We start from the raw sequence: 518,758 nt of genomic DNA on the forward strand, positions 1-518,758 counted from the left end.
CTGGAGTCATTATTTTTCCGAGAAAGAGAGCCTGGTTTCCTTGTCCAAAAGCAAGAATGGCTACTTTAGTAAAAGGGTTTCAAGTTACAAAAGAGAGAGCTAAAGGATAATGAAATGTGAAGCGTTACATACAAAATAATATCAGAATAACATACCTGCGTTTCTGTAGCCTTTTTGGTAAGTGTCCATCACATATGCATGATAGTCTTTGAGGTACTCTTAGCATTGCTATGGACTACGGCAAGATGTTTTGCATGAAAAAAAGAAGTGAATTCGAATAGACCAGAGCTGTTGTTGCTTCAGGAATTACCTTCTGTGAAAACAAAGTGAAACGGCATACAAACTGGGGAAGAAAAATAAAAGTTTCTTGTATAGAGTTAATTCTGGCTTGCAGCCTCGCTGCTGGAGAATTATAGGGCAGCACGTGGCCTTATCAGCTGCGTGGAGACTGTCGGCAAGTTCACATGAGAGCTGGGCTGCTGGAAATTGTTGATTTTCAGAGCTGCCCTCCTGGCTTGCAGCTGCCAAAGACACAGGCTTAGCAGCCTAAGCCGAACCCTCATTAGAGAAAAGAGATAGAGGAGGAGAGCAGTTTACAGAGAGAAAAGGATTCACATCGGGGTGAGGGCAGGATCAGAAATTCAGCATCTATTTTCCTGGTGGTCTGCGGGTTGCTCAAGCTGATGGAGATGATGTTTCTGATGGTTTTATCTTTCTTTTCTCGTTCTGGTGAGAACTTCCTCAAATATTAGTGCCAAGAGATCTGGATTGTGGCATGCTATCTCAGGAGTTCTTAAGAAGGAAGAGCAAACTCTTTCTGGAGTTCATCTGTCTGTGTGTCTAATAAAGATATTCTGTAGCTACTCCAAAAGGATTAGCAATGAGTAACAACCACCGTGTGTTGGAAGAATTTATTTTTAATCTTGGCATATCATCTTTGTTCTGCTGATTTTTCTAGTTGATTCTCTTTTTACTTAGAAACAGAATGCAGTTCTTAATAATATTAACATGTTTTTTTTAATTATAAATTTAGACCTAATGATCTTCTTGTACTGGGAGTTTGATAACAGCCATCATGACTAGTAATGGACAATTTACGAGCCTTGTCCATACAGTAGCAGTGAAGCTTAGGCCTCACAGGCCCAGTTGTGAGAGTGTACAGAGAAAGAAATTACTGTATGGTGAGAAAACACCATCTTCAAAGGCAGGGATAAAAGAATGCTGTTTTGGGAAATGCTGGACATCCATAAATACAAGCGTATATATGATGTATCTTTATACATCACCTTCAGAACAAAAATGCTGTCTATTACTAGAATCTATGGTACTATTAAACCCTCATGAGATTGCTCCCTTTCCAGCCTCCATTATAGTACCTATTAGAAAGTTTGGGCATCTGAGTAATGTGTTCTGTAATGGAGCCTCGTTCAGCTGCCCTCTGTGTGGTGTCGTTACTCCAGGTAAACATGTGGGCAGAATGATTGTCAGGCATCAAATAACGGGCACAGGTGTGCACTGAAACACTGCAGATTTCATACAAATGAGTGAGCGTGCACTGTTCATTCTCATACAGCGTGAGCATAGCTTTCCTGTATTTTTAGGATTTTTTTACCAGGCATCATGATGGTCGTAATTATTCAGTAGTTATGAAGAGCCGCTAAGACTGGAATAAGGAGCATATTTCCTAAATGTGAAACCTGGAAGTGTTTTCTAGGCTATTTTAATGCTAATTCTATGCACTTTTTCAGAGCTTGAGCTTTAATCGCCACAACTGTGGAAAAATTGGACCAAATTGAGAAATGCATTTGGGCCACAGAGACAAAATTGTGAATTGGCGTTTAATTGTGGAAAGTGATTCTGTAACAGGTCGTTTCAGATTTTTCAATTGGTATGAGTCAGTGAGCTTTTATGGTAACAAAATTGCACAGTAGGCTTTAATTGTGCATAATTGTTGCACTGCATGGTGCAGAGGACTATATTCTAGATGTTCAACTGCATTCAGTTATATATTTTATTGAAGTCTGTGAAGAAGTATACCTAACGCTGTCTGATAGATGTTTGTTTAATTTGCTCTTTTTTTTTTTTCTTTGAAAAATGAAAGTAATTAGAACAGAATACTTCTCTGTTGTTATTTTTTTACAGTTTTCAGGTGACTAATTGTACTGCATGGGCTACCTGTGGGCTTCTGCAATCTTATTTCTGTTTTCAGCTACAAGAATCTTATAGAAGGACTTTGGGGCTTAGGAGTTGAAATTATCTTGAAATAATACAAAGTTCAGTTTTGTTTTGTTTTTGTACATTTGTCTGTGTACTATTCAGACTGAGTGATACTTGGTGGACTTTCAGCTTCTTACTTCAGTAATCAGTAGTAGGCTTTTCCAATTTAATTATTTTTTGTTCCTGATCCATTTGCTGACTCTGACCACAGCATCCAGTTGGAACACAGCCTGTGATGCAGGATTAGGGAAATTTTATTTCCTCTTCCATAAGTAAAATATTTTCATCACTGTGGACCCAGTGATTACAAAATCCCATTGTGCTGTTTTTTATTTCCTCTTGCTAAGCTTTCAAGCCATCAGAAGTGATCTGTTTTTTTCTTCCATTTTTTCACAGAAACGGAGCCCAGGCCAGCACATGTTGTTCTCACAAATTTAATGTCACAGCTCTTGTTCATCAGAAAGCCTAATTATGATGTTTGTGAGATGTGATGTTACTGTGGCAAAACAACTTTGGGTTTGAGGCTTGGGCTTTTGGGGGGAATGAAAAAAATAATCTTGACATTTCTGTAATGACTCTACCAAAAGATTCTGCAGTTATCTTTCCCTGTCAGGAGTGAAAGTACTGGATAACAAACAGGAGCTGTAGCAAATCTTTTTCCTAGCTGTATTGATAAGGTGCCATCCTTATAATGTAGACACCTTACAGTACTCCTTGTTCTTGTTAGCATCATCCAGCATGGCAACTTCAGCTGGCCTCAAAGAACAAACCACAGGAAGAATGGATTTTGATTGCACTGCTGCAAAGCCTTTTTTGTTGTTCTTGTTGTTCTTGTTCTTGAAGAAGCAAGAAGGGCTTTATTTTTTTAATCATCTCTTCAGTATTCCTCCAAGGCGTTCAGAAGAATGTTGTTACAGATGGGGATAAGCTAGGCAGAGTTTTTGTTCCCTTCCTGCATTGTTACACCTGTACCTGGTGGTTCCTGGGGGACCTGGTGGTTCCTTCCTTAAGGGAATGTGTGAAAAAATTTCTAATTACTTTATGATTCTTTACAAAGGATGCATATATTTGGGAACAATGCAGGATCACTGGCATCTCACCCTACTTTTGTTAGATTTTACCAGGGAGGTGATCAGCGCCATTAGCTCTTATGGCTCTTGCTACACTGCTTCTGTCAATGGGAAGTGCTGGTACAAACCCCATGTCCTACCTGACGCCTGCCTTCCCGTGGTGCTCCCACAACCTCTGGGAGAGCATGAGGAAAAGGAAACATTTAAATGCTTTTTAAGACCTCCCTCCTTTATAAGCAATAACTGTGAAGTGGGGTCTGCTTAGCTAAATAAGGTCACTTTACTGTATAGCGGGTTTAAATATCTATTTACTTCAAAAGCTATAGCACTTCAACTTGATGATTTTGACATGATTATCATTGCACTAAGTCTCTGACAATGTGCTATAGAATTGCATCAGCTGTAATGCTTCAGTCAGGTTTGTTTTTTTTTTTTTTTTTTAGACTGTTCTTGTATTATTTTTATTTTTTCTTGCTTTAGTTTTTAGTGACAGGAGTAGGAACAAGCAAGGGGAAAAAAAAGGAAGGAAATCTTACTGATTTTCTTACTGCCTTAGAAGAGAATCTGGATGCGGTCCCAGATCATACATCTGCCCCTCTAATGTACGTCTCAAATAATATTAATATCAAACCAGACATCTGTTTGCTAGATGTGTTCAACTGCTTCCATGTGCGGTGCTGCTGCAGCATCTGCAGAGAACAGCCTAAGCTTCCTTGTGATTTTAGCAAGGGATGGAAAGGGGAGGGGCAGCTCCCACGCTTGGGCTTGCCACCTGATTCGGAAAGGTCTGTTTGGCATTTCACTCTTTTCATCCCTCTTGCTCTGACAGCCATCATGTTCTCTAGTGCACATCCACAGTCAGGTTGTGCTTCTGAATTTCAAAAGCAATTAAAACTGGTTTCTCAACATGTTGTTGACTGGACAGAAGCCAGCACCAAGGTCCTGATGAGTCTCTGGTGGGAGATCAGGCAGTTTTTCCATACCGAAACTTGAAGAAAATAGCAGTTGGCTGGCCTGCACTAGTTACTCAGGCTTACTTTTTAAATATTCTTACCTAATTCTGATAAATTAAATTTCACAGTCTTTGAAAGAGAAGTGAAACTTCTTTGTAGCTTAACTGAAGTGACAGGCTGAGGAAGGATAGTGAAAAGGTTTACTAGTTTTATTTATTCATATAAGCATATTTATATGTCTGTATTTTGCTAATACTTCTAACTATAAGGTGGTTATAGAGTGGAAAGATCTTTCATGAAATTGCTGCAATGTCAGTGTAGAAATAACACTAATATTCAATATGTCCCTCCTTTCAGGTTCCTTTTCCAAAAGACTTCTGGTTACCTGGCAACCTATAAATGAAGTCTTTGACTTTTAAATAATACTTCATTCAGGTACAAAAAGCAAGATTTTTCCAAAGCTGAAATGCCAAAAGGCTATCTGAAATGAACAGCAGTCTTGGCTATGCCTACGGAGCTGACCACTGATACTCACACACATAAATGTGAAGGGAGCAATTTGCTAAACTCTTTAGTGGCTGTATGGATTCAATTTCGAGTACAGTCAGCATGTATTTTCCTAGCTGATTATTAAATTCAATTTGCAGATTCTTACTTAAAGTCACGTTGCTTTCAATAGGTAAATCATATTCTTCATCTCTTCCAGGAAAACCAGGCATTGGCTGCTCCCACTCTCCTTTAATTTCTCTACCAGTTGGCCGGTGTTTCTGAAGTGTGAAAGAGAAGGATAAAAAGATAAGGATATTTAAAGTGGTCAGCATTATCCTGACCAGCCAAATATTTTGGGAGAGAGAGAGGCCAGCTCTACTTTCCTCCTCTTTCTGCTCTCATCTTAGAAGGAGCCCAATGCTATGTGGATATTATCCACATTCACCCATTGAAGTGAATGGAACATAGAAAAGCCCCAAAAAGAGCATGGTCAGGACGTGCCACTTTTTCTGCCATCTGCTGAAACTATGGCTCAGGTACATCTTAGGTAGCAGCAATCTTATTCTATAGATGTAGTCCAGTGTAAGTCAAACATTCACTACTGTCTTATGCTAACAAGCATCAGTGGATGCAGTTGATTTCAGTTCTAATCCCCTGTAACTAGACCTTCCGCCCTGCCTGGTTTTGTGATGAATCTTGTGCTAGAGAAGCCTTTAGAATGCATCTTACTGTGGTGAGTCTGTAAGGCAGGTCACCTGCCTCAGAGCAGTCTCCTATAATGATTGCCTCTCTGATGTTTAGCACCTGGGCAGCAGTTGCAATGCAGCCGTGCCAGCAGGGAGCTGCCCTGGGACCAGTACCTTGTTTTATGCAGCTCACTAAGAGATCCACCATGGCAGTGAGTTTCTGTTCTTGCTTGGCCTTTCCCTTTAAAGTGTGAGTGTTGAAAGTCTTCTTCAAGTACCAGAATTTTTACTGTGGAAAACGGTGAAGGTCATTGTGAAATATCTGGAACATTCAAGCCAAAAATTTTATTTCCAGAACTTCATCATGGCAGCAATGTAGTAGAACAACTTAATAAAATGTTTATACCAATGTCTGAAGTTTGCAGTAATCTGAGAGTGTGCAAAAATATCTGTAGGATAAGTTATACGCTTCGGCACTGAAACATGCTATACAAAGGATATTGTTTGGCAGTCCATTGTAGGATGTGAAATCTAGCTGTGCAGGTTTTGGTTGAGAAATGCACTAACAACTTCTTTAACATATGTGAAAATCACATGCCATCCTTTTTGGGCATTTCAGTCCAATCTGAGTCCTTTGGAATCAAAATTGGTGCAGAAAATGCTGCCTGTGCATCATTAACAACAACTATACTTTTCCTAGCAGTGTGCTTGTGGTGGCTATTCAGATAAGGTGAAACTGATAACATTTATTGTGTGTTTTACTATGTCTGCTCTTCTAGTGGAGTGCTCTGAAATTACAGCATGAAGGCTTAAGGTCTATTTCATCAGAATCCAAACGGCTTAATTTTCTATTGTTACAGAAGTGGTCAACTATCTTTATAAGCAATGTAGGACAGACAGAACACAGAGAAGAGTTGTTTCACAGAGTTACTGCAGTTCTTAGGTAATAAGTTAGCAAGTGGTACTTCAGTATCTATATGTTTAGTTAGGTCAGACTACAAGAAGTTTAGCAGAATTCTGTTGAAATTTGGCCTCCTCAGTCTGCATTTCTCTTCATGCCTACCAAAAAATATACGTACCCAAAAGTACAAAAAAGCCTATATCAAAGCTAATGCATCAATTTGCTAAAATTGCAAATGGAAGTGATTCATCTCTTTCAGGTACTGGCTTCCTACTACTAATTCAGAAACAGTGAAGAGGTGTGGGGGAGCTGGAAAAGCTCATTACAACGTCTTTTTTCATTCATAATTCAGCTGGATCTGGACCCAAACCTGTCGAGGAATTATTGCAGTTGATTGCAGTAGAATTGTACTATCTGGCCCTTTCCTACACGCACAGAGAAGAGCTTAAAGTGAAATACAGCCATGTGGTGCAATAGAATATTTCAATCAAATCATAGCCAAATCCTTCAGACTCTGCTCAGGCATTAGGCTGGTTCTGTTTGTAATGATTCAGAAATACTCAATATTCAGTGAAGTTTTTTGTTCAGTACCACAGAAGGATGACTCAAACAAATTTAAAGCAGCAGATTTGGCTATCTTGATTCCACAAAACTTTAAATGAGTTTTTTAAAAGGCCATCTCTGGCCTTGTGATTGTTATTTTTTTCTTTTTTTTTTTTTTCTTTTTTAATCATGAAATGTGGGGTAAAGTTGTTAATGTAATAGCATATTACAAAAGCTTGAAAAGCCTTATGTGGGTGAGGAACAATATTCTTAGAATTATGTCAGTCTTGGGCAAAATAATGGAAAAGTTGTTAAGGGATTTAAATGATAGAGATTCGAAGGACAGAAATATAATAAATGCTAATCAGCATTGCTAAATTTGCAAATGGAAGTGATAATGGCTGTGCAGATTTTGATAATATTTTTCATATATTCTGATGAAAAATTTTGCATTCTGCAGCTTCAGTGAAACATGCATTTAAAGTGTGCTAACAGGTAGAACTCAAAAATGAGATATCAATGGCAATTATTACTGAACTCTTAAGGTCCTCTAGGGTGGTCAGCTCAGGGAACCTTAAGCAGCTTATGGCAGGTGACAGACTGAGCAGCTAGGTGTAATCCAGTGTTTGGAGTCAGGTGTCTGGGACAGGAAGCAGAAAAGCTTGGCTGTATTTCAAACCACACCTGAAAGTACTGGATGTTTGCATCAGCTATAAATACATGAACTTTTTGAATGTGCCCCTTTATGCTGGGGCGGCGATGTAAAGTGAGAGTGAGGTATACCAGTTTGCTGTGTATGGCATTTGGTAATGCGAGCAACCAGTGCAAAAGGATAAGCTATAAAGTTCATGTCTTCAGTGGAAATAATTTCCTGGAGAACAGCAACTCTGAAGATGTTTTAGGAGGTCAAATGAAATTCAGTGCAACTTGATGGAATACTGCAGGAGAAAAGGGGAGGAAGAAAGGAGCACAAGCTGAAGGACAGCTATCAGGACTAAGAAGGCATGCTGCCTTGGTGAGACTAAACGCAGTCATGCTTTCTGAAGTGAAATGTTGGCTTAAAAGAGGTAAAAAGTCGACGATCCTGAAAAACAAATAAATTTCACTAGAGTGCTGGAGGTAATGCTTTGATATATTATGGAAGAAATAATCAGGAAGACTACACGGAGATGATTGTACAGGTGACTGGGGTACACTGCAGTTACTTTTTCAAAGGCAGTTTAACTTTGAGTCGCAACAAGAACTAGTGTTTGGAGGCAAAAATCCAACGAGTTCAAATGTGAAACTAGAGTCTCATTTTTAAGAAACTACAAAGAGAAATGTTGATGTCTTCATCTCTCGAGGTCTGCAGGTTAAGGCTGGAAAGATATTTTAGCCAAACAGAAGCTAATGTTCTTACTGCAGGGAGACTGGTGATTGTCATGGGATCCAACTAACCTGTTCATTTCTGATCTTAAATTTAATGAACCTATGAATGAAAAAGCAGAACTTTCATTGAAGACAGTTAAATTTTGCCTGCAGAAGTACTGCAGCATAATTCCTATTTTTTGAGAATTGGACAAAGTTCTTGGTTCTGAATACAAATCCTGCCTTACAGTCCTTGCTGTTTGCACACATCGCACAATTCTGGAGTTACTTAATTATAATTAGCACAGCATTATGAATCCACAACACTGAAGAACAGGAGGTGTAATTTAGAGAAATCCTTATGGGAAGGATCTTGTAGGAGATAAAAAGGAATTACAGTCTTTCCGTAGACTAGTAAGACAAATCATGACATTCTGATGCAGCTGTGTTTTAATGTTGCAAGCATAGAATTCTGCAGAAGAGTTTCGATTTCCAGTGGGTGCTATAGGGCTGGGGAGAAATTTTGGTTTTTAACTTATATCTATATGATTCTTTTCAGTTCCTTAAGGCTTTTCAATACAGCGATGTGTTAGAGAATCACTGAACTGATCAGCTTGCTGTTTTGGGATTATTTTCTTTTATACTCACTACCAGTTTAACCTGTCAAAAACAATTATTAAACAATTTGTAACGTAGTGGATGCAAAAATGGTCTCAAAAAGCTTGTGACTGAAAAGAGTGATGACAAAAAAAGAAGAGCAGCAACATGCTAGAGTTCCCGTATTTGTAAAAATCCATAATAGTTTGTTCCCCAAAAGTCAGAATAAGTGGAAATTTGGAATTTGGAACGTCAGAATACGTGAAAGTTATCCATCTGGATTTTTTAGAATCTCTCTACTTGGATGAGTGTTACCATCTTGTGCAGTGGCTCTTCTGCTCAGGCAGAATCCCTTGCAAAGACAGCGATGCCTTCAGCTGTGTGACCTGGTATCAGAAGGGGTTGTTGCTCCTGCTGAGCTCAAGGTCGTAATAGGGAGGAGCGCTCTTAACAGAAACCCTCCAGTTGGCAGTAGCTGGCTCTAACAGATTCTCTGCAGAAAACAGTGCAACATCAGTATGATGCTGTAGAGACAAGGCTTTTTCCTCTGCTTCTCAGCATTTGAAAACTGAGCTGACCCTTCTGTTCGCCCTGCAGCAAATCCCAGGAGAAAGGTGAAGTTTTACGCTTCAGGATGGGGGAGAAATCCCTCTCCCCTCCCCTCTGCATTTCTGATAGGCGTCGTGTAGAGAACATTTTTGAGGACATATCCCAAGTTCTCTGAGAGGGACATGCCTCCCCTTGGTTTGAGAAGCTGGATCTATCACTTCCCACATCTTAAAAGTAAGAGACACAAAGCCTTGGAAACAGCAAGTCTCCATGAGCAATGCTGCAGTCAAAGTGGAAATGAAACAACAGTGCTTTATACAGCACAGTCTCAGAAAGGGTACAAGCATGACACTATATTCCAGAATGTTTCAGTGTAGGAGACAAATGATCTCAATCAATAACAGCAAAGTGAGCAAATGAATGAACTTGTATTTTCACGTAACAAAAGGAAATGGCTGTTCTGACCACATTTAGTGCTTCCTCAGCTCTTTCTCACTGGATTCATCCCATAGTGATGTTAAAGACATAAAGTACTTACATTTAACGCTGACATTTGTTTTTACTGCAGTACTACATCACTTCTAGAGCAGCAACTTTCAGTCTGGAGCTTCCTAAAACCCCTGCAGTCTAGCTTGACCTCAATGTCGGTCATGTGAGAGTTGGCTCTCTCAGGACTTACAAGTGCCAGGCAGAGCCCAAAGCAGGAGAGAAACGTCAGCATCACTTGCCAAGGGTCAAAGCCTACAGTCAGAGGTGTGTGAAAAAGTGGCCTTTGGCTTTGTCTCTTGAAGTGTCATCTTGGGTACCTGTCTTCTACCAAGCACCTTTCCTGGAGAAAATTGGAGTGTGGCTTCTTGCTATTCTTTCATGGCCTCTGCACTAGAGTCACACTGCAAAATGAGTCAGTCATTCATTTGGAGACGTCTGTACAAGTTTCATGTAGGTTTTGCTAATGCATTTTTAAACACAACTTACACATCAACAGTAACCAAGACAGACTTTACAACTTGCAACTGCCTACATGTAAAACACTTCTTAAGAGCCCTTTCTGACTTAGCACTCTTTTAAGATTTTGATTGGTATTTTGCAGCCCCAGGATTCTTTCTTCCTAGACATTCTTTTCTCTTGGTGGTGCCGAAATCTGAGTGATAACTTTGTGTTTTTACAAAGTCCATTTCCTTCTGTCTGGGTAATATCTGGAGCAAACATCTGGAGAAATTCTATTTCTAGGACAGTATCTCCAGATAATTTCTGCTCCTTATCAAATGTTTATTTAGGACCAAACCAGGCAAAGTCTATCCTGGAAAAATCATGTCCTTTGGCCTCGAGCCAAGGCTTTTACCTCTATGAATAGATGTCCTGTAATACTGGTGACTCCGAGCAGTCTGTATTGCTAGCTCTTTCCTGCATTCAGTAATTCTTCCTGATAGCTCTTGAGTCAAATTGAAGACTGGAAGCCAATATATACACACAGTGATTTAGTCTCTTCACATACTGTCTCTATATTACAGATGTTAATTGTGTTTCAGAATCATGTAATGGTTTGGATTGGAAGGGACCTTAAAGATAATCTAGTTCCACCCCCCTGCCATAGTCAGGGACACACAAGGAGACCTTTTTGTCAGCAGAGAAACAGGTACTGATAGGGCTGTAGGCATATTTTGCACCTTTTCCTAAGGATGGCATTAACTGGGTCAAGGTTCCTCTTGACAACACTGACTTCAGGCAATCCTGTGGTGTGGTGTCTGATGTCAGAATGGGCCCTGTGGAAGCAGGCTGGCAATTAGAGCAGTTGAAACTACTCTTTCTGTAGTATGAAAGCTCACCAAAAATTAGGGATAGAGCTATTGCTGAAAGGGAAGGAGGAGGAGAGAATTACAGATTGAGAGTGCAAAATAAAAATAGTGATCACTGAAATATTTTCACATGAAATTTATATAATTCATGCTTCAAAAGTTACATAATAGCAGTTAGTCTGTTTCAAACAAAGAAGTTTCTGTATTTTTCCAAAATAGAAAAGCTCTACTTACCTAGTATGGGAAGTTACTACGATTTATTGATCGTTTATTTCTACTGTAAGGTAGCTCTGTTTGTACTTTAACAACCACTTGGACAGAATATAGTACTGCAGTAAACAAAGGTGAAAATACTGTGGAAAAAACAGTTTGGGATCCCGTTTCCTATTCATTTCCATTTTCACCTTGAGGATTTGGGTTTGTAGGAAGGTGACCAGCCACTTCCTATGTCAATATTTAGTAGAAGAATTAAAAAAGAAGTAAAAGAAGTTCCAAAGATAAAGTGAGGCAAACAGCAGGTCTGAAGAATATGAGGAGCACCCCCTCAGAGATGTAGTAAATAAGCATTACAAACATCACAAATGTCAATTCTTAGGTATAGCTGTGCTCTAAATTTAGATCAGCTCACTTTTGCATTTGTTTGCTTTGTATTTTCTTTGCTTGACTTACAGTAACAGTATAGTACTAAATTGCCAAATGGTCCCGTTACACTGTTTATATTTGCTTCTGCATTTCAATGACAGCTTAAATGCAGAGAAGAAAAAGTGCAGTTCTTCCGTGAGTCAATATGGAGCCAGTGTGGAAGTATGTCACTGCCGCACAGTTAATTTGGGACATTGCTCAGTGTCAGTGGAGGGTAAGAGCCAGGCAGGTTTTCTGTGCCAGTGGGGCCCTGACTTGAGGCAATGATCCACTCTGGATCTCTGCATCATCTCCCATGTCCTCAGGCTGCAATTTGAGGCCCTTCAGTCTTGCTTCCTCAGTCACCTGCATAGTGACTAGTATGTGTGGGACATACATCAGATGCAGCATGCTGCTGCTAGCTCAAACTGGCATGCTGCTGACCTAGAGCAAGTCTGCAGCCTCAATAGTCAAGCACACATCCTCCAACTTTCTCAGGTTTTCCCAACTACTATGTGCCCAGGCAGGGCAAGACCCCAGCATGCAGCAGCACAGAACACCTGCCCCAAGAAGCCCTGCTCATATGCACCTGTGTGAGAGCAGAAGGAGTGAGAACAGCTTGGATAAGTATTTGGAGTCTGTTGTCTCAGCTGGTCAAAGTGATGGGAGTTCAGTGCCTCACAGACCCTGCAGCAATGGCACATTGTGGAGTTAAAACTCTAGAAATTCACTTAGTTCTCTGTCTGCAAATAAGAACTTAATCTCGTCTTCTAGCCAGATTGAAGGTGTGACAGATTCTATGTTTTTTACTTATAAACTAAGATGTGGCATTCCCTACACCGATAAATTGCTATGTAATGTTAATTGCCAGCTCTACCCAGAGGTATCTGCATCATTTCAGCAATAGCTGAAGCATTTTACTTTCCCTTACAAGCTACCTAAAATTGAATTTGTTGAAATTCCTTCAAGGGAAGGAGTTATATAATGATAAAGTACAATTTCCTTAAAATGAGAAGTTAGATAGTGTGAGCTTTGGCATCATGTACATATCGTAAATGAGAAAGAACAGAGCAGCAGAAGTGCTCTTGCCATGGTGACATGCTGCTAGGACTCCTCAGATGAAGGTCAAAAAGCCATCATTAGCTTGCTTCAGGCTAAACTCCATCAGCTGAGTTTTGAAGAGAGGCAAAATGATTCCATAATAGCTCAGCTGGGCACAAGTGCTGATGGTGATGAGGTGGCAGGCACAAGAAGGGAGCAAGAAACCATTTTTTTTTGTTTCTCTTTGCAATAGTAAAGCTTAGCATGTTATGAAGAGAATTTTCAGGAGTTCATCACTTTACCATCACAAAGTGCGAACCGTCAATGTTTTGTAGAAGATTCTTGGTTTGTTAACAAAGAAGAGCATGTACTGTGAGTTGCAGTTTTCGTATCCCCATGTGACAGCCATCTCCACAGATTACTGACCTGACAGGTGCATAACCAAAGTCATGGAGAATTCAAAGCTGCATTTTTAAAGTTCTTTCTATCTTGTAAGTTTAGGCAACTAACTGTATTCAGAGAGAGGTCTGAAGTTTTTTCTAGGGCAATAGCATAACAAGATTCAAAAGGATGAGCCTTGTTTAAAGATAGGTTGGAGTAGTGCACTGTTTGTAAGGATTTTGCTTGTCAGCTTAAAAATAGGATATAAGGAACAAAGTATGCTCTTAAAAAGGAGCTTTGACATGTATTTTGAAGCCATTGCCATCTATTTGGACAAGGCAGTTCAGAAGTTACTTAGAGAAAAACGAGATTTCATTCCACCTGTTGGGGATCGTGCCCCAAGACTCACAGTTTCATGAACCAGATGTTGTGTGGTGGTGCCACTGTGCTCCAGACAAAGGGCTGTCTGAACAGCTTATTTCAGGAAACATGATCAATATGATTGATTCATGATTATTGAGAACTTAGCATGTGCATGCTTTTTGTTTTTAAGTCACAGCTCTTTTGTCAAGTCTGTGAAATAAATAGACTCGGTTCCTTCAGTGCCTCATTCCCAAAGGATGCAAAAAGGACTGTCACATTTTGGGAGCAGACTTTCTTTTCTGAGCCTTTCTAATCAGCTTCTCTCTGTTTGGGGCCACAGCTGCTGGCCTCTTTTTGCCTCCTAACAGCTACAGCAGTGTCAAGGGAGGCAGAGAAGTACCTCTCCTTGCTGACTCCAGGAGTAGAAAATCACTTTCTTGCCAGGCAGAGTGCACTCCGACCTGATCACAGCAACCTGCAGACCTGGTGCCTTTGGTTTCCTTCAGACAGCATTGTGTTTGTGTGAAAGCTTTGATCATCTTCACTGTTTTAATTTATCTAGGTGATCAGAAAGCAAGTGGCTTGTTCAAAAATTTCAGATACAACTAAGCACAATAATTGCATGTTTTGGCCCTGTAAATGTATTTGAATTATTTTGAATTAAATCAGCTAAACCACCAAGACAAGTAGTTACGAGCTGTGTAAATACATTTCTTGTTCTGTGTGCTATAGGTTATGCAAGGAGTTTAGCTGAAATCCAGGGTAGCAGTTAGGAGGCTCAGGTGTCTTGGATTAATCACATAGTCTCATCAGTGCCACCAATTTCTCTTCTTGTTGCTTGCCAATTTGTAAAATATACTGGAAGAAGTGAAGTGCTTTGATCTATTTATTTATATGGAATGATTTCAAACAGAGATCACTTTTTACCACGTGTCCTGGAAACACTTTTGAAAACCCCCTCTCTATCCTGCAGATGAGCAAACAGTATGTGATATTCCAAGAGGATGGCATTACAGCAGATAACACGGTATGTAGTTGAATAAAAGATGGCAGTTTTCCATATGTCACCTTTCTAGAGGTAATCTAATTAGATAAGAATTAATTATGGATATGCAGGTTACGCGTCACATCCATTGCTGTGATTGCGTAACCCAGTCTCTCACACTGCCAGAAGGAGCTGAGCAGTTGTTAGACTGTTGCCTAAGAATGAACTCCTAGGGAAATGGAGAGGAAATACATCTTGCAAATGAATTCTACTTACATATAGTGTTAACTGTCAACATGGTCTACCAACGAAGAAAAAGAAGATTCAAGACAACTCACCAGAATAATACAAAGGGACCTTAACAGTAAAGAGGCTTGTTAGATACTGAGAAAACAGAAGGAAACCATGAGTTAGCTGAATTAATCATGTTTTTAATGAAAAATAATTCAAAAAGCCAACATGAGCTGTCTCCAGCAAACTGATTTTTAAAAAATATTTTAAATAATTCAGTTTCTTCACTTTTGTCTGTGTTATTTCTTCCTTTCATTCCTGCAACATTTTCCCCTCTGCCTGTGAGGATCACAGTAGCTGCCTTCTGTAGAACAGCAATCTCATTTTGTTTACCTTGTGTTTCAAAGAGAATTGAACAAGCCCAGGATTCGCCTTCTCTAAACAAATACTGGCAAGACAAAGGTATCGCAGCTATTCTAGGGACAAAGGGTTTGTTGAGATGGAGAACAGTAAAGACTGGCAAGAAAAGAAGAGTCAATGTGTTTTTATCTGGAAAAAAGTTAATCCTTTTCACAACCTCATTTTCTTTGCTTTAGAGATAGCTCTCCTTTTTCATTTAAGTTTTAGAGTTTTTCATCCAAAGGAAGTGAGAAGCCAAGGTGTTTTCTTTGTTCCTGTCAAGTAGCTTGAACAGTTTGAGAACAGAAACCAGTCAGAGCAGTGTGATTAGCTTAGCCAATTAGGGTGGATTTGCATATTCACAACAGAGCTATCGAGAAATAATTCTGCAGAGATAATGCAAGCGTGGCAATGCCTGTCTGCCACTCAGTGCATCCTGGCTCCTGTGCTGTGCGGTAATTGAGAAATAAACACGGAGTGAGTCTGAGATTGGGCACCCACAGCCAATCCACGTGCTGGCAATGTGCAGCTTGGGAGGGAAGTGTATTCACAAGGCAGAAGCTTTATGACACCCCTGCATGCTGGAAAAGGTTAATCTACAATCCATTTACATAAAATGCAGCAGCGTCTGTCAAATGAGTTGGTTCTTCAAGACTCTTTCCAGCTACAACTTGTGCTAGCTACCGCTGTGGGGTGACACAAACCTCGTCAGGAGTTTTGGGTGACATGGCTTTTTATGAGATGGCAGATGACCAAGGCCTGAATGCCCTGTTGCTCTGCCCTTGAGCTCAGCGAGGCGCACAGCACAAGGGGAGGTGAGCTTTGCGCAGCAGCCCAAAGGGCAGGCCATAAAACTGCGCTTCTCTGTCCCAGTAGGCCTTGCAGCAGCAGGGTGTTGTCCAAGGAGCTGGCAAGAAAGCAAACAGTCCTTCAGGAAACCTTGTAGATAACAGACCAGGTGGATGATCATTGCAGCTTTATTATCTCTGAAAGTGAAAAATCACCTTATACGCTATAGCAACGACAGTCTGTGCTCCATTTCCATGTTTCTCCTGGTACTGCTGCTTGGTATCTTTACCAGTAATTGTAGGTGAGCGTGGCTGTGGCCTGCATCTTCTGAATGCTCTGTTTATTTACTGAGGGACTGACAAGCCACATATGCTGATTTTAGAAAGATACACAGTGTTGCCTGTCCTTAATTCTCCTGACTTTGATGTTGGGGGCTGAACTTGCAGAGTCCAGCTGCAACAGATCAGGTTAGGAGAGGCACAGTAAAGCCTTCACCAAGGTACAGCTACACAGGCTGCATGCTCTTCCAAGACTGCTAAGGAAAGACAGCAACACAAAAATTAACTTGGTACTCACTGCTACAAAATCTCAAGGAAAACTTAGCAGAATCCCTCAAATTTGATTATTCCATAAATCATGAGATTATAAACTGGTGCAGTATTTGCCAGAATAAAGATTATGTGCTTGCAGGCTCCATGCCACATAGAGGCATTAGGCACATTTAGTTGGGCAGGAATGACTCCCTCCAGGAAGATAATTTTTTTATAATTGTTCATGATAGAGATTTTTTACCTATTTCTAGAATGCTCACAGCTAGTTTATCTAGTCCACTGAATCAAGTAGGATTTTTCTGGTCTTACTTTATGAATATCCACAATTGTCTCTTTCCTTCCTATCCCCTTTGCGGCACTAGCTTTTTATTAGAAAGTTAATAAACTTTGTGTACGTTCTAAAGATAATATTGAAAACTGCAAAATTGTGTTCTGCATTTTATAATTGGTGTGGAAAAAAGGAGGAGATCTAATCCTATTGGGCCTTCTTTGCTCTCTTTTGCTCTCTCTCTCCCTTTTTCCCCTTTGATGGTAAGCAGCAAATTTTAATTAGCTTCATTTCCACAATTCAGTCATGCATATGTAATCTTTGTTCACACTTTTATAAAGTAAAATTAAGTGAAAGAAATTGGGTAATAATAGAAAGCTTGTCTGAGCAGAACAAATGTGAATTATCAAACATAAGGAAAGATGACTGAGACTACAGGGCTTGAAGTTGTGCAAGGTTTGAGGTGATTTTTCTAAAACAGAACTGCATAAATAATGCATAGAAACAGGTGCTGATTATCCTGTTTTGGGCATCTTTTGTTCATTATGTACTTGGGCTGCTGAGGTACAGTGATAACCAGTGAATGTGAGGAGACTGCTTAATAACAGCTTTCTAATGTTTCTCTTTTATCACGAGCTGAAAGTGTCGCATGAGCTTGTCTAGTTAATAAAACTCACTTTGTGAACCCACTGTTCTTAGATTTGGTGTTGGAGCAGACTGCTGTACTGGGCCACTCTCTTGATTATAGCTGCAAAAGTTGTTCTGCTGTTTTGCACTGTAATTTAAAGGTTTCCTAATCCATATACACACCCTCTAATTAAATGTTTCCAGGGGTTACCTTGGGAGCCTTCAGTGCTATGGTTTGAAACTAAAACTAAAGAGCGCATTAAATTCATTCTCCCTGGGGTGAGACACAAGAGAGGAAGTACGTTTTCATCCCCTGCTACTTCTGATTATTAGAAAGTATGAGCATAATTGGGACTACTAACTTCACTCTTTTTGTTATCTGATGTAAGAAGATGGAAATTTAAAGGCAGACAATCAATGTGTCTAAATCTGGAGTTCGATTTATAACTTCTGAGAAGATTCATCAGCAGGAGCTAAAAACCAGAACCTTCTGTTGAAGTAAATTGGTCCATGGCCACAGAAGCTGCATAACAGACACCGCAGCACAGATGCTGAGGTCTTCACTAAAGGATATGTAAAGTAGTGAGGTGCATTGGTGCCACTGCATAGAGAAGTCTGGTGCCCAGTTAATGTTAAACTTTTGAGCAGATATTTTCCCCTCAGTGCTTGTTCATGCACTCAGCCTCACCCCACTAATCTAACAGGTTTAGGAGAAGCACCTTTTTTTTGTCCCTGAGAAGGAGCTCTTATTACAGGAAGTGATTTCAGACTTGGGCTTTTTTTTTTTTTCTTTTTTTTTTTTTTTTCCTTCCCCTAACTCTCCTTTGATATCAGTGACTCGGAACAGGCAAGATTTAAGTTAATGGTTAACAGGGCCACACAGAAACTCTGACTTCCTCCTACTGAGGTCAGGACAGAAGACTGCCTCTGCCCACAGAGGAAGAGACGAGAGCTGAGCAAAGAGCAGTTCACATCACAGAGGGGCTGGGGAGCAGTAGCTTCACGCAATAGAGAAAAGAGGAGGAAAATCCAAAAAGAGCAGGAACTGTTCGCTGTAAAGATTGGTAAGAACCAAGATACTTTCTTTCCCACTTGGATTACTGACTCAACAGTTGTTGCTAACAAAACCCACAGGTGTGGCTAGTTGAGACGATTTCATTGTACCTGACTGCTTGGACTTGTGTATATTTGTGTAGGGAGCAAGGTGAGAAAAGATTGATTTGCTGTGTTATCCAACATCAGAGTGGCTTTTCCTCCCTTTTCCTCCTCCTAGAGGTTGCCGATGGCTAAACAGACATCCTCTTCAGACTGTTCTCATCTCATTGACCACAGCCACATCTCTGAGTTTGAGGTATCTCCTTGGATCAAGATCACTTTGGCCTTGCTCGACATCTGCATCTTTATAGCAGGCATCTTGGGCAACAGCATCACCATCAAGGCTACCAGGATCCTGCAGAAGAAAGGCTACCTGCAGAAGGAGGTCACGGATCACATGGTGAGCCTAGCCTGCTCTGACCTGTTGGTCATCCTACTGGGCATGCCCATGGAGTTCTTCAGTGCCATCTGGAAGCCCTTTGCCACCCCAAATGGCAATGTGGCTTGCAAGCTCTACTATTTCCTCTTCGAAGCCTGCAGTTATGCAACTGTGCTGCATGTGGGCACCCTTAGTTTTGAGAGGTATGTGGCTATCTGCCACCCCTTCAAGTTCAAGGCAGTCTCTGGGCCCCGTAAAGTGAAGATCCTCATTGCTTTTGTCTGGGGGACATCTGTCATTGTGGCTCTGCCCCTCCTCTTTGCCATGGGCACAGAGTATCCACTGGAAATCATTGAGGACTATCAAGGTGCGACTGCCTGTGCCAAGTCAACTGCCAGACACCACCATCCTGAACTAAAGCAAAACATGACAATCTGTACCAGCCTCTCCTCCAAGTGGCCCGTTTTCCAAGCCAGTATCTTCAGTGCTTTTGCAGTGTACATCATAGTGCTGGGGTCTGTTGCCTTCATGTGCCGCAGCATGATGAAAACCCTGATGATCCACAAGAAAGGAACTGTGGCAGTGAAGGGTGAGCCTGGACAACAGGGGCAGTACCTAAGGAAAAGCGAGAGCTCAGAGGGCAAGAGCTCCAGGAGACAGATCATTTTATTCCTGGGTAAGAGACTCCTCACCCCTGCTCTCTTTCCAAAGAAGGGAAGGAAACCCAGGAGCTTCTATCTTAGAAAGTTTTTCCGCATGAGGGATCTATGGCTCGAAGGGGAAAGGAATACTATTGTTTACAGTGATATATTTTAAGAAACCTGATTTCCCAGTGTGTTTTTGACTCTGTTGGTAGAAGAGGTTGGAGGGAACATGGAAAGAAAAATCCATTTACTGTCTAATAGGTACACTGTCTGATTATAATGTATGCCTGTGTGATGCCGAAGCGGTAACAGGGTATTGATGCTTGACCTGTGGGGTAGCAGTAGGCACAGTTGCCAGGATATAAAGCAGCTCTATTTGCATGTCCTCCCATTAAATTACAAATACGTGCATATTTAGTAAGATTCTTGATGAGAGGGAGGACTGCCGTGCAAGTTCTAGAGTTTGTCCCACACTGAAGGCAATTACTTACTAACTCAGGGTGCTCTCAGGAGGGCACTTACTTAGCTGGGGCTCTTGTGGCTGTGTTGCATTTGAACATTAAGAAAGCTGGGCTGGAGAGCTGATTTGGTCTTGCAAATAGCTATTGCCCCCTTTGGTTTGTTTTTTTTCGTGGTTTTATTTGAAGGTCTGTAGCCTTGGAATTATTTGATTCTGATCTCTTTTGCTGCATTTGTCAGACAAAAACTAATCAAGCTGTCATTTCACCAACTTGGAATCTTTCTGGGCTGTGATCCATGCATCCTCCATGTTGATGCTCTTAGAGGCACCCTTAATCATGTCTTGGCTGAATTACGGGTAGTTCTTGTTTTGTTGAGTTGCTCAATAAGATACTGGATATAATAAATGAGCCATCTTGTGTATAAATGCACAGACCCAGAATGTCTGTGCTGCTTTTTGGTGCTCTGCTTGATGTTGAGAGGGGGAGTTAAAACTCGTGGGTCTGTCCGCTTCTAGAGCTTTGTGTAGATTAGCTTTTTTGTTAGTGTTTTGTTTCGTTTTTTGATAGGGCTGGTAATTTGAGGATGTGGGGAAAGGATGGAGCTGTGCTGGCACTGAGTGTGGTGAAGGCTTCATATAGGAGATCATGGAATGGCTTGGGTTGGAAGTGATCTTAAAGATCTCCTACTTCCTTCCCCCCTGTCCTGGGTTGATGGATGCCACCCACTAGATCCAACCTGACCTTGAACACCTGCAGGGATGGGGCATCCATAATTTCTTTGGGCAGCCTATTTCAGAGTCTCATTTCACTCTGAGTAAAAAAAATCCTCCTAATATCTAATTATATCTCCCTTCTTTTAGTTTTAAGCCATTCCCCTTTGTCCTGTCACTGTCTGCCTGGGAGATGTGACGCTTGAGGCTGCACAGAGCTCTTCCTCATGCCTAGGGTTCACTCAGAGAAGCAATCATCTTGTGCTAGGTGTCTGTGAGTCGTGGACAAGAGACCCCACATCAGAATGATTGAAAGGACTCTCGATATCCTTTCCCCTGGAAAACTGACTGCTGGGGTAGAAGCTTAACAGCTGCAGCTAAATACAGTATGTTGCACAGATGAAAAAGAGATAAGGCTTTGCTCTTTAAGTTAAGTGCTACTGTGGGATCTTTAAATGTCTGTGGGTCTGGCTGCTCTTGTAAATTATCGTCCACAGCTACATCAAAACCTAAGATCCCAACTCTGTAGAAGTTCTGGCCAGGTTGAGAGGTGAAAGTAAGTCACTGAGGCTTTTCTCCCCCTCCTTGGCTGTTGTCCTTGCTTGGTGACGGTCCAGAGTGGAATGGAGCAGACCGATCGCTGCTTGCAGAACTGTTAAGAAGCTAAATGAAAGCAACCAGCTTGTCCTCTGTCTCGAGGGAATTTGACACCAATATTTGATGCTTTCTCAGCTTTTTGGAACAAGTAGACACTTCTGTGAAATCCCCAAAACTATGTCAGGCATCTTTCAAATGGCTCTTAATATGAGTCTTGCTAATTAACTTCTGTTGGGAAATAAATTAATAAACTGAAGAGGAAGAAACTGTAGCCTGCATCCCTGAGAACAATGCAAAGCAATTTAATTTGGAGATCTCATAAGAGTGATGCTTTAGGGCAGTTTTAACCCAGAATAAATGAACATATAAATTGTTTACAAATCGCTGAATTTAAATATAGTGATTTAGAAGCCCTCTTTGTTTTTCTTTTAACAGATGGGTCAAATTAAAACAAATATTTGCTCATTTACAACATATTTCACTTTTAATGTGAAATGTGAATGACAGCATATAGCAAGATGTCCTTGAACATCTAACAGCAATAAAAACAGTTTAGCATTTTCTAGTTGTTAAAAGTGGTAAGTTCAACAAAACAGAGATTAAACTCATAAATCTCCTTACGATGAGAAAAAGCCAAGCAGAAAAAGACAGGAGATGGAACTGGTACTTTTTTATTGTCATGTTATTGTGTGGCACTTTAGAAAATTCATGAAAATGAATTGGAAATGTTGAAAGCAAAAGACTGCTTGCCCTGGGTAATACTGAGGCTTGCAGTACCAGCTGCAGATGGGCTGATGCAGCTGTGGTGAATGAGGGTGACAAGGGGCCAAACAAGGGGAGCAGCAAGGTGATGGGCAGGCTGTGCTCACCTGGGGAAGGGCTTGTGAAGCTCAAGTCCTTGGTTAGGCTGGTTGAGGATTTGAAGTGTTTTTCAGCTATGCTCTTGGTAGAGAGGAGGAATTGCACAAGAACTTTGCTTGTTGTAGAGGAAGTACTTCCAGAAGCAGTTCAGCTCAAATTTTGGTAGATTCCCTCCACTGGAGGAATGCAAAACTGTACTGCTGGTTTGGAGAAAATCACTTTTGCTTTTATAAATTAGGCTGTGCAGTGCTATTGTTTCCAGCTTCTTTCTCATTACTGCTCTTGGCAGTAATATATTGTAAATACAACAGCACGTGTAAGTCTCTGCATAATATTCCTGCTCCTGAAATTATGCATTTCATGCTTTTGGCTAGACAGGGCACGCTTCCTGCAGGCTGTCTCTGTGATTTTTTTACTCATCTTCTGAATTAGATGGCAAAACCCCTTTGCCTGCAGTGGGTCAGCCCATCCCTGTGAAGGGAGCAAATCTGACCGGTAGGCACTGGGTGAGTTAAGGCAGCCTGTAAAAGACAGAACCAGCTACAGAAATAATTAGCAGTGTTGGTTCTTAGCTGAAACAATGCAAGTTAAAACTCTTCAAGAGTCACTATCAGGTGGCTGCTTGCTGGGAAGGGGGATGGGATAGGAGAAGCCTCTGGCCCCCTCCAAAGCCCCCAGCGGGCTTTGCTTTGGCACCAGCTGCTGTGTGCCAGCACTTTCTGCTGGCACTGGTGTCACCTAATTCCTTTCTAACCTGCTCACTAGTACAAAGCCTTCATACAACAGCAGCTTGTCATCAGGCTAGATCTGACTGACCTGGACTCGTACTCTGTGATGAAGCAAGTTTTGACTCAAATGAAAAATGTATTGCTTCTGAAGCTTCTGTGGTATCTCTCTTGCCAGCTTTAGTTTTGTGCTTCTGCTGAAGGCCTAAGTTATATTGTATGAGGCAGCTTCAGGCCTACCATAGTAAATAAACTGAAATAGAAAAGTCCTTTAGTGTTGCTATAGCCACTGCTTTTCTTTGTGTATGCTTCCAGTTTGCTTTTTGGAACAGTGCTCTTCTCTGCTAGCACAGAGAGGGGTCCTGCTACATGAGCTACTAGGTGCTGTGGGTACTTTGCCATTTGCCAGCCAGCAGCTGTGCAGCTGAGCAGTGCTTTTCCTTCTCCTGGCCATGCAGAGAGACATCTGTCCATCTTGAGCTTCTTCTTTCAGAAGAGAGAAGTACTGAAATAATCCAACTGTTTGGTTGCAGTAGATGCAGTCAGCAGAAGCTCAGCTAGAGCTATTTAACTGGAGATCACAGCTGAACCTGCCCAGAAATTAAAACTAGATAAAACTCAGAGTCAGAAATTTAAAAGATCTCTTAGAACATAAGCTGGAGCACAATTTTCCCCTATATTCTAGTTCTGGCAGATTAATGTTTTGCTCAGAAAAAAGGTAGTGTGTGTAGAAATAGCCTTTCTGAAGATCACTATGGAAATGTATTTCACAAGGCACTTGGCAATTGGATTTTCAGGAGGACAAATTACTTCAAATACTCTGCAAAAAATACATGGTTGCCACAGTATAACGTGACAGTGGTGGGACTTCTGGTACAGGAAAATTAGATGCTTCTTCATAGGCTGGAAACTGGCTGCTTTTTTTGTTCTGTTTTGTTTTGTTTTCCTTACTGAGAAAGGTAGAGCTTGGGGATAGAATAAAATTGAAAGAATAACCTAATTGATTAGATTCCAGAAGAGCACAGCTCCAGCCCATGTTCTTTAAGCTCAGCTTCATTGACTCCTCTCGGTTCATTTCTTTAGTCATTCCACTCAGCTGCCTTTCTTCAGAGGCTTTGTTGGAGGGGAGCCTGAAGATAAATACGTTGTAGGCTGTATGTAATTTTCATCTTTGTGTTTTATGTGGTGTCTTCATCCATATACTCCCCTGAGCAGGGTTTCAAAATACATAAGACAAGCAGGAGGCTGCGTGCTCTGAAATGGAGCAGGGATGGAGCAGACAACATGAGGCAAGAGGACCAAAGGACTGGGCTCTGGCCATTCAGCTGAATGAAACACCCAACCTCTTTTGCAAGCAAGATTTCTGCTTTAAGCATTGCTTTCTGGAAAGGAGATCAAAGCAAGGGATTTTCTTAGTGGTGTCCAGGAACATTTGCGTTTCTTTTCTGCAAAAGTATTAACCTGATGTCAACAGCAAAACTCATGGATGCTAACGCATACTGGTAGCATAAAACCAAGCTCAGCAGTTCAGCAGATGGCAATGGAAAGGCTGCATCGAGGGATAACAGCTTCTTGGGCCAATTCGATACAACCTACTCTGACAAGCTGTGAGATTTCTGTTGATTTAAAGAAAAATACAACAAAACATAAACACAGCCACACAAAAACACACGACAAATTTCCAGTCAAGATATTTGGATATTTTCAATTTTCCCACACTAATTTAAAAATGAACATAAGCGGAAACAAGCTTAATTTTCCTCCCAGTGTAGAGAAAGCAATTAATGTACTGCTGCTTTTGAGTGGACTCATGTACCAGAAGACTGTGCTTTTGACTTAAATAGACAATCTTCTTCTCCACTTACACTGAAGGATGGCAAAATGCAACAGAAAGAAAAGGGATATAAAAATGGGGACTAATTGAGGCCAGAACCCCCAGGGTATCTAAGACTTTTTGTAGTTTTAATGGAAAAATCAATATGTGATTACAGTTTGCTTCAGAGTACTTAAAAATTGCTTCAATGTGAAGTCTGCAGCTTTAAGAACAACCTAACCTGAAAACACTGCACTCAGAGAATCAAGTTCATCACTAGCATAATCCACATAATTCTCCATATGTGATATCCTCACAGTCTCTGCATGCAACTGCTGTCTTTGCTTCTGTGAATGAGAAGCCTGTGAGGACAATAGATGCTTTAGTGGTGCTTAGTGAAAATCACAGCCATACTTCTGTCTTTCAGCTGATGACTGCAAGGTAAACGGGTATTTCACCTGGTCTGACAGTGAGCTGTAGATGTTGGAGTCCTGCTTCAGCCCAGCTCGTCCTGCTGCAGCACACACAGCATGAGCATCTTTATGCTTTGCCATCTGTGTTGTCCAGGGGCTAAGTGAACAGCTGAGTTTTCTTAAGTACTTCTGTGCTGCACTTGCCTTTGCCCAAAGTCTTTAAAGGTATTAACCTCATTAAAGACAGCTACTTGGCCCTAAACTTATTCATTATTTTCTCCTTACCTCTATTCTGTCTCCTTCATAAACTCTAGATAATACATTTGTGTGTCTTCTCCTCATACTTCGGTTGTTGAGTCTCCTGGCACCCCCTGGTATACGCAGGAGAAGGAAAGTGGATGTGGGGATTTCTGCATTTGGGGAGCTGAGTTCTGGTTGTCTTTGCTTCTAAAAAATCAACTCCGGGTTACAGCAACGCCTCTCTAGGACGTTTGCTCACTAAACCTTGGGAACTGCCTTGTCCTCCAAAGAATGAGTAAAAAACCAGGAAGTTTTGTTTCTGTCGAAGTGGAGAAATACAGATGTTGCTCCAGATCTGAAAGATTGTCCTTAGCTAAAAATCAGCACCTGTGCATTGGGAAACCACATCCTACTGATTTTTGTCTACTGCCTTATTCTTTGGTCAATTCTCTCCAGCATTAATTTTCTACTTTCTGTCTCGATATCTCTTCTGGGCCAGACACCGACTCAAGCACAAATTGCTCTCACAACTTCCCAGTTTAGTAAACAGGGCTCATTTGTGGCAAGTTCACAGATGATTTATTGAAGTCTTCACCTGTGAAAATTAAATGCATTATCTATTCCTCTATTGTTTCGTATTCCAATTATATCAAATTTCACTAAACAAAATCTTTTATTTTCCTAGCTGATGTTAAGACCATTATCTTTAAACAATGATTGCTAGCGTCTGAATTTTAATGGAAGAGAGCTTTAATATCTGAGTACTTATTAGCAGTATGAAGCTTTCGATTTTATCCTTAATAAATTCTTGATTTCCTAAAGGCAAAATTTGTGCTAGAAGCTGAGACGAGATGAACTGCCAACCAACAAGTTAAAGATTATTCTTGTCTCTTTCGCTGTTACGTGTGAGTTGCTAAGCCTGTAATTTTAATGGATAGGTAGCAGATTTTTAAATAATAATAATAATAATAAAAGAACACACACACAAAAACTGTTAAGAAGGAATTACCAGGGAAAATAAACAGTTAAGATCTCAGCTGATGGTTGGCACGACATGCAGCATCTTCTTAGCCTTTCCTCAGGGCATTGTAAGCATGTTTGTAGTGCTGGGTGTCAGCCTTACACGTAAGTGAGGAAGCTGTTAGCTTCTGATCCCTGTTGCGGATGCATGAGTAATATCCAGGTCAAACCATTACGGATTAAATGAGTTTGCTTAATCATATAGATACTAACTTACAGTGAAAAGGTGAAACTGAAGAACAGCTCTAGTATTGTTATGAGCTAATTTTCCCTTACTTCTCCTTAAGTTGTTTCCAAGCAGTTTGTTACATTTAATTCTCTTAAAAGCACTCACCCTGTTTATTTCTGTGATTTTTTTTTATTTTTTTATTTTTTTGAAGAGGAAGATATTTAAATTGAAATTATAGCTTATGGGGTTAGAGTTGAGTGTCTCTCTGAAATCAGCTGTATGCTTAGGAAAACATGCAGAGCAAGAGAGTTCTGTTGGCACTCAGAAAACACTTGACTTGACTTGACCATCTGCAGACAGATGCACATACATAATTATTACCAGGAAACTCAACTATACTCGTGTAAAGAACCCCAGGCACAAAGGTGTAGTAGAGAAGACAGTATTGCTTACCTATCTGTACTAGTCCTCACTCAGCATAAATGACTTTCTGTTCTTGTGTTTTATTTTTCATAGCTAGCTGGGTGCTGCTGAGGGTGATTTTGATTTGGAGGAACATCAGAGGACTGTCCTGGTTGCTCCTTCCTAGAAAAATCTGTGGAGTTCATAGTTTTCCCATGAAGTGTAATATTTGAATTGTGGAACTTACTGTTGTGGAAAAAAAATGTGAAAGAATTGGGCTCCAAAGGGGATGGAATATAACCTTAAGGATAGCGTTGTCAAGATAAGGATGCAGTTTCTACTTTGGAAAGTCCTCATGTTGCTGAGTGCCAAAAACTTGATGTGAATAGCACAGGAAAATCCCTCTATGATTTCTCCTTCTCCCACAGTTGTCTATGTGGAATTATCACAAAGAGATGAGTGCTAGGTCTATCCCACTACATCTGCTCTGAAAGTTTCTGTATATGCCAAAACAGGCTAGTAATTGGGGTTTGCCTTCAGACAGACAGAAGAAATGCACTTTGTAAGATGGTGGAACAAAAATATGTCAATTAAAATGCTCTCCCTGACAGGTCGTTTTTCCTACACCACCTCCCACAGTCATAAACTTAAAAAAATATATTTTTACATTCCTGGGTGTATTTTTTTTTTTTTTCCATCTAGAAGGAGACACAAAATGCATTGCTTTTGACAGGCTTCAGTATTTGCTGAATCTTTTCTTCCCATGCCTCACATTCTGTCTTTGCAGTAAAGAAAACTGTTGTGCTCCCTGATTTTGAAAAGAAAATTGAACTTAAATTTATCCCTTAAAGGCATTAAGAATGAAGATGTTCAAGAATGGAATCTCAAGGGAATGCTTGAGGTTAGCTAGAGAATAAAAGCTCTTGGAGCTTTAATGACTTGTGCAACAACGAGGATTTAAACTTTCATGGTAACAAAAGCTTGTGTTCCCTCAGCAGTAATGTATGGGGAGACCCAAACAGTCTTTGCTGTATGTACAACTTTACCACGTCACGTTTTTAGCCAACAGATAAGAACAACTGTGGTATGGTGAAGGACAAAGGCAAAAGAAAGTGTGCTGTTCAAATGGAATTGTTTGCTTTTGCCCTTCAGATAGTGAAATATTGCTAAAAGCCTTTTGACATTCTGTCACAAGCTTATTTGGCAAATCATAAAGATCTGTTGGAAGGAACACAGGTCTACTGTGACTGGACTGGGTTGTGCCAGAGATGTTCAAAAGATGATATTTGAATAATCTTTTTGTCTTGAAAGTCTAAATACCTGAATTCTAATGGTAGCAATGATGGCATCGACTCCTAGATTTGTAAAAGCATCTATTGGTATTTGCAGATATACACATAACTTTGGAAACCCGATTGTTGATTTTAGGGCACTAACTTTGCTACTAAAGTATAAAGGCTTAACGTATATCCTTTTTTAAACTTGATCTTTTGAAAGAATGTGATACATAACAACCACATTTATTTAAGAGAAGAGGGCTACTAGGCTGATAGGAGAATGGGGAGACAAACCTTTAATGAAAACTAAAATGTTTAATATAGCAAAACATGTCTGAACATGTCTGGCTTTGAGTCATATGTAAGCACACTGGGGCAGGGAATACCGAGAAAGAGGAAAATCTGGTTTGTACCCTGACTTGAAAATCTTGCAGAACTGATCCAGTAATAGCCATATGTGGAGTGACTGGGTGCAATCAATCCAGTCTCATTGTAGGATGAATTTAGCTTAAAGCCTTGCTGTGCATCTTTAGAAATAGCCCAGGGCTCCCCAACCGATTAAAGTTAGACCTTATGTCAGTGAGTTTGCAGTTGCTGTTTTTTCAGTTCTGTAGCCTGGGACCTTCCCTCCAACATGCATGAATGTTCCCCTTCAGCTTAGAGACTAGCTGAAAGTCATAGTATTCCTGATTAACTTCGAATTTATAGAGCTTGAAATCTATGCTGAGTATGGATTTGCTAATTTGTTCTATGAAAAAGAATAACCAGCAATAGAACAGCTAAAAGAGATGTTTTTCTGAAATAGCTATCTGTTCATCTGGTGGGTACAAGAGACTGTCACCCTTCAGTTGGAATCATTTCTGAGCAAAGCCAGGTTAGTCCTCATCTCAGTGTCCCTCTGGAGATGTTTGACTGTGTATTTCATTTCTGTTCCCTGTGTCCTGTACTTGGAGGCAGCCATGGGAGGTGGTGGTTAGAAGTTGATATCTAGAGACAGGAACTTTCCACTGTTGTGATTCCCTTTGCTTTTCCAATTCCTTGCTCATAGGCATGTCTGCTGAATTCTAAGAAGCCTTCTGATAGCAACTTGAAATTCAGATGTCCCTTTTCTATTTGTCTTCTGGTCCAAGAATTAAATGAATTCTTTTCTATTAAAAGAGCATATTGACAATTTAGGAAACGTACTGCAGTACAAATGCTCTGATATTACAAAATATTACCATGTTCTCTGCATCAATCTAAATGATGGCGTTGGCACAAGAACTAATAGGTCTATAGGGCCGTGAATGAGTACAGATAGAAATGAGAAAATTTCCAATCACGAGAAGGGCATGTTCAGGGACAACCTTCCAAGTGCAGATAGGGATCAAACTAATTTGGTTTCTGAGGTAGAGATGATTTCTGTAATTGAGATGAACATGCCAGGAGTGGAGGGATGTCCCTGATCCTGAAGCCCCAGCCTCACTGGCTGGAAAGGAGGAGGTTCTATTTATCACTTTTTGCTGTGTATCTCTTCTAGGAGAGTGCTGGATTTGCAAAGAGGGTCCAGCAAACTTACCCAAGGAGAACATTTGTCTTGGCAAATACCTGCTGGTAAAAGAGGACTTTCAGAAATCTTGTCTGGGACCACAGAACTTGCTGCACACGTGGGTCCCTGTCTGTAAATGAAGGATTGATTTCTGGCATTTTAGAGTCTCTGAGTTAAGGGCAAGCTATCACCTGTGTTGTTCTTCCCCTTGCTGCCACAGGCTCACTATGCCAGTCTGCCTTGATACTCTTTTCCACAGTAGACATGGCCATTAGTCGCTGCGTGTCTGATGACTAGCATTCACAAACGTGCCTCTGAGTGCCTTTCTGCAAGAGAGAATTGCTTTAACCTTATCAAATGGAAGTGCAATTTAAAATGACTTAATGTTTATTTACTGACAGGCAAGAATGTCCTCTAAATTGACTGTCAAGGCATGAACACAGTGCGGTAGGACCAAATCATAACCTCTTGTTGGCTTTCAATCACTGTTAAGCTTGGGGAGTGGGGATATTATTTTATCCTCACTGGATGTATGGATAGCAGTATCATTTTGAAGTTTTATACAATGAAGTTATATTTGATATTTGCATAATTCAAATAGATGAAATCCTCAAACAGGCACAGAAGACTTGATTTCATTAACTTGGGATGCAGCCATTCCCATCTCTCATGCAAATGGCAAATACCTTTCGTGTAAGTATACTTTAAAGATTCATTTCTTTCTCTAATCAAGTGGTGAAGTCCTGCCCATGGGAACCAGATTTGATTTATTTTCCCTTCAGACTGAATAGCATGGACCTTATTTGGGTTAACTTCTGCCATGAAATGTCAGGCTAACCCTTCTGCGTGCCAAGAATCAGCCAAATGAGTTCCTGTTCTACGACACACTCAAAATGTACACGGTGCAGTTGTCCTGCAAATGTAGCTGTCAGCTCTGCTAAGCTCAGAGAAGCTCTGCCTATTGTCAGCAAGGATCTATTTTTACTGAAAGCCTGACCCTGAAAGCTGCTTTTAAAATTTCTCCTGGGCCTCGAATGCTGTAATTGATTACATTTATTTTGGTTTTAGCCCTTAACAATCAGGGTGAGAAATTGCTCCCAAATCAGTTAAGATGTTAGGAGGAAAGCAGCTTCTCTGTGACACGTGGACAGAGTCAAGGAGCCACAACAGGCTCTTGCAAGTTCTGCAGAGCATGGCGTTTACGATTACGATTCCTACCTCAGACATTAGCTGCCTTTCATGAACAGGTTTAAGAGCTCAGCGCTCTTGGTTCCTTGATCAGCCTGACTCGGCGGTTTTGTTTCGTTAAACTCTGCACTGCCCCTTAAAGCCTCTGAGTTCCTGTGCTGCTGAGCACACAGGGGCTGATAGGCAGGGAAATTATCCGCTCTGACCAGAGAAGCAGTAGATCAGGAGGTGCCCTGTTTCTGGGGCTTTGTGTGACACCAAAAAGTCGGGCTTCCTGACAATAGGGAATGTTGAAATGTTCTACACTTATACAGAAATTCATTTGTAAAGGTGCTTGATAACATGTCTTTGTCTTTGTCTTCCCCTTACCTTCCAGTATTGGATCCATCAGGTTTCAGGCCGCTTCCTCACGCTTGGGAGGTACAACACACCAGAGAACTATTGATTGGCAGCATGCCACATTTTGGAAGCCCAAAATAATAGAGCCTTAAACAATGTTTTAGTCTTAGGTTTTGTCCTCGTGTATCTTGAACTTTTGAAGGTTTTTCTGTTGTTTTTTGTATCAAAAACCTTGTTGACAAGTCCCTGGACTCTGATTTTCAAGTCATTCCAGGTCAGGAATAATCACCACTTTACATCACTGCTTTCAAGTCCTTTATCTTTTGAAGCAATGTGGAGAAAGTCAGCATTCCCAAGGTTCAAATCTTCTTTATTTAATATTCCTATTATTTTAATATATCAATAGTTCAGATATTTTTTGCTCAATACATTTTTGAGGAGAAAATTTGAAGACACGAAAGAATGTCTACAGAGAAACATCATGCTTTTGATCCAAAGATTGATGTTCTGTAGGTGAAATAAAGAAAAAAATCTCATGATAACCCTTTTACATTCCTAAAATAGAAAACCTGTGTAGTTAATGAATATAAATGAATGTACATTCACTTCCTTTTTTTTTTTTTTTTGAGGTTACTAAACCTGATTAACGTTAGGTACCACAATTTATTTAAAGCAGTTGAGTAATTATTCTGCTTCCTACCCCACAAACACACAACTTATTTATTACTGAGTTTTTTTTATTAAGTGTATCCTTGAAATCACATTGGGGCTATATATTTGTCATCATCACTGTTTTAAAATAAGTATTTTACAATAAGTAATTTTGGTATACAAGCAAAGAAGAAAAATTGGGCAGTGCATTGAAATTCAATGAACTGTGATGAATCGTCTTGAAGGAAAAGACCCGAAATGCTTAGGAATGAAATAATATATTGACAAGTTGGGGTTACACAAGTAGAATTCAATATTCAGCATAATTAAATTAGATATTGATAGCTTTAGCAAAACAAAACAGTTGTTCATACGAAATCCATAACAGGTGAATCTGCTGTCTTTTATCCTGTGCTATGTGGATCAAGAGTTATTTTCTAGCAGATCACCATAAAGTCACTTCTATGTGTCAGCCCTTCTTTTTTATGTTTGCCCAATGACAGTTCATTCTCTGCTTGCTGCCCAAAGCTGCTGTAGGTTCTCTGGTGTTGCTAGCTGTGCCAGGCAGGGTAGGTAACTCTGTCTCGATGTGTCTTTGCTAGAACTGCACCTTCCCACTCTCCATCCATCCATCCTTGTCACTGAGAAAGGGAAGAAGGGAGCAGGTGCCAGATGGGCTGGAGGTGGCCAGTAGCTGTACAGTTGTGGAGGCTTTGTTCCTTTGTGCAGGCTTGTTCTTTGTTGCTCCTTCTGTTAATTTGTGTAAGTTGGCATTGAGTAAAAATCCCTTTAACCTGGTTAAAAGTTGTTCTAGTTCCCCGTGCTTGGTAATCACCTGTAAGGACACATACATCTATGCAAGGAGGAAAAGAAACACTATGATTCTTAAACACAGTATTATCTTAAATATAATAATAGCACTTTGTATTAACTACCGCTTTGCTACGAAAACTCGGAGGTTGATTAATTCCAACTAGGATGGAGTTGTTTTCTTCAGAGTGTCTGGTACGATGCTGTGTTTTTGGTTCTAGCAGAATAACAGTGTTGATAACATGCTGATGTTTACTCTTGCTGCTGAGCAGAGTTGTACAGGGCCAAGGCCATTCTCAGCAAAGAACCCAGGGAGCTGGGAGGGGACAGAATTAGGACAGCTGACTTTAACTGGCCAAAGGGATGTTCTACACCGTATGACATCATGTGGAAGGAATTCTGAAGGGGGTGGGAGTTCATCTCTCTGCTGCTGCTCGGGGAGCTAGCTGCACATTGGTCATGGGGTGGTGAGCAGTTAACTTGTTATACACACAGTCACAAATGTATATATATATATATAGTCATGACTGTTTTCTTTTTACCTCTTAGGAAGAAGTTTTATCTCAATCCATGAGTTCTATTGTTTTTTATTTCTGATTCTCTCTTGTATCCCATTGGGAAGGGGGGGAGTGAGCGAACGACTGTGTGGTGCTTTGCCACCTGCCAGCTTAACCACAGCAGAAGTTTGAAGACTAAATCGTAGGCACTTCTAGCCAAAATAAGCTGTCAGTGTGAGCGCCGTGACAGAGCTGAGAGTTTTGGTGTTAGGTCTGCATCCCACAGGAACACGTGCATAGCTCTCATTAATACTTGCAATTTCTGTGTCTGCGCCCATAGAGGGACATGCATCACATGTAAACAAGCTGGGGAAAAGTAAAAAAGAATCTATAGTGGAAATTTCCCCACCAAAACACTTGAGCCTCATCTAAGAAGTATTATGGAACAGAAAGAAACTCTGCAACTGGTGAACATCATCGCAAAGTTGAATTTCATCCTCAGACCAGTTGTAAAAAGACAATTTAAAATAAATCTTACACGTTCTGCAGATGTGCAGTCAATTAATGAATAAAATGTAATTCTGAAACTAACCTATTTATAGCTATAAAAAGGTTAAAAAAAAAAAACAACACCAACAACCCCAAAGCAACTGGATGCTGCTTACTTGTAATCACAGCTATCCTGACCTAGAGGCAGTACTGATTGTACACATACAGGCACTTCAGTTACATCTTTTGATTTCTGTCTTATATGATGGTATTTTGGAGCCCAATCTGATAGCAGGGGCCTGTTGTGCTGTGCAGTGCGCAGGCAAGAAGAAAGCAAGCATCTGCATCTGTGAAAAAATATGCAATCTGTAAATAGTTAAAACCAAAAAGAATGGTGAAAAGAATACTCTGAACGTACAGTTGAACTTCTCTCTAGCTTTTAATGATGCAGTTATTGTATATTTAGTGCATGTCTTAAATAGGTTGAAACTAAAAGATGAAAAGATGTTTAGTTACTGAAGAAAAATGGCCCTGACTTCTGAGAAGTCCAGACAACATGCATCAACTGCAAAGTGTGTTCAGTTTCTGGTTTGTTTTGTATTTTCTGAAGGTGCATATGTGAGAAACTGCTTTAAAAGCAATTCTTTTTCTTTGGAGAGTTTGCTGTTATCAAAAGCCCCAGTGTGTTTTTCAAGGTACTCATCATGAGCAAGCATGATGAAAATGCACTACAATCAGCTGCCCTGGGGAGAGGGATTTGAGCAGCAGGAAACGCCTTGTAGACTTTAATGGTCAGGTGATGCTGCTGCGTGAAGATGAGGTGGTTTATTGCATCAGCAAGAAGCTGCTCAGAGGAAAAGTAACTTCTGTGGCCTTGCAGATTAGGCTAGACGTTAGCTTTCTGTCTCTGAAGCAAATGCTTGAATTTGCAATGAGGCTCTGGGGTGCAGCTTGTTTGTATTTCTCTTATGGTAGTGTTTGCAAACCTCATCTCTCCGTGATCTGCATTTGAACCCTCTTGCTTTCTGTCTCTTAGATAAGGGGCTTCTCTGCTTTCAACACTTTCTCTCTCTCCCTCTTGTTTGAGCATGGGGATACGGGGAGATTTTTTTCCTTTGAGTCCGTGCAGTAGTCCAACTTGTCTGGTTTTTCATTGATGGACAGCTGTATTTCCAGATGGACTGACCCCAGCTCTCTGGGGTGAGTCTCTTTGGACTGAATCTTGGAGTAACGAAGGAAAGAGCCTGCAGGCTTGTTTGTTTATAGTTCTGTGCATCCAGGAGCACTGATACATTAAGGGTCTGTGCTTTATGCATTTAGGGTGGCAGACCTCCCATAATGTGTAGGATGTGGGCTTGGATTTCTATTAAATATACAGTTTCATGTACAAAAAAATTATATGGAGTGTAGAAAAATTAAAAGCAGTGAAACTGTAGAGTTTAATACAGGTGCTTATCGCTCCACAGGAACAGCCAGGTGTGTGATTGATTGGGAGTCACTGTAATGCTGGCTGGGCAACCAAAGATTTTGGACATTTCAGAGGAGCAGCATCTGATGGTAATAGTGCAGGCTTTCTGAGTCCTTCTGACCAACGTGTGAAGAAGTGAAGCTGAAGCTTCTCCTTTTTTTCCTTTTCTCTCCACCAGCATGCCTGCTGTACACCAGTCAGCAATGAACAAATAGAGAGGCTCTCTAAGAGGGATAAATGCATGCTGTTTACTTCTGGCACTCAGTTTGAGACCTCATGTGAGCAGTTAACCGGTTTTTGGAGGCTGGTCGTCTTTTTGCCCTACTTGCAATCCCCTTCTCCTCAGCTGGCTCAACAGCTGCCTGTGAAGAAATTGCATTGAAGCTAGAAGTCTCTCTTCTGCCTTTAATTTGGTAGTTTGTATGTGGAAAATATGATTATATAAGCTACGATTTGACAGAGGGTATTTTCCCCTTGAATGCCCCTAAGACCAGAAGTGATTGTCAAGTGACTACTGCTTTATGCTTCGAAGACAACTTCCTCTTTGTAGCTTATAAAATCCCATAAGCCAGTAATGTCTCACGTTCATAAAATCTATAGCTCCCTCCTGCATCCTAGCCATAATAGGTTTTTTATGGCTCTTGTGGACTTCCTCAAGCAGACAGGACAGTCACCTAAAACAAGCACCGAATCTACATAGTCTGATTGAGAAGGAGCTCATGTCATCTGCTCTCCTGTTTTGGAACATAGCCTGGCAAGGCTTTTTAATTCTCCACTTACAGAAGGAGGTGGCAGCTTCGTAAAGCCACATTACTTGCTAACTGTTACAGATGAAGATAATCTGAAACACAGGAACTATTAATAACAGAAAGCACTGGGCAGAAGAAGATTTTCTATATGTGAAATTGCTCATCCGCAGCATACTAAGGGTTTTATTCCTTCCATAAGTCAGGATCCTGACTTCACCCAAAAGCTTTTATGGCTGTAAGTTTTTATCCTACTGTCCAGCTGCCTGCTTCTTTCTTTAGCAGAACCACTTAGGGCTTTTCGTTTTAAGACACCATTTCTTTGCCTCAAGACCCAATACTTTGCTTATAGCCTGGCCAAGGTTATTTATTATTTAACCTGCTTGCAATTAGGATGCTCAGAATGAAACTACTTTTACCCTGTCAGAGTTTCAGAGCAGAGAGCAATTTTCCCAGTGCTCAGTTATAGCAATCTTTCTCCCTCATTCTCTCTACTCTTTCCCCCAAATCGAAAGTAAATAGGTTTTAATTTCATCCCTCCAGCCCCTGCCTTAAGTTGTTCTGGCTCAATGGCACCGTTACTGTGATTTTATTTAAGGAGTTTTGTTATTTACTCCTTTTGAAATAAGCATGCTTACTAGCAATAACTTTGCTAAATTTGTAAACCTTGCAGTCAGGGACTGTGCCTTCAGGTCCTCTGTGTTTTTGCTGTAGAAAAATTGGACGAGAACTTCCAGTGGTGTAGGTGGTAGATGAAGAATCTGTTTTACCTCCTTTCCAGTATCTTTATCTTTTTTTTTGAAAAGCAGCAGAAATTATTTCAACGACACACAAAGATCTGTGTTGCAGAATAGCTGGGAAAAGGGTTTCCCTCCGTTTGTATTCATGACAGCTTCTACATATCCAACTATCAAAACCTATTATGAAGAGTTGTATTGTGGTGTAGATAGATTTTTATGCTTGTCATAATACAGATCTACAGGTAAATTTGTCAGCGGTGCATCCGCTGTCATATTGCTGTATTTCTTGCAGAAAGTATTCTCAGTGATAGCTCTGCCCTGTTGAATATCCTTTCTGGGTAGGTCTGAGTTAATTAGGTTGCTTGGTTTTAGAGGGAGATGTTAAATCATCAGAGTTTTTTTTTTCCCTAGTTTGGAACAAGTTTTAAAAACCAACATTTAAACCAAAAGTAATTTACTGAGTTACTTTCTACATTGTGTTTTTAATAGCATATGCATGGTCCAATAAGCTTCTTTCTCTGGCTTCCAGTGCTAGGTTTTTCCTTCTCCCCTTGAGATTTTTTTCCCCCTTTTTTATTCTTTTTTTCTCATTCAGCTGGAAGTGTTCAGACCAAAATTTGTTGTGAACTTGTTTTTTTCTTATTAAAAGATAAAAGTTGTTGGTCTCCTTAGCTTGACACTTAGGAATATGAAGCACTTGATATATCAAGATGATAAACTCAAAAGGCATTGCCTTGGTGATTTGGATCTGCAAAATCACCAGCTGAAATGCCACCTGTTCCTCCCACCCTATCTGTAGCCACAGGAGAGGAAGAACTGAGGGCACAGCCCGGGCTGGGGCTCTCCAGCTTATATGACCTGCATGGTGACACTCCCATTTCCCACTTGTATTAATCATGTGCTTGGTGACACTTGCCACTTCCAGCTTGTCTAACATACACAACGACACTCCCCAGTTCCTGCTAATGCACAGTAATGTTGCTTCTCACACTTGCAAGCCTGGAGGTGTCAGCTGGTATTGACAATTACTGTTATCTTCAAGCTATGACTAATATCCTTTGCAAACATAAAAATGACATCAGCCATGGACCGAAAGACAAACTAGGTGGTAAGAGGAAGAAGACATTCGAGCTGAAAGATGTCCTTGGAGGAAAAGTCAGGGAGGGTGCAGGAAGTTCAGGACTGTCTTTGCATCCCAATGGCTGGGAGCCCCCAGCTGTGTTTTGGTGTGGGGGTGAAAAAAGGGACAGCTGCTGCTCCCTGAGCTTTCCTGGAGCCAGGAGCTGAACGGTGTGACTTCTTGGACAGTGCTTTGCAAGGCCTGGTTCTCTGATCCATGCAGGTTTGTCTGCTTGAAAGCCAAGTTTGTGTATGGGCACTGCATGCTGCACATGCAAGCAGCCAGTGAAGTTCCTACCCAGAATGCTTGGGCAGTGCTGAGTTGGATATGCCTGCTGCTTGTGAGATTTCAGTGGGATCTCTGCGCGTGTTTCTGGGTTCATTTATCCCTAAACACTCCATGCCTTTGCAGGCTCTGCCTATGTAAAACTGTACAAACTAGATGATTTCTGACACACAACACATGCTTTCCCTGCTGGGGATCCTGCACTCTGAGAAACAGATGAACATCTCGTCACTCTTCAGACTGCCCTGCAGGTTGTACTAATAGTCCGTATTCCCTGTCGTTCAGCCCTAAATAGGGTACGTACCACAGCAGTAGCATTCAAGCTTTTAAAGGAGAATAATGATGAACCCAAATTAGGACTGTGTCTGTGAAAGAGACAAAATAAAAGCACAAACTAGTTTAATTACTCCCCATTCAGATGTAATTCAGTTGTGTTACACTAAGAAAAATAAATGCTTCTGGGATGTTATGAGGCAATTAGTAAGATAATGGAAAATAGTTAATGCCCCTCCTGTCTGTGGAAAAAAAAAGCTCTCCCCACTGCTTCAAAGTAGTCTGGAAAGAGTTTTCTGTATTGTATCACCAAACAAGAATATCTTTTCCCTTTAGAAATATAACAAAATCCCGTCACAGTCCAAAATAGTGATTTGAAGTTTGAGAATCATACAGTTCAAAGAAATTGCCTTGGCCCTGAGCCAGCCCCAGGATGTGAATCCAGGCACCGTGAGTGTGCTCCTGCACTGGGAATGAGTGGGGAAAATCTAAATGCATCAATGTGCCTTGCCTGGTAGCCACTTGAAACACTTCGCAGATGTCTTGGGAACTCAAATAACATCACAAGTATCTCCCTTTGTTGTATTCCAGGTTCCTCGTCCACTGTGACAGCAAAGTTAGAACAGCTCATCTTCCCAGTCCCGCCAACCCTAAATGCCCTTGTCCCTTGGCTGTAGGGTCTGAGACCCAGCCCCCATTTCCAGCTCCCCTGTGGTTCTGCTGTGTGACCTTCAAGCCATATGGTCTCCCTGTGCCTCAGACACTTCTGTGCCATAGGGAAAATGAGTTTTGACCTCTTTACACTAGCAAATAAAGTACAATATAGAGTGCAGTTATCCTGGCTTCTGCCTTTGCCTGAATTACCCGTTTCCAGCAGCCATGGGCACAGTAGGGCGAGCCTGAGCACATCTAAAGGCATTAAGGCAAGTTTCCTCTCTTGTTTTGAAGTTGTTCTCTTGGGGTTCAGAATTGGGAATTTTCTCTGTGTTAGTCCCTCAGCTGCACAACTCCCATTAAGAATCAACCTCTCTGTGCAACTTGATTGAAAAAAAAAAAAAATCCTGTTTAATATGAGATTAGTTTAGGCTTTTGTACTTGGTTTCTTTGGGGCTCTAATGGCAGTCTGAAAAAGAGAATCACCCCTGAGAACATCTAGCACTCTGGGTTTCACATAAACGTAATCCAATTACCCCAATCTAGGCCATGCAGAACTGTTTGGTCTGAGGTATGCATCAGTCCAGGAGGAGTACAATAAACTGAAAAGAAGGCAGATTGGCACATTTCTTAATAGCATAACACAATGCAATTGCCAAAGGAAAGACATATGCTTCTGTCCTGCATTCGTCAGTGTCTGAACTGAGTCATTTGGAGGGGAGAGGGAGTGAAGTCCTTGCAGGCAGGGATTTTAGAGGTATCTTCCCCGGAGGCCAGTTTTGTAAAGGCATACCATCTGGTGCATTCAAAATGCAAAAAGATTTCTTCTTCAGAAGTCTGAGCCAGGGATAAAAGTCCATCCCTGCCAGCGATGGCTTAGCAGTATCCAGAGAGAGGGATGAGTTTTATCACAAACACTGAAACTCTCCTTTTCCTCCGCCCTTAACCTCTAATTCAAACATCAAATAGACTGATCTTACTGTAGCTGCTGCTTTCTGTAATGAAAGTTTCTCATGTCCTTGCTTACTGGGAACTGAGCGACAGACTGTTTCATTACTGTTTCTGCTTTGCTTCCAAGCACCTTCATATTTACAGAGGTCAGAAGGAGGTTAAACGCAGATGTAAACTTTATCCCATGCAAAGCTTTTTCTGGGATTCCAGCTCTCTGCACAGTGCCATGTGCAGTCAGGGGCTGCCATGGTGCTCATGGCTGCTCTCAGCACCAGCCTGAAGATTGCATCTCTCAGGCCTGAGCTGTAGCTATTCTCTTTGCAGAATAAAGCATTTTTTACCCCGTGCCTTGAAGGGTGGATTTCAAATTGCATTTTTAAAGGAATGGTTGGATGTTTAGCTTGCCCTAGAGATACCACAGACTCTGGTGGTGGAGGCCCTTCATGCATCACCATCAGAACTGAAGCTCTCCGCAGAGGCTGCTGCTGGCTTAAGCTGCCTCTAGGCACAAGCTATTTGGGGCTTACGGTGTGCTTAATGCTCATCAGGTGGGCTCACGCTGTTCACGGACTGACCAACAGAATATATTGCTTGAGTAGAAGCTAAGATTTACAATAACAGATGATAAAGCCACTAGATAAGAAGACATCACTGCACTGTGCCTGAATACGGAGGAGTGTGATCAGAGCCTTAAGACATAGTTCATGGCTGTGGGGTGAGTCTCTCTCTGAAAGCTGGGCCTGGGAGCTACAAGGCTCAGGGATCTTGACATCCTGAGAAATGATACTAATCTCTAGCTGTTAATGCATGTGTGTGTGTGTGCACAAAAGCTGCTGAGGGGCACTGTGGCTTTAGCTCAGTAGAGCATAACCCTCCTGCTGCTCCCCAGGCCTCAGGTCTGCCACCAGCATGGTGCTGTGGTCCCCGTAGGCTGCTGTCCTGTACCAGTGTCATGGCAGCCCTGATCTTCACTGTTCGCATCTCAGAACTTCAGTCTTGTCTATGTTTTGTTAATTTAAACGTCTTCTTAATATGCAGCAATTGATGCACTAGCAGGATGTGAGTGCTGTCAAATCTCTTTTAGATGTGGCTTCTCTAGCCTAAGCAGTTAGAAAAGCAAAGCTAATGTTAATCAATTACTTTATTTAAAAACATGTCATACACTGGCTTCTCTCACTCTAGAAAAAAATTCTTGTCTCTGCAGTAGAAAATGCCTGTGCCTCTTCATCTTCCTCAGATACTTCTGCAAGTGAGAAACTCATAGAAAATAACTCTTAATGTTTTCTCTTCCTCCAGAGCTTTGGATAGACTTTCTGGTGTCTTTGGAGCCTGGAAGCTTTAATCTCATTCCAAACTGCCTTCAATCTGGACATGTAATGTGTAGTACTGTGGATTCAGAAGGCAGTAACTCTCTGCAGTGTTATCAGACATCTTCCTGATGCCTGTATCTAAAGGATGCGTCAAGTCCTGAGGAAACTATGTGGGTCCTAGTGGTGATGCTTTACTCTGTGATACCTTTGTCTGTTCCTTATTGATCTCTGAAATCCATTTGATGCAGTGTTACTGAGTTCCAACAATTTGCACATTAAATCTTTTTGTTACTATTTTTATGAAGCTTGCTCAATTAAACATTTACCTGGGTATAACTAAACCTTTTAACATCTGTCATAGCTTCCATCCTGCCCATATTATGGCTGGCAATTGAAGGAAAAGAGGAGCACAAGAGAAAAATCTGCTTTTCTGTTAAGATCGGGCAAATTCAAGCGAAGTAAATGTGTTACAGAGGAGCGGTGATAACAGACCCCTTGCACTGTGATTTGTATGGCTCTTATAGGGCTGGCCATTACGAAAAAAATCAAATGATTTAAATGGAGATATTTCCCTGGTAAGTCATCCCTTTCTATCTGCTCTCTGGCCTTTTTGTTTTTTTGGAAGATCTTTATGAACTTGACAGAGATCAGGAGAGCTGAAGAAAGCTTATTCAGATGTAATCTGTACAGCAGCGTTAAATACTGCTCTTTGCTTGGCTCAAGTATATGTTCCCCTTCACTCCTACTCCAGTGACAGAGCTCTGCATCAGTGAGGCCAAAGGAGCACAGTCACTGTCAAACCTGGGAGGATGCATTAAAGCCCTCTGAAAAACTATTAAAGGTCAAGTGAGAAGCAGTGTTATTCTTCACTCAGCTGTTCCTTCTAAGCTCTCTTCCTAACTGTCCAAGTTGTAAATATCTCAGAAGAGTAAGCATTTCCAGTGTAAGCCAGAGCAAAACAAGAAAATGTGGCTTAATTTAAGTCTCCCTGAGGAAAAATGTGTTGACCATTACAGCAAAATGTCAAAGCATCATTAGGTACTGTAAATGCCCTATTAATAAAACACATTATTTAGGGTGGTTAGCTGTAATTTGCCATGCTGCATGAAAGATATGTGATACAAAACTTTTTCCTGTCATCTTGAGTGAGGAGGGTCTGGCTGATTAATGATGAGATGGTGAAGGGGAGAAGTGGTGAGAGAGGCTTCTGCTAGTATAAATCACTCCCAGCTTCCCACTTGAACTGTCAGTACTGCTGCTCTTCCCCTTCCTCTTCTGCTTTTCTCCCTAGCACCAGAGGTTCACGAGGCCAGAAGCATGAGCTGCTTTTTGCACTTTCTGCATGATCCACAAGCCCTGAGGTATCTCAGCCATGAGGGTCGAGTTCCCCTGTAGTCTCTAGGATACAGCACTTCTGGAAGGCACTGAACTGTTGTTGGCAATGAGCGGGAAAGGTGTGTGATGTTGACAGGAGTAAATGCCAAGGCTGTAATGATATAGCTTTCTTCCTGTCTTGTTCCTCCCTGGAAATACTCAAGACAGGCAAGACGTCTCAAGTGTCTGTAATTGAAGGCATTAAGGTTTTACCCAGCTTTCCTTAAATCAGTGGTCTCAGGCATATAGTCCATCACAATTATATATTGCTCCATGCTTGATTTTATGGATCTGCACACATAAACTTCTGCAGGAGCTTTTTCAGGCATAAGTAAATCTGAAGCGTACAGATCATTAGAGGAAGTATTGAACCATTTATTTGTGGAATAGACATAGATTAACTGGGAATGGATCAGCACGCTTTTATCACGTAGCATCAGTAGCATAGCTGAAAATTTCTTTGGGCTAAAACCAAAATTGTTTTCAGTTGCAAGGAGATGAGTGACAGCTTGAGAGAGCATGGCGTGAGATGCACTGCAGGTTCTGTCCTCTAAATGGAAAGAAAGATTTGAAAGCAGACCTCAGTCCTAGTTTAAGTGAAATTTAAGAAGCACAAAAACCCACTGGGGACACACAGGGCAAAGAGGCTTGTGCTGATCTGCACGTTCTGCCCTCTGTGCCCAGGTGCTGCTAACTGCCCAGCACCCCGAGCCTGCCTGCAGTACAGATGGGGATGGCATTGCTCTCTCTGCTTCCTCCGTGCTTCAGCAGGAATCGATGCAGCAGGAAAGTCCAATGGCCCGTGTTTGTTGAGCAGGTCAGACTAGGAGATTTTAGTGGTTAGCGCTGCCTTCCTAATCTCATAACCTGCTTTTATCCAGTTGTCCTCTGGACTTTAATTTGAGCTACTATTCTATCAGAGCGCGAGGAAATGATAAGAACTTTTTTAATGACAGCATGTCAGAGGAAGTGCTACAAAACTAGAATTAATTGAAAATATATATTCCGAGACTGAAATATAGACTCTTTTTCTAATAGACTTAGACCTGGATATTATTACTGAAATACTGGCAAATTCGCACATCAATGTAAATTGTCTTGCTGCATCTGTCAACAGGCACCTAAAGCAGTAATAAAGGCAGAATAGCACCTCATAAATATCCAGTATCCTAATTATCAGAGCTTGGCTTAACCAATGGCAGGATAATAAAAAGTGAGGGTTTTTTTTTTGATCTTTTGCCATGAAAAATGTATACTTTATTCTTTGAAGACTGACTGCAGTGTCACAACTTTTGTGGCAAATAGAGCATGAAGCATATTGTCAAAAATATGGTTAGGGAATATGAAACCACTAAATATTTTATCTTCCTGGCAATGTACTCGGAGAAAAGTATAAACCTTAAATCTATCAGGTTCCTCCTCCCACTTCCCAAACTGTTCTAATAATATAGAAAGTCAAGTTCCTGAGAGAAAAGCAGCACATCCATTTTCCAGCGTGCCTTGATATAGTGAGTATCATGAATTATGTAGTATTTGCATTGGGGTTTAAAATGTCATCAGTGTATATCTCTAAGAATTGTTTAGCACTCGTGTGTTATGAACTTCCTTTTTTCTTTTTCTTTTTTTTCCCCTTTTTACCGATGAATCAAGACGTTCTGGTTGGATGCAGACTTCTTCTGACTGGGCTGCTGGGAGGCTGTGGGGATAGGAGGGACACCAGGGAAGGACAGGAGGTTGCTTTGCACGCTCAGAAAGTGACACCCTCCTGGCCTGTGCATAGATAGTCCAATGATATGGTTGGGGTTCATGATTTTTGCTCTTAGGGACCCTGTCCTTGACTGCCAAATTGATGTTTGACTTCGCATAAGCAAGGAGATGATTTGCTGCACCTCATTCCTAGTCTCTTGGGCTGACACATGTTTCTGTCATTAATGAGTGTTTGTCTCCAGGTGCTGTTAGGGAGAGGGTAGGAATGGTGGCACAAGTGGAAGAAGTAGTCCATTGGATGTCAGCTCAAAGATCCCCCCAGCCAAACAGCTGGGCAAAGAGAATTACTCTTTGAAGGGAGATGGATGCAGAGTAATGGAATCCAGCTCATTTTTTTTCCTCCCTGTGGCCATTGCTGTATTTGGGAACACATGGCTTGCTCAGTGAGCTGGCAAAAATCAGTACTAAAAATGTGAAGTCTATACCCAGCACCTGGATAAGTGCTGTAGTTCACATTTTAATTTATTAAATCAGAGCAGCTTTTCCCAGTGTAATGAGGATGTATGATCATTGTGGCAATGATACACATGGCCTCTGACTGACTGATGACATTCACCTGACCCTTTTGGATAAAGTACACAGATGCAGAAAGTTTCTGCAAATAGAATGGGGTGGAATGGAACAGAATGGAATGGAATAGAATAGTTCAGATGGAAGGGATCTTTGAAGACCATCAGGTCCAGATGCATGACCACTTCAGGCTAACCAAAAATTAGAGCACATCAGTGAGGGCATTACCTCTTGACCACTGGTGGTCATGCTCAGAAGCCTGTTGCACAGTCTGACCACCCTCATGGTAATTTTTCCTAATATCTGCTGTTCATTTCTATGTGAAATAAAGGGAGAAGAGCACATGTGTACAGTCAGGTGAGGTGAGGACTTCGGTTGCACAGTTAAATAACCCAGCTTTCAGCTGTCCAAGTTGTGTCTTCTGTCATATCACTGGTGTGGGGACAAGGGATTTCAGAGGGAGAAATCAATTTCTGCTTTGTAAGTAGGGATCTGTAGATGTGAAGGGTGCATTTTTTCTCTTTGGATTCCTTACAGTTTCCAAATGGCATTTCCCACTGTTCCCCCAACGTGGCAGTGACCACATCCAGTACCAACGTGCTGTGGGGAGCTTGGGGGTGTCTGGCTCATATCTCCACTGCCTACTTTCCATTCACTCGCAGTGCCAAAGTCCCATGCATCCAATTACTTGTTGAGGAATACACCATATACAGGTTTTGGTGAACTCTGCTCTTCTGCTGTAGGAATTTCAGTGCTGTGTGCAATGGTGCTGGCATGAAAATAATGCATTCACCACATGCCGCATTGTTTGAAATGAAAGGAACTTTGAGCATGTAGTAATGTTTTGACAAAAGTGCTTGTGGGGAGGCTTTATAACCAGAACTGTTGCATTTTCGGTGACAGAAGCTTACAGATAAATGTATGTGAAGCAGAGGAGCCTAATGTTCCACAACGTGGTAAAAAAAAAAAAAAAAGCTCTTTTTTATGACACACTGCTCATGCCACAAGTGTGTTCACCTCTGTGCTTTAACCTGTGAGAGTGCATAGCAGTGGGGACAGCACTGAGTCCCCCCTTTACAAAGGATAATGTGTCATCTTGTCTCAGCTTTGTGCTCCCTGTTGAACACGGCTGCCAACATGACACTGGATACTGATGAGCAATTTGTATGGTTATAAAAATATTGGCAGGACTCCATTGTTTTGCTACTTAATTCTTAATTTACATTTTTAATGTGCTGTGTCCTCATTCATATTACAGGTTTTACTCTTCTGTGTACCTCTATAATAGAATGATTTTTTTTTTTTTCCTAAAAAATAATTATGAATACTAAAGAACTGCTACAATTGCACTGTGCTTAAGTTAAAGACCGTGACTGTCTTTTAAGATATGCTTCCTCAGGAAGGCAGTGTGTGTGTAAGGGAAAGGGGCAAACAGAGTAGGTATGTGAGTTAGGTTAAAAATTGTGAAGTGTTCTGCTTGAACTGTGGATTGCCTTTCAGTAATCAGACAGGCAAGACGGTGCCATAAATGATGGGCACAAGAGACCAGCCTCCAGAGGACTGTCCCAGCGTGCTATTAGTCCCCCCTCCCTCCTCAGCAGTCCCAGCTTTTGATGAAAATGATGCCACGTTTTTTGCCAGCCCAAGGAAATAAGGGTTTAGTAACGCTGCCTTCACTCTCTGTACCCAAGCTGTGCTTTCCAGTTGCCACGTCCAGTAGTACTTTCTAACTGGGCTATGATTTGCACCAGAACTAAGCTGCTGGCAAGTGCTGTGAGTTTCACCTTCAGAACAACTCACCCACACCAGCACCGTACTGCAGCAGAACCTGCAGATCGGTTTGTGCTGTGTTCACACCAGGGAAGCAGAACAACAGCGTGCCCGCTGCCTGTTGCCCTGTGCCCTGTCAGAAGGCTAATTGTTGTTCCCAATGCTTTGCTCCAGCAAAGGGCTTTGGGGTTGCCATGAAAGCTGCTGGGTCGGTCCGTTCAGGCTTTCCCCCAGGCAGCAGCATGTGTGTGCCCTGCCCAGGGAGGTGCAGCATTAGTGGGTGTTGCTGTGTAGTCACAGAGGAGTTTGCAGGAAGACTTGGGGCAATTCACTGAGAGCAGGAATCAGACTGGAAACAACTTTTAACATACGCACGCGGAGCCATGCATTTTTATGAGGACTCATTAAGTTGTGGTAGGGATAAAAGGGCTATGGGGAATGGGAACAGAGCTGTTCAATGGAAGAAATAGGATATCGATTTGATCTGGGGCATATAATGAGCAGTGCTGAACCACCAATTCCTCTTCAGGAGCTGCTCCTGGGAGAGCTTTCTGGAGGTTTGAAAGCATGGATTGTGATTGGGGAACCTGGAAAACATGGAGATAGTTTCAGATAGCTCTTTTCTGTGCTGCGGGAGAGCTGGAGCCCCACTTCATTTGTGGCTCTGGGGCAGGCTGGGCATGTGAGAGCAAAATGCCCAGCCAGGCCTGGGCATCTGGGATCGACCCAGACCTCTCACCCGAAACTTCTCATCCAAAGTCAGTTCACGCCTTACAGATCCCTGTTAGAAATAAAGTGCAGTCACTAAGAAGAGCTCTGCAGTGAGTGCTGTGACTAAACTGTGCAGCCATCGAACCACACCTGCACCCTTCACATTAATGCATCTCTCACTGAGTTTTCAAGAGAGAAAAAATGGCTGCAGAAGCTTGTTTGACCCCTGGCTTACTTCATATTTTAATGTAATATTTTATCGTTGCAGAAGTCTGTGATGAGCCGGTGTCCTCTGTGGACTTGTTTTGTCAGCCTGTTTCTCAAAAAAGCTGAAGTTTGGAACGAAGTGTTATTGCTGTCTCTTGTGGGGGCTTTTTGCTGCTGAATGTTGTGTATGTGGGAATTGTAAAGTAAAGCTCTTGCTAAGTCTCTTGTTCTGAACAAATACTAAAAGCCACAGTGTGATTTAGGAGGACAGGTTCCTGTTACTGAGAGATACTGATGCTGGGTGTCTGCAAATACAGTGCATGCTCCCTTGTGGGACACTGAACGCTGGCTGGGATGAGGATCTCACCAAGCAGCTATTTGAATTGAGGCTGCTGCCTTCAGGTCTGTCTCTTAGTTCCCCACTCTGTTTTTAAGCTGATGTGTTTACCTGAGTGATATGTAGAAGACCTACTTAATCTGCTCAGTTTTACATTCCTAACACTTTGTGCACTCTCGTCCACTTTGGATCACTGGAAGTCCAGGATGTATATCCTAGACTCTGAATGCTCATATGGATTTATATTTTTAACTAATCATTTAATGCATTATTTTCTATCACAGTGAGCAGTCACGATGCTGCTAAAAATAAATGTGGGTTTTTTTTTTTTGTTTTTTTTTTTTTACATCCAGATATGGATTTCTCTTGAATCTAGCAGCCTTTCAGAGGCACTGATGGGGAAGGAATTGAGGTGGGGCACCTCTAACATGCAAGTGAGAGGAGTTTGCCATCTCAATCATACTTCTTCAATTTTTATTTTATTCTAAACTTAGGAAATGATTATCAAAAGACAAATCGTTATGTAAGAGATATTACAAAAGCTTCAGTGAATGTCTCTTCCCTCCTTTGTGATTTCTTGTAGTCACAGTTTCTTCTGAAATACTAATAGGTTGTTTGGGAACTTTTTCAAAGAAATACCTCTTACCCTTAAATGCAGAATTAGAGTGCTAGGCAGTGCACGTGGGAATTTTGGGTGAGTTGCTTCACAGCAAACCCGAGTTTATTAGCTGGAGTCTTCCTGTGGATTCGACGTGTTCCCCAGTGGCCCTGGGTCAGCTTTATTAGCGCAGCTCCTTGCAGCCTGCCGCACCTCGCTTTTCCTCCTGCCTGCATATTTCCTAAAGCACCAGGCAGGTAATAAAGCAAGGGACACCTGCGTCCTAGCCTTGCTAAGTGAGGATGGGGAAGGTGACATCCAGCATCACAGGGCTGGTGGCTCTTGGTGCCAGCATTAGGGCACAGGAGCACACACTGGGCTCGGGGACTTGGTTATCACCCGATGCTTGGGAAGGTGCCCAAGGAGGAGGGAGGATGTGCTGGGGAGAGTTTATACCTGCTGCTTGCACCTCCTCTGAGGAAATATATTGGAAATGTCACCCTCAGCTCCCTGGACAAACATTCTTTTGCTTCCTCAGAGCTGCGTAGGGTGTAATAAACTGTTACTACAGGGAGTCTGCTGAGTGCTTTAGTTTTAATTCAAAAGAAGTCTTTAATCTTCCCATTGCTTTGTGTAAGTTGTAAATTACACAACCCTGCAGAAAATTATATGTAAAGTAGGATTATGATCCTTATTTTTATTATGAAACTGGCTCTGCGTGGTAGAAACCGATTCTCATGATCACTTAATTTTTCACTTGCTTGGATTTACATTTCACATATTAAATTCCTTAAAATCGTGTTGAATTATTGTAATTTGGATATTCCAAAGGTATTTGTAAACAAGCCAGCTAAATGCATGTTGCAGAGACAACACATCTCCTGTGAGTGATCACAGACATCCCGAAAAGCCCTACAGCTGGGGCTGACACGTCCATGCAGCAGACTCTGTATGCCAGGGCTGTTCCTGGGGGCTCAGGGAAGGCTGCACATCCCTTTTGGAGCAGCTCTACAGGTGTTATGCAAAGAGGCACAGCAGCAGAGGGAGCATCTCAGAAACCCAAGGCTGACTGTAATGCTGGAGGTGGCCATTCTGGCATAGGGAAGTGATGTGAGAACATTTAGACTAAAATATTTCCTACTGAAATTTCTCTGCAGTTACTGCTTTGAGGGTGGCAGTGGCTCTGGCAGGGGCCAACGCTGATCGAGCTTTCCTGGGGGATGAACTCGAGGTGGGAGTGGAAGCAGCATCCTGATGCTCTGGCTCTGCAGTGATTTGGATGGAACATTGGGTACCAGCAGATACGTCCCTCTGGGATGTGCAGCCTCTCCCCTGGCAACTGCAGTTGTGGTACCAATTGGGCCTCTGGTTTAAATTGAGTAAGAAAAAACCACTCCCGAGTGCTGCACAGCACCAGCTTGTGGGGCTGCAAACACTGCTGCAGAGGAGTGGTGAAGAGGCTCGGTAGGACAGGAGAGAAAGTGGGAGAAATGATGAGGAAAGAACTGAATGCAAGAACTGGAGAAGATTTAGTATAGCACATTAGGCACTAGCTGAAGTAATGTGAAGATTCTCAGTGACTTTCGGAGATTTTAGTCCTAAAATAAAATGATATAAAGTGGTGCATTATTTTCACTGCTGGTGCTGAGTGCTTCTGGCTGGTATTCTTTCTGTTCCCCACTGGTTGAAGTTTTTCTGCTTCGCCTTCCCCTTCTTTTCTCTCCTTTCTTTCCCTCCTTCCTCACCCCTCCTTTCTTCTGTCTCTTTCTCATTTAAGCCAAATTGGTTCAGCTGGTTTTGATTTATGCAAGCATGGGGAAAATATGTTTTTCCCATATCTTCAGAATAAAATATGTGCACACTCGTAAGTCTAAGCTGGCAGGAACTAGCGATGTCAAATTAGCTTGTTTATAGCCCTCACTGGGGAGTTCCAAGTTTTGGAGAAAATTGGTTCCATGTCTTTAAGTCCCGAATGCGCTGGAAGTCAGCATTTTTGTGTACACACATTAGATGGGGTTTGTTTGCTTTTTTTCTCCTTCCCCTAACGCTTTTAACCTGAATCGGCTTTGAGCATTCAAGAATGCATTGCTGGGAGACTTTTACATTTAGTTCAAGTTGTCTTGCTAAAGCACTTTGGTCACACATGGGTGCAAAGGGTAGCATACTTTCTTTTTAAATAAACAGATACAGGAACCAAAATGCAGTGGGGGATCTTGAATAATGCAAGCCTGGTGTTCCTAATGCAGTGTTAACTGTGGGAAATACGGAGTTTTCAGGATGGTTGGATTTGTTTCCAAGACCTCTGCCATAGTGCTCAGGGCAGCTGCTGGATGATGTGCTGTGCAGCACGTGGCATCAGGCAGGTGTGTGCTGTAATCTATTATGTGCTTTACGTGTCCCAGCATGTGCTACCCTGCTGTGCTTGGGTGCTGGTGGTAGAAGCTTGTGGCTAGCAGCCTTGTTCCTCTCAGTGGGGCTGGATTTGTCTCTTCAGCCCCAGCCATGGTCTCAGAAGCCACGCCAGAGCTCAAACTCTGCTCAGGAATCAGACTCAGTTAATACAAATCCTGATTTAGACAAGTACTATTGCTAACGGGGAATAGAGGGCCGAAAGGCTAAAAATAACAGGAGAATTCAACTAGCTATAAGTCTGGAGCGACCTTTCAGCAGCTCCTGGCCTACTTGCTGGAAGGAGCTTGGCGGAGCCTTAGGGCCACGACCCTCTGAATGTTAGCGTTCCTGATCCTTGTCTCTGCACCTTTTGTTTTCATCTCCTGTTTACACTGTCTCTGCAAAATGCAACAGGGATCCCAGGCTGCACAAAGTAATTTGCACCTCAGGTCTGTTCTCATTGGTGAGGAGGAAGGAAAAGGAGCTGGAGGCTCTGTCTTCCCAACCTCATTACTCTTCTGTAAGCAGCGTGTGGAGCTCCCACTGCCTCCCCTTTCCCTGGTCACTGGGAGTGGTGAGGGGAGTCCAGAAACATTGTGGTAGGGCAGGGGAAGGAATGCATAAAGTCTGGTAGTTAAATGGCAGCTTGGGAGGCAGCTCTTACATCCTCCTGAGTGTGACTAAGAGGCAGGGCAGGTTATTGGTAGCTTTTCAGCATAAGTTCTATGCAAATGTATTCAGAATCCCTCTCTATCATTGTTAGCATTTATCATTGTTAATGAAGTTGCTTACTTAATCATCCTAACCTTGATGCTACCCTGGATAAAAGACCTATGACATATTTGTAAAGGAATAACTGCACATTTGATACAGTCGAAAAGATAGCAGTAATTTACTTTAGCCTGATTTATGATGAGCCCCGCACAGCACGAAGCACTCAGTGCTGCTCTGTGCATCACTTAGGCTCCACAGGGTAAATAATTGCTGTGCTCACCATCCCAGCAGCTGTGTGCAGTGCTGCTTTTAAGCAGGGTGTGATACCAGGCATGCTGCCAGGCACTGGGGGTGTTCCTTGGCTGTTACCTCTGGAAGGCTTCATGCTTTCAGCATCCAAAAAATACGTATGTGTGTGAGCAATAAAAAAGCAGCTATGTTTGCAGCAACAGGTTACAGCTGAGTGTCTACACACTCCTTTCAAAGAAGTCATCTCCAATGTCTTTTCCCTTTGGTCATAGCCCAGGTTTTTGTGGTAAAGATGCCTGGATTTAAAAACTGCCTTTGTAGTGGTGCTGGGAGGTCTGACACTAAAGCAAACTTCGCTGTATTATTTTTGGTTCTTAATTTTAAGATCTTTTTTTTTCAGCCATACCTTAGTCACGTAGTGCATTTCCAATCTACAGAGAGGACTGGATCATTAGGATAATTAGAAGCCATTAAGAGTATCGGATAGTATCGCTACAGAGCTGTACAGATGTACCCTACTCTTCAGTTCTCTGCCAATGGAGGAAATTTAACATATGTCAAGTCCTGTTGGGGATGTCTACTTTATTCCTGCAGTGTATAGGAAGCTTGGAGGGATTCTGCATGCTAGGCTCACAATATTTTTTTCCTTTCCTTGTTTTCCAGTATATAAAAAAAGGCATTTTCTTAAAATCAGCAGAGATACTTTTCTCTCACTCCATTACCCCCTCCCAGTACTTGGACTTAGAGGCATAAAACCAGGAGCTCCTGCCAGTTGTTATTTCTCTCCAAATTCCAGCTTGCCTTTCTGTCTCTTGCATTTATTCAGCCAGTGATAGTCAATTCTGCATCCCATGAACCTGTCCAACCTGTCATATTTTACTACAGTAAATGAGAGGGGTGGTTATGCATAGCCCATCCTACCTCCGATAGCTGTGGCACTGGGGCTGGGCCTCGTACACCCACACATCCAGACTGAGGGGACTGGCCCCACAGTAATGTTACACTTGGATTGGACTCATACCTGTTTCCCACTGTTTTTTCTCTGGATAAATCCAGGCTTCCCCTGATTTTATACTCCATTTTAAAATGTATTTCAGGGCTTTTTTTTTGTTTTGTCTTAAGAAAAATGGTTGTTTTGTAATGTCCCTGCACATAAATGCAGACTGCACTATTTAGGTGTTTTCCTCCCTCTCTCAAATGTGTATTTTGAGGTTGTTGTTGTCATTTCATAGCATCTCCGAAATAGATTTCTGGATGATTTGAATGGATACCAAAAGGCTTTTTAAGTCTTAATGTTAGATACAGCATATATCTTTCACTCACTCACTGCTGGAAAGATGCTTTCAAAATGCAGAGCTCTCGTCCTATATCTGAATGATTGGCACAAAGATTTAATAATCTCTTTTGTCTTTATGGCAGTTCCATTTGTAGCAATTTAAGCATCAGTCTCCAGTGAGCCTGAGTCAAAAACTTTATTTAATATGAGCCAGCTAAATATCATTTCCCATTTCTTTGAACTCCCTTATTTTAATTTGCTTCTTATCAGGTACCTGTAGGGCTAACAAATACAGTTGATGGTTTGCTGCCTATGGAAAGATCTAGTTTAAGCTGCTTGGATTATTGTCAGTGAGATACTGGCACGTTCTTCCCATTAGGGATGTAGTGGAATAGGTTATAGATGTTGCTGCTAACAAACACCCCACAGCTGTTGTGGGTAAGGGTTTTGCTTTCTGAAACTCATCTCAGAAACTTAAAGAGAAGAAAATTAGATTACATGTGAGGAAAAAAATGTTTACTCAGAGATAGTGAGGCACTGGCACAGGCTGCCCAGAAAGCTGTGGGTGCCCCATCTCTGGGAGGTGCTCAAGTCCAGGTGGGATGGGGCCCTGGGCAGCCTGAGCTGGTGAGTGGCAACCATGCAGTTCTATGACTATAATCAGGAAGGGATCTGAAGGAGCAGTGTCTGAAGTAAGTGCCTGGTGGTTATTGCTGGGATTCTTCTGCCAGTCAGCGCAGCACAGCCATGGATGGGGCTGCCTACTGAAGGTGAGCACAGCACTCCCTTTTGCCCTGCAGCAGCTGGGATTGCTGGGTCAGGATCAGGTCTCACTCTGTGCTGGCACTGGGTGCCAGTGTGCTGCTCCATGGGCAGCCAGTGCCCCCAGTGTTATGCTCTGGCATGTCTGCTGTCCTTAGCCTGAGCTGGGAACTTGCAGAGCAAGCAGGCCCTCCGGAGTAGTGTCTGGTGTAGGTGTAAGCAAGGTAAGGATGGAAGAAGTGCAGACAAGACCTGAGTGCAGCCATCAGGTGTCCAAGCTGCCCACACTCACCTGCGTGCCTCCTCAGCCAGCCCTGCACTTGCAGATGGCATGCTAAAGGTCCAGTGTGGAGGCAGCTGAGGAGGAGAACCCAGCCCTCAATATTTCTGCTGCTGTATCACATGTTAATTGGTCCAGCAGGAGGCAAGCAGCTCTCCAAAATCCCTGAAGGAAAGCATCTTAAGAATGAGTATGAAATGCAGAGAAGAAGAGCTAGGCTCAGTCGATGCTTTGTGCTATTGCCCGTACCCACTAGAGGTTTAATCTGCTGCTCACATTTCTCTTTGCCTGAAGGGAAGTGTTGGATATTGGTGAGGGCAGCTTGGTCCCAGCGGCCTCTTCACCTGTGGAGCCCAATCGAGCACATATTTGTAGAAGAAAAAAGCAGTCGGTCTTTTATGTGGATTGTGGTGCTTCTGTGCAGAGCTCTGATGGGGACCTTGGTGCTTGTGAAGTGGAGATCAGGTGTGCGCATGCACACACAAGTACATTTGACTAATTAGAGGCAATTTAAAAACCAAACTCTTCTGCACTATTTAAAACACAATAAACAGCTTTGCTCCCTAAGTGTTAATCATCTCCTGCTGTTCACTCTCTGAAGCTAAAACCCTCTACTCACTTCAAAACACTCTCTCAGTAACCAAGTGTGACATTGCAAAAAGGATTTTGAGGACTTCTATCTGGGAAAAAGCAGATGTGTTCAGGAGAATAAAATCACCAAGGTCTTGGATCTACAAAGAAATTGCAGGCAATTGAAGGAGAAGAAAGGGAAAAAAAACACAGCATAAGTGGAAATGCTTGAAAATTAGGTTTCTAGTCTCCCTGGACGATAGCATGGGTGCCTGGCTCTGGTGTCCTGTTCTAGGTCCGTGATGTGGCTGTATGCTCCCAGCACCTTTTGCCATTGGGAGGCAAGGAATTATGTGCCATGCTAGTGGGCATACAGAGAGGAGGGAGGGATGCAGCTGGGCTCCTATCCCTATCACCAGTCCCTTCCAACCTTGTCCCATCGCTGCCTAAGAGCATGGATCCTGCTACGCCATCACCACTGTGAGATGGAGTGTGCTATTAAGCTGAACTTAGAAATAAAGAAAGACTTGAGAAATTGCTACAATCACTGATCCATGCATTTATTATAATTGAATCAATTAGCCTTAATTTTATAATTTCTAAATTAACTTTGCACATTTATAAATGGCCTTAATTACTTGATGGAGAGAGTTAGGCTTTAACAAAGCTAAATGCCTAAAAACTGTATCACTTACATCAGTGAGTGGGTTTATTTGTACTGTTATGCTGCCAATTTAGATCAAGCAAGTTGTTTAGAAAACATATTGTTGAAACATCAAAATTGCTAAGTATTTGTAGATAGTTAAAGAAAAAACAGCTCTTAACTTGATGTTCCCACATGCAAGTTCTTTCTTACACTGAAGCCTTTGTGCATGTTATGCACTTAAAACAGTGCTTATGAAAGGTGTTTCTGTGAAAACATCAAACCTGAAATTGTGTTCCTTGACTGTTAACTCTGTGTATCAAAGTCCTCATCCAGGATTTGAGCTCATTATCTGATATTCTGTCATCAGTCTGTGTAAAAAATTCTTTAATGAGGATTTCCTTTGGACCTTCTGCAAGGACATTCCAGCTTCTAGCCTTATAGCCTTGTGGCAGAGGGACATCTAGACATGAGCTGTTGAATCTGCAGATGCACCCTATTGGTTTTGGAAAGTAAGTTGGTAAGGAACAGTCCTGGAGAGTAACCTAATCCCTAATCTTTCCTTATTAGTAGCAAATGTAGTGAATAGAAGGTTCCTCCAGTCCATTAAGAGACGTGAGGTGATGAGTGGTTTCAAAGGGCTTACGAGCTTACTATAATGGAGGAAGTAGATGATAAAAAATCTGTGGCCTTTCAATTTCTTTTTTTTCCTTAAAATTAGTGTTAAAAAATATATGTATGTATAAACAGACTTCCTCTTTGAGTATGATGCCAAGACTTGAATTCAGTTCAGTTGGCACATTCCCCCAAACAGCTGTTGCTGGTGTCCATCTCCTGATGTGAAGTTTTTCAGATTGTTTTTCTCATTACTGAGAAATGCCTTTCACACTGAAATGCTTTCGTCGTCAATGACTCTAAGGTGAATGCTTTAAAGGTTTTCAGGAACTTTGATGTTTGGCCTTCTTCATAGGTAACATTTCCTGAAAACACTGTGAAGTGTAAGTGACTGTATGAAGAATCAGCCTATCCAGAATCAGCCTATCCACAAAATTGTTGCTGTACTAAACTTTTCAGAGCAAGATGTTAAGGCTGGAATTTTACTTTTGAATTCTTTTATTCAAAGTCAGAATGGTACGAATTAGAAGTTGCAGCTCTCTGATCTTTATCTAGAGGAAGTGAATTGAGGGGAGTAGAGAAACGAGGGCTGGAAAGTAATTTATTCAAAAGAAAAGAGAATTTTATATATTTGGGGCTATTAATATGCAGCAGTGGCATCTGTGCTCAAGAAGAAAGTGAACACAGAGACTTCAGCAGACAGCTCTGGTGCAACGTGTGATGCCATGGTATGTTTGTTTGTCAATAGTATTTCCTCAGCTGACTTTGAGTTGGGATGGACAAGACCAATTTACAGATGTTTATATTCAAAGGTGGCAAGTGTTTCTTTGCAGTTGTGGATGGCTTTGATTGAAACTTAGAACTGAAAATTCTTAATAAAGTGGGGAACAACAGGAGGTATATCCAGATTAAATACTTCTCCTCATTCCGTCTTCCATTTCAAAATATCAGAGCATTGTTGAAAGTAAAGAGCAGAGCCAGGCCTGTGATGGAGCCTGCACTTCCACATCATTGGCTATTTTGAGCTTGTTTCTGTGGCTATGTAAGCAATTTCCCCTGTGACTGGAGAATCTTTTACTGGGGAAAGTTTTGTTTAAAACTTTACATATATTCCTATAAAAATGTAGGTTTAATAAATATTTTTTCGGGTACTGGAAATGGAGAAAATAAACCCTTGCCAAAGAATCATCTGGAGTTCTGGTCCCAGTGGGACCGAGTTGTTTTCTGAAAAGATGGACCTGTTCAGTGCTATTTTTATTATTACATTTTAAACAACTTACTTTGTCGCTTGCTGAATTTGTTATGAATCTGAAATACCTTCGAGAAAAGAGGGGAAAATTAAAAAAAAAAAAAAAAAAAAGCGTGAAGAATCAGCCAAGGGGGAGCAGCTATTATTTCAGATGGAAGGGATTTTAAAGACCTCAGCCATGAATTGTAGCAGTCAGGTGTAGGTTAGCCCCGATGCCCTTCACATTTATGGTGCTACATTACTAATAACAGGAGTCAGAGAGGGAGCTGAAGAAATCTTTACAAAAGTAGCTGGCTCCGCTGTCACTGCACCAATTTCCCCTGTCTAATCTTTCACCTCCAAGGCCTCCATTAAGTGCTGTGGTCCTCCTGAGTGCAGAATAGCAAGTACTTCCCAGTGTGCAAGGATGTATCCCAAACCCATTAAATCTTTCAGCTCAATTCTTCTGCTGGATTACTTGGCCTGGAGTTTAGCGTGGAGTTCTTCTGAAGGCCGCTGAAGGCCCATTCAGTTCCCGGTGTTGGAAGGAGGTTACAAGCACATTTAAACTGTGCCTGACCCTCTTGTCTTGACCGCTGTCTGACAGGACTTGGGTTTTTCTGCTGTTGTTATTAAAGGTTGCAGTGTCAAAGGCTGTAAATGTTAGAAGTTCAGAGAAAAAGGGAATTGACAGGATGCAAAGTCTTGTTGATGATCTTTAAAATTCAGAAGGACGCTTTCTTCCTATTTTTTTTTTTTTTCCTCTGAAGTAAATGAATAATGAGAGAGAAATCAGATGGACTTCTTAAAACTTTATCATACTCAACCACAGAGTAAAAAGCATGTGCAGAGTTACAGGAATCTGAGTGCTTTGAACAAGACCTATTGAGAGCTATTGTATGAAGATGGTGTAGAAATACAGGTGCAGTGAGGACCCAAGAGGAAGCTACCTTTTTAATTTGTAGGAGGTTGCAGTACAGATTATAGTGTTCAGATTAGAGGCTTTAAAAGGATGATTTGTACTGCTTCCTTTGATGTTTGATATCAATCCATATTCTTTAATGTTCAGTAGCGTTGTGCATAAAGAGTATCCATAGGCTGCGATTGAAGCCCTGGTGAAGCTGGAGCTGTAGGATCAAGTCCACCCTGCTCCTCCCTGCAGCTGTCCTGCTTTACAGGACCTCCACACCCCAATTCCTGACTTGTGCAGGGACCCCTAGCATTCGGAAGGGACCACGGTCTGGAATGAGCTGGAGAGTCATGATAGCCCCATGGTACCCCATGTGCTCAGGTGCCCATGATAACCCCTGCCCACCACACTAGGGTTGGGCACTTGAGCCCTGAGAGGCTTTGTGGCTCCCATATGACACAAGCACTGATTGTCCCAGGCTTGGGGGACCTTCACAATTTTTACTCATCCCAGATCTTTTTGACTAAGTGTCTGCCCTCCATCATCTTTGAGGTTTACAATGTTGGGTTTTTGTAGTTACAAGGCACTTGGTTCTCGCGTGAAGAAGATACAGGAAACCACAACAAGTATATCTGCTGTAAACTCATAACTTGCCAAGAGCAGAGCATCTACATCTGCAGGGCTTTCTTTAGGCTTCTTAGCTATGAGGCAGATGTGGTCCAAGATGAGCGTTCCTACGAAGCCAGGAAAAATGAGGGGCATTCGAGAAAGGGACTCCAATGGGAAGGATGTTGGATGAATGCGGGGATGGCGTTGTTCAGTTGTGTGAGTCTGTCAGAACAGGCTCTTATTTGTCCCAGCATAATGAGAATAGAGAGGGGATGTGAACTATCTATAAATACATCAGAGAAGTAAGCACCAGGGACACAGAGGAGCTAGTTCAGCTGGAGGACAGTGCTGGCACAGGAACAAATTGATAATAAACTGGCCGTGAATAAATTTCAGATGGAAATTAGAAGGAGCTTTTAATCAGTAAAAGGGTGAAGTTCTGGAACAGTCTTTCATTGGGATTTGGGGGGCAAAAACCTAACTAGTTTGTAGATGGATCTTAATCTGTTTATTGAAGGGACTCTGTGGTGTGGTTGTCTCCAGTATCAAGAGGGTGGGCTCCTTGACCTGTGTGTCCCTCTAGTGCTGTGTTTCTACATATTATATTTAATAATGTCTTCTAAATTGCATTGAGGACAGAAATGCTGTGTTCTTCTGATTCAGTGTTGTTGGTGTTGCTGATTTTTGTTTTCTTTTCCAAAAAGCATATCAAACCTTAAATGCACAGGACACGTTAGTGCCGGGGCACCTTTTTATTTACCCTATTTTAAAATGAAACCCATGGGCTAAATGAATTTGGACATTGGTCATATCTCTCTCCCTAATTTCATTTCTGAAACTTGCTCTTTGAAAAAAATACTGGCTGTTTGGAACTGGAAGTGTTGGGGGATATATAGCATTCAAGGTCACTGTGTGATTAAGGACAGCAAACTGCCATCACATACATTAGGTGTTAGCATAGCCTTGTCCAAAAAAAAACCCCAGAAATTAATCATTACAGTTTGCTCTTTACCATAGTGGTAGACACTTCAAGGAATAGAGAAAGCAATTTCTTACTTATAAATTGTTTTACCCTTTTCCTTTGAGCCATCACTCTCAGGTCCCTCCCTTCTGATCGATTGATTGACAGTTTCAATGGAAAAAGCAGTTGGCTGCTAAAAAAAACACACTACAACCTTCTCTCTAGTTTTGTATGTGGGAATGCAAGTTTGAAATGAATCCTGTGAGACTAATTGGATGTGATTGGCATCTGCCACTGGCACAGCGTGGAGAGGAAAGACCTCCGTTCCTGATGGGGAGAAAACCGACACCTTGCAGGATGTGATTCTTTCTCCTTCATTCATCATCTCTCAGTGTTCACAGTGATAGCTAAACAACAGAAAACAAATTCCAGGTTCCAAGTCTGCTTTTTGAAATGCTGAAAAGCAAATCAACAGCCTGGTTCTTCCCAGGCTAAGACGTCTTGGAAATTAAGTCAAACAATGATGAATGTACCGTAATGCTGGAATTCCAGCTATGATTGCTGTGTAAACATTATAAGTAGCTTGTCTGAGAGAATAATTTATTTTACATTGAACAGAGTACACTACTTGTGACTGTCAGCAGAATCTAATGCTGGTCCCCAAACTCATCTTTATTTTAAAAAAAGTGTAATAAGCAGATCAAAGAATGTGTGAGAAGAAAGCAATCTATATGCAACCACATTTAAGCTTAGAAAAAGTCCTCTGCGCAAAGGATGTGCCTTTATAGCGTGCAGTTTGTTTACGTAGGTTTTAGAAGATTTTGCGTGTCTTACTGAGTGCAGCGTGTAAGAGCTCTTTGCATTTGAGCTGTGAATTTGCATCAGTGTTGCCAGCAGGAACAGGGAAGTATTGTCCCCCATACTCAGCTCTGGTGAGACTGCACCTCCAGTACTGTGTGCAGTTTTGGGCCCCTCATTGCAAGAAAGACATTGAGGCCCTGGAGCGGGTTCAAAGAAGGGTGACAAAGCTGGTGAGGGGTCTGAGCACAGGCCTTATGAGGAGCTGGGATTGTTCAGTCTGGAGAAGAGGAGGCTCCGGAGAGACCTTATTGCTCTCTATAACTACCTGAAGGGAGGCTGTGGTGAGCTGGGGGTCGGCCTCTTCTCTCATGTAACTGGTGATAGAACTAGAGGGAATGGCTTCAAGCCATACCAGGGGAGATTTAGGCTGGATGTTAGGAAATACAACATTTCTGAAAGAGTGGTCAGGCAGTGGAGTGGGCTGCCCAGAGAGGTGGTGGAGTCACCAACCCTGGAGGTGTTCAAGGAACGTTTGGACGTTGTGTTGAGGGACATGGTTTAGTGAGAACTATTGGTGATAGGCGGATGATGGGACTGGATGATCTTGTAGGTCTTTTCCAACCTTGGTGTTTCTGTGATTCTGTGTTTTGCACGCTGGTGTGGGGGCGAAGCATGCTGCGGGGCAGAGCTCGTGCTGGCTGTGCACTCATCTGCTCTGGAGCTGTCTCCTGGTGCTGTGGGTTTGCCTGTCCTCTGGCACAGGCATGTTGGGAAGAGGGAGCGAGGGAGTTTTGAAGTGTTGCTCTTGGGGCCCTATGGCCATGTAACAGCTGCCACGCTATCAGTACAGCACTGAATTTTAAAAAGACGTGTAAGCAACCGAACAGTGCAAAAATTCCAATGGGGATTTGGAAGAGGGAGGCTGACTTGAGCTTTGCAGGTGTTCACAGCATGAGGAGATGCCTGGGACAGGGCAAACTGCTAATTGAAACCAAGGAATGGATAAGAATGCCATGAGCAGGGGAGTTGTGGGCAACAATGTCCCATCTACTACTGAGGGGTCAATGCTGAGCAGAATCAGGCTGCAGGCTACGTCCCAGCTGCCATCACTTCTTTCATTTGAAGCAGTGGTAAAGCAGAAGGGAGAGCACTGAGGTGTTCATCTCAGCTGCTGGAATAAGAGGTCTCTCAAGCACTCTGGTTGCAAACAACTCCAGCGACATTTGCAAAGGCTGAAGAAGAAATGAGTGCAGCACACTGAGAGCTCAGGTCTGTCCCAGGCACCCAGTGATGTTGACCAAATCTGCCATGTCCTGGGGGCTGGGGAGGCGGGCAGTGCAGCACTGGTGGTCCGAGAAGATCCAGACAAGAGATTGTGGTGATGGGGCTCAATCCTTGCTGCAGTCACACTGCTGGCAAGCTGACATCCAGGCGTATGGCAGAGCGACAGACTGGGACACATGGGGACAGTTCTGGTGCAGAGGCAGATGGGAGCTGTCAGTGGGGAAACAGCAGCAGAATTTGTGCTTGCAGCAGAGGGAGGATCCTCTGAGAGGTAATCTGCAGCAAGAGATATGCCCCTGCCTTGGCAGAAAGTGTTTGTACCCATCCAGCAGCAAGACATGGCTTTCAGCAGTGGCATGTTGTGCTTGTAGCTCATCAGCACCCTGTACGTTGTCTCACCTTGAGTTCTCTCTGAGCCCAGCATCAATAGGTGGAAGCACCCCAACTGCTAGTGGGCATGGAGTGCCAGTGAGTTCTGAGGGCAAATCCTATGATTTTGGAAGCTTCGTTATCTTTTCAAATCCATTCCTTAGAAGAAGGAATTCACAGAAACCCAGATGTTTGCATGCAGACGGTCTGTCAGAGGAAATCAACAGGAAATCGAATACTTGTTTAGCATTTTCCTCTCTGACCCTGTTCTCCTATGGCGTGGTTGCTTGGGAGACCTGTGGAGCACTGAGGTCTTCCTTGCACAAACCCCAGCACAGTTGCCATATAATCAAACAGAAGTACAGCAGAAATGTTGCTAAACTAACTTACAATTATTTGGTTTACTGGGGAGGGGAGCAGAAAAAAGCCCTGAACAATATTCACTTTAGCGGCGCTCACTGTGCTCACAGGAGAGGGATGGAACTGTGATTACCAACCTAATGGCTGCATTGCTAGAGATTGCAGGGATTTTTTGTACAGCAATGCCAACTGCTGTTTTTATTTATACTGTCTTTTTTTTTTTTTTTTTTTTTTTTTTTGGTACCTCTTTTAACGTTCTCTTTCATAAGGACACATAGGAGGCTCCCTGCTGCATTATCTCAGGGACTGTCTTTTTGTATTTCCCGTGTGCAGCTGCAGACTGCCATGGAAACAACTCCTGGTCCAATTGGAAGGCCTTTATTTAAAGCAAACAAACAAACAAACAAACAACTTTCTTCAGTTGTTTTCAGATATTTTGATGCATGGGGGACGTTTTTATAAAAAGAAGCAACGATCGATTTTTTTGGAACGTGGCTTTAATTAAATTGCAGGAGCAATATCTGGAAGGGTACTAACAAACTATGTTATTAAAGCAATAAAAGTGAAAGAAACAATGTATTGAGGACAAAGTAAGGGAAAGTGAGAGCAGAAAGATAGCTAATGAAAGGCAAGCAAGGCTTTGGCAGCCCTCTGCAGGGCAGAGAGGAGCTGGCGAAGGTCCAGCTAGAAGATGTTTCCTAATTAACTTCAATTCTCCATTTTTGCATTCAGAATAGATTGCAATATTGTCATTTCTCCACCACGTGCATTTCTCTTGCTGATTTTTCCTCCCAAGCAGGAATTTTACGCTGAATGGTGAGCAAGTAAATAAATAAATAGAGTCAGTTGCCACAAACCATCACGGTTTCAAAGACTACAGGAGACATGCTTTTAGTGCTTCTCTCAGAGCACTGCGTTCAACTGCGGGAACTTCATTAACACCCTCATTAGCGCTATCTGATTCACTGCTGCAGCCTCTCACCGGGAGCTGCGAGCAGCAGCTGGGAGAGCGGATCAGCTTGAGCTAATGCATATGTTAATAACGCTAATGTTGTGGCATTTGGTGTCGCTGGAAGAGAGAGACAGTAAAATATCTGCGCCGTCTCCCGCAACACTTAAAAAGAAACAAAGGAGCAATGCGACATAAAGTAAAGCTAGCTGCTGGGAATGTTGGTAGTCAGTATTTAGAGGCTAGCGCGGTGTGTTGGAAAGTCAGATAGCACAGTGTGCACAGAGACAGCCAGTGAATTATTCAGGAAGATGCGTTGTGATGTGCTCCACTGACAAGGAAAGCAAACTCACATTTCGGGCAGAGAACCCAACTGACACTGCTGACCACAGCCACCCACATGGCCGGGGGGAGAGGATAGGGCTGGTCCACTCCACAGCACTCCATGTCGTCAATTGGCGGTGTTGGGGCCAGTGCTGTTGTGTGTGCTGGTGAGGCAGGCAGAATGAGCAGCCAGTTGGTATTTCATTGGCCCCGTCAGCTCTCCAGCTCTGTGGATGTGTGTTGGCCTGGTAAAGCCTGGTTTGCTGTGAATTTCAGCACCTCCATTCTGAAAGGTGAAGGTGGGAGCCAAGGTGATGGCTTGTTTGGATTCACCTCGTGGTTTGTGCCGTTTTCCTGCATCCTGAGTGGCTGAGGGCTGTTTGGGTGTCTGCTGCCACAACAGTTCCGCTGCTCCCGATTCCCACTCACTGAAATCAAATCAGTGTTGCATTAGCAAAGTGCGCCTGTGGACAGAGAGCCCCTCTGGTACTGAATGCTTACGAAGGGGACAGGATTAGCTGTGATGAATAGTTTTTAAAGGTGTGATGACTTCTTAATAGAATGATCTCATACATGCTGCCTTATAAATGCAACTTAATCCTGGAGTGAAAGACAGCCCCAGTGCCCCCGGACACTCGCTGGCACTGCGATATGGTTGAGCATGCACTTCTCAGCTCTGGAATAAGTGAAACATTAATTTTGCATGAACTGCTCAAATCTAAAACAAGTTTTCACTCCTCACCTCGTTGCAGTATTGCCACCTGGTTCCTCTTATTCAGGTGGGATAAAGCTTCTCTTCTTGCCATCAGTGAATGCCTGAACCTGGGTATTTGTCGCACTGTTTACTGTGGGTTTGTTTTCCTGTACATAGTCTCTGTTAAATACTGATACATTTTCAATTACTTTTTTAATCTGATAAAGCTTTCAGCTAATTTCATTTCAGCTAATAAGCAATTCACCCTTCCAAACTGCGCTTTCAGATCTTTTATCTGAAATCCCAATCTCCATTTCAGGCACTGCTTTCTGCTCCCTGCTGAGGCTTTGCACACCAGAATGATGTGCAGCACACTTGAGTGAACTCCATATTCATACACCCAAAAAGTATTTGGTCCACCACTGGGTGTTTTTTCCCCCTCTGTATCTTTATATTCCACATTTGAATGTGTTGCAGAGCTGTACTGATGTACAGTGATAATGCCTTTGTATCAGAGTCTCTTGTGGCTGTGGTTGAAGCCTGTCCGCCAAGTTATGTTGTGGTGACAAAACCCCAGTGATCTGCAGAGCTGTAGTATGTGAGGACTGAGCAAGGGAGGTGGGAAGCCTCAAATTCCTCCCTGCAACAAATGTGTCTGGTCTGAGCATCGTTGTGGTTGTAGCTGCCAGGAGAAGGCTGAGCCAGCAGCAGCACCGAGCCAGGAGCACGTTCCCCTGTGACCTGGGTATGGTTTTACTGGTACTGGGGCAATGAGTTGTGTTTAATGGTAATTACAAAGGCTTTCCTATTTGCTTCTCAAAGTGCTTTGCTCCTCCTCATCAATCTCACACGGACACATCCTGCGAGCCCAGTTTGTGTGGGCGCAGTGGGATCTCTTCTTGCCAACTGTTGATATTTCCCATCTCCATATTGTGCTCTGGCATTGCCAAGGTAAAATCCATGCCCCATCCTGCACATGCAGCATTGTTGTGTGCTGTGAATTACCCACTGCTTCTAACACCTATGGAGACCTTGCATACAAATTATCATCAACAGAACCAATTTTTACTGTTGAATCAAATCCCATAGAAACTACTTTCTAATGGAAATGATAATGAAACTTTAATTATAACTGTGCTACTTGGTTCCCTGAGCATACACATCCCATTAGATGGTTTCTGCTAAGATAGTGACATCTTTCAAGCTCATTTTCAAGCATATTAAAAAAAAAAAAAAAGATGGTATTTTACCTATGATGTGTTACAACTGTTGGTATTTTTCCTGGGTTCATCAAAAACTCATCAGCATTAATCAGGGAATAATGTAGTTCCTTGGGTTATAGACTGAACGGAAGGATTTTCATGAGCCAGAAACACATTTTTTGATCAAGTTTTAGATTTATAATTTTTTTGGAAACATGAAGTACAGTGTGAGGGCTCACAGAGATAGTTATTTGGGCAGTGTGCTGCACAGGTTTTATTCAGGACAGCAAATTCCATGTTTTAGAGCCCACATTTTTGTCTTTTTCTGAGTGCACTTGAAACAGAAGAAGAAAAAAAGTGGTGCAGTCCTTCTGATAGTGCTGGCTAATGGGGACACGAGGGCCTCTCAGCATTATGGCACTGGAAAGTTAGGAGAGATTTTTCACAGCTGCTTTTTGAAAAGGGGAAGAAAAAAGGCAGCCGACCCAATGCAGAAAAATGTGAGAAAGGCCGATGTTCGTAGTTTAAAATAGCCCCAGAAAGCAATTACTCTTCTTGTGGGAAGTGCAGGATTCCTGGGTACTTCTTAAGCCTGTCCTGCAGGTACAAATACGCCTTTGAAAGTTCAGCCTGCTCACCGAGTCCTGCTGAGAGCTCTGTTTTCTCTCCCAGGCTTTGTTGGTATCTGCAGCTCGTCTGTGCGAGCAGCGCCAGACTGCAGCAAAGGAAAGTTGACATTGCAACTTGGAAGCAAGCCTTCTTCTCTCCAAGACACAAGGGGCTTGCTTTTTGCAGATAAGGTGAACACCTCTGGCACCAGCAATACCCTCAGGGTAAAATCAACATATTCCAGACACAGAATGGGAGGAAGGGATGTGACAGCAAAGGGAAAACGCTGCGGGATGACAGCGTGTGTTGGTGGTGAGCAGAGGGCCTCTCTCTCCTTCTGTGTCCACAGGAACCTGGCTGTTACTTTGAGGATGTTCCCTGTGCTCTCACTTGAGCTTTGTATTCCAGCTATTAATTTTTCAAAGCTCCTGGGGTGAGGAGCAGGAAAGGATGCTCATCCCACATATCTCTGCTAATTCTTTGCTCCTTGCTGCTGACCAAAGCGCGAGTGGTAGGGCAGGAGTTTTGTGATGCTTCCAGGTGAGTGTTAGCCCATGTATGATTCTGTAAGAGAAGAAAAAAGAAAGGAGAGAGAAAGAAAACACCTGTGTGTGCTGCTTAGGAGAACATTTTAACGCCCGGAATAACCACCTGTGTAGGTCTGCATGCATTAGAGGAAATTTCTGCAGGCTTTGCTTAGGAGCAGGGACTGACCCTGAGTGGGACTGCTCCACATATACTGAGGGTTTCTCACTGAGTAATTCTGTCCTTCACGTGGCACCTCTCTACCTTATGATCTCCTGCTTTCAAATGAATACACCATATGGAGCTCCAGCCTGCATGGAAATCTTTCCAAATCCGGGGAAATGCCCTTTATGCCTACAGTTTGACTTTCTACTCCAGAAACTCCCATCAAAGTAAAACAAACAAACAAACAAACCCACAATTACTGCAACACGTGGATCTGTTTTTTTGGATTAGACTCCATGGTCCAATCTTTAAAACTGAGCCCAGCCAAGATGTTAAAGATGCTTACAAAGTTTTGCCCCTCCACCCCTGTCATGCCCCTTGTCAGTCCATGGGCAGCACCAGCAGCTGTGGGAGCTCCGGCACAGCCCTGTCCTGTCCTCAGGAGTGCAGAAGCCTGGAGTGCAGGGAACCAAGGCTCTGCCTGAGAAGAAAAGTACCTCATGGTGTGTGTGCGCAGATACTAATGACTAAAGGCTTTTCCTTTGAGGGCTTGCAGAGGAATACCTCACTAAGGTACGCTTTTATAAGCATTAAGCCATTTTTGGCACTTGTGATAATCACAAGATCCAAAAAACCGAAGGCAGAAAATTGTCTTTTTCTGGGAAAGAGCACTGTTAATATTGAAATCATTACAGCAGCCAACTGTGTGAAAGGCATCTTTATTCACTTCTGGCATACCTGGACTATACCTCAGTCAACGCAGGACGCATCTCCTTGCTTCTCTTTGTCTGACCAGCTCTGATTAACCCAATTGCCAACATTTCTTCAGCCTGCATGGTGTGATTAGGCTGGTCGCAGGTGACCTCCTGTCTGTGTGACCCCTCAACTGAAGAAATAGCATCTGGAAATCGGAGTTGTATTTGAAATAACATAGAGGGCTCAGCACGTTCAGTGAAAAGCCACAAGTGTGCCTTGTTGCTCTGTTGGAGCCCTTGGGGTTTGTTCTACAGGGATGGGGTTTGCCCACTCCTTGCTGTGGCCATTGGTCAACTGTGGAAAGTTCATCCCTTTCCATGAAGAGAGCAATCGGGGAAAGGCAGCCAGGGAGGCAGAGAAAGAGCAGGGGAGGACACAGGAGCCGTGCAGCTCTCCGGTGTGCATGGGGAGTAAATTGGGGCGTTAAACAAAACCTCTGCTCTCAGCTGGCTGATGTTTCAAAGGAAAACATTTCAAACGCTGAGAGAGATTGTGCAGTTAGCCGGTGATGCAATTACATGGCTGTAAGCTGTAGAAACTCTTTCAATGTGGCACATATTAAACCTTTCAGAGGTAGTGCTTTGATTTTTAATTTTACGCTGTTGGCAGGCAATCAGGGTCTTTAATAGTATGGGGGCCAGAGGGAAAATGTTTCAAAACAGCAAGGATCTTATCATAGTGTGCAATTAATGAATAATTATTAAAAACCAGAAATAGCTAGAAGAGCAGGCAAGAGCTGGCAGTACAATTCTCTGGTTTCAGGCCTGTAATGAAATCTCGAGAGAGGGAAGCATGATATGCAGCTTTGTGCAATTAAAGCTGGGATATTTTCCCCCTAGTTGAAAGATCAGTGATCTTGAAAAAACATACCTGTCACTACTTTGTTTTCAAGTCGTTTAATTGTCGTTGGTAAAATCTTTAACAAGCGTGGTGATGTTCTTCAAGCTGGAGAGTTTTTTCCTGATGGATAGGGATTCAGGTTTGGTTTCTGTTTCTGAGATGGTTGAAAAGAAGTGTGTCAGCATGGTGTGAATGTGCTGGCTGTGGGAAGGGGTTGCAGTGATGCTGCAGGTTGGGAGGAAGGGCTTCACATGCAGATCCAGGGCTGCGATGTGTGATGCTTTGCTGCAGGGAATGGCTTTTTGTGGGGTGCCCAGGATGTGCCTTAGTGCTGCTGGGAGTCCTTCTATTTCAGCAGAGGTTGGTGTCTCAAGGTTGTGGTGCTCTGCTGTCCACCCATGCTGCATGGCTTTGGCACCGTGCAGCAGCCTCTTAAACCAGTAACTAAACCATGGAGCATGGCTGTATGCCACCTCTGCTCTTGTTTTTCTAATCCAAAGTGAACTTAGTTTTTTGCATTTCCATTTGGTGAGCACAGGAACCTCCTCCCTGGCAGAGGGAGCAGCCTCTTGTTTTGCTTATGGAGCTGCAGAAGCAGCAGATAGGTGTTGTGTCACACTTGTGCCTTGTCACTGGTGGCCACTACTCGGGCAGTGACTTGCACGCGAGCTTAAAGATGCATTTGCTGGAGCATCGTATTCGGTTGAGTACCGAGCTGCGTTTGCTCACTGCTGTTTCATTATATATGAGCTAAACACAGAAAAAGTTATTTACAACTATCAGGCATTTCTACATGCAATATTAAGAGAGCTTTTTCCATTGGCTTCAAGAGAGGAGAGCTTGAACTTTATGTGTATGTGTGTGGTTTTTTTTTTCTTGGCCGCTAACACCCCACATTCAAGTACCCAGTGCAAATCCCAAATTGTGAGCTGCTTAGATTTGCACCGAGCAGGAAATCTGTTGGTTTCTTGGAAGGCTTTCTGGCTTGAGAGCACTTCTGTGTTTATTTGGACACTTTGCCACAGGGCACGGCAGCCTTAAAGAACTCCTCTGGCAGGTGCTCCAAGAAACCATCAGAGCTCCAGACACAACGCACTGCACACAGCAGCCTGCTGCCCAGGACAGGGGACACTGTGTGGTGGGGCACTGGCCCACATCGGATCAGCAGTCAGGACTCCAACTCCACTGCAAGGTGCACTCTGTGCTCCTGAGAATAGGCTGCTGACACTCACTTGTTCCTGAAACAGAGCAGTGCTTTTTTCTCTTATTTCTCTCTTCTTTCTTCTGTCTCTTTCTTTAAGGAAAAACAAGGAGCTAATGCATGCACCTGTGCAGTTTGGCTCTGTCATTAACTTGTGCTGGACCTGCTGCAAGGCAGTGCCAGCTCGGCAGTCTCCGAGGAGCTCTGGGGTAAAGTGCTCTTGATTTTGAGACTGTTGTTGCCAGCTTATGGTTTGATTTATCTCTCCTTTCCAGGTGTGGAACTGAAAGTAAGCTGTCAGTGTAAATCACTAATTCAAGTAGAGTGGAAGTGCAGCGCACAGGCTGCATATTTAAGTATCACTTAATGAGAAAAAAAAAAAAAAAGCCTTATTCCATCTGCATGTACAGTGCAAATTTTTTCTCTGAAAATGTTGGATGGGTCAAGTGTCTTTTGGAGTTCCTACTGCTGCTTATCTTGTTATGAGAGCCTCGTGATGGTGCCGTGGGGACCAGGTAGGAATGTGGGCTGCCCGAAGCCTGAGCCCAGCCTGCACCAGTGGGAGTGCTGCCCTGCTGAGGGGCTCCTGAGGTGCCATGTGTACAGAAAGTGCTGTGAGAATGAAAGAAAGAACCTTCTTTTGAGAAAACATCCAACTTTTGGGTGCCTGTTGTCTTCCTTCCGCAGTTACCCGCGCTGCCATTATAAAGTGAAATATCTTGCTTTAGAAAAAGGACCAAACAAACAGTAACACTGCTTTTTGATTTATTGGTGTGATTTTTTTTTATTTTTTTTTTTTTTTTTTTGCGGAGGCCATCTCTAGCAGGCTTCTTTCTTGTTGCTGAAAACATAGCGCTGTACGTAGGATTGTCTTGTTCAGATCAATTTGCTAAATTTTCATTTAGTTTCCAAGCGGTTCCTTTTGTCGAGGCTTCATTTTGCTCAGACTGGCAACTCAAGAGGTTTCCTGTAGCTTAGCGAGATTGCTTTTCAATTGGCACATTATTCAGTCATGAAATGTTTCTTTAGTATATGAGCAGGGTTTTATTACAAGTATGAGGCTGAGTGCAGAACAACCACTATTTTGGCCAAATAACAAATGTAAAATTAAGCAGAGCCTTCTTCGTACCCTGCGATGGCTTTCTATGCTGCGTGCTTGGGGTTTAAGGACTTACTGAAAACCTCCTGGAGGGCGTAGTAATGTGATTGACTGCACACGGAATTTAAGCAGTAATGCAGTATATTGTAGAAACACGGGGACATGAGTAAGAAATGAAACCATTTTCCTATTATCAGAAGGTAAAAGCAAGTAATTTTAGACTTCGTGATCAGCTGCTAATTAAATCCATCTTGGGCTGCAGTCAGCACCCGACCCTATGGTGGCACAGATGCAATTCCTGTGTTGTGCAGCAGCCCTCTTAGATCTGGTTCTGCTCCATGCTGTTGCCTGTTGTTTACTGATGTACATGATTGTTTGTACCTAACTGGAATTAGTTTCCACCTCCGCAGGTTGGTATTTTTTTGTGTGTGTCCAATAAAGTTAACTTAGGTAAATGGAAAGCAGTGGGGGAGAAATACCTGTTTCTGAAGATGTCATGGGGTGTTACAGAGATGATGCAGATGGAAGATTCTCCCTGCAGATTGTGTGCCAGAGAGTCAGGGGAACCTTTTTTGTTCCAGCTGCATAAAGGGAAGAGGCTGAGGCTCCTGCCCGTGCCCTGCGCTGTGTGGGCTTTGCCACCAGAGCTTGGCTGCCCCATGTGCCCAAGGACAGGCTGGCTTTGTAGTGGCAGCCATGGTGGTACCAGGTCCTCATCCTTCAGAAGTGAGTCTGTTTGCTCTGAGAGAGCCCTTTATCTTCTATGGTTACTGGTTACAGAAGTTTATTGCTGGAGGAGGAGGTGGTTTAGACTTTTTGTTTCAGTCTCTAATTCTTAACTATTTCTTTCTATTAGCTCTGGGGAGTGAGAGCTTCCCTATTTAGCAGGTGAAAACTGTACAAAGCTCAAGATAAAGGAGTCTGAAAATCTCTCCCAGGGTGGCTGAGCTGGTAGGTCTGCGTAGGAAACGTTATGTCACAGCTCTGGAATGGGGATAAGAGATGAGAGGCTCCTGGCTGCCTTAACAGGGAAGAGCAGTGGCTGAAGCTATATAGGAGCATTTATTTCTGTGGCAGTATGGGTCAAACCGAGGAGCAGCAGTTGAATTTAAGTTGCATAGGGAAGTCTCTCAATGCTTATACTTGCAATGAATGCTGATATTTAGTCATCCATCTTTCACAGTCATATATTTATTACATTTGGAGGGGTAATTGTAAAAGCCTTTGCTCCATCATTGTGGTCCCATGTGCTCAAAGCTGGTGCCTGCTGCATTGGGCTGGAAGAGCGTTCTGGAACTCACTGTAGGGCAGGTTTAGTCCCTGTTAAAATCCCCACAACTTCACTTGCCCCAGAAATCATCCTATTTTGAAAAAATGTACCCTGTGAGATTCGCATAAAGGAAGGAACAGCACTGTTTCCTTAAGAGAAAAATCATTACAAGGGGGATGCAGGAAAATGAGCTGACCTCTTCAGTGAGTACTGAGGAGCAGGATGGAGCCTGCACTCACACAGCTGCCTGGCTTTGGGGTGCTCCCTGCACAGCCCTATGCTGCTCTGACTGCACAGCACAGTCCCAGGCTGAGCAGTGCCCCTGTGGGTCTGTGGCCGGGTATCTGTCTGTCCACACACCACCTTGCACAGCACCTTTGCCTTCTCACCTGGCATGGGGAGGCTTTTAGGCTTTGAATTAGGCTGCTGAAAGGTGGTGGTGAAGGAGAGATGCTCTTTGTCTTGCACAGGTGTTTCTTGAGAAGGACTGAGAGAAGTTTTGACGTGTCTGTTCTCAGTATGCTTCTCTCAGTGGCACTGAAATGTATGCAGAGTGAGAAGCAGGTGCTGGCAGAGGAGGCCCTGCTCCTGCAGGACGCTGGGGAGCAGCAGGGCACAGCTGGGGCATTTGCTGCCTTCACTGCCACCCATAGCTCCGATCGGAATTATCCAAGGGCAAGCCTGACTTAAAGCTGTAACTGCCTGCTTGTGCCATGGCTGCCTTCCATGCCCTCTGCTAGCATCTGGCTAGGATGTGCTTCCAGGGGTCAGGATGGAATATTGGGGCTTTATCCACCTGCAATTTGGGAACAGCTGCTGTGAGTGGGGAACCTGAGGTGCCCGCTGCCTCTGCTCCTTCCATCAGGTAGCAGCCTCCCACTCTGAAGTCTCTATTATCTCACAGGACAGTTTCTGGGCAAAAAAACTTCCCCAGCTCTCCTGTAGACTGCAGTCTTCCTCAGACCTGGTGACAGGTGGAACTTTGGCTGCTGCTCAGACCACGTCTGTTTATCATTTTCCTTCTGAAAGGGAATCTGTTCAGAGCAGAAAAACACTTGCTGTTGTCAGAAAGGGAAGGTGGTCGGTGTGCTCACTCCCTGCATGCAGATCTTGGTGCAGATTTGGAGAGCTGCATGTAATTTCTATGGCAGTTTGCCTTGGTTTCTGTTCTCATTGGGCTGCTGCACGTAAACCCCAATTATGTTTGGTTTTTAAAGCAGCTGGCAGTCCTCATCTCCTACCATTTGTACTTCAATAATTCCATTTTCATCACACTACCTATCGTGCAAGTTTTCTTCATCTGAGTGCTTTCGGTACAGCAGTCTGCCTTGGAGGTTGGTAGCACCACTCTCGTTTAGGAAGAGCTTTTCCGGTTCCCCTTAAGGCGATTGGTTCCATATAATGCACAGCTCAGTCCCTGGCGGAGCTCACGGTACCGCGTAGATCTGCTGAGCTGCTGCTTTGTTTCCATATTTGTATTCTGCAGCGGATTGTTCAATGATTCCTCCTGCTGAACTGCAGTAGATGAGCTGTTTAACGTTGCGATGGTTGGGTTTGTAATGTAAAAACAGAAAAGCTCTCAATTCTAAATTGTGTTTGCTAGTTAGAACGCTGAATTTAAATGAGATTTATATGGAAAATGTATTTTTCCATTGTTTTGCCACTGTAAGAAAACAAGACTTCAGTCTTTCTAAAAAGAAATCAAAGCAACCGTGGCAAAAATTTGTTTTGCAAGGAAGAAACATCAATAAAAACTAAGCCCATTGCCTTCTACACATTTGTGTCCATATTAGCATTTTTTAAAAATATTTTCTCAGTACAGAAATAACTGTTTCCAACAAGCATGTTTTTTCTGACAGCTGGAATGTTAAAATTCTGAAAGATGAGCAATTTAAAGTATATGTATTGTACCACAGTATGTCTTTGGGTGGTGATTTTGTGTCTATTTCCACAGTATTCTTGATCGTCTTTCCCCTAAATTAGCCCTGATTTAAATGCTTCTATGGGGGAAGCATTGGACCAAATGGAATCGAAGGCCTTTAAAGCTGGCGCAGGATGTTGGAGCTGTTAGTGATACAGCACGTGAGGTGGGCACCCCAAGGAAAGGCGGGCACCCATGTGGATCACTGCTGCAAATACCACACTGATATTTACCGTCAGTTGTGCCAATGTGGGCACAGTGCACCCACAGTTCTCCCATCACCAGTCCCTGGCAGTTGGAATATTGAAGCCAAGGAGCAAGATAAACTCGTATTTGAAATACAGATCTTTGCATGAAGAACAGAAGAAATAACTGCCCTTTCAAGGCAGGAGCTGTGTGGGGAGGTGCTGCTGCTGTTGTGGAATGCTGTGGTACTGTCCCCATCATGATCTGTAAGTATTAACATGAACATGATTTCCACCAGTGATGTGTGAGCAGTGAGCACATGTCTTCTGAGCACACAGCGACTTCGGGCACTGCTTGCATTCAAGCAGAGGCAGCACTTCTGTCATGAGCCTTCCTGCAGTGTTTGTAGCTGTTTGCTGTTGTTTGTGCTGTGAAATGACAGTATTTAACAATATGTGAGAATCACAACTTGACCTTGCTAAAAACTGAAGGTAATCATGAGATATTTTAAGTTGCCAAGTAGAATTGTTACCGCTTGTGTCTTGGCTAATTCTGTCTGTGTTCCCCTGATGACTTGAGATGCTCATAGCCCAGGTAGATGTCTGGGGGAGTCTGGAGGATTTACACCAGCACACAGTCACCTGTGAGATCAGGTATCAAAAGCAGCTGCAGGAGGTTCACAGTTGTGTGATGTTCTTCTCAGGGCACCTGACAGCTCCTGCTCTTGGCGGAAGCTTTTCAGGGATAAAAATAAATTCCCTGCATTGTCACCACTAACGCATGGATATGGTACTGTTTTAAGGAAGGAAATGACATTTACAGGAAGAATGCATGCATTGCCTTGGCATATGTAAACTAGAGAGACCATTTATGGTGTCTTCAGTTGGGAGAAAGACAACTCTGTCCTCAACACTGACCTATTTCTTGAAACTTTGCAGTTTTATATCATTTATTACAGCGAGAGGCAGCTTGCTGGTTTGTCTGTGCCCTTCATTTCCTGCACCTTTTTGTGAGACAGCACTGTCCTGATGTCCTGATTCCAGTGAGTCACCTGTGAGCCCTGGGGTGAGCACTGTGAGCACAGTGGCCCCAGGTCTCTCTGCAGGCTGCAGGAATCCCTGCCCGATGTGGGAGCTGCCACCAGATGTGGTTTCCAGCTGTGTGACCCAGACCACAGGTTAACTCTCCCAGGCTGCATTAAAAAGCCAGCTGGTTGCTGGCCAGTGCCAACTCATTCCAAGAAGGGCAGTGTTGTTTGCCAGAGCTGCGTGGAGGTTTGTCTGCGGCCTCTGCTGCACTCCCTGCATTCCCAGCACAGCTGGGAGTAGAGGCTGGGCCTTATCACTGGGATGCTGGCTGTATCTTCTCAAAGCACACCCTGTAGACACTGCTAGAAGGGGATACTTGGTGTATTACCACCCGCCCTGGCAGAGAAGCACTTTTGAAAGGCAAATCTCCAGTCTGCAAGTTGGGGATGGAAGGAGCAGAGTTGGTGGAGCTCATACAAAATGTATGTAGCAATGCACGTATCGACTCATTTCAGTGAATATCAAAATTTATTGTTCCTTGAACTAAATATTGACACAGACAAAGCAGTGTCAATATTTATCTCTCAGGTTAATACATTTTTATATTCACCTCAACATCCATCAATATGTGCTTACTTTTACTGTGATGTTTGTCCTTCAGCAAGGAAACTTGCATGTGCATGAGCGAGGCAGGCTTATATTAATGTTCTTTTCCTCTTTTAATCTTCATCAGATGCTTTATCCCGCACATGGAATGCAGCACAGGCCCCACTCAAGCAAATCCCTTATTGATGGTTGTGGCACTGGGTGCAGGGCTGAGCAATTGATTTCTGGGTGATGTGACCTGTCACTGACAGAAAGGGCAGCAGAGCCACCTTTGTTTTATAGCCTGCCTGCTCGGTGCCACTGCAATTGAGCCAGATCCGCTCACAGATCCTGAGCGGGAGTGTGGAGCGTGGGGCACAGGCTGACAGCTTGAGAGCTGTAGGGAATCGCTGCCTACAGAAGGTTGCTCTTAGAGTCTGATGGGGGGCACCGGTGTGTGGGCCAGGCCCTCAGGTTGAACTGTCTCGTGCCTGTATGTGGGTTACTGTGTCTGAGTGTGGCTGAAATGGTATTTGGGCATTTTCATTAATACCATGGCCAAAACAGTGCTATATTTGGGCAGCACCTGGATGGGGCAGCCCTTGCTGCCACGCGGGCAGCTGCCTTGCTTTCCTTGCTCAGGGATGAGGCAGAGCTGTGGCAACTTCAGTGACAGCTGTTTGAATGCTGACATTTAAGTGGCAATCGTCAGTAGACACGCAGCATATGGTGGCTGGCACATCACATGCAGCCAACTGCAGGCAGCTGGGAGGCAGTGCTGCATGGAGCTGCGTTGGGGGGCATCTCAGAGACTGCTGTGTGGTGCAGTTTGGGGCGAGGCGCTTTCTTAGAGCAGGCTGGAGCCACAGCAGAGGAGTTGCTTGCGTCCGTGCTTACAGTGAAAAGTAAGATTCCCGAGTCCTGGTTAAAATAATGAACATACATAAATACATGCCCCAAACCCACCTCCCGAAAGTAACATTCTCAATTAGTAATTGCGTCTCTGCTTTTTCTTGTCTGGAGTTTGGTGGTGACTGAGCTGCCAACCACCCCAAGCACAGAGGTGAGTGGTTGGGTTTTCAGAGCTGCAGTTAGCAGAATCCCATAGGGAACAGGAGCTTTCTTCGTGCTTAGCATCGCATGGCAATGGTGAACTTACTAGGGAGGGATGGGCTCGTATTCTCATCTCTCGGAAGCTGTTACCTGTGGTGGGAAGATGCTGTGACAAAGGTGTGAGGTGTTCATGCTCTGCTGTGCCTTTGAGTATAAAGGGGTCAGGTGTTTCAGCACTTGTGTCGTGCTCACACAACTCCCTGTGAACCAAGTGCCTGGCTGCCTGCACTTGAGTCATAACCATATGCCTATATTCCACTGGCAATTGCCATTTAAATGTCAGTTTACAAGCAGATGTTGAAAACCTTCCTTTGCGCTATTGATTAAATTACAGAAAACCAAAGTTTGAGGCTTAACTCTGCTTGAACCCAAGCAGTGTGTGTGGAGCAGTAGTGGGCGGGCAGTGCTGGGACTCGTGGGCAGATGGGAGCAAGCAGGGGTGACCCCGTCAGCCTCGGGTAATGGCCCATGGCAGCCAGATGAAGGATGCTCCTGGCGTTTCCTAGTGACAGTATCTTTAGAGAACTTCAAGGTCTGTGGGCTGGCTGGCTGGGGTAGAGGGAAAATGTAGAACTATAAGCTTCTGTTACACAGGTTTAAGAGCTCAGGTGCAGAAAAGACAGAAAAAATATATCAGTTCAATAGAAGGACAAGTGAAATGTGGGAGGGTGTGGAAGGAAGCCTTCTCTACCCTACCAGACGTCTGCATGCATTTAAAATCCTTCCCAGTGAAGTTCATAATGAATTTAATTCAGTCCCCTACAGCCCAGAGGAATGTTCAGAGCAATAAAAAGTATTGCTAAGGGAGAGATGGCTGCCAAGCTCCCGTGCTGTGCCAGTGATGCTTATTTATTATTGGCACTTAGCGCTACGTTTATTTTACTACTTAAATGGTCCTTTGTCACATATTAAGAATTAATACTATAAGATGCACTTTCGGGAAGTTACAATAACAGTTCTCAAACTTAAATTGTTGAATTTGTACATTTTAAAAGAGACTTTGTTTTATTTTTCTTTTTAGACTAAATTATTAATTGAATGCTGCATTTCCTGTCTTTGGCTTAGCTATGTAAGTAGGATTAGCCAAGCATCTTTTCATGTCTACTTATTTTAGTTGTTGTTACACTGGAATATCAGCATCACTGTTACACGAATTATAAGCTCAAACACTTACTTGCAGGTGGAGATGCTGTCACTTACGCAGTCTCCATATAACACCGGGGCTCCTGGGCTCTGCAGGCACGGTCCGGTGCCTTTCTGAAGATTAAATTGAGTGATTCAAATGTGTACTGGAAATTTCAGGCACAAGGGGTGGAGGTCGTTTGAACAAAACATTACTTTGTGTATAAACATTACTCCAGGGGACAATTTCTGCTCTCACCTTGCCTATCACTTCAACACAAAGTCAGGAAAGTGGAAAAGAGTATGGATGTAGGAGTTGTTTTCACTTTAATAAGAAGGAGCAGAAGGGAAATTTGAAAATGAGATGAAAAGAGTTTAATTCCTAACACACAGCAACTTCTGAGGGAAAATGCACACGTACGGATACAAGATGCACTCTGATTTACATTCAAGTTGAGACGAAGTGGTTTAAGCACCTTCTGCTCATTACATTGCAAGACTAAAATCTATATAGCCTGTGTATGAGTTCAACTTGATTGCAGCAATAATTCAGTCAAAATATTTACTGTGCTAAGGTCTGAATGTAAAGCGTTTCTTTCGGTGCACTTGGGCTTACTTCTTCATACTTGGAAGTATGAACAGCTGGAAAAAATAATGGGAATTTGTCAGCAAGTTTACTTACATGGTGCAGCTCCTTTGAAGCAGTACACGCTTGTTGTTTTTCCAGATGCACAAATTCACCATTACTTATTCCTGGCAAGGGATGAGGTTCTACAGACTTCTGCTTCCCAAAGCCGGAGCTTCACCACACCGTGCAAAGGCACCAGCAGCTCATTTTTCACTTGCTGTACACACAGCAAAACATTCGATCGCCAGAACAAAAGCGTCTGAAGGATATAAGGGGGAAGCTCAGACATTTGGCAGTTTGGACTAAAAAGAAAAGTCAATGACAAAGAATTCAGACACAAGTGAAAAATGAGACTTCCTAGTGCACTGCATTTGAGTTTGCATGCACTGTTTGCTGACAGCTTTTCACAGCATCAGTCACAATTTAGGGAACTATTAATCAGCATGATGAAATATCCTTTTTCTAACTAGCAACAAAAAAATGTACACAATAGAACTTCTTTTCTTTTCCCTTGAAGGATACCATCCGGTAAGCACAAAGACCACAAATCAAGGTCTGTAAAATTCTTGCCCAGTTTTAAGCTGCACAGGAGAAAATGCTCAGTGCAGTCACTGCTCGGGGCTTCTTGTTCTCTGCTGGCCTATGCCAGGACTGAGTCCATGTATTTGTTCTGCTGACAGCAGAGAAAAAAGCACAGAAAAGATTTGCAGGAGTAATAAACAGTTCAGATTAACTGATGACAGAGATGCTCCAGAAGTCAGAGAAGAGCCAGCCAAGCAGAGGGGCATAGCATCGCTAAGAACAGGGATGAGAACAGAGACCCATGGCTGTGGACATAAGAGGAGTTAACAGAAACAGCAAAGGGCACTTGTCACACACCTACTGAAAACAAGCTGCCTGGCCTCCTCCCTGCCCATCCATTACTGCATGGCTGTGTTTTTCAGGTACTTCTCTATCAAAACCACTGTGACATCAAGTGATGATGGAAGCAAATTATCAAAAAGATGACTTTTATTTGGGAACTGTCATACAATGAGATCATATGTTGTTTTTTTAAAGTAATTGGCTTTCATTAAGAATTTTATTTATTTATTTATTTATTTTTACCTTCAGTCAGAGTGGTGGTGGTGGAGAGAACCAGTACAGAGTCTCCTAAGTCCTGGCAGTTTCACAGTTATGAAAAAAATCACTTCTCTTTTCTGTCTTCCTCTCCCCTTATATTTGTGACTTCTCACTAGTAAGACAAGCGCATATTGTACTATTTCAGAATTGCCTTCCTAGTGATCTTCTTAATGACATTCTAGACAGGTAAGAATTAAAATGTTTCTGTGCTTCTGTTGGGAACGGAGGCAAGACGCTGGAGGAGATAAACAGCATAACAAGTGTCTGTGGAAAGTGTAAACCATTCACCACTGTGATATTCTCTACTACTTTGTGCACCTGCAGCAGGGAAGCCAACCTGCAGCTTCCACTCCTTCTTAAGCACTCAGATAAGGCACGTTTCCTGCAAAGAGAAAAACAAAGTGGAAGTAGTAAACCTGTGATCATGTTTTGTTTCAGAAGCTTCAGGGGAAAGCGTTGAGGAGAAATCATTTTGTCTCCCTTGCATTTTAAGTGAAGTGTCAGGATGCCCAGCACGTGCCCATGTCAGCAGCACCGTCCCTGCTCAGCCTCCTGCTCACAGCACTCACCTGTCCCTCCAGGGCCGATGGTGCCATCGCTGCTATAGAACTGCAGCCCTCCTGGCCATGGAGGTGGAGCTCTCAACACTGAGGTCACCCCCTTTTTAATGCCGTTAGTGATGCAGCAACGTGTATTTATATTTACATATAAATTCAGAATGGTCAGATACCGCATTTTTGAGCAAATTTATAATCTGAAACCACTTACATTTCTGTGACCAGGCTTGGGTTTTTCTCATTTACATTCATAATTTAATCCCACTGGAATTCCATTCTTAAGAAAGTCCAACGTATCTTAATTACCATAAAAAGATCCATACATACTTTACTTAAAAATATCTTCTGTAAGAGGAAATTTACCAAAAATAACACCAAATATATTATTATGCATACAGTTTTTGCTTTTTTTTTTTTTTTTGTCAAGTACAAACAAGAATCTGATCTCTTCTGGGTATTGCCTGATCTTATATGGCTATCGGTTCTATTTATTTTGTTTGCTTTTCCAAAGTAAAGGGAAAAACATAAGAAATGCAGGAATGCAGAGCAAACCAAACATCCATTCTTTCCAAAAATACAGGGAAAGAACATGGAAAATAAATAAATGACAACAGGTACAAAGGACCACTATCCAAGCACTGTGCAGTCTTTTGTCATAGCATTTTACGCTGCAATGACCTTGTAAGTTATCAAAACAAACAAAAAATGCTGCTGGCAGAAAAAGCTGTTAAGCAAAACACTGAAAAATTGGTGTTATTTCCTAACAAGTAAGTGCAGAACTTATACTTAATACCATATGTTTCCCCCCCCACCCAAGTATTCACACTTCTCCCTCTTTTTGTTCATAGGACTGATTGTTGCAACCTTGGCAATATGCTGGATGCCAAACCAGATTAGAAGGATCATGGCTGCTGCTAAACCAAAGCAGGACTGGACCGTCCCCTACTTCAGGGCATACATCATTCTCCTTCCTATTGCCGACATTTTCTTCTACCTCAGTTCTGTGGTGAATCCCCTGCTGTACAATATCTCTTCTCAGCAGTTCCGCAGTGTGTTTCTGCAGGTCCTCCGCTGCCACCTGACAATAGAGCATGCCAACAAAGAGAAGTTTCTCAGAGCCAACCTGAGCTCTACAGCGAGGAGCAGCCGATCTCTACGCCCGTTGCTCTTCATTTCCTCCAAGCGCAGCTCTTCTACAAGGAGCAATAGCAAAGGTTTAAGTACTTTTCAGAATGAGGCCAACCCTGACTGCAGTCTGCAGAAGCCAGATCTTGAATTGCAGGAGCACAGCTTGGAAGTAGTGCCAATAGAGACTAGCTCAAAGCCTGGCCCAGATGCACACAATGGCCTTTGTGAACGTGAAGTGTGACTTCATAAGGCAGTGGGCAGGAATGAACATCAAAACACATGAACTAAAGTGGCCGAGGACTTGACTACATCTTTAGAACACAATGGATTTGTTTCCAGTTATGCAAAAAGAGCAGGAGTTCTATATCCTGCTGTTGAATTTCCAGTGTGCACTTAAAAATCTCAATCTGCTAACAGAATTCACAGAATCACACAATCACAGAAAATTGTAGGGGTTGGAAGGACCTCTAGAGATCATTGAGGCCAACCTCCCTGCTCAGTCAGGCTCCCTACAGCAGGTCACACAGGAAAGCATCCAAGTGGGTCTTGAATATCTCCAGAGGAGACTCCACAACCTCTCCAAGCAGCCTGTTCCAGTGCTCCAGAGTAAAGTTCTTCCTTGCATTAAGGAACTTCCTGTGTTCCGGTTTCTGCATTAGCTGCCAGAAGTATCAGCCTCTTTCCCTACAACCGCTGATTTTCCTCGCTGTTGATAGAGACTTAAAAACAAATAGAAAATAATTGCAGTGTCTTTGAAGAAAGGAGGAGATAGAACAAATTGCGTCAGGACAAGAAACTTGCTCGAAGTTTAGTGATACAAAAACAGGAGAGATAATTTAAGGAGCAGAACGGTAGTTATCATGTGTGCCCTCAGTTTCACACCAGAATTCCCCCTCTTCTTCGGCCGGGGTCCATTGCAGAGCGGAGTGTTGCAGCAGCTGATGCACACAGAGTTCACTTTCCCTGGAGAGCAAAAAGATTGGTATCCAGCAGAAGCTATCAGACACGCTGCTGAAGATGCGCAGGATTTGCGATACATGATTCCTGTGGCACAGAACAAAGGTTACTTAGCTTGACATGAACATAGCTTTCCTTTATGATTCATACTTGAAAACTCTTGCAAAACAGTTTACATTTCCAAAGCAATGCTGGTGATTAAGCCACACACCTCAGCTGTGACATAGCAAACAGCTCTGCACTGCAGGAGAACCACGGCCACCACGTTTGGGATTTTTCTTTTATTTGATTCTGGTTGGAACCAACAAACCACTACAAATGTGATTCACATAATGTATATCAAAACATCTCTTTTATAACAGAATTTCTCATCTTTCGGAACATGCTGTTTGAATACCTATAACTGGAATGCAGTAAATTCTAAAATTATTTCTATTGTTGAACATCTGAATGAAGGTGTCTGAATAATTACAGTTTTCTGTGTTGTTAATTTGTATTTTGGTCTTTTGGTCTTTTTTTTTTTTTCCCTTGCTGCTGTTACTCAGACAAGTTACCAACAGCAAAAAGAGGCTGACTATCAGTACTTTTCCAGGTAGTCTCAGTTCTTACTCTTTGAGGTTTAGTAGTTCAACAAAGTTTATGTTTTGACAGAAGTGGCTTTCCTGAGTTGAAAGCCTTATTTATAAAAGCAATTTAATATAAATAAAAAGGAAGTCTGCCAGTATTGTCTTGTGTTTATAAAAAAAAAAAAAGATACATTTTTAAGGATAATAAGAATCATGATTCCTTTAGAACAAGGGATTCTCAAAATGATTTCTTCTCCCTCTTAAAGGGCATGGACCAGGATTCCCTCAGACAACAGTGCCTCCCCTACCTGACGCATGGTTGTGCAGTTCCATCAGATTTTTAGATACAGTTATTTAGACTTTAAAGAAACAACAGAAGAATATAACCCATAGGTACTGAACTTGCATCTCCTGCAGGGGGACTTCAGGGAGGGGACTGTGGAAACAAACAGTGCAGTACATTGCAGTGGGTATTTCTGCAATAGCAACTGCCACCACACTACTGTAGCAAAATACTGTATGTAGTAGCAAAATACCACTTATTTGGGTTATGCTCAAAAAGGAAGATTTCCTTCAGACAATTTTAATTAAAGCAGTTCTTTCTGTATTGTCACAACATTGCTGCATCCAGACATAACAGAGACTTCCCTGTGTTGTGTTCTTCCTCCTGCCCCAAATTCAAACTCTGAAACATGTTTTAGGGCTGTCAAGTTAAGCTTACAAAGAGACGCCCTCAAGACAGCGTTAAATCTTTCTTGGTGTGCAGTGAGCTTCAATCAATCAGCACAGCAGGTAGAGTCTTTCCTCAAGAAGGAAGAAGACGTGCACACTGCTCTAACCGTAGCAGCAAAGGCACAGCGATCAAGAAGCACAATCTTTATTGTGAGAATTTGCAAAAAGAAGAGAGCTGTGTCTGCTGACGAACCCCTGCCAAAGGGCCTCAGCTGTGCTGCCAATAGGCTCACCTTTCCCACAAAGACCCAGCACTTTGTCCAAAGTCTTCTGATAGCTGAGACAGACATGAACCTCTTCATGGCTGTGATCAACCCTTTTCTCCTGAGAAAAGAACTCAGTGGAATTAAGCACAGTGATTACCTTCCCACCTCTAATCCAGTACCTCATCTTCGTTCCTTCCCTACTGCTGAAGACCCACCTAACTCAGCCATTCCACATCTTCCACATGAGCAGCAAGTCTTGGTACTCCCCCGATCAAGCCTGCAAAAAGCTTTTGACATTGGCAGATCTCCTACTCCCATTGTTTTATGCATCACTCTCTTCCTCCCATTTCCTTTTCACAGGAAAGGCCCTTCTCACAATACTAAGTGATTTATTGAAGTCCCTGCGGTATCATATACTTTGCAATATTCAGCAGGCGAGGCAGTGAGAATCGCTCAGTGAACAATTAGATAATGCACTCTGACGCACTGTGTTCACCAGACAGATCCAGGAGGCCTCTCCTGCAAAAATCCAACTCTTGCAGTGTAACCCTGCGCATTTACAGCAGCTCCATTCTCCAGGATAAATTCCACAGAATAATCCTGAGCTCTTTTTGAAGTCAAAACCCAATGTTCCTGCAAAAAATCAGTGTTTTGTGGCTTCAGCATTGGGGTTTCATGCACAGATGGACTGCGGTCGTGCCTAAATAGAGAAAATAATCTAACTAGTAATAAAATCATATTGTAATGCTTCTCGTGTCTTTTCTGTAAGATATTTCTTCCAATTGGGAATTCCACTCACCAATGATTGTTTAGTCCCATTTCTAGCTCTAATAATCCAAATTGTAACAAATTACTTCCATAAAAAAGTCTGCACCATCAGTTTTTTAATAGCTGCGTGGCTGAGATATGCCCTCCACATGCTAGTTTTTTCCTTTAAGTACTGATGGATCCTTTTGAGCTCACAAATCAACTGTCATTATACACTAATTATGTTTCCTAGAATTTATGAGGCGTTGGGCATGAACTAAACTTGATCAGAATGAAATGGCTGTGATTTTCCTGTAGTTCTGCTGTACCTTTAAGGCAAGATATAATGAAAACAGGCATAGAAGATTAATGGGAGAAAAGACAGCATTAAAAGAATGACATTTTTAAAACACTGCAGCCACAATTTCACATATATATGTATATTTTACTGTGAGTGTGAAAGGAATAGGAGTCTGAATAGTATGAAATAAGTAAAGGCAGAAAATACTCTTAAACCTTCCCACCGTGTTATGATTCCTGTTTAGTTGTGGTAGAAAATCAATTGGCATAACTGGCTTCTGTGATTCTGTGCCAGAAACACCATCTCCTCACTCCAGCTGCAGGTTAATACACCTCAGCTACTGCTGTTTACCCCCTGAGCTCGGCAGGACATCAGCATCCTTTCTGCATTATCTCTAGATTAATTGCTTTTATGTCTCAAGGATTTCCTTACTGATACTCCGCTCTTGCAGGGTTTTATGGTAGCACTGATCCAATTCTGAAACTATTTCTGAGATCTTCCAGAACCATTTGCCACCAGCAGCCTGAATGGCAGGCAGTGCTTCAAAGTGGTTATCTGCTTCACGAGGCTCATACTACAGACATAACCACTAATTACTGGATATTCTTGCTTGAGCAATCAGCTTGATATCTTCATTAATGCATCACCTAGAAATATAATCGTCGAGCTTTTTAAAGAGCTTCTCTTCTATCTCAAGTGTTCTGAATTGCTGACTAGGCAAGGAGACTTTACATTTTACACTGTGCTTTTACTGGACAGTGTCATTGCAGGCTGCCTACTCAGCTACCACATTTATGCTCAGTCTCTTGATGGCTGAGTACGAGCTAACTCAGTCTTTCTCACCAACTTAGCAAGGTCCTGACAACAGTATGGCTATGTGTGGACTATAAAGATGTTTTACTATGAATTATCTAGTACTGACAGATTAATTTTCTTTCACTTCAGCCTCAAGGTTTGTGAAGTTTGCTCAAGACGTATTTTAAATATGAAGAAGCTAGGGAATTAGACCAGGTTAGAGTATCTGTACAGTCATATTCCACTCCCTTCTCTTGTATCACATGTGCCTACTGTTAAGTGCATTAAAATGAACAAAAAATCCAACACTGAGGTTAAACCAAGCACTGACATTTTACTCCTAAGTTAAGCAACTTGGCCAGCTTTACTCTTCTGTCTGTCCTGCATGACCATACACTTTGAAAGCATCAAGGTCTAAACCATCTTCCTGTAAGATTGCTGCCCTACTTCATACACTTAAGAGATGAAAATAGAAGTCTGAAGGACTTTTCATAGCTCCTTTCTAGTACTGATTTTCCTATCTACATCCACACTACACAGACACACATCCAAGAACTGTGGCATAACACTCAAAGCCACTGTTTAACCACTGCTTAGCTCTGTGCATCCACACCCTGGTGCTCCGTTTAGCCATATGCAGATGATGACACCAAACAATTCAGACTACAAATCTAAAAAGTCAAAGTTCTTCTGACTACCCTGTCAGCAAAGCCCAGTACACATCCTCTAAACATTGAGTAACAGCTAAACACATCTCTGGAACAACCAAAAGAGCTGACATCACCACTTAGTTCTTAGACCATATGCAAAAAGCACCTGAATACCGAAACATTTTTTCTTAGTGCTTTAAAAAGGGACTTACTATGCACCTCAAACTCTTCTTTTGTAGAAGGTACAGAGAAAAAGGAGCAAACCCCTACAGTCAAAGAGCCCACCATAATCCTGCAAACAGCTTTGTTTGGCATCCATACTCTCTAGACTCCTTCAGTCAAACACCTACAATCTCTGAAGCCAAAATAGGGAGCTAGGATACAATCCAAAGATTCATGACTTCATTTCCAAAAAAGACAGTCACCTTCCCACTTGGAAACCCAACAAGTCTTAAACTATTTCCTGAGCAGGTACATTTCAGCAGGAAACTGCAGCACTTTTATTACCACAGAACTGTCTATGGCCACAAAACTCTTAGCTGCAAGTTTAACTCACATCAAAGTAGGCGATGATGTTTAGCCCAACGCAAACATTTCCAAGCCAAATGTTCTGTATAATGGATGAGACTAGCAACTCTCACCAGAAAAAAGCAGAAGTAAAACAAAAACATCTACAAACGCAAACAATAAAAAAAGCCCCCAAACATTTGCTACAGTGTTTATACATATCTAGCTTTGTAGGCATAAAGCCATATTTGTCTTCTGCAATGCCTTCCACACATTCTGTGCATAGTCCCAGCATGCCTGCTGCATCAGACAGAACATTCTGGAGCATGAGAAGAAACTTCAGGTCCTATGAAGGTGCAAATAGGCATCCTTGAGCAGTCACAAAGTCCCCTTATCAGGCTTGGAGTAGGAGTTGTGGACATACACAGAGAGACAGCCTCAAGCATGTAGGGAAGGTCTATATTTTAAATAAGTTCACAAGATCAGCAATTTTTGAGGTGCACCATCATAACTTGGGCAGTATTTCTCCCCACAAATCTTTTAGGTATTATGCTCATCTTTGCCCACTTCCTCCAGAAAGAAAAAAAAAAGGTAGAAAGATTGCCAACAGCAAGTCGTATTATAGCACACAACCCATTTGAAACGTGTGCCAGCTGTCCTTGCATTGAGCAAGCTTTTACAGTGTGTATGTTGTTTGCTTTGGGGTTGTTTTACCACGTTACTCATAAAGACGAGCAGAAGGACCATGCATATGAACTGATACCTCCCCTTCGTTACAGATCCCAAACACTTTCAATTACCTTACTTCACAACCAACAATTTTCAGGTCCCGGTAAACCTTCAAGTTTTCCTTTCTGTTTTGCTTAAACTTGATCCCTTGTCTGCCTAACCACACTGCATGTTTGATTATATATGTCATTCTTCCCTTCTCATCCTAACTGTTGCTTACCCTCCAGCCGAGGGAAGTTCAGCATCCAATAGGAATTATGAAAGCTCTGTGATGGATGCTGAAAGCTAAAATGAGAACTTATTCTACAGCAACGTGTAAACATTTAATACCCATCCCTTACTGAGGTACATAAAATATACAGTGTGACTATTTTTGGACTTTGCTGTATCAGTAAACTTGAAAATTGGTTTTAAAATACTTACAAATGGGCTTCTAAGTTCTAGTTCTTAGTTTTCATATTTGTTTTTAGTGTCCATCTTCAGCAGTTCTGCAGTTATAATTGTCTACTCCTTTGCTGGACCTTCCCACGTACTTCACATAGAGACAGATGCGACAGATCCTATTATCATTTGTCTTCTAGAGATAAGCAATTATCAATATTTAGTAAGGCCCTAAATATCTTCAAAAGTGATTTGATGTTGAAAAGAAATCACTGTGGAAGCACAATGTCACAAACAGTCATAGTTTCAGTTAGATTGTGTTTATATTGGTTTAAAACAATCTACATTAGGAAAGTTGATTCTTTTCAGTTACGACTGTAAATGCAGTGTTAGGAAGAAAATGAGTCTAAGCTGGCACGTACTGTAACCATATCCAGCCACGTCCTCTATGTTTCACCTTACAGTAACTCCTCCTATCCCATATTCCCAGCTTTCCCTGGAGTTCACGAGTGGCTTAAATAATTTGCACCTTGCTAGAAATTCTCATGAAATTTACTAATTGCCTTTTAAACAACTAATTATATACTATGAGCAACCATAAACAGTGGTTTCTAGATTAGGAAACTCAGGCACTGAAATTAAGTGACCTGAACTCTTTCACAAAGCTAGGTGACATGCTTCCTGATGTTTAATCCTTTGTTTTTAGGACCACAGCTATTTCCTCCTACCTCCTTCCTTTGATGCATACAGCAGGCAAGATAAAAGCATATCCATGCAATTAGACTCTTAGGGAGTATATCATTCTGAAAGAAAACAAAGCCAACCAAACCTACCTGGACATATTAGCCTATTTTCATTATAATATTCTATGAAAGCTTACTCATTATGCTCACAAATACTCCTATATTTCAGAGTTTTGAACTTGTTCATGAAAACTAATAGGAGGCTTTTGACAATGAAAGACTGCCCTCTTGATTCTGACCCTCAAGTGCTATGTCACTGTGCTGAATTAACTTATGTTAGAAGAAAACTGGACAACTGTTGACTGACAAGAATTTGCATTATTCTGATACCTCCCTGTAAGTCATTTCCAATTCTAGTATTAGAAATGTGAATCAGAATTGCATCATTAATAATGTGAATAACAGCACAAAGCAGCATCACAAAGCAGAAGCAAAGCATTAAGCTATGCAGAGTTGCACAGACTGAAGGAGTTAGGTACAGCTGCTAATGCTGGTATCATCATCTTTATTTTTTGTTTTTTAAAGCAATAGGAGGCGACAAACCAAAAGTCAAAGCTCAGCTTTCACCTGTTTACCTAATTTCTTTGTTTTCCACTGTCCTAATTAATATCTCTGCTCACTAATGGCAACTTAGAGTCAAGCATTAGCACATGGAATCTTTCAATCTTTCGAGACTTCAAGGAGGTTCAGTCCTCCATCATCTATCCTTTTCTCCTATCAGAAAAGTAAGTGCTTTGGATAGCACAATCAAAAAATACTTTATCTTTTAGCAAGAGGGGTGAACCTGGACTTAACTTTCAGGATCCCATATTAGCATTTATCTTTATGTAACTCTTGTCTGATTAAATGAACTGGGAATCCTCTGTCCTTATGTTTCTACAAATGTTAAAGTGATATACCTCTGTACTAAGACTCAAAAAAATGATACTTGCAAATAGTCTTGGTGCATCCTGCTAACTGAGTACCAAGTGCACTGGAATGTCTCACATTTCTGATGGTATGCCAGTATTGCTGAAATCCATTCACCTTTTCTATCTTTAGTTATATTATACTCACAGTTTTATAACCTGCTTATTTTCAGAACAAGATTCACCTGTTTGTTTAAATCTTTTTCCCCCCACACTCAAAGCATCATTGCTAATCTGCCACTCTGGCAAAATAGGCTGCATCAAGTCTTCAAACATGTCCAGTCTACAAGTGAAAGATGGAGATGAAAACCATTTGGGTCTAATTAAAATAAATCTGCTCACATTTTAATAGAGTCATTGGAAGCTAAGACAAATGAGAGGGGCACAGCAGAGCAAAGGTTTTGGAAACGAAGACTCATTTGTGTGTGACGTGCAAGAGAAACATCTTAGAGAAGGTTTAAGAGGTACCAGGCTCTGTGCATATTATCCTCCCAAACCTCATTTGTATACCTTTCATACAAGTCTGAGAGAAAGAAAAACATAAAAAGCTATTGTCCATGTCCTGGGAAAAATGAAATTCACTGGACCAGATACCACAACTTCCTTTCAATAGTACAGCCCTTCATTACTTCTGCACTTGAATATTTGTGATGACTTTTGAGTCATAAACTGCTTGAACTGTTAACTCCGTTACTCTTGTGTGTTTAAAGGCAGTCAGAACAGCAATCTATTAAATACTGGCCATAATTTCTCCTCAGCTGACACCCTTAGTTCATCAAATGTCTGGAAGTTTTCCAAGGCAACTCAAAGATTAGAAGCAATTTACCGAGGAAAGCTTCGGCATCTGGACAGCATTTCTGAATGGCAGTATATCCACAGCTCTAAGTTTTCAGCATACAGTACAAATTAACAACATGCACTGCGTGTCTTTTATTCATGTCAGCGTCAGAAGTGAACTGTATGTTTCCAGTATTGGTTATTATGTCTTCATTTCACTGAAAAACCAACAGATTGAAGCACGATGTTATATATGGCAAGTGTCACATGGTAAGCTTTTTTCCATTTCCAAAAAAAGCTTTTTAAAATCAAAGCCACGTGTAATATCACAAGTTCTTTTGAGTTGCTTTGATATGTTCTAACCAAAAGAAAGAGTGTGAAGAAAAAACAGTGGATGTTCTTTACTGGCTCTGACCACTCTGAGGATACAGTTATTACCTGTAAAACTTTAATGGCTACAGCTATTCTGAAGACATTAAACTTTGTTTGCTATTTAAATCATTTAGTCAATACGTGCATACCAGAATGTAATTTACTCTTGATACAAAAATGCAGTTAGTATGTCCTAATGGATGCTATAAGTGAAAAGAGAGAAGAGTATGTGCTTCTGTAATCCTGAACAGCCATGCACACAGCAACTTAAGCATAGCAGCAACGCAGTGAGATTAATAAATCAATCACAGGTAAAGTGCTTAACATAGGCCATGTAAGGGCACAACTTAAGACACTTCAGTTCCCTCTGCCCGATAAATCAGATGACTGGGTAACCAAAACTGAGCTAGAAATACATACAATTCAGCAGTGAAATAATCATCTTGTTCCTGTTACTCCCATGCACTACTCTAAAGCATACAATTACAGTAATTGCTTTAATTACATTACTGGATTATATACAGTGTAAATACATGTGAAAGGCCATTGCAAGCCAGGAAGAAGTTTCTTACTGCAGATCAACAGAAATAATGAGTTTGTTTTCCAAATCAACTGCAAATACCTCAAACAATTTTTGTTTCATATATATATAGGTGCCTTAAAATATCCAATCTTATTAATGGAAAAAAACCACCATATCCCTCTAAAAAAAAAAAAAAAACCAACAAAACAGTTAAAAACCTATTTTGTGAAAATATACTTACAAGTACATTAAGCACAAGGTATATTGCTCAGAATATCTACACAGGCAGGTTTGCTTACAGTAAGCTCTGTGAGATTTGCATTTGCTGCCTTTCTGGGTTGATGGTCTCATACTTCATGCTCAATTCCTTTCTATGCTATTCATATTGCAAGTTTCATTTTTCCCTAAATAGGTTTTAGATCAGCTTTAATGCTCAGTAGGCTGAGCTCCTGCCCTCAGTAAACTTCATTATCAGTATGTTTTCTATGACATCTGTATAAAAGCACGTGTAGGTTATAGATTCATGCATACCAATACAAGCCACCCAATCCCAGTACACCACGGGACTTGTTTGTTCCTGCATATATTCCAAAACGTGGCAAGATGGAAATGTCTGAGTTAAAACTTCAGAGAGGGAAAGGTGAGAGGCAAGCAGGATGGAGTGTGCCATGGGGAATTCCACAAAAGAACTTGGTCAGACACTTCATTTATGCTGATTCCAAACAGCTGCATTTCCAGCTAAAGAACACACTACAAACATAGCCCTTATGTTAATTTCTGTGGGACAAAAATTACTTGATGTGGCTTCAGTGCCATGCCCCATGCTCACCATTCTTCCCTCTTCCAGAGGAAAGCAGTCATTTCTATCTATCTATACGTATATTTAAGATATTAATTTAATATGTTAAATTGTAAGGTTCTGCTTCTCAAGTAGAACGCTGTCCTTCTGTATCTCCCACTGGAGCAGAACGGTAACAACTGCAAACTTATCCCAGCAAAAATTTTAAACACAACTTTGCTTAAGTGAGACAAATATTTTGTCATTTTCTTGACAAAGTCTCTAATTCTGTATACTGATAGATCCCCAAAGTGCAACAGAAATATAAATTGCCATAGCAATCTTTGCAGGAAAGACAGAATTACACTAGCTCAGGCTACCACTTAGATGCATGCTTAATTACTGCTTGATTCTCAAATCATTTTCACTTGTGCATTGAAGCAAGTTCCTACCTAATAATAAAACAGCTGGGATGCCACAGCCGCCCAGCTAATTCAGAACACCAGTTTCTAAAACCTGCATTGCTAGCTACCCCCATCAGGGGCTGTCACAACAACAGATGCTTTTTAAGCTCTGGGTTAGAGACTCTCTGCTGCTGTTACGTGTCTCTCACCTGAAGCTGAAGTTCACTCTGGGAGAACGCTTCTCCAGAAACTGTGAAAACGTGCTGAGAGAACACAGTAACATTGCAAGCACTAACACTATAGGGACCAAGGAGGAGTGGTTCACTTCGCTACTATCAAGCATAAGGAGCTACATAAGGAGCTACTTACAATGTAGATAAAAAAAAGCTTGCATAGAGTCAAGAATTGCAGGAATTTTAATAGAGAAATGAAGCTGAATGAAAGAAATGTCACTGTGTAACCAAACACGTAAGAAAGAAGTCAATGGCTGCAAGCTGGGCACCAGGCTGAAGGCACACCAGCACACCTAAGCCAGTGACCCCCTTCATTGCCAAACAGAGCGATGCACGTTACAAAGGATGGATGATAGGCCACCAGGTTACTGATTCAGACCCTAAACTACATCTCAATGTACTGCATTTAAGTACAGTTTAAAAGAACTTTTAACATTTTGCTTACTGTCACAGCTATGTTTTATTAAGCACAACAATGGGTTGGTCTATAAATTTAGATTATGCTCTTCTGACTGTATCCAGTCAAGAGGAAAAACTTTAATTATGAGATTGCATTGTCAAATAAATGCAAATTCACATATTTCATTTCATAACTCCGGGTTAAAAATTCACACACAAGTCTGTTATAAATTAAAATCCACATTTGAAACACTTTGGCTTTTTTGATTGTTGCTTATCACGGAAAGCTTTAGTTATGAGATGCACGGTAGACGTAGAATGAATTATTAAATAAAACTTGTGAGAGTAAGGCATCTGTACTACTCCCATTTAAATATCAATTGGGAAAAAACAAAAAAGGATGATGAACTGAATCATCTCTGTTTTACAGCCAATTCTCTCTAGAAATGACAGAAAATAACAGAAACCATGCTAGCAGTCTAAGTTTTACTCAATATGAAATACTTGGGTTAAAAATTGTAATTTATTCACTAGCTGAAATTTACAATCTCTTAACTTAAAGTGAATAAGAACTGCGCTTATGGAAGTAAATTAAATAAAACCAAACAGGGGTACCTGCTATGCACTGCATGCTAGCTCTCTCCTAAAAGGAAAATCCAAGAATCAGCTTAGAGATGGTGTAAAATTGCACAGAAACAAGTTGCAAATCAATTTCTTCATAGGAATAAGGACAAGCTATGTATCCCTGCACATCTGAAATCTATCCAACCAGTTCCAAGCAGCATTTTCAGCACACCACAGTCACAGTCACCAGGCTGCAACCTTGCCTGCCAATCTGAGAGAAGGCACATGGCTGACCACCCACAGGTGTCTGCACACACTTATGAAGAAGAATTGCACTTGAACATGTGAGCAGTGTACTTGAGTTAAAGAACTCTTCCAGCACTCCCAGAGAGAGACTACAGACACGTTTCTGGCAGGTTGATACATTCTGAGATGGTACTGAATTGAAACACAAAGGACCCGAGGGCGATATTTAAAAATATAAACACACACAGATGTTAAGAATGAACTGGGAACAAGTGACCGTTGTTAAGGAGAGGTATTTTTACACATGCCTATGTACCACATTGATAACACATCACACTGCCACAGCATCAATTCAAACCTATTAAAATTACCATCGAATCTTTAGTGTGCAGGTAGCAAAGCTTTTAAATACTCATTTAGAAACACTCAGACTTTCAAAGTACCTTGTAAGCCATAAACTCTCTCATATCAGTGCTATCTTTTACAAGTAAACTTGAAATAAAATGCTGCAATAACATGCAGCTTAAGGAGACTAATCTCTCTTTAAACATGTATCTTTTTCTCTCTGCTGGAGAGCTGTATACTGCTCAGAAACAGAACTGTGGATGGCGTTACCCAGGACAAAACGAAGTGCCAGCAGTGCAGCTACTGTTGGCAGTTAACAACAATCATCATTATTCCTGTATTATTCTTAATGCAGTGATCTGTAACTACCAGCACAAGCAGCAACAGATAATGGCTGAGCATCTTGAAAGTACTAATGAATGGTTTCCAAACGTAAAGAGCGTGCATTACAGCTCAAGACAGAGACCGCGCTCATTAGCAAGGAAGAGAGGGGCTCTGCTGTCCCTGAAGAAGGATGGACCCAACCTCATTTATTTTAACAGCCCAACAGTCTTTTACATCAGTAACCTCCATGCTCTGCAGCTGCACCCTCAGCTGGGGGCTCTTTTGCAGGTATCCTGTAACTCAAGGTTCTCAAGTGCAAAAACTGCCATTCTGTGTGTAATGGTCACATCTAAACTGAGGTAGCAATGGGTACCTTACACTTCTTAAGACCTAAAAACGGCCATTTGCAACAAGAGTGGGATGCTACAGGAACTCCAACTCATGCAGATATTTCCCCATCCCCCCACAAGTCTCTAATTAAGCTGCAGTCTTCTACACCTGTGAAGGGCTACCCAGCAACATGGTGTTCTGAAAACCAAGAGGGTTCTCAGATTCCTTCCATGAGGAGGAACTTGAAAAACAAGCAAATTATGGTATATCTCATGAGACAGTAGGGTTACAAAGCAGAACTGCAGCTAGTTTCCTTGTGAACAAATTCATATCTGAATATGCTAGCTCAGTATTAATTACAGTTAGGGCAAAACCTCTTCAGACTTAGAAAATGAGTACGGCAAATACTGTGCAAATATTCATGCCTTCCCACTGCACCCCAAACTCCAAAAAAGCATTCACAATATACTTCTCCCCCCTTAGTCTGATGTTTTCTTTTATGGATGAAAGCAAAGAAGATAGGGCAAGCCTTCAGAGTATATGAATTGCTAAAGTAAATAAAAGAAAGGAGGGAATTACTAATTTAATGCTCTCTTCTTTCTCTTGGGGAAAAAAAAACCCATGTAATTAACTGTAATGAGATTAAACTAACTTGTTGTTATTAATTTCCCAATGCAGGGAAACTAGATTGAGACCCTAAAGACTGTGTATTAACAGCATAACCAGCATTTGGCTTACATCCTTCAGTTTTTACACCAGTTTTAAAGGGCAACAATTAACTACTGAGTCACAAAGTCAATCAGAAGTGCGAAAAATTAAACGCAGAGTCTCTGTTGGTGGGACTATAAAACTCATCTGGAGCTGCAGACTATGAATGGGTGGAGCAAGAAGCAACAAATGCTCCCCACCACAAACGGGAACTGAATTATTAAATTCTTACCAAAACTTTTCTCCATTACTTCTTTCTGACACATATCTTGAACGTTCACTGTACAATTCACAATGAACTCCGGAGAGGAGCAGTCATTATTTAGCTGGAACTCCTCGCACTGGTAACATTGTATTTGCAAACCGAAACCTGGAACAGATAAGAGTTTCACTCAGAACGATAATAATAAGCAAATAAAAATAAAATCACCACGTGCAGAAGAGGCGCTCACCGTTCTCTATTTCTTGTTACTGATCGCAGCTCAGCACGAGTTGGGCACAAACACCTCGCACCGCCCGGTCCCAGCGCGGGGCGGGCGGCGACCAGCAGGCGGCACAAACCCCGAGCGCAGCGCTGCCCCGCGCCCGGCTCCGGCTGCAGCCCCGGCGGTGCCTCAGCGCAACGCGCCGCAACCATCCGCGCTGCGGGGCGAGCAGCCCGGCCGGGAGGTGCTTTCCGGCTCTTAGCCGCGCCGCCGGCTTTACTTAGCTACTAATTAATGACAAATGATTTAATTACCATCTTGCCACGCGCGATTACGGCTGCGGTGCATCGTTCCCAACGAAGCGCCCCGCGCGGAGCCGCCGCTCCCAGACAGCCCTCAGATCCCAGCTCCCCGCTGGGGATCGCGCCTCGCCCCGCCGCGGGACGGCAGCGGGACGGCGGCAGGACGAGGACGAGACGACGGGCTCCGCACGGGGGTCACGCCTTCGGGGTGCTGGCGCGGAGCCTCTTACCTGGAGCTAGGCACAGTCCGCAGAAAGTAGCGGCGAGGAGGAAGAGCCGCATCCTCCCGCAGCCGCCGGGCCGGCGGTGGGGCACGGCGGGGCATCGGCGGGAGGGACGCGCCGCGCTCGGAGCCGCTTCCCAGCCGCCGTGAAGCGGGCAGCGGCGTCCGCCTGGCCCCGCCGGAGTTGAGCGCCGAGACTGGAATAAACTCGAGGGCCGGGGGGCGGCTCCCCCTCCTCCCTCAGCACCATGTGACGCCGGCGGAGCGGGGCGGCCGGCGGAGATCCCCGCCCCGCGCACGGGAAACGGGAAAGTTCGGGGAGGGAGAGGCGGCCCCGCGGGCGCGGCGCTTCTCAGCGCCCTCTGGCAGGCGTCGCCCTCTCCCCGAAAAGGAACGGCAGCCTGAGAGACGGGGGCCGCCCGCCGCCTCCTCCGCAGGCGCGCACCTGGGCGCGAAGGTGGGGGGAGAAAGGAAGGGGCGTCGGCGGCCGCTGCTGGGAGCCGCCCCGGCTGAGGCGGCGCGAACGGCCGGAGCCGTTGGAGCCGCCGGGTGCGAGCGCGAAGGCGGCCGTTAGTGGCGCGAGGCGCGCGCTGAGGGGCGCGAGCGGCGGCCGTTGGTGGGACGCGCTCCCACAGCCCCGCGTACACAGGAGGAGGTTTATTTAAGAAAGACGCCTCGGTGAAAATCTCTTAAAAGTCGACGCGAGTTTACAGCGGGAATGACTTAGAACAAATTGCACGAAGCATTAACGCAGACGATACAGTATCGTTTCATAGATTAACAGGTGCTGGAGAAACCGCGGGGTCAGAAATATCCCAAATAAATCTGGTTTACAGGTCGCTGTACAAAAAGCAGTTATAAATACTTCACATCTAGAAAAAATACACCGAACCTTTCAAATAGACTTTCCCTCACGTATAAACAGCCTCTGTAGAAAAACAAAACCACACAGGCGGCCCGGCTGAGCGGTGCTGGCTCGTGCCCACCGCTCCTCACGTGTCACCAACAACTATTGCAGAGCTGACGATTTAATTAGACAAAACGGGGACAGAAGATAGCACAAGATTCGGGAATGGATGGGGAACGCTGATGGGAGGAGGTGGAGAGCAGCGCAGTGCCCCGACCCCGTCCTTCCCAGCTTGCACGTGAGCTGAGCAGTCCGCACCAGCAGCACCGCCCCGTTATTCATGTGCTCGCCATGCTGTAAGCAAACGCCTTCTGCAATAGGACACCTGTTGCGACACTGTAGCCGAAATGCACCCTTCCCTAGAGCGCTTGTATGGAATTGCACTAAAAATAAAAAATATATTTTGCAAAAGGTGTCTACAAAGTTCCTTACAGATGATTCGGTAGGCTCAGGTTTATGGACACGCAGTGTTTCTACATAGTTTTAAGACCAGAATAAGTATAAATCTTCATAAAAAAATCTACTAACTTTTCTGGTTAATATTAACATCAATTTAAGTCAGTAATCTGCCATTACGGGAGCATAGCACCAACATAATATTTATTGCTGTCATCTCTCCCTACAAATATATCTTTCCAAAATATTTACACCTATACAAATATTCATAAAAGTGCAAAATTAAGACTTTTCTCTGTGTAGTCACTTGTGTGGAGCGTTGAGTCTCCTGTACTGAGACAAATGCAGTGCTGCCTTCCTTATTGCTGTGTCATGAAGACCAAAGCTGAGAACAGCCTGCCATGGGCACAGTGACACGGGGTGAGTTCTGTTCCTACTCCGCTCTCACTGCCCGCTTGCAGCTCCGTAAGTGCTCCCTTTGCAGCCGGCTGAAAGCGTCCTCACACGTCGTTAGAGCCTTGGCTGGCACAAGAGGAGAAGCTGTCGTACAAAGAATCGCTCAGGGACTCCAAATTGTCCACGTCCTGCCTATCGGAGCTGTTTAAGGAAGATGCTTCCTTCTTTCCGTTTTCTTCCTTTTGTCCTTCAGCTTTGTTCAGACAGTTCTCCTTTTCTAATAAAAGTACGTTATTGCTGTTAAATTTATTGAGAGACTCCAGGGAAATTCTAGATAATCTGGTCTGAGAATCTTCTTTTGTTTCTTCAGTTTGCTTCAATTTCTGCAATAAGTGAGAAAAGTATTAGAAATATATTTCTTAGAAAAAAAAAGTTATTCTACTACACCGTTAATTACCATCTTTCCAAAGTTCACAGGGATAGAAGAAATAGATTATTAGATGCTTAAATCTCTATTGTATAAATAGAACATTAACGCCCATTTTAGGATAAATCATAGCTTCAAAGCTATGATTGTCTCATGGCTTCTGCTGAGGACTCCAAGAGACTCCAAGTACAAAACAGTGCTACTAACATTAAAGTAGCATATCCTGGATTTGTACGTGTTATGCATTTTCAGCATCTTCACAGTAATTTACATCTTCTCTTGTAAGAATACTTTGGGGGTTATGTTTAAATTGGTATTTGTCTGAGAAGAATTTGGAGTCCTCCAAAAAAAAAAAAAAGCAAGAAAAAAAGAAAAAAAGGCAGGTAGACATGTTCCGAGGAGAAAACAACATTTTCCATAACTTACAGACATAAATGAAAGTTGCTAGAAAATAACCTCACATTTTGCATGTATAAGCCTATTGATTTCTATGAACCCAAACCCTCTCCGATAGAAAAGAAAGCAACAAGACAGGAAATTACAGTGAACTGGGCCAATCCCCACAGGCCAGAATCAATCAGATATTGGCCAGGCCTACTCTGAGAAGAGCTGTAATTCTGCTGGAACACCGGACAATGTATTAGCACATTATATTAAAAACTCACAGTAGGATTATACAAGAACAATTTTATCCCTTTGTTACCTACTGGCATTTTCAATCAGAGATCTGACCAAGGAATAGTTAGGGAAAAGCTTAGGGAGCAGTTCAATAAAAATGACCTGCCTTCCATATACAGGGTGTTCCGAAGTCTCTGTAACTAACTGCTCTTACAGATAACATTATCACAGAAATAGGAGATAACATTCAACATTTTATAGGGCGCTGGGAGAGGTAAGATGCGAGAATTTTGAGATACGCTGTCAGAGTGCAAGCCATTGCTCATTTCCAGTATTACCATTAGATAACACAGACTGCAACGGTAAATTACTGTCAGTCTAGGACATTAGTATTTTGGTTTAGATAGAAAGTGAAATGGTAGTCTGAGCACACTGAGAACATAACATGGCCAGATGTATGGATGCTGTGGGTCACTGAGTCTGCAGTTGTGAATGTTCATTAGAATTTCTGGAAAAATTCAGGTTTCCAGTAAGTCACTGCTCACCCTTGGAGGTCTTGGGCAAGAGGGAGACCTTCCTACATAGCTGGATTGCTTGTTTTTATGGATATTTATATAAAAACGCCAATCTAATGATTGTTGACATTATGATCTTGTTTTTTTCATAAACTAACAATGCCTGGTTAGTATGCTTATGAAATGTTTCAAACAAGCTTAAGCAAAGCAGTAGGACATGCTAAAGTCATTTGGTTCATCATGTTTGATTCTGATTTTACATCTTCACTTTCTAGAATGATAGTATTTTCTGAAATAGAGGAATATTACCCTTGGTAGCAGTAATAAACGTGAATTTAAACCCTTCCATAGAAATTTAGCTTAAAAACTTTAGCTTGAAAAGTTATTATCTTTAGTATTTGAAATATTACACACTATTGTCAAAACAGCTGTTTCACTTCTGTGCACGTCAGATGAGAAAAATCTCAGATACAACATCAATAAAATATATATTTGTGCTTTCTGGAGAGGCCTACAATGTTTGGTGTACAGAGCAGTGCAGATGAAGGCTCAAGATAAGAATGGATCTTCGGCCAACTGAAGAATAGATCTGAATCACAGGACAGACTGGAATGAACTCATTGGTATATTCTACATACATGCAGTATCAATCATTTATTATACTTCACATGTACTGCTTAGACTAAAATCGTGCTTAATCACATCCTAGTTTGTCATTTAATATGAAGCTAACAGTTAATCAAATATATTAGAGAAACTGCAGAGAACTACAGGGAACTCACTAGAAATTTTAAGTAAAATCACTGAACCAAATGAAATTGAAGTGAACTGAAATGTAGCCCATCAATGCAACCCACTGGCAAAAGATACACAGAGTAGTGGATAGTATGGGACTCACAAATTTCATGCATGCAAGTGCAAGTGCTACTATTACAGTAGCACCTACTATACATGAGGAAAAAAGCAACAAAGGAAAAAAACCTAAAAGTCATGGCAAAATTTATTACTAGAGACAATAATTGTATTCAGAAATAAGTTGTGAATATTTTAGGACATTCAGTTGTTCTTTTTCCATGACTTCATGCTTCGTTGTCAAAAAAAAAAAAAAAAGAAAAGAAAAAAAAAAGAAAGAAAAGTTCTGCATTCCTTTCTTTGGCACCTTACTGAAATACTATGCAAATATGTATAAGAAATGCTCATGATCTGGAAAGTAATACTTAGGTTTTTTTTCACTTGAGGTAGTCTACTTGCATGCAATACACTTCCAGGCATTGTGTTAACTCTAGAAGTGAGGATCACCAGTTATTGCTAATTCGATAATTAAACAAGAACGTGAGGACATTTAGGCAAGGAATATTAATATGCCAGAACTGTACTCAGATATCTGATACAATAAGAGTGATCTTATCTCACAATTTTATTACTACAGCTCACTTTAATCATCTATTAAATTTTCTGTTAAAACGCATTTGGGATAATAATTCATATGATATACTTGCAGCTATAAAATTCAAATATGACATTCCAATCCTTGGCATGTGGAAGAAAACTCATTCACATCCTGAGCTCCATGGGAGAAAATAAAATGTTTATGCAATGAAACTAATGTAAGCATCTCCTTCATCAGCAAGTCATTTTTCTTCCACGGTAACAAAATTATGTATGTTCCTAGAGGTGAAAAGACACTGATAATTTCTGTAAACTTGGTGCCTCACAGCAAATGTCAGTTCTGGTTCTTTAAGAATCTTTTCTCTAGTTACTATAGATACAGCTTGGAAGAATTACTAGAATATTTACTTAGGTCCATCTTTCATTGTTTCCTATTTTTCACAGCAGATGCAACAGTTGCTAGATTAAACAAAAGTCAAAACCAAAACAAGTATTAGAATCTGTTGATCAATCACGTAAGTAGGTGGTTGAATAGCATCTCTATATATAGTTTAGTCTGTGCAGGTATGTTGTGACTTCAGCAGACACAGATACAGCAAAGAACAGGGGCTGGCCCAAAGATGTTACTTTTGTGCATTTTACAGCAGATAGTTCACTAATGCATTTGGGAGTCACAGTAGTTTTTCCTGCAGATAAGGAACATTTTGGCAGCAGATCACATACATTTTGTATCCATGAGAACTGGGTGAGATTTGGTAACAGCGTACAGAGCACCCAGCCTCGAAGGCTTCAGTAAAATCTTTCCCATATTTACCATGGCTTTCTGCATAATGAACAGGTCCTTTTATCACCATAGGAGAGATAGATAGCATTTTGTTGAGTGTTGCTAGAAGAGCTAAGATGGGACCAACAGTGTGTTCTTGATCTCAGAAGTAACACTTAAAGCCATTTCATCCTGAAGGTGTTGACTCTGCTGGTGACTATTTTGCACCTGTTCTATGAATACGTAAAGTGTTTACTGCATTCAGCATGATCATTTATGCATTCCTAAATTCAGGGAAAAGATGTAGTCACAGATTTTGGCCCAAGCCAGAATAGGTTCAATTCAGGAAAGATTTTCACAATGTCTTTGTAATATCAATGGCCCATCATCCTAAAGCAGATCAGTTTACAGCTTATTTTACTTATACTAACCTTATTTCTGGATAGAAAACCCACACCGTTATGGTCTCAGGGCAGGGGCAGCATTTGTTCTATTCTGTGTAAGTGGAGAGCTTCCCACCTAGAGTTCTGGAGTTAGTCATTATGGGATGCCTTATACCACCTGAGAGCACTGACTGGTTGTTAGGAGAAACTCTACCTGACATAATACAGACGTTCATCACAAGTCACATTGCTTCAAAATAAATTCATGAGTCATGAATCAGAATAATGCTTTCCTTGTTGGCATCATCCTAAAGGGAATAACTAAAAGCCATTAGCGATATAATAAAATCTGGCATGTCACTTCAAGCACAGCAAATGAGGAAAACACAACTAGCCTGCAGCTCCACTGATACAATATAAATAGGTGTTATTTCTACATTAATACATCCAAATAGATTTTTCTTAAACTTTAAAAATGAGAGGTTACATGTGGGTAGAATGCATTTTCAGTGCTGTGTGATCAAGAACTAGTCACAGCTGTGCAGGATGGCAGGAGGATTTTGCAGGTCTAACAGAAGGTGCACAGTAGGATGGACTAGTTCATGGTTACGAAGGACTCCACAGTTGGCCTGCAGAAAGGAAAGCAACAGCAAGTCCATTTCTTCTTCTATGCAGTCACATGCAGAATCTCTGACTGCCTGCAGGTCAGGCTATGCTTATAAGGCATGCCACAGCCCAAAATTAGCAATGAACCATTCTGCAGGATAAATGCATTTTCCAGCTGTCTAAGTTTAGTTAACCAGCAGTTTAAGGAGCTCAGAGTCGGTTACACACAAGAATAAAATGAACTTTATTTACGTCTCTCATGCACTGGGCAATTTAGTTTTTAGATTAACACAAAAGCAAAAAGGGCATTGCTTCAAGTGAAGTATAACTGCAAAACACTGTTGGGTAAAAGCAACTAAATTGCTATGAGAATTAAATATAGATCAACAGAATCAATATTTAATTGTATAACTCAAGGTCTTTCATTTTAAGTCTGATCTCTAATAGGAAGTACAAATTATTTTCGCATTTTTTTCTGTTATTATTTAAAGTTTTATTGTCAGTGAGAACAATTTTCTAAATTTTTACCTTTTTAAAAGTTCTGTTTGTTATTTTGTCTACTTACATTCAAGGCAAACTTGATCACACAGTGCCACTGCTTATTTACATTCAGTTTTACCATTTTAGATTCCTGCAGTCCTGTAATTTGTATTTATGACACAATGGGTCTAAGTGGGATTATAGCATTACATAGAGTGCTCATATATAATGTGTTCAGTTAGGTGTACTGAGATGCAGTGCAGTATTCTGATCAGGTATATATTGGTGGGACTGGAAGTAGCCTCTCACTGAAGTAGCCTCTCTGTGGTGTTACACACTGGTCTGCAGATTTTTGTGCCATGTACAAAGGTGTAGCACAAAAAGGGTTCACTTTGGTCTCCTATCGTGTGTCAGCTTTCTGTCAGCCGGCCAGGACAGAATGCAAGGGCAGACTGTGGAAAGGAAGTCTCATTTAACCAGACTGATGGGAACGTCAGGTGGACAGGTAACACTCTGAACTGAAAGCAGTCATACAGACATGTGCACGAGACTACAAAGGTGAAAGCTGTAACCGCACGACCTCTGCTGTATTACAGACTTCTGCTGTATCACAGCTGAGCTAAAAATGTGACGTTTGAACTTCTTTCTCTTTAAAGCATAACCTTCAATAATAAGTTAAGACTTGCTCTCCCCTGTATATCATCAGAAGCCTTCATCTATTTTCTCAATTGACAGTAAAATAATTTTTGAAATAATGAATCACACTTCTTTTCCCCACTTGAGCAGAAACCCCATGATATTTTGATATGGCACAAAAATGACATTCTCAAAGAAACATCATCAGATTTTCAAGATAAGCAATACTTGCTGACTTCTTTTCTTGGGGAAAAAAAAAAAAGATATGGAGTATTTTTAAGCTCATTAGTCTCATACAGCAGTGTATGGGAAAGCCATGTATACATGGGTGACTACTGATCACATTCGACTTTATGGGTAATATAATAACAACAAAACAGAATCAAAGCTCACCCAATGTATTTAAGTGTAACAATCTAGAAATATATTTAAATTTTAGGAGATCATTCCTGATGGTCCTCAATTGTAAGAAAATTACCTTAGAGGAAATAAAGCTGATTAGCATGAACCGTGTATAACTCGTAGCTGCAGATCTGGAGAAAATAGCTGTTGCTTAATGAATAGGGGACTGAGGAACTGAGACTTACATTGTCTGGCTTGAATCCTCGTGTGGTTTAGGTGATAAAATATCTTAGTGAACTGTGCCTTGTGCTTTTAAAAGCACAGTTCTCACAAAGTGATGAGATGACTGGGTACACTCAGCACTCTAATGCCAAGAATGTCATCTTCACAATTTACAAAGAACATGATTTCTATGTTGATAGGACAAAACTGTTTGACCTGATTAGGCATATAAAAACCCTCTCTGAACTTCTGCATAATTTAATAAAGATGAACTTTCAGGTCCCAATTTCAAGGTAAGGTAAGTCTAATCTTTTACCTTTTGCTCAATATGAAAGGAATGTCACAAATATGCTTGTTGTCTCACAAAGCATCAGAATGGCCACTGGGTGGATCAACAATGTGTGGGCAAAGTTTATTTAAAACTTTGTAAGGCAGCATAATCCCTTGGAAATTGGTAATTACATTGGTAGTAGACAGGTGCTCAGTCAAGTGTGTTTAGGGGGATATATTAAAAAGAAAATAAATTAAACACATACTTTTTCCAGAAGATAATCAAGACCTGGCTCTGTTCACATTGGTAGAATGACCAGTTATGCTTCTCACAGAAGGAACAAGCCCACTAAAAGCAATGCTCACTGCAACCAGAGCTCATCACACGGCATTAAGGGCGAGGCATCCATGATGAGAAAGGAAGCTGATCTTCAGTTTTCAGAACATAAGAGACTGAACATGAACAAGGCATGCAGAGGATACTTTGCTTTACTTTTCAGAGATCCTTTTAGCTTTATTCATGGAGGGAGTTCAATAACAAAATTGTACTTATTTTTCAGTGATGGGAAAAAATCACAGTGAAAAAAAATCACGCTGAAAGATAAGTTTGGCAACAAAGTTATTGAACATGAGAGCCATTTTAAATTCAATACTATTCCTTTATGCTTAGGGCCATTTTGTCAGCCATAACCTGCTGAATGTTATTGGAACAATATGGTCCTCATCTCCACTGATCAGCCTTCAGAGTTAATTTTACCACACAATATTTTAGCATAAAGAGGTTTGTCCTGCTGAGGAGTTATTTTGATGAAGGCGTTGATGCTTGTTTCAATAAAGAATGGGCTTTATAAACAATGGATTACAGTTTTAGCCTTGACTAAGAGCTTGGAGGAATCTTTTTTCAATTGAGATATCCAATTAGAATTGCATCAAGGAGGGGGAAAAGTGTAGTAAAATAACGATTTTTGAAAGCTAATGCAAAATTGAGCTCTTAAAGAGACAAATTCTATCCAACATTAGACTGTAGCAAAAATAAAAAATAAAATAAAATTGTCTCAAATCCAGTAAATGCAGGATCATACTCATACAACATGTAATTTCGCTGACATTTTCAGTAATCGGGGTCATTTTTCTGTATGGTTGAGCTATTCTCAGACTCCTGTTCCTACGTATTAGCTGTGTTCTTACCTGTCTTCATCCCCCACCTTTGGCTTTTTTGAACAAGACTATTTATTTTGGTAATTACAAGGGCACTTATCTCCTCACTCTAGTGATGTCTGAGTTCCTGGCCTGTAATGTCTGTATGTCAGTCACCCAGCATACTGATGGAAAACGGAATTGCTCTTCAAGACTTATACTGCAAATGGCAGTTGGCAGTGGGTAGTAATTTTCCACACTAGTAATCTCTCTTTTGAGTACTGGACCAGATTCACTTCAGGGTAGCCTCTGAATACCCAAGGTACATCAACTGAGCTAAGGACAAAAGGACAGAAGGTGCAGATCAAGACGGAGGGATGTTAGTGGCAGGACCAAGAGTGAGTCAGCAGTATGAAGACACAAAATAGTAATAATTCTCCCAGTTACGAGAACTAGCTTGTCATATGCACAAATAGGGCTGCCATATCTGCAGGTGAGTTCAACGAGTACAAATCTCTGCTGGAAGATTTGCAGAGGAAAAGAGGGGAATGTCCTTCTTACAAGTTCTAAAGATGATTCACAAACGTCATTTAAACTCAGAATTGAGCTTCACAGAAAACATTTTTCTCATTTTTAGCCTCTTATGAGGACAGCTGGGAAGAGAAAAACAATCTTTCCAGACCCATCAGTCCCCTTCTGCAAGACTGCACATTCAGTCACCGTGGAGGGAACCTCCATATATGTGTACTTGGTGCATGCGCATCAGAATGACATCTCTTCCAAACTCCCACCAAGCAGAACTATAGATTTTCTTTATTCTTAAAAAAAGTCTTAATTATGTGCTTAACCCCCAACCCCATCCCAATAAGAGAGTTTGTTTAGAAGCTGTCATTTTTCTCTCCATTCCAGATTTCAATTGACTCCCTGCCAGTGGACTTTTTCACTTCGAATGAATCAAACCAGAAGTCATTGCCCTTTCTGTGACACCTGGCCTCTGGAAACAACTAACAAAGCTCCCCAGGTATACCCTCTTACATTAGAAGGTAAATTGGGCCCTACCTCAATGACAGATGTGGTTTACAGGATGAAGCTAGGCGATCATGTCACAGGTGGCACTGGCAAGCACTCCTGGAGGCAGCAGAAGGACAAGCTGTAAGCAGGCTGCCTTCTCAGTAGACCTGTTGCAGCTGAACTATCTGCATGCTGTTTTCTGATCCTGGGCAATGAGACTACAAAAGTTCCCTCCTAATCAGAGCAAGGGACAGCACAGGTGCAACTAATGCACTTGCCATCTCTTAAGGTAGTATTATGATCTGCACAATTTTCAGTACTCATTCAAGCAAAGCATGAATTACAGAGTGGAAACTTGTGCTTAGGTTCATCTGCTATCAAATCCTACCTAATAGTACAGATATTTATATGCACTTTCTAAATCTATGCAAATGATTTATCTTTGCTGAAGGGCAGAGAATTTGAGGGGCAGAGGCACAAAAACTTTGAGCAAAAGTTTTAGATAAATGTTGCAGAACCAAACTGAAAGAGAAATTTTCTCTTGCAACATTTAGTTCATTTCAGTACACCCAGTCATATCAATAAAGAGTCCATAGTATAAGTCAGCTAGAAAATAGATGCTATGAAGGATGTTCCATTTTATGTGGTTTGAATTTGATTAGTGATTAGTCTTGGCAGTTAAACCACATGGGAATAGTAATCAAGGTTCTCTGCTGCAGTTCTGTAACAACTGGAAAACACTGTTGGCTCATGTCCCATACCATGATGGGATATTAACCTAAAATCTAATTAATCTATGAATGAATTACGGTTCTAGAAATATACTATATTATAATCAATTCTAAGTGAGTTCCTAACAGAAGATAAGATGAAGAAAAAGCTGTAAAATTACTAGGGGTTGATAAATTCTGTTTACTATGACTGATGATTTTTAGGGGGGATAATTTTACAATCCATCAAACTTTTGTCAGTTCAAGAATCATGCTGCCAAACGTATGCAGTAAATTAATTTTTAAATTTACATATTTATTAAAAATCTTATTGAAAACAGCAGGAAGTAAGCCCTGTTTGAATAATAAAATAACTTGTTATTCTACTGGAAAGAAAACAAAACAAAAAAAAACAACAGCCAACCTTCTATTACGATGATTTTATAGTAAGGCAATAATTACAAACAGCTACATGGATTAGTTAACCAAACAATGTATTAAATAGCCAACCAAAAATTAATCAAGAATTAGAAAAAAACAACAACAAGAAAAAAACACTGTTGGAAGATAATCAAGTAAAAAAATGTAATTAAAAAGCTGAGAAATTCATGGCTGTTTCAGATGTGCTTGAGGACATGTTTGCTAACACAGAGGCCTGCTGGCATAAGCTCCTAGATTCCTGCAAAGGCATGGGAACCTGCAGGTGCCTGCTGCATGGCACCCTGCTCAAGGTGCTGGAGAGGAAAGGAGCTCCAACAAGGTAGGGCTGCACACACAAATGTGCCCAGAGCTTTGCACTGCTGGCTCAGAAGATCATACTGTGACCCAAGTTCCTGCTTAGTGCCCAAAATGGTGGAACTGGGAAGAACAGTGGTTTGAATTGAGCAAGTAAAGGGCTTCACAGACCTGTCGAGTTCTTAGCTGTGTTTGTTTTCAAGGCCTCAATTCTGTGTTACCCAAAAGTTAAAATGCTTTTCTGGAGCAACTTTGACATATTTGCTCTACTGCTGATTCCTTATCCCATAGACATGCTCCAGGTATTAAAGGAACACTGGTGTCCTCCTTTTTAATTCCCCTAGTCTCATCTCCACCATTATTCCAGTTTTGATTGACTACCACTATCACTGCTGATTCTCTTGCTCTCTTAAGATGCTTACTTTTTCTAAAATGCTATTTTGCACAAACACAAACAAAACACATACATCCATCTAGCCTTCATCCATCAGAAGCCAGAACTGCACAGCTGTCACAGCTCTGCTTCCTCGGGCAGCCCTCCCAATTGTCTCGTGCTGGACTGACATTGTGGAAGGGGCCTCTTTGACTGATTTATGTAGTACCTGGTACGTGCCTGAATACTGAAGCCTGATTGCTTGAGAGGATCCATGTCATTTGGAGCATCTGACACAGTTGTCAGTTACTGGTTGAAAACAGTATGCCTATGCTGGTGGTAACAATCTCAAGATAGAAACAGGCTAAAACTAGATTTAATATTTTGGCCAGTGGAATAAAATGTATGCTGATGGAAAAAATAAAGATTGTTGCTAATCTCCTATCGAGGAAAGGATGCAGTCCTGGGCTGTGACCCGGTAACTATATGGATTAATGCAAAAGGAAATGTGAGATACGACTATACGCAGAGAATCGGCAATTCTTGTCACAAATGCAGACTGCAGATGATACTGCTTTGCCCAGCTCTAAATGATGATCAAAAAGAAGCACAGTGAATAAATAACCAGAATAACGCTGAGCATTGAGAAGACCACTGCTGGAAATGCAGATGGATGTTCCTACAGCCAGGAAATTTATGAAGTGTTCAGCTTGCCTCCCAACTTAAAAAAATAAATAAAGCAGTGATACATGTTGTGATTAACAAACATACCATTTGGGTGTTATCTGGAGGAATGCTAGTCTACGTTTTTAGGTTTGTTTGCTTCATCCTTTAGATACATCTGTTTCTGGTCAAGAGAACTTCTACCCTACTTTGTTTGAACAAAGCATAGAAAATATCATTCACTTGGATCTGGTCAAGGTATTAGTGGTTGCAGACTCTCTTTGAGGGGCACAGCCTGGAAACAGCAAGGAGTGAAAGCCAAATGTACTCAACAGTCCTTTGTCTTTTCACCTTTGCCTTTTCAGCAAATTAAGGTTCAGGTTCAGGCTAAGCAGCTTACAGGATCTATAAGGCTGGCAAACACTTCTGCTGAATCTATTCAAGCTATAAAAATCTCCTACTAGAATGTGAGATGTTTTTATGACAAGGCCTTGTTTGTTTGCTTTCCAGAGAAAGGAAGCACAGTAGAAGCGTATGTTGGGAACCACAGTTCTGCAGGGTCTGATCCCCTCTTTGACTGTAAGGAAATCTTTGTCAGGAACGATCAAAGTAGGAATTCAGCGTGGAGATGTGGACTCAGTCTCCTCACTGTGGACTTCCCTTTTTTTGTGTTGATTTTGCTTCAGTCTGTATATATATAAATACAGAAATGTAGAAGTGAAGGGACAGCCAGCCACATGAGTGCATTTTCTGTACAAATGCTTTAGAAGATTTATTGACCTTACCAATATAAGGTTACTGCAGTGTTAATGCTGAAAACTGTTGTGAATACTGGTAATGCAGAACGTGTTCCTATGTCTAAAATAGAGATGATAATATTGTTAATATAATAGGCCACTAGGAGGACTAAAATACAACTGGAATTCATGCAGATACACTGTAGAGGTAATATGCACTCATTTTCTGAATGACTAAAGATGGCACAAACAGGAAAATTGGACTCAATAAAGTAGCTCCCAAGCACATAATTTGAATATTGTTGCTGAAAATTAACAGACATCTGATATTTACTGACATATAAATCCATTTTTTTAAATGTTGATTTCTTCAATGTTTTAGATTATTCAGGGTTTGAATTCTTGTAAGAATGGAATAAAAATTTTGGCCACGGGGCTTTTAGAAGAGCTCTGCATGGATAGCAGGACTGTTGAAGGCAGCACAGCTCTGCTAATGCAAAACTCATGGCCTCTCACGTTCTGAAAGTTCCTTAGCAATGGTTTGTGGTTAGTTCTTGTGGTGCAAGACCCTATCTTGAGTAAGAGTCCTGATGAGTACATTAAGTGATTATTTACTTAGCATCACTACTGGGCTCCATCAATGTCCTCAAAGCATTCTGCTACAAGTACTGGGTTAAATTCTAAATGTAGCTGGAAGGTATTTCTTATATTCTTTATTTTAAAAAGGGGAATTTAATAGCAAAAGAGATTTAGCAATTTGGACAGGCAGCCAGAACATTATCTCTACAGCCCCACACTCCTAACTGTTAAGCTCTTTGTTTGAATTTGAAAATTCATTTTTTTTTTTCTTTGCAGGCAGAAAATTCTCCATGGAAAGACAGAGGCAGAGGCCTGTATTGTTCTCTTCACTAGAGTGCATCTGCAATGCTCCTCACTGTACAGGACCTGGCATTTGATTCAGTGTATGTGGTAGTTAATCAAATGTTTTGCACTGACTTCAGTAGACTTTGGATTAGACTCTTAATGCATTAGAGAGATGAATTATTTAACTTACTGAGTTCCCCTAGAAACAAAATATTGAGCTGCAAACAAAGCTAACAAACACCAAATGGGATACCATCTGCTGCAATGAACAAACCACAACCAGTTTCCCCCATGCTTGAGAGTCTTCCAAAATGAAATTTGAAATAGGTTTGTTAAACTCCCAACTGTCTCACAAAATTGGCTTAGCACAGGTTAGCAAATGCTAATGCCACGAGCAACAGCAAGCCAGACTATGATATATCAATTGGAATTGTCTCTAATTTTATTTCAATTGGACGTCTCTGTCTGAAAGCTCAGGGGATTTCTTCTATCCAGAGCCTATGGAGCCAATGGAGAAGTTTCTCTTCATCCTCCGTGTCCTAGGGCTATGGATACTGAGTAGTTTCTTCCCCTGAGTAAATATGCATGGTAATTATCTATAATGATGCACCATAAATCTGGATCCTTCTAGCCTTTGATATCTAGGCTCCATACCAGATAACCTTCTGGGGAACAAGATACAGAAGTGAAAGAAGTTCTATCTCTTGCAGCAAAGGCAAAAGCTACCTGAAATCCTGAGTCCAAAGTATCAAAGTTCATAGTCTGCTGAGTGTGTAGGCTCTCAAACACTTTCACAGGGACAGAAGGACAATGCACTGCATGTGGCACCATTACTGAGTACTTTTATGTAACATGAGAAAAAAACCACACCAAACCAACAGTATTTGCTCTGTAGAATGAGACAAGTAGATAAATGTCTTCATACTTAAATTTTCTACATACCTAGACAACTTCATCTTCCAGTATACCCCAACAAGTGATGAAATTAGTAAGAACAGTACTTTGGAAGACTATTCAGTCTTTATCTGATAACAAGAAAGGTTACAGCTCTCCACATTACTCAGCTGTTTTAGATGGTGACTACTGTTCTTTGGCTTGCTCTGCTGCCTCTGTTTTCATCATTGTGCTAATGATGGCATAATAGATTCCATTTTTTTCTTGCAATAGAATTCATTTATAGAAATACAATATTATAAAATTTGAACTCTAACTGGCTTGTTACAGTGGTTCTCAAGAACAAGGATGGATGATGTTCCAATAATAGCAATGGTAAAAATATTCTGTAAAATGATATAAGCGATACAGTTACAGCACTTTTGAGCTGCTCATACTCTAATGGTACGGAAAATGCAATTAAAAAATGGGCTTAGAAGTACAAACAGTTCCATTATGATATGATCTTAGCTGTAACATTTTAGGACCAGATTAAAAAAGACGGAGTATTTGGCCTTCCCTTTAGCTCATGGGAAATTGCCTGCTGAGGTTCTGTGACACTGCCCACAGAGCCAATGTACAGCAGGAGCAGGAGGATGCTACTGGTCTGAATTCTGCCTGACAGAGGGAGAATATCCAAACCAATTTTTGAGCATCTATGTAAACACCATTATTTTCACAGGATCCAATGTGCAAAGCTCTAAAAAAAAGCTGCAGATTTCTAGCACCCTCAAAAACTGGGCAGCCAGCGTCTAAATATGAATTTAGGTACTACCATTAGGAAACAAATGAAGCTTGAAAAAACTGGCCTGCATTTGTACTGATTAGGGCTGCAGGTAAGGGTGCATTTGGCAGCTAGGCTACACAGGGCAAAATAATGCTTGCAATAGTGATTAGGAAGTATGTGCTGGCTGCTTAGCTACTTTATCAGTTTCAGGCAATGTCTGAAAAGCTCTTACATCTTAGATCTGCTCTGCATCTTAGTACATGTGGTACAAACAAGCCTCCTGGTCTGGTAACTTCTGCATATTCCATGTCTTGCTGGATTTTAGACACTTATGTTATTAGAAATGTCACAGACTATTAATGCATGATTAACATTTGAATTTTAAAATACTCAGCCATATAATATATTCATATCTAACTTCTTCATTCCCACCCACCTCTGCTATATATTCTTCATCCACACAAATCCATTTAATGTCTTTTTTTACAGTTGGATCTATACTGAGTACTCAATGACACGTGCAATAAGATAACAGAAAAAAACACTTCTAAATGTTTGACTGATAAATATTCAGACAATTCCTCAAATAGTCACTTGAGGCTTTAATTACTGAGAATAAAACTAGAGGAGGTAAGGAAAGTTCTGAAGGCTACAGCTTTTTATAGCATCCAGAAGTTTTGGTGACCTCTATCAGTGCACAGGGAAAGACTGGAGTAGCCCAGGCAGTACAGGGAGCTGAGCTGTGCAGATGTGTCTCAGAGCTGAAGGGAGGGCAGTTTGGGCTGAGGGAACTGCAACATGATACAAAAACATGCAGCACTCTTAGCTTTTGTGGAAGATAAGTAGGTACCTGTCATGGTCTCAGTATTCCCCATCAAAACATCATGTAGTGTACTGTAATGTATAGGGATAGGTGGGATAGGTGCCAGGAATTGGATCATTAACACTTTAACTCCCAGTACACTACATGATGTTTTGATGCGGAATACTGAGAACCAAAAACAAAAAAACATAAAACCATGACAGTACCTAAGATAAGTCATCAAATCTTATAAGCTTTCCAAACTTCCCTGTGTCACTTACTGCTTATACGTTTGCTAAATCCCATGTTTATTTGACCCACCAAACACAAATCTTGCTTTCCATCAAAACAACTCCACAAGGCCATGTGTTCATGTAACGTGGACAAAATACAGTAAGAAATAGAATATTTTCCTTCAGCACTTACCATAAATGAGAATGTTTAAACTTAAAAAAATACCTAATATTTTTCAGCAGGATGCACACAATCTCAGTGTCACATTGCATGAAATCAAATATAACTTCTTATTTAAATAAAAGGTGAATCACTTTAGGGAGATAAAAATAGATGGTGGAACAAACTGTAAACATCACCAAGCTATTGCAAAATGATTTTTGCAAATACGTGACATAAAATTTGCCTTCTTTTCAAAGAGTATGCTGATCAGGATATTACTTCCCATGCTCATATGAAAACAAAAAGCATCCTCTCAAAAAATCCTGTTTACTAACATATTTCCAGTGTCCTGCCACAACTGCTGCTAGGATCATCTGTGCAACTTGTCCTCGTGTATTTTGCTCAGAACAGAATGCTCACACTAATGGATTGATCATTCCCTGCCCTTCTCTTCGTGATGTTTGAGTGCTTTATGCAAACACATCACTGTTATAGATGGAGATGGCAAGTTTCAGCTGGAATCGCAATTCACAGAAGTATTACAGCATTATTCATCTCATTTAACTCTGCTAATCAGATGCTCCTCTTGGAGTGAAAATATTTTCCAGTCTCAGAAAACAAACAGCTCACTGAATACCTCTCTGCCTTACTGCTCTTCTCTCGATTGACTCAATCCAATGTTTATTGAATCCAATTTATTTTTAGCTTTTTATTAATAATATCATTTCTACCATTACTACAATTACACTGTCTTACAAGCTTACTAATATTCATCATTTACTGCTGCTACTGTGCCCTGGATTCCATTTTGGCTGACAGTATTATTATTATATTCCAATTCAACACAGAGAAATGAAATGAAAGCTTTATTTCCAGAGGACCAACGAGTGCCTGGTTACAAATGGCAGAAACATCAGTACACTTTGGGCCATGCTGCAAACCACAGCAGTTCCATCTGCCAAACTTTTGTGGAACAGCTCAGAACATTTTCCACTCTGGGAAATCAGCTTGCAAATGATTCTTCTACTCGGTATGTGCTTCTGGTTCTTGTTAAAAGAAAGGATTTACCTAGTTAAGCCCAGGAGCCACAGTGTCTGTTAAATCCTTATGTAATCTTGAGTTTTGTAGGTAAACAGACATCTACAGTGCTCACTGTCTGTCCCTGCAAGGCAGTGAGCAGCGCGATGCAAAGGTGTGGGTCAGCAATTCTCTGCCACAAGTTACCATGGGATTTGGCATTATGTGACACTGTGCCATCAGCACCAAAACTGTACCTACATGCCTGGGATGCTTCAAGTTCTTAACTTTCCTACTGGAGTTGCAGCTTTTCACTTCCTCCGCATCTTCTCTCAGCCTCACATCCCAGCGATTCTCCCGCTAGCCTTGCACGCCATGTGTTCTAAATGCCACACAGCCTGCTGTGCTGTGCCAAATGCTTCATGTCCCTCACCGATAGCCAAAGACTCTTTTAAAACTCGGTGCTAAAAGACATCTGAGTTAAAATGCCGCCACCTACCCATCCCCATAAATACACTAAACAAACATAAAACAGGGAGAACTTTTACACCAGCTGGAGGGCTAGGCAGAATGGGGTTTGGTGGCACAGTACTAACATTATGGAGTCTGTTACTGTTAGAACTATATCAGCTTTTTTACAGTATAAAGTCCCTTGCATGATATTTAAAATGTTTTTCCTTTGGTGGACTCTCCCTTACATATGTCCTTTTCCCTTGCCAGAGCTTTTTTATGCTTAATCAAGTTATAGAAAATGTTATCACTCTCCTTGCTGCTGAACCACTCTCCACTGCATGCTATTTTTCTACAGCTCTCAGCAGTGAAAGAAGCTTCACTTGCTTCACCTAGAAGGCAGAGGGAGAGAAACGAGTCTCAGTATAACTGCAGCTTTTTATTGTTGCCAAGCTAGTTCCTCAGGCTAACTGTAAGAATGTTCTTCCACACTACACAACATTTCTTTTAAGTGATACACGTCAAGTGAGACTTTGGTCCCAGGAGACTGCCTAGCAGTCTTCAAATTGTTTGTTTTGCTGTCTCTTCACTTCACTTTTTGGAGGCGACTTTGATGGCAAGATACGAGGAACAATGAGACCTGATTAGGAATATAAGACTCGATAGCAGATCTTCGGGTGTGAACCTGCCCTATGGAAAGGAAAAACATGCAGAGATGTGGGATTTGTTGATGTCTGGAGACAACCTAGCCTATTTCTGATTCCCTATTTCCCCACGCTGAGTTGAATCAGGCTTGAGGCTAGGAAAAATATTTTTAATTCTGTAATACTCCCATGGGTGATGTGGTAAAATCTGTTTTCTTATCAGATCATGCTCCTGTGGTTTTTGTCACTTATGTTGTCAAATACTCCTATGAAATTCCCTTGACAAAAGATCTTGCATCAACTTGGATAATTACTCAGACAGTCTTTGCTTTGGCAGAACAAGCACTGCATCGTTCATCTGAGGATCACACACCTTCACTTAAACAGAAAGAAAGGCTTGCAGCCCTCAGCCGTAGGGAGGGGGGTGACGGCTCCCCTCTGTCTTAAGCCTGGCAAGGAAAACAGCAAAAAGGAGGTGCACTTTGCATAAATAAATTACACAGTTGTACAGTTAGAGCACAGAAATGTGTAATTTCTAGATATTTTCTGTCACTGGCAAAGGACTCCCTTTACCTTCTATTAATTTTCAATATAATACTTCGTAAAACTTGCTTCAAACTCTCTATTTGCAGTAGAATGGCTCCTACTAAGTCAGTTCTGGTAAGTGGAAACACATGCAGCTTAGAGACTACTGCACCTGCCACATTTTGAGAATGTGAGGTGTAGGCTGTGGGTCCTGGTCAACTCAAGCACAAGGCTCAGAACCATGCCCGTCTCATTTGGGCAATGCAAATCACTCTGCTTCCAAAACCAACATGCTGAGTCCTAAATGGACACATGAGGGGCAGTTATCCTTTCCTTTGTAGCACTTAAAACTGCTGCTGGATCTTCTCTACACACCCTGTGCTAACATGCTCTCCATTTTGAAGATAAAACACAGAAGCATAAACACAGTAAAAGGCATTTGCAGTTCTTGTGACTAGGAGGATGAAAGGATATCTGATCCTGAGTGAATGAGATCATGCAGTGCTAAGCTAGCCTCACTTAATGTCTACATTAATAAACCACCTCCCTAAACTTATGCAGTGATTTGATATACTGATTCCATGCATGAAAGAAAAGCATTGATCTTAAAACACAAAAGTCAGAGAATGGTTGCAGACTTATTCCCTATCTACAAATCTTATGATGGCAGCATGTTTCTCAACATCTTAGTCTCACTGGGCCTAGAAAAGGAAACAGAACTGATTCCCTCTGCACCTGATCATTCTCCTCTGTCTTAAGCTCAGTGAGGAAAACAGCAAAAAGGAGGTGCACTTGATGCATTGCAGGCATACAATTAGCACACAGAAAACTATAATTTCTAGATACTTTCTATCACTGGCAAAGGAAGTCCCTTATCTTCCATCAATTTCCAATATAATACTTCGTGAAACTTGCTTCAAACTCCCTATTTGCAGTAAAACATTGCACAAAATAAGCTACGACCCAGCTCATCTAGAGCATTTGTTGTCTTTTTTTTTTGTAACTTGAGGTTAATTTTCACTGTCCCCACTTCACAGACAGTGAAACTGAGCTCCTGAGATCAAGCAGTTAGCTGGGTATTACTTGGCGCTGCCCCAGCTGCACGAACTCTCATTAATATACAACAGTGTAATCAAGGTAATAATTTAGTGCTCGCCTGAGGGTGCAAAGAGATTTCACTCTCTAAAATAAAAATGGTAGCTACGATAGCTGCTTTTTACTAGCTCCCCACACAGACAAGCCTGGGGCAAAGTTTATCTTCCCAGGTTAGAAGGTGTGGTAGCTGGTGTAAGACAGCTAAGCAGGCAAGCAAACAGATAGTTCCATGGGCTGTACCTCCTTCCCACTTGAAACTAGGACGCAGCTCTTCCCAATTAACAACTGGGCCCAAATCACTGTCTCTGTCTTTTTCATGTGATAAGCAGAATCCTTCCCTAGCACATCTGGTAATGTGGAAAAGGTTAGTGTCTCCCTTAAATTACCCATGGGCATTCAAATATGGAGAGCCTCTTTTAAGAGTGGCTCCATTTAGAAGCACAAATAAGATAGAACTACTCAACTACAAAAAATGATTCAGAGAAACCAAATCATGAACCTAAGCTTTGCAGGCATGCTCTTCAAGGGCTGCCTAAATAGATGCACAGTGTGAAGTGTGTTTGCTGTGCAGCCAATTCAAGCCCTACCTCACCACTTACTGATCTCCACAGGAGACAAGCCTCAAGCAGAAGAAGCTCATGCTTTTGTTTTCCCATTACTCTTATTTAGTGCAACCAGCAGAGGTGTCCAGCCTGCTTTACCAACTGTTGTAATTCAGGGATGCTGGATACATCCAACCCAACTTAACACTCTGGGATCACAGAGGATGGCTGGTAAGTGGTGTGCAATTGCTAAACATCCTTATTACTCTTATGAGTCCTTTTGTGGATACTCCACTTTCTCAATATGATACATTTGAAGGCTTGTGAGCACAATGAAACAACCACATAGCATTAACTCCCCATCAGCTTACTTGGCTGTAAAAAACCCTCAAGTTTATCTGGGAATGCCACCGCATCTGTCCCAATTGTGTGTGCAGCCAAAACAGTAGGAATTTCTCCAATCTTTCCTTTTCTTGTATTGGTCAGCATGCTCTAATATCTACCTGAATCGCAAGACATGGTGATTTGAACATTTATCTCCATCAGTCATCTGTACAATGCTTTCAAACTCTGCCATGTTGAGTAACAGCATAACTTCACGTTGTACCTCCTCAGGTTCTGGAGCCAGTTAGTTCTGTTGCTGATGTAGTTAACACAGCAGGCGTGATAGAAATGTCAGAATTCTCATGCATGTTGTCATAACAGAGGGAAAGCGAGAGGATTTAGAAACATGGGATGAGTACCACAGTCCCTTCCATAAAGGATGTTTTCTTTATCAAGTTATCAAGTTATATCTTGAAATATAAACAAGCCACAGGCTGAGGGAGCTGGGCTTGTTCAGCCTGGAGAAGGGTGTAGGTTGACCTCATTGCAGCTTTCAGTACCTAAAGGGAACCTACAAAACAGGAGGGGAGTCAACTCTTTGAAAGGGCAGGTAATGGCAGGACAAGGGGAAATGGTTTTAAGTTGAGGGTGGGAAGATTTAGGTTGGATATCCAGAGGGAACTACTTTACTATGAGAGTGGTGAGGTGCTGGAACAGCTGCCCAGAGAGGCCGTGGATGCCCCATCCCTGGAGGTGTTTAAGGCCAAGTTGGATGGGGCCCTGGACAGCCTGGTCTAGTATTAAATGGGGAGGTTGGTGGCCCTGCATGTGGCAGGGGGTTGAAGATTCATGATCCTTGAGGTTCCTTCCAACCCTGGCCATTCTGTGATTTAGTAATTCTATGATTCACATTACAGAAAAGAAGTATGGGATGGTTGGTTAAGGACAGAAAAGAAAACCCATTATTTGTGTTGCTTTGGGATCATAAGGATGATTGAATAATAACACTTTGACCATTTCCATTATTTCTCCAAGGGAACAAAGAAGACAATAAAAAGCCTTGTATTGGTTCTCATTTGATCATAAAATAAGTTAATAAACAATAGGCCTGGGCAAGGGAAATTCATCTTGCTTTCTGGATTCTTATAAGAAAAAGATCCCGAGTTTTAAAGTCTAAACAGTAAGTTAATTGAAATATGAAATAATGTTTTTTTGATTGAGAAAATATAATAGTAATCATGATGTCAGAAAACTGCTGCAGGTACTACCAGTTACTGCTGCAAGCAGGGGAAGCAGCTGCGTTCCGCTGAAGTTTCACCCAGTTTGTCTTTCCCAGCTGGTGGCTGCTGTGGAGTTTGGATCAGGTGCTGCATATGTTTTATTAAATCACCAAAGCTATCATTTAAATTATTTGAAACATGTAAAAAAGATTGTTTCTGGTTTTGAAAATCCTACATGAGAAGAATGCTCCATGGTTCTCAATTTAAGTGAAAGTTTTGTATCTATGACTCAACATGTTTTGTATTTCAAACTGTGATTTGTTTTCCTTGTCCAGAATATTGCAGTTTACAAAAGAATGACATTGTTTCACAATATGTTTCCCAGGTCAAAATAAATGTATCATCAAATTGGCCGTGAGAAGAGTCAAGGGAATTTAACCACAATGCTCTTCAAGACATTGCAGATACGGAACTGGAACAATAAATAGTTCTTTCAACGTATGGAAGCCTTTGTGATTCATCAAACTGCCCACTCGGTGTCTCTTTACCATAGGAACAGTCCACAGATCATTTCCCCTCTGAAACTCCTTCTGTGCAGTACTTTTTGCTGATTAAACTTGTTGTGTCTATACTTTGGGGGTAACACTGGTGAACGAGAGAAGGAGACATCCCAAGTGACAGCCTGGGCAAGCACAGCTCCTGCCAGAGCGCCTCATTAGAGCGCCCAGGCTGAGGTCACTCTCTTACTGGTGCTGTACAGTCCAATTTAATTGGGATAAGGGACTGATACAGCACACTGCTCTTTCGATAAGCAGAGTAAACTCATTCTGTCCATCACAGCACTTGTGTGGTTGTTTTTTTTTTTAATTTATTATTATTTTAAGATTTAACAAACACTACTTAGGAAGGAAATTCAAAGCCAGATATTTGTTCAAAATCTGTTCAAAATGCCAGATATTTGGTATGAAAGCTGCATATTTTTCTCACCTCAAAACTTCTCCCTTTTTTTTCCCCCCCCAGAGTTGTTGGCTATAAGTGCCTCAGTTTCTGCTGTCCCCCCTTCTGGTGGGAGAAGTTCCAGAATATGGAGTTCTAAATGAAACAGACTGTAGATCTTCTCAGGTTGGACAAGTTACAGCTGAGATAAATTTGCCATGCTGGTTGAAACAAGGAGTTTGGGGCAACCTGCTTTCCATGGTCACTGCTTCTCATTTGTCATTCTGAAAAGTTTAATACTAATAGGCAAATCCCCAGTACTCTATTGAGCTTCCATTGTTCACAGCAATGCTGTTTTGAGAGCTAGTTCAGACCTTTAAAGTATTCTTAAAAGGCCCCCACCACAATGCATGAAAAAATGCTTGTGCTGAGTTATACTTGTTGCCTTCTATCTTTCTGATGGACTTCTGCAAGGACCCTAAGGCTGTTTTAATGAGTTTTGCTTAAGTTTTGGCGCTGACTGGGCACACTGTAGAGATTTGTCCTGCACAAGAAATGCAGAATGAAATAAAAGCAGAAATAAATCTGAGCAACTTTTCTATAGTGGACCAAATCTAATTGCTCTGTTAATAACAAAAGATTTTGGCCTTCAGAGGGCAGAAATGCCTTACACACACACACAGTTAATCTTATCTACATAACTAAACTGTGAATCTCTAAATGTTCAAGACATAGAATCAGGTGGGTGCTCATATTATTTTTCTTCATCTATCCTTAGTATTCTTCTACCTTCCCCCTCCCTCCCCCCTTTTCTTCTTCCCAACTAGGAAACCAGATTCTTTACAATTATTCTTTCTAATATGACTCAAATATATTCATACTGAATCATATTCTGAGGACTAGTGAAATCTGGTTGATCAGGAAATGGGGCTGATGCATTTCAGAAGTTTGTGAGTCAATTTAATATTGAGTTAAGTTGGACTTTTATGCCAGCAGACTTGGAATAAACAGAGGTATTGCCAGTTTGTGCCACACATTCCTTCTGCACATTTGGCCTGAATTCCTGCAAGCTGTAAGGCTCTAACTTTGGTTACAGTTAATCACCTCTGAAGTTACACTGCACAGTCATTCTCTGAAGCTGAAAAATGGGGTCTAGGAAGATATATATATATAGATAGATAGATAGATAGATAGATAGGTAGATACATTTAACTTAAAGAATGGCATTGTTGCACTAACAACTGCAGCTCTTTCCTTATTTTCTGCTACCACCTTTGTTTATATTGTAAGATAACAAATGTGGGTATCTTACATAGAAACAAAAGAGCTTAAAAAGAAGAAAAGAGAGTCGGGGAAAGAGCCTGAACATGAAGGCAAAATAGTAACAGTGGATCATAGCTGGGTAACTGTTTTCAAACAAATAGGCTTGTTAGAGCAGAGGAGAGACCAAGTGAGAAAGAAGTGTGAGAAAATAGGCTGAGAGGGTGCTTCTCAAAGATTCTGAGATTACATGATGTCAGGATTAGCACTTCCAGTGACAGAAATAACAAGTGGGGTCACATGAGATAAGGGGAGAAAAGAAAAAGGTTTGTGTTTAGCATCAAGATCCATTAGGATGATCACCAAAAACATAATGTTCAGAACCCCCAAGTCAGGAGTACAAGAGCTCATATCAACCATATTTCATCACAGAACAGAAGATAGCTGACTTCCATAGCCTGCTTTCATTCAAATTTTTAGGAAACTACTTCAGATGTGTCATTCATTTGTTTACTGTATGTTGTGCTACACATAGTAGCTAACTTGATATGAACAAGTGGTCTTAAAAGATACTTTCTGTGTTTCCATGCTAGCCTTGAATTTCAACTCCTTTTAATAGCAGAATGCCATCCCTAGCCTGTCTCTCCTTGTCAATTTTGGTAGACCTTGTCATACAACCATCAGAATGTAACATCCCATTCTATATATATTTAGATCTTTACTCTTCTGCGGGTCATGCTGTTCTTTCCAGTCTGCCTAGTTTCAGTAATCACTCAACACATTAAGGAGGAAACAAGAAGCAAATAAAAATCATGAAGAAAATGAGATGTAATATAAAAATCATGGTAACTCACAGTTGGGCTCTCTTTGCCTTTGCTGTCTTTACTGGAAGGTCCACTCAGCTGCTCAATTAAACTGAAATGTGTTAATTGTTCAGGTCCATCCTCTCCAAAATGGCCATAGAGACTGTGTTGGTATAAATCCAAGATTGACATCGGGTTCCCCAGAACTGACTTTCTCTGCTTCTGTTTTTCCTGCTCAGCTGTAAAAGATATTAAAAATAATGTCAGTAAGGCATATTTACTTGATGAAATAGAGCCTAAATAAATTGTAATGTAATTTTACATTTTTTTAATTTTTTTTTTTTTTATATTTTAAGGTATTTGGAATTCAGTGGTAATAAAATAATTAGAATACTAGCTGCTAACTCTCCAATCAATACACGTAGAAAGGACTGTTCATGTCTAACACTCAGGGTGAAGGAGATGGCATGAGATGGCTAAAATACATTTCCTTTTTGTTTTTTCTCTTAATATAGAAAGGTTGTTTAATTTGGAAAGATTGCTCCATTTATTTATTTGCTGTAAGTTTTCATTCTCCATTCTTAATAGCCTTACATGGTAGATATGCTAAGCAACTTTTTAATGTCTTTCAGTTGGACTACTTCTGATAATTCATTCATTGTAAATACATTTTTAGCCAATGAAAACAAACAACAGTATAAAACATAGTCTAGCAAGGTTAAGAAACAGGCCCTACACATTTGTTATATATCTACTGTAATACAAGAACATTACGAGTACAACCCCAGCTTCCAAAGCCCAAAGATCAAAACTCATACCTAAGATCAAAACCAAAGAAATTTTCTGCAGCTTCATGAAAAAACACAGGGGAGAGAGGCTTAAATGATCATTAGACTCTTTCCTCACACATTTTGTTACACAAACTTCAATTCTATCTTGTAACCTATAGCATCAGAAGAGCCTCTGCCTCCAGTGCCTCCCATAGAATCACAACAGAACAAAACCTCCATGAAATTGGAATCAAAACATTCTCATGGTTGAAATGGAAGAACCCATAACTTTTGGCTTACTCCAAGCTATTCTGCTGACTTTCTCTGTAACACTAGGCAATGCACTGGGAGTCTCCTCCAAAGCCCACCAAATCAATGAAACTCTTATCACTGGCTTTCAATAGTCTTTGCATGGGCACTCAGTCTATCAATCTCCCTGTTCCCCACACAAAAATGGAAAATGAAAATCACTCCAACATTAGAATACTGCAACAAGGGAAAATTCATTAATGTTCTGAGGACTCATCTAGTAAATATAATTATCTATGCATACAAAAATGTTCTCTGTGCCTCGGTTTGCTACAGCCCCCACCTCAGCCTCATGTGGATGTTTTGAGGATATATCACTTGTATGCATAAAGAAGCTAGGATCTTTGAACACAGAACGGAATAAAATACTGTTAATAATCTGAATGTGGGAACTTGTATTTATAGGGCAGAAATCCTGTTTAAAAAGAACGTCTAAGGCAGAAATACTTCTGCAATAATGGCTTGTAATTCTGTTTTCTATTTGCCTCAGTCACAATTATGAATTTCAGTTCTCTCCCTAGCCCAAAGGTTAGGCACATATACAAAAAATTAATGGTTTGCTGTGCAAAATGGCAATTTTAAGTTCTGTTTACGTATCACCAAACTTGGAACCTGCTGTCATTTAATGCAACTGCTTACACATGCTGAAATCCTTATTTTTGCAAACTGTGATCAATACTGGAAGAAATCCTTACCTTCTCCTTTGAAAAAAAGCCCAAGAAAACAACAACAAAACCCACCAGAGAATGTAATCTGTAGCAAGCAATTCTGTTTATTGGCTGAGGTAAATTACTTGCAACATTTCATACAGATTAAAACCACAAAGTTACATGAGTAATGTAAGTAAACAGCCTGAGCCTGCTCTGCTCTGCCCGTGGTGTAATCACACAAAATGGATCCTCTCTGAAAATGCCAAATGTTTCAGCCCAGCTCCCAGCAGACACTACAGAGCACAGTGTGCCTGCCTACAGCATCTCACTGTCCGTGGCACTTTTAATGCAATCATCTCTGCGGTATCAACTGTAGGTGCTAATATCTGGTAGGTTAAGCCCACTGCTGTGCTAGGGGTCAACACAAATCCTCTATATCACTGAAGCACTGCTTAAGCTCTTAGGGTCTCAGTAGTGCTGAGACCTTGCACTGGCCTTTGCACTCGACAGAATTTATCAGTGGAGGGAAGGCACTGGCTGTGTGGGCAAGGAGATGAGCCACGCTCTGCTCCCCTCCCAGGGGACACACAGCTGCACTGCAGGGTGGCTTGCAGCATGGCGAGCTGGTGGGCACGGCAAGGCAGTTATTAAACACACAGAAAACTCCTACCTCGGGAGCTCTGCTTAAGGTGCTTTCATCTACTGGAATTCAGTAAATCCCGAATTGCTACCAGATGCTGCAGAAAGGTTTGATACTTGAAAATGGCAACATATATATGGAGTTGTGCATATGCACAGTTGTGGTGGCGTCACAACCAACAACACTTTGATGCAGAGGTTGGAACCCTATGGCCTTGATCACTGAGTTATTATAACCAGCTGATAAAATTTAAAAAGTAAAAAAGAGGAAAGAATCTTTATAGACACCTTTTAAATTTTGTAATAATGTAACAGAAGACTTTTTACTTACAGTGCAGTTATTTGTGCATAAAAGCCTAGAAGTTTAGCTCCTGGTAGCAAAAATAGCAGAGGAGAGGGGAAAAAAAAAGATACACAGATAGAATAGAAAGCAATAAAAAGCTAATGGAAAATGAGACTGAAGTAAGATCTGGGGTTAGAAAGCAAAAACTAGACAGTCCAGTGAAGGACATTATCTGTTGCTGAGTCAGAGTGGAGATACGCATTCCTTATGAACAAATTTTCAATTACCTTGTTTGTTGCTCTTTGTTAACTCTACCAACGTCTCCTCTGCAGTTCGAAAATAATTTGTTCCATACTCGGGCTCCTGTTCAGTGTCACTGCTGCTGGCAGAGTAAGTGCACACTCTTAGAGCTCTGTCCTGCACAAGTAAGGGTATTGAGATCATTCAGATGATGCAAATATACAAAAGTAATGCAGAAGATGGTATTGTGAGTGGAACATTTTATATTCTTCATGCAATGGAAATGGATAATTCAACTGTTAAAACATCTTTTACTATTTTAATTAACCACTTGTCCTTCAAGTAAGTGATCATCAAATACTACCTACTATTGTAGCCTCAACTGCCTATCAAGACTCAAGAGAGTTTTTTAAAATGTATTTTTCAAAGAGTGACATCAATTTCCCCATCCTCTCATGTACACTGCAGCTCTAACTGATGCTGAAGGACATTCATTAGATAGGAAGCACATACTTGTGGAGTGGGTATCAGACCTGAGGGATTGTGCATGCAGCCAAATATGCCCAACACTGCTCATAAAACAGGGAGTATCCAAGCCAGCTGCAGTGCCAAAGCCACATTCACACATCAGATGCAGACACACCAAGCCCTTGACTTTACACAGACCAATTACCAGTACACATGTACCATATCAACCTGGTCTGGGGACTGGGGGTGACCTGTTGTGCCTGAGTTAAGGTGAATATCACACTCATGTTGTTGTGACTTGGAAGCCAAAGGTGTTTCACTACAGAGGATTCACTGCCAGTTTGCCAATAATATACAAGACTAAACCATTTTTCTTTCTGTTTCTGTCCTAAATATCCATAGCATGGACTATATAAAAATGTGAGCTATTCCAGTTAGTAAATAAATGGATAAAGCAGACATGCACAAAAGTTAAGCAACCAAAGGTTTTCAGCCTCTTACAATGTAAGTCCTATTAGCCAGCAGTCTGACAGCTCCCTTGCCTTAATGCCCACTATCTGGAGTAAGTTTTTCTTGCTATTTGCTAACCTGCTGACCCTGTGCTTCTCACAGGGCTTGACAGCCTGGCATGAATATGAATAACAACCATCAGCTGTAGCTTTTACACAGGTATATACATTTGCCTGTTCGTTCTTTCTGCAGTTTTCATGAAAACGCTGAAGGACAGACAGATCACTGCAGAGATTAACCACAGCCACACAGAAACATGTAAAAAGAGAATACTTTCTCTTTCACAGTACTTTCATAGCACACCAGCTCAATCACACACACTACATTACACAGCCATACAGACAAGGAAAAACAGACCTGGGGGTGGGGGGAACACAACGTATCTGAATTTCCAAAGGAAAACAAGCAAACAAGATCAAATTTCTCTAAGAGAAAAACACAGTAAAAAGGTATCAATTTCCTTGTCTATAAAATGCCTGTGCATTATAATTAAGCATAATTTGTAAGGCATGAGGACAAAGTGCCTTTCAGTGCTGTATTATTAATAAACAATGAGATTGCCAATGAAGGGCAAAAAAATAATAAATGTAGCTATTAGACTGTTAGTTATTCTTTCCACTGTATTAAAAACATTCACCATTTCTGATTCTTTACACCACAATACATATCTCATTTAATAGATGACGCTTCTTAACTGATACCTTTGTTTTTGTAGTTTTCTTGGTGGTCCAATCTGAAAGAGCTTTTCTATTTTCTACAGTTTCTTCAGTAAGCTCTAATGAGGTAGAGGTCACAGAACTTGGTTCTTGTTCACTTTGCTTTGCAAGGTTAATTATTCCTGAATTAAGAAAGGCATTATTTAAACTGTAGATCTCATCGCCATCTTCATGAGTGCTTCAATTGTAAGTCAGTAAAAACTGAGTGCTAATCATGACACTTGTATTACCTCAAATTACGTTTAGTTTCTTACTGGAATGACTCTAGCAACTACAGCGGCAGAATATTATCCAAAGCCTTTTTCCACTTAACGACAGGAGAGGAAGGCACAGATTGAAATCTCTCTATTAATTTTGACATATATACTCTTTCAAATAAGAAACAAGACACAATAACTTCTTCCAGGCATTGTATGTTCTGCTTTGCTATTTTATGTTCTCAGAGAGAGAACAGGGTGTTAACATAAATATAATTAGAAGTACCTTTCTAGCAGAAACTCTCAGTCAGTTAGCCTTTTTATTTGCAATATTTGCACTATGCAAAATCAGAACATCAGAGAAGATATACGGCACATATGAAACAAAGTGATAATTGAAATTTGGAAGAGAGAGAGAAGGGAGAGGAAAAGAATCAATTGAAAATAATCTGGTAAAGAATGAGTTGACCCTACCATCTCATGTATACTACTTTTTTAACATCTCTTCATGACAATTTAATTAAGATACAAACCTTACAAGTTTGGTGCAGTGAATATTAACATTAGGATCAGAACAATCTTACTGCAACTGACTTCTTATGAAGCAATTCAGTGGTTGCAGTTTCTATTCAATTTGTTATAATGACAGTGTTTAATCATGGAGTCTACTCTATAGCACATTGCTGAATTGAGGTCACACATGTGGCTATTCAAGCATGTAGCATATAATCTATAACTAAGATTTCTCTTCTGAATCCTTCTTAGCTGTACCATTAATTAACAGTACATTTATTTAAAATATACTAAGTACTAAAATATCTTTTATTTAGCTTTGATTTGAAATGAGCAGAGCAGACTGCAATGAAGCATGCAATGTGTGTTTGCAGTCTATTATACCATTACAACACCACAATGGGAATATTGCTTAATCAACTAGTTCTAAGGCGTTTAATTAGAATTCTGCTATTACGCATCTGATGAACATATAAAAGAGACTTCTTTCCTCCTAGGCTCAATCTCCATCAGCTCGTTAGCAGAACACATATTTGATGGACTTAAACTAAGTTTAAACTTCATATTTAACCTTCCATGTTAATTATATGGAATCTCACTTATAGATACAATATGGACTCATGGAAGTTAAGTGCTCACAAGTTTTACATGGGCAAATATGTTTGTTGACACAGTGCTAACAAGCATAACACCAATGACACTGCATTTGATCAAGATAACAACAAAACAAAACAAAACACAAAACACACTCTTCTCCATGAAATCAATTACTATTAGTGTTTTTTTCCCATGTCTATTGCGCTATGAAAAATTGTATTACAAAATAAATGCTATGTGTAATGATTGGCATATATATTAGTAACTCAGAGGCCTTCAATATATTAAAGAAAATGGTCAGTGTACATTTGTAAGGGATTGCTTGAGTTCAATGCAACTATGTACTAATATAAAGTTACATGTTGATGGTTTGCTGGACTGTAAGTCTGTTCATTGCTTTGTCAGCTTTCCTTTTATAGTCCATAGTAAACCCATACTTGGTAGACAACTTAAAGTGAGGTACTTTACGTTCATATAAATAAATATATTTGTACCATGTAGTAAAAAAATAATAAGAGTTCCTTTGAGGCCCAGGCCATATATTCAGAATTTATGCATTGAGGCCAAAGGAATATTTTGTCTCAATATAGCTTCAAAAGCAAGTCTTTGTGGATATGTCTTTTCTGTGTCACAACATAGCTATTCTTTGTACTTTCCTATACAGTCTGATCCTGAATACTACTGAACATCTGTATTTTTATTCAGTTCAAATTCCAAGGCTGGCATATTTTTTTTTCAAGTTCTGTTTCTTGAGAAAACAATTTAAGTACTTAACACTTTTCTTCCTTGGTTACAGATAAGCATTGTGTGTAACAAAATTTCCATATGGCTCTGGTCACAAACTTGTTAACCTCACGCATTCCTAAAAACAATATTTTCTGCTCTGCATTTAACATTTCTGTTATCAATCGTCATTATTATAGGACTTCTGCTTATCTAAACAGACATCGGGACAGAAATAATGTGATTTTCAGTGTAATTGACATTTTACCTGAGGAATCTGGTTTTGGAAGGCGACTTTGAAAAGGTCGTATACCTTTGGCAGTCATGGCTGGATCAGATGTTGAGTGACTAATTATGCTTTCCACAGACTCCTGACTCATAGCTGTTGAAGGCACTTCTCGCTCAAGAGTTTTGGCTTTTACTGAAGGAGCTGAAAGAAGAACTTGCTCAGACGGTGCGAGGGCTTCTGTTTCCAAGGTCGATTCCTGCTTAGACACGTGTCGCCCCGCAGATCGGTTCCCTGAGTCGGGGAGTGGGAAGGTTCCAATCCCGCTGTCCAGTGTCCTCATCTGGCAGCAAGACTCTAAGGCACAGGAAAATTCTGTGATGCGGTGGAGTGAAAGAAGTGGCTGGTTCTTAAAGATAGGAAAAGGGTCTATGGGAAATGAGGGCATTTTCAAGGTAAGGTTTCAAGAAAAGAAAATCATTTTGCATCTTGTGAGTATGCTGCTGTTATTTGCATGCTTTCAACACAATGTATTCATTTAACTGAAAACAATGAAATACCATTTTCAGGTGAAATGAAACCAGCACACATCAATATGCTGAGATTGGCCTGCCACAAACTCAGGATGTGACAATGAATAGAAGAGGAATGTTCTGGAAAGTGAGTGCAGCCGTTTTTAAATGACTTAGTTTGAAGACCCACAGAGAGGTGTTCATCCAAATGTGAATTCTTACAGAAAATGAAGACTTATAAATTTCCAGAGATGTTGGTCTCTCAAAACTTTCTCGAGAACTTGGATAGAAGGTTTGCCTTGTCACACTCTGGTTCAGCACATCCCACCTTCGTAAGCGCACACTTCACAACACCAAGCGAAGGACTTGGTTTGGAAGCAGTGTGGCTGTGCACAGCCTTCCAGCAAACGTTACTAGGGTGTCACATCAGCTGCCCTAGCATTTTCCGTTTATTCCCACAGATTTGTTTGTGTAAGGAGCACACAATACTGAAGAAACCACAGTTCTTCTGAGAGGCATGAAGTTCAGAGAGGGATCAGCACTAACAGCTGGAAAAGGGGTATACATTAGGTTAAACATCCCTTGACAGCAAGATCTGCAGTCTGTGGCAAATACTCCCAAAGGAAGTAGAAGTATTTCCTTTGCTTGAATAATTTAAGTCTACACCAAATAAAAGACATACCGCAGTGAACAATTGTACTCTAGCAGGAGATGCAGAATATGACCCAATACATCTTTTCTATCTCTATATGTTCCTGAGTATTGATTTTTTTTATGATATCCTCATTTGTTATTTAAGTCTGTTGTAGTTAGCAGTCCTATGTCAAGTCACATTCATTATTTTTCCCTCTGCAGTGTCCTAATACTGAGAAATTTGGAGATTTGGAGAGGCAGTGCTCCAGCTAACAACTATCAGTTATCAAGCAAAGAAAAATACAGAATAAGAAAGGACTTCCAGTAGTTTCTTCTTGATGAGAAGGAAGATATCTATAGAGCACTGGTTATGTTTGAAAGGCAGAGCTCTTCAGAGGAGACACTGAGTAAACTGGAAGCACCACAGAAAAGAACATCCTAAAACCAATGATCTGATAACCCAAGCTATTCCCTGTCACTTGGGACCAGGAGGTTACAAATGAAATGTACTGATAGATGCCAGACACAATCACTACAAGCACATTATCTCTACTTCAACTGACTGGCACAAACTAAGTTTCTGTTTGAAGGTAGTAAAGCTGAAGAAGTGTGTATGTTACTAACTGTGTCGGCCAATTTATCTTAATATTAAAAGCAAACAGCAACAAACAGGGCAACTTTATTTTAGATACCAAAGAAAAGAAGAAAAAAAAAAAAAGGTCACAGATTGCTCTGCTTAAACCAGGCTTTCTCTGTAAGGCAGGTAGCAAAGGGACTTATTTTCTACCAAAGCATCATCTCACCTCAGGAAAGGCGTGCAGTTCCCCTGTGTGCTCACCACTACAGCTGGTTTGATATTTTCCTCACATAAGTTTTCAAGTTTTGGCTACAAAACTACAAAATTGACATAAATTTCAGCTGAAACATTTGAGTAGCAACCAGAATTTTCCACAGAAAGCAGACATTTTCAAGAAAAAAAATATCAGTCAAAAATAGCTCTGTATCAAGAACAGTTTCACTGGGAAATTTCCAGCAAGCTGTTTTCAGAAGTACCCTTAAGCCTTGAAAGAAGGTTTTGAGAGATATATAACATCGAGTGGGCAAGGAGTACCTACAACACTCAAAATGAAAGGATGCTAATCCCATCAGTAAGGGAAGACAGAAATCCTAACAACTGTCTTTCTTTAGATAGATCAAGATTTTCTATTAAGCTGACAAGAGTAATTGGTGAACATGTAACTTTTTTTTCTGACAGACAAAGGGATTATCATTTTTCTAGTATTTTGAAACATGCCAAATTATTAATTAATACTTTTTCTTTTTTTTCATAATGATATCTCAAATGTAATAAGTCTGTGCAAAACTGCTTGATCAGTTAATAAACATCTTTAAGCTACATGTGGCATTGGCAGGAAGAACTTAAACTACAGATGGCAAAACAGATCTCTTTATTTGCACATCCTTCTCTTCATCTGCAATGCTAAAGCATCCACAAAAAAATGAATGTATTTGTGCCAAATCAGTGTCAATTTCAAGCAAATTATTCCTTTTGGGTTTACACCATCATTTGATCCAATTAGTCAAAGATGAATGCGTTAATGTTTTCTATCTGGATACGAAGCGTAACCAGTATGTAAAACTAAAAATCCCTGTAAGACTACCCTAGGTAAAAAATATCACAGCCCTGATATTCCCATAGGCACTGCACAGAAATGGAATAACACACACTAAGGAACAGTTAATAGGAGGACTGTGCAGTGCATTTTTAAACAATGAGTCTGTAAGTGAACCTGAACAAAAATAAGCGTTGGCTTAAATCTGGAATTAGAGTTTACGCCTATTTATAATAAAAAGAAGAAGAAAAAAACATATTTCTTCTACTGCTTCTTCCTAGTCAACCTTTTTTTTTTTTTTTTTTTGCAGAAATCTCTAACTTGGAGATGTCATTTGTCCAATTGTTTGACAGCTGTCTTCACAGTTGACCATAATCTCTGAAATGTATTTCCTAACTTGAAATACAAATTGCTGCCTCATTTCAATTTAAGACCCACCCTAAAACAAGTCAAAAATTAGCTGACCAGCAATCCTGCCAATAACCCTGTTCTCTATTTTGACAGTTACGTACGGATTTTTTATTTTTTATTTTTTTGCAATAAACACTTCCAATCTCCTACCAGCATTTAGGTCCCTTCCTTGCATACATGGAAAGACTGGCAGCAAGCAACAGGGATGTTACAGAGAATAAATGAACTGGAAAAAAACCTGGATAATGCTTGAAATTTTGTATTCCACATCTGTCAGAGTCAATTAAATACACAGGCCTACATGCATTTTCCACCTGGGGACATCCTACAATTGATGACTGCTGGAATAATCTCTCTGTATTATACTGATATACTTACTAAAAATCTACTCATTTTTCACAGTAGACAAGATATTAGAAATGGATATGATTTTAGTCCTTAAGAAAGGACTTTGGAATCTTCAGAATACAAGTAACGAGACTTCTAGTTCATGTGAAGAGCAACTTTAAGCATTGTGTAAAAGGTAATTAACTGCAGCCCAATTGCAACCTGGTTGCCAACAAGGCCAGCCTAGAAATATTTTGGGAAGCCATCCTGCTTCTTTTATGGCTATATGTGTCTTTGACTTTACATCTGTCCTAGCCAATCTGCCTTATACATTTGCAACTGTCTTTAAGAAATCCCGATAGATGAGCATGAGTTGAGAAGAAAGAAAAGTCCTCATGCCTGATGCAAGGAGTGAATCCAAGATAAGCAATGTGTCTGCAGAAATGCAGAAATGTGGCTTTTCCAGGAATATTTTTTTCCTTAGTACCTTGAGATGCAAAGGTTGGAAACCAGTAATAGCACACTAAGGAACATCTTATTGGGGACTGCTCATTCAAGGCATGGATGGATGCTTTCCTTCATTTCTTACTGTCTAATTAGAGACCTATCCTATTGTACATACAAAACAGCAAAACCTAAAAAAGGAGAGTTCATTATTTACCTAGGCACTGACTGTGGGCTGCCTCAGCCATGCCTTCTCCATGTAACAACAGGCCTATCTCTTTCCCTCTTTATGCTTCAATTCTTTGTATTAATACTGAGAGCTAATAATGCCTCCCTGTTAAAGAATGATATCATAAGAATAAGGATCCTAGGAATTTTGCAACCAGTATATAACCACTCTGCAATTGCTTCGGTGAGCAATGCTTGTGTAGGAATACCCCAAATCAATTCAGCCACTAGCTATTTCAGAAGCTGTTCAGAAACTAAGCTGCAGAAGACTTCCAAGGAGCATTACAATCATTATTTTTGCTATTACTATTAGAAGTAGCTAAGCTGACTCTAGTTTGGGAACAACTCCATTAGTCCACAGTTGCAAAAGAGTCAAAGTCACACTTAGCATCCCAGATAAATGGGCTGCACACAGTGCCCAAGAGTGCATTTGCTGCTGGTATTATTTGGCTGTTCCACTGATGGTCTGTGTTCACTGACTGGTGCATTTGAAGCCCTTAAGGATAAAAGGGGTGGAATCACTGATTTGCCTGCTCTCAAATAGCTCTTATATACTGGATTTCAGTTTCACTCACCTTGAGACATTTTCCTTGATTTTCTGTTCCCAACACACAGGACTAGTGACAGTGCTTAGCCATAAATGCTTTCCCTGGTAAATACAGACTAATTAATAAGTGCCCAGGAAGCTTTGGGTTTTGCAAATGCAAAGGAGAACATATGATATTTATTTTGTTTATTTTAGTACCAACTGCTTTTTGTTTATTAGTAGAAAACAAGGCTGAAATTAAAGCCACATGAATATTAAATGAGGCTTTAAATAATATTTTTTTTTTAGTTCTGCCCTGCAGATGGCTTTACTTAAGGGTACTGGCAATAAACACTCAGATATATACATGCAAACCTGAAACAGACTCATTTTATTTCTTAATTAATGATGTGAAAACTCATTAACAACACAGAGTTTTGAGTGACTTTTAGGTAAGCTACAATTTTTACCCTCAATACTCAAGTACAGCTCTTCCAAAATAGCTGAATCACAGTTAAAGCAGCTGCATCGAGGCAGGAGCTGGTGAGAAACCATATGATTTAAAGCCAGAATGAACACAATTTTCCTTCAGGAACTCCATTTATTTGGGGAAAAAAAAAAAAAGAAAAAAGAAAAAGTGCAATGTTAAATGGTGTTCCAAAACCACCACTGGTATAAGCATCTTGAAAGAATACACTGGGTCTCCCATCATGGTTTCCTTCTGAAAAGACTGTTTTTTTATGATATGCCATGATGGCTAATCAAATGTCAACAGTTCAGGTGTCTGAATTAAGGTACAAATCGAAGCTCCCTAGACTCTATAAAAGTGGAAAAGATAGTATCAAATTAGGAACTGGTATCCCATCCTCAGAGCAAATTTAGAAAGACATATGCTGGCACATTTTTCACAGAAATCCTCATAAATGTGTTTTCAGAACAGGACCACAGAGTCTGTATGAGTCCATTCAAAACAAACGTTTAAAGTAACTCAATACATACTCGCACAAAATGCTATTCAGTTTGCTCAGATGTATTTCAGGTATATGAATTAGAGTTAATAGGAAATGCATGACTGAAGCTCCATACACATCTGCCTACAGACAGCTCCAGCCAGAAGCAAAAGGTATGTAAAATAGAAACGTTTCAAACAGAGGGACTCAAAGTAGCATAGAGAATATCAGTGTACCAGCAATATGGACTAAGTACATTTATCAAGTACAGTCCTAATTTGAGTGACAAAAACAAACATAGATTGGGCCAGACTGTGAAACAGTGAAAATCAACATAACAGCATTAACTTCAGAGCTGAAGAATCTGGCCATTCTTTTTAATTGACATTTTAAGCCTGAATGAGACCAGCAGATTCCCTGTATCTTGAATAATAATTAGATTGCATCCTATATACAATACATAGAGAGCCACACTGCTACTCATTCTTGTGACAAAATACAGCACTTCTGGGTGAATAAATATAATGACAAAAGAATGAAATTAGCAGAAAATCATTTTGGCTAATAAGAAAGTGTTGATTCAAAATATGAATGCTCTCCTCAGAAGACAAGCTAGATAATGGGCTGCAGCAGTGCTGCAGAACAACTGGCAATTAGACAAGTGCTATGTGAACTACCTGTTGAAGTACAAAGAAACAATCTGTCTTTGCCAGGCTGTGAAGAAGGTAAGCTTACAAAAATTAGAAGACACTAACGGATGTTTGTTTCTTATTATTGATATATATTGGCAAGGCTCTCCATCATCTTCAAGCTACATAAATAGCAATTAAAAAAATACACAGAAAGTTTCAATCTATTATCATAGACTCCTTCAGACCATCATTTCAAAATTAATCCTTCCAAATGCCAAAAGAGTGAAGAACACAGTACAGCAGACAACATTTGTCCCATTCCTATGGGGCCAGACTAACATAATGCTGTTTCAGTCTGCAGATTAACCTGATCACATTCTGTAATCTTGCTCAAAGACCACACGCTAATAAACTTCCAGAAGCAACTCAGAAGGAGAAGATATTTAATCAACTCTATGCACGAGTGTATGGCTTGCTTCTGATGAGCAAGCCTGGGCTAGAAAACGAGACACTGCAGAATGCTCCTCCACATGACATGGAAAGCCACTCAACAGCATGACCACTCCAAATTATCAGTAACAAGAATACTGGAGGATAAGAACATAGGACTGCTCAATACTGTGCAAAACCTCCCTGAGAAATGGTGCCTCGGCCATGGACCTATTTAGAACCACAAATTTGAAGCTATTCAGAACCAAAACAATGAAGTCCCTGAGCAGAAAGAGGCTGGACTAAAGACCTCAAGGGCCCTTCCAACTAATGTGCTTCTAGGGGTATGTTGCTACACATAAAACAGTTGCTCTAGTTGTTCCTGGAGAGCTCAGTGGCTATTAAACAAGATTTCCCCTTAATGATGTCTTATTTCAGCTACTTCAGCTCACTGTGGATTTAATAGCTGCCTCTCAGGCTTCAAATGCAGATAGGGCTTTAGAAAATAGCTTTGTTATTGAAGTACAAATAAATGCATGCATTCTTACACCACTGCTCATGCATATGGGATTCATGAAAAATCCAATACCTTATCACCACTCGTGTCAAACCATAACATTTTTCAGCATGCAGATTCCAAGAAAGACACTTACACTGGAAAATTATTCACTGATAGCTGGTATTGTTTCAGGGCTTTTATAGACAGTAACCTCACACTCACTTGTAGAGACTTCTAGATATTCCACAGCTTTACTGGTGATGTTGGAGAAGATAAAACAAACATTTTTACTTTATCTGATCATGTGTAAATGAATGAACCAAGTCCTGTATCAGTGATAAGATGATTGCTAAATGGTTCTTCTCAACTTCTAACAATGGCCTGATGAAAGGAATTAACACTGACAGCGGTAAGTTGTTTTCTCAGGCATTGAGGCTTCATGACAAGAGACATTTCTTTTGCGGTCAAAAGACATTTTATCAGATGAATATTCTTCTTCATTAAATGCATTAGAGGCATCCAAGGATTTGCCTGACATTTAAACAACTTCTGGATTATCCGTTTGCCTCTCCACAGTGATGTGGATCACCTCTCTTTACTGAATGCAAAGGCTGTAATGCAGATCAATTTGTTCACCATCTTTCCTCTGTCACTTATTCCGTTACATTTATCTCAGTAATTCATTACAGACCTCACCTAATCTGCCTCCAGGTTTTGAGGGTTCTTTAATGTGAATGAGTTTGCTCAAATATGTCAGGCTTAATGGACATGTTTTAGGATGATGCATGTCAGGCTTAATGTATTTACCACATTAATCAAGCTTGCTTCCTTCATATCTATTTCCATTCCCTGAGAATGAGAAAACATGAATTAAGTAATTATTTACTTAGTACTACAGTAAAAATAACTGAAGCTTATATAGTCTACAAAATGGTGGATGAAATCAAGTCTTCTCCTTGGCAGAGGGGATTGTCCAGTCTTTCTAGCTCTTCTATTGGAAGCTTAGCACAAGCTTACTAAAAAAGCAGACAAACTGCTATTGTTCACACCAAGCTGTGGAACAGACTACTGAATAATTTATATAATTCAGCGCTTTGAGTATATACATCAAATGGCACATTCAGAAATAAAATTTGAAACTTTTTCAGTTCCAGTGCACATCAGATCTAGATTTCAGAAAGAAACCTAGGCCTAGCCAAGACAAAAAAGGCAGATTATATGAATAAGTTAACTATGAATGGTATCAGTATGACAGAAAAAAGGCAGGCTTCTATATCATGTTTTAGATTCATGGGAAGCCAGATAATCAGCAACACTGGGACACTACACTAAGGTTTAGAGTGACCGCTTGTTTTAAACATTGCAGTAGAACAGACATGAGGGAAAAAGTGAAAAATAATGTCTTGGCAGTGAATAAATATATTTGTTGGAAAATCATACTGAAAAATCAGAAAGAAGAGTTAGAGATTAATGAATTCACTTGAGGTATTACAATGAACACAAATTCTTTTTCCTATAGAAAAGTCTGTTTAGGAAGTGGTTTTTGTTTTTTTTTTTTCAAATTATAGATAGCTTTATAGTATGGCTACTGGATGCTGGATCATATGCACTATTCAGAATACACAGACATGGTTATCATCTTCAGTGTTTTCATAGCTTGATACAAATAATTATAATGCTGACATTTCATTTTAAGTAGAACCCACTTCCATCTACAACACTTTATATGTCCTGTGTTGTTATCGTTATATCTTCAAAATTGCTATCAAGTTGTTTGCAACTTCTCTATAAAACTTGCTGCCAAGGACACTTCTGTTTTCTATTGAAAATACAGTTGAATCATTTTTCTTTCCTGCATAGGAAGCTTAAAGTGGTGGACTTTAAAATACAACGCAACATGTAAAATACCACCAACAAATGTTCCCCTCTGGAACATTAGGAATCCATGGAATTTAATCAAACAGTCTCTTAAGAAGAAAAAGAAAATCTTTAAAAAGTTGCTTAAAAGACAGACCTTTCTTTTTTTCTGACCAGACTGCCTCTAAATTAAACTGCAGAACCCTTCTGCAAGGTTGTTCTTGTAAAGCAGAAAGAAAGATGACAAAGTCTGCTATAAGGCAGATGATTATCAAGAACTTTAATGGAACCAAGCACTGGGCTACAGCAGAGCTACAAAAGAATTCCCTGACCTCAGTGCATGCTTTTGTTCTACCACAATGTAGCAAAGTCTACAACGCACTTTTAATGTTGCTTTGGTAATGCAGACGCACAACCCTCCATCCAGCTTAAGACCTTCCAAAACCTTTTTAAGAATCTGCAGGCTTTTTTTTCTATATTGCAAAAATGACAGTATCTACAAGGTTCCCATTTAATGCTGGACGAATCAATTTTAAGCAAGTGACCTGGACCTCCAATGAAAATTTAACAGAAATTAGACTCAAGTCTTTCTTCACAGTCTGAAAAATTCTGCCTACACTTATCTTCATAATCTTTACTTGTCTCTGAATTTCACCTGATATACTTGAAACAAACAGTATGGGTCAATGCCACAGACAGATACTTTCTTTCCAAGGACCGCAAATATTTCTACTGTGGATTGGAACTCCTGTCAGGGAATTAACTCCCCATACAACTTCTGTAGGGAGCGTAGTTGTACTCACACTGGACCAGACAGAACCAGAACCAACAACAGCCAGATACATTTTGGATTACTACTTCTAATTCTTGCATTATCAAGTACAGTATACACAATGCTAATACGAACTCTAGATCTATTGAGAATTATCATCATTTCAACTTATCTTTACTAGTAATGTCATTCCAAGTACCAAGAGGACAAAACCTACCTCCAGTGCTCTCCCTGGTGTCAAAGCTCAACAGGCTTTCATTAAAGAATGAAACTGGCTCTTTAGTTCAACCAGTGGCATATAAAAGATAACATTTTGAAGCCAAAAGTTTCCAGTTCAGTAGAACAATTCTTCTAGATGAATTGGCCATGCTTACACATCCCCAATCTCCAGTGCTTTAGACCGAAATTGCTTGTTTGATTGATTTAGAGACTGCTGACAATAAATTGACAACTCATATATGGTTAATAAAGATAGTTACACACATAAATATATAGGGTAGGTTTAGTTTGCACATAAGGAAGAAACTCTCCATTGTGACTATGGTAAGGCACAGGAACATGTTACCCAGAGAAGCTGTGGGTGCCCCATCCCTGGAGTGCTCAAGACCCAGGGATGGGGCCCTGGGCAGCCTGAGTTGGTGGGTGGCAACCAGCCCATGGTAGGGGGGTGGGACTGGTGGGCTTTGAGGTCCCTTCCAACCTTAGCCATTCTATGATCCCAGGTTGCCTTTATTTTAGACATAACATTTTTGGTGTAACTATGACTGTATGCCACAGAATTTCCATTTTAATTTGTCCATAAGAACAAATTCTTCAATAATTATAACTTGTTTTCTTGTGCTGTGATTTTCTGGTTTGTTTTTTTTTTTTTCCCTCAGAGTTGTTTTTCAAAGAAATCTCTTAATACATTATAATGAATAGAATCACACTTGTTCAGGAATGAAACACTAAACTCTGACTAATGCCTTTTTCTTCCCAAGATGTCCAATTTTTAATCTGTCTGTGTAAAGGTGTCATTTGTAACTCTCTTGTAATATTTTTAGCTAGTGTGATAATGGGAAAATTCAAGACTGGATGTAAACACTGAATATTCTATTCCACGGGGAGAAACAGAATTCTTTTCCTCTGTAAAACGAAGGCTTTTTAATGTTTACATTAGAGCAATACTGTCAGGAGCTTGACACATTCAAGCATTGTATTCAATAAAGGAATTTTATTTATATGAATGTCTTGAGACCCTGCTGCACCTGTCTGAGCTAAGGAGTCCCTCATGACCAAAAGGGAAAGTCAACCTTTTTATCACATCCTTTCTCTTATTAGGTACTTTAACATTTCCCCCTTCACAATCTTTTAAAACCAAACTACTTTATTGCAAAAAGCATGAAGAAAGAGCTCTGAGGATAAAATACTCCTGGATTTTCAGATCTCTTGTTTGTGAGAAGAGCTGCCAGTGTCACATTTGGCATCCTCACTGACAAAAACATCATGGTGTCACAGAGTTATGTTTTAAAAAGTTTATATACGTTCTACAGATGTGCTTAAGCAGAATATAAAATATAAATGACTGTTTTGTGTGGAAATGATGATGTCCTGAAATACCGGTATTCCAGATCAGAAATTTTATATTACTACACATTCTTGTACTCTTTCAATGCAGCAAAACCAAAGAGTCAGCAAAGTATGTAAATTTGTTTAGATCACCAAATGACAATAAACTAAAAAACCTAACAACTAGCAATTCATGCAGAGTATCCCTGTTAGGAAGTGATGAACAAGCAATGTCTTAGACAATACCAACTTTGAAGACTACTCAGTTACACACATCTTGTTAATCAGCTAATTGGGCAAAAGTGGTATCAATTTAAGAATTTTACACTGACAACTACAACAGTACTTATCTTTACCAAAGAATATCTTTCCTGCTTAATCATAGCCTTTCTACATCTGCTACATATTCAGCTCCATTTAGTTAACATTTTAGAACAAAACCAGCAGAACAAAGTCATTAAAATGCAGCTCCAAAACCAAAACTTAGTTTTCTTAAAATGGCTATTTGTGGTGGTGAGGAATGCAGACCAGTAAAGAACTGATTTACTGCCCACTGTGACTATCAAGATTTCAAAGATCCCTGTTCCACAAGAACCTCAAATACTAGAAAACTACTCCATGGAAAAGAACAATAAAATAGGAGGCATTACTTTTGGAGCAGCCCTCATAGTTTGTAACACTGGAAGTTGAATTTGTCTCTCTCACATCTCACGTGACGTTCCTTACAAAAATTTTGTGTGTGTAAAACTTTGTACCAGAAAAATGCCAGAATGTCTAGGAAGGATTTTGGTTAAAGAATCTGAACCAGACCTAGGAAAGTTTGCTATCCATAAAGAGCAATGTGGATATACAGCAGCAAAACTCCAGTGCAGTATGAAACACAGCCTGATGAGAGGGGCATAAAACACCTTAAGATGATGATTTAGGAGTACTCGGGAAGTGCAGTTAGATCCATGCTTTCAATTTCCCTGCCTTGCCCTTGTCCTGGTGAAGTAATGACTTGCCTCAGTGTGCTTGTGCCAACAAATTTGCTCAGACTTCTATGATTTGTATTATACCAATACTACCTATTGCACATAATGACTCTCATCAACAGAGTTTCTTGACATTAACAACCAGATCCTCACAGCAAATTCTTTGACTTAATCCAGATGTTTTAAAAAGGCAGAACAGGGGTAAGTTGTATCCTGCATTAAGCCTTTAAGAGGTGGCATTGTCCAGGTAAAAGAAGCTGATTTTGTAATCCAAATGATGGAAAGGTCCTCATTTGAGCTTCACAAGGACAGCACTGCTTGGCTACTGTAGTGTCACAAACTGTGGGCTTGTACAGACCTGGGCCACAGATCTATCTGTCACTCTATCCATGCCATCAGTCCTGAGAAATGGCAAAGGAAAACATCTTTTGGTGAAGAAAGAAGGTGCACTGCTGCACACGAGGGTTATATTCACAGTGATAACCTCTCCAATCTAACTGAATGAACCCAAGGCACAATAGAAGCCACCCCAATCCAGAAAGATTATGTCTGGTGCATGAGGGATGGGGAAAATATAAACGTGACGACCCACTGACTAATATATGAAAGTATATAGTGAATAGCTCTCAGTAACAGCGACCAATTATACAGACAAATGCCAAGGAAGGTACTGGAGTCTTTTCAGGGCAAGGCTCTGCAAATAGCTTTGTTTTCTTGATCTGTAAAACCGGATTTAAAAAATAAAACCAAATATTTCACATCAATTCAAATAAAAAAGTTCTAAAAATTTTGGGTTCAGGATTGAGGGCAAAATAATTTGGAACAATCTTGGGTGATTCTTGTTTGGGCAACCTCCGGTAACAGAAAGAAAGGAGCAAACATTTCACTTTTCAGGACTTGTACCTATCCAGTTGCAGAATCCCATCATACTCTTATCCTGCATTATTCAAAGTTCTTGCTATTTAGCTATTGCAACAGAGCCAAGGTATGGCTCAGTTTCAAAGAATTTAGAGATCTCTGTTGCAAAGAAGACAGATTTCATTTGGCTGATATTGGGATTGAAAAGGTTGTACAAGTCAATAAGGCATGCAAATGTTACCCCAAAGAAAAATGTGTTTCAACACGATACCTCTGGTTCAGCCTAACTTCCTCGGTTGACAGCATTAGTGAAAAGAAAGAGCTTCTGGCTAACACAATCACTGACAGTGGCCTGAAAACACTGAATCAAATTTTAACTACAGTTAGAGTCTACCTGCAAAGGGAACTTGCTAAGGGAGATTTTTCTTTTATTCAGTATCAGATTCTTATAGTGATGACATACTGCTTTAATACAGATCTCAAAAAAAATTCTGCTTTGTCCTCCACTGCCTATTAGATATTTTAAGAAGCACTGAAAGTTCACCTGTGGTTAAAAATTAGTGTGTGTCAATCATGAAAAAGGGCTGATGGTGCCACCCTCCTAAAAAGTGCATAGCAAAGAGCTCATTTTCAATAACAACTTCAAGGTCTGCTGAACAGACACCTGGTTTGCTACTCATATTGGGACAGTTTATCACAGTAATTACTCTGCTATTTGGAATTTTACTCTGAACTCTACTCATTCAAGGATAGACTGCAGGGTTACAGTACATCAGTATTATTCCCACTGAAAGCATCATGCACAACAACCTTTGAGTTAGGCCACTATATGTAACCCACTAGTTTTGGAGACTGAAATGGTATTTCACAGCCAGACTCTTAGAGTCCTCCTATTAAGCACTGCTTTGATCCACAGTTGATAATGGTACGTACATACTCATCTTTTACATAGTTGTGAAATCCGACTACTAAAATCGGAGCTAAATGAATGCTAAAACTGGCACTATGTGGGCAAACAAATAAAATAATGAGAATTACACTTTTTTTTTTCCCCCCAGGAACTGAGACAGCAATAAAATCCAGTGTAAAATATAATGTTGTACCTATCACATGACTCTGACATGTAGTCCTTGTCATGGTGTCCTCCTCTTCTTCTTGCAGGTTTTCTGTGACTACGTTTGCCTGTACAAAAGTGAGGAACATCTGTGACTATGTTTATGTTGCTTCATGATAACTACAGAACATATTTTCAGAAATAAACCAAAGTATAGATGTAGGGTAACTAATATACTTCAGCAGACAGCCTGTCCCATTCTATTAACAATATCAGAAGATGACAACTTTAACTCCATTAAAAATCACAACATGCAGCAGTCAAAAAGTACGCTTGGAAAACAAAATTCTTCTAAAAGAAAATTCTTTTTCTTCTTTTTTTTTCCCCCTTGATAAAAAATTACGCTCAAGACTGCCAATCTTGTACTTGTTTTTCTACGGAAATACCATGTTTCAGATTCTATGCTTAAAAAAAAAGCAAACTTATGTGATGTAAAATCGCTGTAATTCAATTTCCATTCATTTAACTTTGACATTTCTGTTTCCACATCTGTTTAAAACCATTTTAATTGCTAAACAGAGAAATAACATGAATTTAAGAATGCAGTGCACACTAAGAGCTCTTACGTCAAACTCTTTAAATCTTAAAGTATGTGATCAGGTGAAGTGATCCTTCCCCTCTACTCTGTGCTGGTGAGACCTCACCTGGAATACTATGTCCAGATGTGGACCTGTTAGAGTGCATCCAGAAGAGACATGCACAAATGATCCAAGGGATGGAATACCATCCCTATAAGGACAGACTGAGAGAGATGGGGCTGTTGAGACAGGAGAAGAGAAGGCTCTGGGGAGACTTGATAGTGGCCTTTCAATATTTAAAGGGGGGGGCTATAAGAAGGGGACAAACTCTTCAGCAGGACAAGGGGAAATGCTTTCAAACTAAGAGAGAGGGGATATTTAGACTGGACAAAAGGGAAGAAGTTTTTTTGCAATAAGGGTGGTGAGGCACTGGCACAGATTGCTCAGAGAGATGGTGGAAGTCTTGTCCATGGAAACATTCAAGGTCAGGCTGGAACAGGCTCTGAGCAACCTGACTGAGCTGTAGATGGCCCTGCTCATTGCAGGGGAGTTGCACCAAATGACCTTTAAAGGTCCCTTCCAATTCAAAAGATTCTATGATATTCAAACCCCCTAGATTGTTCTGTTCCTCTGCAGTCCTATTTAGAAAGCATATACATAAGGTATCTTCATACAACAGAGTGAAAGCCCCCTCTGTTACACTCCATCAGTGGCTATAATTCAGATCCAGAGACATATTTTTCTGCTGTAGTCTATAAATCAAACAGCAATAAAGATACCTGCAGGCTGCAGAGAAAAGGAAAGCCAGGACTGCAGAAAAAAATACTGCCAGGATCTCAGAAATCTTAAATTGTTTGCTAATCACTATCTGCAGTTTCACTCCACTTACAGCAAATTCCTTGTAACATTAAATATATACTCTAATCTAAAACAGTAGAATTTATCATAATTTGCATGGCATATCTTTGATCGTTGTCCATACTTGTCTGGCTTACAGAAGTAGCCCTATTGACCCCTGGTGACTAGCCTCAGTAAGACGTGGAAAATTTTCTATTTATAAAAGTGCATTTATAATCTCTTAATCCCAGATATTTGATTTCTTCTGAAATGAGGCTCTTCAGGCTATGGAAAATGAGGAGAGTATGTACTCATCTGACATCAAATTATGGATAAAACAATTTCTCACATGTGCAGACCGTATGGCAGTCTGTGGCTTGTTACTGATGTGACATTTCAGAATATTAGATAGATTTCTGGATGTTCCCCAAACACATGAATTACAGAGAGGCCCTGCTATCCAAAACTGGTGTCTTGATTTTGGTGCCACACTTCCACTTCACAAAGCAAAGCCCAGGGCTTTTCTAAATTACACTGGGCTGTAATAAAATCACAAAGATGAAATGAAGCAGTGCAGCACAAAAATGATTGTATCTCACCTTAAGCTTCAGCCAAGGACATGAAAAAGTATCGGAGAACGTGGAATATCCTTGGTGTGAGCTAAAGGATTATGTATTTCTGCTGGCTGGCCTTTAGAGCAAAGAGCTTTTTTGATGAACACTAACGGGAAGCGGATCCCTTTGAAGGTGAATGCACACGACTGCTATTGGTGGAATATCGCCTTTTCCATAAATTCAGAGGCAGTCAGGCAGTAGTGTTCCTTGTATGAACAGAAATCAGAGGTAACTGGTGCATATGTTATGGCATAATAGGGCCCCAAGGCTTTACCTAGTGCATCATAAGAGAAGAAATTTAATTGTCAAAATAAAATGGGCTTTAAAGGAAAAAAAAAACCTACTCTATAAAATTAATGTTAAAAATGTTATGGCCAAGATTTAAAGAAGTATATACATGATATCCAGTTTCTGCACTGAATGCACTTTGCTTTGTTCAAAGAAGAAAAACAAGTCCTCTTAGTTTAGGGCTTTTCAAAAGACTCATGTTTTTTTCTCCAAAAGCATTCATTTTGTGATTTTACAAGCAACAAAATGCACAATAGGCCATTCTGCCACATGCGACAGTTTTCAGTCACAGCTATCTCCCAGTCCTCTGCAATCTGCTTCAAAGGTAGCAGACACCAAAGAATAACTGAAAATGATCGTAATAAGATGCGTGCACTTTGAATTTACAGACTCTCTATTGTTTTCCTGGCACGAGCTTGGAGGGCGAGATGAAATCTCACATACTGTGGAGTCTTATGGTGCATCTCTTCCCTAAGTTAGCAGTAAGAACAGTAAGCATCTTCTCATTCTCTTTATTCTAGATGTTTTCAGCCTTTTAGCATGAGATATTTCTTTCAGGAATTGAATGACACAAAACCAAAACATAAAACTCACAAAGATGAAGCACATAATGTAACTCAACCTCAAAAAACAATATGAAAAATACTTTCATTTTCAGTGAACAAAAGAGTGAATGGTATAGCATAGGTAATGCCTTTTCCATGTCACTACTATGTCCTTTAGGGCTAAACAGAATAATGAGGATTTCTTCATTATTTATGTACATTAAGAACAATCTTTGTAGTTCCCTAATAAAATGAAGTGTCTTATTTAGGACTATTATTGCTGCATTTAGAAAGATTTCACAAATTGACAGATAAAAAGCACAGCAAATTATTGCAGCATTAGAAAATAATAAGAACAGAATTGTAGAAGCAATGTACAGAGTTTTTCATACTTCTGTACATTGAAGATATACCCTAAGCTGTCAGGACCATATTAAATGGGGCATAGTTAAACTGAGTGGCTCTGATAAGGGGCTCTGCTTTGCTATCAAAGTTCTAGATCAGTTGGATTGAATTTCCTGCATATTGCACATTTCCACACTTTCATTCTCTCTCTTTCCCTTCAGTGACACTACAAGGACAGCCTTAGATATGCTTATAATTTGTGGTTTTATAATGCAGGAGACATCTACATTTTCAAAGAAGAGATGATACCACAATAGTCAGGAAGGAAAAGTTTTCCAAAACATTCATTCTGTGCATGTTCCCCATAAGTTTTACAAAATGACCTTGTGGACACTTTTAAGGAAGACATTTGCATTAAATAAAAAAACACTTGCCTGAAGCTGATACTTTAACCTTAAGTATCTTAAGTATCCTAAACAACAGCAGAGTTGTTCCATTTCCTGTTATGAAGCCCTTTGAAATTTCTTTTATCCTTGAACCACGTCCCAAAGAATTTTTATTCCAAATTCTCCCAAGTGAAATAGTTGCATGTGTTGTACTCCCACAGTTCGGCTTTATCACAACAACAAAAATAATAGCCTCAGATTCATGTTCAGGATATATATTTGGTATAAGTTTTCAGACTATTTTGTGAAAGTAGTGATTATTGCTAAGAATTGTCACAATAATATGGTCAGCTACCAGGAATGAGATAAGAATGCTCAAGAAGTTAAATCACATAAGATCAAGTTAAAGCATCTCTGTACTCCTTGCGCTTGAACTTTAAAGCATTGTTGGAAAGGCACTTGCTAGGCAAGAAATTGCTCACTAAATTTCATGGTTTATTACTAAAAGCTTCTCAAGGAAGGGCACCCATTCAGTTTGACTTCAGGCTACAATCCTAGACTGTGTGTATACACTTTTCAAAGTACAGAAAAGTCAGACACACACATAACCTTTCAAGCACCAGCATTAAGCAGCTAACAGAAAATAAAATGATTTTTCTTCTAAGTTGCACCATTCCTACTTGCTGGGTAAATTAAATAATCAGGTGTAGTTAGTACCTTACTGAAACATAAAACTAGCTATGAGGCATTAACAGGGAGATATGCTGTGGTACAGAGCCATGGGTCAAATATAAGCTTTTGCTTTTGGAAGGTTCCCTCTTAAGTGATGAATATTCCCAAATGTGGTCAAATACTTCACCTTTTCCCTATGAGCACTGCACTTGTTACGCTTAATGCTTCCTATAACACTCATAGTAACGTTCAACACTGGCAGGCATGCAATTTTCAGAGAAAGGGGAAAAAATGGAAAAATGGAAAATGGTCCTATTATTTCACTGTATCACAGTATGATTATAACATTGCTGTGCATATATCTCCACTGAAATTGAATTGACAGAAGAAGCAGTAGGGTCTTCACAACTAGCCCTGTAATCTGGCCTATACTCAAGCTGCCAACTTTTGTATTAATTCACAATTCTCTAGCTACACGAAATCATATATAAACAGCTATTACATCCTGGTTATCTGTACTGGCAATAAGGAAGAGCACATCCAGAAGTTAAAAAGACGGTAATAACGTTTTCATGGACTAAAGCACTTACCAGGGTCTGATTCTGCATTTCCATATCAGCTTTCGTGTTGCTGTTTTTCTTGTGGTTTCCTTGAGAGCTGATAGAGTTGCTGTGAAGAGAGGAGCCCTGGGAGCTGCCCTTCGACACACTCCTGTAGGAAACATTATTTGATCCACTTTCTGTCTGCTGAGCTGCTTTCTTATCAACTCTGCAGGTAGAGAGTGATTCCTCTGATAAATTACATTGCCCTTCTTCAATCACTCCACTTTTCCATTCCTTTAATGTTTAAAGTAACCTCTCTGTATCTTTCTGTCTCTAGACCTTTGAGTGATAAATGTTTCTAACTAGCCTTGATCAAATCTGTCACTTGCAATTTCAGGTAGTATATCAATTTAGTCTTGCACATATAATGATTTATTTTATATTTAGGACTGCTGGGGGGCAAATGTGAAAACACAGTATAGCAATTGCTAAGTTTTCCTGTGACCAAAGGTTATGGTAGGCAGAAATGTAACTAATCCTGATTAGCTCCCAAATTTATGTTTGCTGGTTGCAGTACATGAAAATGGAAGTCATTAAAATATGCACCTAAGTATCCTCAATTTTCATATATCACCTGCCTACATTCTTGATTTCTGGAATCACTTGTAACTTGCCATTTTATAATATCAAAGACCTTTGGTTTGGTTAACAAAGTAACATGAACATAATTATCATCACCTTAAAGTCCTGATAGTTTACAAAGCGGTTGTTCCAATGTATTCTTAGTTTGAGGACAACATATGTTCAACTTAGAGTCTGAGGATGCTACAAAACTTACAGTGCACAACAAAACATCCCATACCTGTTCAAAAGCTCTTTCATAAAACTGTCTTTTGGTGAGTATGTAGCTGAGGTGGAACCTCTGATTTGTTCACATCCAATCTTGCCAGATGTGTTTCGTGATGGCTTCAAAATTTTAAACTCCATAGCATCATCTAAAAAGTCACTGCTGTCTGTTTTCCTGTTAATTTCATTTTCCACTTCACAGTGTTGTTCAGTTTGCTTTTTTTCTTTTCTTCTCTCTGATTTTGACTGCTTAATTCCAAATCCTGAAATTCTTGGTTCTTTTTTTTCTACCTTTGTTTTAGGAATGTCAGGTTTCCTGCTGCTCAGTGCTGGCAGCTTACTCTTTCGAAAGCCAAACCAACTAGCTATAGAGGGCCCAGTCTTTTGTTTAGTCTCTACAGTGGGAGATTTGTTTTGTTCCTGACCCTTCTGGACATTTTCTTGGATGCACAACATGACCTTCTCCTCTATTGTAGGTTGTAGAGCAGGTGAACTAAAAACATCAGCAACATGAGAGGCTTCTGCTAACTGTAAAGACATCTGCTGTCTCTGTGATTTTATTGCTTCCAGTTTGTGTGGACATTTTATTCCACCCAAGCTATGAAATGATGAAATCTGTTTGGAAGACACAGTAGCTGATGCATCTAACTCCAATTCTGCTGGCAAAACACTTTTTTTATTTAGAGCTTCGTGTTTTAAATTTTCACTGCTTTTCTCACTCTGGACAGATAGACTGCGTGCATCTTTCACAGAAAATGATTTGTTTCCATCATATTTTGAAGTGTTTCGAAACGAGTCTACTTTTGGAGATGATCTGAATGGCAGTTTGCTTGGGCTTCCATGCTGGTTATTGCTATTATTTCCAAGAGAACCTTGTCTAGAGTAAGAATTTTCTGTGTTTTTTGAAGTATTTGAAAGTGTCTCTTGTGTTGCTGCTGACCCAGGAACGACCTTGATTTGAAGTCCTTCCATGGCTGAGTTCTGCCTTGTTAGAGAATTTCCTCTGTCAGAAGTGTTTGTAATAATCTGAGTCCGTACTTTTCCAAGACCTTCTGTCACAAGGGCAGATGACTTTTCTCCTGTATGAACGCTGAAACTCTGACTTCGAGCTTTCGCTCCATTCATGCCCAGAGCTGGTTTCAAGTGTGACTTGTTGCTAGAAGAAAAAGATCTCTTAACTAATTTTCTTTCTAATTCATCTACTCTGTCTACCACCAAGCTGCCGTTTTCATGTGAATGAGGTGATGCCGTATCCATACTAAGTCTCACAGTAAAATTATCTTTTATTTCGTTTTCAGACTTAGAGTCTTTTAATTCAGCATCCATTGCACCTTTGGTGGTTGCACATTCATTTTGCTTGTACTTACTTGTACTCACGTGGCTTTTGGAAGCTGCATTTATACTATCTTTTTCCTGCTTCCCTGGGACGGTGGAGCTCTTTCGGAGAAGTTGAGGAGATTTGACAAATAATTTCAGTCCTACAGGAAGACGAGTTTTCACTCCTTTCTCATTAGAGTTTTGTGTGGCATTTGCAGTGTCACTACCATGAAACAGTGTTGACAATGGAGAATTGTTTACCTGAGATAGCAAGGGCTCACTCGCACTTGTTTTATGACATTGAGAAGTTGCAGGGAGAATGTTTGGCATCTTTTGTGGCTGATCAACCCCACTGTCACTGGAAATATCCTTCTTGCTGGAATGTGCTTCTTGTGAAGTTGTTTCCAGTGACGGACCCAGAGGAATGGACCTGCCTGTCTGAGAATCTATGCTCAGAAACTCACGGTTCCTATGGAGACCAATCTGATTCGTGCTCTTTAGGCAGACCTGCTTTGTGAAAACTTTGGAAAGTCCTTGGCATGCACTATGGGGTTGCTGAGATATACATTTATTTTGCATAATTGCTTCAGAATTTTCTTGAAGGTAAGATAACTCAATTTTGGCCCCAGAAGATACACTTTTTGCTTGCATATCATGGCTAGATTGATTATGGATGCCAGAGTTTGCAGTTCCTTTTGATGGTGATGATTTCAGTATATTTTTTGCTGTTTCACCTGGAACAGCTCCTCCTAACTTCACAGCTACAGGTGGTGAATGAGCATAATCAGGCCGAATCAATAGGGATGTTGACCTGCCTGGAGGAAGGGGTGGGGATGGCGACCTGGCTTCTACAGTTGCTAAATCATGGTTAGAGTCTCTAGTTGGAGGTTCTCCATAGTCAGTAGGCTCTATAAGGTGCTGAGGCAACAGTGGTGATGCTGGACTCTGACTCTTTGGATACTTTGTCCCATTGCCTCTGCTCGGACGCTTTGAGCTGGGCAGGGGGAGGGCAGGGGGCTTTGGAATCTGGAAGTTGACTTTTGAATCAAAATTACGAGGTGGACTTTGTGCCTTTTTGAGTCTTGAAAGTTTTACAGGTGGCAGAGCAGGTGATTTTTCAAGGGTTGCAGAGGTCACTGATGTAGCTGCAGTTGCCTCCTCACTCTCTGTCATCTTGTTTTTTTGTGGAGAAAATTTACCTCTGCTGGGTATTTTAGTCAAGATTGGCTTTTGATTGATTGCTGCATGAACAATGGGGCTTGAATTGGTCTTGTATGATACATCATAAACTGGCTTCACTAGTTTTTGTCGTGGCGCATTTTGCAGTATTACTCTTCCACAGGGTGAAGATTCACTGCAGGTTGTGGTGACAACCGTATTTTTATTCCCTGTACTATCTTCAAGAGGCTGTTTCTTAGTTTTGTCTTCAGGTCCTTCCAAAACAGTGTAGTCTCTAGCATTTGCTCCTGTCTGCAAATTAGCTATTCCCTGAGGTATAAGTTCAGTATATTCTGCACTGGACCTACTTTCCGGTTGGTTGATTGATATCTCATTTCGTGTAACAGTGACAACTCCAGTTTGATGTGAGCTGAATTCAATAGGCTCACCATCCTCAGCATCAAATATTACTGTAATGCACTCCTCAGAAGAAGTCTTTTTTACGACTTTTTGTTGCTTAATGAAATTACATGTCTTTGGCCTAATGTCTGAGTGAGCAGATGTCTGTCTTTCCTCTTTGTCACTAGATATAAACTGAGAATTCTCCGTGACTATAAGCTCATCAGAGTTCTTTGTGTACTTCTCAGTAAAAGGAGTTGCTAATAAATCTGATGGACTTTTCTCATCACTGCTTTCTATATGCAGTTCATCCAAGACTTCATTGTCATCAGTATCAGAAAGCTGAAAATTAAGGTCCTTCCAGCCTATATTAGCAAGGCTTTGATCTAACTGTAAATCAGGAAGCTTTGCTCTGGTGCATGATTCTACTTCTGCCTGAAATCCACTGACAAAACTAGTCAATTTTTCTGGTCTTTCCTTTGAATTAAAATATGAACTTCTTTCTGGCAAATGTTTCCTATTAGGATCCCAGTGAAAGAGACTGTCAGAAACACTGTGAGTTAATTTGTTACAATAGATCCTGCAGATCCTGCAGTCTTTGCTTGGTACTTCCTGCAGCAATAATAAAGATGAAGAATCATCATCCGCATCATCATGTGAATCTGAATCGTAAGAGAAAGTTTTGTTATGTTCAGTGCAAATACTTCCTATTTCCATTGGCTTACAGTGAGTCTGCTCATGATGGCTGCCACATTTAACTCCAGGGGAATATATTCCTTCATTGGAGTTCATGCAATCTTTGTAACCCCATTTCGATATTACTGAAGGTGATTCAAGCAATACTTTTTGCCTCTGTAATTTCTTCAGTCCTTCTAGGATATGGTTTTCCTTGATACGAGTTGGAGGCAGATCATCTGCAGGACTAGAGAGGTTGCTTGGGAGTGAAGAACCAATGCTTATTCTTTTATCCCAGCTCACGGATGACTATAAAAACAAAATAAAACTCACATATTATTCACAATTGCTATTAATAAGAAATGTTACAATTTTATTATAGAAATTTAGGAGCACATAGGACATTCTATTTTATTCTTTGCTATTAACAGCAATCTTCTTTTTTAATATAGGACTTCATACTGGTGTGAAGGCCACAGTGGAATTAAAACCTGTAGGAAGAAAAATGTGAATGGAAGGATTAAGATAAAGAAGGAGAAGAACAATTTGGATTGTGAAAAACAGAATAAATGTCAGAATAAATGATGAGACTGTGAGCGAATTGGAGTGATAAGGGAATTGTTAAAAAGAGTTAAAAGGGAAGAGAGAGAGAGAAAGGGAGATAGAAGGGAGAGAACTCCTACTGAGTTTTTTGACAAGTGTTTTAAATGTGAAAGAAAAAAGAAAAAAATATTTCTGAAAGCTATCGTAAGCTAATAAATGAAGCAAGTTAATTTGATTTACTCTTTTGCTGCATGTCTTCCCATCATTCCAAGTGTAGGAGGAACCACTGGAATATTCACTGCAAGCACTTGAAAGGGAGAGTTCACTGCTACTGCAGCTGCTCCGGGGATATAGGCGGCTAGGACCTGTCACATTTAATTGACTGTGGCATTTCAAGACAGGTATAGTGGATTTCACATTCTGTTGGCATTCCTAAAACATGAGAAGAAACAGAAATATCTTATGGCTGGAAAAAGATCATTTAACTTCTGCCTGATTAAGAAGGACAAAGACAAGCCAAGTAAGCTACTTACACATTCCTATTATGCCATTAGTGTCTGGTGAATTTAATGCAGAGAACTAAATTAAAAATTGCCAGTATTTTCATTTGTCAGGGGGAAAAGCCATGATCCTCCATGTTTTCTTTTTTATTCTTGAGCCAGTATTCTGCTCTTCCTTTGCTAAAGACTATTGAGTCTGCTTGAATTATGTTTTGTATATAAGCAGCATGCTCCAGTTAGATACAGAAAACAAAGTTATAAGAATACAAGTACATCTTGACAACTGCATTATAGCCCTAGAATGTAACAGATGAGGCTGTATACCCTGGACAAGGTAAATTAATTTAGTATCCCAACCAGAATGCCCACTGAGAATGGAATCTCTCCATTACAGTCTAATTTTGGTTTCCTATCTAGTTCAAAGCTTTGTCTAAGAAACTCTCTGACGTAGGACAATCCATCTTTGTGACACTTGCAGACAGCTGAAGCCTCTTGCTTATGCAATTTATTGACACTTTATGGCTGCCTTTAGTACTTGTGTAGTTATCGCCCCGCTCCAAATGCAATTTCAGCTGACTGTGACTAAGTGCCAGCTTTGAGGAAGAGAGTAATGAAGAGCAGATAGCACTTTAGGTAAAATATTAAACCTCTGTAGGAGTATCTAGGATGCCTTTAATTTGTTTTCAAACTAATACTCTTGTGCCTAACAATGTTAGATCTTCTTTAATGTTAAGTGCCTGCACCATTCTGTTAGGCAATTCTCCAGTTTCCTTACAAATCAGACACCTTTTTAATTACCAGTGGCAAAAAACAGAATGGCACAACTCTACTTTTTATAAAACTTTGCTTTGAATTTCATTAAGACAGAACTTGATTGTCCAGCCTCAAAGAATATTTACTGATTTTTGCATCAGGACATAGACCCAATCCATTTTGCTGAGATTAAAAATTTACCATCATATTTAGAAAATGCGAAGTCCACAAAAAATTTACTAAAACTGCATGTGCAATACACAGCTGCTTCATGCAGATATCTGGAAAAATGTATAGTTTGTAGGCACTTCTCATGCACTAACATTTTTGTTGTACTTTTCCTAATTTCTTCCATTTATTCCTCCACAACTTCCATTTATTATTACTAGGGTTGAACCTTTTTGGAGTTAAATGGGTGAGAGCAGAATTTTTACTGCTAAGGAGTTCATCAGTACAGCTATTCATTGCTCAGCTGACATAATAATGTTCTGGTTTTGACAAACATAACTACAGGGCAAGTCATTACTCTCTGTCACAGGCAAAACCTATGAATGGGAAAATCATTTAGAGGTAGCAAGAGCACATTTCACCTCTGGGAGTTATTGGTACATGTCCTCCTAGGAAGTCAAATGGATGCTGGAGGAACAGCCTTTAAATCTGTTGGCTCTGGGAGGAGCACATGCTTCAGCATCAGAGGCAGGATGATGCCTTTGTTTTTAGCTTTGAAACAGATATTCTTGCTTTGTGGAGACAAATTATTTCTGCCATTGTGATTCCCATGGGAAACCCCTCATCAGCTGTCACATCTATCACACCTATGATGGTGTCATGCCCAGTAGGGCTGACTGTATAGAGGGCAATGGCAACACATGCTTGTCCTAGCTGTTTCAGACATGGCAATGGAAAAACCCACCACGTCAAATACTGCCCTTTATACTATGCCACATCCCAGTCTACTGAAGAGAAGGATGTCTGTAAAATCCTTCCCTATAAGAACACTCTGTAAGAGAAAGGCGGAGACCTCAGCATACTGAAGAGTTTGCCTTCCCTTCCTATTACTTTCAGCTAGTCTGCAGGCCTGGCCATCCCTTTACTTTGTTTCCCCTGACCCAAAAGGTGAGAAAAGTATCTGCTCCTGTAGTTTTAACAGCGTGAAAAACAGATATCTAAGCAAAGCAAGAGAAGAGTTTATCACTGAAATCATCTTTATTGTTGGAGAGATGAGGCAAATGTGCAAAAACATCACAGCGTTAGAGATTTTGAAGTAGGATATCCAGCTCATTTCTGGATAACTTTGACAATACCATAAAAGGACTGAAATTTTCTGTGGCAATTTGCCTGTATTCTCTAAACTCTCTCAGAAAGTACTTTAAATTGTATGTTTATGATGCATTAATTAACTACATTTAACTTGAACACGGGCTTGTTAAATGACATGGTGAAATTTTAATTTTTTAAATTGTGACTTTAAAATCATTACCATTAACAAAATTAGAGTACAAAGTCCTGAATGTAATATTACAATTTAAATACATAATTTTTTTGCCAGGCATCACAGAGAACTGAAAGAATCAGACTACAAAAGAGACAAAACTACTTATTTAGAAAATCCTAACCTGAAGGCTTAATTACATGTTATGCAAAGGGTTGTTAGCATTTTTGTGAACCTTTGAAACAATGCCTTTTCATTACAATAAGCACTACAAAGGAGATCACATTTTTGTTGACATTACTGTACTTCAAGATCAAAGGCACGCACAGGTTCAACGTTCTGTTCTTGTTCTCTTTATTCCTCTCTATCTTTATGTGCTTTTGTTTTCTAAGCTACTTTTCTCTTTGACAATGAAACATGAAAGCCACACTGGCTAACATTTTGCCAAATAAGCACAAAGCTAAACCCATCAGAAAAAAAAAATGCAGAGCCCATGAATTTTTAAAAGTTCATACATAATATATCATAAAAGTGGATGAATAATATGGTGTATGGGCTTTAATAAAAAGCTCCTTGACCATTTCTCACAGATTCTGAGATGTAATCAATACCCAGAAAGGTATCTTGGGGACATTACTAAGATTTATGCTTTTTTGCACAGAGTGACACTATCTGCTTACTGTATCAATTGAGGATACAATATTGAATTTCTGAGAACAGAAGGAAGAAGAAGTATTGTTATCTGCCTCAACAGTGTTTCAATTCAGAGATCAGCTTTATGCTTCATCCCTGACATCAGACCTCTAAGGAGAAAAGGAGGGGTCCAAACGTGGGATACAAGGACAGCACAGAAACTCACGTGAATCTGAGCATCAGCAGGTCGCAACTGCACCGAGCTTCTGTTCCGTTCTACTTCTGACAGCAAATCTCCAGATGAGAGGTCTAAGATGCGCGAATGGAGTTTCTGCAGGGGGGGAGGGGGTAGAAGGGAGTAAGCAAAGCGTAAGCATACAAGTATGCAGCAGATCAGCATTTTTAAAATTCCAAAGTCGGTGGTTAAATTTCAAGGGAAATAAAGACCCTGAGGTAAAAGAAGATTTGTTCTAATTCAAAATGCTGCTGTTCATGCTTGTTTTGTCCAGGACTTCCTGTGTGAAGAACAGGTCGTTCTTCATCTAAAACAAACTGTACTTTTTCTCCTAATCTCTGCTTTGTAATTTACTACTACTTAATATGCAACGACGACAAATGAACAGGAGTCCTACCACTATCCATAGAGTTTGACAAGTTTCAGGGAAAAAGCATAAAAATGAACTACGAAATTAACATTTATAAATCAATCAACATGTTAATGTTGTTTTATTTACAAGCTGCTACACCGTGAGTGAATGATTGCAAAAGTGACCCTATTTTTAAACAGCATTGATCTGCTGAAGGCCTCCCTTGCACACATTTTAACTCAAAGTCATTAATGTCATCTGTTAGGAACAATTAATGTGAATAGAAAATAATTGCATCAGGGAATGAGGGACTCAGAGGATTTTGTGCATTAATATTCAGATGCTGTTTGATTATACACACAGTTCTTTCCTTCAGTTTTGCTTGGAAGGATGACTAAGCTGGTGCCACTTCCTCCACATTCACCTGTATTGTAATTACTAAGGCTTTCAGTATGCATTAAGCCTGATTTGTTTTAATTGCAGTTTCAATAGAATCCATGATTTATGTGAATGCCTCAGCCAATGGCTTAAAAAAAGAAAAGAAATATCTGCAGTCTTGTCAGTCATTGGACCAACATATCATCTAACATAACAGGCAGTATAAATCTTATTCACAGTCCACTGAAAACAGTGAAAAAGTACTTTAAGAGAAAAAAACAAGACTCTTAAACAAAGAATTTGGATCCGGTTCTTGGAATTTTCCCAATAATTCCTCAAATCTGCAATCTTGGAGACCACATCTACCATCTCCTGTGTACCTGAGGGCTCCACGTGGAGGAGCAAACAGCACAGCGACCACTGTGGCACTGTGATGGGAGCCTTGGCAAAGGATGTAGACTCCGGAGGAGGCTTGTTGAGACTGAATGCATGGCATCATCCTGCCTACCCCAAAAACTTGGTAAAAGAGGGAAAAAGAATCTGTAATCATTGAAGACTGTGCAGTAGTAGTAGTGCTGAGGCAGTTCTTCGCAGTCATGCAATATATCTCATACCCAGATACACCTCTAATCTACAGAACTCACTAATTAGTAATCTGGAAGTCATTTCTCAAGAGCTACGCATTCATCCAGTTTCTATGCAGTGACTTTTAGGGATATACTATGAGCTGCAGAAAGATTATGGCAAATAGTTTCAATGATCAATGCTCTGTAGAATCGTATTTTGTCCAACGTGTTGAGTAGATTAAAATGCTACAAGCACTCAGTATCCAATATACATTTTATTATAAATACAAACTACATCCAGGTTATGTGTTTTTTAACACCAGTGGTGCACATCCCCTAGTTTTTCAGTGCATACCCTTTAAAATGTTATTACTAGAGTTATTGTCAGCTGTTTGCTCACGATTTAAGCTCCAGGTAAAATGCTTTTCCAAGCACACAGATTTACTGACTTAGTACATGTGCTTGGCAATAATTCCAATTGAATCACCAGAAAATTCCACTGTTTTCAGCAACAGGAGAAACTGCTGTTAGGAACAAATGTTGTACTTGCTCTTAGCAGCGGAATTACTTTCTCCAATGTAACTAGTTACAAGATTTTGGCTTCCAGAGATTTTCAGTGTGAGTTACTATAGCTGGATCTCGTAGAGCTGATGATAGGGAGCATCTGAGATGGATGAACAATTATACTGGAACATTTATTTTTCAAGAAATATTTTAGAAATAGTGCTATAGGAGTTTTAAAGCTGTAAAATTATGTTCTCATTTTTTCTAGCAAAGCAATTTAAATACTTCATTTCTTAAATGGGAACATTTAAGAGTAAAGGAAACAAAATACAACTTGTAATGTCATCCAAAGGGCCTTGGTGTGCTGCTGTTATTGTCCATATCAGCCCAAAGAGCAGAGGCCAGCCCATCTGGACATAACACCTTTGAGCAGGTAAAAAATCCAAACAATTTCGACCAGAGAGCTGGTAAGGAGACACAGCTCAGCAGAGCACGTTGCAAACAGCCTGGAGCTACTGCTCTAAAGATGTGTAATGTGATTATATTTCTGCACCAATGAAAGATCATTGTACTGGAAATATTCCCCCACACTTATGCAAAGACACCAACAGACACAAGGCCAGCATGAGGACTATCATTAGCAAACAGCACAGCAAAGTTGGAAATCATTAATTAAATAAAGTCACACAGCACTGAAGCAAGTCATCCAATTACAAAAGAAAATGATAAGAAAATTGTTTTTCTTTCACTTTTTTTTTCTTCTTCCTTCTCCATTTTCTAATTCAGAAATGGTGAAAACTGCTAAAAGAATCTCATTAATGATCCACTTTAAAGAAAGTAACAGACTATGCTAAGTACATATCTTGATTCTGATTCTTTCTCAGATAAGCAACATGTATTGGTTTCTGGCTATTTCAGATGATGGCCGCACAACCACACCAAGGAGTTCTGCTGCCTTGACAATGGTGCAATATTAAAGTCTATGCTGATGCTATCAAGATGCAGTTCAACAAAACACCGGCCAGGCTGACTTTCACAGAAAAGACGACGTCAGCTTAAATAAATACTTAAATTCAAAACAAAGCACTGTAACTATAAAATCCAAGCCATCCACCCCATCTGTGGGCACTGAAGTAGCCAGCAGCCTGTGTAACAACAAGGGGAAACCATCACAGCTGCTCTGAGAGCAGACACCAACATGGAAGTGAGTGTGGCATGGGCTGGACCAGCTTGCTTGGAAATAATTGCCCTGCATGGAGTGGTGCTGGGGCAGGCACTGACTAAAAGCTGACAGGAGGTGGCTAGGCAGGACCCACGTCTCTAGGGAAGGCCAGGGGAGCAGTGGGGCCTCCTGGGGCCATAAGCTTGTGGCATTTCCCAGGCTGTATTGCCACAGGCTTCCTTCTGGCTTGCTTGTGTTTTTAGCCACACTAAAACGGACGGAGTGATACGGCTCAAAGTTGAGATTAACTCCTGTAACCCACATCAAAAGAAAACAAAACGAACAAATTTAGGCAGAAACCCATTACACCAAGTGCAATAGGAAATACAATTATCTGGTAGGCAGATAACTGATCAGCAGACGGAGAACTGAAGTGCCCCCCCAGCAACGTCCTTATTAAGGCTCTCGAGGAAGATAGAAGCGGACTGCTGCTTCCTGGCACGCGGCAGCATTACTGACAGACTCCACAGTGCATCCTGACTGTGTCTGTGCAGCGCGTCTATCTGTTTCCATCTTCTCCTTGAAATCTCTAATGGCCTGCAAGTACCGCCAGAACAATTTCCAACGAATTACGCCAAACTGTATATGACTCTCCAATATTGGATGAGTTAATCGCTATTAAATCAATTGGCTTTGCTTTTCTCATGTGAGCCAAAGTCCATCATTCAGAAGAAACTCTTGAGGCTCTCAGAGAGACATTTTTATCCTGGTGGAACAGCCTGTAAATGTTTGGTGGGTGCACATCGCCTCCTCCATCTCTGCTGTTCACTGGGGCAGCACCAACTTGACAAATGATGCTCTGGGCTTTTCTCCCATGTAGCCCAACTATTGCAATCGGATTGGCAGAGAATACCTTTTCTGCAGCCCTCATTTGTAATAATTCTCTACACAAAGAACCCGCAGGCAGCAACACAACAGCTCCAATCCTAGCCCCGCTTCTTGTACTAAACAAGAAAGGCTTAGTAACTCTATCAAAAACACGCAAAAAGTGTGCAACACAAATAGTACTGATACAGTGATCTCTTTATAGGTGTGACAGAGGCACAAGAACTCTTGCTAGGTGACTTTTTCACTGCCTGACTTGTTACACTCTTCCTGCTCCTTTGTTCCACTTTAACTGCTAAACCCATCCAAAGCAGAGTGCAGCTATGAATTAATCACTCCCAGGGATTCGCACCAAGGGAAACAGCAAGATCAAAACAAAAGAGAAAAATGAGTGAATAGGAATGCAATTTACTTAATACTCGCTTATGCAGAAATATCATGTTCTGGAAGTCCTTAAATATTTTTCAGGCCTTAGATGCCTTCCAGAGGGGATGTTCAGATGAAGGTGAGATGACATCTTTTACCTCTTTTATCAGATGTTAGCTAGATTAAGAATATGAATGTGAACTTCTCATATCCTAACTACTCTGAAATAAAGGAGAATTAGGTAAATAATACAATGAAGTTCAGTCTCTGAAACTAGAAATAGGCTTTACGTTTAAAAAAATCAGAATCTGTATGACATACACTTTTGGCATGTGGTAAATCTGCTTTCTAAACTGAGTAGAACAAATGGTTGTCAACAACATAATAGCCAAATGTGAAGCACAAATGAAAACTGCATTAAGATGCTTCTGTTGGATACAATTCTAACAATCACTAACTTTGGAAATGTACTTGAAATCATGTACTGTGCACGCACAGTAGTGCCTTCTGTCTTATTGTTTGTAACTGATGCAATGAAAATAAAATAATTATCATAGCTCTTGAAAGTTACATATTTAATAAAAAATTCAGCATTATGCTTCTCTTTCCTATTATTCACTTTCTATAAACAGAGCTTTTCAAAGTTTATAATGACAATAGCAATTGTCATACTGAGTTCTTTTTGCTAGTAAATCAGCTTGGTTAAGAACTCGCCCTCATCTTTCCTGCTTTTGTTGCCTGTGTGGACAGGTGGCTTCCTAGCAGAGTTCTTGTGCTCTGTACATGCCAGCTCATACTCCCTTTTATGCCTATATACTTCAGGGTAATTTCAAGACACCTCATTGTGGAAATATCCATGTTTTTTTCCTCCTAATTCTCTAATAATACACTTTACTATCATCATTCATCCTAACAGTGTGAAGTTACCTTTGACTTCTCTCTCTTAAATTTTAGACTAACACAAATTCCAGAATTATGGTGCTTCAGCTGAAGAATTCAACATGTCTTCAAGAAGCATTCCTGTCCTCAGTAGCACTTTTCAGGAGTGCCTTCACGTCAAATAAGGTCCCTTGTATTTCTGCCCAGAAAAAGGCAGTTAGTAAAACGATTTTTTGCAATTGTTCTGAAAACACAACATAGCTATCCCATAAGCTGCACTGAAATAACCATATTGGTGTTTGTTCTTCTGTATCTTTAACAAACGCGCTACAAAGAGCCGAAGTTTTAGAGGACTATGTGAGACATACTTAGATTTGTATTTTCACTTGTACATATAGCAAAAGCAACCGATCAACTTGTACCTTGCATTTCCTTAAGGACCTAAACTGTACATCAACAAGCAGCCAGGAAAAAGGAAATGACAGGGTATTAGTGAAGCACAAGAGCAATTAGAGGATTGCAGAGCATCGCCTAGAGAAAGTGAACAAAGCTCTGCAGCACGGGTAACAGGAGTCAGTCACAGGAGATAGCTGCAGCACACGCACTGAGCAGCAATTCATCAGCAAGCCTTGCTGTTGGGCCATGGCAAATCATGCATGGAGAGGGAAAGTAGCAGCCTTTTTCTTTTCAAAATAGTCCTCCCTTCCCCAAATAATAGGCTCATCACTTAGATGTCCAGAAGCTGCTAATATAGAAGTCTGTAGAAGCAAGCACGTGCAACATCAGACTGTAAAGCCAATGCCTTACACTGAACTATTTTTTCTCTTTCCCTGTTGTTTCAAGGCACCATTCCTAATAGATCAAGCAGCTAGCGAAGGTATTTGATATCTGGCAGAAGTACACAACACAGAAAATTATCCAGTTCAGCCTGGAACAGAGAATGCAAACCAGGATTCTTAGCCAGTAACCAGCACCAGCACACATATGTTGTCTTTCACATTAAATATCCTGTTATGTCTTAAGGTTTGTCTGATGGGTTAACTGAAATTCTTTGACCCACATGTTGCTGCTAGGGCTCTTAATAGCTATATCATGGGAGACATGCCACTCCAGCTGCTTGGATTGATTTTTGGTGGGAGCAGAGGGTGAATCCACAGGGAGTGAGCCTCAGGACAGCTTTTAGAGCAGCAGGAGCTTGCAGCCAGAGAGCATCATTTATCGGTCTTACCAATAACACAGCAGACAATCACAGACCTGCAGTACTGCTCAGTGTTAAGAGGGAAGTGTTATACAAAACATGAATATTAAAGGATTATCTATAAAATACACATCTTGGTAAGCTAAAGCATTTCTTAACACAAAAAAGCTAGCCTCCAGCTATTCCAGAAATTTCAAGTCAAGCGGATCTGAATTTCCTATTAATCTAATAAAAGTATTTCTATACAAGTTCTACTTTGACTTTTTTTTCCCCCATTTGTTTTGGTTGTGTCTCCCACCACTAGACTGAAGATGCTAAAAGAACTTGAAATCTGGTGATGCAGCAGATGCTAGACTTTACATTCAAGTGCAGAATTAGCAGAGGTTTGTCAGTTTTACTGGCAAATCCTCCAGGCGAGTTTGCTCAGACAACTGACAACATCCAAGACAAAAGTACAAGGGGATGATTTTACAAACATTTGTATAGAAGATTAGGGTGTTAAAACTACATCAGAAAATCCTGTTAACAAGGCAAATCCAACACAAAAAAGAAAACAAAGGTTTCACTTGCATCTGCTTCAGATTTTCCAGGCTCGCTGCTCTCAGTTTTTACCAAGCCATTCAGAGACAGGCAAGAAACAGAGAATTAGATTCCAAAGTAAGAAACTCAGAGATTTGAAAACTTATATCCTAGGGTATAAATTGGGAGGTATTAAACAGATATTTGATGCATAAACATAAATAACATAATCTCTCTGAATTCTTCAGAGATTTGACAACATTGCTGTAAGCCTAAAATTACTCCCCTTCCAAATCCCTTAGTTTTATTAATTTTTATAAACTTTTAAGTAAAAGTTGCATTGAAAGACACAAAGTAATCCTTTCTGATCCTAGCTTTCATTTTATAATTCTATCAGTGTTTTCAAGCTCTGAGACTCTGAAGCGTTTTCTATTTAGTAGCACAACGGTAGAAGCTTGTAAATATAGCAGTAATAATAAATAGAGCTAATTTAATTTCTTATGAAAATGTCTGTGTAAAGTTCCCTGTGGTTTGTAATTACTGTAAAGTCAACAGTTTACATCAATGACCTGGTAATCAGCCAGGTAGAATGTAAACAATTAATGAAATGTTTTCAATGAGCTCTCTCAAGGAAGACCCCTCAGAGTACGGCAAAGCAGAGGTCTGGCACCTAGTGTAGAAAAGTCAGGCCTCTTTTTCCATTTATATTTGTATTTTTTTTCTCATTAATTTGGTACAGAGCAGTGAATGCAACGTTTTTTGTAAATAGCTTTCTACCGAGCTAATAGTAATCAATATGTTAATTCCACTTTGCTAAGTGGATGCCATCTTGTGCAGGTTTTATGAATTACGGGAACACGAAAGCACAAGAGGCAGAACCCAGATGTGCTGACACCTTCTCTTGCTGCACTGCTCACAAACACATCCAGTTTTCCTTAACATTTCAGCGTTGTCAAAATCAGTCCAAAAACAGCTTTATACTGAACTTCTGTGACAAGGAAGAGCCATGCCATTAATCTTTTATGGCGGGCCTTTCACATGGTATCTATGCTTTAACAGTAAATATGCCACATGTTGTCTTATTTCACTGTATTTAACAAATGCTTTCATGTGAAAATACAGATGAAAGGTGTTGATGCTTTGGTGACATTGAGCCAACTGTGATCGCATTATCGATCATTATCTGACTAAATGCTACTCACTCATTTCAACATACTTCTAAATTGCCGATACTGACAGCCAGTGCCATTCCTCATAGCGCAACATAATTTCAGTCCCTGGATTTGTGATTCCTACAGTTCAAAATTCATTTTCACATTCCCTTTCTGACTATACCCCAAAATCATCTAAAGGAATTAGGCAGACTTCAATAAGATCTTGTTATTGACATTTATGTTGATCGATGCTGGCTCTTACAGAATTGGAATCTACAGATCAATTCCCTTATTAGATTCGTTCTCAGTGCTGCCATGGTCATTTTATCACAAAAGCTGCTGCTATCAAATGCTGTTTTATCACTTCATAATGGGATACGCTGAAGCTTTCCTCTAGCATATAGTTGGAAATGAAAACTGTCTGAGCTCTAAAAATTGTTTTCACAGATTTCCAAAATTATTCTTATTAACTGCATACAACTATTTTTAAAAGCTATTTGGAATTCAATATACTTAACTAGTAATAATTATTTTCTGGAAAAAAAAAAAAAAAACCCAACACACCCAGTTCTCAGAATGGTAAATATATATATATATATAAAATGCCAGCATTGGAAACTGCCCTGCATCTATTAATTCCCTTTCTGCTGTTGACTCTAAGAATGAAGAGAGAGACAAAAATGAGTGTAAGAATGAAGAAGTGGTAGAAAAAAATGACATGGTTCCATTATTTGAACACACAAATGTACAAACAGTGAAGAGCACACAAAACAAATACAGACACTGGGTTTGTGGCAGAATTTTATCTGGTTTTGAAAATGGGGACATGGTATTTTTTTAAGAGCAGTGTTATGGTTCCTCTTGAGAGAGGAGTTCATCACATTAATTTAAATCTACGATAAAATAAATTAGCTTTTTTATTGCCAGGTTGAACTACAGGGCTATGATTGTTATGTATTACTACAATCTAAGTCTTAATGGCATTCTTAGCCCTGCGGTGGTCAAACAGAAACCATTTCAAACCTTCTAAAGGCTATTAGAACATGTGCAGATGTCTGGAAAATTAATACTATTATCTAACTCTAACCTTTCGCCTGTAGGAGGAAAAAGAGAGAGAAGAGTCGGGGAAGATATTTTAGATCGATACCTGGGAACAGAGAAGGGTAAGCACTGTTTCACATGGAAGTTCATCGGCTGTGAACAGGTGATTTGAGCAAGCAGATTCATCCTTATTTGGTTTTCATAGAAATCATTCATTTACTCAGAAAAATAATTTAAGAGAGACGAGCATCATTTTTACAGTCCTTCCTCATTGCTGTTTCTCAAGGTCCAGCAAGCTAGACACTGGAAAGATTCATTCATTTAAATGACAGGACCATGAATTTGTCAAGGTTAATGTTGAATGAGTCACATTTTCCTTGCCACAGCACTGTGCATTTGAAAAGTTTCTCCATTCCTCCACTTTTTTTTTTTCTTTTCTTTCTGGTGAAATCATTGAGATGTCAGATGGGCAGAAAAAAGTAGGAGGAAGATTTCAACAATATAACAATAAGAAATTGTTAGTTTAAGGCTTTTGCATATATATTTTCTCTCCAACACTAACATATCGGTTTTGGCTCAGACAGAATCACTCTAAACAAGAAGAGCCTTTTTACAATGTTTTTCTTGAATGCCCAGATACAAGGTACTGAAAATGAAAACCATCAGTCGTTGCTCCTGGGCCAAACTGTGCTCTTCCAAGTGCTCTCTGAGTGTTGTGCCAAACCTGGGCCAGACATGGCACACATTGTCATTAGGGTCCCATTTCCCACCCCACAAGTAGTACTGCTCAGAGGGAGCCTGCCCTGGGGCTCACCTCTAGCACTGCTAGCCAGCAGCTGCATACCCTTTTGGCAGCTGGATGGGCTCAAAGAAGCAGTGCCAACTTTTCATGAGAAATCTGCAGCTTTATGAATTGATCAGTTTTTCACAGTAGATAAAAGCAGGGCTTAGGAGGTATTATAGAGGAATGTTAGAAGGGGTCAGCTCCCAGTTCAGCACCAAATAAGTAGCCAGATTTTTAGAAGAACAGTGCCAGACCAGTAGAAAGTTTTGTCCCATGCACATGAAGGACCTTAAAAACCTACTTTAGAGGCTAATTCCATTTGTTATCCCCCCATGAGCTGGTGAAGACTGGTAACAGAGCTGAGAGTACCCATATATCTAATTACTGTCAAGAATCTCCTAAGAACTATTTAATGAATTTAAGCAAGCTTCTAAAATACAATGCCAATTTCTGATTCAGATTTATGCTTGCAAGTATCTGTAATCCATAATCATAATAACTGTGCTCTAATGTAAGTGTATCTACGGTACAGGAAGAGAACACAATTCTTACTCAGAGGAAAAATAAACTGGAGTTAAGAGGAAGGAAAAGGCAACTTAAAAAAAATCATATGAAGTACTTCTGCTTTTAAAACTACCAAAAATTACATTCATCTCATAAGGTGCAGACCAGAAGGAGGAACTGAAGAGCGAGCATCTTTTTTGAGATTTTTTAAGCACTGTTATTTATTCAAGATGCCATTACTTTGACACTCTTTTAATGCAGTAAGATGGAGTTTAATTCAAAGTGTTCAAGATGCCCTTGCAGTGCATACAGGACACAGACAAATCACTGCTCCTCTCTGCATCCAGACATCTGTTAGTGACTAAAGAATCAGGGCTTGCTCACATCCAGGCAGAAATGAGCATGAACGCAATCTAAAAATGCTAAAAGTACAGTAAGACTCAAGTCTGTCAATATCACCTTATAAAAGAATTAATGACAAAGGTAACGTTTCCTTTTAGCTTGCCCTTACCAGAGAGCTACCTACACGGTAATTTAAGAGTTAAGGCACTAATGGACTCTTCAGTTTCACTGAGCATCTACTTGCAGATTTTATCTTGCAATACAGTATTTCACATTCTCAGCTAAGTCAACAGAGATTTAGTCAATAGCGTTGCAGGCTTTGGATGAGGATCTGAATCTTACCACTATCCAAACCATCATTAAAGAAGATAGGTCATTTGGGAAAGAGAGGAGAGCATTAGTAAAATTGAGTGCTAAAAGATGGGGTTAGTTCAGTAGGTGTTTTATGATTAATTATGAACAACATTTTATTTTAGTTACTGGCTCTTTCTTCCATGCACAGTATACATAAAAGTATACAAAACATACAGCATACATGCCAGCAAAAAGAATTTTTTCATAGCAGATGGCAACAGAAAGTACTTCTCAAGTAATTTTATGTGCTAAAAACTACTTAGCATGATGTTAGATTCATCTGATGGCAAGTGTAATTTATAAGTACTAGCGAATTACACTGATCTGATATAATCTGAACTGCTTAGATTTTACCAAGTACTTACTGGCACACTTTTAAGTAAAGGGCAACACCTCCTTATTGCTTCATGTCCATAAAGTCTGCCATTATACTTAAATAGTAACAAAACCACAGGTATAAGTAAACTATAAACGACATTTCACATGTATAAAGTATAACACTACAGATGAAATTAATGCTTTATATACTATTATTTCATGTACATACACTTTTGAGTAGTCCTTCATTTCAGTTTCGAAGTCTTTTAGGAAAACAAACTACATATTCAGTTCTGTTAGTGTAATAGGAGAAAACGGAATATCTGCAATAAAAATGGTTATATTTTTATACTGCCCTAGGATTTCAATAGATTTCCATTTGACTATGACAAAAGAAAGTCCTCAAAATCATTTAATTTTACGCACTGTTTTGGTAATTCATTAGGGACTTATGGAGTGTGAAATATGCACTACGATGAGACAACAATTACCCAGCACACCTGTTGCTTACCATAATGTGTTTAAGAAGGGCTTGCAGTGGCTACTTTTCTACTCCATTGCAAAATTCAAAGGGCTCCCTCTAGCATCTATACTTATTTACACTTGGAGCATTTATGCAACAATTTATATGGTAAGATGCTAATGCATCTTTCTGATACATTCAGCAAACAGAGCAGGCTGAAACAGCATCACATAGATTATTCTCCTTAAGTTCAGCATTGCTGCAGGTTATATATAACACAAAATTAAAAAAATAAAAAAATGCACCTTATTAAGGCTTATTAGAAGTTTGAAGCAGATGGCAAGTCTGTTCTATTTTGTACTGTGGAACTCATACCTTTTGTCTAAGATATATTTTCATACTGAATGTACAAAATGACAGGAAAAAACATGGAAAACTGGCAGGGGGTTGGAACTTGACAATCCTTGAGGTCCTTCCAACCCATGACTCTGCCTACATACTTGATCAGTGTTTCAAATGCTATATCAAATTCCTTCCCTCATGAGTATCATTAGTGATAATAAAGATACATGTGTAAAATAAAGAGAAAGCTACAGTTCACTTAGTATCAGTTGCATGTTGGTCTTTGACAAAAAAAAGAGCAAGAAAACCTTAGTTCCTTGGTGAAGGCCTGCCACATCAGTACAGTATTTCTCTAATGCTCCTTAAACATATAGGCGGAGCTGTAAAAAAGGCAAGAAATACGACTTACAATATATTATTCAACACTGATGATTTAAGCTGAGATGAAATAGAGATTCAGATTTCTGTGTTCTCAATGGTATTGATGAGTGGGAACAAAACAGAAATAGAAAGTTGGCATCAATTTACAATTTACTGAGATAATACAAGACTAGAAATAATGACATCAGCATCTGCAAATGAAGAAATGCTCCTTTAATTTGTTCTGAAAGTCTCAAAAATCGTTGACTGTTCCCTTCTAGATTGCTATCTTGATTCCTGATTCACAGAAGCATTCTTATCGTTTGACATTGCTACAAGAACTGTATGTTCTTGTTTGAGACAGGATCTTCATGAGAGTAATGCCAGACCTTTGTTACCCTTGATATGGAGAATGCACTCCTGCAGGGCTATGGCTTGAAATCTTTAGAGAACTGTAACTGGTGTAAAAAGTACCACCTCACTACTTGGTGGATGCTCTACTGCCCACATAATTCTTGGATAAATTTTAATGTACTAGATTAAATATATATTAAATATATATATATATTAATATATATATTAAAAATAATATATTTCACACATACTTTATATTAAAGTGATTAACATTCCATCTATTCCTACAGCCACTGAGATTTTCATAACTACTGAGCAAACAGGTTTCCATGACTTCTCTCCTGCTGTAACAATTAGTGGGTCTAAAATTCGTTTCTACTTTAAGCCACCAGTCTTGATTTGTGACTAAGTAAATATCACTACAAAGACTGTTAAACCTTATTTATGTTTTCATATTTACTGAGTAAAAAAGCCTGTTTGCAAGTCTGGCCTGGAATTGGAATGTTTCAGAACATTTGCAAATAGGAGTGCCCTGACAACTTCAGGAGCAAAAATGAAGGAAGGAAATAAGACTTCAAACACAATTGGGTGACCTTGGTCTAAGGTCTTCTTGCCTAGAGGAACAAGGCAGCACTGGGAACTGCCTTCTGACAGACAGGAATTATGCTGCTGTGCAGCGTATGATGATCCAGTTACTTAAAAACACTTCTGACTGCTGACTGTTTTCTAACAATGTTATAATATCAATTAAAGTTTTAGCTTTAATTTCAAACTCTTCATGCTTTCTTTCTAAAACTTAACTATCTGTATATCGAATTGCTGCAAAGTGCAGCAACTTCACTTTTAACCTTCTGCGCTCAGCCATCATTGTGTCTAACGATGTCTGAACCACAGGTCAGACTCTGAGGCCAGATATTCCATCTCCTTTTGTCAGGTGGTCGGGCAATTAATTGCCCTCCTTCTGTCTCATATATAATAATGTCGTTGGTGCAATTTACCCCTTCCTGCTAAGTTGCACAACTGTTTCCTTGTAAGTATGTACAGTCATAGTCTATCAAAAATGTCAGATCGTTGACAGGTCATTACAAGAGCTAATGACAAGGTGGATACAACAAAGTACCTATTATTGGAGTCAAAGAATTCAGCAGACTGTGTGTAGCACTGTGGACAAAATTTTAGACTTGAAAATAAACAATGCAGATGGCCCAAGAGTAATAAATGAAACCAACCTAGCCAGAGAAACACAAGAGAAAATGGGTCCTTCTGGAATTGGTAAAGAAGCATTTTTATGATGGGAATAAAATGACAATGAAAATACAGTTTGGGATGAGAAATACTGTAAATCTTATCATTAGTAATATTATTTTATGCTTTCTCAACTGTGAAAATTTTACTTCTTAATCAAGTAAATCAATTCAATAAATGTTGCTACTTGCCACTTTTAGCACCTTTCACATAAAGATCCCTGCCTGCTCTGTAAGCAGCTGTGACAGCAACCTCCTGGGTGAAAAGTGAAAACAAGACATTCCACCCGTGGAATTCAGCTCACAAACATTTTGCTTTCATGTAAGCAGAGATATATATTATAAACAACTGCAACATCTATCAGAAGGCAAATCCCAGCTCCTGTTACTGCTCAGTAACTGTTGTAGGAAAGTAATATCACCGTTGCAAATTAGAAGCATGTTTGATGTTAATTGCTACGCACTGTTTTTAGGAATGAGTGGGAAAAGAGGGCTAACGAGAAAAAAAAAAAGAGTGAAAAGTTTTGTCTCAAGTCCGAGTGGCCTCTATTTGATAAAGTCAAACAACTGAGTGAGAAGCCACAGCTAAACATTGAAAATGCCTGCAATTTAGTGGTTTAAATCGTTCAATGTTTCTTTGAACAAAAGATAGCATCCTTCGTAAAAAATAAAAAGTCCCCAAAATGAAGTTCCCGGTTTTCTTTCCCAAACCTTTCTTGCCATAGCTCTCAAATATATATCTTAAATACCTCTTAAAATCATCTACAGTACAAAAGAAGTGATGAAAAACAAAAAGATGGAGTTATCTCTCCCTACTCCTCCATCCTTCCATTTTTGCATCGGAGCCTCAATAATCTTTTCACAACAGGAGTGAGATGTCCTCTGCATCACAGTCACTACAAGCAGTAAGCATACCAACATTTCTAATTGCTAAAAACTTACATGGCAATCCACTTTATCACAGGCCTTAATGAACCATCTCTATTTCTTTTAAAATATTACTAACCCTTTAATTTCATGACTACTTTTCTTGTAAATGCATGAGAATGTAATACTTCTAATAAGAGTTTTACAGTAAAGGAAGCAGTCATGAAAACCTTCACTACATTTTTTTTTTTTTTAATTTGGCAGTAATCTGTTTTTCCACAAGGGAAAACAGCAAGGTGCAATCAGCTCTGCATACACGCCACTATTCCACAGTCAAGTTCAAAGCACCTAAATCAAACTGTGTGTTGAGAGAAAGAAAAAAATTTCAGACATATAAAATGTGCACCATTTGCCTAAAATAAAATAAAAAAGAAAACATAGGGTAATGAGGAAATCTATTTTAATTTTTTTTACTTTTTTAAAAAGAAATCTGTATTTCTGTTGAAATCTGAGCTACTCGGAATTTTTATGGTTTTAAAATAAGCATAATCTTTAGTACAAGAGTTTCCCAATGCCAACCATAGAATAATCTAATAGCAACATACTACCAAATTACCAAATTGTAGACAAAAGGAACAAATATTATTTATTTTTAGCTTAGACTCTGTTCTGCAGGTCAAAAATTTTAATTGCACTCAGTATGAGTACTCCTAGGATGAGATCAGCATGCAAATAAAATTAAACTTCACTATAGCAGACAGTACAGGAATTGTAAAAGTAACACTATGTTCATTGCCCCAACACCACCAAAAGCACTTGTCCATTCACTTTGGTCAAGTCCATGAATTAAGAGGAATATCCTTAACAACATATTTAGTACTCTGCTGTAGAGGGCTTTAAATAACTATTTAGTACCTGCTCTAAACCCAGGGTTTATGCTTTTTCAGGACGATATAATCTAAACTCATTCCTTTTTCTCAGACACATTTGCTTAATTTCAGTCCTAAGGAAAAATCCCTCCTCAGATTTTATATTTCAGACTACAAGATCACAGATGACACACCACTTATTCAATCCTGAAGTAAAATTAGAGGACAAATAGATCTCTGAAACTCACTAACAGACTGTATTCTTTTTCTGTAAGAGTGACATATGACGTGTTTAGCAGAAGTTTTTCATTTTCTCACGTACTCTGCAACTTGTTTCCTGCTTTTTCTTTCTCCCCAAGGGGGGTTATAGCAAGCCTAAGGACACAGCAGTATATTCTGCTGCCATCTGGGGGACCTGGACTTCAAGAATATCTAAATTCTCTTTCTTCTTTGGCCAATAAATACAAAGTAAGCAAAAAGAGTTTGTGTGTTTGGTGGGGGGAGGAGTATCTATACGTACTAAAAGTATCTGTCTATTAGATGGTGCAGGGACAACGATGTAAAACAGTTTGAATTCCTCTTGAAAACATAATACCATTTAGTCCTATTTGATGCAGGTTCATCCCTTTCAACTTCTTTTACGGCAGTGACAAAATCCAGTTTCAAGGAACTGAAGTCAAACCACTTGCTTTTCAGATACCATCTAACACTGCCATAACACTCCCCAAAAACCTGGCTTACTGTTGCCACAATCTGTAATAGGGAATGTGCAACATGAAACTTCTGTGCAGTCTAACCCAATACTAGCATAGACTACTAGAGGTACGGACTGTGGAAACAAAAAAAGAAAACAGAAAGAAGGGGCAAATTATGGGACTGTCAAAACCAGAAAAATTGAGCATTAAAGTTACATGTTGCGTTGGATGTATTAAAGATCCTGAATCAAGAGATATCAGTTGTACATAACAACCAGGATCCTCTCAAGGATGAACAAACAGGAAAGAAAGCAGGGGTCAGGCAAGAAGAAAACAAAAGAATGAAGGTCCTGACCTAGCAATACCTAAATCAACACAAAATCAAGAATCCACAGATAATGCAAGAACCCAGATCCCTACGATGGTGACCCAGCATCACTCTGCCTATGTTTTTGAGTTTCACAGTAAGTATAGCTATTTGATCTCACTGTGGGGCTTCCTTGCCTTTAAGCACTAGTTGGTGAGCTGATCAATGTTTTTTCAATAAAGAACCCAAAGTGATGAGAGTTGGCAGATGTCAGCTGTCAAGCAACAGTGCAAGGGCTAGATTTTACTTTGATATATACATGCATAGCATCAGAGAATTAATGTGTGCTGACATTATCCAATTTTTTCACCTCAAATTCATGAGTTTTTCTCTAATAATAAATAGCATATGTTAATGAAACCAGAATTTGTCCCACTGCTAGAAGTCTGCACACTTCACTTAGTCATTGTTTACAGTTCTAGCTCATGGTCCGATCTGTTGGACTTATACACAGCAATTCCACTTCTACAAAAGGATGTCATAAAGATGGATTAATTCATAATAATGCACTTTGCCAAATCGAAAGGGATACTAAAGTCTCTCTTATTATTCCAGAGTGGTAAAGGAGTGGGAAATGGGTCAATCGGTTCCTCAGCTATATCCTCCCATAAAAGGTTAAAAAATAAAAATCTCTCTAAGCTTGTGGAGACGTACTTAAGTCTTTGTAACACATATGGCAAAAGTTAAATAAATGGGCTGTCTTCTCACAGGAAATTACACTGTTCACCATCAAGCAGAATGGTAAGAAATCTAAGTTCCTCCCCTGCTGAGGGATAATGAACCCATATCATTCCATTTATCATACTGAAGAAATACTGTACAAGTAAGTCAATCCACAGGTGTGCTCCTTTCTCCACATTTGCACATGACATGTAACCATTGCCCATTGGTGCATGCTTTCAGTTTCAACGGTATTACAGATTACTGATATTCTTCTAATATTTTAAACCTATCAGCTGTCATTTTCTGCTTATTGACATGTCCTTAAAAAGAAGAGAAATATTTTAGAATTGTGACAAAAATAGAACTCATAGTTTCCCTTCTGCAAAGGACATTTCCTACCTGAAGGAGGAGGTCAGAAGCTGGTTTGACTCTTTGCTGAAAAAGCACACTTAATGTTCGATTCTGTTGTTCCAAATCAAAAACTCTTGTCTTCAGCTTTATACATTCCTCCCTCAGATCCTACAGAACAAGGGAAAACAGGAAGATTAGAAAGCAGGTAACACAAACTCCTTAAAAAAGTCTGTGTAATGTCAGATACTAAGAAGAAATTAAGAATTTAGAATGGTTCAGTTGGAAAGGACTTACAAAGATTTAACTGTTTGATGATATCAGGGCTAATTAAAAATTAAAACATATTACTGAGAACATTGTCCAAACACCTCCTGAGCACTGGCAGGCATGGAAAATCAACTTTGATATACATAAGCAACATATACAGCTTTTAAAATAATAGAAATCAGGAAAATGTGCTACTTCATTTTTTCTGGTTGTTTCATCACAATAACATCAATCACAATAACATCAAAAAAATCTTATAATGAGAAATAATAGTTACATGATACATCCTCTTGGTGTTTTCTGTCGGTACAAAAAGGGACTTTGTTATAGTATATATATAATTTATATATCCTATTCAAAGCAGAAAGTGGCAATTGAGATATGAATACTGTAGTAAGCATAAGCTAAGGAAAAAGCTTCAGCTGTACCACATCAGGAATAAGTTGAAAGAGGCACAGTGCCTTCAAGGTTCTCTTCTGAAGTCTCATTTCACATCTGCTTTTTCTGGAATAACCAAGTCAGCAATGCTGGCTGGCATGCTGCAGATGCTCCGCACCTCCCTCCATGTAACTAGTCACTGTAGGATGCTAAGCCACAGTGAGATGTTGACTCACCAGACATACCTGTGAATACAATCCTGCCTGTCATTTCCAATACGAGACACCAAAATACCTTAAGATAGGCCACTACAGCAGAGGTAATGAGTAAAGGCCATTAGAAGCAGAGGTGGTGTGAAACTTTTGCAACATAAGGCATAACTGCCAAAACTGAAAGATGCAGATCCTGTAGCCAAGACTATGTCAGGTTCATCACAAAGAAATTAATGGCTTCCATATGCAGCAAATGATCTATCTTCTTTTTAATGGCAACATAGGACTTGCTTTTTCTGGTTGTAGAGAGGAAGAAAGGATTTTATTGGAAAGAGGGCTTAGGAAAGAGCAAGCTGAACCTGACATTAAGTTCTTTACAATGAGAGTGGTGAGGTGCTGGAACAGGCTGCCAGAGAGGCTGTGCATGTCCCAATCCCTGGAGGTGTTTGAGGACAGATGGGATGGGGCCCTGGGCAGCCTGGTCTAGTATTAAATGGGGAGATTGGTGGCCCTGCCTGTGGCAGGGGGGTTGGAGATTCATGATCCTTGAGGTACCTTCCATCCTGGGCTATTCTGTGATTCTATGATTCCTTTCCACCTAATTTCTACAGCTGTCTACTTTGAGGTATGGGAGCTTCATAAATCAGGAAGAGTCATTTGCAAATTAAGATCACATACAAAAATAATAAGCTGCAGCCATTATCTAGTTTTATTTAAACCTCCAAAATGCTTCCCTTTATGCTTTTATACTTAGGATAGTTGCTGCCCTATGATACTGCCTAATTGGTTTTACTTTTCACCACATTAAGGCAGTGAAACAGGCCTCTGGATCCCCATACAGGGTCCTGTCAGTACCATTATCAACATAATAACCTCATGAGAAATCAACAGGGGAGGAAACTGTTGTCAGAAGCAGCCTAAATTCTCAGCTAAGGTAGCTCATGTTTCCACTGCAACCAGCAATGAGGTTACAAGAGGTGAAGGCACAACCAAGTAGGCTCATCTTGAGACTTTTAGAAAATTCTGTGTGTCTTTTAATGCCTGTAGTGGGCATCAGGTTTTATGATACTACTAGATGAATGCAGTTATTTTCTCTTGATAGATTCTCACCTTAATATTTGTTTTAAGTGGCTTTCAAGCTGCTCAAGTAAAATTGCTATAGCCTTCTAAGGTAACCAACTTTTGAATTTGATGCTTTGTAAAAATCTAAAGCTTTGATTTAGTCAGTGAGAACTGTCTTATCTCTGGTCTCACACAAAGCAATCTCTAGGAGCATTAAGACCTATCATTATCTGCCTTTCACAAATAATCACAGAATTTAAAACAGAGCCTTAGCTGTTACAGCGTTGCTTAACTTTTCAACACAACTAAGTGCACTGAGAGGGAAAAATTATTCACAGAAACTGACAATGTAGAAAAAAATTAAATTTTAGCCATGTCCTTGCTCAAAACTTTCTTATTTTACACTGTTAAATCCTTAAGATTTATGTTTCATGCTTTAGACTTCCTGTAAAATGTGAAATATAAGACAGCAGATTACCCCTGTAGATGCTATAAAGTGGTAATGCCACTCATAGTACAGAGCAGAAATGAAGAACATTACGGTAGCAGTATTCCAGTAAAATGAAGTCTCAGTTTAGAACGCTGAAGTTCTAAAATTACCAATTAATACAACTCTCAAATTGTCTAAAACTTCTCATCCCTCTCTTGTGGGCAAAATGAGCAGCTATTACTACAGCAGTCTCCAAGATACTTGAGGTACTCATTCTTGTGCTCTCGCTGTAGCAGTAACTGAGCATCTCCCTATTCTTACCAGCATCAGGCTCATTCTGCAAAATGCTCTTCCTCCAAATACACTTTTTCTTTTTTAATACTTCATTCAATGCCTTTTTATTTTATAGAGAAAAATGGAGAAATATATTTCCTACAGAACCCAAAATAAAAGCTCATTGACCTCAATACCTCTATTAAGATAATATGCCAAGAGCAGGTACACAGATCACAGGATAATTTCATTAAGTGGCATAAGTTAAATTTCGAACTGCTGATCCAGGTCTTAAATAAAGAAAATATAAATAAAAAATACAATATCCAGCACTCCTATTCTTTCACGTGATATGAGGAGTCTTTAGGTAGGAGGAGAAAGGAGAAAGAACAGATGCTTCCAATAAGTACCAGAGCATGCAGGTTTGTATCACATCAATTTGTTGTTTTTTTTTTTTTATCACTTCTTAAATTTCCCAGAGGTAAAATTTTCTATTAGTAAGTCACAGAATCCATATAATTTTGGTACATTGAATTGTGAAATTTTGCTGTGCGGCTAATTCAGCACAAACCTCAATTTAATATAGTTTCTCCATGAAGTCTCAGTAAAAAAAAGATTCCTGCATTAGAGAAATTCTATATGTATTGCAACAAACGATAAACTTGAAAAGCGCACATTTAAGACTGTAATTCCATTTCAAGGTTTCAGTGACATTGATAAATCACTCAAGCTTTGCTCACTCAATTTGTGTCACCAGAATCTCTCAGTGGAATCACAGTCCTTCCACATACTGGCAAGTATGCAGCGCTTTATTCGTTACATTACAGCATGTACTTAATTTAAACAAAAATTAGTCCTTGAGGGACAATTTCAAATTCACACTAAAGCCTATGCGGTGTGCGTTACTGTGCAGAATCACTCCTCTCCATTTGCTGAAAGCTCTTAGCTTTTCCTCATGTCTCACTATGCCCCAGAGGTGTGTTATCTCACTGTGGCATGACTGGCTCTGTCTTACTGCTTAGCTGCACTACAGCAGATTTATCTGTTTACTGGTTACTATTTGGATTGAAGTACCTACCTATTTGGTACGGGTGTAAGGAGCCTGCTTTCCATTTTATTGTATGCTATTGTGCTTCTGTCTTTTCTTATAAAAAGACTTGCATGAATGGTTCAGGAGCACTTTAACAGTTAATATTCATTAGCATTTAGAATAGTACCCTCTATCCTCGTTCTATGGATATTAAATTAGCTGTTATTACTCAGTAATAGGTAAGCAGCTGTTGAATCCCATCAATACTAACTAAATCACTTTATTAAATGTATTGAAATCTGTTTTTATTGTGTCCATATGAACTCCTTGTTTCCTATGAGTTTGGGAAGTTTCATTACTGAGAAAGTATGAATTTTCCTTTGAAAAAGGACTCAGTAAGCTTCTCTCTCCATCAGAAAACATCCATGATATTCCCAAACTACAGATTAATATACTGAGATTAACCTGATAAATGATTACTCACATATAGTTTTATATTACAAACTGTGGATCAGGTTTTTGTGTGTATTAATATGTCAGAAAATGTCTGTATTTTCAGCTAAATTGTGCTGAAACACACATTTGGAAATTTTAAAAAACAGCTGAAGTTATGTTTCCAAGAGGTGTTACAGCAATAGCTCTGTTGACTGCAGTCCTCTGATGATACACAGACCATACAGCATATGTGTATATGAAGCATAGGCAGAATATACAGCACAGACAGCAGCAGTGCAAACTTGTCCATATGTTGTGGATTGCACAGACCACCTTCAAGTCACAACACTCCTAATTGCTGTGCGGCAATATCCCTCTTCTACAGCAAAAGGCTTTGTCGTGCTTCAAAAAACCAGGGCATCCAACAATGTTACATTCATCCCCAACGTGTGGGAGCAACAGCTCTTGGGTGAAGAGATTTAGGGAACACTCGCTTCTGGATTTCTGATTCCAGGAGCCCTAGCTGGTAACTGCAGCTTCTAGATTCTTGGATCACTCACCCATAAGGCACCTCTGAATATCTCTTAGGTTTTTCAAGGTCATTTAAGGTCATAAAGTTGTTTCCCAAATACATTGCTACATTTGCATCTGGAAAATTTTCAGGTGCGTGGCAGAAGTTTTTCATTATCTTAGCTTGATGTTTCTTGCTGCATTTTAAGAGCATTATTTCTTTTCCTGTCATTCTATGTAGACAAAACAGTTTATATTCTTCCTTGCATTATCTGCACTAAAATACTGTATTTATGTTCCTTTCAGACTTGTCTTTTTGAAGCTAAATGATCCAAAACATTTTAATAATTGCACATTCATCAAGTGTTCTAGATCGCACAAAGGATCATTTCATGAATATTGCAGGCTTTATAGCTTATTATAAATCTTTATACCTTGTTTCTTTTTTCTTTTTCCACCTCAGAAAATGACATCACGGAATCGTGCTCAAGTTAAAAAACATTTTTTTCTGTAAAATTGTTGCCCCACCAGTTAATCCCTATTCTCCAGGGATAGCCAATTATTTCTGCTAATATGTAATTACCTCGCTTTTCTCTCTGTTGAATTCCATCTTTTTTTTTTTTTCCCCCAAGATCATCTTCATTTTGCCACAATCGTTTTTAATTTTACTCCTTGGACTACATTACATCTGAAATTACCAAACATCATATTCAACAATCCGGAGTGTGAACAGAAGGTTCAGACATGACTTGATCTGGAATAGACCTCACAGAAGCTGTAGTGATGCTTTTCATTTTTAAAGATTTGCAACAGCACTGCAGGGATTTTGTCCAGACACTATTTCCCTTGCTTATCCAGGAGAATGGAATGTTAGCCCATTGAAAAACAAAACACATGATCTCTATTGCTGGTCCCCAGCCCACAAGTCAAGTAGCCAAACCTCCACACAGGCTCATACCAGGAAATCTTTCCTTCTGTTGGATGTGATTGAGAGTGCCAACTGCTGACTTGCACAGTTATTTATTTATATGTGACACAGGAATGGGCTGTGGGACAGTCACAGCTTGTTACCAAAGGGAATGGAAAAGTAACAGTCTGGGAAGAGTTTTCTGACTCTGTTGCCTCAGCACAGGAAAATAATAAGAACTATGTATGGCTCCTATATGATCAAGCCTTGAAAATGCGTGGTTTCACGGACTTTTATTCACCTGGATTAAAAAATCCTTAAATTTGGGGCTTACTGATAATTAAATGTGTGAGTATTGTTTAAAAAAATATAACCTATATAAAATACGTATCTCTCAAATGACCAATGAACTTTATGTTACAGCAAAATACAACTTACCTTTTGAGTCAGTAGGGCCTGAACAACCTGATTAGCTACCTGAAAGAAACAGATAATATAGTTTAAGTACATGATCATACGAGTTTATGTGTATTACCTTCTGCTGTGGCTTTATATTACATTTTCTGCCTAAACCACCACCAATTCTAGTACTTTCATTATTTACTAATATTTTCATCAGATAGTATGAGTGAGAATATATTAAATGCAAGTGATTACTTCTTTGCTAGTTTTCACTGTAAACCAACACTATCAATTTTAGTTTGTTTAACTTCTGCCACCTCTTCTATGGAGAAGACTGAAACTTCCCAGGTTTATATACAGCTGTTGTGCGTCAGCACGGATTGACTTGCATTCACTAGAGCTGCTTTTTACTAGCTGAAGAGTCCTGAATGTTTTCATGAAGTTTAATTGTTTCTTGATTCAGTATTGACAAAATGGTATATCTATCATGACAAGCAGAAACCATAAAGTGCCACAGAAAATTAAAGTACCTACTGTCATCAAAATGTGGTTGGAAGGCATTCACACTGCACAATTTAATTGACTTGAATGACATTACCCACCATTGATTAGCAGAACTATATATTCAACAGGGAATTTTGGAAGTTATTTATGTTATGTATCCTTTCTGTTTACCAGCAGGCATGGAGGGGTGAAGGAGGATGAATGGAAAGAAGGGCAAAAATAGGATTTCTGTTGACGTTTAACTTGCACATTACATTTCTAATGTAGTGTAAGAGTTTAAACCAATTCACTTCCGTGAAACGATTCCGTTCTGTTAGATGCAGAAGTTACATTCAATTAAAACTCTCACAAAATTGCTTAGTGTCAGTTTTTTTCTCCAAGCTGGTCCCTAATTTAAGGCAGCCTGTGGAACAGCGGTCCCATAAATTTGCTCTGTACATGATTTAACAAAAGACATAGATTGATATTAGAGCAGTAATAAGCAACAGAAGTAAATATGTTACAGTTTTGAAAAAACACATCCCTTGCTCTATGGGTTTTCAGAATCTACATCCCACAGTGTTCCTTCCGGAATGTACTTCCAATGTCTGTTTGCTCTACCTGAAAATTGAACAAACCATATCTAATACATTATTTCTTCACTTTCTGAAGTGGATTTACTGTACCTAGAAGAACTGGAAGGTTCTTTGAAGTGTGTACAAGTCACTTGCAACAGAATTGCCTACTACAATTACTCCTATGCCTTTATATATTGAGCAGAGGAGTGTAAATGGCATAATCTTCCAAATGGGAAAAAACTGAACTTGCCAATGCATAGGGGAGAAATTTTCTAACTTTGAGTATATGAAGTCAGGTACCTAAATGAAAGTATTTGCCAGTGATCCATAGCTCCCACAGACCCCAGTAAGAAAGATATGTAGCTAGTTTCTTTACAAAAGTAGGCTATTTCATTCTAGTATCTAGCAACCTGACAAACTGCGTTGCTATTACTATTCAAGTATTTTCAGGTTTGTATCGGTTTGCAGGGGGAAGCCTCCACTGAAATGTTCTGCAGCAAATACAATTAATTTAGCAGTCATTACTTTTGCATTTCAAATACGGTTGCCATGCTAGATGTACAACAGGGTTAGTGTTTAGATGGAAAGAAACTGGCAATCTTTTTACTTACAGGTACCAAGAGACACTGTGGAGATGAACAGCATAAGCCAGCACTACAGAACTGATAGTCTCAACTACCAAAAACTGAGGGAATTGAGGTCAAAGAAGGCAGAAGGACTGGTGTCTCAGATGCAGAATATGTGAAATTCCCACTAACACAAGACAGAACTGTGGCTCAAACCCTGTAACTAACAGGCTGTGAAATGACTTGACCTGTGATTCCTGCAACTGAGAAGAACAAGGAATAGTATAGAGATTGCCAGTTCCTCAAGCTGCTGTAATGCAGTACAAGGGGCTTGCCTTCAACACAGCCTGACTTTCCTTCGAACTTAATAGCCAAGAGTTTTAGGTGAGGGTTATTTTTTTTGTTTTTGTTTTTTGTGGACTGCAGTAAAAGAGATGAAAGATCCACATTCACTTTTTTCTTACACAATTATGTTTACATATACATGTTATAAAGTGGTCTTAATAGAAAAAGTATAAAAGAATGAATCAGAGAAATGAGACTCCAGTGTAACATCTGTTATACCTATTATAAGTACCGAGATTTTACACTTCTATCTTTAATGTATTTTTTCATACCCATAAAGACATTTCAACCATACTAAAATGAATGGTGTTATATTTTATTCAAACTTTAAAATGCATTTTTAAGATGACTTTGTATTTTTTATTAGCTAAATGGATATGTATTCAATAATGCCATGATTTAATTCTTAAAACATCAGCAAAAATATTACCCAACCTATGTTGCACAATTTCCTGCATATAAGTATAGCGAAGCTTGACAGAAATCTCAGCTGGCACCATAATGTGAATAAGCATGGCATTGCCACTTGCCAATACACTGAGAGCTGAATTCCAGGATAGGAAATTAGGATTAGCATCACACAAAAGCTATAAGATGACAATCCTGGTTTTAGAGTTAAACTTTTCAGAGACAGAAAGATATACTTATGGGGTATTTCTGTAATTAAATGAGTACTTTTCTTAATTATTAAGCACTGGAACGTTTCAATAACATGTTCTGCAAACACTGTTTTAAAGTTGCTTATATATACACTGCAAAAATGAAAAAATAATTTCAAATCAGTGAATATTAAAATTCATAAAGGACTCCTTTTTTCATGAAAATATTCAGGAAAATAAATTATTTTCTTGAGATCTCCAGTAAGAAGCCTTGTATGGAAAGGACTTTTTCACATACGACATGCTCAGAAGACTCCAGGTGGGAGCGAAGTTTCTCACAATTACTGACTGGGTTATTCACTAATTACTTTTATGTCTCCTCTCTAATTCTCTTTATTGTTACCATAATGAAATAAAATTTCCTGTGGAGCTCCACCAAAGAAATGTGCTCAGGTGGGTGCCATCTCGGGACTCTGAGAATTTACAATAATTAAATATTCTTTTGTTGCCAAAGTCACCTCAGTGCTCAGAAAGGATTAGGTTCAAGCCTGTTCCAGCTACACCAATATACTGCCAAAACACCAGAGTGCTCAAGGGGAGGGAGAAAAAGTGATATCAAGCAACGGGAAAGGGCAAGAAAAGATACTGCACTCAAAAGATAAGACCAAAAAAAAAAAAAAAAAAGGAAAAAGAAGATAAGCAAACAAAAATAATAATAAAAAATAATACAGCATGGAAGTGCAAAATCACAGGTGACAAGAACTGTCTGCTGAAAAAGTTGGGATGGTGAGAGAAGATGGATATAGCTGTGATAATATGGAAGAACTGAAAGCAGCCAACCTAATGTTGAAAATAAAGTGTAGAGCATACTTGATATAATTACTCATTTTTTGAACAGCAACAGAATATAAAAAAATACAACCGTGGATAAGAAATTAATCATGTAACTGCAAACAAGACTAAATACATATCATCTGTCCTTGTAATATGGAGTGTTTTTTCTTGGATGGACAAAATGAATTATGTAGACAGGCTTTGTCCAAGATAAATTTAAGCTCTGTAATTTGAACTAATGTAAAAAAGTATGTGGTAATTTCATCCCAATTACCAATGATGCACTGAGTGGAGTGGCACAGACCAATGCAGACCAACGCTCTGCAGCTGTCAGACAGACACAGTGCAGACAGCACACAGCCTAGCGGGGAAGTGTCTTCTGATGAAAATATGCAACATTGGTAAAAGTGTGAATTTACTGATGAAAGTCTACCTAAATTGGAGGTTTCTTGTACCAGAGCTGTATTGATCATGCCAGTAAAACTTAGAAAATGCTGAAAGCGGAGATGAGAAACCATTGCAGTTTTTGTTTTGTTCTGTTTTGCTTGCATGTTAGCCAGCTACTTACACTACTATGAATTCCCTTTGTAGAACAGGCAAATGACTCCCACTCAGTAACTCTCTGAACTACTAACAGCCTAGAACTTGTTTTAAGCTCTCACCCATGCTGAAGAGACTTGTTTCAGGATAAAAGAGAGGACATCAATATATACACTGAGAAAACTGTAAGCAATAGGAGATACTACCCAAGATCTTGTATGTCCTGAGCCAGACATTTCTGGAAGGCTAAGTGCTGAGGCAGTAACTGTTGGGTGAACTATAATGTTCACCCCTGTAATTTGGAGATCTGATCAGAAGCTGGGCCATGTAGTAGAATCAGAGAATCACAGAATCATTAAGGTTGGAATAGACCACTAAGATCATCTTGTTCAGCTATCAATCCATCACCACCATGCCCACTAAGCCAAGTCTATAAATGCCACAAGAAGTGAGACAACAGGAAGGCTAAAAAAAGCAAACAACAAAAGCAGATAAAAACCTAGGCTCATAACCACAGGAGGGAGCAGAGAATTCCTGTTACAGACGAAGACTGGGGGATTTCTGACAGCAGAAGCCACTACCACCTGTGTACCTGTGTTCCACACTACAGAAAAACAAGAGCACACAAAAACTAACGGGTAAATTACCATTTTCTTCTCTTAGAATCACTTACTAGGAGTAGGCATCCCTGCAGAAGAGACTCCATCTGACAATTTAAGTCCACAGAAACATCTCTGCTGGCAAAGCTATTATACCAACAAAGCTTAATATATTGGTCACCAGGATATTGATCTTTTGGTGAAGTGTGAAGAAAAAAAAGATTTACAGCAGAGGTCATGGAGAAGAGTATTTCTAAGCGACAAAAACAAGTTCTTGGAATCACTGAGAATGAGGTAATACTAGAAAACTGCAAAACAATGACAACCTTGTAAGAGAGGGAGAAATTAATTTCAACTCATCTCATTGGAGTACAATGTATGAACACTCCTTACCTCATCGAGACATCTCTCATATTGTTCTCTCTGATTTTCATTTTCCAGAGCCAGTGCTGAATTCTCTGCCTACAACAAAGCACAGTAAATAAATAAATCTGTAAATTAATCAACAGGTATGTTGAAAACATAACAGTTTATAAAAAACCTTAGGGTGCTGACTTTGTGCAATTCTTCAAGATTCAAACTAAAAATGCACCACCTAATTTTGTGTGCAAACTTCAAAATGGCAGAATCTGGTACAAAAATTATGAGAAATCAACATATTTTTCTATATATTATGAACTTGAATTTAGGAATACTATCAGTATTGAAAAAGGAAAATCTCTTAAGTGAGCTACACACAGTTGCATCAAAATGAGTTTCAACTAATTTTCTTTTAAAGATTGAGAAGCTAAAATGAGGCTCAAGAAAGCTCTTTGTTTCCCATGCATAACTTCACGTCATGTAACCATAACACCACAGTCACTGCATTCAGATAATTACAACTATTATACCATTTACAATACTTGTTTCATGTTAAGTGTTCTGTTAGTCTACAAAAGCTTAACAAATGCTGTTTCAAAAGAACTGTGGTTATACAATACAACAGCCATAACTCTAGTTAATATTTATAATTTGAGAGGAAAATTTAGTGTAATTTACTGTATGGAAAGATGCTATGGAAAGATGCACAGTTATCACTTCTATTTTAAGAATGGTCAATGATTCAGCAAAATGAAAATCCCAGAGTCCACTAAACTGAGTTACTAACAAGAATTCTAAAATCAGATAAATTATAAAAATAAGATTAGGAAGGAAGAGTAAATGTATGCAATCTTCCAATATATTGAAAGAGAGTAAGGAATAAGAGAGAGGTAAGAAAGAAGGGTATAGAGTTTATTTATTTACATGTGTAAATAAACAACCATGCGGAATTAGTGCTTTATCTTGTAGTTACAGCCAAAGCTAGCAAAGGTGGTAAAATGCCTGGCACCATTATTTTCCCAATGCTTCCTCCCAATGGATTCAGCACATGGCCATAAAAAATCTGTGGGTGATCCTGCAGGGAACACTGTGAGATGATGGAGCAAAAAATACAGATGCAGAATTAAATAGCGAAGTAGAAGCAGAGTTGCAAAAGCAGCAGTAAGAAATCAGAAGCTGGAGAGTAAACAGTCCTCCCTACTGAAGACATCATCATATACAGTTACCAGTTTGCTTTTACAGATGCATTCCAGCAGATTGATTGATAAAAATAAAGAGATGATTGCTACATAAAAATCTATTTCTGTGAGTTAAAGATCTTCAGATGTTTTCTCTATAACTATCACCTTAAAATGTCATCCAAGATAAATACTTCCTATTGTTCTGAAGAAACCACTAAAGGATTAGTCTTCATGGCACTCTCACTTATTCATGGTGTACTTAAGGGTTTAATTATTTGAATTTTCATTTTCACTAACATAAAAATATCCTGTGTGAACAGTCAGAAAATAGTTGGGGCAGATTGCTTCCATACAGAGATGTCTGAAAGAACTACTACATAGACTTGCACTATACAAAATACCCAGAGAAATCCCCATTATTTCTCTTACTCCTTTTTTTAATCTTTGAATGCTGTGAGGTTTCAAAATGGATGCTAATCCAGCTTGGTTTGTTAGCTGAATCTCTGATTTCAGTGAGCTATTTGGTAGCCTATCTGTGAAGGAAATTAGGAAACCTGAACTTGACAGCATTATAAATAAACGGTATGTTTCTTCTCTTATCAAGCCATAGTGGCAACATCTGTATAATAAAACCCTTTTCACAACAGTGGCTTTGAAAGTGTAGGGAAAGGATCTAACACAGTCAGTGTTAGCTCAACTTCAGTGCTTCTTGACTGCTGAGCAAATCATGCCCACTTATTTGGCATTTTTGTAATGAGGACTGGACTAGAAGGGAACACTTGATGGATTTTATTTAAGATTCTGCATCAGGGAAAACCACGGCTTGATACACAAAATCACCCTATACTGCAAATGAATACTTGATAATAATCCACATTCCCCCAAAAGTATTCATTTAGAAAATGTTTAATAGCACTTGTGGTCTCAAAACTCTGCCTCCTCAACCAGATCTTCATTTATTTAACAGAAACCACTGGGCTTTGTTATTGTAAGCCTACTCGTTCTCACTCAGAGGGATCTGCCCTCCACTGCTGCACATTCTGGCATCCTCTGCCAGACAGGCAAAGTAGGTCTCCTTAGAGAAAATCCCTATCCCTTTTTATTTTCATTTTCATGCCATGCTTTCTCTAAGCTAAGCCACAATCAGAAGCTCACACTTCTCACAGCATGAAAGCTGTCGCACCCAGAGGCAGTGGTAGGGAAGTACTGACTCCTGTGCAGTCCCTTCTCCCACCCATAACCCAGCAACAACAGCACTGGACTACTGAGGAAGGCACTCTCTTAGATACCACCTGATTTCCATGGTGATTTCCAGCTGTAGGCAAAGCGACCAACTAGGAATTCATGTATATTTTGTGTTACACATGGAAATAAAATGCCTCTCTCCTTCAGCCTCACAAACACTACTTGAGACGCAGACCAGCAAACTGCTGCAGGTGCACAACGTTCATCTCCTACAAATGTGTTTTCCTGGGGTATGATCCTTTCAGCCAAAAATACCCGTGGCATAAGTTACATTACACAAAACACTGCATCGGGCTTTTGGATCATTACAGGCTTAAGGCTCCTACAAATGTCAAAACTGAGGTGCTTCCTAGTTCCAATTTGAAAAAAAATATTCCTCCTCAAAGTGTCTCCAAACATTGGAAATTTAAAGATATCAGTCAAGATTTGGGTGATGCCAGACAGCTTTCAACTGCCTTAATTAGAGACAACAGCTTTCTGAATTGTGAGAGTGAGTTCATGGAAAATCAGTTTGAAAGTGAGAACTTCAGATTACTTCGTATAAAACAGAAGTTGCCTATTATTACAAGAGACTTTGTCAACTCTGATTTTATTCCTTTCCTCAGGAGGGAAAACAGCCCCAACAGAAGATGTGGGTCAGCAAAGACTTCTCTTTCCTTCACAGATGCTGAGGAAACTGTATTTCCATCTATTTGCACCTGTATTTGCAACTGTACTCCCCCTTACTCCCTATTTTATCTGAGACGACTAACAGGCAGACTGTAGACTTGATACACTGAGGTGCACCCTGCTGAAGTCGATATTTATCTGCTGTTTATTTTCCATGAATGCAGACACATACCAGATGCAAAGAAAAACTGTATTTGCTTTCACATGACACAATGTTTCCTTAAAATCAACTATTTTTTTCTCTGGGGCAGGAAGAAGCTCCTTGGTTCACAGTGATCTGTTGCTCTAGATGCTATAGAAAAAATGAGGAGACAGAAGGCAGCCTTAGCCTTTGTCATGTTTCTGAGAAGGTGCTACTATACTGGATTAGGAAAGGCAGGCCAATTAATTAAAAATTAAAAAGAGTAAAATGGTGATGATAATTAGCTCTAGGTCACCTTAACCACAACACACAAGGAACATAAATTCAAGCAGTACAATCACGTAAACATCAAACTCTTATTGAAAGCATCTTCACTTGAAATCTCAAATACAATCTCCAACATATCCTGAACTCTTTTGCTAACGAGTAACAGAACACACTACAGCTTTTTGCTTTTTACAGGAAAAAAACCAAATCCCTCTGCTAACAGCCCCCAGAACAACAGGAATTGCTGCCTCCCCAAAGGCCTTCGTCAGCAGTAGGCTCCGAGCTGAAAAATGCCTTGCTCCCTTCCAGCTCACAGTTTTTTTTCTGAATTTATACGTTCAAAGCACAAGATATCCCCACTCAAACCAACAGTGTGGCACCACCTTTCAGCTAAATAATGCTAGACTATAAATAGCTGAAAATCAACATGCTTATAACAAATATGCTCATATCGATACAGACATTTAGAGATGATTACTTCCATTCTGTCCTCTTCCCTTTTAACTATCTTAGAGGTGTAAAGCAGGTTTAGCTGCCTACTAACTATAATTTGTTCAACGCTTAGTAGTGTTTACAAGAAGTGGCAGACACACTGTCACGTCTGAGAATGCCACGAGACAGCAGTTCTCCCCTAGCCTTGCAGCTACAAGTGGCACTTGAGAGGACAGTTTTCACTTAACATCCTGTAAAAGCCTTTCCTGTGCACTTCTCAAAAGAACTGAAATACTTAAAACATGTTTGAAAATGAGATTTGGATTTGCTCCTCTACAGTGCTTTTCAAAAAGGTTAGCCTTAACCTTTATGTCCCTTGATTTATTAAGGTGGGAGAACACTAACAACATTTTGTTGTCTAGCCTGTTCCCATGCGTTATGAATTAGGATACGATGGGTACATTGGGGTCTTTAAGAGATGAATTATTTCATGTACCTGTTAGGGAGTCTTCAAGAAGCAGTCCTCTACACTTTTATAACCACAATGAAATGAATTACGCCACTTCATTTTCTACCAGAAGACACAAATAAAAGAAGCACACAAAACCAGATTTCCTTATTCAACCACTGAGACAACATGAAAGGATGGGGGAAGGAAGAGAAAAGAAAGGGAAGGAGAGTAAGCATTTACTTTGCACTATGGGAAAAGGAGATGAAGGTCTAAAGGTTGTGTGTCAAGTTAGCAGCTCAACGTCCTTTGAAGGTACCATCAATAAAGGTCAAGAGGAACTAAGTTATGACAGTGAACTTTAAAATCTCTGACAGAACGTTACAACACTGGTTACCACGTGCAGTTCTTTGTTATTCATACTTAGCCATTAGTGCATTTACAGAAAGGTTTATTGATTTACACATACACTCATTTGTCATGCCCTGTGTGGTATATTAATAGCTGTCCAACCACTTCAGAAGCGCTCAGCAGCTTTTTTCATGCTTTCAACCTCTGATTTTGTATATTTCTGTGGTCATGGCTGCATACAGCAAACTATTAGATGTCAAAGTTGGTAAAAGTAAGTAGCAAAGTTACTGCAGTGTTTCTTTCGGTCCTTAGGAGATTTTTTTTCTGCTAAGCTGCCACTCTAAGAACAGCTTACCACTTGAACCACTCTGTATCATTAGTTGCAGGAGTTTCGGCATTATTCTGCCTGTTGTACACAGAAAATTTATCCTTTGAGAGACTGAACCAGTAATAACACTTCCTTTTCAATTAGACAAATTGCCAGATAAAAACTCAACAGCACCACTACATCGGCTACAAGTACAGAAAATTACACCTTTGTTTTTAAATCAACATAATGATAGGAACAGCAGCCTTAATTTATTCTTAGCAGCACAGAAGCATTTCCACTGGCCTCTTTCCAGTGTCCTTCCTTGCAAGCAGTGAGATGCAAGCTGCCACTGGCACTGTTCCCAGCTTCACCCTTTCCACAGCAGAACCACACTGGAGCACCATAGATTATCTCCTTTCAGATTTCCTTTGGAATGACACAACTGGCTTTCCTCTTCAGCCACACTTACAAAATTTGACACATTTTATCTGAAATATCCAGCCAACATTCAACTCAATTCAAATGAAGCGCTGAAAGCAACACATAGGCAAATTTAATAACAAAATAGAGAACCGTAACAGGGTTAATCATAATTCTGTCTATTAGAAGGCCACGTTGAACCTTTCTGGGCAGTACCACTAGGGATTATTTTTGAACTTAAAATCCTGATTATTTTCTTTTAAATTCTTTACTGACACAAAAACAGAGTGAGGTTAGAACAACTACCAACAAATCTTAAAAGCTGTATTAGATTACAGCTGAGCTACCAATAAGCGGGGCTGTAGCCTCAGAGAGAGCACTGTAACTTTCTTTTAACGTATGCTAGAAATCAAAATATATTTATCTAACATCAGAAAGCTAATAACACCATGCAAAAACCTGATTTAACTGTTTCTAAGAAAATGCAGCCCAAGGTCTGTGCAGCTACGTATGATGTTTTACAAGTTACTGATGAGCTGGTTCATGTATTTAAACATGAATTTACACTGGAAATTATATTTGCTTTAAAGCAATGGATTTCATTCTGATAGACCTTAAAACATAGGACTTGCCCATTTGTTCTATAGACATGCAGGAGATGCAGGGAGAGCTGGACCCTGGCTCCTGGTCAGGGCTCAACAGCACTAATTTCCTTCCTCCCCTCTCCCATGAGAAGGGGCAACAGGTGTTCAATGTGAAGCCAACTTCTGGTAAGAAGGGGATAACTATAAGCTCATCCTTGAAATCTACTTATGCTGGATGAATGTCTGAACTTCAGCAGCTGAATCAAACAAACTAAACCAAGTGATTCATACACTGCTGATGAAACTGACTCTTAAAATACATGAAAAAAAACCCAAACCCTTTATATTACTGTGAATTCTTCTGTGAAATCTACTGAGGCTTTTTTTTTTTTTTCCCTCCAGAAGTTGTTGCTGGAAATTTTTATCTGGTTCAAGAATGGTAATATTTGTCTTTTATATTTCATTTGATTCTAACGTATTTAAGAATGACAAGCCTTTAAAACCTTCAACATTTTCCTTTCTGACACCACAGAAATGTCTGGAGTTGACATTTTAAAGAGAAGGTTAGGTACAGCTCTAGCAGAGCAGGCTGCATTGTAAGCCCAGGCTTATCTTCAGCAAATAAATACCTAAGCTACCAACAGATCTATCAATAATAGCTTTGTCTGTTTACTTGCATGCAAATTGTAGCAAACAGCAAATTCTAGCATTATTTACTGAGACTATAATAGACTTACAATACACTCACAGCTGATGCATTGTCAGTACAGGTCTTTGAATAAGTAGAATTATAAAGGATGTTATTATTATTATTTTTTTCTAAAACTCTTTCAAATGATCCCAGACAAAACATTTTTTGAGGACAAGAAGAAAAACATATAATTGAGCACCAACAGGAAGCATAAAGCTGAATGTACTTCCTGTAGTTAAGATATAAATGGTATCCATGACAGGATGCAAAATGTGTATATACTTGATAAAACACAGAAGTATGAGCATGGAAAAAAGCAGGACTCCTGTTTTTTATCATTTATCCTCTGCACAAAGCAACTGTGCCCACAGCAGGAGATTGGAACTAGATGATCTTTAAGGTCCCTTCCAACCCAAACCATTCCATCATTCATACTAAGAGCACCTTGGCATAAGGCAGTGATCTGTGCAGAGAACCAGGCAGTCACACTGAAAACAATGCTCCTGGCCTGCCTGAGGAGAAGCAGCTGATGATGGGAAGTCAGGAAAGGGGAATGCTGGAGCTCATTCACCCTTCCCATCCATTCCTCCTTAGGGGCACCTCCCTAGAAGCATGTACCTAGGATGAAGGATGAATGCCATCACACAAATGCGAGATCTAAGAGTGAAATTTTATGCAATGAACAGTGTATGTGTGTCACAAAAGTGGCTTATTTTCTAATGTTCAACTATTTACACTTAGTGATCTTTCCCCCTGCAAACTCTGAAGCAGAGGCAGCTGCACAATCCCTTCTTTCCTCTTGTTTGAAGTGATTTGTCTCCATTTATAACACGCCGTCCCTGAAGAACTCCGAGGCTCTCACTCTAACAGATTTACAGTGCTTCCCCATGTAATATTAACAGGCAGTTACTGCCTCCATCAAAGAACTAAAAATAAAATCCCTAGTCTATGAAAAAAGTATTTGGTCCTGAAACTGTAACTGAAACTCAGATTCTTACAATTGATGTAGGTAGATAAAGGCAAGTAGTGTGGACTTGATTCATCCTGAAGGACATTTGGTGTTTAATATTAACCCGATGTTTAACCACATCCATAGCTTTCTATTCAGAACCCTTTAATTAATTAATCCTATCATATTTCTTCAGTTGCATTTGTTTCTTTTCTTTTTTTTTTTCTTCTTTTTTTCTTTTTTTCCTGGCAGAAAGACCAAATTGTTCAGGGAAAACTCTAATTCTTTGAAATTAATACAGAGCAGTTGCAAACCTCTGACTGCCTACGGATCCAAGACTGAAATGTGATGAAAACAAATGGTCAGTGAAACCATTTTCAAATAAAATATTTGCTTTCATTTGAAAATAAACTTTCTACAGAAGATTGAGATGAGATTTAAAAATTGTACTGATATATATACACGCATATATACAAAGATTTGTGCAGTACAAGTATTTGCAGGGCTTTAGGTGCTTCAGAAATAATATGTATGGCAATCATTTTTTTTTTTTAAGGTCACTTGACTAAAGACAAAATACAAATTCTTTTTAAATAAAATAAAAATCAGATGTTTAGCAAAACTCATATGCTTTTGGGACAGTATTCCAAGCAATGAGAAGGACAACTTTAGAATTATATAAAACTTTAGACAACGTCTCCTTCAAACCTTTGCAGTTTTGACCATGAGGTTATTGACACAGTCACAGTTTTCTATTTTCTGTGATTGCATTATCCACACCTTGCCGCGTAGCGCACTCAACTCCGAAGTTAATCTAACACAGAGCATCAAAAGAATACAGCTTTCAGATTTATGTATGAAAATTATTATTTGGACAACTTTTTCTAACAGAATCCATTTCTTATTTTTCCCCACTTTGTTTAGCTGGGATTTTCATACTGAATGCAGGCAACAGTACTATCAATTCATGGCCTTGGGAAGCAAGCATGCAAAAGAAGCCCAAGAGACAGTTTGTCTTTAGAAGACCCACCTCAGTATTTGCTTATAGGAATATGCCACAAAGGCCTTAAACTTGTTTTCTTCAAAAAGGTGAAACTCACAGATTTAACCTTTCTTCTTAGCAATTATAGCATAGCTTTTCAAAGTCTGGCAGGGCACACTACAATAAGCAATTCAGTAATAAATTAATTCTAAAAAATAGCGATGATGTATTTTTCCTTTATAAAATTAAAACAATGGTCAATGTAACTAAGTAGAAAAACCCTGAAATTAAGTAGAAGAAAGCCAGGGATTTCACACATCTTAAGGTAGGTATATTTTTTAGATTTCTGGAAATTCTATTTATCCAGATCAACTTTTCTCTGTTAAAGCTTACACGTTTTTTTTTCCTAATACTACCAGAACAAACACGGAATGAAATTTCGCAGATTAACACGAGCAATGGTTTCATGCTTGAACTCATACTTCCAGGGCTCTTCATACACCCAAACGGAAGGGATGTTAATAAATGATGGTAAAATGCAAACGTGGATCTAAAGTTGGTAGTCTCCTCACGGAACACCATATACCCAGCACTCTCCACTCCCAAAGAAATTAAGGAACTGAGAATGCTTTAGGTTGGTAATAGAAAGAGAGGATCCAAAACTATCAAAGATTCCTGCCTTTTTTTTTCCTGTATATCCTTCAATGTATGATAAACAATATCATTCACTGTCTCCCTAAAGCAGTTATTTGGGTGTTTACTGAAAGCTGAGGCAACAAATGTTTTGCCTTGTTTCAGGGAAAGACAATGATTAATTTTTATTAAGAAATATTTTTTCCCCTAATTATTCAAAGCCATTTCATTTAGTTAAAACAAGAATAGTTCTATGAAATAGACTAATTTAATCTGACAGCCTGGAAAACACTTAACCCATATACTGAAATGTCATATCCATTCTCTGTGTGATGAGAAACTCAGAGCAGATCCCTGATATCCAATGATTCCTTAAGTAGGAAAACCAGATTTTCTAGTACAAAAAAACATGTATGATTTCTAATGAAATGGCAAAAAATACCTAAGTGGTATTCCTTTTGCAACAGATTTAAAGAATTGCATGATTTTATCATTGACACAATCAGAAAATATTTTTAAACACAATAAAATACAAAATAAATTATTTTCCTCATTTTACAACATATTTTATTCTAGTCCTTTAAAGTTAAAAGGTTTCCACCACAATATGCTATTAATGTCAACCATTTCACAAGTCATAACGTAAATTTATAGCCAGTTTCTCTGTTTTTAACTACACTGCAGCACTGAGTTATTTCTGAAGGCAAAGTTTCCTGCAATTCCCGTTTCTTCATCACAAGTCACCCACAAGTTAACAGCCCCAGGTACTCAAAAATGAACTTCTTTTGATGGCTTCAGTGATGTCTCTCCCTTCCAGGTAAGGAGGTGAGAAGCAAAGCAAAGCAGAACAAGGTAATGGTTCACTGTGTTACAAACAGCACCGAACGGCATACAGCATGCAGAAATTGTTTTGTAGCCAATAGCTAACTTCTAATAACTGAATCACAACATTACTGTTCATTTCTTACTAACAGAAATGAAACTCAAGTTGCAAACATCAGCTTCTGTCTTCTGAAAGCTTTGAATGCTTTTCTTTTTCTTAAAAGACAGAGGAAGTACCAAACAATGCCCTCATTGCACACAGTCGTATGCAGTAGGCTGAATTCTTCATGGATATTTGCTAAATGTTCTGCTCATTTCATTTTTAATCTTTGAGAGCAGAACAGTGAATTTGCAAAGTAATTGCATTTTGCTCAACAGAAAAACAACACAGACTCTCTTCCATCTCTTTAAAAAGTTTCAACAGCTTGGAGCTCCACCTGCTTTTCCTGCCCTGCAGATTATGCTCACTTTATAGAATAAGAAGCCCTTAGAAGCTGCCTGGTGTGGTAGCCCCCATTTATCACAGGGAGGTTTTACCATCATGCCAGTGATGCCAGGTGCACCCACACTGTCTGCTCGGCTTGGCTGAGCAGCAAGCATCCTCTTTAGGTGACCTTTCTCACCACCCCACCAAAATGGCTGTGACCAAAATCTTGCATGGCTTTGGAGCCAATGGATGTGGTTTCTCTGACAAGGAATTGGGAGAGGAATGCCAACTGCACAGGGCTCGAACAGAGCCTGACTAAAGTACCATGTCCCACAGTGCAAAAGAGAAGACCTGCCCATTGGGAAGGCTTTCTCCTAAGTAACACAGAAATGTGCCAGAGTTGTTTTTTCACTTGGGTAATTGCACAGCTTTATATTTCATGAAAATAGAAAATATGAAGCTGTAAAGAAACATAAACATTAAGGTCAGCTACATGGAAAGTAAATCTAAGTTTAATTATATATTATGTGCTATGATAAAATACTAAATACTTTCCTATTATTTATTTAATCTTCCTTTTCAGCATAGAGAATTTATGTCTGACTTTATCTGCTGTACTTTTATTTACTGGCAGACTATACCTCCAAGAGGTCCAAGAGAAGCCTTAGACTACACTCTAAGGGAGCACATAACAAACAGCAGAAGTTGTTAAAAAACACAAGCTTTGGATAACAACAGCACTTTCATATGGATTGTAAGAGAGGAAACAATTGTTTCTTAAATGCTACATGTGTTACAGATAGGACATTCATTAATGTACTGTAGTTAAAGTCACTTGCTTTTTAAAAATAAGAATGGAACGGTTTAAGTCAAATTGTGTGAGATTTGGAGGTGCTCCACTAAGAAGCTTCGGCATAAAAATTGAGGGATTCCAACAGCTTGCCTCTGTTCTACCTACTGAGCCAAATTCACATCACACATGAATAAGCACAACTCAAGAGCTGCCACTGGAACTGCACCCACCTGCACAGGTCCAAATTTGACACAAGATAGCCAAATAAACTAACACTAGTACTAAGCATGAGGAAATGTTGCTGTTATCTTATTTCAAGCTGCTGTTCAAAACCAGTATCAGTGATTAATCCATTGGCCTAAAGGGAAAACGTGGAGAAAAGAACAAAAATAAATCAATGCGTGAAATACTATGCAATGTAATATATACCCAGGATCGATCATATTACTGCTCTGTCAGTACAGTCTGCAATTGGGAAATATCCCTGCCTGGCAGAGGTCACTAGCAGGGCAAATCAGTTGCTTAAAAACATCAGAAGTTCTCATCTCGTATTTCTATTCAATTTCTCTGTGAAAAATAGTTTTCTCCTAATATTAGCACGTCCTTTGTTACGATGAGCTAAGAATGCTTGGTTTTACCCATGTAATTCAGTAAAATTTTGAATAGTTACCCTTGGGATACTGTGAAGGACAAAATATTTGATAAAAAGAGTATAAAGAATGCTAGCGCTGGAATAAAAATAACAATAATAATAATAAAAAATCCTGTCCCACAAAGAAGGACCAAGAAGACACAAGTTGTTTCCTTAGTGGTGAGGTTAAGTCAATACTACACCAAGCAGCTCTGCAAAGATCTACTGTGGTTGGCTCAGAGGCTGCTATGGTATTGTTCTGCCAGGGCTAATATCCTGGATTTCGAGAGAATTAGTCCCAATGAAAATGATGCTTCTGCTACCTGCACTATCTTACCCGGCAGGGCACTGTATAAAAAGACTATTTTCTATAAAGCATGTAACACAGCTTCTTTCTGTGTTTCACTCATCCTACTTAAGTTTAATCAAATTAATGTAAGTATTCAGTGATCAATTACCTTCGCATGGCACTGGGGAGACATTACAACATCTAACAGAAATGTCTTTGTGGCAATATGGATCAGATTTAAAGTTACAGAAAGATCATTCATTGATTACTTAAGAAAAAGAATATTATAACTGTCATTGTTGGTAATTGAGGTTAAAGCAGAATGGCATTAAATGCAATATAGAATGGCTGAAAATTGTCCAGAAGCAAGCAATAGACTTTTCCTATGGTCCAAGGCAGCAAACTCCTTTAGGCTTAGAAGAAGAAAAAGGAGAAGCCTTAGCTGCTCGGTTGCATGACCTCTCCACTGAAAAACTTGTCTCAACTATAAGCCAGTAAGAGGAATGCTAACCAAGAGCAAACGCAATGCAGGAGAGGAAGAATTTAGCTTCTCATGGAACACCCAAAATAGTCTCATATAAAAACCACAAGCCTCAGGTCTATTTCTTCATCTGATCCAAAACGGCAGTTACCATAACTTTACAAAGGACTATGCCTGGCACAATAACCATCTCTTGGTATTTTAGAGTCAGATTTGTTAGTACTCTTTTTTCCTTTCCTTACAACTTACCAAAAATTTAAAAGAAAAACTTGGTCTTATGTCTTGCTTCCTCTTTTTAAAACTTTTTTTTTTTTTCTAGAACACTTCAATACTAAGACCAAAACCATTAAAATCAGAAAGATTTTTCTTGAAGAACGTGTCTTTGTTGGAAGACAGTAGGGAAACTTGGAAGTTATGAAGGGGAGCAGTTGTAATTACTGACTGGATGCTTCTCTCATAAATAACAGCTAAGCCCTGCATGCATACATACTAACCAGAACACATGTGCTGGAAGGCACAGTTATCCTGGGTATTTGTGTAGAAAGGGAAGAAGCTCTGCCCTCTAGATGGCATGATGCACCTGCATATCCCAGCTACAACTGCAGAACCCTGGCAGGCAATTTAATTCCTCCACCTGCACAGGCACCGTGGGCACGAAAGATGAGGTGGCAGTTCTGGGTCTCAGCAGAGAGGTGACATCTGCTCATGGCTAAAGGCAGAGCAGGGGCTACCCCTGCCGAGGACCCAGTACGAGCTGTCTGTTGGGAGGCAGGGAACAGGTGCTCAGCCTGAGAAGAGACAGCACAGAAGTCTGTCCTGGCAGCCTATGGGAGGGGGAGCTTACAGCTGGCAGCAATGGGCAGCATGTGAAAACCATTAATTCAAAAACATCTAAGAGGGGAGAAAATAGATTGTTTTGATAAAAAAAAAAACAACACCAAACTCCTCCTACTTAGCATTTAATAGAACTGCGTATTTGAATCAGTCAAATATATATAAAAGGATATATGCATGGATATGCATGCAGATTTAATGTATCAGTGAATGTAAGGTTACATTATACTTGCATACAGGGTTTTTTTTTTTTTTTTTTACTGAGACACTGAAATTACATATTTGGTTCATGATGATCAGGCATCTGCAGAACCACTACCAAAAATCACAGCCCTGTGTAATGGACCAAAATCAGACTATTCCATATTTGATGTATCTATTCTCTTTATATATTTATAACTGATCTTAAAATCTGTGCTTGTCATCATGACAGATTAAGCAGATTTAAAAATAACTGAGTATTTTATGCTGTAGATTGTGAAAGTGGCAGCATAGTAAAGGCAGTGAATATTGAATTTCACAAGTATGTTAACTGTTAAGTCTTCACATGTGTAGTTAGACATACAGACAACAGCAGAGTCAAACCCACATTGTGACAGGCACTTCTACGATGCAGGTCAGTGTAACTCTGATAATTCTAGTAATTTGGGTGTAATTATAGCTGGCCAGAATCTCAGCTGTAATCTCTAATTTTGTATTCCTGCAGAGATGGAAATCACTACCAAACTAAAAAAAAAGTTCATCACCATGTGAACCTCACTATTGTTTCATCATTTTCCAAGACTAGTGAACAGAAATGTAAAGAGAAATTGTTTTTTCTATGCAAGAGTCATAAGGGATTCAGTTCTAACAGCTGAGGTAAATTAGTTGGGATATGCAGCCAGTAAAGGTCCACAGAATACAGGGCTATTCTTCGTGGTGCTACTTTGACACAAACTGCAGCTATTTATTTAGCTTATGAAGTATATGACTTCCTTTACTGCCAGCCAAATTGCACACATTAGTATGCAAATTAAAAATATAAGATGTGATTCTAAAATCTGTTACAGAGAATTTTCCCCCTGAAGTAAGTGCCACTGTGAAGGATGAGAAGGCTTGGCAAAAGGAGATTTTGTAGAAGCCAGCCCAGAGTGCATACCTGATAGAGACTATTTAAAAAAACTCCCGAGTCCCACTCCAAAATGATAGATGTGTTGGAACAAACACAGTCACCTAGATCTATAACATACTGTTAGAAAATCTCATTTCACTCAGCAAGGAGAGTGAATTCTCAATTGCACCACACGCCTGAAAGCTATAAAAGGTAAGTTACATTATCTCCTGATTACGTGCAAGGAAGCACTATACATGGAGAGAAGGGCACTCAAAAACCACCATTATTTAAGTTATAAAAGTCAGACCAAGGCATCAGATTCCTTCATTGCAACCTAGCAGGGACTCTTTGTGCAGAACATGGTTACCATTTATTTCAATAGAGAAAATTTGACAAGCTTAATAAAACCAAGATGATTTTCCTTGACTTCCATGACTTATCCTTTCTCCACTGCCAACACCTATTTCTCAGATCTTCTGGCACCAAATCATTATTCCTATAGACGTATTCATTATTGTGAACTATTCAAAGAGTGTTTGTTACATCAGCCAAGTAAGTGCCACACAGAAAGAGAATACTCTAAGAAAAAAGCTATTACAATAATTCAGAATTATTGTAGAAAAACTGAATTTATTATCTGTTCTCACAATAAATACAAGGAATTACAGGAAGAACATTGAAATGTTGTAAACTCAATTCTCCTTAATGTTTTGTAAAAGTTCTAGAGCTGAATATTTTCTCTAGAGGATCCTACAGTTTGCCTGTAATTTTCACGTGTGTATGCACCATCACTTAGCAAAAATGAATACTACAGGTAAAGTAAGCACATTTCTAAGCAGTATCCTGACTCGAACAGCAATGTAAATTAAAAATTCATATAAGAGATGGTTTTTTTCACCTCGAAGATGTTGGATTCACTGCCCTGAATCTTATGCTGATCTACTTGAGAAGATACAAATTAGGAGGAATGTAAGTTTCTCACTCTGTCTTTCTAACGTGAAATATCTTGCTCAAGATTAGGAAGCCATTAACTTTTAGTAAAACTCAAAATCACTGCGTAAGCAAGCTGAAGGAGAAAAAAGCTGATACACACCAAAATTCCTTTTACTACAATCAAAATTCCTTTTACTACAATCAATGACAAATAAATGCAGTTTTATATACTGAACTCTATAAGCTTTCCATTTTAGAAGTCTATAGAACAGGAGTATTAGTCTGAACATATTGTGTTCATCACTGAATTAGCAAATTTTGAAAGAATACTACTGCCTGGGAATCTCATAGCAGAAAGAAGAGTCAATCTGAAAGTCTTTAGCTTTTCACTAGGCATCAAAGACTCAGAAGCTCAGAATATTGTGACCAAATTCAAAATATTTAATTTCTGGACTGCTATGGTGATGCTTCATGGGAGACATAGCTGAACATTGTTTTTCTAGACTTAGAAAAGAAAATACTAATACTACCTGTCATTTGGACTAAAATTCAAAAGAGGCACAAGGTTTGAGTTTAGAAACTAAGTACCTTAAGCTTTCATTGAAAACTAAGTAGTCAGAAAAATGAGATAGGCACAGCCTCTCCATGCCTTTCCCACCAGTCATGGAGGCAATGATTTAATGTACAGATTAATATTAAAACACTAATTTCAAGAGATGGAACTATTTGGTGGAACAGTGGCTCAGGAGTCCCTCTATAATGAGAATAGCAAATAGTTACAGCAATAAGTAAGAGAGAAAATCTGAACAGTTCTTCCAATGGGCAGAGCTATTTTCAACCCTCCTGTGTAAATTCATATCCATATTAGATTTTTCTTGACTCTTGCATACCATGAACTTGGTATGACTTACATAAAAAAGTGCAAAGGGAGAGAGAAAATAGGATAGTTCCTTCAGCTCCTTAATATTTTAAATGTCTGCAATAAGTTCACTCTTTTTTCTTAAATACTCATCACATACTAACTTAATTCAATTAGTCTACCCAGAAGGTTTGTATTCGCATTCTATATCCAGATATTATTTTTATTAATATATCTCAGCTGACAAGGTGCATTCACACTGAAAGCAGTTCAGGTTGTGTGCCATCTAGCTTCATGCACTCATCTGCAGTATGTTGAATGGATGGAGAAGCTGCAATGGAAGATGTGAAGGGCAGGAAAGTGTGGCTTGGCAAAAACCGGGTACAAGCATTCGGCAAAGAGATCACAGAAGGAAAGGGTGAAAACAGATGGCAAAGAGGAAAGCATCCTAGAACACAAAGGAAAGGAGTGACAGGTAGCAGCCATGAGATTCGCTTCTCAAAGGTCAGAAACAACTGAGCCACTTAAGACCTACAATAGAAGATTCCAATAATCACAATTGATAGAATGAATTCTTCATGATAGTACTTATTCATGTTTCATTTGAAAATTTACTCATTTCTTGGATTGCCAGAGCAGTTTGACAGTAGCGTTACCAGCAAACAGCTAGAATCAACTGGGCTGTATCTGAGAGCAGTGATGAATCATTGTAAGCCTTTGTACAACTTTGGAAATATGATTTTTCCTGCTTCATCTACTGATCCCTCACTATTAAAAAAAGAGTTCTTAGGCACAGCTTAGAAAACAAATTATAAAAGTCTCCTAGAGGAAGGAAGAGTTAAAAGTAAAATAATCCAATAATTAGGATTAAGTAAGTTGGCCTTTGGTGATGCTCAGCACATTGAACCAAGTTATGTGAATGGTCAAGGCACTGGGAAGACGCCTCTGGCTCAACCAGATTGAATGCACTGGCCAGAACAAAACTGATTGCTGCAGAATATTTAAAGCATTGCTACAAAATATTTAGAAGTTACATCATTTTTAAAGGCAGTAGAGGGATTCAAATTCCTTATGAGCTGAAGTGAAGCGACAGCATACACAAGTTTATCCAATTATTTTCAGAACTACAGGTTCTTTGCCTCTAGATAATGCATGGCTTTTTTTTTTTTAATGAAAAATGATACAATTATTAATTTTCTTATCAATTTACATTGCAATATGTGGAAAAAGAGAAGGGAAAAAAGGAGAACCAGGCAAAAGCAAAACAAAATCACACTCCTAAAGAAAAAAGCTCTCTTCTTGAAAAGGAAATAAGTCACCTTCTCCTACCTCCTTTTTATCTCTATTAAAAACACATCTCTCTTTCTCTACAGGGCAGTAAAAGCATAATATGGGAAATACTTGACATACTTTCTCATTTGTTTAATGGTGATGATACAAAGGAAATTACCCATTTAATACTTTTGAACATTTAGATTATTATCCTGAGTGAGTTTTCTCCCAAAAGTTCAATTTATTAAAACAAAACACATTTTTCTATGATGAACTGCAAAAGGGCAAGAGGGCAAACTTCTATAATTAAAATTAGAGTTCTTCTCTAGCAGATATTGGTTTTACTGCAGCTTAGTTTGCTGAAACTTATCACTGAGTCTCACTCACTCAAAAGCAATCAGATTTTCACAAATGGATTCGGCTTTTTATTTGATAATTTCAATGTTGCAATTTAATGTTGCCATTCCAGTGGTTTGCAATTTGATGCAAAGATGCAAGGTTGTAAGCAGCCTTCAATAATTAGTTTTCAGGACCAATGGAAGTTGTGCCTATGACAGAAGATCTGGAAAGGAAGTTAGGACATTCAGCAAACCAAGGCAACCACTTCTTTGCTATTGATACTTGTTTTAATTGTTATGTATATATTCTGTGTTTAGCAAGGTGTTAGTTGTGTCCCTTCATAGGCTATAGTGGACAAATAATCTCTTTTGAAGAGTAAAAACCTGCCCACATCAGAGAGGTTGGAATTAGATGACTTTTTTAGGTCCCTTCCAAACCAAGCCATTCTGTGATTCTGTGAAACCACCCCCACATAATCAAACTTCATGAATTCCCCATAGCAAGGTAATGGTACACTGCACAGGTAAAGAGAGTAGTGGAATAGGACTGTGTCTGTGATCACAAGAGGCATGCACACTCAGTCATGAAACAGAACACATGCTAGCAAGAACATGATATTGTAACCTAAATGCAGACACTGCTCATCCCATGTCAGGTGGATGTACTGCTTGGTACACTGCGTGATGCATCATTCAAACCCTCTCCTGCCATACAGCCCAACAAGTCTCACAAGAGGCAGCACACCTGCACTTCGGTTACAACAATGACATACTTCTGGTGATCTCTGGAAAGATGAGCTGCGGGCTCTTCAAAGGGCAAATAAGGAGTCAATGCTGTGTGTACCTGCACAGGGGAACCAGCACACAAAGAGGGCTGGAATTCAGATTCTTTTATTTTTCTTGCAGAATCACCTAGGATCTATAATTTAAACACAAACCTTTAATTCTGCCTCTTCTATAATCTGATTTACTCTATGCTTCATGTGTAAAATACACTACACAACCAGAGTAAGCCAGAGCAGTAAGGCCTGAGCTGTTTTCATGTCCTTGAGTAAAAGTATAAGAGTATGCCCAGACAGAAGGAGAGAGGAGAAACCAGCCAGCTTTACAAGGTATTTGACTGCATGCTCCATTCTAGCTCCTCACCTGTCTGCAGATACTGTATCAAGGCAGAAATGAAACAGATGATACAGGATGCACGAAATATGCAGCTGAAGCAAGGAATTATTGCAGCCTTTTTGAGTCTTCCTCCCATCTCAATTCACAATCCCTTTTCTTTTCAAAAAATTGAGGAGACATGCACGGTGTTAAAGGACATACTAACAAGAACAACAAAAAAATTGCTGCTGAAAGAGAGCATTTTCTGAAAAAACTTTCACTAAGTACTCCTTGGTCATTTAGTTCAGAGCCCCATCACCTTGCTTCCTTCACAAACAAGAACTTTCTAAGAAAGCTGCAGCACTGCAGTGGCAAAGAACGAAGTCTAGAAGAACTCATACATTTCATAGTTAGACATAGTTAATTCATGCTGAATTATCTTCACTGCATAAATGCCTCTGCAAACGACAGACTTTAATAGGCCTTCAAAGCTGACACACTATTTATCACTGATTACATTTTTTAAATCAAAGTAACTATGCCTTTAACAGACATGTTTAGATTAAGACTGACACTAACACAGTATATCAGTTTAAGTCACTTGCAATTATGCAGGTGCTTGGGCAGCCTGTATTTCTGTCAGTTAAAGCTAAATTGAGGCAGAGAGCCCATATCCGCACTGAATAACGAAGCCCTTGTCCCAGGGGACAGATACTGCTTCTCAAATGTAGAATATTCCCAAAGTTTTCCTCTCTGCACTGTAACTGTGTGATGTCCTCTTGCTGCAAAAAGGTTGTCACAGTAATAGTGTAAGCATAAAATCTTGCTCTGAGGGTCTGTATAATAGCTAACATGCCCAGGAGGTCCAATAAAGCTTTGTGAAAAACTTCAGTTACACGCATATGGTTTTGGAAGTGTAACAATATTGTTTTAATGTAATTTTATATATATCTACATATAATCACTATTCAAGGGTTGATGCATGTCCGTAATGAACTGTATTTTTTGTACATAGCTGGCTACCATTAAGAAAAAAAGGTTATCTTGGTGAGTAATGAAAGAAGAAAGAAATAATATTCTACAAAGGAGTTCATGTTATTTGCTGTACCTCGTTAACATTTCAGTTTGTGAAGCACTCCAAATACACAGAGAAGTTATCAGGAATTTTTTTTCCTGCTTTGTAAGAGCTTTACGGCATTTGATCAAGCCTGCTGAAGTAAATTAGATGGCATTTTATGAGCAGCCAACTAAAAATGCTGAAGGCACAAAGGACTTCTGATATCCAGGAAATCGCAATTAATTTCAACTACATAAAATGGAATGCGAGGCTGCACGAACCATTTGTTATTTGTCACCTGTTTCATTTGATTAGAAACGTATGGTATTTATCAGTCCGTAGAGTGGAAATAGAACTTGCTGTAAACGATAAAGAATGTAAAAAGATTACAGGTATAATATACATATATCCTTCTTATCAAAGGATATGATAGCTCTCACTTGGGCAGACTACCAAGTCTCTATATTACACTGATTTTTATTGTTCAGTGAGAAAATTTCTAGGTTAAACAGAAGTTAAAAGCTAAGAAGTACTACAGACATTTATTTGACAATACATTTGACAGCACCCAAGAATAAGAAAATAAATTCTAAACACAACTCCACTGATAAGGAATTCATTTAAAGAAAGTTCTTTCTGAAAATGAAGCCCTGTTTCCCACTTAAAGCTGGTAATTTGCCAGTCAGTATCCAACAGACTGAGATCTGCAGCTTTCCTCACCTTGACAGAAATTCCAGAAGAAACCACCACTAACCTCGTATCTACCAAAACAGTAATCAACAAGGACAGAAAAAAAAAATTATTCTATGCATGGAACAGGAGCTGTTTTTGCCCACATAGGTGTTCGAAAGGGCAGAATCTAAATCTGCAATATTGCACAAATACTGACTAAACTATCCATTTAGTCCTGTGCTGATGGACAGCTTTTCTTTTTTTCTCTTCTTTCACTGCAACTTAGCTTGGACTTCTTCAACGTTTTTTTGTTTGTTTGTTTGAATGTGACCAATCAAGAGAAGGTATTCATCAGAAAATCAAACAAACTGCGGACTCAAAGCATCTGTATAATAAAAACACGACACCACTTGCTCACACTTTTCCCTAGATAAACACTGTAAACTACCTTTAAATACACATATATACGTGCACATGTATATGTACAGTCCCTTATTACAAGAGAGGCAGCAGTAAGATAGGTAGGGTGGAAGGATGGATGCTCTAACAGGCTAGGCTACATCCTGGCATAAGCAAAACTTGTCAAAAGCCAAACTGAACGAATAAAAAACAAAGTAATATAAAGAGATATGATTTTTTAAAGTGCTGATATTAATGAAATAAGAAAAACTACTAATGGAATGGGTCTCATATTTTCATTTACTTTCAGTATGTCATTTATAGGCAGCCTTCAGACTCTACAGTGCACAGATGGAAGACCAACTTCACTAAGTATTTTACTAGAATCACTGAATTTACTAATTGTGGATCTTGCAGTAATATCTAATCATGTAAAGTAAGATTAAAGATTCTGACACTCGCTTCACAGGAACTAGCAAACAGCAATTCCCTCCTCTTTATACAGATTAATAAAATATTTAAAGTAATTACTCTGCATATACTAAAGGATTCAAACTGTTAATTGCATATAACTAAAAAAAGCATGTAACAAATTAATAAACCACTGAGTCCTTGACATCACTATTTACATTCCTCAAGACAAAAACAAGTGCAAGAATACATGCCATTAAGCAACACACAATTAACAACATTTTGTTTTAATTATCTTAGACCACAATTAATGATGGTTCTGCAGTTCATCTTTCTACTTTGATAGCTACTTAGACTATTTACGTAGATTAATTATTGATGTATTGGAATTCACTAATATATGTTTTTAACAAGCCTCTGCATAACATTGACATCAGTGAGGGGATCTGTTCACTCACCTTCCAGGTCCAGATTCTGTCAGGCTTAAATGTTACTCTATACAGCTGGGCAATTTGCCAAAACTGTTAACAGCTGTGACATTACTGAAAAACTTCCTATCACCTGAGGACTTGCTACTCTTTGCATCCCTTGACAAATTTAGATTCATGTGTGCACTGTCTTTCCTGATCCCATCTCTGCATGTCTAGACATCATCCCTGTACTCTTCTCAGGCCACACATTCCTGCTTCCACTGCCTGTACTTTTTCTTCTTACCTCACAGTTTGACCAGCAGGTCTTTCCTCAGCCTTGTGGGCATCCTGCCTCCACTGCTTCATTTCTTATGCTGAGTGACAGAGAGCAAGTCACTCCTAAAAAGCTTGTAGCCCTTGACTGCAGCATTCCAGTTGTGTGATGCATCCCACCGCATTTCCATGACAGCAATCAAGTCATCATTTTGTAACTGCACGGTGGTTTCCAACTCCTGCTTGTTTCCCATTCTGCACTGGTGTAGAGGCACTTCAGCACATTATCACTGTAGAGGAGTCCTCCCTAATTTCTTGGAGACAATTCATAGGTATTTCCCCATTGCTTCCTAAATTGGCAGTGTTCCCTAGCTCTGCTCTGTCATTCAGATATACAACCTCTTCCCCAGCAGAATCTAGTTTAAAACTCTGCTAGTAAGCCCAGCTAGCCTGCTGCCAAGCACACTCTTGCCCCATAGATGCACCTCATCCAGTATCAACATGGTCCTGAGGTTGCATTAAGGTTATAGAACCTAACATGAGTATAGGTGAACTGTGAAAAATTAGATTTATACTACAGGGGAGATTCAGTGAGAATAAATGAATATGGCAGGGGGCAGAGTGAGCTTTTACGTGTGAAACTTGTATTTCTTACCTCCAGAGCTTTCAAACGCTCCAATAGCAATTTTGTCTTTTCTTTTTCCTCTTCAGTGCTGTTGCTTTCACTTCTTGAATCTTCATCTACTGCTGTATGATTCTTTTCCATACCTTCTTTGCATTTCCTACTGTCTTCTGACAGCTTTTCCTGAAACAATTTTTTAAAATGTCATTACAGGAAAGAAACTATATAGCTATCTTCAGATCTCCCTTTATACAAATTAAAAGAAGTTACTACTTATTGTACTTACTAAATGGAATCACAAAGGATTTGTTAAATATGCCCCTAGGCCAATTCAACACAAATGTATGCAGAAATAAACGACTACACTTACATTACACTTAGACTACTCATCTCTTTTTAATAACTTGAATTTTCTTTAAAAGTTGCAATGAAAATTGAGCATACTATCTTTCAAAGGAAACACTGAGATATAAAGTAGTTTATTATTAAGGAAAAGCAAACATCATGTCTGATGCACTTAACTTTTTCATCATCTTGAGCTAATATTTGATCTGCTAAATATTGGGCTAAAAACCAAACTATTACCCAAATGCTGATTTTAAGATCCACGCTAATATACAACTGACAGCAAATTTTTTGGAAGTGTACTCACTTCTTATAGGACACTCAGATTGGGTATTATTAGCTGCTGCTGTTTAATGGCTATTTAGTTTTAAAAGATGCCTATAAAAATCTTAAGTTTGAATGCTGAATCGCTTTAATACCATTAATTATACATCAAAGAGCAAGTAAAATATGAAGATTACAAGCAGAAAACAAAAACTCTATCTAAGCAAAAAAGCATGCATTTTCATGAAGAACCAATCTAACTGGAATAACTGCAAATACCTGATAACTCTTCAAGAACAAAACATTGTCTTAACTAAAATCCATAAGCACAAATGAATTACAAATCAGCACTGTGAATCATGTTTAGCCTCATCTTTTTAAAAATCGAGATAGATTAGAAATGGACAACTAGCATGTTAGAACTTAAATCAAAAATCAGTTTTACAAGTTATGGGCTCACTCAATGAATATTCTGACACCAACCATAGGCACAGAGCCTCAGAAAGTTTACTTCAAAGAGCCATTCCATCAGGCATCCAGCATTACTGTTGTCATGATCACAAAGGAACCGTAAGTATAGTCATGTTTTATTCTTGCTTGCTACTCCCTGGTACAGTGATAGAGCATCTATAAAAGAGCCATTAAACCATTTTCCCTTCAAGTTATCTTGATGAGTGCATTTCAATGAACTGAAAACCTAATTTAACATAGGTACCTCTTTGTTGTATTTCAAACACAAACAGTTATTTTTAGGAGAGAGAGAGACACACACATACTGGATGTGGCTCACATACGTAGAAGAGATAGAAGAAAGTATAGCCTGTGATATTTCATCACAGAAGGGGGAGTAATGCAACTTCAATCAGAATAAATCCCCAACACCTATCACCTAAGAAAGTAACCCATTCATCTTCTAATTACAAAATCTGATGAACTTGGCACAGTAGTGGCATATTCAAGAATAAATATCCTGTGATATCGTATGATGTGCACAAGAATATCTCTAAATATTTAATACTGTTACCTCTGCTTGAATGTGTAAGTACAGCTCACCCATTTACTAATAAACCAGTGTATATCATGAACTCTATCTGGAAAAGCTGTAGATTAAATATAATTCGTGCGTAAAATCAAGTTACGGGAAGATGGCAAAAGCTTTGGGTAGGACAGATTCCTGCTAATGTTAAAGAAAGCTGCTGCAAGGAGGAGGCAGAGAAGGGCAAAAGAGAATCTTCCAAGAGGAAATATGGGTCTCCTACATGATGTTGATTAGCAAAAAAATGGGATAGAACAGCTTGCTCTTTTTTTCCCCCTAGGTTCCTACACTGCTTGTGTTACCACTGTTTGAAACTTCTAAAACGTCTCTGTTGTATGCCTCATGTATTGAACAATTAAAGTCGGGTCAGAAGTACAGCAAGGCAGAGCAAACGCTATCCTGCTGATCAATGCAGTTTCATTTCTATGAAGAGGTTCCAGGTGGAAACTGTGCTCTGGCAGTAAGTTGGGCAGGCAAAAATAATAGCAATGAAAGACGAACCAGAGCCCCACTCTTGATCTCCCCAGAGCAATTAGAATTCAAGACTCAAGCCTATACTGATATGCGAACAGCCTGATGAGAATTCTACAGTAAAGCTTCATTGACATCTCTAATACTCTATGTCAACAAAGAGGCAATAAGAATATGAAATATTCAAATCTTTCTATAAGGAAACCAGGATTATGCTCTTCACTGCAGACCTGTTCCCACTGAAATTAATGAGAAACTTACTATCTAGTCCCATCTTGCAGAAGCATCTCAAGCTGGTTTAAACTGTTGCTGCTTTCTTGAAAACAACACTATGGTGCAAATCTAAAATGACCATCCTACCCTGACCATTATTTCGATATACTCAGTTTGCTCTATAAATCAAACAAATAGTATACTGATGATGAACCCTGTGATCAAACACTGCAGGTTCTACAGCCAATAGAAAACAACAGATGAAAACACAGCCCGCATCCTGGAAATGGCAAGCTTTTTAGAATCAATGGGAAGATATAAATCACTGAAGACACTGATCTATGAAGCCATACAATGCAGCGACCTGACTGAGACTCATTACAAAGTTGGCTTTCAGTTAGTTGAAGTAGAAAATAACAATAAATTAAGAGAGCAGGAAATATACTTGGAATTCCAAATAATAATTTTCCTGGAGTATGTAGGAATATAAATAAATGTGTAAAGCCAGTCTTGCCCACCTTTGAGAGCACTGGACAAGAAAGTGTTTCCACTTTTTATAAATAAGGGAGTGACCAAAGTGATTGGAAAGATCATATGGAAACTTGCAAAAAGATGAAAGACATCAAACTAGTTATTTTAGAAACCACATCCTCCTTTTTACCAGATAGGCAATAAGCTGAGCCTCTGGACCTAGCATTACTCACTGGGAGCTGAGTTCAGTGACCTTCCTTCAAGAAGTCATCTTTCCAAGGAACAGACAAATGTCAAAGGGATGCTTAGCCAGCTATTTCTTACCCACTGCCACCTCAAAACTGTACTTTTAAAGTTTTCATTGGTAATATCTTGGCTTGCCATTTCTTCCCTTTCTTCATTCTTATGTTGCTTTTTAGGAATTACAGCATACACACATGCAAAGGTAGAAAAAATGAATTCCATTTAAAATATTTCAATTTGCATCTACAAAGTATCAAAACAAGAAGGCTAGAAGTCTGATGATGCAAAGAATAATTAAAAAAAAAAGCTCAAAAGAAATCTGTTCTAGATTTCCTTTTTTTTACAATGAAAAAAATGATCAGGCATTAATTGGAATCAGGGCTCTTCTCTAGTAGTAATGACAAACACATTATGTGAAATGATCACATAGCTCCTCAGGCACCTCACATTCCAATTTTTCCTAATTTGCAATTTTACAATGCAGGAATTACCCATACAAATTAAAAACCTTTAAGAAAACAGAAATCTTTAACACTGTTAACCAAGCTGCCACAAGAGGAGACCTCATCAAACACATGAAAAAAGGAAGCAGCTGCAGCACAGCCTATGCTATAGCAGCCAGCATGAGAAATGGAGTCTCACACTGAGGAAGGAAGGATCTCATGAACCAATACAGGCCAGGAAACAACTGCACAGAAAGGTATCTGATAGTAGGGAGCAGAGAAGACAGAGGCAAGGCTTTTCTTGGAAGTTGCTTGATGAGAAGATCTTTTGAACACATTAGAACACAATCATGATCTTTTTTTAACATGAAGGTTGATACATGGTCACTGAAACAGGTTATCCAGAGGATCTTGAATCAGAGACATCGCAAAGTTCACTGGAGAAGTGGCTACAGTAATATAACTTGTTATAAATGAATCTGTACTTTACAGTACTGATTTAAACAACAATATCTCCCAAGGTCACATCACAAAATTCTGCTTGAGCCGAACAAGAATTTTAAAAAGATGGAGATCTTTGAGATGCTGATTTTCTCAATGAGCATTTGATGATGACTTGTTTGTCTGGAAGTTGACAAGTAATAATTAGAAATGGCATCCTTACTTACAGAAGCAAAAGATCATGCTCATATGATTAACGCAAATTCCTCCACAGAAGTGTAGCGTTTTGGATGCAATACAGTAAAGATCTCTCAAACTTTCTCTGCGCCATTTACAATGTCAGATTGTGATGCTGGAGTTCATTTTTTTTCTTTTTAAATTCCTTTCAATTCTTCAACTTCTGAAATGTATATGTATATATATTGTATGTTGTACATATGACTTCATAAGGGTTAGAAATTCAAATTATTCTGATTAATGCCTGCATTTTTCCAAATAGCACACGTAAGTCACACACACACACAAGAAAAAAATATATGTAGAACACATATTAACTTAGTTCTTATGATTGCTTAGAAACACTCGAGAAAAAACTGAGCATTTTTTGCAGTGTAATTACGAGCAGATTATATAGTCAGTGGTAGCACGCACTCCAGAATCCAGCCAATGTGGAGTCCAAGCTAACTAACTCAGCGCTTCAAACCATTTAGCACTTCTCATGAACATGTCTCAGAAGCTTCCCTGGGCCTTCCAAAAAAAGGTAGGAACTGTACAGTGTCTTAGATTTCACTACCTCAATTGGTAATCCAGGTAGATTCTTTTAGTTATACTTTTAACACTTTCCTGTTGTCACAAAGGTACACTGTTAACCTCCAAAACCTGAGCTGCAATTTACAAAGCCATATACAGAATTGTGTATGTGATAATAAATTCTAAATTCTGTTTCTTGCAAGGCCATTCTATAGTCTTGATATATTCATAGACTATGTACTCTCAGTGTATTTTCACTGCAGACCTCCTAGTGTTCAGCACTATTCTTCACTGCAAGTGAGCGATATGAAAAGAGAATGTTCAGACTGCCAATGTAGATAAAAATAGTAGATGAGAGTTTCTTTGTACTCGCACAAAAAAACAGCCCCAAGCTATGCACAATGAGCTCAAACAATTTGACTGCACAAACTGAAAAAAGGCAGCAATTGCTCCAAGGACTACTAACTTAAAATTCTAAAAAGGTTTAAAATGTTTTCCAGCATCATCCTACTCACCTTTCTCTCCCTGACATAATCTTTTTTCTTTTCTCATAATGAATTGCTTAATGTGGCTCAATGCCTCTTAAAAATGACCTTTGACACTTTTGCAGTATACTCTGATGTGTTTTACAACCTGTTTCATTTAGTCAAATCTTAAGTACAGAAAGGACAATTGTAGATTAAGTCAGAGTAATGTAAAATAGGAGTGATGAATTCACAGAGTCTCCCATTAGATGCTTTGTACAGGGGCCAGTTACTGATGTCACTGTGACATGAATATGGCTATCTGCAATAATTTTTTTTAATTTGCTTTATTTGCAAATGGCAGTATGATTAAAGCATGACCCACATCTAAAAAAAACAAAAACTGAGCAGTTCATTTAAAATCTTAAAAAATTACATACAACCAGATGGCACAGTCTAAATGATTTCTCATATAAAGCTATTAAACATGACTTCTGTTTTTACCCAGTTTACCTGTATCTATGTATTCAGCTGTTCTCGTGTTTCATTTCCTCCCAGTGGAAGCACAGACTAAAACATAGTTTTGCTTTAGATAGAACATCAGCAAATACAATAATTATACATTTTTGTTTACCTAATAGCTCTTGTTCAGAAGAAGCTGACAAAAATTGAAGAAAAAAGGAATGCACATATATCAGAATGTTTTACAGAATCATCCCAAACTCTTTACAGTTTAGCTTTACCACTGTCAGGAAAAACATGAAGTTTTTGTTTTACATCTCTGGATTTGATTTACAAATCGAACGTAGTGAGCAATAACACTCCCTAGATTAAATATGGGTGATGGAAAAGAGAACAAAGTACTTCCTTTATGTTTCTGATACGAGCCTCCTACGACTTGTTTATCAATCCAAATGTTCTACATATTTTTCTCTCAAAACACTCAATCTTATAGGCTATCGCCCCTACTGAGCATTCTGTAGTCACACTAGTAAACTTCCCAATGATGCTTTCATTGGCTGTTCCAAGCATCACAAATACATATTTTAGACAAAGTTTGGATCAAGAGGACTGTAATAAAGAAAGCCTTCACAGTAATCACTAAAAAGTGAACTCAGCAGACCACTAAGAGTAGATGGAGCGTCCTGTTCAGAGGTCCCCATCTGAAAGTCGGTCCAGGGTATTGAAGTGAGCTACTCTAACCTGTGGCCAATTATTGCTGTTGACACCATCCCGGCTTTAGTAAACGGACACTCACACTAACAGCATCACCCTCCTCCCTGGCACTTCAGCTGTCAAAATCAGTGACAGTTCTGGACTTGACTCTTGCAAGGCGGGCCTCAGGCATGGGGATGGGAGGGCAATGCTCAGCGTGTTTGTTTTCTATCGCCTTTTCAAAACGGAACACTTCAGCAATGTTCAATAGCGATGACACTGGCAGAAAAAGAAAGGTATTTCAAGAGCTAAGTCGTTTCTTCCTCATATGTGTGTATGTGATATCATGAGAATACACATCAGGATTTTTTATGGAGGTACTCTCCTTACTAATTGGTTCGTTAGTACCGCTCTTCATGTAATCACCTTTCCTCTCAGCAAATCTATACACAGCATTTTAACTTTCCTGAATGAGTCCGTAAGTACTAAACTAACTACACTAGACTATTAAAATACCTATCCTTCACTGAAGTACCAACAAGCCAAACTATTCTGAAAATTCATTTGGTAAATTTTATGTAATTAAGGCAATAGAATTACTCTGGATTTAAATTGCTAGAAAGAAGCCTATTTTTATTCCCTTTGCAACCCTTTCACATTTTGTTTTTAATAATGTCTTTCTACCACTTGGATGAAGGCCAAATTGCTCTTTTTAATGAAATGAAACAGTTCAAATGCTGTTTGTTGGTAGCGGTTTGTTTTTTTTTCCCCACAAGAAGGTCCCCTTAGAACTTATACTTGTTGATCCAGTTTTCTGTACATGGTTTCTTTTGGGAATATCACAAATAAGTCTAAAGAACATATCTGAAGATGAGTATTAACGAATATTTTAGAATGAAAGCAATATATTAACTGACTAATTCACACCACAAGCACAAGTACTAAAGCTGACCTAAGAAGAGACCTGTGAGATTTCGGAAAAAAAAAAAAAAAAGTATATTATTATATAACCAGTTTTTTTCTTTGATTAGTAATGCAAATCCTTTCCAGAATAAACATATCTGTATTGGTATACTGTTATGTCCATTCTTATGTTTAAATAATTTTCAAAGATAATGTGCACCTTGGCCCAGAAAGCCAACTGTATCCTGGGCTGCATCCAAAGAGAGGTGGCCAGTAGGGAGAGGGAGGTGATTGATCCCCTCTGCTCTGCCTTTGTGATGCCCCATCTGGAGGCAACCAGGGCTGGGGCCACCATCACCAGAAAGATGAAGAGGTGCTGAAGCAGGTACAGAGAAGGCCATGAGGATCACCTCCCCCATGAAGACACACTGAAGAGAGCTCACTGTAGCCTTCCATCACCTAAAGAAAATCTACAGGAAAACTGGAGAATGACTCTTTAACAGGGAGTGTAGCGACAGAACAAGAGGGAATGGTTTTAAACTAAAAGATGGTAGGTTTAGATTAGATTAGATATTAGGAAGAAGTTCCTCACTATCAGCGTGGTAACGTACTGGAACAGGTTGCCCGGAGAAGTTGTGGATGCTCCACTCCTAAAGGTGCTTAAGGCTAGGTTGGACAGACTTTGGGCAACCTGGCCTAGTGGGAGGTGTCCCTGCTAAGGCAGGGAGTAGGAACTGGATGGGCTTTAAGGTCCCTGCTAATCCAAGCCATTCTATGACTGTATGGCTTGACCTTCAGTCTAGGAATACAAAGGAGCACAAACTGGAATTCAAATGATTGACATAAATGGTCTCTATTATTTCTTACTTATTACCTTCACTCAGAATTAGGGAGATAAAGATGGTTCTTATTACTGGCTAGATCCTCTTGCTCAACCAGAACCTTTTCGGTACTAGCCCAGGATGGGCAATGCAGTGTTAGGTCAACAAAATGCTTCTGCAATCCGACATGGATCCAGATAGACTTGGGACAGGCCAGACTGTCTCATTAAAATCTTTTGGTCAAGTGCCAAGAGACAGACCTCAGACCTGGGAGCTCTGAAAGCAGCTGCCAATGGAAGCTGACAACAATTCCATGGGGATCCCACTGCTCCATTCAGAGTCAGAGCTGGGCTGGAAGTAGCGCTGGGTGCCACTGGAAGCACACTGCAGCAGGCCAACAAATTGGCCTTCGTATTCAAAGATTTTGGCATCTCTCCAAATAGCAGAAAGATTATCTGAAAACTGATAGCTGCTGTGAACTCCAGGAGGTTACTGCAATCTCTTAGGATGACCAAGCAGTGGTATGTTAAAGCCATACTCTTTTCTCACATACAACCCTTGAATTAAGGAAAGGACAACCATAAGAACACCATTACAGGCAAGATTCAGGCTGCAGGTAACCTGCTGTGCATAAATGAGAAGTCTTTGTACATATTAGGATAATCTTCGTCTGTCAGGTTGTGAATCACCTCCTCATCTTGTTTTCCAGAGTGTCTATGAATTTGTTATGCCTGTTTCATACATATAGGGTTCAGCTAATGTATATGGGCTGGTTTTTGTGCACTCATTAAAAAAAAATCTAGAGGAAAGATAAAGCAAAAGATAAAAATAATACAATAATACCATATTGTCAAGGAAAATATAAGTGGAGAATTACAGTAATTATAATACATAATAGAATCATCATAGCAGTCAATCTTCACTACTTGTTTTTATAGATATATAGAAAATCCTGGGAAGGCAAGAGCAGCTTGTTTTCCGAGAAACACAGACAGACAAATTGCAAATTTCAGTTATAAGACTTCAGTTATGTTAAGCATAATTCCATTGCTTTGTTGCTGTATTACAAACAAATGATCAAAAGGGGAAAACTATTTGCACACAACAAATTACGACAAAATGGTAGTTTTGAACAGTGTATGAAGAGCACATCACCCTCCTTTGGGGACAAGAATCCAACCTCAACTTAGTTAAATATGGGAACAAACATTTAACAGAATCTCTGCACACTGGTGGAAACACACCAGAATTAAAACCTGTAAGGAATTACTTGTTACAGAGCTGGTCCTGAATTTCTCTGCATGGAAAAGCAGAACGATAGCAGGTCCTCATGTCCCTTACAGTCCAACAATTCTAATGGAGCTTCCAAGAGTGTGGGAGGCTCCACTTCAGTCCTTCCCTGGGAGGCACAAAACTGCCAGGCTTTGCCTTGTAATATTCTCCTTCGTAGATGAGGGGATCTGGCTGATGCAGTCTCCTGTGTGCACTTCCATCCCAGAGATGTGAGTTTAGTTTTAACGATATATTTCCTCTCTACAATAGAAGTTGGCATTAAAAATTCTACGTGGACTTCAACTAGGGAATTCAACTAGTGCCATTTTTCCAATTCAAGACATGTCCCTTCTATAAAACGTTACACATCAGTAGCCTAAACATTAAACTTGCATAATTTTGTGTAAAGATAAAATTATAGTGCAACAGATACAGCTTTTTTTCTCATGATAGAGCTGTTGACACCAATGTCTGTCCAAGTTTGAAGTGACAGCCTCAACAACTGTTCCACATTTGATTCTCACAAAACACACCGACAAGAAATCATGCCAACATTGCCACCTGAAATATGCCTGCATCATTCATGTAGTCTCACCTCACAGATGCCTATTTCAGAAAGTAACTAGCAAAACACTCCAGGCTTCATAACTGAGAGATTAAGGTCTTTTAGAATTGACATTATTTTATCTTTGTATTGAAGTTATCAGTATCAAGAGTCATTACAAGTCTTCATAATCTCCTCTCCTACTTGTAGCTAAGGCAGGCACATGAACACATATTCACATCTAGCAAGAAGGCAGAAAATGGTCTTAAGCACAAAGCCACTCCAGTGAAACTGCAACATGAACAGATTACTGCTCTGGTGGTGATCTCCTGTAAATGGGACAGACATTCCCCGTGGGGCTCTGTATGCCATTCTTAAAACACTGAAACCTATGAAACCACTTCCAAATCTTACCAAATCCTCTCATCCCTCCAGACCAAAGATCCCCACCACCTCTAAATTCCTAGGCTATAATTGTTCAAACTTTCTGCTACCAGTTAGAGAGTTTAGTCTGATGGGTGCCAAAATGGACAGAGGGACAAACATGAGCAAGGACACTTACCACGATCAGAAAGATATGGAAGGACTCAAACTCCTGCTCTCAGTTACACCCAGGGCCAAAGAAACCTGAAGCATCCAACTATTAAGGCTACCCCATAATCCCCATTCAATCTTTCAACCAGACTGCTTGGTGATGAGTCAACAGCAATGACCTCAGAATGGGTTCACTCTCCTCAACAAATTCCCTAGCACAGACACTTAGGGATGACTGGGCCAGTGATGTTAGACGGGGATGGGGCCAGGCTGTGTAAAAGCCAGGATGTCAGTTCCCAGCAGGGGAAAAAATCTGTTCCCCACTGCAGTATTCTTTTGGAGGGTTTACTTCAAAGAAGCACAGTGGGGCTCTGAAAAGGTTGCAAAGGCTTCAGTCATGAGTACTCATTTCCTCACAGCAAAAATTCTCCCCTACATTTTTTAATATAAGACAGGATAGCTCCACTTGAATTGATTCACTTCCTATTAGAAGTGTAGTAATAGTGTATAGTACGCTGAACAAAAGTTTGGGAGAAATATGCCTTTTTTCAAGTCTACCAAAATACAAGAAGTCTTTTTTTTACTTTTATCTTTTTCTACTCATTATTTGGCTATAAGTGCTCCTTATTAGAAACAGCAGTTCATACCCATTGATGTCATCTTAAATGTAGCTGAGAGTAAAAAGGTATGTTGTTACCAACTTTGTATAGACAAAGGTAAAAAAAAAAAATAGACTGATGCAGTGTATTTGCTCAAGGAAACAGAAACATTTGTGTCAAAGGAAGGAATCGAAATCTAATCTTCTGAACACAGTGCTTGAAACAGCAGATTGTCCTTCCCCTCTGATGCCATGTCTGTCCTGAGCTTTACTGCCCATCTTGACAATTCCAGAATTGTAACAAATCATGAACTTACAACAAACATTCTTCCTCATCTATTTTGATTACTGTACACTGACAGAAAAGCAGTTCAAAGGAAATCTGAAAGATAGTGAGTGATCTGTAACCAAGACTCTAGATATTTGGTAATGTGATCGAACAGGGAACTAATTCTAGTTTTTGATATCCAAAACACAAACTTAGGAAGAATAGTCTGCAGTGGTGCTTGTTTTAGCTTTTTGGATTGAAGTACTGCTCACAATTATTTCTGCAGATCACTTTCCCTGTGAAAGAAAGTAATAGTAGCTTGAATGACAGTAGTAGTAATATGTAAGGTATTGGTTTGGCCTTTCAAAGTTTACTTGTAGCTGGATAATGCCCCTTTGAAACACAAAAGCTCATACACTAGAACCTTTTCATCATATAAACACTTAAGCAAGAAGCATGATGGTTCACATGAATTCAAATCACAAGTATTCACATCTACATTTATGTGAGCGTTCATTATAAATGTTCCCAGCGTTATTATTATGCAACACGGTAACAGAGAATTTTATTTACAATCCTGCTTCTATAGTCATTTACCCTAAAGAAATCACATCATCCATCTGTAAGTCCAGCAAATTAAATTCCCATAGGGCAGCTAGCTCTATGGAAGGGGTTAGAATATTTTGCTAAAAGTAAGGATCTTGACAAGACATGACACAATATTGTAATAATACTGTACACTCTAGGCTCTATCTTATTATTATTCCTCTGACATGATCACTCTGCAACATTTAATGTTCATTAGCAACAATATTTATTCTGGAGTCAGGCATATTGATATTATAATAAGAACTCAATTTCATAAATCCCAGAACTATAATTAGATTTGGAAAAAACAAATATGCAGACAATGGTCAATAGATCAAAAGCATTTATTGCACAGATGTATTCAGACATTAATTTGAACAGAGTACACACACTAAAACTAACTTAGCGTGGTGTCAGACAATATGAGGCATATGTTGATAAGTCACAACAGAGATCTCCTGGCATGCCCTCATTTGTTACAAAATACATGGCTGTGAAACAGCACTAAAAACTGATTCTCAAGAGTACTGAGTGGAGATCGTATCGTCCTTATTACAGAGAACAGGTATGATTCAGAATAGTTTCTACAAGGTAGCTGCATGATTATAAAGGATGGCTTTAAAAACAATGGTACTATTTACAGATTCAGTGAGTTCCGTATCTTTATAAGAAGATATGTGTGTGTGTACATATATATACATACATATATATATATATATACACACACGTATATATATATACACCACTTGGAGTTAATGTCAAAAAAAGTCTTTTTTCCTGTGTTAGCTCACATCTATACTTTACTTTATAATGTAGGACGATAATACAGTTATCATGTTCCCAACAAACTGAATATATCAGGGTATAAAGAAACTTCACCTAAGCTGTATAATCAAGTTCTATTTCCATCTGTAAGTACACCAAAAAGTGGTCTGGGCATATTTGAAAAAGATATAAATGAAAAGTTTCTATTGCAATACTGGTGCTTCTTGCCAAACCTGGAATCAGATTTTGTAGCAGAATTCATCACACATTTAGATTATATGTTTGTTCATGATTTCCACAGTTGATTTCATTAACATAACATATGTAACATATTCATTATTCTCACAATGCTTTACTAATGTGTTTTTCATTTCAGATCTTTTGGCCAACTGTGTTTTGATGAGTGCTTCAGGTATTATCTTCTATTACACATGGTCGTTGCCTAACTCACTGCATAGTTTTTGCTTCATCACTGAGTAACAAACATATAACAAGCTAACCTGTTTGTAGCCTACAAAGCAATATAAGGGCTGAAATGCACTGTTTTCCATGTGAACAGAGCCATTCCTTGAAATTCTCAGAAAAAACAAATTCTTCAAAAATAACAAAGGGAATGGAAGGATGAATAATTCAAAGATACATTCAGAAAAACCACAATGCTCATGGAAATGTTCCATATTTTTATCTATTTTACTCATCACAGACTGGTACATGATGCAGTACATGAGTTCAGGAAAGGGAAAAGCATTGCTTCTGAGTCATGAATTAGGAAAAGGAATTCATAAGCAGAGAAAACCACATATTTGCAATAAAAAGCTATGAGAATTGATAAAGTACAAGCTGTTTTAGTTACCATGAGTAAAATTGAAACAACAAATAAAACTTCCCCAAGAATAAGAAGAGAATAGAAAGAGAAGGACATTGTTATGCAATGCAAAGCACAAAATTAAAAACAATTCTAGAGTAACGGGACCCTAGAAGATCCTGGGACAGAGATGGCTACACTCCATCTAACTCTGGTCTGTGGAATGAGCCCCAACTATTACCCAATAGCTTCAAAGAAAACCTCATGCCTAGAAAAAATGAAAAAATATTAGAGAGCAATGCTTTAGGTGGATGGGGCTGTCTGCCAGAGCTGAAGGGAAACAATGAATTGCTTTTCATGTCACTAACTGGGCAAAACTTTTTCTTGTGATGGACTGAAAAGAAACACATGAGATTTTACACTAAACACGCCACGGTACCATTCTTGTGACTGGCAGTTAACAACAAATGCCTGTGCCCCAAAGAAAAGAAAAAAACCACCAAAAAACAGAAATCCTTTCTCATTTCAAAAACTATAATGCAAATAAAACATGAAGGAAAACTTACACAGAAATATACAAATACTGAAATTGGAAAGATCAGTTCAATTCCCTTCTAGGGAATCAGCACATGCATGAAATTTCCACTTTCAATAAGATCACACAGCTAATAATTTTCTGCTTTTAGCCTCCAAAGAAGGGGACAAAACACCTCATCTTGACTGAAACAAAAAAGTATTTTTCCTCTCTTGTCGCAAGTTCAAAAATAAAATCCAAAGAAATTAAAACCTAATCGTAGTATCAACTTACTGTAATTTCCAAGGTAAAACACTGTATAGAAAAAGTGGCAATAAAATGTTTCATAAACAGTGTACGTTACAAGCAGACAATCAAGGAATCCACCCAAGGTAGAGAACGGAACCAACCCACTTCAGAATACCCAGTGTGTAGTGGCAGGAGTGAGCAGAGAACTCAACAGAGAGGAGGGAACTAAGTTTTGGTTTCACATTCCAAAAGGGCAGCAAGTAAAATACAGATGTTTTCATAATCAGTTTCTGAAAGCACAATGTTCTATATTATGAGTTCAACAAAAAGTTTAATTCATCCTGAAATTAAATTTTACAGGCTATCATTCTACCAAGAAAAATTGATTATTCTGGGAGGTTAACTTAAAAGATTTTTTTTTCCCTTCAATCCCAGCTTAAAATGAAAATTCAATTATAGCAGTAAATACTTCTTAATATACATTTTTGTTTAGCTATATGACTGTATTTTTGCTCCTTCTGTACGAAAGGACCATGGTAACTAAACCTTTTGAAAAACATCTTATCAGAAGGGTTGATACCCTGTACAGACTTTCACACATGATTTCAGCATTTTATATCTTCATAAGAAATGCTTATTTTGTTTAAAAAGATAAAGCATAGAACTGCCTTCAGCAAGTGCTTTTTAAAAAGGACTAATGTGCAGAATATCTGATTAGCTGGGCTGTAGATCATTCGTGTTTCCAGAGACTTTTCACCACCAGAGGCTTCCCACCACCTCAGATTCACTGCTTCCAGAACACAGAAGTATACTAGAGAAGTGTACAACTCTCCTTTCTCATAAACAGCACAAACTGACCTAATTCCACACAAAAAGCTCTGAAATCATTGCTTTCTTAAAATCTGTCCTGAGACACCTTCCCTCTACCCCAAGTGAGGCTAATAAAACACATGTACCACAGCAGTAAGCTGGAAAATTATGCAGCTTGATATAGAAACCTCAAACTCAGTAAGAATATGAGCTGATAAAATTTTCCATCCTAATGTGAAGGTCAAGTGGTAAAAAACATCTATGTCTTCTAATATGGAATATAGAATATATTACTTAAAATAACAAACACTTTGAGAAAGTCTTCAAACCTAGCTTTACTGTCCCACGTAAGCTGTGCAAAGTAACAACTGCAGATAATAATGTCAATAAAAAAAGTCTTTAACTATGATGAGAGAACAACTGGAAAAATGTAGATGGTATTAGCAACCATTTGTAAGTATTTGTAACAAACAGGGAAACATCATCCAACACATTTATCTTAGTAGTGAGACTTCTGTCTCATAGAACTTTTCTATTATAAGAAAATAGGTAATAAGTCATTACTACCTGATATGCCTTCATGATATTGACAGTTCCTTCTCCATTCTGGCCTGGGGATCCTTGGCTCTGTAGTAAATTTCTCACCGTTTCCTCCATTCTAGAGAATGAAAATATTTATATAAGACAACTGCATGGAACAAAATTTAGAGCTGCATTCAGTGTTTTTGTTCTTTACAAGAGCCAAACGCATCCATGGCTACCATGAAATTAATATTTAAAGGAAATCCTGGCTTTATAATGTTCTCATACTCCATGTTATGAATAACACATTAAGAGCACTCTTTTATCTCTGAATATGCACAGTAATTAGGTGCATTGTTAAAATCCTACTGTAGATCAGTTACAAAAATTAAAAACAAGTATTAGCAACAAGCTCACCTTGTCAACACTGTAACCAAACAACATGATAAAATTACTGTCATTTAGGAACAAAATCAGTCAGATTCAAAAAGAAACTGTTCTGTTTCTAGCCAATTGTCAGCTTTGTACAATTTAGACAGACTGTCAAATACATTACCAGTATTTACTCTCTTTGATAGGTGCAGCAGTGTGTGCCAGTACATTTGTTTATGGAGGCACAGCTGCTCAATATATTCACCTCTTTGCCCTTTCAAAGGGATGTAAAAAGCAAGTGTTGTCTACAATCTGGTATTACCATCTCAGGAAAACATAATCAACCTCGGTTCCATCAGTGAAAAGAATGTTTGCACTCTCATTTTGGAAGGTGCTAATGGCTACCAACAAAAGCTGTCTTTGATCTTCCCCCATTCATTGAGCATGTTAGAGCTAAGAAGAGCACTAACCCTCCTGAACAGAAGAAGCTCTGCTCCTTCAGACAGCAGGACCACTGTAGGCACTAGAGAGGCCAACCAAGGTAAATTAAATCCTATGGGCAGAGTGGATGTCACTGAGAGTGACTGCATGCCCAGTCCATGGGACTGAAGCAGGTTTCATCTCTGCGAGTATGGGTAAGAAGAGGAAAAAGATCACAATTCAGAGCAGCAGTGATGGACAAAGCAAGGAAGAAGGAGCGTTCAAGGGTTTCAAGATAGAAGTTGGAAAAGTGACATCCAGTTGCAGCTCCTCATGCTTCTCCCTCATCCACCTTCTCACTGCCATGGCACTTCTTCAGCTGTGCAGAAGCCACAATTTTCCTCACCTCCATTTTCACATTTTCTGTTCTTTTCCTTGAAGCTGTCTCAGTCTGGAGACACAGCTGGAAAAACAGCCCAGCTTGGAAGGGCCTGGGAAGGGACAATGCTGGGAGCTATGTGTGAGGTGACATGCAGGCTAGAGAGGAGGATTAACACCTTGCTCCACATTGCCAGATAGGCTGCACATCAGAACAGCAGTCTTGAAAAACACTGCTATTCCCAGGCACATCAGGCTGGAAACTGCCTGCTGCTGTTCATTTCTGTACTGCTTGGGGAAACGAGGACTTTCTATGCACCATTCTCTGCAAATGCAATTGAGCAGAAGAATTATTCACAGCATATCATTTTTTTTTTAATATTATTTCTAAGGTAACAATCCAGTGAGACAGCAAATATTAGCTAACTGCTCTGGAGAAAGGCCAATAGCATTATCTTTATAGAAACTATGTCTGCCTCAAAGCCTTTCTGCTCTTTCAGTCTTATCAGAATGAATGGTGTTGGCTAATTTAGCAATAATATGATGTTTTACTGGGTTTTCTCCTTGCAAGTCAGCCAGCTATGCTGCTTCTTGAGAAGCTGATGCTGTGATGTACTCATTCTGCCAAGATGCCCACTGACATTTTCCTTATTCGTATGATGGGTTTTTTGTCATTGATGTGCAGACTTCTACATTGCCAGAATGCCCACATAACAGTTGGACCATCTGTTGACCGAATGTGAATGAAAACAAGCCAGCTCTAATCTCTAGTGCAGACAGTGGTGCAGTTTTTCAGTTGCAGATTGCAACCATTTCCGCTCACAGGTTGACCTTAATCAGACTCCTCTTACACAAAAGAATACATTTTTTTGGTTCATAATGGATATATATTTAGTCCTCACTGAAATATTCCCTTTCTTCATATACTTACTATTTCATTTTTTTTTAAATTGATGGCATAGTATAATTCTTATTGTAATTACTATGTTTCTATCTATGTACAGAAAGTATATCCTACAGAAAGCTAAACAAAATTAATAGTTAAAAATCAAAGAAAGGGTGGGTTCCACTTTCGCTAAAATGAGACCTTTTTCCATTTAGGCCTAATAGTATCAATGAAAATGAAGTTTAGTTATATATTAGTATCACCAAGAAATCAACTTAGAATAATCTTGAAAACTTCTTGAATTCAGTAGGCCATTTCACCTTCAATCACATTCAGGTGTTCAGGACAACAGACCTGTCCAACCTAACTGCCTTACAGTGACTGGCTTGCACACTGTCTCATGTGGCAATTAGAACTACCACTGAGCAGCACATAGATTTCTAAGCAACAGAATACAATTTGCAACATGACAAAACTCTCAGTTAAACGCAGTGCAGTCTTCTTGTTTTCTTTGCTGCTATTATAACACTTTTAAAATGCTGACAGTCATGCAGCTGAGCCACAGGTACAGCAGAGATACCGCCCGTGCTGTCATGTCACTATAAAAGCAGCAAGTAGAGAAGATCTCAGTATTTATGGAACATCCAAAAACAGAAAGAGCAAACCAGTTTCTGTCAAATATCGAGTATAAATATGCTCATAGTCAGATTTACTGTAGAGCTCTGATGAACTGTGCTCCTGCAGCTCACAAGCTGCTGCTTCTTCACCAGCACCCCAGTTTGCCATTTTCTGGTTAGGATTGCTTAACCAAACATGGTACAGAGTAATAATTGAGGCTTGCTTCCCATAAATCAGAATCTCTGGAGCCTGAATTAATGGCACACTAATTAAAAACTGATTGCTATATTACAAACTATAATATTTTTCACAGTGTTAAAGAATACAAAAATTGTAAACTGAACATGAAATATCACAATACCAATGCTTTGCTCCCTGAACAAAGCTTCCAGAGGACACATAAATTTTGGGAGAGAAACACTTTAGAAAGGCTATCTCTACACACCACAGGAGATTTTTCCCCCTTCTGGTAACCACTAAGGTCACCTAGTCTTAGTTATGGCTCTAATATGCTGGATGGACCCACTCCAGTATTAAGCACTTGCTTATCATAGCCAGCATAGCTACTTCCCACGCATGTATTCTGTCTGCTTGCTGGCCAATGCTAGAAAACCTATTTTGCCAAGGATTCTGTGTATCTTACATAACTATCAAGCTGTTACAATCTGTAAAAACTCTAAATCTCACCATTCTGAGTCTACTTTTTTCAATCACTTTAAGAACATTTATTTTCCCCTTTTTTTGGTGTGTGTTAAGTGTCTATTCATCTGAAGTATTTCAATACCATTAAAATTCCTCTTACATCTATTATTTGAATAGAAAATTGAAGTTTTCTTAAACTGAAGTGTTCCTTTCAATTTATTAAAAATAAAAAAAAAATAATAAAAAGATTTTCTTCAGGAGAAAACCAAGTGAAACCCATGTTTGAGACAAGCTTTTAAAAGTTTCTTATCAAAATGCCAGAGCAGAGAAATAGTCCTCCACCAGCCCTAAACCAAGGATAAATTTCTGAAAGCATTAAACAGAAGAAATGAGGCACTCTGAGACTAGAATATGCTCATGGAATACAAGAGTTTAAAGAACATAAAATATTAATGTTACTGTAGGAAGCACTATCAGGTTCTCATCCAGAATATTATCTGCAATTGTGATCATCAGTGTTCAGGTGCGGCTCACTCACAGCGCATTCGCTGAAAGGCAGCTCGGAGGTTGTTTGCAGGAGCCAAGAACTTGTGTTGTGAAAAGAGACGGAAGAACACATCTTCCTGAACCTGAGAGATCAAGGGCCTACCATGGCATGACTTCCACAAATGAATAAGTGTGAAAAAGTAAAATGGGAAAGAAGACTGCATCAACTTAAGGTCAATGACTGATAAAATAAAATGGAAGTTTAGTGGTTTGAAATGCTTACAAATAAAGTTAGGCTGAAATTAGAATGTATTTAATCACTGAAGAGACTCTGAGACTCTGAAACTGTTCTGCCAGGCACAGTAATGGGATGGAAAACCTAAACAGCTTTAAGACAGTTGAGCAGTTTATGAAATTAATTAGATAACAGAGTCAAAAGCTGACGAGTGGAATTTATGATTCAAAGGTCCTCGCCTCCTGTAACAAAATCAGTCATTCCTACATTTTAATTTGTAATTTGTCCAGTGCTGCTGAGAGAATATAAGGAAATCAATCAAACTGCAACGTGTAGCATTTATTTTGCTCGTGTTTCTGCATGTTTCCAGGCATGAGGGCCGAGGGAATCGCTGGAAAAGAAGAAACATTGCTCCCTGGCTGTGGACCTGCACAGTGGCCATGGATGCTCAGGCCTTCCCTGTATTGTTTCTACAGCTCGGATCTCGTTCAGAAGCCAGGACCTGCCTGCAAGGACCATTGGGCTATAGGATACTTGCTTGTTAAGATTCTTGACAGTTTCTGACAGCCCTGCTGCCTCCATCTCCTGCCTGACCCAGCTGCTGACATCTCTCACAGTTTGCCACAGTAATTTCACATGTGGGGGATTTTATCTGACCAACTCTTCACTGTACAGTACATGTTTTTATGTCCTGTTTCACTGCAGCTGAAACTTCTTCTCTCCCCTGCAGCGTATCCCTTAGAGGTGTTTGATCTCTCCAGAACTAAAACCTTTTCTTGACAAAGCAAGCTTTCTTTGAAATAAAGCTTTTCCATAAATCCTGATCTTCAATTCCCCTTCTAGCACAGGGGCTACACACTGTATATCCTTCACTCTGCTCAGCAGCATCCATGCAGCCTATTTTACATCTCTCCCTTAAGGGGAGAGTAGCACGTAGTTGTTCCTGCTCCAGAAAGTGCATGACAGTTCAACCCCTTCTCCTGTGACCTATTTCCTTCAGTATCTCTGCAGGCTGGCAGCTGCCTTTTGCTAGGTGCTATCACCTCCTCTCTTCATCACCCTCAAGCTGAGGTGACAGTATTCAGTGGTTATTTCAAAGTCACGTCACAAGAATTCCTTCAACTTCATGCTGACTTACAGCCTTACAGAGATGTGTCCAAAGCTTTCTGCAGACACTGCAGCAGCTGAGGTTTGCATTTCAGTCTTTTCCACTTTCCCATGTCATGCAGCAGGCACACGGCCCTTTTGAAAGCCTTAGAGAAAAATATCGGTAACAGTTCCTTCTGCATCTTTAGCTTAACTTAGTTCTGTGTACTTTAAATTCTCAAGTGGGTATTTTCTTCCAGCTCCTGCCTGCACAACAGTGATGCTTCCTGCCTCTCTCCTGGGCCATTTCCAGCTCTAGTCTCTTTGTTCCTATTTTAAGTTACAGCCTCCCTGGAGTTGTGGCCTGGCTTTCACGTCCTTGAGCTCTCTGGCCTTTCGTACAGACTGACCATGGATTAAGGAGCAAGTTCCCACGTGATTTCTCAGCTTACAGCCTCTTCCAGGCCTTTCCCTACAGCCCTGAGCACTCCCAGGAGCTGGGAACCAGGTGGCATTTTCACCAGCTGGGCTCTGGTTGTCTCTTTTCAGTCTGCAATCTGTTAAGCTTTGGTGGCAGACTGCTGTGTTCCTGATCAACCTTCCAGCCCTCTCTCAAACCCACAACACAACCAAACAGAAAGCTTCTCTCTGACAGTTCTCAAACAAATTTGTTTGCTCACTTATGTACAGTTTCAAACTGGACTTGAATCACATCCAGATGAGGCTGCCTGCTCTCCCCAGCTCTCTTTTGACCTGGGGCTCATCTGTGTACTGAGGTGAGTTCCAGCTGTGCCTACAGCCCCAAAAACCTTGACCCTCCTATGCAAGACATGGAGATACCAGGCAGACATGATCTCTCCTTCCTGCGGCTCTGTCTGGCCCCATTGCTCCCAGGGAACCTGCAGCACAGTGTCAGAGCATTACCTTGAATGGGCAGGTAGCCTGGAGGCTTACAGCAGCTTCTCCAAATAATTGAGGTATTGAAAATGGATTTTATAAAAAGCAAAGAGAGAAGTAAAAGAAGATATATGATAAACTTTAAGGAGAACTGACAGATGGGGAATGTTGAGGCTCTAATCCCCATGAGATTTTCTCTGTATTTTCAGTTCTGCTTAGGATACGACTCCGGTACATGCCTTAGAGCAGTGTGCTAGGCAAAGCCTACAGAATGCACAATATCCAGCCTTAGGACTTCAGTTAGAAAATGAAGTAATATCCTCTACAGCAACAGAAAGACATATATAATGTATGAATTATGCTCATACAGTCTCAGTAAGGGTACACCTCAATTCACAAATACTACACAAATCCTCCTCCTGCAGCACCAGCCCGGCCTGTTCCCCAGTCCAGCCTCTGGGCAGCCAGCTCAGCCCTGTGGCATTTCCTAGTGGCAGATCCAAACTGCATAAGCTGATGCTAAACCATTCTTCTGAAAACATACTCAAAACCTACTCAAACTTTTGCCTGCAATGCATGCTACCTACAGAACAGTTACACATATAAAAACACCAAAGCATTTGTGCAAGATGAAGTGAACTACTATAAGGCCACGCCAGAATGGAATAGGTCTCAATCTCTACTAACAAGGGGAGAAGGACCCTCCCTTCATAAGCAGAACCTCATCAGTTGCTCACTCCAGTAGACCATCCCATCCTTGAAAATCTCATGGAGCTGAAGCACTGAGCACAGCGTTTGCTTAGTTAAACCACTAATGACTGAACCCACTGTAAATTATCAAGGTACCCCTAAAATAATATATATGTCTTGAGCCTCAGATAAGTTGAGTAGCATTTTGAAATACCTCAGCATTGGCATAAAACTACTCCCACACAAGTCTGAACTCCATTATTATGCAATGACAGAGCTGACATTCTCTGAAACTGCTCTAACGACTGTCTGAGCCAGGAAATGTTGGAAATGTTTCCACTGTCTCTTTCAGCCATATAGATTTCACTCATTAAACATACCTAGAGCAAAAAGTTTCTAAGCGGCAATAGAAACCAGTGATAATGTTTATTTCTGTGTTGCCAGATAGACAAATGCCATATGGACTGTATGGGTGTCTTCCATCACCAGGCCCATGTAAGATTTTGTAAGCTACAGGCATGGAGGAGGATTAAACAAAATACAGTCCAAGACTAAGCCTCACAGAAAAGCTTCTTACTGGCAATGGAAAGGATTTCTCAAACATTAAACTGTCTCTCCTTCAATTCCCCAGTAACACTTTTAGAACCTTAGGAGAGGAGATATTTTCATTAGTTGTAAGTGGATAGAACCAGACATGTAGAGAAAGCTAATTCTCGTGTCAACTTAAACATATGCTCATAAGTTAAAATTTAATTCACACTGGAGGCAGCAGAAATAGTTGCAATGTTTCAGCACATCCAAAAGCATCTGAAAAATTAGATAAAACTGCACAACCAGACTGCAAATATTTCTAATTTCAAGTAATTAGTTTTTATGCCCCCTCATCCCCCTTTTTTATATTTTAAGTAATTATTTGGTTTTCCATATTTGCAAAAATACGGGTAGGTGGATGGCTTTATCTACCAGCTACTCCAAACACATACTTAATTTTATACATATGAGCATCCTGATACAGACAAACTACTCCTGCTTTAAAGTACCTGTGAGTATGTAAGGCCACTCAAAACCAAAAAGATTTGGGTTGGTACTAAAACCACCTGTGTGTTGATGTAGCTACATAAATTTGTATTTTCCATGAATAACTGCAAGGACGCATGGAGGGAGGCAGCTTTTGTGTGGTTGAAGCAGTACAGCGAAGCACAAGCTGAAAATAAGGACTGTGAAAGTGAGCATTTGCAGAACTGCCCACAGTGCAAACCAGTGATTCTTCTGCATTTCCACACTACACAGCCATCAGGAAACTTTTATGCTCAAACTGCAAAGCATCCAAGCATCTGAAAAAGTCCTATGATATGAACAACATCAAATTCATGGAACCAATAAATGGCAGTATTTTCTTTACTGTATTGTTCTTCCCCTAGATATCTGCATCCTCCCTGTACATGTACACTACTACTGGCAACAAAATACGTGTTTATATTTGGAGAAAGATTCATTCTTTCTTTTCCTTCACAACACAGCTGTGAGAACTCTTGTAGTAACAGTTCCTTCATAATTCACACGACTGGGAAATCCATTGCAACAGACATTTTCCCATTAGCAAACAACCACAGTAAGAATCCAAGGATGATCTATCACAAAGTGGAGTTTGTTTCTGCAACGGGCAGATCAGATTAGCTTTAATTATCATAACTCACCACGTGCTAACAAACGTGGTTATTCTATTAGGAAGATCAGTGATGTGAGTCTTCATCCCAGGACATACCAAATGCTCATAAGTGCTCTGAGGCCCATAGCTGTTGTGCCACGATTATGCAGGTTAACATAACATACCACACTGACATCTTACAGGTGAATGGAAAGGCACAGCAAGGTTAAATAATACAGCTAATATTGGTGTTAGAATCCAGGTCACCAACTGCTAACTGTGCTGGTGTGAGCAGCAGGTGACACCCTCTTTGCTTCATATTGTTCTATGATATGACAACAAATCTTAAGCTCCTTCCATCAACAATTTGAGCTCTGTGTCTTACAAAGTTTGGAGTAACTTCAAATAAATTGGCAGTTTTCCTGTCTCTTTACTAACATGTTAATGTTTCACACATTTCAATGAATAGCTTATGCTCACATAACCTTAAACAAGCCATTCAATCTGGAATGAAGCATGGCACCAAATACTTCGTTCTGTCTTTTTACCATTCTGACATTTCTACTCTTCTACATTAAAATGAAACCTGGAGGATTTGTGGAGCTATGTAAAGAGATATTTATATCTCACCACTCTACAATTGTTGAGCAATTAAAAAAATGCAAAACATTTAAAGTATGTAATTCTTTTGATTAAGTGGATAGAGAGCATGCATATTATTGCTGTGCAGAAAGATATAAATTCTTTTGATTAAATGACTACTAAATATGCATTTTGTTAAAGTTGTTCCTGAAGTTTCATTATATTTAATTCCATGCAACATGCCCCAGTGCCTTTAGAGCCAAAGACTGGAAAATTTACTAAATTCTTGTGCTATTTTTCCCCTTAAAAATTATTTGTGAGTTTAATGCCTATATAAAAAAAAAACAAAACAACTATCTACTATGCAGCGAACTGGAATCTAAATAAATAAAGATTCAAGGGACCACTCCCTCGGTTTGGGTTCAGTACACTACAACTTAGGTTAAAAAATCAAAATCACAAGAGAGGCACCAACCATTTCCTGATACCATACCACTCACTGCAAAAGGAAAAAGGCCAAATTCCTGCAAGTGTTAACTACCCAGGATTCAAGTGCATCAGGAAAGATTCCCACTTTCAGATGAGATATCCCTTCCCCCCCCCAAATAGATCACTTCAGATGTTCACAAAAACAAAGAACAGCAAGAATCAACACAACTGCAGGCAACACAGACTGCATCCCAAACATGAGTCGTCTAAAAATACTTTTAAAGACAATACAGAGTCTTAATAATTTCTTTTGATCTTTTGCACTTCGGCACTCAGAGTTACAGTTTATAAGGACGAAAATTATAGAAGTGAAAAACAGAGTTCAGCCATGGCTTCCTGAAAGCCTCCAAACCTTCACACACGGGACAAGCAGAGCTGGATGAAATGTGCAGAACAGCCCTGGAACAAAGCAGTTTCCTAGTCTAATGGTGCACAGCTCAAAAGCAGCTTGCCCTTCTGGAGGTCAGACTCAGTAAACAGCAACATACACTTATTACCAATGAAACCTAAGATATAAACGTCTCTTCCAGTCTGAAATTTCAGGTGCCTAGAAAAGAACCACAAAAACAAGTCATGTTGGAAACATAAGAATAAAAGCTTACTGGTTATAGATTCCTGAGCTGTGGCTACACTGCAAAAGGGCCTAAACAATAAATAGATGGTTGGAATTATGGCCTCCAAGGGCTTAATTACCTGTGTCATTAGATAGTGGTAGTCTCTCTAAAATGATACTGACTGCTCTTCTATAACTAAGCAGTTGATAATGAGGTAATAAAAAATACATGACAACACACAGAGAACAGGGCTGGGATAGTGTCATACAGAGCATCATTAGCTTTGATGCCAATGAACAAGTAGGGCTGAATTAAAACATTTGCAAACTGTTCACAGAAAAAAAAAAAAGGACATAGAAATATTTGTCCATTAATCACCTTCAGTGTTTCAGTGTTCTTCCTTGCTAGATGTGCAATACTTACAAAAGCAAAGCAAAGGAAAAGAAGGAAAGAATATCTAGGTATGAATAAGATGCAAGAAGAAAGAGTAGCAGCTACATTAAAAAAAAAAAAAGGAAAAAGGAAAAAAAAGAAAAAAGCAAGGACACTTATGCCTCTATGTTAAGTGCCATAAAGCACTTTCTGAATATTTCTGATCACATTACTCTGTCACAGCTATTATCCACTGCATGAAGCAACAACAGGAAACAAAAATGAGATCACACATGCTCGAAATGCCAAATTCTATACTATTGAAACTCACTCCTTTAAATCGCATTATCTCTCTAATTGAATAAAAATGTGAAAATCAGTTGTATTTCTCTGCATATAATTTGCTCTGAAACATACAGAAAGAACACTGGCTCTTTTGTGCTCACATACGCTCCCATTTTCCACTTTCTGAAGTTGTTTCCCTGGTAGCAGACCCAGTGTCTGAAATATCTCTTGCTTCTAAGCTCAGGAGGAAAGCTGTACGATGCCAGTAACCAGATGAGAAGATGAAGGGACACTTTAGAAGGATGGCCACTGTCAATATGGAAATAATAGCAACAGGAATATAAGATTGAGTAAAAGGATGTGTGACTTTGGTCCTTAAAGTAGAGCATCTGGACAAACTAAGATTTGGGTTAGAAGAGAGAAGGAAATGTACAAACAGATAAAGTCTCTTAAAGAGTGAATGGAAAGGAAGATTCTTATGACTTGTGTAAGGATCACAAGTAAAAAAAACAACAGAACAAACAACGTAAGAGAATTTTAGAAAAAAAAGAAGAAAAATGCAAATGTAAGGAAACAGCAGAATGGATCAACAGAAAAGCTAAATATAAAAAGAAGAGAGAACATCTAGATATCTCTAAGTTGAAAACGTTCAATTATTTGCAATGTACTGGAATTTCATGTGCAAAAACAGGAGAACTGTTAGCAGGGACTTCGAACAGAATATCATTTAAGAAGGTTTTAGAAAAAGATTTTTAGTCTAACTATAGCCCTGAATGGACAATAACAATATCACTCCCTCCCCCCTCCATGCTCAAGCACTCATTCTTTAATCATCTATCTTCAGCACAGCACGGGATACATTTTAAAACTGCTTTCCAGGATTTTAGCCATGCAGCTCCCATTGTGTTTAATGGGGATGCTGTGAACAGAGCTCTGTATAAGACTTTCAAAATGCACTCCAAAAATCTCTAAATAATGCACTAGTTGAATACAACCCTGTTTACTTCTCATGGCACACAACTAAAATGAAACTAAGATTAGGTCTTTTATATGAGTAATATTTAGTAGGGAGTTCATCGGTGTTTCCTATTAGGCCATTTTTCCTCTCTATTAATATTTAGCACGACTATTTAGCGTTTCCTTTCTTCATAGTATTTAAACCAATTGGTAAAACTCAAAGTCAACCACACTTGCTTCAGAAAGGAAGATCCAACTGTTAACACATCTGCCTGAGAATTGAGAAGCACTTCTTTAAGACTTCACACTGTGATAGGATACCTCTGTGGCTTTGTTTCAGATTTTCCTCTGAAAATTGATTTAACAGTTTCTACCCCATAATGGCTTTATGACGATAATAAACACCAGTGAAGCATTAATCAAAGATTCATCAGACACAGGAAAGAAAGAACGCTCCGATATTCATCTCCTCTCTCCCTTCAAGAGGAGGGCTGTCTCCATGATCAGGTCTGAGATAATATGAAAGTTTTGAGAAATGTAAATTCTCACCCCCTGTGCTCTATAAAGAAAATACTTTGGCTTCTGTGCTTTCACCTTTCAGAGGTAGCATTCAAAATTAATCCATGAAGATGCAATTTTAATTAGTTTTCTTGCACCCAGACAGTGGATCATATTCCACCATGCTTTGCAATACGATCCTCTAAATAGCCTCAGCAACATAAAAAGCTTCAGGTATTTTAGTTTCAGGGGACAGATCTTCAATCTCTGCAAAGCAGAACAAAATTATTGAAGAGAAAAGAAGGCTGGCACGTTCATTAGGCAATAGTTTATCCAAAGAACAGCAACAAAATAGCATATGGAGCCTACATTTCTGGCTTCAGAAACGAACATCACATGTATTAATATCAACAGCTCACTATACATTTATGTTATTACCTGTCCCATGCAACCTGTGCTACCATGGAAGAGGAAGATTGTTTTAGGTGTACAAGTACTTATGCTTAGATAACTCAAAAAATAGTGTTCAAGCGAAGAAAATTCTTCAGTCATGAACTGATTGGGCACATTTTTCCTAGTCTTATACTACAGATAGTGGACATAAATGTCTGCCATTAAAATCTGGATAAATACCTGTAAAGCAAGAAAATCAGCATTTTGCAAGATTCTGAGTTTGTTAATGGAATGCAGAGAAATGAGATGACTAGCAACTACATGTACCAGCTTCAAACTGTACCAGAATGAATTATTGCAAAATCGAATAACTTTGGGTTACAGTTCATTTCACAGAATCAGAGTCTTTATGTCTTAAGTGGAGAAAGAGCATGAATTTTAGCTAATCTGGTGGAAACAAAGCTTCGTAAGCCTGCTATACTAAGAAATAATTTAGTAGTTCTCCTGAGGGACATTTTCCCCTTCTAAGCAAGAACAACACAAATAAAAAGATCTTTCTGAATCCTTAATTAAACAACAAAAAAAGCTGTAAGAAAACAATCATTATCTTATAATACACCATTACAAGGCAGGAGACCCAATTTAGATATCAGTGTTCATGAGGGGAAAGGGCAATAACAATAAAAAAGCTGAAAAGTCCATGAGAGAGAGGCTGCCTTGGGTACGTGGGGAATAAGGGGATAACCACAGGACAGCAGCGCTCACAGCCACAGCTCTAACAACTCCATTTGTTCTTCCATTCATCACAAGCAAAAATCCAACATAGAGTGGGTAATCTTGTGCATGACAGAGGATTCTATTAGCATGAGAAAAAGCTATGTCAGGTATCTCCTGCACCTATGGCCAGTCAGGGAGGATGTGATTCCAGGCTAGTTAAACAAATGCAATATAACCTGTGGATGTAGGAGTCCTGCTCATGATAGAAAAAGAAGACTCTGCTAAAAAAAATAGCACCCAGGTCAGATACAGTGTTTCTGTTGGTGCAGCAGAGCCACCCAAGTGAGGTGCTGTCGATGCAGATCCACCTGCTAGCTCTCTTCATAGCAAAGACAGTTCGAGCAAGTAATGCCATCCTGCAGAAAATCTAATCTAGGACTGACTGTAAAATGGAGCAGAATTATCTTACATCATCCACATTCACATTACTTTTTAAAATAACTGCTACAACAATAATTTGTATTATCCATATTTGCCTGTTTTATTAGTATTTTCTAAACAACATTTTCATTCCAAGATTACTATAAAATAAAGATGCTGACAGTATTTTTATTAGCACAGTGTTAGCACCGTATTTTTTTTTCTTACCTTTGTTAAGCTCATTGCTAATGAGATAATTTCAAAGAAATTCCAAATTAATAAAAGGAACAATAATATATTTTCTTTAATCTTCATTATCCTAAACCCACACTTGCTGTTCAAGATACAAAGCACATCGTATGTTTTGACAAACTCCTTGGCCTGCGATTCACATTGTTTGGAATGGTATAAATTATAAATCCAACAATATTTGGAATTGCAGAAGGAGTATGTTAACTCCTCTTGCAATAAAGGCCACATCCATATGTAAAACATGGGCTTCATCGTTGTGGCATTTACATTAGTCTAGAGGGAGGAAGGGAGCCAAATCTATCTTGGTGGGTTGATCAATTCCAGCATCTGACTCCTAACATTGTTTAAAAAGGACAAATCTTTTAAAATTTGAGTAAATGTATCTTGATTTTATAAGTTATAACCTCATCTCTTTGACCAAGTGGAAACTTCCAAGATTTAAAGCTCATTTGGGAACAAATCTTTCAGTTTATCACTGATGGAAAATAATAACGAAAAAAGCACATAAAATGACTGTTTAACCATCTACTTACTATTGGCATCCCATGCTGCTGTTACAGGAGTTGTTTTAATAATGTACCAGTAGTACAAACTTGCCTTGCAATAAGCAAGTCTTCAATTATGAATATAAAAATCAGATATTTCTATGTTGTCTAGAATATTTCATGATAAAAAGGTATCTAATATTCCTTTATCGTGTAAATTAATTTACCATAATGATAGTGAAAAAGTCAAACAAATTCTGAATTGTTCTAAATGTCAAGGTCTAATGGTGGAAATCTGTGCTTAAACAGCATCACACGGTCACACACCTACTGCAGTAGGTTTTCACTACTGGCAAGTGGATGGCACACTGCAGTTTGAGTCTATCTTTAACAAGGACAGGTTTCATATAAATAAACTTGGGAAATAAAGCCTGGGAAACCAAAGACATTTTAAGAAGCTACACAGTGGCAACGAAGACTAAAACATTCAAAGTCATGCAGCACTTATTACACTGTATTTTCTAACAGCTTCCATAATATTAACAAAAATAAAAGGCACGGTAGAAATGAGGTAACTTGCCTACAGCCAGTCAGTTGAGGGCTCAAACTCTCTTTCAGATTTCTGTGACAGAAATGTCTGGCTGGGTTAATAATCTAGTCAAGAACAAAACACAGCAGCCTGGGTTTGCCCTTCATTACCAAACTGCACCAATTACACTTTGCTCCTAGTTTCCACTATAATTTAAAGCCATTCTTTATTGTCTTAGTCTTTTGTGTAGACACAACATGAACTCTCTGGTTTGGTTTAATCTTCTGAATAAACTTCTGAATATTTAAAGTGCAATGTAGAGTTGAAGTATAAGTTTTTCCTGTGTAAGCAGTGTATTTTTTTCTATTACTTTCTCTAGTATGTGGACAGCACACACAGAACAGCATCAGAAATAAAAATCAAATAAAAGTTAATTATTTGTATTGTCTTAGCACGGCCTCCGTACAGCCAAAGATATAATCACAATACAAGGGAAATGTACATAAGGAACTACAGGGAAGCTGACAACAAAGAGGAAGATTTATTTTCCTAAAGTTTAGAGGATTTTTTTTTTTTTAAATCAATTAAATTTGAAGTAGTAAAGCCAGGCACATGCATGACTGGTTATTTACCCGGCGAAGATTTACCTCAGCCAGAGCAAACAGGCTATCATTACACAGAGGGAAAAAAAGCTATGGGTGGATACGAGTTGCACCAGCAGATTTAACTGCCGGAGTATTCCCAGAGCTATTATATCTGTCATGCTCTGCATTCAACTTATATGGCTGAATTTACTCCTGAGAGTTCGTTTTTAGCTGAGAAATCACTCAGATTCCATGAAAGACAGCAATATAAAACCTGGACACGGAGGAAATATCTCCAAAAGGGCATCTGGTCTTTAACACTAAGTCAGAGAGACAGAGTCATTCCTTCCACAGAGCTGCTCACAGTGTCCACCCTGGACACAGAGCACTTAACAACGTAGCACTTGTGCACCTCCTCTGCATTGCTGGTGGATACTGCTAGGTGACTGCAGTCTAAGTTTCCAACTTTCCTCAGGAAGAAAAAACTCCATTCTAGAATTCAGAAGCTGTTGGACAAAAAGCTAACACTCACCATTACACTGCACCTGCAGTTTTAAAGATGTGCCTTATCACATATGTGTGAAAAGCAGAGAGGTAAAGTGAAGATACTGTCTGGTTCAACTTCTGTTGTTTTTGATCAGGGCTGGGAAATACTGTCTTTCTATTACTATTATTAAATAATCTTCTAGTGGTACCTCTGTTACTTTAAAGTTTCACTGCCATTTTGATTGAACACTATTTACACTATTTACAAGTATTCCTTCCAGTACTTGAAGGGAGCATATAAACAGGAGGGGGAATGGCTGTTTACGACGGTGGATAGTGAAAGGACAAGGGGGAATGGTTTTAAACTGAGACAGGAGAGGTTTAGGTTAGATATTAGGAGGAAGTTTTTCACACAGAGGGCGGTGACACACTGGAACAGGTTGCCCAAGGAGGCTGTGGATGCCCCATCCCTGGATGCATTCAAGGCCAGGCTGGATGTGGCTCTGGGCAGCCTGGTCTGCTGGTTGGTGACCCTGCACATAGCAGGGGGTTGGAACTGGATGAGCATTGTGGTCCTTTTCAACCCAAGCCGTTCTATGATTCTATGATACACCACTGAACATGCATTTTATCAGTTTGTCTCCACTGTTTTCATCTTCATGTCCCACTGTTCAATTCTTTTGGAAGCTCAGTGCCTGCACTACATGGCTACAACGTAGTGCTGATACTGCTACACATATGACAGGCAGATTTAATTTACTCAAATACTGAGCTAACCTGAATTTTAAGATGAACTTAATATTTAAAGGAAAAAATAGCAAAGAAGAAACAATTACCAAGAATATCATTTCAGAAATTCTGCTGGACAGTTTTCCTTAAATATTTTGACTGCCTTTATTCCTACAGTTATGAGAAAGGTATCTCAGTGAATTAGCATTACTTTCAGGAACTCACAATTGCATTTGCTTTTGATCTAAGAGTTAGTGAGTATGTCGTGCTCTACAAAAAGCAAGTTTGGGGATCTTAATGCAGTATTTTTCTAACTTCTGAATTAGATAATAAATGCATACTCTACTTAGAAACACTTAAAAATCCATTAACATGCTCCAATAATATTTTCCAGGAGATATCCCAACAAGCTATTCTGCATTATCCTAAAGATGTATTTCTCACCTGTAGTCCACCCTAACTCTGACCACAGGGTGAAACACAGCCTTCCTCAAGCCCATTGCACATGGCCATCCCTAGAAAAGTACAAATCCATAGTGGAAATAAGTGGGTGTTGATGAAGGCTATGATTAAAGGTGACATAAGCCTACAACATAATTCCCATGCTATTAACTCTTCAAAACTGACACAGAGACACAGTATCTACAAACTGCAACAAGCATTAAAGTGACCAAATCCCTTTGTATCTACCCTCCTTGCAGGGAGCTTAATCAAATAAATTTAATTGTAATTACAAGGGACTCGGTTTCAATTTAATTTTAATTATTTGCAATGTATACACACTCTAGAAAAACCTCATTAAGATGGCTCAGCCAGTTTGTTTCAAATTGGACCTGTAAGTCTACGCTTACGACTATCCATCACAACTGCCACCCGTTCATTCTAAAGGTTCAGATTAATCCCTTGCTGCAATCAATTCAAACTAGTAAGTAATAATGAATGAAATTGTTCTCCAGTTGTGTAAGAAAGATCTGACCAAACAAGAGAAAGGCTCTTACTGCTCAACATTTTTGTTTTCCTTGCTGCCTCCTACTCTTCATTTAGGACAATAAACTATGTCATGGGGATGCTATCTCCACTACTTCCCTCAAAGGAAATGGCCTTCAAGTTCTTTGTATTCCTACTAGAAGCAGAGTACTGCAATAAAGAAGAAAAAGATGCTCTGACCTCAAGTTCAATGGCAATAGGCTGATTTTTGTATAAAACCTATCCACAATACATTAAACACCAATGTCTTGCTATTTTGCTCTGAGCAACAGTACAATCAAATGTTGTTCAGAAAAAAATCCTTCAGGTAGCACTGTTACATTTTTCATTTCCTCCTCTTCCGCTTCTCCTTCTCACCATCTTAAACATTCTGTTTCTCTTTTTCTCTGAGTAATGGAAAACTAAACTACTGCAGAATAAACAGCATTTGTACATGTACAACACAGTACTATGATTAACTAAAATTTTTCAGTAATGAAATTGATTTTTCTTTTAATCTTGCATCTGAAGAGGCAGCATTTGCTTCTTTTCCCACTACCTGGGATTTTTTTATAACACAAAAATCATCAGCATGTTAAATTCACTGGTTTGAAGACAACAAATGCAAGAAGACCTGCGGCATGAACAGGAGTCTATTGTACAAAAGCACTTCTGTGAAGTCAGCCAAAGCTAAATCCTGGGGTTCAGCTGTAGGTCAGTACATAGCTCTTTGCAGCCCATGTAAACAATTGGAAAAGAAATCAGCACTATCTGAAAACCTTATCTGAAATCCTTATTTAAAACATACTATTAGTAAATGCAGCCCTTGTTTTCACGGGATCCATAAAAATCATACTGCCAACATGTTACATTTTTTGTATATTAGTAGCAATAGAATTACAAAACATCACTGATGCATTAATTTCCCTGGTCATAAAGAAATTCTGTTTAAAAAAGAGTTACTTTATTCTCAAACTAAAATTAACAGCATTGCAGTGAAAAAGTCATGAAAGATCTCACCAAATCAAAAACCAAACACCATACAACCCAGCGCCTAGATCTCAGTTCCACCAGTACTTGCCTGGAACCACTCAGTACATGTTCCTATCCTCAGTTTTCACTTTTTATAAACAGACTCATCAGCTGGGAGCCATTATAAAAGTCTGTTGTTTGTTTGTTGGTTTATTTGTTGCCATTCCCTGCAAAGTGCCTGGGAGGTTTTTTCATTTCTGCAGGAGCTGTTGCCCAGCTTAGAAACAATGCTGAGAGCAGATGAACAAACTGTGGAGGATCTAATCCAATTCAATGGAATGCATTAAGATCTAGGCAAATATTTTGGGTGAAATACCTTTACTACCAAGTCAGGTGTGTTGCAGTAGCATTAACTTCAAGTTAGAAGAGGAGAAAAGCATCAGGAGCTTGTCTTGCAACTTAGAAGAATCCAATTGATTATTTCAGAAAAACAAGATTTACAGCAATTTTTTTCACTGATTATACCTACAATTCAACCATTGCACTTTCCACAGATACATATTATGGCTAAAAATAATAGACAACAGGTTCAATAAATATTCACACACTTGCATTAAAGACATGAAAAATCTGTGATATGTAATGTAAGAAGAATTGAACAGCTTTAATTCTATTCCATGAGAAAATGTGCCCAAAAAAGGCTTTTACAAAGCACTAGCATCACTCCATGTAAGGAATTGTTAGAAAATAAATAGATAAAAGCACTTGAACTAAATAAAGTGTAACACAGTTAATAAGGTTCAGTGATTAGGCAAGAATACTTTTCTCTTCACTGCACCTATCATCTGATGCTACTATTCATGCCATTACGTAGCCCTAGGTCACTCAAATTCATTTTCACGAGGTAACATCTTGCAGGTATTGGAATCAGGCATAATAAAAGAAAAAGGTTAATTGTGCATTCTGTCAGGATCATGAGACACCAGGCCATGACCATCATTAGCCTGGTCAATCTTATCTTGGTTCCTCTGATATTTAAGCTGGTTTTGACTGAACGGTATTTTTTCATTTTCTAGGTTGCCTAAAGGATAGGTTTCAAAATTAAGTATCAGTTTTAGGTTCTTTTGCTTATACCTTGATTTTTCCTATTTCCTATTTCTAAAATTCCTAGTTTTGGCAACGTCTAGTGTATTCTTGTAGCTCTCCTACCTCCTAATTAATCAATATATTATTTGCTTTTGTAGTTTAATTGTATTATGAGCCTCGTTCTCCATGCCTACAAGGCACAAATCATGTCAATAATATGTACTTAACAAATTGTATCCCCTGCTGTCAGCAATCAAGATTCAATGAGGTTTGTGCACAATATAAATAAGGTTGAAATGTTCAGAATGCCAGTGAATTCTTATTCTTTTGGCCAAATTCAAGTGAAATGGAGAAGGAGAGCTCATCCCTGCTAAGGACAACTTCAGATTTCATTGTCATAATCACTGTGAGCCAGATCCCCAAGAGAACTTGTGTGTCCAAGTGTTGATCATTGAGGAACGTGGCAGAGCAGAACTGGAGTTATTGATGGTCACCAGATTTGGTGCACAAAGCTTTTGCTTACACCGGGGGCGGGAACTCAGAAAACGTAGTCACGATAAGCATACTTTGAGAGTCAGAAAGGCAAAAGTGACCTTCTATGCCATAGCTCTGGAGTTAGAAGACATTCAAATGAGCACAGCCAGTAGAAGGTTCCCTAAGTAGCTGCAGCACTCAAGCAGGAGATGAGGGCAATTTTTGTCCAGAGACTGCAGTTATGTGGATTGTCACAGAATGATCTAACTTCAGAAGAACTAGGCCTTTGGGGAAAGAGAGGAGCGTACTTCCATGAGCCAGCTGGAGCACCCTCCTGAACAACATGAGAAAGCAGCTAAGCTCCCTCAGTCCGAGCAGCACGGAGACACTCTGCCTTCCAGTTCTGGCCCAAGTATTGCCATTGTTAAGCAATCAGAAAGGAGGGTCCTCTCTATCATCAATTCTCCCAACTCATTTAAAGATCTACTTGGAGCAGTTTGCCCATGGCGCTGGTGTGTGCATGAGCTCTGTGAAGGGATACGGCTTTTCCCACAGCTCTAGCTGGTGTCTCACTCAACAGGAAGGCTTTATGAATCACCCTCCAGAGACACCTTTCTTTGTGCACTATAAAGAGAGTCTGGGTGTCTAATTAGGGCTTGTTTATTCTCTCTGCAGGTAAGTTTTAATTTCCCTTTTAAAATTCTTTTTACTTTTTTTTTTTTCCTTTCCATATTATATTTCAACTATATAACAGATCGACACAGCCTAGAAAAAGGGGAACTAATTCACACCTTTGTTCCTTGAAGGCAGTGAACTTTCTTACTTCATTAATTGGAGACTGTGTATGCACAGGAGCAGCTGGGCAAGGATATTAATATTATCACTCTGCTCCAGTAATTAATAGCAACTCCTCTCATAGCACTGATAAGCTAGGAAACACATTTCATTCCTTGTCCTTTTGTGCTTGTGAAACACTGATGGAAGAGAAAAAGGAACACAACTTAAGCAGTGACCTTGTATCAGGACTATAACTCCTCCAAACTAACCCAGAATCAGGATGGAGCCATTACAAGCGTCCAGCAGTAAACAGTATGGGACGCCCACTAAAATTTTAGAGAGCATGCAGCTCAATGAGGCATTTCAATTTCATCACTGCCCTTTATTAATGGCAATTATAGCCTGAAAGATGCGAATGCAAGGTACTTCAGAGACAAGGTACTTCAGAGACTAAGCAAAACATTGCTCAGTTTTGAAGACAGTCTGTCTTAGTTACCAGTTTCCCTTTCCAAGCACAGATGTATCTCCTATAATTTAAGTGTCCTTCTTTCCCTTCCACTTTCAGAGGTAACTAGAAATGGAAAATTAGGAACAACTTCACTTCTCCTGTAGATGGAATAACTTAGATTTAACATTCCTCTTGTAGCTGTATTTTCTGAGTTCATTTCCATAAATTATGTAAATTATAATTCTTCTTTTATTCTACATGGAGTAGTGAAACACACATCCATGTGTAGCTTACACAGGTAGAGGAAAAGCCCAAAGAAGACAGACACTGCCCCAGTTGCATATCATTAGTGAGACACGCTTTTACACTGTTGGCTGGAGAGAGATGAATTCTGGTTCATCAACCAGAGAGACTGACTGTATCTTGAAAGCAAGGTACGAGAGCAAAATGCATAAAACTCTATTTGGACTCTGACAGAGCTTACAGAAAGAAAAATACATGTCAGAATCTAGACTTTGAGATCCTCAGAAGACAGCATAAGAAATCTGTGAAATATTTTAAGAAAACTGTCATTGGCCCAGGACACATGCAAATCCTGTAATCACAGAATCATAGAACAGCTTGGGCTGCAAAGGAATGCTCTGGGCTGAAAGATCATCTAGCTCCAGTTTGATGTTCTTTAATAAAAACAAGGTAATAAAGAAGCAGAATTTTGGTTTATGCTTCCAGTGGGCTATTACTTAACAACATCAAATGAAATGATGAGTTTAAAATTAAAGACTTCCCAGGAGTGTATTTACAAAGGTGTTTTTTTCTTTTTTTTTTCTTTTTTTTTTTAGTTAGAATTAATAGCATAAAATGCTGATTGTCAGCATGCAACTTAAAGGAGATAGATTATAAATCCTCTGAAGAAAAAAAAAAGGGGGATTAAAAAAAAAAAAGAATAAATAAGCCATTCAAGAAGAAAAAACAGGATACTAGCAAAGAGTACACTGAGTGAAAACCCACTGGATTGCCACATGTTTTCTTGGTATTCGTTTAGCTTGCTATTAGAGATTGCTGCTGTGATCACCATCACTACTAAATCAATAGGATTTCTAAAGGGAATGAAGTGGCCTTTTCCAATAAAAGCAAACAGAAGTTCTCTTTAAAAAAAAAAGACAGACAATGGTATTTGATTTTTTTCACTGTACAGAACCCTCCCACCCAGTGCCTGCAACCCCATAAAGCAAGTGGAATGGCACAGACAATGGGCTAGGACATGACTGAGCAAACACACGTCACTGGAGGACATCTTTCCCTGCCATCAGTATCATGGCAATCATAAATCAGAGTGACAAGCTGCTAGAACATTTAAATGGCCAATAGGGTTTGAGTAAAATAATTGTCAGCAATTTTAACTACAGCAGCATCTATGTTGGAAAGTTTAAGTAGCTGTGAGGAAAAGCCTGCGTCACAGAAATACAAAGCTCTGCTGAAATCAGAGGATAATTTTTCTCAATGGAATAAAAGTTAAGAATAAAATTAAAATCTCAGATATTTAGTAAGGATACAAGGTTCACATGAAAAAGGATAAGTATTCATTCTAGATGTCATTTTTATGTACATGGTAAAGCTTTTGCTTGCTGCCTTTAACAAAGATGGCAATGGGCAACAAATCAAATGCTAACCATGTATTAACATAACTTACTCCAACGTCAGCCTCCACATTCATCCTCAGCTGGAAGACATTTGCTTTCCTCACTTGTGACTTCCTCTCTTTAGCAACAGCCACAGGCAATGTTACAATCAATATTCACATATATATTCCAATACAAAGACAGGGTTCTGAAGGATCACAAAAAGCTGCTTTATGTGCAAATTAATGCATGTTGATGAATTATGTAAGTGCAACGAGAGCATAAGAGAGATCTCATACAATATCCACTCACTTCTATTCACGTGAAGTCTAACAGTATGCCTTCACAGGAGAGAGATGACAGCCACAATTCATAGATTTTAGGTTTTGCCTTTTGTTGAGTCGCTACATGCTTTCTTCCTACCTTTACATCTGTCATTAGAAGAGGTCTATGTTCCTCAACGGGGGGATTCTCAAGCTAAATTAATTATGTATCAGATTTGTAAGACAAAAACATCCTCAAAAAATCTCTTACATGAAATGTGAGGAAGCTGAACTTGTTTTTTTTGTTAAGTATCTTGGTTTATTTTTCTTCAGGTGGTGCTTAACCACGTATTTCTTCAGCATCCACTGAGATAAAATACCTGAAACTACAGATTAAACAAATTCCATTCTTAACTTCAAGTACACCTAACAGCAGGTGCAAGCATATCCCAGTCTCTGGATAAGGTGATGATCCTCTTCTAAACCTCAGTACATTCGGACTTTGCTCTATACTCGACCAGGCTTCAACTTCATACTGTAGATCAACACTAGATATATTCAGCTGCACAATGTTGCAACAAAACTTTTTAATGCTCTTTACTGTATTTCACATAATCAATCAACTTTATTGCTGTTACATAAAATGTTTTGAAATAGTGCTTGCAAGTTAAAGTTGTGAATTATGTCTACAAAAAAAATCTGACATACTTTTTCTTTTTGTTCGTGTACATATTTCAGCAATTACAAGTTATTGGTGGGTATTAGCTAGACAAACCCTCATGTAGCCCTCTATGGACAAAATATGTGAAGTTTTCTTTTGGTTTGTGGGTTTTACCCTTTCAATTAAAATAGTTCTCTAAAAGCATCTCAACTTGCTATGTTTTTTTACAGACTTATAAGTAGAACTCCTGATTAACTTGAAAAAATTTTGTATGACTAACTGTATAAATTTTAATTTCCCCTATGTAGTCTCTCCATTTTTGGAGCTGAACATGAATGCTTTTGTTTTCAGAAAGGTTTATGGCCAATGAAACATCTGTTGAGTGCAGCACAGCAGTATGAACTCAGAGGGCCAATTTTACACCAGGTGACTTCCAAGAAAGAACAAAAAGTCTTCATGATATTTTAAACACATGAAAATTCATCACTGATAGAATTTGGTTTAACAAATGAGAACCTTTGAGTCAGGCTTAAATTATGATTCAGAATACAGATGAGAAATGAAATGCAAACTTTATCAATGAAGAACAGAAAATTCCTAAATTAATTTTAGAATGATTACATCAAAATCTGCCCTACTCGCAATTCTTTGAGTTGCACAGGTAAGTTCTTGCAAGTCCAACATGTGAAAGCTTAACACATGAAAGGTCAAATTGAAGATAACAAACCTACACAGTGATTCCTGTCAGAAACCATTAACTTCACCTGCAAAAAAGCCAGTGTTGTGGCTGAAACAATACCCCAGAGTACAGGTCACCAGTTGGGAAGAAAGGCTACACACATCACAGATTTCCTCTGTTCGGATTTTGTGTAGTGGTGAGACATACAGAAATGCCTGTAGACTAATTTTTTCATTTTACTGCTGCATTATGCCAGGTGGGTGGAATGTACCCGTGTAAGTAACCCTGCTAGAGTTGTTGGATGACTATTATGGTCATTTGGAGTATGACTGATAGAGATTAAATGTAATTCCTGGAATTAGAACATATTATATACTTGTACTGCAGAGCAAAAGGAAAGAGAATTTCAGGTGTAAAGAGCCTGTAGACTAAACAAACCTCTCACCATCTCACCCCAACTATATTTACGTAGGATAAAATTGCAGATAAGATCTAGACAATTTCCCATACTCACAGATGTAATCTTTAACATTTTTAATTATTATTTTTAATTAATAGCATCTCAGGCAGTACCATGAAAGGAGGCTGCAACAATTGTTTTCTCTCAAACAAGTAGAAAACAGACTCTGATGCTGTCACTAAAAAACATATACACATATACATATAAAAGGTAGACATGTCTTCAACTTGCCAGCACAACCAAAAAGAGATTTCATCCTAGTTCAAGGTTCATTACAATCAAGCTGATCAACACTGAGCAAGCAGTCTACAAAAAAATAGATTGGCTTAAAAATTAATTACACTCAGCAGGAAGAATTTGATTTATCCAGATTAGTTACTAAAACACTTGCAGGGGGTAGATAGAAATGAATATATGATTTCAAATGTCATGGGTTGAACATATAATCAATACTCCAATTACCAGAACTTCTACAATACATACATTTCCTTAAAATAGTATCAGCCAATTTTTGTGAGATATCTGAAAGATGAGTATACAATTATGAAATCCTTCTTCTACACATCTATTCAGTTAACCAGGATGGGTGTGACAAATTTCATTATATAAACAGATGTTAACCAGTATCTTATTAGGAGTTATATGCCGTGAAAATACACTAAAACATCAACATGAATAGACTGAGCAAGGTTGCAATCTGTAAACGAGGATGCTCACACCTCATGGACACAATGATATACAATCAAAAGTGCCCACAAAAAAATCTTGAAAGACGCTCAAGATGCTATTTTTACAATAACAATATGAAATCACAACTAATTTGAATACTAAATTGAAAAACCATAATTCGCTGCTTTCAATTCTTATATCTTTTTGAAATTTTGAAATTTTGTTCCTTTCATGAGGCATCTGCCCAAAAGGCATCAGTGAGCCAGAAAAGAAAAATGATAATGATGCTTTCCTTGTCTGATCCAGATCATAATTTCAATTTATTCTGAACTTTAAGATTACCAATGTATAGAAGTTGGAGAATTAGATGCTGATGCTGGAAAAATAAGAGACTGTTTGTAATAAAAATTACAAACTGGCCAATTTTCCACTTCTTTCAAAGACTGCACAGCACTGCACCAAAAATTTTATCATTCACCAAGAAAATCTTCCATATTTACCAAGCTGTGTGATATCTGTTCCTAGACACCAAGGGTTCTTCTTGGTATCCAAACTTAAAACCTCTAAGACTTAATGGCAAAGAAACAATTCTCCATTTTCTTCAGACCAACATTTAAAGTGCTGTAAAAGCACAGTGCTTCTCTTCTTAAGACCTCTTCAAATTGCACACAAGCGCAAACTCTTAACTCTTAGTAAATAATCAACTTTATGCATTTCATTGTATCATTCACCTTAAAGACTTTCAGACTTAACACAATCAATACGAAAAGTTTCTCCAGAAAAATGCAGTACCTGCAAACAGCCTCTCTTAGCATGAAATTAAAGTCAGGCTCCTGTGAATAGGCTCTCCCAGGGACGCTCCTCTTGTGCATGTTCCGGGACATTGCCAGTTCCTTTCTCTGACTTGGACAAATGACTTCTCACAAAGGGCTACTCAGGAACTGAGCTGCTTTTTAAGAAAGCATTAACGTGGCCCCACACTGTGCAGTCAGAGACTCTTCTGCATGAAGCCTTCATTACTCATACATTTCAAAACTGTTGCATAGCACACAGGACATCAAAACTAATCACACTGTCTGGTCCTCTGTTTCAAAGTCCGCAGAGCTGCTGTTTCCACTTGCTACTGGGGAAAACAGGCTTTTTTCTCCCCCACATGTTTGCTAGTGTCTGACCTACATCATGAAGAAGAATGAATCTTCCACTAATCCACATCCTAATAGCCAGACTTTCTTAAACCCTAAACAGGAAAGCCAAGCATGTGACAAGAAGAGCTATTTCTGCCTCCACCTTTTGTTTAATATTCCTGCTCCTCAACTTTCTTTCATATCCTCTTGTTCTCTTTGCAAAATGATTTCAGAGTGAATTAATGACATTTATAATAATCTACTATGTTCATAAATTACAAAGATACGATCAGCTGGAACTCCAATTATCAGAAAGCTACGTATCTCAGTTGTAGTTTTTAATACAATAAACCTTTTAAATCAGCTTTAACAGAACTCAATCAGAATGTGCTTAGTGTAAGTAATATTCTGCACTGGACCTGCATGCAAGTTGGTTATTGGAATATACTCATCTACAGTGAATCAAACTATGAAATGCAAAATTATATAGGGGATTTTTTTCCCTTCCAAATATTTTATTCTTAAACTGCTTTGGAAGCTTGCAGACACACAGCACCAGGTACCAGGAGCTTTCATGTTCTGAATTAGGGAGAGCGCTGCCCTCACTGAACATTTCACCACACTAGACAGGCATTTTTAGAAATGTGTATCAGATATTTTTCAATCTACAATTCCCAATGCCCCCCTGTAGGAAAAAAACACAACAGAAAAACAGCTTTAAAGTTCTTTGTAGCACACGGGTGGTTAGTCCACGCAGTTTGGAAATTCAGATAGGAAAACAGGTTCATGACATCCAGCAACACTGTTCTCTCCCATTTACTTCATTTTTCAGGCATACTTCTGATCTTTTTAGGTTTTTCTTTTTAATTAATTCAATGCTGCTTGCCAGCCTTGATCAACCATTACCTCACAATGCTTTTCAGGTAAGTTTTCAATGCCTGATGAAGAAGTCAATCCTACTGCACACTTCATGAACCTCAACATGAAGGCAAGACCTGGATCTTCCGTCCCACTCATGACTTTTACTGAATAAACAAAGATTCACTTTGGAAAACACCAAGAATTCTGCAGAAAAGTCCCATATTGAAAACTTTACATGCACGTTATTACATACTCAATTTACCCTTAAAATATTTCATTCTGTTTGTTTCACATAATCCATGAAGAGGCAAGAATGAAACTCACAGCTCAGATCTACTGACAAAATTAAGCCTTCCACTCACCCTTACTTGAATTTGGAAAGGGAGACAAGATCTAGAAAACTTGTTCCCTTTCCTGGTCAGTCTCCTCTGCACTGTGAATCCCCTTGAAAGGAGTTAGTTGGCCAAGTCTGAGCAGAGCAGTACATTTTGGATATGATTTGCTTTTACCAAGATCTTCTTCCAGTATTAAAATATCTCCCATTCTACTTCTTGATGCCATGATAATTTCACAACAATGTTAGTAAATAGTTCAGAATTTCCTTCCTTGCTTAACTGTAAAGCATCATCATTTTCATTTAGGAACCAACAATGGAAAAAAATATATATATATCCTAAGAGATCTTCAATCAGTTTTATAATCTTTTTGTAAAGCAAACAGATTTAGATACTGGAAAACAAAGAGTAAATGACACATTTATAGAAGTGTTCTTTCACAGAAAATACGAAGTTTCAAGCTAAGTACAGACTGAATTATTAGCAAGAGGTAATATTGTTTATTAGACTTGTATCAACTTCTTTACAAATCTTCTTTATTTTCAGAGCCCAGGAAGGCAATGATGCAGTTAACTACTACCAGATAATGCTTCTTCCATTTCTAAATTAATGTATTTTTCAAATGTAGATTTTAAATTTCTTAAAGTGTGATTATTTTTCCTCTAAAACACTGCTTATCTTTCTAACGTAATTTGCTGAATGTTATTCCTGCAAGAAATGCATGCTCTTCATCAAAACCATTGCGGCAGCTCAAATAACTGAGCTAACTTTAAATGAGCTGGCTCAGGTCCTGACCAACAGCACTATATCAGGGAGTTTGGCACAGGGCAATCAGCACAACATTCATCTGAGGAACAGGCAGGCTTTTGGATACACTGCTAAACTCACGACTTCTGGGGCTGTGTTACTCACTGACTGCCAGCTCAGGCACCTGCACGTTAGCTACCAGCCCAATTTGGATTTATCTCTAAATATTCTGGAGGGAGGACGAGTGCTGTTTCACTTATTAATTTATCTGTGTAGCTTTACAGCTTATTAGTTGACTGTAAAAGCAACATTTTTCCTGGGAAATCATAAAACAGCAGGTAAATCAAGCATGCTCTCAGAAAGCATTCTTACTAGCTTGAACAAGAAAGTAAGCACAACACCTAGGGACTTGGAGATTTTACTGAGAAGCATTAATACAAATCGTTAAGAAATAAGAGGTATAGAATATGATATACTTTTTATTTAATCCCAATGTGTTTACAAAATTGATAGTAATATCATTCATAGAAAAACCAGCAATGTCACAATCAGCACAACCACCGGCTAGCACTTTAAAAATGTTTAGTTAACATCAGTACTGCAGACACGCTTTTCAGTTGGAGCTACATAAAAATATATGAGGGCTAAACAAGATGCTTGAAATAAAATATATTATCATTTACTATATTTATGGGATCACAAAATCACTGGCCCACTTCAGTTTAAGCAAGACAGAATGAAATCACATCCTTGAAAGAATTAGTTTAACGGTCCTAATCCCTCATCTTCTAAATCCAGCCCTACCTCTCAGGCTTCATATTGTTTAATCTGAAGAACAGAGGACTGTCATCTAGTTCCCTGCATTCCACAATGATTAACCCTTCGAAATAAGAACACAAGGCACTAACAAGATTCAAAGTGATTAAGATTCCACATCTGACTCTGACAGTATTTTTAACTAAAAATGTGCCTAACCATTTTAGATATGCTAAACAGCAGCAAATGCACAGCAAATGTCAAAGTCTCTCCTGGGTGCATGAATAACAATACTGGCCATCCAGAAACTCAGCTGTGTGTTTTAAGCAAACAAGTGAGAGAAGGTAGCCAGGAAAGGGTTCAGGAGAGGAGGAAGAGAAGACAGATCAGGGAAGAAAGATGAAGGGGCAGTGTGAACACTAGGGGAGCTGGGAACGTTGTCTGTGCTTCCACTCCCAGGAAAGGTACTGCTGAAGGAAATCTGGGCTTTGTCCCCAAATAACTCACATAAGGAAGCCCATGGGCATATTACGGGGTGCTAGATGTATTTCCCAACAATATTCCACAATAGGAAGAAAAGCACATTTCACTGTCAGTTAAAAGAACATACTTAAAGGAAGGTTTTGCAAGCACTGCAAGTTTAAGACTGTGTAAGACTGTGTAAGGCATTGCTAGGGCCTATCTGAAATACGTGCACATACATCCTATCTTCAAGAAAATTATTTGTATTGGTTACAGACAAAGGAAAGAGGCTAAAAAAGCTGGCTCTGGTAAGTTTGGTAAAACTGAGCTTCAGCGAATACAAAATTAGTCTGTATTTACAACATGAAGCTGATAGAAGAACCAATGGGCACAAATCAAGCAGAGGTATGTCCCACACATCAGAGCAATCAGTACAGAAGAGTCGTGTCACAGCAACAGCCAGAGCGCACAACCGTGCTGCGGTGGATGCCATCAGATTGCAGAGGGATTATGTGCCATGATTGCTTCTGATGAAGTGGGGGATGAAGCCTCTTGGCCCAGTTTTAGACCCTGAATTTTATGGGCATTAAATATCCGTCAAATTAGAGCAAGTTAAAAAGCTGTAAGGTTGAGCTAAATTAGCTGACTATATTATGCACTACAAATTGTTCTCCATCTTACTGTTTTGTATTTATAATTACATTAATGCCATATTAAAATGCCAGATTATTTTAAATAAAGACTCAATGTATTTAAAATGTTTAAGTGTATTTAAATGTATTTATTTATTTTATTTAACGCTTAAAATGTTTTAATTACTCAATATCCTTCATAAATTGGAAGGCTGGCTTCTGAAGAACCTTGACAAAAGGAAGCTGAGTTTTTCTCATTAGAATTTTGCCAGTCTCAGTACTGCTCCAGTAGCATATGCCAACCTAGTGATAAAAGGTTATTTCACTTTTTTATATACTGGAGGTGGCAATGATTCAGAAAGAATCTCGCTCCTTAATTCAGCAGGATTGGGAAACCTCTTACAATAACTTCAATCACATTTCTCATCCTGGCAGCACTGCAATGGATCATGGTGCACATGTTTCACATTGCCGTTGCCAGTATAATTGTCCTACTACAAGCACACTGATTAAGAAAACACATACAGCACTGCAATAACCACTAAATATGTCACAAATTATGCAACAGAGGGGTCACAGTGAAATGTGAGCAAGTCCAGAATACTCATTATTTTGCAATACTACAAATTTCAACAATTCAGTACAAGACAAATATTTTTTTTTAAATAGAGTATCCCTCATTGTTCCTTTAACAGGTTCTACTATAAATTCACATCGATATCACATATTCTCCCACTATCCACTACATAATGTTAAGACAGAATGAGCTCTTTTCTCTGGGAATTGAGATTAAAATGTAAGAATGGAATTCGATAGACATTTGCCTTGCATTAACAATTGGGTTGATTCCTGATGTATTTTCTCTACAATTTGAGAACATACCTAGTGGCAGCAGCAATGTACAGTACTTAAGAAGATTGCAAAATACTTTGTCTTGTAGCAGAACTCATATTCTGACTTATGCTAGCATTCATCAAGCCAAGGGGAGGGATATCATAGTGCACCATTCTGAACACAAATTCATTTTGATATACAATAATTCTGAGAGTAACTTCAAAGGCAGTCAACTCTGTGGGTTTTAGCCTACTGAATACACTGTTCTGCCTTACCTAATTTTCAGAAAGTAGTAGAATTTTCTGGTTTCTTCTTTAGTTTTAATTATTCTAAAGACAGGAAAAATACACAAAGATTTATTGTTATTTGCTCATTATCTATACATGATCTGCACACAATTAGCTTTCTCGTGTTTAGTACGTACAAGTTGGAAAGAATCTGCCAACTTAAACAGAACACAGCCACCGTCAACTCAGTGCCCCTGAAAAGGTGTTAGGATGATGGATGAAACCCATAGCAAAAGAGAGAAAAAGGTTACCTTTTGATCAGGTGAGACAGTATATCAACCCCTGCCACATTCATTCAATTAATAGACTCTGCAGCTTGCAAACACTGATAAGAGCACTACAACTTAATGATCTAATCTGTACTCCCAGAGAACGGAAACTTCATTCATGACAGACAGTTTCTTTGGATTTCCAACGCAGTCTCAATGTATGGCAAGATGTATTTTCTCTGCTAAGCCTGAAATGCAGTGGCAGGAAAAAATGAAAAATTAAATCTCACAAACACAGAAGAAAAGGGAGGATTAAAAAAGCATGCTGAAAAAGGAATGTCAAGTTCTAAAGTGCCCAAGATCATGTTCCAAAACTAGAGACTGCAGAGATCTCTGCTCCCTGGCAGCTTTAAGCCTTGCTGTCAGACATCTCTCCCTAACCACCTTTCTCACGACAAACCTAACTGTCCATCAGCATGCCACTTCTTCCTTGCTGTCTGAAACGGTATTGAAAACCAAGAAGAGCAAAATGCCTTATCTTGAAGAAAGCAATTGAACCAGGATGCGGTTATTATGAAATAGAATGACAGGAAAAAAGCCTCTTCCAAAGTGTAAGTAAATGGAGATTGCGTATCAATGATCTAAAATACTCTGTGTTCTCTATGGTGTGAGTAATCACAAACAAAATTTGTATCTTCTCTGCATCCTTTTGCAGGATTGTCTTAGTTATCTGATTGCCAAAAGAGGAGCTCATTGTTTTATGCAGCACCATACTCCATTGACATGCCTCAGACAGTACTTTCAGAACAACCATTAGTTATTATATTGCACACAGGGAGGATAATGGATGCTTTCTGAAACAGATATTTAACTGATGTCATTAAATACACAATTGTACTGAAGGGTAGCACTGCCCAATTTGTAAAACTTGAGATTATGAGACAGGCACCATGAATAGAATTAAAATCATGTTACACTGAAACAATCATTCATATCAATCAATCTACATCTTCTTACAGTATCTGCAAACTGAAGCATACATTATGACTAAAGATAATCATGTTAGGATTTTTAGCAATGTTTTACAATAAAAGCTATCTGTAATAGTAGACAGTAATTATTACTAAGTGGAAGCAGAATCTCTGTGGAGTTAGGTATTATAATGATATTAGTCATATAGCATGATTAATGACACTGCAAAAAAAAAAGTAAGTACTTTAGCAATAAACCCCTAATGGGCAAAGCCCATAGGTCCTACCCAGGTCCCATCCTGCCATAAACCAGATCCAGCCAACTCCTATTTCGCATTTCCAATGCAGCCATCCAGCATCCTTCTGGAGTTGGCGAGGATCTGGAACACGAATATTTCTTCTTATTTGAATAGCTTGAACTACGCCACATGATTTAAAACTGCATAGTTTATGCTCTAATGCTTTCTTCATCCTTAAAAAGAGAAATGTCCCTTCTTTTCCAGCTAGGTCTGGATCTAAATTCAGTGAAAATTCCAAGACTTTTCTGAAATAGGACTGAGAAAAGACCCTCATAGACATAGCTGTCCTCACTGATACTGATGAATTAAAAACTATCTTTTTTTTGTTCATTGTTTCACTCACACATTTCCTCTAAGCAAAATTCCATGACAGATTTTAAGAAAATGAACAATCTGCATACACGCAGCAGAAACTTTGTGCAGAAATCCCTGAAGATACATCTGTAAAGTATCTAGTAAAATGCAGTACCAGAGTAAGAGTTGAGCAATCAGTAGAACCAGGTCTATAAGCCTATGCACGGAAAGCAAACCATCGTTTTTCACTCTTTGCCATACACTGAGTAGAGCAAAACTATGAAACATAGAGTTTGGTGACTAATAGCTTTTCATAATAATAATCACATCTGAAATCTGCTCATAGGGGAAAACACACACTCAAAACACTTTGATGAAGAAAGAAAAAGATTATAACTAAATTTTTAAGTTGCCCTGTCCAATTTTGAGCCCTGACAACAAATGAACTGCTCTTGGACTATTACATTAAAACAATACTGTGAAATAATTACAAGTTCTAAGATAAAATTAAAATTACCATAATAATTCTCCAGTGAAACAATCCAATCTATGCAGGCTACAAATTGTTGCTAGGTTGAAAAACTATATTACCACCTCAAGTCAGGCAGAAAAATTATTCTATTTCCATTAGTTTGTACAGCTACTTAAGAGGTTATGCAGAGCAAGATGATAAACTGATTACATTTACAGATTATGTATTGGTCGCATTTAGAGAGCAGCTCCATACTTGCACACCAGCATTAGGAATCAGCTGTGCAGACTGTGAGTAAAGGTTCTCTGATGGTTTCTTGCTGACTAGAGCAACTATCCCAAACTCTGTGACCCATAAGACCAAATTTATAGGGCCCATCTTCAGATAAAACATGCAACATCAAGTCGAGCACATCTCTGTGCAAGTTTCCCTATTATATTCTCCATGAAGAAAGCCCTTTAATCCTCTGGGCCTTGCACACACATGAACAGCAGACAACTCTGTTTGGAGATCTTGAGAAAACAAAGGATTCGCCTGTTATTCTGCACTGAGAGGTGCCATTTGGGTATTCATGTTCTAACCTCCTATACCACAAATCTGCACACCCACAGTGTTTAAGGCAACAAACTCCTCAGACATACCCGAACTATTTCTTTCCTCTTGACTTCAATGAGAGCAGAATGCACTACCTTAGAAGAGCTGAACACTGTTCTAGGTCAGTTTTACATCTGCTTGCACTCAGAAAGGAGGTGTAAGTTTCTCCTTTTTAGTCTGCTCCAAGATTTGTAAAGGTAAAATTTGGAGTCAGTTAACCACTGCTCCACTGAAGAGTTCCAATCGCACTCATAAAAGAGAATCATGATCATTTAGCTTTATATCATCTTTTTAATCATAATATTCCCTCATAATTTAATTTGTACCACCATCAATCTGAATATATATACCACCACTAATTAATGATACATTTATAGTTAATAACACAAGTTTTATAGGACAGGAAAATTATTAATATAAACCACCACAAGCACAGAACAAAAAGCATGAATATCCTGGCCATACACTCACATTTCTCTATGAAACATCAGACAAGAGAAACAGTCTATAATCTGCAAGTTGTGCATCACTTATTGTTCTTAATAGGTTCACTATCAACTGACAAAAGGAACCACAATTATGATAGGATCAGTAAATTAAAATGGGATAATTCCATGTTGTCTGAGTATGGAGCTTAAGTCTAACGATGCAATCAGAAGATCAGCCTGAGCTAGCATCTTACACACAGGCTTTCCAAATGCTTGTGTTTTTGACTCTCCAGAACTGTGCACTCTGAAGAAACAAGTCTCGAGATGCAGATGGCACACATACACATGGCATGGGCATAAGTACGTCTGCTAGTTGGGAAGGACACATGCAATGGAAGTTTCAAAACACTCCTGTGCTTTCCATTCCATATCCTCTTCCATCCTAGGAAGAAGGTAACTCATAAAAGGTACCAATGGACAGTGTTACAACAAAATGGGGCTTTAAAGCTAGGCTGAGTCATCGCATCAGTGTAGGAAACAACTCTGGGAGACAATCCTGCAGCTTAGGCCAGAGAAATGTTTCTAAAAAGTCAGCCGCAAACTCACTACAGTCAGCAATTGCAGACCCTGGAGTAACACCTGCTCTCTGCCTGCTTTCTTCTTGCTGTGCTCTTTGTCTAGTTTAACGTCTCTAATCATTTTACTGGGACATAATTTCCATTTAAACAGATCTCTTTGAATTACTGAATTCTTTATCACCACATTGTTTTTCTCTCACAGGTATTCCCTCCATTTCCTTTTAATATTCTTTTGTTATTCAGGTGTTATGAAATGAAGATAATCTTTTTCAATGACAAAGGTACACACATAAACTAAGTAGGGAATTTTTCAGCACTTAGTTTCAGAAGGAAGGATCTGGGTTCTACATGCTGAGTAAAATAAATGGCTGAAGACTTCCATCCCACTGTAGATTTGCTCTTGCTATTTTGGTAAGGAATTGATATTTAAAAAAAAAAAAAATTGGAAAGGCCTTCTTCTTTGAAATCTAAGAACTTTCAGATTATATTAAGTCATTCATTACTATGCACTTCTTCAAAACATATAAATAGCATTGTAATAAAGATAGCATACAAAATTGACAAAATTAGAGTGTTTTATAAGCAAATGCAATCTTCCAATTTAACATTTTTAAAGCACATAGGAACTTCTAACAAATAAACAGAAATGATTTACAATTTTAAAACTGCTATCTAGACAAAAGCTTGTCACTTTTCAATATGATGCTTATTATTTCTCCTGCAAACATGTAAAATTATTATAATACATCGGGCTGGCAAGTGTTCCTGATGAGACGAATAAGGGATTAACCTCACATCTGAGGACATGGGAGTATCACTATTTTTTCCATTATGAAAAAGCTTTCCCAGAGCAGATCATCTGTAGCTGCCCTTAAGGATTTAGCATCTGATTTTAGCCATGTTCTGCCTTTGAAAGTACCACAAGGGGCATACTACAGAACATCGTTAACCACGACAATTCTTCTGCAAGTACATTAAATTCAATAAAAAAACTTCTTACAAGAGTTTCTCAGAATCTACTTAAAACTCAAGCAACTGAGCTGAGTACTGGGACTGTGAGTATTTAGGCTCATTTGTGAAGACTACTGTGGAACCATATCTACATTTTATTAACAGCAAATCAGTCTAATCTTCTGTGCACAATTTCTTATTTGTATGTAACTGAATAACATTCCTTTGGAACTTCTCTCATTCTCCAGACTGCCTACACATATAATTGCCACGTATAATTGGTGGTTTGAGTACAGTCGATGTCTGTGAATACAATGAAGACATCATGGATCAATGGAATCCACTTTAATTATCTTAATTCTTTAACTGTTTTTCATCCACCTTCTGCCTTGTGATTGTAGATCACCCTTGTCAAGCTTTACTGGCAAATATATGTTATTGTCCTCCTTTTAAGAAGACTAAGACAGAACAGCTGTTAAGCATTCCTGTTTTCTCAACTGTGCCATACTTTTCTATCTCATATCTTCCACATGCTTTTGTGTTTATAAATACTTTTCATCCTTTTATAATCTTTTCCTTAGCTATGTGCAAATATAGATATATAGATATAGATATGTGCATGTATATATAATATATACACCTGTGTGTGCATATATATGTACATATAAATCATATTTCCAAACAAAAAGTAGATGAAGTATGAAGGAGTTGGGTCTTTCACATATAAGGGTAATGTGCATGGGCACATCAAGGCAAGGTATGAATAAAAAGCTATGGTAATCTTCCAGTATAATTAGGACAGCTTCCTTCCAGAAAAATGACACCAAATTTACAATATCATGTTAAATGCAAGCATTTTAAAAGATGTTTCTTTTAAGCCACACTTAATTATCATCAAATGGCTTGACTTAAGGGAAAATTAAACCTAAGGAAAACAAATCATTTTCTGCTGATTTTTGCAGACTTTTCCTTGCAGATCAGCTGGTCTTTCTGTTGGTCCTTGGAATTAAAGTATTTATCATGTCTAGCTAAGGAAAACTTTTATTAACTATGCAAAGGAATCCATTATTTTGAATAGCCCCCTTACTTTTTATTGCATCAAGGAATTGCAGAATAATGTATGACATCTGTAACTTTCTCGATTTCACAAGCTCAAAAGAAACTAATCCATGAAAAGTTCCACAGGAAAGTAACAGTCAATATTGTACTTTGCATGTTCCAATGCAGTTTTAAAAAGACATCTGTAAGAACAGCAAACCATTAATAAGTAATAGCTATTCTCTTGACAGCCAGGTCCTACCCGCCTTGGAAATGCCTTTCCATCCATGAGTAAACAGCATTTAGGCAGCAACATTACTCTGTAATTGTACTCAGCTCATATATCAGCACTTTCATAAATGTAAGCATGTTTTACAACCGAGAATTATCTGTAGCTAGAAATTTGTACCAAAAATATTCCTATTACTGAGCAAAATAAAATGCACAGAGCTGTGAACTTAGACAGGTACAGGATTTTACAGTACATAAACACCAAACATGAACCTCAATCTCTTTAAACAGCAGAAACAAGAGAGTCTGCAGTTTCACTAAAATGAAGTTTTCACTGTCCTCTGACATAGAAGGGCTTGTAAACCCAGTCACATAATCCACACAGGAATCCCTTCTCTTACTCTTGAGCACAGTGTTATTGGAACGTGCTTCCAGGAGCTTCTGTTAGTGTCAGCAGCGATCTCACTTTTGGGAATGAAATAGTCATCTAACAAGGCACGTTACAGGTACGTAGCACACGCTATCTAAGATAGAAAGGCTCTATTGGCTAGATGACCATGTTATGGGAACGCAGAGAATATTACAGACCACTTTCTATCACAAAATAAAGTAATGGATAGAGGGGATAACACGCTGTGTGTGGACTTGTGTATGGGCATTAATAACCAACTGTTCAATTGTGGTGAAAATATTAATATGCTGCTTTTTTGCTAGCGTTCCTTTACCTTTCTTTACCCTACACAGGGTAAACTGCCTACTACTGCTTTGGTGCTTATCTACTACATTATGCAAAGGAAAAAAAAACAACACTTTGTCCTATTAAATTGTAGTGCTACACAGGAAAACAGAGGAAACAGTATCATTTCATGCTCTGATAAATCAGTAACGGGCAATAGATTCAGCCTTCCAGAAACACAAGTAAGACAACATGTCAGCATAGAAATAAGCAGCTTTTTCCCAGCACACAGATCCCCATGTTTTGGCTGTGGAAGACAATATTACATATTTACTTTAGAAAGAAGCTTTCATCAACTAAGAGCTGTCAGAAACATCACCACATAACTTAGTAGCGTGTTGGGGTACTGAAACAAGCTGTCTCTTAATGTAGCTCCAGTGACTGAGGAGTTCACAGAAGTTCAGGAGCTGCATGTACCTCTACATGTGTCTTTAATAATGCCCGAAGCAAAGCAACCCGTTGCTTTCTAAAAGTATTACATAAACCAATATATATCACGCAATGTAGTCTTGTAAAACTTTTGGTCCATGCATGACTTCTGTGTATTGAGTTTATGGATTCTTCAGTACTCTGTAGTCACTCTGACATCACTGTTTGTTTTTCTTATCAATGTCGTTGTGAAAATATGCATAGTTCAATCAGATGCTTTGTAGCACCCACAGAACAGAAGCTTGAAAATAGTGAAGCCTGATGAAGAGTTAAAAGATTCCTAAATTCTTTCTGTTGGTAGAACACCTGAAACTGGTGTTAAATTGTTGTTTTAATTCAAACTAGCTTATGAACTGAGTGGGACTAAACTCCCCATACAGCTTGGGGTGACCTCCTTTTTGGGCTTTAGATTATGAGTTTGGTTAAAAAGAAAAAACACAAAAAAATCTTTATCTTCTGCTACAGGAGAGCTATTCATGAGAGTATTACTTAAAAGTTACTTAAAGATGCTTGACACTGCTGAGCGAGGATGAGAGATGAAATATGTACCCAAGTATTATACATGCACACAAATAAAAATACTAATGTGTTCATCCCATCAGCATTAATCTAAAAGAAATATATATCATCCTTTTCCTCTGTCACTTCAAATCAAAAGCCAGGATCACTATCTTATGCAATAGGTGAAAGAGTTATTTACAATTTTACTTCTACCACACCCTTAGGAAGTCCATCAAGCAGCTAAGTGCTCCTCCAGTGAAAGTGCTCTGCCTAGCAGCAGCTCCACTATTGATGCTTGTGAACCTGACATCAGGTTTTGTTTTATGTTTACTCACTACTTTCTGACATTACACTTCACATAGTCACAGTGAATAAAGGTTAGAGGTATCTAAAAGCTTAGGCCAGTATGACAGGGTCAGCCATTGGCATAAACGATATCTTGGTGACAATCTGACCCCCCCCAACAACCTTACGTACACTCAGGGAGGATAAGAGATTTCTGCAGAACTACAGCTCCTTCTGTGATATTTCTCTGAGACATGGAGTGAATTCCTCCACAGTACTGTATTCATCCCTGCTATGACAAAATCAAAGAAATACCAGCAGTGTCTGCCAGGAGAGCATTTTACCCTGCCAGGAACTAGAAATTTTATTAATGGTATAAATTGAAATTCAATGGACATAAGATAAGCTGACTGGCTGCAGAAGCTACAGAGGCACCCTCAGGTTTAGGCTTTCCAGAAATGATTCCTGTTGTATCCAGATTAGCTTCCAAGCAGCAAGGTCTCTCTGACAAGCAGGCGTTGTCCTCTAGCACTCTCCCACCAAGCAGATGTGACAGTGTTAGAAATTATGAGGTGATGATGTTGCAAATGTGAAAGATCTCCTTTTCACAAATGCTAGGAAAACAGTCATCCTTTCCACTCTACATGCAGACAAGCTGGAATTGAGCAACCAGAACCAGCAATCGCTGGAGGAAAACCAAGTGAAATATGCTTAAAGTAATGGACCCACAGTCTTTTTACACAAAGTATTATCGGATTTGTAGTAGTCACCTTTCGCCTTGCCAGAAGTGACAGGCTTAACCCTACGGTCAATATTAATGCGAGGGCATGGTGAAGCACACTCTAATGAGTATTACACTCATCTCATTTGCAGGACCCAGGCAGATCAAACAAGGACCATTTTCTACTATGCAGTAACATCTGTTCTTAAAAGCCCAACGCTGCTCTCCAGCCACAGAATTGATATCCATAAACAACATCATCTTCACTGAAAGAATTTGTACAATTTACCCAAGGGGGATTTCAAAGATTTAACACTACTCTCTTCAACTACTGTGTAAAAATACATTTTGTAATAGTGTGTTCTATTGAACCTGTTCCATTTATATCAGAATTGTAATCAAAATAATGTAAGTAAAGCCACTTCTTCTACTGCTTTAACATTTACTTCCTATCTGGAGTCACATGTGCTGTATGTGCTGAACAAAAAACAATGTGTATTACTTACTGATACGTAACAGAGATGTAATTAATTTATGCTCTGTCTACCAGTGGGCCTTTTAGAGCAATACTGTAAATCACACCTAATGCTTCAGGCACGGTTGTTGTGTTTCTGTTCTGCTGTAGGAAGATGCAGGAATCAGGAAAAGAACAGATGAAACAGAGAACAAGCAGATGCATGAGATGCAGCAGTTGCATGCTGCTCTGCAATGTCCCACATAAAAGAAGTTCAAAGACGAACTAATGCTAAACTACAACCTATCAAAAATCATGAACTGACCCAATTTTTTCCAGAGCTGGATAAAGATGCAGTAGGCATAATATCAACATGAATGCCAACCTGCTGTATATACATGAGAGATGCCAATATACAAAATGGAAAAGTCAGACCGCATGACACTATCTTGGAAGTAATTGGATGACAGGTACTTACAGGGTTAGTCACCATGCATTTGTGCAACATTCTTCTCATGCCAGAATGGGTCTTGTATGAAATAAAAGAATAGCTCAAGTAAAGCAACAGATCTCAGTGGTTGTAAGAGAGAAAGCACCAAAGATTTCACCTCAACGTGAGATTATACTAAGACAATTTAAAAATTACTGCATTCAAATACAGTGAAAAATCCTACTTTCAGCATTAAGTAGTTTTCTTGCAGGATCTTTGCACACCTTAACTATGTTCACATCCAGTAAAATTAGAGAACAAATTTAGAATTGCATGGATATACCACAATGCAATTCTGGAAAATAAGTTTGATTTCAAAAGCTTTCTTGTTCTACAGTAACAGTCACATATTTATCAAACTAACCATTGTGTCATTTTAAGACTTTGGCAGATCTATACAAATGTTAAGAAAGAAAACTTTGATTTACTTCAGACTCTCAGCCCGGAATATTGCTTACTTGGTACGAATGGAAACGTCAATCAATAAAAAAACCGAAACAACTTGCCTTCTGAAGTCCTCAATCTCAAACTATATGCTTATTTGATAGATTAAAGCCACACAATTCCAGATAGGAGCAGACAGCTTTCTTCGCCTGATTATAAAGATCACCTTCCAGCTTTCCATAAACTATTGTGTTTTATTCTTTCACAGATGCACAGAAAATATTTGAAATGCAAAGAAGCATCCTCCAAATCACACTTTAACCTACTGTACTGCATGTATATTTAGGAATGTTTATTTAAATGCACTCAGTTCAGGAATTGCTCAGATTTAAAAGACTCATGCTATAATCTATGTTCTTACTTCAGTCTATCTGTATCTGAAATACAGAACATTTGGGCCCAGAGTATTATTGTCTATCCATCCTCTTCCAAAGTACATGCAATTTTCCTGATTTTAACATATCCTATCACCACCTGTTTTGTCTCATTTAATTATTCTCACATTGGGGAAAAAAAGCATTAAATCATTCAAATGATATAGCATCTTTAAACAGTACAAGATTATCTAGTTGCCTGTTTCATTATTTGCTCCAACTGGATAAGAAAAATACACTATTTTAGGAAAAAAATACACTAATTTAGGAAAAAATATCTTAATATTCTATTAAATGTCAGAAAAAAATAACCCCTAATATTTATCAAGACAAACATAAGGTTTTAAAAGCAAACAAAGCATTCCAACCCACGCATTCTCCTTCTAACATCTAGTCTACACTACAATAAAATCAGAGCACAATGAAACCAATGACAGTTTTCATAATTGGCAAGAACATGGCCAACTACAGGTGCCATTAATGAAAAGTAATATCCTCCATTAGTGTAGGTAATGTGGTTCTCTTTCCAGAAGAGCTCCAGCCTAGGTGAGGAAGAGACCCTAAGCTCATAGAAGCAGGATGATTACCCAAGTGGTAAAATACATATGTTTGGTTTTGCTTTTTGCCATTACTGAGATTGAATAAAATCTTTGCTGATGGTTAACAGAAACAAACAATCAAATAGGAACTTATCAATGACACGCACTTCCTAAGAAGTGAAGAGCATTACTTCTTAGAACTTAACTGAGAGTTTTAACCAATACAAAATCCTGGAAAAGAAAATGTTCACCATTATGCAGAATACAAGCTTAAACCTTTCAAGTTTGAACTTGTGGTAGCAATCGTTCAGCCAAATGACTGCTAAGCTTACCAAATTTCAGAGGGAAAGCAGTTCTTTGGCTTGGATGCCTTCCATTCAAGCGGTCATGAGGTTTGATCAGTCTTTCTGAACCAAAGCATGTTCCTGTATTTTAAGCAGAATTCACTTATGCAACATACCTGGAAAACTGCTCTTGTAGGCCACGCATCTGAGCTCTGTTACGCTCCGACTCCAGTGTTACCTCCCGTAATCGTTTCTCACTCTCAAGTCTTAAATGTCTTTCTTCCTCCAACTCATGTATCAGTTTCTCACGCTGAAAGACCATAAAAGTTAATAAATTATTCCATAGGTAAAATACTTTTAAGATAAATTTTATATTTTATTTGGGAATGATCATCAAACAACCAAGTATTCAGTTTTTTTTTTTTTTTTTAATGGCATTAATGCACACAATAACAGGGTAGAGATGGAGATTCTGTCAGAATATCACCAGAATACACCAATATTGAGCTATTTCTCCTTAGCTCAGACTCACAGAAGTCAGTGTAACAGCTATTTAGGAACAAACACCCTCCCCTCCTTTGAAGAGCTTTTTCTTCACCTCCATTCAAAATAATTTCCACAAATAATATTGAGATCTGTGATCTTGCTCGATAAAAGACACAGGAAGCCTGAAGCAGTCATAATGACAACCTGCCACCCAAGCCTTAATGTCTCAGACCCAAGAACAGAGTAGGAGATGATTCTGCAGTGATGCTTTTGTTGTTTTGGATGAGGAGCAAGAATCTTATCAGTAGGACGGAGTCTATTTGAATTTATTAAGTGAAATCCTATCACAAAGAATCTGTTTGTAAAAACCTGCTATCCAAATAAAAACCTAGGAGAGGGATGAAAACATCATTAATTTTACTAATAGCTCTCAAAAGCAAATAGTTGCTAATGCTGAAATGACAGGATCAAAATGCTCAAGCCACAATCCACAGGACTATCTGGATGTATCTACATATATTATGGATGACTGTTTTTTTTTAAACTTCAGGTCCAAATACAAAAATGAGATATAAAAGTAATGATTTCAAAACCCTATTTTAAAAGTAGGTGCATGTGATTTAGGAAGAGTAGGGAATGAACTGAAAAGTTATAAAAATGCTAATGGAATTAAAAAAAAAAAGTATATACAGCCTTTTCCACGTGAACCTACTGCTACACAGAAATTACATTAAATTAAATTTAACTAAATTAAATTTATCCTTGTGCATTTAAATGAGATAACAAGTCAATAAAAAAAAAAAACAAATAAGCAATTAACATGGTACTACATTACAGTCCCCCAGCAAAGGGGTTCCAAATTGGTTGCACAGAAGATGTTAAGCCTCTGTAAAGCTATAGTGGGTACACTATCTACACACTTGGTGCATTGCCATTGGCAGCCTATCAGATGGAGTTCTGTTCTGACCTAAATTCTCATGACACACCTGCAAAAATTTGTCTAGAAATTACACATACAATTTCATTAGAAAATAACAAAGATGTCATAGTGTTATGCCATTAAATGAGAGAGACAGACTATTTGTACAAGTTATAAATCTAACTGGATAACAATTTATAAAGCAGTAACCAAGGGACCAAAAATATGAACGTTACCAAATGGAAAAAGGATCTAAAAGGCAGGATAAATAAGCACATGCCACAAAGGGAGGCTGCAAAGGATCAAATGAAATATCTATATACTTGTGAAAAAACATAGGGAATTACTCAGAAAAGAAGAGGGCTTCTGCCTAGTAGGTCACATGTAATACCTATACACATATAATAATTCCCTGGAAAATGGGAAATTGCAAAACTAGAAACCCATTGCTGGAAAACAAATACACTATTCTACCTAAATTATTGTTACACAAGCACATCCTGTCAGGTGCTGAGTGATCCTTTGCTTCTGTCAAAATGAAAAGAGCAGAGCACTCAGCATCAAGCAGAAGATGCACAGCACCTTCAGTAGAGAATCCATCCCAGGAATGATAGCTCACACTAATGATATGGGAAGATTATTCAAGGTAGTTAGAATTTGTCCAGATTTCATCCTATCAACACCAGCTTCAAGATCATATTGTGTGCTGGATATTGCCAGTATTTTCTTTCATAAATGTATGTGACTGCTGCTTAGGAGACATCTAGAGCATCCAGAGCCAGAGAACAGTATGGAAAATAATGTAGAAGAAAGATACAGTTACTTAGCAGTGCTTAAGACAAGGTGACAAGCCTACAGAAAGTGGGCTTAAACATGAATAAGCAATTGTTCCTCTAGTAACTGATATGCTACCCTGGAGGAAAAGCATGAACTGCTAAGAGCCCAAGTGTCCCAGCTAACCCAAGCACCAGGCTTTGCCTGAGCTTCCTGCTGCAGTAACTGCTTAACTAAGGTAACACACTAAACAATTACTCTCATTCAACATAATTACCACCGCAATGATCTTACTCTGATACAGCAGCTACCTCTCCGCCTGCTGCACTGACCATGCTCTGCTTCTCAAATAAACCTTTTTATTTTATGTACAAAGCCAAATTTCCAGAGGGAAGACTCCAGAGTGATACACCTGTGAACATCTGGGGTATTTCACAGCATTTCTTACCAAGACATGACCCTTCAAAAAGAGGTTAATATCCTTTCTTCCACCTCCCTGCTAGGATCTTTTGTTGGTCGCACACCAATACTGCCTGCTGTATTGACTGTGCTGAATGAATACTGCCTGCTGAATGAATGTGCTGTGTCTATGTTATGGCCACATTGCCATTAACTACAAAAGCACATTTTCTAGTAGAAGATGGAATATACAGCAGAAATTCACAGATCCAAGCTTTTCCCTAAAGGTCAAAGAGCAGTGTAAGCTATTTCTGGGTTTCATTTCCCTCTTGCTGGTAGGTCACGGAAAGCTGTTGCCACCATTACTCTTCATATTCATGCAAGAAACTGTGAAATATTGTAATGAACAAAAGATCCGCACATGCATGTGATTTTTATTTTGGAAGAAGAGAAAAAAGACCTAGGAGTTACCTTAAGGAAAGTATCTATAAAAGAATAATAACATTACAGAAATGAAATGTTTAAGTGTTAGGACCTTCTGGAATGAAGTCCAGTCTTCATATCACAACACACTATTAGTTACATAAGCACCTTGCTGTACAAAGCTTATGCTTCTACCATGGTACACTCACAGGTACACAAACAGAAAGCAGTTATCACTACTACAAGAAAAATACTATTTTTATTCAAACCCAGAAAAGCCATTACAAGGAGGCACAAAAGAGAAGTGAAACTCCAGCACAGAAAGGTCAGAGACTTTTCCATCCCAGTAGCAGATGACGTCCCTGAATTCTCCAGAAATTTTGCACTGTCATAATGTCCTCTACAAGCTCCTCCATGCAAAACCCACTTTATTCTTGTATAAGATAAAGATGTGTGAAAACACATGAAGTGGCCAGGAATTGTTCCATGTTTTACACTGACTAAAAGCTTACTGGAAAGGAGTACAATTAGCATGCAACATGAAGAAAAGATGACATAGAAAAGAATGCATTGTGAAATGCTTCACTATGTTTTAACATCACTGCCTTCTCCAAATAAAGTCGTATGTGTTTCACTTGTCAATTCTTCATTAGCTGTAGCTTCTTCTCTCCATGAGCTCTGTTCGATCTTTCCCACTTCCTCTCCTCACAGTTAACCTTTCTCCTCCCAGAAGAATCATAGAATCACAAGGTTGGAAACGACCTATAAGATCATCTAGTCCAACCGTCTACTCATTACCATTGCTACCACAAACTAAACCATACCTCGCAGCTCCTCATCCAGGCGCCTCTTGAACGCTGCCAGGGACAGTGACTCTAGCACCTCCCTTTGCAGGCCATTCCAGTGCCTGACCACTCTCTGAGAGAAAAAGTTTTTCCTCATGTCTAACCTAAACCTCCTCTGATACAACTTGTAGCCATTTCCCCAGGTCCTGTCTGTTGCCTGGGAGAAGAGGCCAAACCCCTCTTCATCTCAACCTCCCTTCAGGAAGTTGTAGAGTGCAACGAGTCCCCCCTGAGCCTCCTCTTCTCCAGACTAAACAACCCCAGCTCCCTCAGCCACTCCTCATAGAATTTGTGCTCCAAACCCCTCACCAGTTTCGTTGCCCTTCTCTGCACATGTTCCAAGGCCTCAATGTCTTTCTTGCAGTGAGGGGCCCAAAACTGAACACAGTACTCGAGGTGCGGCCTCACCAGTGCTGAGTACAGGGGGATGATCACCTCCCTGCTCCTGCTGGCCACACTATTTCTAATGCAGGCCAGGATGCCGTTGGCCCTCTTGGCCACCTGGGCACACTGTAGGCTCATGTTCAGCCAAGCATCAACCAACACCCCCAGGTCCCTTTCCTCTTCACAATCATCCAGCCACTCGTCCCCAAACCTATAATGCTGCATAGGGTTGTTGTGGCCGAAGTGCAGGACCCGACACTTGGCCTTGTTGAACCTCAACCCATTCACCTCAGCCCAATGATCCAGCTTATCTGGTTCACAACCCCTGAAGCACAACCCTCACTTCACTCTCCCTTTCCCTCTCCAGACAGACTCTCTTCCATCACATTTCCCTGTCAAATCTCTGATAGCTTTCCGAATACGCAAAAAATTTAATGTGAACAAACTAGAGTGAAAGTCAGGGTTAGCAAATTCCACCCATAGTTTTGTGTTAAGTACTGGAATATTTTAACACTTGAACAAATACTGTTTGCAATTACTTTTTCATGAGCATTCGAGCAATCAAGTTTCACCAGCTACTCATCATGCTCATGAGCAAATGTCTGCATACCAGTGAGTTCCTTTTTGCGTAAGTGTAGAAACGTTCATGTCAAAATGTTTCATTTCTCATCCAGCCAGTGACATATACTGCACATTAATTCATCTTCTCAAACGTAAGCAAGAAATCAAATTTGAGCTATACATGATCAAAACAAAACGCGTGAGAACTACTCATGTCATGTTACACTGAACTGAAAACGTCTCTTCTAGGGCTCCTGAATGACCCCTAGAGCTACAAAATGCAAAAGTAACAAAAAATAAAAGCATACATCATGAGTGGCAGTCACAAAAGCAAAGTCAAGCACCCAGCCATAGGGTCGTGGATTTTGCTGTGCCTGCCTCTCCTGCATCACAATTTAAGATTATAGGTGCTGGCAAGAGAAATATTCCAGGGACTCAGCAGGCACACAAGGCACATACTGCACTTGTTGCTGTTATTCAGAAGGGAGATAGCCCAACAGCTGCACAAAAACTGCTCCCTCCTTTTTTGTTTAGCTTATGTTTGAACCTTGTGAGAAGCCATTTTTACGAACAATCGGGTGGAAAAGGACTGCTGAATTCAAATACAAAAGATCTTTCTTACTCAACGTATCATAAGTACTGTGGTAGTAATTATGTCAACATCAGAGAGCAATCTTGTCAAAAAAAAAAAAAAAAAAAAAGTCTACACAAAAACATTTAACCCAGGCCTAATGTTGCTCTAAATCAGGCTATTAACCTGCACATTAATTTTTTAACAACTATTTTTAAGCATTTGCTAAAGAGAGCCACAAATTCTGCATAATTAATATTGATTTTAAGCAGATATTTTGTAATGAATTCAAAAAAAGGGGAGAAAGTAATACAGCTTTTTTGTTTGGTTACAATTTATAGAATCATTAAGGTTGGGAAAGAGCACTAAGATCATCTAATCCAGCCATCAAGCAGTGAAGCATCAAGTAATTGCTAACCTAAACCAAGTACTTCAGTAAGCATTAATGTAACTTCCGATGCTATACATTTGATACCTCACAATAACAGTAATAATTTAATTGTAGCCTGGTCTGCAGCACACCGTCCTATGGCCTGACCACCAGCTTGCTGCAGAAGCAGGTAACAAAACAAAAATCAAGCAAACAAACAGCAACTATGAGAAGCACACTGACATTCTTCAAATCAGTTTGTGTAGCACATAAGTGGTCAACGGTCAATAGGCACATTCATAGTACTCAAACCCACTGTTCTCTTGCAATACTGGGGTCTATCTGTACCAGATCAATAGTGTATGCTGCAGACAGCAATCCCTATTATATTCCCTATTATATCAGAATTCAGTAATTCTCTGGTCTCCTTATCAACTGAGCTCACTGGACAGGATGCAAACATGAGGACATTCATCAACATAGAGGCGTACTGCAACATAGACAAGGGCTTGGAAAATTACTGTTAGGAAATAATGTACAGAAAAATAAGCTGTCTAAGGCGACGAGCAGGAAACCTGGGACAGGCACCAATACAGTGAGTGTTTCCTCCCAGTATAAAGCATGAGATCAAACTCTATTTGAGCAAGCACGTCCAAGGCAGACGGTGGGTGAGACTGCTTTGGTGTGGCCAGCTCCAGAAGCAGACTGCTCTGCCCTCGCCTTCTGTCATGCCCAGCTTCACACAAGGGTTGGAATTTTTCCATCCAAATTCCCCTTCTGCAGCCCGGTCCCAAACCCAGCAGGGAGGAGACTGAAATCCAATGTCAAAACTTCCTTCACTCACAGACGGCAGGAAAGAAACATGATGAGAAGAATGGAGGGGGCTGAGACCATTTTTTACCCATCATAAATTGTACTAGGTACTGTATTTTAGTTTAAATTAAAATGAGTCAAACTTCAGTGTCCTTTGTTTGCTCCTCATCGATCGCTGTTAAACCAAATGTTTCTCATTCTGTAATCAATACTTCTCTGCAAAAATAAACCGAGGCACTGACAAACAACTTTGCAGCACACTGCAGCTTTCTTCGTGGTGGACTTTGACAGCATGAAAAAACACTACCTAATGAATGGAAAAGAGAAGTGCACTGCTTATTGTGCTTATTACAATTTTAACAGGCATCTTACAGCTGAATCATTTTACTGTAACAAGACTTTATTAAATCAGCCAGCTATTGAGACCAAAACTTTCTGATTGTTAATATGCCTCTGTCCCTCATTACTGTTTCCAGCTATACTGGGAATACCAACAAATACTCTCAAAACACTCAAAGCTTTCCCAAGGATGAAGTTAAGGTGTTTTAAAGTACTGTGAAGCATTAAGACATAGCAGCAGTGACCAAAGCACTCATAGGGCTCACGGAAGGAAAGGTAGCTTTATTTCCACAACTCCTCAAAATAAAGTTAAGGGTGAAATTGTGTTGCTGCTTTGTAATGAAAATGAATTACCCTTTCACTTGATGCTGACTTGTACTACAGAGGCTGAGGAAGAAAGCTCCTCGATTTATATTATGCCTCTATTTTTCTCCCCAATTATTTCAGGATGTAATTATTTTTCCTAACCTTATTCTCGCTACAGCTCTGCAACAGCAAGATATACATAGTATAAACATCATCTCCTAATTTTAGGCTGGTATCTTCTAGCTCTTTCATTCCGGTAAGAAAAAATGATGACACTCTGGAATAGGATTCTGCTCCCACAACGACAGGCTGCCCTGAATAAACCAGGAAAATCTAATTGGCACTAAATAACTTGTATTAGCATTTTCTATAACTGCCTTAAAAACAGTTAAAGTGAATAATTTGAAGCAAATAATTTATTTTTCACTATTAAATTTTAATGTGCTAATAGATCGCTCTCTTTTGCCTCATAACAGACTAGGAACATGCATTCCACAACTACCAGATGGAAACTTCAAGCTCTGCGTGGCTCTGAGATGAATAGCAAGATAGGAAACATTTATTACCAGTAGTGATATTTTAGTGACAGTAGTTTACACACTTTATATTCTTTGGTGATAACACTTCTCCAGAGCAATTGAAGTAAATTAGAAACACTTTCTTGATACAATTACTACTTCTGAATAAAATAAGATGCTAGCTTTCATTGTGCAGTAGCTCAAAATTGCCACCATGTGGCAGGACAGCAACTTAATTTAGCATTATTTATATTGCAGTGATACAGTTTTAATTGCATCTGTACAATAGAATAACTGCTGTGCTGAAGCTCCTTTATCATTTCAAGCCTACAATTAATCAGAATTAGGCAGACTATTACATGAGCAATACTGTATATATAGTTGCAGTTGTGACAGAATTTATGTTATACTTTAAAAAAAAAAATCATAAAACCTTTCAACACAGATCTGGATAGCAAACTCTTCTGTCTGGACATCCCTTCCAACAGTTATGGTTTATGGGCATCCCTTGGTGCCAAACAGCCCCGTCATTCTGGGAAACACACAGCAAAGGCCACAGGAAACATGAGTCACCATTAATAAAATAAACACCAAAAAACCCCATCACCTTCACCAAGAAAAACCTCAACTCGCTCCTAGTCTACCAGAAACTAACAAACAGAAGGCAGCTTTGTGGTTGACTTTCCTTACGCTACAGCTGGTTGCACCCATTTCCCCATATACCAGTGATTACACCCAATCCACCACAGCAATACAAGCCACATGCAAGCAAGCTTTAGGTGGGTGAAACTGCACTCCGGCAGCCACAACAACCCAGAAGTTCTTAAAGACCATCTCCATATCAGATTTTTAATGTTGAATCACGGCAAGCAATACATTTTCTGAAATCACATCTCTCTAATAAACAATTCCTATTAACTCAAATTCACATCTGATAGCATAATTTCAAAGACTTGTATTGATCGTCAGTTCTCAGCCTAATTATTTTTTCCTTCCTAGACATATTGTACCCATCTCCTATGAGGGAACAAAGAGAGCACTCTTAGAGAGCTAGAAATCCCCGCACAGCCAGATCAAGGATTTTTTTTTTAATTATTAATCTTAAAATGATAACGCTTTTCTAAAATGAATTTGCAAATGTAATTGAGCTTTTAATAGCTTCAACAGATAGTAATTAAAGAAATTTCATTTCCCTAAATTAAACATAATGAAATGTTTTTCAAGATCAAATAAAAACTTGGAAACAATATTACAGCAGACATAATTCATATGAATACCTAATATTCAGATGTGTGCAGAACAAACGTCTGTCAATACCAAAACGAGAAAGAGTGGAAGTAATAAGTAATGTAATGTACAGCTTTTTCCTCCTAGAAATGTGCAAGGTTTTAATGGCTAATTATAATTCCAAGCCCTTCACTACAGCTTTTTGACAGAGTGACTTGCATTTTAGCAAGATGTAGAACTAAGTATAGCAATGGAGTTGTTTCGATTTTGTACTACATATGTATTTCTCTTATTAGAAGCCAAGTTTTACAACCCGTTTAACTTGTTAACAACGAGCATTTATTAATTCATTTGCAGACAAGCAAAAAAAAAAACCCACAAACCCAATATGTCAGTTTACATTTCCCACTTCTTTGATTAAATAAAATTTATACTGAAGGTCAGAACTAGCACTGAACACTGACAGGCGCATGAAGGAAAGCTGAGGCCATACAATTTAGGGCTGTTTCACATTTGCACATGCTCAAGTTACATTTAGTTTTTGCTATGGCACAGCTGTGTTTTACAGTTAAGGAGAAGATAATTGCTGTCAGTTTTGATGAAGTTCCAGTCTAAGCTCTGTCTTGACTTCATAAAAATAAAAAACAAAGTCTCATAGAGAACAAAGGAAAACTTTATTACAGTGCTGTGTTATTTTGTTTGTGGCTACTTTCATTAACTTGTGCTTAGCAGCAGGACTCACTGCCCAACAGAAACCACTGAACTTCTCCAAGTCTTACTATGACTTCTCCAAGATTGATGACAACAAAATCCACACTGCTATGCACAATACCTCCATCACTTAACAAGCACTGTCTGGTTATGCCTGTACAAGGCAGCTGGGTGAACTCAGCACACCACTAAGCGTGCTTCAGGGTGACCAGGCTGGCTGTGCAGTGGAGCAGAAAATGGAGGACCACCACATCCCTACCAACTTGGTTTGGGGACAGCAACCCCCAGAAGCAAGATGGGGAGATCCTAAATCAATTCTGCTTATCTGAAATGACTGTGTGCCTACGCCCAAAGCATTTTTTTCCCCCGTAACTGACCAATGTGTTCTTCAGATGATATAAATGGTTTCTTTTCTAAGTGACTGAGTGCTCACAGAACAAACGGGCACACGGTTGAATCAAGCATTTCCCACTTGGATCTGTATTAGTGAGATAGGAGTTATGCAGCAGAACACACGTAGGACGAGCATTTGAAAATAATAAATAAACACTTCTAAGAGTTTTACTTAGTGTAAAATGAGAGGGCAGGGGAACTGTGCTTTATTACTCCAGCGAGTAATAATATTATTATTCAGAAGCTAGGAGTAGTATGCTCTGATGCTAGGCAGAGTTAATGCTTCTTCACTTTCTGGATTTCTCTTGAAAGCATTTGTATTTCCTGCTAATAATTAGGATATGCAGAAGTTAAGAGAAAAAGATGTCAGGTTAACCAAGAATTGGGAGGATGGGAGATGTAGAACTGAACCATGACAATCATGAGCAGCAGCTCAGAAACATCTGCAGTACCATCATGTCCCCATGGATGTGAGACAAACTGATATTTTAATTTGCACACACACACTTCTATTTGCCTTTCTCAGCTGCCACACTCAGCACCCCTGGCATCACTACTTGCTGCCAGCTACCCTTCCATGCAGCATTTCTTTTACTCAGACTCTTCACAGCACTGCTCATGAACATGTCAGATCTTATTACAGTTGTTTTGTGTTCACTTGTAGAATTCGTTTAAGGTCGGCAAGTAACTGCAAAAAGACACCTGATTTATCCAGCTGTTTCTTGCATGTATTCCAGAGGCCTATCACCATAGTTTTCTGATGAATGTACCTCTTTATCATTTTCATTCCTTAAGCACTGCAGGCACTGCTGGAGGCAATAGGGAAACGTGGAGAACTTTTTGCTGGCTGGTACATCCTCAACAGTAATTTTAACAGAGCAGCCATGACGCTGATAATGCACTCATCTAGAAGAATTGGCTTCACTTTCAGAGGCCAGATTGAGTTTGCAAGCCTGGTAGTTGGGAGAACTCAAAAAATAAAGAAACAAGTTTGCATTGTGTTTTCAATTTGTTCACTGGTCCAACTGGAGTAATTGAAAGACTGTATCACAACCTGATATCATTTTGCAGAGTGACTTTCCAGTAATAGGTTCTCTTGAACGTCTGTTCAAGTCTCCACAGACTAATTCCAGCTCAATTCAAGTGTCAGCCAGGCTCTCCCCTCCTTCGGTCTCCTTCCCTTACCAGAACATGTAGGCTAGATGTACTTCCAAAGGAGAAGACCAAAAACAGGCAGAAAACCTCTGACATTCATTTCTCTGATCTTCATTTCTATGTTTATCTATTTACACAGGATGGAGCTACTGGTTCACAGACACACCAGCTTTACTTCTGCTGGGTACAAGGTGTATGAAGAGTGGGATAGCAAACTATTTATAACTATATAGTTTCATAAACTTTGGCAAGAAAGAAATTTAGCTGTTTATCTGTAGAACAGGAACTCTGCTGTTCACTAATGCTCCTGTGTGTAATATATCACTGCACCAAACAATTTCCTATAACTCACTTAAGACATCAGGCTTGAAATCAAATTCAATACAGGTGAAATATGAACAATCTTTGACTAAATGGGGCTGAAAAGAAATAACCCAGCTATACTGACCATACAGACAAAGTCAAACAGAGCAGGGTTCCCTGGAATGAGGTGTGCAAATGGATGATTCAGTTTTTCAGCTATTGTGGGGCAGGGAGGTGAACCCCATCAGCACAGCTGGTTCTGTCCCTGCTCTGGCATCCAGACACATGCCAGTGGCTACATGGAAAGCATGAATTCAGAAGAGTTTCTCCATCTCACCAGTGTTAGATCAAATGCGCTGCTACAAACTGATGTTCTCGCCTCCTGGGGGCTCACAAGGATCTTTCTGAAAGCCTGTTTACATTCCTTCTGAAGCTCTTCATTTTCAGTGAGCTGGATTACACGTTCTTCATGCCCTAACTTTCCACTCACCTCCTCCTACATATTTCAGTTTGTGAAGAGGTTTCCCTTACCAACTGATGTAACATACAGCTGCTGAACACTGCCAACAACTCTGAAAACTTATCTTTAGTACACAAACATTTACCAGCTTCTGATTTAACACGTCTTTTCATACAGTATCTCCCACGTCACAAGATTTCCACTTGAGGACATCGTTTCACCTTTCTTGGCAATCATACACAGATTCTGGGAATTCTGACCTGCTCCTCCACTGACAGCCAAGGAAAAAGTTTTTTAACTGAAAAACTGCCAGTTGTTGCCTCGGGGCACTTGTTAATAGGTATGACCAGAAACAAGACTTTCCCAAGAGAGGATAATTTTTATCTGCAACTCAGAAATCATTTCTAAATAAGCAGTGTCACCACAGATGCCAATCACAAATCTGCAGTGTAAAGATGTAATTACAAAATGACTGCTGCATGGCCTGTGCATACTGAGCCAAATTCCCTCTCAGTATTCATCCCAAGTAGCTGGGCTGTGATTATCCGCAGCACATCAGTACCTCCAGGCTCCAAATGACTCTCAGCACTATTTACAAGCATTGTAAGATCCTCTTCCCCAAAGAGTTCACTACCTAAACAATCATACAGACAGGAGATGAGTCAGAATAAAGCCCATTGTACAAATAACCAATTTGAGTCAGATAGTATTAAATACAAGATTATAAAAGAATTGGGTGACTGAGGTAGCATGACTTGTATGACACCAAAACTAAAGAAGAATAAGACTTCTTGTGAATATAGTAAGCAGGGATTTTCATATCCTAGTTATCTGAAGTCACACAACAGATTTATTGAACTGAAAGAATGAGTTATTGGCACAGTTTGAAGAATGAGTGAAAGCCACTTCACAAATAGGTAAGGTCCAGTATCAGGTGCTGTTTCAAGCACAGTACTTGTATTTGTATTCATTTCCAGAATAACTGCAGAGTGCATCATGCCAAATGGTATGGAAATAACACAGTCCAAACATCACAGTCATTCCCACAGTCTAGACAGCTGCCTCTCACAGGACATTTAAGCAAGTCTGGCCACCAGTTCCAGACTTGGAACGGTATGTCATGAGATCTTCATTATGAAGGATCTCATAGAATATCAAAAGATGCCTTATCACAAAGCAGTGAGCACAGAGCCAAAACAAACAGAAAGTATGTAAAAACTAACTCCTGACAAAGCAAAAGTTGAATTAAAGATTATGAGACTGAAGTAGGGCGGAAAAGAAATGAAGAGTCATAGCCACAAGCTCAAGCCATATGAATTCATGCAAAGCTGCTTAAGTTTGTAAGTTTAATATGTGAAAGCATATTTTCCAGTTTCTGCTGCGTCTATTTTATTCTTCACCAACAGACTATTTAATGTACATATAAGCTCTGGGAACAGGACAAAGCTATCATGTTCTCTTGGTGCTGTATAGCTTCCTTTTTGGATCAGGATTCCATTGCACTAGTTCCTGAACAAAGAGTTGGTGCAATAAAGGTTCCACTGTACTACGATGCAATCTAAAGCACTGCCCAACTGTCTCATGCTAATGGTCAGAACCAACTTAATGGTACAAGCTCCCAGAGCACTGCATTCATTTTATTAAGTGAACATTCACCAGAATCAGAACTGAGCACTTGGTATACCAACTTTGTCCCTTCCTAGAATCATGGAATTATAGAATCATTCGTGTTGGAGAAGACCACCAAGATCATATAGTCCAACCACTGACCTATCTTTACCACACCCACAACCATATCCCTCAGTGCCACATCTACCCTCCAGAGATGGTGACTCCATCACTTCCCTGGGCAGCCTGCGCCACAGCCTCATCACTCCTTCATTTAAGAAATTTTTTCTAATACCCAACCTGTACAGCAACTAAGGTGCTGAATGGCACATTAAATTGTGCATTGTCTAGTGCCATATATTAAAAAAATAAATTTCACAGAGGACAACAAAAATGAAGAAAGTAAAGACTTCACTCCCTATCCAGTGGTGAAAGTGTTCACTGACATTGGTTGGCTTGACCAGATGGAGGAGAACTCAAGGAATCAGTATTGCAGCACTGCCTTGTCCTCTCTGCTTTGTTGTAGCCAGGCTCTACGCAGTAAATCAGTAACACGCCCCCATCACCATGAACACAACTTTAATGCAACCCACAGAACCATGGAAGAATTGATACAAATACAGTGACAATGGGAAAAGGTCAAGATAATTGAGATGGACGCTGACCAGAATTTGCATCAATAGCAGGAAAGCAGTAAGACAACAGTGATTTCTTTTACTTTTAACATACTAATCTCCCTAGCTACCTGAAAAAAAAAAAAAAAAAAACCACCACAAAGCCAAGTCCATGACGAGGGTTTCATTCCTATTAACCTGCATAAATTTACCTTCCCAGTTCGCATGAAATTCTAATTGCTGGCCCAGCTCTTCCATGCACCTTTTCTTCCCAGACATTGTGACTAATTCTGCTCCAGCTGAGCTTGCTTTCTGGAATTAGATAAAACCTGACCGTAAATGTCCTTCCTCTGCAGGCTGCAGAACGGTGCCTCTATTCAGGTCATCCTCACAAGAACATTAATCCAGTGAGTGTGCAGCTTCCCAGAGTCAACTCATGCCATTGCCCGGAGGAGCTCAGGATTGCAGAGCTTAACCTTTGATATGAAAATGGCTACAATTCACTGTTATTAGTGCGTGTGCGCATCACTCCTATTAGGCAGCGAGGTACTGCCTGGAGCAGGGTGCAGCTGTTTCTGGTCATAAAGTGGGATTTGCTCCACATTGAAGCCAACTGCCACTCTGATATTAAATATTCCCATAGATGCTATGAAGCTGTGCATGCTTTTTCTGTACTGCCTTCAGCATCTCCTGCCTTTGTTATCTAATGTATAAATGGCAATTTCTACTTGAGGGCAAGCTAGTTTATCCAACATACTTTCTACAGTTCGCCTCTTTTACTTTCAGACCTCATATAAATGCATTTTGCATATAAGAATGACTGAGCAAAGAAGAACTATATAATTCTATTTGACTTCTTTTTATACTGACGAAATACTGCCAGAAACTTGTTGAAGAGACAAACCATTTTGCCAGCTTCCAGCAGGAAGGACAGCATTTATTTTTGCTCCTTCAGCCCTAACCTTAGTTCTCCTCTGTGCCGGCACCTGTAACAGCAGTTGCAGCAAGAGAACACCAAAACCGAGGCAAGCACCAAGCACCGCAAAGCTCTTTTCAAATGCTGCTACTAATGTTTTACAACTCCAAACAAACCTTAAATTCCAGCGGGCCAAAGCAGACTGCAGTGTGCAGTCCACTTCTACGCTGTCACACATCCAGTGCCTAAGCAGATGCCATCGAATGTTTGTTTTTAGCGTGGCTGCAGACGCGGGTGTTATTGCAAATGAACACAGCTCCCTCTCCTGGTAAAAAGCCAGACTGGGAAAGGCCACGAAGTTGGGGGAGGAAATTGTGCAGGATCGTTTTATCCCCGCTCCGTCACACAATTTCTACCACACTTTAACCAACAATAGATTGAAAGTAAATTGATTTTAACAGACACGTTCCTTACAGTTTGAGGAACCTGGTGGGGAAAAAAAAAACAAAAACAATAGACATTAATTAAGCAGGAAGAGACAGAGCCAAGTATAAAAGCCAGAATCATTCTGAGCCGACATAATCGGGGTTCTAGTGCTTCAATTTCAGGATAGTGAGCAAGTGGATTCACTTTTGCATTCATTTTAAAATGGCTCTTGAGAAGTCTCATATGTTAACTGCTGAAGAATCCTTAGATTCAGAAAATCCTTAAAATACAAGAACAGAGGGCATCTGTGTACATGCACATTTGAAGCAAACAAAAGAAAAACACTTAGGACATGGGAAGAATTATAAAGGCAAATCTTTTCCTGGATTACAAATTCTAAAAACCCTGAAGATAAAGCAGCAAAGTTGTGAGTGAGGACATTTGGCCTGGTGACATATGGACTATTAATGAGGTCCAGGAGCACTAAATGGGGCTTGCAAAGAATTTCACTGTTATTGATGTTAACTACTACAAATGCCACTGAGTTTCTCCAAGGGCCATATGACAAAGTTCCTCAGAACAAGGAGCTGGGCAGCACGGCTGACTATACGAATAAACAGCTGCCAGGAGAAGGCACGAGGGTCAGACTGATTTCTTCTGGTTTAGGACATTGAATATACAGAGATATTTTACACCAGTGACTCTGCCTCTCTCTCTGCTACTTTCTAATTAAAGCACAGATAGATGATTCCATAGACGTAAGGACCTAGAAGCTGGAAAAGAGAATTTAGCCTTTTGTATCTCATCTTTAACACTTCATTTGTTACTAAATACCATCTACTTTTGCAAGACCCAGGCGCTTCTGCACCAGCGGCTCTCCCAGCTGCTCCCACTGCAGCACAGATCCGTCTCGCTGACAGCAGCATGTCGTGCTCCATGTGTGAGGACTGGAGCTGAAGCACAAGCACAGGATTGCTGTTCTGGTGTAAGGACGAGGCGCATGGTGTAGATGTGAAAAATATCTGGATGCGAAAGGGCTCTGAAAAATGCTGACTGTGCTCCCTGTAACAGGGGCTGTGGGATGGATGATTGATGGGCAGCATTAGGATCAGTGTCAGTGCTGAGCGCACACCTGCGGTGTGGCAGGAGATGGAGTACTGGATGGCACTGGGAGCCAGGAGAAGTACAGGAGCTCTGAGCTGAGAGAGGTGCAGACAAAGTGCCATTTCCCATAGCCATGGCCTGAGTCTCTCAATGCACATTTCCAGGCTCGTGCAAAATGGAGTTCTGCCTTTTTATTTCCAATTTCATTTCATTTCATCTCAACAAAGTACCATCAGGCACAACTCTGATCTCCTCTTTCTTCTCACTAAAAACGAGTAGCTATATTAAAGCTCTACAGTTGAGGAAAAGGAAACAAATTACACACAAAACAGCCTGGTGTGGAGAAAAGTAAGGAATATGGTCAGAATCTCTACTGATTTTAATAAGATTTCAATCAAGACCTTTTCTGCACCCTAGCACAACCATGCAATGTTCCAGTTCAGCAGCTCACAATGAGAAGAGGAAGTAAGAGAGAGATCTTATCAAGCTGATTACATTAGAAGTTTTGATTCAATCTGGGAAAAAGACTGGTTTGCATTTGAATCCCAATGGCTTTGTAACTGGCTGCTATGTATATCTAAAAACATTACATTTAAGAAAGTTTTAAAAAGCAGAAGTGACTCCATTCCTATAATATAATCTGCTGCAGTGAGGTTTTTTCCTGCCTTTCCCTTTTACTTTACTCTTTATTTAAAAACTTGCAGTCTCTTCTATATTATAGCAAAAACTGTTTGTAAAGCAGGAATTGTGCTGATCGCATCAGAACTCATTAATATAACTTGTTTTTCCATTATTAGCACCATCTGAGCCTGCTGAAAGCCTTAACCAGGGCTTTAATTTTTCCACAGAGAGCTTTAAATTAATTAGTGGTTTACATGCTAACAAAGAATCTGATACATTCATAAATCAATCTAATGCAGAAGGATTACCAGAGGGTGGAAACCTATTCAGTGGGGACCTCACATCAGTTAGCATGGTGGGTTTTTAACAAAAGGGTGCAGGTGTGGAATAGACAGACACCAGGAAGATCCACGATAATCACTTTGCATCACTTAAATGCGCAGCGGGACACAGAGTAAATCAGAGCCCAGGGCCCACCCTAAGTGAAAGCCATGTAGATACAAAAGGCACTACCAGCCCACTTTAGCCTTCACAGCTAAATTGCCAAAATGGTACAATTTCTTTTGTGTAGGTTACAGACCACTGAACTAATAGAAAATAGAATAGATTTAAAGTACTTGGGTGCAGAAGCACAAACAAATGAAGCAACCATGTAGCACGTATGTATATGGAGCAACTGCATTAAGAACATATTGAACATTTCTTTGAGTAATTATTAAATGAATCCAAGTTATGAAAACATCACATAATTGTGTGTACTTTGTTCATCCTAGATTTTTAATTTAGGTCTCTGCTAACACAACACTTACCCTGTCACGAGGACTCTGCTGTCTACTATGGCATCATTTTCCTCATTTTTCCTAACCCGACTATGTTCACTATGAATAAAATTTCACAAAGATGAACAATTTTCCTGGTATTGCTCTGTGCTCCAAATGTACAAAGTCTATTACTTAAAAGTTAGGTACAAACGTATGGATTTAATGAGTCAAAAGAAAAAAAAAAAAAAAAGAGAGAAAGGGCTTTCAAGACTAAAACTATTTCCACTTTCTGAGATGTTTTGAAATAAATACTTCACCCATTCAAAGTTGCTAATTTTAATGGAATCTCTGTCACCACAGACACTTGCACAGCCTCTACTAAATTCAGTATGAAGCTTACAGACATGAAGCAATTATTTTTCTTTCCTTTATATTAAGGTAAAATATCTTTGAAGAGTCAGAAGAAACATGACTAAGAAAATTCCTAAAATGCACACTAAAGAACTAAAGGTCAAAAGCAACAGAAAGAGCCATACCACAGCTAAGCTTGGTGCTGCCAGCATTCCTAGTAGGCTGGCTAGCAATAGAGCAGACGTGCATTCTGATAACAAATAACCATCAGTATTTATTGATGGTTGTTCATAAAATGGAGAGAATTGAGCAAATTGTCAGGTATTTACAGTTTAAATGCATTCAGTTCTCCTTATTAAACCAATTTATAAATACATTTTCACTCACTTCTATGTATAATGTATCAGATTTCAACACAACCATATAGAAAAACTGGCGCTTACAGACTATTCATATATTTTTGATGATGGACATTAGTCTTGAAATGCAATCCTTTAATTTATTTTCTTCTTTAGACTATGTTCTGATATGTATATACTTTCAACAATAAGCTAGTCAGGAAAAATGTAACTCTGGGACATGTGCAAAAATAAACTTCTAGAGGGAATGCTGTGGAGCTGGCTCTCCATGGGGAGAAGCACATCCTTAATAGCATATTCAATAGAATATTCTCCACACGATTTCTTCTGGGATGGCAACAGTGAAGTTCAGCCATACATCTTTCACATGACCAAACAGGTAGAAGCGTGTGCAGAGCAAAAGCGTGTTGCTCCATTCTTCATGTGGAAAAAATGGCACCCACTGAAATTCATTGATGCTTGCTGAACGTTTTTGGAGAGCAAACATTCCATGTGAGCACTGTGAGGTGGTGGGCAGTGTTTCAGCAGTGGCGACAGCAAGGTAAAAGACAAGCTACATTCTGGATGGTCCTGCACAGCTGTCTCACCACATAATGAAAAACATTTCAATCAGCTCATCCGTGCAAACTGGCTAATAGTGGTGAGTATGTTGGGGTGCCCCAGGGCACCTCTGCCAGGCACCCACCAGCCACCACCTCCTGTCACCACTGATGCTCTCCTCCCCCTGAGGTGCTCACAGGATTTCCCCTCACACCAGCCAGTAGGAGGTTGGCCCTCTGCCAGAGATTCTCTATGCCCAAAATCCCCCTCCAAAATTCTTCTGTGTACTTTTCATATGTATTTGCCTTGAGAATGGTCTGTGCTGCAGGCTCCTTGCTCCATGCCCTTGGTTCACAACATTCACATACTCCATCTTCTGGACCCTTACTGCTCCCACACTGCTCATGGCCAAGTTCATTAATGTTAATTAATAACTGCTGTGTTTCATATTAAAATCACCAGTTCCGAGCCTGAGACACAAATGAGTTTCCATACATTAGATGCTTCGAAGTAATTGTCTCTACAGGCACATTCTTGCCTCGGCAGTAGCTGCAAGGTAATTGTGGAAACGACCCCTTAGGAAAGAGCAGGAACAGTAATACTTGCCTTGGGGAAAGATAGCACCCCTGGGAAGCCACTGGTCAGATTGCAGGAAGTTACAACACTCTGCCTCATGACCAATTATCCAAAATCACCCCATGCTAGCAGTGCTGTGTGATAAATCCCACAGGGCTGCAGAAGTGAAGGCCCTCAGGAGAAGAAACTGTAAGGTAGGTAACAACACCCAGACCAGGTGCCCTGGTGCCCAAGGGCACTTTGTGGCATCCAGGCATCTGAGAGCTGCTGGACATAGCTCTCATTTTCTGTGCCATCTTCAAGTCCAAAAAGCACATAAGCAAAAGTTGTTGAACAGTAAATAAAAGGAATTGTAATGGTCTTCGAATCATCTTGTCAGGCAGTGACCTCCTGCAGCAATGTACTAGTTACAACTTCTCCTCCCCTATAAGTTACTTCAGGACAGAGACAACCTACAAATTACACTTTTCTACTGAAAACAGGTGTGTCTGGAATCACATATACCAAAAGCATTACCAGGTCAAGAAGGTTAATCAATATTGCTTATTTCATGAAGTCTTGAGCTGTCTCACTAAGTGTACTTTACATGTAATACATTACACTAGTTGTATGCCTGCAGGGGAAAAGTAGTTTAAAAAGTTAAAGAAAACCCTTTAAAAATCATAAATGGCTCTTCCCAGATTTTGAAAATTTTTTATACTCTGAAAATTAAAACAAATGCAAAACCAATGCCTGATATTTTCCAGCCCATCTGAGGCAAAATCACCTCTGAAATCAGTAGTTTTATCTCAGCTACAGACTTTTGGATTACAGCTTAACCTGACAGAAGTTTGCTTCTAATTTCCTAGAGAACTCCTGCCCCAGCACACACCTCGTTACCTGTGGCCAACCTGCCTGTTTAATCCCCCCTCCTGGTGGCCAAGCCAGCCACAGTGCAGACCCAGGGGGGCTGTTCAGGGGCAGTGCTTGCACTGTGCAAACCAGCAGAATCCACCTAAGAAGATCCCACTGCCCTCCTTTCCTGCATTATTGGCAGACAGACAGAGGCTCCTGTCCTGAGCAGTCCCTGTCAGTCACGCTGATGCTGTTCTGCAGCAGAACCTGGCCACAGTCCCAGCAATCAGCTCACAGCGGGCTCCTCCCAGTAGTCACCTACATTCCTCCAAATCTAATTACAGTGTATTAACCACTAATAATGATTTATGAAATGCACTGGCTGGAGGCAGCTGGCTTTCTAAGGGCCCTGCATCACACAGAAAATAGAGTGTGCACACCCCACGCCAACCCTCTACAGCTTTTCTCCATCAGGTTTTGGGGAAAAAGAATCTGGATGAAATTCTTTCACAGCCAACTAGGTAGCTCATTCAAATCAACAGCAGTTCCACAAGTGTGTTCAAGGAAACTGGTTTGGGTTTCAAATCCATCTGTTTTATCCCATGGAAGCCTAAGATATTTTATGCAAAGACAGGGACAAACAAACTTCTTAACAGATGGGAAGAGTTCCTCAGCTATTAAGTAATTAAGAACATCCAGCACACGTTGGCTCCAAAATAATATTGTTTTGAAGAGATAAGACTCTATAAGTTGAAAGTGGTGGTTAACCAAAAATCAGCCATTTCATCTTCTACTCTCAATCCCAATCTCTAAAGCTGCTATGTGACAAATGAAGATGTAAAAAGCATGACATGATTTACAAACTAATCAGATTGACTTTTTAAAGTCTTCCATACTTGCATTCTTCCACATTTCTGAAGTTGGCCAAGATTTAACAGACAACTAAATGTACTGCATTTTGATCCAAAATTGTCCTTCTGTGCTTACAGTCTTACTTACTTTGCCTCCCATTCCAGTAAGAAAAACCAGCAAGGAAATGGAAACTGCTTTTCTCTACTGCAGCTTTCTCCACCAAGCCAAGACAGAGCTTTGAGTTTCCTCAGATTTATGAACGCATGGCTGGCAACCCATCATCGTATCCGTGACAGACTTAACTCTTGGGTCATCATTTTCAGCAAGACAAAATGTACCTCCGACCTGAACAGGAGCAGCAAAGTAAGAACTGCAAAGCAGACAGATGCCACAGCTTACCATGGTTCCTTCGCTCTTACTTTGTGCAACTTCTCGCTGCAGCCGAGCCACAGACAGCTTCTCCCTATGGAAAGAAAAGCACGTGAATAGCAGGTCATGCTGCACTGAATGCACCACATCCACATTACGGTGGCATTTCTGCACATCACACTGGTACTCCTCCCGTCAGAGCATGCTCTCTTTGCCATATTTCTCTGAAACATCTAACGGCTGTGTTATTGTTTTATTTTGCAGCAGGCCAACAGAACTAAAATAAACTGAATCTAAACATCATTTGCTCCATTCAAACAACAAAGTAGCTCATCATGATGGCAACATAGAAGCAAACCATGCAAATCAGGCTATGTGATTTGTTTTCCTTCAGCTTCACATATCAGTTTTGTTCTGCATGACATTAACACAGCTAAGAAGTCTATTTTATCAATAAATGTATGCATAAAAATGAAATTAAAAATACTAAACACGCTGCACACATTTTGCGATCAGTTTTTTATTAACCTATAAGACCATTACCTGAATCTTTGGCTTGACTCATACAGCAATTAACTTGCTTAAGAATTTGGCAATCAACACACATTTTTTCCTGATAAGTTTTAAGAAAGGAATGTAAGTACAGTCTTACTGCATATGGAAAGGGGAAGAGTTTCCAGTGCGTGGAGTGGGAAAATGTAGCAAGTACCAAATATGTGCAAAGTGGTACAGAAATCTGCCGTTGAGAGGGAGGTAAAGGAGGAGAGAAATTTACTCTGGAAACACACAAGAGAGACAATATCCCACAGACTTCCCAAAATCAAAAATGGATTTGAGAAAAACAAAGACACTTTCTCAAGCAGCCTGTTTTTAAGGAAGAAATATCTGTTTTTTGAAAGAAAAGCACCCTGCAGAAATGCTGGTGTCATTTATCAGTATGTAAGGAATTTGTCAGCACACACAACAAAAGATGATATCTGCAGGTGAAAAAAAGCATCTGTAAGTCAGAATACACATTGGCAAGTTAGAAATTTTCCATTTATTTAAGTTTTGCTTAGAAGTCCTACTTGATCTAACTGGAAAGGAAGATTTGAACTGTCTGATTAACTTAATGGGTATTTCTGTCTAGCTGAGATCCAGCTCCAGCCCATGCATCATGCATCCCAGCCTGCTGCTGCTCTTGCCTCTCTTGCCTTCCCCAAAGGCCATTTCCAGTTCCATGCTAAAACTGCTAAGCCTTCTCTGGTTTACCAGGAGCAATCTTCATTTATTATTGCAGGGGTTTCAGATTAACTAGCTATTTGTAATATTTTGCTTTGCAAATTTATGCATTGTTGAAAAAAAAAAATAAATATTGGCAAAAGCTACAGGTGACACAACCACTACCCTGTGAAAGTCGCAGCTGTGTTACTCCGGAATGATATCCAGATGCTCACGTGAAAAATGGAGTGGTGTTAGCACTGCATCAATAGCCTTATAGCAAATACCATAAAAACAGCTTCTAAAACACACCTAGAGCACTCCTTCCTCTTATGTGATACACAGTGTCACAAACTACAAAACTGGTTCATTCTATTTTAAGGATTTCGTTCATCTGCTGCAAACAGCTAGTTGCATTTTTGCACCGCTTCAGTGCCCTAATATGTTTTAGTGGAAAAAGCCAGTATGCCCTTTGAGGAGGGGGTTGACGTTCTAATTGCAAAACAAATGCCTAAAGATATTTTATGACAGGAGATGAGGGGAAAAAACACCACAATAACAAAACCAACCACAAACCATTCTTCCATGTATGTCCTGCAAGCAATCTGCATAGATTTATTTAGTTATTCCTCCTGCATGAGGACAACTCCTACTTCTCCCTTTCTACTTTACCTCTACTATTTATTCACGTGTTTCTGGAATGCTGTAACTTTTATAAAGCTAATTTCCATTTAAGCTCCATCAGCAAAGAGATGAGATTTTCCCCACGCTTATGGAGTAAGAGTCAAAAAGGCTCCTTCACAGTTTTCCCAATGAAGGAGGGTAAAGACAGGCATTCCCATACAGAGCCTACAACATTCCTACTGTTAGGAACAGAATGAATTTTCACTAGTAAAAAAAAAAAAAAAAAAAAAAGAACCAGATTGCAATTGCGATCTAGAAGAAAAAACCTACAACAGGGGATGTGGAAGAGCCATCTGTTGCAAGATCATCTAAAAATAGTGAATGTTGAGGCAAGCAAGCTCTGTGCTCCAACTTGAGACAGATCCCAGCGTGCTTCCTCCCTGCCTGCAGGCAAAGGAGCTAAGCATCCATGCCAGCTCTGAGCAGATGGTGTGAGCAGGGTGCTGAGTGCCTCTGGGCACAGCAAGCCCTTGGGCAATTCCATCAAGATCCAGTTGGGATGCATCTAGCCAGAGCAAGGTGCTTCCCAACACTGCTGTGTAAATACGTGCTGTGTAACGGGTGAGAAACATGGGCAAGGTCCTGCTGAGCCAACTTTTAACACCAATTTTCAGCAATAGAAGTTTTCGTGTAGGATCATGACAAAGGAGAAGAAGGGCTTTCACATCCAAGCATCACCAAGTGCGGATGAAGACAGAACCCTTAGCTGCTCTTCTCGCCCCACTTTTCTATGCTGTTACAGTTGGATAAGCACTTTTACTACCACAGTGCTGTAGAAATAATAAGCTTTCAGCTGCTTTAGCCTTTCAGATGCTTCCAATGCAAAGAACATTTGACATGCAGCTTCAATGTTAATCTTGTTTTTTTAATCTTTGCTTCTAAATAGGAAAAATCAGGAGCATTGCTTTGTTGCTGTACAGCTTTATTTATTTTTAATCAAGCATGCTTCATCCCTATAGCATGATTAATTAACAAAGTTAATTAGCAACTACAGCCAAACTACTAGAAAACAAAATCCTTCTGAGGATTTTAAAAATTAAAACGTTCATTGAGAAGTTCTCGTGTTTGCTTTCGAAAACAGCTAACAAATGATAAAAGGTTTACAAAAATGTTCTTTGAAAGCACAGCTTATGCTCTTAAGATTGAATATATGCATTATAAGTGGCAAAATTCCCAGCCGAGGCCTTTGCAAAGAGATAATTAAAGGAGCCAAACAAGGATGCAATTATATCCCTTCCAGATGGAAGCAAGCACACAAGTATTCAGCGTGTGGATGTAAGAAAGATACGTTTCATGTCTCAGCATCACCAGTGGATTTTTTCAGTAGCTTGTTCTTAAAAAACAACAGTTTGAGTAAAGCCCAATGAGTCCAAGAAAAGCACGAATGTCCCAAGTAATCGTTCGCATTCTAGACTCCCCTCAAACTGAAATTTCTCCTTTTACCTTTGCTCCTATCAGCCAGACTCATTCACACACCAGACAAAAGGTGTATCACACAGCAGTGACAGTTACCCAGCACTGCTCAGGTTTCCACTTCAGAACTCGCATCTCAGACTTCCCACAGCCCACAGGAGAACAATAGGAAGATGCAATCACAAACCCCACAGACCACGTCAGTCTGAACAAATGCTGCTCCAGTTTCTCACTGGTAACTGATACCTTCAGATCAAACAACCTGATAAATGGATGCATGAAGACCCTTTTTTCTCTTCTTACCTCTTCATCTTCATGCTGATATAACACTGAAGTTCAACTTCCTAAATTTTAGAATAAGATTTTCATTTGTGTTTTGAGACCTCCATTCCAACAGCTCTTAGTGCTAATGATGGAAAAAAAAAAAAAAAACCAACATATTCCAAAATCTGAAAGAATGCAAAACCTGTCAGTAACATCATCTAAAATGTAATGCTTCACTCAATCTACATCACCATGACCCCCTAAGAAAAAAAATGTTTTTTTTTTTTTGTTTGTTTGTTTTTACCAGACCCTGACGTTATCCCTTCCTGTCTTAATCACACATGAGCAGTCCCAACATGTGACAGCACACATTGGCATCTTGCATTTCCAGCACCAACACAGGAAAATTTTTTTACATTTTCCCATACACTGTAAATTACTCTCCTGGACAGTGAGTGAATGACAACAAAATCTATGACGGTTCCCAAGAAAGAAATTTGTTTTCCTACTCTTCAATTTGTTTCATGAACAGGAAAGCATTTTCTTCACATTTCATCCTTTGTTGGAAAGCCTCATTCTGCAGGAATTTCCCTTAGAAATGATCAGTTTCACAAAGGGAACCCTGACTTCTTTCATCTTACGCCTCTCACTATTTGCAAAGATAGACCCATGGAAAGTCAAGTTTGAAAATACACAGTTAGGAATTGTTTTATTTCCAGCGTTTGTGTCAAGTCACAGTGGCCACACTACATCCCAGGGCACTTCTGTGCCTTCTGCAGACCACTTTGAAGCTTCCTCCTCAATGCTAAACCTCCGAGATGGAGAAAGTGAATACATACTTCATTCCCATTGAGGAAAATAAATAAATGAGTAAGCAGCAAAATGAGAAAAAAAAATCATGGAATGTGCAAAGTGTCCTAATCATTGTGCCCACGGCATCGAGCCCTGTGCCAGAAAGGAGGTGATAGAGGAGCAGCCAGGAGTCACAGTGCTGTAAACAGAATCACAGAATTGCAGGGGTTGGAAGGAACTGCTGGGGCTCATCAAATCCAACTTCTCCATCCAAGCAGGTTCCCTGCAGTAGGTTGTAGAAATCACGCTGCTAGAGATGGTGCATAGAGTATGTTCTCAGTGCTCTGTAAATGTCAGTGCCGTGTTTTTTTGAAACTGTTGGTTTAGAATGGCAATAGTTTAGCTGGATCTGGCAATAAAAAGTCGTCTTGCAAAGAAATATTAATTGAGAATTTAAGGCTGAGCAAAGTACACATTTTATTTAATTATTTTTGCAATAATTGCAGACAGCAGTTAGTACAAGAGAAGTAGTAATGCTGTCAGGCAGAAGCAGAATAGATAGGCTGAGCCATCAGCAAGGCACAGGCTCCCATTTATTGCTAATTTACTTCTGAATAAGAGATAAGCACACAGAAAAAACCATTTATATTAAGCCTCTCTTCCATGGGATGCAATACTTCCAAACCCAGACAAGCCAAACAGGTAGCAGCTGATTCGAAGTGTATTTTCTTGGGAATGATAGGTGAACAGCAGGGGAAAAAAAAAAACCATGTACAAGATTTACAGCTGTAGTCTAAAATATAGAGCAGCCATCCCCTGGGGCTCTCTCACCGATTTCCAGTAGATCTCAGAGTATACGAAATGGGCTTCTTTGAACTTCTGAGACACATCTAGCTATTCCCAGAAGCACTGAAAGAGGAGACCAAACAACCTCCAGTGCAGGTCAGGGGGTGCCACAGGGCTGAGCCACGTACCCAGTGCCAAAGCAAGAGGTGCAGGGTGCACATGCTTACCAATGACTTCTGAAGTCTAAAAACATCAGCACGAGATGGTTAAAGATTTGCTTTACAACCAGCCCAACCATAAACTAGCAAGATGCAGCAACTGCAGGTAAGCAAGCAAGGCAGCTACACCCATACTTTAAGGCAGTGTTGTGTATGAGGCTCCAAACACCCCAGTGTCAGAAAGCATTAAATATATGGCACTACAACAGTGAAGTCAGAAACATTTCTAACATAGAATATGTCACACTGTAAGTAAGACGCTGCAAGCACTATGCAACTGTTGCATTCCTCAAAAAGCAGTTTGGATTTTACCAGGGCCAACTTCTGTCCAGCCCCAACCCTGGTTTAATATCCCGTATGCTACTACAAATAAATCAGCACAGAATCAGCCCTACAATTTTTTTTCTTATTAAAAGTAATACGTTAACTATAAAACCCATCATCTCTCTTCTGTAATCCATATCACATAATACATAGTAAGAGCAATTTGACAAAATTCAATGGTGTGGATGCAACTTCTGGATTTCTTGACGTTATTGATTTATAAGTTTTAAAATTACATTAACAGCAATACTCGTATTTAATGCTCTATAATTTCAGCCCATAAATTGGGATCCAAGAAGCATACGTGGGGAATTTGTATGATTAGGCAAGCTGCCAAGTTATCAAAGACTTATCATGGAGAAGTACAGTGTTCAGACAGATATGGAAAAAAAGACGACTAATAGGAGGCAGTTTGGAATATTAATTTTGCAAGAGAAACTTTAAAACATATATGGGAAGCAGTTGCATATAGATCTCCACACGTTATTACAAGAAGGACTGCTTGCTCTTCTTTCCAGATCATCGTTTAAACTGTTATGTAAACGAATGAAAGCCTAAACAACTCAACTGTATCAAATTCCTCTCTGAGAATTTTTTCACAGTACAAGGATTGCTGTTACCACTTTTCTATAACTAAAAAAAAAAAAAAAACCCAAAAAACAGCATCCTCAAATTTGTTGCATCATTCTCACAACCACCAGCAGCACCGGTCAGTGCAGAAAGCAAATTTTACAGTTCTCCCTTTCCCATCTTGTGCATTACTAATGTTCAACATTACAGCATCAATGGGGAACCTGCAGCTGTTGGTGCTCAGCTCAGTGGCTCCTGGTGGTGCCTTTCAACCCATGAGTGTGTAACTTCTTACCTAGTGTATGGTTGATGGCAAGTTGAGTGAAGCTGTTCTCTTGATAGGGTGGATGCTCAGCTCTTGTGGTTCTGGCTGGGGAACTGGGTATGGTTTGAACTGCTAGATCCTTAGAGCACATTTTGTGTTAAATTGTTTCAAAAAATAAATGTATGGAAGTTAGAAGATGTCTCCTGACATATGAATAACTCTCTGGATCATGACCCAGACAGATTCAGCTGATTTCTAGTGAAAGAGAACTCTGGTTTTTAATAAGCCTGCCCACAAGACCTTGAAAAAAGAACAGCCAAAGAGCAAACAAGCAAAAGATATTTTCTTTCTGTAAAAGACTTGCAAGCTGAGCTAACAAATCCCTCAATCACTGGGTGTTCATATATATTTTTCCTCCAGAGATTTGTCACATGTACATGATGTGCTGTGGAAATTCTTTTGAAAGGATATGCATTTCCCTAAAGGACTTTCAATGAAAATTTATTGCCCATTAAAGATTCAGGATTGGCAGCACTTCAGTCTTCAGTTAATGATCTTTGTTTATTAACATAAAATGCATCATGCTCTACAAGACTATAGCTTTCCCAACCCATGCATCAAAGCATGAACCAATTCTCACTCCCTCATCCTATCCCCCTGAGGCTCTCTGCAAGGGTGCTAAGTGAAATTTACATGATGGCCTTCTCATAGGATGAAGTCAGAACTCAAATAAGGCTGAAAATCATGGAAACATTTCTTCATAGTTTATGTCTGAGTAATATCAGCTAACAGCAACAAACTGCAGCCTGCTGCCATCACTTCCAGTGTCTGTTCCTTCCATGTCAACCTTTTACCAGAATCGGATCTTTGCTTAGTGCTAATCCTACTGTTCTTAAATTCCACAATTAACATTCATGCAAAACACTCCTTCTACATGCTGTTAGTAAATTACCAGCTTTTGAACCTCAATGTCACTGAATATGCAAAAGAATGATGAAGGCTGTAGAGAACTGGGTCTGCAAACCAGAGATCCTAGCAACCCACCACTGAGCTCTCTCTTGCATTTCTATGGAAATAAAATAGAAGAAGCGAATATATTTCTTCATAAAAAAAAAAAAATAAAAATAAAAATTTTTTTTAAAAAAAGCACAATTGATGAAAAAAAGAAGTGCAAGTCAGAAAAGTGAAATACGCTGACATTGACAAGTCCTACCCTCAGCCAGACTCTCAGATCCCACTGCTCTCTCCATAACTAGTTTTCCTTCTGCTAGCATTTCTCTGGCTGGCTATAAGAAACATTTTTCTCCTAATTCACTACAAAGTGTCTAAGTTTTGTCTTTACAAACCAGAGGATATGTTCATTACCGGTCAACCTCTTATCTCTGTTTTCCACTCCCTTGTTCCCATCACAACACATTCCTGGTATTCTTTGAGATTTTTATTTTTTTTTTTGGAGGGGTTGGTGCTATTCAGAGTGATGTGTTTTTAATCCATCCAGAAAGCCCACAACATCAGGAGTTTTGTTTTTCTTATCAGACTGCACTAACAAATATCACTTCTTTTTTCTCTCCGAGTTTCATTTATTGCATGCTCAGTAATCTTCCAGCTGTCATCCATGTCCTGTTCTAATTGAGCATCAGTATACCTTGGAAAAATCATCTATTTTTTTTTGGTGGACAAGAAACAAAATTAAAGCAATTTCATTTTGTTTCACTCACTGGACTTCCCTCTCTTGGCTTTGTCCTTGACCAATCGTTCAATACTTCTCAAGCACCTTGCTAGTAAATCTACAATGACCTTCCACTCAAAAGAGAAAATACAACAGAGAATCAAAATAGTTTAAAAAAAAAAAAAAACAAAAAACAAAAAACTATTTCCTTACTCCTTAAACCAGCTCCACTGTTTCTTGTCATTCCTTCAGTACCCCCAAGAACACTAGTATTGCATTATTAAGACTCACAAATAATGCTCAGTCACACAGGCATGTTGCTGCTGGGCGCTGCCTCCACTTGAAGGCCATAGGCAGCCTCACTGTGACCCATCTTTGCTCCCCTCTGTCAACTCAGCTGAGAGATGAGAGAATTTCTTTTCACAGCATCTTACAGGAAAACAAGCAAACTGAATTCCACACACCCTTGCCTAAGGCAGCAGGACAGCACTGCTGATCCCCGTAGGTCATATCTGCGGGCACCGAAACCAAGCCCTGAGCACTGGGATTGCACAGCACCAACAGCAACTGTTTTGTACACAGGAATCATCAGAATGGGTCAAAATACATACCAAGCCTGACCACAAGGTATATATTGATGCCTTCTGAATACAGACAGACATGTGAATCACATAGTTCCCATATCTGTACTTCCAAATTTCCTTTATGCGATACAGTACATAGAAACCCCACACTGAAGTCTGTGAGGACCCAACAAGCAGCAGCAACTCAAGGGCAGTTAAAGCTGCATGAATGCACACAAGATGGGTAATGATGTTCTTTAAAAACACTTTGAAGGAAGAACCAATAGAAAGATGTAAAAGGCTCCTAAATGGACACAAAAATGCTAAGGTCATCTTCTGGATAAATATCTGCTTGCAGTGAGATGCAAGGCAGCCAATTTGCATTCTGGCAGCAACAGGTCATGATGTGCAGCAGTTGCCCCTCAGCCACATGCACCTGCACCAGCAGCTCCTCGCCCCTGGCAAACACTGAGCATCAATGCACAGCCTGCAGGAACCTTCTGCTGGGGCTGTAGCATGTGACAGATGCAATAAATGAAACAATTCTTTTGTAAGAGCAAAAAGCCTGCATAAAAATACTTTGGATGTGCTGACAGACAATAATCGCCACTTTGTTTTTTGATTTCAGGAATGTGATCCTCTTTATTGACTTCAAAGATTGAGAAAGAGAAGGTAATTCAATTTTGTCCGTGTATGTCAGTAAACTCCACTGTACCTACTGGCTTTTTGAGAGAAAGAAAAGGAGAGAAGGCAGTGACAGGGAGTTCTCCTTCTATTCTTAAAAGAAAACAACCAACAGTACCAGGATGAATTTCCTTGGAGAAATGATAAATGCTGGACTCGCTGTAGTCCTCCACCAGGTCTGTCAGTGTGCTCTGGTTTGCCTTAAAGTAACATGGTCTCAACCACATCTCAGCATGGCAGAAAGAAAAAAATAGCATGCTGAAAATCACTTTGAAGTAACCAAACTCATAACTCAACTCATGAATTTATATTCCTTACAGCAATAAAATCAGTTACATCCTAATGATATAATTGTTTCTTCCATCATTCTGTCCATAAAAGAAGATGAGATAAAGTCAAAGCCACTGGCCTCTGACTGATTATGTGTTTTGACAAATTAGATGATTAACTGGAACCTCAAACTCAAGCTTCACTGTCTCAGTAGACCTAAAGGAGGAGAAGAAAAGACTGGCTTTTAAAAGGACACGGATCTACAGGGACCCTCGCCCAGACTGTGCAGAGCTCCTCAAAGGGCAGTATTTGCATTGGATCAAACAGGGGCTGGCACACACTCAGGCTAATTTTAATACAGAAATTACAGTTGTCACTTTAAATAATGGATGCAGCATATAGTAATATATGCAAAATGCTTTCAAACATGTTCAAGCAAAGATAGAGAAACCAAGTTCTCAGTGACAGTTTTGCCAATGTAACACTTAGTGACAGGGAAAATGAAAACCAGAGCACGTCAGAAGTACTAGCAGAGCAATGAAAGTCCTTTTGTGTATATTTACAGAGCCATTTAAAGTCACACACAGTCAAATCACAGCCTGGGATTGTCTGGGGATGATGCAAGGACTGAGCAGTGCCTGGCACAGAACCCACCTGTGCTACCCACACTACTTCTCCAAGTTCTGTGTGAGCAGGACTTGCTTCAATACTGAATTTTTAAAAACTGGCCTCTTAATGCTAATTGAAAATCTTTATCTGATATGCTTGGGCACTCTTTATCCTTTCAGCTAGGTCAGCTCAATGAAGTTGGGGTAGAACTGCAATTTTAAGCTTTTGTAATTACTTGTGACATGGCTGAAATTATGAGAATATGTACTCCTATATCATTTACAATTAAACATTTGGGAATAAAACAACCATTTTATTTGCTTAAAACCTGAACCAGGGAAGCAAACACCTCCACAGAATCCCAGAGAAATTAAATCTCCTCAGGGAATTGTAAACAGCTTTCTCCAAGGAAATCAACAAGATCTGCTCTGTGAATGAGGCCAGCTTCCCAAAGCTCACACAGCATGAACTTCTACAGAAGTTTAATTTCAGCAAACAAAATAAATAACATAAAAGATAAGGGTGAATCATGATTATGATGTGTTAGCATTCAGGCATTTCCAAACAAATATTAAATGTAAACTAATAATGACTTAAATTACCAACTGTCTGAAGCAGTAACATGGGAACATTTTCAGATGTTCAAATGTCAACCAAATGCTTAGACTAATCTTTATCTCTCCGGTTTCAACTCAAAATAACACTCAGAAAGTAATTTTGAATCGTAATTTGCATGTTTGAATAGAGCTCCTCACCATTTTTTCCACAGCAGAAAGATTCCAGAATTTAATCTATGAGGCCGAGTAATAAGTTGTGGTCTGAAATGACTTATTACAGTCATCACCTCCAGCCAAATACATCACCTTGGGTAGGAAGCAAAATCAAAACCATATACGATGGTCACGTAACACTACCACAAGTGTTACCTCATTTACAGAATCAGGAAAAAGTCAGCCTGAAATCAAGGTATTGATTATTTCAAAATTTAATCCCCCAGGCAAAAGCCGTACTGACAAATAAATCCAGTAAAGGGCATTTGCTAATTAACTAAGTGAGCCTAATCTTGAATTCAAGTTAATTTGGTATTAGGGATTGCAAAACTAGCACTACACTTAAAGCACACACGTAATAAAGACAGTCACTTATGAAACCAGTGATCAACTTTGCAATGATAAGTTTCACACCCTTACATGATCATGCCTTTACTTTATGAGATCAAGGCAGCTGACAGAAAATACATGCGTGGACATTTTGAATATTTGCTGCTTATACCAAACGCATGCATTTACCTTGCATTCAGAAGATCAGCATGAAGCTGCAATAAGCATCTGCTTGGACATCCAACACCACCAATAGCTGGCAATTTTCTGGGAGAAAAATATTGCTGAAGCAATATTCCTGATACCCAGGGTTGATAAACAAATTTTATCAGTGGCTCTTCATAGTATTTTACAAGAGCATTAAAAAAAAAAAAAGTGAAAGTCCTTTTAAGTATAGAATATGTTATTAATGTTCTTAGTATATATAGATGTTCAAAGCTTTTCCAAACTCGGTGGATCAATATCTAGGGGATGTATGCATTTGCTTTCCTTTCTTAAAGCCCCCAAATCAGAACAGAATAGCTTCTCCTGTTTAATCATGCTGCAAAAGCTATCATATTTTGATACACTCAGATTGCTTCTATGTTGACATATTTTTCTTCACAAGATACTGTCTTAATTAGTTTTCTGTCATTAGGAGGCTGTCCAAAAGACAAGCGAAGAAATTTTTTTAGTGAAGCAGAAGAAAACCATATGGTTTTAGATTGCATATTATTTCTTACTATAAAACCAGTACACGTTCATTGCTGGACATCCCATAAAAACAGTTTCCACAATTCAAAGTGAAAGCTATTACCTAATTTCACCTGGAAGCAACACACTGGATTTTGTTCTGCACACAGTATCCATATTTACCCGTTTATGCACAGCCAGTGAGAATGCATGGCCAATGGTGAAGGCCTTGTGTGGCTCTCCATCAGTGCCTTACACTGCCTTCGGCAAGTTTCTCACCCTGAATCGACACAATGGTCTAGTAGCACGGTTGTACAGCTACTTAGTAAGCTTCAGGTAATTTTGGTTGGTTTACATATACATTTTTCCACATCTCAGATACAGGAAGAGAGAAACACTCATAATACACAAGGTCACATTCAGCAGGTATCTTCCCCAGTACCACCTTGTGAAACATCATGAAAAACTGCAGCCTATTACAGACTGTGTTTCTGTGCCCATCTATAGGAACTGCAGCTTCACATAGAAATCCAAAGCTTTCAATCTTTCAGAATTGTAAATGACAGACGTGGAAAACTACTTTCTAGGTAGGTACTGCATAATTCCCATTTTCCTCTATATACAGGTCACATCTTACAAAACGTTTCCTTTAAAAATACGGTATTTTTTCATTGTATTACCATGTTGTTGACAAAACATTCAACAAAACACCATCAGTCACTTCTCTTTGTACAAGGAGAATGATTCCAAGTGAATTACACAAGCACCTCATAGTGCCAAGGTATTACTGAGAAAAGGTGTAATGAGTACCTTAGGAAACCATGCCCACTATGCCAAGCAGCAAAACACTACAGCCAGGTCTTTAAGAGGCAGACAGTCATGGAGCTGGAGCCAGCAGGGTTGGGCCAAATGCCACTGTTGAATAGGAAATGCTCTCACTGTCCCAGAGGCAGTTGCCCCACTGACCCTCTGCATGTTTTGTTCATACATCTCTTCCTCCATCTCCAGCCACCATCACACTTTGCTGGAGGATTTCATTTGGGGGTTATAGATCTGTTCCCTCCTGCATGGACAGATGATTTTCCCAGGAGTTTGCTGGCCAAGCCTTGCACATCAGGGACACCAACCTGTAGGGCCTTGCCCTCCTCTCTTCAGCTATACTTCCAATCCAAAGGAGCTTCCATTCCTCTGTGCCTGTATTTCATCTATCTCCTCTTTTTCTGCTTCTCCAGAGCACCCTACTTTTTTCCACTGGTGTTTTTACATTGCTGAAACCAGCAAGTTTTCATCAGTTTTAATGTCCGTGTCTCAGCGATGGCTTTCCCCTGCAGATCAGTTTGACCCTGAAGTCACTGCTTATGGTGGAAGCAATTGACTCACTGTTGTGAACCGTCCCTAGGCAAAATAGGAGAGGAAAAGCCTGGGGAGTGAGAGCTGGCAGGGAAATTCATGAGCAGGTAGAAGAGAGAGGAGACCTCTGGGGAACTTGGGGACGGCAGCCAGACCCAGAACTACAGGCAGAATACACAGCCAACCCAGCACTTCATACAGAAAGCATGAGAAAAAGTGTCATAAAATTAGGCAAAGAGCTCAAACATTGCAATCTGAGTACTTAGATACTTCCGCTCCAGAAACATGGGGTTCAGGCTGGCAACGGTAATCACCCCCCAGCATCAGTTCCAGCAGAGTGCCCACAGCTCCACTGCAGAGCAAAACCATAGCTTCACTCTGCTTGCTTCTTGAAACAATCTTCTGCTGAAAGCTTATTTTTGTACAACATACTGCCATAGCATTTACTGCTCTTTTCATGCACTTCTATATAAGCAGCACAAAAGACAGTCCTTATTTCAAACCAACTTTGGTGAGCTTTCCTGACAGGTAGGGTTTTCTTTTTTATTTCATTTTTAAAAGGTATTTAAAAAATCACAACATCCAACACAAAGCAACAGTGAAAGTCAGTGTCAGGCTTGCTTATTCTCAGAAACAAAGTTGAGCAATTTCAGGATTTTGCCTTTTGAGCATAGATTGCATTTTGGCCTATCAGATGCTGCAGTAATGGGATTTTGTAAACCTGAAACATGTCCATATCACGTACATAAAGAAATCTCTTGATGTTTTACTTAGTTTAATGCTTTTTTTCCATCATACATATCCTCCCATGCCCCCCTGCTTTCAACAGCTAATAACCAATACATCTGATGAAAATTAATTGACTTGACAGCTTGCATAAAGCCCATGAAGGTCCAAAGGAAAAATGCTGTGACAACAGTTTCTTAGTAGGACTGTAGCCATGGAAACTATCTTTAGAGGCCAACTGGCCTTCATCCCAGCACAACATACAGAAATCAAATGCTACTGTCACTGGGATAGCCAGTGGCACCAGTCTCAATTGTCAACCTTCAGAACTTCACTGCATTGTAGCTAAAGGAAAATATTCATTGATTTTATTAGGAGCAAAGCTGGTATGACATTATAGTAACATCCCAGAGTTAGATAACAGACTCTACAAACTGTGCTCACATTGATAATAATTATGAGAATCTGTTACAAAGAAGCTATGAAGTGTGTAAAACTAGACAGATACCTAAAATATCACTGCACAGATTATTCAGTTTCTTACATAGAATATTTTATTAATTATTATGATATAAGCAATCTTGTCTTATCTTCAGGTAGATACTGGCAGCCAAAGAAGAAATCTCTAATCTGATTTAACTCTCTGTCACATTGTATCAGCTGAAACACCTATCCTTTTGAAAAGGATTTATCTCCTGTAGCTTGCTGAACAAAAGCTGTGATTTCTAATATATTCTCAGCAAAATCATCATTTTCTATGAATGCTGATAGATGATCCCTCAAAAGGTAAGACAGAAATAAGTCAGAAGTCATGTGGTAACAGCAACCACGTGGCAGGAATGGCACTCCTACACTGATGGGATATTTAGTAAAAGAATTGCAAAAAAAGAGGTGGGAAAAAAAGGCAAGCTTTTCTGAAGGCAGACAGAAATTTGGTACTGATCTGAATGGGAAAAAGGTGCAGACCCCCAACTGCAGAGCAGTGATTTTGTCCTGTGGCGTTGGAGCTCTAAATTAGAAGTATTAATTTGGGGAAGAAGAGGGAAGAGAGGCATGCCATCTTTCAATCCCCTTGGAACTATCAGTAAGCACATCTCACTGGAACTGTGGGTTGTATGTAAATGTAACAGTAATTCTTATCAATTCAACTACTATCTTCAAATTGATTTATCAGTGTAAGATTGCAGCAAAGTGCAGTAGAACTATTTATTACATGCTTCACACTGAGGCTTGCTCCAGCCACTACTAAACAAACCAGGTACACTTCAACTACCTTGGATCTCACTCAAAAAATACTTAGTCTGTGCTGGCATCATAAAAAAAGAGATTAACAGAACTAAACAGACAGACAATAGGGCTTATGTGCCAAAAGCTTGACTTCTTTCTCCATGTTAATCTCTTAAGAGACACCCATGACTGAGAACCTTACCATCTTTAAGCCTATCATAGCTACACCAGTGCTGACTGAAGATGTTAAGGAGATTAATCCAGACTCTAATAATATTTATCTAAGCATTGCTATAAATATCTCTCTTAGAAAAGCTTTTCCTTGCCAAGGGAGAGAGAAGCTCACATACTGATAGATCCCAGCCTACCCAGACTTCACTCTAGCACAAATCCACAAGCACCCAACAAAATGCACAATAAACATCCAAGTATCTTTCCACTACTCTGCAAAGTAAATCCTTTAGAGAGCACAGTCATCCTGTTTTATGTGCATTAATGCTACAGTGATGAGTGACACAACAAGCTTTTATCAAAAATAATTTCACTAGTTAGGAAAAAATGGACCTTTTCTTTGATAGAAATATCTCCATTCCAGAGAAATGTCAGTAAAATAAAAGATTTCTAAAATCTTTTAATAGTACATTTGCTTTCCCCCAGGTTTACAAGTTGTTGTTCTGGGATCTCTAGCAGCATGTGTTACAGCAAGGGAGAACCTTTCCCCATTGATCATAATATCCATACCACAGATCTCAAGCCCTGACAGACTGTTCCACTACAATCTTTCTATTCCTTAGATTCTCACTTTTCGAGTACCACTTTTCAAATCTAATAGAACATCCCTCTGCAACTAAGAATTTTCTACTTTTAATTAATTTCTCCAAATCTGCTGTTCTCTTTTCAGCTACAATTTCATCTCTTTCCTCCAAGAGGCAGTAAATCAAGATCCAGCAGGGCCATTTTATTCCTCCTCACCTGTCAAGATGCCATCATGAAGCATGTCATCTGAACTCCCAATCCTTTCTTCCATTCACAAGACCTGACTTGCTCCTCCCAGGGAGTCCAAAGTGGGATGTCCTGGGATATTTTAGGCCTTTCTGGGTTTTCAGAGACAGAGTTCATGCTTACAAGGTATTGACCGGGTTTGTAGTCTCCTGTTATCCAGAAGTTTAATACTGGGCCATAAGATACAATGGCAGGCAGTGACAGTCTCAGCAGTTTTGGTGTAATCATACCTTGGTTTGTTACAGTGCTGGACCCTGTGAATGAAATTTGGATTTCAAAAGAAATCAGCTCCTCACTGACCAAGTTCTCCTTATTTTTCCTTATACAGTGCAGTTTATCTCTCTGACCTTTGTTTTTTAGAGCAGGTGTTCTTACTATCATATTTTAATCCGCTATGTGCATTTTCACTGGTAATTTAATGCCCTCTTAGGTGAAAGCTTGCCTCGCATCATGACGTAAAGCCACATCACTGGTGAGCCTGTAGCTTTCCTTCTGAAGAAACTGTGCTCCTGGATGACAGCTGGAGCACCCAAAAAACAGAAACAATGTTGTAAATTGTTCAAAAGCTGTTAGGTACTATTCCCATTAACAACCACAGGAGTGATTATGACTCAATCCCATTTTCAACAGCCACAAGGAACTACTTTATTGCCAATGCAAAGAAAGCCAAGAGGTACCACATGTTGAGTGTGGCTCAACTGGTAGCTCTGGACGTGACCCAAAGTCAACAGGAAGATGATTCTATTACACTGCCTTGGCCTACATTCTCTGCTTACTGCATGGCACACAGTTACTCACTAATGACACAGCCATCCAAGCCGCAGCAAGTTAGTGGGGTCATCGCCCTACAAAGTGAAATCTGGCTTCTATATCCAAGTCTTGCAACATATGCTAGAACACAGGTGTACACAGAGGGCAGAGATGAGGTATGAAGGCAATTAATACAAAAAAAAAAAAAAGAGAGAAAGAGGGAAAAAATATAGCAAAGAAAATCATAATTATCATTCTGAAGTCTTGAAATCTTCAGAAAAAAAAAAAAAAATCACTCACAGTAAGAACTGGTGCACAGGTAACTTTCTTGTTAGCACAATGGGACAGATTTTAGCTTCCTGAAGTAGCTTAGAGCAATAACATGGGCAAACCTTGGCACAGAGAAGCCCTAAGGATTCCAGTGAATGCTATGAGAGAACAGCTGCATTATCTATTTTGAACAACACATACCACCAGGAGCCAAGAGTCTATTTAAAGGGAGTTATACACAGTGCAAGGAAAGTTATTAGAAAATGGAAGAAAGATGTACATGGAAAGCAACTGGTAAATGGTTGGCTCAGAACAGTCAGAGCAGTACAGACTTAAGGGAGATACTAAATGAGAGATGGGGAAAAAGAGAGTGCTTCTTTTTGTTTTTTTTACAATATACTGCAGCAGTGAAAAATTTGTTTCTACGATACATCAAACTTTTTTCCATACCTTGTTTTTGCCCTCCTTACTTGCATTTTTATTATTCTGAGGAATAATTTATGTTTCAGATGTGAATTGTCTGTGCGTACAGTACAGCAAGAGAGGCAGAAGTATTTGACTCCTCTTTATGAGCCATTAGTTTCCATATTGTAAAACTTCACTCCTTCTGAAAACTAAACCAAAAACTACACAACTTCCCATTTTCATTTCAAGGGAGAAGAATAGAAGAAAAATCAGTTCCCAAAGAAGTAGAGAACTCCAGGGTCTCTGGCTTTTAGAAGAATTTTGCATATCAAGTCTTGCTGGCAGAATACCCAGTCTTTCCCTTTATGTTTAAATCATCTGAATACATTAAAACTATATTAAAAAAAAAAAAAAAAGAAAAAAGAATTTGCCTGATTATTTTTTTTTTCATTCTACCCACATCAGCTTAGGCCTGTATCCATTATCTAGTATTTTAATTCTATCTATCTAATTCTTTGGTCTAGGAGTTTCCATTACCCAATTTAAATGAGAGCTAAATATCAAAGAGCTAGAAACAATAAACAGTATTTTGCTGCAGTAATCCCTCCAGACCGTCTTCATAATAGAAAACAAACCTCAAACTCACCAGGCTCCTGGCTGACTTTCCATACAAGTGCTATTACAACTGCATCTCCACTGTCTGATTTCTGAGCAGTGCCAATTCCACATCAGCATTCTGACAATGCCAGCTTCACACAGTGCAGCACAGGTAGAAGAAGTGACCCCAAACCTTGTTGGTCACACAAACCAAAAGCAGAAACAAAATTTATCCCGCTTAAACACCAGAACAAAGCCAGCTCTATCACACAACGTGACTGCATTTTAACTAAATAGCCAAACTAATCACTATTACCTACCATAATTCTTGAGGAGCAAAGGAGAAGAGGCCGTCTTTAAGATCTTCCATCTTTTAGTGCAGTGCATCTTTGCGAGCCCTAATCCTGCAAACACCTACGCACATTTGGCTTCACACCCAGAATCACCCCTGTACTTCAATGTTGCAACCCTGAGGTTAAGCAGGTGGCTGACTGGTTCCAAAATCAGGGTCTTAAAAGGAAAACTAATCAGTGTGATAAGTGGATTTATACACAACACCTGGCTTCTGCTGCTGAGCATCTCTGGCACTGAGCAGGGGATTATCTGTTAGAGTCAATGGTGGCACAGCTGCAACACTCAGCAAGAGCTGTAACGAACCCAACTTGGCACAGGAGTGGAGAAGTAACCACAACACAGCTACTACAGAAAGGGGGGATCTTTGCTTCAGAAAGAAAGAGTCACCAAATACCTACTTAAACACAAATGCTTGTCAGTAAGTAAATGTAATGTCAGACAGTAAAAGCTACATCAATTAACAGCAAAGACAGATGAGAAAAATGGAGGCAGGAATGATTTTCTGAGGAAACACTCTAAAAGCAAGAAGAGAGCAGACTGAATGTACATGAAGTACAAGTGAAGGTAGTCCTGAGCTAAAGGACATAACGTTCCAATCAGCAAACTGAACGTGAGCTGCTGAAACCACCCACAAGTTGTGATCTTTCTCATTTTCCTCTGCTCTGAACATCTGATCCACCCGTAATTGTCAGCGCACACTGAGCCAGGCACAGGGCAGCCATATGCTTCACTTTGAGCACGTAAATTGCATGGGATGGCACGGATGGAGCTGCTCTGTGCACTGTGGGCTTCCAGTGTTTGGCAGAGCAGGGACATGGCATGTGCTGCAGGTCTGCAGTCGGGCAGTAAGACACCATAGCTGGGCTCCTGGAACGCATCCTGCAACCGAGTTCTGGAAGTGCTTCATCTTGGAAGACTTCAGATTCGATTAAGGTGCTTTTAAAGCAATTGCAATCTAATGACAAACTTTTTTCATACCATTTCCCTGTGTGGCACAGTCATTTTCACATTTAAAAGAACACATAAATCTGCAGCAGCAGGGACCTGATGACATTTATATTCTTGTACTGGTAAGCCTACCTACTGCCAGTGGCACCACTGCCCCGATCGCTGGCAGATGGCAGTGAGGCTGGGTAGGGAGCTGGTCACTTCATCCTGACAGAGCACTCTGCACTTGGCTTATACAATTTATTTTCTCTGTTAACAAGGAATGGAAAAACATTCCCAGTGTTCAAGGGCAAGAGTAGTATTTTTGGTTCACCATTAACCGGCATCAAAAAACATAGGAAAAAACCCAATTCCTCAGAGTTCTGATTGTTGCAGTTATTCCCCAACCGCATTTAAAAACCCAGCCTGTCAATTCCAGCATTTCAGTGCAATTTTTTATTGACCTACTAACCTGTAACTCTGGGAAGCCTGGAGCTAAGAATGCAATAATGGCTGGCAAACACGAGTCTCCAAACAGAGTGTAATAACCTTAAGTAAACCGCTGCCAAGCAAAAGTCCTGCAGATCAAACAGTTCCCACGCAGCCCTGTGCTATTAACTAGCGAAACAGCCCCATGATAACTCCATGGCCATGCACAATAACTGAGCCCCACGCTTCTGTTTACTTACACAGCTTATCTGCAACCCCGTAATGTACACAGCTGACCTCCCGATGTAAATCACTTGTCTGTTTAATGGTACTTCACTTGCTAAAAACTTTTCTGATGATTAACAAGGGTTTTAGCCAAAACAACAATTTTTAAGACAAGCAGAAATTTGTAGTAGGCATTTATGATTCCAAATCTAAAATAGTTTAACTTTGAGGAGAAAAAGAACCTTAAATACACAGAGTTAACAACGCTGTGCTATTTATGAGGTTCTGACTTTTTTCTTATGAGGAAACCGCACACTTATTCTAGCTTAGTTAGAGTGCCAGTGGGGTAAGCCCACCTCAGACGATGGACAGCGACTCCAGCACCCTACTAAGAGCCAACTGAGCCAGCAGCTGAGCCAACTGCCGGACCAACAGCCTGACCAGCAGCTGAGCCAACAGCCCGACGCCTCCCAGGCCCACAGCACATCCCGCATCCCATTGCTTTGTGTGCTCTGCACTGAGCTCTGTTACGCTCAACTTCTCCCATCAGCACCAGCCACTTGTCCACGGCTCATGCAACGCGGAGAAGACATTTTTACACAAACAAGTCTACATTAAATAATAATTTACTATTATCATATGAAAACGGTAACAGCAAGGCTTGTTAGGATGCTGCCGCCTCAGGACGCAACAGGGCTCGACCGCGAGCGCAGCAGCCCAAGGGGAAGGCAGCGCATTGCGCCGCGGGCTGACGCGCAGCGGGGCGGAGGCGGCAGGGAGACAGGGAAGGAGGCAGAGAAGGAGGCAGGGAAGGAGGGAGTCCCGGGCCTCCAGCGCGGCGGGCAGCAGGCGCCGGGCCCGGCGGGGCGGGGAGCGGGGCGGGAGCAGGTGCCGGGACCGGGGCCGCCTCCGCCCGCAGGCCGCGCCCGTCCGCGCCGGTCCCGGGGATGGCGAGGGGCTGCCGGGGGAAGGGAGGCGGCGGCGAGGCGGGCAGGTGAAGGAGGCGAGGCGGGACGAGGCTGGCGCCTTACCTGCTGCCCGGCGGGGCATGATGCGGCGGCCGGGGGCGGCCCGTGCCGGGCCCGGGGAGCGCAGCGCCGGCCGCCGCCTACGACGAGCGGAGCGGGGCCGCGCCCCCCCGGGCTGCCCTCCGCCGCCGGCCGCCGCGCGCCTCCTCCGCTTTGTCGCGCTGCGGAGCGCCTCGCTCCCTCCGCGGCCGCGGGACGCTCGGCATGCGGGGGCGGCACTTCGCGCGGGGGCGAGGGGGGGCTCCGCCCGAGCCGCCCGCCCCGGCCCCGGGCAGCCGCGGAGCACCGGGCCGTCAGATCCTGCCCGTCTGCCGCGGTCGCGATCGGCCGCGACTGAATGGCTCCGGCAACCGTGCGGCGGCAGCAGGGGCTCGCCGCGGCGGGGAGGGGGTTGGGGGGGGTCGGGCGGGGGCGGCCATTGTCTGCGGCGGCGGGGCCGGGGCCGGGGCCGGCGGCTCGTCCCGGGCCGGGGCCGCCCCGCGCGAGGCTCTACCGCCGCCGAAATTCCCCGGGGGCAGCGCCGCGCAGCCCGGCCCGCAGCGCTCCCCGAGCGGCGGTGCCGCCTCGGGGCCGTCGGAAGCGTGGGAAGGAGGCACGGCCTGCTGAGAGGGCAGCGCGGGGCCGCGCACCCTTGGGTCCGGCCAGCTGGCGTGCCTCGTAAACCCTGCTGTGCTGGGGAAGACTGCTTCTGGAGAGCCCGCCTCGTCGGCCTGAGGTCAAAGAGTTGTGTGGCCATCGTGGTCCAGCAGACAGATCGAACGCATTCAGGCGTTGGACTCAATGATCCTTAGGGATCCATTCCAACTTGGGATATTCTATGATTCTCCGGTTCTATTTTTGGATGCGATGGGGAATTTGTAGACATTTTGCACTTAAGAGAATCCAAGTAGAGACAGTGAGAGCTTGGGCAGGATCTTCTGGTTTGACTGGAGAAGACTGGGGTCTTAGAAACAAGAAGGGAGAAGCCTGGTGGGATGGAAATGAGAGTGTAGGACACATAGGGTGCAGAGTTCATGCTCCTCATGACACTGAGTGGAGGCCAGGGCTGTACCTGCCAATGAGAGGTGAGAAAAGTACTGGAGGAATGATTTAGCTATGACTTCAGTTCTGAAATACTACAACACTCTCTGAAAGAAAGCTGGCAAGCAATGTGAGAAGTGAACCAGGCAGAATGGTTGATGAAAAGTCCCTAAATCCCCTTGATTTGGGTTCTCCAAATGGATTCTGACTCTTCCTTAGAATGAGGTTGTCATGGCTTAAGCCAGGATCCTGTAGCAGTCGCACAGCACTGAAGTAATGCCTGTTGATGTGTTTAATTGCTTTGTTGTGCAGGGAAACACCTTCAACAACTCTCCCAAGAGTTGATTTTAATTACTGAGTTTAAAATATGCTGATGTTCTGTTTAAGTAGGAATAACAACATTCCAATAAGATGCAGTCACATTGTAATACGTATTGCTTGCACAATCAATCCAAATCGCCTGTTCTGATTCCTCTGTAATCAGCGATGGGAGCTGCAGGGGCTGCATGTTCTGAGACAGGTGACATGGCAGAGGCAGTGCTGGATCTGGCCGAAGGGGCTGTGCAGCTCACATCATTTCTCTGATGAGCACAAAACCTGGGTGTCCAGGGAAGGATAAAGTGCTTTTCTGTGGTGAGACCACTGGGGAGCTCAGGACTTCCCAGCCCCCTGCATGCAGAACTTCTCAGCAGTAATCTGCCATGACTATGTCCAGACTCCAGCTGAACCCTCGTACACCCTTATAATATGCAGTATCCCATTGCAGATGCTCTCAAACTTGATTACATGTCGCATGAAAAATCTTTTTTGTTTGACACGCCACCTGTTAGTTGTATCTGATACTGTGTATTTCTTGCACTGAAGGAACCAGCAGACACAGCTCTGCCACACAGCTCCTGTTTTCAGAACTGCTGTTCCCCTGCCTAAGGTACCCCATTTTCAGGCTGGAGAGCCCTCGTTGTTCCACGAGTGAGAGCTGCCATCCCATGCTTCTGGGTACCCTTCTCTGCCCTGCACTGATCTCTCCCAGCTCCAGTGCACCCTTGCCAATGCACTCTGGGGAACCCAAACTGCAGCCACTATTCACCATGTGGGAGGATCACTGTTGGTCCTTTCCTGTCAGATACAGCAAATCTTACAGTGCTGCTCTAGTCCAGTCAACACATCTTTCTGTCAGATGTAAATTATTGAATAGAAAGCTTTTATTTAAGGGCCAGCTTAAATTCCTAGTGAGATCCATATGTTTTAGGTTATTAGAATGAACTTACAGGTATGTTAGATTAGCCTGGACTCCTGGAATGAAAAAAAATTTTTTTCCAGTTCTTTCCAATACACGTTCCAAGTCATTATTGCTTGTCCCTAGGTCTGTGTAACTTTATCTAGTGTAGATGTTTTTCTGACGATGCATTGCTCTTCAAACAACATTCATGACTTTGCTCACCACTGCTTTGGAGTGATACTACAACTACAGTGCTCGTATTTAAGAAATGGCACAATTGGCAGCACTTACAGACAGTTTTCCTTTCAGCCTCTGCCAGATACAGTTTGAGTTTTCTATTGATGTCAGTGGAAATTCAAAATTCAGATCCTACATGGGAATTCCGTGTATGTTTTGAATGTCAGAAGAAAGGCTCAAGTGCTGCCATTTGCACATGTCCATGCTGCAGAAGAAAGGTGGAAGGAACTCCTGACATGCCTAGCAGTGGCCGCAGAGCAGCACTTGGCCACTTCTGCATTTTAGTAGTGTTATTAGGGAAAAAGAGAAGACAGATTCAGAGTGCTTACAGCTTTGATGAGAGTTTCTGGATCGCTGTCTCTTAGGGCCTTGCAGGAAGATGGGTCCTTCCTTTGCATTTGATCTCTCTTCCCCAGCCAGAAAGAATGGAAGATCATAAAAATACAGGAAGCCTAACAGGAACCACACTGTACATGTGTGCTGCTCCAGAGGGCTTAAGAGGCTCTCAGATTGCCTGGTAGAAGACTAAGAATCCGCTTCTAGTGAAACGAATAGAAAACAGTACTTGTTTTATTATGGCATTATCAGGAATGCACCTAAAGGGAGAAGTTTGGAGTAGCCTCAAAGTAGAGGCAAGCTGCTTCCAGGACTGGGCTGCACATACCTGTCCTGGCAATTCTGGGAGGCAGGTCAGGTTATTTCTCCACTGTTTTCAAAGGTGCTACGTAAATTGCAGCAAATTAAGTATCCTGCCAAAACTGGTGTCTTCTTACTGCCAAGCTTTGCTGGAGATTAATCTGGTTTTCTAATTTTTTTTTTTTTTTTTTTTTTTTTTTTGTGCTTATTTAAGTTAGACTTTCTAGACTCTGCCTAGCTAATCAGGTGGTAATAAAACCAAGAAGACTGTATTTTGCAAGCTGTTATTCTTTTTCCAAAATCTCAGGGGAATAGCTACATAAGCAAGAGTTTGCAAATTCTGAGCCATGCTGATTTAAGTAGGAAAAAAATATGCTCAAGTCTTTAATATCTAATGAATACTGCCTTATATGTGAAACCTTGTCCCTAGCGGAACCCATTACAATAATGTTTATACAGGCTTATGCTGTAAATGCATGATATTTTCCCTACAGCAGAATATGTTTAAATTAATTCCTGATTAGAAAAAAAATAATGTGCAAATGGGCCCTATCCGAGAGTATGGGTTACTACTGACATCGCAGTGGCCTGTTACTAATGAATAAAGCAATGAAAAAAATAGTTGGCTAACGTAAGAAAGCAAGGATACTCTGGGTCTTGTGCAATGTCTGCAAACAGGAGGGCAGCCAAACCCTGCAGAATTCAAGAAGATTCAGAAAGTAGCAAGGTACCTCCCCAGGCTCTTCCTGTCTGCTTACAGTCAACACCAGAGCTAAACAAGAGATCAGGTGAGCGTGCAGCTACAGAACTGAATTTCTGCAAAAATGCTCCCAGAGCATATGGAGCCATGCAGCACCCAGAACGCCTGGGGGGACAGCAGGAAGAGAGCAGCGAGAGGTCAGGGCACACTTCACCTGTTAAATAATGGGAAGAGACAGGTCAGAGGATCGTTTCCACTGCACAGGTGCCCTGCTCTCAACTAAAGCAGTTTTAATCCTTTAAAAGGCCTGGCTGGCTGAGACACACATCTACATCCATTGTTTTCTCTGTAATAAAGATCCTTAGTGCCGGCACAGAAGCATCAATACATGTTACAATGAACTGTCTCAAGAGAACGGGGCAGAGCCCTCCTTCTCCCCTTGCAAATGCTATCTGCTGACAAAGATCCTTTGCAGTGGACTTTCATTCTGTGGAGCGGGGCCAAGGACAAGAGCAGTGCTCTTCTTCCACACCTAACCATGCTATGAACCACAGATACAGGAAAATGCTCTCCTGCTGCAGAGCACAGGACAGAGCTGTCACAGAACCTGTTTTAAGCAAAACCTTTTAAAGATTCAGGCAGTGCTGTAGGAACTTCATTCCCCAGATAGCAGTGAGCAGGCTGACTACATGCAGTGCTGTGACATGAGGAACGCAGCCTTATTAATACCAAACTGGGACACAGCAACTCAGCCCAGCTCCCAGTTTAGACACAGATCTCTCCTATAAGCTCCGTTACTTTGTATAATCACAACTTTACTTTTCTCTGTAAAAAGAAAGCTGTGTTACTCCTGAGGAGATGAAAACCACTTCTCACTTTGTGTAGGGACTGGAACAATAAGGCCTTGTTCTCACATGGGGCTGTAAAGTCTTGCTTTAATGTAATTCACAAGAAATAAGAACGGTTGAGCATTACCGAATGAAGCAGAAATGCTAAATGTGATTATTTAACTTTCCTTTTGCACAAGTGGGACTAATTCACAAGGAAAGCTGCTAACCTGGCTTGCATGACTCCATGTGCATTTTCCCAGTGGCCTCTTCTAAGCTGCCATCAGCACTGTCCTTTTCTGGCTGCTTTATTAGTGAAAGAGGTCAGTGACGTGGCATTCCTTTAAAAGTAATGGATTCATAAATGGTCCATTTTTCTGTGTCCACCCACCCATTGCAGACCCCCAGAAAGATCCTCTTGCCAAGGTTCCCATATCACAGCCTGCATCCGTGCAGCACTCATTTCTAAAATACCTTTAAAAATTCTGGTTTTATAGCAGTGCAAATTCCTACTTTGTTACCTTGATGTAAATCCAAGGATTTTCCTCTACCAAAGAGGAAACAGAGTTGCAGTGTGCGGGTGCTGCTGCTTTTGGGTCACAGGGAACACTTCAGGGCAACGTCACTGTCACATATACACATTACTCCTTGCTCTGTTACTAATTTCAGTGAAGCCATTGGAAATATCTGACGAGTCAAATAAGATTCAACATGGGTAAGCTTGGCTTTGTCTAGCCACTCGTGAGATCAGAAGACTGTATTCAATATGAAATAACAAAAGTAGCCTATAGAGATGCTTACATTTGGAGACGTGTGATTTTTAAACTCGAATTGGAGAAACTCTGAGTAACAACAGTAGCTAATTGCTATTTGTTTCCAGCAGGCTGCTGTTTTGATCTGTTATTTGGATTCATAACTGAGAGCTGGGCTGCAGCTTGGCATCAGCACGTAGCCGTCCCTGCGATGTGCACAGTGCTACCACCTGCACCAGGCTGGGGCGCAGGAGCAAACCTGATGGCAGGGAATATCAGTCTTGTTTCTAACCCCACATAGCCTCCAAAGTAACAGGTGTATCTGCATACACAAAAGAATTCATTTTTACAGAAAACTAAACAAACAGAGAGCCGTGCCAGGATTATACATTTCATTTCCCAGCATATCAATGAGGATCTAATTTACTCTGGGCTGTTCATGCGTTTTGCTTTTAACAAATATCCATATGTCAAGTAGACCTTCTTCATACTTCCCTGCTGGAGTTTTTCTTTCCTTTCAACTTAGTAGGGAACGTTTGTGATCCTTATTCTACCAAATGTATCTAACGAATATATTTTGCTCCAGGCTTTCTATTTTTTAATTTAAGAGAAACAAATCAATTCATGGTTCAGGCAGTTGTGCTATTAAGACAAGCGTACATCTGTGCAGAAATATCCCAGTCCCTAATTAATTACAGAATGTTATTAACATTTTTAATTTAACTTTGGTTAATTTGTTTCATTTCATAAACATGAGCATACTGAGATACTTTTTGGAGAACATTATTCCATCTTTTGTCTGCAATTCTATAATTTGGGCAGTTTAGCCCGAACTATTTTGTATTCAAATGGTTCCAAATCCTTTCTGTAATGACTTCGGTAACGGAGGCTTGACATTTCACCCCCGACTCATACAGAACTGATGTGCACTTCTAATGGCAGTTTTCTCAGATTAAGAACAGGCTGAGATGCAGTCTCCAGAATTAATACTTTTCACAAATATACTGTGCTCAAATCATCCCACGTCCTATTTCTTGTATACCACAGTTCATTAATTTGTGTTTAATTTGAAGTCAACATAGTAAATACTCTACCAAAAAAAAAAAAAAAAAAAAAAAGCCTAATTAGTGGGATTCCGCAAAAAATATTATGTATAAGGCCAAAAGTATAATGCCTGCTTTTCTACCTACTCTCATCTAGTTCCATCATGGAAAAGTATTGCTGAGCACCCTGGGGTGACACAGACCTTGTACCAGGGACTCAAAAGAAGTGAGTCTTTCATTTATAGCTAGTACAATGGCAGTGCTTTTTGTGGCCTGGTAGCTCACATGCACTGTTCACTGAACCATCCAAATTTACACTCATCTAAAGAAAGGCACGTTTGGCCAAAAATCAGATGTGTTATTAATTGGCCGTCTCCTAATATGCATATTCAAATGCTCGTCTTTGGAAGCAGTACTGCCAACATCTGTTAGACAACTCAATAGCATTATGTATTTGCTATCCATACAATGTGATTTTTTTTACACATCCCAGAAGCCCAACTTTTGGAGAAACAAATATGTGATAATATAATTACAGTTGGAAACATCTGAGCAGCTGTGGTGACTGAATTCTGCTCTGTCCCTGCCAGCCTCACCTCCTACACTATGGATTTCTTGAAAGAAGGACATCAGTGTTTGGGGGGATTTTACAAATCTATTATCATAGTAAATTCATCTGTGTTCTAGGGATGTGGAAAATCAAAACCCAACAAAAAATAACCAAAAACCAACAAAGAGGAAAGGCAGCTGCTAATGGCTAATAGCACAAAACACCTTTTTCCTTACTGTACCAACACTGGTAAGATGGAGTGGCAGGATGGGAGACTGAAAACCCAGGGGCAAAGGGGAAGGAAACCTCTTACAAACCAAACCAATCTCTGCTGCTGATGGGCTACAGCAGCAATTTGGCAAGATCTGCATGCAGTCTTTAACTCAGGTGACATCCCAGATCAGAGGCAACTTTTGTTACTCAGAAGCTTCCAGGACAGGTTGAAATAGGGTTGCGGCCCCAAGATCTGTTGTTTGACCTTATTTCCTCTCTGGCCAAGTTGCTAAGTTCCTGACAAGAAAAAGATATTTGAGCAGAGTACGACCTTATTTAGCTGGGGTAGCATTTGATTTTTTCACAGCCTTCATTACTATAATTTTATACACAGGGTTTTTCATTTCTTTGCCATGCAACTTATTCCCCTAAGATTAGTCCTTTTCTAGTCAAGCAGTTTAAACCTAATCACAGTTGTTATTTTAATCTGTGCTCACCATGAAGAATTCTCACAGAGCTATGTTGCTTGTTAGCAATTATGGTCTCCCAATGGAAGTTTGTGATTACAGCAAAAGCAACCTGTTTAATACTTGGCACCTCTTTAGTATACAGGCATTAAACCCAGGAGTATAGAAACATGCTAATGCTGGAGATGAAAGCAGAGCAAATCTATTTAGAAAACTGTTTTTAAAACATGAAGTTGGTGATATTTTGTGGCTCTTCCCCTCTGAGTTTTTCTTTATGGTAATAAAGTGCTGTTGATCCTTCATTTATTTTATGATTGTCGTGTCTGAAATGCAGTATAACCTAATGCTTTCATCAACATAGACTGAAGGTTTGGAACTGATTCCAGTAGCACTAGTGGCAAAATTAAAAGTTCTTAAGAGCAGGACCTGACTCTTGCATATTGTAACAAGCATCTTGTGCTTAAATCCTTTCTTCTGCTAAGAGAACCAGTAATTGCTGTCACTGGCTTAAGTGTCAAGAATTAAAAATTATGATCTACTGTCAAGGTCAATTAGCAAAGGCTGCAGGAGCAAATTTCTGCCTCTCACATTGTTTTTTCATCTGATTCTGCTATTAAGAATTATACAGAGTAATGCAGGTCAGCTGAATTAGAAAGAGCATTAGATGAGTATGTGAGAAATACCACTGCAGGGGAATTACCCACCGCTGACCCTTTTCTGTCCTATTTGAAGTTATTTCCAGACAAGACAAGGCAGAGAAATCTAAAGTAACACAATGCTTTGGTTCAAGCTGATACATTGAGGTGTACATTATTAATGTAACTCCAATGATAAATATTGGTGATTTACATGGATGGAAGTGGAATTTGTCTCACATCAAATGAGTTTGCTTTGTTCAAACATGCTAGAGAAATGGGGGAACCACTGACCATTTAAGTATGCTGCCTCTTTCATCATTCTTCATTTGCAAATAATTTCTGTAGGATCCTCAGCATAAGAAAAGCCATTAAGAAAACCTTCATATCCACATAATAGTGAAAAACTTCCACTAGTACCTAGTGAAGGTCTATAAAAACAGGATCTGTGAGGCTGGGCCAGAGGTCTCTTTTAGCAGATAGCAATAAAATGTGACCTAACCCACTGGGGGCTGCAACTACAGCGATAAAAACTCAACAGCAGATGCTTTTACCATATATAAACAGTAGTCCTCTGAAAAGAAGTTTTTGCCCCCACATCTTTTAGGGTCCCATTGTACAATTGGAAATGTAAAGGAAATGTAAAATTGATATGCACACCATGACATCGGCTTTAGTCTGCTCAGCCTCAGCCTGGGTGCTTTAAATCTGCCCAGGCCATAAGGAACACTGAAGGAGCTCAGCATTCAGGATTTGTGTCTTCTCTTTTTATTAGCCCGCCTAGAGTAAAGCAGGGGTTATCGGTCAGTCTGAGGTTCAGTGCCCAGTGACCCACCAGGTTAAAACTGTGGTAGTCACAAATCAGAAGCATAATGAAGTCTGAGAAGAGGTCTATGCTGATTTATTGGGACATCTGTCTGGCTATAGACAGCCCCTTCCTGCCCCTGCGTAGTGGGAGCTGTTAGCATAATCCTCGCCATGAAACATATTATAGATTTAAAAGAGAGAAATACAGTGTTCAAAGACAACTGGCAAAAACCAGAAGGGCTTACCTTCTAGGGCTCACTGTAAGTCTTAACTTTTTCTGCCAACATCCCATAAAATAATATTAAATATAAATATTAAAAATAAATTACACTCATGATTTTTCCAAGAACACCTTATTTTCAGACCACAACTGAATGTCTGTCCATAATAAATAAATTTGTTCTCTGCTACTGTTCACAGACATTTTCTCTTAAATTCTTATTTTTAATTTCTATTTAACTACTTCAACGTGTTTCTCATATAGTGTTATTACCTTCACTCTCACAAATAGAATTTCCCAGATACTGAGATTTTAAACATAGTTATATTTTAGTACCAGTTATTTTTAATACTAAAAAAAAATAAAAAGCATGAATTGCACAAAATTTCAAATATTTACTTTGAAAAAGACTAAACTCATATCTCAAATGCTGTAAATGCTGTAATACTACTTTACATCCTACAGGACAGGAAGTTTGTGAGATGCATACTAAGTAGTACTGTCATTTGGAAGGCTACTTTTTCTGTACATGAGAGGCATTCAACTGAAAAATCAGACAGATCATTATTTCTTCCCTTGATCATAACTAACTTGAATTGGGTTTTAATCTATAAAGATTAAATTAATATATGAAGATTAATTTATATTTGACTATATATTAATAGAAATTGTGATCATCTCTATGTCTTTAGAAAAATAAAGCCAAATTAAATATGCCAATTAAAAAATGTATGGATCGAGAATGTTGAATTTGTTTCAGCTCTGGTATTGCTCCGTGTGCTCTGCATTAAACATCATTCTAGACACAAATCTAGCACAAACTATAAAGATATGAGATACTGAGCATTTTATCATGAGATATTGAGTTCTTAAGTAAATATAAAGCACAAGGACATACTGCAAAGTGCTGTCATAGATCTTTTTATATCACAACTCTATACAAATTAAAATTCTGGAAGACTGAATTTAAAAATGATCAAGCAATAATCAGTTCATTAAGGGAAAGAGACTTATGAAGTTTAGGTAACTTCTCAGCTCTCTTTAGCATCTTACATTAGAATAGCCCTGAGAAACAGCTAGAGAACAGTGATGCAGAAATACTTAGAGAATCTAAAATACCTGTGCCAACTGCTGAAATGGCACTTGATACATTTTAAAAGGTGCACAACTGTTTATCCTACCTAACAAGACATCAGCAGCACCAAAACTACTGCAGTAAAATGTATAATAAAACTGCTGTTGTAAAGAGGAAACTGTGCCTGCAATGAGGTCAGCACCTTTTTGCAAGAGAGTTGATGACCTACCTATGACAGTAAATAACATTTGTTAGACTGGACGCATGCACAGAGTTTTGTGAGGTCCTATAACCATCCCACCAGAGGAGCACCAATTTTGACACAAACTTCAGCTGGTGCTGCTACCACATTTGCTGTAGGACAGAATAGAAATGCCCACTAGTTTTACATCAGCGTATGGAAATTGCTTCTTTGTCAGATCACAGCTAAATCTGGACAACCTCCACTAAGCAACACGAACATAAAAGAAACAGAAAATTCTAGACTATCAAGAGTACTGCAAAGTTATAAAACTTTGTATATTTGATTTTCAAAACTCTCAAATTGTCATATTGTTCTACTGTGGTTTTTTTTTCTTGGCTACATTGTATGTGCTATTTGGAGAAAATGCTTAACCCAAGAATATCCCACCATTTGACAAAATCAGACAAATTAAAGGAAACTGAAGTACAGTTAGCATCCCGTGCTTCAAAAATAGAACATGGGGAAAACTGTGTATGTATTTATCTGCTCTGATTAGCAAAGTTGAACTGCTGTGTGATGCCTTTCTGAGTTGTTCCATTTAGGTAAGATTTGCTGAAGAGACATTAATAGTGCAGAAACTCAATATCCAACATTTGTTTGAAATCAAGAACTATGGAGTAGAGTATTTCTTCCAACAGAACTACATAAATAAATATGTTTGTATATAGTACTTGCCTCCATAAATTCCAGCGTTGTTCCTCTAGCTGAGTCACTAGATGCTCTATGTATTTGTTTGAGTCCATATACTCCTAAATGAAAAAAGATGAAAAGGTTACTTCTTCAATGTTCAAAGCATTTGTAAACGTTTGAGTAAAAAACAGTCAGCTTGTGGGGTCCATTTTCATTTTGGACCCAGTGTTATTCCACGTACACACAAGTCCCAGTGATGAAAGATCTAGATTAAAATCAAATCTGTATTCATTCCAAATGAGGAGGGTAGCAGCCCAATGCAGTTTTCAGAGATTATCTATGGGGAAGACAAATAGCAGTGAGGATATGCAACTAGCACAAATAAATTAGGGTACGTATAAATATAAATTCATGTTCTAAGCCCAGAATTATATATCTTGGATCAAAACAGAAAAATAACATTTCATCATCGTTTTGGTGCCATCATTATTTTGGTGTGAATTTTGTTTACTTCGGCCATATATCAAAGTGAACTGAATATTTACTGAATATTTGACTCAAATATTTATTTTGTGGCTAGCGTGAAAAATACTATACCATGTACTCTACTTGAAAATAAAACTATAATTCAACTCCTGTATCGTTTTCCAGTTCCACTTTTGCAGATAGTTTAGCTTGCAATATCAGCTACATGAAAGTTACTGTATTTGTGTCTAGACTGGACTTCTGATAAATAATCATCATCAGATGAACAATTTGGACTTTTTAAAATTGAAGCCTGTTCTTTAAACTCAATGAAAAGAGATGATCAGCAGAGAAATATGTCAGTAACAGAAATATACCACTTTATCTCCAGCGGAAAGGCAAATTCAGTGTTTTTCATGGAAAATATTTCAGAACGAACCAACAAAATAACACGTGATATAATATGATATATTCATGTGACATTGGTACCAACACAGCATCACTATTATTCTGAAAACCTATCAGTAATAACATAACTCTCTTGAAATAGCTCACAAAAAATATATATGTTTCAAACCTCAGGCTTCAGAAAATAAGAAGGATTGAAGCACATACAGAAAAGAATCCATCTTCAGTTTCTGGAGACAAAAGTTTTGGTTTTATAGCTCCAATTTTTTGGACTTATCTTAAGCTTTGGGCTTATCACAAAACCACTCTGTGGGGTTCCTGTTTGTATTAAGAGTTGTTTCAATGCTATTATTATTTATTTGGTGTGCAAATATGTTTTTTTTTATTGCAAAGTAGCTGGGTCTTCTTAAGCATTTATCTTTATAATCAGGAATATGAGACAGCTACCCCAGGGACAGTACATCATCATGTCTTCTCAGGCTGAAGATAAATGTTAGCTGATTTTAATGACCATAATTTATACAGAAACACACATTTCCATTTTTCAGGACTGAAACTGTTCTAAGTGATTGGGTAACACTATCAGGCAGTCATATAATATTTCTTGGAATCTCATAAAACTTTTAATACTGTGTATAAAGTAGTGTACAAAGTAATGAAATATCTGAGACATACAATCAATGAAAAATACTCCTGTGCACACAAGCCCACCAGGGCAAGCTGCAAGCAGAACAGTGATGCTCAGAAGCACAACTCTGTCTGATGGAGAGCACCCAAGGCACACTATCACAGGGCTTGTGAGCTCTCCCATGGGAGGTGGTCCCAGACAGGGCCTCCTCATACCTCTGGCAGCAGCATAGCAGAGGCCAGGCTGTGCCTTTGCCCAGTGGTGGGGAATCCACTGGCAGGGTGACATGAGATTTCAGCTTGTGTTTCATAGAATCATAGAACTGTTTGAGTTGGAAGAGACCCCTAAAGGCCATCTGGTTCAACTCCCCTGCAATGAACAGGGCTGTCTAGAGCTCGATCAGGTGCTCAGAGCCTTGTCCAGGCTGACCTGGAGTGCCTTCAAGGACGGGGTGTCAACCACGTCTCTGGGCAACCTATTCCAGTGCCTCACCACCCTCATCATAAAAACCTTCTACCTTATATCCAAGCTAAATCTCTCCTCTTTTAGTTTGAAACCATTTTTCCTGGTCCTATCACAACAGAGCCTGACTATGACTGAGAGATGTTCCCCAAAGGTTGTCACAGTGCACAGATCTGTGAAGAAAGCAAGTGTAAGTCTCTGCTCCAGGACAGGAGCTGGGGACCTGTGCCAACGCATTTGCCATCATTTGTTACAGGCTTGTATTCCTTGAAATCCTCTGAGAGTTGTACAGTTTTGCATCAGTCTCAAGGCTTGCCCCATAAATTTTAATCTGTTGTAGATATATATATTTTTGGATGTTATTTGCAGAAACATTAAGTACTATAAATCTTGAGAAATACCATGAGCTTCTTAACGCAGTTTTTATACTGGTGATGTTAAGACCAGAAACTGGTTTCAGCATAGGTTTGGTCTCTCTGTTAATCAAGTGGGTTGTGTTTTACTCAGAGCATACAGTGGGAACTAGGCAGCAAGCTGCTTCTGAGCCACTGCAAGTAAACTCATTCTGTAACACACATTGCAGTTCAGAGAGGTGCTGTACAAATGCTTATGGTCTCAGAACCAAATCCTTTAAAACAAGCTGTCTTTTTTTTTCTTAACATTTTTTACTACATTTAATCTGATATAAATTATTATTAATACCTTTATGTCTTTTTAATGTAATATTAAACAATATTCCTGATTTATTCATCAGTGCATTTTGCCCCATAGGCAAAGATAAGATCAGCAGTTTTATTCTGCATAATTCTGCCATGATAATATAAAAAACTCATTCTGAAGCAATTTTCTGAAAAATATGGCCAAAGAAATGAAGACAATTGGAAAAAAAAAAAGCTATGCACTCACACTGTGTGATTCCTGCCTTTATGTCAGGTTTTTCCTGTGGCGAATCAGAAATATTACTCCATTTCTCTTTGAAGACCTGCAGCTCAGGAGTACATAAAGCTGACAGTGTGCAAAAGTGTTGGAAAAAAAAATATATATCAGCTGTGATTTGATATAAATACTGTGATTGGAAGTGCTTCCTTTCTCCTATGCTTCTCTGCCACATTAAAGTGCCAGCCATATCCCAAGCAAGCCATCTGCTCAAGGCAAGACCACTTTTCTTAAGTCCAGGTTTCTGTTCTTTTCTGTTACCAGCTGTCCCAATAAGCCAAATTCTGCAAATTCGAGCCTGGAAGCCAGTATTACTGTTTTGTCAACATGATGGACAGAGCAATTGGAGATTTAGAGCAACTTTGTGATTTTGTTTTTTTAATCTTTGTGATAGAGGGATGGAATGCTATCCAGACCTAGACAGGCTTGAGAGGTGGGCCCATGCCAACCTCATGAAGTTTAACAAGGCCAAGTGCAAGGTCCTGCACCTGGGTAGGGGCAATCCCAAGCAAAGATACAGGTTGGGCAGAGAATGGCTTGAGAGCAACCCTGAGGAGAAAGGTTTTCCTACCTATAGCAGGGGGGTTGAAAGTAGATGATCTTAAAGGTCCCTTCCAACCCAAACCACTGTATGGCTCTATGATTTAAAATAACTTGGCATGTTCAGTGAAAACACAAAATCTGGAAAAGAAAAAACAAAAGCACAGTACTCATGCTTTTTCAGAAGGACTATATATATAGTTTAGTAAAGTGCTGACACTTTTCAGTACCCAACAGATCACATTGAGGGGCAATACAAATGTTTTGTAGCTTCCTTGGAGCCCTGTCACGTGCAAATTTGCACCGCGCAAGATTTGGGCAGCACAGTTAACTCATATCTGAAAAATTACAGTGTCATCACCTGTGATGTCACATAACTACACTGTTTTAAGGAAAAAAATATCTTGCTGTATTAAATTTAACTTAAGTAGAAAATCTTTCTAGCAGATGCATAGATTCTGGCATCCAGGAAGATTTGCTTTGCAAATGTCAAATACCAGCTCATCTAATTTAGAGAATTTAGAGAGCATCAGAGAATCACTTTGCGAGAAGTATCAGTGTACCAAGCTAGGCATGAGACTACACATACACTTAAGCAGTTTTTTTTGACAGAACAAAACATCAAGCTTTGCAACGCTCAATTGTTTTGCTTTCCCTCCCTACTTTACTTTGTTATCTAAATGACTGTCAGGAAAAAGGTCAGAGAAAGGAAATGAAGTACTGCCACTGAGGCTGGGGATGCACTACTCGGTATTTGGGTTGGTTACGTGGGTATCTGTTCTGGAATATCCATGCTGTTGTGCTGGGCAGGGTATCAACAGTTACACAGCACATAGAGCATTTTCCCATCCATTGTTGCAGAGCAAACCCAAGGGCAACCTCAGGCTTATAACACCAGGTTCCCTTGCTAGAAGCTGGAGGTGATAAATTTAAGCTAAGGAAATAACACTTATTCTCTGTCTCTCTTAAGGAACTTGCACAGCTTGGTATCAAAGAGAGTTTAATGAGCTTAGCAATATGTGAAAAGGATTAAGGATACAGCCGTTGATCCAGCAAATCACTTGATTACATCCTTAATTCAATAGGGCTACTCACGTGCTGGAAATTAAGCATGTGCCTGGGATCTTTTGCTGTCACTGGTCACTGGGAAGTGCTGCTGCAGGGCTGGGCTATCCTAGGACAGGATCTAGACCTGGCCCTGCATTTCTTACCCTTGCCCCACACTTGAGAGGGGATAAGGTAGCTGCCCCAACTGCCACTGCTCTGCTGCTCTGAAGCAGCTCCCAGCATACTGCTTGGGCACACAGCTGAGATACTCCATTTGCAGAAAGTTGGAGAATTTGGGTAGGTTAGACCAGCCTTCATCTTTCTGCAGATCAGCTTTGAAACAGAGCTGGAAGGTAAATGTCACCGGCAGCCCTGCAGAGCCTCAGACCTCCCGCTTTCCTGCCTCATCCTACACTACTGCTGGTGCTGCTGGGATCCCAGGCCCTAATGCAGCAGTGCTCTGTTACTCCTCTGATATTCACATTTGAAACCAGACAATAAAACAACAGCATGGGTTTGGGTTCTTGTACTTCACCAAGGAAGACGTTTGTCATTGTGGGAATAGAGAAGAATGCTGAATGAAGTACATGATAAAAGCACAGACAAGTTGCTGCAGGTGCTTGCAGTCATCCAGTCCTGGAGACAGGGAGCTGCTCTGCAGAGCCCCCAGTCGTCTGCTGAAATAAGGAAAGTTGTATTTTCACACAGGAAGGTTATTAGAAATCAAACAACAAAGCTGTCTGCAGCCAAAAAGCAGACTGTTGCAATTAGGAGATGATGTTAGCTAAGCACAGAGTAGATGCGATTGACCTGTGAGGGGGAGATCTGAGCTGTTACACCAAGTGCAGAGACACAAGTCATCTTTGAAGGATCTTGGAAGGGAGCCCTGGGGTAAAGCTTTAGATCTAGGGAGAGTGCCTTCAGGGAATATTATACATTTTGTAAAATATTTATTTTTGTTGTCATTCTGACGCATAAACCTTTGATAGAAAATAGGCTTTTTTCCAGCAGCCCAAGAGGATATATATATGTATTCTTGTCTGGACTATGTTTTTTGCATGTCTGAGAACATTATAATTGAGGATTTGAGTAAGCTGTCTGTTACACAGCATTACTCATCTGCACACTAAAAATAAATCACATATGAAAAAAGATAAAAACCTCTTTGCATTAGATACTTTTCTGTCACTTCTTTCAACGCTACACCTGGCCGGACTCCTCACCACTGGTGTTAAACAGCAACAAAAGCTAAGCTGTACAGCTTAAACAAATAAAATCCTTTTAAACTGCCATTAGTGTTAATTTATTATTATCCTGCCCAATTTCAACACGTTATTTTAATTGTCAGTTTTATTAACAGCTGAACAGAAAGCATACATTCCGAGCTTCAGCGATGGAGCAGAAGGCTGGCAAGGGTGCTTGTGCACATACTGTGGAATTACACCATTATGGTAAAAACAGTAATGATTATTTTAATAAATGTGTTGAGCAAATTTCTTAATTGTTTAAAATCACTCAAGCCTCAGTGAACAGTTCATATTACATCTCAGCTGCAGTGATTAAAACTGATTTACCAACTCATCTGAAGCCAGTTGTTTTCATCAAAATCAGCTGGGTTTTCCTCCAGCTGCTGCTTGGTGTGTGCTCTGCACCCTATTAAATGTCACCATCCACAAAGGACAGTGGGGTTTAATAAAGCTTGAAGTAGCACAAGCTTGTTAGTTAATGGACAGATTCTGTGTCCTCTGCATGCAGAGCTGTGAGATGGTGCTTCCCCCAGGAGTGGTGACCAGGCACACTGAGCCTCACCACACTGCAGCTTTTGCCAGCTTGTCCCAAAAAGCACAAGCACTGGGAACAACAGGAGTGCTCTGCAGACCAGTGACACCTGAGAATGCTCTATTTTTACCATTATTTCATAAGACCTTCTGTTTTCCAATAAGTTGCTTTGAACATGCAAATCTGAAGACTCAGGCAATCATGTACAGGAAAAATGTTGGGACCAGAATACTAAAAATTGTCCTAATTGAGTTTACTTGTATTACAGCAGGTTTATGTTAAATCAGTGACGTATCCTGGTCTGAAGAATGAAGGGAAGAATCCCAGTGGTTCCCTGCTGCTACCCCTTATACTAAGGAGTGAAACTGAAAAGACAAAAGTACGTACTTCTGCTTTCCAAAGGGAAGTATTATGGCAGACTCAGACAGAAAAATAGCAGAGCAATTGTCAGCTGGACTGCACCAGTATGGCTCTGCTGAATTCAGCCCTTTTCGTTAAAAGTGAGTGTTCTGTTGTCATAAGAGGCTGCAAAATTCATTATAATCCAATACTGCATCTTCTTTATAACAGATGCACATATCTCCCTTTCCTTCTAAGGAAAACTTGATGTCTTCCATAAGAACAGCTTTGATTCAAAAGTATATGATTTCTCAGCATCAAAAGTATGTGATTTCTCAGCATCTTGCTTGATCCCTCACCAAAACCAGATGACAAAGCAGAGGCTACTGTCTAGATGCTGCAGTGTTTGCAACCTAAGCCATTAAGATCGAGGTAAAAAGTAATGCAGAAGTTCCAGAAGAAGCCCAGAAGATCCCAAGCAGTGGTAACACCATTGTGCTGCATTTTGTGTCAGTGTAATACTCTGGCCCCTAACTTTCAAAGCACTGAATGGTTTAAGAAACAGCTCTGTAAGAGAATAAATGCCAATTTATAAAACAGTATGACAGCCTTCCTCTCTCAGGGCAATGAAATAAAGGCAAAGATTTAAGTAGGTGAGTGGTAGGAAAAATTCCTATGATCAAATAGAAGAAAATAATATTTTACAGAAAACAGGCAAGCAATTGCAAATTGGGATCCATTTAAAAATGCTTATTTGACAGAATGGAATATTTTTCAAAATGAGATATGATATAAAGATAGTGAGGAGTAAAGCCAGAAACAGAGAAGATTGGCAAAATAAAAGAGGAAGAGGTAAATAAAACCGGAAAAAGAGAATGGGAATGAGCAAATACAAAGAATGTGATTGATTTGTTTTGTATCAGTATCTTACTAAAAAAAAATTAGCATGTCTCTGGACCAAAAATACTTTATGCAAACAATAGGAATAAGCAGTCATTTCTACAAAATAAAGAGCTAATTATTCTGCTTAGCTGTATAAGAAACTGGACATTTTTGTCCAGCAGTCAAATCCATGCTATTTTTAGCTCATTTTCTTTCCCTTAGAGAAATCAGTAAAAGCAAATACAAAGCATTAACTGGAATTTACTAGAATTATCGTGAAATAGAAAGCATGATATCATAAGAGAGAAGTCTGAATTTATTAGACACACTCTAAATCATGGAGCTTTTAACACCAGTTAACAGCTCCAGTGAACAATACATCAAGCATATGCAGTTACTACAGGAACAGAAACCAAGGCTGAATAATATTGTCCTACAGTACCAACAGACGTCCCTCCTATATAGAAGTGGATGGCCTTACTTTCTATTCTGTGTAATCCCTGAATCTCCACTGATACCCATCTATTCCAGACTGTAACTCGCTGTGAATGCCATTCCAGCAGACTACACAGGGCATCGCTCTGGACAGCAGGCAGGGAGTAGTACCAAAAAAATGAAGGGAGATTTTAGTGGGAGTTGGGATGAGCAGGTTGTACCCAGTGCCCAGACCTTGTCTCCTGGGCAGGCTGGGAGGCTGCTCTCTCAGTCACCTCTAGCATGGGCAGCTCTTGTCCTCAGGCAGCCTGGTGTAGTGATGAAGTTGCTCTATATAGTGAAATACAAAATGAAAATATAAAGTGAGGCTCACTGTGGTGGTATAGATGACAGTTCCAAGTTGTTCAAGGTTATTAATGGCTGTATATAAGTTAAGGAGGTGTTGGAGTGACAGAAAATCTTGTATCTCAGAAATTTCACAAGTGAAAAAACATCAATGTTATTTAGGGCAGTAGGGATTTGTTGCACAGCTAAAACAGACATTCAGAGTAAAAAAAAAAACATGAGTGCATAACGATGGACAGATTTTATGAGCTTGCTCCTACACAATATGTATATGTACCTGAAATAATTAGCTGTAGTCTTGTTTATGTCAAATCTAATTTACATTAATAAACTTCACACAGCAAAGACACTGATGCTGTAAGAAATTGTCCAGAAATGTTAGCAGTCATAATGATGCAGAGCAAACACTGGAGCATTTAATTAATCAATTTCTGACATTAACAGGTAATTACCATTTCTGAATCATTCCTTGATGTTTTGTCTATGAATACAACTCAAGCAGAACACAGAACAACTGCTGGCCGCTGGTGTTTGACTCGTGTAGGCATATGGCACTTGCAGGTGACTCACATTAACTGAAGAAGACAGGGAGTGATAACAAGGACAGAAAAACATTCCTGGGATCTATTGCAGAGGTGGAGAATCTAATTCTAATGTTATTATAGATACTTGGTAGCCACAGATAAAGACATTCTTCATTCTCTGCATGTATCAGACGTGTTAACTCAACTGTAATAATCTCTACCATCCATCCTAAAAACACACAAATCGGAGTCTTAAGTTTTCTACCATTTTCTTTCACAGCTTCATAATCACTGTCCTCACATCCTCACAAACATTCTGGCAACTCTGGGCAAGGAAGAAGGTAGTCACACACAAATCAAGTGTATCTTCATATTTATATCTCTTCTTAAACTGTAGAGAAAACCCAGTATATGCTGAACTCAATTGTACACTTATTGAAAGCCCATAGTAAAGTATATTAAAACATGTAATATATAAAACCAACCCTATGTTACAGGGATATCAATCTGATGGTCCCCGAATACTTCCAAGCATCACTGGGCAAAACAGAGTGGGGATACACTGCTCTGTCTCCTGCTCTTAGCACCAGGGTGACCCAAGAATTAGCAAAAGCCAAATTGTCAACCTGTTATGGGTTGTAGGAAAAGAAAAACCAGAGATGGGCAGAGAAAAGGCAATGTGCCATGCAGAGGATGAGAGCTCCTTTCCAGATGCAGCCTTGCTTCTCCTTCTGCTCCTCTTTTGCCCCTGCCAGCACACTCTCCTCTAGCCACCAAGTTTCTCAGAGTCGAGTACTCATTAGGCACATTTTGAAAATTAATGTTTGTGTCAACAGCTCGTCTTGCAATGCCTTACATACACATTTCCATGAGATATTCAAGAAAACAGAAACATTTGTAAATGCAACTGGATTGGCAGTGGTTGTATTTACTTGCACAAATGAAAGAAAAACTCCTGCAGGTAATGACAAAATGCAATGTGTGTGAGGAGGCTTACCTTCCCCGGGAGTTTTGCAGCTGAGTGTCCTATGCTGAGCTCTGATCACAGACTGTGCTGATCCCCAACAGCCATCGGCATCCTCTGCTTATAGCTGGGGCTCAGCTAGGACACAGGGCAACCTGGCTTTCTGGATTCATGGGATTAATCATAAGAAGTTTGGCATTTCCTAAGTAGTGTATAGACTATATAGCATCATGTGATATTGGCTGGAGATAAACTTCAAGTATCCCTATATATATAAGGATTTAGTGAAAGTAGATTTAGTGGAAAGAGAATGTTCCACTTTAATGGGAAGCAATAAGGAGAAAGTCCAAGAAAGAATAAGAACTGGAACATTTGTGTCAGCAGCCAGCACACAAGCACACATTTATGTTGTGTAGGCCTGTTAAACACTCAAGCCAAAGAAGCGCCTTTTATTAGATCCAATAATTCTCTGTAACTTCTAAGAGTGGAACAGACTGCATAAAAGCACTAAAAGTACAGTCTCTTGCTAGGCTGCAACTCCAACTCATCCCCAGATATATATATTGGTTTGGGACAGTACTGGCAATTAGATGCATTGACAAGATTAGAGCATACGTAGGAAAACTGAGATGTAAAATGACATAACCAAGTGCTGCTTGGCTGCACAGGTTGGTTCTTAGATGTGATGTGCACAACCCTCCAGTTCTTCAGTTGGCCTCAGTGACAGACATTTTGCAAGCAGTCATGCAGCATGTCTGTGTGTCCTCTGCACAGCCTGGAGAGAACAGTGCACCTAAGGCAAGTATAAAAAGTTGCTCACAGCTACGTGTGGAGCAGAAAGATTCTGTATGGAAGAGGACAGGGATGCACATTGATGAATTTATCATGTAGAAGTAACAGAGCATAATGTAAAGGTTGTCATAAAGCAGAAATTAGTGGTTTTTCTTCCTCAGTTCTGTTTCAGACAAAGCAAAGAGCTTCTCTTACAATTCTGGCATGTAACAATCATATTAATAATCACTATTATCTTGAGCTTTTACAAGCACTCTAACGTATTAATGTTTGATCTTCTGAACACTTGTAACTTCAGCATGCCATGTACAGCAGATGCAAACAAATATAATGACATATTTCAATTTAAAGATAATCAATTTTCTTTTCATAAAAATTTAACTGATCCTTTAATTTTGTTCAGCATTTTAGAATTCACAGGTATAATGTAGCATTGGTGAAATCAAAGCTATAATTTAGCTCCTAGTAATGCTAATAATCTTTCTGCTGTTGAATAGTGCTGCTCTGAATTGCATATCTATCTGAAAAGTTATGTGCCTAGACATAGTAGTTACAGCTATTGCGAAGCATTCTGTTTATTTTAATAAGACTAAACCAAATAAGAACGGTATAATGAAAGGCTTGAAAATACTTGTTTAGATAAGTTGAGCAACTGATGTCATCTACCTGGACTTCTGCGCAGTGTTTGACACTGTCCTGCATGACATTCCTAAGGAGAAGGATTTGGGAGTGCTGATTGATGAAAGATTCAACATGAGCAAGCAAAGTGTGCTTGCAGCCCAGAAGGCAAGTCATCTCCTGGGTTGCATCAAGAGAAGTGTGACCAACAGGTTGAGGGAGGTGATTCTGCCCATCTACTCTGCTCTCCTGAAAATCCACCTGAAGTACTGTGTCCAGTTCTGGAGCCCCCAACACAAGAAGGACATGGAGCTATTGGAGCAGGTCCAGAGGAGAGCATGAAGATGATAAGAGGGCTGAAGCACCTCCCCTACAACGACAGGCTGAGTGAGCCGGGGCTCGTCAGCCTGGAGAAGAGAAGGCTCTGAGCAGATGTTATAGTAGCCTTCCAGCTCCTGAAGGGCATACGAGAAAGGTGGGGAGGAACTTTTTATAAGAGCAGGTAGAGACAGAATAAGGGGAAATGGTTTTAAACTGGAAGTGGGTAGGTGTAAAAAAAATATTAGGAAGTTCTTTACTGTGAGGGTGGTGAGACACTGGAACAGGTTGCCCAGAGAGTTTGTGAATGCCCCCTCCCTGGGCTGGATGGGGTGTGAGTAGCCTGGTCTAGTGGGAGGTGTCCCTGCTATAGCAGGGAGTTGGAACTAGATGGTCTTAAGGGTTCCTTCCAACTCAAACCATTCTATGATTCTATGATTCTTTGAAATATTCATTGTTGGTTTCTGCACAGGATGTGTAGTGGAAATTCAGATTACATGACAGTTTTCTGTTTTATATCTTATCTTACAAGTTAAAATTCAAAAATGTATGCTTAAAAATGTCCTTGATTTTATGCGTGAAATAGCAAGTGAAATACTTAGCTGTCTGTGTTTCTTAAACATGAATCTTTGAATCCACAGGGAACTTTATGTGAATTAACAGAAAGAGCATAAGCATAAACGTTTATAGTTCTGCTAATCTAATTTTTGTCATTAACTGTGGCTTACTGGAAAAGTTCTTTACAATATTTAAGCGAATTACATTTTAAAGATCTTTATCATCATAAACTGGAAAATCTATGGCAACAAGTGATGAGTCATGTCAGTGTACCTTCTGCTCTACTGCAGACTGATATTTAGTTAACCGCATCCCTCTTGGGAAACAGATACAATTTCCTGCAGAAGCCTTTGTTCCCACTGGTCTGAGACACAGAGGGCAAATTAATACAAAATACATATTAACTCTGTACATAAAGAAATTAGTTTCTCACAAAGGTGACATCATATTGCCCATGTGTAAGGGTGATATGGGTCAAGTTCAGCTGGAATCTTGCTGACCTTAATGGAATGAACTGAGGCATGGCAGTCCAAAATGAAGACAGATAAAAGAGAGACAAAGTAATCAGCTTTTCATCTCTACTATTAATTGATACTTTGGGGGGTACAAATTATTTCACATGAACAATCCAATACATATTGATCTCTTATTGTCATCTCACAGTTGTTGAGCATCTCGTGCCTCTGTGTATTCAAAGACAGTGACAATAACTCAGACAAAACAGGAGGGTGGAAACACTGCATCTGAACTGTGTATGAGCTCCATGCACGATTCACAGACTTGTAATGTATGATTCACACAAGGCCTAATGATTTAGATTATTTTGCATAAAAATTCATGTTTGCATTCATGCACTAAATCACAACAGTAAATCATGGGAGAAAAAAAAAATTGAAAGACAGATTCACACCCTGAAAGTGCTAAAGATTAGGTATATATTTCTTTTCAAAACCTGTTCATCTGCACTACCTGGCATTTCCTACACATTCCTGTGGGAAAAGTTGATAAGCCTTAAAAGCTGTCTTAAAGCTCTATCTCATGGCTTACAAAGAGCCTTCCATTGGCAGTGGGCATGTCCCTGGTGTCCAGCTCCCACTAACAGTCTGCAGGAATGCTCTTATCTCTGCCTTAGAGAGAAGCTGATGACATAAGTATGGTTTTAAGGTGTTGCAGACATTACAGGTAGTCATAAAAGTGACCTGTTTTACTTGCTCACCATCCTGACATAATCTTGCATTGGCTTCATTGTGAAAATTGCTGAACACTTGCAGGTCTCATTGATACGGCAGAATTCAACTTATTCGGGAAGAAAAGCAATTTTCAGACTTCAGATACAGTCCTTGATCATTCATTTGGAAAGAATTTCCATAGTCATCAACCTGACAGTATTTAAATGAAAAGACTCTGAAAACCTCTAGTTTTTCAACAGGAAATGTTTTCAGGGATTGGCATTTCACATGTATAGAGAATTTTACAGTAAGCATATCCTGATGACAAGTCTAGGGAGAGGATTTACATCTAACAGGAATGATCTAATTTATCTTTTGTACAGTAATACCCGGTGGCTATTGTGAACATTCATTATCAAGGAAATTAAGGACAACAAAAGAAAATTAATGTTTTAAGAGAAACTCATATGGTCCATTTAACTCTTCTTCTGACTCTTCATTTAATGTAATAAGATAATTTGCTTCTTTTAATGTGCCTGAGTAATAGAAATAACACTTTTTATAAATCACCCACAAAAGCTTTAAGAACAAATGCATACTACTGAGAGTAAAGCTTCAAATTACTTGGGTATAAATGCACATACTGCATATTCCAGAAATCCCTGTCTCTTGCACTGAATAATTGCCTACCTCTTCTCCTCAGCTGTTTCTGTTTGCATATCAGACATCTTCATGCAAACAGCAGTACCGTTGGTCTTACAGGACTCAAAGGAGATTCTGTCACAAATCCCAGCACCACTTGGATGTGGAAATGGCGACATGCTATGAGAGCACGGCATGCCTTCCCAGCAGAGAACTGTCGCACAGCACTTTATGGCTGAGAATCATGCAGGAGAGCTTGGTTTTTGCTGCTGAACAGACCCATTTCTCTTGCCTCATTTCCCTTTCTTCCAAGTGCCCTTTATAGCCCTGAGCCTTGTAAAACAAAATTGTTTGGCCAAAAGCTTTTTTTACAGTAGCGGGGAAGGAACAGGGCCTGAAAGAGAAGACCTGGCTTGGACATTAATCCTTCTGGCCCTGGGGATGTGGTTGGTAAAGAAAAGGCCTTGGGCCCAGCATCCCAACCAGGCCTTACTGTGATAAGCTTCCAGATCTGCCTCCTGGTTCCTTCCCATGAAGCAAACAGCTTTGCTTTTCTTTCTAACTCGGGAGGGCATAGCATATAAATTCCCTTCCTTTGATACTTGCATGCACATCCTGTAGAGTGAAATACAGCCTCCCTCTGTATGTATTTGAAAAACACAATCACTTATGGGGATGGCTGAACTTCCCCTTCAATTAGTTTGCACTCACACATCAGATGCCTGGGGCCAGGAGGGCAGCTGAATGTGAGAGTGTCTGTCTAGCCACAAAGTAAATATGGGCCAAGGAGAGGGTTAGGACAAGGCAGATGAGTCTGTCATTTCAAATGGACTTTGCAGGCTCTCCTGCAGTGCTGTAAGAGCAAAACATTTCCCAGAGATGACTGGATTTATCCCAGTGCCAAGCAAAACTGAGACATTGAACAAGTCACATTCATTGAGTCATTCTGGTAGTGAAATCTAGATGTGTGTGAAACCTAGATGTCCTCAGTCCTTCCATCCATCTCTATAACTTGGCAGCAGAAGCACACCAATATGTCCCTGCTTTTTATGTACTCACACACGTACAATACATAAGGCAATCTGAAATGTGTATATGTAGTTAGGATGCAATGACTTAATGTTATAGCCTTGAAAATCAGAGGCCATTTGCAAAAGAGAGCAGTGCAGTCAGCTCTAGTGATGTCTCAGGAAAAATTGATTTTCCTGCTTTGACAGATTGTGCCACTGAAAGTAGGATGTATCAGCTGACAGATCACAAGCCATATTACACTGTTTTATCTTTTAAATTCTGATGAAAAAGACCTTTAGATTACTTGTCACCTAAAACGTTCCTGATTAGAGCTTGTTCTTTCAAATCTAATATTAAGTTATTAATCAAGGCAGAGTTTCCTGCTTTCCACAGACTATTAATTATCTGTTCAGCTATGTGCTACACATGAAAACCTTTGCTTTAAAAAAGGCAGCATTCAACCCTTAGCAGATACAGTATATTCAATCCTCAGGTTGGATACTGGAATAAAGATGCACTACTCTGCTGGGAGATCTAAGGATTTGATCCTCACCTAACTTTAATTCAACACATTTTTATACTGCAACTGCTTTATCTGAAAAATAACCCATATTTAAGCCCACTAAAGTTATGAGATACGTAATAATGCCTACCTAGAGGAAATTCATGAGCATGATTGCAAATTCCAGAAACATTTATTAACTTTCAACGTATGGGGAACACTGATTAGTTGCATGATTACATATGATTATTTGCACCCTTTCAAAGCTTTGGGGAAGTTTGCAAACCAGGCTCCTTTCCCATAGATAGCACTGTAATTGCAGTGACACCGTAGCACAATATTATTCCAGTCATCACAATTTCTACTATCACTTTACAGTATAATTCCCATCAGCGTGTGTTAGTTTGCAGACATGGAGCCCAGCTCTACTGGCTTTACAAAGGCACTCCTTCTGCTTCGGCCACCCTAAGGGGCCAGGGGAACCTCAGCCTCATTGAGTCTGCAATAGGACTGAGTTTTGAAAGAAATGCCAGGCTCAAGATCTACACAAAGACAGAAAGGGATGCAGTTGGGATGCGTGTCTGCCAGGCATCCTTGCTGGATGTGACAAGCACTGTCAAAGCACTTTCCATGCTTCTCTGCTCTCAGGACCAGGCTGTGGAGCTGCTGCCAGCGGCCCAGGGCTGCTCCCCTGGGCAAAAGCAGCATAGAAAAAAAACAGCAAGAGCATCAGTCCCTGAGCCTGGAAATTTAAAATTATTGATTAAATTATGTCATTTGGATTATAAACTATAAACCTGACAGTGTGTTAATTTTGTGTGCTTGTAGGGTTCTCTGTTGCCTGCAAATAGCATTACCAAGACAGGACTGGTGACATTTCCCATTTCCTCATCTGTTTTCCTTCTGTTGCTCCTGTTATGACTGAAGGCAGCAGGACTCTATTTTTCTCAGTGGGAATTGTGTCACCTGCTGTTGAAAGGAAAGCAATTATTGTGTCCTTGCTAAATCTTGGGCCTGTCTGTACAGGCTTTACAGCTTAAAAATATAAACATGCTGCTCTGTGCCAGTGGCAGCAGGGAGGCACTTTGAGACCCAGCTGGGATCCCCTGGATGTCATCTTCGGCGCCTCTTATGCACTGGGAGAGATGCCAAACCCAAGTGCCTTTCCCGTAACTGTGTCTAATCAATGGAAAGTAAATGTGAATGATGTGCTCGTGGCTCCTGCATAGGACACCTCGAGTGCTAAAAACCAGGTTCTCCTTCTCCGTCCTTATTCCAACAGTCAGATTATACTTTTCAGCTCTACTCAAAGAAAATTTGTGTTTGCCTCACATTTGTGTGGCTGTTTTTCCTCCTTCTGTGTGTTTTCATGTGATTATAAACCTGCTTGACAAGGGTACGGGTATTTTATTTGCACAGTGTAAGATGCTATTTTTGTGCTATCTCTGTTATCTAAGAGGAGACCTATAATGAAAGGGGGAAGTAAAACAGCTGAAATTTTACATTTGCAGTTGGCAAGAAGCAACAAAAAAACCCAAACTCATTGTATTTTAGAGTATATGCAATATTGCCAGAGATTTGGCCTCTTGCTACCACAAAACACTTTCCCAAAAGAATTCTTCTATCACAAGATTAAGTATTGCACCTAATATAGTTTATTAGTAGGAAAGATAGTAGAAAATTACCGTAGTGAAGAGGCACGCTCACCTCACTTCAATGATCTTTATCCTTTTTTTTTTTTTTTTCCTTTAATTCTGTTTAAAAGTCCAGAAAGGAATAAATAAAAATCAGAGGACTACATATCATGAAATGTTTTCCTTCACATGATCTGCTCAAAGGAAGAGTTTTTAATATTTGGCCAAATTCAACCACTCTGGCATATATAGATATATAGATATATATACAGATAACTGTTCAAAACTGCAGCCTATAAAATACAGCAGTATTTAACAGCTTGACCTGAATGTCTTTCCGAAGCTATGACTTTGAAAATAAATAGAGTATATGGTCTTTGCTGAGACATACCAAAAGATTCAGTGACAATATAAACGTTGCAAGGATGAGTATGTCCTTTCCAAATCAGTTGGGATATGAGTTGCCAAAATGCACTCATTTCACTTCTATTTCTCTTAAAATTCTCTGGCTACACTGACTTTTAATTCCAGATTCATTATTAGTTCACCTTTGGTCAGGGAATTGCCATTTTGGTAAGCAGTGTGAAAGGTTCATGAGTTTCACAATATCTCTTTTAATACTGCTTTGTACAGTCTGCTTTCTAACTTCATATTGCTTCCTATGAAGAGTCACAACCAGTCACAACAGTAATATCTGTGACAAATTTGTACTGGAGACTACAGAGGAGAAATACTGTATTTTTCTTCAATTCTCAGCTGTGGATGAAATGGTACGAGGCCACTAATCCTTTCTATGTTGGCAGATGGCCGTTTGTTGTATATTCCCATCTACAAACGAAATTCAGAAATTCATTTGGCTTTATCTGCATTCATTGGTCTCTCCTCATTTAACATCAAAAGTGCAAGTAACAGGAATGTCATTCCTTATGTTAATTGTTCATGAATAACACTTAGCATTTATATAGTTCTTCACATCTCTCAATTACTTTATAAATCTTGTTTAATCAAAAAGTGTTAGATTTCTTACAGAACTTACCTTCCAGAAGTAAAATCTAACCAAAGGGTGAAAACAAGCAGTATCAAGGTGCTATTTGTTAAATACTGAGTGATTTGAGGTACCAAAGCAACTGAGCATATAAGCACTAACAAAAGTTATCATTTAATTTATACATCATAAAGTCTTCTAATCTGTTTATGTGGAAGCAAGCAGGATACAGAGGGATGAGAAACAAGAGCAAGAGCAAGCAGAGAAGCATTTTGCCACTGAAGATGAACTAATTAAATGATTTCTTGCACAACTACTGCTACCTGACTCCCAGTACAGTTTCAAAAATCAGACCAAACTTACCCAACATGTGGTCCTGTCTAATGCTAATTTCATAACTGTTCGAGGGTTGTGCCAGGCAGCTGAAGACCAGTCTTGAATAAATTGCATCCCCATGCCTATAGGTCTCCATGCTGCTTGCTAAAAACCCATTGCTCCTCTTTGGCATTTTTTGGTGAGCAGATTTTAGGGTGGCAATCTTACATATGAATTCCTATAAAGCTGCTTACTGCTTTCTTGAGTGCTATTTGTAGTTCAAGAATTTGTTGGGTTGAAAATTTAAGAATTGCAAAAAAATCATTTATTGATATTAGTTGTGCAACAATTTTTAAACAATCAACAACAACAAAAATAAACCACAATTGCAGGCTTGATAACGTGTTATTTAATGAGGCGATTAAAAGCTATTACTGTTAGGTTGAGCTAAATAAATGAACCTTTTGAAATAAGAGGATCTCAACCTCCAATCATAATAATATGTTGGATATTATCTAGAACATTTTTGCTAGCCTGTAAATATTATAATTGACAAGAAACAATTCAAGTGTCTAATTTCTACTCTACTTGATGGAAAAATTTGGTCATTGACTCCACTAGCAGCAAAATGGTTGAAACAGCAAGAACAGCAACAATAGTCACACATCTGGACCGTAAGCATTTCAGAAAATCTAGTTTACCAACAACATTTTGATTAATGAAAAATGGTTTTATTTTTTTTTTAAATAATTATGCAATTCATCCCTATTAGAGTTAAAGTGAATGTATTAGATCCTTGACAGCACAAGAAAGGATATAAATGAATTAAAAGACTGCTTTAGCCATCTTGACATGATTAGTTTCTAACATCAATTGTACAATGTATCATTTACATTAGGACTAACTGTCTAGAGTCTTGCATATTCTAAAAATGATAGATATTTTGGCTCCTGTGCATTTTTTTTTTGTCTCATTTTAAAACCAGTCTCATGGGATTTTGCTTAATAAAAACCAAATACATTGCTCTAGTTCTAAATCATATGTCATACATAAAACTGAGCTCGGGCCCTGGCTAGTACAGCAATCCTGGACTCCACAGGCAACATAAAAATTCCCACGACATTTAACATTCTGGAAATGTTATACATGACTTCATGGAGATGGGTGGGTGAACTGGTTTGATTACAAACATTAGAACAAATTTCACAGAGAGCCCTGGGATCTTCATATGAGGTAGTAAAGTACAGGCATTCAGAAAGGAACTCTGAAGACATATCATTAAGATCACAGAATCACAGAATCACTCCAGTGTTCTGTTACCCACACAGTGAAGTTTTTTCTCAAATTTTTGTGGAACCTATGTTCCAGCTGTACCCGTTGCTCCTTGTCCTATCACTGCATGTCACTGAGAAGAGTCTGGCTCCATCCTCCTGATGCTCACGGTTTATATATATATAAACATGAATGAGGTCACCCCTCAGGCTCCTCCAAGCTAAGAAGACCCAGCTCCCTCAGCCTTTCCTCATAAGGGAGATGCTCTGCTCCCTTAATCATCTTTGTGGCTGTGCACTGGACTCCCTCAAGCAGTTCCCTGTCCTTCTTGAACTGAGGGGCCCACAAGAATTGGACACAGTCTTCCAGTTGTGGTCTCACCAGGGCAGAGTAGAGGGGGAGGAGAACCTCTTTCTACCTACTACACCCCTAAATAATCCCCCTAAAAATCCCAGGATGCCATTGGCCTTCTTGGCCACAAGGGCACAGTGCTGGCTCATGGTCATCCTGCTGTCCACCAGGACTCCCAGGTCCCTTTCCCCTACACTGCTCTTCAGTAGGTCAGCTCCCAACTTATATTGGTACCTGGGGTTGTTCTTGCCCAGATGCAGGAGTCTACACTTTTCCTTCTTATATTTCATTAGATTTTTCACCACTCAACTCTCCAGCCTGTCTAGGCTTGCTGGATGGCAGCACAGCCTTCTGGCGCATCAGCCACTCCTTCCAGTTTTGTGTCATCAGCAAACAAAAAGCTGACAGTGCACTCTATTCCCTCATCCAAGTCATTGATGAATATATTGAACAGTACTGTACCAACCCTTGAGGGACTCAACGAGATGCAGGCTTCCAACCAGACTCTGTCCCACTGACCACAACTCTCTGGCTTCTTTTCTTCAGCCAGTTCACAGTCCACCTCACTACCTGACCGTTCAGACCACACTTCCTCAATTTAGCTCCAATGATGCTGTGGGAGACAGTGTCAAGTGCTTTACTAAAATCAAGATAGATCCACTGCTTTACCATCATCTATCCCCCTGGCTATGTGTTCATAAGAGGCTGTCAAGATCCCAGGAGGAACTTCAAATTACCCCAGAGAATCCCACTACCAGACAGCACACCCTTCAAAACTGGCCTCTCTGAAAGGCTTTTAATCTTGAGCTGTCCCCCGTCTTCCAAAAGGCATAACCTGACAGCTTTTCATCTTTCTATATGCTGTAAGTATTATGTCACATGGTCTTTTCTCATTTTCTGAACTGAATTCCACAGAATATAGCAATTAAGAGTGAACAGAGCAGGAAAAGTCCAGGTCCTGTTTGCATTAGACTTGACTTTCAGAACAGGTAAGCTCTAGTGCAGGACTTGGGCAATGGATGAGGGATGAGGAGTGATATGGGACTGAATCTCCTCCTCAGATGATGGGAAGGATCCTAGCTCAAATACTTGCCCAGAATGGGGCACAAAGCTTGACTTGGCTGGGAATTGTTGTGGTAATGAAGAGGAAGAAAACAAACTCATTTCCCAAATCCCCCTGGACTCTCCCAGCCTCTCGAAGGCCAGCAATGTTACAGTTTCATAGTGCTTATCTAGCAGAATGATTTCATACCAAAAAATAAATGATTATTAGAACCTTGAAAAATTCATGAAGCAAGGAGCCCGTGAGCAAGTGTGTCTTAGCCTCCACAGGACCACAGCAACCAGGTGTGCAAAGGATGGAGCAGCTCAGTGCTGCAGGCCAGAGGTGTCAGCGCTCCGGGCCTTGGTTCAGCCCTTTCAAACAAGGCCCAAGATTTCAAGAAGCCCCAAAGGCCTCAGGTTTCAGGGTAGAAATATCACTGTTCAGAAAGCAAGGGGAAAAGTTCAGGGAAGAGTGTTTGCCTGAGGATTACCTCAATAACCTGCTGACAGCTCCAGAAGCAAAGTCCGTTATTACACCTCTACTACTGCTTTGAACAAGTTTCTGTTGTATAAAAGAAATAAATCCTATGATCTGCCAATGATAGTGATAAGTTTGCACTCTACCGAAGCAGCTCACTGTTCACGTGCCTCATCACTGATTTCCTCCTACCCATCCTGTGGGCAAAAACTTCCACCCATGAGCTTCATCAAGATGCAGTGAATTTCACCACTGCCAAAACTCACTTTATCCAGGGAAAATTTCTGGAGATAGAGCTAATAGAAAATCCCATTACTTTGTAGTCCCTTGTCCTGCCATTTGGTTCCCACAGTCCATCCCACGTGTTCCCATTTTTCATCAGGAAAGCAAAAACTAATGGCCAAGGATAGGGCACAGGGGAGGATGACACAGTGCTAGTGCTGCCCCGGCAGGAGTGAAGCTATATCATATTGCACACCTGCTCAATGAGACATGCTGAGCAGGGATCCTTCTGGGCCTCAGGAGATAGGTGCACAAGTCTCAAGAAAAAATTAAGAGTGAGAGAACCTCAAGAGCTCATAGGATAAATAGGATTACATTTTTTAAGGCTTCTAAAACTCAAGACCCTGAACTTACATATATATAAAGAAAACCATTTCTCTCCATCCAGCTTAGGCTTGGAATTTCTTTCCTGCTGATACACCGAAATTAGAAAACCCATTTTCAGAGAAAAGTCACGAATAGATGCACGGCTTTCAGAAAGGCAGCTCTGTCCCTAAAGCCTTCTCATTTCACCCTGAGCAGCCCTGTGTTTGGCCAATTAGATATTAAAAATCCAATCACAAGGAAAATGGTGTAATTCACGTACAGTGGCACTAAACCTTCACACACTGTGAAATGCCTGTTTAGCACTGGCCCATCCACCTGGCGATGTGGGCACACAGCCAGCAGCTCTCCGCCAAGCTCCTGCCAAACTCCTCTTCCCCCTGACTTGAAGCTCTGATAATAAGAGCATGACAAATTGATCTTCTGCTGGAGCAAGTCCTTTGACACTGCACTAAGAGCAGTTTGGATTTGTTGGGAACATGAGATTAAAGCAAAGATGAAGTTTAAAAATCAGATAGAATTGCTTGCATCTGTGGTACCGGAGTGGTATTTGATGGGGAAATGTGTGCCAGTGCCATTGTTTTCTCCAGCTATGCCCACAAAATATTTAAAATAGGTTATAAAGATGATAAAATCACATGATTAGCTATGGTTAATCAATGTGTGAAAGGTTTGCATTGTACTGTGATCCAGTAATTACCAGTTATTTCAGATTCACACTTGTGACTGTTACTTGTCTGTAACTTATCTCTGTGTGTAAGTCAATTTGTCACAGGATAATAGCAATGCCTCAGAAGTGGCTCAGAGTCTATTTGCATTCTGGGTTTTACATTGTCTGTTGGTCCCTTTGTGCCTAAGGAAATGCAGTGAATAAAAATAATGTTTAAAAAAAAACCAACACATTTTATTTCATTAAAAGGAACAGAGTCTATAGGCTTGAGTCCACCTCCAAAGGGAGAGATAACAACCTTCCCACTCAGGGAGTGAGTGCTCTGGGTGAATTACAAATATTCTGACCCTCATTCTTGAAATGGAAATTGGATTAGGACTACAAGCTATGGGGCTGGATTTAGGAAAATGAGCCAGAAGGCTTAAATCAGAGGGCAGTGCACAACACCGTTCTCCAGAGCAAATGTGATAGGTAATTGGAGTCTAAGAAAAATTAAATGGATTTTGTTCTCATGCCCACACAAATTTGTTTCTATGTACTGATTCCACCCAGAATAAATTTGCAATCAATTGGTAGGTACTCTCCTTGCACCTCATGTTGATACACTAGATGAAGAGGACAGGAAAACCCTGCACAGAAAACTGCAGCAGACCTGCCTGTTCCTACACACTTCACAACCCAGTTCCTTCCTCTCTTCCTCCTCTTCAGCCCAGGCAAACTTAAAAAACATGGAAATAGTTAAAATTTATAAAACAATATCTCCACCTCCCCAAGATGAAATAGCATGAAAATATGTTTGGAAAACACTTTTTCTCCTGGAAGATCTGCTGACATCCTTTTGTCATAGTTAGAACTAAGTAGCTTTATAATTAATTTACATATAAGGCAACCATAATATTGGAAAAATAGCAGAATTTTGTACACTTTTTGGTCTATGAAATAAAATGATGGGAAGCACAATTTTATATCTTTTAAGCACACTATGGAAGCACATTTTTTAAGCACACTATGCAATATCAATGCACAGTCAAACATAAGAAATGCAGAGTAATTATTTATTCATATAACTCTCAAAAAACAAAACAAAACAAAAAAAACACACAAAAAAAAACAACTCTCACATTAATATTTTGTTGAAATAAAATAACGTTTTGTCTATCTTCAACTTTGCCAGCTCATTCTAAGTACTTTAGTAATGGACATGAATGATTATGAAGGTTGTCTTAGATGGTTGCCCATTGCCCTGAAGAAAATGTTTATGACCTGAATAGCTTAATTGTATTCTCCTCTTAAATATCATTCCTTCAGGACTAGTTATTGTTGAGTGCAAATGTGCTACTTTATATGCAAATAAAATGGACTGAGAGTGGAATAAAAAGTTCGGCATGCTTCTACTGACAAATCATCTTATTATGTTTTATATTAGCAAGTGGAACATCTTGTGGTATGAAATGTTAACAGAGTTCAACAGGATGCAGTACTTGCTTTCTGGTTTCTATGACACCTTAGTCAAAATTTCAGTTATTTTATGTTTGTCACGTTTCATCATTTTAACTGAACAGTAAGGAAAATTGCACATTAAATGTAAGAAAAAATATATAAAACTCATTAATCGTTAGTATTAGGAAATTTAATTAGTAGAAGTGATATAAATTAAAAATAGGAGCTAATGTGTTCTTGAATGTTCTGTAAGAGATAATTCAAAACAACTAGCATTAATTTAACACTGCACTCTTTGGTCAAGCAAATATTTAGATACTCAAGAAGGAAAGCCAAGATATAGACTATTTTTTGTCCTTACTATTGTATGTCTGATTGTGGATTGTAACTATCAGGTTACATGGTAACCAATAGTTAATAATAATTTTCAGAAATTTTAAACAAAAAAAAAAAGGAACTTACTTGCACATGCATTCATGATTCCTCAATAGGCCAAGCAACACTTTTCTTACTTCCTACCTATAATACTTTGTTAGTGTGTTACTCATTTTAATTAAAAAAAAAAGATGCTCTTGCCACATTATGACATTTCTTTTGAGGTGCCCAAAACAGCAGTCCATAGCCTGCCCTCAGCCATAAGGAAAGGGAAGGTATTTACCAGCTCTTCAGTAGATTTTTTTTTTTTTTTTTTTTTTTTTTTTTTAAATAAAGGAAAGATTCAGGATATCTGAAGAGGAAAGGGTGCTGTCTCTAGAAGACTGAAAGATATAAGGGCAGAAAAGTTTTTTGGTTTAATTCTCACGTGGAAGTTCCATACAGGATACTAGGTCACTCAAATGAAAAATTGGTAATTGTTCAGGACCAAGAAAAATAAGGATTAGGAAACATGAAGTTCAACTTTGCTCAACTCCTGTCAACTAAACCAAGAGTCTCCAAGAAGACAAGTTATTAATGTGAATGTTTTAGTGGGATAACATACTAAAACCACCTCTGCTATGGAGGAAATTTTTCACACAGAGGGTGGTGACACAGGGGAACCTGGGAACAGGTTGCCCAAGGAGGTTTTGGATGCCCCATCATTGGAGGCATTCAAGGTCAGGCTGGATGTGGCTCTGGCCAGCCTGGTCTGGTGGTTGGCAACCCTGCACATAGCAGGAGGGCTGAAGCTAGATGGTCAGTGTGGTCCTTTTCAACCCAGGCCATTCTATGATTCTATGAAGTGGTATTGTCACTTGAAGTATTAACATGTAAGGTTATCCTTTCCTATCATAGCTTAAATTTGTTCAGGATTGAAATAAATCCTTGAAATTAAATAAAACACATAACATTAGTTGAATAGAAATAGCTAAATATCATTTTATGGATAAATTTGGTATACTTTCTTCTCTCATATTTTTAGCTAAAATATTAATTGAAGTGATTATACCTTTTTATGTGATATTAGTCAAAATCAGCTAAAGTCAATGTCAAAGTACCTGACTGAGTTCAGAATAGCAAGGTTAATTGTAGAGCTCTGTTCGGGCCATGATAATTAAAATAAGATCATCATCATAATTACGTATTCACAGATAAGTCTTGATTGCCTTTTATGTCTGAACTTAATCATTGAAAATGCTGCTGGGAATCTTCAAATACTACTGAAGTTGAAAGTACTTTGGGCCTTTGAGGTGCCTCTACCTCTGAGAGGGATCATCCTCAACAGTGGGATCCTTGGGTTCATGAGCAGAGGAGCATATAAGCAGAATATATGATCCATGAATTCTATTTACACTGCTAATGTGTTCACTAAATTACACAAAATGATTGTATTGACAAGTAGGTTGGCCACGCAATCTAGGAAGCCACGCAAAGGGCTATCAACACAAGAAGAAAGAAAAAAACCTGTAGCATTCCTTATGCATAAGAAAAAATGATTTCCCTTGTCCTCCCATTCTCTTCCTAAATCTCTGTGCAGTTTTGAAAAAAAAAAGTATGAAAAAGTCTATCTTTCAAATGTGAAATCTGCTCATTTGGAACATATGAGCAATCTTTGAATTTCAAAGAGGAGACAGAAAGATGAAGAAATAGATAAAGAAATGAATAATAAGGGTGACAACAAAAATCTACATATTATTTTTAAGCTCCCATTAGTCAAAGCTGTTCAAACAGCTTGAGGCAAAATTAAAAAAAATCTGCCGCATTTAGATCTTGAATGTTGAGTTACAACTCAAGAGATCTTTTTTATAGCTATAATAATTCTATGAAATTGGGGTAAAACTGCTGCTGACATCCCTTGAACTGTACTGGCACTACCAGGAAACTCTACATTAAGAGGAGTTATTTGAGCCCCTCATCTCCAATTTCCAGATAAAGTACTGACTTAATCACTCCTCTCTACAATACAAAGCAGGCAATCTTTGTCTTTTGTTCAGTTTTACACTTAGGACAGTTTCTTTTCAGTCTTCTATGCACCATGTACTCCCACATCTGTCTCACCCTATATAGCTGTACTTTACAATTCCTGCCATGCTTATTTTTGTTGCTACATTGAAATCTTATGCATAATTATGTGAGGTTGCCATGGAGATTATGTGTGATTTGTCATGAGGAAAATCTATTGTGTCTGAGATAATTCTGCACACTAAAGATCAATGAATCTTTCTTCCTTCCCCACCACAGAGTAGGAGAAACTACCTGCATGGATGTTACCAGCTGCAAACTAAGCAAACTTCATAAGCAGGAAAGTTTGTGTTCCGCACAGAGGACAAGAATTTTCCCCATTTCAGGTGGGTGGATAAGAACTTGTACAAAATGATGGCTTTGCAAAATGTAGATGTCAGTCTTTTTAAATAATGCATCAGAGGTAGTTTTAAAGTGTCCATATGTTAATCTTCCCCACTGATGAAAACCAAAAGTCAGTGCTCACAACTTCATATGAAGAAGATGAAATGCAGAATAATTCCAAACTAGACACAGTTTAGGGAATAGAACAATCTAAATTATCTTGCCAACAGTATTTTGAAATGTTAACTTCTCTGCATTCTTTTTTTGAGCTGGGAAAGCTTACAATATGATTGATTACTGCACATCAGTCACTGGCAATTCAGGCCATCCAGTTTGTTCTGAACAATAGCTAGGGGCTCACATACAGCTTCCAAGCAAGGTCATGAGTTAGTTCTTCCTCACTCCTCTAATGACTTCCCTCTTTCCTCAGGCTGAGACTACCTAAGAAAGCGTACAAAACAAGGCAATGGGAAGGCACAGAAACACGGCAAACATTTGCACCATGCAAGAGAGGCCTGAAGAACTCACTGGAACTTGGTAGGAAAATCCCTCCAGTTTCAGGAAGAACTGGGAGACTGCAAATTCCTGGCTGTGAAGAAATGTGCTGAGACAAACAGGGATTTCATAAGAAAAGTGTTTTACAAAGCCCTATTCACACAGCAACTCCAAAGCTGAATCCAAAGCCTCTGACAGTCACATACTGCAGTTCAGATCATGAGGTCAGTGCAGGTGGGATATCCTCTACCACCCCAATAATGCTGGATGGAAGGGAAGGAGCAAACAGCAGGGGTGCTGAAAAGTGAGATCTTAAAAACTTCAAATGTTCATCATCTTCTGCCATTCTTTCACTCCTTGCAAATAACTCTCATCATTTTTAATGCCCTCCTACAGATCACCTTGTCATTTCTATTTTTATTTTATTAGTGATGGGTGTTTGCTAGCCTAAGCAATTCTCAAATCAGCAGTACAGAAACATTCATCTAGAGCTCCTACCAGAAGGACAAACATACCCTGAGGTGTATGTATTTTCATGCAAAGTGCTGTATTCCCTGCATAATCTTGTATTAAACTACTGCTCAGTACTGCTGACTATAAGCACAGGAATACATCTGAAATAAAAAGGCTTCTTAATTAAAATCTGACTTTTGAAAGAAAATATAACTACAATGGCCAATACTTTGATTCAGTGATTTAGACTTCAGAAGCAGCAGGACTTTGAATGATTCTTTTGTATCTCCCATCCCTTACACTGCACACTTGCCATGCAGCTTGGCGGATGTTTGCAGCGCTTTGATTGCTGCCCTAGCATGCTCTAGAGGGGTAATCTGCTTTAAAAGCTGCAGAAATGGATTGGCCTGACTTGGTGACATTAAAAAAAATAGAGTTTGCTCTGGTGGTTCATAATGTTGCCAGAACCCTTGAATGAATTTACAGCCTCATTATGCACAAATGGGAATACATTATTCTATATATGGCTAATGTTTCTATTTGGTTGAATAATAGAGCTTTTTAGTATTTGAAAAGCTACTCCACAGCAGTAGTTGATAAAATATGGTCAGGTAAAGCCAATTATTGACTTTAACAAAGCTGTTACACAACTCTATGCATTCTTAAACACCTTTTATTTTTGACAGTTAGAATGAACATATAGAAGTCTGAAAGAGTGGATTTTCTTTTTTTCAAATAAGAATAAATTAGAGAAAAGAAAGGAATGGTGCTCAAATAACCAATTGCATGCCTTTCTTATACACACACTGATTTTGAAGTGCTGTCTGTATGAAAATCAAGTGATTCATTCTATCCCTGTTACACACCAAAGATGTTTTCCAACAGAAAGGGTGAATAGAGGTGATCTGGAAAAGGTTTTTAATCTGTGTGATAAATTGCCAAATGCTTTTACATTTAATGAGTCCCATCAATGCAGTGCTGGAATAGCACAAATAAATAAATAAATAAATAAAGCCAATGGAAAACTAGTATAAGCAATTACATGAATTAATAATAAGAATACTATTAATCCCTACATAATTTAGAGAAGTTAATGAAGCCAGTTTTTACCACTATTTGGTGCTTTGAAGTCTAATTTTCTAAATAGATCAGAACGTTCCTTTTCTCTGTTCGGCTCTCAGAACTACCATCCACTTAAGAAATAAGCTCTTCAGGAAAAATCCTGGAAATTAATGGAAAACTGTATTTTCTGCAGGATTTTACAACTGTATCGTGAAACTCTCTTTCCTGTAGAATACCCAGTGGCTTAAGTAAACAAAGCCATGCACAGAGCCATCATTTACATCTCGAACAATTGAGAACAACATACATATGACCCCTGGAAGCCTGGTAGAAGACTCTATTGTTTCCAGTTTTCAGATCCTATTACTGTCATTTTAGTGAAAGGAAAAAAAATAAACAGCAACAAAAAGAGCAACACTTGGCCAAATGTTAAGGAAATGTTTCAAAGGGGATCCATCATGTATATACTTATATTCAGAAGATATTTATATCTCACCACTTTTATATAAGAAAGCAGATTTGTCTTGACCTACAATAAAGAAATGGGGTTAAAATCTATGCTTCTTTCTAAGCAGCAGATACAATTCATGCACTTCCAGGAAGAAATTCTTGGTCACATAATAATTTAAAAAATATATATTAAATTTTAAATTATAAGCAGAAAATCAAGGTAATGAGCAAAAAACATATATAAATCAGACATCATGAAACCCATCATGGTTAATTCTAGAGTAAAAAATGAGAAATAAATGTGTTCTTTGGTATCAACAACTGTTTGCAGCAAGTATGTTTTGTGATTTTCAGTTACTGGCTTTGGCAAATTCACTTCTGCCCCAGCTCCAGAAATGAATCTACAGTCATTAATCGTGAATTGCTGGGAGGTTAGTACTGATTGAAGCAGTGTCAGGAGTGAGATCTTGATCTCTGCAGAAATCAAACCTGATTGTACTCTGTTCTCACTCCCCACTAGCAGGGTTTATTGGGCTGGTCATGGATCTCCCTGAGTAGCACAGTCTCACCCTCTGCTTTATCCTGTCAAGCTGAGATCCAGGCTCCTAAGATTGTTCCATATATGCTGAGGTCAGGCTTAACCACAAAATCAGCAGCTAGATACTGTGCACTTAGGCAGTGTGAGGAGCTTGAAGGACTCAAGCTGGGTGTCTACCTAGGGTCTAGAACTAACTCCTCAAGATGGCTGTTCAAAGCTGACACACAGTCAGAAACTGAAGCTGTGACTTCAGCTCCTGTAGCAAGAGGCCTTTTCATTGAGGGTTTCCAAAGTAGCAGCATTGAGTAAGTCTGGGAAATGTTCTTGTGTATCACCTTCCAGTACAGGGAGCTTATAACCAGGAGGGAGGTGGACTTTTTACACAGGCAGATAGTGGTAGAACAAAGTGGGAATGGCTTTAAACTAAAAGAGAGGAGATTTATGTCAGATGCTAGGCAGAAATTCTTTACTCAGAGAGTGATGAGGTGCTGGTAAAAGGCTGCCCAGAGAAGTTGTGGATGGGAACCCTGGAGGTGACCCAGGCCAGGTTGGATGGGGCAGCCTGAGCAGCCTGGCAGAGATCAGCCCACAGCAGTGGCTGTAACCAGATGATCTTTAAGAACCTTCCCAGCTGAAGCCATTTTGTGATTCTATGATCATCTTTAATCATCTTGGTACTTACAATGTATTTATTCGTGCATCTTTTCACCTCATCTTTGAATAGTAGAATGTAGGGTTTTTTCAGTGATCATCCTGGCACTTCTCACCCAGCAGTAGACGTGCAGGGGTCAGTTTAGGACACTTCTGCCTGACAAAATTCTTGCATACGGGATATTTTTATTTACCATTTCTTCAGTAACCTATGGTCTTAAAAAAAAAAAAAAAGTCTGGACTGTCAAAGTTTAAACTTGCCTCACTGTAAGAATGCCAGAAACAAAGAGGGCAATGTGTTACCTGTAAGGCACTGGGCTACACGGTATGACTACAAAAGTAAAATGACATTCTAAAGCTTCTGGTGATGTCTGCTTTAAGTTGCAGAAGACAGTGATGTTACCAGCTGACATTGGTTGTATACCTACGTTTTTACAGGGAAGGAGTTCACAGACACATAGCGTAGCATGTGCACAGAGCTAAAATTTAAATGCTGGTGTATATGGAGGGAGACCAGTCCTCAAGAAGGATATTGTAAGAATGAAAAAGAGTTATGATGTTGTCCACAGAAATTCTGCACAATGAGACAGACATACACCCTTACTGGTCTTTGTCTCCAAACAATAAGTGGATGACACATTGCCACTGTCATTAGAGTGCCATGCATGTATTTGTTAAAGAAGAACAAAATAAAATCACAGATGTTGGTCTCTATGCTCCCCCCACCTCACAGTGAAGTATCTGAGGCAGATAATGAAATACCTAGAGAAACACTTGGGCAAGTCCCAGTAGGCTTGAAATAGTGCAATGCACTCTGCAGCTTTTCCTGTAGAAAGGCTGCCAAATTTCACATGCTGCTACCACACAGACATAGCTAGTCCACCCCTACTAAGTGGATTGTTATCAGGCAAAAAGGATAGGTCAACCCTTTGCATTTCTGACTGCAGTCATGAAGTTGGCTTATCTATGGTCCAGCATCCAGCACTTCCAGCTAGCTAAGTCTGCAGAGGTGTTCAGCCAGAAAAGAAGAGTTCAGGTTGCTCTTCTGCCTCTATATTTATCTCAGTTTGAGTCTGTACAGCACTCCAGTTCTGTCTGGTCACCTATATTGAGTCTCTATTTCCTAGATGCTAAATATACCTCTCCAAAAAGTCAACATTATTTACCCTGTTCAACTGCAAACCAGATACTGCAGCATTACGAATTCTTGAAGCTAAATTTAATTCAAAAAAATTCAGACTCATCCCAAATCTCCTCCTTCATTTCAGCATTATTTTTCTCACTCAGTTGCTTTTGAAAGTGTAAGCTCATTACGTGCTGTCCAACACTCATCAAAAGATTATCATGTATTAATTTTAAAACCTAATATTGCATTTCTTCCTTGTGATAAAGTTTCTCAGAATGGAGAGACAGAAATTACTTTAAAGTGGCAATTTGTGAAGAAGATTAGTCTGGCAAAGTGGATCTGAAGAGTTTGTTTCTAATTACTTCCATAAATGAGCTTTACAAGAAATTCTAATAGTGAGTTCCAATAATCAAGCAATTTATGCCAAAACAAGCTCCAGTATTCTCCACTTGCAGATACTGCATTTATCCCATTAAGATCTATAGACTTTGGAGAATAACACTCAAGTTCTAAAGTAACAACGAACATTTATTTCATTATGCATTTTTATAAAGTACACACATCTCATGCTTGCATTTGAGTTCTATGTAATTGTGCCTTATACCAAAAGGAATTTTATTACATTAAGTGGTTGTGCCACCCATCTGTGATCAATTCCACACATTATTTCACAGCTCAGTGCTTTGTGCACAATAAGAGGATGCTAAAGGCTTTGGCTATCATTTTGCATATGCATTAAATGTTGACTTGGTAAAGACTGCAGCTTTAATAACATCATGCAACTTTTGAGTTGCTTACAACAGAACAAACACTCTGGAATGAAACATTTTCCCTCAATATCTGATTTTTAAACCCCAGAATTTTCAAACTAAACATGAGATTTTTTTTCCAGAGAGAATTGCTAGCATAGACTTAGTTCAATGTCACTAGAAGAGAAAATATTTCTACATTTCAATCCTCTGGGTTCGCTAATAAAAATCAGTGATTACACGTTATTGACTCACAAGGCTTTCTGTCTTCAGTGCAGTGATGCAGCCCAGATAGCTTCAAACAAGAAACCATGACAGAGCAAAAGAAATAACAAACTATTGAGACTCATCACTTAGCTATTCTCTCTTCATGCCCCATACATGGCCACTCACATACAGAATTGTGGAAAAAACACCCATCTGCAACTTGTTCTAACATACTTCGTATGTCGTCCCTAAGCTGCTATCTATTTACAGCTTATTTCCTTTACACCAGCTTATCCGAGAAACTCCATACATCTGAAGAGAGAAGTAAAAAACCGTTCACTTTGTCTTTCCCTCTTATGCTACCAGAGAAATTATGGTCTGTCCATTTCTTCACTTGACTGCAGTGAATGGATTATATGTGGGGTGAAATTAAAGCTGACGTAAAGAAAAAAACTGAAGAAAAAAAATTGACTTTCGATTCTAGGAAGAGTTGAAACTATCTTTATCTTACATGGCTTCTGGAGAAAAAAATATTGTATTTCCTACAACTCCAATAAAGCAGCTTCTCTGCTCTTTGGGAGGAAGCTGTTTGGAAGACATTAGTCACAAAAGCAGGAAGAGTCCCAAAGGTAGTTAACAAATGGCTTTCAAATCATAGAATCATAGAATCACCTCAGGTTGGAAGGGACCTCAAGGATCAGCAAGTCCAACCGCAGCCTAACCATAGTACCCTAACTCTAACAACCCTCTGCTAAATCATATCTCCAAGCACTACATCCAAACGGCTCTTAAACGCATCCAGGGACAGTGACTCAACCACCTCCCTGGGGAGCCTATTCCAATGTTTAACCACCCTTTCTGTAAAGAAGTGTTTCCTAATGTCCAACCTTCTGTCTTCAGTGAAAAGGCTCCCCTGCAGGAATCCCACACCCTGGAGGTTAGTGAGAGGGTCTGGGGAATGGGAGACTTCCCTTTAGTCAGGAAAGAGGACGTGCGTGAGCGCCTAGGCAGTACTAAGGTCCACAAGTCCATGGGACCTGATGGGGTGCATCCACGTGTGCTGAGGGAGCTGGCGGAGGTCATTGCCGAACCGCTCTCCATCATTTTTGAGAGGTCTTGGACAACAGGGGAGGTCCCTGAAGACTGGAGGATAGCCAATGTCACTCCAGTCTTCAAAAAGGGCAAGAAGGAAGATCCGGGTAATTATAGGCCTGTCAGCCTCACCTCCGTCCCTGGAAAGGTGATGGAACAGCTTGTGCTGGATACCATCTCCAGACAACTGGGAGAAAAGGAGGTTATCAGGAGTAGTCAGCATGGGTTCACCAAGGGGAGGTCGTGCTCGACCAACTTGGTGGCCTTCTATGATGCTGTCACATGCTGGGTGGATGGGGGAAGAGCGGTAGATGTAATCTACCTTGATTTTAGAAAGGCGTTTGATACTGTCTCCCACGACATCCTTATAACAAAGCTGAGGAAGTGTGGGATAGACGAGTGGACAGTGAGGTGGGTTGAGAACTGGCTGACTGGCAGAGCGCAGAGGGTCGTCGTTGGTGGTGCAGAGTCTGGCTGGAGACCTGTAACCAGTGGTGTCCCCCAGGGGTCTGTGCTGGGTCCGGTCTTGTTCAACATCTTCATCAATGACCTTGATGAGGGGATAGTGGCCACCCTCAGCAAGTTTGCTGATGATACGAAGTTGGGAGGATTGGCTGACACGCCTGAAGGCTGTGCTGCCATTCAGCGAGACCTGGACAGGTTGGAGAGCTGGGCAGTAAGAAACCAGATGAGGTTCAACACAAGCAAGTGTAGGGTCTTACACCTAGGGAGGAATAATTGCATGCACCAATACAGGCTGGGGGATGAGCTGCTGGAGAGGAGCTCTGCAGAGAGGGACCTGGGCGTCCTGGTGGACGACAGGTTGGCCATGAGCCAGCAGTGTGCCCTCATGGCCAAAAAGGCCAATGGCATTCTGGGGTGCATTAAGAAGAGCGTGTCCAGCAGGTCGAGGGAGGTGATCCTCCCCCTCTACTCTGCCCTGGTAAGGCCTCATCTGGAATACTGTGTCCAGTTCTGGGCTCCCCAGTACAAAAAAGACAGGGATCTCTTGGAAAGAGTCCAGCGGAGGGCCACAAAGATGGTGAAGGGCCTGGAGCATCTCCCCTATGAAGAAAGGCTAAGTAAACTGGGTCTGTTTAGCCTTGAGAAAAGAAGACTGAGAGGGGACCTGATCCAGGTTTATAAATATCTGAGGTGTGGCGGCCATAGTGGTGAGACCAGTCTCTTTTCAGTGGTACGTGGAGACAGGACGAGGAGAAACGGACATAAGCTGCAGCATAGATAGTTTCACACGAATGTGCGTAAGAACTTCTTCACGGTGAGGGTGACGGAGCACTGGAACAGGCTGCCCAGGGAGGTTGTGGAGTCTCCTTCTCTGGAGATATTCAAGTCTCGCCTGGACGCCTACCTGTGCGACCTGGTGTAGGGAACCTGCTTTGTCAGGGGGGTTGGTCTCGATGATCTCTAGAGGTCCCTTCCAACCCCTACAATTCTGTGATTCTGTGATTCTGTGAACCTAAACTTACCTTGGCGCAACTGGAGGCCATTTCCCCTTGTCTTGTCACCTGTCACCAGTGAGAAGAGACCTATCCCACTCTCACTGTAAGCACCTTTCAGGTATTGGAAGAGAATAATAAGGTCTCCCCTCAGCCGCCTCTTGGGTGGGGCTCAGATCTTGGACTAAACTTTACAGACTCAGCAGAGGGAATGGAGACTTAGAGCAATGCCCACAGTGATATTTCTTGCTCCATGGCACTTTACTTGTACAGTTTTCAGACTATGCAGCTTAATTCCTATATATTATACTGTGATAACCAGTATTACAAATCTTGACTGTGGTCCTCATGTTAGCCAGGTGTGTGTCCAATAGTTTGGCTTACAACCCATTGACTGACTGCAGATAAAGCTTAAAAATTAGCTGCAAGAGAGCACTTCCAACAAATGCAATAATCAGCTCCATCAGTAAAGTGCAATTAAAAGAGGAGGCCATCAAGCTGTTTTAGAAAGCGTCAATTGTGCATTCAGTTCTCCAGTGGCATCCCCTCACTTCTGCCAAGGCTCCCCCTGTGCCTCTCTGCTTGAAATGCAGAAATGTAAGTCAGCTAGCAGACAACAAACCTAAGGGCTAATGTTTACTGCTCTGTTGAATGCTCCTTTGATATAAGTTCAATCATGATCAAATCTGCTGTCAAACAAAGCTGAAGGGCTAGTAAACAAACTAGAGAGAAGAACAAAATTGTAAGATGACCTATAATATCAGGACATGCTGACGCTTGCAATTGCAATAGAAGTCTCATGCCCTGAAGCCCACAGGGTGCACATAGAGTAGATCTCCATGTGCAGCTGTGGAGGGCTCACGTGCAGCAGGTGGCTGGGGCCTGGAAAGGGCTGCAGCAGAATTTCAGTAGAATACTCCAGCTTCTGCTCTTTGGAGATCAACACTTGGTCTGAGAGGGGGAAATAGTCATTATTTAAGATGTTACTTCATTTTAATCCCACGTGACATTATCTTAATGTCTTTACCAAAGTTGGCATAGAATCATTAAGGATGGAAAAGACCTCTGAGATCATCAGGTACAATATATAAACAAAGCATCTTTTAAAACACGGAAAGGAGCTAAAATACAGAATTTTGCACAACAATCCATGCAGGTGAACAAAAACTTTATAAGAAGTTGAGGAATTGTAAAATCTTCATTTTCTGTAGTTCAGAAGATTGCAACGGTTCCTACAAAAGTACACTATTCATGAGTTTTCTGTGTGCGATACTGGAGAAAGTGCATGGAGTCTCTAGTATCAGAGATGTCAAAGGCAGGGAGAGAAGACAGAACTGATTTTAACATTATCTATTTATTTCTTTCAATTTCATCATGGAGACAAAGTAATATTTTCTTTCCCTTTCACATACTGAAGATAGCTTCTCATAAGAGCTTTTTAACAGCTAATCCACATTTTATTGCTCTACTAGTTCTGAGGAAATACGAGGCTTATTTTAGCAAAAAATTCACCGGAGATTGTGGTAGCTTGAAGGTTATGTGATGAAACCCAAACCCAGATACAGTACTGGGGATTTTCCACTTCATTTCAAATGAAAGGTGTACCTTTCTCACAAATATTCCTATGAAGGCAGCCAAGCAAGTGCAGGATGGCACAGCATCTGAGTTGTGGTTGTCACAAGTAACTAAAGCATCAAGCCAAGAAAACTTTTGTTCACGTAAAAATTCAAACAACAGTTGGAAAACAGCTCGCAAAACTTGTTATCATTTAGACTTACACACTTTCCTGGAGCACCTGTCATGGTACAAAGAAAAGCAGAAGTAAAAGACCTTCATCCTACACTGAAATGAGGTGGATATAGTGCATACATAGCACCTTAAATAGAATTAAGTGCATATTCAGTGTAACTGCATACTTGGCCACATTCATTCAGATTAAATAAGGAAAATGTCACGTAATTAAAGGTACTGTGCTCCTCTGGAGATCTCATATTTTGGTGCTGTCATTACATTCCAATGTCCTTTATGAGCTTGATTCCACTCTAAGTTTCATTTCAACAGATTTATAAAGTGTCAGAGTTGTCTTAGAAAAAGCCAACAAAACATCACAAACTCACAGGTATCAGAAAACTAGGGATGCTCTGCGCTCAGAGCTTCTCACTGGAGTGGCAGGGAAGAAGAAAGAGTGGGATGCAAAGGCATCCATGCCACCATCTAGTTCCCTTTCCACCACGGGAACTAGTGTCCCATGACGCTCCGCACCCATCTGCCCCCTCTCCATCCCTTTCCCCTTCATCATTCCTTATAAATACTGTCATTTCCTGGTTACTCACTGTGCTATTTGTGCTGTTTTTACTAGGCTGTTTACATCTAAGCTTCCTTTTCTTTATAGTTCCCTGGCCATATTTATGTTCACATGGAGCACAAGCCCCCTGGGTGCAGAGCAGCACACTGGGGGGAGCTCTGTGGGGCTTCCCAACAGGGAGCATCTCATTGCTTTCTATTTTAAACTTGATGTTTGTTAGTTATCTCCAAGATAACATCAAACAGACTTACATGGATCAAGGAAAAAAATCCAGTTCTCCTTCATTAAAAGTGTTTGTCCTATTCTGCCTGAAGCCAATACACGTTAGCCATAAATTTCAGAGCTAACGAATGGTATCTCAAGGAGTTGAGCTTTAGCAGGCAGCATGACTTGAGTTCTGTCATGAAAGTAATTTCTGTACTTGCTGAATCCTGGATAAACAGATGTTTTAAATGCTAGAAGAGTGTCAAGGGTTTTACAAGGCCGCTGCCATTTATTTACTTGTGCAGCAGAGTCTGAAGGAGCATGTGTTCACAAATTACTTTGCTGGGAGTGGTGAAAACCAGAAGATGTGTAATTAAGAGGGAACCAAGAAAACTATTGGCAGCGTATAAGATCAGTATCAGTAATACCCCATGTCACTTCTGGTATTGGATACACAGCATCTTCAGCTTTGCATCTTCATCTTCCTTAGATCTATCTGTGGCCTTTGCTCTGTTCACCTCGTGGCCCCGCGCACAGCACAGGGACAGTAACTACAGCATCTGTCACAGTGAATTCTGATCTTTAAACGTACTTTTTTGTCTCATCCAATTCCAAGCTAGGAGTACAAAAACTGAAAATTGACAATGAGAGTATAAAGAAAGCATAGATTAACATCAGATGAGAATAGAAAAATCCCAGTGATGCCAATCAGATTGTCTACTTTTGGTCAACCTCTACACAAGTGTATCATTTACTACATAGGATGTCTAAAACAGAGATTTGGCAAATAAAAGACTTTCCACTTGTAGTTTTCCCACTCTTCATTGTCCGTGTAGTCATATACTCCATAAAGGGAAGATTTATTGAGACATTCCAATAAACGCTATGTATCAGCTACAGCTATATATATCCTCAGTATGTCCATCCATTAAGTGCTGCATTTCACAACATCATATATTAGTGGAGCAACACTTCTCACACTGTTTCCTCACTGCAATCCATGAAACATTTGCTAGGATTAAAACTCACAGGTAAAACCACAAGCTATCCTTCTTTGTGGGAGTTTCACTTGGGCAAGAGGCAGAAAATAAGGCATGTGATGCAGTTCTCTCAGCAAGACATCAGCCAGAGGATGCTTTACTACAATGGATAAGCCAGAGTCACACATGCTCTGCTAAGAAGGGTAAGCTGGAGCCTTTTTCAGATAACCACTGAATTTTAATAGAGTAATGCTAAAGCAGAACCAGAACATACTTATTCATATATTGGCAATGCCTAGTCAATATTTTGCCAAACAGATGTTTGTTGGATTGTTATGGTAAGGCAAAAGCTGTCCAGAGACGGCTCTCAATTGCTGATTATGTGTATCTGGATAGTGCTTGCCCCTGAATCAGGCACCCAGTGCACAATAGGTGAGGTCTTATTCCTTGCAGCACCTTAAAAACTCCATCCTCGAAAATGCTCATGACAAGGTTGGATGGGGCTCTAGGCAGCCTGAATCTGGTGGATGGCCACCCTGCCCGCTGCAGGGTGTTGAAACAAGATGATCTTTAAGGTTACTTCCAACCCAAGCCATTCAATGATTCTGTGAAGTTGTCATACCATACTTGTCATGATGGGCTCTGTACCCCAGAGCTCCGGCTTTTTAGCACCCCAAACCTCCATTTAATGGCTCCAGCCTAAAATATCATTGTGAAGAATGGTGCAAAGTTCACAGAGTGGAGCTTGCCCTGTCCCTAGAAAAGCATTGTTACACTCAGGGCCTGACAGAGCATCAAAGGTTATCCATGGGCTGGTAGCAGAATGGCCATGTATAAGCCAGCTGAGGGACATGGCTCCAGCCCCATCTTTGATTCCTCCTGGGCCAGAAAAAGCCCTGGGGAGCAACACACTTTTTACCCCAGCTTCTATCACAGGCTGGTGAGCTTTAAGAGAAAATAGCAAAACACCTTCCTCGTAGATTTTCCTCAGGATCGTAAAATTCTTAATTAGAATTTCAATCAAGTTATTAGAAGTATGCATTGGACTGAAGACAATGTCACCAAATACAACAGAATACTAAAACACTACACAATGAAGCATGAACAGTGTGCTTCATTTGCCCATTTACTTTACAGTCAGCTGAGAGAATATTTAGGTCATTATATTTAAAATGCCATTGCATTAACTCCTCTTTCATGCAGCAGAACACGAAGTGTAGCAGATCCACCACACTTCCTCATGCCAAAAAGATAATTATAATCACTATGATAGAGTATTTTTACAGAAAAGTTGTCCATAGTGAGTCTGGTAGCAACCAGAGTTCTGTTAGCACAGCTAGACTTAAAAACGTACACGAGGTGGGGGAGGAGAAAAAACAAACCCACAAAAGTAATAACATTCCTGAAAAGACAAATCCAGGGTTTTGCATGTATGTCAAGGTTGGAATGAAAAGTAATTCAGAAGAGATTACACTGTCTGTGTTATACTTGTCTACTTTTGACTACTGCTCCATCAGACATGCCATCAAGGCCTCTTACTCCTGATCAAAACTGGGTGGATTTCTTTGCCTAGCTCAGGTCCTCTACATGTCCAGCTTTATCAGAACTTCCAGGTTTGTGTACGACAGATTTTTATCTCACAGAACTGCAATTTACTATGTATGCAAGTGAAAATGATGGCTACTGGTAAATGCAGCAAGAAAATGAATATTTTTGGTGCCAACTTCCACAAATACACAGCATATGAAGCAAAATCTCAGTTTTGAGAAAAAAAAAGAGAAAACATACTTAAATGCAGATCAAGATAAGCACACACACTGGGCACCAAGTTGTGCTGCCTCTGAGGTCCACAGGCAACAGTCATTTCCAGTCCAGCATCAGCCCAGCCAACCCCTCAAGTTAATGTTTGTTAGCTGCCAAAACATCTTTAAAAACATTTTCCCAACCATCAATAGCAGTTACACAGAACATTCATCTAGTATTATTTTTGGTGCATGAAATGTCTTCCTCAGTCCTGTTTTTCCTTGAACTCACTCAATGAATGCTAGCTGTATGTGCCTTATTAAGTACTGCCTTGCCTAGTAAATATTTTGCCAAACAGATGTTTGCTAGATTAAAATGATAGGGGAAATAGATTGATTTCTGTGCCCATGACTGTGTCCTGCAAATAACTTCTCATCCTTTGACTAGCCATGAATTGAAAGTAGGAGGTGTGCCGGGATGAGCTGACTAGGTTAGAAATGTCCACAGATACACCTGAAAATAAGTCTATTCCAAGATGATACGGAGGAAAGCAAGCCCTTTGAGCCAACTGGACCCTGAAGCAGAATATCTGCAGGATTTAGCTGGATTATCATTGTATGTGCAGTCCAAGCCTTGTGTGCAGAGGGACCACATGGAATCACAGCAAAGGGAGATAAGGAAAGCACCATCAATACCTGGGCTGATACTGACTGATCAGAGGCTGTCTGCTGTTTGTAACAACAGAATTTTAACCAATGTTATTTGATTGTTTTGCATAAAACATTCAGTAGTTCAGAAAGTCATCATTTACCCTCACAGTACATATAAAGGCTCTTTAGTAAGAGCTAAGATTTTCTTAAAATTTGAGTAATATTGTCAAAATTTCCATTCAGTTTTGAGAAGCAAATTTACGTTGTTCTACACTGCTGACACACTGCAGAAGTGTCTCTTCTCTGTCTGAAATCACATAGCTATTTCTAGAGCTTATTCTCCTGTTAAGCTTTGAAAATATCCAGTATATTCCACCTAATACATCATTAAAAATATAATTTTGTTACATTTTGAAGTGAGCATTACATAGGAGAAATGAATACAATAGACAAAGAAGTTTGAGAAGGATTCAAGTCACATTTCAAAATAAAAATCCCCAAATTGGATTTTAAAGCTCCAATCTTAGGGAGGAGTTCCCATGTAATTTTATTTCTGTCCTAGGCAGGGCCAAGGATCAGGACACAATCCAAAGAAAATACAAGATGCAAAGATTCTTTCCTCAAAACCCAGCCTGAACCGAAACTATGTCCTATGCAAAGATATTTTGATTAAGCAGAATGACTCAGTACCAAAATATCAAGAAAGTGCAGCGATAGGATCAATGTTTTATTACTGCCACCATATCAGAAATGCCACTGTTTTTTTTCTTTATGGAAAAGCTAGTGTGAGGATAACATACTGTATAATGGCCAAACCCATGTTTTTTCTGTGGCAAAATATATTTTAATGCTAAAGAGAGTTTTAGCAGATTAAGAAACACAAAATGGAACTAAAGAATAACTATTTTCTGCGGCATTTGTAGGAAGAGCCTGATGTGTAATCCTTTGTGTCTTACCCAAGTGCAATTACATTATATTGCCTGCTTATGATGACTGGTTATTAATCACTTTTAAAGCCAATTTATGAACTTGGCTTCAAATTCTGTTCTTACAACATCTTTGCTGTTCTCCTTGGCCTTCTTTTCAAAATGATAAAAAACACAACAAAAACATAGCCAGAGCAGGCGACATATTTGGTTACAAATTAGCAGAAAAACCTCAAACTACCAGTCCTTCTTCATTATAGGAAGCTTTTCATGCTATTTTCTTTTCACTCATTTAATTGCAAAGTAAAATTTTGTTCCTCTGAAGCTTCTGTTTCCACAGTTAAACAAAAGCAGACATCAAAAGGAGCATCTTCCGATTCTGAATCTCCCCATTCCTCTGCCAAACATTTGGTTTAGCTTACTCACACAGAACAGCTCCAGCATAAATAGGAGTGCAATATAAAGTGACAACTGCATAAAAAATAATTATATGTTAAGTTTGATTACTCGCAGTTAAGCTTCCCCCAAACTACAATGCTTTATTACAAGTTTGAGATGCATATCAAAAGAATTTCTGGATTTGCTCACAATGTTTCGTGTGCCTACATAAGTGAGCATTTCCTCACACTACTGTGAAACAAACAGGAGAATCAAATCAACCTCATTGTATTTATTTTACTTCATAACTTCTCAGCCAGATTCAATAAAAGCTATATCTGATTTTAGTCTGTGTGTCAGAACATTGTAACGACAGAGTATATATTTAATTTAGCACAGACTACTTTTTGAGCAACAAATGATAATTTCCTGCTGATTCTTGTTTACTATGACTTATCCATAGGAATTATGCTCTAAATAGCCAAAGTCCATAGAATGTCAAAATCTGGAGCTTGGACTGAAATGTACACAGATCTTATTAATTAATGAGGCCTGGGAAAATATATGGCACAGAGAAAATGCATTTGGGTTCTGGATTCAGCATGAGAACAGAGTCAGCATTTAGATCTGAAGCCAAATCAGAGCAAATATTCAAACATGCATAGAATGAGGCTCCTAGCAGCAGTTATAGGAACCCTCCTTCCATAAGGGACAGAAATCTCCTGATATTTCCTTCAATTCTAGCCAACTCCAACCAACTTCCTCATTTTTGTTTGTTTGCTTGTTTCTTTACTCACCTAGCTTTAGACCCAGACACTGATATCCCAATCCTGCAAATTATCACTGTACTTTTAAGGTGACTGGGCTCTTTTTGGAAGGACAGCACTAAGAAAAAGAAGTGCCATGGTAGCTGTCTGTGCATCAGTGAGTACTATGCTTCTTTTGGAGGTAGGCACATGGTGAGGTCTAGCGATAAGCAGATTTCTGCTGCTTGAGTTCTTTTTCCATGTGAGAGGTAGAGCAGAGCACACTGCCCACATGCAGCAATGGGAATTGTCAAAGGCTCAAACCCAGTGTCATATCACAGCTTCGTCTCAAACTGTATTTTGTCCACCTCCACAAGTACTTCCGTATATCATAACATTTTGGCACCAAGCTACAGAATACAGTGTCTTACATTCATTATAGGCTGAGCTTTGTTTGCAGAAGAAATGATTCTTCCTTCAGTAAAAGCCAGAACAAAGGGTAACAGCTGATGTTATTGACTGTCCTACTAGCCTTTCATGACTCCCCTCTGCAAAACGGGCTTAAAACCTGTTCTTTAAAACCAGATTTCCAAACTAACTGTACAGTTAGGGAAGGGAATGTACTTGGGAGCTCTGAGCATTACTCCCAGCAGGTAGTAAGCGCTCTATGTCCACATTTCTCCCAGTAATTTACCTGTCCACATTTTGGCTTGTGTTCTGCCAAAGAACACACTGTTCTGCATCAACTTTCAGCTACAGGTTTTCCTTCCCAGCTTTTCCCATTCCCAAAACGGGAGGAATAGTTCTTTCCTTTGCTCTTCCAAAGGACGCTTTTGTTTAGGAAATGGCACTGACTTTTTGAAGCCTTGAGGATGTGTGAAAAAGCCTCCCTAGATTGAATCTCTGGTGGGAAATCCACAGTTGCATTCCCTCCTGCATCAGTACGAGGTAAAGTAGGAACATGAGGACACCAGCAACAGCAGAGAGCAGACACAGCCCATGTCAGATACTTGCCACTGGTGGGTCAAATTAACCCAGTAGCTCACAATAAACGTGAAACAACATGAAGATTTGCAGAGTATCTTGGAGATTTTTCCTTTAATCATGAAATATGAAGGCCTCAGGAATAAGTTTTCAAGATCTTTTACAAGATCTCAAAAATATTTTCATTTGAATTAATAGTGTCTGGTCTTCCCTGTGCATGCTTAAACTGTTGCATCTTTCTGTTTAAATATTCTTCCAAATCATTCTTGGAAGTGGATTGATTGAATTGCAACACAAAACTGTTTGTAGAAAAAATACCATTGCTCTGTTATTACATATAATAAGGTCAGTTCCTTTCAGTGGTTGGATTCCTAGCCCCATTTTCCCTTTCTGGAAAACCATATTCAGTTGGGAATCTTTACCATATGCAGAATTCCCCCCTGGATTAACAAGGCTGATGTCACCACTGTGCAATTCTGGATTAAGCCACAGTAACTCCCCTGATCTCAATAAAGCTGTAACAGCAGAAAACTGAAGTAACACAACAGTGAGTCACACCCAGGCAGCTCTACATGTTGTTGGTTTCTGGATGTGTCCAAAGAGTAATCAATGAATGCTGCTCTTTTTTTTTTTTTTTTTTTTTTTTTTAAACCAAGCACCGGCTGCAATACATTGCAAAACATTCACTCAATATGCTAACATTCACTTGGAAAACTTGCACAAAACAAAAAAACAAAGAGCTGATCCTAAGTGACCTGAAGTTACTTGAGACACCAAAGGTTATCATGTTATAAGGTAGCAAAACTGATTAAACGATCCTGATTCCACAAAGTCACATCTTATCAAGCCTTAGTAAAAGTGTCACATATGCTTTCTTCTCAGATTGATGTCTGCATTATAGCACCATGGGACAAACTCCTATGTTTTGCTTTATTCTTAATCAAGCGACAAGGTTGGGAATCAGGCCTAGGAAAAAGGCAGGAATTCAGTTTTGTGCCCCATGTTTGCAGAATTGCACTTGTGTATACATTCGTTAGACTTCCCTCTTCCCACGACCTGCTTCCTTTCCTGTAATGATTCATGCAGAGGGACCTATAACAAAGAAGATGGCAGGGAATTTCCCAGCTTTAGTAGCAACAAACATCAAATTCAACATGCATTGCACAGTTCTATTTAAAGCACTGGTAAATGAGCCAACAAACTACTGTCCATGAGCATTACATCACATGTTGCCACATTCCTCGGAGGGTATATAAAGCTGTAGTACATTCACTAATGAATTGCATGGTATGTTCAGGCCATATGGCACACTGGAATGGTACAGTACAATACTCTATTTGTGGGGGTGAATAACAATCAATATCTGACATGTATATCCTCACGTGTTGTGAAATATAACCCAAGGAGATTAAATGTTAAAATAAACAGTAAATATTGTATTGCTCCTTCTCTTGTGTGCACATTACCATTTAGTTTGTTACTTGTTTATAAAATCATTTATGCTAATAACCAAAACTGCCAACATTTATTTTCTTCCATGTCCTAATTTCATTGCTGTTGTGGAAATAGAGGAAAGGTGATTGGCTATTTTTATTTTGTTTCAAAGGCTCCAGCTGCTGACTAAATCCCTTCAGAAAAGCAAACATGGCTGTTTCCCATATCTCCACTACATTTTCTTATTTCCAAATATGAAACTACAGGAATCCAAGGCAGTTAATATGTCAGGTTTTATTTACATAGTTCTTCAGCTATCATGAAAAGCAGCAAATCTGCCCAACCTTTTGGATTATGAAAGGATTTTGTTGAAAGATAAAATACTAGGGAATGGGTTAAAGTATATAAATATATTTAAACAAACACACACACACAAAGCCGAACCCTTGGACTATCTGTGTGCATTATGGCAAATGAAGCAATAATCTCATAATACCCTTTGACAATGAGGTCTCTCCATTAGCTAATAGCTGATTTTAAACATGGTCTTATAATAATTCTACCGACTAAACAAACATTTTAAAATAAACAGACACATGCCTAATCGCTCTGATTTAAAAGGTAAAAAAAAGTACAAGATTATGTTGCACTAAAAGACCTTGATTATTTTTCTGCATCACATTTTGAACAGCATAAGCCTGTGTGCAACTGCAGCAGCCAACGATAAAAACATCCCCTGGAGTTAAACCAGCTTTGAGTTATCCACACAGCTTTCCCTCACAGTGCTGTACTGCATGAGCTGCCTTACTGGGAGCACAGACCTACCTGTAACCATTGAAGAAATGGTAAGCCATGCAGGTCATTGTACAGGCGTGGATTACAAGGGCTCCTGCAGTCATTCATTCTGAGTACAAAAATCCTGGATGTGCTCAAACAGAAAAGCAGGATCTCTCTTTTCCCTACAGACCAAGCGCTGCTGCTTTTCCGCTTCTTGTCAATATTTAACTCGTTGGTCAAGTTGGATTACATCGCCTGTCCTAAATCCTATTCCATTAATTCCAACTAAGTGGGTGTGCTTCCAACGCAGCCTCTTAAGCAAATATTGATACCTTATCAAAACCGTTTGTTTGACCTGAAAGATACACACATTTCTTCCTGAGTGCATCATACATGGGTGATATGGCTGCCCAACTAATGCACCAAGGAGAAACTAACAGTAATGATTTCTGTGTTCCATAGCAACAAGCACATAAAACAAGGGCCTAGTTGGTTTTGAAGCATTTCCTCATGCAACAGGGCCGATATGACTTCGTTTGTTTTTTTTTTTTTTTCCTCCCTCCTAGTTATGTACATCTATTTGCAGGTTAAGAGTGTCTCTCCAGCACAGGCAATTTGCCAAAACAATTCTCAACTGAACAGGCTTTTCTCTCCAAATTTAAAGGCACTATTAATATCAAACAGCAAAAATGATGCAAAACCCATATGATTCTTCAAGCTACAGCAGTTAACACTAAAAAGTCAATTATCACCATTCTACAGCAGCACTTTCTCTCAGGAGATACAATTTTTATTATTTTTTTTTTTTTAAAGAAATGTTATATCAGTTGTTTGCTGGGGGGAAAATGCTAACTTTTAGCAACAAACTGCTTATTTAAAAAAAAAAAAGAAAAAGGGGGAGGGGGAGAGGGATGGGATGGGATGCAGAAAAGGTAAATGATATGTAAAAATATTCTCCATGCACCTCTTCATCTCTGGCCTCCTGTAAGCTTTGCCACATATACACACACACAAAAAAAGCTATATCTGGAGCAAAAATCTCAGTCCAACCAAAGTGGGTAGAAACGGGATTCACGTGGCATGCAGAGAGCTGTAAGGGCACAAGAAGGGACACCTTACCTATTCACTTTCCTCAGTTTCATTTTCATTAAGACTGTGGCTGCTGGGCAATTTTGCCTCTCTTTGATAACAGTAAATGGATAACCTTATAGAGATGTAGACAAGCTCTTCTAGTCCTTATTAATGACTAAGTCAGGTCTGAAATTTCTATCTGCATGTTGATGTACATATTTTGCTCTGGCAATAAGTGATCAAAGGTCAAAGCTGTTAGCACAGCTGTGAGACACTGAGGAGTCTGGAAGACATCTGCTTCCTTCTCAGCTGACCTGTGCTAGGCTGCACCACTGCCTCCATCCTTCTACGTCTGCCAGGGATGAAAAGCTACTGCAGGATGGTTCAGTATTGGAGTACAGCCTCTTGATATAGTTTCTGATCACATGAAATTAGGAGGAGCTCACATACACGGCCATGAGCCTTCACTTTCGTTATCACTCAGTGAAATAACGTGTACAACACAGATGGTTGAGAGACAAGGAGAATTCTTAACCCACATCCAATCTCTTGAGCAGCCTAACTCCTCTTGCATTCCATGCTGTTTCTCTAAAACCCACTACTGACTACTGAAATAGATACTGAGCCGCTAACAGTCAAGACCTATTTTATAGTTCTAAAGCCAAACCATGCACAATTGGTCTCTGAAACTAGTGGAACAAATGTTACTCTTTTTGGCCTGATATTTTTTGTCTTTGATAAATATTAACTGACATATAATACTCATCACAAAAGCAACTGACCCATATTTTGTAAGTAGTGGAGCTATGAAATGGGAAAGTTTCCTGACACTGCCATTAGGAGCATTCAGCTGCTGGGGCTGTGAGTCAGATCCCCCCCAAGACCACAGAGCCCAGAATCACTGCATGCAGCAGCAGGAGGAAATGCACTGGAGATCACTTGACAGAAGATTTTCCCGTGGTTCTTTACATCTTCCTAATTTGTTAAAGAAAAGTGGAGAGTTTCCAGTTGTGCAGGGTTAAATGTTATTTTACTCTGAGAAAAATCTCACCTTGCTACCAAGTCTGCAAGAGAGCACACATCACTGTGCCATGAAGACATTTTTGGAGTAATTGAATTGCCAGTTTCAGAAGACTACCACAGAATGTAACTGGTGAAAATTATCTCTATTCCTTACAATCTTTAGATCCCAATAAAAACCTTCAGTAGTTCCTGTTTTTATAATATCAAAATTTAAAAAAAAGGCTCAACATTTGCTACACAACAGAAATCTTTAGGAAATACTACATTCTTGAGCCTACAATGTTTTTTATTACAAAGGTGAAACATCGCTCATGTTTTCAGGTGCTCTGTGCTTTTTTTGTAAATAATTAGCTAGATTCAATATTTATGCACCAAAAGGGAATGCAGAAAATATGAAAACACTCAAACTCTATCTAATATCATAAGCAACATAAAATACCTCAGAAGAATTTGGTGCAGGAGAATCTTTGTTTACTTCTGACTGCTTATTTACTCTTTTATGAAAGTATTGTGCAAGCTTCCCCAGCCAAGCTGTTTGAAAGCATGAATAGTTTTCCACACCTGCTGTCACCTGACGACTCCCCAGACAGTATTCAGAGTCAAAGATCAGAATTTCACACAGAGCAGAATTAGCCCTTTAATAAGGGAGTCTGTGGACAAGTTCAGCCTAGTATAAAGCAATGGTCATATGGCTTCTGGGAAATGTCCCCAAAATTTGGTGTCACTACAGCATCTCTAGGAGTTACATGTTATTTCAGACACAAATCTCCATTTTTGCATTCTTAAAAAATATATTATGTGAAATAGGCACTTTGAAGACCATTATTAAGTTGCTAGATGTTCTGTGTTTTTTGGATAAATTTTTATCTTCAGATCTCACTGAAGAGTGTTCATTGTTTTCCTGAAACCTATTTACACCTGATGGTTTTGCAATTGCATGGAAGCAAACCTCTTCTGGTACAAACTGCAACAAATTTAACTCGCAGATTCACTTACGTATCTTAGACACACCAACTATACCAACTGAGGTCTTACAGTCTTATCATCTTATGAGTGCTGAACTTATTCTGCCAAACTCCCATTGCCCCCCAGTGAAAATTTGTCCAAAATGAAATGGAAAAAAAGATTATGTTCTATGTTTGGAAGGAAAATGAACTGTCTTGGTAGCTGCCACAATCATGTGCCAGAAATTGTTGTGTGGGATTTTAAAAGGTGCTTGCTTTTGGCCTCTGTTCCCAGTGAAATCAGTTAGTGATTAAACTTCCACTGACCTCAGTGGGAACAGATTTAAACTAACATCAAGCAGCATAAAATTCAACTATGCAGGTTTTACGTATTGCAAAACATACCTTTATGAACACTGTTATAAACATTTTTCTTCATCAAATCTATTGGCAATGAATCATTTGCAGTAGACGTTGGGAGAGGCTGAATAAGTGCCTTCAATGTCACTTAAATAAATTGCTTATAATGCCACAGGCTAAATAAGAGCAGCCATTTTTTTTTATAAGCTCATAATGTTTGTCTTTGTCTTAGAACATACTCATTAAACCTTGAATAGTGTACATCACATGGCATTCAACATAACTGCAGTCCTAACACTGCCATGTGAGGCCCATCACACAACAAACTGAACATGACTTTTTCATGAGAAACAATAAAAAATGTTCATTAATTATTAAGCTCTCTTCCCAGCATGTCTGGTTGAAAAAAAAAAAACATATAGAATAAAATATATCTTTCCACATGTCACACACACACACACACACACTAAATATTTCGGATTTCTGACATTAGGCTCAGTCACCCTAGTAACTTATTTAGAGCACTGTCAGGCATCTGTATTTCACTATTTTAAACAAACAAACAAAAAAATTCAGGACCCTCACTGCAATTCTATATATAACTTTGGCCTTGGGCTAAAAAGTTAAAACCTATTTTTTACAAAATGCAGTAGGCAGTTTAGCTTTTCTGAAAATAAAATTGTCCTTTTACCATACTCTCTATGTTGACCTCTTCAGAATGAGTCAATTAGAGAAACATGATAAAATACGAAATATTTTCTAATGCAGTAATGTCAATAACCCTGATGACACATACAGTTTGGTAAAGGTGCTCAGCCCTATGATCCAGTAGCTTCCAGAGACTGGAAGTTCATTCTGCTGTAGAAGAACATTTTGCTACAATGAGGTCACTAGGCTTTTTTAAAACTAACCAAGAAAACAAGGAAACTGCTTTCCTCTCCAGTCAGCTTCTCTACAGAGCATTACCATTCCAAATTTCTACTGCCTTCTGCCTCCATACTACCCCTGAGAAAGAGACATGTTTTCTTTTATTCTTTATATTTCATTGACTTTTGTTGAAAAAGCGTCTTACCTTTCCCAAGATGGAAAAGATCTTCCTTTCAGCTCATTTATCTCATATTTTTCCATATTCATTGATGCCAAGAGAGAATGACGAGGAAACTGGCTGTTTCCTTTCTCCATTCCCACTCATTTCTCCCTCTTTCACTAGAGTAGTCCCAGCAGGGCTTGTAAAAGTTTAATTTCTTTTGGCTTCACCCTCTACCCAGAATCAGTTCTGTAGCAGATAGGAGCTGAGTGTGGCACTCAGGAGTCAAAAACACAGTTTCCCAAAGCATCTACGTACTCAAAGACTGGAAAATCTAACATCCAAATATCAGCAAGCCAAATTTAGCTTAATGTGAAATTGAAAGAGAGCACAGCCCAGGGAAGGATGGCTACAGGCCATAAATGCAAATAGCTGTGTGATTAACAACATGTTATACCCATAAAATTTAAATCAAAAAAAAAGTTGGTCAGCTGAAGGTCATTAGCTAAAGAAGGCTCTGAGTTCTTCTTCCCTCTGCTCTGCAAGGCTGATATCATTGGAGTTATACTGAGCTGAGAGGAAACCATAGAGATTTAAGAGGTTTTGTTTCTAAAAAGAAGATAGATTCATTGATTGTTATAGTAAGCCCAATCTGTGAAGGAAAAAAAAAAAAAAAAAAAAAAGGAAGCAATAAGCCTTAAATCACCAGGAACAACAACAACAAAAAAGAATCCTTGTTGATTTGAGTGACTATCATCAATAAGCATCACTTAGGTAACACTTGAATACTTACAACAAAAGGCCAAATTAGATTGCTTGGGATACCTTGCCAGCTTCTTTTGTAAGTAGAGTTCAAGAAATGCGAAAATACCACCTAATAGCTGCCTGCTGGTTGCTAACAGTCACCCTGTGCAAGGGTTAGAGGGGATTTTAATGTTGATTCTATAAGACGTTAACTGAGAACTCCTCAAAACAGTAGATGAGGTTTTGGAGTCCGAAGTGCAGGTACCATCAACTGTGCATCCCATCAGGACACTCTAGTATGAAATAACTTCTGAATAAATTGCATAATTGGCTCTCCTGTATGGATCAATCTGCTCGCTGGCAGACTGAATCTGACTTTTTTTTTTTTTCCCACTATTAGGACAGAGCAGAAATTTGGTGGATTTAAACAAAAGGGAAGAAAAGATTTATAATCCCGATGAGAACATCTATTACAAAAGTATGTCTTTTGTCACAATGGTAAGGTAAAAGATTTCAAACAAAGTAGATATTTTAATTCATAAATTCATTTAAAAATCGGAATTTACTGAAACGAACTCAGGTAAGGTTAACCCTTTGGTCAGTTCCACATCACCAGGGTAGCTAGATGTGCCCCTCAATCGATGGAGGAAAAATTAATGCCTTTGGAAGGTTTTTGAGCTCGTGACTCTTTTGAACTTGGAATTGTTTGATCCATGCAATGTCAAGGGATTAATTTTCCTTAGCGGGAACTAAACAATAGAAAAAATCAGTAGGATCAGGCCAGCTGTGAAGTCAGTATTACACCTGGCCATGTACACGATGGCAGAGCATTTGAAAATGACCCAAAGAGCAATGAGCCTCTAAATTAAAGTTGTCAAACAGTATATTCACATAAACACTGATTTAAGCATGTTTACAGTGGTTTCAATTTATGAACATATTACTATTGCATTATCTTCTTTGGCTTCTTTGTAAAGTTAAAAGGAAAAACATAATTCTGGTCTTTGTCTGGGAAGTTTTTCAGATGCTGACTTTATTTATTTGTTTATTGCCAAATAGAAGCCTTAAGGAAGTGTAAAGTATCTGTTGTGACACACAGTACTTTCTTACTAGATCAAATGTACGTCTCTGTAGACAGCAGATAATAGCACAAAAGGGGAAATGTGAGATGAACTCACGCTAGAATTAGAAAAAGAAAGGATTTAAAGCTGAAGGATTTGAGGGAAAACATCCATTATGATACACTTCACATTCACCATTAGGCTGCCGTTGGGAGGAAGAGAATCAAGAAGCTGTAAAACAGGCTTTAAAATGGGCTTCCAGGGACTTGAGTCAGGAACCAGCAGACTTACATTAGGCACACTTTTGACAGATCTCTAAGTTAGGATACTCTAGACATAAAAATAAATATGACTCTAGCTGACAGACTATTGTTCCTACTACAGTGTAGTTCACAACCAGTCAGAAGTCTTAGAAGACTTTGAAATCTAACTATTTTCTAAAAGCACAGTAAACATCCCATGCAGATCAAGCATTATTTCTCACCTAGAGTCCACGAGGGACAGCAGCCTTCTCTCCTAAGGCCTGCTGCTGTCTCCCCTGGGAGGCGTGGGAGGCTTCAGGAGTACAGGATACAGCAAACTCAAAGCAACCCAGGTACAAAGCAAAAGGATTGAGCTAAATAAGGCAAATGTGATAAATTTCAAATATTTCTTTACAGTCTCCTGTCTTATAAATTAGTTTAGTCTTTTTTTTTTGGGGGGGAGGGGGAGGGAGGGAGGCAGGCAGACATGGTAATGTTGATAACTGCATTTTCTTGTTCTGACTTTGCAGATAGAGTAGAAAACTGATGAATCCATTCCACTTCATTAAATTGGAACTCATTTTTCTCAGTTAGTTCAGCTTCTATTATTCTCTTCCCTTTGAGGAAAACAATCTGCTCCATTTTTCCAGATCACCAGAGGCCACCTGTGGTAGGACAGCTTCCAGCAGGTGAATAAATGAGTATTAGAATATTGCAGTGTAAATCCAGATCCAGAATAATGCAAAGAAAAGGACTGATTTGCAAATGATTAGAGACTGAGAGCTAGAGAAACCTTCAGGATGGAGTATATTGTTTTACACAAAAAAGTTTCTGGTTCATTTTGGTTTACCAGATTAGAATGGCCCTTTTCCATTGGGAGACAAAAGCAGAAGGAGGGGTTGAGCTCAGGGCAGTGGTTTCAAATGAGGATGCATTCTCTTAATCTCTTGTGTCTCGAAGACAATCCAGCAGAAGAGAGATAAACCCACGGCAATGAAAATACATGCATTATAGCAGTATTAGTAAAGTGTGTATTCATTTTGGGATGCTCCTAGCAAGCTTAATATGAACTGACTGAATTTAATAAAAGTAATATTTCATTTCTTGTTGATCATTCTTGAATAGCCTGAATTCATTGCTCTCTCTGTTTCAGCCTAAGAATCTAATCAGAAACACAGACTTTTCCACTCAATGTTATTTTAAAAAATAATGGTTTTTGCAATGCCCAAGTTAAGTATCAGAACACAGACACACAAGACCATGATGGATAATACAAAGTATTCCCCAGTGGGTCCTACCAATAAATCACAGATATGAGAGAGAACACAAAGTGCCTGAAGCAACATGTTGATTCTTGCAGCACCCAGGTCTCAGGTAGGCAATCCACAGAACTGTGGGGAGCATATGCCTACTTTTACTACAGGTCCCTGCAAGATAGAATGGGGTTTAAATAGAGAGTGGAAATGGAGTAGAACACTTCAAGGCCAGAGAGAAGCTGGAATTTTGTTAACTGGCTGTCTTCTGGAACCCTGAATTCTAGAAATCATAAATTTGGGAGCATCCTCTGAGTTTAGGAAAGACATTTCAGCACATTCAAAAGCTATCAGGATAGTAACAGAGGGTTCAAATAAGAGGATTTGGTCTTAAGTAAATTCTTCTCCCATTACTAAAGCTGTGTCAAGGCTTATGCCGACTGGCACTTGAAGCTGTGCTACTGCCAACATTTGCTGTCTCCAAAGAAACTGGAAAAGAGACAACTTCTTGTGGGTCTCAGCTGTAAGGAGCCTTCTACAGCACTGTAAGATAAGCCTGCAGAAGTGACTGGCAATCTCCATAGGAACAGTCATCTCAGAGACAGAGTGAAAGATTACATATATTGGATAAACAGAGTTCATTTTTGTCTCCTGACTAATATTTATGATCACATTCTCCACTGGGATAAATTAGAGCATCTTTAGCCATATGTTTTCAAAAATCTTGACATCACTGTGTAAACCATATTATTTGAGAAGATCAGTCTGGTGTCTGCTTTCTTTGACTTACAGTTAGAGGGTCTCTAGGCCTACTGTTTTTAAGACACTTTCTTAAAAATCATACAGCAGGAAACATGGTCACACTTCATCTTCACATAGATTAAGGCTGTATGCAGTGCCCCAAGCCTGGGTTTCAGGAAATGAAGATGGACCGGGAACCAAGCACCATAAGGCAAGCAGCAAAACCATGAGAGCTTGGGGCTGCAAAATCTCTCCAACTCCAGCTGCCATCAGTGGAACTTCGTGATTTTCTGCCAGCTGAGAATCCAGCCCTCAGTCTAAATATTGACTCAGTGTTTGGTCTCGTGGACTAAACAAGAAGTTTTGTAAAGCATTTCCCAACCCAGTTGAGTATGCCCAAAAGCTTCCACTTCAGCTTTTATGTGATCAAAGAGTTCTGTTTCACTTTGCTCCTGAATACAGTCAAACGATTTTCAGCTGCTTAAAGATTTTTTATATATATGCTTCCTTCACACCTACAATATACTAATAATTTGCTACAAATTCAAGGAAAAAAGAATTCCCAACCACGTAGTCATAGTTAATGCTGTACAAAATACTTAAGATCAATTTTTCCCCTCAAAAAATCTGATTCACGAAAGAGAAACAATCCTTACTGCTATGCGTATAGTGAGAATTATTATCTACTTACTGAGAGCTTTGTGTTTTACTTGGCCAACACAGTATGTTCAGTATGGTCTTAGAAAAAAAACAAGCATTTTAACATTGATCACAATCTTTAAAGGAGATGGCAATATTAACAACATTTGAATGATTTAAACTTTAAAATTTTTAAAGAATTCTTCTGTAACCAAGCAAAAGACAACAAATTTCATTATCTGCATAAAATCTGTAAGATTAATATTATCACAGGACCACCAGCACAGTAGTGTATACATTTTACCTCAAAAATCACAAATTTTCAATTAATTTTCATCTCTGTGACAACTAGAAATCTAATTTTTTTTTTACACTTGTTCTTACTTCAGCCTGATTCTGCATTCTCAGCATACTGACTGTAATGCAAATTTTGTAAAAAAGAACAAATTGTTATCCCAAGCAATTGCCTATTTTCCTCTGATGCTGAATTAATTGGCTCTTAATTTCTGTTAATTCCTTTCCAGGCCGGACTTCACTCTTTTAAAGGCTCTGTCAGTGATACACTGCCACATATATTGAAGTAGATCTTATGGTTCCATCCGCTGTTCTCATCACATTTCAAGTAATCAAGGCAGAAACTCTTGGTTAATTATTTAGCTCTTGGTCAAATAATCCTTAAAGGATTACTGGAAGATTATGAAAAGTAGACAGGTAGTTATCATCAACTGAAATAGCACCGTCTCACTCAAAACCATCAAAACCTCTTTCAGATCAAGATTTGTGATTTAGAATGCGCACTATGCCATGATCCCAACAAGTAGGGATAGCAGACTGGGATCATGAGTCCCCAGGGCTCAGAAATAAAACCACTTCTTTTGATCAGTAATCATTTGTTGTTTCTGTTTTCCTCAGCTGTTTAACTCTGGCCCTAAATGCTCCTGTGCACCAGCCTCCATTTACAAACCAGTTGCCACAGCACAGAGACAAAATCTGCATTACCCCAAGCTTTGAGAGCAGTCAGCCACACCAGGAATTTTTTTTCCAATAGGATATAGAAAAGGTTTTTTCTACTCACATTCTCAGCTTGCCATATCTACCTCAGATGGGAACCTTTCTGTTCCCCTGACAATGACAGCAGTGAGAGTGCACGTCTGTGTGTCATCCATCGCCCAGCTTCCTGACAAAGCACAGTGGGCATTGCCGGGGGGGATTTACTGCAGGACTTCTATCTCTGCTAAGGGAAATTGCCTAAATACAAATTTATCCCATGAAGAGGAGAAGACCAGTGTATCTGTTTTGAAAGGCTATCAATGATTTCAATAAGGGGCAATAGGTGTATTGCTTTGGATCCACTCATAAAATTCCTGTACTACCATTTTGAGGAAATGAAGTTGTACTTTACGCTGTCTGCTCTTTCTTATAGAGAAGGATGAAATTTATCTCTGATTACTCTTAACTGAAAATGAGGCATTATTATATATCCCAGGAAATACAATGAGATTATAACCAGTACAGATACTTCCCTCAGCTTCCTTTTGGAAAAATAGCAATTATCAGGGCTTTCTGAGAGGTTTGTTAATTATGATTTTGTAATAATTCTCATTATTTTCAGACACTGGAAAAACAAGCCCATTCCTATCCTTAACCACCTAAACCAGACACAGCACACTCAACAGACTCTAATTCCCTCCTGAGTGTTTTCGCAGCTTCTAAACACGAGACATGCTTTCTTTATTTCCTGTTAAATGATATAAAGCAGAAGTATCTATTTACTAGAGATTCAGACAAATGTCTTTATTTTTGTATCTGTGCCCTTTTAAGCCACTTAGTTTTAGGAGATTTGTTACTTCCTAACAAAAACATACGATGGCATCAGACCCGCAGGAGAGGACTCACATCACAAGCAAAGGCTGAAGCCAGCTTAGGAACAGGGATCAGACAAGCACACCCTTAAAACAATCAGGGAAATCTGTTCCCTGCAACTGGTTTTCTGCCTCTCTGCCACTTCTGCTTGCAAATCCATGTCCTTGACAGTGGGAGACAGAAAAGCTCAAGGATGACGTTGCCACCTTTCCCTCTCTTTCCAAATCCATTCTGGGATGAGAAGTGCCTCTCACACAGTCATGCAGAAATGCAGCTGAACTGCTCTAAAGAATACGGTTCAATAACTTTCCAGGGAGTTTGGTCAGAGGAGGCCCATGGGACTCATTTACTTACGAAAAAAAGAGCAGGACTAACTTTTGAAATTCATTTACACAGATCATAAATGCAGTAGTTTCAGCTGATCAGTCAAGGGGAATGGCTTGGGAAGGCCAGAACAAAAAGCAACACTTGGGAAGAGCTTAATTTCATTGTCTGCAGGTTTCTGCATTGAGTTCAGCTTATTTAGGCAGCTTTTCTCAGTAACAAAGGATGTTCACACTCCAGCATCCACAAGTGATGCCAGTTTTGGAGGTGCTGATATGTCACAGCCTTGGTGCTGGCCATGGCATGCACTCAGTGAATGTAATCGCATTATGGTCACTGGTCTGTAGGCAAACACCAGCTTACAGCTCGCTAAACAATTTGCCTTCTGCCAGCACAGCAACATCCAACACGGACACATTTCACACTGGGGGAGGGAGATATTGGGAGGTTATAAACTGTACATTATGACCTTTAGAAACTCCTGTGGTACAACACTGGATGTCACTTCACTCACCATATGCATCCCAAAGTAAGGTACCACAGAAAAGCACCATTCTGCTCTCTGCATGGCACCAAAACGTGCATAAAGAGTAACTCATCCTGTTTTGGGGTTTGTCAGACAGCCATCTCTCATTTCCCTCTATTCTATCTCTACTGGCACCACTTCCTGAGCTTTGCTAATTAGTGCATTGAGCCATATACATGGATATATAAATAGAGATTAGATATGAAGACCTTGTGTTTCTGACTTTCAAGAATACTCCTAAAAATAAATGGCAATCGTGTCCAATGCAGAGCAGTGTTCTCCGTACTTCCTTCCTCACATCCATTTTGTGAGCACAGTATAAACAACGATTTTACCACCATAAATAATTCACATCATTCCATAAGATATCAGCAATTCCAATCAGACATATTTCTTCCCATCACTGAGAATTTCCTGTTTTCCACTACTTTTGGGGAAAAACTCAGCCTTGATGTAAAAAAATTGGAAAAAAAAAAGTCTTCTGTTTCTCATTCCCTGCCATCAGAGTTCACCTTGCACTCACTGAGCCCAGACTCAGAGGTTTGTGCTTGCTTAAATGTGTTTCCTCACTTCAAAGGGCTGTTCTGCAATTTGTGCTGAGCTGGACAGTTTCTGGGACTTGATACGAAGGCACCATAACACAACTTTATTGGGCCCATAATTAACAAATATTCTCACACCTTCAGCCCTGAAAAGCATGTAACTTATTAAACTCAAACCATTTTCATTCGTATTTGAACAGTTTTAAAAGGTTGTTAGAAGGTAAGCTAAGGTTGACGGAGATCTTCGTGCAGTGGATAAGAATAGCACAGCACAGATGTAATGCTTCTTGGTGGATGATCCACCAGGTCTTTACAAACATTAATTAAGCCTCACATTTTCCAGATGAGGTAGGTAAACACTGTCACTCCCTTGCTCTCAGATCTGTAAAACAAAGCCAGTGAAAAACCTGTGACTCATAAGATATCAGAAGAGCCAAGAGTAAAATTAAAAAAGCCTCAGCAGCCAGTCCACATTTGAGCAACTTGAATTAATTCAGCCGGTGATAGGATCCTTGTACAGGGCCAGATCCTGTTTCCCCTGCCAATGACAGCAGATTTCTGGCTGTATTTGACTTCCAGTTCTGTACAACTATAAATAATATGTTGTGTTTCATTCTTCCAGAGGCCAGTCATATATAATTTCTGACATGACTTCTTTCCTCCCTTTCTAGTCCATTCCTTTGATACTTAACCCCTCAGTTCTTTTCTGTGCAGCACGGTATTAAGAGCAGCCTCTGCAGAAGGGAAACTGTGAATCAAATGATGAACGTGTTCAGTGCAAAGTCCACAGCTGTGAGAAATTCGGTGTTAACAAAAGCTGGCAGGAAAGAGTTTAAATTCTTCCTTCTGTCCTAGATGTGACTAACAGCAGGGTGTAAGTGGTCAATGAACATTGTAACTCTCATCTTCACCATGGGATGAATTTCACTTAAACACCACAGTCTTATCTCACAATTTTTGGTCTCCATTCCTACCCATTTTTGGTTTTGTGATATATCCAATGGAAACTAGAAACTATATCCAGTAGAATCTAATAATAAATACTAAACCACGCTTGCGCTTTCATTCTGTTTTATACTTGAAAATTTTAAGCAGTGTGCTACACGCATGGAATCAGAGGTGACACAAGAGGAACACAGTAAAAGAAGAAGCAAGTTCATTTAATGCTAATACAAATTTTCTATGCTGCTTGGCTTTATACATCACAGAGATGGAAAACCAAATTTCTCTTGGTCAAAGATGTCTTCAAGAAGGCTTTTAAAAGGAATTCACTAGCAAGTTGCTTAGGGCAGAAGTTTTGACCAAGGATGGTGGGGCCATAATCAGAATTAGGACACTGTAAGGGTAACTGCGTATTGAATTATTTAAGCTGAGATCACATCTGCCTGTGTTATTGAGAAAAACGTATTTTATTGCTTGTATCTATTTGAGCCAACAATAGTACAGGAAGAGCTTCGCTATGTTCTCTTCAGAACATTAACAAAACAATTGCCAGAACATTTTTAACCATAGCACTTGTTCTTACTGCAAACACAAACATATTTTTCAGCTCAGAAATCAGATACATTGTGCTGGTAGTTGAAAGAATCAAAGTGTTGGTGAAGAGCAGAGATGCAACAGATATGAATCCTCTAGCTGCCAATCAGGGCATAGTGAGCTCTAGAAATACTGCTGTCTTATTTTCACAATCAATTGCATGAAAATTAGCAGTGTTTGTCATTTTTTGAAATATTTTTTTTATTACCTACATTCCAACATGTAAGCTCCCACTTAACTCTATACAAATTCATTGGACACTGCAAAGAGCAAAAGAGGGATAAGCCCCCTCCTGAGCTGTGCATGGAGGTCCTACATCTCTAATGAGGTGAAAAAGGCCTAAATGGAAGGACAGCATTTGGAAGACAACTGATTCAGCAGAATAAGTCTCTTCAGCTGATTTAGGACTGACAGTGTTGAAAACTCTGAGCTATTCCATGCCAAAGGGGGTTCTGTTTACTCAGATATATTATGTCCTACTGCATTAATATTTCAAATGCAGCAGGTTCAGAGGAATACATACTTGCCAAAAACAACAACAGTTTTGCTTAAAGTCAGGCCCTATAATCTCTAGTGTATTAAGTGCCAATATTCTTGAAATGTTTCCTATTTTTATGAATAGAACCTGAAAGTCAAATGCTATCAGATAGTAAGTGTAAGAATATATAAAAAACAAAGGTGTGAAATGCAGCACATCAGAATGATTGTGGTTTGAGAATAAAAATATAGTCAGGCCACTGTTCATGAAGTACTATTTCAATAATTAGAGTACTGAACTCCACAAAGTTAGCTTGTATGTGGTGGCAAAGATGGTGCTGTCTTAAAAACTGATGAGCTGATTTAAGACTGACAGTGCTGGAAACCCTGAGCTATTCCATGCTAAAGAGGGTTCTGTTTACTCAGATATATTAGGTCCTGGAGAGTTGGTATTCAGAGACTCTGGAGTCTAAACAGGTGCATACTATCTTCTAGTGCAGACCATGCCTAGCTTGTTTTTTTCAGTTAAATATGCATAAAGTATTACCTTCTATCAGGTTCTTCTTGAAATGGTCTGACAGTGCATTGTGGTTGCCCACCGCTATAAGAATCTCATTCCTCTCATAGTCTGAGGACAGAAATTTATTTCAATACCATGAGCCAAAATAACAGAAAACTTAAGACCTGGAATGCTGGAGATATCCCAAAGTGCAGTATGGACAAAAATGATGAACTGAGAGGATGCAACTGGAACTGCCCATTTGAGAAAGCTGAAGATAAGTAATTCTTGAACTGAGGGTGGGAGGGTCTCACTGTCTCTTTGTGTTCAGGCTTCACCACTTTGCACAGAATACTTAATTAGCCAAGAAAATTTTCTTATTCTGTAAGAGGGAGATTTAGATTCCTATTGCTGCATCAGTGGATTGTCAATTATTCATATGAAATAGAAGAGAGTCAACAGGAAGGATTGGCATGCCCCATGCAACATAATGACCTATTGCTCAGAGACTGTGACGGTCTTCAGGCAGAGGAGAGAACTGAACCTTATAAAAGCAGGATCAAATCATATCTTTCTCCCTGGATGACATAGCTCTTTAGCTTCTTTTTTTTTTTCCTCTGAAATGAGAAGGAAAATTTGACCCAAATTCATGAACAGTTTCCAGGCAACTGGACTTTGCCAGAGCATGTAACAAAGCTCCAATCCTTCCTGAAATGCTTTTTGCTATCCTGCTGTAAAAAATTTAACAGAAACAGGACTGCAGTCCTACCATGAGGTAAGCTAAGGACAGCCGCCTATTTCTGAAGGGCAGGGAGAAGAATTTTCTGTCACTGAGGAAATATTAAATACTTATCATCAGGATGTATTTTCTACTCTAAAGGATGATGATCCAGATCCTGATGCATATCTTTTCCCCCCACTGCCTTACACTGCTGTGTAAGTTGTGGATTTGGGGCAACAGAATAAGCAGAGAATAGGAGCCACCCTAGTCCAACCATTTATTTTTCAATACATGGAGCAGTAAATAAGTGTTTTGAAGGAAGGAGAACAATGAATTATTATTATTTTTTTTAATGGAGCCTTTTCCATTAGCATGAGAAAGAGCCTGAGAAGTGGTCTGACTGCCTTTCAGTGCCTCTCCAAACAAGTGAGAGGCTGAGCTGGTTTGGGAGCCTGGTCAGCCCTTCGCAAGAGGCCTGAAGAGGTAAGATAAGCTCCGAAAGCACTGAGGGGAAGGCAAGCTAATGACAGACCGCAAAGAGAGAGATGATCTGTCTGAGTGAGCAGAGAGAAAAATTAGTCTCTCCCTCTGACAATCATAAAACAGTGTTTTTCACCTCTAACCTGCCTAATAAATTACTGCAGAAAACCCAAACGGATCTCTGTTGCAACCTCTGACCAGCTCAGATAAAGCTGTGCTCCACTCAAGTTCAGGCAGACATTACACTTGTTCAGGTGGGGCTGGCAGAGCCCTGGTGATGGTCGGCTGTGATTGCTGAGCCGTGAGGAAGATCCCAGGACTTCCAGCAGAACTGCTCCTGTTGGAAGGGGGACCTGCAGACTCTGACAAGCTACTGCTGAGATTATCTTCTGGGGACAAACCAGGTTAAACATCACAGGAGCGAGTACAAGTGGTCTGAAATCTTACTAACTTAAGCTTTTAACCAATTTACTTGTAACAGACTTGTCCCCTCTTCTATTCTAATTCTAGATTAGCCCTTGAAATAAATAATATGTCTAGGAATACCAGTTATCTTCCTAGATACAGTCATATGAAACCAGAGATATTTAAGAGGATAACTGCACTCTGGATCTTTGTTCACAGAAGAAATCCTGTTTGTGCCCTGTGCTTCCTCCTGCATTGAGAAACTCAACTGAGCGGCTCACTGCAGACCTGGAGTAAAAATAATGTATACAGTGCAATTTGTTTGCCTCTTTGTGTTTTTAATTATTGCTAATACTTCAGTCTCCAAACTATATTCTTGTCTAGGAGAACTGTACATTTTGAGAGATGCGCTAATCAGTACACAGTGCAACCGTGCCCACAGCCAACGTATTTTAATGGCTCAGGTTACCAATCATAGCTATTCCAATAATAAATCTATTCAAGAAAGAATAAAAATGAAGGAATGCAAGTGCTAATAAAAATTACTGAGTGGTCAGGCAAAAGAATGATACTTTATCTCCCATTTTGGACAATAAATACAGATTCTATTTTTCTATAAAACATCCAAAAGTTGGAAATGCACTATTTTTACCATGACAGCACTTCATTAAAAAAATATATATATTCCTCTAACTATCCTTGGCTTTAGGATTTGAATGAACATTTTCCACATTAATATAATTTTAAACTTATTTCTAATGCTAGTTATTCTACTCGCAGTGGTGAATCACATTACTCTTAAGATCGGCATCATCTACCACTGCATAAGTTTGTTCTTTTGTTGCCTACACTCATTCAGCACAAACGGCACAGGAAAAGAGGATATCTGTCCTTAATTAAATATATGACTATTTATTTCTTCTGCAGTCTGTATTTTCTTTATGATCTCTCACATAAAGATGTGGGAAACGGTTAACATTCAGATTTGCAAGGCAAAACAAAACACAATACGACTGCTGCCAAGTATTGCATTCTTCTGTGTGTCACAGCCAGTGAACTTAATCACAGTTCATTAACCGCAAATCCAGTTTCTCATTCACGTACTCAATAGTGTTGTATCAGGTCATCTCTCATAACTTCAACTTGATGTTCCTAAATCAATGTGGGCTTTTTTTTATATATCAAGATAACCTATAGTCCTCGCATTTTTCATTATATTTACAAATGGAAATACAGCACGTTATAATTAATCATTTCAAAAGCTAGTTTTGAAGAGAAATAAACTGGGGTTACCAAATCTCTTCCCTTAGGATAGAGACAGTCTGATTAAGTGCTCCAAAAAGTCCCTTTTTGATATCTTTTGCAGAAAATGTTCCCACTGTGTCTGCCCTCAGGTTATTAGTTTCACCTGTAAACAGTTCACTGCCACTGCTGACTCCACTAAACATCTTCTTTGTACTTCAATCTGCATTTTATGTGAACTCTGGAGCTATTAGCCACTAATATCAACATCACTGCACAGTCTAGGAACATTTATTGCTCCCCTGCTTAGTTTAATGTTTCTGCCTTAGTACTGTAATATTATTAATAGTCACCAAGTACAATAAAAGAAAATTAAGTGTTTATTTTGTTTAGGCTTTCGCCACTTTACCTGCAGCCTTTTTCCATTACATTTGCACATAAATGAGCATACGCTACATTTTTTAGATGCAAATCAGGGTTTAACTCCCCTACTCATATTGTTCTATTTTCAGTCATCTTCCAGGCCACTTCATTTCTTATTGCAAATGGAAGTATATTATGGTAAATTTATACGTATATGTATTTTTTATAAATGCATAACATGCATAGCTATTCGCTTACCTAATAGACTTCATTTGTACATTTTACTTCTTTTAAAACAAACATTTTGTAAAAAGATGGTCTTCAGTGGAGTTATGACATAATTTGCAGAAGACATTCACATCACGCGTGTGCCAAAATAGCCTATTTGCTCTTTGAGATGCTGCTTTATTTTTCCTCTCAGTTTCACACATATAAAACCAAAATCAAGGTTTTAATGCCTATTAGATAAGCATCGATTCAGACATATTTCAGACTGATGAGACTGAAATCTGGAGACAGTTGCCTTTAAACTGACAATGAAAATCTGAAGCGTCCACTTTCTAGAGAAACATTGGCCTCTGTAGACAACGTGCTGTTACAGAGTGAGCCAAAAACTATCTGGCCACAAAAGTAAAACCAGAGAGCTTCCCATGGCCATACATGATTATGTGTTAAGAATAGCATTAACTGCATTTTTTCCAAAGACAAACTTGAGTACATATTGCCCCAGAAGCAACTAGACGGTGGATAAAATTAAAGATTACGTAGTTAATGAGTATGTGAAATAGCAGCTGCAAGCAGCCTCCCTCTGCCTCTCATGTGCCATGTGGTGGGTCCAGTGCAGGCAGCTTTGCTGTGTTACAGCAGCCTGAGAGGAACCTGCAGGGAAATGAGGGATAAGTGGCATTTTCTGGAGCTTGTAGACTAACTGAGTTAAAATTTAACCATCCCATAATCTCTTCAATAGAGAGAAGTTAATTATTTTCTCTACCTAGACAATTTTGCTATATGCATATCTGTGTATTTCAGCTAGACCGCCAAATTTGCTCAACCCTGTGGAATTGAAGCATGAATTACCTAAACTGAATGTGATTTGGGTTTGAAAATGGAGGCCCAGGGAAGCCCAACGGGTCCTGACTTCCCAAACATTCTCAGTCTGGCCACCTGCCAGCCTGGCACACAGATCCAGCATTTTTGGACTCCATCTGCAATTCAGCTCTCTCAATTTAAAGCAGCTTACTGAAAGACAGTGGGTGGCTTACATTTTTTTCTGAACTGGCTCTAATTTGACAGCATTTTTGCATTATTCCAAGACTTAGATTATATGCCAGGAGCCCTGGCCCCAAAGGAAGGGTATTATATTCTCTATTCTTTCGCTATAAGTCTACATTAATAGACCCAAATTCCTACTCTCAGTGGACTAAAAAGAGATGCTCTGAAATCTATGCATTTGTTGGCCATACTCATTTGTACATATAACTTATCAGAAAGTAATTAGTATTATCTCAATACATCTAAACACAGGCAAGAAAGGGAAGGCACAACCATTTATTATAGTGACAAAGGGAATCAGCATTTTCTTATCATAAAACTCCAAGTAATCTTGTTTTCTTGTACATCAGTGTAATTAATCACTGTATTTAGCATTCATAGATAATAACACCTAGTATCTGCTTTGATGAGATGGAAACAAGCATATTATGAATCACTTCACATCTAGACCATCTTAATTGCTAAAATTACTGTCTTCATGTCTGCCTTTTCTGTAACAACATTAATTCAATGAAATGACTGAAATATCTGCATGCCTTGGCAGCCAGTTCAGCCACTGCACTAATATGGCATTTGTCATTCCTATTACAAAGCCATACTCTTCCCTCATTTACAATTGCATTAAGCCAGAGAAGTCAATGGGGTGATGCAGGGCATAAACAAGGGCATAATCGGACTTATTATAGTGGATGACTTAAGGACTGGAAAACACTTTCAAAATCAGTAATCCCAGCCAAATAAACCTCTTAACTGGATGGAACATGGAGAAATTTTACTTTTGTCTTTAACTGAGCAATAAAACAAAAGCTGAAAGAAGAAAACTCTTATCAATTCATTGAGATTGTCTTCAATTATATAAATACAACTAACTAACCTTTAGGGCTATTCATTACCCAAGACTCATCAATTCTAATCATCTGACACTCAAATACTCCAATGGCCATGCCAATGTAATTAAAGTTGCCAATCGTGCTGACAAAATTCTTAGCTTACATGCACAGTTATCAGTGTAAGATAAGGGATCTCATATCACACCGATTTCATAAATACTACCCTATCACACTAATGTCTCAACTGGTGACAGTTTTTATTAATGAAATCAATCTTCGGATATGTACTCATTCTTGAACTGGAAGTAGTCAAAAGTTCATTATACTATACAATATTTTATCACAGTTGATAAACACAATACGAGTCCTGGTAGGATTAATCATCATCTTTAAGCAAAATAATTAAGGCTTTAATTTTCTAAGGGTAATTTCTTTGACCCCATTGTACCAAATGTATTCTCAACACATTCTGCTGTATGGATTGTGATAGAGTTCAGAAGGCAAGCCAAAGTGCAAGAAATCAACCCAGTAGCTGATTTAGAGTGTCTTTCACATTGCAAGAATAGCCACACACCAAGTATAAAGAATTCTCTCACTAGAGATTACATTCCATATATTCACTGTTCACAAGTTGAGCATAAATTAATTTAAATAGCACATAATACTATCTATTAGAAGAATCAAAATGCCTTTGACAAACTATTAGTCAGCAGGAGCAAGTGCCAGACAAGGCACACAGGAGCAGCTTCACTGACTTCCATAAGGCTGCACACCTGAGAAAAATTAACTCTAGTTCACATGTTGCAAACCACAGCTTCTGAAACCATGCCCTTATCCCAGCCATGCCCCTTCCTGTGTGATGAAAGGAGCAGACATATCTTGGTGGAAGGAAAAACACAGCTGTTGGAGTCATTTTTTCCAGAATCACTACAGGATGTTTAGGAACATGTTTCCAAGAAGATGTATCCCCTTTCTTACTTACAGTCAGCTTTGTTTGATTTGTCTTTTTTGTATACATCGCGACAAGAAGAATCAGAGGAAATCTTAGAGCATATGATAAGAACAACTTACAGCAATGTGACTTGACAAAATACAGCCTGTCTTTCATGTCCGACGTAAACTAAACTGGTCAGAGCAAGGGCTCTGTAGGGACCAGCAAATGTCACAGTAAAAGCATAAGAGGATGGCAAGCATAAAGCTTTATGTTCATTGGGCACTTTCGGACCAGTTCTGGTCTCAGTTGTTCTGGTCTGTCATAATTCAATTCGATTCTAAATTCAATTCTTTCTTGACCACTTCTGAATATTGAGATGACATTTTCATTAAACTATAGTGTGACAACAATTCCTTATCTGTGAACAGTAGAACTCAGTTAATATCCTGACTATTGAATACTTTCATCCAGTCACCAGACTCTGTAGCAACTGTAATTTTAAAAATTAAAATACATTTGTGGAATATCTCTGGACAATAATTAGATCCAATAGCCTCTTATTTGTTTTCACACATTCAGAAGCAGAAAGAAAGTGATCTAAGATAACTTTGAGGGTTTAGTTTGATCTATTGGGTTGCGTTTCCACTGAAATAACCCAATGGATATTAGAATTATTAACTCCCAAGTATGTGCTGCGTTTCTGACTGTATACCATAAGTAGTTATGATTAATTGTAGGTCGCTGTCTTGCTGCTCTGCTTATTACTAATGCTTATTTGCTTATATGTTGAATTATTGCTGAGCAGTTAAACTCAGACTCAAAATTTGCATCAATACTTGAGCTAGCCAGGAGCAAACAGAAAGCTAAAATCAAGCAATGGTTTTGGCTTTTTTCTCATGAATAAATTACTTTGGTTACTACACAGACATCTACCTACTTAAGCTTGGGGCTGCATCAGCTTAGGGTTTAGCTTACAATGAATTACTTCGTGTGTTCTTTGACAGAGAGCCAATTCTCTTCAGAATAATATCTGTACAACTATGCTGGAGTCAGTAAAGCTTTGAATTTGCTGACTTAAATCAATGTTTTATTATGTACTGCAAAAAGGCTGGCTGGTGCCAATGAGAAAAGGCACAGTGAATAAGAAGTGAAACATGTATAAGAGTTTGTAGGAGGAGAACCTAAGGAGATATCACTCAACTCATAGATTTTTTGTGTTTGCTATAAAAGTACATTCTCCCATGCATTTCTGGAGTATTTGACACTTTGTAAACCACACTGTTCTAAAAGAAAGTGTAAAAGCTATATTTTAGGTTAAGGTTATGGTAAAACTGCATCACATTATTGATTCTGCACTCCAGAATTTGGACTGGGTGATCTTTGTGGGCCACTTCCAATTTAGGATACTCTATAATAGCAACTAGCCACCTGCATCATATATGGTTTCAAGCCATACACCAGAGTATATGAAAGGGCTGTCTCTGTTCAGACTGAACAGTGGGACAAGTATCTGACAGAAATTACCAGGATGTTCAGCAAGCTGACTGAAGAACTCCATGGCAAATTCAAGAATAGAAGCTCAATCTCAATATACAGCCTCACTTTTTCCCACATGACCATCAAATTGATGAAGAAGAAACTTAGGAAATCGTTCAACTTCCTCAAAAGTCCATCATCCTTAGCAAAGCTGTTAGAACATACTCGGTAACAACCCTACTCATGGAATTTGCTAAGAATGGTAAGAAAATTATAAGCAAACAGAGGGCAATAGTGGTTAAAACAACCTCAATTCTCACTGCCATTACTTCCCACAACCAACATTTGTAGGCAAATCCATTGAATCTCTATTCAACACTCACTCTCTGAAATGCCTGGGAGTTTTTTTGTTTTGTTTTGTTTTGTTTTTGAAAAGGAAAGAGCAACAATGTCAATTTTTGGCCCAAAGTCAGCTGGAAACAAGCCACAATTGCAACACAGTTGGCCCTCAGGATATGCTTCCAAAGACCCTGACAAACTTCAAATTAAATTTTAATTATCCCTTCAGCTTGATTTATACTAATTGTCAATATCTGTGGTTTGAAATAACACATTTTATAACATGATCAGTCAGACAAAATATTTTCCTAATGACTAAAGGGAGAAAGAGTGTGCAGCAAGTCCAAGAATTATATTATCAATCTTATTTACTATTTTTTTAAACTATAAAACACAAACATTTTAGGAGACATTGATCTGGAATTGGGGTGAAAGGCTGAAGAATACTACGTTTTTCTGGTTTTGCAAGAGTCAGATTTAGGAGTCTAATCCTGCAGACATGTTACCATCTAAAGCCCCAAGAGTTCACGGACATAATTAATGATGTTAGAAACACTCAAAAATTTTGACGAGTCTGTAGAACCATAAAAATTTGACTTGCCTTATTTTTTTAATTTTAATAATTCTGGCATTGGGATAATGAATCTTGTGATGCTTTTCACAGGAAATAATCCCACAACCTGTTTCTATCCCCAACAAGTCTATCAAAATATTTAATTTAACTCATTTCATTCCTGCAGAGTTGCCCAGAAAAGGTCACTTTCAACACCAGGCTTTCAAGCATGATAGGGTCTGGTAACACTCCTGAAACAAACAACTACCATGACATAGAGAGTACTAGGCAGAACAACAAACAAACTCTTACTCAACTGGTATCAGCTTTTCTTGCCTTCGAGCAATGGCTGCTCTCAAGACTACGGACTCTAGCTGTGGTTGTGCCATGAATTTTAAATCAATACTTCAAGTTGCTCAGAAGTTATCTGCTTCTCTGCTTTGAAACATTTACAAAGAAATGATGTAGATTAAAATTATAAGTAACCCAATTCACATAAAATAAGAACTGCTAAGATACTGTAAAAAATAGATCCCAATAATGTTGTCAAAGGAACATTTGGAGGCCATAAACCACAGCAGTTCTGCAGTTACTAACCCTACTCTAAGCAAAAGGTTCACCAGAAACAAATCTCATCACATGCAGCTAATTGCACTGGAAGGTCAGTATAACAGATGATGTGCAGAAGAGCTCTATCCTCAATGATTTTTTACACCACTTCTCAGTATAAGATAGATAAAACTAATGCACTTCCTTTTTTTTATATTTTATTTTTGGATGGGATTTGGGTTTTCTGGGGGGGAGGCAGAGGGGTGGTGGGAGGGCAGGTTTTGGAATTGCACAGAGCTGGCTTCCTCACACAAATTCATTGCTCATGTTCAAACACAAGCCCAGAAACTCCGTATATCATCTGGAACACAATAAGTATGTTAAACTTATTAACCAACTTGTACCCTGCCGTAAAGCAAATTTTAAGAATGACAGCACATTGTTCTATAACAGTATTTTTCTTTACTTCTCATCCAAGCAGCAGAAACATGAGAAAGTGGAGAAAACCGCTGTGGGAGCTCACTCAGAAGAGGGGAAAGTCTACAGCTTGGCTCAGCTACAGACCTAACTGGAGTCTGATTCTCTGCCTTTCAGAGTAACACAGCTTTAAAAAGTTTACTGACAGTCTCTTCTAAAGTTAGGACATCAGTTTACCATTCATATATATGTTGGCATTTATACATTGGCTGCTGTGATGGGCTCTGCAGAGACCTCGAGTAATTCTGCGTGGAACCTGTCATAGAGATCAGAAAGAAATTATGCCCACAATTATTAATTTTGAGCAAAGACATTTCTTCTACATTTTCATGAATCAAAGAAAATCTTCCCTGTTTCTAGGCTTCTAGCCAAAGCAATGTTTAAGAGGATGAACACAGAAGACTTAAACAGAAATTCATGGGTACAGAAACAACAATTGCTCCCAAGGAAGACACCTATGATAGCAAAAAATGTCAAAACTGAATAATGAAATTTCATGAGATATTTTGGGGAAAAGGATCGGTGGGGTTTTAGAAGTCTGTAGGTAGAGGAAGATGCACTCCTTAGCCTGAGTGATCTTATGTTAGGATAGGAAGGCAGGGTCCTAACCCCGAATAACCCTTCTCTTTACTGGAGGTCAGAGTATTTGAGGCCTCTTCACTCACCCAGAGGAAAAGCCTCTCTGTTGTCTCTTCCAGAGCAGATGGATCTCACTGTGGCCAGAACTTTGCTCTGGGACAATGCTGGGAATAGGAGGAAAAGCAATGTACCAACTTTCCATGCCAGGCTCACATGCAGCATCACACAGTTCTGGGACAAGGTCAGTTGTGCAGGTCTGGATTACCAGCTCTGCAAAGTGAGCAATGCAGATAGCACAATGCCATGGTGGGATTAACACCTAATAATTTTACTGTCAGTTACTATTGCTTATTTTTAGGATTTTAATAATACCATGAAACCTGCATATCACCCATTATTACAGGGAAGATTTGTGAGAATTATATTTTAAAGTAGGAGGTTTTTATAGAAGTGTTGTATCTTTAACTGTGTGCTCACATCCAACATTCATTAATTCAACAGACAATTTATTCTTTTGCAAAAATGATACTCCAGAAGTTACTATTTGAATAGAAATAACATTTCATAAGAAGCAGACTCCACAGGGAAGAGAATAACTAGCAGATGGTTTATGTTCATTTGATAAATTTATGAAATTTTAGGCTTGATTGAAAAGAAATCTAAGAGATAAAAATCTGCTTGGAGAACATACGTTGCCTTCTTATAGCTGTTTATCAATATCAACAAGACAGCTATACAATGTAGAGTTTAAATCTTCAGCTGCTTCATGTCTCCCAAGAAAAGATGGTGCTATAATAGTGAGATGATCTCAGAATCTGTCTCCAGAGTTGAGAACAAAAAAGAAAAAAAAAGGTCATGTTTACCTGAGAGTTCAAAGAATCTTCCAACCAAACAATTATCCCTCTTCCTTGGGCAATAATGAGCTTTATTCACCACAGTTTTCTAGTGTAACAGTAAGAGGTAGATTTTTAAATTTACTGCATTTACCTTTCAGTTCTGTGCCACAAATGTAAGAACCACAGATGACAACTTGCAAAGTTCTGATACACCCCATCACAATGTTTTCAACGACATTTAAGGGCTCATGGGTTTTTGGGGGGAAATAATAGCCATGGAAGGAGTTCAACATCATTACTTCCGAGACAAGTCCACAAATCACTCAGACAACTTCTTAGCACAGAGGAAGTCAGCATGCAGTCACAACAACGTGTACATGCACACACATGAATAAGGCGTCTTTTGGCCATGAAGTATCCAGTCCAGATTTAAAGTCCCAGGCTATTGGCTTGGCATCAGACTGCCAGTTGTACAGCATCAGATGGTAGCCTACATTTTTCTTCTAACTCAGTGCCTCCTGTTTCTAAGTAATAGATGCCAGATTTTTATAGGAGTTACGAATCACTGGATGAACATCAGGAACCTTTCAAAGGACCTTCAAGAGAAGAGTGGGAGGGAATCATAAAAAAGGATAAAAAAGGAATCTAGATAGGTTTAAATCTGATTCATAACCCAGTCTCACTCAATTAGCTCGATTAGTCTTCTTGCTGTTTTTACTGAATTTATGTCCAACAAATTCATTAAATGTAGTTGTAGATGTTTTCTGCACAAATATGAAGTGACCTAAGTTATGCTAAATTAGTTTTTAAATATATATTAAATAAATCAGGAGGGTCAAGATAAGCACATATGTATGATTCTACAGTCTTTTGAAAGGCCATGATAAGAAAAATTTTTTGTTACTGTTCTATATGCTATGCTCCTCTTTCCCAAAGCTACATTTATTAGTCATGTAGGTGTCTGGAAAAACAGCATAACCAGAAGCATGCAAGGAACAGCATCTCCTTGGCATCTCCTCCTTCTTTGTACTGAGTCTCACTTAAAACAAAAAACAAAAAACAAACCACAGATTAATTATTGCCAAAAAAACTTTTCTGAGCCGAGCAGCTCCTGACTCACAGTTCTAGTCTGCACGAACATGAGAGGTATTATGTCCAGACACAGCTGGGGTGGTGTTCACTATAATGAGAAGGCCCCTACCACAGGGCAGTGACAGCTGAAGCTGTCCAGTCCCACAGAAGTCAAGATTTCCCTCCTTTTTCTTCCATCCTCACCACTCTGTTCCTCTTCTATCCCTGCTGAAAGTGGGAAGCTCAGGGATGTGAGGACAAGATACATCCCACAGCCACACAAATACATCCCACAGTCTTGAAGCACAGAGACAGAGACTGTAAAAGCCAAGATTTCCAATCTGTCATTTCTAAATCTCTTTTGCTACAGACTGCAGCATATGGTGCGTGAAGGATACCAGAAATGATCCTGCTGCATATCTTCCTCAGCATGCAGCATGCAGCGAATCACACACACAGGAACAGCTCAGGAAAGTGGCACCATGTGCCACACTTTCATATCATTTTCCTTTTTAGATTAGATTTAGTTTTATAGATATTCAATATTTAAGCTTAAGACTAATGTATAAGCTTTATGGATGGGTTCTCTTCAGATGTGACAGTATCAAAGATTTGGTGCCAAAAGTACTATTTTCATCAGTAAAGTGAAATTTTTTACATTTTCATGGGTACCTGGTATGGACCTTTAACCAAAATATATGCTTCTCCTATTGCAGAGTGATTCTTCCTTTGTCTACAGCACAAGCACTGATTGCTGAATGGATAAACCAAAAATTTTAACTTTGGCTTTCAGCTTTCCTAAACTTATTCAGTCACTGCCACCATGTCTTAACTGGTAGCCCATTAACTATGAATGTTATTCCTTATATATAGAAGGCAAAAAAGAATTAACAGAAGATAGAATGTAGCATTTCAAAAGAAATACTATAGCCATTAATTCCACAAACACATTGTACCAAACTCAGAACCAAATTCTGCCCTTAAAAAAAGGATGTGTCACTTACAGTTACACACACATGTGTGTGCACATGTGTACACACAGAAAGTGAAGTGTACAGACAGAATGAGAGGACAGCTTAGCTCCTGGATTTCATACAGCATTTCTCTCAGGTATATGAATGTTGTGGGTATCAGTCAGATTGTTATTTTTGTTTAAAAAGACTTAGTGTTTTGCAAATGGAGTTCATCAACAAAATAAATTAATTGTTTCACAGAAAAAGGAGGTGGGGGATGGGGAGGAGGAAGGCTTTTAATTTCAATTCAGATCACTTCTACCAGATCTAGCTGTCAGTTTCAGTTAAAATAAAAAAGGCAAACAGGAGCTCTGGACCAATTTTAGCATACTTCATATGATAAGAAATATATAACTTCAAAATAGCTAATGGAAATCTGGCAAAATATTCACACATTGCAATTTCATTCAAATATGATCCTTGTGGGTTAAGTATTACTATTACAGTGATATTGAAAACCTAGCTAGAAAGTCAGTGTCAGAATAAGCTCCTTCCTTGTGTTTCACCCTGCTCATGTCCTATAGCTCCTCTTTAAAGGAATCTGCCATTTCAGAATATGTTCACAGCATTTATGCCAGTTCTTCCAGGAAAAAGTAATGTTTGTGTGGTGTGCTAGTAGCACAACCTGAGACATCCCACTGTGGACACAAATACTGCAGATAGAGCTGAGTAAGAAATGCCTATGCACACAACAGGTCATCCTTTTCTTATTTCCACTCTGAGAGACTTTCCAGATTAAAAAACAAAAGTCCAATACATTTCAGCAAAACATTTGATAATTCTTAAACTGGCATGTTACAATGAAAAATTAAAAAGAAAATAATGATTATTCCCTTTATTCTACTGGATACAACACAAAGAGATAAGGGCACCTATATTAGACTCATTGTGAGATCTGCTTTGATTGGGATAGTCCTGGAAAAGCAATTTTTTGTTCAGTTCCCCACAGCCTCTTTGGAATGCTTCCCTGTGTTGGAAAATCCATAGTTAAAAAGTCAACTGTGGGTTTTCCCCATTTTCCCCTCTCGAGTTTTCTCCTAATGTTAAGAACATGATGCAACAAGCTAGCCTGTTTCAAACATCCCACTTTTCTTCTATCCTTTTCTTCCTTTATTCATAGCAGATCACCTTGGTCTTTGACAGATCAGTTTGAAAATTCCACTGGAATCTAACAACAAAAGCACAAGCACAAGCAACACATGGCAAAAATAAAACAAATAGCTCTAAAAATTTCTGGAGAATCAGCAGAGTGCTGATAGACTAGTGATTCAAAAGATACACATCTTTTAAGGCTTCACCGTGACAGTCCTGCACCAAAGGCATGAGAAAACTCAGGCGACTCACACAGTGTTATAACATTTACCATAAGTCAATGCTATTAATACAAGCAGACAAGATAATTCACTATCTGACAAGTTAGTCAGGAGAGAACAGGAACGGACAGATTTTCTACAAACCAGTAGAACACGAAACAAATACAAAAGCATCTCTGATCTTTGAAACAGCCCTCTTATTGGTGAAAAAAAAATCACTTGCTATTCATACATTTATAGAAATTCATGTTTTGAAATTGATGTTCTGAAACACGGTATTTTCTTCCAACACAAAGGTCAAAAGAATTTTAAAGCTAGCCCTTTTCTATTAAGGGTACAGCCACTCATCCCTCCATCCACAAAGTCAGAGGAAGGAGAGGAGCTCAAGGCAATAAGCAGCTACGTTAGGAGACAGCGAAACTCTTCTGCTATGGCTGTTTCTGAACTGCTCGTGCTTCCCTAGTGACTTTTCACACACTGCTTCCAGCTACTCTTCACACACTGCCTCCGCAGGGGATGATGAAGTTTGCCCACGTGTCAAATTATTGGTAGAGACTTTTGCTCATAAAATAAGTGACATACCATAATGATACCCTGTCCTCCAGAGCACTCACACTAAATTGCAAAGTACTTCAAGAAAGGTATAGACTATTAGCCTCAAGCTATTGGTGATGAAATTGAGATACAGCATCAGACACAGCAAAAGCAGAGCCATTAATGGAAGCAGCCACTTATTACTGGTTTCTCACCACCATCTTGCCCATCATACCTGAAGTTATGCCAGGCCATGTTTTCTCTGGTTGTTTGCTTACAATGAAGAATAAATTGCTGCAAATCTTTTCCCTCTGAGAACCAAACTAGCAATACCGTTACGTCATTGCATTATGGAGCTGAATAAGAAAGAAAGGTGCTATCAGGGCATGACACCAGAAAGTGATTCCTGATCCTTTACCCTCTAGAACTGCAGAAGTACTAGAATTCACAGGCAGCAGGACCATCATTATCCTCAGTCTGACCTCCTGCATAATGAAGGTCACAGAATTTCATTCAGTAATTCAGGAAGCAGAGGGAATTAATAAGAGATGTTTGATTCTGCCTGCTACAGGAGCTCTTGAGACTGCTGAGGCAGTAGTAAGGTTAACAGGAGGGTAAGGTTATCTCTTCAGTGCTCCATTTCAGTCAGTAAAAGCTAGGTTAACTCTGTACTGTCCAAATATAAAACTGTTTGAGTATGAATACATTTATATGCCTTCATCCTCTTTTCATCTATTCATTTACATACTCTTACAAGCTGTATCTGTAAGCACAGACCTATGACCCTAAAGCCCTGAGCTAATGGACATCTATACAGCAGAACTTGCTGAAACATAGCCATAGTCCAGCCCAATCCCACATTCCTCACCAGTATACACCTTTCTATCGTGTATTTGATATTTCTTGCACACACCAGGAAGCCAGGAAGTCCCTCAGCAATTTGCAGTTGGCCAGAATGCTATAAGCAGCTTTGGCAGGGCTATGAGGACTGACCAGAGATGTCAGGGATCTCTAATACGGCTTGGGCAGCTTTTGAGCAAATTGAAAAAGCATATAGATTTTAGTATCTGTTTGGTAGCACTGAATCAAGGGTTACCCTTGTGCAGAGGCAAAGGGCAGCTGCCCTATGAATCTAGCTTTATAATCTGAATTATAAACTTGTTTGGGAATTTCAGACTGACAGAATACAGAAGAGTGGTGCTTGAAATTTGTGCTTGTACTTAATGCTGTTGCCTTGCCTAACTGGAAATGCAGCTTATGCTGCATTTTTATGAGGTTACACCCAACACCCCTCTCTTTTCCAGGGCAGCACAAGTTGCCTGTGATGAAAAAAAAAGGCAAACTCTATGTTATTCACAGTAAGAGCAAAGGAACAAAAACTTGATGGGGGCCCACCACACACTGCCTTTTCTTACTGCTGTTTCCTGGTTCATTAGTGCCTAGAAATCTCAGTAGTGATGGGAAAGAAAATGGAAGAAAACAGTCTTTGGAAGGAAGTTTAGCAAGACATTTGTGTCTCAAATATTGGAAAAACATCAGCTTAGGAAAATATTGCATAAGCCTTGCTTCTAGGATACTTACATCCTTATATGACAGGGGTAATGCAATGGTGAATGAGCAGAATGAAGAACTGGAAATCACTAATAGCATTGAATTTACCTAAGAAAAATCATACTAAAAATCACAGCAGAGTCTCCTTCCTTTCAGCAAGTATATAGACAGGAATACCCACATTACAGTCTCATCTATCACGAGATTCAGCATGAGCTGTAAACTTTCTTCATTTTAAGCAAATGAACAATAGCCCATTGCAACAGAGGTTACCCCCCATTTGAGAGCCCTCCTGCAGAGCTTCCCTGGATCACTCTTGAGAATCTTCTTCTGAATCCTTCCCCAGGCCTCCTAGCCTCACCAAATATTACATTCTACCGTAACAAATGTGCCTTCTGACTAACTCACAGGTTTGTGCTTGCCTGGAAAATTGCAACTTAATGATACATAAAATACTGTAGTTACTTCTTCCTTTATAAATATGGAAATGCTGCAACTTTATGAAGGGTTTGAATGTTGTCTTCCCTGCATGCCTGCAGTGATGTGTGGGATGCATTCTGTGTATGCCCACTTGGCAGGAATTGGTTTGTGTCAGTGGTTTCTTAGCCATTTGCTTGCCATTTGAAAGCTCCCATGCGGATGTTGCATTTGTTTTCTATTCCTTATTGCTTTCAGACATGAATCTGCCAGGCCTTGTCAATTGATCAAATGTAACTATTGCAGAGAAATTCACAGCAAGAATGCCAGGTGAGAAGTCCATGTAACTGGCTGCTTTGGTCAGCACTGCCTGTGGCAATCTGTCAGCTCTACTGCCAAACTGCTCAATGTTCCAAGGCTCCAACCCCAACCCATTTCTGTACCCTAAAATGAAGCTCACCCTCCAAGCTCTCTGCCACCAACTTATATTTTGTTAACTTTCAAGATGGTAAATGCAAACTTGCAATACACGTTTTCTCTCATGATACTGTAGCAGAATTATGGCAAATAAGCATCATTTTCTCTCCTGGATGGACATAGCCCCCATTTTAAACATTTTATGCTAATGTTGGAAGCAACAAGCTCACTTACTGACAAAATGACAAAAGTCTCCATTCACCTCACCAATTTTGGTTTAATCACAGGCACCCTAAATCCAAAGACTAATTTCCAGCAAATATTCCCTTATGTCAGCTATAATACATTAACATGTACACATTACAAGAAAAGTTTCCAATTTTTATCCCATCTCACATACTTATTTATTTTATCATTAGAAAAAAAAGTATTCTAAATTATTGTACTTGTCACATACATTTTGCCAAAATGTTAGGTTTAAAATACAAGTGCTTACAGAATCCTATTATGAGTTCAATTTCTCTTTCTGCATTTTCATCTTTTGTGAAGCTGAAAGGACAGCTTTTGTAGCAAGGACAGTCATTACATTTTTGAACAAACAGAATTCATTCAGTGACAGGTTTATTGCTTGTTTGTCTCAGAAATATTTGCTACAATGGACATCATAGAAAATTGCAAGAAACTCAAATATCAAATGTATTTTGAAATGCATTATATGGAATTCTACAGCTGAAATGGTATTGGATAAAACAGTATTCTCAACTTGCATCATTACATCCAAGAAGGATGCTTGGGTCACTAGTAAAGATAGATCTTGTTTGTTTTCTGACAATATTTTTGGTCGACTAAAGAAAGGGTTGAATTTTCTTGACATCATAATTTCATTGTATCCCAAGATCTGCACAGAACTGAATAACTCTGCTTGCTTGAGCTGCCAATATTATTACTTTAAAAGTTTACAGAAGCAAGGAGTGCACTGTAAATTTGACATTCTTGTAGGATATAGAAATGTCGCATTTAAACATATCCCTCAAAATGCTTTTTCAAAATGGCAGGATTAGGGACAAAGGTCATGTTTTTGACATTATTTATGGTCAGGTTGCTCAGATTACTTATGGAAAAAGCAGCCATGAGACTTATTATACCCACAACCACCCATCACTCAGATATATGTTGTGGTGAGAAGATAAGACCTGCTCCACTGGGGGGAATGAACTGAGATGAGAAATGTCTACTGTGTGTGGCAGCATTTCAACCTGCAAACTCCCCAAACATGGAGAGCTCAGAGTCAATCTAAGGTCTCTCCATAAGTACTGAATTCTCCTCCCCATAGCAGGCGAAAAACTGCAGCTTGCAGGAGCACTAAATCAAAGAACAGAGAAATAACTTGAAACAAACAGGAGATTTCTGTTTTTCTGCTAGAAAATGAAATTTCTTACCTGACTCCGGAGTATGAAAAAGGAAAGCTCTGAATGGTCTGTCCTTGTACTTTAAAGTAATACTATTTATCTTGTAATTTCTCCAGCATTCCTCAGAACTGATTTCAATGGGTACCTAAGCAGCACTGCTACTTATGCTCTTGAGAAGTATCTACAAAGCATGTTAATTTAATGCTACTCTAACCAGTGTAATGTCAAAGCAATAGTTCAAATTTGAATGTACTTTCCTCTCCTTTGTATCCTTCCTCACACATCAAAGATGTGTCTCAGTAGATGAACATGTCATGTTCGTTCCCTAGACAGTCACCTGCATTTAGATGTTGCAGATGAGCAAAGCCTCTCCCTCATCAACTCTGCAGTGTTTTGAAAGCAGAACTCACGTAGCAGCAAGTCACCTCCCAGAAAGAGCCGCAAGCTCAAAGGCAGCAGAGGGTGCCCATCAGCAGCAACAGATTTGTGAAGGAGAGCTGAAGGCAATGCTTAGATCCACAAAAGCAGATGCTGAACTGGGGATGTTTAACAGGGGATGGGCAAGACAAACTCCATTCATAGTCGCAGAATAACAAATTGTAACAATATCTGTCTTGAAAGGATTTTTTTCACATTATTTAGTTCTGGAACTTGTAATAACCTGACATTTCTTAAAATAAAAAATTGAACTACAAAGACTCCAATTAAGTAATCCTTAGACTATGAAACAAGCCAGGTGCTGCAAGAAAATTCAAATTAACACTCATCCCAAGCTTCAAATCAAGTGTCAGTTTGCTCCTTTTTATTTTAATTTATTGTAGTCAACATTAGTTAAAGCTGGAGACATTTGTTCTCTTGCTAATGATATACACATAACTCCCACTTACATCCCCTCATTCCTTCCAATTAAGAACTTTTTCAGAACATTTCAGCTAGAAGGCTTATCTGGCACAGATTATTCACTGAATCATATGGATCCAGGTTCTTATGTCTGCAAGCTCTTTAGAGCAGCAATTTGCTCTTTGTTTAGCATATTTTGCAGCGTAAAGTGCTAAATAAGCTTAAGGAGCTCTATTCACTGAGGCATGTTTGTGCTCAGTGGATGCAATGCTGCTTTGTGCCCTGTTGTTCCAGTGGGTGCAAAGCCCTGCCTCAATGCCATGAATAAAATCCAGGCTGCCTGTGAGTGGCTCTGTTTCTTAAAGAAATCTTCAGACTAAACAAACAAAAATCAGTGGGTCTAAGAAGCACTGTAGGTGGAAATGTAGCACGCATCATATTGTACTGCTATTCCCTAAGTATACAAAATGAACACCAGCTCACTGCTTATCTTCCCTGCACAGCTAATTGCCTTCCTCACCACATGGTTTTGATACATCTTGCATGCACCTCGGGTACATTTAACACCAACTGAGTAACAAAACAACATCAGTTTCTTGACTCGTTAAATTCAACACAGCTCATCCAACTTAACCATGTCAATGTTGCATTATTTCTTTGCTTTTCAGCCTTATCAAAATAAACTTTGAGAAGTACAAAGGCAGGGCACATTTCCTCTGAGTAGTACACATCAAGCTTCCACCATCACTGCGCACGGAACATGCAGTATTTTACAACATCTTTACATCACTTGACAACGGAGGGGTAGGTCAGACCCAGTGGCTCATGCTCACGCTCTCAAAGTTCATTTCCAACAGCCATACATTTTGGGTTTTGGAATTCCTATGCTAACCATGAGAAAGAAATTATCTCCTCCTAGAAAATAGACAGTATGTCTTCAGTTTTATTTAAATAAAGCTTTCTAATCATTATAATTGTTAAGGGAACTAGAAATGGATAATTAGCACTTTCCACTCCTTACAGGCTTTCCCTGAAGGAAAGGGAAATTCAACATAACGTATCTTATATTTTGTGTGACATCCATCCCCCTGACTCATACATCAGAGACTGAGCAAGGGATGTTTAGATAAGACACCATGAGTTGTAACAGGGCCTGTACTGCCAATATTCGTGCTCTCAGCTGACTGATACAGGAGAGGACATGTAATACCTGCAGGTTATAAAGCACTTGAACCCAGATAGAATCCCGAGCATGGCAGGAAGGATGCTAAAAATCAAAGCTTCATTTTTGAAGCTGCCATACAATCCAAGCAGTTCAAACATGAAAAAGGCTTAAGTGCTTAAGCTATCAACACATCTTTCTCTGACAGAGGCACATGAAAAACAGAGACAACAGTATGCTGATGAGATTTTCACTGAGTGAAAAAAGCAATTTCCCTGAGCTACAGGGCCAGGCTCCTGCTTTCACTCAGACCAGCATAAATCTGTGCAAACTTCACCAGACTGTCCTTCGTGAAACATCATCAAGCCTTAAACAGCCTTAGGCAATGGAAATATTTCAGGTTTCTAGTCTCTTGACCTGATTTTAGTCACACTTGCTTGGCTGCTAAGCTCTTAATTCCAGCTGATACTGGGTTAGTATAAACTGAGTTACCATCAGTGCAGATTTGTATCACATAAGGGCTCGGTCTACTGGCTTTCTTAAAATGATTCTCAATTTACTCTGAAGCTGATAGGGGTGAAATCAGGCCTTGTCTTCTCTTTAGACTGGAGTTTCAGGCTGCAAGTCTGATTTTGACAAGGATGCTAACAGAAATGTTCTTCTGTTAGATAGACATTAGTGAGGCAGAAAGTGTGCCAGCTGGCATTAAACTTTGCCCCTCTCCACTCCATCTGCACGTCATAATCTACCATATCATTTCTTCTACCCTTTACATAAAGAAGAACTGGTTCAGGTTGCATATTTTATCTCACAATTGATTCTGGTGCCCCAAAATCACATTAAAATTTATTTTAAACATATATTTTCAGCTGTTTATATGTTCTCCCTATCTTGCCTGTGGAGATTTATACTTTCCTGAAATTTTACATATTATTATATATGAATGAAAAGAAGAGCAAGTTCAAAGCCTGGTCAGTGTGCTTATGACTTTGTATTTTAATAATCACAACAGGCAATGATAAGAAAACCTATCAGTTTCCAAACAGAAAAGAAGGATAGAAATCACAGACTCAAACAGTCAAAATGAGGCAAATAACCATTAGTATATCCTCCTTGTTTACTTTCTAATGTGGTACATGCCTATTTTTTTTAATTGGAAACCAGTTTTCTCAAACCCATATGTAAATTAACACATTTCACAAAACATCAGTCTGCCCTTAGAACCACATGGGCTCTAAGAGTGCTGTACCTCATCTCCTGCTTGTCATCTCCTGCAGGTAGCAGGGACAGAGCACACAGGACAAGCACAGTGCATCTTTTCGGTCTCATCCCCCAGCTCAACAGTATGTGTTATTCTGAGCAGTGTACTTTTCAAGAAAGCTCCTACTCTCTCCTCTTTGTGCAAATGGAAAAACATTGAAAATGCATTTATCATCTGAGAAAATGAATATTGCATTTGCCTGTTGAAGAAGGAACTTCCAGCCATGAAAAACTTTCACTGTAAGTCTTTAATTAGTTCTGACTTTCTTGAAAGTTTAAAAAGGTGTTACTATTCCTCTATTAGTATAATAATATAATCACAGTCCTGAAATACTTAAAGGATTTATTTTTTAATTAATCTTAAAGTATAAATGAATTAACTAATATAATTGCTCATTTTAGAAAGTTAATTCTGTACCAAAAAAGTAGATGCTGTAATTTTGATTCCACATAAACTATTCTATACAGATAATAAGGTAGTTGAATCCCTCTTTTAATTGTCAAATCCATATCAGGAAAGGTTTTGCCGAAGTAGAATACTTTGATCTGTGGATAATTACAAATCTTTACCTTGAATGGTAGATAAAGGTTGCATTTCTGCAGCTTGCAACTCCCTGCCAAGCGCGTCTTTGACAATATAATTTCTGGGAGGTGAAGTTTTAATAGTAAAGACCTTCAAAGGAATGGGTGACTTAGATTGTCTGAAAGTTTCCAATGTCCCACTTAATGGGACCCCTGCGTTCAAGATTTCCAGCATGTCTGTAATCAACATACTGAAAGCAAAACACCTGCAATTCAATTGCAAATCAGCAGAACTAAATAGTTATAGTTCTTAACACAGTTGCTAAACAAAAGTCATAAAACAGGTGAAAATAATTAATTCTTGGAATCATACAACATCCATCAAAGCAGATCCCCAGGCCACTCCCAAATCTGGGAGGAAGTAGACTCTGCACCAGAGAATGGTATGTCACATTCATAAAATCCATTCATCTGGCATACAGACACTGGGATAGTCCAAGACACTGGCACATGGGCAATGGAGAAAATTTAGAACTTTCTAGCTTTAAACAAAGCCAAATTCAAAAATAATTCAGTGCCTTGCATATTTGTGGTGTGCTGCTTTTGGGGCATGGAAAGCTGAACATCCTTTAGCTACTGAATTTTGCACACATTTACAAGTAGCATGTAGCAGCCAATCTGGGATGCTGTGAGGCAGTTACTGCAATAATTCAACTTGTGCTGTTATCCAGATGTAAATCAAACCCTCTGCATCCTGCTGAGACTGCAAGACCTGAGTTTTGCTGAGTTCCTAGACTGATTACAAAAAAAGCCTTGTCAGTGTTGTTGATGTGGTACTCAAAGGAGAGCTTGAAGTTGTAGATGAAACCAAGATTACAGGATGGCTAGAAAGTAAATAATTCTGTCAAACAGAAGTATGCATGGAAGGGGGCTAGAAGGAGCCTGCTGCTTAGCCAGTGACAACCTACATGATTCAGTACTGCAAGACAATTCAATTTACAAAGACAAAACATGAAAGAAAATTCCTACCCAATCCTCAGTAACAGGAGGAGAAACAGATATGAGATATGAGTTGATAAATAAAAATGTTTGAGTCAAAATAGTTACAGAATAAATATGAGATTTTAGCTTCATTACTGTCTAATTTAGACAGATGTACAACAGGAACAAGTCCATTGAAGTTCCTGCAGTTTAAAGATGTAAATGTAAATTAAATGTAGAAGACATGCAAACAAAATAAGAAGCAAACACTTGCAACATTGGATTCTGTCACCTTAACCTAGATGAAGTGTGTACTTTTCTGTCTGAGATATCTTTCTATCTAATAAGGGCCATGACGTTTCTGCTTTGTTAACTAATGCAATAGATAAACCTGCTGAAGCTACAAACATCATCTCGTACATCTTTAATAAAGTTGTTCAGGAATTTTGTACCTGAATACTTTCAGTGAAACTGTGGTTTCTGCAAATCTTGAGAGAATTCAGCATTCTTGAAAGAACTGTGAAAGAAAATCTGATACTGGTGGCTCCATGTGTGTCATGGGGAAATTGAGTAGCAAGATGTATAAATGGTAATGCTCTGAAGGTTCTGCAGCAAAATTCTGAGTAAAAATCTAGTTATAGATGAAAACAAATATGTCAAGATAATGAATCAAATTTCCCAGGATGGAAATACCCATCCTAATTTCTAATTTCCAGTTTCTAATTTGGTCCAGGTCTAATGCTTAAATCTCAAAGGAATTTGCACCTAGTGGAGTCACTCAATTAAACAACTTGTCTCTCAGTAAAGATCTTTGATAAAAGGGTAGATTTGAACGTATTTTCAAAACAATACAAATAAGAGTATTTTCATTAAGAATAAAATCTTGCTCTTTTTTGAAAAGGACTAACATCTATGCTGTAAAACTTTGAGAGGAAAGAATAAATAAGTACTACTTCAGAAAAACCTGTTTTGTAGCACCATTCAGTGAATAACACACAGGAAACAAATACAGATTAGTAGGAGTTTAGAGGGCCGTGTACCATACGCATACATCATCAAAGACACATAGAAGCCTTACAAACAGTTATACGTTGGCTTTGAATTCAGTGAGAGAAACCACTGCCCTGAAACACAATCACATTGTGAATTATCTTCACCAGAACTCATAAATTCAAGCAAAGGGAAAACATATTGGGTGTCTGGAAACAGTGGAGGTAATTTTTCCCCTTGGACCTAGTAGAGATTTTCACTATAATGAAAAACTCCAAAGTGTAATTACAGAAATTCATTTTCTAGAAATGAACTGAGAAACTATTTCCCAGCCAAAATTACTTGGGCCTGCTTTGTACGCTAGAAAAAATACCCATTGTCACCTACCCCTAATGCCAGATGTTGATAGCCAGTTACTCTAAATGTTTCACAACAATCCTAACTCAGTCCTATCTGGGTCAAATGAGGGCTAAAGACAAAAGCAGAGGAAAGCTCCAAGGTGATCAGAAGTAATCAGAAATGTGCTGCCAACATGGCCATCCCCAGTAATTAGAGCTCAATAAGCACAGTGCCTAGAAAAACAAAATGTCTGGTTTTGGAGCACCTATCCCTGAAAGTCCCTGCATCTGGGGGAGCTGAGCAAAAGCCATATTCCAGTCACTCTGAGTAGTTTTGTGTAGTTCTGTTGACAATATGAAGCAGAGTATTTTCAATCTGAAAGATTTAGCCAGTTTTTTGGAATGTTGGTTTTTAATCAGAAAATCTCATAAAAGTAAAACATACAGTGATTTAACTGAAATTTTCAGAGGGAAACACTGCATCTAAAATCAAAACTGAACATTATGAGCAAAATTATGTGTTCAGCAAGCATTAAAATTATAACTACAGCATGAAATGAGCAAGAAGGCCAAAAGAATACACAATTTGTAAACTAAATTTTCCTGGACCTCAGATTTCTATCCCTTTCTCTTTTTTTTATAGTTACATGCACATAATTCCATGAGAGAAATGCATATTCTCCTAGAAATGCAGCAGTATCGATAATAGAACATTTGAGAGGATGTCATACCAGGACTGAGCCCACAGCAGATAGATTCTCTGTCCACATGCAGCCTCACAGGGTGGAGAATTAGATGAACACTATAAAGCAACACTGGACAGAATTGCTCATTCTCTTCTTTCCGGGACTGTATTTGAGAAAAATCAGGCAACTGTGAGAGACAGAAGAGACTTGTCCTTCTCAGGGTGTTATGTTTAATTGCTGAAGGCATGAAGCATTTTAAAAGGTTTGTCAATAAAATCCCTATTTAGTTAACCCCAATCTCCTCAGATCTCTTGTTACAGACAGCCTTCTGCTCTTAACATCTGGGCAGGCAAAGCCTCCAATTACGCTGAATTTTTTAGCTTAATAGACCTAGATAAGGGCCCTTGGTATATACCCATTTCCCCTGGTGACTGCTTGTGTTTAGCAAGCTCAATGATATGCAACCTTTATGCCCCAAAGTATGTACGTCAAATTAAACCCAAATCTCTCCATGACCTTTCCTCTTCTTTGGCTGGGCTTGCATGTGACACAGCTGCACTCAGTGACTTATGGAGAAACAGCAGGGAACAGGGGTACCTGGGAGCATCCTGTAGTTCAGTCTTCGCACTTTCACTGTCAGAATATTTGACAACCATTTCTTTCAGTCGTACCCAAATTTTGCATTGTGCCACTCTCCCTCTCTTCTCTCAAGATATACGTAGACACTTGTCTTGCTTTTACCTTCATTTTCATTTTTAGTTCCTCCTCTGCAGTTAAATCAATTTCTTTAAAAGGTTTATTAAAAAAATCGTCTAGGATTTACTATTTTCACATTGAAAGTGTGACAGGGGATTTGCTGATATCTTGCAGTAACACAGACTGATTTTTCCTGCTGCTTTTAAAGGCCAAAGAATATCACTGCCCTCTGTTTTTCTCAGCCCATCTGCCAGCTAATTTGCAGGAACTAGCAAAATCATCTCTTCTGTTCTCTGTACTTTCTCAGTTTTCCTCCAGTTTTGCATCAAGTTCTTTGACAAGGAACAAGGGCAGAGCAGCTACAGAATTTTTTCTTCAAGCCTTCATTCTAACCTTCAAGCCTCATGTTTGTTGCTTGAAGTTTATGTGCTAAAGACATAAGAAAGCAACAGCCCACAGTTTGTCAAAGCATGCTCTCTGGGGATTTATGTTCTGTTTCAGCTGTCACTGTGTTGCCATATATATGTACTGATGTAACTTCTGATGTGCAGCAATAAATGGTAAATAATTCCTTTCTGTGAGTGCATTTCTGTCTGTGTTGGTGTCAGTTTTTTTGATCAATAAACCACTGAGGCATCTTCCAGCGGGAATATTGTTCCACCTGTTGCTCAGGAACAACAAGCTTCATGCAATTTTTTCTTGGTTTCTGTGCAATATATGAGGTTTTCACTTTCATTCTCTCTTCAAGCAGCATCTTCTCTAGCTTGCTATGCAAGTAGTGTCCACTGTTTATCTACCATTTCTAGCTCCTGAAAAGGCTCACTGGGTTCTGTTGGTATCAGTGAGGTTCAATTGAAGTAATAGGATAGTTCCGACAGTACCTGTATCACTCCAAGCGTAGATTTCAGTACTTTCTAAGAAGCTGGTAGATAATGGAGTCATTTCTTCACATTAGGCCTGACTTTCCTCTCCTCAGGAATTTTCCTAACTGCACTGAGTCCTTACAAACTTGTAGCCTCCATATTTTTTGAGCTACATATTCCACCTTGCTTGGTGAAACTGGGAAGTTTATGCTGTCTTTATCCAAGCTAACATAGATAGTTCTTCTACCACCTTGGAGGTACTGCTTGCTCATAAATGATGTCTTTCAACTCATGCAGACACACTTTCTCCCACATCAGCACCAGTGACGTCTGATGTCAGTGAAGTATCAGCATTCCTGCCCCACCACTACTTTCTCCTTTCTCCAGCTGCTGCTGTGAACTGACACATTCAGATGGTTATTTTTTTGTGTGTATTTTCTAGTCATAGAATCATAGAATCCTGAGGTGGAAGGAGCCCATAAGGATCAAGTCCAATTCTTGGCTCCACATAGGACCACCCAAAAATCACACCACAAATCCTAGAGCCACGAATTCATACCATTCCTTTGGGTTCTATCACTGTCACCAGAGTAGTCCCTGATGTTCCACAGCTCGTTTTCTGATTTACTCTTTATTAAAAATGTAAATGCAGACAAATATACAATATCATCAATATATTTACAGACAGCTGTTTTTGAAAAAACTACTGCACATCCAGTGCCTTCAAACACAACAATCTGCTCTTTCTTCTTCTGTCTTTGCACACTCTGTGGACACTGGGATTTTCTTTTTGTATGATGTTACAAGCAAATTTCATGGTTCTTTTATATAGAGAGCTGATAGCACTTTGGTTTATGCCTTTAAGGCTGCATTTGCCCAGTCTTGTCGAGTGATATCCTCGCTGTCAGATTTACAGAACACTGCAGGCAACACTAATGTGCATTAGATTTTTCTAATGTTGCCTTACTAATTTGGTTTATGGAATCTTTGTATCTTTGTATTCTACATTTTAAGGTTTTCCTTACAAACTTGCAAATATTAATCTATTAAGTTAGCACCACTTCATGCACCTCATTGCTGTTCTTTTCCACACTCTGCCTTCTATCTCAAAACATTTCTAATGACTTCATTAAACTGTTCTCCCTAACATATGCTCTGCTGTATGCACTGGGTGCTATGGATGTTTTAGCTCGTCTCTGCAACTCATAGTGAAAATGGTGAGTTTGAGGCTCCCATTCTGCATCTTTTCCAGTGTTGCACCATGCTTTCACATTGCCTGCTTGTGCCCTTGTATAAGCTGTATGCAAGCAGAACCAAATGAAATTTTAAATTAAAAATTTACATACACACAAAAAAAATTCAAGTTTTCAGCAGACTGAAAACATTTGCATATTCATGCAAAACTGGCAGCGGTTTTAGGTGGGAAAAAAAATGCAATCACGGTGCAAATGTCAAAATACTAGCCAGCATTTGACTAGTCAATATTTGCAGTGACATCTTTCATTTCAAAATGCTGGGGTATGTTATACTTTACTGTGATGCCAGACACATTGCAATTGTCACAGTAAGCTAGCAAAAAGTCAGGGCTGTTCCCTGATATGTGGAATTTAATTCCCACATACAAAGAGAACCCACACACACTGCTGGCACAGCATTCCTCACAGCTTTGCCATAACATTGCTTTCTCTGTGGCACCATTCATATGAAGCAATCAAAGCAAGCTACTAACACATGCTAATAACAGACCGTTCACAGAATACTTACGAGGTAAGAAATTATTATAATCTCCGGCTTATTGAGGTGAAAACTAAGTTAGAAGTTTGTTGGAGATGACAGATTTTGGACTTCTCTCCCAAATGGCCAGCTCCCAGCCCCAGCCATCACTCACAGATAGCACATGCACACTTCTCAACAAAGGGCTTCGATTCAACCAAGCGTTCATGCACACGTCGTGAACACATCTGCGGGTAGGGCACATGTAGGTAGCACTGCCTTGCCCATGTACGATTCATTACAGTACGCTGCTGCCCTTATTACCACAAAGTGGTGTCATTAAAGCTAATGCTACAGAGACCCACAGGAGCGTGTGACCAGAATGAAAGAAGCAGGGCACAGTTCATGAGCTGCTGGAGAAGCACTTTACTGCAGCTTGCTTTCAGAAGTAAAAGCCTCATTTTAAATAAAACAAAAACTTTTGCTTTGATAAATGCTGCCTGCTTCAAAAAGATATTCTGTTCCCAAATCTCCCCAGCTAAATGCCACCACGCGTGTAGTCAGGCTGGGAATTATCCACACAAATAAAGAGCACAGCTTGAAACATTGACTTGTTCCTCCTGATCAAAAGGGTCTTGGAGACAACCGGGCAGTTTGGATCAGGCAAAAGATAGGGCTTTAATTATATTCAAAGAGCACCCCAGTGAACAGAGCAGACCTGTGGCCTTGGTGGCAGTGATACATTCTAACTCTCTGTCCCTCCCACACAAGTTATTTGCAAGCTTGGCTTTGGGTCTGTGTGCTGGTTGCAATTTTTTTCATTTTTCTTTTTGTTGAAGAATGTCTGGAAGGAGAATCTGATATACAATCAACCTTTTCATTGGTATTTTTTAATAGCATCCCTTGTTTAAGCTGCTTCCCCTATGTTCTGAATAATAAATTGGAAATATTACCAAAGAAACTTTGTCACATCAAAAATATCTCCATTATATCAGTATTAAGGAAATGTGTGCTGCATTTTTATTAAAATTATTTTACTAAAATTAAATAAGGATTTAAGATGCATGATACGGTAGAATGTTTTTCAGAAGATCTGTTTCTGTTTACTAATCATATATTCCATTCTAAGAAGAAGTCAATCCAATCTGAAGTAGGTGAGAGCTAAGCAAAGTATTGCAAATAAATATATTCTAACAACCTTATGATTTTTGCAATTTATTTGAATTCTAATCAGAAGCACTTCATCAATAACTGCAAAGAAAAATATCCATTACTCATTGGAAGAATATGCCCTAAGAAACTTATTCTATAACTATATATGTGCACTTACAATTTTTATTATTTTAAAAGTGTGTTTACCCTCACTTTAAAGCTTTTTTCCCCAAGACACCAACTGGAAAGGGGTAGAGTAGTACATGAAACAACTCTGAACTCTTCTCCTTTATATGAGGTGATCAGAAAGTCATTACTGTGCCTGTGTAATAAGGAGAAGCATTTTAATGTCTATGAAAATTCTCACTTGTCTCTGAAATGGATCTACATCATTTGAAGCCTGAATCTGACCATTTGATGGGATAGACCTGAATACAAAGAACACCCTGATGAAATTCATATTCATATTTTGAAGGCCCAGATATATATTTTAATCAGGTTGAAGCAAGTCTATTTTTTAGAAATATTCCTTTCCTCTTCTCCTCCTTCATTCAAATGTTCATAGTCTATACATTCAGAATCCAATAGATAAGGGAACTTTTTTGGTTTTAAATATCTCTATATAATATTTGTAGATTAAATAATGGAAAAAGGATTCCAGAAGAAGACTACACCCTGCCAAGCAGGGTGAGGAATGTTATCAGAAACGCCTATTTGTAACTCATAGTCCAGAGAACAAAAGCAGAAATATGTTTCCTTTAAACACATAGAAATCAGAATTCTTTCAAAGATAAAATTATGCTGGAAGACTTCACCAAACAAGGACAAGCTGTTGTTCTCAAGCAATCAGAGACAGATTTTCCAAGAAAAGTGTCCAGCCCTGAATGCTTGAGAGGTTAAACAAAATACCTTTGGGGAGAGGCATGAGAAGAAAGAGATGTAAAAACTTGAGTGGGCTTGGATGGAATGTGGCAACACAGTGGATACAAAGGTGATGAAGAGGGACATGTGATATGAAAGTAACAATAAAGAAGTTAGGGAAAATAAGAAGAACACAAATTGTTTCATTTTGCCAACTTGAATTTAATGGAGTCACAGGACATGTGTGATTTACTAACAGGCTGCTGAAGGCACTCCCTGAAATGTCCCTCCTGCTTGGTTAAGAAATAATAGCTGGCAGTTAACAGTGAACACTGCTCACATGTTTCTATTTAAATTTACAGATGACACTCTCTAGCCTAGTTACACATATTCTATTCAATACACAATTTTTACTGACCTGTATTACACAAGTACTGAAAATGCAAATATGCACTATACAGCTAAGCATAGCCTCTAGCTGTCATAGGTGGAAGAAGCCATTGTAAAAACAGAAGTGTGTCATCCTGATGGTATGATAGTTTTATATGTTCAAAACACATTGCAAAATATTACTCCCTTCATCTTTCCTTCACACGTTCCCTTCATTACCTGAGCAGCATCACAAGCTAACCACAGGCATCTTCAGCTGGCAATTACTGGCATAAATGCACTGACCACCAGCCAATGCCTGAAGGCTAGTTTTTATCTGTATGCAGCCTCCTGCCCTGCTTACCACCGGCTGTAGAGCAGGGAGAAAGCACTGCCTTCTTTTAGTTCCACAGTTTTGGTTTCTCCTCTACAAGGAGCATTTCAACATGCAGATAATACATTATTATCCAAAGCACTTTTTTACCTGAAGAGCTACACAGCAGTATTCCTTGTGACACTGTCAAAACTGACAGGAACATGTAAGAATTATGCATGGTGCACTAACTCGTCTGAAAGTTGAGACCAAATTAGCAATAAAAGGGTTTGGAAGCCAGAATTACCTAGTTTCATGTTCCCATCCACAGAAGAAACTATGCTGTCACCCGAGGGAAAGGAAATTTTCTATCTTAATGCATAAAGTATAGGCTAGATCTAGTCCATTACACCAGTAAAAACAGTACTGATTTGCTATACTAAGCATCATCTTTGTCCAAAATTCACAGTTGGTAACATTTCTGTTAGCTTGCAGTACTGAGTTTCCATAAGTGTTTTTCTTTTGTCCATGTAAATATTGATAGTTCATGCCCTGTATTTGGACCACAACAGTACATTTTAACTGCAGGATTTATGTCAGAGCCTGTTTCACAGGGCTAATAAGCCTCGAACTCATAACAGAGGACGGCCTTGGGAATAAACATACTTCTGAGCATACAATGCCTGATAAATTTTACTTGACTCAGAGTGTATTTGATAGAATTGTGAGTTTTTTGTAAGTCTACCTTCTCTGCCCACAAGCTAGAAGAAAATCAAAATAATTTTAATAGTGCTGGAAGCTTGAAGTGCTTCCCATAGCTGAGTGTGGACAAGCTGAGAGCACAGATTTCATTGCAGGCTGAACAGTCTGAAGAAGGCTCCCACCCTCCATCACGACCCTCAATCACAAGGCTTGAGCAGAAAGGAGCTTAGACAGACTGTCATTAGGTTCTTCAGTTATCTCTGCATGTTAGGGAGAACTCACTGCTTCTCGCTGCTTTTTTTATTCTCTCACTAGTTTTTTTGCAAAATCACAGGATGTAGCTCATCATTATAGGAAACTGCTCCATTTCAAAGCGGAGGAAAAGGACAAACCACTCTTGAAGCACTCTCTGTGTGTTTATTTACTTGACCAAATGCCACTGGGTGAGAACTACACCTCAGGAGACTAGATCTGAGGAAGAGAAGAAAAGACTTCACAACCTGCAGAAGGGAAGGACTGCTCTGCTGCCCATGATACACAGCAGAAAAAGAGCAGGGATACAGAAGTCAAAGCAAAAGATGGGACAGAAGAGATCCTATCATTTTATTGGATGTCTTTGTTACCATTCTCAGGGAGCAAATGCCAAAGCAAGGCAAAGTGCAAGTGATGCAGGAGAGGGGCCTTGGACTTAGCACAGCTTTGTCAAGGCCATGCTGCCCTGTGTTGCAGGCAGGGATGACTGTCACTACCCATGTTTAAGCAATATTCTGAGAGGTGTAGAACTTAATGCTCAAAATTTAATCAGAAACAAGGACTTCAAATGACAGCTGGTACAGTCTGGGAAAAGAGTTCTTGATTATTCTCTATTACCAATTATTTTCTTCATTTAATCAAGCATTGTTTCATGAATAATTTGGCTCATTATTTTTGACTGAAGAAGTGCAGTTCATTGAGCAAAGCTTTAAATTTTGTGGCCTTGGTATGAGGAGACAAACTGTAACCCCTAGAAACTGTCTGTGGCTCCTGCTGCTACCAGTGCCAAACCCACCTTCTGCCGGCACTGCTGAGCATCCATTCAGTAATGTGAATACTCAAAAAAAAAGGCAACTCTATTACCAAAAGCCAGGGGCAAATTTCTTCCTCAGAAGACAACCTGTACTGAAGCCAAAGAGAAGGCATGGGTGCACTCAGCTTTGCTTATGACAGTATTTGTTCCACTGATAGTTACAAGAGCACGCTGAGTATTTGACACTGGGACGGTTATGTTCTCACACAACTCTTTAACATCTGTGAGCCTTTTCCAGTCATAGATCCACAGGACAGCTATAAAAACTTGTTAATTTCAGTTATCACTTGAAAATATTACCTAAATGTAAGTATAGAATGCAATCTCAATAAGTCAGATCCCATATACAGCAAAAACAATTACTTCACAGCATGTGGCCTTCATATTTTTTTCAGGAGATATTAGAGTATTTTTTACATTCACTATGGTGAGCAAATTTTTCCTAGTATCCTCAGTAGTAAAACATTTCTGATTAGAAGACCACAGCTAGCTTCAGCTCTCATATTGTATAATGCAATGCAGAGTGACCCTGTAAAGGCTGAGGTAAAATTTTAGTTATAAGTTTGGTATATTTCTCTGGATTCTTTGCTTGTGTAAATCCTCTGAATTCAGGGACAGACTTCCACATGATGACACGATGTTTCTATTTAAGATTCTGTAAAATTTCTCCAGTTTTTTTGCTCTGGAGAATCTTAAAAATCAGAAAAGGTTGTGAAAATCTGATGAACAGATAAACACCTTTAAAATGTACGTGATTATGAGTATTCTTTCTTAACAATTATATGTTTATGACAGAAGAGATATTAAGCAAATTCAGTAAATATTAATTCTTACCACAAGGCTGCTGTCCAGAGAAAGTCTTTTCCCAATTTCCCTTTTCAGTAGTAGTCTTTTTTTCTCCATAGCTGAGGTTATTTGTTTTCCTTTTGATCTACTAGAAGTGTCAGACTGTTTCCAGTATCACTGCAAAAAAAAATTAAAAAAAAATAATAATTAAATGCACATTTCAATATCCTACTTTATATTTCTGTCTTTCATCATTAACTTTGTAATAACCCAGCAGCTAATGAATTTGTGTCCATAGTAGGCTCTGTTCCAGGAACAAATTTACTGTGCCAGAAAAGCTAAGCTCTCCAGAAAGAAATACCACCAATGTGTTTGGGTCACTCCTCAAAGACAAATTAAAAAAGGAAAAAAGAAAACTTGCTACTACTTTCTTTATCAATATGCCACATGTTCTAATAGTGTCTTTAACTGGGATGGGAAATGGAGTCACGGAAGCAGAGACGTACCTGGGACTGGAGAGAAGGGGGCGGGATGGAAACAGTTCATTTCACATTAATTGCACTCCTCAGTAAGCCCTGCCTGTTGGCACATCTGTGCTGCTACTGTGATGTACAAATTTTGGACCTAATCCTGAGAAGTTCTAAAAGTTTTCAACTCCCATTATCCTTAATGAGAGACTAATGCCCTCAGCACTTTTCTTGCATTTTTAAGGTCAAGGATTCAGTTGTGCTAATCAGATAGTACCCCTGCCTGTGCAGAATGGCCAGGGAACTTCACCCAGTAAAGCACGAAGAGAAACAGTCTTACTGATTTTTGGACTTGTTTATTCCTGCCTGATGATTTCTGCTAAAATCAAGGCACACCTTACAAGTGCTACCAACTCTCTCTTAAGTGTTTCTGGTGATTTACATACTTGAAAGTTTTAGCTTCTATTTTAATGTTACATTGTGTGTGATTCAGAAATGTGGGCAAAGGTAATGAAGCTATTCAGGATTTAAAGAAAACAATAGCGAAGTAACAGAACTAAGAATCTAGCTTACATTAAACCAGGCAGATAGATCCATGAATGCAGAACCAAATTCAGCAATTTTCTCTCATTTTTCATAGTGACTGTGTTTCCTGTATCAGAGAACATCCTACATCTCTTATCTTGGGATATCTCCCTAGATACCAAGAGTTTGCACCACAAGATTTTGTCCACTTCTTTGAGTCAAGACTTGACATGAAAGCCCATTTAAAAATATAATCCTAGCTAGATTGCAATATTCATACAACACTATTTAATGTGAGCCCTAGAGTAATTCATTGTGTTTGGCTGAAAAAATAAGACAAAAAATACAAATCCATCTATTTCTTATCCCTTTTACTCAGTGTGAATAGCATCTTCAGTTACAAGCAGCCAGGTGACTGCACTAGGCTGAGTTTGGCTGCAGGGTAACACAGCTGGCACTTCCAAGAGAAGCCTTGTATTTACCCTCCAGACGTGTTACATGGCTGTGTGTAGCCTTGACTTCTCACGCATACCTGTGAGTGAGCCCATCTGCCACTGTGGTAACACCATGCAGAAAAATCCACCCAAAACTGCCCCGAATGCTCTGTCATGAGGGTGTGGGATTGGTACACTGGCAAAGTGCTGGCTGCCTGCAAGGAGATCATGATACCCAGGTATGTCTCAGAAGCCAGATGGAATCCAGAGGACTCTCAGAGGCATGCAAGTCGAACAATCAGGCACAATGTGGACATCACAACCAGGACTGTTCTCATAAAAACAGTTCCCAAAGGAAATCATAACTGGTCCAGCTAGCAAACAATCCAGTCCTAAATTCATTGTTCTAAGAAATAGCACCTGGTCTCTAATCTTACACTTCTTATTTCTTGTTTACATTTATTCAAGGACAGAATTCACCCATTTTTCTCTAAAATGGATAAAAATTAGCCTCTATACACACTCATTGAAGCAACACATGCTATGAGAATTTATCTACATTATAGAAGGAAAATTTGTTATTTCACTGTGAGCATTCTTTCCTTGCATGTTTTTTTTCCAGCTTTACCTGTAAATCCCTGCTTCCCTTCTGCAGTACTGCCCCTCAAGCTACATATGCTGTTTAATTCAGCTAATAAGGAAGAACAATAGCATGCTGTCACACAATTACCATTCCTTCCTGATTAGCTAACACATCTCAGAAGAAATACTTCAATACATTTTAACAAACACAGAAGCAAAGTCTTATGCTGTTCAGGCAATTATGCCAGAAATTAGCAAAAGAAAGAGCTTAACATAATCTCTGTATCATTTTTCTCTGCATTCATCATGCCTGGAGAGCATGACCTTCACTGAGAGAGTCTGTTGATCAGTGAGCAGAGCATCACTGAGAGTGAGCCAGTGACAGCTACAGTCAGAGCCAATTATCTCAGCAGACGGGCAAGGATTTGACGCAAGTCCCTGAAGTGCCTGTTTGCAGGTATTTGGCAAAATCACCCCCAAATCCTTGTTCAGAAGTAAAAGGAGGAAGGATTATTGCTAATCATTGCTATAGTTTACATGCTATGCTGTCTTGGGCACTTCAAGCTGTGAATTTACTGTCTCCTCACGTTGCTCTACCTGGTGTAGCACACCTACCTACTCAGGCAATGGTGAAGCCAACTGAGAACTGCAGATTGCACTCCTTCCACCTTGCACACTCAAACCTCTGTGCATTTTATCATGAGCAGGCTGTCAAGTATCTCTCCTGAAAGGCTAACAACACTGAACCCACTTGAAGTTCTGAATCAAAGGTAATTATCAAATGAGATAATGCAATACATTGCCTGTATCAACATATGCTGGTGCCTCAAAGTAAAAGATTTTGGGAAGTCTTTTAAAAACTTAATCATCCGAATGAAGTACTTAACAAAAACAGAACAAGTTTCCATCTCAGTATGGCCATTTTTGGGCAGCAAACTTCTTGTCACAGAGAAAAATGACCCCCCTAGGTAAATATGTCTTCCTCTGAGACCAGCCCAGAGATAAAAAATAATTCAAAATGGAGGTAATACATCTCCCAGGAAGCTCAGCAGTGGAGAATAGCCATCTAGATGGAAAAGTTTTGAAATGTAAAAGCACTTAGAATCAGTTTATCCAACTATCAAAAATACAATTTTTGTGTTACCAAGATAACAGACTGTAGAAATATATCAGCCTTCCTTGACCAATTTGCTTGTTGATATCTCTCAGACAATGTCTTTACAGCAGAGACCCCAGTGATCAGCATTCAGACCCTGATGACCCCATTTGGCTTGGCTGAAGTGTGAACTAGGTTGCAAACTCACTTCTGATTTATGAGGCCTTCAGTGATACTGCATTCCTGTGTGGCTAAATCCTTGGAGGGCACAATGCTGTGCTGCAGTAAACTTTCCCACTGTAGTACTCTTCTCTATGGGACTACAGAGTTTATCCATGCTGATCACATTGGAGGAGGCACTGAAGGCACTCAGCAATTATGCCTGTTTCCTGAAGAGGTACATGGGGATCGGTCTATGAGAATGCAGGTCTCAGATGTTTGCCTACTGCCTTCTGTTTTGCACTGAGCTCAAAGAAGAAAGTTTTATGTAGATGCGGCAAAAAGTCTCAGGAGAATACCTAAGTGGGATCTTGCATCAATATGGTATACTCTCATGGCTCACATAGTCAGCAAGCCAGAGGCATCAGCTTCATTACATATTTTAAAGTGCAGTCATTTTGCTACTCAATACAGGAATGTTCATTACTTTGGGAGATGGCTCTAAAACTATGCCCTGGAGCAATAGTGTGATTAACGCAGAAAAGCACTCTCAATAATCTGTGCAAGAAAGTTCTTGGGTTTGAATACCTTCTTCATTTCTAGCAGTAACAAAGTATGATTGATGTATATCGCTTTAGCTGATGAAAACGGGTAACATTACTTCCCTTAGATAAGCATCCAAGATATTTTCATGCAGTTTAAAACTGCAGCTACATTTCAACAGAGCTATGCCAACATATACCAGCTGGGAACCAGCACACAGTAAATCTTTTCAGTAACTGAAAATGGACTGTATTTATTTTTATGTCTCACAAATTAGTATAAATGTAGCAGTTATGACAGGTGACAAAAATGACAGCTCTGGAAACGAACATCTTTTCATTAAATCCAGTGCAGATCTAATGCAGCCTCCCCAGTCTCTGCTAAACATACCTTAGCACTGCAAGAAAGCAAAACACCTGTAGGATGCTAACACATATTCAGCAGTCTGTTTGTCATTCTGCGTGTTAACTAGAGGACAGGCTTTGTTTTGTGGATATCAAGCTGTCAGGTAACAGAATGAGGCCAAAGTTACACAGTGATCACTTTTAAGGCCTTTTTGCTACTTGGACAGTTGTACCTGTTCAACAGCCATTCTTTAAAACTGAAATGGAATAACCAGAACAGGTACTATCCCTTAGCAATGAAGGGAAAATGAAAATAACATTGCTAGCATAGGTCGGGAAGCAGCTATGAGAAAGCAGAAATTTTCATCAATGCAAATGCTAGCTAAAATGAACAGATGACCTAAAGGTGAAAGATTTTGTTTCTCATTACCAGTCTCTGGAGTGATTCAGCTTCCTGAGAATCTAAATGAGTTGAATTGTATCTTTCACTGTCCAGCTGGTTGGCTTCTTTTTGCCAACTCTGGTGCTAACACTGGTGGCCGTATGCTTGCTTTTTGAGGGACTTTGTAGGAGAAGCAGTGGAAGTAAGGACAGTAAATCTTGCCAGGGCCTTCTCAGAATTGGAATGAAAAAGAATCCAGGATTATGAAGCTGATGTGTACTCAACAGTTCAAAAATTTTTCACTCATAAAATAATTACATTTATTTTCTCAGGCTTAGAGCAATCTAAAATGCTAGGTTTGTATCAGGTTTTTGAGTAGTTCCTGCTCTTTTTTAAATGGCAGAGAGCTAAAATTACCAGAGGAGTAAGAGCAGAAAACCCCATCTTCGCACGAGATGAGAAAATTCTGCCTAGTGATTAAAAATGAGCCATGAAAATAGTTTCATTACCACACCCCTATCTCTCTCCGTCAAGGCATTCAGCCTGGCCATGAGTTTAAGTGATGAAGTGGAAAAAATAATTCCGGTGTTCTCGTATGAGCTGACATTTCAAACTTCAACACTTGGGAAAGAGAAAACTACAGCAACATCTGCATTTATGCAATATGAGATGTAGCTAATTTATTTTATTTTGCCCACAGTGAATTTCGTAGCAATGCCATGTGCGCAGCCTGCCTATCTAATGCTCAAACCACTTAGGTATTTGCTCAGACTGGTCAGCAGTTTGTTAGAGCTAATGTATGCGTTGTACATCCACACCCACCGGATTAGGTTGCTATTTAGATAAGCAAGACGCATTTTTACAGAGAGGGAAGGAGAATGTGCCATGTGCCAGCATTAATGAGTTAATTAAATTAAAAAAAATTCCAATGCCAGTACCTAAAATGCTTAGATAAGTAGAATACTACGAGAATTACAAGGCAGCAAGTACAGCACTGCTGTACCATTCAGCCCAGAGATTCAGATATCCTGGTTAGCTTCCGAAAATTATGTTAAAATATGTCAGGTCAGTCTGAAAATATCTAGATAGAAAAAGACTCTTTCCCAGTCCCCTGGAAATATACAGGCAGCATGTAGACCAGTCACGATCTGTAAGGTTGAAAACTTTCCATTAGTCAACCGTAATGCCAAGATAAAACAGTACCAAGCAAGTAGGAGAAGGGCCAAAACGAGACAAGAAATCATGTAATTTTTGTACACGATGCATGGTAGACTACGAAGAAACTGAGGGTTGATAACAGCCAAAGGATATGGATCCCTCTTATTCCAGCTCTTGACAGGGAGCTGGTTAAGCAAGCAGGATAGTCTAAAGCAATTTTTTAATGCCAGTAACAAACAATCTCAGATCAAGATATTCTAGAAATATAGCATTTAAAACAAAGCATCTTAGCTAATGAATTTTAATTTTGAACCTGTTTGAACTATAGACTTCAATATACATTTACGCTTTTTTCATGCAAGATAATCTTCCATTTATTTGCAAAATTAAACGCTCAGTAAAGCTTTCTACAGCACTGCCTCTAGGATTTAAACAAGTAAAGATTAGCAGTTTAAATCTAGCAAACCTATCAGTGTACTCAGAACAATACCAGGAATTTCAGTAAATCAGAAAATAAAGAATACAGCATTAAAGATGTTATTACTCTGACAGCTGTTAAGATAAATTGCATAGGAAGCATTTAAAAGATTTATATCTCAAATCTCACCAGGTTAATTAAATGGATACATGCATTCATTTAAGAGGATAAGGTGGGTTGCAGTGACATAAAATGAGAGGGCACAAGATTACGTTCTTTCAGCATTAAAAAGAACAGGTTGAACTGATATCATTTCCTTGTTCTGTAATAAGCATGATTCATCCATTGCCATTTTCAGCTCTCATTTTCTTTCTGGCAACAAAAAAGACTATGAACATTTATAGACTAACATAATCAAAGCTTTAACCTTTTCAGCATTTTGTGTTTGCACTGGCTGTCCATTTTTATCACAGAGTTCCATGGGCCATGATACAGAGAGGAGAAAAACCACCAGTAAATTACAGCAAAGAATGTTGGAAAGGTCAAAGGACTACCCTCCTCCCTTGTTTGCTTTTATGGGACATATGAATTCTTCATATCATGCAATAAAATTATTGAGAAAAAAAATGACAAAAGATAAGCAGATAGAAACCATGAATCTGTTGTCAGGACAGCAATGGGTAAGAATGGGGGAAAATGGGATTTATTACAGCGTTATCATCAATAAAAAATAGATTATGACAACAATGATTGTCTATCCTCGGTTTTTGTGCTGAACTCAAAACCTTCTGAGTGTTGTAAGACCTAGAGCCAAGAAAGGGATGTCCAAAACTGAGGATATTTAGACTGAAGAAAATATTAGAGCTAAAGCTTCTATTTTGTGAGTTTCTAATCACTCATTGTGATGTATCATTTATTATGATATACTATTATAAACTATATAATATTAGTTGTTACATTTTAATAATGGATTCCTTCAGTCATTGAATCTCTTCCAGCAATGTTTTGTAAGCTGAGCTGTTGATCTGCAGAAGGCATGCTCTGCAGACAGCTATAGTGACACATACCTCTGTAGGCTTCAATGTAGATTTGTGTCCCTTGTGAACTACAGCCAGATTTGTCGAACTGTTGTTATTCACACACCCAAAGAGCTATGCGGAGACTGTGTCTCTTCTACATCCCAATAAAGATGCCTCTAGAATTTTGTGCTTTAAGGCTGGTAAATACAAAATGCTGGAAGCAATTCATCTAACTTAGTGTGCCATTATCACAGCTAGATGTTTCCCATGGAAAAATATTTTATCAACATTTTCATGCTGAAGACTAAGGAAAGGTCCTAGCATGTGATACTTGAATACATCAGGGATAAGGTGGGGAAATCACACTGAAACTCAGCATTTGAGTAACATTTGTTTAAAAGATTTTCAATAACAAGTTTGGAATTGATAGAGCAAGTATTATGAACCTGGTACATCATATATAATGGTCAGAAATAGACAACTGAGGATAAAGTCACAACCATTTTTCTACTTTTTTAAGAAAAGAAATGGAAAGTGACATTCTACATTTTCATTGTAAAAGACAAGTCTGCCAAGCACAGGCTTTTAAGTCCTCTCTCTCGGATCTGTTTACCAGGAAAGTAATGGACTACAATGGCATTTAGCATCAGCATCAACATCCTCCAGTACAAGTCACTCTTTTATAAGTTTGAAATTCTCCCCTTTCTGTGTAATGTATATAGAAAAACATACAAGTTTTCCCCACCCAAACTTTGAAGGATCTCAAAGGTAACTGCGTGCCATTTGCATTCTGCTACAGGATTATGCTTTTTAGGGTCAAACTTTCCTGGACTGATCATGCAGAGTTTGCAAGCAGTCCTAGGAGTTTATGCAGAATGGAAACTATCTATTCTCTTATCAGGCCACAAACAGGAGAGAGCACTACTCTGTGATAATATACATTTAAAAAAATTCTGTTTCTAACATGACTGAGCTACCGAAGAATCTCTTGTAGAAAATCCTCAGAAATATTTTTCTGGCAAAAAACATCTTGTCACACTTTGCCTAATACTATCAGTGACATGGGACGAGGGCATCATCACTGGTTACGAAGAAGGTATTTCAGTCTCATGTTTGTTCCCTGAATTCCCCAAGTGCCATGGTTGGCTGGGTGTCCGAAAGCCAAATGGGAATCCCATTTGGTTGAATTGCAAATCTTAAGGAGAGGAGAGGAAGTGGTATCGCGTTTAGGAGGCCAATGACGGTAAAGAACTGAATTCATTTGTGTTCACATGATATGCTGCAAGGTTCAGAAAAATACATGCAGTTGAATCCAATATCTGAATTGCTCTAATGGATAACAAAATAGAAGGAAGAGTTTAAAGTATATGGTCAAGATTCCTATATATACCACTCCATTTGTGTTTCCTTCACATTTTTCCTTCATTATTGTAAATCAAAATATTTCTGAAGAAAACCCAAGTTTCAAACGTACTCATAAAGATCTCAGCTACAAGAAAACTACAATAAGAAGCTTTTGAAATGTGCTTAAAGACCCTTTTTTCTATGAAACAGATGCATTACAGCCCACATCTCTTCTGTCTGCCCATCTGTCCTGATTTTATCCCAGAGGGACCACTAAAAATCATAGGCTTTTTGTGCTTATCCCCCTTCTCTGACCTGAACCCCTGAAAGAGTCGATAGTGCAGTGGGCACGGGGCAGGGAATAACTGTTTTTGCAATTGGATGTTTTTCCTATAAATCACTGAGCACACGTCAAGAAAATGTGCAGAGATTTGTCCAGCCAATTCAAGCTCCTTTTATTCTTTTTACACAATGGAACATGTAGGACATCAAGACTGTAAAATTAAAAGGCACAGATACACATTGATTAAGCTTCATTTTCAGTTTATGGCCAGGAAAACTACTGTGAAAATGTTCAAAATGAAAGATGTTCTGTCCTCATCCATATATCCTCAGACAGTGACAGAGTACTGAGCAGTATCGGCATGCTGTACAGTTCTTCAACTTTTTGCTCTGCAACTTTAGAGAGATCTCATCTCAAACACTAAATTTAGTTCTGAACCAAAAGAATATAGACAAACTTGATGGAATTCAGATAACAGCAGTGAAGACGATTAAGGTATTGATTTGGTGGGAAAACGATTAACAAATCTGTTCATAGTAGTTTCAAATAATGCCAAGAGGAGATGAAGATTGGAAGGAATGACCATCTACACAAGTTTGAAGGAGATATACTAACACCAGAAATAGTGAGGAATTGATTAAGTTATTGACAATAGGCTGAAAAGAAATAAAGAATGGGAAATGATGTTGAGTATCTGAAGAAATTACTTAAAGTGAAATCCAATAGAGACTGATTCCCAGAGAATCAGAGGAACACTTGTCATATAAAAAAATAAGGCAGGATACAGGACAATAAGATTTATTGGAAGTGAGGGTGCTGCCCATGAATGAGTCATCTGAAGATCCTGGTGGGCAAAAAAATTCTCTTTCCATTCCTTCTCAGAGTCTATACATTGCAGTTGTTAATCCACATTTGTGACTATCAGAGTGGAAAAGGGAAAAAAAAAAATGAAGCAACTCCATTCTTCCCCTGTGCAGTCAGTTGCCTGCAGTGCTTACTTCACTTTCTCAATGTGATGTCTGATTGCCAGAAACTTAATAAAAATGTAAATTAAAAAACATTCATGAATTTCCTACTTAAAAGGTTTATAACTCCCCTATGTTTTATGCCATCCTACCAATCTTTAACTCAGCTGCACTCAGTTCTACTAAGTGAAATAGGAAAGAACATTTAGTCTGCCATCACAGATAATAATCCAACACATTCGGATTATGGATACAGCAATATCCAGAAAATATTAGAAACAGAGGAAGCATACTATTAAAACACTCTAGTATTTCTCTCTCAAGTGCTCTCCTGTTTAAAATGCAAAGTAAAAATCATTAAGCTACCAAAAGTGACACACACACACACACACAAAACCCACAACAAACTATTAACGTTTCAGAAGTTCATTATTCATGAAAATCTGAATAATATTTTTGTTTGTGTTAGCAACAGTTTGGTGGGATCAGTCTTCCACTTTTTCTTGTAGAATTCACGATAACCACTCAAACAGGATTGTTTTCTCCAGGTTACTTCTTGGGAGTAATGGCATTCAAGTTTAGATAAATCTTTTAAGATTACAGTTTATGCATTCTTAGTTTTGGAATAACAGAAGTTATTCAAAATTATTGCTTACACTGTATTTTGACTGGGAAAAAAACAAAGCATTTTTAGTGAAAAAGCAGAAGGACTTAAAATATTTGCATACTTTAAATGAAGCACTTCCAATTTCAAAGTGCATTTTAAGACTATGTATAACGTTTGTGTTGTTTGTTAACGTTGTTATGCTTGTTGGTTTTTTAACTGTTTTCTATGGGAAACAGCCTACAGCTTAGGCAATAAGGAAACAAAGCACATTTGGTTCATTTCAGGTAAGCACTAATCATTGACTTACATTTTAAGTTGGAATCCAGCTCTTGAGTGGTGGTTTGGGTTGGTATCATGGGATACCAATTTGCTGCCCAAAGGTTGTGCCCTAAACCTACGTAGAAGGGTTACATCCTTCATCTCTTTTTGCTTGAGGACCCTTTGATTTAGAACTTAACCTCTGCCTCTCTTCATCCATAAGCGAGCCACCTTGTCTCAGATGAGAGCAGAGGGACTGCCTTCTACAGCTGCCAGTTAAGTTAGATACCAAGATGGATCTAGGGACTCAAGCTCATAATCTTCTTATAATGTGCAGGATGCAAACCTGGAGCATGGGGAGAGAGGAATATTTGAAACAAGTAATGAAAGATGAAAGCTTTCTTCCACAATAGTGGCCAGAGGGTGAGATTGGGTCTTCGTGTGCTTTACTATCAAGACTATCAGTAAAATCAAGGAAAACACTGGCTAGAATTCTTGATACATGCCTGCATCTGCATCATCATGTTTGGTCACCTTATGATCCACTCCCCTCTCATGTTTGTATCGAAAGCCATAATCTAGTCAGTAAATTCTCATCAACGTCTCTTTAAAGCTTTTTCTTGCAACAGAAGATTTTTGTGGTAATCAAGAAGAAAACCAATTCACTTGATTAAAGACTGGTAAATATAAATGACAGAAATTATTTCCTATGAACATCATAATGTATTCCCAATCAATAACATCATGACAGAATTGGAGCTTAAGGGAAGGAAGTTATTAGTTTTAGTAAAGGCACATAATTAAATATAAAAGAAGTCTACAGATTTTCAAGCAGGGAGACAAGGAGAATGGCCAGTCCAAGACTTTTTAGATTGTTCTACTGTTTACTCTTCAGTTCATCTGGTACCATCTTTCATTTATTTGTGTGATTTCAAGATAAAGATGAAGATCTTAGTTTCAAATGTTAGGGTTAACATCCAGTGACACGACAGAGAACTGTTTATTAAAATGTTAGGCCAGGTTTCACCTTAAAATTTCCCTGCAGCACCAACCAGCAGTGGATGTTAAAAATCCTTGATGATTTAGCTGAACTTTCAGTGTCATTACTTTCTAAATGTTTCTTATATGTAACAGCAAATATCACCTAGTACCTAGCTCCAGATTTATTCAATCTCCATATTTTGCTGATTATTATTAACTGGGACTTTAGACTTTGACCTCTGGATCAGCATCTCAAGTCCATACTAATCAATGTCTCAAATCCATACAGGGTTGGTACTGCATAAAAGTCACTTTAATCAGCTGGCTGCTCAGTGATCTCTATGAAATGTTGTAGCTTGGTAGTGGACAGGTGTCTATATTATTAAAACACACTTTGCAGGCACAGTTGGCACTCTGGAATTTTCTTACAATGACTCTATAATCTGCTCCCCCCAGCTCATAAGAGCAAATCATTCAGCTCTGAGATGTCATTTAAAAACAAACAAGAAGGATAAAGTGTTCTTTGTTAATCTGACACACAAAGTACCTCTGTTTCTAGAGCAGTTTTGAAACCCTGGACAAATGCTCTTCTGCACTGCAAAGATTATTATACAGCCTAATAAAACCCATTAATTGTAAGTATGAGATCAAGTTTAAAAACTGATAAAAGTCCTATAGGTTACATCGTGTGATCTCATAGCCAGTGCTAAGAACAGCATTCACTATGAAGAGACTACATTTCCATACTATCAACAAAGCATAATGGCACAAGATAGACCAGATATCCAGGAGTCTGCATTAATTGATTAATTAATCATTAATTAATTGGTCAAAACGCCCAGACATCTACACAGAGCAGGAATAATCTTTGAGGCAAAAAAATAGAAAGAGGGTCTTGGCAGAAGAATATTTGCACAGTCTCAATGCAAGGTGGTTTCTCTGACCAGCAATCAAAGCAACAGTTTTATATATTAGTAGGAAGTGAAACATAAGCAGAGGGAACAGTGCAATAATTTTTGAATAACCAAGCCTGTAATTCAAACCTCAAACCTTTAACTTGTTACTCTTCTTTAGCTTCAAGCAGAGGTTTTGTCAGAAAGCATGACATAGTGACCTCCATTGACTTTGCTTAACTCTGAGCTAAGTGAGGTAGAGCTTCAGGCTGAGGCCAAATGACAGATGCAGTTCCACAGAGCTGGGGGATGGTGAGAGACTGTCACAGGAACCTTTGTGGATTTGCCAATGGCTCGCATCTGGGTCAGTGTAAGAACTAAGGAAAATGTTACACGAAATCCAACCAACAGGAAAGGATGTGTAAGCACAATAATGTACAAGATGTTTAATTTCTCTGAATAGAAACATTGTTTGTTCTGACCTAGTTCAAGATGTTAGAAGATTTAAAAGAACATAAAACAGCAGTTGCTATGCTGGTCACCATCACTCTGCAGGGAAAGAGCTATGTGACGGTTGGACTAGATGATCTTGCAGGTCATTTTCAACCTTGTGATTCTATGATTCTATGGACCTACACTACAGCAAAGCCTTCATCTCAGGGTTGGAACAGTGAAGACATTGGATAGCTCAAGAATTGAGTAAACTTAATTTTGTGAGAAAAAGAAACCAAAGTTTTCTAATGGTCTTACTGAATACCTGTTGAAAAGTCCTCCAGAAAATTTCTCCTGCTAGGAGTTTTCTCCCCAAATTGTTTTTCTCAGCCACTCACTTCCTCTGCAAGTGGCAACTGAAATTCAGACACAAACATACTGCTAAACAAATCTCAGTAGCTTAACCTCTACCCGTCAATTTATATTCATTAAAACTAGTCTGCTTTTCACATAAGTCTCAGAAGGAATGGTTAAAAGGAGGAGGAAAACAGAAATGTGTAATTAAAGCAAATGTTCACGCACCCATTTTAATACATTGTTGTATTGTCCAGAAGAACACATATAACTTCCTCAAACTGAACCAGAAAAAAAGTCACAAGCTGTGAAGATGGTCATGGTTAACACATTGCAGATGCGTGAGACTTATCCAGGAAGACCTCACAAATCAGCAGTGAGGGAGAAGGGAGAGCAAGTCATGCAGAAACTATTTAATCAATGAGTAAAGACAATTATAACATCTGTTAATCTTTTGTGTAGGCTATAATTAGATGCTGCGGAGGAGTAGCCTTTAACGGGGCAGGCAAGGAATCCTTTAACATCTGCTAGAAGGGCAAACACTGTGCAATAAATGACTTTAAATGCAATCAGCAAAATGAGAGCTGCGCAGAGTTCACAAAAGGCCTGTATAAAAGATTGAGGATAACAAAATATTTTGCCAAAGGTCAACTCCTGCAGCACTCAAGGCTGAATAATAACTGCTAGTTTAGAGGCCACATCAAAAACAAACGTGATTGTACCTCTGAAAAACAATTCTTTTCTCATCTGTGTCATTATAGCAAAAGCACATGCTCCTGCTGTTTATCACGTCAGCTTAATAACTTATTAGAGCTTTATCTATCAACCTTGAACAATTTAGAATAAACAGGTATATATTATGTATTTTAAACACCAGAATTCAATCTAATTAGACTGACAAAGAACTCTGTTGTGCTGTAAAATGATGTGATTCTTATTTTAAATAATTAATCATTAGGTAGCTTCTAAAAAATCCAATTATTTACTCATTTTGCCCTTGAAAACAATCATATGCTTTAAGTTGATACTCACTGAAAATGTGAGACCAAGAGGGTGTTTTTTTATTCAGTTTAATATGGCCCTCTGCTGGCAAAATAACCCCCCAAAATCTTATCGCTATGAACCATTTTATCAGACCCAGTGAGCCGAGAGGCTAAAAAGATCCTACATCTTACAGCAAAGTTACACCATCTTTTAGAAAACAGCCGTGTAGAGCAGTGTTAAGAATTCATAGAAATTAAGCCATCGTTTAATCTGCTCTCAAGCACCCCAGCCAAGAGTACTGCTTCTTTTACCCAGCAGATGCAGCTCTGGCCATCACCAGAGCACTGGAGAAAAAGCCAAGAGGCTGGTCCAGTAAATCATTTTAGAAGCAAATGCCGTCTTACTTGTGTGTCAAGCTGTGCTGTATTCCTCAAGAAGTACCATCTACTCCAAAGAGGATTGGATCGCACACATGATTTTTGTTTGCATAATTAGTACGTAGTACAGGCAAAGCAAGCATGAGCCCATCTGCAAAAAGAAGAGTATTCAAAATACAAATGGCAACTACTACCAAAAGGCAAATTCACTACAGCAGAACTCCTGCATCTTTTTCTCCCTCCATCATTACTGAAAATCCACAGTGGTGAATCAACCAGCTTCAATCAAAGTGAGGCAGACAATGAGACCCGCCTCTTGCTGACTGCGGTAATTAACTCTTCCTATTTGTATTATGTCTGAGGAACAAAGAAACAAAAGGATATAGTAAATTGTTGAATATAACAATTTAGATAACGATGAATTATAATAATCAATTAGTGCTGTCAAAGAATAGAATTTACGACACACATTTGGTTCTGCACAGACCTATTGTAGGGGCACCATCCAAGGCTGGTTTGGCTCTGGGAAACAAATAGTATTGTCTTGTGGAGAGCTTTTCAAACATTTGGTTTAACAAAGGCCTTTGTTCTTGCTTTGTGTCAATATCAATAGTCCATTTTTCAGCAATATCGTTTTTATCTACTGTTTTATAATCCATGCTGTTTTTCAGGGTCTTTGTCATTCATTGCCACAGACAGCAGTGCTGCCAGCTCCCAGAGCCCACTACTGCAGCACAGACCCCATCCCTGTGAGTCATCTGGTGCCAGTCAATGGAATCCTACAAGGGTTAGGAGCATTTTTCAGATTACAGTTATCAAAATTTTCATCTCCAAAAGCATCATGATGAATTTATGCAACCATTAGAGAACCTATTGCAATCCTGCATGGTATATGAGAGGTCATTAGATAGTACAGAATAGTGCCTACAAGTGTTAATGTGTTCTATTTACAGGGTCCATGTATCTTACTTTAGTAATAAAACCACATTTTAGATGGTAAAATATCAAAGATGTATTAACAACTTTGGTGTGGATTTTTCTTATTACAACTCCCATGCTGTGGGGAGCTGATCATATGCAGGAGCCACAGAGCACCTCCTTGTGCTTGGCCCCATTGAGCCATGCTGATCTCCTCAGCTCAGCTTCCCTTTGGCACCTTTGTTCCATGGCTTTTATCCCAGCCTCAGTCCTGCTTGTCAAGGGATGACAGGCTGGACTCTGCTCTCATTCTGCTTCTTTTCAAATGGCAAGAAAGCCTGAAGAATTGACAGTCTGCTGGCAATTGTCCCCTTTTATGCCATCCCAGAATGTTATCAGATCATAAACGGTATCCTTAGGCTCAGGCCTGTAGGTTTTATCCAGCAAAAATCCAAACAGGGGATTGCTTTACTGAAAACGGAGCTTCCTTTGTAGCCTAATTTGATACAAAGAAATAGAGAAAAGAAAATGTAAATGTGAGAAAGAAAATGTAAAAAAGAAAAATGAAAATCAAATGGCCCCAAGATCATTGAGTTTTGAGAGTCCACTCCTGCACTTAAAGTAATTAGCTGGACGTTTGCTCTTGACTGAAGTGGAACTGTACGCACCCACTTTGCATTTAGTGCTGCAGGATTTCTACTTGTTTAAATCTAAGCCTCAAAACACTTACACACAACTCATTTTACACACAAGAATTAGAGCAGAAAAGCCCGTGAATTTTTCTTAAATCAGGAATAAGATCCACATTTGTATGATTAGGGCTTGCATGTAAAATTAACTTAAGTGGGAAAGGTAAGAGGACATTGATTACTGCTTTAATCTCACTTTGTTTCAAAAGTTTTGTAGGCATTTGCCAACACAATACCTGAACTTTGCAAATGTAAATACACTTATTAGTGTGCAGCAGCAGATCATCATTACTGACCACAGGCTGACAGAGGGAAGGAAGGACTGTCCCACAGAGTCAGCACAGGGATCAGAACATCGAGCCTTCAGCCTTTGCTTTCCTCCATCAAAAGGCTCCATTATGATACCTGTTTTTCACTTCTGTTTTCAGTGGAAGCTCCCGAGCTACAAAAAGGTCTTTTAAAAAACGTATAAACCTTGTTTATACTATTTCTGAAGGAGGATGGTGAGCACACAAAGAAAAAAACCTCTATGCTCTTATCCTATTTAAAACCCCCAAAGCCTTTACCATTTGCATGGCAAGGCATAAACGCAGAGTTAATTCAGGGCTATTTTTTCTTCCAGAAGAATATGCTTCAGTTCCAAAGACAGAACAACGGGTCCTAAGTTACACAACATCTTGACATGCCAAGCCACATTAAAACATCAAAAGAAAAGACAGACAGGTTTTGATCTGCTACAGAAACAAGGTCACTTGGGAGAGGCATCAGCATTCGTAGCCACCCAAAACTTAGTACAAAGTAATACGCTGCAACTGAGAGGCCTTGCAGATAAAGTCAGTGGCAGAAGAAGCAAAAATAATAATAATAATAATTAAAAAAATAAAAAAAATCCTCCTGTTCCTGTTTGACTGATTTGTGCTGACATAGCCTCATATACTTGCCCTGATTTCATTCTTCAGAAATGTGCTTTGTCTCCACGAATACAGATCATTAAACAGAGGTAAAAAGAAGTAAAAGAAATCCTCATACAGTGTACTGTGATCAAGTTACTGTCTGGAAGAGCCAGTACAACTGAAATTGCAATAATTTGAATGGGCTTCTGGTGAAGGACAGATACGAGAAGCAGGAGAGATGGAGTTTGTTACCAGCATTTGAAGAGTGTATATCAAGTTTTAATAAATCACTTCTAGGGGTCAGTTTCCACATCTGTAAAATGGGAATAATACTGTGACAATCGCACCTAAATGTCATGAAAATGACTTAAGTGGCTATAAACATAATTCTGTCTTCAAACAGCAGGCAGTGTAGAAATAAAGTTTTTCTCACAGAAGTTTCTGCTCTGATGTTTAAAGATTCTAACATAGCACTCTAACATAATTACTCAAAAACAAAACAAAAATAAAACTGTTTCTCATATAATTATAAATTCATTTAATCCAAAAGGCACCAGATTTCAAAGCAGTGCATGAGTCTTTCTTTCAAACTTATCTATAACCTGAATTGGGCTTAAGAACCAGAAACAGCCAAGGTTTGCTTTAAATCTCTGCCTGCATAAGAAGGAAAACAATTTTAAAAGAAACTGTATTAAAACATATAAGGAAATTATATTAAAAATTCATATTAACTATTAGTATTCAAATAAATGCCACAAACTGATAACAATCTTTTAAAAACAGACTATTTTTTATTCAATTAATGGCAATTCTCACCATTTTTAAGGATCTTAAAGTTTCACCAATTATATTAGCAGTCACTTCAGTGTAATCTCAGGCAAACAAAAGCAAAACTCAAGTTTCCATTTGTCCTTTATTCTATTGCTGAAACACTCAGATGCATGGCTGCAATTACTCCTAACAACTACATACTTGCTTCTCATTTAATTAAACTACAAATAGCAAAGCTGACACACTTCTAGAAAAAAATAAGCTTTACAGAGATGATAAAAACACTGAAACAGCAAAAGTCTTACTTGTAGCAGCTCAGTCAAAACATGCCAGCCCTGGAGAACTCAGATCCGTAAGTCTTTGCAGTCCAGAAATTCTCTTGAGTTTATCCAGTGTTTATTTACCAAGCTTTAAAAGTCTGTGGTTTGAAGAACAGAGTTAGCTTTCTACACCATCCAGAGCACTACTAAAGTCCTCCAGCAACAGCAGACATGAAGTTTGCTGAGAGTTGGGCTTTCTGCTGCTATGTAGTTGCTCAGTACTTGTAAATACAAGCTCTGTGGACAAAGTCCCAAATGACATCACAGGCAGCTGCTTATTGTTGAGTCTTTATTAACTGACTGTCAAAAAAGAAAAGAGGAGAGGAAAGAAAAGCACAAACTATCTTCCCTGCAGCACAATTTGCATCTTAGTAGGAGTTGCAGTGCTACACACATAAATACTTCTGTTTACCCAACTGATGTTTTCTTAGAATGAATAAACAGTATTTGCAGGGAAAGCAGAAAATTAAGAACTTAACCAGCTTCAAAATGCAAAGCGTGCAGGGAGAAAAAGAAAAATTAAGTGTCAGCAGCACCTTTTTTCAGAATTTTCCCCTGCATTCTCCTAATCCTCCTGTTTATTTTAAAGATATGTAACTAGGGGTGCAAATCTGCATGCATCTTAAAGCATAGGTTTTTAGTATGCTGAAATAAAAGTTTTACCTAATTAATTCCTAATTTTAAAGGTTATAGAACTACAGATTTCAATTTTCACAAGATTTAAGCCAGTTCAACATTAGTTACAATCGTTCTGAAGAAACCTCTCTTGCTTTCCAAAGATGAAAATATAAGAAAGCAGGAAAGAGCCCCAAACATTGCTATTCAGATGGTGATAAGGGCATAAAACTGACCTTTCCTCCTCTGAGCTGGAGGTCCAAGACCACTCGGTGTTTGAAGTTTGCCCAGGTGCAGTGAGGCACAGGGTGCTCACCCAAGTACCAGTACAAGCAGTAGTCCCAACCTACCCTCTGGCATTGAGCTCTCGCTGGAAGAGGGATCTGGCAGTTTGTGCCTCAGTTTTCAGAAGTCAGCCCTTTCAAGTTAGAACTTCAAACACAGGCAGGGCAGCACCGAGGGTTGTGACAGATGGAGTTCTCTTATCTACATGTGCTTCTGCACGAAGAGCTTTAGCACTGGAAACACCTCACCACTTGCATCCAAACACCTGACTTGCACATTTCACAGACAACAAAACAGAAACCTGAGCTCAGAGATGAGTTGAAGCCAAGTTTTTATGATGTTCTCAATTGCTACATGTAAGAGAAGTAGCAACCCAAATTTGTCTGTTTACAGCGAGCAGATGAACCTTGGCGCTGATATAAATCAAGCTAGGTGCAAGGACACAGCTGAATAACGCCGTTAGCACTGGATGAAGATCTTGCTGTTTACTATAAGAGCGTCATCAAGTAATATGTGTGGCCTTAATGATGGAATTCCTGATGCACCGAGTGGAAGCAGGACCCTAGTGCCATAGAGATTATTTGAACTGCTTCACAGCAAACCTAGATATGTGCCTTTGAAGGAGGTGTGTTGTAAATCTCCCTATATCCATTGGCTAACCAGCCCATAGCACGCAAAGAATCACGAGTTGCATTTATGGGGCTGTGCTCCATCTTACATCACAATCAACAAGATTGCATTTGATTCACTGAGCTCTGATCAAGGAAGTCCCCAAAATATTCTGAAGGTGATGTGGGCTATGGAAGCAGTAAGTATCAACATTGACATGCAATAACATATGCTCCAAGACATCCAGCATTAGTCCCAGCTTTGCAAGTGCTGCAGTGGATGGGTCCACAAGTGTCAGCTCGTTCCAGCAGGAACAAATCCATCCATGAGATTAGGAGATGGGTTACATTTTGTTTAACTTGATGCAAATTTACAGTGCACCATCTCATACCAAGGACTGATGAACATTATGGAACTGCAAAATGCAGATTCTACTCCAAATCTCTTGACAACAAAACTAGTTTGCAGCAGGATGCTAATTCAGGCATGCATGTAGAGGAAAAAAGAAAGAGAGTACAGTTTCAAAAAATCAGGAAATCACTGATTTAACAGAAAAAGCCAAAAGCTTCATAAAATAAAAAGGACGTACCTTAAGAGAAACTGGAGCCTGTTCCCAGGCACTATTTGTGCTATTCAGTAATTTTTTGCACGTATTAAGCCTCCTGGTCATGCATTTCCCAGCTAGCTACACCCAGCTGAACAGGATCCTGCAACAGCAATTGCCTGAAACCAATTTTTTGAAGACTTCCACCAAAGTAAATTCTATCTCAATCCCTTTCTGAACTGGTGTAAAAATAAATGTGCAAAGAAGCGAGTTCTTAGATTTGTGGGTTTAACCAGTAAGTTAGTCTTTCCAAGATGAGAATTCCCACGAGGGTGGACAAACAGATTCTGCATTCTTCAAATTACAACTCTTATTAAGGGAGTGGCCATTAGCTCACTCTCTAAGTGCATTTATTCCTTCTAATTTCTATTCTAAGTCATCATAAGATATAGCCACTGGCTGTGCAGATACAACTTATTTTTGGCAGGAATGCCATGGCTTTTGTTAGAACAAAATTCAAGACAGAATCCCGTCCTTGACAAGTTACAGGTTGAAAAGACAAATGCATTGAAGCCATGAGCTACAGCAGTTGCTTTCAGACTGATACATAGCAGGGATATCCATACTGAAGGGCTGACCCAGCTCCATTTTAAATGGGCAGGCAGCTAAGGTGAGATGGAATGGATTTATCTAGGTACGGAGAGACACAGTTTGGCCATCCATCTATCTCAGTATGACACTACCTGTTAAAACCTCAGTGCCTCATAGAAATACAAATCCAAGCTATCTTCAGTGCCAACGTTCACTTGCCCCAGCATGAGATCAGCAAACAGCCAGGATCCCAAGTGCTCCCAGTGCCCTCACCACGATGGTGCCATAGAGCTGAGGTAGGAGAGGATCTGCCCAGCTGTATCATAAGGTAACATAATATCATGCAGTATAGTATAAATACATAATATTATAATCCCAATATGTTATATTTTTATCCCACAATAATTATTCAGATCACTGGAGGGCATATTTGATTTTTTTGCCCTCCTTGGGATTGCACATGGTTGGAAGTCTTGAGCTGATTCTTAAAATATCACAGAAACTTCTCCAGAATGACACCAGGATTATGGAAAGCAAAATGCTCTTTGGAAGTTAAAATTATTCTTGTTTTTTTACCAACACAACTAACTACCAGTTTCATAAAGCAAATACTTAGAAGCAAGTGGGATCAGCACATGTTAGCACAGTAAACACTTATCTAAGCCTGGGGTAGCTGGCAGAGAGGATAAACAGCAGAACCAAGTAAAAGTATGCAAAGAGAATAAAAGGAAATGTGTAGGGGCGGTGCATGGATCTCCTCAGACACTCGCCGTCAAAAAGGCATCTCCAGCTGAAGCAGTTTGATCAGGCTGGTAAGCTTTTGGTTGCAAAAACAGTTTGTTTTTTAACCTCACTGGGTGATTTTTCAAAACTTTTTACCTCCCCTGCACATCAACAATGGAGGAAAGATCCTTAGCAAAGGAAGGTTTTACCGCTGGAACAAACAATAGATCACTCACACTTATGAATTTTAGTTTCAGAGAAAAAAATGCAACAACGATTGTGTCCAATTGAAGTTCGGCTGTACCTGCGGTCAAAGGATGTCATGTTATATACCTGGTTTGTTCTCTCCAGCTGTGCTCTACACACGTGCTGCCATACACTCCCCAGCACCCAGCAGACAGCTACACAGACAGTTACCAAACTCACATCCTACACCATGGGAAATGCTGTCCTTCACTGTCAGGATGAAACCTGACACAGTATACTGACACATAAGAAAATTAATAGCTAAAATGAAAGAACTCATCTAACCTTTCTAGACGAGCTGAGAACTTAAATGAGTGCATATTATTTTTCCAGCTGTAACAATGATTTGATATCTATTCCTGAACCTTTTTTGGTGCCACAATTTATGCTTCAGTAGAATTAAAAAAAAAAAAAGTATTCACAGGTGAAATTGATGTGATTGACTCTCCCTATAAACTATCTAATTGTAAAACAGTTTTAAGCAAATCCTACAAAGTCTATTTTGAGTGTTGCCACTTGAATCAGAAAGAAGGAGGCAGAAACTGGATTTTTAACTACCAGGAAACTCAGAAACATTTTAAATGTGATTACTAAATACAAGCACCTAGGACTGGCTTTCATTAATTTCCTGATTTAAGCCATTATTCTTTCTCTGCCTTTCCTCTTGTTTCTGGAGTCATGAGATTGATTCAGCCACCAGTGACCTTATCCAGAGTAAATTGAAATCAATGGCATTAGTGCATTCTGGAGTAGACCCAAAACCAATGTACGTTCAAGGACTTTTGTACATCCTTTATCACATGGGTAAGCCCCTGCAAATTTAGATTCCAATGTGTCAGATCATTAATTCAGCTACGTGGTTTAACTTCACATATGGGTAGCAGTCCCCCTCTGGCTATTGAAAATGGTCTTTACTAAGAGGAGAAGGTTATTTCCATAATCTATTTCTGATGAAAATGCCTGTTGCTACAGGTGTTGGGGTTCCAGCAGGGCTGGCACCTAATAGGGAAGCTGACTAATTGACGCTCCCCTCCTGCCTTTCCGGACGTGTCCCTGTGTGTCAGAAAGCAGAGGTATCAGCTTGTGAAACACACATTCCTCTGCTGTGAGCATCTGGCCTCTTGGCAGCCAAGTCGTGACAGGTTCTGCAGCAGCTGTGATGGCTCCATGCTCTTTCAGATGGTTAAGCAGCCTTGTTTTTCAGCTGAGCTGTTTGTTTGCTACTGCACTCCTGGATAAGAGCCCACTTGCCTTTTTAATCAATGAACTGGCCATTGGATTGGAGCAATCAGTTACGTTTTTGTACATGTCAAGCAGAGATTCTTTCCAAGAGACTGTCAGTCACACAGTCCTGTGCTCTCAACTCAATGGTTTCGCTCCTCTTGCTCTGTCCTGACACCTTCACACTCCGAAGGATCAGTCAGCCATCTTCCCAAAGCAAGCACAAGTGCTGAGATATCACTCTCCAGTCCTCAGCCACAGAATTCCATTGCTTCTGCAATATTGCAGGCCATGGTAATCACACCAAACAGAGGAAATAAGGAAGAGAATTTATGCGTTTCAGATGGCTTTCTAAACTGTCCTCCCATGTGTGTGCCCCAGATGAAGATCAGAATCTGGCTGGAAGCTTTGGCCTTACGCTGTGTGGCACAGAGGTAGCAGCATATTAAGGGAAAAAATTCTTCAGTGGAGATTACATAAATCAGAACTAATTTTTATGTAAATTGCTTTTAAACATAAAATGTAAATCCATAATATAACAAACACTTCCCTCAAACAAACAGGTATATCACTCTACATACCTAATGGGATAACAAAGCATCTTTAAAAGCTCTCACAGAGACCCCTTCTTTTTCCCTTGCTCTACTGCCTGGGGAGGAAAAATAAGCAATGGCTGACTTGAACACTCTTCCTTCTCCATTGCCGGGCTGCTGCTTGATGTTCTTGTGCCTGCTCATGGGGTATTGCTGATGTTATTCTTGCCCTTGGCACAATGAGGCCATGAAGGGAGCCTAAGGAGGGAAGAGATAGGCCCCACTATCTGCCCGTATGTGTTTTACTGACCCCTGCATGTGGACCCAGTAACCCTTTGAGCAGCTCTATTGCCTGCTCTGTTTGCCAAAGTGCACACACACAGGGTTAATCAGTACCTGCAAGCACTGCAGACATCAGCCAGAGCTGTGAAAGCAATGCAGCAGTGTCACCATGGGTCCCATGTGCACCAAACCAGCCCTCAGCACTATCCTTGATCCCAAAGGCTGTAGGAAAAAAACAATCCTAGAATTGTTTGAGAAAGACTACTATCATTTAAAGCTCTCTTGGGTCTTTCTATTCTGTTTTCAAAGCAGAACAGGGAGAAACCACTACCACCAGCAGATGACTTGTGAAATAAGAGCTGTAACAACATGCCTGATTTTAATACTACAGATTTCCATATTGGGACACACTTTGGGCTGATAAAAACATCCCATTTTCCTGAGTGACGATAATAAACATGTCTATCTGAAACCCCCTGCACGTATACTGCTGCTGTAACACCCCTGGGACCCACAGAAAGTTGATCCAACAGCACAGGTAAAACCCCTTGGGGATGAGTCGTTCACTTAAAGCTGTAATGGAGCTGCCAGGAAATTTAAGTCCAGGAATTACTGCTCTTTGTGCTGTCAGCATTCCCCGGACAACACCGAAGGCTTACCAAGAAGTACTTCAGTGCACATCTTCAGGATTCTCTGTGACATCCTATGAAAAATCCTGGGCTGTTGCAGAGTACAGTAACAAATTACATACACACTTTCAACACAAGATTGCAACAATACGCTATGATTACTTGAAATCTGTGAAATATAACAACTCCTAACAACCAGCTAGATACTTTTCAGGGAAGGAGACCAAAGCATGGTTTTGTGAAAGGATGATGAAACAGCCTGAAATTGGTTTTGTGAGGAAAAATTTTCTCATCCTTCCTGCAAAATGAAGCCCTCCATTCTGTTTGTCTGACTGGAAAAGGGCAGGTACATCACACGAAGGCTGCTCTGGTTTATCAAACTGCCTCCCCTACCATAGAGCACTAAAGATTTTACTGCGTGCTATAAAGAGAGGAAAAACTCATCCTGTAATCATATAAACACAGTGAACAACACAGAATAAGTATCAATTACTTTTGCAAGTTTCAGTGATAACCTCAACCCCTGAGGATAATTTCAAATGGTATGATAAAGACTTCAGATAGATTAAAAGCATCAAAAGCAAACTAGCACTCAAAAACAAATAATTCACTCTCAGTTACATCAGTTATAATAAATTTTCTGAACTGTCAGATTTCCCTCCAAGCTATTCAGCTGTTCCTTCCCCAAAAGTAGAACAAGTCAAGCTGTTTGAGAAGACAATTTGCCACCCAGCTTACTTAATGCCATGTGTTAAAATAAAATAGCTGTATCATTTTGATGTCAAAGTGTTGTTTTAATGTGAATCTATGGTTAAGAGAATCAGCCATGAGAGAGAAATGCAATCAGATGCTGCTGACTTCCATATAGCTTAGATCTAAATAAAATACATGTCCAGCTTATGGTTTCCTACTTTGCTTTGAGTCTTCCTCAATTCCTGCAGTGGGCCCTTGCAGATATGTTAGTCACTGTTTATCTTCATGCCATGATACCAATTTTTCTATTGCCATTAGTATAAACATAAAGGTGACTACAAACAATAGTAGATCTATGATAAATTTTTATCCATCTGAAATAAAACAGCTGATAAAGTCATATAACATGCTAGCAGCTTCTAAGGAGCTCCCTGGGCTATGCCAGTGGTGTGTCATGCCAGCTCCTGGCATGGGGTAGCAGGAAGGATATTGTCAGTGCAGAGCTGTGCTGCAGCAGCCCCCACCCCCCAGCAGGCAGTCTCAGAACTAGCTTCTGGATGATTCCCCCACAACTCTGGGAGATGAACTCCAGAAGGACTCACCATCTGCATTTTGCTTTCAGACAGAGAAAGCAAGAAAATGCTTTACCTTCACATTGTGAGTAACAGCCTGAAAAGGCTTTCTTAGTCATGGGAGTGCCTAGACAAGAGACTGAGCTTATATAATTCATCCTAAAAGCACCTCCAAGGCTGAGCACCGACTTTGGTAAGGCCTGTGATAATGTGAAAAATGTGAAGGCTTAGCCCTGCCTTTTGATCAGTGGGGCAGGTCTCAAGCCAGCTGCCCATCCTACTGTATCTGCAGATCAACAAACCCAAGTAGCTACCATTCAGCACTGCTTGTTTCCTCTCCGTGTTCCTTTGACTTTAATATCATCATAGCAATTCAGAACATCTCCAACCTGCTTTCAAAGGCTGACTGCCATATACTTAGCTTTCAAATACTCACAGATATACAAGTGACGAAACAAAGTAATTATCATTTGCTTAGTGTGTTTGGCACGCAGTAAAAATACAAACCCTTCAACTACTTGGATCAGGACTTGTGTGCTGACCATGAGATCAGGCATCAAAGACACATGGGGGATGTGGGATAGCTTCTCCAGCCTCTCCTCTTCTGCTGCCTCCTCTCTAACACAACAGGCACAGCAGCCCCTGGAATGCACTGCCATGTGGTTTTCTTTATACCGTACCATCGGTAAATGGATGATGGCTAAGAATTTTAAATAAAGCCCCAACATCTTGTTCATTTCCCACAATATCTATAATTTCCTTTGAGAGCTTTTCCAAACACCTTAGAAGTTCAGATGTGAATAATTTCTCCTGTGCTCTAACTTTGGCACATGTCTTTAAACAGATGGAAATTATTGTTGTGTAGCCCTAGGACATATCAAGATCTCTTTTTGTTTCTATAACGAGGCCCAATTAATACCTACAACTTTCTGCCACTCAAATAATTTCAAAATATCAGGATTTCAGCCAGAACAGCAATGCTGATATGTGCTTTCATTATATAATCTAACTAAAATTATCAACATAAGTAATGATGGTCATTCTTATTCTACAGGAAATATAGGTATTCTGCTACATTCAAAAAATATCTCTTAAAAAAGACTTTTCCCTTTCCTATTGCATACAACATTACACCTTAGTGAAGCTTCAAGTTAGGGCAATCCCATTGAACTAGATAATCTTGTGGGTAGCCTCCATGAAAGTCTTCCTGCCAAATAGGATGGGACGGAGCAGTTGTCACTGTCTGAAATCTTTCCACACAGAGGGCATTAGAAATACCTGCACAGAGAATCACTGTGGAATAGCTAGTTTGTTGTGATTGTCACTCATTTTGCAGTAGCTTCTCTGTGTAGAAAAAATCCTAGAACTAGATTTTTGTTCATAAGACTCATTCCAAAAGCTTTTACTTAGAATGACACCCATGAAAAAGTACTATTTATAAAACATGACAAATGAATAACTTAATTATAGCTTATTTACCTGGCAGGACCAGGATTACCACTCCCGCCTTAAGAAGTCAGTTTATGAATACTTGAAACTCTCATGGTAGTTCATGAACTTTGTCCTGTTTGTAAAAGGTTTGCTGTTATTACTTACTACTTTAAAACCAAGTAATTTGGGCAAATAATAAAATGACATTTCCTCCTAATTAACTTCATTGCTCATGTTTTTTCTCCACCTGCAGCACGCCAGGAGCCCTCTGCATTAACTCTCAGCACCTTTGCTTGATTCAGTAGGACTGTTCACTCACTGTGGTTTCCAGCTGCTACCTAACATACCTGAAAATTTCCACCAACCTCAGAATCCTGGCATTAAGAAAAATTGTATTAATACGGCCAGATAAATCACAGAACAGATATTCTTTACAACCAGAACTGTGCTGAACCAGTGGCAGTAAAAGAGACAAACTGAACACAAGCAAGCTTCTTTCTTCTCCTTCCCTCAAAAAGATTCAATGAGAAGACAGTTGGCAAGATAAACAGTAAATGCCACTGTATCTTCATAGGGACTACTTGCACTCAGAGCAGAAAAGGTAAATGTCATGGCTGGAGTTAGCTTAATATTATACGCCGTTCTTTTTAAAAATATATTTAATTACTACCATCAGAAACTGTACTAAAAAGAGGTTATTGAACTGCATTTTTTCTCTATGACTGATAACTGTAGGAGTGAAGCATTCACAAGGAACTGTTTGTACTAGGCACTCTGTTTCCCCAACAAAACTTCCAGCAGAAGATCAGACGAATTCTGCAAAGAATACGAATTCTGGGAAAGAATAGACACAAAAGGCTGTAAAATTAGAAGATCATAAACATGCAAGTATATGCAGGTGTTATAAGCAAACTACGTTTACTGCCTGCCAAAAAGACCTCTCTAATCTCCAGGTTAGTGAGAATGTTCGCATTGCTCCGACATTTTCCCTGTAGCCACAAGCATTTTAGATACACATATGCAACCATTTGATTTTTTCAAGTACAATGATAGTAATGACAGTGCCCATTAAGTTCCTTGAAGGTCAATACATTTTAAATGTCTTGCAAACTAGCCTATATACAGACGCTAACTATACAGTTGTTAAAACAGTGTTACTAGTTTTCAGAAAGGAGGAAGAGCTTGGATTGTAGCTGTCCCTGCAGCCTTGACTCAATCATAATTCATTAAGCTGAGTGCAGAGTCAAGCTCTACAGGGAGGTCAGCTCTGCCCGATGGATGACATCAGACCCACATGGCTGGTGTGTTACAGAAATGTTGGCGTCAGAGCTGAAGATCTAGATGATGCTATCTGAGCAGCTGTGTCTTTTGAGCTAGCACATCTTTAATTTACTCCAAATAAAGGCATTATGAACCTGTGTAAATGCCCTGCTCACTAGCATTAGTAATTGGAAACACAGCTTCCTAAATCAGTGCCAAATTCTCCAGAACACATCATGCCCATCTAAAATGATGAATCCCACACCTTCCAGATATTAAGTACTCATTTTCTATGGAAATATCTAGGGAAAACAATGATCCTCAAGGTGGCATAACATTTAAAAGGAAAACAACACAGGTGTTGGGAGCAGGGCAATCTTAGATGAACTTCTCAGAGCCAGATGTTTACCTGAAACATTTTCCCCTGAATGTGACCAAATGCTGGAGAAGTCTCCCCTACCACTTCAGGTGCACAGCATCTTCCCAGTGATCTTTTCCCCAGCCTCAGGATTACAGAACAGTGCTGCAGTTCACCACAGTGCTTACCCCTTGCTCTAGAATGCAAGCTTTAATCAAAGGTTTCTACATCTCATGCCCGGAAGGAAGATTTATCAAAACATGAGCAGAAAATAAACTTTCAATCTATGTAAATCCTGAGACAACAGCTCTGAGGTTCTGTTTTTCTTTTTAGCACAAAATGAACAGTACTTTGTAGAGGTAGCTTCACTGAGAACACTAAATCTTAAATAAGCATTAAAGTATAAATCTTGCAGAATTTTGACACCCTTTCCAAAGTTACCAAATGGATTTTACCCTGCCCTTCCTGTTTTCCTCTTAATAATCCCAAATGGAAATCTATAGTTTGTTACTGGACAAGAATGCAAAAATGTTCCAATCCTCTTTTTGGGGAACAATTTCCAGTGTGCTGCTGAATACCCAAATTACCAAAAACCCCACAGGACCAGATGGCACTGTGTGTGACAGGGAAACATCCACACTTTGTGCTCCACAAATTCTGCATGCCAAGAGATACCATAATAATTTCCAGGCACTGCAGGGTACTAAGAGTTAACACAACATCAGAAAATGAATAATTATATAAAATACAAGCTGTCAATCAGATATTGGAAATGGACTATGAAGATGTCATTGTAAGTGCATGTACTTACAGCTAGAGACCACTTCAAACAGTCAAGTGCGATTTATACATACTGCAACAGTCACACACACGGGCTTTGACATTCAGGACCCTATGTGTACTGTCAGCTGAAGAAATTTCTAGTTATTTGCTATTTTGTAGATTTGTAAATCACGTAAATGCTCGTATTATTACCATGTGCTCTGACAGTTTGCATCAGCACATCATCTCGGAAGAACTCTCTGATGAATTATTGATAGTCTCTCATATAGCTGGAAAACATTTATTTGAAAATCAGGCTCCTGTGATACAGAACCTGCTTCTTTCCTATCTCAAGATTGACCCTAATGTAAACTATAGCATACAACAGATTAAAGAATATATAGCCTAGCTCTCAATTCACGTACTCATTTTTATCATTTAATGGTTCCCATAAAGATTGTTTATTATTGATGTGAAATGCTGGAACCAAAATATCCTGTAGCTGGAAATTGGAAGTCTCAGTGACTGAGTCAGTGCGACTCTTTTGGCCTCCTCTCAATGTTTTATTTCTTCTATTGAATAAACAAACAGCCCCATTCTGTAATGACAAAGCAAGCCAGGATTTTCCCATATTGTTTTGACAGATGTTGTCAGGGACTGATTACAAAAAGCTGTATACCTAGAAGATATTTACTACCGTGATTTTCCATAATGTAACTGAACTACATGCAGAATAAACTAATGTCATAGGAAACTGTGCTAATGAAAAGCCTCTGACTATGGAAATTAAACTGCAAAATAACTTCTCCAGCAGTAGTAAAATCTATTTTTAAAGGCATTACAGGAGAAAAAAAAATAGTGTTATTTGTTACATTGTTCAAACAGCACACAAAAGACTGATGGACATGAAAGGATCACTTATGAGAATACCCCAGCTCTGCTCAAGCACCTCACAGGAAAAGAGCTGATCTTTCTCCAAAGGTCCCATTGCTCAGACCTCTCCATGAGAACAGCCAAACCAGTCTCTAGCTGAATGCTACTTAGCTCAGTACATTTAGTCAGCATTTAGTCTATTAATGCTTCTGTTCTCTGTTTTCTCTGTTGGAAAATGCATCAAAGTTGCTGGGGTTCAATTATAACCAATTATTTTAAAGGTTTTTCTGGGTTTTGTGTTACAGGACGCTTGAAGGAGGATGCTGTTTAATTGACAATATTAGTGCAATATTTAAAAAAGTAACAAATACAAGCAGAATACTGCTCTATTACAACAAATACAAAACTGTGAAGCAAAATTATTTTTTGTTATCAGGTGTTATTGCCAAAAGGAAGACCCCAGACAGCATAACATCAAGAGACTCCCTTTTGAACATTATTTTTCCAGTCTGTAGGTCCCTCACTGGTTCTGACACTTACTTGTGAGATAAGAAGGCACAATTAAGTATCAAGAAGACAATAATCTTTTGAAGAGAAAATGAGACCTACTAGATAGGGAGCATCACAGTGAGGATATTTTCATCACAGCAAGGGAATTTACACCAGCAGGTTTGCACAGGCAACAGGTGTTTTTGCAAGCCCAGGTGACTAATATTTCTGGAAATTAAACTCATGAGTGTACGACTGCCAAAAGAGATATCTCATCACATCATTCTGTCTGGGCAGAATGAAGCGATGCACTACAGTCAAAAGCATTTCTCTCTGGTATTCCTCTAGATTCTGCTTAGCCACAGAAATAAATGTGCATGTATGTAGGTACGCATGCAAGTTATACATAAGGCTGAAAAACAGGAGGAAAGGACATCAGAAAAACACAATGCACCTTTACAACAACTGAACACTTGTGCAGTTGGTTGGAGTAGGACTGTAATATTACATGAGCCAAAAGACCTCAAAAGTTTCAGTGATTTTATGTTTTCACCGCTGCTCTGATAAGACTTTCTTCAATGGAAAAAGAGAGGACTTTAATTACCTGTGGAAACATTATTTGACAGCTTTTCTTTGTGTTCAGGTAATTGCATGTTAAACAAGTCCAAACCTGCGAATTTTACAATTTTTCTATTTAAAAGTGATTATTATGATTATTTAGGCTGTTCTGGTCACCTTCAGCACCCCGCAATGCAAACCATAACTAGCAAGTGAAGAAAAGATGCAAAGGAACTGGAGCAAATCAAAAAGAAAGGAGAATTTCAGCCAGACTGACATGTACAAGCAGTTTCTTGAATGGTACACGGCTAGTGAGAGACAGGATGAGCTCTGATGGAGTTCCTTTCAATTAGAGAAGTAAGGACAAGAGGGCATAGCATTGCTCGTTACACCATTATCTTCCAAGTGCATTATACATAAACAAGGCCTGGCTCAGCAATGTCAGAGCATCCCTGTAAACAGCAATTTCGGCAGAAGCACACAAACTGGCTAAATGTGTTTCATCCAGAGGCTGATTGTGTAAGTGCTGATGCCAACCCCAAAGCCATACATCTAGCCATCAGACATCAGTTCTGTGTTACTCAGCACAATCCATTTCACACAGTACACCACATGGCAGGGCCCACCTCTCCCTTTCCCATGCATCCTAAACTATACAAACAGGAGCAGACATCTAAATTGACTGCCACCACCTATTGACTCTACATAGCTGATATGTCCGTTAAAATTTCCCGTGCTTCATACACAGCTCTCTGTGGATTCATTTCACATCCATGTTACCCTACTTCTATAAAGTCGCCATTTGAAATTATTTTAAGCATAATATTTACAGTATTAATTCAATAAGAATTGTTACACTGAGGGATTCCAATTTTGACTGTTGAAATTATTTGGTCCAATCATTTACGGTAGTAAATAAATGTTATGAAACCTCGTGGAGAAACTATTATCCAAATTACTGAACAAAAACAAAAAAGCCTTTATTATGTACCAGGAATGCATTTCTGGCAGAGAAAATAACATTTATATACAATGTCTTTTTTATAGATTAGTCAAGGGAAAAAATGACTGCATTGATGTTCTGCAAACTGGAAGGATTTTTCTTGTCTGAAGAATTACAAGTGACATCAGTTTTTATAATATCTAAGAAGAATAGAATATACTTTGTTGAAAGAATTCCAGCTTTTTTTATTCTGCTAAATTCTGTTTCTGAGACAAACTTGCCCATTGTTTATTGTTTGGTCAGTTGTGAATGTAGTGAACATAAAGAAAAAATGTTTCAAACTCTAAAATATTTTTCCTGAATAATTATTATTTTCTCTCAAGTAAGGCAGAAAAATGACCCTACTGAGATCTGTGACAGCATTTGCTGGGGGACCAAAGCTCTACTTTGAGCATGTAAAATAAAATTGTCCATGAGATCTCAGCTGAGCATTCTCAGAGCAGTTTTTCCTGAATCATATATGTTATAACAATCCTCTTCAGTGGCCAAAAATGTTGCTCAGAAATGTAAGCAGTTAAGTCCTCAGGTTCTGAAGAGGAAAACAGTCCATGAGATTTTCCCAAGGTGCTGTGCAAAATGCAAAGCACAGTGTAGTAAGGAACCAACATGGTGGAATTTCGTGGTGAATCTGTAGGGAAGTCCACTTGTTCTCTGTCACTATTAACAAGCAGAGCGACGAACTACATTAAAGGTGGTCTCCAATCCATTAACCAAATTCTCAGGAAAAAAAATAATGAAGATCTTTCAGACACAGAGAATCTTGTTTGTCAAACAACAAGAACAAAACTTCTTATGTAACAGTTCTTCCCACGTAGAAATAAGGACAAATTTCCACTCCACTGGTTTAAATTCTCATAAAAATAGTTTATTATGCCACATGCTTACTAGCAAGGAAATCTGGTTTTGTTTATCCATTCTTTTAGATTGCTGTTGGTCCTCTGCTTGTGATAAAATCGTGATCACACAGAAGACAGCAGAAGTATCCTTACTATCATCCTCTCAAATCAAAAATCCTACAGATGATAAAGGCCCACTCCAGAGTGTCATCACACCTTTAAGAACAAATGCATGCAACCTTAGTATCCGCCGTGAAGCATCAGCAGGATTTCAGAGCCGAATTTATTATGCAGCTGTCTGGCTAGTGAGGGATGTCACACAAAATGACTTCGTATTCCTTTTTTTTTTTTATTAAGAGGAACACTTGACAAGAGATGAGCTAACACAGTGGACTGCAACTTCAGTAGGCATTCCACATGCCACTGTTCTACATGAGACAGAGACCAGTAACGCCATAAAATCAGCATTCATTTCTGGAAGTTCTTCTTTTGCAAAGCAAAGGTTGTAGTACTTCAAAGAAAATGACTGCAACAGTCAAAAGGCAGGAATACATTCATCTTTTGAAGAAGTTCTATGAGAATGACAGCCATTGCAGGAAGCAAAATTATTTAAGAGCTTCATAGTCAGAAAAAGGGTGATGTTGTGGTTGCTAAAGCACAAACACTTAACTAAGACAATGTCAGTCTGTCTTATTTTGGTTTTTGGTTTTTTAAACTTTACCTTTGTCATTTGCGTGACTTTTGGCCAATCATTTCCTTGCCTACCTTTCTAGTTCACTGTGCACCTTCCTCACATTGAAATAGCCTTTTCCCCCAACTCAGTTGATTTCGACAGTCGGGATGTCAGTGCCAGCAGCAGGACAGCAGTAGCAATATGGGTCCTATCACAACAGACCCTGTTACAGAGTCTGTCCCTTTCCTTCTTATAGACACCCTTTAAATAGCGAAAGGCTTCCATCAGGTCACCTCTCAGCCTTCTCTTCTCCAGGCTGAGCAGCCCTAGCTCCTCAGCCTGTCCTTGTAGGGGAGATTTCCCTTGGACCACTTCTGTGTCCCTCCTCTGGATGTGCTCTAACAGGTCAATATCCTTCCTGTACTGAGGACTCCTCATATGGACACATTATTCCAGGTGAGGCCTCATCAGCGCAGAGTAGGACAGGATCTCGTCCCTCACCATGCTGGTCACACTTCTTTTCATGCAGCCCAGGATACCGTTGGCTTTTTGGGCTGTGACGGTACGTCACTAGCTCATTTTCAGCTTCCCATCCACTGGTACTCCCACATCCTCTTTGGCAGGGCTGTGCTCCATCCTTATGTTTCCCCAGCTTGCACTGATAGCAGGGGTTGCCAAGACTCTGAACTTTGATTTACTGAGCATCATGATATTCACCTGGGCCCATGGCTCAAGCCTGTCTAGGTCATTCTGAATGACATCCCACCCCTTGAGCGTATCAACTACATCACACAGCTTGGCATCATCCACAAACTTAAGGGTGCACTCAATCCCACTGTTGATGTCATTGATTAAGATGTTAGAGTACTGGTCCCGGTACTGACCCTGAGGGATACTACTTGTCACTGATCTCCATCTAGGTATTGAGCCATTGACCACCATTCTCCGGGTATAATCTCACAACCAGTTCTTCACCCATCAAACTGTCCATCCATCGCATCGTTCCAACTGGGAGAGAAGGATGTTGTGGAGAACTGTGTCAAAGGCCTTGCAAATCCAGACATATGACAACAGTGGCTCTTCCCTTGTCCACTGATTCAGTTATGTCATCATTAAAAGTTACAAGGTTGGTCAGGCAGGACCTGCCTGTGGTGAATTCATGTTGGTTATCCCCTATCACATCCCTCTCTTCCATATGTCTTAGCATACCTTCCAGGAATATCTGCTCCATGATCTTCTCCTGTACTGAGGTGAGGCTAACAGGTCAGTAGTATTAAGAGGTAATTTAAGACTCATGTTTTCTCTGCTCTTCTTCCACTTCCCTCCTGTTGTTTTTTTCTTGTGCATGATGGAAATAGCTTTGTAGGAGTTAAAAAGTAAATAAAATCTAAAAAATACTCCACTTCATTGTCATAGCACATAGATAGCCTCTTGCAGCTTATTATTATTATTACAGTTATACTGTTATAGACAATATCTCTTGGCTCACGGTACAACTGAGTGAAACTTTATGTAATCAATGAAATAAACATGTCATTAACAGATCCTCCACGGTGGAGTAGAGGTTAGCACAGATGAGATGGAAGGCAATCTTAAAGAGTCAATATCAATGATGTATTGCGTGCTGGAGGAACTGCAGCACATGCTTCAAAGCGCTGGACAAGACCTTGTTAGAAGTACCCCCAGCTTGATCTGAACACAACCTGTGTGTTGCAAAACAAAGTGTGATATTCCCCAGAGAAACTTCCATATGTTTCCCTCTATCCTATTCAAATGCACAAAGAATCCATCTACAGGCTCTTAGTTTCAAAATCACTCTATCGTGGTCTCCTGAGGTGACCAAACACAACACAGGCAGACCTGCTTGCTGTTTTCATAAAGCTCTGTTGGTGAGAGCCAGTGAATAAAATATACTTTCAGGTTTTACTGTCAATAATGATACAATGGCTGCATCATATGCAATCTCAAAGCACTTTACAACACCTTATTTCACAAAGCAGCTGTAAATGCGCATCCAATCCATACACAGACAGCCATGCAGCACTGATACAGACAGGGTGTGCCCTGTAATCATTGTTCCTGCCACCTGCATAGCCCAAGTGAGCCTTCATCCTCCCTGATGAATGCTTGCACAGCAAAAGGAAGCAGGATTCTTTCCAGGAGTTTGTAAGCTATGACATTTCATACCTAGATATTCCTTGCAAAATGTATTTCTAAGTTATAAGAGTGCGTTAAGTATTGACATCCTTATGAAAAACTAAATATCAAACTATTGAAAATAAGGAATTAATAATAAAATGACAAAAGAAAAAAATCACTGTGTTTCTCCACAGGAGCATCCAGGAAGTACAAAATAATTTTCAAAATTTAACCTGCACTGACACTCATAACAATATCTGTTCTTTGAACTTCTCTATCTTAGAGAGTGAAGCTGAGGTTAAAAATGTTGTTTTGAACATGAATGCATTTTGCTCTCCATTGCAGCAGCCTCCTTATACACAAGCCTTTGCAGTGGGTCAGTTTCTTTTTCATCTGTATGTAGCCTTTCTAAACTGAAAAGCAAGACTCTAAATACAGTATTGTTTTCTTAGAGTCCATGCATATAACCTCTACAGGCACAGAGGGGTTAGAGTGGAAAAAGTAGAAAATACACAGCTACTATTATTTTCTCTGGAAGGGTGACTTGGAAAGAAAAAATGAATTGGCTTTTCCTTTAGGACTAGCCACAAATCTGAGCCACTGTGGACAAAAGTTTGGAGCATAGAACTAAATTACTTCTCTTCCCACAAATTAAGGAAATAAAAGCAGTTTCTTCCTTGGAGCAGTCACATTTATACAGATCAGTGTCTGGAGACACAGCCTAGCCCTACAGAAACAAAGCTCTCAGTAAAGAGACTCTCAGCTCTCAGTCCAGCTGCCTAAATGGAAAGGAATTCTCCTGGGCTGATGTGACAAAGACAACATTCATGAGGGTATGATGGAAGTCTCATAAAAATTACCCTGAGTTCCTGCTTGGCATCTCCTACCACAGAATAAAGAAAAGGGAGAACTCTGTGACTTTGGACAGGAAAATGACTTTAGTCCTATAGGCACGATGTAGGTTCAAAGGAATAATTTCAGCAAGGTCCAGGATCCACCATCCCTGTGAAGCATGGCTACACACTGATAACCAAGGCCTTCAGAATTCATTTAACCGAGATGCCATTATTTATCAACCTTAGATAATAGTTTTACTGCAAGAAGATTTGAATTCCAGGCTACCGCACTGAACTGCACGACTCTGGACAGCTGAACTACTGTTATCATTAGAATCACTTTCTAGTGAAAGAAAGAATGGTTAGCAACTTCACTATAAGCATGACAATTTTACTGCTTGGGTGAAAAGCTGGGGAGTTGCCTCTTCTGCCACCAACAAACTGTGTAAGCAACTTTGAGAGAACTTGTCTTCTCAGCTTATCCACCAGCGCTTAGACAGATAGTGTGAGATTTTAAATGAACACTTTAAAGACTAGAGATTAAGTGCTAGATTCAACACTTGGTGAAGTTCTGTAGAGAGATGGCTACCAGACAGCATACATCTTCTAGATTTTGAAGAACAACAGAACCAGCCTTGCCAATCTCATGATCTGTGTAATTAAAGGATAGCTCTAGGTTTATCTGTTATTGTAGCTACCCATCATCCCCCTTCTGACATCAAACCATAAAAGGAAGAATAAAGTTTGTCCAAGACCTAGCTGCACAAATAGTAACAATTACTCCAAGAGTAGAGATTTCCTGCAATCACAGAACAGAATCATAGAATCACCAGAGTTGGAAAAGACCTCTCAGGTCATCCAGTCCAACCGTCCACCTAACACCAATATTTCCCCACCAAATCACATTCCTTATTACAACTAAATGTTTTTTGAACACCTCCAGAGGCAATGACTCAATCACCTCCCTGGGCAGCCCATCCCATCATCTGATCACTCTTTTGGAGAAGAAATTCTTCCTAATATCCAAATTGAACTGCCTTTGGTGCAACTTGAGTCCATTCCCTCTAGTCCTTTCATTAGTTATGTGGAAGAGGGACTTCCACCTCACCACAACCTCCCTTCAGGTAGTTGCAGAAACTGATAAGGTTTCCCCAAGTATCCTCATCTGCAGACTGAATAATCCCAGTTTCCTCAGCCACTCCTCATAAGACTTATACTCTAGACCCCTCACCAGCTTCATTGGATATGTTCCAGGGCCCCAGTGTCTTTCGTGTAGTGAAGAGCCCAAAATTGAACACAGTACTCACAGCATGGCCTCATCAGGGCTGAGTATAGACAGATGATAACTTCCCTGCTCCTGCTGGCAACACTATTTGTTATACAAGCCAGGGTGGCACTGGCCTTCTTGGCTACCTGGGCACACTGATGGCTCATGTTTAGCTGAGGGTTAATAAACACTCCCAGCTCTGCTTCCTCTACACAGTCTTCCAGTCACTCTATCCCAGGCCAGCCCATGCAATTAATTTTCAAAGTTCATTAGAACCTACCAGCACAATTGGCCCTTCCAGAGCTTCCGAGGACACTGCAATGGTCATGGAAATTTAATGTTCGCCATGCTTTACTAGAACAGTCTGGATTCATGTTTAACAAGTACTCTTAAATTATTCTTATCTTACACAGATACTTCCTGCATCTTTCTGACCAATCCACCTAATGGTCTGCTAGATACTGACAGCTGAAGATCCACTTCAGAAACATTTCTGCTTTGATTGCATTCATGGCAGAGAATCTAAACTTGAGGATCTTGCTTCCCTTTCCTCTCTGTCACTCTCTGAAAGCCATACACACATTTTCAATCATTCCTCTCTTCCCCCAAGAGTTCCTAATTCCTAACTGACTTGTGAATAGAGTTTGAGTCTTCCCTGGCACCAGTTCTGTCATCAGCATGACCAGAAGTTATTAGCACATGCTCAGAGCATGGAATCAGCTCAGGAGCCCTCCAGCATTTGGCAAAGCCCTATACAGATCATCAGACCTTAGCCTGATTAGGAAAAATGGTTACTTACCAACCTTAGCTCATTGTGTGTACTGCACTACTGTCTTGTGTTTGAGCACAGACACATTCTGGAGTGATGATGAGCATGAGAAGAAAGAAATACTGAAGCTATTGGGGCTAACACAGGGCAACATCTTCCTCAGGCCAATATCTTCACTTGCACATCAGCTCCTTAATATTGTACACAAGTCACTATCAATATAAGAAGCAGAGACATCTATGCTCAGAGCTACAAGAAAATATGTGAACAGGAAAAATCCCCCCTATCCAAGAAAAAAGACTTTTTCTACTAAAGTCCATATTGAGTGATACAATCATCTTCATCCACTAATCAGCTTTTCCTCTGCTTCTGTCCTTCGTTCTCTGAGTGTGGGAGTAGGTTGCATTTCTGCAAAATTATGATAGGAACAGTAAATCCTAAGTAAAATGAATAGATGTTTTAATCAGAAACCAAAGAGTGCTCTGCTTTTCAGAAAAACAGAATAGCCATTCTCTAGTCCTATGGGCAGTATAATCGTTACTGACTCCATGCTAGTCTTAATAAAGTAGAGCAAATTGTTCAGATACCCAAAGATTTCAGTCTGATCTGCCAAAGATATGAAATAGTAGTGGCTATGGCTGTAGTAGAATCACTGAGTAACACCACCCAGAGGAATGCTCCAGGAAAGTTCTCATCTGTTTGCCATCATAAATTATCCCAATCCTTTAGTTGGGACTCATGTAACTTTCCCTGTGGAGTCACACCAAAGTTGTACAGCTTTTCAGCAAGTCATTCTGTGGGAAAGCCCAACAAAAATCTGCCTGTTGACAGAATTAAAGGTCTAATATCCAAGGAAACAATCCAGAAAGCCAGCTTTCCAAAGGATATTTAACCCTGGGGAGGCCTAAAAAGCTTTTAATATTCCCAACCTATTTCCTTAACACCTGTGTAGAAGCACACTGCTGTTTGGAAAGTGCCACATGTGGCTCCACCTCAGTTTCAGCCAGCTCCAGGGACCAGGCAGCAGTGCCCATGGGACAGTGAGCTCCCTGAAGAGATGCTTGCTCTGTGTTTAATTAGGCAGCAAAAGAGACTCTGATTTGCAAGCAGCTGAAGCCCAGACAAATGCTGATACAATGAGCTCAAGAAGGAAATACAGAAGTACTTATACATCCTCTTCATCTTACTGTACACTTGCTAAGCATCCCTCTCATTTTCCTTGCAATATATTAGCTGAATCACTGGACCTAGGAGGTACATCCATCACTGCATGAGGGAAAAGTACACAAAATGAAAAGTGTCATTATGCAGAACCTAGATTCATTTTTTAATTTATACTCAGTCGAGATCATTTAAGACGGAGGCTTAGTCTGAAGTAAGTTTTGCCACTGCTGGCCAAGACGGTCCATCAAAAAGATTAACAACCCACTTTTTGGTGAGTCTCTACTCATTTATTGCCCTCCTCATCCCCCACACCATTTACTCTGCAGATTTGTTTAGAGAAGGTTTACTTGGATTCTGTAATAAAAATTTACATATATAGCCCTATTTGTTTGCAGATCCCCAAAGTACCCTAAATGGGCAGTTTGCTAAAAGTCACATAGCATACAAAAATAATTTCTATTAGTAGTAGCAATCTATTGCAGTAATAGCTGCTTTGGTCTAGCCCATTCCTTTATGGTCAGCTATTCTTTGCACTCCCTTCTGTACTCCTATTGCCTCTAGATTTGTATCAGATCTTCCATACTATCACAGATGAAGTGCTGCTAAAACTTGTGTGTGCATAATTCATGTCACTTAGTCATAAAGACTGTAGATATTTTACATATCATGTGTACTTTGTGTACATACACACATGTATATATTTCCTTAATACTTATTGCATTTAAATACACTCTGACCCCAATTTTGTGACCAACCAGTGATGTGTAGGACTTAGCCAAACAAAGTAGTTTCAATCTATTACACAGATTTCCCTCTCTGAATAATTGCCATTGGCAAAGGGTACCTCACAAAGAAAACCAAACGCTCAATTTAAAGATTTTTAGGGTTGAGTCTCTTGAATTTCATTGTTTTTAACTGCATTAATTTTAACAGTATAAGTGTATTCATATTTAAGTCTCATGATAAATGCTTTTTTAAAATTAATTTTATAATTTGCTTGACATCAATTTTGGCAATGTGTTTACCTCGTGAGCATGTATTCTGTCCTACTTACACATTAACAATTAACAAGGCATATTTCACTGACTCCCTATTGCTGCAATATGATCCACCATATTTGCAGGAGTCTTCCCTCATAGTTAACAGTAATGGAATCAAAACAGACTGAGCATAATACATTGGAAGAGGAGGTAAGTACAAATTTCACATGAATTCACGTGAATTTCATAAGGTAAAACAGAACAATCAGTAGAAGGAAATACTTGCTAGCTCTGTAAGACATTTCAATCAGAATCTAAGATAATATATGAAAAACTTTTCATTCAGGTAATTTCAACTACATGCTAAATAATAAATGGGTAAAGAGAGTATTCTGATAAAACTTACCAAAAAAAAAAAAAAAATCACTTTGAGCCATATATGAAAATCTTGTTTGCATTTCTCAAATCACCACAATGATCAGCAAAATCAAATTACATAAAGGCATATTAAAAGCAGCAAATTTTGAAGCCTTGCTTTCAACTTTGTATGGCAAATGCAAGCATGACCATAACATGTCAAGCAAGTACCAACATTTGAACACAGATGTGCATTTGTGCATACATCGAATGCAGCATCAGCAGTGACTGTGCACAGCTTCTTCTGGGTAGAGTCACTCACCTATTGCACAGCTCATTTTATCCGAAAGCTGAGCTTTCTCCTGAAACATGAGGTTAAATTGAAAGTGTTAATGGTTTCTTTCAGAGCTACCAACTGTAAACTTCTTTTAGAACAACAGTTAAAACATTAAACAAAAAAAAAATCTCTCCTTACTTACAAGGCAAAGCAGAAAAGGAAGGTCATTCATGACACCCAATTCACTGTGTTCTGTTTCATTCTGTAAATATTATAGTGCTAATGAAAAAATATAATGTCTGAGGTTCTCAGATCTTCCGTCAGAGTTTTAATCACTGGCTTCCCAAGATGGGGTTTAACAAATACCACAGTGTTCTGTCAATATTTGTATGCAGCACCACGTAGGGCAAGCTGCCAAACTTGCATGGTTTAAAGAGCCAAGGGTAGAAAACCGACACCCTGACAAACACACTCCCTGCTTTGTCTCTGTTAAGGTAGTGCTAAAAGTGTCATCTTTGTCGCTGACTGCACTTTAGGATAACTTTGATTGCTTTCCTTCTACAGAAATGCATTATTTAATAATGTTGTTCCCCAGACTTCAGGGATTTGTTTCATGCCCAAACGTTTCTTATGCAATTATAAGCCTTTTGCTTTCCACCAGCTGCACTTTAAATGTATTTTAATTGGCCGGAATTTCGAAGGAATCCATTTGGCAGTCATTTACATTTGAAGCACGCCCCTAGCAGCTGAAACAGGCCCCAGAAGCAACCCGATTACTTCATCAAAAGAAACTGCCTGAATATGGTTGACTCCTACATAACTACAGTGAACTCCATTATATAGGTGTGGTGATGCAATTAATAATTCCCTGCTACATTTTAGCTTATTCTGGGAGCACAAAGTATTCCAAATTGAGAAATTCAGACTGTCCTGCAGATTTACAGCACCCAGCATTAGTTTTCAAACATCGCTGTGTTTCCAGAGGCCTTTCTTGTGCTTTTTCCCTATCTGATTTAAAGCAGTAAGAGGAAATAATGCTATGATTGTTTCTGTGCTTGCAGCACATAAAAAATGTTACCAGCTGTATTTTTGCATGCAGTATTATTTTAAACGCTTCTAAAGCATTCAAGGTTCAAAGTATAAAGTCACTTTAGTTTGTCACATTATTTTTGGTTTCCTATGTGTATCAAAGCCAACTTTGCAGAGATTTGATTTAGTGTTGTACATTCATCCTACTCTGCAGTTTGTAATGCAGAGGTTGAGGAGCTGACAGCAGTAGGGAGAGCCATCAGTAGCTACTTAGAAAAAAGAATGGGAAGACATTAATGAGAGAACCACAAGAATTCACACTTTAAATTGCAATATTTAGGCTGAGCACAGCAACATTAAGAAGACAGACTTAAAAACAGACAGACATTCCAAGTGACTCTGATTGAACGAATGGTATCTGAAAAACCCAGAGCTCTGCAGTCCATGAAAGCTCCTGTGAAATTGGAACTGCTTGAGAGTTCACTTATCATCAGCGTACCACAGAGGATGGGGGAGCAAAAGAAAAGGGATTATTCTCTAGCTGAAGTACAATGAGAGCTGTTTTCTGCGTTTAAAAGGTGAATAGTTCTTGAAGTGAAGTTATGACAATACTTGCCGCCTACAGAGAAAAGCAGCATTTCAAGTGCATTGTACGAAAAGGAGAAGGATTAATGCCACAGAGAGAGACCATTATACCACAAAGGGGTTGCATATTTTAATAATTTGTCTCCAACCAGCTCTAGAAATTTCCACAGTTAACTGGCTTACACTCTTTAGAACTGCAAACCTTCAGTGCACTGAGGTCTTCAGGAAACTTGCTGGAAATACAACTTGGGGAAAAAACAAACAAACAAAAAAAAAACTTGCAGAAATAGTCAAAACAGATGATAGTGTATGAGAAGCCCTATCATTTGTTAGCTTTTAACCACCTCATGACACTTCGCTGAGAGGCTCAAGCAGCTATACAGATTCTCCACATTGTTTCAGTAATCCTATATACTACAGTCACTTCATGTATTTCATCCTCAAATACCATTATGACATACAGAGTGATTCTTGTCTTCCCCTTTTGAAGGCACAATACCTATGATCAAGATGCAACATCAGTCCAGCTCCTCAGTGCCTTCCTTCATTAGGTCATGCATTTATAAATGTCTGTAATTGACCCATGCAAAGACACTTGGGCTACAACACAGGTTAGAACTAACTCAGGCTAACAACTGAAGAGCGCTAGGAAGTATTTTAAGTTTTTGAAAGCCAAAGGGAACAGGAGTGGAGGTTTCAATCCAAATTTTTTACCCTTATCTGAGCAGAAGGGCACCATTCACCTTTATCTCACCTGTTGCTGCCAAAACAGATGTCAAAACTCCCAACAAGTTCAAAAGATTATATCGATGAAAGAGGAAAAAAGGAATTTCAGTGATTTCAGCCAGAAGAGAAAAGGAAATTGAAGATCGTTACCAGCAATGAGAACTCCCTATAATTGAACATTTTCATAAATCCTTGCAAACTTTGCAGTTTTGCCTATGCAACTTCATGTATTTATTTTAAACTACAAAAAAACTTCCTGATAAATCTGCAAGAGTGCAAGTGTCTGAGGACACATCAACATGCGCGGTGCAGCAGATGACAAGAAGCTGCAGACGGGACGGGCGATGGCAGCGTGTGAGAGCCAGCCCCATCCTGCTGCCTCCTGCAGACCCCAGCCCTTAGAAGCAGAAAGGTCGAGGCTCCTTTCATGCTGTCACTCCGGGAATCCCAGCCGTTGTCACGGGCTGCGTGGTGACAGCCATGAAGCCTCGATGTGCCACTGATTGTTATAAGACATGGAAGACAATTGGCCATTATTTAGCTTCAATATCTATCTTTACTATTATTTAAATTTGAAACACTGGCAAATGTTTCCAAAGAAACAGTACTGGTGTGATTTTCAATAGACGGGAACTGATTTATTTGCAAGGCTCATGAGAGATTCAAGTCACAGCCACAATAAGCTTCTGAAAAGCTGTACATTGAACTGATTTTCTGGTAACAGTTTCACAAGAAAACTCTTGCACTGACAAAACTTAGGCGTATGAAATATTTACTATTAAGACAGTTATGAGCCCTAAGCACAGTGAAAAGGAAAAGCATTACTTTGAAATTTCAGAAAAAAAAGAAGAGAGAGAAATAAGGGTGCTAGCAAAGGAAAGATAATCAATCCTTCAGAAGCAAAGACATAAAGCAGTAAAGAATGCTTTCACCACGCCTAATAGCAATTCTCTGCTGCCTTCCTTCCCTAGCTGCTGTTGGCATTGTGCTGGACAAGAGGAAGAAACAGTATTACACACAAAAAGTATTACAGTATTACACACAAAAATGAACTGTGGTGAAGGAGAAGCCCCACAATGATTGGAAAGATAGTTTTCTCTTATGCAAATGCTATGCATCAATGAAACAGTTTCCAGTCAAACAGAACTTCTTGAAGAGATATATAGAGCTACTGGTGTAACTGATATTAGGTTAAAAACGAAGGAGGTGAGGTGGATGAGAACGTAAGCTTGTGGGATTTAGTAAAACAGCAGCACAGCAGAGTCCTAGTGAAACACACGTGAAGAATGATATCTCAGAAGAGGATATAAGAAAGAATTGTCATCAGATATTTATGCTTGAAATCAGAAGGCTAAAGTACTTAAATAACACTTTTTACAGGCTTTTAAAAATGGGTGATGATACTGATCACTCAATTATTTTTTCTAGAATCAAGAGACCGCCCATTTAAAATGCAGTGAAGGCAAATAATTGGACTCACCCTGGCCATAACTGAGGAGGGCAAGCAGAAGACAAATCATAGCCTTTGTACTCATTATGTCATAAAACGTACAGAGGTTATCTTCTATCATTTTCTGCCTGCACTTCTTCCTTCTGCATACTTCAAGATTTCCAAACCTGGGCAAGCAAGAGCAGAACAGCAGACAATAGCTTACCATATTCTTCTAAGCATCATCGCATGATGACACAGCACACACCACTTCATTATGCTGTGCTGTATGGGGAAGGATATATTTTTATGAAAACACATTTCTTTCTCTGATCTCTTGAAATCTGATTCTACAGATGAAGAAACTCACTCATAAAGAAGCTACCTCCAATTCAGTCCTATGATTCCCATGCGGTGGACTTTCCAAAGACCCTATAAAAAAACATGAAACTCATAGCATGGATGACAGATGCACAATTATACTCCACTCTGCCACCACTGCTGCAATGCACTGCATACTAATGTTGACTCATCCCCATCGGAAATAGAGCTGACCAAAAGCATAATGGCCTGTTATTGAAGTCTTATGATTCCAAATAGCAAAGTTGAGGCTACGTAGACAAAAGAATGTATAGAAAAGATAACTGTTTTTTTTTGGAGTAACTTGCTTAGAAGCCCTTGACACTGTACAGTAGTGGAATGGATGAGGAAGATAACCACCTTCCTCATGCACCTCAGTTTCTTGAGAGCAACAAAAAGGGAATCTGCAATATTAGAAGCCACTCCCTTCCATGATGGGAAACAGCACTCTGAGAAGTGAAAAGTGGTGATGTTTCAGTCTATTAGGAGTTCAAATATCATCTTCCTGTGCCAACTCAGAAGGACTCAATTTTTCTGATAGTTGAACTGTAATGCTGGGCATGCTGCTGAAATACTACCAGCTGAGATGGCAGACAAGCTTTGACAGATCAGTTCCCAAAAGCAAAGATTTATGCACTGTTTGTCTGTTATCTGCTACATGCTCCCATGACTTGCTGTTTGCAGCACTAATCAGTTGTTCTAAGTAGTCCCAAACAGAATTAATACGAAAAGAGTTTTTGAAAAGTAACAAGTTGTGTCCAAGGCAAAATTTATACTCTTACAAAACCGGTCTAGGCACAAAGTCATATTAGTTAGCAATAATAGCAGTTTGGAAGCTTGCTTTAATATCAATGCCCACAAAATCCTTAGCATCATTTCTCAATTTTTTCCCTCCAAAATATCATGCCTGCAAACTTCAATTATTTTTTTTTGTGTTCTCTCATATCGCTTGAAAGGAAAAAAGGTATTTTAAACAGCATTTTATATCTAGAATTGCTGCAATCATAAACCCTGCAAATTGCTGCTACCAAAGAAGGTAATCTGCTCATAAAGAGCATCATATGACCACATGGGATGGATATGGAAAATTTCAGACCACCCCTTTGCTAAGGCAAAGGTTCAGGTTTTCAAGGCAGAAGACAGGTGTGTGCAGAGACACCAAAGGTGTGGGATAATGCAACTGACAAGCAGGTCTGGACAACATAACTGGCTGGAGGGCAAAAGTAAACAAGGGTGGAGCAAACCCAGTCCAAATTATACATCTTGTGTGGATACACATTCACCTTCAGGGCAGTCAGTCTGCTGCCCTGGAGAGATGCGTCATCTTCAGGTGAACAAAATATCCTTTGATCCATTAAGACAAGTGTCATTTTCAGTTGCTGTATGCAGATTTACCTTCTAACTAAGCAGAGCCACATCTTGAACTATGACAATTAGAAAAGAAATATAAAAGAATATTAAAAAAAAAGACATAAACGTATAACTCTTCCCTGGTAAGTAACATATAAAGCACCTTTATAGATATTTAAAAATATTTAAAACTCCATTCTAATAGGTCTTCTCACTGAGGATTAAGAATCAAGTGTGCTTACAGTTACAGAAGTTGGGGGAAGACAGAAGTACGTGTTTGTTCATTCTTATTAATTTTGTCAGCTTAAATTTCAATTAAGAGAACACTTTAGGAAGAAGAAAATCTTCATGATTTCTTGTTTCATAAGAAACTAGAAAAGCTTGCAGTATTTTCAATAAATATAAGAAACTATGACATACTCATTAGTTGCATCACTGTTAGACAAGCTGCAAAGATTGTTTTGTATATTTTTCTTTTTTGCTTCCTTTTAATTACGATATCTATTGGAACAGCACAAAATGGTAAAGCACAATTCCACCAATAAGATGAGTAAAATAGTAAGTTTTGTGAAATAGTACTGTGGCCCATGACATCAGCCATATTAGCAGGACACTGGGGCCTTCAGGGAGTCCTACTGGTGTTGAGGAAGTTCTACACTAACAAAAATTATTTCAAAAGAAAGTTCCATATCACGCTTTAATCACTCATCTTTTCAACACTGCTTAGCAATTAAGATAACGTATTCCTTTAATAACAGTACTTGGAACTTTATACAGTATTAGAAAAGTGAGCATCTAAACCTTCCCAATAAGGCAGATAAATAGTAAATGTCATATCTCACAATGCATTTAGATACTGTATAGATGAGAGATAATTAAAGTAAGACTTAATTAAAGCTTTTCTTCTCCAGAGACAGACAGGTAAAACATAACTTACTGTACTTATAAGTAAGTACAAAAGACTCTAAAATTGTCTTCCCTATTACACAACTGTAGTCTCTCTGTACATCAAAAGAGCAATAGAGGAACAGCTGGGAGTAAGTTTTGCTTCCACTTGGGCCCTTCTTAGTCCAGAAACAAAACAATCAGGATTTGTTCTGTTTAATGGAAAACTTTACTTTTGTAGCACACTACTGAAGAACTGTATAGGTGATCCTTTCTACTCATACTATAACATACTGCCTTCAGCAGTTTGACTCAAAAATCCACCAGGATGGAACCAGCCACTGAAAGTGTGTCCTTGGGCAATTTGCTTAACTTTCTTGGTTAACAATATAATTTTTTTATGGCAGTAGTCACCACATAGGTAGAGAAAGTATATCCACAAAGGGAACATTGCTTTTTGGCACTCAACGCCATATAAATTTAGTTTTGCTTGCTTTATGCTTAGATTGAGATCTCCATGATGACAGCTGGCCACAGTGCCCAGAATGATGCATGGGGAGAGATTTAAAAAGCAAAAACAAAAATCAGCAGCACATATTGAAGTCAGGCACATATTAAGTCTCAGTCCCCTTTGTACTTTAAGTGCCCGTTCAGAGCTGTATAGAAATTTTTCTGCCCGTTTCTATCCTAACCTGTGGCTTTGTTAGGCAATACCAATTCTCAGAAAAACCTTACACATTCAGTCACCATAGGAAACAAACTACTACTTTGTGTTTCCAAACAGCAGTTGGAAGAGTATGTTGAGGGAAGGGCCCATTAGACAGTATTCTCTACCCCAGCAGTAAGCTAGCACCAGACACAGCGTGATTTCTACTGGGGAAACCTTGTGATGAGCTGTAATGAACAGGATGTCTGGACATCAGCCACAAGACCCTCTTAGAAGTTATATTTTAGGCTGGGTTTCTGAGACAGAGCCCTGCAAGGTGTGAGCAGAGACTTCCCTCACACTGTAGATGTGCTAGGGCAGGGCAGTGTTAGCTCCCACCCCTGCCAGATGAAACTGTGTTTCCATCAAGGGACAGTACTGGGTTTTGCCAAGGGATTTTAAACAAAGAATGCTGGGCTGGCTGCACAAACATTGGTATCTGCTTATTTTACATCCACTATAGGTCTGCTGTATTCCTTTGGTCTGAGAAAGGGCTTAAAGCAGGATGGGGAGGAACTCCTTTTTAAAACCATTCTACTTTCATTAAAGTACTAGCCTAAGTAGTGAAGTTACAGGTGGTCCAAATGGCTGGTGTGTATTATGTGAATGAGCAGAACCCTATGCAAAGATCCTGTGTGGACTTCATCTTCAGGATGATGCAGAGGCAGAGCACAGGTTGGCAAGGTAAAGCTGGGCCAAGAATCTTGGCCATCAGATAGAAATGAGAGAATAGGCATCTATTAGGCTCAGCTGCAGATTTACTGCTCTTCTCTCTTTCCTCAGCTACTCGGCTCTGCGGAACAGGGATAATCATTTCTTCAAATGGTTGTGACAAAAGGCAAGCTTTAGTCAGCTATACTGAAGAATTCACTTACAAAATCCTCTGCTAGAAGCAGTTGCAGGACCTGAATGTGCAGCATTACATAAGAAATATCACTCTTTTAAAAAAAATCTGCTATTGCTACAGTGCACTACTACATTTCCCTGAGCATAAGTAATATTTTAGCAGAACTTTCTTTGTTAGTAGAGGCATGGGAAAGAACGTGAGACAAACTGTTACAGCATGACAAGCAAACAAGTCCAAATTTTCTAAGGTCATGAAAATAAAGCAAGACACAGAGAGAACTCTGTATACTAGCTGTAAGATCTTCCAGTTACTTCATTCGTCCTCTAAAAGTGAATGAAGCTCTCTGAACTAATAAGAGAATGACATGGGCAGTTATCCTCCCCCAATTAATTTTGCGGCTGAATTTTGAACAAACTCAGAGAACTGCAGGATAAAGGTATTTAGAATTACTCACAAAAGTGGACATGAGCACATACAGACACTCCAACCAGAATGAGAGCATTGTGGTCAATGAACGAGTAAAAACAGAAAAAAAAGGCAAAAGAGTTGACAAAGAAGGACAAAAGAATAAAACAGCCACAGTCTGGGAAGAGGTACTAAGTTCAGTATTTCAGTTTCTTCTCAGGTTTAAGGAATTTTTTACTTCTTCAAATCCCTCCTCCAATTACTGACTCCTTAAGTTGCTATAGTTTGGGCAGCTGAATCTTCTGTCCTATTTACAAAACGGCAACTGGATAAAGAGATTTGTGCCAGGACATTTTTTCCACAGTGAACTAGAATCCACTTTCTGTTGGCTGCGTGGCCAGGTAGGAAACTTCTTTTAGATGGGTTTCATCTAAGTTCAAAATATTTCAGTGAATTACTTAAAGCATCTCACGATGACAAAGCATTTATGAACGTATTTCATAGTACAGAAAAGAGAAAGGGCAGCTGGATGTCTGCAAGAGCAAATGTAAGCGTTGTTTATTGTTGGAGTTTCGAGAGCTTCAGTAACGATGCTCTGAATCACAGCATCCTTCAGCTACTCAGATCAGTACCATGTATTCTGAGATCACATTAGCCCTTCTTCTGTTTCAACAGAGATTCAAACACAAACACGATTGCTTACACCACCTTTTTACTCCAGGAATCCTATTACTGGTTCTTGTGTTGGTACATGCCAACAGGGAATAAAGCCATCAGTATTTTGACAGTAGAATAGTGCCTAATGTTTAAATATACTGCCCTGGCGCAGACTTATTATATCTAAATAAACTGAATGTCTGAGGCATTCTTCCTTGTATAACAAACCTAGTTTGCTTTTATTCTGATCCCTAAATAGACCTCTCCCGTTTGTATTTGCCAAATATTTTGCTGTAAAACTTTAACAAGGAGAATGATGATTCACCTGGGCTATAAGTATACATGCAACTGTATGTAAGGATGCTTGGATGCTCAACACACCCATGAGAAGGCTTGCAAAATAATCCACAGGAATGTACATTAGAGGAAAAACAGTCATAAGCATAACAAGATGAAAGTTTCACTGGGATTTAGTCTGGTAAAACAAATATTTTTGCACTGAGCAATTACAGCCACATTTAGGTGGTGTTCTCTCTATTATGTGGTATATGCATATGGTTAACATAAAAGGAGTTATTAGCTCTTTGGTCAGCAAGTGCATTCCTAACAATTGCAAGCAGAAGGGGTGGATAAAGAGCCCAAGACCAGGTTGGCCTTGTATCACACATGAAGATTGATTGAGCCAGAGCAATTGCAATAACAAGCATTTCAATCATGCCCTAGACTTCACTAGAAAAGCGGTTTTAAAAGGCAACAATAGAGACACTACTGCTGATACAGGAAATCTACAGTGTGCATCATCTGGATCTCCCAGATGCTCGGCTGTGCTCTCGTGATGGATTGACTCGTCTATGTGACAAGAGCACACAGGGAGTGTTTCATTGTTCTTTTCTTCTGCCCCTATTCTTTGGTTGACTTGACACAGCAATGGGGGCACTGGGCAGTACAGGGCCTCAATGGCATCACATCGCTTCCTTCCTGAACTATCATCACTAACTATTTTCTGGCTAGTATTCTTAAAAAAGAAATGTATGAATTTCAGTTTTTATTGTACAGAAGGCAGTTGAAAACTGAGACTTCAAGCTTTAATAACCCTAGCAGATATGGCATATTTGACATCCTATTTTTACACTACTTTAATGCTTTAAATAAAATAAAAGATTTGCCACCTCCTTCTTCCCAATTAAAAGTCTCCAGATGGAAGTTGATTGAGAGCAACAGAGAGCATGCTAAAACAACAACAACAACAAAAAAAAACAATATAATGAAATGCAGAGGAAATTTATCTTAGTTTTATCAACAAGTTGTAAAGAATTAAGGAAAACAGCAACATTTTGGAGCTTAAATATAGTAGCCTACAGCTGCAGTGGGAACTTACAGGGATTCAGCAGCCCTTTTATATGGAAAAGTACTCTTCACATTGGATGGAATAAATAACAGAAATAGGATACACTCACTTGGCCAACAATCAGAGAAATCCCAGGGTTACAAATCACTGTACAGAAGATGCCACAGCTTTGCAACTCAGGAGCTATGTTGGTCTTTGAGGAATTCCAGGTTATCCAGGTTGTTTCCGTTCTGTGTTGGGGGATGGATTCAGGATACATGGAAACAGCACTAAGCTGAGCTAGGGGAGGCCCAGACTGGACATTAGGAAAGATTTCTTTCCAATGATAGTGGTCAAACACTGGAAAAGACTTCCTAGAGTGGTGGCTGATGCCTGTCAGCATTCAAATGTTCACTGATGTGCTTTAACTTTTGGTTAGTCCTGAAGCAATCAGGAAGTTGGACTCAGTCTTTGAAGGTTCTTTCCAACTGAATTATTCTCATCCTTTCTGCTATGGGGTATCTGTAAATAATATCTATTTATTCTGACTGTGCAAAAAGAAAACACTAAACATTTGTTGGCGTTCTTTCATAGGGGAACAAGATACAGAAGAAGCCATAAAAGAGTAGACCTAGCCATAAAATAGCATAGATTGGGAGAGGAGACAGAATAAAAACTAATGCTTTATGGAGAAACATTAGGGAATTTTGGAGGAATGTCTTGGCAAAAAAGAAAAAAAAAAAAAACAAAACCTAATGGACTCTGGCCTGAGTAGAAACTAGACTTCTAATAGACAAAAAGAGGGAAAGCAGGCTTCTCAGAGCTGCATGACAAAGAGTTCTACTCTACCACGTACTCATCTCCTTCTGCAAAAGGCAAGTCTCAAAGATTGCTGCTTATTTAAAGACAGATCTGCTAATGCGTGGTTTAATAATTATAAGCAGAGAGTGTACAATTTGTTAAATTTCAGGCCAAGTTTAGTCATATTTCCACAGTACAGCAAATCCACCTACCCCTCTGGCAAGAATATGAAAGATGGAAGAATCAAGAATAAACATGTACTACCGGAGGACACACGCTGCATTTTTAAGCTCAGATGCTTAGAAGCTTTCACTATAAAGCAGTTAACGATGGGCCAAAACCCCAAAGCTTTTTTATTCTCTCTCACCAGCTGTCAGCTTCAGCTGCAGATAAAACAAGATGCTGATTTAAGTTTCTTAGATAAATCTAGCAAAGCATCCAAAGTTTAGATCATCTCCATAAACATTTGTAATTATATTCCAAATAGCACCATTGTGCTTCTCAGTGTAACTTTTTCTTAAGTTCTAAAAATGGCAAAAACACCAATTTTTTTTATCTGGGAAATTCAATTGTCTCCATAAACCTCTGAAGCTGGCCCAAGTCAAAGAAGCTGTGGTAAACGGAGGTAACAGTTCTGGTGTATGTCTGATGGATGTAAAGCAGTCCCAAGTGAACAGAAAAGTGCCATTAGAGATAAAAACAAGTGAGTATACTGTTATTGTTTCTCTTTAATGACTTCACTGACCACTTGATGAAGCACCGCATTGTAATTCATGTAATTTGGTGCATGCAGAATGCATGAATTCAGATTGACAGAGCCCATGGAGTCTGTGGAAACAGTGATTTTTACTAAAAGGAAGGAGGATAACAAAATTCCTGATCTCATCAAATAATGAAGTTTGTACCAAAAAAAAAAAAAATTATAAAATCATCTGCAGTTATTTTATGTTCTGACAGCTGATTTACTCATTAGCAGTGAGGGGATATACCTAGAGAGGAAAATACCTGAACAGAAATAAGAGGCACAGGCAATTATAAGTGTAACAGTCACACATTTCTTTGAGATAAGCATAGTTCTTAGTAAAGTACTTCCCTGTACTCCTGCTTCATTTGACTTGGAAAAGAATCTGATAAAACACTGCATAATTTTAATACCTGCTAAGTCATGAAGGAATCATTCAACGTGATTGTTCCTTATGCATAAACATGCAGTCATTTTTAAAAAAGTAGATTAGAATGAAGACTTTGTCCATCCTTCTGCACATTCCAAATCAATAAAGGAAATACAATGTATTTTTAGGTGTCCAGAAAAATCAGAGTTCCTCTAAAATCTACATCTATACGAATGCCAGTGTTCTTCATAAATGAAAAAAGAAGTTATACAAAACCAAAACCCAAAATATTAAGATATTAAGTGAATCAAAATAAAGCCTATAGAACTGAGTCAACAATCAGCTGTGAAAGGAGTTGGATTCTAGATGAAATGGACTGTAGCATATTTACAAAAGAAAGCAAAGAACATAACCTCCAGATTTCCCTTAGGCCTCATAAAAGAGATTCAGCTGTGATTTAAGAGACCTAAGGGAAGAAGATATGACAGAGCATTGCAGACTCATTTGGTGGATAAAAACTCAACAATTTAGTTACTTTAAAACATTACAGACAAGATTATATGCAATTAACTTTATGTCTTTCATCCTCTCTTCTCCTATTCCAAAAGAGAGTAAAAATCTATTACTACAGTGATGTGATTCAATGCAAATTATACTTAAGACAGAAAAAATTGAATTCCTCTTTGCAGCACAGTGAGATTAAGGTAACAACATCTAAAGAGGAAGAAGTCTTGCTCCAGCCCTCTTCCATCAAAATGAAGTTCAGATCTGTTCCAAACCCTTAACCTTCCAGTAAGACATTTTCTAATTACAGTGAAAATTAGAAGGGATTCCAGGGTTTTTATCTTATGATATTTCACCGACTTCTTTTTACCATAGTATTCACCACATCCTAATGCCTTATATGTGTGCAGGCTGCAGCCAGATTTCACTGAAGATAAATCTTGAAGCCTTCACTTTACAGCAAAAAAAAGGTGCTGCTTGCCTCTCTCAACTCATAGAAGAGTCATTCCAGGTGACCATTGTGCAATTCTATTTCAGTTTATGTTAACCTGATTTCTCCTCCACTTCTCTATTTGCACAAGCATGCTACCCAAGGAATCTTCCCTTGTAATTCCATTTTATCAGATACCAAAAGAAGCGTATTGGTAAACCTGCAATATAATATCAATCACATCTGTAATTAGAGGAAATATGCTCTTTAAGACATTTTTATATCTAGTGAGGAGTAAAAAACACACCACCTGAGAAGCAAAACAAACAAACAAACAAAAAAATAGTCAGGTGATCGATGAGTCATAATGTGGATTGTTGACTTAATTTCTTAATAAGAATGGTGGTTTTTTTTTTGCTGACACGTTGTTTGCATTTGCCTTCAGAACAGTCTGTATTAATAATGAGTAATTCCACTTGGAAAATATTTACATAAAAGTATTTATTCTCATATAATGAGCAGACAGTGTCTTTTCGAAGGGGAAGAGCAGCCAGGAAATGACTAATACTGCAACCAAATTTAATGTGCTGGGATAACCCACTAGAAATCAATATACACGAGGGATGTGACTCCAACCTCAGTTACCACTGCTTAGAAGTGGCAAGGCTGTGCTAGCCCTCAGGTTTTGAACATCATAGAATCACAGAATATCCCAAGTTGAAAAGGAACCGCAAGGATCATTAAGCACAACTTCTGGCTCCATTCAGGACCACCCAAAATCCAAACCCTGTGTCTGAGAGCACTGTCCAAATGTTCCTTGAACTCGGGCAGCTCAGGACTGTGCTCACCACCCTGTGATTTCATATCCACCACTGTCTTGTGGAAAACCTTTCCATAACCCCCCCACAACTCTCTGACACAGCTCCACACCACTCTCAGGCCCCATCGGTGTCACCAGACAGCAGAGCTCAGCACTGCCCCTTAGCTCTGTGAGGAACCCCCTCAGCCTTCTCTGCTATGGTACAAACAAACCAAGGGACATCAGCCACTCCTCACACATCCTGCCATCTACACTCTTTCCAATCTTCGTAACCCTTGTTTGGACGCTCTCGAATAGTTCTATGTCCTTCTGACATCATTGTGCCCAAAAGTGCACACAGTACTTGAGGTGAAGCTGCACTGATGCAGCAACTATGCTATGTTCTGCTAGTCAGAAAATTCAGAAGTTTCCATCAACGCAATGGTTTGCAAAACCAGGCCAGTGTGGCCTGCAACCACAGTTTAGATTCATAGGTGTAACATTCGCAGGAGGAATTAAGATAGCAGGTAAAGAAATATTTGTCATATTTCTCATTGATCACACGATTTTCCTGTGCTAAATCTAAGTTCAGTCTAGACAGGCATTTTCATTTGGACATACAGGGAGCACAATGCACTGTAAAGTGAGTAGAAGAGATTAACTCTCTCTTCAGGAAAGACAGCCTAAAGAGAATAAAAATAAGGATTCAGGGCTATCCTGATAGATTTTAGATGTGAGGCAATACAGATTACGGTGACTATGAACTCAGAACTGTGAAAACAGCAAAGCTGAGGAAAAAGGCCAAACATCAGCCTTTACATCAGCCATTAATAATTCAACCATCATTCTCCTTCAGAAAGAGCTGAGTATTGAATTCAAGATCAGGTTTTCAGAATTTATATCCAGTAGAAAAACCATCAGAGAGTGGAACAATGAAGGGAAAACAGGAAGATCTTTAAAGAATGCTATTCTACTAACCATTACTCAAGCAATATTTGCTCATGATTTGCTGTTTGCATTCGCATCAAAGAGTTTGTAAATTATGTACTAATAAGACTAAGAAATAATTTTATTGCTGCTTTTGTTTTTCAATGAATGGGGCTAATTGCCTTCCAAACTAAGCCATTCTGTGATTCTAGAAATCATGCAAATTAAAATTGATAAAGAAAATCAGCTGCACGTAAGAAATAAAATGACTTGTGTTTATGTTAGAGTTAACTGCTAAATTTTAAAAGGTCTGCCATGATTTCAAAGCTGATGATTGAAACTGAATATACTCTTCTGAAACCAAAGACATTGCATCTGTAAAACATCTCACCCATGAATGTATCTCCACTTGGTGTTTGCTGTCCAGTTCAGGAAGAAAAGCCTCCTACATAGAAGGTGGGAAACTGTAGTGAAATTAACATCATGAAAGAGAGGACTGGAACAGAACTTCTAATTGATGAAAACAGGAAGACAATGCAAAGTGCTGCTCAGTTCCAAAAATGAAAAAGGTTATCCCAAAGTTGTCAAAGTAGACTGGAGGTGAACAACATCATCAAACTGAGATGCAGTACATATGCTTGTCTATAATACTCATCCTAAACTGGGGAAGGAGAAAAAAAACTAAAAGGAGTACAATAAAGACATTATCCACATCATGTGCTTTCCTTCACAGATGTATCCAAAGCTGAACTTCCCAGGAATTTTACAGATGTTGTTCCTGCATTCCTAGTAGAGGATAAACATCTGCTGGGCAATGAATCAAAACCAAGTGGATAAATATTTCAAGATGAAAACACCCAAAGAAAGGTCTTTGCACATCTTCAGTATCATTTTGAGCTGTGGCAGTAGTGCAATACAATGTAAAGCTAGGCCATTTAAAAGATGCACAATTAAGGTATACACTCATCCTTACAACTTTTTGTTTCCAAACTCAGCAGGTTCTCTGTTTGTTTTGCATCACTGAGGGAGAAAATTCAAATATGATACATTGCTTTCCTTTTTGAACTTGCACTTTTAAACATTTCCAACAGCCTGTGCAGGCGGCAGTCATGAAACTAATGAGATCACTACATATGGCCTTTGGATGTTGCAGCCATTGTAAGCCCCACAAGTCCCACTGCCCACCGTATATCATTCGTTAGTGACATCTGTCTCTTCGGACAATTCACCCCAGTAGCACCTAGAAACAGGAGAGCCAGTTGTCTCTGTTGTGGCCAGGGACAAAAGGTTCACTTGAGTATTAGTCATATGGTTCAGTGACAGATTGTGCTACACAGCATGGCTCACTGAACTAAGGATCATATTGAATGCAGTAGGTCATAAGCAAAGTATTTCCCGAAAAGCTGTTATCATTTCTAAATTATAAATGGCTGAACTGTTCAAAAGGCTCACAAAGGTTTTGTCAGTGTTCTTTCCCGCAAACCATCTTAAGTTTTCCAGATTGCTTTGCGACACAGAGCCAGCTGGCAATTGTGCATAACCTGTACAATGGACTGTATAATACCTTGGTTGTCTTGCAGGTTGTGTGTTTGATGACTTATCCATGGTTACAAATCACACCATTGCATTGTGCTACTTTTATAAATGTTTCTAGGCCTCCTTTTAAATAAGGGCTGGGATTTCCAAAAGTGAGTCCACAGTCCTCCTTAGTGAATCAGAGCTAACAAAAGCACAGTTCTGATCCTCTAAATCTCTGACAGTTTGCTTAAGAGATGGATGAATTTAGCAAAGCTGGAAAGCGTTGCTTCCAGGAAAGGCGACATGAGACAGATGCTAGTCATATCCCCCAATTTTTTTCCCAAGACATACAAATACAAGTTGAAATTTAGCTCTGCCATGAAATAATATGTGAACTCATGTTTCTCTACCTCGGAAAAGAAGAAAAAAAAGAAGCTATTTTTTTCCCAAGCAAAATATACAAAGACATGTCTGAGTATTGCCATAGGCACCTGTAATGAAAATTTAAGAGATATTTCAAAACCTTGGCAAACATTCCCTTCTCCCAAAAAAATCAACTGTCAACAGCAAATAATTCTTCTGGCAAACCCTTCCCTGCTCTATAAAATTCTTCTCCATTAGAAACCTCCTTCCCCAAAGGCCTAGTGAAAAGAGTTTGAGAGAAGTCCGGGAATACTGTCAAGTAGAGGCTTCACTTTGCCATAGGGCCAGAAGGGACCATTAGATCATCTCATCTAACACCTGTGTTTAAAAAGAAACAAATAACAATAATAAAAGACATCAGAATTTCACCCACTCATGTCTGTATAATGTCAGCAAAATGTGTTTGGTCAGCAAGTATCTTCCAGAAAGTTCTTCATCTTTGATCATCAAGAAATTGAGCCTCTGTTGAGCAGTTCCCATATTTTTTGAAGTATGAAAATATTACATTATATATCTCAATAAATGCCTCCTTGGAAAGATTATCCCTGTTCTGGTATTGATGCTTGTGTTTGGATTTCTGAAATCACTCTCTCCAAATGCAGATTTCACATCACACTGAGTTGTATTTGAACATCAGGTGACGCTGGCTGTGCAACAGTGAATAGTAACCTTGGAGCCATATTATTATAGAACGTACAGCTAAAAGTATACCTCTCAATAACTGTACTGTGCAAGATGTATTGAGTCCACTAAGAGACTGGATTCAGAGACAGATTTTAATTGGCACTGAACTACACTAGCTTACCAACATCGTTAAGTAAAAGAACTCCATTTATTACAGCTCTTGGATTTGGTTTCTGTGCTAACAGTTCATTCAACTGTTTATGCAGAAGTCTTGCATTTTTAATACACAAAGTATTAAATAGAGACAAAAGCAAGTTAAAATGTCTGACTACATTTTGTTTTTATAAGAACATTTTAAATTTCTAATCAAATCTTATCCATCATCTTACCATGGCACTGGCACAGATTTTTTTGAAGAGCATTTATGTTAATATTGTATATATTTAATTTTGCAGCATATTACCTGAATGTTTTCCTAAAACTCCACATTTATAATTCAATACACGATTTTTGCCTACCCTCCCTGGCAGAACAATTTTCAGTTGAAGGAAAAAATCCAGATTGGAGTTATTTATCCATGAGGGAGCTAAGTCTTTATTATCAGCATATGATTATTTTGGCTCTAGGTTCGTAGAAGTATAAAGAAGGCATTTCTACTTTTTTGAGAAAAAGTGTATTGATAGCACAAAATTATAGTCATTATCCTCATAAAAAGAGAAAAGATAATGAAGTAGAGAATAAAGAAACAGTAGTTTAACCAGGAATAAATCCAACAAAGCATGGAGGGATGTGAACTTCTGAAATACTAGATTTGGGGCCACAGATTTCAAAAGTCAGCACGAATAAAGCATGTCTTTCAATGTGCATGTAACATAGACTGGTCGTTTTCCAGTCAGAATTACTGGAATGTACTACATTCAGTGGTAATGGTTTGCAGGACTGACCTTCACATGGTCAGATCTGACACCTAGCAAACTGCTGGAACATGCAAAGTCCGTTTTTATTTTTCTGCAAATGATTTTGCCAAGACAAGAATGAAAATATTACATCATCTGAAAAAAAAAAAAAAAAAGCACCTTCCTAAGTTACATTTTTAACTGAACAATAGACTGATTTGCTGTTTTGTACTGTTTGTGTGTACAATAGCTATGAGAAAGGATTCCAAAGCAATCATTGTCAGCTCTCCAAACTTGCATCCTGGCCCATCCACAGATAATTGTTTTGCAAACACTGGCTCTTAATCATCTCAGAAAATACATTCCTCCTCAAACACCTCTCTTCAGCAGCACATACTGAAAACTGCTTTCTCCGACACAGACGCATGAAGGTTTTATTAAGAAAATAATTTAGAAGTAGTTTGATGCCACACAACTCCATACCTAGGAACAGGATCATCATATGCTTTCTACTGTGTTAAAAAAAAAAAAAAAAAAAAAAAAAAAAAAAACAACCACAACACTATGCAGTAGGCATTGTCTGGAGTAAAAAAAAAAAGAAAAAAGAAAAAAGAAAAAAGAAAAAAGAAAAAAAGAAAAACAGCAAGAAAAAAAAAGTGTCACTTTCTGTTCCCATATGCCTCTGCTAGGAAGCATCCCTCAAATGACAGAGCATTGGAAATGTAAGGCTGGAACTCTGCTGTCTTCCAGGAATGGAAGCAGAGTTGAAGCTTAGACATAAGCATTTATATAATTGGTTGAGGAAAGCAACAGTGATCAGAAGCTATTTGTTTAAAACTTTGCTAAGAATGTGTGAAAATCTGCAGGACCAGGAAAGGCCGTTGACTACCTAGATTTCACTAAGCTTATGACTGTCTCCCACAGTACTTTCCAGGAGAAGCTGTGTAGGACAGCATCAAATGCTTTACACAAGTAGATGATATCAGTTGCTCTTCTTTTATCCACTGATGCTGTAACTCTAGCTGAGGCTATATACATGCCTGAGTACTCTCCTGAATCAGCACCACAGATAAGAGCTAAGGGTTTCTTATGCTCAGGCTCCAAAGGGTCCATCAATAGTGAAATTAGGAAGCAGATACTCACTTGCCCTAATTAAGTGTCTGTGCTAAATAATCTGCACTGACTTGAGGGCTACATCAACTGTTTTTTCCAAAATCACACACTAGCTGGGGAAAGACACAAGTCACTAATATAAAAATCAAGGAACCTACATAATGAACTCGTCTGTGAAAATCTACAAGGAAACAATGGTTTCTTACAAGACTCAAATAGATCAGTTTTGTTGCTCCTATGTAATAACTCCGCACAGAAAATTCCACAGTTTGTACGCAATATGATAGTAATTTGCCACAAACAGCTGCAAGATAAAATAAATCACACTAATTAACACACACACAAAAAAGAACTAAATCTCTATATATCTCAAAGCATTTAATAAACCAAGCATGTGATAAGCAGATAGAATAAGTGGTCAACTGCAGGGTACCTGGACAGTCTGCTTCTTTCCCTTCTTCCATAGTTTCTGCTGGGAAGGTGGAATAGCAGGTCGGTAGTTGGAGTTAATTCTCTGTACCAGTTACTTATCCAAGCTAATTAATCACATAATGCTAATTTCAGCCCTGTTGCAAGCATACACACATGGATCACCAGTATCAAATTGTTTCCAAGTGACAAAAAAAAGTAATTGATTATTTGACATTGTGTACAAAAGGCCCATATCAACAAGGGCTCTCTTAGCTTCTTACACTTTCTTATACTATCCTCTTTGAAATACCATAGTTCAAGTAAAGTGAGCAGAGATCAACTGTGGATTAAAGACAATGTTTTAATTTAATTGAAGGCTAATTATATACTGTGCATAAAGAAACCTTCAGACTAAATGCCTGTGTCCTGAGTATGATACCTGAAGTAATTTTTACACGTATACTTGCAAACCTTTATATATAACATCAGCGTTGCACTTCTTTATCGAGCCTTTCTAAGCTGCCAATCAACTTTTACTATTTGTCTACATTTCCACATTTGTGAGAAACAATTTTTCCCCTTATGAATTAATAATAGCTATCTTCTGTCAGCTGATAATTCTCCAGATGTTTTGTGAGCTCACATCTTATTAATGTCTCCAGGATATTGCCTGCCAGCGAGGTTAGGCACATAAACTTGCAATTATTTGCCTTTTCCTCTTCCAAATGGCTCCTACACTAACAGGTCTCTTCAGCAAGGTCAGCCAGAGACAACCACACAGAAAAAGCATGCTGAGAGCTGTTCACAAGTAACACTCGACATATTTCTTCTTCATTCAGTGGCCAAAACGTTTCCAATGGTAGACAGCAAATAGGTGCATCTACTGGTACAAAGCCCACAAATCCAATGGTGAGAATGAAATAACTATAAATAAATGGAAAGAAAGGAAGATGCTTCCCACACCTATATTTGAAAACTTACCATTCAAAGAAAATCCCTCTTCTCTGTCTCTTACAAATTCTCTTGTTTCTGTAATATTTCAAGTTGCTACTAGTCTCAAGGTTATGCCCTGAAAAGAGCTGTAACACTAGAAAGAGCAAGATGTGACATGAGATTTGGTAGGAATCCAGAAGACAATTTGCACAACATAGATTTTGAGACAGCTTTAATTTGGGGTTTAAACTTCTGGGGGCTTCTAGGTTGAAATCTTAGACATTCAAATTCTGTTTATTCTAAGAACTAATACATATTTTACTAAAATCTCTAACTGTCACATTTAAATTCTGTCAGCCCAGATGATGGTGAAACGATAGTAGTGTTAACTACACAGCATTTGTTAAACCTCGTGGAGGGATAGCAAGCATATAGCAGAAAGTTAATCATCAATGACCACTTCATAAAAGTATTGTTCACACAAGGTAGCTTACAAAACCATCTAGCTGCTTCTGCTGCTCTTCCAAATCCAAGTTTGCTTCCATGTAATTAAACTGCTTCATTTCAAAATCCAAGACTTCACACAGTTTTAGCACTCAAAATAACATGCCTGTGCTTGTGCAGATGGTGCGCACCTATTCTCTTCTGAATGTCTGAAAACTCCAGACATAGATTTCTCCCTATTTACACATAGATTAAACATCCTTATTTCTGGCCATGCAATTTCGTCTGTTAGTTCATTCAGTTTACTACAATGGATGGTATTTAGATTATCTTAAAGGATGTCATCAACTTTTTTGAAAGCTATGTAAAATGCTCCTTGAGAATTGGACTTGCCACAGATTTTGCTTCTTTTGCTTCTGAATAGAACAAGGCCTTCTAGTTATTTTTGATGTCTCCATACTATGATTCTCTGTACAAGATCCAACTCAATCAGGTGTTCAGCCTTTATCCTTCTTTTGTTTATTCCTAATATCCAGCTTTAAATTCTCAGTCACTGAGAGATACTTGTCCTATTTCCCAGTAATTTCTTTTCATCTGCCTGGAAATAAAGCTTTGGCACAAGTCTGTATTTTCAGTCTCCATACTCACATCTTTGTGTTCCTCTGTTTTGTAAACAGCACTAAACCATAAGCATCACAGCACGTGTCTTTCTAAAAACCCTGTTTCATGCCTGCATTCTGCCTTACAACTGAACAAAACTTTGTGATGACTCAATCCAGGCTGATCCACATGACCAACCAAAACTCTTGTTCTCATTGCTTTAATATTTGATAACAAGTCTGATTCCTACCAAATCCAGGAATCTCTCAGTTCTTCAATTTTTTCAATCTATTCCTATTTTCATTATTGACCTGCAATTTAATAATTTCCTATACCATCTGACGCAATGTCCAACTTCACCATCCTTCTCCCTCACTACCAATACAAGCAAGGGGATGAAAGTACCGAGTGCAGCCCTGCCAAAAAAGACCTGGAGGTATTGATGGATGGAAAACAGGACACGAACCAGCAGTGTGCCCTCACAGCCCAGAAAGCCAATTGTATCCTGGGCTGCATCAAAAGAAGTATGACCAGCAGGTTGAGGGAGGTGATCCCGCCCGTCTGCTCTGGTGAGGCTTCACCTGGAGCACTGCATCCAAATGTGGAGTTCTCAGTACAGGAGAGACACGGACCTACTGGAGTGCACCCAGAGGAGGGCCACAAAGTTGGTCCGTGGAATGGAACATCTCCCCTACGAGGACAGGCTGAGAGAGCTGGGGCTGTTCAGCCTGGAGAAGAGAAGGCTGTGAGATGACCTAATTGTAGACATTCAATATCTAAAGGGAAGCTACAGGAAAGGGGACAGATTCTTTAGCAGGGGCTGCAGTGTTAGAATAAGGTAAAATGGATTCAAGCTTAAAGAGGGTAGAGTCAGGTTCGGTATAAGGAAAAAGTCTTTTACAGTGAGAGCAGTGAGGCACTGGAACAGGTTGCCCAGAGATGTGGTTGATGCCCCATCCGCAGAGACTTTCAAGGTGAGGCTAGATCAGGCCCTGGCCACCCTGATCTAGCTGTGTATGTCCCTGTTCATTGCAGGGGAGCTGGACTAGATGACCTCTAAAAAAAGTCCCCTTCCAACTCTAAGGACTCTACAATCCTCTTATGGTATACGATCCATGGATGCTTTCTTTTAGGAATTCCCTCACTCTTTACTCTGCCTCTGACTGGCTGCTCACTGCTGACAATCCACCATCTATTACAGGTACACTTTCCCCCTCTATATGCTATTTAGCTCTATTTTCATATACTACCTGACTTTTCCACCCCACCCCCACCCCTTATGTTCACAATCTTCTATATATTAACTTCTGCAGAAAAGGGCTGCCTATTGAGAGATGATGATCCTCTTGAGCACCAGCTATCTGCAATGTGCCAGACTCATGGTGAGCCTCAGCTTCCTCAGTGCTCTCTCAAAATTCAATTGGAAAAATTTATTTGACTGTGTTTCTACTCTGTAGATTTCTGTCCACGAGGTTTATTAAGTGCTTTCCCATACCAGCTGCACAATTTGATAAATCTTATACCCTGCAGGCTTGTTTGCCTGTGACATGTTTTCATATTTAGTATTTCCTATAAGTATTTCCATTTCAACCTTTATTATTGACTCTAGAAAAAGAGAAGGGATGCCCCCTCTTTGTTTATGTGGGTGCTAAGGAGCTCAGATAAACTCTTGCATACAAGCATTTGCTGGCTAGAACCACTTGCTGGGTTTGCAGCGAACACAGTTTGTTGGGTTTCTAAAACTTTCTTCCTCAACCAGCTCCCTAATAAATATAATCCAGGGCTATAGGCAGGAAAGATGTGATTTGCCTGCCAGGAAAAATGCGTCCTATAGCTTATGCCAGAGGTGAACCCCATAGAGTACCATCTGCTACAGATTAACATCATTGTGCTACATAAAATTTTTTCTCCATAGACAGCCTCTGTGCCAACCCGCTTTCTTAAATGTTCTGCTCCCTGCTTTTTATGATTTGGTTCAATCTTCCTGCTCCTCCTATTAAGAGGTTCTGGATTTTTTAGGGAAGATCTCAATCTAAGGTGAAATCTTGGCACCAGTAAAGCACACTAGCTAGTTAACATCAAAAGAAGGAAAGACTATTCCCAAGGGTTATAGCACCCAGAAGAAACCCATACACTCATCTTGTCAAGTTTCTGCATGCAGAGATGGATTAATTATGTACGTTAACACACTATCATCTTCTGAATATTTACAATTTATTTCATCTAATACCAAGTATGAATTTTGTAACTACCTATTGCATATTAGCTTGTTCCGTTTTCATGATTTATGGTGCTAGTCTCTTGGCATCCCTCTCAGAACATAAATCAACCAACGTATAAAAATCATTGCCAAAAAGAAATAAGATTTATGAACATCTCCCAATGGTCATGCAGCATCTCTCACTGTAAAAGATGTTCTCTAATCAATTTAAGACACATCATCTTTCTCATCTTGGAGCTTTAAAAAATACACAATATATTGAAAACCTATTCACAGAAGTCCTCAAAGACTGCATGTTAAAATGCTCAGTTTCCATAGTCAAGATATACAGTAGTACATCTTACAGGAATATATCTTACAAAACAAACGAACTTAGACTTCTAGTGGTAAGAGACCATGTTTGTCCTAATTTTTAGCAGAAAGAATTATTCAGTGTTCCTGAGGCACAAATGAAAGCTATCACTTATTGACGACTGTTTCCATCATCTCTTACGTTATTCAGAATGTTTTTTCTGCAGCCATTAACGTTATTTTCATAAATGCAATTACTTTTAGAATTGCAGTTGTTAGCATAAGTCTGTAAAGACAAAGTGAGTTGTATCTAACATGGAGATAATAAAAATCTTTTACTGAGGATTTTGAGTTGTGAAAACCTTATTTTAAAATTCCCAAAAATAGGCCATAACTTTTCTACTTGACAAGCATTTTCTTATAGCTTCTCTTTTAAAGTTTCTTAAATATCGTTTTAAAAACAAAAATCAAAATCTCTAATTTTACAATTTTTGTAAATTAAAAGTTTTAAGCATGCATGCATGCATTTGTGGAAATATATTTTAAAAAGCTCAGAAAATGGATTGAAGTTGCAGATATACAAGAACAGTTTCAAAAAATAATCATTTGTCTTTTAAGGAAGTTTTGTCCTACCCCAAACATATAGTTACAAGTGTTTTTGCCACTCCTATTAACTAACACATGGATTACTCATTGCAACTTTCTTCTAGTTCTTCTTTAACTGCAGGGCTATTAAAAGTGTAAATCAAGAACCATAAAAGCCTAAAGAAAATAAGGATAAAGGAAAATAAGGATAAGAGACAGACCTCCCATTTATCATCACCATTAATTAGAATAAAAATGCTGTCATTGTTATTGCTCTCTAGATACTGGCTGAAAAATACAGATTATTTGACACAAATTCCACTCAGACCTTTACAAACTCTCTTCCAGCTTAGGAGAAGAACTGAGAGCCATCGCCCCTGAAGAATATGTTCTCCTTTTAGTAGAACACTGCTACACATAATTATAGTTCTTTTGGGTGTCTGCAACTCTTCACAAACTTTTTCCTACCTTAGATCCAATTATCACAGAGATATCTGCTCTTTATCCAAACCCAGAGAAGAGCACCTGCTCTGAAGCCCGAGGCCACTACCAAAGGTACACACAGAGAATCAAGTACAGACAGCAGAGCCCAGCAGGAACACAATTACTCCATTCCCTGGAAGCTTTAACCCAGCAAGAATGCTGCCAACACTAAGCACAGGACATCTACTTGGAAAAGACAAGGAAAACCCAGCCCCTGAGCTCAGAAAGTCAATATCCTTCACGGATCTGTGCCTACACTCTGCCAAAGGGAATTTTAACAGTGTGGGTCTCAATCTAACCTGCACACCTTAAGAGCCAAACTGCACAGTTCAACCCAATGTATAGCAGGCTTGTGCGTGGCTCCTCCTGGAACTCCTCTTGCATTTCATTGAATGATGACCCCCTAGTGCTGAGGATTGCAGAGGGATTTCTCTCTGCTGATTTTGACTTCACATTTTCACACAAAGTCTGACAGTTTTAAAAATATGACACTCATGTTTTATGGCCCTGACCAGGCATTTGATTTTCACACGGGAAATAATATAGAAATGATGATAAAGTGTCCAATAATTCCTCCAGTAGGAACCCAGGGACATAAGACATTGGAGAATTTAAAACTGAAAGCAGGAGACACGATTTAACAGGACAATGGCTTTGTTTTGGAAAAATGAAGTGCTACTGCTGACTGTTTGCTTTAACTCAGAGCAAATATTCGTGGTGAAATTAACTGTGTGACCACAACACATGAAATTCTGTGAACACTGCTGTAGTGTTCTGTCACTTATCATGGCATGCCGATGAAAACAGATGGCAATCTTGCAGCACAATCACAGAAAGAAACATTTGCTTATTTAGTATAGGTCCTTCAATTGCCTCATGAATCTCAGCAGTCTGCAGTGCTTGCCAAGATTCGTGCTCTGACAAATCATCATGCAAGGGGTGGAAGCAGAAGGGAAGAGGTCTCTGCATTCTGGGTATAAGAATATCCCAGCTCTTGGGCAGCTCGTTACCAACTTACACAGGTGGTAACACTGAGCACAAACACAGAGCAAAACATGCCTAATGCCATGCATGGCTCTTGTAAAGGAAAAACATAGGTAGCTCTCTTCTGAAACATCATTTTCACGCGACTAAACTCTACAAGCACTGAGCTCCCTCAGCTGACATCTGACTGTGCCTAATGACATCTAAGATAACGAGAAGGGCAGTCAGAACACCCCATATGAAAATCTTACATATATTGTCAATGTCAAAATTTTCATTTGAATTTAAAATAATTTTAGTTTGAATCTCACAGAGATGCTGACACAAAGACAATGTCATATCCTCCAAAAAAAATCACAGTTAACAAAATCTACAGCATTCAAAATGAATACAGTCAGTGTCCTTCAGACAAAGCAGAACAATTCATACTAAAGCATCCAACAAAGATAGGGTACACACATCAGGAATGCTTCAGAAAAGCTGAGCAATGATCTCTGCAGTGTTGCTCTTCATTTCAGTTGTGCTGCTTAAAGGTACATAGAGGCTTGTTACATTACAGTTGCAAAGCACATCTCAACTCCTTCATTCATAACCAGTTTGAAACACATCCCAGTAACAGGTATTTTTCAGTGCCTTGCATAATGCTGGAAAAAGAGAACTAACTGAAAGAAATAGTGCAAATGGCTTAACTCACCTGCATGATGAAGATATTAAATTCATCCCATGCCATATGCACACAAACAGCCTCAAAGCAGACAAAATTCAGATAAAAATTGAACAGGTTGGGGACATCATATGTCCACAAGACAGGACTCATTCCAGCACAGAAGGAGTAAGGCACTTGCACAGTTAGGAGAAGGATTGTTCATCATTTTAAGTCACCCAAACATTTAATTCCTTACATTCTCACCCACCCTAGCAGAAGGCACACATAAGATGCGTGTTATAACACTTCTGCAAATTCCTTCTCCTTGAATGCTGAATACTCTCTCACTGAAACATAAGTTTGTTCTCGCATATTCTGATGAGGAAATGGAGCTGGGATACTGGCATCATACTGAAGGTGAAGAAATTGAGTGTGCAAGTAGCCTGCATTAACCTCTTGTGAAAAACATCCTCTGATCTTTCATATTTCCGTTTTTATGCAAATTCTCCAAGAATATTCTAAATTCTTTCACAAGTTTCATGTCTTCATACAATTTAACAATAAATACACCACCTCATAAATTCAGAGCCCATAGTTCATCGTTGAGTGTTATTTACCTCAGAGATAGAGACCCTACAGAGACTTATTATCCAGAATGAGTTTTCTGCAAGCACTTACTGCTCAAAAGCAAGCAGACATTAGTGCCTGAATCACTCACACATCATAGTTTAGGCTTTTGTAGGTGGACAGCTATGTCTCTGTGCCATGTGTCACACGCATATTATAAGAGAGCCACTACAGTGACCCCGTGACAACAGGTGTAAGAAACTATTACTGACACTTCAGCTTGTCTTAGGCCAAAGAGGAGTTACTCTCATTTGACATTTCATGTTTGCAGTGTGAAGTGGTGAATCAGTTCTTCTATATTCAGCCATTAACACACTGTATCATTTTGCTATACATTACAAGTATAAAAGAGACCAAAATGAAGCTGTTGCTAGAAATACCTATTAAATGATTGATGTTCTTGCTGCTTCTTCAGATCCATTGTCTGCTGTTTTGGTGCACTGCAGCACAGTCATTTCTGACTCAAAAGCTCTGTGCAAAGGATTTAGGAAGATAGGACAGACTGCAAATGGTCTAAAAAACCCTGAGAAATTTGGGACAACTTCATTGTGAACAAACTTCTATTCATCCACTGAGCGTAATACAGTTAGTGACAGCTCATACAGAACTTGGCAGGCTTCACAGAATGAGAAGTAAAAGCAAACTTTTAGCCTGTGATAAGCTTTATGACAGGGCAGTAAAATCTTAATTGAGATACACTGAACCATACAAAGAAGTTTCTATAATACAATACAGGTTTAAATGAATAGACAGAATATGAAAGAAACTTCATAATAGAGTCTCTGATTTTTTTTAGAGTATTATTTTTTCCAATTCTTGCATCTGCTAACTTTCTTACCTGTTCTTGGCATTTATAATATGCATAAGCAGATAAATTCTCATATTTCCTATCATTTTGTAATTATTTTGACCAAAAAATAGTATTAATTTTAATTTTTCTTTTCAGAACACACTGCACACAGCCTTCAAATTTGTATCACCTTGCCCTAAAAAAAAAAAATCTGTCACCTCAAACAAAATTCTAAACCTAATGAAATCCAGTAGATATTTAGTTCATTATAACATATGAAGTGTGGAAGTAGCTTTTACCATAGTTCTATTTCACTGCGCTCTCACTGCAGGATTTGGTATGGCAGGATGATTTTTGCAGAAATTAAGTCAGCTGTAACTACAGATCTAGGGATGTTTGAGCTGAAATGAATAGACTTCAGGGCAGCTCAGATGTTTCCTGCAGACATGAGTCTGAAACGTTGCAATTAAAGGATTCATGAAGGAAATAGAAATAAATATCTGATGGCAGGGATTTATTTTATATCCTCTTTTGCACCATTATGACAAAGCAGCTGAGAAGACATGAGTGATCTGTTGAACTTTAGTCTCTCTCAAGAGGCACCATATGATTTGGATTACATGAAATATTGCCCACATAATAGACTGCACGAGCTGAAGATTTTTAACTCAAACTAAGAATATTTCCATACCTAGTAAAAAGCTTACCTCCAATCCAAAGCCCAACCCAAACTTTACATCTGTCAACTCAGCAATTCCTTATAACAAATTGATTCTGCCAACTACATAAACCTAAACAATTCTTGAAGGCATCTGTCCTGTATCTATCCCAACAATCCCAAGTGATTCAGCACTTTTGACCTTTAGCTCTGCCCCCTACTCTTAAATCTTTTTTTTCATAAGCATATTCCAGAATATGTTCCATTGTGTGGCCTATTTGTATCAGCTACTCAATATTAATGGTGCCTGAACGCAGAAAATTCTTTCTGAAATAAAATTAAATTCAGCTGAGGCTATTTATGGTGGCTCCACTTTCCACAAATCACATTAATAGTTACTAAGCCATGTTCATAGCTGCACAGAGTACTATTTTAGATCCATGTTTGATACAGTACCTGGCCACAGTACCTAGATCAATTTGAAACAAACAAAGCAACCACTGTATTCTAAAAACTAACTACTCTGCCACCACCATCTGATCAGCAAACAAGGCAAGGATGTCAGTCCTCTTGGGACTGACTGCCAACTGAACCGATGCCCACCATTTTGTGGTTGGTTACCTTGACTACAGTTCTTGTTCAAATAGTCCTTGCAGTTAGGAGTTCACTTTACAAACACATAATCCCGACCTTTTGTTGGAGTACTGCTGAACCTCTTTCATCAGAAACTGATAGAAGTTCACCTAAAATATAAAGGATCACATGAATAGAAGCTTTCTTGATTCTCTCATTTTAGGTCCTATTTCACCACTGAAATCTGAGATTTAAGGATAAGACAAGCCACTTATCCCCTCACTGTGCTTTGCTTTACAAGATTGCTTTGATGTCTACACAATATAAACTCATATTTCTGGTACATTTTTCAATTCAGTGAGCGATCTTCGTATCTGCTTGCCATAATGAGTGCATGTACACATGCCAGTACTTAAATGCTGTAAAAGTGGAACACTTTTCTCTTGAAGACTTCACTAGAAACTCTTCAGAATTTAAAATCATTAATACCTTCTGTCAGTTACGTTTTTGTAAATGACCACCATTGCCTAAGGACAGTGGTAAGCTGACAAAGATGTACCTACCATAACTGAGAAAAAAGCTCATTCTTTGCCTGAAAAACTTTTGCCTTACAGATACCTGACTCTGACCTCAAAGCACTTTTATATTCAATTTTGGAGAAAAAGAGAAGAGAAGGATTAAAAATCCAGGGCCACAGTCTCACCTTTCCATTAGACACTGTTTCATTGATTTCAACAAATTTATTCCACTCAGTATCAGCCAGTGAGTTAACTCCTGGTATATAATTATTAGGGTTTTACTTCCATTTTAGCACAGCCACAGTGTTAAAGAGACAGATCCTGCCTCAGAGAAACAGACTGAAAAGGAAGGAGAGTGTAATAGTGTTTCCATGGCAACTCCTTGGATAACAGTAACAGCCTACCTAGCCTAGAGGGATAGGTAAGCGAGACTAAAATATGTATGTAAAATAAATACTGTCAAGGTTCTATTTCAGTTTAAATGCATAAATTTGAATTTAGGTACTGCCTGAAAATTACAGATATTATGAATCCTACATGTTCAATTTAAACAGTAAAAGAACATCAGCTTTATACTGTACAGAATGATATAGGTGAGAAAATGTTTTCTGAGAAAAGCCTAACATCTTTCCACAGGAAGAAAAAAAAAAAAAAAAAAAAATCAAGCCATTAGCGTATCTTCTCTAGCTAAGTTACACAGGCTTTGTTTAATTCAGAAGTCTCATCAAGGCATTAACAAAATGGATCTCCATATATCTTGTATTTTGTTTCAATATATAAATGGTTTCCTTAAAAACTCTGAATAATTATTTTGCCATTTCTGGGGAGAAAACAGCTGCTGGCCTCACACACCAACACCCTCCGCCCTAGTACCAGGAAAAAACCCTGTGGTTGCCAGAGCGTGCAAGGAAGAGCCCATACCATGGCTAGCAGAACCAGACCAAGGAATAATCTTGGAAAATACAGAGAAAAAGGTACCAGTGGAGCATGTCAGATGGCATTAGAAAGATAAGAAGAAAACAGGGAACACTCACAGTGAAGAAAAGCTCACAATACTTGATGGTTAACACTGAGAGATAACATTCCAGTCTGCTTAGGCAAATTATACCAATCACTATTTTCTTAAAAGCAAGTTACCCCTGAGTATTTCAGCCATGCAGGACGGAGGCTGTTGCCTGCACCTCTGCTACCTAACCTGTGCCTAAAAACTTCTCTGTTCAGACAGCAAATAGAAATCCTATTAGAATGCCAAAAATTCCTTGCAAGTCTTTGCTACAACATAAGTGATTCCTTTTTTTCTTTGAGGGGGAAGAAATTATCATCATTTATCTCCTAGCTCATGCCTTCTAAACTACCTGCTGTGCTCATTACTCTTCCCTCATCTTCTTCAAACTCATTTCTGAAGTGTGGTGCCTAGAGCTGAAGGCAGGAATAGAGCTGAGCCTTCACTAGCAACAAGGTGTGCAGAACAATTACATCTGACATTCCTCCTACACCTTTCTGGAATTATGTTTGCCTTTCTGCAACTGTGCCATGTAGTTAGCACACATCTGAGTAGCCATAAACTTGTGGCATATATGCATTTGGTTTCCAAAAATAGAGCTTAACTTTTATTTCCAGTTTAGCCTCTGTTCTGATGACATCCTTCCAAGAGTTTGATTCCTCTCTTCTTCATTTTGAGACAAAACAAAGTTATTAAAGGAAAATGCTGTCCAGAATAGAGCACACAACTCTGCTCCAACCCAGATGCCCTCTCAGTTTCATTGCAAGCCATTGTGCACTACTCAGACTGCTGAACAGCTGTCTTTAAAATAAGTAAATAAGCTGTTATGTTATGGCAGTGACCTCTAGAGTGACTCACATAGCTGGCTTATGACATCTGAGCCTTTCAGAAAAATCTTTGCCTAAAAAGTATTTAAAAGCACTCAGATATTCCAAAGATACTGCTTCTGCCCTGCTGGTAGTTCAGACCTACTGCAATTACATTATTTGTTAAGATAAGACTCTTGATTGTCTCAGGTCAAAATCCGTAAGGAATCAAAATTTGACTACCCGCTTGACTAGCCACTAGATCTCCCACTGTAAAGGTAATTATTATATTTGTTTTTCTCCTCTCCTTTGGGATATCATTCCTGAAATCTTGCAGATAGCCTCTAATAGATGAGAAATCACTTCAGTTTACTCCTTACGTAGCCTAGACCAAGTCTGAAGTTCATCAAGCCTTTTTACTAAAAACCACAAAGCTGCATTGGCCTGCATGCTTATTCGCTTATTAAAATTAATTCAATTAAGCATCTAATCACAATTAACTATTTAGTGAAGACAGAAACAAAGAAGGCATTGACTATTCCAGTCCTGTCTGTCTCACTATTTTCTCCCCTTGTCTAGAAGGGAAGGTTGATTGCTTGCTTTTTTTCCTTATTCCTAATAAATTCATAAAACCCACTTCAGTTGTCTTTTACATTTGTTGCCAAGCAAAGCATACAGACTCAGCTCACTAAATAAAACTAACATGACTGAATTGAACTGAGTATTTCTCATTTTAATCCATAAAACATTTTTTGAGACACACCCCAAAAAAAAGTTCATTCTCTCTCATGCTATTGATGTCACCCGAGGATCAGCTTGATTCAAGAATATTCCAAAGGAAAAGTAGTTAATCAGCTACGAAGCATAACCCCCCTCACATGGAACCCAGCTCACAGAGCTGTCAAAGGAGACATCTACATGGCGAGCCAAGCGTCACTCTAACCTGCACCTCGTTGGTAAAGAGTTGAAGCTCAGACTTAGCCCCATGCTGTACCCTCTTCATAAATTGTCAAATAACTGCTTAAACAGTTTTTTTAAAAATGGCAAATTCTCCGCAGAGTTTTTATTTACCATTGACAGATACCTGAAAACTAACCTACAAGTCTATTCAAGGGGTAAAGAAAAGTAACATTTTATAGACTGCCAAAGAAAGGCTGGCAATACTAAAGAGAGAGCTGTTAATAGTAATAAAAGGGGAAAAAAAAAATCTCTTTTCCTCCCTCTTTCATCTCCTTGCCCTTCTGGTGATTTAGAGTGTAGTTGCTTGCAGCCCTTCTTCTCCAACCTGGCTGCAGAGTCTTTTTGAACTCAGCCAACAGTCTCATTTGAATCACCTACAGTATCTGGGGTGACAAACACAAAGCAGCAGAATGCTAACAGCATTTATCAGGTACTTACAACTTCGTCTGTCAACTTCTGTAAATCTCTATCCTACATTCTGGGTCTGTTCAAACAGAGGACCAAAACAGTTATGCTATTCCTCCTAAAAGAAAACACACATACTGGTAGATCCTGCAGACGAAATTAAAAGCCCATAAATGTGGTCTCATTTAAAAGGTGAGTATACTCAAAAATTACTCCCTGTTATTCTCTCTTGAAATAAGTTTTTAAAAGATACTTAAATTCATACAGTTTTGATAGGTTTTATCCTACAAATGTATACTCTGAAATTCTTTAGCAATTAGATATTTATTGCACAGTCCAAAATACAAGCACTACAGTTTTTTTTTTCCAGTTTGTTCCAGTTTGTTTCCAGTTTTTTTCAGTTTGTCTCCATCTGTGCCCCACTCACTCCTGATTCTTCCATGCTCAATAAGCACTAACTGCTTAACTACAGAGGAACTACATTTGAAAGCCTTATTCTATTACAATTAAACCTGATTTAGCATCACAGAACCAGAAGCCAACCTCAAAATAAACACAGTAAGTAGGTAGAACGTTACATTTTTGCACTAGTAAGTAGTAACTGAACGTGAAACATTATGAGAAGTCTGATGAGGAAGTTTTGTGCAATTAAACGCAGTGTTATATCAGTGCATATACCTGAGCTACCTCTGAATCATCTCACACAAGTTTGAATTGGCAGCACAGCTATGTTAGCATGGTGCCCTACCTGTATTATTTATCTCAAGCCAAGTGATCCTAACCAACTGCAGTCAACAAAGCTATATTGCAGTTGGATCAAACTAGCTCAGAAACTACTCGGTGCCACGTAGACGTACACAGAGCAGGGGCAACATTGTGGTCTGAATGGATAAACTATGCCATTTTTCAATTAAGTGACATAATGGATGCAGTACTTCAACTCTGTTCCCATGGCAATGTAGAAACAGCAATGGAAATACGGGCAGTTTCCTCTTATGCTCACAGTACAAGGAGCAGAACAAAAACCTTTTCTCCATTTGAATGAACAAAAGCAGGAGTATTTTCCAGTGCAAACATGTAAAGTCAAAATCTTTCCCATGTCCTGACCACAGTAAAATTCATGAATAAACAGAAAAGACTTTCCAGCAAGGTCAAAAAACTTGGGTTTTGCTTTGTCAGACCAACAGGGGTTAGGGTTGATTCACAGAGAACATCCTGCCCCCATTTCTCCTGAGCTAAAAATCAAAGCACTGTTGGAAGAAGAGCCCCAGATGTTCTTTCAGAACTGCGAATAAAGGCACAGACAGCCTGCAAGGTAGCCTCAGCTTTGCTGATTAGTCATCATTTTCCACTGCGTTTGGAAACAATACCGCTAGGCAGGAAGCAAAGAGATACGCCACACGAGAAGGAAATTACCCAGAGTATCTTCATGGTACACACACACACACACACACAGCAAAATTTCAAGCAGACGGAATTTCAAACTACTTCTAGTTGCCTCTGCTAACTTAAAAGCACCCTTCCATCACTCCCAATATCTCTTGAGTTGCTAGCTTCACAGAAAACAAGATATTCATTTCACCACATCACCTCAGCCTAGACTGACAAAGCTCAAAAAAAGCTTGTTTACAGGCAAGCCCCTAAATCAGGTGCTGAGAGATTGCCAGGACTGAGTCATGTCACTGTGTCTGAAATGAGCACTGGATCAGTGCTCTATTGTAGTAGCCTATTATCAATACCTGCATTTAGGTTGTACCAAAATGTCTGCAGCAACAACTCCATCCTGTCAGATGTATTGTATTTAAATCTAGGTAGAGCTGTCTCATGTACACATACATAGTACTATAACAAGCATACTTCATCAACTGCATGATGAAGAACTAAACTGAAAAGCAATCTTTTTGCCGACTTTCTAAGCTCTAACACTTGAAAAACTATTTCAAAGATTATTGCTAAAGTACTGTAATAGTAGTTATAAATTCATGGAAATACTCCTTAACCTCTTCTACTGAAAGTCTGATGCCCTTCTTTTTCAGAAACCTGACCAAAGAACACAGGCATTTTATTGAACTTCCCTGAAGGAAATACAGGGATTCAAAATGAAGTATATGAAGTCTGAGAATAGGCATCCTGACCTTTAGTGCTACATGAAACATTGTTACCATGTCATCCAGCACTTATTACCTATCCTAAGCAGCCTATGCAAAATTCTCCTGTTTTTATTATTGAGTTCAAGTAACAAATTTATTGATTTTTTTCCACGTGGCCCCACTGGGTTTGTCACTAAAAATTTAGTTTAGGCACTACTGCAGCCAACACTTCAGACAAAGGGGATCCAAAGCTGGTAGTAAATCTGGTAGGTACAGTATATGTCCAGAAAAGGAAAGACAGCGCAGACTTGTGAAAGCAGCCCTCCAGTATAAATACCATCCTGATTACATTGTCTGTCCACTCATTGCAAAGTCTTTTTCCTGTCTTCTCTCTTTTCTCCTCCTGAGCATCAGTAACGAAGCAGCAGTATGCCATACTATAGATCCTTTCAGTGAGCACACAGAGTCGCTAAGCTCTAAAATCCAGGACACCGCTTGGGCAGCTGCTTTCCACCTCATACAAACCTCACGATACAGAGCCTAGCACTAAAAAGTGAAGGGCTCCAACAGAGGAGATGAAGGTCTCCCGCTACTCTGCCTTTTAATTAAACAATGAACAGGATTAAATGGAACTTAATTTAATTCCATGGGAAACTCACACCCACTCCATGGGAGTGCATCACTTGCCAGCAGTCAGCACTGTATGCGTGTCTCTTTTTATTAATAAGTGCTCCTCCATTCCAGATGCCATACTTGTGTAGTTGTCTCATTGCCACTCTCAATGCAAGACTTTTCTAATCTCTTCCCTATAAATGCTCAAAAAACCTATCATTGGGTACTCCGAAAGAACTAGCATAGGATGCCTTTGCACAAGTAAGCTGCCATATATTCAAGCATTCACAGTATGTTCTTCAATTTAACCTGATGAATGTGGCTGAGTATTTTTTGTTAATATTAATGAGAATTGTTTTTCTCTGTAAAAGACACACAGGCAGCTTCTCATTGCTGACTGCACTGTGGCAGAGGAATATGAACTGTGACAAGTAATACTCTTTATCCCCATGGTGTAATTCAAATATTGAGAATTTGGGATGTTCACTTTTGCATCTCATACACCTCTGGAGACACATTTATTTGGCTTCTCACAACAAGCACCAAAAAACTTGTGCCACTTCATCCCTGGTATGATGTTAGCTGAGTCAGTGGAACTTAGCTGGCCCAGACATGATTTATATATATGCTATAGAGACTGCTACAGTCACTGCAGAACAAGAATATCACAGTGACTTTGGCATGCCTTCCCTTCCCTGTTGTGTTTTTTTGGTTTTTGTTTGTTTGTTTGTTTTTGGGGTTTTTTTTTTTTTTTTTAGGGATTTTAATGAATACATTTTTCTTGAGCAAAGGACCAAGATATGGTCCCTTAGATTTATTCACATGGATGATGGCTGCTAAATTTGTTTTGGAACTGCAATGAAAGGATTTAAGAGTTATTATGAACAGTGCAGAGATGGTGCCTGCTGAAAGTCTGATTAGCTCCCAGCCATCATTTTTCAGAGAAATCTGTTAAAGTAAATCTCCAATTAGGATACTTGTGTTCTTTTAAATTAATGTTTAATTTCAATTTTGAGGCTTCATTCCTCCTGTCATTTTTTAAGGAATACTTGTGCTGAAATCATGCTTTTGATGACACTTGGTCAAGAAGCTTAGTGTTGTTTGATGTAGAAAAGGAAAACAGGCCCTTCTTTTTCCTATGGAACCAGCTTGCAAATCAACTTGCTATAGGTAGTTAATGCAGGGTGAATCCTTTTTTTTTTTTTTTTTTTTTTTAAAATCAAATAAAGGCAGGAAGAAAGAGCTTATTCAAAGATTAGTGAACAGTGAGGTAAGGACAAGACCTTCTGTTATCATCCAAGGCTTCTGTTACTCTATCCTTCACAGCATCTTGCAGCAATGGGATAAACCACATAGAACAAGAAATCCATAGAACAAAGCTGTGCCATGCAGATACCAAAGCACTACACACCTCTAGCATGCCAGTATGTGTATGGGCAAACCTGTGCCTCTTAGCCATTAAGTAGCAGGACTGAATCACTGCAAGAATTCCACTTTTGGCTTTATTTGCTATTCTCACTTTCCCATCCCCCACAAGAAAAAAAGGAAAGGACTGATAATATTCAGAGACACTTATCCTTGACATATCCCAATTATACAGCCAGAGGAGCAGTCCGCCCACATACTGGATGCAGTTACATGAGGCTGTAAATGGACTTCAGTCTGTAAAGAGAAGAGGTCTGTAATGTTGAAACGTGATGGAAAGTACAGCAATAATAGTGGAGTGGCACAATCCTGGGCTGCAGCAAATGAGAACAAGCCCAAATGCAACAGCTGTGGGTACATAAACAAAGGAAGAAAAGCTACTTACCTTCAGTAAACCTCAGGTAGGCAGGAATCTCCAGCAAGCTACCCTCAACTCCACTGCCAACCCTTAAATGAGGTCTGGGAAGGGGTGGATCCTGGATCCAGCCCTTACAGATACTCAGTACATTGCATGCACCTGAGCTCCCCTAGGTTGGCCCTGCCTTCCCTCCAGGTGCTCAATCACTGCTTCAAGCTGTAGCAGAAATGCTAAGTCACAAGGTTCACAGCCACAGTCTTCTCCCATAAATACATGTTTCCTGGTTTCATCTTTGGAAGAATCAGAAGAAAGGATCAAAATTGCCCCAGCAAAGCCAACAATAAAAGTCCTGCTGATGTGATGCAACTGTACTGATGGGTCAAGTCCAATCTCCACTGATGGGGAAGACTTGTTTCTGCAAATGGAAAATGTGAATATTGCAAACTACATTAACAAATTGAAAACTGTGAAACAAATTTGTTTAAGTTGTTAACTTCTGTAGCTGGCAATTGAGAGTAAAAGTAGGTAGCTGCTATGAGATGCATAGCTTTGTAAATTCTGACCTCACTGCATCTAAAACATTAGCAATAACATCACATCACTGTATCTGATTTTTCTTAGAGCAGGATGCTTCAAAACGAAAATCACATTAAAAATGGATTAGCTTAGATGTGCTAAATGCCTCGTGCAAAGTGAAGTATGCCTTCAACTCTCATGAGTTGCTGTAAGAAAGAAAAGCATCAAACACTGCAAGAGTTGGTCAGTTACAGTACACATGCCTCTTCATTCATTTCAGCACTTTCCCATATGCACACTTTGCCAGTAGAAGGGATAACATCTCTTGTAGCCATTATCTGCTAAATCATACATAACATATGAAAGGTTTTTTACATTGTTCATTTTAAAATGAGAAATACCCAGCTCTGCTAAGTTTGACGGCTCCCTTGAAGTAAATGGCATGCAGCAGGGTGAAGGATGATATTTGCTTTTAGGGAATTTTTTGATACTTTTTAGAAAAAGTTTCTTGTAGGTCAGTTCCATGCATGAAGTGGGCTGAGAATTAATAATGTTGATAAAAATGCGCATTAATCAGCCAATTCATTATTAAAAGTTGCTCTTAGTCAGCAAAAAGTGTCATAATGAGTCAAACTGATTTCACAAGCCACCTGCAGCTCATCATGAAGCTATAAGATGAACTCTTCAAAGAGAAACTGGCGATCTTCAGAATCTAAAATAGAATCAAAAATATCAAAAGAACAAAAAAGTCATTTTTTCCATTGTAAATCAGTACTACTGCAAAAAAAAAAAAAAAAAAAAAAAAAAAAAAACCTGAAGCAGTTTCATTCTGGGAGATGTCATGTTCCCAATTCTATATTTCTTCCATTTCTTTGATCTAAAATATCTCAGCCACTGGGGTCTAAACTGATCCAAGAGATTTACACAGTACTTATCACTGTATTTTTCTACTGCACACACTTTTTAACAATTCTTTTTAATTTCACTTTGGAAAATAGACACACTTAAGGAACATTAGCAGGAAGACTGTCTCTCTTAAAACCCCCTCAGACCTCAAGCTGACGAAAGAGAGATTCTATTCCCAGTTGTACCAGAGATTCATGCAAATCACTTGGGTAACACATACCTCTCTTACACCTGAACAACCAGCGAACATCACTTTTATGCTATGTTTCACTGTTCAAAAGAATTCGGACTTTGATTAGCCAAAGACTGACATGCTGTTACTGCAATGCCCCACAGTTCCTCTGCAGCAGGAAGGATTCGGTGACCTGAAGAAACAAAGAGCCTACACCACTAACAGAGGACTAACATCTCAGCTCTTTACTCCCCATTAAATATTGCTTTCTGGGAAAAAACTCCTAGGCCAAGTAACAGGGCAGGAGTAGTTATTAGCAGCCACGCAGGAACCTCAGCCCCACAGCCGTACTCTGTCCTTCCTTGCAAAGCAACCTGTGAAGGAGCATCTTAATTCTCAGAGAAAGAAACAGGAGGCACGATGTGAAAATCATTTGTGTGCAGATAGATGCATAATGCAGGGACATGCAAGAGAGAGGTGTTAGGAGGAGTAAGCTTAAGAGTACATGCAGGAGAAGAACAAAGCATGTATTTTACTTATCTAGAATCTAAAAATCCATGCCAAAATGCTATCACACAAACTTCTGAGAGTGACAAATGGGTTCCGATACAAATTTTAGCTCCCATTTTGCTGCCTCCTACATGTACACAGAGCCCCCTAGCTGCAGTTCAGCTTAGGACAAGTATTTGCCTAAGAGCACCTTTAAATATCACCTTAAGAGAATAGTCATGTTTCATTTTTAGTAACAATCACACTAAGTTGCACAACAGTACAACGTCATTATCTTACACAGCATAACTGGCAAACTCTCACAAATTTCCAGTAACAAAAGTTTATTTATGATTTCTGCAGATTTTCCACTGAAACTTCTTGGCTGAAGGATAGTTAGAACACACATTATTCTACATAGAAGTAATCAGAACAGTCTCTGAGCACCACAAAACCTACTTTAAAATCCTGTGAAAGCTCGTGCATAACCTGGCATGACCTGATTTTATGAGGGACACATTAGGAAGCCCTTTAAAAGTCGCTAACAGGACCTTTTATGTTTAGACAGTGCCCTGATGCCCTCCTGCTTTCAAGTTAATCAGCTTGGAAGGTCTCAAGGGCAGATGATGCACTGGAAGCAGAGGGCCCAGTTCTGAGGCTGTGCCAGGTGAGTTCCCCAGCAGCTGCCGGCACATCTGCCCTCAGAGCCAGCCTGCTGTGTACAGAGCTGCCAGCCAAGCCTGGCTGTGCAGGAGCCTAGCTGCATGTGCCAGATGCCAGCTCAAGTGCCAGATGTGCTCAGGCACACAGGTCCATGCAAGCTCTGAATGCCCTCCTCCTGAGGGCTGCCCTGAGACCAGGCTCAAAAGATGCCAGATGTGGCCAGAGCTAGGTATAAGCTGGGTCAAGCCTGGTTTGGGGGCAGTTTCCTTGTCCACTTGTTCCAGCTTCTCTGTGTTCATACTTCACTGTACCACAAGGACTCCCACATTTCTCTATTTTGCTGGAATAATATTTGTTGTTTTTCTCTTCCCTCAACACAAACAGGTACTGTTACTGATCCAGCCAGGAAGCAAAGCTTGTATTTGTTTTTACACCTTTATTTGCATAAACTGATTTGTGTGAATTCCAAGAAATACACGATCCCACAGAAGTAATATAAGCTTCCTTATTTTCTCAGCTAAAATTAAAGATGTAAAATCACTTTCTGCTTCCAAAGGTCAGCATGTTTAGCAGGAGAATGACTTAAATCAGTTTACTCATGTAACAGTAGTGGGCTTTGCCAAGTGACAGGATATGCTGAAACCTTACTGGATACATGCAAAAGAGAAAAAGGTTTCCACCCTCTAAATTTATACCAGTAAGATGCCGAGACAATCCACATACATTCTACAAAGGGAAAATAAACTATTCTATATTACAGTGCCTCTTCCTATCCACCCTACTTTCTCTCTGACTCTTGAGCCATTAGGATAAATAATTAAAAAAAAAACTGAGAAAAAGGAAAAAGGCTCAGATGGCTGAAACCTCGTTACAGCTTACTTCCAAAAATTCTGCCATTTCAGTTAAATTCCTTCAACTTGAACGGGCAAAACAATCTTTTGGAGAAGAACAAACAAACGATCAGCTGTAGTAGTAACTCCCTGTTTGAATGCAAACATCAATAAGAAAAGTTTTTAATTAAATAAATACTAAAAATTTGTGTAAAAAATAAATGGGATTGCACTTAAGTGTGCTACTGAAGTGGAAGAGATGAAGAAAACAGAGGAATGGGAGGCTACTATCCTGTACCTGCTCTGGAAAGACGATTGTATTCTTTTTTTGATCCAATGTGAAATTAACACACAAAAACCCCTATATCAAAGTAGCCTGTGCCACATTTCCCACAGCAAAGAATACCTGTAGGCAGCATTTCATCTGCTCTGCACCTCTGGTAGTCACAAAAGAGCTCTAGGAACAACCTTCCATTTGGAGCGACACAGTTATCTGCCACCCATAGCTGGGCAAACAAGAACAGGAGTACCTTATAATAACTGCACTAGATTCTTCCCTATTGCTCCAGATAGGGGAAGGAGGCATATCTACCTCTCACAAGTCAGCCCTGAGCTAAACCTCAATAAAAGAGTACTGGGACTACAGCTGCAGCCAGATTGTGCTCAGGCTGGGAAGCACAGCTGAGAGCTCATCAGCCCCACACTCGTGCAATCATACAGCCACCTTAGCCCTGCCTATTAACTGCACAGAAACCAGCTGGGCTGGGTAGCCATGACAAAGCATTCAATAGGCATAACCGATAAACTCTTGCCATATATTACTTCAGCAAAACATTTAGAAATAGGCTGCAGTACAGTACAATACCAGTGAGCTTTGGTTTGGACTCTCTTGGGTGGGAAATGCTCTCTTGAAAACCAGCACCACAGTAGACTGACTCAAATGGGTCAACTGCATTCTAAAGTCATTTTTCTGACCCACTTTTGTTATATAACGCAGAAAGTTGATTAATAACCCTGCTCACATAGGAACAAATTGACCCAATCATCTCCAGTAAAGGTTTCTAATTGCATAGGTGAGCAAGCAGCTAACTCCTCCTGCTGCTCATTGAAAATAATTTTACATACAGGAGCACATAGAAGAAGAAATGTCCAATTAAGGGCAACAGTAGGATGGATTTTCATTTTAAAGGAGATATTTTGGGTGTCCTAAACGCTAGAGTATCAGGAGGGGAATTTCCTACCAGCTCTGTCAGTCATTAAAAAGAAGTAACTCACCTGAAACAGGTGTCCACAAAAGAGAAGGATCATGGAAGCACCTGGATCACCAAAAACCAGCCATTTTCACATCTGCAAGTCTTAAGTGCTGTAGCACAAAAGCAGATATTCAGGATAGCATTATTCATCATCCTTATCCACTAATAAGACAGCTGCCTAGACACTTAGGCAATTTCTAAAATAGTTTCAACAATTTTCATTAATAGCTACTAGCATTATTACTTTCACTGCTTTCAAAAAAAAAGTACCTTTTAAAAACCATTTGTGATGGAGATGCGCGTTAAAGCAGCTCTTAAAACAAAGCATTCCTTAGTTTCAATCCAGCCCCCAAAAAATACTCTCAGCAGATCAGATAAAGAGAATGGGCACATTTAGGCTGACACATAACTTTCCATGCAATTTCAAAAAAGCATGGACTGATAAATAAGGATTGAGAGGGATGGGAGACAGAACAGTTGACAGACAGAGACTTAGAACAATCAAATCCTTTAAGTATCCTATATCCTAGAAGTATAAAAATCATGTGTAAGCAGTGTGACATGAGGTCTTGGGAAGCAGTAGACTATTGCTAGAAATTCATTGAAAAGCATATGAATTTTGATTTTCCCTTAACAGCCAATCAAGTCATCAGCAAAGGCCAAGGATCTGCCATTCTATCTTTTTTCCTTTACGTTACAAATCTCAATGTTAGCTCAATATGCTAAGATTAAGTAGTCAGGCAAATATAGAACAGCCACTTCTAAGACACTGCAGTGTTTCTTACAAATTTCAGAGCTCATCTACATGGGTATGAGTTTGAAGACTGAAATCATTCCAAAAATACAACTTATTAACACCAGATCTTGCAATTATTTGTACAGTTCGGCTGCGGCTCTGGGCTCCCCTCCGCTCTCCGGCCCTTTGCTGCCACCTCCCGGGCTGCGGCTCCCAGGCGGGGTCTGCCTGCCCTGCAGGAACGCAAGCAGCAGGAAAACAGTGCCGAGGTCTTACATAAACCCTACCCTAAGTGCTACACGACACAGGTCGTGTTATATCACAATACGAGTCATGTTACCACTCCCATGCAATTGGTCTCAGAAGTGAAGAGAAAGACCTCTGTGACAATTTTTATATTCTGTAATTTTATTCAAACTGCTTGTTTGAGGAGGGGGCGTCCTTTAATATCTGAGACACAGCAGCTTTAAAGCAGGCCTGACTTGCATTTCCTGCCCCAGTCTCACTTTAAGCACAGCATGTACACCTACACCGGAGCACAAGCACACCGCTGGCCAGTAGCAGACATCCTCACATTCTGGGTTGGTCTGTGCTGCCCCAGGCCATAAGCAAAGCTGGAACATTTAGGCACAAGAACACACGTGGCCTAATTCGGCTGAGAGAGCGGCACCAAAATCATGCAGTAGAAATACACTGACAGTGAATTGCTTTCTTATTCTCTGTCTGGGTTATTTAACAAGTGAAGAATGGGCACTATAGGTTATTTTTCACCCAGCAAATGTCTTTTCTCATGCATGCAAATCAACACATAGAAGACTTTATGCCCATTTTTCACTTAGAAGGAAGCTAGAAGGATATAAATTCATCTCAGCCCTTCACGCTTCCCCTGTTCACAACTGGTAATAATTTTCATTTACTGTTTGCACTATCTTTGAAAACTAATCGCACTTTGCTTTTCTATCTTGCCACTCCAGCACCTCCTATTAACACATGAGGAATGGCAGCACTTTTCCAAGTGACTCTCAAAGCAGCTCAGTGGAACAATGCCACAGGTACCCTCAGATGTTCCTGGTCTTATAGACCCTGCACCTGGTGTACCTGTACACTAGCCCCATGTGATAACCAGGAGCTCCAAAATCGTCAGGGTATGGGATGGGAGACTCGGCCTCAGTTTCTATTACCTTCACGTGCATCCCAATCAAAGAAGCAAAGGATTTTCCTCAGCACTAAAAAATAGGAAAGAAGTATAAAAAAAAATCTGCTGTCATGAGTTTGGCACTGAAAGGTCTAATCTGAAAGAAGGAAAAATTATTATAAAGGGAAGTAGCACACTGAGAATTTTCTACTGGACTAATTTTCTAACAGAGGATGTTTATTATTATGAAATCACTATTTTTTTCAGACTACCTATAAGAATTTCTGATCCAATGACAACAGACATAGTGGTAGCAGTGCTCCCATCACGCCTCTTTTCCATGATGAGTACTTCCAGCCACAACCCATTTCTCCAATGGAACTGCTGCTCCCCCAGTTTGCCTGAGAGAGATCTCCTGGATAAAGCAGCTGTGAGCATATTATTGGCAGGAAAACAAGAATTATGTGCAGGTGCACAGAAGACAAAAAGGCAAACCAGGAATTCCAACTTTTTACATTAATTTTACAGAAGAGAAGAATGCATTAAAGCAAGAGGCTCTTTTCCATGCACCTCACTGGTAAAAGAGGAACTCATAACCAAGCGAATGAAAGAATTCTAGAAAGAATTTTAAAGGTATTTTCTGTCAAAAGAAAGGCCTGATGCATTCCATCTTCAGTTGCTGTCAGGGCACAGGTAAAAGACATGGATACAATTGTGTCAAAACAGCAATGCTGAAACACAGGAAGGGCTCTCAGCAGAAGTAAAGAGCACCTGTGCTAGAGATATGTCACTTATCTAAACCTGGTTTCTGCTGTGCAGCAGCCAGCCAGCCTGGAATGTGCATCATGTCATTACAGATGCAGCAACAACTGACCTTCGTGAGATGGCTCTGCTCAGCTTCCCAGCCATCATGATGTGAGCTCAAGTGGCTTTTGGACCCAAGAAACAAAATAGTGGTATATAGTGATGGTAGCCCCCTTGTAGTAAAGGACTGCAGTTATAAGAGCTGCCATACAAGGTCTGTGTCCTTCTCACTGTTGTGAAAATTCTTAACATGCAGAGAAATCAATATAGAAGCACTGTAACAGAAGTGCTAGATGGCTAAGAAGAGCAAAGAGACAAACTCAAGGATACATGAGCTCTTCCAACACTTTGTCTTCTGTCAATTTTGTTTGAGATATCCAGAGAAGACAAGTGCAAAGTCTGAAGATTCATGCTGATTTTCCTACCAAAGGAATTCACTGTGATTACATTGTAATAAAATAAATTTTAAAAATGTAACTGTTTCAAATGCCAGATTTTTTTCAAAGAAGTGATTTCTGAAACCTCATCTGAAAGGAATAACAGAGCTGAGCCAGATCACGGCCAGAGGGTCCCAGTAATTTGCCATAAGAGACAGCATGCATCACAGTTGCTTTATTTCCTATAGATTCACCTGCTAGCAGAAAATCAAGCAGAAACACATCTGCAATGAATGGATCTTTTTACTTATATTGCCCATATTGCCCTTTTGCTGCATCTCAGCTCTCTGGGTACTTGAAGAGCAGCATGCCAGTGTGGCATAGCACCAAGCAAGACATGCCCAGAAGTCAACACAGAGAGTGAGACCTGCCTTAAAACCTATCCATAAGGTAGGAAACCTAGACCCTTAACTTCTTTCTGAAATACTGGCTCTTCTTGCACTTCATTTAGCTAGAAGAAAACTAGTTATGACAAAATGAAAAGGTTTTAGAATAACTGGAGAAGTTCTGAAATTATCATTCAGAAGCTATATAGTATCTCATATTTTAAATCAAGATTGACTGGGGTTGATCCTGCTCTATGAATTAAACATTCAAGTTTAAGTGTAGTTCTAATTAAGCCTAGTCCAGTACATGCCAACAGGAGGCACTGATCTTTTCCATGCTTTCTTCAAGCTAATGGCTCAAAGCTTTTCCTAAAACTCCCACAGAGGTACTGAGCACTAGAATAAGTACATTTGTACTGATAACATACCTGCACAATCAATCCTTGCCTCCACAAAAAAATTGACCATTTTTGATAGTCATAAGCAACTCTATAAGATCCTTCACAGATACTGACAACTGATATATTTGTGATATATTCCCTTCACATGGCAAGTGATTACTCCTTCTGGAGGAAGACCCTTCCTCTCTTTTGTTTTAGCACAAACTAGAAAAAGTTAAAAACAACCAGCTTTTCTTTGAACTGGAAAAGAACAGAGTGGTTCATAGATTCAGGAACAAATGAAGGTCATTTAAAGAAGTGATAGGCTTTTATCCAAAACCACTTCCTAACTAACACTGCAGACATATTATCAACATATCTGTGTATTTAATGATAAACGTGTGGCTGAGCTTGCAGTCACTATATCTTTTGTGTAAACAAGTGTACCCTACTGCTATTCCAGAGTTAAATCTTCAATGGAAGAAGCACAGACTACTGATACATGTTTGGCATTGAGAGAGTCTAGATCAAAGACACATGTCAAAGCTGATGTTTTTTCATGAATAAAAGGAGGAAGCATCAGGACAGCCTGAACAGTGCACAATTTTTAGTCATGTACATCTTCTTGCTCTGAGCCCAGATAGACAACAGTAAGTCCTTCTGGTAAGAGGACACTTCAGGACACAATTTCATCCCATTCTGGTTAATCAGAAATTCTAGAATTCTCTGCTAAATGTTTGATTTTTATTTGAGATAAATATTTTAGCATTCCCAATATTCCATATGAAGTATTTGTATTTTTACACGGCTTCCAGACTTATCAAAACACATAACCTTACAGAAATTTCACAGACAAGTTTGCAACCAGAGTTATGCCTTGACCATTCACATCAATGTTTTTAAGTAGCAAAAGATTACAGTGGGATGAATGCTCAACATGTCCAGGTTATAACATTGGGGCTGATATCAAATTATTGTAAGATTACTAGAGAAACAAATTCTCCAAGATGCCACAAATACTGTAGAAAATATTCTCTTTACCACTCGTTTGTTGCCTTCCTTGGGTATCTGGGAACCACATCCAAATCTTGCATATGCACACTTTCTCACATTCGTTTCCCCTGAAGCAGCAACATGCTTTACGTGTCCCTGCACATCACAGCTCATTCTTCTAGCATAAAGCTATGTCAGTGCAGCAGACTGCAGAAAACTCACTGTGAAAGCTGTGTGATTGTAGCTAATCTCTTGGCTCATTGCACTTCTCAGCCCTTTATTACCAGAGAAAAAGACAAATGGGAAAACATGTAGCTACCCTTCTGCCTCCATAGACAGTTACAAGTAGTGGCAGATGGAGTCCAGAAAAAGCTTCTCCTTCAGTGCAAATCAGTACATTGCTGGAGCTCACACTCTGCACCCGAACTTCAGTTTGAAGCAGTTACCTGATTTGAATCAGCATAGTTACAGAGATACTATTCTGTGTGTGCCTACACCAGAAGTTTTTGTGTGAGCTATCTGCAGAATGTTTTCCTTCCAGAGAGGTTGCACAGGGCACCAGTTGGACCCTTAGCCTGGAACACAGGAAAGTTAAGCTCAAATCCCTATTCAATCACAAGTTCCTGCGCAGTCTTGTAAAATTCATTTAGTTTTTCAACATCTTGGTTCTGCCATCAGGCAACATCCTGTAGTAGGAGAGGTGTTTGTGTACTCAAAACATACGTGTTGGAATGAGACAGATGTCACAGATATCCGGGTCAAGGAATATTATCCCTCTTACATGCATTTCTGCATAATACAGTCTGTTGTGTTTTCTTCTTCTCTTCAGATTTTACCAGCAGTAAAGCCTTCTATGCCATCCAGCTCTTCACAGTATATAAAGCAAGGTGAAACAAGTCCCCCTTACAAGGCAGCCCATCCTTCATTCACCCTGTAGAGGCATCCAGTTCTGTCTACAAATATATTTTCCTGGTGAGCAATTACAGGGTAAAAAGGCTTAGCAAGGAAAGGGTTCTCTTCCATTAGCTTTCACTCCCACACACACTGTTCAGACCCAGTACCACTGCCACACAAATGGGAAATAAACAGAAATGACTTTTTAAAGCCAGCCATGACTGCTGCAACATGCCACCAAACCTTAGATAAACTAGGTTAACTTTCTGAATCCTATTTGCCGTACAGCTCTATGCATAAACTCCAAACACCGCACAGATTTGCAAGGTGAAACAACCAAGTGCACATATAGCCTTTTTGACTGGATTTGCCATTGGTCTATTGCTAGTCCCAACAGGACTGAAACTGTAAAGTTTTACAGAGTCACCACCTGTCTGTGTGCAAAGGTTTCAATATTTTAGACAAATAAGATGTCAAAAAGTGACAGATACTGTATAGAAAATTAGTAGGGGTTTATATTGCAGCCTCTCTCAGTATCTAATGCACTGAAGATTTGAGTTGGGTTCTGGTGCACTGAAGTATAGTAGGTATTACATTATTTTTTTTAATTAGTGGATTAATATGCCCTAAAAATATTTTTAAATATTTGAATGGAAAACAAATGTGAATCTTTTTCTCCTCAGAAAGAAAGATTTACAGTAACTCTGTTAGAAAGAAAGATGCTAAGAGACTTCATTTCTTCCCTCCTATTCTTCATAAATGGTTCCTCAAATTGATTTTCCTTCCCACAAACAATATGGAGATTTAATGAAAGATAGCTGAAGGTAACACTTTCATTCACACAGTACTGGGAGTCTGTAAACCCAGGACACCTTTGCAACATGTCTCAAACATCATCAGGGCACTTTTAGAAAGAGCAAAGCAGAGATATTAAACAGTAGTCTGTTCAATCATCCAAAACCAAACAGATGTTGCATACAACATCTAGTATATTCTACTCCTAGCAACAAAAACAACCGTCAGTTTTTACTGTAGTAGAACAGAAAGCTTCCAAATACCATATTTAAGAGCTTCTTTAAAAACAAAATATACCCACCAGTATACACAGATCTCTCTAATGGGTTACAGAGGTAAAACTTTTGTTTCTCAAAATCTTGATCTAAAGAATCTATCTGGAAAATCTCCCACTTCTATGGCTCTGAATTTGATTGGTCACTTCCAAAAGAAATGGCTGAAAGAAAAATCTCAGTGCTGTAAGAAATCCCCAACTCTGGATCACAGCCTGCTGGTTCAAAAATGCTTAAATTGCAATAATGAGTGGAGCACACACCATAAGCTTATATACATACTGAAGTTTTAGAGGTATTTCAACGAAGACCACATTCCATTCTCTTGCATGATAAGTAGTATGTTCCTTTTAATCTGCTTTAATTAATAACCTTCAGCTAATTTTTAATTTGCCTGTACATTATGACCAATGGGCAGATGATTCATGCACTGATACAGTATTTCAAAAACCCTTTCATCACTAGTCTGCATTCTTAATTATTTTGAAATTTCTATGTTTGTCAAAACCCACAGTGCGTTATCTTAGTTTGTATTGCGCCTCAAGGCTTCAGTGAAGTGAGAGTCTATAGAAAGTAAATGAAGTTTCGATGGAGCCTGAGAAATTGTTGTGGATACAACCTTCTTTGCTTGTTTTAATAGAATTGATGTACACCTTTTATATACCTTAAATAAGGCAAGATTTTAGTTTACTGACAAGAGATTTTTACTGGCTGAAATGCAAAACAAAATCTTCACACAATACAGAACACCTTTCTCAATCAGGAGCAAAAAATGTCTTTTTCAAGCAATACTTTATGTCCAGGGTTCTCTGTAAAGCAAACAGTTGGGACTGCCCTGCCCTATGCAGCTCAGTACTGAATTTGTGCGACAGAGCCAGAGGCAAGCTAGAAGGAACAGAACTTTCATTTGATTCTAATCCCAGCTCTCAATTTCATGCACACAATTTACATTAAACAAGCATTAGATAAAAACAAAAATAAATAAACCTCAAAGCAAACACCAGACACAGGAGCTTCCCATTTCTGCCACGCACCTTGAACACAGACGCTGCAGTTACTTTCATCTCTATTTGATCGGCTCTTGGCCTCAGGAACACTGCACAATGACCCACTTTCAAACTGGCCACAAGAGATTTCCCCCTCCATTTACACTCTAATTCTGGGAGGCTCCTTGGTGAGAAAGAAATGGGAATTCACAGTCATTTGGGTTTCTGGCAGCTGTACTCAGAGCAGTTGTAGACTCGAGTACATCAGCTCTCAAAGCATCTGCCTCAGGTGCTATAACCTTCCTAAACAAGGGTAAAGATCTCAGATGTAGATAGCACTTTTTTTGTTTTTTGTTTTTAAAAGATATTTCAAATCTCTCTGCATTCAGCACACACCTGAGATACCAGGCTAAATTACACTTCCATTTTGGCATTTGTTCCCTAACTTTCTTTCATAACATTTCTCACTCCTAAATGTGCAGTAAGAGTCAAGATCACTACAGTGCTCCCATAGCTTTGAAAAGCTGTTAGCTGGTCCTTGAGAACTCTGACATCCTCAGCATATGAGACTAGAGGGAGAGAGACCTGCACAGATGTGTATGCTACCCTAACACAGAAACTTTAAAATTGACTTTAAACAACAAAATGGGCTGCATTTATAAAGATGCATTCTATTTCTGTCTGCTTCCTTTTACATGCAGATGCTGATAAATAAATTTAAGAGCTATAGATGTATGGTTCGTGGTAAAAAAACAAAACAAAACACAAAAAAACAACATGCTGCCAATGTGATTACCTCCAGGGCTGCTCACGAGTAACACTCATTTGTTTATTTATTTCTAGAGAACAGTCAAGATGCATGCCAAGTTGCTATGTTTCAGCCCTATTCCTGTTAAAGTGCAATAAACAATAACAAATAAACGTGGACGAAAATCTTGATGAGAAAAATAAATCCATTTTTCATATTGGGATGAATTCAAACAGTTTACTTCAGCTCACAAATTGCAAAGCAACAGCAACACACAGTAGGTCACAAATGACACATGCTCCATCCCTGCTGTACACCAACAGTTTGTTGTGGTGATCGGGCTGACAGAAAGGCATTCCCGAGCATAAAGCAAGATGAGGGCAGGAATGGGCAAGGCAGCTCCTGGTTAGCTCTTCGCCAGTGTGCTACCTCTGTCTGAGGGAAGGAAGAAGGCACCGAGTGTCCGGATAACGGGGAAACTACAAGGAGGTAATGCAGAGCTAAAACGACAGAAACAAGGCCTGAAGTACACACCTGCATTTAACTCAACTCGTCACTAGATGTCACTGTACAATGTGCCAAATACAACAGAGGGAAAAAACAGCTGTCAGTAAACGTGACTCACACCACACAGGAGCTCTCAGCCACAGCAGTGCGTGCTTCACGTGGAGTGCCAGAACATCTCGAAGCCTTAGTCAAACAGTAAAGAAATTCTGGTATCAGAAAGTCATTAACAAGTTTGTGCATAAATGCTGTAGGCACCAATCACAGTTCTTACACTTGCTGAAGTTCCAGCATTCTCTATACTGAATGTTAGTGGAAACCAAGCAACCAGTCAGTGGTGTTGTGCCAAACGTCTGAGTTTCACTCTATATTTACAGCAGTTTCACCTTGGCCCTTCTGCCCTCTTTCTAAGCCCAACAAAAACCACTCTTGGAATTGGATCATTTAAAATGAGGCAACAGTCACCCAGCAAGAGCACTTTGTGAGAACCTGAAATGCAGACATTTGTGTCATGTGCCCATTAGGGGAAGCTACAGCATTTCAATTTTTTTTTTCCCCTCTTTGAGACAACACTCTGGATAACACCCTTGCACACACACACAAACGCAGCAATCAGAAAACACAGCTGTGTTGCTACATGTTTACAGTTCTATCTGCTGCATTTTACTCTGAACTGCTAGCCAGAAATTTTAGTTTCTATCTTGATTCTGAAGGGGATTCTCATGCTATTCCCTATATAATAACAAGGATAGTTATTTTTTTTGTGTTTTTTTTTTTTAATGTGGATCTAGTTCGATGAGAGGAGGCAATTTTTATTAATTCTAAGACAAAAAGGAAGTTTCTTGTGGCTTTGATTTACAGTTGCAGTAGTGTTGGCTGGTTTGGTGTTTGTTTGTGTGTTGTTTTTTTTTTTAATTAAAAATTAAAAAAAACACATCTTTACTTTTTTTTCCATATGAAACAGTCTTTGATGGATGCTAATATAAATCTAAGTGAAATTCCATCCTCCATAGCTCTAGTCCCCACAGAACTAGGCATTTACCACTGCCTAGTTAGCACTGGACCTGTTTTTCTACTTTATTTTCCTTCTGATGAATTTATAATATGCCTTGCTGTACCACACTATTCAGCTTATCCCCTTTTGTAGAGGCCATGAATTACTGTTTGTGAGGAAGAATAAACCTGTTCTTTCTGTGCTCCCACCTACAGAGGAAGAGGCTCATTTCTGATTAAAAAAAAAAAAAAAGCATTTGTTTCCTCATCCCATCTCATGCATCCATCCACAGAATGTACCAGATGCTGGTTTTTCTGCCAATCCTTCCTCTTTGCTTAGTGTTCTCATCCAGCTGCTCAAAGTTCAAAAAATCCTCCAGCAGCTGCTGTCAGGCAGATCCAACCTCTGCACTCACTGCCACTGGTATTCCTTTTTCAGCAGCAAGAAGCAGGGGCAAATCCACACCCATACTGCAACCAACAGTGAAATTCCCTCTGGTCTCAAGATTTCTACCAGACTTGTGTTAATACAGAAAAGAGGAACTAGGGATTCTATTTCTGGATCTAGCTATCTATATTACTATTAAAAAAAATCTCAAAATTAACTGATCAAAATTAAGTGATTCTTGCACCACGATCATATTTCAGGCAATCTCATGATGTTACAAAACCCACAGTCTATTTCCATGATAAGAGATTCTCATTCTCTGTATAAATTTAAATGTAACTTTTAATGATGTGAACATTAATTACTTTTACTTTACTTTAAAATTTAATGTACATTTTCTCTGTGCTCTTCCCTAGCTCACTTCAAAATACCATTAAAAGTCACACAAGTTTGCAATAGTTGTACTGAGCAGAACAGTGAGAAAGGTGACATTATGTCTCTCAACAATAATTAAATTTGTATCAGAGGAGCATTTTCTCTTCATTAAAATTAAATTCCAACCTATGAACAGAAGTTACTGGAAGTCTGCCTGTATATGGACTTCAGAATTGATACCAGAACTTGAAAAAAGAGATGACAACTCTCACAGCATTTCTTTGTTCTTCTCTCTGTATGATATACACACAAAAAAGGTTTGAATACCAGAGTTTAGAAGACTTCACAAACAATCTGAACTACAAACTTTGCAGCAGGTTGTGTCTTTGCAATTCATAGGCATTAAGAAATACAGACTCCAAAATACAAATAAAATCTACAAGAAGTATATTTCTATCTACTTCATAAAGAGGGAGCTCAGCTGTAAGATTGGAGTGCCTAATTTGAGCAGCATGTTGGCTCGCTTAGTTTTGATGTCAGGACTATTTCTCACTACAGATTGCATAGAAAGTCTAACTCTGACAGCTGAGGAAACTGGTAGACTAAATCACTTGTTCTTTTGAACTACATGTCACTGCACCCAATGCAGCATAGTACATGAAGGAGACACTTTCACTCCTCAGCTCTGTACCTCTACAGAAGCCTGTAAGCAGGGAGCTTTAAGACAAGAACCTTATCTTTTTGCTAGTAACCTTTGTCAGATCCTCCAGGGCTAGCACAGCAAGCTACACTCTATTTTGCTTTATGTATTTTCAGTAGAAACACTAATGATAAATGAGTTAGGAAAAAAAAAAATTAGGCTGATAGTATTGGATCCCAGAGTGTGAAGTACATACTTTTAAGGTGGAGAAGAAACACAGAACTGTCTACAGGAGAAAAGTAGAAATTTTATACAGAGGGATCATAAGGGACTGCTTTCTTGAGGTCACCGATGCATTTAGTACTGGCACTAAATCAAACAGATTCTTTAAATGTAAGCATTTCAAGCTTAAGATATTGAAAAAGAATTCATCACCATTTAATTAAATATCTGAAGAAAGAAATATATGTCCAGTGTGGATGATGCAATTGATTTAGTAATGGGAGATTTTAGACTTAAGCAGCACAGCTGTATTTCCTTCCAAAGCAGAAAACAGAGCAGACTGAAAAAAGAATGATTCTGTTACATGCAAAGTTTTCAGTTCAATACGTTTCCTGAAGCAAGATTTCAGTCCAAATAGAAGAATTATCAAGGATAGATATTTGACAGCAATTTTGTTTAAGAAATCATATAAAATGCATTTTGAAATACACATGAAATATGCTATCTGCTGCCAGTAACATTACGTTACCGGCTACTTAAAACTGGGCTCTCAAGCTTCCCAGTGCAAATCCAGAGATGTCTGGAAAAACTGTCTGCTCAGATTCTCAGGGTTGCCAAGCATGAAGTAGTTTAACTGGCAAGTTTGCCTTAGTGTTAACAATCTTTGAAAATTTAGGTTTCACTGTCCTGATGCCAGTGAATGGCATATATTAAGTAGGAGAAAAGATAAACAGCAATCCTTAAGCATGCATTACTTGTGATGTCAAAGCATATGAAAATGAATACTATAAAATTATTCTATGTAACATTTAAGCTTGTTGGCCATGTAAATGCTACAAAGACTGTTCACATGATTACATTTAATTCCTTAGTGACCAAGATCTAAAAAGAAGACGTATTAATTCTATCTAAATCATCACATCAAGCCTTTCTTTTGAATATATGGCATAAATTACTGTCTTTGAACCCTAGAATAATGTGACATGGTTATGTGTATCTTTATTACGTAAAAAATAAACATTGTCTATGTAACGTAAGATAGATTTTTGGCACAGACACATAAGGTTTAATTTCTGTTAAGAAAACAGTAATTCTTTTCTATCATTGCTATATAAATAGCCTTGGCATACATTACAAGAAGCTTACAGTATTACTCAATATGAAAACTCTTTACAAGTAAAAGAGGGAGGGTTTTTTTGGTTCAAAGTAACTAGCACAGCAAAACCTTTAGGAAATATTCCCAAGGGTAGTTTAAAGAGATTTTGTTGTTTGCAGAAGGCACTTTTACTGTTTAAAGTTAATAGAATGATTTCTAAATTATTTAATAAGGTAGGGAGTAATCATTTGTCTGCTTTGTTGGTGGTATTAATTATACAGGATTTAAACATTCTGGTTTGGAAAAAAAAAAAAAATTTGGTTTAGACAAAAAACACAAAATTCATAGCACAACTTAATGCAAGCACTTTCTCAGGCTTCTGAAATGTCACCATGTAGAGGACAGAGTAATCTGAGGGCAGAAAGGAGTGATTATTCATGGTTTCAATCTGAATATGAACCCTTGGAAATAAGTAGACAGAAGAGAGGGAAAGAAGAGAGAAAAAAGATTTAATTTCTTCCTTTCACTGTCTGAAGACCAAGCCTTTCAAATTTTTCACATTACTCTTTAAAACAGATTGAAGTTGCTACGAGAAGCAGAACTTATCACTGTGGGTTCAGCTCTGCTCTAATGAAAGGTGATTAGATGTAACATCACAAAAGTTACGTACGTGCAGATTATCTGTGCAGATATAAGCATACAGCAGAGGCTTAGGGTTGATCACATACACAAAACTATATGAAGTTAATAGATGGTGAGCTTTGTATTTTTCATACAATCACCACCCAAGTATGCTGTTTGTAACATTCAGAGCCCTTATTGAAACTGATCTGCAATCAAACCCTTTGCTGAAAGGCTTAGAAATATCTGGACAATATTAATACATATAAAATCTAAATAATTGCATCAAATAAGAGCCTAACATTAAAACAAACAGACAAAAAGAATAAATTATTCTGTCCTGTCGGTAAGTGGAAGAGTATCTTCTCTTCTATTTGTATTTTTCAGTTTTCCATTCAGGATTGCAAATGGAAAAAGAGAAGTATTTGTCTTGGATTCATATTTTTTAATTAACTCTTGTCATCCACCACAGTCTATAGCTTCAGGAGATGCACGGCTTCCAAAAGAAATTGTTAAATCCACAATGAATCATCCAAATTCAGGTCTTAGTGTAACAGCCTTCTCTTACACTCTAGCATTTAACAACTTCAAATATAGGAAAGCAGAAGAACAAAAAATAGGATTCCCAGAAGCCAGTGGAGAGATCTCTGAATGACAAGTAGATACTTCTTTCTAGAAACCATTCTAGCAGCTGATTCTCCCAGCCTAGCCACATTGTAGGTAAGGAAAAAGCAGGGAGTCAAATCTTTTTTTCCCTCTGTTTTCATGAAGATTGTGCACGAAGGCTGAGTCCGTGGCCTTTACTTAAGTAGTGATCATGTGAATTCAGAGTTCTTTCAAGACTTACCTCCCGGAGCTACTTCTTACTAGTATGGATTGTTAATCCTGCAGGCCCATATGATGTGAGAAGAGGACAATGACAACATCTCCTCAAGCACACTTGGCAGGACACTGCGAAGAGGAGTTTAGCCTTCAAAGCTAGTGTGGTCCAACTCAGGCTTTGGGAAGAATGACACTTCTCTTACCACCTTAGCCACAGACATGCCTGTCTGAGCCCCACCAAATCCACTCTCACCCTCAACCCATCACACCTCCCCAGTCTTCCTAGCAGCAAATGCCAAATGAATTCTCTGCCACGGTAAGAAGTTTGGCACTCAAAAACCTTTAGAAGCAGCAGCAGACACTGCTGCCTGTTTGTGGCAGGCACAGGATGGCTGATTCAGCCATGTAGGCTACCTTCAGCCCTGAAACAGCTGCTCCCTGTCTCCTCCAGGGAAGCAGCAGTATGTCAGATAAAAGCATCACACCAGCCACAAGCTGAATCACGCTCACCTAAGAGCATTCCAAAGGCCTTAGCTCTGTTTCCAGGGGAGCTCACAGCCCCCTCCCAACAACTAGTGCTGTATGGCTTTGCAGACGGTAAAACACTTGGGCCAAACTCAGCGTGTTCCTTCCCTCCGTGCCCCATCAATACACACTACCAAAGGGATTGTTAATGGCTTTTAGATATGGGAGAACTGGATCAAAAATCCTAATTCACATGTTCTTTCCTCCCAGCCTATCTATTCTTGCTTCAGTTAATCCTTTTGTCAGTCACTGCAGTCTGCACTGTCTACATACATCTGGCTGAGTTGCTATTACGATTGTTGTTAGTGTGTCAGTGCTAAAAAAAAGTATACAATCTTATGCCAAATTTTTTTTTTTTAATAAAAGATAACAGCTGCCATCTAAGTTATGAATATGGAAAGGACTGGAAAGTAACTCCTGAGTCACGCACAATTTGCTTGTCATTATAGGGGAACGGATATCACTTAATTTCTTTGATTCTATTCTCCACAATACATACATCCTCATTCATACATACTCTTATCTCACTCTTCTTATTATCAAGAACTTTCTTCTAAAGGTTACATTTGGCTGACTTACAATACCAACTTCAGAGATCAGTGTGACATACATGAGAGCTAAGGATTGATCACCATTAGTCAGAAGGATCAAGCTTTGGATATTGTAGGGGAGATTAGTTGATTTCAGAGACCAAGCACCCTTAGAGAAGGCAAGCATTCCTTTAAATAAGTCCACTTATGACAATACTGACCACACTCCGCTTCCAAGACATAAATGCTTCTACAGCAAGGGCCAACTAAGCATGGATTGAGGTGGAAAAAAATTTTCTGCGCAAAGCAAGCATTATAGCAAAGCATGTATACAAAAATAAAGTGATTAAAATATCAAAGTAAAGTCTTATCCTGTAATAATTCTCCAAGCAGAACTTCGCTCCTCCACTCCTCAAAAAAAGGAGAAACAGAAAGATACCACACAACTCATTTGGAGACATCTACTGCTGTGTATAGTGCAAGACATTATTCAGAGACTACCTGGAACTCCAAGGTGTACAGCTATGTATTACTTACCTCAATTTATTCAGAAGTCGCAGCATTATAAGTACACATTTTCCTGCCAAGTTGAGCCACAGGCATCTTAGTACTCAGACTTGTGTACCAATTTTAGGTACAGAGGTGTTCCCCAAGGACTTCTGACAGGTGATTCATCATCAATAAATGCTGTGGTGAAGATATTCTGATCCTCTCTGAATCAATTCCTGTTTTGGAATCTTGATAAGTTATCTGATAAAAGCATTTTGTAGTAATGCTTTCTAGTAATTGGTTCTCAAAGATAACTTTTCCAGACCTCTCCTCTCAGACCTCTGTAATGCCATAGACTGTCTTTGAAAAGTGAATAATAATGGAGAGCTTAAAAGAGACTGGTATAATTTATGAAGTCATAAAACTGTACTTAATTTCTCTTTCAGTCTGTTTTCTGAAAGGTGTGCTGCATTTTAATAGTGAAGATATCTTAGGGCTTTGAATGAAAGATTGTTTTTCCTCTCCAGCCACAGTTTCTACTGCTCAATCTTCATTGATATTTCATTGCTTCCAAGATGACAGGATGTCTAAAATTTTTCCCAAGTCTCTTATCAACAGTATTCTGTGACATTTGGCCCAAAAATCATGTACCTACTCCTTTTACTTCTCGAGTTTCCTTTTCAGATGTATTGGGGGAATCAGTTCTGTATGGGGTTACAGTCAATGTGATCCAGAAGTTAACCAAGATTCCTTTTTGCAGATAGATGTTCTATTCTTCCATTCACTTCCTGTTAATGGTAGTTGCATATAGAAGCTTCCCATAAATTGAGTCCATTTCTCTTCCTCTTTTCCCGAGGAGTGACTAAGTTGTGAGTAATTGATGCTTCTGAAAAGAAAAATATTTTTATTAATTATGATGCAGTTTTAGATTCCACCAGCCCATTAACTCAAAATAAAGTACTATGCATTCTGTCTCCTCAGCTTCTGCGCAGTGACATTTTACCAGAAGTGAGGCAG

The 518,758-nt window shown here is 39.4% G+C and overlaps 3 protein-coding genes across 13 annotated transcripts; 1 reads left to right on the forward strand and 2 right to left on the reverse strand.

Annotated features, from left to right (window-relative positions):
- The first annotated feature begins 18,230 nt into the window (after positions 1–18,230).
- Positions 18,231–83,009, forward strand: GPR39 (G protein-coupled receptor 39). Of its 2 annotated transcripts, XM_085228910.1 has the most exons (3): positions 18,231–18,468; positions 18,678–19,554; positions 81,300–83,009. In XM_085228910.1, exons 2-3 carry the CDS (start codon positions 18,687–18,689, stop codon positions 81,818–81,820), a joined length of 1,389 nt encoding a protein of 462 aa, XP_085085036.1. In that variant the 5' UTR covers positions 18,231–18,468; positions 18,678–18,686; the 3' UTR covers positions 81,821–83,009. The 2 variants fall into 2 exon arrangements, with proteins under 2 accessions (XP_085085036.1, XP_085085035.1); XM_085228909.1 differs by having other exon boundaries at positions 18,231–19,554.
- Positions 78,505–97,325, reverse strand: LYPD1 (LY6/PLAUR domain containing 1). Of its 3 annotated transcripts, XR_014884581.1 has the most exons (5): positions 96,762–97,325; positions 96,037–96,174; positions 81,446–82,623; positions 79,880–80,276; positions 78,505–79,031 (listed from the first exon to the last, which is right to left on the reverse strand). XR_014884581.1 is itself a non-coding variant. In XM_085228911.1 (3 exons), the coding sequence occupies exons 1-3, from the start codon at positions 96,811–96,813 to the stop codon at positions 82,388–82,390; spliced, it is 426 nt and encodes a 141-aa protein (XP_085085037.1). In that variant the 5' UTR covers positions 96,814–97,325; the 3' UTR covers positions 80,893–82,387. The 3 variants fall into 3 exon arrangements, 1 of the variants encoding a protein (XP_085085037.1); XR_014884580.1 differs by having other exon boundaries at positions 78,505–80,276; XM_085228911.1 differs by lacking the exons at positions 78,505–79,031; positions 79,880–80,276 and having other exon boundaries at positions 80,893–82,623.
- Positions 97,326–97,443: 118 nt separating this feature from the next.
- Positions 97,444–435,961, reverse strand: NCKAP5 (NCK associated protein 5). 8 transcript variants are annotated; one of them, XM_085228902.1, is made up of 20 exons: positions 435,736–435,961; positions 417,603–417,731; positions 322,318–322,391; positions 289,655–289,718; positions 267,913–268,046; positions 224,658–224,748; positions 209,157–209,306; positions 186,139–186,207; positions 181,238–181,276; positions 175,344–175,463; positions 157,406–157,510; positions 154,102–154,293; positions 149,786–153,627; positions 148,972–149,149; positions 144,166–144,244; positions 129,892–130,206; positions 127,579–127,715; positions 125,947–126,076; positions 123,060–123,247; positions 97,444–98,836 (listed from the first exon to the last, which is right to left on the reverse strand). In XM_085228902.1, the coding sequence occupies exons 2-20, from the start codon at positions 417,669–417,671 to the stop codon at positions 98,558–98,560; spliced, it is 6,255 nt and encodes a 2,084-aa protein (XP_085085028.1). In that variant the 5' UTR covers positions 417,672–417,731; positions 435,736–435,961; the 3' UTR covers positions 97,444–98,557. The 8 variants fall into 8 exon arrangements, with proteins under 8 accessions (XP_085085028.1, XP_085085031.1, XP_085085029.1 ...); XM_085228905.1 differs by lacking the exons at positions 417,603–417,731; positions 435,736–435,961 and adding an exon at positions 373,072–373,321; XM_085228903.1 differs by lacking the exons at positions 417,603–417,731; positions 435,736–435,961 and adding an exon at positions 368,650–369,444 and having other exon boundaries at positions 129,937–130,206.
- Positions 435,962–518,758: the final 82,797 nt, after the last annotated feature.

The sequence above is a fragment of the Meleagris gallopavo genome, chromosome 7 (assembly GCF_905368555.1).
Source record: "Meleagris gallopavo chromosome 7, MGAL_WU_HG_1.1, whole genome shotgun sequence".
NCBI lineage: Eukaryota > Metazoa > Chordata > Aves > Galliformes > Phasianidae > Meleagris > Meleagris gallopavo.

Bases quoted from the DNA above. Each gene is read 5' to 3' on its own strand.
- GPR39 (XM_085228909.1), top strand. From the start codon at position 18,687: ATGGCTAAACAGACATCCTCTTCAGACTGTTCTCATCTCATTGACCAC. The intron at 19,555-81,299 runs GTAAGAGACTCC...TTTTGTTCATAG, and splicing joins ACAGATCATTTTATTCCTGG to GACTGATTGTTGCAACCTTG.
- LYPD1 (XM_085228911.1), bottom strand. From the start codon at position 96,813: ATGCGGCTCTTCCTCCTCGCCGCTACTTTCTGCGGACTGTGCCTAGCT. The intron at 96,175-96,761 runs GTAAGAGGCTCC...TATCTGTTCCAG, and splicing joins CGGACTGTGCCTAGCTCCAG to GTTTCGGTTTGCAAATACAA. The intron at 82,624-96,036 runs GTAAGAATTTAA...TCTGTGCCACAG, and splicing joins AGTAATGGAGAAAAGTTTTG to GAATCATGTATCGCAAATCC.
- NCKAP5 (XM_085228901.1), bottom strand. From the start codon at position 368,727: ATGAATGACTGCAGGAGCCCTTGTAATCCACGCCTGTACAATGACCTG. The intron at 289,719-322,317 runs GCAAGTACTATA...TTCTTTCCATAG, and splicing joins CAACGCTGGAATTTATGGAG to GGAGAAGCTGTCTGTGGCTC. The intron at 127,716-129,891 runs GTAAAATGTCAA...TTCTTAATTCAG, and splicing joins TCCAAAACCAGATTCCTCAG to GAATAATTAACCTTGCAAAG.